This window comes from Apus apus, chromosome 5 (assembly GCF_020740795.1).
Source record: "Apus apus isolate bApuApu2 chromosome 5, bApuApu2.pri.cur, whole genome shotgun sequence".
In the NCBI taxonomy this organism is placed as follows: domain Eukaryota; kingdom Metazoa; phylum Chordata; class Aves; order Apodiformes; family Apodidae; genus Apus; species Apus apus.
This window is the reverse complement of record NC_067286.1, coordinates 10,149,082-10,682,570: the sequence shown is the minus strand read 5'-3', so window position 1 is coordinate 10,682,570 and position 533,489 is coordinate 10,149,082. Positions and strand designations below refer to the sequence as shown.

At 37.8% G+C, this 533,489-nt stretch overlaps 3 protein-coding genes, 1 long non-coding RNA gene and 1 other non-coding gene across 9 annotated transcripts; 2 read left to right on the top strand and 3 right to left on the bottom strand.

The window, feature by feature from the left end:
• Positions 1-23,363: 23,363 nt before the first annotated feature.
• Positions 23,364-44,887, top strand: CTR9 (CTR9 homolog, Paf1/RNA polymerase II complex component). Its single transcript, XM_051622167.1, has 25 exons — positions 23,364-23,487; positions 25,517-25,615; positions 26,042-26,281; positions 26,763-26,880; positions 27,514-27,603; positions 28,827-28,975; positions 31,518-31,625; positions 32,078-32,185; positions 32,303-32,539; positions 33,284-33,373; positions 33,472-33,600; positions 33,705-33,888; positions 34,852-34,940; positions 35,186-35,371; positions 35,555-35,642; positions 35,897-36,045; positions 38,091-38,207; positions 38,373-38,518; positions 40,097-40,168; positions 41,293-41,428; positions 42,180-42,326; positions 42,736-42,893; positions 43,183-43,279; positions 43,632-43,744; positions 44,004-44,887. Exons 1-25 carry the CDS (start codon positions 23,443-23,445, stop codon positions 44,410-44,412), a joined length of 3,504 nt encoding a protein of 1,167 aa, XP_051478127.1. The 5' UTR covers positions 23,364-23,442; the 3' UTR covers positions 44,413-44,887.
• A 14,953-nt stretch (positions 44,888-59,840) lies between these two features.
• EIF4G2 (eukaryotic translation initiation factor 4 gamma 2) lies at positions 59,841-72,888 on the bottom strand. Its single transcript, XM_051620984.1, has 24 exons — positions 72,877-72,888; positions 71,535-71,852; positions 71,382-71,420; positions 69,499-69,563; positions 69,278-69,343; positions 68,732-68,857; positions 68,265-68,367; positions 67,563-67,694; positions 67,407-67,473; positions 67,177-67,328; positions 66,621-66,731; positions 65,782-65,865; positions 65,599-65,697; positions 65,266-65,407; positions 65,016-65,176; positions 64,473-64,586; positions 63,542-63,667; positions 63,167-63,271; positions 62,866-63,081; positions 62,320-62,578; positions 61,904-62,108; positions 61,233-61,444; positions 60,961-61,082; positions 59,841-60,663 (listed from the first exon to the last, which is right to left on the bottom strand). The coding sequence occupies exons 1-24, from the start codon at positions 72,886-72,888 to the stop codon at positions 60,598-60,600; spliced, it is 3,102 nt and encodes a 1,033-aa protein (XP_051476944.1). The 3' UTR covers positions 59,841-60,597.
• LOC127386130 (small nucleolar RNA SNORD97) lies at positions 64,268-64,431 on the bottom strand. The gene has a single exon (XR_007889820.1). It is a non-coding gene; the product is annotated as a small nucleolar RNA SNORD97 (small nucleolar RNA).
• Positions 72,889-100,418: 27,530 nt separating the features above from the next.
• Positions 100,419-328,330, top strand: LOC127385739 (uncharacterized). The gene is made up of 4 exons (XR_007889733.1): positions 100,419-100,521; positions 169,949-170,096; positions 326,630-326,703; positions 328,051-328,330. It is a non-coding gene; the product is annotated as an uncharacterized LOC127385739 (long non-coding RNA).
• On the bottom strand, positions 299,966-525,581 carry GALNT18 (polypeptide N-acetylgalactosaminyltransferase 18). Of its 5 annotated transcripts, none has more exons than XM_051621794.1 (12): positions 524,871-525,581; positions 414,287-414,479; positions 402,644-402,810; positions 369,672-369,855; positions 368,611-368,808; positions 366,067-366,181; positions 350,095-350,280; positions 343,843-343,980; positions 339,490-339,585; positions 318,486-318,650; positions 301,362-301,402; positions 300,565-300,604 (listed from the first exon to the last, which is right to left on the bottom strand). In XM_051621794.1, the coding sequence occupies exons 1-12, from the start codon at positions 525,103-525,105 to the stop codon at positions 300,592-300,594; spliced, it is 1,731 nt and encodes a 576-aa protein (XP_051477754.1). In that variant the 5' UTR covers positions 525,106-525,581; the 3' UTR covers positions 300,565-300,591. The 5 variants fall into 5 exon arrangements, with proteins under 5 accessions (XP_051477753.1, XP_051477754.1, XP_051477752.1 ...); XM_051621792.1 differs by lacking the exons at positions 300,565-300,604; positions 301,362-301,402 and adding an exon at positions 301,969-302,449 and having other exon boundaries at positions 524,871-525,136; positions 525,280-525,581; XM_051621793.1 differs by lacking the exon at positions 301,362-301,402 and having other exon boundaries at positions 299,966-300,604.
• Positions 525,582-533,489: the final 7,908 nt, after the last annotated feature.

Here is a 533,489-nt window from a genome sequence, read left to right as displayed (position 1 = left end):
AAAGAACAATATGAATTGGGAACGATTGAGTCAATAGGACAATCAGGTATAGACAAGTAATTTCACAGAAGAGAATACACACAATTATTTAATACTAGGCAGTTATACACACAAATTTAAGATTTGAAATATCTTATGATCAGCCTGCCATCTTAGAAAAAACACAACAAAAAAAGCTGGGAAAAGGAAAGACAGTAAGAAATAGGCAAGGTAAATAGCAAAAACCTAGTGAGGATAAAATGTGCTAAGCTGGATGAACTTCATGGTTTAGAAGGCAATAATGATGACAGAGATCCTGGACAACGTTCATCCCTCAGACTGATTCAGGCAGATACGAGAAGACAAAGGCAAAGGAAGATTTATTTCTTTTCATTGAAATTGGGTATTTTTCATGCCATTAAATAAAGCATCATGTACTCCCTTGAAACTATTGTTTCTTGTATTGCTTCTTTCATTAGGCAACATATCTGTGGAGTAATGTGAGGAATCTGTTAGTCAATTACTTGCCCTCAGAGACAAACAAGCAGAAAAACCAAGCATTCAGAATGTTTCCAAAACAGCTGGGATTTAGATTCCTACTACTGTGAAGCAGCAGAGGAAAAAGGCCAGAGTGAAAGGAGGATAGTGTGTCAGTGCATACTGAGATCCTTGGAAGCTTACCACATCTAAGCCCTGTGGGCTCAGTACAGAAGTCTATCAAAACCCTGAACAAGAAGATTATGACCAAATTTGTGGCACAACTTGAGAGCAGATTGTATGTTTAAAGCCTTCTAAGGACTAGGAAATGTGGCAACTAATCCAATATCATTAAAACACGCAGTGAATTCCAGCTTATTTCTCAGGTTTTTGCGGAATGAAAAAAAAATGAAAAAGTGTAATTAACTATAATAAAATAAGTCCTGTTCTGAACCTGTACAGTCTACTGCTCTAGGCAAAATACAGCTAAGCCAACTTTGAGATACTGAAGACAGTCTGGGCACTGCAATAGCTGATCAGGCTGTGCTGTGCTGCCATTGACAGGCTATCACTTAAGCTAGCTCACTTGTGTTGCCTTAGTACCTGTGCGTCACACTCCAGTCTACAGTGCACAGGGGCCACAGTTTTATAAATTCTTGCAAGTCATCTGGAGAAGCTGCCTGAATTATCCTACTTAAATTTAGCCCTTGTACTAGTCCATAATTAGTCCATAAAACTCTGAGATTTTGTGGAGCAGTATGATCAGTTAATGATCTGAACATGTTGATTTATACAAGTATAAAACCAGAAATAAAACATCTGTCACAGATTTAATCTCTTACCTTGCTAGGGTCTCTCTTGTTTCTTTCATCAAAGATGGATTCTCCATATAGAGTCACTTCTCTGTTCACATTAAGAAGCAGAGATAATTTTAGCCATATGCACAGTTTGGTGGATTTCATTAATACTTTACAAATAATCCTGTCAAGCTTTCCATTTTATGTAGAAAGGCCAAAGGTATTACATTCACTGCACCAGTAAATCACTTGATGCATTAACATCCTGCATCATGTCTGCTCACTCAAACATTTTTCTTGATTCCTGTAACACAACTAGTCAAAACCTTTGCTTCCACACCTCTGCAACTGCACAGCTTAATCCCACTTTGGAAGTCAAACTTCTACTAAATCAAACTATGCAACATGACCTCAATAATAAGAAAATTTTTAGATTCATTTTATTTCAAAGGTCATGTGAGCAACTGCTATGGTCTGCATGGTGACTTCACACTGTTCCTCTGAAAAGGAAAATGAGATGAGAAGCAACCCTGCAGCAAAATACAAATTAATGACTGTTGCTCTAGTTCATACTACTCATGATCAAAACAGATCTCAAACTGACAGTGTTGTACAAAATTTTAAAAATTATCTTGCATTTTGGTGATTGGATGCATACATTAAATGTAGAAATGTATTTTATCTAGATTATCTACATTTCAACTCATTATCTAGAACATACAATTCTCAACATTAGATACGATGCTATGACCTCACTGTCCTGAATGAAACACTAGAATAGATGTTAAGAAACAGGCTTTGTGCTGACAGCACCCTCATAAGCAGGTACTACAGAGCTGGTAACCCACATAAATGCTTTATGTTTCCTTGCACCCTATCACCACCCAGCTATCCTCAATTCCCACAGTCTAACCTGTTACAACTACCTCATTCTCTTCCTAAAAAGTAGCAACCTCCTTAATGGGGGGGAAATTTTTGTTCAAAATTTTACATCTAGGATTGCTGGTACTTTTACAATGACCCATTTTACTAAAGTCAAATACCCTGGGTAATCTCATGGAGAAGTAAGGGGGTAAAAGAAAGACACTCTCTCTTTCAAGAAGGTTAACTCATAATTTCCTTTTTCAAGCTTACCTTCACAGCCCTATCATGTTAAAATAGGTTTCAATGAGCAATGTGAAGTAGAATGGATTCCATTAATTATATTTCATATGGTTAAGAGACAAGCCTAACATCATAAGTCTTAAGTATAAATAAAATTGGCTTTGAATTATGTACAAACCATAACACTGCAAATAGACACACATACACAGTGACAGTTTTTCTTATGGAATCACAGACAAAACACATCTTTGGAACAGTCTCTCCACATCTGTCCAAAGAGTTATTCTCTTTTTCTTCTCAAAATTTTCCTTGCAGTTTACATTGCCAATAAAGCAAAAATATTTTGCCCCATTTGATTACATGTTCAGTCATTACCTGCTCATATTTTACTGCCCAGTTACTATGCTGAAACTTAAGATATGAGACCAGGAAGACCTTGATAGCATTTTTCAAACTTACAGCTGAAGAGGAAAACGCACACACACAAACATCTCCTGCCACCCAAGTGGACAAACCAGAATGTGCCAATAGGACAAAATACATTGCTATCAGCTTCTGCACAGATGATACCCTTCTAGCATTTGAAAAGGGCAAAAATATTTCATTACAAACCATTAAGTAAAACAGCTTTTACTAGAGATTAAGAACAAACAAATCACATTTCCCCTATTTCATCTCTGTAAACACAAAGACTGCTTGAAATGGCTAGGGTATCACATCTAAAGATACTACAATGGCCTAGAAAAAAGGAATAGATGGGAATCAGAGGATTCCTTTTAGACTTTTACAAGGCTACTTTAAATTCAATTTTTAAAGTACCTTAAGATTTTATTCTTTTCAATAGAATTTAAAAATGTGATCTATTGGTCTCATTTCTTTACAGAAATTAATATATTTTGAAAGTTACTGTGAGTTGTTGTGCAGTGTACAAGCAATTCTTCACATGGAAAATGAACTCCACCAATCAGACAACAAAGGGGCTGCAGTTACCCATCACACATACAGATCAAAGAACAAAAGAAGAAAGTGGCAGCACATTTGCAAAGTTCAGTGGAGAAAATGGGTCTTAAATCTGTCTTATCTAGTAAAGCATGCATTCAAATTAATGTTACAAAATTAAAGTTAATAAACTCATACTAAATATGAGTTAATTAGACAAGGTTATGTTGATTATGCACTAAGTATTGCAGTTATTTAATGCCATTTACCTGAATCTACACAGAAGCCCCTGCAGCATTCAAAAATAAAGAGGATTACTTAATGAACTTTTTTCAGCTGTTAAATTTTCAACAAGAAGGGAGCACAAACTTCCAGTCTGGGAAATATTATTTTTCTGCAGCATTTCAAAGATCAGGAAAAGGCCAGTGAAAACTGTGTCAGCTGTTAAACTCAGTGATTCAAGTCACAATGATAACATGTAAAACTTTCTGAAAACTAAGTTTTATTAAGTTTCTCTTAAATAAATAAAGTAATAGAGAATAAGGATATTGGTGGTGTTTTTATTCAAAAAGAGAACAATTAATTAAAAGAAAGCACCACAAGAGTAGTGACAAGAGACTGCAGGCAGTGTCCTCACTGCTAAGAAGGCCAATTTCTATTATTACTAGAGCTGAGTGTGTATTCAGTAACTTTGACTTGAATAGTAAATTCAAGATGCAAATACTGCTTTCACTCTACTTCATGAAAAAAGAGGCTCTCAGAAGGAGAAAACCCAAACATTTATAAACTACCAGCAGTATTCCCAGGGGGTAAAATGGAGTCTTCTACTGCCACAACACTCTATTAAACTCTCACTTTGATGAGAGCTACACAGCTACAACCTCCAGCAAACAGGTATTGTCACTGTGTACCCCTGAAATAGAGACATATTTGGCTGCTGTTTTCACATGTTATTCTGTAAGGAGCACTTCCAAAAGCAAGCCTGAGAAAAGACTGAACATACAGCTGAGTCTTTAAGAGAGAAATCACTGCTTCATCACCTCCTTGTAGTACTTGTATTTCTCATACCAAGTCTGACATTCTTTTGAGACTATAATAGGCAGCAATAGAAAAATTAATGCATTTTTTTTAGAACAGAGCAATGAAAGGCTTTGAAGTAGCAAGCAACTAACTAACTAAATAAATAAGCCATTACATCACATGAATGACAAAATGATCTGAGAATTCATTCAAAATTTAGCCTACCATATTCTTATGTGAGAATTTTATTCAGATACATATTTAGTAAAAAGTTTAATTCTTATGGCATTTTTAACTTTTCCTAAAGCCTCAGTTTGCAGAAAAAATTATTATACACGAGTCTTACTATAGTTTAATGAATGATCCAATATCATCTATACCACATTGAGGTTTAAGCAAAGTTTTTTTTACCTCATATGGTAGAAATTTGTTTCAATATCTGTTAAGCTGCAGGTGAATGCAAACTTCATTATTTCTAGCAACTGACATGTGACAGCTCCTGTGTGTTTGAGCCTCGAGGGCTGCTGCCACATGCTTTTCAGTCTTTCTACCCAATCTTCAAACCTTTCTGATGATACAAGATGCCTTTATGTGTAGCCTAGTGGGTTGAGAGCCAGCAACAAAGTATGTAATTCTACAATACTGAATATTCCATCTCAATGACCTGGCTTTTTGGCTTACATTATCCACGCGACGTTGAACATTCCTTCAATAAAGGCATATCTCCAAATAAGCAGTACCTTGAAAAACCCCTAAGGAATGGGACAGCTACAACGTCACTGCACTAATGAACTCCACTTCAGATGTCTTCAAAGACATACGTCTCTGAACAAGAGCATATTAATCATATGCTTAGCTCAAAAAACATTATTAGAAACTCTGGCCTTCAACCATTTATCTAAAATTGCTTGTCATCCCAAACAGTATTCTGGTTTTTGTTTTACAATATTCTTCATTATTTCATCTTTTTTTCCCTTTCCTCAGCTTTCTGACTTTTATGCTCAGAATAAGTAATTTCTTTGCACTTTCCAGACAACATAGTCTTCAACGTTCAATTAAACTGTTTTTCCAAATAAAAATCTAGAGCTTACTGTTAAGCTCAGAATTGTGACTTCTTTCTGAAAATGTAAAAGATTGTTTTGACACTCAGCTATCTCTTCCCAGGGGAATTAAATTTCCTACATGCAAAAAGGAGTACTTACTGAAACAAATCTAAAACAATATAGGTTGTCTGTTTCGTGTATGGTACCCTTCCAACAGTCAAACCATTCTACATGCTAATATATTGGTTTTCCCACAGATATAAAGCCAGTGAGTGGGCTGGACATATTTACTATGAACAACACCATACATGGAAGCTTCATTTTAAGAGAGGAAGAAACTGAGTATTATAATCAGTTAATGCTAAATCTCTTCTTTCAAAATGAGCACAGTTTTACATTAGTGCTTTGAAAATTCTACCTGAAACATGCAAGTGCTAATAAACATACCTTTTCTTCACCCCATTAAACCAGGAGTCAGTCACACATAACTTTGTATCACTGCCTCTACCTCAAGTGAAATTGAAAGACCTGATGAAGGAAGTTTTATTTAAAAACTGCAATCCTGAGTTCAGAAAATACACCTACTGAGAATAGAACTATGAGTTGGTCCTATCAGTTGGTTTGTGGCTTGTGGTTCTTTTTAGTATCTGTTAGTATAGTGCTACTGTATTCTATCGATTTCACTTTCCAGGTTTATTCATGTTTCAAAGTGACCCAGAACTAATATAAACACTCATTTAAATATTTAGGTTTTGTGCCAGATCCTCAAGTAAAAATTTTCTTATAAAAGAAGTTATTAAGGTCAGCTGCATAAATACTCTTCAGCTGAAAGCTGAAGGAAGGAAAACATCAGGCTGAGTTGTTTTGGAAGACAAAGATGTGATTAATAGAGCTTCTATTTTGGCATGATGCAAGAAAAACTAAGCAAAACTAAAACTACAAAGTCACATGTGATTATTCCATTTATTTCCTACAAAACTTAAAAATTCAGTTGCCTAGGAAGATTCTCAAGGCCCGATGGGCTTTGAAAGATTGGGAGCAGCAAAGATAGAAGCCCAGCAAGTGCCATAAGAGACACTAACAGAGACTTTTGAACTTAGAGAAGTTAAGCACTGCTGCCTTTTAAATAGGAATAATACTAATGCAAAAACACTGAGAATAAATGTATGTTTGTCAAGGGATGACAGTATGACGCCAGAAGGATGTCTTTAATTGAAATAGTTTATAAAATTCAGGGCACTGATATAAACTATACAACACATACACAAACACAAGTTTGCAACTACACTAGTACCGTCTATTTAAGAGGCTTTAAGCACAAAAAGACTTTTAAATATCACTTCCTAACTGAGGGCCTAATTTTACAGTCTTTGAATTATTTAAAAATAAGCTTTGTTGAAGGATTACCACATTATGGTGTTAAACCTAGATTTAAATGAAATGAATGCAAATTCATACCGGGAACATAGAGACATATACAGATATACTGACTGAATGCAGGCCTTTTGCAGCTGAAGCAGAAGAGGAAGAAAAAAGTACTGGTACTTAGAAATTCCACCATTTACATTTTCATATGTAGGTAAGACTACTCAGCCTTTACAGCGAAAAAGAAAGCAAGCATTATTCCTCACTACTGAGAAAATGCACACATCTGAGGTCCCATCCACTTCAGTGAAGTCAGTAAGAATTTTTGCCATTGACTTTAGTGAGAGCTGGATAGAGCCTCAAGTGAGTGACTACATGAAAATTACCTGTTCACAGCTTTATTCACAGTTCACTGGAAAATGTTTCAGGTTAATTCAAGATACTTGTTACAAGAAGGAATGACTGCATTCCCAGTTAAATATTTTGACCCTCATTCTCATGGATTTACATAGGAATGTTGCTATTATATGTATTATTCTCAACAGCCAGATCCTAAGACCAGCACAGTATTTTTCTAATTATTAGCTATTGTAGCAGCTTTTATCTTATTCTTCCCTTGTCTAAGTTACGACTCTTTCTCTCCCCTCATAAAAAAAGGAGTAGTTAATCAGTGGATTAAATTTCTCCCTTTGCTGTTTGAGATGGCTACTATAAGCCACTTCCTTTAGAAAAATACAAGAACATATATGTAATGTTAATGAATGTGTGAAAGGACAACTAACATGTAAGTGTAAAAGTGTGTTTTATCAACTACAAAGTGGCTGTAAAACCAATTAGCATTGTAATGGGGTTTTGTTATGCTTATAACATGATTTGATTGCTATAAAAAATTAATTGCATGATAGTTATGAACAGGAGAAATATTAAGTCTGCTAAACAGCAAGAAAACAAGTATCATTCCCTCATTTGAAAACAACAAATATCTATGCAACAACAAAAACCAAACCAAACCAAGACGAAGAAACAAACCCTCTTTGCTATACAATAACAGTACTTGACTTCTAAAATCCTACTTAATTACAATTTCTGACCTTCTCTACTACTTTGATATGCAGGCAAATTCAAACTTAGGTTTGAATGTGCTACAACCTAAGACTAAAGAAAAATAAAAATAAATTTGCACCAAAAAAACCCAAGCACACAACCTTGCCCTCCCCCCCCAACAACTTCTAAGGAAAAGACTGTCTTGTGAAAAATTGCTTTACTGCAGTAGGATTCCTTATACATCTGATGCTTTGCAGGACTGTGCTATTAGCAGACTGTTGAACTCTTGTTTATCTCTGGGTTTTATCATTCAACTCAAATGAATTCAAAGGAAGTGTGCCAAGGCAAAGCTTTTTTGGCTTATTTACTAGTATCCTGCTCAGTGGTAATGTAAGGAAGACTATGCATGGGATGGGACAGGGGGAGGCAGCAGTGGCAGGGAAGATAGCTAAGCATTGAATTATTAAGCTGTGTTTACTTATCCCATCATGATAGGCTCCATTTACAAATGTTTAGTTTACTGAAACTTAGTTATAACTCTAAACCAGTGAGTTTCACATGAAAGCTTTAAAAATTGTCTTGAAAAAAAAACAAACAGGCACAAATTTGGAATTTTGTTGTGATATATTTTCAAATTTTTCTGGGTTTGGGTTTTGGTTTGGTTTGGTTTGGTTTTTTTGGGGGGGAGGGTTTATTTTTACAAAAGATTGAGAATTAAACTACTCCTTAATACCACTCATTAATATGCAGCAAAAGGAAGAGGGCAATCAACACAACAGTCAGAGGACGAAACTTGCATCTTAATTATGATTTTATGATGAATGCTTTTTATTTGTAAATTACAGTGGTTAGGTCATATAAGGTAAATAGAAGGTCATAGATTATTATAATTGGATAAACTGATGTCTTTCACATGCCATGTGGTACTTGGAAAGCAACATTCTTCATAACTTTTCAGTTGTAGTTCTACTACTCATTACTCTACATATTTCACTTAACTATGTTGTAGATTGCTATTGTCATAAATAGCTTACCATCTGAACTCCTCTGACGTCTGTTTAATGTTCCTTGATGTTTGCAAAGACAATTAAAATTATATTTTTAATTAAACAAAAAGGTACTGTAGTCCCTCCAGGTGTGACCTTAGAGCTCCATCACGTTATCTTTAGACAACCATGCTCACAAATGAGAAAACTGCTGTACAAAAATAATGAAAAATTTCCAATGCCCAGCTTTGTTAAGCAGAACTAACATAGACAACAAGAACATAGTTCTGAAAATCCATCTTTCTTTTTTTAATACAAACTCTGTTGTTCATTTTTTTCACAGGCATTTAGAAGCTGAAAGACTATGTCTTACCAGCTTTATAAGAACAGGAACTCATGACCATGGCTGCAGATTACAAAGGAACAGATATAAAGGAAAAACATAGATGAGACAAAGAGTAGTAAGAAAAAATTACTTGACTTATTACAGATGCTGGATGAGGAGGATCAGCTCCTTCACAGAAACACAGAATTACCGAGCCTGCAAAAGACCTCTGACATCATCAAGTCCAATCTATGACCTAACACCACCACATCAGCTAGATCATGGCACTAAGTGCCACATACAGCCTTTCCTTAAACACCTCCAGGGATAATGATTCCACCACTCTCCTGGGCAGTCCATTCCAATGGCCTCTTCTCCAGCTTAAACCATGCCAGCTCCCTCAGCCTATCCCTGTAAGACTTTCCCTCTAGTCCCTTCACCAGCCTTGTTCTCCTCTGGACCCGCTCCAGCACCTCAATATCCTTCTTGAAGTGAGGGGCCCAGAGCTGGACACAGTATTCAAGGTGAGGCCTCCCCAGTGCTAAGTACAAGGGGAGAATTACACCCCTACTCCTGCTGGCCACACTATTCCTGATACAAGCCAGGAGGCCAGTGGCCTTCAGAGCCACCTGGGCACACTGCTGGCTCATGTTCAACTGGTTGTCAACCAGTATTCCCAGGTCCCTCTCTGCTGGGCTGCTTTCCAGCTGCTCTTCCCCCATCCTGCAGCGCTGCATGGGGTTATTGTGGCCCAAGTGTAGAAGCCAGTACTTGATCCTGAAGTCCTAAAGATGCTTGTTTAAGTTTTAATTGGTAATCACAGGTCCCCAAATGTGTCTTCAGTGTCCTGTGCAGCCTCCAACAATTAAAAAATCATGATTCTGTAGTGCCATACAAGCACCTCTGCCAGAATTTAATCCATAATTATTCCACCTTTTTACTCTTCCAGAATGTTTAGATCTGCAATAGCTGATAATTCCCCGGAGGTTAACAGCTCAAAAGCAAACCTCTTCAACATAATAGCTCTTCCTGGATATTTAGGATAGTCTTAGAAGGAAACAGCAAATTTAGAAGAGTTGGGAGAACATTAGATAACAACACCCATTAAAGCCACCTGCGCACTTCCCCCCCTAACAGTGCATGCACATGGGTTTTACTATGAAGCAAGTATCTGGGTAGTTGTAAGTTTAATAAAATTTTATGCCTATGCTAAGCACTTGTCTGCATAACCACAAGATTCAAGGAGGCAAGCAGCCAGGCAACAACCAACCTGCTAAGGTAACAGGTTTTTTTAAAAAGGAGGTGGTGGATGTGGGAGCAATCTACTTACATAAGCCAGTAAAATGGCACACACCCTCCCAAACTGGAAGGCATCAATTTTCACTTAAATTGCGTTAGATGGCAGAGAATCAAATGCTCATAATATGCAGTCTTTAAAATTTACCAGGTATGCAGTACCCCTAGTATGTATACTTTTTCTAGAGCCTTAGCCAGAAATTTTATCAAGTAAAAAAGCAAACAAAAAAAGAGCAAAACCAAAACATGGACACAAAGGTTAGCAGGCACATCCTATGTTGTTTTGTAAACCATGAAGCAGCACAGACGTTAGCAGCCATTTATGCACTGTAACATTCACGTGGATAGAAATGGCAGAAGAGAGACTGAGGCTACACCAAGCCATTAATGCCTTCACAAGCACTTCATAATTGAAATGAAAATTCCATTTCCAAGGTTCATTCCAGAAAAAAAAAAAACAACCAACCACAAACAAACCCAAACAAAAACAACATGAAAAAAAAGAAACAAAGAACCCCAACAAAACCAAACAAAAACACAATAACAAACACCCCCCCCCAAACAAACAAAAAAAGCCCTCCACAAAAAAACATACTTGTGTTGATTTTTAAGATTTAGGATGTGGCAAGATCTGCAACAAGCATACATTTGCATCCAATTACTTTTATGCAAACACGAACACTTAGAAGAACAAATTGGGTATGAGAGATCCCATCTTGGAACAGACCTAAATTTATAGGCCTAAGATTCTAAAACTCAGGCATTCAGATTCCAAATACATATGATCACTATAAAACAACAAGGATGCCCATCTCCCAGAACAACAAAATCAGCTCTACCACTCTCCACCACGATGAGAATCTATTTCCAGGAGCTCTTCACCCCCTTCACCTGCTCAATAGTAGTTTTATATTTTTCAAACAAACACACTATTTGCTTGCAGCACTGCATATAATATTGCATGCAAGAACTCTACAAAGTTGACAAAATTTGTGAATATGCTAAAAACACCTAATTATTTTTGCAGTCACAATGAGACAACATTGATACTGCTGCTCATGGGGCACCCAGGTCTGTTCATGTATGCATTTGGATGTTTGGAGCTGCACTAAGCTGCCCTACAGTCCACAGTGCTTAACTCTCACTTAAGCCCTTCTCTCAGACCATAAAGCATATTGTATTCCTAATCTTGCCTCCAAAATATTGATCCTTTCCATTACACATAATGTTTTGGTTGTTCTGATGTCACACAGAACACATGCTATACAGAACATACTAAGTGCATAAGCAGAAATCATACACTAAATGAGTTAGCAAGCTTAAGTGCTATCTGAGCCTGGTCCTACTTTCTTCACAAATAAGCAGAGTTACCATTGACCTTTGAAGGTTTATGGTTCTGAACTGTTGAGATACAACATACCTGCTGGAGGGTCCTCAAACTGGTGTACTTACTGGGTCTTCAAACAGAGACATGAGAAAATGCTAGAAAAAACCCACAATCATAACAGATTTGGCTATCAATAGTCCATAAAAGTCAAGCTCTCTGCCACGCAGTAAGCAAGGTTAGGTAGCTGCTGCCCACTGCTCTAGTTATGCATAAACTATCCAGACATTAAGTCACTACAGAAATTCAGGCTTATTTTTTTTCTTTTTACAGAATCTTAGGAATAAGAAAAATGATACAATTTTAAAAATAGATTACTTAAATAATATCAGCTCTTCAATTATTCCTCACTGCTGTACCATCTGCTCAGTACTAAAACTCCACTGCTACTTGCAGTGTTACAAAAAATAACGTTATGAGAGCTGAGTTACTGATTAAGAAATTGACTCAAAGGATATAGTAGAATTTACAAACCTTAACCAAGCACAGAAGCCCATTAGGACAGGCATTGTGCATAACCAAGTACAGACTTTATCAGTTTTGGAAATATAGCTAATAAAGTACGTTATCATTTCCTAAAAAAAACAACTGAATGAATGAAAGGCAAAAGGGTTGCTTCCTTCTGTTATACACTTGCTCTGTCTATATTTCCCTAGTAAGAGAACCCGCAGATAATGCAATCTCACCAGTGTCAGTCTTTCAAAATAAATGGAAAATTCATACCTATTTTGTTTCCAGATCAGAGGTAGAACACTCAGGCAAAACTTTTCTGAGCTATACTGATCTAATCTGTTCTAGAAAGTTTGTTATAGATAATTAGCTACATGGATGCATTACATACAGTTGCTTCCAATTTCAGGAATCTAAAAAACATTTTTATAAGTCCCCGTATAAGTGGTCACAAGAAATTCCCTTCCCCAACAGTTTTGTTGTTTGTTTTTTGTTTTTTTTTTAAATATTCAGAACATGTTTGGGGAAAGGAAGGATTTTAAATTCACTCTAACTCATTCCACAATACAAGAAACATTTAAACATCCTTGACAGTAAATCCCACTGATTTTATTTTAAACAAAATTTTTGGAAAAAAAGAGGCAAGTTGCCAAAACAAGAGCAGTACCTTGGATGTCATCTTTTTCTGTATAATAATGAACTTAACGCTTCCTTGAAAACGACTAAGGAAACATATGGATAATTTCACAGAGAAGTGTCACAAACCACAGCCCTACAGAGGAAAGTAAAAATAAACAATATCCTCTTCTCTTCACTCATCCCATTAGAAGAGTAATAGAACATAAACTAAGAGAGCAATTGGTCATCCTCATGGAAAAATCAGCAGAAGAGTTGCAACTAAAATTTACAATTAAGATAACAGATAAGATCACAGAAGTCTCCCTATAATTTTCTACAAAGCTGAAGTAAAGCTTGTCATTTAAAGCTAGACCATTATGTACTATATTTTGTTTTATTTTTTAAAAAGCACACAGAGTAGAATCTCATTATGCAAGTACAAAACTGCTTGGCAGCCATTTGAGGATAATGTGCTAGGGTTTGGCATGGTGGGGGAGGAAGAGGAACAGCAAAACACAGGATGTTACATGAAGGAACTGTAGTGCTATGTGCTTGAGTCTAATAAATCAGAATAGCTTTGATCTCCCAAGGTCATACTAAAGCCATTACTTTAGTAATGGTGGGGTGTTTTTTTTGTTGTGGGTTTTTTTTTTTTTGGTAGATTTAGTGCCTACTTCTGAAAGCACTAGGGACACGCTCCTTTTGCATTCTACCAGGTATAATTCAGACACCTTCCCACATAATTTCACATATCTCAACTCTTCTCAGTTACTGGATGATACAAAGCATGGCCTTTTCACCAAGAATACTCCAAATGCTCACTGCAAGAAGGATGACCAGTAGGAGTAGCTAAATGTGCTATTGTTGGCAATGGTGTCCACCAATGTTAAGAACAGTAATTTAAACAAAGGTGATTCATAACTCTTGTTAAGTTTTGGTCAAGGATCCATCATTGACCACAATATGGCTTTTGAGCTACATTTCTGCACAAGAGATACAAGGTTACAACAGGGGCCCTCCCCACATTCACACTGCTGGGACTGCCAAGTTGTGAATTGTGTTCTGCTTAAAGCCTAGCTATTATATAAAGTCTCAGTCAGTACTCAGAAAACACAGTATTTGTCATTAGCAGCTCTTCTAAACTGATTTTTCCATGCCTTTCATGGCCCAAAGTCTTCCACACTGTACACCACCTAAAACTCACTTTCTTCTGAGTACTTTCTCACCTCCATGTTGTCACCTTCCATGACACTCAACTATCACATCACCTTCACAGATGTTTATGCCTACCTCTGTTCCACAGCAAGTATTATTCACCTGCATGTTTAATATAAAATCTGAAATCAAATAGAAAAATAATTCTTTGCTGATGTTATCGAAACAAAAGAAAATAAAAAGTTTCTTCTGTGTATTGAAACTAAGAATATGTCAGAATTTAAAAAACTATTAGATTGTTTTAAAAAGCATATGAATTGGAAGTACATTTTCGGACTTTATAGTATTCCTACATGACAAACATTGCCATTTGCTAAGGACAAAAGTTTCTTATCAGTGATTAAAATATATTGTTTACTCATTTGGATCTGTCTCCAACTTTTAATAGATATTTTAACAGGCACAAAGAGCAATCTCATGGTGCTTCAGGAACCAAGATACTGGGAAGCACAGGACAAACTGGGCCCACCCAAGCTGTGCAGGCCTTCAAGCAATGTGATTACACTTATAAAACATCACTTAATTCCTGCCAAACTTCTGATCACAACTGAAATACGTACCATACCCGAGCTCTGCTGAGTACTGATAACGGAACAGTTCTGGCCTATTCTTCACCCAGCTAAGGTTCCAACACTCCTTCCTAGCCTTCACTGAATTCTACATCAACTGGTATTTTCTCTTGATACATACACAGCAACACGTAAAAACACGTGGCTCATGGGGCCATTTGCCTGAGTTAGTTTAAACTAATTGGTTTGGAAAGTTGCCAGGAATGCAAACTGCCAATTTAACTAAACCACACTGCTTATGTTAAGAGGGTAGTTAGCAATCTAAGAAGAGCTAGAATTTTAGCCAAACAGTTTTCAAACATAGCTGATTTAATTAAGATGGAAAAATACTCTTAAGATGCCAGCAGTCTCTTTAGGAGTTGTTCAAGTTTGCCATCAATAGGAGTAGGCAAACATTTGTGTTATTCCTAAGCGTAATTTAACAATACTCTTAGTCTTCACTTTCCTAGGAGCAAAAAGACAATTTAAAAACCAGATGTTCTTGTTTTTAGCAGTCCTATTTAATACCTAGAATGACAAATACTTTGTCTTAATAAATATTGGAGCTAGCAGTTTGTCTAAAAAAGATTGTGAACTAGACACTGAAATGTAACGACACTGCTTCTAAGACATAAGACAGGAGTAAAATATTTGTCTTAAAGTCAATTATGCAAATTATTGGTATATCTAAATGGTTTAAGTAAATGTCAGAAGTGTGTTTATGTAACATGAATGTCAATAAGCTCCCCCCCACAGCATTGTGTTTAGTATTTTATAATAGACATTTGTGTCACAGCTCACAAGTCTGCAGTTTTGTCTCAAATACACTCTTGAAAAGCATTGCAGAACTGGATAAATCAAAGGAAAATGCTGAATCCTACAAAATTCAACAGTTTACCATTTTAGCCAATAAAATTTTAGCTAATATAAGCAAGTAGATTGAAAAAAAAGGAACTGGAATTAATTCAAGTAATGAGCACAGGTTAGGACTGCATTTATATTAAGAAAAAAAACAAACAAAACTTTTCCTTAATAAAACTTACTGATTTGGAGAAGTCTCTGATTTCTAGAAATCTGTCCACAAATCCCATACAACACATCTTGAAAAAAGTAATAAAAGTGTTTAAACATGAGAGCACTATTCACTTTTGTAAATTCTTCCTGTCACTATGTCAGCTCCCCAATAAAGGTGCAATAAACAAATAAATAATAATATTGAATAGCAAATACTGTAGAATCTATACTTAAAACCAAAACCAATCAACAATAAGACATTGTTTCAACAGAAGCTACATAGAGATAACCATGCTTGTCAATCTTGCCTCAGAAGTTACAGGCAAGATACTCATAGGATGTACTTTACTTTTTTTTCAGATGCGTGCCTATAATTATTAAAGTTGAAGAGAACACATAGGAGTAATAGTTAAAAATATTATTTCCTGACCTCATAAACAAAAAAGGCTAAATATTTTTCCTAGTATTATTCAGACAAAATAACTACACTTTGGCACTAGACATGCTCTGCATCTAGTCTCAGATTACCCAACATGACCATATTGACTGTATCTAACTTTGAGACAGGGATTGGCCCAGTGACCTTCAGAGACCTCGTTCATTGTAAATCACTCTGTGATTCTATGAAGGAAAATTCAAAATACACGGCACCATTTTTTTTAAAATTTATTGTTATTCTATTTATACCTCAATACTGCCCTCTGCTGATGCTTATACTGCTTATTTGCCTCGGATAAAATCGCAAGGCTATTTTTTGTGAATGTTTTGAGGCTTTTCCTGCAAATGAAGGAAGGAAACAATTGAATAGCATTCTTGTTTGCTAATATTCAAATTAGTGCAGCAGGCTGAATCTCTATGTTTATGGCAGAGAACGTAAGGGATTAATACCTTTACCAGGTCAGTCTGGAAAGTGTATATATATTTAAGGTCAAAATAGATCTCTTCTTCCTAATGCTATAAAAGTTTAGGATACTTTGCAACAGCTTTCAGACCTACAGAACAATCCTATCCAGCTCCAAAGAGAACTATCAGCATTCCTTGCTACAACTATAGCAAGTCCATGCTGGTAATTTGAAGGAGGTCATTTAAAAGGAGACGATGGAGAAACCTCCCAAGCCTGGAAGATCAGAGCTATGAGAAGAATTAGCAGCCATTCATCTGCAGATGCTTGAGCTATAGCTTTACGTACATAAAACCGTACAAGTTAGTAAACTTATTAGAATCTTTAGTAAAGAAAGGATTTTGGTATAATTTGTTACCATTAACTCTTGGCACGTTCTTCTGAGGAGGGCATTAAGAGTGACAGTTAAAATGGACATATGCAAAAACCAAAACAATGCAACACACAACAGAAAGCAAGCTTCTCCAAACACTTGTCAGGATCATGACTGGCTATTTTAGAGGTTTCTCAGTTGTATGAGAATTATTTTTTATTAAATCTATTATAAAGCTGTGCAAAAGGAAGTTTTCCCTTCAAAATTTTCAGTGTACTTACATTTAATTTCTAAGCAAATTTATTAATTTATCCAATGCTTAAACTAACTTCTAAGCTTTGAAGTGGTCTGCAGATGTATTTTGTTGTATTTTAGACATGATTGCTAAATTTGTGCACAGGTTTGTTTTTTCTTTCATATTTCTACACTTTTAATGGCCAAAAAGAGATCCTACTGCATTCCCTAGTTAATGAGTAATAATAGGCTATTAGAAATCACTAAGATTTAACTTTCTGAGGGGAAGCAATACAGGTGTTTTTATATTAAAGATTTTGGAAGAAATGCTTGCAGAAATGACCTTACCAATCACGTGTATATTAATTCAATGGATTCATGGCTTTCACATTTATTGGTGGTGTATGAAAGCCTTTCATAAAGCAGCATCTGAACCAGACTGCACCATTGCCACACCCATGGTAAAACACAATTTTCCGTATAGAAAGGTAAAAGGCATCTTTTTTTTCTAAGTACTGCTGAACAGGTCATAACAGCATTGAACACCAATAAAGCAAAAACCAGGCTAAACTTCCTGAAAAACTTTAACAGCATAGTTAAGCAATGAAACTGATCACCACAAAGGTTGAGGTATTTCCATTGCTACAGCTTCAGACAGATTAGTATCCTTATTGCATAACTGGTGTACAGCTTTTGCATGAAATGCCAAAACTAAATTAAGAAAGGAGTATATATTCTTAAGATTACGTTAAAAAATGCATTGATAAATGGCATTGATAAAAAAGGACTCAATATTCTGACTAAAAAGGTACATCCAACTGAAACAAGTGATAATAAGGCACAAATACATGTTCTTCCAGACTTGAGTCACATATCTGTCAAATGTACTATGTCTACTCATTTTGCCTACACAAGTTGCTTACTTTGTTGCTTGAGTTGTGTTACATTTGATTAACACAAAGGATTTATGCCTTAAGAATATTTATTTATTAAATACTGGAAGTGTTTCTGTTAGGAGTTTTGTGTTTCCAGAACATTATGAATTACCATGTACATACCTTGAAATCGCAAAATAATCTGCTGAGGTACAAATGGGAGCCCCTCTTTACCCAGTAAGATAATAATCAGAAGAAGTAACTTTTCAAAGTTGCATGTTTCTTCACTTAAATTATCTGATCTGTCTGCATGCATAGTCACTTGACTGATATAAATAAACTTTTACTCATACTTGCAGAGGCAACATAGCTCTGGGAGTTTCTTTACTGGCTTCTGAATCAACAGAATTCTTGACTAGGTTCCAGCAGCAGCTCTATTAGTACTGATGTGCAAGCCGGAAAAAATACAGCTTGACTTTACATCCCAGGCTGAGCTTGCAGATAAAAAAACAGTTTTATTTATAAACATACTGCATCATGGATTGCAATTCCAGCAGCAGAGGACTACAAGACACTAACAGTACCACTACTGCCCTTTGAAAAATGAAATTAGCACCAAACTCCAGCCAGACATCCATATACAGCTTACTGAGAGAGGCCAGCTTAATGACTCATGCTAGTCAGTCTTACTCATTTCGAGGATGATCAGTATCGCTCTATTAATATGCAAAGCCAAGAAATTCCAGGCAGTTTGCAATACAGTATTTCTAGCCTGGTAACTTGCTACTGTTATGAAACTGTAGCCTAGACTCCATTATCATTAAATCCAGTATCTCCCTATACAACCATCCTGACATATATGGGAATTTTAAAAGATGCCTTGAGAAATGGGAAAGAAATGCCTGAAAGTTTACAACTGTTTCTTATTTTACTTTCTAACTGCTGTTATCTGTTTCTGAGAAGTTACAGTTAACAGATACTTGTACAGTTAAATTACTTTTAAATGGATATTCATTGCTGCTCACACACCAGCATTACCGGCTTGACACATGGCTTTAGAAATTGAGCAAGAAAGAACACTCAGAGCAATACACTGAAATACATTCCATGTTACCTAGTGAACCAGTGTCTAGGATACCCTTTGCATCTTAAATTAACATTTGCTTCTGGCTGGTAACAGTCACTGGTTCACTTCCAATCTGAGGCCTTAATTCAATAAGATAGCTGGGCATATGTCTGGTCAAGTTGAGAATCAATACCTCTACTTGAATTGTAAAGTTAAGTTAAATGTTGATAGGAAGTACGAGTCTTCAAGTATGGCATCCATCCACATTACTTCTCAAATAGCTGAACAAAATGTCCCTGGCCTTGTAAGAAAAATGTGGAAATAAACACATCAAGTGCTAGACAGAAACACAGAACAGACATTTCTTAAATAAATCACTAGCTAGATATTGTGCTTTTACACTGCAGTTTTAAAGTAACCTGATTTATATTTTTCATCCACAAAAGTAAGATGCATGTTAAGACGTTATACAGAATCATTGGCATAAAGGTCAAATTTTACAAGTTCACTTTTTCCTCTTGGGATTAAATAAATTGCAGAAAATACACCTACTTCACTACTAGTAATTAGAGCCAGCGGAATAACAGTCTCCATCTTGAGAGGAAAAAAATAAAATTACTATTTTTTTGCCCATAGAAAGTTTTCCTCTCCTTTCCTTGCCCCCCAAATTATTCGTGTATCCAACAAAAAATAATTACTTCTATGTAAAAAGTAAGAAAGAGATGTTAATAGAACATTAGAGATTGGTTCAGGGAGAAGGAAGGAGCCATAAAGCTATATGAAAAAACACTGGTGAGAACATAAAATGAACCTTAAAAAAGTCTCACCATCTCTGACAATGAAGTTTGCGGTTAGAAGTAAATTCTATTCTACCTACAGCTATGTATTCTAGTAGTGTTTCTATTAATATTAAAGGAAATATCCATGAAATCTAAGTTCATAGATATATAAATATACAGAGGAGCTAGATTACTTACAGTTTATTATTTTTAATGTATACATAAAGTATTAAACAGTATATTATACAATGTATTTTACATTTAATATAATGTACATGTGTGTAAGGAAGGGGAAATATATATCCCTATGTGTGCATATAGTTTAATTAAAAATAAAAGTATTTCTTTTTGACATGCCTTATTAAAAAACCTGATCTTAAAAGGTATGGAATAAGTTTTTAATAGCTTTAAATTTTCAGTCAGAAAAATACTAAAAAGACAGGTTTCAAAAATCAACACAGAACCCAAACTTCCAAGCTTGGGTCTCCGGTTTACATCTTAAACTTTACACATTCAGAGTATCTACACAGGCAGGAACTCCAGAGCCTTTATGAATTAAAATATAAATTATACTCGGTTCCTGCAACGTTCCTGACATTCAATCTTCTGCTCATGCAGACTTAGGATTTTGTTCTCCATGGAATCATAAAATCATCAACCCAACATCCACTATGTCCACTAAACCGTGTCCTGATGTGACACATCTACATGTTTTTGGAAACCCCTCCAGGGATGGTGACTCCACCACTTCCCTGGGCAGCCTGTTCCAATGCTTGACCACTCCTTCAGTAAAGAAATTTTTCACAAGGACATGAGAGATAAGCTTTAAGTTTTCAAAAGAATTCCGTGTGCTGCAAAAGAGATTTAAACCACCTTTTAATTTTTTATTTATTTTTTAACAAGATCAGGGTATATTTGCAGTCACAGGCTGTTGAGCAGATCTTTCAGATCTCATTTGGCAGGACAGAGCTCTTCCCACAAAAAGTAAGGCTTTGATCTGTTTAAATATTATCACTTTGAGTGCTTAAAAAAAAGTGGAAAGGGTTCTATAGAGAAATATAAAATAAAATAAGGGAGACACAGAAGAAAAGTAAATTGTCAGAGAAGAGACTATGGATGTTAGAGGCATGAAAATTGATTGCTTTTTCTATTTAATGTCTATGTATAGAAGTCAGTGTACAGTTTATATTATAAATCACATTAATGAAAAGGACATTGAAAACAGCCAGCCACCCCCAGGAAACAGAGAAAGATTTGTTGACATATTCCCAAAAGATTTCTTCATCTTCAGGCTGATTCTCAGGCTTCATCCTGAGAATTTCAGCACAAGTGTTCATTGTTATTTCTGGAACTGGCTTCTACACTCAAGTACTTGCTTGTATAATGTGTTTTCCTTCCCTTAAACTTTCTGTTAAAAGCTTGGCTTTCAGAGAGCATGCACAGATTTCAGAATGAAAAGACAGCAAGATAAATCAAGTTGATCTTCCAAAAATGTTCCTAAACACTCATAAAGTAAGCCATCCCCCCCCGCAAAGAAATAAAAACCCCAATAAAACAAAAGTTGTTTTCAATAGAACAATATTTTCTACATTAATGAGATTCTACATACTCAATAGTAATTTATTTTTATCAGTGCATATGGAAAAAATGAGTCTTCCTGCTTCAAACAATATAAAACTCAACAGTTTGCATAGTATGGTAATACATTTTTAAAACTTAAAATGTTTCAGGTAGGTTTATACCAGGAAGCAAGAATTGTTTTCCCTCTTCAACTTCAGTTTAATATTCTTAAGGCCTAACCTTATACAACCTTTCATTTAAGTTGTTTGTTGTTTTTTCTTCTATGAGGAAAAGGTAGTTCACTACAGACAATACTGATGGACAAACACCTCAGGAACAGATTGCCTTTTCAGTCCAAATTGCCTCAACATTAATCAAAATACCTAAAAAGTAGTATATTTGTGAAAAATCAGCCTGTAAGCCATAAAAGCAGGCTTAGGAAGTCTATTAATTAGCATCTTGCTCTGCATGATATTGTTTTTAAAGGAGAAAATGCATAAGCTTTCACTTCTATTAATTTCATTATTATTCTGTTTTCCTGCCACATGCAAAAGTTTCTCTACCAGAGGTTTTTAAGGCACATACGTACTCAAACACCTGTACAAGTAGGAGAAATACTAGTTACACTTCAGACCAGGTAACTCAGTTCAGAATAATTAGTGAATAAATAATTATCAAAAGCTGAGATTCAAACTGTTAAGTAATTAAAAATACTACTTGCTTTGACTTCAGAGAACAGATGACACTGCAAGTAAGCTAGTTGCTCACTACTACTATAATATATACTATTATAGTAGTTCACAACCAATTTTAAAAATTAAATTTACTCACCTAATGCTTTATAGTTGTGACTATCAGTTCAGTCAAAATTCTGTATTCTGTAGATGGTTAGCTATAAGACAAAATAAAGTTTGTTTTAGGCTGTATAAGTAATATGTCACAGATTTATTGATTTTTTTAATCTTCTTGGTAGAAATGTGACAGAGGATCTTTTAGTCTTACTACACTTTTTTCCTTGGTACAGATGCAAAAATAACTAAGATTGGTCATACGTTACTATGCATCCTGTGTTTTATTTAAATACATCAGTGCATCTGCCATTGCAATTAGAATAAAACAATTTAGGAATGCTGTTCTGTAGCTTCATTAATCTTGCATCTCTGTGTGGCCTCAAAGTTCCAGAATCAGAGCCTGGGTTCAGGATTCAGAATTATTTAAGATTCTGCATTTGTAATTACAAACGCTTAGATAATTTTGAAATAGTTGGCCAAGCTGTGGCTAAAAATTGTAAATATGTACTAAAAATATTACACCACCTAAGCTAGTCAACATGTATTTGGATTTACACATTGTTTTGTTTTTCCACAAAGACAGGGAAAATCCATACATTTTGGTGTATTTGGTGGGAAATCTTTAGTCATTTTAAAATGAGACGAGGTGGCAGAGGCCGAGGGAGTCGCGGCGTCCAGGCAAGCAGGTGCAAACCCCTTCAGCGTGTCAGTGAACACAGAGCAGTACCTCTTGGCATTGTACATGGATTCCTACAGGCATGTGATACCTTTGTACAAAGAAGCGGGACTAATACCTGCCTGCAAGTCCCCGGTACAAGCCCTCACCCTGGCGTGAGGAGACCGCTCGCGTTTTAAGAGGCCACCACACGCAGACGGCTGCCAGCAGCCACAGCGCAGCACGGAGCCCTGCGGCCTGGGCCGGGGGCGGGGACCGGGACCGGGGCCCCAGATGACCCCCGGGGCCCCAGATGATCCCCAGATGATCCCCGGATCCCCAGACGACTCCGGGCCCCGGGTCAAGGCCGCTCCCGCCGCTCGCTGAGGGGCGCTCACGAGCCCGCCGTTGCCGCAGCAACAGGGCGGCGCGCGCCCCGCCCCGCCCCGCCCCGGCCGCTCTCCTTCCTCCCCACGCACGGGCGCGAGGCGGCCCGGCAGGCCCGTTCGCGGCTGGGATTGGCTGGCGGCGCCCGGGGAGGCGGGGCCAGGGCCGCTCGCCCCGCCCCCTGTCCGAGCACGTCCGGGTGCGGCGGCGTCGGGAGGGGAGGCGCGCGCGGGCCGGGCCCTGGCGAGGCGGCCGCTGGGGCGGCGGGGTCGCCATCATGTCGCGGGGGTCTATTGAGATCCCTCTCCGGGACACCGATGAGGCGAGTCGGGGGGGGGGGGCAGATGGGATGGGAGGCGGTGGCGGGGGAAGGAAAGGGCGCGCTGTGCGGTGCGTGCCGGGCGGGGGGGGGGGGGGGGGGGGGTTTGTCGCTTCCTCTCCGAGTTTTGTCCCGGGCGCGAGGCGGAGCGTCGCGCCCTCCCCGGGGCGGAGGGGGCGGCTGAGGGCGCAGGTGTATCGCTTGGAGGAAAGGAGCCCGTTCCGGCCGTCGGCGGTGCCCCTCTGGACGGTGCCTGCCCCCGTGGCCGTCACCTCCCGCCCTTGCCCGGTGCGGGAGAGCCCCGGGAACGGGGCAGGTCCGCCCGGGCCCTGCGGTACCGCACGTCTGTGGCAGTGGGACGTCCTCTTCTCCCACCTGTTCCCATCATGGGCAGCCCTCAGGAGTAAAAACTTTTGGGAACAGCGTCGGATTTTTAGTTTGTGACTGTCTACCATGGCCTTGTCCGGATAAATTCCTTAGTTTGCTAGACGCCAGTTTTTCTGACTGAACAGATTTGTACACAGCATGTGCCTTAAGTCCTTAAAAAGCATATGAAGACATAAGTCCCGATTAAAAAGATTTAAGAAAAGTATTTGGAAATTTACGGGGTGCCACAAAGTTTGAAGTTAAATCATTCCATAGCAGATACTAAATTAATACTGTAGCTAAATAAGGTATTGAAACCTACTGCTTATAGATGGAGAAATGTTTTTGTGACTGTCTGTATCCATAGTCTTAACAAATATGCATACAACTGCTGTTGAGTTTTTAATTCTCACAGTGGTGCTTTGCTTTCCATAGGTTACATTTTTGACAGCTTTTTTCTCTGTAACAGGAATTTCTGTCTGAGGTATCAATATGCATAGTCGATTTTGGTGCTGCTGGTCAAGTTATGGCTAGGACTAGTTGGGTTCTGAAGTTCTGAATTAATCACTAAGGATTGCTGTAAAATACATCAGTTTTGTTACTGCCCTATTTTACTTACATATTTATTTGCTGTCATGGTAATACCTGATTCTCACTACTAAGTATTTTAGTTTGTAGATGAGGCTTGCCCAAGTTAAAAAAAATTATCGGCCAAACAGGAGTTACTGTGCAAGACAAACTGAAGCTAAAAATAACAATAGTAGCAGAAATATTTTTGCTGGCATTCTCAAGTTTTGCAGAGTCAAAAGTTTAAGGTCTTATAAACTGGATTGCCCTAATCTGGTCTTCAGACACAGGGTTCCTGCAGTGGTAATCAGGGTACAAGCCTGAGTACAACAAAGAAACCTCTTCCTTGCTGTAAAATCAAGTTGTAACATAGATGACTAATATTGAGGGTAGCCTGACTGAGTAGCAAATGAACAGGCAGGTAAATTGTGTTCCCAAACATTTCACCTTGGGAATATATTTTCCTTTTTCTCATTTTCTATATCAGAAGAGTAGAGCAACATGGGGTACTACTACTTGCCAAATAATGTTTGTATGATGGAGAGCTATTGATGTCCTTTGCTCATGATGAAAGAAATGTAGTCAGATTTTTTATAAAGTTTGCCACTTCAGTAATCTCTTTAATTTTCTTGGGCATAAAGAGTATTTTATAAAATTTTAGGCCTCTGATAGAAGTCGTAGATAATTGATTCCCTGACATGTCGTTACATAGAAGATAATTACTGTATCCTAGATCTTTGTATTATCAGTAGGAAAAGTTCTAGAAACTCAGTAGTGTGCACTCAAGTTGGTTATTAGCTGAACTGTTAAAGTTCTGAGCCTGAAATCTATAATGCAAGAAGTTGAGTTACCATCTCTGCTTGTTCTCCCTGACTAGGATCCCAAACATCAGGCTGTCTTTTATTTGATATTTGTGAGGGACCATCACTTTTGTCTTGTACAGAAAACAATACATTACTACTGCTTTTGTTGTCCATAACCTTGTTTAAACATAATTATTTTTGTTTTGTGCTTTGAAATGTCCAGCTTCCTTTGAACTCAATGATAGATGACATTGTTAATGCTTTGTGAAAAGAAAATCTGTATTGTTTCGTTCTAGGTTATTGAGCTTGACTTTGATCAGTTACCTGAGGGTGATGAAGTTATAAGTATACTGAAACAGGAACACACTCAGCTGCACATATGGATTGCCTTAGCGGTTAGTATATATATAAATGTTTATATATAAATCTTTAAATGTTATACTTGTGTAATTAAATAATAGTTTTGACTTCCTTACATTTATGGCCAGGGGTAACAGACTTCTGAACAGGAACTTAATGGGCTTATTATAGTATTTATACTATGGAAAGTATGGGAAAATGTACAAAAAGTCGAAGAAGTTCAGAGGAAAACTGTTTGATTCTTTGCTTAAAAATAGCTGTAAGACTTGTGTTTTAATGTAAAAATACTAAGTTGGAATGATGACAGAAAAATATTTGGCCATACTGGAATGCCTTTGTATTATCCCTACACTTATGTCTGGTTTATCCCTGTACTCTGGAAATTGTGTGACACCTAAAGCATCAACTTGATATCTTACTCACTGGGGTAGTATTGACTATTAAATGTGTGGTTTTTATAGTTGGAGTACTACAAACAAGGAAAAACAGAAGACTTTGTGAAGCTGTTGGAAGCTGCACGCATAGATGGTAACTTGGACTATAGAGACCATGAAAAAGATCAGATGACATGTCTGGATACTCTGGCAGCATACTATGTACAGCAGGCTCGAAAGGAGAAGAACAAAGACAACAAGAAGGAGCTCATTACACAAGCTACGTTGTTATATACTATGGCTGACAAAATTATCATGTATGATCAGGTAAAACCAAAATTGTTTTCAAAATCCATAGTTGTAAATTTTTTAGTAATTGTAAAGAAAATGAGTTGATTCACTGAAGGGCTCAGGCTTTAAAGTCTGTTAGTGTAGTACATGTTGGACTTGATGATCTTTGGAGGTCTCTTCCAACCCCTAATATTCTGTGATTCTGTGAAAACTTGTAAGTATCATAAATGTGTGTGTGGTGTCACCAGGAGTAACTATCACTAGCTTGGAACACCTGATAGAACTGTGTCGGTCAACCTTTGGAGGTTGGGAAAGAAGAACTGGTTGTTACACTTTAGTTTCATAATACATGAATTTTAGAAGTGGATGATGAAGACCTTTTTTTTTTAATGTTCTTTGTGATATAAGGTAAGTAAATTAATCATCTAAAGCATTGTAGCATAGCCAGTCTTATTCACATAGTCTCATCTTTATATTTTACAAAGATAAATGTATCAAATTTTTTTTCCTTATCTAGAATCACTTGTTGGGAAGAGCCTGCTTTTGTCTGCTTGAAGGTGATAAGATGGACCAAGCTGATGCACAATTCCACTTTGTGCTCAACCAGTCTCCAAATAATATTCCTGCCCTTCTTGGTATGAGTTAATGGGTATTTGTGTAAAACCTGATCTCTACAGTTGAATTTGTAAATCAATTATGTGCTTAAGAAGAGGGTGTGTATGTGAGTAGCAAGAATGTGATGAAGTGTGCATTTTTGGCCAGCAACACATGACAGAGATTAATTTAAACTTGGGAATTGTAAGTAGGTGGAAGAGGTAGAGAAAGTATAATGCTAACTGGCATTTTCTGAGACCCATGGGCATATATCCAGTCCAAGTACTTGCATTTCCCTGGTGACACAAATTAAGCTGTATACTCTGTCAAAGATAAAGGTATCAGTAGTGAGGGGCTGGTTGGGTGTAATACTGTATTCTAATTTATTAGCTGCTTAATATAGTGCTAGTAAGTGTCTTTCCTTTGGATGAAGAAAGAACTAAGTTTCTGCAGAAAACCTTGAAAATGTACAATTAATGTGTTCCCATGTTTTGTTTTAGTCATGTAGTTGACATCATCGAAGATAATATAACTTGTCTGATTTTTCGGTTGGTTAACTTTAACTTTTGAATATTGCCACAGGACAGGTTTACCAAATAATAGTTACAAGCTTCTGATTTATACGGGCTTTGTTTATATTTCTGATTTATTCATAACTGGTATGTTATTAACAGGTAAAGCATGCATTTCTTTCAACAAGAAAGATTATAGAGGAGCCCTTGCCTACTACAAGAAAGCATTGCGTACCAATCCAGGTTGTCCAGGTAAGACAGAAAGTATTTGCTAGTGAAAGTATTTGCTCTGCTAGCAAACTAACTCAAGTTTTCCTAATTCAAATACCTAAAGGCTTTTTTCTGATCTGTATCTGTCAAAGAAAAGTTAACCCATCCCTTATTATAGTGGAATTCAGGTTTTTGTTGGCTTAAAGTGTTCCTTAATTGTTTGAGAAGGAAATTGTGTTTAGGAAAATATTTATTTTTTTTTTCTAATTATTACCTTTTAAAGAAGTATTAGAAAATGAGAAATTGCATATGACAGAAGTGACAGTTGTATAGGGAGGGAAGGGACTGTTCAAGACTATGAGCTCTTGGAATATGTTGGCATTAATAATGAAACAATGTGAAAAGTAAAATTCTGCCTATAGTATGTGAGTTTTCCTTGTGTTGATAATGGAAAAATCTGGGAAAGCTGTCAGTAATGACTGTATAAGCAATAAGTGTGATTTAGATATTTTAGTTCAGGGTATTTGTATCAGGATCATAAATACTTTAAAGTCTCTTGAGAGACGTATATTCTGTAGTCTAGTTTAGCATAAGACTCATTGCTGCAACAGTGGATTTAGAAACACAAGCCTAACTTGAACAAGTATGTTTCGTTCACTCTCCTTTTTCAGGTAGACATTGGAATTGCTGTCTGTAAATGTCTGTATTCTTGGTTCACAAGCAATCTGAAGGGGCAGTATGATGTGAATTCTGTCTATGAATTCATCTGTATGTGATCATGGAGGTTAGAGGATGACAAACAGTGTTTTGTTAGCAGTGAATCAGTTGGTCATTTAAGAAGAGATATATAGCTCGTATGTTTGTTAATCTGTGTTTTCTGAAGGCCCGCTACTCACAGGTGAACTTACCATGCCTAAGAAATTTCCAGGCCTTTCATCTGGCAATTTTAAATTTCCTTTCTCTATTATTTTTTAAATATATTTCATTACATTAATTTTTCATTTGTTTAGTATCAGAGTCTGTTGATGATGCAGACCAAGGTTCTGGGGTGTATGAAGAAAATGAAGTCTTAATAATCTCTTAAAGTTGGTTTTGCTGCCAAGTGTGGGAGGCTGCCTTTAAAAACAGCAAAATCAGCAAACCTTTCAGATGGCTGAAAGGTTTTGAATATATATTAAAATTTCTGCTTTCACTTTGATGTCCAGAATGTTAAAAAGTCAAAGTTGAAATGTTTGAATTCTGAATGTTGTCATCTTGCTCTCTAGCTGAGGTTCGACTGGGTATGGGCCACTGCTTCGTGAAACTGAACAAGCTGGAAAAAGCTCGCTTAGCTTTCAGCCGGGCTCTGGAGCTGAATTCAAAATGTGTAGGGGCTTTGGTTGGACTGGCTGTTCTGGAACTCAATAATAAAGAGGTAGGTCTGACTTAACAAGAATCCATACTCGGTTTCCTTTCTTCTTATCTGAAAAAGCAAAATTTTTATTCTTCAAAAGGTAGTTGAGTTCTTAAAAGGGGTAATAGCTTTTGTGGTTAAATAATTTTAAGTCTGTGTCACTACTGAATGATGTTACAGTTACATACTTGTGAGCAGCACATTCTGAATAACTTCTGTTGTTAAAAATCTTCAACTCTGTTTATAGAGGTGTTACTTTACAGAAAAACAGTGCTACGTTAACTATTTAAAACATAAAAATCCACAGTGGGATGTGTGAATACATGTTGAATCACTTAAAAAAACCCGAAAGTGCTAATTTCTCTAAGTTACTTCAGTGAGCAATTGTTATAACATGTATAATAGCCAGCCTTACTTAGTCGTTTGTGACTCTGTGAAGGTTGACTAAATCAGTTTGTATTCAGAATGCTCTGAAAGCCCTCAAATACTTGAGGAACCAACTTGCAATAGCAGCTCTATTCCAGAGGATTGGGAATTTTTTTTGAAAGAGCATCATGCTAACAGGAAGGTCAAGGTAAAAGACACAGTCCCAGGAAATTAGTCCTGGGCTTTAAGGCACATGAGCTTTCAAAACAGGTATTAAAGTTGTATTCAGGCTGCCTTGGTGTGCTTGTCAGGTGGTAAATCAAAGAGTAGGCAAAAAAAAAATGTAGCTCGGCTGATGAAGCTATGATAAAGTGGTGATCCTGCATCTCTAGATGTTGTATCACTAGAAAAATAAATGTACTCGTGTAGCTTGACTGGGATCATAAGATCTGAGATGGTTAGTCCATGCTAAGGAAGTTATCAGTGAAGGATGGGACCTTTAAGTGTTTAAAAAAATTCAAAATACATATGTAATTGTGTGTTGCTAACATTCAGTGTTATGCTCTCTGTAGCACATGCAACTCCTTAGAGACACCTTTTGTCAGCCCAGAATGGCAGAAAATTACTTTGTTTACTACATCATGGAAAAAAAATTAAGTGTTCAGACTTCAGTGAAGAATTCTGAAAAATGTGGACACTAGAGTTTTCTTTGCTAAAACTACAGAGACAACAAAAAGTATTCTCAAGTCAAGTTTTAATAAATATTACATGGGAGAGAAAGTAATGAAACCAGGTATCTTTTTTTTTTCCTGAATGTCTTTTGACTAAAGTCAAGGGACAAGCTCACTTACCTTAAACATTGAAAAGCTGTGATTAAAACTGACCCACTCAAAAATTTTTTTTGTTCTTTGTAAGAAATGTGTAATCTGTGCTTCAAAATGTTTTCACAACTGGCACTGCAAAGTTAGTGTAACATGGAAGAGTTGATATGGGGGAGTGAGAACACTTTGGAGAAAAGATTCTGAGTTGCAAACTACTAATTGACATATTTTCTGTGCTTACATATTTCTAATGATTCTCTCTCCTGGAAAGTATTATCATGTCAAATCAGGGTTAAGATGACACTGTTCCCATTGAGGTCTGCCCTTGGTTCTCTTAATGGAAGTGTTTAGGAGCTTTGAGACCTCTAAGCATCTATTGGATTTGGTTTAAATTCAACATGAGACTCAAAATATCAGAACTCAGACATATAGTGTGATTATAAAATCTCTTTGCCTTTGAAAATTAAACAAAGAATGATGCAATATCTTCTAATCAAGGGATATTGTTATGCTGAGTTTGGAAAAATAGTGCTTTTTAAAACTAAAATTATGGGTTTTGGCTGCTTATTGGACTTCATCTTACATCTTAACCTAATAAGAGCTAATCTGTTCAATAAGGCACGTTTTTGCTGATAATAATTGTGAAGTAAAGCACAGATGATTAGTAGATCACAGTCTTGGTATTTCTGTTCAGAAATGAATAGATATTAAAGTTGACATGCTTGTGATATAAATCTCATGGGTGTCCTAAATAAATATCAATTATTCTAACAGTTACTGATTTGAACTTTTAGGTAAGTCAAATTCGTATCCATGGAAAGCTTTCTTTACGCTGTAAAGTTTCCTTAGTAAACAGCAAGTTGATCTAATGATATCCCTGTTTAAACACTGTAAGGTCCTACCATTTTTTTTTAATTAGAACTTAAGTTCTAGTATCTCTTAATCCAATATCTGAAGTTCTTCTTTTTGAATTTGAACATGAGAATATTTTCATTTTGCTGTTGAACGAATTGTGTAAAAGGTTGAAACATAAGCCAGACAGGAACCGGAAACAGTAGAAGGAAAGTTATCAGGACAGGAGTGTGAAATGTCAGAGGACACCAAGACAAAGGGTTTTTTTGTTGTTATTGTTGTTTTTTTTCCCCTAGAAAGTCCTGCTCTGCGTTTTTCCATCCCTATATGGTGGCTTCATTTCCCATTATCTATCTGTATGCTTCAGGGAGAAAAGCTATTAGCTAAATTTACTTTCTCTTTCTGTGAGCCCAACAAGGTTTTGTCAGAGTTTCTGCAGCTGCCTAGACTGAACAGTAGTTCTGGAGATATTAGTAAGACATGGGTGCTGAAATGCTGCTAATACCTGTCAATGTTTCATTTAGGCCGATTCCATCAAGAATGGCGTTCAGCTTCTCTCTAGGGCTTACACGATTGATCCCAGTAATCCCATGGTGTTGAATCATTTGGCTAATCACTTCTTCTTCAAGAAGGTAAGAGGTCTATGGAATTTTACAGCGAAATACATTATAGTCTCTGAAGAGCAAGGATTCTGGTGTTACATTCAATCTCACTTTATCAGGCTAAGTGGTGCCTAGTATGGAACTGTTAATCTAGATGGACAAGGGACAAGTGCAAAGTTTTTGACTTAAATTTTGTATAAACTTTTCTCAAGCCAAGAAAAGGTATGCTTATTTCTTAGATCAAGGTCACCTTTGTGTCCTGAAGAATTTCTGGTGGGTGTGTGGGAGTTATTTTCCCCTCCTCCCCATCTTCTACTCTTTAAAATATAAAATGGAAAGAACAGTAACCAATAAAAGAAAATCTATTGTTATTTAGTCAGTGCTTTGACTAAAACTTCTTGTATCTTCCAGCTGTCCTTGTTTAAATAATAAATCACCATAAATAAAGGCATTCAAATTTTATTTAACTTCCTATTTTTCAGGACTATGGTAAAGTGCAACACTTGGCTCTTCATGCTTTCCATAATACAGAAGTTGAAGCAATGCAGGCAGAGAGTTGTTACCAGCTGGCTAGGTCCTTTCATGTACAGGTAGGGCAGTTTTCAAAAGCCTCCTCTGTGATTAGAGTTAAATCTGTTTTATGAAAGTTAATACAGAACTTACTTGTGCAGACACTACCAGTTCTTTATTTACTTGTTTTTAATTAGGAAGATTATGATCAAGCTTTCCAGTATTATTACCAGGCCACTCAGTTTGCCTCATCTTCTTTTGTACTTCCATTTTTTGGATTGGGTCAAATGTACATTTATCGAGGGGACAAAGAGAATGCATCACAATGCTTTGAAAAAGTTTTGAAAGCCTATCCTAACAATTATGAGACTATGAAAATCCTTGGCTCTCTTTATGCCGCCTCAGAAGACCAGGAGAAACGGGATATTGCAAAGGTGAGTTTTGCTTCTGCCAGCATCATATCTCTAGGCACAAAAGTAGAACTTGTCAATCAGAGTTGAAATCAGACTGTACCTCAAGTTTTGTAAAATTCAGGGTTACTTGTTTGTAAATATAGAATATTTAATATTGGCTGTCGTGAGAGATCTTCCTTAACTGGAGAGTTACAACTTGGGGACAGAACTGAGACTCCTACTGGGCTCTAGTTAAAGCAAGTCCAGCAATGCAGAGGAGCTCCAGTCTCACATTTGTAGTTGGTACTATTAACAGGGCAAAATTCTTCCCATATATGTTAAAATTCTCTGAAGATAAGTTACCTAGTGATATCCTGAAGACAGCAGATATGTTAGTGATTTCCAGAAAACATTTGTCTTACCTTATCTGGAAGGACAGTGTTACACGTCTTTTGGATGAAAGGGTTTTAAAATATAATGTTGAGGTAAATAAATGTGAAAAATGTTAGACATCACCTTTCTAGAGACATCACCTTTCTAGCTTCTCATGGTGTAATACTTTCTGCTTCTCTAAGATTTCAGTGGGTGTTATATTCTACAGAAAAATACAATAATGACAGAAGGAAACTAATGCAATCTTTTTGCAATTAAATTGTGCAGATGTTTAGGATGTTTTATTTGCAATATGGTGTATCTTTCTAGTGTTAAGGTGTATGCCTTCACTTTTTTTTTTTAAATAGTTTCTGTGTCCACAAATAGGTATGATTATTTTCTGCTATTTTACAGGGACATCTGAAGAAAGTCACAGAACAATATCCTGATGATGTAGAGGCATGGATTGAGCTAGCCCAAATTTTAGAACAGACTGATATACAGGTATTAATGATACATGCTTAATAAATTACGTGTGTGCTTTTTGTAGGAGCACATAGAGCCTCATTATTTCTTTCACACACTTTCTCTGCTTTGAAAAGGGTGCACTGTCAGCCTATGGAACAGCCACACGCATTCTGCAAGAGAAGGTACAGGCTGATGTCCCACCAGAGATTTTGAATAATGTGGGTGCTCTGCACTTCAGGCTGGGAAACCTAGGAGAAGCAAAGGTAGGTAATTACTCGAAGCTTGAATTGAGCTTCTTTATCACCTGGAAGTTTTTCTGTAAGAATGTTCTGGAATGCTTTATTCCTTTTTTCTTTTTATACTTTAGAAATATTTTTTGGCATCGCTGGATCGTGCAAAAGCAGAAGCTGAACATGATGAGCATTATTACAATGCTATTTCTGTAACAACATCCTATAACCTTGCCAGACTGTACGAGGCAATGTGTGAATTTCATGAAGCAGAAAAGCTGTATAAGAACATTTTAAGAGAACATCCTAATTACGTTGATTGTAAGAAACATTTGGTATTTAATTTCACCGTCCTTATAATATCAAAAATCTTCCCATTCAGTGTCTTCTGCTCTCCCTAGATCTGTCATTGCTTCTTTTTGTAGTAGTTTTGGGGCCTGCTTACCTATCTGCTATTTTCCGTGCTTGGTTGTTGGTTTTTTTTAAAAAAAAGGTGTATATTATCCTTATAGTCCAATCTCCAGCTTTTTTTGGTAAATCGTACTGTACTGCAAAAATCTAGCAAAATTAGCTTATCTAGACTTGCATGCCTTTGCTCATTTGCTCCCCACCAAAGCCTTAGCACCTCAGCCCTTGGGTGCAATCAGGGCCCTCCACTTGATAAGCCTAGACTCTGCTGCTCTTCCTGTGTGGGTGGAAATAGTTCCTTTGGGCGAATCACTTTATCTTGGATCTTGGCCTTCTTCCAGGGACAAGGGCTGTTGACAGAGTTAGGACAGCTTGCAAGGCACATCCTGTTTTTTCTCCTCACTCTGCTGTTTGTCTTGCCCCCAAGTAGCTGACTTGTGATATTTGCTGCAAAGGCAAATAACCACACTTGCTCAGCAAGCTGCAGCACAGAACATGCTCCAGCCTAATCAATAGCTTCTCTGCTTTGTTTCTATTGCCACCTGCTAACTGATATTCTTCCCAAAGCTTGCGAAGACCAGAGAGCTGTTTAAAGTGGAGGAAGGATAATCATGTACCTGATGTAGCCTTCTTTCTTTGAGGTTTCTCAATTGTATTGAACTTACGAAACCAATTATAACCTTTGTGGATGGATGTTCCTCTTCACATAGTGTATCTCATCTTGAATGGAATATGGCAGGTGTCTTAATGTTTGCTGTCCTTAGCAGATCAAGGAAAAGATTGCTTTTGAAATTAATGCATGGTAAATATTTTCTATGTGTGAGCTAACTTTAACCTGTTTTCTGATTTATATTTTTATTTTCCATTTATTTTTAGGCTACTTGCGCTTGGGAGCTATGGCAAGGGATAAAGGAAACTTTTATGAGGCTTCTGATTGGTTTAAAGAAGCACTTCAGATAAATCAGGTTTGTGAACCTTTAAGTGTTTAAAGTTAACTCAGTTGACATACTAACTTAAAATTTTATTTTCCTTTAGTTGCATTTTTATTTTGTAAACTAGAGGAAAAAGAGAGAACTACTGTAATATGCTCTCTGTGTGTATTGTTTGGGTTTTTAAAATATGGACTTAAAGAAAAACAGCATTTTTTACTTGAAAATGTAATCTTGCAAGGGAAAATTATACTTTGGCCACTTAGAGAATTTTTATTTAGGACCATCCGGATGCTTGGTCTCTGATTGGCAATCTTCACTTGGCTAAACAAGAGTGGGGTCCAGGACAGAAGAAATTTGAAAGAATATTGAAACAGCCCTCTACACAAAATGATACTTATTCCATGCTGGCTCTTGGCAACGTCTGGCTGCAGACTCTACATCAACCCACAAGAGACAGAGAAAAGGTAATGGGTGTCTGTCTGCCCAGTGTGTGATTTTTTTACAAATTTTCTCTTTGTGTGCTCTTAGCTACTCAGACTCTTTTGTTGTTGCCTGTTAAGCATCTTAGAGACCCAAAAACTTCTGGGTAGATCTTTTAATATCCTGTTATAGAAGTGAGTGATCCATTGGGATACTTCTTTCTGCAGGAGAAGCGTCATCAAGACCGTGCATTAGCGATCTACAAGCAAGTACTTAGAAATGATCCAAAGAACTTGTATGCTGCTAATGGCATAGGTGACTATTAGACTAATTTTTGTTCAGAGATGATGATATTCTTAAGTTTCAGGCTTTATTGTAGAATTGTTTTTGCAGGGCCTGAATGCTATGTAGTGAAGCACAGGAAAGAATAGCTTTCATATGGCAGCTATGTCACTTTATTTTTAATGGGGAGCTTTATTCAGGCAGTATATTGGTTTGTTTTTTTTTTTTGTAGGAATAGATAGTACATGAACCTGGAAGCTTATACTTTGCATATTACTTTCCCTTAGGAGCTGTGTTGGCACATAAAGGATATTTCCGTGAAGCTCGTGATGTTTTTGCCCAAGTGAGAGAGGCAACAGCTGACATCAGTGATGTGTGGCTGAATTTGGCACATATCTACGTAGAACAGAAACAGTACATCAGTGCTGTGCAGATGGTAACATCTCTAAATTAAACTACATAATATGTTGGGTTAGATGACTTCTGGTTGTTTCTCTGCTGTCATAGCAGCTGCTCAAGTATCTGAATAATATTTTTACAAGATCTGTTTCTAGTGTTGGCTGTCATGTCCAGATTTAAAAACAAATGGCCAAATATGGGTAAGGGGTAACAAAGCACCTACCAACTTGTAGACTTTTTTTTTGGTAGCAAAGTTAAAACATAATTGGATGAGAGTTTTGGTCTTGGAATTCATTTTTAGTCAAAGAGGTTTCAGTCAGTTTAGTTACTGTATGTGATTTACATTCAGATGTTATTGAAGGAAGTAAGTTCAATTTGCTGCTGGGATTTATTTAATAGCAACACTTCCTTTTTTCATTCTGGCAAATGATTGCATAAATAACAATCTGAGCTATCTGAAAAGCTGAGTGCCATGGTTTCTTTCACCACAGTTAACATCACAAGGTAATTAATGATGGAAGAAATCTGTTGAGGTCATCTAGTTCAACCTGCTCAAGCAAGCTAACTTCACATATCAACCGATTGTAACAAAATTGACTCAATTGATCAAAAGCATACAAGTAAGCTTTAAAGAAAAGAAAAAAGCATATGTTGCTCCAAACAAACTTGTTTCATTGAGTCCACATTGAGGCTCAAAAAGAATTAATTTAGAGCTATCCTGAAGCTCTTTGTGGTGGTTATAACTAAGAGATACAGGGCCTCTCTTACCTGATCAGTACCTCAGTAGTTGCTGTCTTCCAGTGAGCTACTGTTAAAATGCTTTGATAACACAATCAGATTCATCCTGTCGTGTTTGAATGGAGTCTTGTTTTTTCAACACTTTATCTGTTTTTATTAACAAAAGGTCTGATGATAGTCTGATTTTAGAAATTGTATAAACTGAATGACAGTGGGAAGCTGGCATAATTTTCACCTTTTGATTTGTCAGAAAAAATACTGTGCTCATTTCCTAATATTAAAGTAAAGCTGTTAGTAGAAATGTGCTTATTTACTGAGGTGTTTTATTGTTCCCTGGTTCTACTATGCAGTCAGTACTAGCCAGTCTGAAACGGGCAATACTGGAATCAGAGGGAGTTTAATTGAATTTAATAGTCTAGCTTACTGCAGCCACAACAATTATCCTAATGAGTTATCTACCATAAAGCATACAGATCCAAGGCAGATTTAAACCAAATACAAAATCTTTTACTCTAAAGGTGACTGAAAACTAGGAGCTCACAACATGTGTGATCCTGGAGTGGTGACTTCAGCCGTTACAGTTCAGAACAGTTTCTATATTAGAGCAGGAAATAAAAAATACTTTGTATTACTTAATTTGGAGGTTTAGAAAGGGTGAATGATTCCTTGAGAAAAGAGGATCATTCACTTTCAAACCAAACACACTTATGACTGAAAAGGATAAGTTTCATAACTGTTTGAAGCTTTAATTCTAGACCCACAAAGCCTACAGTGACAAGTCTTCTTTTATGTTTTAGAACAATTTGATATCCCTTGACATGCCAAGTTATTCAACTAGGTGGACAGAACAAATTTGACCTTGAGTTATCTGAAAGGTGTGGGGTTTTTTTTAAACTAGTTGCATCAGATACATGGAATTATTACATTAAATATATTTCAATTTGTAAAATGTCTTGAACTAATAAAGAAAGTTTGATAGTTTTTATATGATCATGTCATAATGTGATAGTTTCCCCCTTCTCTCATACTGCAGAGAATAACTGAGTGGTTTTAATATTATTAGGTTTTGTTGGACTTTGTTACAATAGATGGTATTTGCAAAGTATTCTCTATTGTATTTTAAGACTGACAGAGCCTCCTGGACTGCTGCCAGTTTCTAGAAAAATCAGGTACTTGCTATGGAATAGCAGAAATAATTTTCTGATCAGTGAAAAGAAGGATTGCGTGTCACATAATACACTTTAAAAAACAAGCAGTAATGCTTTTTAGGAATAGAAACATTTGCTGGAGTTAGCTATCGAAAAGAACTAACCATTGTCACCTGTTAATTTGTTTCCATTTCAGTATGAAAACTGCCTCAGAAAGTTTTATAAGCATCAAAATACTGAAGTATTGTTGTATTTGGCCCGGGCACTCTTCAAATGTGGCAAATTACAAGAATGCAAACAAACGTTGTTAAAGGTATGGGTGTAAACATCCTATATCACAGAATAAAATTACTTTAAGTTGATGCATCTGTGTGTCTTTCTAAAGTCAGTAGTCTGGGATTAAAACAAGCATACTTATTCTCTGTGTAGTTCTGTATCATGTTGTAGCATATCTTAAAAACATGCTTTTCATTTACAGGCCAGGCATGTAGCACCAAGTGATACAGTCCTTATGTTTAATGTAGCCTTAGTGCTACAAAGACTAGCTACCTCTGTCCTGAAAGATGAAAAAAGCAATCTAAAGGAGGTGCTTAATGCTGTGAAAGAACTGGAGCTAGCCCACAGGTACAGATTACTTACTTCTAATAGTTATAATCTATTGTGTTGTCCCCTTACAGTAAATTTGCAGTGTAGGTCACAGATCTGGTTAGAGGAGTGATCATCTCCTGTGAAACACTATGTAATTCTAGAGTTTCTAGCAGGAAAATCAATGTTTGGCCTGACAATACTGCTTAATCAGGCTTAGCTCAGGAGCCAGTTTTGTTTGGCCAGGTGGCCAATATGTATTTCTCAAAGGGTTTTGTGTTACTGCGGCCAAGGTGTACTTCTTCTTGGAAGAGCATAGTTGAAAAAAAATGTTGAAAATTATTTTACTAATTAAATAATTTTCTTGACAATTTATTTCAAATCCAACCTGTAAGGTTCAAAAGCAAATCTCTTTATATTATATAAGCCGAGTTAACGACTGGTAGTCCTTGAAAATAAATTTCACCCTTTTGTTGGCAAGTAAAGCCTAAAGCACTCTCATGGCATAAGAACAGAAGCAATTTCTTAAGTGCATTTGAGTTCTTTTAGTTCTCTTTCTTTTAAAACAAAATAATTCTGGGCAGAAAATGTTATGATTAATCTGATCCAGTTGTCACCATCTTTGAACAGAAAGCTTTCAACTATTTATTCTGCTCCTGGATATTGCTGGTGTAACTGGTGCTTGCTTTATGCATTCCTAGCTCTGCTGTTTTGTCATGGATAGATGTTACCATTCAGTAATTTTGTCAACTGAAGCAAGCCTTTATTACAAGCAAGCATTTTACAATTTTAGTGCTTTACATAATGCAAACTAGACATGTGAACACAAATTCTAACTTAAATTCAATTAGAAGCTTGTTACTTGTTGTCTTGAGAAAGTTGCATGAAAGCCTTTATTTTGTACACATTAACTGAAAATTCTGATGTTTCCCATTTTGGAAAGTTTTTTCCACAATCTAAAATTTGAGCAAGGGATTACTTTCTTCATATGCACAAGAATTTGAGTTCATTCTATCACAAAACCACTTCATTTAAGATGTTTCTGATTGAATATGGGAAGAGAAACTGTGGCAACCTTGAAAGTCAGAAAGTAATTTTCCTTTAAATGAATTGAAGAAACTGCTTTCAAAGCACTGATCATCGTGGCTTACCCATCAACTTGAAGGTATGTTCTGTTTGCAAGGGACTGTCACCTGAGTTCAAGGAGGCTGTTCTGGAAGGATTTGTTAAAAAAAAAAAAAAATCAAAACTTTTCCTTCCTTTTTCGTTTGCTGATTGCAAGCACATAAGTTGTGACAGATAAGGAATAAATCTGGGTTTGGCAGTGTCCTTCTTGCTAGGAGCCAGTAAGTTAAATCTTAGAACTCTTGTTAGAATTTTTCTGGGTTTTTGTTCCACTTTAGAGTGTTTTTAGAATGTTTTAAATTTGGAGGACTCTGTACTTTTATACTGTTCTACTATAAGGGGTTGCACACAGAGAAAATTGCTGAGGTTTCCTTATCTGTTAGGTTTTAAAGAATTATAATTCAGGAGTAAGTGCTTTGTTTTAAGGTGCAATTCCAATAAATATTTAAATAATGCCATATTTCCTTAGTTTTGTTTGTTTTTTTCCTCCAGGTACTTCAGTTACTTGAGTAAAGTGGGAGATAAGATGAGATTTGACTTGGCACTTGCTGCTACAGAGGCCAGGTAAATAAAAACCAACCCAAACCACGTACAAATCTTTTAAATCCTTCATTCAGACACCAAGTGGAATATTTTTGTCTTGCCTTTTTTCATACTAAAACATTCTGACAAAAACCAACAATATCATAGAACAGTAGAAATACAGGTGTGGGGTTACTCACTGTTTCATTCTTTTCCTATCTTTAGAAAGCCAAGTTTTTGTGTAGTCTAAAACTCTCCTAGTTTGGTGTCTGCCATTAGCTGGAGCTTGCAAAACTTTAGATGCTTTAATGGCAAATTTTCTGTCAGCAAGACTGCAGTGATGTTTGTTTAAATATCTTTAGGTCTCACTGTTTTGACAACATTTTTACTTTCATCGAGATATTTTTCAAGTAGCTTGTGGGTGAATAGCATGGTTCAGTTACTGAAACATGAAACATTTTTGCAGTCCAGTCTGCCTTACCTTTTGCTCAAGATAATGAGTTTGTACACAAGGCTATTCAAATCAATTTTCTTGTAAGCTTATTTCTTAGTTTTTTACTGGGTATGCTCTGTATTTCATTTATTTAACATTCTTCTATGGTTTTCATAGTCATATACAAATAACATCTCTTGGCCATCATGCACTGTACATCTTAAGTGAGTATCATTAAAGCACTTTATACAGAGAAGAAAAATAGACAATTCATTGTAACATTACCTAGAAGGTTATTGAAAGTGCCTTGCTTTAATGTTTCATGAGATTTGAATGCTGTGCCTTTTTACACAGTTGGGTTTTTTTAAGATTAGAATTTCTACCTGCCTTTCTGATGAGGTTTGCTAGTATGTGGTGATTAAGTGTAAGTTCTTACAATTCTGAAGCTGTCCAAAATGGTTGGGATGATTCCTTTTATATTCATATGGTGGGTTTTTGTGTATGAACTGGCTAAATTTTAAGTATGAAACAATACGTTCTGAAATGATAAATGGCCATTTAAAGTTTAGCTTACTCAAAACCTATACTCTCTTATTGTGTTATTTCAAGTAGGTTTTTTTTTTTTCTTTGTTGATGATACAAATGTGGTGTGATGTCTGCCCTTTATAAAACTGTTCCTTCATGTAGTATGTGCCTGCCACCTTCCTTTGCTTGAAAACATTGTATGTTACAGGCAGTGCTCAGACTTACTGAGTCAGGCCCAGTACCACGTGGCTCGGGCACGCAAGCAGGATGAAGAGGAGAGGGAGCTGCGTGCAAAGCAAGAGCAAGAAAAGGAGCTGCTTCGCCAAAAGCTACTGAAAGAACAGGTTTCATTCTGTTACATTTTGTATACTACATATTTTTAAAAGCTTTTTTTTTTTTTTTTAAAGTATACCTATCAAAAACATATATGCCCCTGTTGCTCTGTGGTGGTATCTCGTGTTAGTGAGAAAATGTGGAGTAGCTATTTTTCTTGGCTGTAGTGAGTGCTAGCAGAAGATGTTACAGCTAACAGGTTATACTCGTTCTTTCTTCCTCATAGTCTCAGAAATAGTTATTTTGGGGGGGGTTTATAATGAAATAAAATTGGTGCCCCTAGTAGTCTGCCATCCAGTGCCTGTACAGAAGAAGGGTAAATTGAGATGAGACATTAGGAAGAAATTTTGTTGTGAGGGTGGTGAGACACTGGCACAGGTCACCCAGGGAGGTTGTGGATGCCCCCTCCCTGGAAGTGTTGAACACCAGGTTGGATGGGGCTCTGAGCAACCTGGTCTAGTGCCGGGTGCCCCTGCCCAAGGCAGAGAGATTGGAAGTAGATGATCTGTAAGGTCCTTTACAACCCAAACTGCTCTATGACTGTAAGGAAGCACTTGGTACAAGAGTTATTTTGAACTTTGCCTACTTAAGCATGTGCATGTAGAAAACTTTTTTTCTTGCCATGTGGACCTTCTGCTCTGACATAGACTGTCAAAAGTTAAGTTTCCAGTTTCTTGTCAGCAAAGAGTTTGTACGCCTGCCATTATAATCACCAGGACGCTGCAAATGCAATAGTAATGGTTGGTTTTCTCTCTGTTTCAGGAAGAGAAGCGCCTAAGAGAAAAAGAAGAACAGAAGAAACTTCTGGAACAAAGAGCTCAATATGTGGAGAAAACCAAGAATATTCTGATGTTCACTGGTGAAGTAGAAGGGTCAAAGGAGAAAAAACGTGGTGGCGGTGGAGGCAGGGTAGAACAGAATTTTATTCTTTTAATCTTAATTTTCCCTTTCTGATATATGGTCTCTTGCAGTACCACAGGTTCTCAATTTCTAGCTCCTAGTCTCCGCAGTGTGAAATTGCACCCGTTTAATACCCAAATGTTAAAACTGGTTGCTCATACTCAGCAGTTCCAAGCACAGTGGTATCACCAAAATCTGTTCAATTGTTAAAATAACAGAGGATTTTTTTATTACGTGCAAATTTAGAATCAGTTTCTTAATGACAGTCTAGAGATTATGGGAATGTAGACACAAGATCTGTATATTCCTATTTTCAAAACGACGTTTAGCTAAAGTTTCTATTTTGAATTGTTTTCTTGTAAATTTTTACCTGGAAGGTGAATAATAGATTATATTGTGGGGCTTTTATTTATTACAGCGTTCCAAAAAAGGAGCAGGGGAATTTGATGAGTTTGTCAATGATGACAGCGATGAAGATCTGCCCATGTCTAGAAAGAAAAAGAAGAGGAAGGGCAGTGGTAGTGAACCAGATGGGGAAGAAGAGGAGGGTGAGAGAAAGAAGAAGAAGAGGAGGAGGTAACTGATACTTTCGCATTAGGCTTCTCTGAGAAGCAGTGTGTCTTTTAAGTATATTCTCTTGCAGTCTTTCATAATGACTTAAAAAAAATCAACTGTTCTTAAGAGATCACATTAGTTTTTATTTACACATGCACATGATAAGACTTGCAGAGCCATTCTGCAAAAGAAGTATGAATAACACTTGATCAACTAGAGATTTCCTGAGACGGATGTTCTTGCATGTGTGAAGTTCTTTTTTTTTTTTGTGATGTTATGCTTTGCATCATATACAATGTTTCTTTTTAAGACCCCAGAAGGCAGATGAGGGAAGTGATGATGAAGAGCATGAAAATGGTCCTAGACCTAAAAAACGACGTCCACCCAAAGTAGAGAAAAAGAAGGCTGTAAGTTAAACACTGAATAACTGCATCACTTTCTAAATATGCATTTAGGCTCCAGCATTACCCTAGTCAAGAGAGGTTTATTAATACTGAAAATTATGACAAAGCTTGTTGTAGCAGACTGCCTTTGAGCTTGTTTTTGTCCTCCTCCCCTGTTGCTATAGCTGCTTCAAGGATGAAAAAGATATTTCTGAAGACATCTAGAATTAAGTGATAGTTAATGGAAAATTTTGATCTAATGACTTTAGAACAACTGCTAAAAGCACATCTACTTTTCTGGGTATGTTTCTGCTTTTGGGCACTATGTTTTAACCAGCCATATGAAAAAGCAACCCGTTGTTTTTCCCTTGTACAGCCCAAACCAGAACGTCTGCCTCCTTCAATGAAAGGAAAGATCAAATCAAAAGCCATCATTTCATCAAGTGATGATTCTTCTGATGAGGATAAACTCAAAATTGCTGATGATGGGTAAGAACCTTAATTAACTTTATATGTACTGAAGTTTCAACACATGCTTTCAAGAGAAGTTGCAGTGTTAATAATAACAAGATAACACAAAGATAATGGGAAGCCTTTGTACTCACAACATCACTTTATTGTAAATTAATTCCATGAATTCTTCCCATTCTGATAACACCAGCATTACTCAAATCCTGGTGTTTCATTTTATTTTTAAGCTGAGGATAACATTTTTTATTACTGGCTTTATTTATTTTTTCCCCTACAGACATGCTAGGAATAGCAACAGTGATTCAGATGATGGAGAACGGCAGCACAGTAAACGCATTGTCTCTGATAGCGATTCTGATAACAGAAACAAGTCTGGTAGTGAGGCAGGTAGTCCAAGGAGGTCCAATGTCCACCCATCTGAGGAAGATTCTGACAGTGACGGGTCGGCTAGGAAAAGGAGACGGTCAGATTCGGAGCAGTCTGAGAACGAGTCCGTGCAGTCTGGCAGAAGTCGTTCCGGTGGGTCGGAAAACGAATCTCGCCCGGCTTCTCGCAGTGCTGAGTCAGACAGAGATTCAGAGAGAGCATCTGACAACGAGGGCTCTGGCAGAGGATCTGGTAATGAATCTGAACCAGAAGGATCCAACGATGAGGGGTCTGAAGGTGGTTCAGATGACAGTGATTAGATCTCAGCTACAGACCATCTTTTTAAAACATTCATGTAAATATAGTGCAGCTATAGGGAAAATCCCATTTTTATATTTGAAAACTGTGATTTAAAAAACCTTAATGTTTTAGTAAACTGCTGTGCGACCTTCTTGTGATTCTTTCTATTAGCAACTAATGGATGTTTCTTTAAGTTGACTTATGGTGTATTCTTAAATGAAAACTGCTGTAGATGAAGAACAGAATCCCTGTACTATAATCAACACACCAAGTATGGAATGCATGTAAAAATGATGGAACATAAAACCTCTGTTTAGAGGGTTCCAGTGTGGCTTAAAACTGTTTGTTCTGTGCTTATATACATGCATAGATCGATCTTAAAATCGTACCAAATGGAACAAAGAGCTGTGGATATTTATTTTTCCTCATTCTGAATAAAGGTCAGTAGGGAGATTTTTCTTTCTATTAAAGAAGGCATTTGCCATGGTAAAACTTTTTCGTTTCCAAGAGTTTGTTCTTTTGCTTCTCTTTCTGTGTTAAATCGGGTGAAAGATGCAGGTATTAAAGAAATTTTATAAAGTAACAATGCAGATGTGGATGAAGTATTTTAATTGGCAGTAAAAAAAAATAATTGGAGAACTCTGTATTTTTTATTTTTCCATTTTTTTTCAAACTTTTTTTATTGGCCATCAATTCCTAGTATAAGCATTTACTAGAGAGACTATGTAGATCTGGATAGGGCATTAATACTGCTTTTAACAGATTGAATTGCCTAAGTCATGTTGCTTTGTTTTTAAAAGGTTTGGCTTGTCACTACTGATAGTTCAGTTCAAGTACTAACTGAAAGTTAAGTTTCCCATGCTGCTATTTCTGGTTTGCTGTGAGCATTAGCTATTCTCATTGTGTATGTTTTTATTCATGTGTTTATGGGCTGTTAGTAACCATAGCAGACAAAGCAGAATGTAGAACAGTTGAGATGTCTCTTATCGCAGCTTAGTTTGGTATCAAGTTTCTATATGTGGCCTTACCTAAACCTTACATACTTATTAACATTCAGACTAGAACAGCTATCATGCTTGTTGGGTTAGAGCAAAACTTTATCTTAACATAGTCTTGTTCGTGTTAGTTGCTTTGGTGGGAGATTTGTGAGAGTCAAGACTGGAAGCTGGAAAGCTTTGAAAAGACACACTTGAGGAAAATTTGTGGCCTTTGTAAGAAAAGATTCTCTTAATATGAGAATCATGACTCAGGGGTTCTCACCTCTTTCAGAATCACAAGGAAGCAGTTGATAGATGAGGTACATATGCTTGATGTCATACTGCTTCACTTATGAAGCTATGAAGAGATGTGAGGAAATTCATGCCACTGGCAGCAGTGGTAAGCATGAGAGTGACCAGCTTTTAACAACAGGAATGAAAAAACAGATGTACAGCACTTACGGCATATTGGAGACTCTTCTGCCTCAAGAATATCTGCAGTATCATAGCCCTCTCTCATGTTGTTAATTGTATCTTTCTTATGAAAGGTCTAAAGTTCTTGGTTTGGAGCTGCATGTAGCAAAATAAATTTTCTTTAGGTAATAATTAGTTCTTTATATGAAATGGCTAATGGGTCTTCAGATCTAACATCCAGTTGGAGAGAAATATTTTCAGTAAGTGTAAAGTAAAAGAGGTTTCCATACATCTACTGTCCATAGTCAGTGCAAATTTTTGAGCTTTCCACAGTCAGAAAGGAAGCTTGTAAGAAGAGGTTGTTACTTCAAGGGCTTAAAAAGCATTATATAGAAGAGGCCAATCAGCAGGGAAAGAAGGGGGATAGGAGATGCTTTTGCTTCTCTCTTCCTCTCCTGACCAAAAGGGAAAAAACCAAACAAACCTCAGGAGTCAACTTTCGGTTTTTCTTCCCTTTGATTAGGAGGGTTAATGGGAGGATAAAGGTTATATTAAAAGTCATGTGTTGCTCTAATTGGAGGGAAAGCTGTGTTTTAATTAATATCTTCTAATTCTTGGTTTTTGAAAATGCAGCAGTGGAATAACATTGCTGTCATTCTCTCTTGGCAGCATTCCTTGCCTTCTGAAGTAGGTGGTTGGCTTGCAGCTATTCCTGCAAGCCAACCATGAAATAAATTCCTTTATTTATAGCAGTAATCTATTCCAGAATAAAACATAGGGAATTACATGTGTAATACTGTGTTGCTGTAGTTGCTCAGTGTTTTATTCCTAGTTTCTGTTATGCATCCACTAACAAGGTGCGTGACTGTACAAGAAGTGTTTCCTGTTGAGCTCTGTTGCAGCTTAGCATTTTGCTGTCCTCACATGTGATCACATCTTATTTAGAATACAGTAGAAAAGGACTGTGTAGAGATTGCTGTTAGCAAGTAGCTGGTTAAAAAAAAAATATTAAAATTTCCTGAAATTATATTATAAACTAAACCCTTTATAGAACAAACACATCAAATATAACCTTAAAAATAATTAAAGTTGCTGAGTTGTGTGGTTTGGGGTTTTTTTGTGGTTGTGGTTTGGTTGGTTTTTTTAATCCACCTGCTCAAGTTTTTCTCATTCAGAGCCTTCCAGGTCAGTACTTGGTGGGAAGGAGTAGCTGCCACTGCTGAGTAAGAAGGAATCTTGTAAATTGGTTTATTTTCTTTCTAAATGTCTGCTTCTGCTAATTTAACTCTGAAAGCAACAGTAGTCTATCCAATAGAAGCAAGGTGCAGGAGTATACTTGGGAATGTGCTGCCAAGGGAAGCTTTGGACAAGGCAAGACGTGGTAGTTCTTAGTATAAGAAAGGCCTTCTTCTGGGAAGAAGTTGCTTTACATGTTAAATATTTCAGTGTTTAGTGTCATGTTTGTTGTAGCAAGGCTCTTTTCTCCTGCACAGATTTGAACTGTTACATTAGGGGTTGATAAGCAATTGACAAAATTTGCAGGCATTCTGAAACAAATTTCCTCCCTATTTTCTTTTGTGCATTTTCTTTGCTCTGACTGTATAGTGCTCTGATGATCTACTCGGTGGATAGTAGTAGTTAACTTACAGTACATTAATCTTGAATTCAGAAGTTACCTGGTAGAATTCCTACAGCTGGATCTTCTGTCAGGAAGGACACATTCGGTATTAATATGGGTAACAAAACAAGTTGACAAAATGGATGTGTAAAAGGGTATGTAACCAAATACTTACTCTTCTTATAGCTAGTAGTACTTATCACTCTCCTAATAAATCTGTCTTATTATTTAATTAAACATTAGCTGCTCTAGAGAAGAGGATTTGAAATGGAGGCAGAATCTCTGAGAACACTGAATATGGAAATATTTGAGAGAAATTCAAAGTATACTAAAAAAGCGTGGCATTTTTTAGTCTCTATGAATTTCAGTCTACAGATCTGCTCAAATTTTCTGCAGTTTATAGTAGAAATACTTGAAACTGTAGGAATATCATGGTTCCACTCTGGTTTTTAGAGCTCAGAGCACTGGTGTCCTGTCAACAGTGCAGTTCACTGGTCACACAGTATCTTCAGTGACAGACACAGTCTGGAGTGTTCTGGCTCAGCTATTTTCTAATGTGGAAGCAACTTTCTAATTTAGGTCACAGAGCTGGTACTAGAGAACTTAATCTTTGATAGTTGCTCATTCTGTGACAATAGGACAAGAGGTGGTCATAGTTTAAGAGTCTCTTGCAATGCTATATTCCCTCTGGCTGTTTCCACAAATTTATTTGGAGAAAATTGTCTTTAGTGTCTTTTCACCTTTGCACCTAAAGGTTCTGTCTATACAGGTACTGCTAAATCAGCAGACTGCTCTAAGCAAGACACTGTCAAGCAGAAGCAAGATACTAATAAATACCAGTCTGGACTTTTCCTTATGTTGGTGACAGTTTACTACTGACTTTGAAGATGCATCAGAAAACATGAAACAGGTCTTCATCCATCTCCAATCTTTCAAGACGGGTAACTGTTTTGTTCCAACTTTCAGTAGAGTTTGAACTGCTCTAAACTGGGTCTGCTGTCTGTATCTGCCATGCTGTACTAAATTATGTCTGCTACATGGCCTGTGGTCATGGGAGTCTGTGTAAGCTAAAGGTAACATTCTTCTTCCTTGTGGGAAACTGCCCTGGACCAGCTGGGGAGGAAGATTTCTTGTCAGCAACTATTTCCTAACATTAAAAAGGAAAGAGGAGTTACATCTCTTTTGGGTTTGCAGGAACTCAGCTTATTCATGCACAAATTCAAGTTGGTAATTTTAGTAAAAATTGACTTGACTTTCTCTGGAGACATCTTTAACTTCCATCATACCCATTCCTAAATTTTTGCAAGGACATACTTGTTAAGAAAACTTGTGCTTTGTGTTGGGTGGAAACTGCTTTTGGAGCATATTTGTCTGCTTTTGATGGTGTCCTAACAGAGGTGCTCAGCCTCTTCACTCTCCTAATGAGGTGGGATGTCTCTTAATATCAGAGCTTACTTCTGGTCAGATCTCTCTTTCAGATGACTATTACTTAGCTGAAGACTATGCTGGTTAGACAGTAAAAAGTGTTTCCTTAAATATATACCTGGATGCACTGGGTTTTCCACCTAATACTCATACAGATTAGTCCTCATCTTTATTTTTCTGTTGTCTTTTATGGTCACTGCATCAGGGGAATTCATGTGTGCTTGCAGGAATCTTAGCCCATAACTTTTTCGGAGTGTTCCTCATTTCTTTCTTCAGTCTGTAGGCTGCTCATGGTTTGTGCAAGGGGAAAGACTCTGACAGGCATTGGCTGAGTCATAGATATAAGGAAGGAAAGAAACAAAAATAAACAATGTGTCAGATTAGTGCTTAAAATAGATATTATTTATGGTCTTGCTACTTAATTACTTGGGTCTCCACATTTCTAAAATGGATCTTCTATTTTGGCTTTCTTTTGCTGTGCACTTACTTGTAGTTAATGCCCAGAGAGACACTCACTTTGTCTGTGAGTATTTCAGTTCCCATGGTCTTTCAACAGAGCAGAGGAAAGCTTTGTTTTGTTTGGTTTTGTGCATATGCAAGAGCTATTGATCTAACAACTGTAAAACCACAAAGTGGAAATTGTAACAGTAAAATCAAGCAAACTACATCAAAGAAAGAGAAAAAAATACATCACAGGAGACATGACCTACAGACAGAAAGTAATTCACATGTAAGAACAGCACTCCATGGTTGCAGTTGCAGAGATGCTTTCTTGTTATAAGCATCAGCCTTACCAGTGGAGTTTTGTGCATTTCTAATGGAAAGTTAAGTTTTAATGGGCCATACAGAGAAAACCATGCCTTGACCACCTCTCTCAACTGCTATGGTAAATCTACATCATGGATCTAAGCTGATTTTTCCAGTTCAATCAAATAGCGCTGTGATCCAAGAAGAACCCAAGTTTACCTTGGCTGGCTGCAATGCAAACTCGTACATAATAGAAGTAGTAACTTCTGTTGATGGTAACATCTGTAGAATCTACAGATAAATTATTCTCAGTGAAAAAGAATTGCAAATTTTAAATAACTCACTGTCTTGGTCTAATTTGGCTACAAAAATTAACAGTTACCTTCAACCCTACATTTGCAGAATGTTCTGTTTCTTTGTTGCAGATGATGTCATGTTTCTGCTTTTATACATTTTTGTCTTTGATATAACTTTTCAGAAATGTGTAAGAAAGCATAGTGGAGAAAGGAGGTGGGCAAAGAAGTGGGCTACAAATTGTGTATTAGGAGATGTGGATTTCATGGAGCATGTTCTCACTAATACCTGTGTGCCAAAGAACAATAACTTAAGTCTTCTTATCCCTTTCACAATTTGTGTGACTTGAATAGAATTTAAGATGCTTTGGGCCAGGATGATTTCTTACTGAGTTGTGCAGTTCTTAAAATACTAGAATCCAAAAATATTCAGTTCTCCAGCTGCTCTTCTAAAATAATATTTTTTATTAATTTGTATTGTTGTTTCTAATAATAAGGCAGTAACATATCTTGCTGAACTGTTGTAATGCTTGAACCATTTTGTTTTCTTATATTTGATTAGTTTATTGAAAGCATGTGTAGTCATTACTGTGGCAAAAAAAAAAAAAGACAAAAATAGAATTATACATATTGGGTCAATGTTTTTCACTCAAATTCTAGATGACTTATCCTTTGGTAGCCATTAACTCACAATGGGAGAAATGCAGTCTCCTATAATTCATGTCAGACCCTTTTTGCCGGATCTTCCAGGTCCTTGGAACATGAACTAGATCTTACTTGATTATAAAATGGTAAATACCATTGCTTGATTAATAGGATAATACAGCCAACATGTACAACAGCTGCTTTCTTCTTCATAGTAGAAAGGCTAGTGAAAATGATTTGGTTTTGGTTTTGAATGGTTTCATTTAAAAAGAGAAGAATTTAAACACATAATTGTACAATGAGAAAGGTTGAAATCCTGGCGCAGAATATGACTTAAAAATAAATTAGGGCTAGAATTGTCTTACAGAATTAAGTCCTTGTTGCTAAAAGCTAATCTTGTTGATCTCCACATTGAAGAACTAGATTTTGAGCCAGGAATACCTTGATTCAATTCCTGTCTTAAGTAAACTGCTACAAAGCTGCTTTGCTTTTACAGAGTACTTTCTGTAGGCAATTAATCAGTATCTTCTGGAAAACATCAACATAGGCTGTGGTTATAGTTGCTCAATCACTGAGGTTGCCAGATAATCATGTGTTTATTTTGTTTGTGGAAACTTCCCATGATTGTTTGTTTTTTTTAAAAAAACACCCCAAAACAATAAAAAAAAACCCAAACAAGACATTGGCAGGGAAAAGGGGGGGGGAAGAGCCAAAAACCCACTGAAAAAAACCCTAAAACCCAGATGAGTATAAGTGAGTAGCCTTGTGAATCACTGGAAAACTGGCAGCTAACTTACTGTAATGGAATTATCACACTGTAGTTAGCTTTTTTCAGTGTCTAGGGAAAAGAGAAGAAACTTTCCTGATGCCTGAAGCATAAATATACTAATACTTAGCTGGTACCTAAGGTAACCCAGTCTTGTAAGGTTCCAGTTCCTCTGTGAGTCACTGCAAAGGGTCCCAGTCACAGCTGAGTGACCCTTATTCCCAGAAAGCAGGGGCATCTCAGACATGTTTCAGCTTACAGGTTTCTTGCAGAATTTCTTGAAGAAGCTACCCAACTAAACGACTGTCTAGGAAACTTCTTTTCAGTATTTGAGTTGTGCTTGAGGCTGGGTTCTAGAAATGTTCATCTCCTCTCTTGGACCTGTGACAGCAGGGACCAAAGCCATATGCTTCCCAGCAGAACACAGGTCTGTGCTTCATGCTTGCTGGAGGCATCTCTGGCTCTGCAGAGACAGAGAAGCCCTGGGCAGAAGCTCATGACCAGGAACAGCAACGTCAAGAGAAAAGGGAGGAAGCCATCCTTGAGACAGTTTAAAAGAAGAAAACGTATAGCTGAACAGAATGGTATCAATTTCACATCAAGAATCCTTTACTTTGAAACAACTGATAGATCCTGACAAATCCTGTTACGTGGATTTATCTAGAGAAGCTTCTTTACAGAAACCTGCAAGCTCACATATGATACCATAATCAGTGTTTTGGGACTGAATTTGATTTGGTTGTTTTTCTGTTGTGGGTTAGGTGGGTTTTTTTCTGTTTTGTTTAAATTGTTTAGCTTTTGTAGATACAGGGAGAAGTTTGAAGCAAAGTCTTCTAGAGATGCTACACTGGAAAAGCAAATAAAAACAAATCAGTCTTCTTATATGTGTCAAGTTTTCTAATTCTAACCTTCAAGATAAATATTTTGATTGACCGTCTCATGTTTTACATTGAAAACGTGGCGCATATACAGGATGATGCCTGGAGAAGTATGCATTGATTTATTTTCCTTTATCATAGTATATCATAGAATCATTAAGGTTGGAAAAAACCTTAAAGATATAGAGTTAAAATATTTTAAATTATAAAATTATTAATAAAATAAAAATAACATTATTATTAATACAACAAAATGTACATTTGGAAGGATATATTGAAAAATACTGATTTTAAAGACCTTGAGAGACATCATGGTCAAGATTTTCTGTATGTCTGTTGCTGCTATTGTTTCTCCCATGTAGATGTGATGTATTTCCTGCATATCATTTTTCCTACAGATCCTGCATCTAAATTTAAAATGCTAATTAAGCAGGTTACTCTAAGTGTTGTTTAGAGAGAACTTCCAGGTTGATTTCTAAGTTTCTTTCCAAAAGATCAGTCAATCTAGACTGTGATAAGAAAAGAGAAATTCAGGGCTGGATAATTCAAATTCCTAAATTTTCCTCCACCAACCAAATCAAGACAAGATTCAGTGACTAAAAGTTGAAGATTATTTAAACAAGAAATAAGGTGTATATTTTTAATAATTAAAGTAATTGAAAATTGGTGGAGATTGACAAAAGTATGAAAGTCTCAATGTTCCCAGCTAGTTCCCAGAGTGGGGCTTGGTTTTTGAGGGCACAAACTTTAAAGCAAATGAGATCTTCAGTATATTAGCAAAATGGACTAATTCAATTTTAACTTCTAGCAATTCTAGAAACCTAGAAATCTGAATTTCTAGAACACACAGAAAATAAGAGTTTTATTGAGTGCCACCACCATGGTTTGAAAGTGGGCTTCAATGTATGTTCTTCCCTGTTACATTATTGCATTTTATTTTGTCCTATCAAACCACAATAAATGTATTTTTTTAAAAAGCCTTAGTCATGATGAACCAACAGGCACCTCTTAATACAACTGCTTTTCAGGGACAGTTGTGCTGTGCCTTTAGCAGCTCTAGTACATGGATGTGCCTAACCATGGCAGAGCACTGGGATAGCACACAATTTGTCTCTGGTATAATTATGTGTTAATATGAAATTATGACAAATTTTATTTCAGTGTTACATGGCCAAGTGACTTAGGTAAATTTCATTTATCTTCAGACATCTAAAAATCAGCAGTCTAGACACCTTGTGCAGACCCATGGACTGGCATTCCCAGAGGGCAAATCATCCTACCCTAAGATAATTACCTAACGTAGGTGGAATGAGTCACTTTCTGAGGAACCTGTTTCTGTCTGTTGCCTAAGGAATGTATAGATGTCTAGACACTCAACATTAGGTGAGTTAAATTTAAGAGGAATTCTACCCAACAAAACAGTAGCTCAGCCATAATCTTTGTTATTAATTGAATTAGTTTCCAAATTTAGATGTAATTTACCCATCTTCTTCTCCCCAAGAACAATCAGGGTCAAGTTTACATGAGCTTCATTACACTTTCTAAAACTTAAAGGGAGATTTCCAAGAACAGGTTGCACATACCTGGTACGCATCTACCAGGTCCCTTCATCTTTTGGCTTTTATGAGATTTGTGTGTGTGTGTGTGTGTGTTTGTTTCACTAAGGCTTTTTTCCATATTGCATTTTAGGTTTGATACTTCAGCAAATGTCAACGTTGAGCTTTTTCTTAGTGTCAGCTAAACTTAAGGATTACTTCTTGCACATCTGTAGAATTATCTACCAAATTAGCATCTGAGAAATCAAGATGGAGCTGTCAGAAGTTTTGCAGCTAGTATGCAGAGACAGTGACACAGGTAAGCAGTGTGTAAGGCTCTTAGCCACTTCTATCCTGCTGCAGTGAGTTGGGGACTCTTCCTCTATGGGTGTATGTGCTGGTACCACAGAGATCTCAGGCTGACTTCTGTATAAGACTGAGCTTTCTAATGCATGCACTAGGTGCTGTAGAAAAGCCTTTCCTTCTAGTAACTGTTTCCAGAGTGTAGTGTCCAGTATCTCAGTTGTTATGTATTTTACTGCACAGGCAATAGGTGGATTACCAGGATTCTACTAAATCTTTTTAAGATTAGCTTGAATGTCTCCTATTTAAAGTTGAAATGCAAAGCTCATGTCAGAAGTAACATTACCTGAATTTCTGTTGTTTGACTGAGGAACACCCTGTTTATAAAAACAAGAGGGAAAGGAGGAGTTTGAATCAATTAAATTTCTTTTTATACACCAGATGATGTTTGCAGTCTTGTAGAAGAATATGTAAATTATTAAATTACTTGCATGATGGCCCTTTTCTTGAATTATTTTCCAGTCTTTCATGGTGATTTTCACTGGTGAGAATTGGGTAAGGATAGCAATGCAATAACATACACTTCAATATGGTTTATACTACTGATGCATTTTATCAGAGATATTCCAGCCACAGGACTGCTATGATCAGTGTACTCCTGATTGCAGTGGTTCACCACAGGTTTAACCTATTGAAGATACATGCCAAAACACAAGGGCAGGGGTGGGGTTTTCTTGGCTTGTATTGCAGTGTGATCCCTACACACATTGCAAATCTATTGAGCTATTTATCTAATTGGACTTATGAATGGCCTTTCATCATATCCAAATACTTCATGGTCCTGAAGGTTCTTCAGGTTGGTACTGTTGCAACATCAATTCTATGGTTGGATAACTACGGAAAATTGCAGGTCACCCTGGAAATGTTCACTGGAGGAAATGAAACTGATATATTGACCTAGTGAGCAATCATAGTTACCTACATCCTTCTGGAAGAAGTGCAGTACATCTACTCTAGCTCTCATTATTTTGTCATGCTTGGCTTTTCCTCCGGAAGACTGGCTAGAGCTCCACTTCAGAACAGTTTTCTTTGTATGCAATTGAGACCGTCCTATATGTCTCAGATTGGCTCTCTGTGCTACAACTTTTGAGAATATTTAAAATGTCAGCTGTACATTAATACAGTTCCTGTTGTTTTGTTGCACTGATACAGGGAAGGGGGACTAATTAGTATTAATGCTTCTACTACGAATCTGAAATATTAACTCAGCAAGCAATGTAAGCTTGAAGTAACTGAGTGAATGGCATGCTTAAGAGGAACAAAAGGAATACAAGTAAATGGGGATACATACAGTAGATACATAATGTACATATATACAAAATATACATTTGTGTGTGTATATATATATAATCTGTAAAAAACTAGGCCTTAAGTACTTCCCCTGCTTCATGGATCTGGCTCAGAAGGAACACAGGGATGGCCTAATGTGCATGCTTGGCACCTTATTACTTTGCTGTGGAGAGCAACTGTTTTCTAAAGGCACAGCTGTGAACTGATTCTTTAGAACTGATTTGTGTGATGCCACCTTATTGATGAATCATAATGGCAGTGTAGCATCACAGCAATCTGCTACATTCATTTCCTCAGAATGTAAATTACCAACACAAAAATGTGTTAGACTTCGGGGTTAGAATTTGTCTAATATATAGGAAAAATGTTAAGAAACCAATTCCAATTAAGTATATTTTCAAGTATCTGATCATATCATGGGTCTCTGAGCTGACCCAGGTGACAATACCAGCCCTGGCTAAGAGCAGAAATAAAGCAGGCCTCTACCACAGTGAACTCTTAACTATGGTGCAATTTAGTATTATTTTGAGTATTACTTCAAATCTGCAAGAGTCCTCTCTCAGAAAAGCCAGTTACCCAGAGTTCTACACTGTAACATGATTAGATCTTCAGCTGTCCATGGAGTCTGAAAGAACATGCAATCATTCCTTAAAGGGTTAAACAAAATCCCTATTGAAATGCAAATCAAATCTTAACTTTTAACTCTAATACTCTTGCTAACTTACCCATAATTCCTCAAATTTCACTTCATCCTACCAAAACCATCTAATTTATTACAGAAAAAAAAATCTATAGTCTTAATCCTCCAGGTACTTTTATAAAACACGTATAAGATGCCTTCTCCTTTTACAAACTTAAGTGTTATGCATAGCTTCTTAGATAATACAATTCTGGGAATACTTCACGTATCAGATCCTTCAGGCACTTGCACTGCTAGCATAAACAAAACTTAAATGTCAGATTTACCTTGTTATAAGCTTCAAAATATTTGAAGATAGAAGTCCCACTCAGTTGTTTTCCTCACTCCAGCCATGTATTTAGTCTAAGTGCAACTCTGTTGTCATGGCTACTTAGTCAACCCATTAAAAATAACATTAGTCTCCCAACTACCAGCTGCACAGAATTCATTAGAGGAAATGGAAGTGGCCTCTATAAAACGAATCCAGATGAGCCTTTACCTCTTCAACATCACCACATTAAAAAGCCACAGCTCTGAAGGGACTCCTTCTACTTGAAGAATCTTACTCAGTCCCTTATTCAGTTCAGAACCTCAGAGATAAAGGCCTGATTTTCTTACACTGAATTCTTGGTTATTTAGATGTGAAGCTTATTCTGCATTCCTGGAAGGGAGTGAGCCCAGGGAGATACTGTAACTGCTTTGTATTGTACTAGACAGCAGTTTTTCCATGCAGCTATTTTTGAAGCAATAGCTAGCTTTCTTTGGATGCCTTGTCTTGGTTGTTCTGGAAGCAGATGCAGAACTCTCAAAAGCTCCAAGCCGTATTAATAGATTCTCGTTTAAATTACTGCTACTAGCTCTATTAATCCCTAATATCTGCAACTAGAGATCTGCTTTTGCAGTGAGCAGCTTCAATCTCAGCTGTACATGGTTATTTCTATTTTGCTTTTGAATGTACATTATATGAGTGACTGCAGCAGTTTAGATACTCCTGTAAGGAGGCTTTGCCACCCTGAGTTGAGCCAGCACAGGCAAAACCACCATGCCTACTTTCGGTCTCTGCTCATTATCATTCAAGATAAAAAGCAGCCATGAGAAAGTTACTGGAAAACATAGCAATTTATGTGAGTTGAGGGAAAAAGTCTTTTTATACAAGTGCACTTGATAATGAAGTACTCTGTGTAAAGCAATACATTCTACTAGTCTTACATTCTAATTTCTGCATTAGTACAAAATTTTAATTTTATTAAATGGCTTCGAAACTAGATTGTATTAAATGCAACCAATTAATTAAGCAACTTTTCATAATTAACATATGGGTCTCACATGGTGAAAACTTTCAAAAAATGCTTGAGCCCAGGCTGTTTTAACCAGTGTACACTTAAGACCTCAGCAATTCTGTATTGTTTCAACAGAAGGGGGCATACATCACCCTTTTCTGCTATAGTATGCACCCTGCAAAGAATTTAACGCTGCTTTATTCTCTCCCAAACATTATCACTGCTTTCCCAAGTCTGGGATGGTACTGTGCCCACTCAGCACTTGAGCTGTTAACCTTGGCCAGACCTGTCTGTGCCCAACCTCCTCCCGCTCCCCACCCCCTTAAGGATTCTTCTTGCCTTTTTCCTCAAGAAAAATGCCTGTGCAGTTAAGTGTTTTGACTCTTCAAAACTGATCACACTTTACTAAAATAACCAAATTTATGTAACTTAAGCACCAGGGACACACACAGCTTGAAGAGATCCAGTCATCTACTGGTAAAAAGTGACACCAGTTCAACTACTATACTTAGTATTTCTTACAAAAATTGAGCATTCATGACTGGTCATTTTCTGTAACACCTGTAACTTCTTTTGCAGGTATGAATTGACTCATTTAACTGGACATGCTGCCACGAAGCACAAGACAACTCCAGCACATAGAAGTGAAGTCTCTGGAATGGCAACTACAACCTAGCTCAAGTATGTCACAAGGTAAATTTAAAGACTCTTAATATGAAATGGATTCAATATGCAATGTTTAAACTATCCTCCTATGAATAATGTTGTGCCTCGTATTTAACAAAATACTAACAAAATTAATACCAACAAAAATCCATTATAATTGATCAGTGTACTGGTTAAATTTTAACTGTGACTTTTGTATTTGAGTATGCTCTACTTAAATGAAGTACAAAGCAACTGTTAACAAGCTACATGAAATCAGACCAACTGAACATCCATCCCCTGCTCCAAATTGACTTAGGAGCACCACAGTCAAGCACTCAAAGCAAGATTAAAATGCTCCCTTATCTATTGAAGTACCCTTTTCATCCACACAAGGCCGTTTTAAGAGGCATTTTTAGAATTTTCAAGAAACCAGATCTGCTCAATACTAACTGCATGTGAATTTTGCAGTGTCTCACGATAGACACTTTCTATTTTTCATGTTCTATTTCATATTATTTGGTCATGGCTCTTCTAGTTTTACATTTCTCTAACTGCTTCTAACTCATTTGTCACAACCAAGTAGCAAAGCCTACAGAAACTGCAATTCTGAAAGAGCAGAGTTTGGAACAAAGGAGCTAATGAATTCTGAAACTAGACATAATCCTCTATTGCAACAATGGGTATTTAACTGCAGAAGCTTAACAGACACATACAACACCCACTGGAGAAGCATCTTTATTTACACAAGAACAGACATGAAGTGAGAGGCAAACCCTGCAGCCACTGTACGATCTACCATTGACTACATTACTTGAGACAGTAAATACTTTCATAAATTTAAGATTACTCAACATGACTGGGATGAATATTCAAGAACATTTTTGCTCAAAGCCTCTTAAGTGCAGTTAGTACTTTCCTTTTTCTTACTTCAACTAGAATCATACAAATAGCCTGCTGTCCTCTCTTATGAGATAGGCAACACTTCAGAAAGGCAGAGACTGTTTACTAGCAACTCAAGAAATTAAATTGCCCTTATGTCATTTTTTTAGAAGCACAGTACCTTGATTTACTAGGCTACACATTGTACAGCAAGTTACTGAAACAGCTGAAGAAACTCATTGAAGGCATCTAACTGACTGTGGTTAGGAAGCAAGGCTTTCACAGCAAATTGCCAGCAAAGTGAGAAAACCAGGCTCACTCGCCCAGTCATAACATTTTAGGGTGCATAAATGCAAACTGTTCCTCCCTTCAAAGCAAGTGCCTGTATGATCTCTAAGTTCTCATGCTCCACTTTCATCTTCCACGATGCAGATGACAACATGTAGTCTAAAGCACTTCCACCACTGGTAACAAGTTAAGTCAAGGAAACTGATGTTTTTTCATTACAAATACATCGCCTTTTAACAGCTGAAGTCTGAGTAAATGAGGAAAAAACTTCACTAGGGACAAACTTCTAGGAAGCAAGGTATTTTGAGTATTTAATAGATGACATTTCAAGCCTGTACAATGCAACACCATTCATCTGCTTTGTGGGGTTTGTGCAGATTTGAGGAAGAGGCAGCTAGTTGTGCCACTTGATTAAAAAAACATGCATGTAATATGGGGAAAGTTCGAAGCATCACGCAGTTAAAAAGCACACTCACTGATAAAGCATACATTAGACCACAAGGCAAACACCTACCATTTTTTCCAGCAGAATTTACCTCTTGTCACAGCAAATCTGTAGTGCCTAATCTTATCTGTGACATTATTTAGAATCTATTCACATGTTAACACAATTATTGCAAAAATAATCCTAAGATGGTCCCAGTTCAAGTCAACTCCCACTGATGTTTTCTTCCATAAGCAAACTAGCTGTCAGTTTTCTACTGGGAGACATTCAAAAACAAGTCAAGTATCACAATGTTTATTGATAGATACAAGTATATAAAATCAGGGCATGAACATGTCTTGATAAATTAAGCAGACTTAATTTCAGTACTATAATAGAGGGACCAATTCAAATTTCTCACCGTGTCATGTTTCACACCCACAAAAACCTCTTCCAAAGGGCATTAAACCATCCTGTCAGCTGATCAGTTTTTGTGCAAGTAAACTGTTTCTTTTTAAAAAGACTTGTGCACTTGCCCAGGCTCAAAGATATTAAAACCTAGCACATAAAGCCCATTACTAGAGGTAGAAATACAGGCAATATACTATTACGGCAACAACCATCGATTACAGTTAAGGATTCTCTGTAACAACCAAATGGATAATCAAATATTGCAACAACTCAAGTATTACACTGAGCAAAGTGCATTTCTACAGTATTCAGTGTTGCTATTCAGTTTTCTAACTTAAAAACAGCCTATGATAACTGGCAGCAAAGAAGACCTTGCAACAGACTGCTTCTGCTCGAGAACTTATGATGTAATTATTGCATGCTGCTAATACACTGTTATCTACACATTAAAGATACTCTAAAATTTTTATTGTAGACTATTAAGACATACTACAAAAACCTTTCGCAGAGAATATCCTACTGACATACTTCTGCTTTAAATATTGTGAAACATTACAGCGGAATGAATTTTCGCAGTGGTTAGGTCAAATGCAGTTACATCATAGCAACAGTATGTTTGCACAATTTAAGGCTTTGGCTGGTTCTTTAATCAGCTTCTTCTTCAGATTCTTCTTCTTCGGCAGTTTCCAGCCAGGTTAGCCATTGGTTTACCTGCAGTTACATAAAATTGGTTGAAGTGTGCAGGCAATTGTTTCCCCACTATTCACTTGTACAGAACACTCCCTTCCCCCCCCCCCCCCGATTTTGGAGGTGTTTCAGCCACATTTTGCACTAAATGTGTATTTCCAGTAATGAAAAAAAAAATTAATTCATCTTGCCTGACTCCTTCCTAGGATGACAGTACATGAAGTTTCTAGGCATTAGCAAGTATAAACATTTCTTGAAAGTTCCTGAACACTCAAGTGCAGCAGAGATCACAAAAGACATATCTCGTGTTAGCTGTTTTACCTGGAATAAAGCTTTGCCTTTCCCCGGAAACTCTTGAGTAATATCTTCTTTCCATGCCAAGAAGGCTTCTTCTTCAATGATCTCCATGTCATAGAAATGAACAAAGAAGCGCAGTAACATGCCTATGGAAGTAAATGTAAACTTAGTGAGCTTTTTTTAACATTCTGAACAGCTTACTTGACTCTAAGAAATGCAGTGAGAAGCCTGAAAGCCATACACAGACACAAGCAAGCAGACAAGTTAAACTCTGGCTAAAATCTTAATGAACATACCTTTTGGAAAGTTACTGTTGTAGCAGTGCACCTGGAGTGCATATAAAGCACTCACTTGCAGATCAACATGGTCATGAAGGAACTTCTGCATTACTGGCTTGAAGGAAAGAAGCAGCTGTTTTTCCTGCTCTAGCTGCTCTTTAGATGGAGCAGACGAAGAATCCGATTCGTCACTAGGTGGGTTTACTTCACTAGAAATATACTGCAAGAAACTGGACAAAAAAATAAAAATATTAAGTTCTGTAAGCTACAGAAGATAGCTCTCATGTTCTAAACCAGGAAGTATTCCCCCAAGATCAATTTGCAAGCTACTACCAAAAATACCCTTCTGTACAGTGTGTGTACAGTGGCTTAGTTTTGAGGCTGACTATGCTCCACAAAAATCCTAGCTCTGCTTTCTGTTAAGACTCTGAGACATTTTGTAAAAATACACAGGCCTAGACTACTTCTCAAACAAAAGTAGTACTTCATACTGATGCAAGCCTGGAGACCTGCTTTTCTTTTCAAATATCTGTGTTTAACACAGGGGAGGTTCACTTTGCACCATTTATCTCTCTGTGTACTGTACACCTTTTTTCTGCACAGAGCTTCATGTCAGCCTCTATTGAGTCAGTGACTTACTGGTAGCTTAACAAAACATGTCTAAACTACTCATCAAGATAGCATCTCACCTGGTCATCAATATATTCACAAATCCCTTATCTACATGCAGTTTGGGTGAAATGTTATCTTTAATCCACTTATAGATGGCTTGAGGGGATGGATCCGATTTTATTTGCTTTAGCAGTTCCTTCTCCAGTTTCAGAAGTGGGAACAAGAAGCTAAGCCCCTTCCCTTCTAAGATCTCCAGCATGCGGTCCTTGTTCTGGTCAATTTCTGACAAGTAAACAAGAAAGACACACTTGAGTGCTAGGGCTACTCAAAAAGCTATCATCAATTGTTCATGAGTTAAACACCATTCTTAAGAATGACAGTTGGTATGCACTAAAACCTTTGCACGTAACTTTACTTTCGTGTGAACACACTAGAGGAAGAAATATTTGGCCTACGCTAACAGATTTTGTGAGAGTTGTGTGTTAACTCTTACCTGGTAACATTTTCTGCATATTCACTTTGCTTTGTTGGAACAATTCTGTTAGCCATTCACGATCTTGTAACTTAGCTAACTGCTGAAGGCAAAGCAGGAAGAGAGGGAAATGGGTGCCACTTTCCAGTGGTTGAGCCAGTTCAGAAATGCTCACCAGTTCTGAAATAATGGCACGGGCTGCAAACTGTGCTAAGTAAGATTTCACCAATGGGATATCCGCCTCCAGTTTGGGGCACTGGTCCAATACATTCAGGAATGCCTAAGAAAAAAAACATACGTAAGTTGAAATTCTCACATTTTGTTCTTGTGCATAGCAACTCTTACTACAAAGGAGGCTCATTTCTTTTCACATTTAATCACTTGCCAAGAGGGTCCCCATTTCCAGCTCCTTAAGCCCTGTACCTGCATTTCTTCTTTACACCCCTCTCAAGTTTGTATCCAAGTTTTACCTCCTCAGATCAACAGGACTTGGGTACTGCCCTTATTCAAGCTAAACATCATGAACAACCAAGCAACAAGGTCTATGAGCCTTTCAGACTACAGTACCTGCATGAAGTTGTCACTTGTGGCTATTCCCTCCTGCTTGAGCAAGCTGATCAAAGTACTTGCTTTCTCTTTGTCTTCATCTGATCTATCTAGGGATTGAATGATTACTTTGCTCAACATCTCAGGAATGAAGTGTTTTGGAGCTCTCATTTCTCTCACAGTATTGACAGCATCATTAGCATTTCCATTGTTCAGATACTCAGTCACAACAGCTTCCTGGAGAAAAAAAAATTGTTAAAGATTCAGTTTTTTAAAGGACATAAGCAAGACTTCAAGAAACACTATTACATATGTAACTTACAGTTTGTTTAAGCAGTTCTTCTTTAGAAGGAGGTGGTTTCTTTGTGGTCTTTGCAGGCTTTTCTTGTATAAGCGGTGGATTTGTTTTAAGACCAAGTTGAGGAGGCTGAAAAAGATCACAGAACCATCAGAGCTGGAAGGGACCTCTAGAGATTATCCATCTAGTCCAACTCCCCCACTACAGCAGGATCGCCTAGATCACGTTGCACCAGGATTGCATCCAGGTGGATTTTGAGTATTTCCAGAGAAGACTCTGCAGCTTCTCTGAGCAGTCTGTTCCAGTGCTGTCATCCTCACAGTAAAGTTTTTCCTTTAAGTTGTACATGCATGCAGAAATTAAGTACAGCCAACAATACAGTGCAAATTTTATATTTACCTGTCCCAAAGGTGGTGTCTGAGTGCGTGGTGGTTGAGCACTGGGAGGAATCATAGTTATCTGGGGCTGAAGCTTTGGCACTTGGTTTTTATTCATTAGAAAAGACTGAGCAGGTCTCAGGCTAATCTGTAAACAGGTAAGTCAGAAAAAAAAACCTCAAACTGTTTCAAGTATTCTTACCAAGAATACAGAGCTATGGACTCTTGCCAACTGATCCCACTGAAACATGACTTCTCAACTTCTACAATGTTAACAGTCCAATACAGATTAAGCCACGTGCGTACTGCAATTCCCCCGGAAGTACGACTCCATAAATCACAACTTGGTGCAAGTTACTGGTATTTCTTCCATTGATATCAAGATCTGGATTTGCTTCTTTTAGATGCAGTATGTTAGAGACCCAAGACACTTAACATGTTTGCTGATGTATTTTACAGCAAAGATAAAACTCTACTAATTGCTCAGGAATCAGGATACAAGTCTTGTTACCACTCAGATTTACAATGCAGTTTATTATGCATGACATTTTGCCTAATAGCCAGTTCTAAAAAAAGAATTTAAAAAAAATTTAGCCTGGTCCAGCACTTCAGGGTTTCTAAAGTTTCTAGAGTTCAGGGGTTTCTGAAGTTTTAATTAAATGTATTGTTATCAATATGATGCATGGGAACTGAAGTCAGAGTAGTGTTCTTGGGGAGGTGTGGGGGAAGGAAGGGACACCCCAAGAAATTGCCCTCATATCTCAGTCTTGCTCATAGGACGCTGGATACCCTAAGGAAAGTGAGGGGTAAGGTGAAAGAGGAAGGGACAAAGAAGGAGGAGGAAGAGGAGGAGGAGAAAGAGTTCCAGCATTAGTCCTCATAATAACGCGTCTTGCTATAATCATTGGGCAATATTTAGGATAGGCTTTAAGTAATGTAGGCATGTAATGTACCTCATCTGCATTAAGCTGTCCTTTCTTAGAAAACCGAGGTGGCATATCCTTCGACTGTCCTTGTTGCTGGGATAAGAGTCCCTGATTCTGGTTATGGTAGAGCTGGCTTTGCCCCTATTTCAGAAAGGGAGATATAGAGAAAGAAGTGCAGATGATGGAGTGGCGTACATCATATGGTAAGTAGTACCAGAGGGACCAGAGGGAACAAGGATTCTATTTGCCAGGAAGGGAGAAAGAAGGAGCAGGGGTGGTGGGAGAGTAGCATCTATCCCTAAAAACAGGGCTCTCTTTTATATAAAACACACCATTCTGACCCACCAAAGCCACATGCACCTTTTCTTGCAGTAAAAAAAAGTGTATTCCTTGCATCCCTTGCACAATTTAAGAAGTGGTTTAGAATTTTTGTATCTGCTGAGCATGAGTGCTTATCGGAATCAAATCTGAGGAAGTCTTTCAACATAAGCAGACTATAATCCATAACATACGCATCTGCAGAAGAGCTTCTAAACATGCTAAAGTCACTCTGAACAACATCTTCCTTACCTGACTTTTCAGAAAAGATTTGCCTAGTTCTCCAAACTGGGGTTGAGCAGAAGGCATGAGGTGACCCCCGTGGCCATTGAAAAGTTGGTTTGAACGATGGCGTCCCATGGTGGGTGAAAATCTATCCTGAATAACCCCTGGACCAGTACCAATTCCGCTTCCTGTATTATTGAAACAAAACACAATTGTAGTTCCTGTTTGATAAGAGCACAGCTGCAGTCATCACATCAGCCTTGCAGTTTCAGTGTACCTGGCATTTGTCCAAACATATCAGCAAGCCCTCCGAGTGGGTCCCTGTCAAGTTTCATCCTGGGTGGCATAAAGGGTCCCTCCAGAAAGAAGTCGCTTCTCATTCCTTGAAACATAGGAGCAGGAATAAAAACTCCCAGATCCTATAAAACAGAAATTACAATTTTGATTGGTTTGGAATAGCAATCCAGTAAAGGCAAGTTTTTACACCTGAACTATGGAAGTCCACCTGATTTTAAACGTTAACCCTTTGCTGTCTTTTGTGACAGAACACATAAGGATTCTTTTTAACACTTAAGCAAAGCCAAGCATGAGACCTAACCATGCAACTTACTTTTACTGCATCTTGACGGATTTGATTGATAGTCTTTGGTCCATTGTCAAGAAAAGCTTTGCGAGGAACCCAGTTGTGTTCTCTCAACTCCACAGTATCCTTGAAACACAATGAATTATTAAGGGAAGGATTCAAGACAGCTTGGAGAGAGAAAGGAAGCAGTAAGCCACTTTATCATCATACCTGCAGCAGGAAACGAATCCTTGCTGGCAATTCCTTACTTGACATCAAGGAGCGCATACGGGCAAAGTACTGATCCATTAAGGACTGTGGGAACAAAAGCAGTGTTTCAAGTGAGGGCTAATTCTATCAATGCCATGAGCATTTTCAGGAAGGGGGAGTGCATTCAAAGCGCAGAAAGTAATAGAACATGTTTTCCTGCCATCTCAATCTTCTTGATGGCAGCAGAGCCTAAGGAAAGCTAATGAACCAAGACATCTCATCCAAGTCAAAGTTGAAAACCTGCCAAAATTCTCATTACTGTAACACTTCAAATTTGCATTCTGAACTCACAAGCTAAGGTCCAAAATACACCTTGTCAGACCACCTACTTGTGTTCAGAATGGATTTCCTTGCTGTATCTTTTCAAAAGTCACAGAATACAATCAAAGAATGGTTAAGGTTGGAAGGGACCTTATATATCATCAAGCTCCAACCTCCCTGCTGTGACACAGGTGGGACACATCCCACCAGATCATGTTGCACAAAGCCTCATCTATCCTGACCTTAAAACACCTCCAGGTAATTAAGGTGGTGTTTTTTCAAGCAACACATACAGAAAAAACATTACCACTTTTACTTCTTAACAACCTTAACTGCCTTCTGAAAGACATTTAAAACCATTTCAAAGATAGCCTCCTTTTGCTATAGAGATCTGATGTAGGAGCAACAGCTGGCACTGTAATTCAGTAGAAGTACAAAACTGAGGTCTAAGAACAGTGAATGCAGAAGGTTCAGGCAATTAAAAGTTCTAGCCACTGAATTTATCAACTTTCTAATGACTGCAGTGTATAGGCACATACCTTGGCTTTTGCATGGTCTAATCTAGGTCCCACTGTCCTCATTATCTGACAGAGGCACTCCAAATCCTCCCCCATATCTTTGAGTTGGACTCTCTTCTTCTTTTCCAAAAGCTGAAATATTAAAGGGGAATTAGGTATTTCAACTTACTAAAAATCACAACTTATAGCAAATGACAACTTTGTACAGAGGCACACGCACATTTAATCTTGAAGACAGACTTGAAAATTAGTTTAAAAACTGCTAACTGAAGTATTTTGAAACAGTACTGGAATAGGACTTTGAATAGTAGTACTTTGAACTAGCTGTGGAACTTGTGTCTAGGCCAAACTACATCTTCACTTTGAGACAATTCCAATGGCTTTTAACAAAGCCAACCTTGCTTGTTAATGACACCAAAAGACTGTTGATTTCAAACAATACAGGCGTCAATAATCGTCAGGAAACATTTTTCTGGTATTTTATGCTCCAAGATGCCCAGAAACAGCATGAACATTTACATTTTCTAGTTTGGAAGTCTTATTTTGCTCTTAGCCCCCATCCAATTGCAATACTCACTGTTTTGATGCACTTATGAAGGATAGATTCATGAATAAGGTCAAGCTTGCCAAGTTCTCCAATGAATTTGATGTTCCCCAGCATCTTGATCTTGGCAATGGCTCTCTGTTCCTCCTCCTCAGGGAGGAGGGGACCATCATGCTTATCATAGACTGGAAAACAAAGAAGCCTGTTTAAGATGGCTGTGAACAGAGAAGATAAATTCTATATTTAGTGGTTTTAAAACTTACTATCAACATTTCTGGTTCGGTTTTCAAATTCATCTTGAAGTTTAGATATTAGGAGGCGTCTGAATGTCTATAAGAAAAGAGAACAAATAAAACAATATAATCAGTGCAACTATACATGCTAGGAAGATTTATCATTCCAGATAGAGATAAACTCACTGTGCTTTGCTTCTGTCCTGGATGACTCTCTGCTGATAGGCCATCAAAGTTGGGTGCATCTTCTGCCAGTCGCAGACATAGTTGAGCATACAGTGAGCTATACTTGGGCTCTTCAAGGGCTTTGTCTACGATCTAAAATTTGAGTAAGATAGGACAAAGTAGGTTATAAACATTATTAGGAAACTGAGTTGCAAGATGTAACGGAGTATCTGATCTAGAACGTCTAATTATTTTTGCCGTTTCAAACATACAAAAATAAAACTAGTTTCAACCCTAGCCTTAATGCTGAAGCAAAGGAAAAATGTTACTCTACGCTACCAAATAGCTTCTACAATCCTCAGCCTCCTTTTAGAGTTCTCCTAATTATAATTAATCAATGTACCAAAAATCACCACGTGGTAGGTTTTCCAAGACCAATAGGCTTGTTTTTTAGGAAAATGGGAAGAGGGGGACCAGGGAAGTAAGACTGCTAATTATCATCTTAGAATATCCAAGAAAACCTCCCCAAATACCCAATCACATTTACTGATTCTAAGATCAAAGTTAGAGCAGTAAAGTCTACTTCCTCCACAGTGTATCATTTTACACACAAAAGTAAGAATGGTATTTCTCTATGTTTGGGTTAATCAACATGACGTTAGCAAACCTCTTCATATTTAACATAAAATAAAACTATATTTAAAATAAATACAGCCAGCTTACCAGCAGTATGACCCCTTTTAGGATGAGCTTAGATTCTACACCCACATTGAGGAGCTCAAGGCATAGCTTGTCAAACTTTTCAGGAGTAAGCTTATTTAGTATGCTAAGGAAGAACAAAAATTTTAAAAATCCACATTACAGATCTTGTAAGCGTGCTACAAGTAACTTTAGACTCAAGTTTACATTCACATCTAATTCTATTTAAAAAATTAAAAAGAGTACAGTTTCCCATTCAACTACTTTTGGGCACGATTTTAGAAATACAAAGTATTATTGAAAAGACTAATCCTCTCACAGGCATTACTTTTGAAAGGTTTGCTGCTGCTGACCAATCAATTTCTGCCTCATTCCTCCAAAGAAGACACACGCACACCCGGCCCCCGACCCCCCACCTCAAAATGTATTAGATACCTGTATTGCTAAAGAAATAGTATAGAAAGAAAGAAAAAAAAAAAAAAAGCACTTACCCTCTTACTTTCCTGAAGATTGCATCGTGTCGTTCTTTGTCGTTTGCGGAGTCGTCATCTCGTCTAGTGCTTCGTGAAGGAATCCATTTCTGAGCGTTTTGCCCTGGGGTTTTCCCCAGGAACTCGCTGTAAAATTTTTGTATTATTGTTAAACAAAACCAAGCAATTTCAGGAACTGGCCTTTTAACTTTTCAGTATTGCCTCACTTAGACTAATTCTGCTACTAGTTCTGTTACAAGAGTACACTTATACCTACCAACAAGGACAAGTCTGTTGCACAGTTAACTATTCACAGTAGTAAGACGACAACCAAGAAAACCCTGTAAACTTTGTGAGTGAAATGCAAAAAAAAACACTCTGCGCATCTCACTTCATGACACATACTTTCAACAGGTTATATACTATCCTGCCACAGACATTAACATGTCACCAACTTTGCAGATATCCTTTGTACGTCTTTAAAGATACTTTATTTTCAACTCAGTATTTGCCATCAAGCACTCTCTGCCTTGAAAATCATGCCAAATCAAGTAGTAAATTACACACCTGTTGCTGGCAGTCTTGGGATAGTGCTGAGGTGCACCCCTACCACCTCCTCCGCCTGAAGAAGCACTGTTAAAAACAACCATGTGATCTCATGTAAGTTCAAAATCCCAACACTTTCAATTACATATCAGTTTTGGTAAAACATAAGACAAATTTAAATTCTCCTCAAAGTACAGTCTCCCCTGCCAAGTGTTCATCAAACAACAAAAAAGCACTAGTACCTGAAACGAGAAGCACCCCCTTCTGCAATCGCACTCTCCACTTTGGCGGCTTGACAACAAAGAATCTTCAAAAGAATAAAATTAAATTGACGGGGTGGGGAAAAACAAAACCTAGAAAGACAAATCAAGCATTCATATTATAGTTGTTTTACTAGCAGCCATAGCATAGTATCTAACTTACAATAAAAGTACAAACGCTTGTTAAGACAAGGGGAAGCTTCAAACAAACGTCATAAAAAAGAAGGAAACTCTTTATACAATACTAGGGATACTCGCAGAAAAGCCAATTTCATCATTATAGCCATGTTTTCCAACGGAGGTGAGGGAGAGAAAAGGAAATAAGGGAATCATGGACTGAAAGGGTGAGAGCCTCAAATTTACATTGCCAACCCCCCAAAACCACTTGCAGTAAGTGTTCTTCCCCCCCTGCTAATACATCATAATTAGTTTAAACCTTTATTGAAAGGCTTTACAAACTGATTAATTATGGCAAGACAAAGCACTCAAGCTTCAGAGTGAAGCGTACCACATCACAAAATGCACACTTAATATAGTAAATGGGGTGTATTCTACACTCAAGACTAAACAGCCAACTTAGATGATAAATAATGAAAAAAATATCGCCCCTTCCGACCTGAAACTTTAGCTCGCAATACAGCAGGAAGTTAAATCTCACTGCACTGCTCGTGCAGCAGAGAGCGCGGGGGTAGAGCCGCCCTGGGGCGCGCGGAAGAAAAACCCACAGCCATTTCTGAGGCTTCATCACAGATCCGAGACATTTTATTTCCGAGCGCAGCCACCTCCCCGGAAAGCCGGGCTGGGAGACGCCCGCCAGAACGCGCCTCTCGCTCCCCCCGCGGCACCGGCCGCTGCGGCGGCGCCGGGGCGGGCACGAGGCAGGGCTCCCAACATGGCGGCCGCCGAACAAAAGGGCTGCGGGAGCGGGGCGGGCGCCCCCCGCAGGAGGCAGGCGCTACCCTGCCGCATGCAGCCGGGGCTGCGGGCGCTCCGAACCGCCTCCCCTTCCCCCACCGGGCGCCGCCCGTTTCCAGGCTCAGGCGCCGCCAGGAGAGCGGCCGGCTCTTTGTTCTCTGCGAAGGAGGGGAGCGGGCTCCGCTCCCTCGCCGCCGGCGGAAAACGGCGCCCTTCCCTCGCTACACCCGGCTCAGGCCGCTCGGAAAGAGGGGGAGGGCGGGAAGCAGTCGGTTTCACCCGCAGAACCCGACCCGCTCAAGCAGCGCCTTTAAGCCCCAACAGGAAACGCTGGGGAGGCGAGGCTGCTGCCGACACAGCTTTTCAGTAAGCTGCTCTCGCTTCTACGGGTAACAGAGATCCGAGTCAACGAAACAAAAAATTAAAAGATTGTCTCGGCCTCGAGTCTTGAGAACAACCGAATTCCCCAACTCCGACCATGGCTGCCCCAGCAACGCGGAACCAAGAATCTCTTAAGACCGCAGCACGCTACGTGTAGCGAGGCTACCTCCCTCCAAGGGCAAACCTCCCCGGTACCTGGAGCCCCCAGAGACCGCAGCTAGGGATCCTGCAGCCCATCTCATCCCCCGAAAGGATCAGCCCGACCCGACCCCATCTCGCCGGCTGCAGATAAGCGGCTCTAACCTGAAACACTTCTGCCTAGCTGCCCTTTGGCGCGCAGCGGGGGCTGCCGGTCTCCCCTACCCCTTCACTCAGCCTCCACAACAACCCAGAAGCGCACAGCAGCGCGGCCGCGGCTCCGGGCCGCCATTTTGTGCAGAAGAAAGCGAGAAGAAGCCGACGAGAAAATGGCGGCCACTTCGGGCAGCCGCCATTTTAAGCGGCAGCCGCAACAGTCCCCGTTCTTTCCCGGCCCAACATCGCTCTCCCGCCACTCCCGCATTTCTCACCTTCCCTAAGGCCTTGTCAGCTTCCCCGGGTCCCGGCGGCTACCAAGGGCAGGGGGAAAGGCAAGAGAAGGGGGGGGAGGGGAAGGGAGCCGGGGACCGGGGCTGGGGAGGGGAAGGGGGGAGCGCGCGGGACAGGGCGAGTCTCCGAGTCACCACAGCAGGAGCAGCAACGGCCCAACGCTTCCCTCCGCCACCTCCATAGAGAGCCGACTCGCTGCCGCGTCTAGAGCGCACCCCGGCAGCCCCACTAACTTTATTACCCTTCACGCAACCTACCCCACCTCTCGCCGGCAGCCGCCAATCGCCGCGAAGGACTCCGCCCGTCTTGCCAATCACAGCCGAGAAAGGGGGTGGCCTTAACGTCCAAGTGGGAGGAGGGGGGGGGGAGAAAGTTTGGTTGAACTGTGCCACCGCCGCAGTGCAGCATCCGTATTCGCGAAAGCCGTTACGCCACAGGGCTGGCGGTGGAGCCTAGGAGGAACGGAAGCTTGCGCATCTGGCGTACCTGCTTAATGGCGGCAGCTTGGCTGCCTCTTGCCTGCGCTGCTTGCTCGTGTGCTTCAGCCATCACAGAGCCCCAGTTGTAAAGGCCTGGAGTGTGAGTTGATTCTGTCACGTTCATAGCAGAATAGTTGGATATATATGCATTCTCATCAGGTTTTTTTGTTTGGTTTTCTGATTTAATACATTTATTTAAGCCTAAGTTTCCCTTCAGTCAGATCACATTTCAGATTCGGTTGAAGTAAAAAAAATTAGTCTATTATAGATGGTTATCCTGAGCTTGCAATCAGATCCGAAGGAGGAGACTTGCCATTTGAGCTCCAAGAGCCTGTCACGGATCCAATTTCAGGTTTGCTTTCTGGGTTTGGAAAGTATTTCTACTCTGCATGTGCTTGTAGCTATTAATCGGCCTGTCCGTGGCAGGGTGTCCTGCAGACAACCTATGGACAACCAGGAGTCTCGAGACATTTTTGTATATTTACCACACTGAGCGCACAGCTGCTGGGTTTTTCTTGCTCCTGCTCAATTAAACCAAACAAAGATGGCCAGGCTTTTAGCTGTAGGTGGAAGTCTGAGTCATAGGCAATTTCCAGATATTTACCAGTGTGAGGTTTTTATCCTTTAACAGTCACGTCTCAGTCCCAGTTTGTCGCTGAGGTAGCAGCTACTTAAACTTGCCAGAGATTCAAACTTACTTGCCCTATACGGGGCAGAACAGAAAATGTTCTAAGTAAACCTGACAACAAGCCCCACAAACATCCACATCTGCTTTGTTCACACATACGCCTTCCGCTTTCAGTTTGCATGACTCATAATTCAGATGACTGGGGAAAGTGATACATGTAATAACTCTTGAACTATGTAGACAGCAAGTCCAAACAAATGATATTGCAGAACTTCCAGTTTCCCAGAGCTAGCCTCATTCTTGATGCTTTATACACCATGTGCTACAATGTCCCATGGGTTATATAAGGACTAAAGGGTGCTGTCATACAGGAGTTCTCATGTCGCGTCCTATCAGAGCTGAAGTTTGTTCAAGCTAGGTTTGCTCAACTCATACCTGTAAGCGTTAGGGACAGGTTACCTATCAGATTGTGTTATGGAAAATCTTGCATGAACTACCTGAAAGTAAGTTTTGAGCACAAAGGTGTTGCATAAGGTTGAACATAACTGTGACAGGCACTTGTCATACCAGAACTTGGTTGGCCCTTGCATGCGAATCTGCAAGACTGTGCGGAACTTCATTGAAATAAATGGAATCCAGTTTGAAAGGAGGTGTCAGTGCTCACAGAGGCAATAGCAAAGCAAAGCAAAGCAAACAAGATTTAAACCAATATTGAAACCGGTTAATATTATTTAAATAAACATTCTCAGAGTAAAAAGGATAATAACATTACTTGCAAATCTTAAAAACTGAAGTGAAACCGAGGATTTTGGTTTGCACTGGATGGCATAATATTTTCATGCAGTGTCTCCAGCATAAGCATTCCAACACTAGGGCAGAAACCCCACAAGTGAAAACTAAGGAGAATTTATCTTTTGTTTTTTCCTTTGGGGGATGAGAGGGTAGAAGGGGAGAACAGAATGGAAAACCTTCAAAGCTACCATACATATTACAAGACTAAAGTATCGCCTTTTTTGTTTATTTTAAAGGGTACTATAAAATCCATATTACCATAACAACAGAAAAAAAACCCCACCCAACACTTGGTCAGTAATAGAATAGCTGAAAAAAACCCCAACACACTGTTTTCTTAAAACTGTGATTGTTTTCTTGTCACTCAGTCCTGCATTATATTAAGACCAGCAGGATATATGCTAGCTCACACTGGCTTTGGCAGGTAGGAACCTATGAAGTTTCTCTGCATGGCTGCTCAGTTTTCCTTCACATCTGTGTCATAGACTAGCTGCACTAGTATGACAATTGAAGGCAATGAACTGTAGTACAGAGGCCAAAAAAAAAAAGTGAAATGCCTTCTATTTTATACATCTTACCTGCTTCTTAAATTCAGTGGACTAACGCAGAAGACACATTCATGCTGGGAATGTAGCAGCCCAATTGTTTATAGGATTACTTAGTAACAAATTTATGTGTATTTTTTTTTCAATTTGTCCCATTGACTCCACAAAAAATAAATCACCAAATGTAATTTAATAGCTATTAGTTTCAGTATCACCTTGACCCATCAGTCACCTTACTACACTGTCCAAATTCCAGTCCTCCTTCCTGTTCTCCCCCTTCGTCTCTTCCACTTGCCTTGAACACCAGTGATGCTTTAATTCAAATAAGCTGTTTTATGACTGACATGGTGGTTCTTCTGGATTTGTTTCTGCAAGTCTGAACATGCAGATTTTGTGCATAATTCTGACTTGAGTAAACTGCCACTGGTTATTTGGAGGGGAAGGTTTGCCTGTAAAGTGTCAGGAGGAACCTACTGAGTTGCAGACTGCGTGGCACAGAACTGGAGTTGCTGCCACAGATGCAGCACCTGCCTGAGAGGAAGAGGAATGCCTCTTGTTGTGCATATGGCATAGCTCAGAACCTGGATGGGCTGCTGTTGTTTACCAAAAAAACCCACAAAATGTAGGAAAGGAACTTTGGAGGAGTATTTCTTTACGATTGCCAAGCTAGGATCGCCATGACTTATCCTGCGTAGCAGGTTGCATTGCAGTGATTACAAAGCTGAGCCCTGCTGGGTGGAGATTCTAGAGGGAGTGCTGATGACAGGGTAGTTGTAGAAGTGTGGCAGTGTACCATCTCCAGTAAATACTGCATCTCATCACTGTCCTGGTTGTGGATCTGGCTAGATTGGGCTTTATGCAGAATGTCCCATTAATGAAGTATAGAGATATTTATAATATGAACGAAAACATCCATGTAGATAATTACTGCAGAGAAAGTAAAGCACTGAAAATTCACACCCTAGTTTACTCCATGCTAATTTCTCCACCATAATCGCTTCCTGTACCTTCTTATTTTCCAAACAGTTTTTCTGCCTGGCTTTTCAAGTGAGTTACATTTTTATCCAAAGCCATGTATATGTAATTCGTGACCCACCCCGTCAATCAAGCAGTTGGCACGAGCATTTAACCAAATGTATTAATGTAATTTTTCTTGTGATAGAAGTCTATCTCAGGTGTGCTATACTATAGGAAAAAAAGGCCTGAGAAAAAAACCAAAACAACAAAACCCAAACCCAAACTGAAAAATATACCTATCTTTTTCATTTAAACATTTTTAGCACTTCTGCTGAAGCATAATGCTCTTAATGGCAAACCCATTTATGCTGTGTGGATGCACCATTATATGAATTGTTTGCATTGTCTTTTGGAAAAATGCACTAATATATTGCTTTAAGAGCTAATTTGTACAATATAGAATGCACCAAAGGTGTGAAAGTGTATGAGGTTTTGTGGTTGTTCTTTAAAGGATTTTAATTTGCAGACAATTTATTGGTATACAATTTGTGAATATCTGTAGAGATGACCTTTAGTGAGGCTGGTTTGATAATACTCACTGGGGCAAGAGCATTCCAACCCTTCTCAATAGTGGTGGACTTCTAACCACTGGGAGGGGTCACTTTTCCCTTTTTTTGGAAAATCCTTTGCAGTAGATTTCAGTCTTCTATCTATTAAAACCAATGATTTTGCTTTCATCCAGTTGTCTTGTGAAATGCTGTTCCCTGTACCTTAACTCAACACTTGGATTTCCTGCTGCTCAGAACCAGTCCTTTATACTTTATCAGGTTTATTGAAAAAAACCATAAATATTTCATTATATCATAGAATCACACAATGGTTTGGGCTGGAAGGGACCTTAAAGATCAACTAGTTCCAACCCCTTATGTGGGCAGGGAGACCTTCCACTAGACCAAGTTGCTCAAAGCCCCATCCAACCTTTCCTTGAAAACTTCCAGGGAGGCAGCATCCACAACTTCATCCCGTTCAGTGTCTCACCACCCTTGCAGTAAAGAATTTCTTCTCTATGTCTAATCTAAATCTCCCTTCTTCTGTTTTAAAGCCATTACCTCTTGTCTTCTCACTACAAGCCCTTGTAAAAAACCCCTCCCCAGCTTTCCTGGTGCCCCTTCAGGTACTGGAAAGCCCCTATAAGGTTTCCCAGAGCCTTCTCTTCTCCAGGCTGAACCGCCCCATCTCTGTCGGCCTGTCTTCACAGAAGAGGTGCTCCAGTTCTCTGATCATCTTTGTGGCCCTCCTCTGGACTCAGTCCAACAGCTTCATGTCCTTCTTATGTTGGCGACTCCAGGAATGGACACAGTACTGCAGGTGGGGTCTCACGAGAGCAGAGTAGAGGGGAGAATCACCTCCTGCGACCTGCTGGCCATGCTTCTTTTGGTGCAGCCTAGGACATGGTGTGCTTTCTATTTCAGACCTTGAAGACTTGCTGGATTTCATAAGTATAACAATTAGTGTGGCAGTTAAAATTGCACAGGACTTACGGTGATACTTTGTCAGAAATTTGGAAAGAAATTTGGGGTGTGACTTTATAGTTAGCCAATGAAAACTCAAGAATACTCAAGTTTCAGAGATATTGATAGTTCATTAGTGAATGTTTATACAGGCAACTAAGGAAAGTGAGGCAATGCCCATAACAGTACAGCTTGCTTTGCTTTCAGTGTCGTATTTAGAACAGTGAATATTTTTAGCTGACATAATGGTATTAAAGCATAATCATCATAACTTTCAAAGAGGAAGATTGCATATGTATTCCCAGAATGGTTTCGGAAAAAAAAAACACACCCAAACCCCAAACCCAACAGTGACTGTTTTATCAGCAGGTCTAGTTCAATGAAACTTGTAAGGTGCAAAGTTTTAAGTTCTCTAGTCTTGTAAAATGACAGATTTGTTCATATTGATTAGCATCATCAGTCTGAGTGTGCTATACTGCAGTGTTCTGTTTTTGACATAGGTTACCACCAGCTTTCCATTAAAGTAAGAAAACTTTAAAATTTATTATTTTCATTATTTGTCAAGATAAGAGCTTTCCTTTCTTCTAACCACTGCCAATTCATGTTTTAATTACCTTAAAGCATGTCTATACTTTGTAATTTTTATAATTATTAGTATTTACATTTTCTAGTTTAATGTCTAATTTTGGTACCTTTTAGGCCCCTCCAATATCATGTCTTAGCGAGTTCTGTGGATTAATTGTACAGTGTTGAAGAAGTAATAATCCCTGCATTAGTTTCAAAATGTATTGGCTTGATTCCATTGTAATCTGCCTGCTTAAGTGCTTTTGTGGCAGTCATCTTCTATATGAAATACTTATTTATTCCTCAAAACCTACTGGAGCTGAACTCAAATTACAGGTCATGGAGCTGGAAGAGCGTCAGTGTCCTGTAACTGCATTGCATTACTCTTATCTTTATAAAAATGTATTCTTGATGAACTTAGAAGCATGGTTAGGAAATAAATTACTTAATTACTTACTTAAAATAATGCACTTGGTATTATCAAAATAATTTTGTATTATCTTTTCATTGTAGAAAATGCTGTGTCATGGTTTGTGTCTGTAGGAAACAGTAGGAATACGTCACAGAACGTGTATATACTTTAAGCGGCTTGTAGAAAAGGGCTTTTGTTGGATGTAGTGAGCTACACCTTGTTGTTTGCCTTAGTTTTCCATGGGCAGAAATGTAGTATGTCTTCTTAGAATTAAAGGTAATATTTACACCTAATAGTAACCAATGGTTGCTGTTAATATAATTTTTATTAATTACAAAGGCTAGCATTAATACTGTTATGTTTCTGTAAGGGCCAGATGTTTTGTAATTCAGGGATCAAAGATCCACTTGAACTAGAAAAAGGGTGAGGATAAGCTAGTTACCATTTTCAGTCATCAAGAGGAAGCAAAGATACAGGGAAATCAGGCAAATAGTTATAAATCCAGGTTAAGCTTTTGGAAGCCAGTGAAGTCTTTCTGTTTTCCCTTGTTAACAGAAAAGTTCAAAACCTTTCCTTACTATAAAAAGATGATTACTTGTACATATGTGCATGCTATTACAAACCTGTATTTTAAAATAGGTTCAAGAACATTAAGCCACTAGATTACAATAAATGTCATTTCCATTGCTTGACCTATGTTTCTCTTCATTAAATCCAGTGTACTTACAGTGTGTTAAAATAGTTTTGCATTTCTGTAGAGTATTTTTATATTGGTATTCTTAATCCTTAATCCACTTAAAGCAAGTGCAGCTACTAATTGAAATTAGTAATTTTTTCCTATTTTGGTAAAATCAGTTTGGTTTCTAAATCAGTTGTGTAAAGGAGCCTTTATCCCATTCAGACCTGAATTCTTGCTTACACCTACTTGGGAAAGAGAGACAGGGGAAGATAACTGAAACCACTATAAGAACGTGACCTAAATTAAGCCAATCATCTGAAGACCCACAGTTGTTAAAAAAAAAAAAAAAAAAAAAAAAAAGATCTGACTCTGAAGCTAGCTTCTATTAACCAGTAGCTTCATGTGGCATGATTTTATGTCACAGAGTAAAACTTCAGTAGGAAAATGTGAAATGTGTTCTGTGGCTTGAAATTTCTTAGTTCTCTGGGGCAGTACAAACCATTTCAGGGCCATAAAATTATTTCCTGTTTGCCAGCTTCACAAGTTTAGTGAACTTAGGAAATTAATAATAATTAAAAAGAGGTAAAAAGGACTTCAGAGATGTATTTGAATAACACCATCCCACTTGTCTGGATACTTTCTTGTGTAATTTTGAGTAAAAATCATAGAAGCATAGAATGGCTTAGATTGGAAGGGACCTTCAAGGTCATCTAGATCCAAACTCCTTGCATTGTCAGGGACACGTCTCACTAGATCAGGTTACTCAGAGCCCCATCCAACCTGTCCTTGAACACTTGCAGGGATGCGGCATCCACAACTTCCGTAATGGAAGGTCTGAAAAGAAAAGATTATGAAAACTTAGTTATCTTTGCAAGTTCTGAGCTACTATGGCCTTGCTACCTGGCAGCAGCCTCACATGCAGCTGCGGGAATAGCAGGAATTGCTATATTATGGTTGGGGAGCAATCTCACAAAGGGTTGCAAGGTGAAGGGTGGGGGTGGGTGGCAGGTAAGCTGTATGCTTATTGTAAAATACTGATAATCAGAAGAATCTCCAACTGGAGCATTTCCCCGTGCATTTCCTTGGTAAAAAAGAAGTGTTGGGGGATTTTTTTGTTATTGTTTTGGTTTGGGTTTGTTGTTACTTAAGTGAAAAAAATACAAGTAAACAGAATTTCCTACTCAGTAGTTATTCTGTTTAATTTAAATTTTAATTTTATCAAGGCTTTTAGGTTTAATATTTATATGCCATGTGTCCAAAACAGAAGTCTCATGTACAGTGAATCCAGGTTAACGTATCTGCCTATGGACATGTGTTTGTTTCAGATGTAAATAGCTGGACCCCTAGATTGAGATGATATTGGCTTCAATTCCAATATTTTCTAGAGATGAAAGTTCTAGATATTTTCTAATTTTAGCATTGTTCAGATACTGGGAGAGCTGAGCCTGCTGGGATTGAAGTATTTAAGAGAGTGACATACAAACTACTGGAGCTAATGAAAAGCCTTTGTTCCTTCTATAGTCTCTTAGTGCTGTTTTTTAGCAAGTGGAACTCCGTTTAGATCCTAAAAAACCACATAACGACAGAGCCTTGTAGCTATTGACTTAATGTTCATTTTGTCAGAGATGAATTTGCCTCAGCATTTTAACCCTGTTGTATACTTTCATTTGTTCAATGCAGCAGCTCTCAGAGAATTAGCTGAGAGCATTGAACAAATGAAAGTATACAACAGGGATAAAATGCTATGTCGTTTTGTGTTAGCAAGTTCTGTGGTTTAATTGTACAGCTTCTTACTCCTCTAAGGGGCTAAAGTACCTAGAGAAGCCAAAACATATACGAACTATGTCAAAATTACTCCTGCCAATGGGTATTTCCATCCTTGGTGAGCTTGGTAAAAGCTTTCTGGAGTTCCTTGTATTTGTTCTTCTCTTCCTTTGTCCTGATTTTTTTAAGTAATGAATACATTCTCTGCCAGCTCCCCATGCTTCTTGCTTCCAGCAACTCACACTATGTCTTTTAGCCAAACAGACCTAGAACTGTGATAGCACTGTGGCAAATAGAAAAAGGACAAGGTTGAGGATGTGTCAGCAGGAGAACATTCTGGACAATGAGTCCAAATGCACAGAGTTTATGGATTAATTGAAATTAGAACTTGGATGCTTTCAGCCAGGTGTCTTAAATTATTAAAGCACTTTCTAAGTAAATTAAAAAAACAAACTTTTTTTTTTTTTAATTTTTTTTTTAGGAGTGTTTGATTAGAAATACAGCACAGTTAAACTGGTAATTTAAAATGATAACTAAGATTACTTTTCCTGGGCATACCTACACAGAAGCCACAGAGGAAAGTCCAAGGACTTAAGCAAAGCAGTCCACCTCTTATAGGTAAACAGGGGCTAAAGCTGTCTTCTTTTAAAGAGGAGTGAAACAACAGCTATATTCTGTGAGTTCTTACAAAACTCTTTCTTTTTAAGCGCTCTAAGCTGTGTTTCTGGGTTTCACTTTTTACATCAATCAAGAACCCATGAGGGACTGATTTCAAGTAGAATATATACAGAAAAAAATATGCTTCTTTTGGTTAACACTAGTGTTGGCAAAAGGGAAAAAGCTGGTAGATTGCTTCAGCACAAATATTAGTGACATAGGCCACAGCATTTGGGTGTACTAAAAATGAAAAAAATATAATTTGTGCTTTATTTAGCATAAACTTCATTTTTGTTCTGACTCTTTCATCTTTTCCTCACTGACATTTTCCTCATAAACATAAGATACAGCTTCCTTATTTTCATATTTGTGCCCTTCAACTAATAGTAATAAAATAATTAAAATATGAAAATATATATTTAAATAATTAAAATACAATGCACATTTGTTGCCATAACAACAGATTTGGGTGGCATCCTTAACCCTTGTATTTTCTTAGCAAGAACCATGAATACCATCCATTTCTTCAATGTAAGGTTTATTTTTTAGGAAACAGATAATGAAGTTTGGTAGGCAATAGGTGTAGTCACGTCAGTTGATAAGGATGAGGAAGAAAAAGTACAAAGCTGGATTGTATTATGGATAGGAGATTATCTATCCTCCTACTTGTAATCAACCAACATTAGACTTTTCCTGTTTAACAGACAACTGTATCTAGAGATAATGCATTGCCAAGAAGGTCACTCACAGGAGAGATACTTTCTTTGAGAATACTATGCTTAAAGGGACTGCCAATTGCCTTGCAGTGGTGAATTGTTAGCCACAATAAAACATCAAGAGGAAAGGCAAAGAAAGATGTCAAGAATAGTTATACTCCATTTGATGGAGTCGACAGGAGGTCGACTTTGGGTGCGGAGTGCTCCCCTCTAATAGTTTTTTCTTTATTGTGTTATCAAAAGTTGCAAAACAGTTGAAGCCAAGTTAGTGAAGACACAAGTTTCATCCTGCCTAAATTGTATCAAAACTGCTACAGAAACATCAGATCGAAAAAAGGCAAAAAAATCCAACCCAACCTTCTAGCAGCTAGGTTTTGGATACTTGTGAAGGCCTTTCTCTTCTCTTACCAAAGTTGCTGTAATCTTATCCAGTTCAGTGTTGCCTGCCTCCAGTGTACCTTGAGTACCTGTGTGAAAGAGGAACATGAAATTTACCTCTATACTTGCTGAAGATCATTGTCACTTCTCACTTCAAATAAGAACAAGAAGTCTTTTAAAAGAAATTGTAATTCATTGTAATTCATGTTCAGATCCAGATCTGCCCAGGTCTGCAGAAATTCAGAATAAGATAGGGCATTTGAAGGTCTGATATTTGTGCCATGGGTATATTCAACTCATTAGTGACTTTCTCCATTTTGACAGTGGTCTCTTTCCACAAATCTTTGCAGGACAGATGGGTTTCAAAAGTTACAAGTCTTTGTCAAGATCAAGGATGTTTCAACAGAAAACACATCCTAGTTGGTATGGCAAAATTTGATTAGTCAATTTTTGTTCCTTTCTTCAAACTCCTATTTCATTGATTTACATGTTTTAGGCAGAGAAAAAGACATTTCAGACTTCTTTAAAAAATACGGAACATCACCATGGTATTTATGTTTTTAGATGTAAAGTCATATCAAGAATATTATGTATTTATTTGTTATATCTGACACTTTTAATTTTTTTCCCTCCAAGCCCAGTAAATATTACAAAGAAACATTTTTTGTTTTCTTTGGGGTTTAGCCAGCTACGAAGAAAAAGAGAAAAACCCCCAACCCTCCAGTATTTATACTCTAGGCCAGCAAGGTCTCAGAATCAGGGAACCTCAGGATTCAAATGAAGCTTTTGCAGCTACAAATTTTATTGAGTCTCGCTGGAGCTGATCTTCGAAGCTTTGTCACTGACGCTTCAAACCATTTGTTCTTTTCCAAGATGCAAGGTTGTCACTTCTGCTGTGCCCTCTCAGAATTGCTGTCACTCAGCTCTTAAAGGGAAAATCACTACTAATGCAACTAGGGCTGCCTGGAAGAAAAAAAAAAAAAAAAAAAAAAAAAGAAGTGTGCTGTCCTTTTGATGTCAATGGATGATCTCGCCTCATATGATACCATATCCTCTGCATGGTGTTATAATCTGTTACAGGTAATAACTGTAATTAACCCCTTCTAAAAAAAATATAATCTGACTACTATAATAGTGATTCTTGCTTTCATGGACATGTTTTTCAGAGGGTGAATTCAAAAGGATTCACTTAAAGGACAACATCTTGCTTCACAGGCAGGATGTACCTGAGGTGTACCTGGCTAAGAGGACAACAAACAGAAACTGGGATGGATATTTCTTAGTTATAGTACAAGAGTACAATGCTTGCTTTACCTCAGTTGGTATGGTTACTGAGAGAGTGAGTGTGGATCTCCAATCTGTAGATAAAAGTATACAAAATATGATTGCACCAAAATGTCTTTGTTACTCAGTTGCAGGATTTGTGCAGGCTTTATAATCACCTATTTTTGAAAGGAATTTTAGAAATGGACAGTGAAAGTAACGTTTGTGGTTTGGGTGGTAAAAAATGAAGTGACTAAGACTACCTAAAGCAGCATACACCACAGTGATATCTAGTTGAAGAAAGAGTGGCACTACTACGTTGCTTATGATGGTGTGAGTAGAATTTATGGTGCATTTAGCTTGATAACCTTTTCTAATAGGCCCAACTGAAAAGTGTTTTAGGCTATGTACATGTGTAGCATATATTGCGTTATCAAATTTAATTGCTACCACAGTTTCTTGGCTATTTGCTGATGGATAATTTAGATTAAAAGATAGCAAGGAGTAGTCACACTTTATACAGGGGTGCATAAATATTCACTGGAGCATCTGCCTTTCACATTCTCCACACTGGAATAACCATAAGCATTTTTGGTTTCTAGTGCTGTGTGAAGTGCTGGAAAATGTTATTGTCACAATATGCCAAGTAAAATACATAGTCTTGTATGTTGGCAATATGATGGCAACATAGATTTGTTTGCAAGCACTAAGTATCATAAGTAAAAATGTTAATAAATACATGTTCCTTTCAATTATTCTTACAACTTAGACATGGTTTTGCATGTAATTGGCAGCAGATCTTTGAATATTGTTGAAGCCAATAGTGACAAGGAAATATGAAAGTGGATTAGACAGTGTACTACTTTCACAGTGAAGTTAGAGTTCAAACTTACTATGTTTCATTTCTTGTGACTTGTCAAAAGAGATCAAAATTTTAAAATGGAGTGAAAAGCAGAGCTTAAATTACAGGTGCACATGACAGTGAAATGAATAGCTAAAGCTATTATTTCTTATGACATAGGGAAAAAGGTAGAAGTTGGATTCTGTGCTTACGATAGCAGAACAGATGCAAATATTACCATGTCAACCCAAATGAGGTAACTAGTGACTTCTAACTTGGAGGTCTCTATTTAATTTGTTCTTTTTCAGAAACTCTCTGAAATCACTGTTTATATCATTGAATGTGTATGAAACCTGTTAGAATAACAAAGAGATCAGAGCCAACTCTGTGTACCTACTCCCTCTACAGTTTTTTTTCCCACCGAGATTATGATTTTTTGTGTTGACCGCATGGATTTCCTTAGTACCAGATTGTTTTGAGGATCTGTGAGAGAGGTGGGTAGAGAGGGTTGAATGCAAGATTTGGTACAGTGTCAAAAATGCAGACGTGTGTAGAAAGACCTGGGAATGATGCTATTCATCTCAGCCCATCTATTCTTTACTTTACTTTTCTATTCTTTCTTATTCTCTGTAAACAGCAAGTGTCTTCTGAGGGATGTGTGCAAATAACTACTATTGTCTCTTAGGAGCACAGGTGATTCAATTATTAGAAATCAGTAAATTACTATTATACAGAAAGTACTGTCATGGAACAGCCAATCAATTTGAATATCAATAAATTAACACTGGTTGCATTACTTGCCATGATTCATATATCAAAATTTTCACTTATGTGCCCCTCATTTTTATCTGCTTTTGCTTTTATAGATATTTGTGTAGTTTCTATCACTATGTGTCTGAACAACATAGAGAAATCAGTTATGTAAATTCCTCTTTTAGTAATACCTTTCATGTAGTGAATATAATTTATGTCCCATTTAAAAGTGTTTCACACTGCTGTAACAAGGACAAAGGAGCCACAGTTCAAGAAGAAATCAAGATGTAGTTAATTAATCTGTGTTGCAGCCTCTGCAACTGGGGAAGGAACATTAAGAAATAAAGGTATTCTCTGTGAAAAACATTAGTGCTGTTGAAGTACAACGTTATGGGCTGTTCTGTAGGAATGTACATTACAGGCAGTGAAAGGGTATAGAGAAAATGCAAAGCTGTGCACTAACACTACATCTAAATTAAGTTAGGGAGTGCTTGAGAAGCGGGATATATATGGCTGGATGGAAGACATGCTGTTTCTGGTGCTGAAACTTTATTTTCATAAAGCACTGCATTGTGGAATGTGATTGCACCTTAGGATTTTACTAGGACTGTCTTTTTTCAAAGTAGTTTAGTCCATATTCTGAGTGGGAAAAGCTGCCTTTGCTTTCTGTGTGGTAATAATGTCCATAATAGGAGAGTTCAGAGCTGGTAACATGTTCTGAATTGGTGCTCTGAATTTGGGCTAGTTTTCCTTTATGTTTACTTCCTTTTGTAGACAAACCCTGAGTAAGTGCGTCACGCAGGAAGTTTGTGGAATTACTCTGGATTTCTGCTGCTGTAACAGGACACGAGAGAAATTTTATGATTGTTTATATTACAAGCAGACAGAAAACTGTTAAGTGACAGCTCCAACGGGAGCAGACCTTGGGAAGTACTCTTTAAAAGGCTTTAATTAAGAAGAATGTTTGAAAGAAAGGTTGGAAACAGCAGGAAGAGGAGTCACGTGTCTTCTTTCCAGTTTAAATAGCAGATAAATAGTGCATTACAAGTCCACACTACTTATAATGCTGGAATACCATCCAGTGGCCTGTTTTCCCAGTTTAATGCAGTCTAATCTATTTAATTGTAGATTATAAGGGAAAAGGATCAATGTCAGTACTGCTCCAAGAAGTGAGTACTTTCAATCAGTGCTGGACTTGTGGTATGCTGCCTATCCTTGGCTTGTGACCTTCCTGTTCTGTCTCTGAAGTACTGAGAGAAAACATTTGTAATATTGAAAGAACTGGGAGAAGTGACATTATAAAGGTATTAAAATACATCAGTGCAATTTTAAAGCTCTTTATAACAACTAAACCACTAGTGTGGACTTTTGCCTCTCCTCTATTGTAGTAAATGTCATCAAACCTTCCATTCGAATCATACTGTGTTTTCCAAGAAAATAAATGCCATCCTGTTCATCCAGTTCAATTAAAAAAAAATTCTCCCTCTCTCCGGCTTCCAAATACTATTGAGGGGGCTGGACAAAGTTAAATGCAGCAATTCAAAAGCGAGATCCATTAGCCAAGATGGAATTAGACTTTGCTAAAAAAAGAACAATGAAAAATAATGACACAGGGAACAGACTGAGGCTTTCTTTAATTCAGTTACTATAGTTTCTTCATATCACATATTTCCTGAATTGATTTCACTGCATTTTTTACTGGCCTAGCATTTCCCTTTCTTCAATAGTCTTATGTTCCCTTTTTGTATGGTACATTAGATACATTAAATAATTCTATTCCGTTCTCTAATCAGTATTTAGTAGCTTCCAGGAGTCAGATCTTATTGCTAGGCAACTAAACAAGCAGTCTCCATCTTTGAATTAAGCAGTTTGCTGTATCCATGCCTGACCCTATGCTTATCTATGTGTACATCTAGAAAATTACCTAAGTGCAGCTGTAAACAATGAGGGTAAACATGCTGCATATAGTATGCATATTGAATTTATCTTGAAACTGAGTTGTTAGTAGTCAAAACAACTTGGAAAAATACATAGATTTTTCCCTCCCCTTTTTTAGATGTATTTCCCTCACTTGCAACTAGTTTTAAGGGCAGCCTTGGCACTGAAAATTACTTTTCTCTTTTGGTCTAATAAACAAAAATCTATTTATGTATTCACCACCACAATCGGTATCTTTTTACCTCCATATTTTTATTAATGTCTCTGTAAGATATTGATTACTGTAATTCTCTACAAGTTTTCTAAAGGAATTGTGAGACATATGAGTTTGAAAAACCAACAGCCTGGCTTCAGCAGATTGTACAGACATCAGTCTTTCTGCAGTTTTAACAAAGCTTATACATTTAATATTTTAATGAGTTAATATCTGCCATCTTGGTGCTTAATTTCATTTCCAGTACTATCCAACTTGTTTTGTTGATCTTCTAATAGTAAGACATCCTAAATAACATCACACTCGTATTACTAAGGATTTATTTTTCTTTTCTTCAGTGTCATTTTTGTAGCTAGAGTATTACTGTTCTGCCATGGAGAAAAAGGCTTCTGAGGTCAGAAACTGGTATGACCTTTTTTTTTTTTAAACTATTTTATATTGATTTTTAACCAGCTCATGTCATGCTTTTTAATATATATATATATATATATACACACATATACATATATATTCTTATGTGTGAGTCTCAGTTTTAGAATTGTAGAATTAAGGTCAAAAGGGATGTGTGGAAGTCATCTAGTTCACCGTGCTGCTCAAGGCATAGTTAATCTCAGAGGTTCAGGCCCTTGTCCTGTTGGGTTTTGAAAATCTCCACAGATGGAGTTGGTGCAGCCTCTCCAGGGCCTTGCTGCAGTGCTTAGCCACTCTTAGGATGAAGTTTTATTTCCCTGTGCGCAGTCAGAATTGCCTTTTGTTCTTTCCCTGCACACTTCTGGGAAGTGTCTGCTTTTATCTCTAGATGGTAGAAAACTGCATTTAGGTTCCTTGCAGCCAGTTTTTCACTGACTAAACAAGCCTGGTTCTCAGTTCCAGCTCATGTGATGTGCTGCAGTGCCCTAGCCATTGGGGGAGGCTGCCTCTGGACTCCTTCCAGTTTTTTTTACTTCTATACTGGGTGCCAAAACTGGACACAGTATTCCAGTAAAGGGTATTTGGCATGCCATTTTACAAGTGCTGAGCAAAGAGGAATAGCAGCTTCCCCCAGTGAGCTAGCTGTGCGTGTGCTGATGCAGTCGGGCGTCTGGTTTGCCTTCAGCACTGCAAAGCTGCCTTGCTGACTCATGTTCAGCTTGCTGCCCTGTTCTATACCAGTGCTTACAAGCTCCTATCTCTGTTAGGGCTTCAGTGTGCTTGGATCCGCACAAACACTTGAATGAAACCAAGGTGACAGAGAGGAGAATCTTAGAGGCATTGATTAGGCATGCTACTGTCACCACCCCTTAGATGATCTCTTAATTAAGCTGCCTGAATTACTTAGCCTGTTTTCTAAGTAAAAGCTTTGAAGAGGAGAAGCTGCCTTCCAGTACTTAGTTCTGTGATTTGAATTATGCTTTAAACCAGATTCTCATCCTCAGTATTTACAGAAGGAGCTTATGGATTCTCTTTTTTTTAAAATTCTAATTGGCTCATATAGGGACACATTAAGTTGTTTAGTATAAATAAAGGAACTGAACTGATCCATTTTCTGTTCTAATTTAGGTTCAGCTGTGATTAAATTTGTTCCACTGTCCTTCCTGTTCAGATCAGAAATAGATTGGTAACTGACTCATGTTAGAAAATATAGCATTTAAAAATAGAAATGATAGCATGGTGTGGGTGATCCCATGGAATGGGGCTTCAGGTGGAGGTAGGTTTAAACACTTACTTCTCCTTTGCTGTCATAGCACTGCTATTATTTGCATTACCCACACAGCACCACTGCTTTTCTCACCTCTTCAATCTCACTTGCTGTGTTTGGGAATTGAGGCAATCTGGCAAGTACAGATGAGGAGAGGGAGAAAAGCTGTAGGACTGCACTATACTTAGTGTTTTAGTGGTGCTGTCAAATGTGCCAAGGATGTGGGAGACTGGAAGTGAGGTGGTGAAGTGCTCTGAGTCTTGCCCTCCTGCAAGTGTGCATAGACACAGGTGTTTGTACTGAGAGAGACACTGTTGCCCTGAGTGGAGGGAACCACAGGGTGGTGGGGTCAAGTGAGGACTCATACTGGCAGCAGTAGCATCACACTTTTGCTTAGGCTAACCCACATGACAGTTTGTGGTCATCATGTATCAGTTGTCTGAGTGCATAAAGAAGACGGACTGTGTAGCAGAGGACACAGAACATTTGGAAATAGCATAATTCTCCCTCAATTTCTGCCAAATTAAAGTCAAGAGGGCACTTCTAAAGAGGAAGTTGCATTTCACTCTTACATACCTATGCAGCAAATAGCTTTCAGGATAAAGAGAGGCTTGCACACTCCCATTAGGAGTCAACTAAGCTGTCCAACAGCCACAAAATGATGTTATTTTATTTCATATTGTTTGTTCAGTGATAAATTTTAGTTTAAATCCCAATTTGATTCATTTGACTAAGCTGTATCTACTACAAATATTATTCTTAATATAATATAATACTTATACACTGGCTGTTTTCTCTTATTGGTTCTAGCCAGTCTTTTTTTCTCTTGTAATGTGAGATTTCTTTTGCAGAGTAGCTAATTCTTAGACCTTACAGATGAAAGCGTGAAAGCAAGAAATTATGAAATAATTAGAAATAACAACCCCAATGCTAATAATATTTTTATATTTCAAGTTGTAAAAAAATCATATTATTGTGAGTTTAGCTTGGTTCCACTAAAAAACCCTGTTGGTTTTGGTTTTTTATAGGATAATTTTCTTAACCTACATCACTATATCTCTAGATTACAAAAACATGTAGTTTGTATTTTTCTTATTTATTATTTGGGTAAGACGTGTTGTATCTGATAGCAGATTATAAACATGATAAAAAGAACTATGCAAACCACACATTCAGAATGTTCATCTTTGTAGAAGTAGGTAACATACACATACATGCAGGTAACATGCAAGGCTGTGATTTCTAGAACTTGGAGTTTCCATTTGTAACTTCCTGGCATATGTGAATTTAACTTGCATCCATTCCTCCTATGCAAACAAAAACATCTATTTGTAGAATAATTTAATCAGAGGAAATTTTATTAAGAGGGAAGCTGCAGTGGAAGAAGGAAATACATCCTGCTGTGCAAAATTTGGCTCCAGCCTCCCCACTGGCCTGAGCCAATATTGTCCCTGTTTACATTAGCAGTTGTGCAGTAAGAGCCAATCTGTAGTTGATGCTGAGAACCTGACGTTCACATTACCTGTGAGTATGGGAAAGGAGGAAATCTGCTTTGAAATAGCTCCAGTTTGCTCCTGCAAACTGCAAGTCCATTAATAGTTGGAGTACATTAGATATTCTGTAGAATGCATCTTTCACCCTCATTTCATTTGGGGGATGTCTAGCTGCACTTGCTCATCAGTGCTGTTTGAAACAAAGGTAAGAGGGAATGAACAGATTAACTTCAAAAATAGACTCCTGATCTGAATTTAAAGATTAATGTAGATGCATCTATTGATTGGATGGTTTGGAAAGCTAACATATTCAGCCAGACTGTAGGTAATTAGTACCTTCTCTATAGTCAGTGATGCTTAAAAAAATAATGCTAGTGTATATTCCTGAAACATGATAGAATATAAGGGTGTTCACAATGGAAACTACTTGTTAGGTTAATAACAAAGGACTAGCCTGGTAAGTAATGACACTCTGTTTCAAAACTGAAATGGACAGTATATGGATGGAAATGTATCTTTTATATATGTGATTTTACTATTTGAAAGCCTTCACTATTTACCTTTTTATAAAGCTAAAACTAAGAGAACTTTCCCTGATTTCAAATTTTTTATTCTCCATAATCTCAAAATGGATACGTTCGCAAGAAATCCAGTACACCACTTCATTCTGTAGCATTAGTTGCAGTCAACACAGTTGCTACCTTTATTCTTTTGAGTTGTTACTGTAAAATACTACAGCAGAGAAATATGATAGTTCTGTAATAATGATGGAGCTGAAGAAGGTTATGTAATTCAAACACTTGTGAAATTAGTAGAATTACAGATTTCTTGCCAAGGCTTGTCTTCTGAGACTGCGGTTGTTTACAAGAGCTCTAGCACAGAAGCCCATGAGGAAACATGATATGAGGAGGCTGTTTCTGCAGATTTACTCAGATGAAGCAGGACTGGTTCTGAGCAACGCATGCATTCATTTTCATGAGGTAGCCTAATAATGGCTAAAGCACAATGGATTTGAACCCTGTATCTTAGTGTTAAAACTCTGTTTAAATAACTGAGCATATTATGCTTTGTTGTACTTAAGTTTGGTGTGGTTCTTGATGGAAAATGGTAACACAGTGTATACCACATAGGTAAAACTGAAAAGACAGAGGCTATTTAATTTTGTATGCAGACTTTTCTAAAATTAGGTAATTGATCAAGTGAGTAGAGGTAATGAGCCATATAGAAATGTTTTTTACAAGCCTTAGGATGAAAGCTGCAGCATTTATGTAGCTTTAAACATAATATTTGCTTTATGTGAAAGAAAGAAATACATAACTAAAACATTGTATTTTTAATAATATCTGTAAAATGAGCATTCTTTAAACTCAAACTTTCTCTCCCCTTTTCTGAGCCGCTATATATTGATGTTCCACATGTGGCACTTCCTTCATCACTACGTCAGCATGTCTGCTGGCCAGTGGGAGTTTTGCCAGAGTACAGTCTAAAGCAGGTTTTGGCAACCCATGATTGCAGATTATGAAAGGCTGGCATGGAGTTAGGAGCCATAATGTATTGAGGGAGTTGGCTAAAAGAACCATTATCTTCAGAACTCAGCAGAAATCTTGGAGTTGGGAAGTCCCTTCATCAAACTGCTTATTTTAAGATCATCTGGTGAGCAGTGTTTAATTTGTTTGAGTTGGAGGGGGTTTTAAATACTGCTGGGTTTCTGTCAGCATCCTCAGCATCCCATTTGGGAAAAAAAAAAGGTATAGTCTAGTGCAACACATTTGAAAAGTCTCTGACCCCTGAACATTTGAGCTTTGATATCTTACTGTGAACTCTTTATTCTTTATGTGAATTCTTTATTCATATTTAGGGCCTGAATAATTCTAACCATTCCTTGATTATTAAGTGCCACTTGGTCCCTCAGGTTTTTTTTTTTAAAAAAAAGGCTGTGGCATATGTAAGAATTAATTAATTCCCTGCAGGTCTTTGTATTCTCTTCAACTCACAGTCTGATTTTCTGGATCTTTCTGCATGTTCATATGTATTCAGCTGCTAAGCAACTATGGTTTTTTTTGTTTGTTTGTTTGTTTTTGTTTTGTTTTGTTTTTTTAAAGTCACTGTAAAATACCAAAATAGCATTTTCCTCTTTCCTTCCTCCAACCTTTCATAGCTAACTGCAACAGAAAGGGTCAGTAATTTTATTGCCAGCTGATTTGAGACCTATGAGAACAAATAACTACAGAACTTTTTTTGCCTATATAATCTTTGTTCATTATTATGGATTGAAATGAAGCTTAAAGAAATGTTTCTTCTGGAGCCTTTTCAGAAATGTTTTCTCTCAGTACATGTGTAAGACTGAAATATATATCAGCAGCACTGTAAAGACTGTGAATTAGTTCTACTGAAGCATGTGTGACACCTGTCAGAGCTCCTCTGTGTGTCTGATGGTGAATTCAGAGATTACTTCAACATTTGGGATACAGGAGGAGGAGAAGAACAATTTCTGTGCAATGTGACAATTTATGAGCAATGATTAAGTGTAATATGCAGGTTAAAAGCACCATTTTTGAGACAGTAGCAAAGAAGTGTAACATTATGTACTAAGGTCTGACCCCACAAATACTCACCTTTACAAAAATTACTCACTGAACAGTCCTGTAGAACTCAGAGAGACTTTCCTGGGGAAAACCATTTATGCTTGTGTATAACTTATCTAGTTTAATAGGGTTTTGATCTGATTATTTAGTTCTGTGAAATTTATTTAACTTCAACTACGATTGAAATTAATTCAAATTGTAATTGGATAATTACAAGTAAAAGCAGAATAATCACAAAAGCCTGCAAACTAGAGCATTTAAAAAGTAGGGTATCCCTCAGAATTTAAATTACCTAGGCTGAATTGTTTGATCTGAAAATAAGCAATGTCGATAAATGAGATCCAGAAAAAAACCATTTTAAACCAAAAAAATTCTGTTTATTGTGTAAGTGTAATTGAATAGATGACTCTCAGATACTTTCAGGCACGTTTAGGTACATGTGATACAGTGTGCTAAGTTGATGTGCAGATATATATGCTACTCAAAAGCAATGGCTATATCCTGGACAAGTGAATCCCTGTGACAGATGTATACAAGTAAAAGCAAAGTAAAGTTGTTGCAGTCCAGAACACGTTTGCTAGTTATTCCACTGTGTGTATTTAGAATCATAGAATCATAGAATAATTAAGGTTGGAAGGGACCTTCAAGATCATCAAGTTCCAACTCCCCTGCCATGAGCCGGGAACCCTACCACTAGGCCACGTTGCACAAAACCTTGTCCAACCTGGCCTTAAAAACCTCCAGGGATGGGGCATCAGCAACCTCCCTGGGCAACCCATTCCAGTTCCTCACCACCCTTATAGTGAAGAATTTCTTCCTAATATCTAGCCTAAATTTCCTGTCTCAGTTTTAAACCCCTTGTCCTATCACTATCTTCTCCGATGAAAAGCCCCTCCCCCAGCTTTCCTGTGGGCCCCTTTCAAGTACTGGAAGGCCACTGGACAAGTGAAAAAAAACCACTTTTGGAAGGAATTACTAATTTTGAGGGAACTAAGACAAATGCTATTGCAGTCTTCTGAAGTAATGAGCAGTCAAGATAGCTTAAAGTTGATGGTTTTGAGTACTTCGGGAAACTGACTCGATATTTTAGCAAATCAACTTTTTTGTATTAGCCTAGTCCACTTATAAATCCTGACTTCACTCACCTCTAATTTTTTTGCCTTAACCATAAGAGAATGACTGTAGCCTGTAATCTCAAAAGAATATATTCTGATGATTGAAAAACTCATATAGAAAGTATATATATATTTATTTTTCTCAATAGTAAAAGACAACATATTATGCGGTGCTTTTTTTTTATTTTTTTCTTCTTCAGTGTGATATTTGACATCTATCAAGTTTAAAGTCCTACAAAAATAATTCATTTCCAAGTGCATGGTGATATTAATGAAGTCTTGAGAAGATAATTTTCATTAATTTCTATTCCAAAAGTCATCAATACATATTTAATTTTTAAAAAATAGTGTGAAGAATAAAGACAGGTATGTTCTGGCAACATATACAGATTACCCGTACTAATGTGGTTAATATATCATGTACAGATACTCTGTCAACTTCCTTGAAGTAGAACAAAAGCTTTAAAGATACTCTTAAGATCTAATTTATGATATTTGTAAATGTTAGCACTGAGGAAGTAGAAAGCAATTTTTCCTGAACTTTACCTCCATGAAGACTTGTTGACAAAAGGCTCTTCAGGATGAAATGTCACATCTTTTTTCTTTTTTTTCTCCTGTGGCTTGTGATAAGTCGTATAATCAAAGTACTAGGGTGACTAACCTTTTGTTAGGAAAGATTTTATTATGTCTACATGTCCAGTGTTTTTTTCCATTCTCTCTAACTCTGAGTATGCGATGGAAATTAAGGATATTGAGGTAATATTTGCATCTGCTAATACAAACACAGCTGTAGCACCTCTTACTAGTTATACAAAAATTCTGTCTGCAAAGTTCATATCTGGAACTAAATATCAAAGATGACCAATGTTAAATTTGTTTTTTACTTTAGGTCCAGTGTTTAGTTTATTTCCTACTGTAGTTTTCTGTGCTTACATTGGCAATCCCCACTTCCATAAAAATTACTTAAACTGATAATTCTTTTGCCTCTACAGCTTAATAAAACTCAACAATTATTTTTTTTCCTCAGATACAGTTACGCCTTTATGGAGTGCATTGCTACATAAATGTACTGAGTAGAATTGAGATTTTTTTGTCATCTCTTTAGCCAACCTGGCCAGGATGGGAAAAACTTTTAATTGTAGATCAGGCCTTATTGAGGATTTTTGCAAAGATTGGATTAATTTATTACATATGTAAAGCAAATGTAGTTTTGACTCATCCTGTGTCTAAATATCTCCTCTAAGGTATCAGATTTTTCCCAATTACTCAGATCACCCATATGTTTCTTAGGTTATAAACAAATTTATTTTTTTTTAATTTAAAGATGAAGGAGGATTGATTCTGACATTTTGTCAGTTATGTGCACTGACATTTTTTAATTGTAACAGTGTACTGCCAACTATGGCTGTTGACTCAAGCGTGAGATTTTCAAAAGACATGCTTACTTTAGAGACTAGTTTATCATGTTTCCATCTGTTGGATAAATATTTTTTTGACTAAGTGTAAAACCCCAAATACATGTCATGCCAGATGCTCAAGAAATTTTTCATCTGACTTCTGAAAGGCAACAAGATGAGATGGAAGATCCTTTTAAAACACCTGCCAAGCAAGACCGTACAATCCTGTCTCAGGCAACTCTAAACTCTTTCAGATTGCTTTTGGAACTGTATTGGAGGGTAGGCACCTGAGATTTTGGACTTCAACAACCTAGAGATTAAAAAAGCAATCTGTGTGACAGTGTGAACAAGTCTTATTTAGAGATAGCATATGATTACCCAGCAGGTGGGAGATGTGAATCAGTAGCATGGAGAGTATCAGGAGATTTAAGAATGGCAAAGGCTTGTACGCTCATGCATGCCCTCTGCAGCAGAGTTCCAGGAAATCTGGCCTTGAGTTATTTTGGATGCTGGCTGATAGAAGCCTTTTCCTTGCTGGCAGAGCACTGTGGCTGAAGAAATTTGCGTTCCTATTTTTTGCGTTTTGTCCTACTGGCCTTACCAGTCAGGACAGATGAGAGCAGGTGAGACCGGAATCTCATTGTGTAAACTCTCTGGCTCCCATACAGAGATTTTTCTGTTCCTCACATGGAGTGTTTGGTAGATAGACCTTGGGAAGTGTTAGTTCAGGGTTCTAAAAACAGCGTGTTCCATTGTAAATACACCTTCTTCCCTTCCCCCATCCACTGAGATAAAATAATGCTCTGCTGGTACTTTGTAAGCCTCCTGTGGCTTCACTTGTAAAGATCTGGAGGGATATGTTGCTCAAATAGAAGCCTCCTCTGCAACACCAACGTGCTTGCATTGATACGGACTTTTTCTTTTTTAATACTGTGTCTATTGATGTATTTGCCTAGGAAAAAGCAAAATTAGATTAAGTTAAAGAGATTGAGTGTGATGGAAGAACAACTTTATACTGTTGACTAATCAACAGCAGGTTTGATGGGTGCAGATAAGGACTTTTTTTTTATATACCTTTTTTTTTTTTTTTTTTTTGAGTAATTTAGGAGTTTCACTTAATGTAGCCCCTAGGAAACTTGCTGAACCTATTACCCTTTTTAGATGGTGTGATTTTAGCCATGCACTTTTCCTTTTTTCTCTGTCAAGGTGACCTGAAAAGCTGGTTTATTTTTTCACATACTTAAGTTTGATCCAGACCACAGCAGAGAACAACTATTATCTTGGTGTAAGTTGCTGCTGTTACTTTCCCAGTCTCTGCCTGCAGAATAGGAATGTGGTCTGGATCATAGAATTCACTTCTCTGCTTCAGCAGGCATCACATATCATAAACCCAGTTGAAAACAACCAAACTCAGTCTTGAAACTACTTCTTCACATACCTCACCTGTATGGAGATATCCTACATTATTTTAATTCTGCTGCTCTTAAACTTGAGAGGCCTCAGCTCTGCTAATGCTAGCAGAGGAGGCCTCTCTTCATAATAAACTTCCCTTTCCCTAACAGAACTACAGCTAAGTAGGCTTTTTTCCAACTGGTAAAACACAGGATATACCCATGAAAATACGGTATATAGGTGTTTCTTGCTTTTCAATTACTCCTGCCAGAATGCTGTTCTGGGACCCCATTGATCAGACACCAAATTTCTTTGTCCAGCCCCCATAACTAGTTGGCCTGTACTTGAAAGGTAGATTCCCAGCTTGGGGACTTGGTCATGCAGTTTCTTGGATTTTCAAAATTCCCAGAGAGGTTTGTTTAAAGCTTTGTTTATGGTATGTCTAAGATTGCTCACAGAGGTGAGTTACGGGAATGCACAAAATATTACTTTTTCAATATGTATTCTGTAAAGAATGCAGGAATAGGGTGGAAGATCCAGGATTACTAAATGATACTGTAGTAGAGGAAGAAATGCATGACTGTTCTGAATATTACAGGCTGAGACTGATTACAAAAGCCTTGTAAATAGAAATATTTCAGGAGATCTCAATTCTCTGTTTGAAGTCAACATTATAGAAGTCTTCTCATCCCTAGGGAGCATTTAATTTTAGAATTATTTTTTAATTAATTTTAGAATGCATTGAAAAGTAGTGTTAATGTCTCTATGATAGCTTTTCTAATTCAGTGAAAAAAATCATTTCAAGAATGATTCTATGATTTTGTAAAAAAAAATGCCATGAGCTGAGTCTATCCTCTGGCTAAAAACAGGAAAGAGAAAAATCTCATTATGATTTCCATTTCCCAGCTTTTTGTTTCTTATTCAGAACTTCCATTGTCTTCAGTGATTATCTGAAATGAAATTCTAAACATGTAGAGGTTGTCCATCGCTAGCCATGTTATTAAATTGTTTTCTGTTCTTCCAGTTCTATCTAATTTCCTGGACTGATACCATAACAATTGGAATTGATTCCAAAATTTATTACTATTGTTCTAACTAAAGCAGATTAATTTTTAATTTTTAAAAATCAGGTTTAAGTAGATGTCTCCATTTAGTGGCCAGCGTGAACCAAAACCCAGAGAACAGAATTGCTCTCTGTTACTGTCCTTCCTACCCTCACAAGTGGAGAGGAAAGGAAAATAAGGATTTGAGACTTCAAGGTGGGAAGTTAAAACTGGAACGGGTTTCCTAGAATAGGGACGGGACAGTAACATGTGGGATAATAATGTAAAATATACACATTTATACAAAACCTGATTTCAGTGGTCACCGCTGCAAGAACCAAAGTCCCTCCTATCACAGTCGACTTGGGAAAAGGGGCCAGGGCTCTTCCCACCACCCAGTGGAGTCAGATCGTGCAGAGCACGAGCCCTGCTCCAAGAGGGTGAAATTAATTCTGTACATGAGACTGTGTACTTCTAAAATTTTAAAATGGCTGCCTAAGGGTTAGTAACTGAGGAAACCTCTGAGTCCAGTTGTTCATCCACACCTTTGGAACAGAATTGCAGATCATCTTAATAATCCTCTGTTTTATGCTATTATAAAATAGCAGACGTTGCTTCTACGTTCAGAGAGTCTCTCAACAGTATTTAATATATTTGGCTACAAGGAGTAGCAGCGGGACACGGAGTGTTTCTGAGAAAGTTACAGGGTCTGTTAGCGTATGTTATTCTGCCACATGGTGTCCTCCTAACCTAGGTTAGAATCATGGAACGCATGCACTCCAATGTCAGCTGTAAAATTCTGTAACTTTCAGACATGTATTTATATGAAAGGTATCAATCTTGTTACAGACTACTACCCTAATCAGAAGGACCTATGTAATTGTTTTCAGTTGCTGTATATGAATTGTGAACATTTTTTTTCTGAGGCTGAGCATTATAAATACCTGTGTTAAAACCCAAAGCTTAAGAAATGTGGTTTCATTTTGCTCTACTCCAATGAACATAGTCGAGTTTAATGTTAATTGGTACTGCTCACTACTGTATTCAAGTGTTTCCTGCTAATTGTGTATTTTTTTTGCACTAAGGCACAATTTGAATGTTGCACACATGATGTGAGAGTTGTAGTTGATCTTGTTACGAATAAATGACTTTGAACAAAATTTCTAGTACTTGTATTTCAAGTATGGCACAAATACAGAATTCAGATTTAGCATACTACTAAATTACAGCATACTACTTGTCCTTCAATTTGTGCCAAGTTATTTCTTGCTTTACGAATATTTATTATATTTTTTTTTCCCCCTCAGAAATGTGGGTATTTTATAATTCTAATGTAGCATACTTTTGCCTACTTAGGAAATCATGATTGCTAGTTTTCTGTGTGTTCATAAAAAGTGGTAAAGGGATAATCTCAGATCCTCCCATTCCAAAATATTTAAACTAAGGAAGAATCTCAGTAGCCTTCAGAATTTCAGTGACAATGCTGAACACCTGCATCCACTGGAGGTCAGTGATGGGCTTGATGCAGTGTGCCGTTGAGTATTGACTTCCCAGCTGTGTCAGTGATTAAACCAAGTGCTTCAGAATATTAACCAAAAAAAGAATTAAAAAAACCCAACAACCCTGCTCAGTTTACAGCAGAGTCGACAGATCTGTTTTCTCTCCATACTTGTAGCTGTGTATATTAATATATGTGTGTAGACATGTATTTCTCACCATATGGAAACCAAGAAGTAAACTTCACCTATTCCTGCTCATCTGATCTTTTACTATGGTAGGGATTTATATTGGACATGAACTGTTTAAAATAACACGTTTTACAAGGTGGCTACATAACAGCAAAAGGAAATTTTCCCAAGGCAGATACCTAAATTTACGAAAGATTACTTGCAAATCTGATCTTACTGTGTACACTAAATAAGACACTGAGACTCGTGTCACACTGTAGGGCTTTCTTCTGATATGGAAATGAAGTTTGATCTGAACTTCAGTTTAGAATTTTTAAATGAACTCATTCTTTAGTTAAAAAAGCAGGAAAATGGTTACACAGAATATTATTAGGGAAATGAAATAAGATGTTTTCCATTGAATACTCAGTAATTGGTCTATCCCTCTCCCAGTACTTTTTGAAGTAATTATAATAATAATCACAGTAGTTAAGCACAGATTACATTAATGAAGAAAAATGAAAATGCTGTTTTAGCATGCTAGTGAAATCTGCTTTGACAAGTTGTTCCAGTATTTATTTAATTAAACAATGGTAATAAAATATTTAATTGCACTTTAAGTTTTCTATTTCTGTTATCCAACCAGTCAGACAAAAAAATTAGAACTCAATGTATGTCCAGCAATGAAAATGCCTCAAGCACATCCAATATCACCATGTTTTAGAGATTGATGAAAGAAACTGAGCTGCAATATGTACAGGAATAATTTGCTACTTACTTAATTCCCTTTCTGCTATTTTAGTCTGAAGCAAATGAGAAATATCCCTTTGCTCCCTCAACCCAGCCTGTTTGTTTCTGAGGAATGTTAATCAGCTTCCTAGTGCCAGCAGGCTACAATCACCAACTACTAATTAGTTTTAGGTAATTATATTGGTTATGAGCCCCTAGTTCCTCAGAGGCAGTAGATTGAGCTTGACTCAGATTTATTCATTTGTTTATTGAGAGTGTTTTTGTGACAAGTAACCTGAACAGGTTGAGCTTGTTTAATGCCAAATATTTTTCTTTAATATAGTAATATCAACATGGTTTTTTTAGAGATTTTGCTGAAATAACAGCTGGTTTTAAAGTAGCTTTCCATTAAACAATGGTAGTATTTGTCTTCTTGTTAGTTCAATTGTTTAATTACTCTGTTGGACATCTTTACTACTCAGACAGTTATCTGATCACCTGAGGTAGGAACACTTAATTATGGATGATTTTAAAATGAACTTCCTGTTGTGTTGCTTCTGTAGGGTATTTGTGTCTGGTCTAATTTCAAGCACTGCTGTTTTTACAAGGTATAAAATTCCTCACTTTGCAATCAGATTGGTATTCCATAAGTGAGGTGCTTGGAGTTGCTAACTGTGAGGGGTAGAGGGAACAACTTGGTCTCCACACCATGTAGAGCTGGTGCTACAAGTGCCAGATGTGGGGCTATTTTGTATGTTGCAAAAGGTTATCCTCAAAATACTTTTCATCGTTATGGTAAAGAAAGCATACTATTATCCAGCAGGTGAGAATAAAGATTGTGGAATGATTGCAAGCCTGGAGCTCCAGTGAGGAAGCAGAAATGAGCATTTTGGCACTTGAGGATGTGAATTTGGTGTCAGCTTTATCCCTGGTAAGTTTACATTGGAGGAGAATTGTGTTTAGTGGGTAGGCATGTAGAAAAATGCCATGGCTGTTTCCTTGTAGCACTGCATGTTGAAGATGAGAGTACAGAAGGCAGAAACGTGACATTTCCTGACTGATCTGTCTTGGCTCCTGCTAAGCATTATAGGACTTACTTGACCTTGAATCCCTTAAAACAGGAAACCCCTGTCAGAAAATTAACACTGGAAGTCTGTAGCATATTGAAATGTTCTGGATTTTGCACTCTTTCTGTCTTTCCATGGCTGTCTTCTGTTTATACATGTTCTGTGCCTTCGAGTAAAATCTAGTTCCTGCTCCCAAAATATTAGATGTTTAAAGGCCTCATTTTTGTCAAACTCGCATGTTTAAATTGCAGCTCTGAAAATGAGTGCAAGTGCTTTCTGGTGGCATGTGGAGTCCATTTTTGTTTTGCTTTTGTAATTCCAAGTTCCCTAGTGCTCCAAAACTTCCTCAATTTTGAAAAGTTGTGCAATGAAAAATAATGGAATTGTTATTCTTTTCTGTAAGAATGTGGTGAGGAGGCTTGAAGGCATATGTAGTTGTATTGATGCCATCAAGAAAATGTGTGCTGTTTTTGTGTTCCACTCAATAGAGCATGTCTGAGAAGTGGAATATCTGGAGATTTTGTTCTAGCTTCTAGTAAATTTTCTGTAGCTAATAAGAAATGTAAGAATTATTAATGAGATGCTGAGTTGCACTCTACCATGTGATCCTTCTACCTGACGCAAGTTGCCTTGAATTCTTTTGCCTACAGTAATGCAGCTTCAGCTGAATGCTGTAGATTATTTTCCAGCCTGCTTGTTATTACACGCTCTGGGAACACTGAAGACATGAGTTTGAGCTCCCTCATTCTGAGGAGAAAAGCCAAGCTGAGCTTTTTGTTTCATAGGTGACTGCTAGATTCTTCCATGAGCAACAAACTTCTTTTCCTCCAGTTGTGTTTTACAGGAGTTGACTAGGTCAGTCAGCTCTTTAAGGAATCTATACATTTCTTAGGGGAGGGAAGTCTAGGCTATGGATCTCAAGTGAATGAAAATACTTTCCATCAAACCTGAAAAAGATATTTAGACACATACTATAATGCCTATAAAAAGTTTTATCTACACAAACTTTTGGCAATGCTACTCTTCCTGCTGGCTTAAGTTTGTTATATCCCTTCTTAAGGCATCTGTGGGGCATGGAACAACTTGTCTTAAGATCGTGGGCTCTGATTTGAGACCAAACACAAAAATATACCTATTACAGCATCTGCATGTAAGCTTTTTGTTGTATTTATCACTTTATTCTACTTCAATTATTCTTACTTAGTGTGGGATCTTTTGCAGCTACTGTTGAGTTGCTTTTATCTTTGTTGTGTCTTCATTTTCAGATGCCCTTTCTCAGACTGATTTGTTGAAATTGTGAGAGGATAATGAGTGTTTTAAAAAAACAAATAGACCAACCCCCCCCAAACCCCACTGACTCATCTGATCAATTTACCAAATCAAAATAATAATAATAATAAAAGCAGAATTAATCTTGAATTTCTAACACTCTGATAACAAGGAGATTTAAGCAAAGATTTAATAAATTAAGGATGAAATTGGAAGTGATATTAGTAGCACTCTACTGCTATTTGCTGTATAGGAATTCTGTGGAAAATAGCAGTGTTATAGCTATGCAAATGTTGGTACAGAAGAATTACAACTCTTTTCTGAGTGTATGAAGTATCCAGCTTTTTTATTTCAGGTTATGCTATATCCTTTGTTTCGAAGAATTGCAATGGGAAAAGCTTGGATTTTTTTTCTAGCATAGAATGATAGAATGTCTTGGGTTGGAAGGGACCTCTAAAGGTCATCTAGTCCAACCTCCCTACAATAAGCAGGGACATCTCACACTAGAACAGATTACTCGGAGCTCTATCAAGCCTGACCTTGAATGTCTCCAGGGACGAGGCCCCCACCACCTCTCTAGGCAACCTGTTCCAGTGATCCACCACCCTCATATAAAATAACTTCTTCCTAATGTCCAACCTAAATCTACCCTTCTCTAGCTTGAAACCATTAGCCCTTGTCCTATTATTACATGCTCTTGTGAACAGGACTTCCCCAGCCTTCTTATAGGCCCCTTTCAGGTATTGGGAGGCCACTGTAAGGTCCCCTTGGAGTCCTCTCTTCAGGCTGAACAATCCCAACTCTCTCAGCCTGTCTTTATAAGAGAGATGCTCTAGCCTTCTGATCATTTTCATTGCTGTCCTCTGGACACAATCCAATAGGTCTACATCCTTGTGCTGGGGGCTCCAGATCTGGATGCAGGGCTCCAGGTGAGGTCTTGCCAGGGCAGAGTAGAGGGGCAGAAGTGCAATTTTAGAGAAGCTGAAATAGAGGTGGATGAAGTTTATTCTCTTTCTCCTCTCTATCATCTGCAGATTTTATTCTGAGTATTCTCTTCCCTCAATCTTAATACCCAAGGAGTTGCAGAGATTGGAATTAGGAGCTCTAAAAGAAGCATTGCTTGATTAACCCATTAAAAAAGCCTAAACCATATCAGAAGCACAGCAAAAACACATCTTCACCTTGTCAATTGAGTAGTCTGAGAGGCTAAATAAATTAGGATTTTGGCAAGTGTGGCTTTCTTACTTCTTTCCCTGAGAAGATAAAATGGAATTTTTCATAGTAAGGCGCTTGTGCAAATCTACATTTTTACACCTATTTTTCTATTTTTCAGGTACTCCTGATGTTTCAAGTTGTTTTTCTTTTTCATGCCAGACTACCATGAAGCATTTTGACCATTTTCTTGAAACTGGGTTGTCAAAGTCAGAATTTCAGCTTTTTGATTTTGAGAAGTATGCATGTCTCTATCACCAATATGCTTATCATGTATAGAGGGTTAGCATGAAATGTGGAAGATTAGATTTAAATCTCTAGTCTTCCTGGTTCAGAGCAGTTTATCTTTCATTACCCAGAGTCAGGCAGAGCATAGACTTGAATACAGATCCCCCTGTTTCAAACCATGCCATTAGACAGGCTTATCAAGCCAGAGCACAGGGGTATGTGAATACATACATATGTATGCCTTTCCTATAGTGTATCTCTGTGCAAATAATGCTGCTTAAACCAGCATGTTATGCTAAAGTTTTGTTGAATCAAAAATACTGTGTCCATGTCTATGTGTATAAATAGCAAATAATTAGTTACACTCAGAATAACTAATTAAAATTCCATTTAAAGCCATTAAGGTTAATCTGGGCATTTAAAAGGTAATTATCAAGCAATTAGTTTGCTTTCTGTTGAATATTGGATTTTTTTAAAATGCATCTGAAAAGGGAAATTGCAGAAACTTTCAGATCAAGCAACAAAAATAACTACCATTATTTGGTGCCTGGTGAAAGAACCCTTCAGAAAACCAGATACTAATTTCTAAAAGTAGGATTTCTTTCTGATAGCTTGTTCTTTCCTTCCCACCCACCTTAGCCATGCAGAAAACAGTATTTCTGTCACTTCTACCATTTCCATTGTGGTTCCATAACAGCAGACCAAATTATTTCCTGAGTGACGAAATGGGGGAAAAAATTATTACGTGAGAGATAAAGTCCTTATTCAAACACTAATTACCAAATTCCTGCATTTTGTGCTGGAATGAAAGATAATATCTGAAGCTCCCTATTTGTCACCATCACAGTTCTTCAGAGTAGTATGTTTTCTGCAATGTCTGCACAGTAAAAGCATCCCCAAAAGTGCCTGATTTCCTCAACTTGATTTTTTCTTTTAGCAAAATAATTAACAGGAAGGCAGTGATATTGATATTTTACTTGTATAAACCTTCAGAATTATCATGGCAGTCAAATGACTGGGAGAGTGCAATGTCAGAGAAACATCCACTTCAGGGGCTCTGGAGACTCTGTGTGCCACATTTCATTACTTTTCCATGCTTGAGGATAAGAAAAAAAAACAAAAACAAAAACAAAACCAAACAACATCAACAGTGCTTTAATTCAGAGGTAGTAATTTGAGTAACAATTAGAAGGTATTAAGCAAAAATTAAGTGGCTTAGGTACTAAATGTGGTAAGAAAGGAGATGGAAAAGAAACTGGTATATGCTGGTAGTGCTTTCATCTCACTTTCCTTTTTAAAATATGGGTTTAATCCTGTACTGAGATCTTTGTCTCATTCTTACCCAAGTTTTGCTAATTAAAACACTTGCATTCTTTAAATGTTATTGCTTTGTACTTTTGAGTTATGTATAAATGGGTCTGTAAAATAAAATATTTTTGCTGGTGTGTTCACAGAATAGCATAGTCTGATAAGATTTTGGAGAGTTTCAGTCTGAAAAAATTGCTCCAAGTCCTTTTTGTGAGTTAAAGAACATCCTACCTGACACTTGGATGAAATTCAATTAATAATTTGGATTTTCTGTCTTACCACTTGGAATGAAATCACTGAAGCATCAACTTCTTTCACAGATATTTTACTCTTAGCTAATTAGTTTCATCATGCTGCCATGGTGGGTGTGAGCAAAGGCCAGTGCTCCCTCTTGATGATGCCTCATAGTTGAGGCACAGAAGTTTTCATCTTCGAGAACTGGGTGTCTGGCTCAGGGTTGTCTCTGGCAGACCTTGCTCCCTGACAGCATTTTCTGCTTTTATTCCAATTATTTCCAACTTATCTTTAACATTTTTAAGTGGAGGGTGCGATGAGGAGCTGACAAGTTAATTGGAAGCAAAAGGCAGACTTTTAAATTTTTTATTCTAGGAAAGGAAATTGCTGTAGCTGTGAAAGAGGGAATCCTGTTAATAGCTTGTAGTTAATAGATGAGTAGTACTTCACCCTGTTCCCAGGGAGATAAGTTATGTTTCAGAGAACCTGTGTCTGGAAGCAGAAAAGTGTGCGCTGCCCCATGAAGGAGGTGAGCCAGGCACTGAGTGACCACCACACACAGGCAGGACACACAGTCCCATGGAAAGGTCCCTGAGCCCTTGGGCAATGGTTGTGTGGGTGCAGGTCTCAGGTCGGGCTGGTCAGGGCATTTAAGGGCTGTTGGTCTACTCAAGGACCTGATGGAAGGTTTGAAGAGAATGGATGTTGTCAGTGAGCTGGCAATTCCATACAAGTTTTTGTGCAGCTGGCCCCTGTCACAATTTGAAATAGGATAAAATGGTTTTAATTCTCTCCAAGGTATGAGAATTATTCCTGCATAAATACAGATTAATGGAATACATTTTTTGCTGTTTTCTGATACAACATAATGTATATTCTCTCTGGTGGACAATGGTTGAGTTAATAGACTGAATATAAAGAATTTAATCTCTGTATTCTTCAGTATTTCTGCACTACATTAATACAAACAGAGGATGAAATTGGGCATCCTGTTTAGTCTTTGGAGCTTTTGGCCTCAGATTTTGTGAGTCGGAAAATATTTAATTGCAGCTTGGGCCTTGTTTTAAAAAATGTATAACATTTTATGTGCTCATATCAATGATCAAGTACAATACAGAGTATTTAAATTCCTTTCCATGTAGGTTTCTCAAAAGCTTGCCAGATAAGAGTGATTAACATTCAGACTTCTAGTCTCTATTATCTTCAGGTCTGAATAAAGTTTTGGATCTAGATCTGATGTTTAACCTCTGTTTTGCCAATGTATTTTATCTTCTTGTACAAATCCACAAGTACATGTATGTGTGATTAGTTAGCTTGAGCAGAAGATTTAGGAGTTGGGTTTTAGGTTAGAAATAACAGTCCTTGAGACACCGTAAACTGGCAGCTTAAGAGAAGTCTAGGCTGCAGCAAGGCAAATATTAAAATGCAGATGCCTGAAATGATTATTAAGTACCAACTTAATTGGTATCTTCAATAGTTATGCTATCAATTTTTGTGTTCCTCCTTAGTGTTTGTTCCATTTGCTAATTATATACTGTGTTAAATGAGATTATGGATTTTCTGAGTAGTGATTAAGCATAGAATGAAAAAAAATATTTCAGCATAATTAAAATGTTTTGCAGAAGAAGTCTGTTCTGTCATGTATTTAGGCCAAAATGAAACCTATAACTTTTAGCTGAAGATCTAAAATCTTCTGAATACAAATTGGGACTATTTTTTGGAAATTGCTTTTATGACATTTTTCACAGGGATTACCTCCTCCCCCCTTAAATCAACTGTGCACGAAACTATTTCTTATATATTTTTGATGTTTTGCTCTGCTAGTCTAATAAGTCTAATTAGCTGTAAGCTCTAATGATTCTTCTAGATGCTGCTACAATACATGTATTAAAAAACCCTCAACAAAACCCAACCAACTGAAAAAAACCAAATAACAAAGCCCAACAAAAAAACCCCAACAACAAACCAAACCACCTCAATGTGCCAAAACGTAACACCCTTACGATCCTCACAGGATCCACAAACCTGAACTCTTAATTGTAAGGCAAATGAAGCAGATCAAGGCTGTTATTACTATTTGACTTAATTTGGTCTTGTTTTAGCACAAGCAATCTTCCTGTTCCTGTAGTGGTATTTTCCAGGGTGCCTCAGAGATGCTCACTTTGACTGGCAGTGCTGGGCACTTCTGGGGAATTCATGCCTGTTACAGCAGCCCCTCAATGTTGTTACTTAATGTGCAGTGTTCTATCAGAGCTATAATTTACAGCAAATTGAACATATTTCCCACTCCATTTAAATACTGTTCCATTGTTAGAAGGCTTGTGTCCTCTTTTATGTATTTTTGTTATTTTTGTGATGGTTTTTCAGCTTTTCCTAGTACCAGTGGCAGATCTATCTTGCTTCTTCTGTATTTAATTATAGTTCCAGTAGAATTATTGCTGTAAAAGAGTAAGTATGATTTACATTCCCTCTGAAGCTGTTTTGACTAGTAAAACACCGTGACTTTCTGCATAGTGCTGTTCACAGTGATTCAGGCCACGTGCCTGACACAGAGAAAGGATGGATACTTTAAAAGTTGTCCCTGCTGTTTTTGTGGTGAGTAGCTGTAGGGTCCCTGTTCAGATTTGTGTCATGCTGTATGAGGTACTGTGAAAACCTAGAGTGCTGAACTTAATCACTGCTTGTCCTTTAAAGCTTCAGAAGCTTGAGTAAGGATACGCAGATCATACTTTCCCAGAATTTGTTTTAGCAATACTAACATAAACTTCCTTGAGACTTGCATCCTATTTTGTGACTTCCTGTGTGGACAGTGAATTTTGTACCTGTTTTTCTTTCTCATATGGTCACTGTGAACTGGTAGCTTCACGGAATGGCCTTCAGGAAGCCTAATTTGTTCTTTTTACCAACTTTGCAGTACACTTGTCTTATTTAATAAGCAGTTCTCTCTTTTGGTTTGTACCTTAGATGAGGTACTTTACACTGTGAAATTCAATTCCCTTTGTCTTTTAATATAAAATTATTTAAATCTGGTTACACGATCTCGTGCACTTTTAACTTGCTGCCCTCTGTCCTATATAATTACTCTCAATTTTGTGTCTGCTTTTACTGAGAAACCACTGGATATGTAAGAGCTCAGCCTAGGCAGTTTGATGCAGGCACAGTGATCTTTGCTCCTGTTACTTATTGCAGAATTTGGACTAGGGGGAGCCTTTTTATTCCTCTGTTGTGAACAGACATTTGAGGACCAGAAACATCCTTTTGTACTCCTTAGCCTTTCTGATCTCTTTCTATTCTGTTTACTGAGGAGACTCTAGTCCCTTGCCCTATTCTGTCTATGCAAGTCATTCCTGATGTCTTGTTACACTGTTCCTCTTTTATTCACAATGTTGACTTGATAGGAATGGCTGTTGAATCCGTGTCCTGGGCTCAAGAACCACTTAAGATTATTTGTAGCTTAAAGCCTGTTAATGTGATGTAACTCTTTGGCTACACAGGTGGCATCAGCACCCTCTTTCTGTAATTTTTGCCACTGTGGTGAACACCGTGTAAACAGCAGTTTTGTAATCAACTGCCTTTCTGTCTAAATATGCCAGTTCTCATTTCAACTGATGCAGTGCTCACTGCTTTATTATTTTAAATGGAATTATGTTGCTTTAAACCAATGAAAGAGCTGTCCTCTGTTTTTAATATGTTCCTGCATTTCTTAAACTGTACTTGCTATGTTCATAGAATCATAGAAACATAGAACTATTCAGGTTGGAAAAGACCCTTGGGATCGAGTCCAACCATCATCCCTACTCCACAAAGTTCTCCCCTGCTTAAGTAGCCACACAAAAATTATTTGGGCTGTTAACAGTGCATGCAATTTAACATCTGCTCAATGGTTTCAGTACTAGATTAATAATATCTTTTTACTTTTCTGTAACTGCTTCTGTTTTTGAGAAGTAGCACTATTCACTTCCCAGGCAGCTTTTAATTATAGTGAGACAACAGTAGGCTTTTGGCAAATTCTATTTAAAAAGTAGACTTATGCTTTTATCCTTAAAATATTTCTTGAGCTGTTGCATAGATGTGCTAGATATTAAGGCTGATATATTTTCCACTGAAATAACTGTATAGTACAGAAAGAATAAATGCCTCTTTATGCACCTCCAGCTGCAGGACTGAGGTATAAATGGATGGGGAAAAAAAAGGTGACAATTTGCTTTCAAATAATTCAGTAATCAAGAACTGTGGTGTTTCTTGTGTGGTTTTTTTTGTTTGTTTTGGTGTTTTGTTTTTGTTTGTTTTTTTTAATCTACTGAGGAAAATTCCACTCATAATTATAGCATACCCAGTGCATCAAGGCATGCCTTTCTATTTTTGTCTAAGTTGTCTTCCATGTTTCCCATCCAAAATGTTTTCATAAAACATCCTTATAAAACTTAGAATCATGCTTGAATATGATAACCACTATTTCTGTTCCTGAAGAAAGATCTTCCTGATATTTCACATTTCCAGTCATGTTCCTGGTTTAACTGGCTCCATCTTCCCCAATGCAATAATTAGAAGATCTACATGCTTTCTGTTTGTTACTGAGGGCTACTTCAGTTTTCTACTTGATTTATTGTATATTTTAAAATATACTCTGTTATACAACATTGCTTAGTTATGACACTTATTCCCACAGTTTGTTACCCATTTGGTAAATAATTTTATACGAAGTACATATACTGATTAGACATGAGATTCTGGATATGCAGATGTGAACTTCATCTGTTGCTTCTTTGAGAGGTTTGTCCTTTATGTCTATAGGAAATGGTTTTGTGGAGCAAAATTCTTTTTTTTATAGTGCCATTGGTCATTTAGTTAGGCTTCCTTTACACCCTAGTGAGCTCCTACCACTCTGAGGAAATTGTAAAGGAAAATAGTTTTACTATTTACTTATGGAAAGAATATTAGATAAGGTGAAAATATTAGATAGGGTGATTTATTCTGAATAATAACCCCCACACACAGGCTACAGTACCTGATACTGTGCATAGTTATTGTTATTAAAAAATAATTTGATTGAATAAAGATAACTTCAGTACACTGAGCCCTTGTTAGATTTTATGCGTGGAAATCTAAGCACTGAAAACGTGCCTTTCTTAAAATAAGGCAGGTACTTGTGCTTGCTCTGATGTCTTATCTTTTCTGTCTAAGAATTTGGAGTAATAGTCTATTGTAATTACTTCAGTATCTTTTGGTACATGAAATCTATTGCAGAATGGTAGAATTTTCTTTATTAATGCTCATTTGTTTTGGAAACCAGGGTATATATTGGGAAAATTATGTGAAGATATAACCAGAAAAAAAGTAATATTGAATATTGTAAAGATGACTACACCAAAGGAAGAATCTTTTTGCCATACCTTATAAGTAGTTGTTGTAAACCTAGAAGTTAAATACTGTCATTTTTCTTGGAGAGGCAATATTGTATGTAGGACAGTGGTAGAATAGGAACAGGTGAGAGATCTTGGATTTGTGTTTGGCTAGCTATGAAACAGTGTCTAATTATACTGAGTATGGATTTACTTTGCAACTGGGATTGGAAGATACTTGGTAGTTCTTTCAGGAGGACAGAAATCTTTTAAGGAGCTTCTTACAATCACCACATGGTTAATTTGTCTGCTTTGTCTTCAGTCACTGCCTGTTAGTGACTGAGTATATCTGTTGACCAGGGTGAGGAGACTCCCATGATTGCCAGATTTTTGCAGCTTTTGCTGTCTGTGTAGCAAAGAGATTTTGACTGATTTAAGTATCATTTTGGACACTTAAACACAATATGGTGGAAAGCAAAGGCACTATTTTCCCTAACCTTTTTTTTCAGGCCATGTTGAATGTAAGATCAAGGAAGGCAGGAGGCAGTGATAGTGAAAATTGAGGCAGAGGAGTGGGAAGCTTTCTTCCCAATCTGGTCTGACAATAATGGAGTGAGAACAAGTGTGTTGGAACCATTGAGAACTCCAGAGAGGAAGGGGAAGAATAGCATCATGGTTGCCTGTTCTTCCTTCCGATGTGTATAGGAAAGAAAGTAGGAAAAAAGATGCTGGTAACATGGATCACAACTCTCTTTGCTTAAGTATTGTCATCTCTCACAGGTCACAAGTGCGTAGAAACTTACCTGAGATTAGAATAATAGAATGGTTAAGGTTGGAAGGGACCTTAAAGATCACCAGATACCAACCTCCCTGCTATGAGCTGCTATCTCCATGCTGAGATTCTGTGGGGCGGATCTGCTTGTTAGGTTTTTTTTTTATTTACTGAAGAAGAGTGTGCATCCAAAGAGAGGAATCATAGAAACAGTCTTGTTCATATACAAGGAATTTGCTTTGATCTTGTACATACAAATTTCAACTCATCAATGTTTGTCTAGCTTTTTTGCAAACCAGCTCCATTAGATCAAAACATAGCAGCTTCCATGTTTGTAGACTCTTTCTTTGTAAAATTAGTTGTCATTAGGAGGTTGGATTGAGTATTACCAAAGATAATTTAAGTAGCTGTCTATGACAAGAAATACCTGCGCAAATGTATTATCAGAAGTATTTTACTTGTTAATGCAGAATCTTCAGTCGCTGCATAATTTAATGCTAAGGCAGATATTTTGTTTTGGTGAAACGATAATAGGAATTTTGTCTCCTAGGCCAAATGAATCAAAATGTGGCACAACTTTAAAATCCAGTGTTGTTTGTCATTCTTGAACACCTTTGGCTTTCCAGTGACATGTATAATACAAGACAGATGTATCTTTCTGAATATTTGTAATATGATTATATTATGAAAAGTTTTATTTGAGCTAAAGCTGTCTCCACATTTACATGAAGAAAGAAGAGGTTATGGACTGTTTTTCCACTGGATGTCACTCTTAGCTTAGATCTATGGTCGTTTAAAGCATTGTTTACATCCCTGTTTTTTGTTTTCTTGGGGTTTTTTATTTTTTTTAAGATCAAATCTTAAAGCGGTTTATTCAACCCCATGGCTTTAAGAATACTTTTGAGGAAAAAAATAAGTGCTTAAAACGTTAATGATGATCTATGGAGTTAGTTTTTACTTGTGTGACTCAAGTGTATTTCTAAAGAGGGGATAAATCTGTGAAACAATATTGAAGAGAAACACACTAATGATTCTCAGGTAGTAAAAGAATGTTTTAATACGAGCCTGTTGCAAGCAATTCCCCTGTGCTTGGTAGACTTGCTACTCCCCAGTACATTTTTTTATTTGATATTTAACCTTTCCTTATTTATTCTCTGTGGCTTGTTTTATTTTAATGGAGCTAGTGAATGAAAAGATTCTGCTAAAAAGATGTCTGCTAAAACACTATTTAGGTATGCAGATGTGGATATCAATGGAAAACTTAATTTTGTCTTAAAGATGTAGAAAACTCACTTCTGATCTCATGCATTCTATGTGCTTTTAGCCTCAGAAGTTAGATTATGTGCTGTATTTAATAGGATTTGTTCATCTTTACTCTATTTTTAGCAGTGGATAGAATAATGTGTAATAAGAGAAGAATGTTTCTTATCTGACATGCCTTTCAGAAGAAAAATCTGAATCTGCTAAAGCTAATATCCTACTTTTCTTTTTTCTCTCCCCCACCCCCCCAAAAAAAAAGTCCAGGGGTTAACTGAAAACCAAAGGATAGGGATTTTGTGGATTTTTTTTTTTTTTATGTAGGGGGAAAATGTTGCAGCTTGTCATACAGTATTGCTATTCACTGATCCTTGACACTGTAGAATTTCCCAGTTCATAGCTTCCAGTGATTGCAGGGAGCATTATTCTGTGGACCCAGAAGGATCATGCTTCCCTAGACTGATGGATGTTGCAGCATGCCTATCCTATTCTTACTTCTTACTGCCCTTGGAACAGTTGGATCTCTGTGGATCATAGAGGGATACGGTGGGACTGAGAGGATGCTAATACAGTGTTTGCATCTCCTAGTCCTCAGCAGAACCTCTTCATACACAAATGTTTATCTGTTTCATGTGGAACATGTATGAAGCCTTTTCTTTCTCCAATGTGAAATGACGTGGGAGGAGCAGCTTTTCTATAGTCCCAAGACAAAAGTGGCTTGTATGGAGTGGACAAAATTGCATTCCTTTCCATCACTCACTGCCCATTTCATATATACAATATATGAAAGAGATCTGACCCTAGTAAATATACTTCTGAAAGTAATTATAGGTTATGCCAAGGAGCTGACCTTGTTAGTTGATGTTTTGTAATGCTCCATTAGAAGCAGCAATTTGAAATCTATCACACTTAGTTTCTGTTTGCCTGTGTTCCATTAAGTTGTCACAGGATGATTCTGGTTTTATGGCATTTTATTTTGCTCTACTCCTGAGGGTCACAAAGAACAGCACACAGCTGTCCCTCTCTAATTACATTTCAATGACACAACTCAGATGTTTGTCTCTTTGGCTCCACACTAACAATGTCAACATATATTGGCCACAAACGAGCTTTGAAATTAACATTCCTATGTGAAGTTCATGTCTTTGATACTTAATTGTCACATTCCTTTGATTCAAAGTCAGACAAATTTTATATGGAAGCAGGAATCTTCTCTCCCTTCCCTGTCACTGCATATTACAGTAAACCTTACGTGGGCTGAAAGTGAAGCACCAAGGCTGAATTTGGAAGTTCTGTGCTTTGGTGACTTTTGCTCCCACAGAGCTTGTTTGAACAACTGATGGAAGTGTGAGCAGCTAGAAACAATGCAGACATTAATTATGCCAATCTGTTTTAATTTTTAAAAGTTTTTCACTTGTCAGTAACATTTGTTCCATGTGTATTCTGTAAATGCCAAATCAATCTGCTTGTGTTTCAAACTCATTTGTGAGTTATTGTCCAAACATAAGCAGGTCTAAATTATTGCAGTTTATACATGGCCCTTGACTGTCTTCCTTGTCTTTGTCTTTTAGGCACTGGCATGGCTGATTTCTTGTCTGTGCCTGGTAAAGAGATGGATGACAGTTTGTGCATGGTCACCTGACCCCATGTACAGCCTCTGTAGTCTGGAACAAATGAATGGATAATTAAAGAGCAAATGGGATATAGAACCTGTGCTTGTAGAACATCTGTGTGAACACCAAGAAACATCCCACCCAGGGAGCAGCAACTTGCATTATTTGTTGCAGTATCTGGTCTACTAAATACAGTTAGGAATCTGGCATCTTTTTGTTCATGCCAAGTGAAGTGATTTGGTACTGTGGTACTCTGGTTTCATGCTACTCCTATACAGACCTTTTGCTCCTGTTTGGAAGAATATACTTTAATATTCTATTTTCTTTGATATTTCTGTTGAAAATGTTGGCAGTGGTAATGATTAATGTGTTTAATAGTATTTGAGTGTTCAGAATTTACAAATATGCCTCGTACCCCACAGTGTGGTTACTTTTTGGGTGGCTATTGGTAAATCTTGCAGCAGTGTTTTCATGCCTGGTCTCTTGCTGAAAAGGAGCTTTCCAGTTTATAAATGAAAGACAGTACAAGACAGCTTAAACAAATCACTTCAAATTTCCTCTCTTGAATAAAAAAACCTTATGTTTTGTAAAAAAACAGTCTTTTGCAAGAATTTGGTAAAGCTCACATTCCCTTGGAAGTTACAGAATGAGTGAGCTCTCAATTCCAGCCCTGCTTTTGCTTTCTTGGAAGAACTTTCAGCAAAATGTTGGCTTCCAGTAGTGGAGCCTTGTGCTGGGTGGCATAGCAGATGATCTAACTTGTGATTATTTCCAAGGTAAGTTTAGATATTTAACAGCTGCTTGTATTTTGAACTGAAAAGAATTAAAAAAAATGTTGAAATAGTAAATATTCTGAGAAGCTTAAGCCTTTAGAAATATGCTCATGAATGAGCGTTTGGGTAATTCACTAGAAATGAGATGCTTACTGTGGTCTAATCAAACTAGCATTTACTGATGAGAAAAGACACTTTGAATATTTGGGCCTTTGTTATGTGCAACTGGTAACATTGCTCTCTTCAGCTTTTGTCATCAGACACTTAATATGCATAACAGTAAACCTAAACCCCTTCTCTCTGTATCCATCCAGAATGGCTTATTTTTCAGGACGTTTGGTTATTCCATCTTATCCCAAACGTACATTTGCATTAAGCATTGAAATGCAAATTGTTAATGGGTTTTGATTGTATGATTATCTCATAATATCAGTTGTCATGATGTTTGTGTTTAAATGCAGAAGTTTGTAAGCATGATCTTGCCTCCTTTTATCACCTGCCCTCTGGCAAAATAGAGACATGAACCGAACGGCATATGATAGCTATACAGAACAGGTTTTGTATTAACTTTTATAAAGGGAAGCTCTTGAGGGGCTATTTCTGTTGAATTCATAATACTTGCTACATTCATTTATATGCTCATTCGGACTTCAAAAAAATTATTGTAAGTTAATTTCTTTGCATTTCTGATATTGAAGACAAAACTGCACACAACTGAGGGTGAAGAAAAATGATGTTATTTGAGAATAATATCACAAATTGTACTTGGTATTTGCTTCAGTGCTGAAATAGCATCCCTTAATGTGTGAATATTGTCTGAACCTTGCCTGAGGGAAGCCAGAGGAGCTCATGGAATCATGCAGGCCTGGAGCTTAGCTGGAGATACAGCAGTACTTTCCAGTGTGGTCATGTAGATCAGTTGTTCCATTAAATACTGCTCATTTGTTAAGCTTGATTATGCTTCAGTAACAGGATATTTAGTGCTTTGTTTAGACTGTAACTTATTTGTTACTGCTTTAAACTGGAAGAAGTTGCACTCTGTTTTCTTACATTTGGGAATATGTCTTCTGGTATTTTTGCAAGCATTAATTCAGATGTAGTAGTAGCAACAGTGTACTGTGTCTAGGTATTGGAAAAATATTAATATTTATCTGATAGATCATCTGGGTAGTAGCTGCTTCATCTAAAATAACCAGATAAACAAAGACCTGGTAGTGCAGGGAACTTAAATACAGGGTTAAAAAGGTTCATAGAAAGATGCTTTAAGGGAAAACAGTATATGTAAGTGACTATGTCTTATCTCATACTCCTCTGGAAATTAATGGCAAGAATCTCCCTGAACAACAATGGAAACTAGGTTGGTGTTTGTTTTTGTTTGGTTGGTTTTTTAACCACTACTTGTTTGAGAGTTCCATCTACAAATTTGGGTTGATTTCTGTCTTGGAAATGCTGTAGATATAGAGCATTTTTACATTTTTTTGCCTCATTATTTCACCTCTTAAGATAAGTTCAGCATATTATTTGGGGTGTTGAAGGTTTTCTTTTGTAATGTGTCACCATGAAAATAGTTGACAGCCTTTTGATAATTTAATGCCATGGGGAAGATAGCAGTGGAAAGAAGACAGGAGGAAACAGCTTCTCAGTTTTTCAGTGTACTACAGAACAAAATCCAATGACCACACTACCAAGATTATTATTTTTTCTAAGCTACTGATTTTCCCCCCCTTAGTCCTTCAGTGGGTGTGGAACTAAATAGTATAGTAAGAAGATGGCTGGAGGAGCGCTCCTGAATCAAGCTTTGTAAAAACAGTTAGCTTAATTATCCACCTATGTTGCACTTCTATTGTCTTCTTCATAAGGAACAGTTAGCACTTCTGTTCTTGATTTATTATGTCATCTATGTTGTTGCTTTCCATTATATATTCTGCAGCGAGTACCTCTGAACTCTTCTCTGTGGCTTTTCTCATTAAACAGTGATCATCAATGCAGTGCTGAGGAATTAGGATATAACTTCAGAGGTTTCTGTCTTTGGTCTTTTAGAAATGCAGAAATACTAACTGACAAATTCAGAAGTTTTAGAATCCCTTTTGGGAGAGCTATCAACTTCTGACATTTCTAGTAACTTCTTTCACAGCTCAAAGAGGGATTGAACTCTTTTTTTTTTTTTTTTTTTTTTTTTTGCAGATGTCCTGTCAGTGTCCTTACAAGGATATATTCATAGAGTTTTAGGGAATGATAATCTTGAATTGTTTTACTCCAATTTTTTGTTGTTGTTTTTATTGTTTACATAAAACGGTAGCAATCTTTTTCTATCTGACTCAGTGCATGATAAGAGATTGCCACTCTTCCTAGGCAAATTATTCAAGAAGTCTGAACCAAGCATCCTCTCTTCATGGTAGAAGGATCCATCAGTTATCAAAACAACTTATATATGATGTACAATTTATTTTTCTAGGTAGGCATAGGTGAAAACCTACATCAATTCCAACCCCTGTACAATAAGCAGGAACATCTCACACTAGAACAGATTGCTCAGAGTCCCATCAAGCCTGACCTTGAATGTCTCCAGGGATGGGGCCCTCACCACCTCTCTAGGCAACCTGTTGTAGTAATACATCACCCTCATTAAAGAACCTTTTTCTAATGTGCAACCTAAATCTACCCTTCTCTTGCTTGAAACGATTAGCCCGTGTCCTGTCATTACATGCCCTTGTGAACAGTTCTTCCCCAGCCTTCATATGGCCCCCTTTCAGGTATTGGAAGTTCACTGTAATGTCTCCCCGGAGTCTTCTCTTGCTCAGGCTGAACAAGCCCAACTCTCTCAGCCTGTCTTCATATGAGAGGTGGTCCAGCCCTCTCATACTTTTTGTTGCCCTCCTCTGGACACGCTTTCATGGGTCCACATCCTTGTGTTGAGGACTCCAGAACTGGATGCAGTACTCCTGGTGAGGTCTCGCCAGTGCAGAGTAGAGGGGCAGAATCACCTCTCTCGGTCTGCTGGCCACGCTTCTTTTGATTCAGCCCAGGATGGAGTTGGCCTTCTGGGCTGCAACTGCACACTGGTGGCTCAAGTCCCACTTTTGATCCACTAGAACCCCCAGGTCTTTTTCCACAGGGCAGCCCTCTAGCATGTCTTCCCCCAGCCTGTATTCATATCCCTGGGCATATTCCAGTGTCCAACCACTCTTTCTGTGAAGAAATTTTTCCTAATGTCCAATCTAAACCTACCCTGTTGCAGCTTGAAGCCATTCCCTCTTGTTCTGTCACTAATTACCTGTGAAAAGAGACCAGCACCAACCTCCCTACAATGACCTTTCAGGTAGTTGTAGAGAGTGATGAGGTCTCCCCTCAGCCTCCTCTTCCTCAAACTAAACATTCCCATCTCCTTCCAGCATTCTTCATAAGATTTATTCTCTGAGGAACACCACCTGTGACCGGTTGCCAGCTGGATTTGACTCCATTGACCACCACTCCTGACTGTCCAGCCAGTGTTTGATCCAACAGATCGTGTGCTTATCCAGGCCATGAGCAGCCAGCCTTTTAATGAGAGTTCTATGGGGAACTGTGTCAAATGCTTTTTGGAGGTTCTGATAGACAATATCCACAGCCTTTCCCTCATCCAATAGTTGGGTCATCAGGTCATAAAAGAAGATCAGGTTCGTAAGGCAGGACCTGCCTTTCATAAATCCGTGCTGACTGCTCCTGATCCACATACTTCCACCTGAAATACTATTTTGAAAAATAGTATTAGTTGGTATAATCTAAAGTGCTCAGTATATTTGAAAGAATGAAACAAAAATTCAGTTGTTTCCTGCTATCTTACTACATACTAATTTAATTGGCTTTTTTTTTCTGCTATCAATGTTCTTTGCAGTGTCTCTAGTCCTGTTTTCTTCACACTGGCTTTACTGAAAATTGAAGCCTGTATTGTGAGTGTGTAGTATAGCTAATTTTTCATTCAATCAGGTGGTCTTGGTGTGACCAAGAAAGAAAGGAAATAGTATGGAATGGAGAACAGGCCCTAACCCATTCAAGTTTGGTTCTTTTAATGTGGTAATTAAAACTAAATAACCTTTAGACCATGCTTGAATCCAGTGAGATTTGATTTCAAAGTTACTTTAAAGGAAGTTCTGTAACTCAAAAAATGTGTTCTGTTCATATAATGGTTTAATACATTTAAATTAACTAAGTAATTTGAAATAAATTACTTTGCAATCTCTTTGAAACTTGCTTCCATTTATTTCTAATGGACTTGTATTATTTTCCAGATATAATCTTTTTCAAGAGAGTGGCTTTATGTTACAATAATCCTTCTCATTACATTTCAAGGATTTAACTCCTTTTTTCCTTCATAATTTACTTTTGGGAACTAGTACATAGCAGTTTCCTGTTTCACTAGTGCACTGATTTTTAAAAATAATGCTGAAGCTGTGTGAAGTTTGCCTAAGGGTACTTCTTGATGACTAAAACAAGGATTATTGGTTTATTTATTTATTATCTGCAATCTTACCGACATAAATCAGGGATCTCAAGATCTCTGGTTCTGTTGCTGGACCTAAGAAAAATATCTAGGAAGCTGGAGATCAACAATGAGAAAACAGATGTTCTATTTTAATTTTTATTTTTATTTTTTAGCAGCAGTTTTTGCACAAAGAATTTAAGAAAAGGCTGAGTGGGTCTGCAGCACTGCTTGCTTATGTCAAGAGGTCTGTATGCAGTATTTTCAGATGGATAGTTGAAAACCCTGCAGTACACCCTGAGAGAAATTCTGATGGTTTCTTGCTATGTGAAAAGATTTTTTTTCAGTGTCTGATAGTGGTGCATAAATGTCTGTCTTTTTCTGTCTTTAGAATGACTCCTACTCCTCAAACACAGTGGAGATGGTATACCTTAGTGCCTTTCTGTTTTAATCCTATTTTAAAAACTGCATTTAAGTCGATGTAGCTGATTCTGCAGCACCTGAAAGACTAGGCTGGCAGGGTGTCTCATTAGACTGTTTGTGGTTTTGTTTGTCTTGGAAGAGAAGAACAGTGAAAAGGGATGTGACAAACTTGCCTTCTTTTGTGACTGGAAAAGCAGTTGGCAGGCTTCCAATAAAATCCTCATTCCACTTCAACTACGCACTGTCAGAAAACAGCCCATCAAACGTGAAATATTAATATTATTATGTTGGCTTTATTAATTTGGTCTGTGTTTTTATATATTGAGTGATTTAAAAATAAAGATTGATAGCCATGCATGACAGGAAAAATGTCTGCAGAAGCTTGATTCCATCTTTTTACATCTTCCTGTTCAGCTCAGGTCCAGCTATCAGTGAGTTGGGAGTAGAGGATCCTTGGTAGAGGCAATGATTGTCTTGATATCTGTGTGCATTGATTAGAGAAGAAATGCTTGCCATTTGTGTCCTTTTTCTGTTTTGGTGGTCCTTTAAAGATAGGCCCTGTGTCACAGCCTGTTTGTATGTGATAGCTTAGGTGGCCTGAATAATTGGGTGTGCACAAGCTCCTGCACAAACTACAGCACAAGCTGTATTCTCCTTTATTAAAACAAAAACAAAAACAAAACACAACAAAACCAACACAAAAAAACAAGCAAACAAACATTAAAAAAAAATCTTATTCAGTCAACCCTATGTACCTGCATTACAGATCTCTATTGCTTATCTTGCTGCATTGCATATGGTTTGAAAACAGTCTATATTAGCCAAGAGCAGTCTGCATTATGGAAAGTGATTCTTTCTGAGCAAAGGATAAGAAAAGTATCTTTCAAACAGAAATATGTTTTCCCTCTTAATATCTAACAGTTCTGCAGTTACACAGCCTGTGATGCAAATGCTCACCCATGTATTTATATAAGCTCCATAAACAGGATGCTTAGAAATATAGCAGAAAATGTGAAATAATTATGAATATGCAGACAGCCAATGGCAGTTCTTCCTGCTTCTGAAAGTGAGAACCGAAAGATGTTCTTACTAGAAATCCAAGTCAGAGTGTTGAAATTGGCATTTATATACAGCCAATGAACACGTCAGCTATAACTGGGTAGTAGAACTCTAAATTGAGCCAGTAGTTAAACTCAGTACTGTGATTAATATAATATGTTGAATTAAGTCATGTGCTTTGTCCATGGAGGCAAAATGTTAATCTTTAATCTAAATTAGATCTGAGTATCTTAAGTGTGGCTTTAGACTGCTTTGCAAATTGTGCTGTAGGGACCTGGATTAATCCTCATCCTGGTTACAGGGTTGTAGCTAACAGGCTTCTTACATCAATGGTGTGCTCTTGCCAGTAGCTGATAGTGTAACTTTCCTCTAGTTGCAGTGCAAGAAGTTCTGAACTCTAGACTACATTTATAATAAAATTTGTACTTTATGGCACAAAGACTTGTGGTTTTTGGTTTTGCTGCTTTTTTTTTTTTTTTTCATATAGGAATGTGCTTACAAGTCTTGGCTTGCATTTCAGGTGTGTACTGGTTAAAAAAAAATAATCCAAAACTCAACATCACTTGTTCTGAAGGGAGTTTTGAGTTCTCTGTAGTGAATATGTTTTGCTGTCCTCATTGTTTTTGTTTTTGTTAAATTTTGGGTAATAAGCTTTCTAAGATTTCTGATCCATCTGAGGCAAAAGCAGCATATTTTAGCTACTTTCTGTATTGTGGCTGAATTCAGCAACATTGGAATAGTGCTTAGTTCACTGAGAGTCAGGACTCATAACTCAGTAGTCTCTTAAAGAAGTGATATGTTATGAGCTGATGGGCTCACTGCTGGAATGGGCACTGTCACAGCAATACTAGCATGATTCATCTGTCCATTGAGGTGTTCCCTTTCATGCCAGGAAAGTATTCTGCTAAACATGGAACTTGGTTTGGGCTGTGTGGGAAGGCCAGAACACAGGTTTTGTTTTATTGTCTTGATTTAAGCCAAGATGATCAAGCACAAGGCACCCCAAGGCCGCATGATTTCCATACCTTATTATTCTTTCTCCCATTTTCTGGCCCTCTTTTTTGCTGCACATGTACCTCCCTTTCTTCATCCAGTCTTTCTTCTCCTGCTGCTCTAATTACTTTTTCCCACTGTTGATCCTACTTTTGCTGCCTCTATACCCATATTTGGCATTTCTGATACCATTGCCATGATAATCTCAGCATTATGTTCTGTTACTAATATGGTTTCCCTAGATGCTGCTGGCCTTGCACAACTCCACTCTCCAGAAAGTCCACGGCACTCTCGTTCAGTTACTGGTGGAATTAATCTGTTTTTCATGTAACTTCCAAATTACCACCTGTGAAGCCCAGACATTCTTCACCATGCTATCTGTAACTTTTGTCAGCTTCCCACCTTTGGCATTTTTGCTTGCCATGTTCAGTAACTTTCCACGTTCTCTGCAGCTGGCTTAAGCTTCTGCCATGGCCTAGTCACTGGCCTAGTCCTTTGTCTGCAGCTCTAGTAGGTATACAGGACAAATTCTATGTGTCTGTCATGCCTTTTTCCTGGTGGCAGGACTTCTCAGGGAAAGGGTGTATTTTTTGATCATGCAGGAATCTACAATTCACCCAGCAATCCAGAGAAGTGAAATAAAACTGTCATGGCATGCCACTGAGCCCTGAGACTCTGTGCAAACATCCAATTTGATCTGTTGAACTGGAACTCAGTTGGAGTAGATATATCAGTCTATTCTTTTGAACCTGCTGGGCCTTTTATGGGAAAATCAGCATGAGTACTAGTGTAATGCTGCTTCACATTTCTATTCTTGTTTCTCCTAAAAACATGTTTGTAGGATCTCTGAGCACCTTTTAAAATCAGTTCTTATAAGAACACATAGTTTACATTACTAAATCTAAGCAGCTCACATTTGAAAAAATTACAATTTCTATGCCTTTTCTTAAGGTTGATGTATCAGCAGTGACTTCTAATTGAGAATAAGAAGTGTCTGTGTCTGACTCTTTAATGGGAGTGAATGTTCCACAGATGGCTAAAACAGGGTGAAAGCTACTCTGGTGCTTCATCACTGCAGCTTATTTATTTTAAGGAAAAGATTAAAAAATTTGTGGTTCATGGGCTTCCTGTTTTTTTTAAAAGTCATGCTGTCATTTCTACAGAGAGTGTTAGTATGCACTGAAAGATGGGATCAGTGTTCCAAAGGTTTCACAGGCCAACATATAACAATTCTGTTGGGTATTCATGAAGATGAAAAGAGGTCTTTCAGAATAGTGGGCAAGAGAAGGATCAGTTATATTACTGGTATGATGATCTGGGTAGAATAAATATGCATTGATATTAATAGGAGTAGAAAATGAGTATTAAAAATAATGGTAATAGTTTTACTCAGGCAGAATGTTTTTCAGTAACTTCAAAGGGAACAAGATGAGTTCTCTAATAAGCTGACTTTTACAAGGAGATGTCATGTGTAGCCATGCTGGGCACTGATGAGTTGCAGTGAGAATTGGATTTCATTTGTAAGGGTATTCCTAGGAAGACACTCCTCTTTTTATTTTAGGCTACTAGGCTTATGCACACATTTCAACACAGTAACTCAGATTCAAAGTGAAATCTGAGAGAGATACAGGAGAGCACCCAAATCTGACTCTCATGATGCTGCAAGAATTCCAATCACATGCTAAATGCAAGGGAGATAGGGTCATAGTTCTGTAGTTGATGTATTAGATTACTGCATGCCAGAATGCACAGGGTACCTGACTGTATAATTAAATTGTTACAGAAAAATACAAAGTTCATTGTACTTGTGGATGAGCAGAATCTTCCTAAAAGAGGACCCTTACGTTTTATTTCTTAAATTACTGTAAGTTAGTTCAGCCTTCGGTTTGTTTAACACTAATGCAAAAGGCATACTTGAGATAATCATACCTATTTTTCAGGGCACTGAAAGCCTACATGTTTTGCAGTCAATTTCAAATCACTTCAAGTCTGTCATGAAACTGGGTTTATTATTGGAAGAGGTATTTTGACAGGAGATTGTGGACCAGTTCATATAACAGCCCAAAGAAAGCTGGTGTTCTGTAAGATTCTAGGGCTGGGAGAAGAGTTGAGAATAGGGTGATTTGATGGAAATTAGTTTGGCAAACAACCTCTGAGTGTGTTCCTATGCAATTCTTCTCGATATGGAGGGTAGCCTGTTGCCACACTTTAGTTTGATTTGTATAGCCTGCGTGTAAACATTGACTTGGCTGTAATTCTGCATGCAAACTCTCAGACTGTCAAAATGTGTCTTGCCTGTAAAAACTGCAGTTCTACCAGTTGGTTGCTTTTCAAGATTTCCCATTTTGAAAAGGAGAATTTTGGGGTTGAGGATTCCACTTGGAATCATCTTTAAGCCTATGACAGTTTTCTTATAGAAGAGGAAAAATAACAGCATGAAAAACCCTAACCCTTCTTACTGGCCTCCTTTAGAACTGACATGAAAGATAATGACTGAGTCTTGGTTATTCCTACACTCGTGGGTATTTTATACCATTGAAATAATGAGATCATTGAGAAAAGTTTGTACAACAGGTCTATATTTACATACCTTTCTTAAAGCTTCCTGTGGCTTTCTTGGGGACAAACTCCATAAACTGCCACAATGTCTTGGCCTAAGAAGGTTTGGTGCAGGTGGCTTACTTGGAATATTCCTGTGTATTCCTGGGGGCAGCATGGACACCCTGTATGTGTGTCTAATGGGCTGAGCTTTTATTGCAAAATGACAGCATTTACTATGAACACTGCAAGACACTACAGTGCAGGAGTACATACTTGCAAAAAGAAATATGAAGCAAAATGTTTTATATGGATTAGGCCTGGCTTTAAGCTAAGTACTGTCCATGTCTTATGACTACCTGGCACAGAGAAAACCTACTTGATTTGCTTTATACATCTCAATTTTCAGAAAGTTTGTATTGCTTTGTCGAAAATCACATAGTCTAGACAGGTATTTTCTTTGAAGCTAACTGTTCAGGAACTTGAATTTTCAGAGGCATATTGGGAAGAATGTGTTCATGCTGTGAGGAGGGAGACATAAGCCAGCCAGTTTGCTAGAAGTGATGCAAAGAGGCTTGGAGTCACCTTACTTTGTGCTGCTGAGATATTCACCTAATTGGATCTTGACTCTGTTCTGGCTTCCTGTGTTCTCCCTTGTGTTCACCTTACATTTTAATTTTGTAGTGATGATTAGATACTGTGCTTCTGACTTTGTTTGCTTTTTTAGTGTAAACTGAAGCCATCGTAAAACCAAAGTGCTGCAGGAGTTACAACACTAATTAGCTACATGGAATGGGAAAAATCTTATTGTGTTGAGATCTAGTGTAGTTTAACTGTGTATGACTTCTGGATTAATTTTTAAGTAAACTACCTGATAGATATTAGGATGTGTTACCATCTGTGCCACAGAGACACATAATTATTCAGTGTAGTCTTCATCTTCCATCCCTGGCTATTGAAAAGTTTATTTGCCTGCTCCTCCAAAATGCAGACTATGTTGTGTAGCATCCCTGTTGGGTTTTTTGGATGCCTTTATACTTTGGGATATATGAACTAATACTGGGACTTAAATTTTTCCATCTTTGTAATAACACATTGTTAGTCTTGGAAAGTCATTGATGTTGAAGATTTTAATTGCTGCCCTATGAAGCACTAGCAATAAAGCTGTAAGCCACATGAAAACCTTGATTTGGATGTTCTTATTAACAAGGAGTGTATTTTTTTGTAAGGTGGTGTTACTGGGAATTGCAAATATTTGACAGCAGAGCTTTGCACTGAAAGAGTGCAAAAAATCAACTCTGATTTTTTTAAGTCCAAAATACATGGTGAAACTAGTCTGTATGAGAGAACCTTCTAGTCCTACCAGATGCATATAGGAGAAATCCGGAATATAGCTGTAAATATACTGTAGGTGGTATGACCTAATAAAATACAGCTGAATAACATAGAGCTGTCTGATGTAGTATTGTTGCTAACAGATAATAGTGAGGGCAGAGGGTCATTGACTGAGTTACAGAAAAGGTGGCCTGGAGATTCAGATGACAGAGTCAAGGGAGCAGAGCAAAAAATAACTAAAAAGACCATTTAAGAGCTGTTCTTCCTTAGACCCATGCTGGCTGATTTTGAAACAGGAGATGAGATGATGAGTCTCCCCTTGTGTCTCTTTTGGAGATGGTTGTCACCTGCTACATCTCTGGATTTTTTTATCCTAAAGATTAGAAAGTACATCAATAGGAGTATTACTCGCTTTGTCTTTGTACAGATTTTATCTTATATTGTCTCTTTTTCTAGAAATCCCAGTGCATCACAATCTATGAAAAATTATATACTGTGCAGTGTAACAGTTTCTGATGTATACTCAGATATATGTAAGTAGTGAATAGCATTACTGCTAGCTGTAACATTAGATTTACTGCCTGGTTGTAGCCCGTATAATTCAACTACTTGAACAAAATATTTGATAGGAACTGCCCTGAAGAATGAATATGTTTGCATACAGCCTATTCCAAAATAATAAAGAGATATGATTTTTTTCTTTTAAGACATTACTTGATCTTTTTTCGGATTTTTAATCCGGCTTTACATTCTTCTTAGGTCTACAACATGTAAAGGAAATAATATGTGGATTTATGTCTTGGACAGTGTATTAGGAGCACTAAAGTGAATACAATGTTATTCATCAGAAAAGCTTTCTCAACCTGATATGTGGCTGGGCCTGATTAAAACTTTTTTATTCTGTTGATAAGCAAATAAGTTAATTTGCCTGTGTATCTTAACCTAATCTAGACAAAAGTTATCTTAACCCATAAATTAATGTAATTTTTTTTAAAAAAACATATACTGTGAATTGCTTTGCTTCTCCCCCCAGTATTTCCTATATTATTTTTAACAAAAATATCATGATAAGGAAATTGGCCTTTTCTTTCTGTCACAGGTGTGGCACGGCTGTTTGGGTGGCAGTTTACAGAGGAGTGGGTGCAGGGAGGCTGCTGCAACCTACCGGTAGGACCATAGCCCTGGGAAGTGCTCTAGGTCTCTGCCAAAATGGTGGGCATTTGCCTCAGATCTAAAACCAGTGTTCCTACAGAGAAAGCCCCTTCTCCTGGTGGATAAGTAAGTATCTGCAAAATGTGTGCATAGGTTGGTGACCTGGTATGTCAGGTGGCCAAGTGCAGGAAACAGTTAAAAGGCTGTGTGGCATTAGAGGAGCTGAGATAGTGATAGATAGGTGGTTTCATAACCATGTTCCTATAGTGGACACCACTGAGAATGAGGCACGTTGGACCTTGGTGACCCACAAAAGCAGGAATCTGCTTCCATCTCTATACTCCAGCATCACAATCAAAAACAGATGAAGCTTTAACAGCTATAGACACCCATGAGCAAGATCTGCAAGGAGAAACTGTACCAGCAACACAGTGGATAACATAAAAAGAAGCAAAGAGTGTTCAGAGTGGGTGACTCTCTGTTAAAGGGCACAGAGGCATCCATCTGCAACCTGGCAGGGAGTCATGAGAGGTATTTTGCTTTCTGGGAGCTAAGATCTGAGACAGTGCCATGAGGGTCCCATAACTTACCAAGAGCACAGACTGCTTTCCACTGTTACTCTCTAATGTGGACATGAATGACACCACAAGCCAGAACCAAGGAAGACCACAAAGACCTCAGAATACAAATTATCTTTCCTCCATTTTACCAGTTAGAGGAAAGGAGGCAGCCAGGAATAGACTTGCAGTGCATATCAGCTTCTGGCTATGTGGCTGGTACTGTTGAGAGGGTTTTGGCTTTTCTGACAGAATATGCAGAAAGACATTAGAATCTGTGGAAGACTGTAGGATGAGCTATAATATTAATCAAAAAAAACCCCACAAATTTACTTCTAGAGCATGTTTCTTGGGTCATTGCCATTAGTAGGGAATAAAATTTCCCTAATACACCTTGTGTTCTGTAGTGGTTGCCATCTTATTTCTCAAGATAAACTAGTATAGAAGAACAACCTGAAAACTGTGATTGATAAAACAGCAAATTGAAAGGGAATCTAGCTGCTCTCCTAATGTTTCAGTCTTCTGATTTGATTTCTATAAGAACATTCTACACTAGTGACAGGTAAATCCCCAAACTAATTTACTTTGTCTTCAGCTACTTCATTTAAAACTAATCTTGTTTGGGTTTCATTTTTGTTTTGTTTTTTACCTCTAGAGGAACTCATGCACAAGTGATTATTACACTGGTGGTTTCAATCTCAAACCTTTGTAATATGATGCAAGAGAATGGTTTATTTAAAAAAGAAAGAAATTACTTAAGGGAATTCTACAAGGAAAATACCTTAGTTTTATACATTGACAATTCAGATGTTAAAAGATAGTATGTTTAATTGTGCTGTGTCTTTCTAACTAAACCAATATGTATTTTCCACTTGTATCCTACTACTGAAAGGAGAAGAAAAATGCAAAATTATTTGTGAAAGGGTGTGATTTCTGAATTTATTCGGACTCCAGAGAAGGAGATAGGAATCAAGTCCTGTATATTTTAGAAAGTTTGCTTAGTTTGCTTAACTAATGGTTATGTTTTGACAGTGAAAATGGTTCTTCCCCTTCTGTTTCTGTGCAGCTTCTCTTCCTGGAAGGAAGCAGTTAGCTAATGTTCAGCATGCTTTTATAATATGTGCTTGTTTGGCTTTTTTAGACAGAGACATTGGCTAAAATTTGGCTAAGTATCTGAACTTCTAGCTGCTTTATTTGAACACAGCTTAAGACACTTTGAAAATTGCATGTTAGCTCACAAATGCTTGTCTCTGAAGTCCCAGCTGTTGAATTCCTAGCCATATTCTTATCTTTATTTATAAACTAGGCTTATTTGTGCACAAGGAGTTCATGGGCATGAGATGCCTACAGTCACATAATTACACTGAGATATAATGTGTGTACGTATTTCAAGTTAAATACATTAGTACTGAGGACTAGTGAAAGAATAGAAATTTTACTTCCAAAAGAATCTCCATGTATGGGCCTGCTTAGTATTCTAAAAGCTTTTTTGAATAAATTTAAAAATTTCTCCTTGAGTAGATTTTAAAATTAGCTTTTTATAGGATACAGATGCATAAATAAAAGGATGTGCTGGGTACAGAAGCAAAGAACTTCTAGAACTTTAGGACTGTTATAAATTTAGAACAACTATTAATTTTGCTCTCTCTTGTCTTCTACTGTTATTTCATGCATGTGTTATACAGAGCTTTCTATGTATTGATCCATTTATCTGTCTCTGGATATGATAACAGTTATTAAACCCTAGAACTTTAGTTGTGGAAAAAAAACCCCACATCTGTGTATTAATTATCTCAATTTCAGCCATGCAATCTTGTTGAGATGCATAATTTGCATCAGTGTCATCTGTGTCAGGGTTCAAAAAGGACAGAAGTGCATCACAACATTATACATAAAGAAAGAGGATAAGGGGGAAAAGGCACTATTTAAGTGTATGGGTTCATAAATACAGTTAGATAATTGCTTCTCTGTGAATCAATTTTTTAATGAAAAGTATCTCACTCTGCTCTGGTTTCTATTATTTTGAAAGTTAGTAAGTGATTTAACTTGCCTTTGGAGCACTTTGTGATGCTAGCTTGTCTCTTGGCATTAGCATCCAGCTGTTTCTTGGGAGAACAGGTGACCTAAGCAGCAACTAGACTGAAATCCTCTGGCAGCAGTTCAGATAATCTGCAAATGGAGCCACAATATCTGGGATCAGTATCAGATATTAAAGAGGAAATTATTCTGTACTTAAGGTGTATTTTTCAGTATACAGGTTTCTACACTGTGTGAAGTATTGTATCTTAAAATGCAAAGGTAAACTTTGGACTGAGATTAATTCTTTAAAACCATGTATTTAAAATGGAGGCTTGGAACACATAACTGAATGGGCATAAATAGAAACAAGCAATTCTGACTGCTCAAAAATGTTCACCTGGATGAGAGCTAAGCATTGGAGCAGGCCCCCCACAGAGGTTGTGCAGTCTCCACCATTGGAATTTCTTAATGTCTGACTGGATAAATCCCTGGACAACCTGGTCTGATCGTACAGCTGACCCTGCTGTGAGCTGGACGCTGGGCTATGAGGCCTTCTGAAGTCCCTTTCACTTTGAGTTACCCTGTGATGCTGTCAGTGTCCCAAATGACACATAGCTTGAGACTCAATGCATCAGCACAAAGTTCTTCATTTTGAAATTCTGTAATGTTTTTCATTTTAATGTGTGTCTAATTCTACTTGGGATATATTCTTATCTTGAATACTTAATTGCCATGACTATCTGTGAATACACTTAAGGGAAATCAACTCAATCTCTGGGGAACATAGAGAGTTTCAAGTTGAGCATGTGCATTTTAGAAGGTTGATAGCTGAGTCTTTCTGGGCCTTCAGCCTGGATGTGAATTTCTCATTAAAGGCTGCAAAAACACCAGAACAGTCTTGTTTCTAGGTTTCTCAGTCTACACCAATCAATCAGACAAAATCTGTGGACAGGTTGCTGGAAGTCCTTAAGTGTTTGTTAGCATCCTCCAGGAGGTATTTTCCCAGAGACAACCTGTAAATTAATTGCTTGGTTGATTTTTCAACCTACATTCTAGATTTTTAATTTAAACCTTTTGAGATTGTAGTGTCATATTAAGTCTATTTTGTTGTTGTTGTTTTCCATTTTGTCAGTAGAACTTTTTACCTTTTGAGAAGTTCCTTAGTCTTTTGCAGACAATTTAAGCTTATCTCTGATTATTTTACTGTTTCTCTCTCCAATACTGTTTTCATTACATGATATGACTTTTACTTTGTCTGTACTATTTTATCAGTACTAACTGTCTGTACTATATTTCAGATAAATATATCACAGCCCATAATCATGCATCAAAGAATTCACAGAATATGTCAAGGATAGATATGAACAAGCTTTCAAATACCATATTCACTCAGTGCTTGATCTTTCAAAGTACACCTGAATGTATTTGCTTTTCTGTATTCAGGCATACTTGAAACAAGGAGGCGTGAAAATGCAATGAAAGGCCAGTGGGAATGACAAGATGAAGTAAAAGTACTTAACAGGTGATAATTTTTTTCCTAAGATTGTCCCCAGTGGTAGATCTAGAGAACTAAACCATCTTAGAAATCTGGAAACACAGCTTCCATTTCTGTTCTCCCAGTCTTCTAAAACAGTCCAGGTTACGAATGTTATGTGAAGAAACTACGTGCTTCTGTATTGGAAACTAGTATCAATTTACCATGTAGGGAGGAACTTTAACATGGTAGAAGGTGCCTTATAACATATAATATATAATAACTTACTTAGCCGTTACAGACAGCCATATCCTTTGATCACTTGCATGTGTGTTTTTGAAGGTGCTGCGTATAAAGTCAGTATGTCTTTCAGGAGTAAAAGGCTGGGTAGTCATGTTTTGCTTGATTTTCATTATTTATTAATTTTTAACAGTTACCTTTTCATGTCCTTTCATATGAGAAAGGTCTTACTTCTGCTGAGTACTATCATACACTTAAAAACCAACACTGATGTAGTTAACTCCCTAACTGTTCAGTAATGTGGCAGTGGATTTATTTTGTTTGCCTCTGTTTATCTGGAAACCTCATATGTGCACTGCTCTAACCCCTGAAATAATCCCTGTTGGGATCATAATTTTATGTGTCAGAGGAAGTTGCTGCAATGGGTAGGCTCTGTGCTGTTCTTTTGAAGGAAAAAATAAATAAATTGAAGGATAGAAGCAATGGAAAAATCAGACAGTAACTTCAATTGAAATTTTAATGTTAATCTTGTAATTTTGCACTTCTTTTTTTTTAAAAAAAGTTAAATTCTGGCTTCCTAGGAAAATTAATTTAAAAGTTTAATGAGCCATCAGTTCACTCCAAATCTGGTACCAGTCCTTCTCTGACTCCATAATGGTTCTGAAACTGTCATTCCTTTTGAGTTTATTCTGATCTCCATGGTAGAGCTGACAAAATTTAAACATGCTTCAGACAGAGAAATCTTTTTACAGCTCTCATCACGCTGGTTTCATTGTGCTAAAGAGGTATTAATTAGAAATAAATTCCATTAGGGAAAGTGAGATCAAACCCTACATCCTTTATGCAAGTTATGTCTGATACTCTTCTGCTCAATGCACAGGATTCATAGTGTGTGCTTTGTTATTTTTCCCTTTTCTCTTATTTTATGGATTTTCTATCCTGTCATAGGAAAATGTCAATATGTCAGGTACTAGCTGGTGCTTTTTTGCTCATGTATCTACCCTGGGGACCTTTTCGTATTATTAACTCAAAGCTATGTTCTTTTTGGTGCTATTTGTATATGACAGATTTCCATTAATATATTTTTCTGTTGTAGCTTATTATATTTTCACTTCAGTATGCAGTGTGGTAAAACTAAACGGTAAAGGTCACTGAAGCCAAGTAGTTACACTCTGTTCCTGTAGGCATGTCTTACAGTTTCCAAGGAAACTTAAAGATGATGGATAATAAAAGAATTCTACTTCAAGGTTACATACCTTGTTTTCAAGACTTAGAGAAGAAACCAATGCTTATGGGTATTCAAAAGACTATATATACAAAAGCTGTTATTTACCTGCAAGGCCAAAGAAGTTACATAAGGGACAGAAAAGTGTTCTGTTCAAATAGTTGACTATCTAAGTCCATACTTGACATCTGACAAATAAAAAAAACTTACTTAGTTATCCAACTAATTTTTGGTGGAGTTTATAATCAGATTCAGTTTGTTTGTGTGTCTTATTCCCTGAATTCAGCTGGGTTGTTGTAGCTAGGTCAAATGAGGACACTGATTTTTCTAAAGTTACAGCATGCTATGGTAGAAGAATGGCTAGAGTTGCCTATGGTTTTTTAGTTAATACATTTAATTAAGTTATCTCTGTGTAGCTTTTCTGTGTGTCTATGGGGACAGCAACTTCAAATCATCTAGATTTAAAAAAAAAAAACAACAGGAAAATGTTTTATTTGGAATGAATTAAGTTGATGTAATGTGATGTGATTAAAAATTTTGAAATTCAGAGATGTGAAGAACTGGAGCGCTTCTAGTGCCAAGAAACCCTAACTATTTTAGAATGGAGTTTGATCTATTTTAGAAGAAAGTATTATATTATGACTCCTTGGATATGATAGCCAGAGATCTTTCATTTCAGTGTGTCTGTCTTTGGGGGTGTTCTGGAAGCAGGCAGCAGCAGATATTGGTAGTAGTGGAGGCACGTAGCCTCATTGAAATGTGTTGTTTATAATTCATCTGGTATGGCATTCACTATTAAGTGCAGAGGGTAGAAACCAGAACAGTTATACATATATATATATATGTATAAATGGCACTGACTGCAGGAAGAAGTAATGAAAAAGTAAGAAAGCGTTAGAGGAAACTAGAAGAGCAGAGTCCCAAAGTGCTAAGAGCATGTAGAGAAAAAGTATGTCTGACTTCCAAAACTAGACATCAAGTAGAGCATGGAGATGCAGAAGACACTTCCCAGGTTTAACCAAATACAAATCATTGGGTAAACTGGATATTTGGAGATTAGATTGCAAGGTATTAAAGAAAAAAAACTCAACTTGCTGTGCGGTGAGAGCAATCATCAGGAGTCAGTATTTCTGTGCAGGCTCATAGAGGCAGCAGGAAACACAGAAGAAAATATACTGACGGGAATGAAGAGGAGAATAAAAGAATGGCTATAGGGAGGAAAGTGAGAAGGCAGAGATACTGTGATAGCACGTACAACCCCTGCAATGTGCACAGAGTATCATACACAGTCCAAGTGAAACCAGTGCTGGAACACAGGATACTATTCTTCCAGCTATATCCAGTTTGAGGGCAGCTAAAGCATAATCAGATTAATACAAGAAGAACTAAAAGAAAATAAGATTGATCTTCATTCCGAAGTCAGTTGATTGTACCTATGCTAATCACTTCAGTGTAATTGTACGTAATGCTACCATATTACTAGAAACCTTTTAGTGCCATGAATATTCAGAGTGAAATTATCAAGACTTTAGCAACCTGCACACTTTTAGCTCTAGCATTTGCTTCTAGAAAATATTCACTTTGCTTTCTGTTAGACCAGTGTAGGTATAACAAAACCACAACTAAAAATGCATTCAGAAAATATTTCATTTGGAATTGATACTCTGCTGTTACAAGAGTATATCTGATATTCTTTCACAATGAATGAACTAGTGAAGTAAATTAAATTTATGCTTTGAAATTCTTGAAATCAAGAGACTAGATGAGACACAGGGTGCAGCTGTATTTGCAGAATCCTTTGGCAGACAACTTTTGTACACTCAGAAGTGAATGGTAGACTATTTTATTCTTGTAATATTCTCATTCACATTATACCTTAAAGAATTTGTTTCACATTGACTTTTAAAAGGACTGATATAACTGAAAGCTATTGGTAATGTCTTTTCTCACAGTGGGTAAACCCATGTGTTGTATTCTGATTAGAGACTGTAAGATGTGTTGTTCTTGATTTAGCCTGCCTCCCTGCTCCTCATTTGGAAGAGGACAGTCAGTTTGAAAGTTTAATTCAAAGTTGAGTGTTCATAGCTTCTGTTCTTTTTTGAAGACCCTAGAAAAAGTAAGAGCTCTTCCTTTCCTTCAGTAGGGGTGTTACATGCACAAAGAATGTCACCAGCATTCCCCATGAACATGTTGGATATTCTGGCTATAAGGTAAGGAATATCATCTTGTGTCACTGAGGAAGATAATGAGAAAGCAATGGGCAAAACCAGAGTTAGCTGAAGGGGACCAGAAGCAGAGAAGACATGATGGAAAAATAGCTGATACATAACAGACACATTAAGGTCTTTATTCAGGACTATTAATAGAATAATAGGACATTAAGCTCTCTCTGGCTAAAAGGCTTCATAGTTTGAGGGTTTTTTTGTTGTTGTTTGTTTTGTTGTGTTTTTTAAATGAAAGACATTTTGTGGAGAAAATGCACATATAGGGATGTAGTCAATTTAATGGTACAAGGAGCTGGTAACAATTTTTCCCAAAAAAGATTGTAGGTGAGTTACATTGTGTGTTTTAATATGAATTTGTTTACAATTAGTTTCAAGGTAGCAAGAAAAATATGCCTGTATGCACAGGTCTGGAATACTAAGATTGTTTATGGTACTAATACAGCTTTACAAGCTTGGAATCCTAGATAACACCTCACTGCCTGTCTGCTTCACACTGTAGTTACAGCAGCAGGTCAGACACTACATGTGGTGAAGAAGTGTGATAGACTGGTTTTTCCCTGAGGATGAAGATAATCTTGGATCACAGTCTTCTTCCTAGTTGCTTCATGGACCAGACTATATACAGGCTGTTTAGTCCTTACTATCAGTTGTTAATTTATCTGATGGGTTTGTAGTTTTTGTAAATAAAAGCTGCATTTTACTGTAGTTTTTTTTGTGCAACTCTTGATGCACTGAAGTGCCTTCAAATCCCCTTTAAGGTATGCAGTGAGCAGGCATAGAGCAGAAGCATGTATGTATCTTCTCCTTGTGGCACATCAGGAGCTTATATATCAAAGAGCTGTTCATTTCTGCTGTCCATAAGCATTTGCATAGTGGAGAAAATGTGTCACAGCACTGCATGCTGTTTTAAAGATGGCATTTTGGATAACCTATATGGTGGAATAAGGTACACATCAAAGGTCAGTGTAACTCTTCTTTTATCTCCTGATTTTGCTTCTCATTGCAACCTGGAGAGACCAATACCATTTTCTTTTCCATTGGCTGTAAAATGCAGGGAACTGCATACCTCAGCTATTGTTATTCAGCAGATCTCCCAATAACTATTTGCTTATTATGATTGGATACCATTATCAAATGAATCTGCATTCTGTATCAGATTTCCTGTGGAAAAGCAACTTTACTCATGCAGCAGGATACTTCATTTTCATGTGAGAAATAGACATTAACTTTGCTTTCTCTGTTATGGATCAGCAAAGGTCTCTAATAGGTGAATTTTCTTGGGATTGATTAAGTGCTATGAAAAAACGTCTTGACTGTGATTGTATTTCTATAGCCTTTCCCAGCCATGGCTATAGAAGAAAGCTGTTAATTTCCTTTTTCACTGACATCCTTGAGAGAGGAAAGCGGCTGTAAGTCTGTGTGGCTTTCGGGTTGGCATTTTATAAATAAACCAGGATAGGCTTGGGAGGGTGCAACATGCTTTTCTCAGAAGATGGATGACAATGTCCAAAACTTAAACAAGATTTGAGAACATTGTGTCTGCTTATTTTCAAACTCTGTAAGATCATGACAGAGTGAGTGTAATGGGAGGAAGCTGAGGAGAAGTGATTGTATTAAATGTCAGAAATAAAACTTTGTACTAGTTTGGAGTAGTTTCCCAAGGGAAGTGTGGGATGCTTTGTATCTTTGAAGTTGTGTTTAAAATGACACGACTAGAAAACATAGCACAGTACAGTAAATGAGTAATGCACCCCATCCTAGGTGAGAGAAGGAAAATGGACCTGCTTGGTGCCTTCCAAACCTGATTTCTCAGACTTTATAAAATTAATTAAATTTTGGAGGAATAAAAATGCTTTATCTGAAAACACACTCTGCATCCATTCACAGAATATATCTCAAAGTTCTTTTCTTTGCAGTTGTAATTAGTCTAATCATTAGTCATTCCATAGAAGCCAAATGTCATTAAACTTTTTAATGTCAGTTGCGAGATTATCTAGCAAAGGAGATTGTATCTGTTACAAACCTGGTCTTTAGTTTTCAGAAGACAAGGAAAAAGAATTAATCATACAGTTCCCTGTTTTATACTCCCAGCAGAGTCAAGAAGCATTGGCAGTTGCTGCCAACGTGTTGGCTCACGTGAATAAATGGTCTGGTCAGTTATGGCAAATCTTTTCTGGCTATTGGAAAGTCCTGGGCCCTGACTTTGCTCTTGTCTTTCTATGGTTGTTTTTTCATGCTTATATAAACCCTTGACTAGTGTCACTTTGTGACTACCTGCCTTCATCTTACAGCTTTGGGTAGGATTGGAGTTTTTAGAATTGCTGAATTGCTTAAAAATATATCAAGGCTCAGTTTAAGATATCAGTTGTAAATCTTCTTAAGTGGTATAAAATTAGCTTTCTGCATTAGATGGGGCAGATTAGGCCTGATTCATGGGAATCCTTTATATTCTGTTCAGACCTTGAAGACACATATGACCTCACAGCCCTTTATAAAGTCTTCCTTATTTATGCCTTGAGATGTCTTCTGGATTTCTGTTTATTTGCTGTCCTTTACCCTCAAGGGTAGGTGTATTTTGAAGTATATTCAATTTGTAAAGGTCATTTGCAGGTCTTCATGCAAATGTAACGTTATTTTAACTTCATACTCTAATTAGACTTTCTAATTTCATGAGGCAATCATAATGAATGGAGGCAGAGGCTTTAATCAATACTTATCTCAGCAATAAAAATGTATTGCATCAAACCTGTTAAAAACAAATAATAAAGGTTAGCTGGCTGAATTTGGCACCAATAAAATTAGCTTAACCTAAACCAAAAGTGCAATCAGTAGATTAATAACACTTTACAAAAATGCACATGCAAATGGACAGTAGAATTAAGAGCAAGCATAATTTGGAACCTGATTGAACTGGACTTGCTCTCATGCTCCTGACTTTTACTTTAGCCTTATTTTCATAGTAACCATCCCAATTTTTTGTTGTTTGCTTTGCTAGGTGAATGTGAATGCAGCTGTGGCTCAGTGAGTCTTCTCAAAGATTCCATGAAATAATTTTTTTTTCAGTTTTTATCTGCTTTCCAAACATCCAAAATAGAACACATTTGTGATTCTGCTATGGTTTTGAGACTATATATATTGGGAGCTTTAGAATTAATGGATTGCCTTGGATTACTTGTGGTTTTTTCCTCTTTTTTTTTTGGCACCTCCCATTGACATAGAACACCTGATGTTTTCAAGGTTGATAGAACTTCTGTAGCAAACACTCTAGAACAGTGTGTTTCTGATCTAACAGAAAGCCCAGTTCCTTTGGGAAAAAAACAGTTGTATATATTCCACCTTACATTTGACTAAAAAAAAAAATCCACCTTCTTTTTCTGATGTGTCTTCATCTTACACCTTCTCTCTTGGAGATTCAGCCTTGCTGCTCACACCCCAACAAGTTACACCCTGCTCTTCACACCACTGGGTGCTTGACACTGATGGTGCAGAACAGCTAGAATGAATGAACAGAGAATGGAGGGTCAGATTGGGAAATGTGCGTCTTGTTCATAGCTGTGAGGGACTAAGATATAAAAGGCAGTAAGGCTCCTGAGGAGGTTTGTTTTGTTTGCAAGGTAATATATTTTGTCATATCAAACAGAACATGTTAAAATGGTCATATTTCACTCAGAAAAGCAGTTGTTAATGCCAAGGACTGAGAGTATACAATCATAGGTATATGATGTATAAATATATTCTGTGTTATGTGCTAATGATATGGATTATATATGTGTGTATATATATATAATATGTGTGTATCATTGTAGATAAGAAAGAATGCCTTAATATAATTAATGTGCAAAATACCTGTTTCGTAAATCACTGCACACATTGTGGCTCTTCCCTGGAGGTTAAATTTGTATGTATGGTACAAAATTCAGACATCAATAAGCATATTTTAAGCTTCTAATCAGGACTGATTAAAGACTCAGAGACATCTGTAGCTTCTGCTGACACACATAGGAACTGAAGATGTCTTTTTTTTATTTTTTAATAACATAGCTATTTTCATAATTGCTAAAGTTAAAACTTGCAAGAGGGAGAACCTGGGTATTCTCTGTAGCCAATATAAAGCCTTTAAATGAGTTTTAAAAGCTCCAGTGTGCTAAATAATATAATGCTATATACCATTCTTAATGAAATCATAGTCAGTTTGTATCTCTGTCTTGGGTAGTAGAGGTTTGGAACATACTATTTCTAAATAAAAAAACCCCTATTTTCTTCTTTATTATATTATGACAGTTCCCATGCATATCTGAAAAGATGATTAAAAGTCTTCAAAAGAGGAATTTAATCTTCTGGGCCACTGACATTGCAAATTCTTTATGTTCTTCGAGTCAGCAGATCCAAATATTTTCCCTGGATTGTGGACTTCTTAAAAATTTTTTTTTGGTCTGTATTCTTTGTATGAAATACTATACTGCCAAACAATATTTAGGCAAAAGATGAGCTATGCAAAAACCTCTTAACTTAATAGTATTAGAATTATATATGTTTATGGAGTGTTATCTTCGACAGTATTTTTTGAAGGCTCAGACATTGTAGCTTATCTTTCTGAATTCTTTCCCATTTGTTTATGAACTCATGCTGTGATACTGAATACATTGAAGACTCATTAATTTTTTTCAGAAAATAAAGTAATTAAAGAAAGTAAATGAAAGAAGTTAAAGTTGAAGAAATTAATGAAGATTCTTTAGTACATTTCCTAATGAAGACACTGCATAAAATCCTTCTGCTTATATATAGAATGGAAGGGGTGTGGGTTAATTTTGCAAACTCATAGCTTAATGTAGAATTTTATATGACATTTTATTTTATTTTTTAAGACAGTTTTCTGTGACCTTCCAGGAAAAAATTTCTTCCTGACAAGAATATTTGGACCAAGTTTGATCTGGCCAAATAGTAACATGCTTATTCAACGCTGCTTTCTTGTTCAGCAACTAATTGAAGACCTATTTTGGAAAGGCTTTTGTCAGCTAAACAGCAAATAGAAACTGCAGTTTATTATGAGGGACAGAGGACTTGAATATTGATTTATAATTATTGAATACACTGAAATATGTATGTTGCTTTTTGATGAAAATAGATTCTATTGAGATTTATGGTAAATCTTCCCTTGGCCCATTATTCTTCCTGAATACTTTACCAAATGATGATATTTTTGAATACTGGCTATGTGTTACATTGTAAATCTTTATGAGAAAATGCAAAAAAACCCCAAACAAACAACCAAAAAAACCAAACAAAAAACCACACAAAAATAAAATACAATCTGGTGTTTTGCTTATTCATTATGTGTGGATAGTACAAGGGCTTGTTACGAGCTACAGATATCTTTATTTTGAGGCCAGGATTGGGATTTGGGACAGCTTGGTCATGAATTCTGAGTAACATCTGTGAAATTAATATATTTCCTCAGTTCTATTAAGCCAGTTATGATGCTATTTGCAGTATCACTGACTGCAATGAGAAATGAAAATTTGCATAGCTATTGGTTATGATGGAAATGCCTTAAAAAATGCAGTTGATAATATGATAGCAGCAACCTTTGGTGCATTTTTTAATATATTTTGAAAATTTCCCTAACCTCTTATTTGCTTATTTACCAAATATCAAGAAGGAGTTCTATATCCTGCTTTAATTCTGTCACTAAATTAGTGCTCTCAGAAACTGATGTAAGTAAAGTTGCTCTTTTTTTTACATCACTGTGGCTCAGTATTGTATATGGACCATTGAAGTTGATGGGAACGTTAGCGACACATAAGGGTTAAAGTGTTGCATAAATGCTGTGCTAAAAGTGTTTCTTAACAATCGTGGTTATCTGTCATGTTTTCAAATGAAAAGCTATTATGGAAAATGGGCTTGGACAGAATTTAAAAAAAAATACTGGACAGTAGGATGAGCATGGGTCTGTTCAATGTGCTGTTTTATCTTAAGGATAATAATTGTCAGGATAAAACATAAGATAGTCTCAGGGCTGTTACAGTATATTGTCATGGACTGTATGGAAAGAATCAAGTCTGGGTGAAGATCATAGGAGCTAAATAAAGACTAAAGCTGCTGTATTTTTTTTTTTTTTTATGGATTTGCTTTATGCTGAATCTTTTGTGAGGATGAAGTTACACAAAGTACCTCACTTCTGAAAGCAGGAAAAAAAAAAGCTTAGTCCAAGTTGCCTTTATACAAAAAGGAGCAATTTGTCGTAACATTTTATGAAAGGTGAACTGACACAGTGACCAGCCCTGAGATGAAGAATTTACCCCTGTATTTGAGATGATTTTGAGCTGTGGTAGCTCATCAAGTGTTTTGAGCCAGACTGTGCTGCATGTTTGAAATGCAGTGCAATATAATGCCTTAATGGACTTATCAGTAGCCTGTTTGTATAGTAGGTAAGTCAGAAGGGGGCAGAATTTTATTAGATTTATGTACTAGCAAGTAATTTCCTCTGAGAGTCACATAATTTGATTACAGAGCACAGAAACATTAGGAAAACTTCTTAAAATTATTTGAAGGCAAAGAGTTGATACTCTAGAGCAGTTATTCCTACAGATTTTACCTACTATTGTTCATATTTATTGCATACCATTTAACTTGATCATTGAGCAATTGATTGAAATGGTAGGGACACATTTGTGAAGCAATGAACTGCTCATTGTGAACAATTCTGACAACATTAGGGACTTGAAAAAGTTATCTGTATCTAATGTAACTGTCAGCTACTGATCATCTCTTTCTATGGCTATTTTTCAAATGCTTTGTGCTTTTGGTGGGCTGGGATGTGTGGGTTAGTCAAGCAATCTGCTGTAATTTTATCACTTTATAATTATTGTCCTGATTGTCCAGGCAGAGCTCAGGCTGCAGAATGCTCCATGTGGTTGCACAAATGTTTGTGTCTCATATCTTTTACAGAACCAAGGCTTATTATTTAAACCAATCCATACAGAAAGTGTTTGAGATCTGTGCTTCTGACCTACTGCAGTCAGTGGGTATCAGACACTGAGAGGAAAGTAGGGCAGTGCTTGCTGTGGGGTGGCTGCTGCTACTGTAAAACAAAGCACAGCCAGTACAGATAGTGAGTAAAGAAAATGCAAAAGGAGTGAGCCTTAGAAGTGATGGGATTATTTGGTTCCATAAAATAGGTAGCAATTCCATCAGTCTTTAAAGTTTAAGGAAATGATGATTTCATTTTCTCAATGCAGCTTGAATGAAAGTAATCTCTTGATTTTTAAAATAATGATGTAATTTGTTGCCTACATACCTGATCCAAAGTGAGAAGAAATAATTTTTCAGTGGAGCAGTGTTTTGCTGTCATCTTATATTGAATCTTGCAGAGTTAGTTATGTCAAATTATGGTTACTAATGCTGTGAAAATAGCCCAAAACACTGCTTGATTTCTCTTTGGGCTTATAATTATGATAAAAAATGTATAGTAAATTTCACATCTGCAGAGTTTGGCGAATTTCAGTAGGCTTCAAGTACAGAAAGCAAGCATTCTGACTTTCCTTGTGAAGTAAAACTCATGTAAATAACATTGACAAAGTAATGAGATTTTTTTCCCCCTCTACAATAGGGGATGATACTATGTAGTGAAGTTTAATAAATACATTGATTAAACAAGCCTGGACATTTCAGTCCTAGTCCCTCTAGGTAACTATTACTGCATTTTTCATACTCACAGCCTTAGTTACTGGAGTTTAAAATGCAGCACAAGTTTTTGGAAGGAAAAAGCACTGACGGCTTGCCCTTGGAAGAGATTAATTCATACATTTTTAATTCAGGGAGTTATTTCCAAGTGTAGCTCATGTAATGTCAGCCAAGCCGGAAAAATTGATATTTGTGGGTATGCATCTAGATAAAGTACAAAGGGATGACTGTTTTAAATCGGAGAATCTTAAGTGAAGGGAAAACTGATCAGTAAGAAGGGAATAATGTTTTTTTATTTAAGTCTTGGCTGTCTGTTAAGTGGTGAGATATGAACTTATCTCTATTACAAACTAATATTAGGTCTGGTACAGGGCTTATAGCATCTCATGGAACCATTTATCCTTTTATCGTCCCTACTGTGTAACTGGAAAGTGTCCCACAACTCAAATGCAGTTTTCTTTCTGACCTCTTCAGAGCTGCAGACAACATGGGAGACACCTGCCCTTTGGATGGGGGAACTTGCAGTTCTGTAGTTGGTGAGAGACTGAGGGATCATCAAGGGAAAAAAGCCAAAAAGGCTGAGCATGAGCTCCATTACACTGAGGGACTGCAACTGGCCTATAGAGCACAGGTTTGATGCCTTTTGTACAAAGCAAATATAATATTGGAGGCTATGGATTCTGCTGCATGAATGAGAGACTTCACTACCAGGAACTAGAGGATAAATAGAAGGAAGCCTACATAAGTGTAATGATAATATCCATAACAAGCATATGTAATATGTATATGTCTTGTAATATGTATATCAAGCAGAACATGTTGATAGATTCAGATACTGCCTGAGCTTAGAATAGCATTGATATTACTGTTAGCATTGCAAAATCCTGAGTTCTGCCAAGAAGCTTAATACATGATTTCCTGACACTAACAGTAACAGTGTGTGAATATCAGTTTAGGAAGTTTGAAAAGTTAAAGCTAGCTCACATCTTCTATGTGTGCATCATTCCACTGGCTTACTGAGGGTAACATTTTCAGCATGGTGATTTCAGATATAAATAGTCTGCATGACCAGCCAAGAGTGATCTGGATCAGTTTCCTAGAAAGGGTTAGTTCTTGCTCAATTGATTTCGTTTGAGTTATATACTATATCCTGATATCTTAGCTTGCGCAGCCAAAATGCAGTTGAAGCAGGAGGAATTAAGCCAGAAAGATTCTTACCTTTGACACTTAAACTATTTAGTCAGAATCAAAATATGTCCCCTGCACTCAGGAGCAGCAGGAGAGTCCCTTGAATAATGTCCAAATATCTGAGTGGTTTTACATTTTGGGGTAGTGACATGCTTCTGTGTTGCTTTTGACAGCTGCTTAAGTGAAGAACAAGTAAGCTTTGGTAAAATGAAGGACAAGCGAAGAATTCAGAGAAAATACTAAGCTGTTATATTTTAAAAGCTAGGGTCTGAGACTGGCCTTTCTTAATTGTTAGTCTGAATAACATTTCCTTCTTGGCCCCTGTGCTTTACTAAATTTCCTCCCACCTCCATATTGACAGTGTCATTAAAGTAATCTCTCCAGTGAAGCTTCTTGCATATGCACTGCTTTATGCCTGACCAGATGCCTTAATGATGTGTGATCTATGTTCTTAAATGAGAAAAGCTATTCATCATTTCTGTTAAGTCATTCTCTTCTTCTTCTTTCATTAATTCTCCTAATGAGGTTCAGGCTTTTGCTTACTTTCATGTGTCGTATATTCCAAAAATAGTTTAGAAATAGAAACAATTTTCAATAAAGTATTTGCAAGTCCCTAAGCAAAGGTGGAAAAAAGAAATCCACTGCACTAAGCCATAGTGAGTACCCCATGAAAGGCTGGAAAAAACCCAACATAAGGGCAGCAGCTGATCTTACAGGGCAGGTTAATTAGTATAAAACTAGCTGTATGAAGATGCAAGAATTGGTGGAAAAGGAGAGGCAAAGGTACTAATTTAAAGAAACATGTTAGAAGAAAGTAATTTTTTTAACCCCCTTTCATGCTAGGTATGGTGCAGTTGGTTTAGATGGTACTTTCTGATGAATAACATTTGCCCAATTGGAAAGGGAGTATAGGGGTAACAAAGGGGACTGATACTGGTCTGGAGATATAAAGATAATGAAATCATAGGGGGTGTTTTTAAGTGGTATGAAGACTGGTAGAAATTTTAAAGGGATCTTCAAATGATGTAATGAGAAATAAAAGTCAATTCAAGCCTAATTACAGACTTAGTAAATAAAAATCCTTTAATTCTGTTTGTGGTGGTTTGTTTTTTGTTTGTTTGTTTGGTTTTGTTTTTTTGGTTGTTTTGATGTTTTTTTTGGTTGTTGTTTTTGTCTGGAAACTAAAATCCAGTATCAGAAAGGTGAGAAGCTGACAAGAATATAGAAGGAAATACAAACCCACAAACATAATTTCCCTCCCACCCCTAGGATACCTAAAACCGTTACGGTTAGTTCTCTTGTGCTTTTCACATGATATATTGGGGATATATGTAGCCTTAAGACATGGTGAGACTACAGAGACTTCAGCAACCATATCTGTAATTATATTTCAAAGGTACTAGTATCCATGGTAAGACTGTAAGAAGGTGGAGTTTTAAATCTTTTTGGACAATGGTCCAAATGGGTTATTGAGGTAAGTGAATATTTTGATCTGCAGCAATATTTGTATGAGATTCACCCTATTCAGAACATTCCTAAAATGTGATTCCTGCATTTACTAATGCTGGTTTGAGAATGCAGTCACCATATTTAAGAAATACATATTGAGCATTGAAAAGAATATGTTATCAGAATGATAGTATTTCATTCATATTTTGCAGACAGGTAAATAAAGTAGTCCGAATTTAATTTTGATAGGAAGGTATTGCAAAGCCTAAACTACAACATACTAATGAAACAGAAGCACTAGCATTGGAAGACTAGTTTTGCCTTTAACTGGACATCTTATCCTATGAATAATTCTTTGTTATATATTAGAAATGGACACAAGTGGAATGAATTAAAGAATTAAAGATCATGTGATATAAATTATAATTTGCATGGATGAGCTGTTGCTAGGGCTACTAGGGCCAACAGCCAATACTGTATTTCTACATCTTATAAATTTTTTGTGTCCTGTTTAACATACGTATTTCTTGTCACTGAGCCACAGCCAATATAATTAACTTAAGCTGTTGAGAGACCTTAAGCTCAGAGCCTAAAAGTTTGATATTTGGTACTTGAAAATCTTGATGAGTAGGCCTGCTCGATGGGTTGTCTCTGATAGCTTGTTATAAAATATTTGTTGAAAAAGCAAACAATAACAAATCAGAGAGAAGGTTTCCTGACAGCAGCCAGGGAAGAATAGGTCATCTCTGGAGAAAAAAAAAAAAAACAAAAACCAAAAAACATTTGGAAAAAGGTTTCCGGTTTGAGAGAGACACACTTCGTTGTAGTGTTTTCAGGTTCACAAGCAAGAATCGTGATTTACAGCATCAGTGTACTTCTCTGCAGTTTCTTAAGACTGCTATGCTTGCTGCTTCATAAAAGATGAAAAATGTTATACTTTCTGCAATGGGAAAGAAACCAGAAGAACAAGCAGTGACTGACAAAGAAGGCAGGCAGACTCTGTTAGTTTATTTTACCCATCTTGGTGTGTGTGCTCAGTCTCACTTGTTTTTTTTATTGAGTTCTTTCCATGGAAAAAATCCTGACCCTTCTTATAAAAAGTATTTTAAAATGCTTTAGGAAGTCTCTGAAATGTTCCAGACAAGTATATGAAGGCTTTAAAATGTTCTATATGTGTTCTTCTTAGCAATAAACTAAGAAAAAAAAGAGATTTTTTTTTTGTTTGCCAAAATGAAAAAATTCTAAAAAACCAGTTCTGACATTCCCTCAGTATCCAGGAGATGGTTCCCTGAAGTTAATAATACTTCAAATTAACCAAAATGGTTAATTTTCTAACTTTGAGAAGAGAAAAAACATTAGTTCCTGTTATAAGTTGCAGAAACTGATAGGATTCTGCACTTTAAGAAAATTATTTCAGATTTTTTCCCAATGGTAACCGAATTAAATATTTTTGCATCACTTGGAAGAGTTATTTTGGCAGCAGTTATTGCCTTTGATCATAATATGTTGCTTTATACAAATAAGCAATCTACTAGGAACTTGTTGACCTATAGGAAAAGTCTAATAATTTTTGCAGATGATAGGAGTTATCTGGTGATAACCAGATGCCAATAGCCAATTCTATTAGGATTTAATGTAAAAATCCCATAAAGCTTTAATGTTGTTATGGAGCTCCTCATGTAATCTGATTCCTACCCAGCAGACTGCATTCCATTTCTGATATGGAATCCGTAACATTGTCACAGAAGCTGAGGTCTAGATCACCACCTGAGAAGGTCTGGGTAGTTTTATTTTACATTAGTGTCAAAAAGGAGAGAGTAAATTATCTGACTGATCCATTACTTTCTCAAAAATGGCCTTTGGATTTTGTTTTGATGAAGCCAGTTTCAGTTTACTCTCAGGCTGACTAGTGGCCATTATTCAATATTTTGCATTTTCCACTTAAGAAAGGAGAAACAAGGGAAAGATTTTGCATGAGAGAAGAATTTGAAAATAAATTAAGCCAGAACTATTGGGAACTGAATTGCCTTGAGTCTCTTTTATATTGTGCAAGAGAACTGGCAGTATCCTGGTGCACACCCTGTTATCCCTTAAGTCTGAACAGTTTAAGGCAATGTTCAGTTTAAAGTTCAGAGTGTTTTGTGTGTGTTCTGAGCCTCTAAAACCCAGCAGTGACAGCTCTGTGGACAGTGGCACAGAACCATGGCTGGACTTTGTATTGAGTATCTTGCAATAATGAAGTTAATCTGATCCTGTTCTGTCACTTCTGCTGTTTTGCAGTTAGTATTTTATACTCCTGATGTTTATCTTGCATAGAAAGCACTGAATGTCTATGAATCTTGATGCTTCACAATTTTGGGGCCATCTAGACAATCTATTTTGTCTCAGAGTTTGGGGTCTTAATTTGCCTAATATGCTTGTAAATGTTGATGTGGTTTCCACAAACTGTTGGTGAGTACTTGAGTGTTTATAATTTACAATAAAGTTCCAGCACAAAGCTTGGAAAGGATTAGGCTAACTCCCCAAATTAGTTAGGTGACTTAATTGCTAAATAGATTAAAATGGTATCTAATTAAAATACTTATTGAAAGAAACCTTTGCTGGGAGGACTGATAAGTAATGTAAAGTAACCGGACTTTAGTTATTCAGTTTTAAACATATGCTGTTTGCTCTAATGAGTCAGATCTTGAAATGTTTGTCAAAGACAAAATATTATGCACTAATGGCACGGTTTGAGACAATGACAAATTTCTGACATTGTAAATGTTTATTTGAACAATCTTAGCCCATGATATCTTTGTACTATGGAAGGACTTCTAAATATAGTGGTATGCATAAATCTTAATTTTGTGTACCTCAGAGTAGTCTCTGTGCAGGAGTTTTGGAGACCTGCATCCTTTCTGAAAGAGCAACTGTGCTATTTTGGCAGCCTTGAAGCTGATAAATACTGTCAGTGTTGTTCCTGAGTTCCTTTGGGACTGGTGGCCATATGCTTATTAAGATACCACCACTGTTGCTTGTACTACCTTTGTCAACCAGACAGGTACATTTTCTCATGACAGTCTGTTAGAAGCTAGTCTTTTAAACATATTAACCAGCAGAAGCCATATAACTACATAATATAATTAATTTTTCTGGGTAGATTTAGCTTAGTTCCCTAACCAGACCCTGCGTTGCTGCATCGAAAATGCATGGCAAATTTTATCAGAAAAGGTGTATTTCCTTCCATCTGTTACTTTGTTTGCAGGCATTCTTAATATAATTAGTTTAGATTCATAATTCCTGTCACAAATGACAAAAGTAATTAATTCTGAAGCCTAGGCTCTGGGTCTTTATGGGGAATACTTACCTTCAGGGGATTATGTCTCAAAAACATTTTGGGTCATAATTTATTGTGTCTGAATCTAACAGCAGTCCAAGTTTTGTAGGGCTTCAGTTATGATGTTTGATTAATGTAGGAAGAAAAGAAAAATAATGGTTCCATGTTTATTGTATTAATTTCAGTCAACTGAGAATGAACACTTTCCTCTGGGGGCTACAAACATGCTAACTGCAATATTTGGTGAAGTCTGCAAACAAAAGTAGGTTGTGTCTTCAAAAATGGGTGAAAGTTGCTTGTACAAATGGGCAATTAAATAAACCAATATAACTTGCGCACAGAAATACAATAAATGCACAGCTACAGGTTGGGTTTTTTCCCCTCTAATTCTTTTAGAATGTTTCTAGGACTGTTTGTGTATGCAGTATGTGTGGTTTTCTGGTATTAAGTTTACAGTAATGCTTGAAATATATGGCCAAAAAGATGAAGTCCTTCATAAGCAAAAATCTAAAGTTCTACTGTAAATTACTTGCTTCAGACACTGCTATCTGCTGTACACACATCCCAGAACAAAACAGAAAGCCTATGCTGGTGTTCAGTGATTTTTCCCTCTCACACTTGAATTTCCCAGTCTTGGAAGTGGAACTGATGTTTTCTCCCTGAGTTTGCTTTAATATTGTGGTTGAATTACCTTGTTTGGTGGTAATCCACTTTGGGGGTGATTACATCACATGAAGTGGTTTAGGAGACTTTGTGCTTTTAATTGGGATCACCAAGAGTTGTTCAGGTATGCTGCAAAATGACCACAGTCCTCTTCTGCCATGGGAAGGGTGGCAGATGTTCCCATCTCCTCCATCAAGTCTGACTGAAGAAGAAGCTTGATACTTCAATTTTTCTAAAACAATTTTCTTAGAGGCAACCGATATATTTTTCTCAAGCACCAAAGAGGTAAACTATATAGAAGTATGTGTGGTTTTCTTCCTATTCCTGAAGCCTTTGAATAAAGTCTGTCTATATTTGCTGTCTATGTTCAATGTATAATATTAAAGATCTGGATCTCCAAACATTAGTAATTTTGGAATATTCTTGTAACTCTATTTAAGAACTATGCTACTAGATGTCACAGACTAGCTCAGGATCCTCAATTAAGCAAACAACAACAACGCTCTCCATACCCTCCCCCTCCCACCCAGATAAGGAAAGGAGAGAGAGATTAAGAAGAGAGGCTTCTGGATCAAAAATTATACTAGACAGTTTTAATGAAATGTTAGTGATAAAAGAAAATATGTACAAATATATACAGGAGTGTACAAAACCCCTATCACCTCCTCCCACCCCCAGCAACTCCCAGTATACTCTCCTGAGCTGGGGCAGTCCCAAAAAGTCCTAGACCCCTTCCACAGATAGCAGCAGAGCAGACAGGAGATGAGGGTAACACCTTTTCTGTTTTTACTACTTCTTGTACCATTATTCATAAAGTTGTTGTCATTATACTGGATTAAATTGCTGACTGTAGGTGACTGTGAAACTGTAGTTTTCAGTTTGTGAATCAGTGATCGTTTTTTAAGTAAACGACAAGTGTGCAGCTTCTAAATCTTTCAGAATGGTCAGGTCTGAAAATGTCTGGCTTTGGATACTGCCTCTTAAGTCTTGCTTGTCAGCAACACAGAGAAACATTTTAATGAGGATGACAGGAAAAATCCAAACTAGTACTTTGAAAATTGTTACGTGGAATTAAATAAATATTTTTGTTCAGTAATATGCTTCAATAAGTAAGTCTGTGATTGCTCATGTGTGCAAAAGTACCATTTAATGTGTCAAACTTGTTCATGGTTCATGAACTCCTGATCACAAATACTCTCATGTGAGAAGTGTGCAACCTACTTGGTGCAGCTTCCACTGTAATATTGAAGTCAGAATATAATTTACAATCAGAAAAGAGTAACTTTGTTTAAATTATTTTAAAGATAACACAGTGAATGAAGAGAAAGTTTGCAGACGCTAAGACACTAAAATGGTTTCCATCTGTGCAGTAAATTAAGTGGACAAAGAGGAATTTATCATGGGTAGTTTGATATGCTTTTTCTCTGGAGCATTGGAAAAAAAAATTAAAATCCAGAAGGCCCTTTCTTTTCCTGAAATGTATGATTTTGCCTTTCAGTAACTAATTTTCTTTATGTTTCTCTAACTTTGCCTCGACGTTTTATTTTCTGACACAGAAGTTTCACAACTGTTCCCGTTAAAAGCAAGCACAGGTAGTGACAAAAAAATTATTTATTTCTTTTAAATGGGCAGATGAGACCTTTTTTAAATGTTTATTCCAAGTGCTCAGTCTTAAAAAAAAATGTGAACAGCTAGCCCTCATTGTGAAACTACTTAAGTGTGAAGCCCAGACAGCTTCATATGCGGGAACCCACAGAAGAATTTTATGCTGCTGATCACTGAGAATTTGTGTTGCTTAAGTGCTTTCCTTTGGTAAAAAACTGGCTCCAGGGAAAAACTACCTGAAGTTCCTTTTTTTCTGAAGAATAGTTAGGCCCAGGGTGCCTACTTTAAGATGAGTAACTTTGGGTAGGGCAATTTCAAGATGAGATAGTTAGGGGCTAAAAGAAGAGAGGGGTGACAATGCCAGTAAACTGCTGCAAGCGCTAACACTGCAACTGAGGCTCTGCAAGGAATTGTCCACCTGCTTCTAAGTCTTTCTGTACAGGTTAAATAAAAGAATGATGCTGGAAACTATCTTGACCCTGTATCACTGTGTTCCTTTCTATTAACTAATGGAAGATCCAGAACCATCCTGAAAGCTGCCACCATCCTCAGCACTTTGTGAAGCCGATATGCTTCTTACAAAAAGACTGAAGAGAATCATGAGCTTATGCCTTAAGGCAAGTAGTAAGTCTTTGGAGCATGCTTTGGAGTATGTAACAACATACCTTATATATAGTTTAAATATTTTACCTTTCTTGTGGGTATATATGGAGTGAGGGGAAAAGCAAAAGTTGCAATGCCATTCCCTTGGCTACTATATGAATATACTTACCCATGCTGAGCTAAGCACAGTCCATCCCATGGAGTCATGCGGTAAAGTGAAAAATGACAGGGAGAAATCATTACTATGACAACTCCACAGTGACTCACTGCAGCTTTTTGTGTTCAGTGAGTCAAATCCATAAGCAGCTAGTCTTTTTGACCAGCTCTAAGGGTGAAATGGAGTAACAGTCCATTTATGCTCTGGAGACTGCCTGATGTGTTTATAGGAAAAAATACCCAGCATGTCTTTTTCTTCTTTTAAGCATGTACAAGGAAAAAGTGACAGAAACAAGATAATGGAATTTGTGTATCTTTTTTCTCCCCACTTCCCCTGCCCCCAGTGGTCCTTTTTTGTATTTTGAGCCATCTAGAACTCTTTGCCTCTGTTAATGTGCCTATGATTTTCAGTTGTCCTATTTTATCCATGGCTGAAATGATGGAGGCAATTAACATTTGACACTGAGTAGCCGATGATACACAAGGGATTAGAGGCAGATAGTTTACAACAGGAAGCTTTCCTAGGCAGCCACCATTTCTTTGTTACTTGTATAGTAGAATTTCCAAGGGGTCTGTGATGCAGACAAAATACTGACTGTGAAATTAGTTGTGTACTGCCTGCCTTTCCTGCCTGAAGAAGCTGGCACTTGATATGCGTGTGCTGGATCCTCTGTCATTCCTTCCTACCTGCAACACTTTTGCTTAGGGGGAGAGTATGGGGATGAGAGCCCTTAATTTACTGAAATATTCTCTAACCTTCTTTCAGGTGTCCTTATTCTCAACCAAAATAATTTATCTGTTTAATTTTAAATAACAAATAGAGACTTTAAAAGTGCTTTTGACTGCTGTTAGGACTTGCAGTTCACCTGACTTAGCCATTTGTCATAATGGTCATTGTGGGTGATTTGCAACCAGCAAAATACTTACTTTGAGATACTACCTGTGGATTTACATTCCAGAGTAGAATAGCTTAGTTCTGAATAAGGAAGATGATGAATATCTTTGAGATTTTGTTCTTTCTCAGTTGGATCCCTGTGTTAAAACACATTGGTGGGATGCCTTTTTGGATATAAATTTTTTATCAAGATGCAGACAGTAACCTGTGTATCAAGGGATCTCTTAGCTGAGAAACAGGACAGATTTGAAAATATGGTTTTATATATCATGAGGGATGCTCTTCCATTTTACTTTTTGGTAACTATTTGAAAGCAATTAAATTATTTAATAGAATTAGATACAGGGACAAAAGCATCAGAGACCTTGTCACTCTATTCCTTTCCTCTCGCTGAAGTTAAAAAGGGTAGTATTCAAATGTGATTTAATTATCATCACTTACTGTTTAGTATGTTCTGCTGTCTAATTTTTTACAATCTTTTCTATGCAAGTTTGCTTAATAAAAAAACAAAATCAGAGATAAAGTGCTGACTCTTTAACAGTGCTGTTCACACCTTCAGGGTAAGGAGCTGAGATGTTTATGCCAGTTAATCCTTCACTGAGTGTTCAACGCGATGCAAAATAGGCATACAGTGCAGTAGACTAAAAGGAAATTATTTTCTTCATTTACTTTTCTGAAAGTAAATGATTTGATTTTTCAGTGAATGTGGGATTCATCTGTGATTTACATGCAGGACCCTTTTTTACATAAAGCAAGTAAAATCCTGAATTATTCATGGTTTTCTCATTTTTTTCAGTGATGGGTTATCATGTAAGGAAGGAAACTAGAGTTTATTCTACAGGCATTCTCTGCTACTGTAGTGGGAACACAGTACTGGTAATTACAGTTTTAATAATGATGCTTAGTCATTTGTTTAATCCTCATAAGAAGAATTTTATTTAAGTCTGGTTTGCTGTTTGACACTGTAGCTAAATTATGATTTGTCAACAAGAAAAAAGTCAAATCTGGTTATGTGATCTTGTCCCTGATTCTCTATTATGTTTCTGGGAGGCTCCTTCTGAAAGAAGGTTCAGTCAATTTTGAATAATTCAGAGTCTACAGACCCTATGCTTGTACAGTGTAGCTATATACTTTACAGGAAAAAAAATTTAGAATAATTTCTAGCCCTACTACTGGTTGTGTCTTGCTATCACAGTTATTTATTTTCATTGCTATGTTAATAAAATCCTTAATGTCTTTCTGTCAAGTTAATCCTCCCAGATAAATGTAGAGCACCTGCTCTATTTTGTTCTGCACAGAGGTAGTTTTCTATCTTAAAGTAAGAAACTTATTTGTTCTTTCTTCACAGAGAATACAGAGCCAGATTAAAAATGCTTCTGAAGGAAGAATATGTTCTCCTTGTTGGTTGTAGCAAAACTTGGAGAAGGGTTGTTACTAACAAACCTGAGAAAAGCAAAGTACTAATCCAAATTCTAGATTGTAATCTGATTTCTGTGGTTTTCCTAGGTAAATGAACTTGTTTTACTTATAAAATATTGAAGGCTGAACAAAATCCCTTTAATTGCTTTATGTATACACTTGTGATTTGTTTGAATGTGTGCAAAATCAGAATGAATAATAGTGGGTAATACAAAGGGCGAATGTATGACTAATTGTGTAAAGTTCAGTAAATTTTAATAATTCTTAAACCTGCAAAATTAAACAAGCCCAAGAAAGAGTTTATCTTCCTTAAAAATCACCATTTAGCATGAGTGTTCCTTTCATGCAACACTGTAGAAATCATCTGTTACTACATGTTGCCAATGTTATGAAGTCTTTCATTAGTTGTGACAGAAATTGATGCTGAGACTGCAAATAATTAACTCCGAATATCTACTGAGCATAAGAAGTTTCAGTGATGGTAACCACACATAAATTTCTGTGGTAACTTTTTAACCCCAAAAGATTAATTTTGTATTTGAAAGCAGCCAAAACTTCTGAAAGGCAATTTTATCTGGAGTTACCATGACTTTGTAACATCATGGGCTTGATCCTTTGTAGGAGCAAACTGACAAGACTGTTGAAATTGGTGCGAGAGGGCTAGAGCATCTGAGAGTGCAAGACCTGAGTTTCATAAGAATGAGATTCCTGTAATGCTGTTGTGATTCTGTCTACTCCTTGTGGAAAAAAAGGCTTTATTGAGAAATGAAATTCTGAAAATACAAATGACTCATGTCTCTTGATTGCTGTGGGTGGACAGTATTAGTAGATGAACATCAGTCTTCTAATTAGATGAAAGACGACAAGTGCATTGTTCATTGTTAAAGTCCAGTAGTCTTTGGCAAAAAGTTTTAGGCTGTTTCTCAAGAAGCTCCAGTTCATCCACTGAGTTGTAGCATATCAGATAGGAAGACTTCTATTTTCTCACTGAGAAATTTGGCCCTTAAGGAAACTGGCTGAATGACCACTGGATTGTTTGCTTTCTGCCAGTCATAATTCACACCTTCCCACTGCAGTGTATACTCGAGTATTGCAATTACCTAATTATCTGTTTTAAAATGGAGTGTATTTACTATGCTTCATATGTTAGTGGAAATGCTTTTTGCACTGGCATTTACTTTTTTCATAAATGATGCATCGACCCTGTTATTGCTTGCATGATCTTTATTATGCCATCCAAAAGATTTTTCCAGAACCCTCTTTTTTTTGCTTAAAGACCACAGGAAAAAGATGAATGAATCTTAATATATGACCAGAAATTTACTTTAAGTCTTTTAAACAACATTTTGTAGCCACTGGCACATCCTTAATAGTGCGAGACGGAAAACAAAGAAGGTAGCTGATCTAAGTTGGATATGCATTTAGTATCTTGTAACACACACTGAAAAGGAGAGACTCAGGAAGACAGTCAAATACTTTTCCTAGAAAATCTTTAGAATATATAACAGCAGGGCTTAGACTTGACATTACTTTGCTCAACTTTGAGACTCTCATGACCCTCAAGCTTCTGGTGTCTGTGTCTTTGGATCCTAATTTGTTACAACTTCCAATGTGACCCTAAAATGTATCTAATTTTAAGTTCTTCATGGTTGCTGTACATGTGTTTTTGATACTACAAGAAAATATTATGAGCAATGTTGCCTCATGATCTCCTGCAAACAGAGAGACTCCTGAGTGTGTGAAGCATTATAAAACTATTCAGAGTTGCTGTTTTCTCAAGATCAATTAGGTAACATAATTACTCTGGCATGTGCCTCCTACTGGCCCATATTCTTTCTTGTGGGAAAATTTCTTACTTTTTGCAAGGAGAAAGCTGAAGCGGTTATTTTTATACCTCATAGAAGGGTGAGAGCAGTATTAAAAGTTTGGATGACTTGTCACTCAGATTGACAGGTGCCACCTCTCCTCACAGAAATCAGACTGGAAGTTGTGCTGAGCAGGCTGTCAAAATGGCACAGCCTCTATCTTTGATGATGTTGTCTATGCTGATGAGAGCTGGGATAAGGGCTACAGATCACTAGGGGTGAGCGATGTGAGCCAGAGGGGTTATTTTGGGTGAGAATTTGCATTGTGCCTGTACAAGACTTGCTGGATGCACTGGAGCGCATCATGCTTTCCTTCCTGCTGGAGCCAAGTCTGAAGCCATGTACTGGGGTGCTGTTCAGGCTGCTCGGCCTGTAGGGTAAAGGCAGGTGCTCCAGCAGTGAGCGTGCTCTGTGCATGCACAGTGTGTGCCTGGGATTGTCAAGTGGCATGAACTTCAGTGTGGACATGTGGTCTTGGAACTATGATGGAATGCAGCACATCACAGAATCACATAATTATTCTGGTTGGAAAAGACCTTTAAGATCATATAATCCAACCATAACCTAACTCTACTAAGTTCAGGGAGTTCTAAGTTCTACTAAGGGCAGGGAGGTTGGCATAGCACGCACCACCTCGGTACCACGTCATGCTACCACAGGCTGCTGAAAGGAACATGCAGCTGTGGACAAGGAGACCCACATTATCCACAGCCCATCATCAGCTGCCCCATCCATAGAATTTTAGAAGACCTAACTAGAAACATGTATAGAGCTCTATAAAGTTCTGATTACGTCAACTAAAAAGTCATTAAAGATATCTAAGAAAAAAACCTCATGACAGACAGATTTTTTTTACACAACTAATTCACATTACAATATATATGTCCATCTTTTGGGTGGATGACTGTTCTGCTGCATCAGTAGTTATTTGGACAAGAGAGAATAAACACACAAACCCCCAAAGACACAGTCAAAACTGCTAGCAGAACTTTTGATTCTTGCACTGCAAAGCTCCTAAAAGGCAGATTATTTTGGTGTTAAGAACATGGGTTGGAAGAGCTGAGTGGCTTGAGATCTTTGTTGATTATTTAGTAATGTGTTAAGATTCTGTGACATTAGGGCCTCCAAACACAGCTTAAAAGTCTCCATGAATGTTGGGGTAAAGTAATTTAATCTTCCCAAATCAGGAGCCAAGAAAAAATACAGTACCTACAGTGCATTCCAGCCATGAAAATTTGCAGAGGTATGCAGTGAAACACAAACATTGACATGAACAGGCAAAGTCCTTCATATATATATACACACACCTATACACAAAGACACACATGTATACACTCTAAAAGCAACACAAATACACATTAAAAAGCTAGTTATATATGAGAGCATCTACATTAAAAAAAATAAAAAAATTCCTTTTACACTTTCCAAGTATTTTCAAATATTTCCCATCACACTGAATAGATGTTTGGTCTGTTGTTAGATTGCAGGCTGCAGTATCTCATACACAAACTGGCCTTATTCCATCTTCAGAAATCAAATTTGCAAGATAATGGGACATTAATACACCAAGTTTTGGTCCTTAGAGGCAAACTTCAGAAAACACCATTATCCTCATGAAATCAGTCAGACCCCTGCCCCTCTTTATTTGTACCTCTCTACTGTAAATGCATCCAATATCCTGAAATTTCTAGAAGGTGTTAATTTCAGATTATGCATATGTGGACCAAAGTGTATCCTTAAACTGAATTCTATTTGAAGACTTCCTTCATTCAAATTATGTAGATACTTGCTTCATTTTCAATGTTGCAACTGAATTACTTCAGGACTTTTGACCACTGTAAGTTTACATATTTTCTTCCAGGAGCCTGAAGTGGAAGAAACTGAGACTGAGTTTTCAAGTAGCTTTGATCAGATATGCACAGTAATGTTATTTGGGATAGATTAGGGAAAAAAAACCCTTTGCTTTTGAACACTGTGGTAACAGTATGAATCAATATGACATGGCATTGAGACACTCTCTAGGACATTTGCTCTTCTAGCTTAATGTATAGAGCTTTATTGCTTAGGTGTATCTATGTATATGCATCTAGTTCCAGATCACAAGACACAGATAAGCATTTTTCCTTCATTAATCTTGATTAAGATGCCCTACTTTATATTTTGGTTTGTTCCATGAGATATGTAATAGACAACAGCAAATTTTAAAAATACCTGCAGCAGGACAAATTTGCTTGCAGGCTTTGTTGCTTTTCTTGTAGGAGATCCATCCTGAGTGACCTGTTAGCACTTGTTCGGTTTGTGCCTTTGCATGCCCATCACAGAAGTGAAATGGTACTCCTTGGTACCAGCTCCTTTGTCTAAAGTATTGTGCTGTGTTTTGCCGCATCATTTTCTTATTTTGGGGCACTCAGTGTAGCTTTGGGAACTGTGGGAAAGAGAGAGAGGGAAGGGGATTCAGAGAACTGAGATCTGATAGGGTATGGGGAAGGTAAGATAATCTCATGGGATCATTTCCTTGTATAGTATACATGACTTCTGAAGGACAAGTGAGAAAGGCCCCTAGCTTAGTCCTGCTTACAGAGTATCAGTCAACCAAAAAAACTCTTCTTACAACCAATCAGCAATGTGAGGAAATTTTTTTAGCATTGTTTTGTGTTTTCACATTCCAAATTCTTCCTGCTTTGCATGTGTTTTGTTTGTTGGTTTGGTTTGGTTTTGTTTGGTTGGTTGGTTTTGTGTTTTTTTTGTTGTTGTTGTTTGTTTTTTAATTGTATTCAATATTTTCTACAATTCTGCTGCATTGTGTTCTGTGTTCTTATTCTCATAATCTGGTCTCAGCTCATCTCCATTCAGCTCATCATTTAATCTTGAAAGGTCCCTCCTCCATGGTACTCTTCCTCTGATTTCTTCTGTGATCATTGTTATTCAGTCTTCTACTTTGTTTTTTTGTATGCTTTAAGAGGAAAGAAACTCATACTTCCTGGATGTGGCTCAGTATGAATTTGAAGTTGATAGCATCCTAGAACACCATTCTAGATATGTCAACTTTTTCTCTTGTGGTAGGGATTGTGAGCTCCGCAGAAGCTTTAGAAGAAATTGCACACCCAAGCATTTGACAGCAGCAGCATTTTTAAAATAACTCACTTAGTGGATCACCTCTCAGGAGAGATGAGACTAAAAGTAATGCAGGCAAGTAATCAGTGTAAGAAAGATCCAAGAGATGAAATTAATAGCATTGTTAAAAAAAATAATAATTCTGCTTCAGTGCCTTCAATTTGTAAAGAAAGCAGGTTAATGATAATGCAGATAAAGAGTGAGATAGTATTGGTTTCTCTTTAATGAAAATCTTTGGAGTGAGTACAAAGCCATAGAAGTATACCAGGTCAGGAAACCTTAGCATCTTCATTCTTTGGTAATTCACAGAACAAGAGCATCATGGCAGAGCAGTTTTCTGTTTCTTATGCCCTTGGTATTCCTTGACACAAGGCTTAAGAAGCCTGTTTGTTTCCCGTGTTTGCCCATGAGCGAATGATATGAAAGAAGAGGGTGGAGAAGGGCAATTTTTCCAGTGTATCTGCTCAGACTGCAAACAAGGCTGCTGAGTCCTAGGAGGGTAGGAATGACAGCTATTTCCTTTGCCCTGGGCCTGTGGGGTCTGCTCTAGTGGGCCAGTATTATTGAGAGACTGGAGACTTTTGAGTGCCAAACATCTTAAGTATGATTTCAGAGATGGTCTTTACAGTTCTGATTCTTAGAAAATGCTGGATTTCTGTATTTTTATAGCTTTCTATTTCCATGTACTTCAGGACATTTCTAATGTCTTTGCTGCTGCTAAATTCACCTTCTTATGACCTGTCAGAGTTGGTTAACAAAGTTAAAGGTAGGAAAACCTAGTGATTGTTCATTGTTAAAACTTTTTATACAAATGTACATGATTTAGGAATTAATTATAATTAGGAATTAACCTGATGAAGTTTAACAAGGGCAAGTGTAGAGTTTTGCATTTGGGGAAGAAAAATGTCATGCACCAGTACAGGTTGGGGACTGACCTGCTGGAGAGCAGTGTAGCTGAAAGGCATCTGGGGGTCCTGGTAGACAGGAAGATGACCATGAGCCAGCAATGTGCCCTTGTGGCTAAGAAGGCCAATGGCATCCTGGGGTGTATTAGAAAGGGTGTGGTTAGTAGGTCAAGAGAGGTTCTCCTCCCCCTCTATTCTGCATTGGTGAGGCCGCATCTGGAGTATTATGTCCAGTTCTGGGCCCCTCAGTTCAAGAAGGACAGGGAACTGCTGGAAAGAGTCCAGCGCAGAGCCACAAAGATGATTAAGGGAGTGGAACATCTCCCTTATGAGGAAAGGCTGAGAGAGCTGGGTCTCTTTAGTTTGGAGAAAAGGAGACTGAGGGGTGACCTCATCAATGTTTACAAATACGTAAAGGGTGAGTGTCAAGAAGATGGAGTTAAGCTTTTTTCAGTGATGACCAGTGACAGGACAAGGAGTAATGGATACAAATTGGAGCATAGGAGGTTTAAGGTGAATATCAGAAAAAATTTTTTTACTGTGAGAGTGACAGAGCACTGGAACAGGCTGCCCAGAGAGGTTGTGGAGTCTCCTTCGCTGGAGACATTCAAAACCCGCCTGGACGCCTTCCTGTGTGATGCACTCTAGGTGACCCTGCTCTGGCAGGGGGGTTGGACTAGATGATCTTTCGAGGTCCCTTCCAACCCCTATGATTCTATGATTCTATGATTCTATGATTCTATGATAATGTGTTAAAGGATGATTTCTTTTTTTCGGATTTAAAGTCTGCTATGAAGTTTTATAACACTCTTTCAGTGTACTGACAATCAGCATGTACTTTGACATTTGGGATCTACTCAAAGCAACAATTTGATAAGCTCTGGATTTAAGCTCTTACAAGAAGAAAAAAGTATTTGTGCACCAGGAGACAGAACTTGTGTTTTAGTAGTTATCCTCTTCTAGCATTTTTGAGCTCTTGTAGCTTTACTTACCTGCTGAGCTACATCCAGGAAAGAGAAACAAACTGTACTTTCTAAGTAGCCTAGTATTATGTGAAAAAAATATCAAAAGGAGAAGGAAAGATTAAGTCTGCTTTTAATCTCTTAAATTGATCATGCTTTCTATCAAAGCTTTTGTAAGAGGAAGGTCCTGGTGATATTATGTGTAGTTCTCTAAGAGACACCTGCAGCTACAGCAAGGTTGGTTGACAACTGAGCTTTTATGAGAGAAGTGTTTGTGCCTGTGTGCATGCACATGGATGTACCTTTGGGAAAAAATACTCTAGCATAGACACATTTCAAGATCATTCTGGTAACACTGTCTTGCCAAATTATTTTTTTTATCCACAAGATTGAAAGCAGAACATTTTAATAATTCTCCTGTAAATCTCTCCTTTTAGGAGTGGACTTTTAGAGTACAGAGAAAAAGGCTGAATGCTTACAGTGATATGCTATTAAGATCACAGCCCCTGCTGTACTTCAAGAATATGCTATTCTAAAATTGAACAATGTTCTAAAAAAATATGTCAAAATGTTTTCGCTTGACTACATGTAAAAATTGCTGCAGAATGGTTCAGTTTTCAGTATTTCATAGGAAGTTTTAGGCACTTAGATGTGGATCTTCTCATTTTAGTTATATTTAGGATTGATGTAAAAAAAAAAAAAAAGTCTATTTGTTTGTATAGTTTGCTGTGGTACCAAGGAATTGGGATTTTATGTTTGAGTACTCTGCTGAATTGAATCTTTTAAAGTAGTTTATCTTTTCTAAAAGATTATCAAATACTAGCTTTGAGCTAATGAAAGGTGGATGTTAGACTAACAAGTGTTCATAGAATCATAGAATCCTAGGGGTTGGAAGGGACCTCGAAAGATCATCTAGTCCAACCCCCCTGCCAGAGCAGGGTCACCTAGAGTACATCACACAGGAAGGCATCCAGGCGGGTTCAAGAAAGTAAAATTTTAACACTTTTCTGTGGCTTTATTGAGGCATAAAGTCAGGTCTAATGTGTTATAACTGCAACATAAGACACATATTTTAGGTACTCTGAAGATGATCTGTCTCTATTAAATAAAACTGGTGAGTATTATGGAGGAAAAAGAACTATCTATAAGAATTTAGGCATTGTTATGGTTTGAGGGGTCACAGGCTAATTTTATGGTATCAGTATGAGGTCCTAGAGAGAAGGTGTTGTTTAGGACTCCAAGGGATCTGGGGGGTATAACAGAGAGGGGTCAGGATCCCATCCCATTCCTTGCTGTACCATATGAAAGCCAGAAGGGCAGGAAAGTCTGCCCTTTCCTTCTCCCTTCTTCTTTGCTGCCTCCCTTAGCGCAAAGGTCATGGAGAGAGGCTCCTGCTCTTTGTCTTTAACTCGCTATGTGCTCTGCAGGATGTTACTCCATCGGGGGCTGGGAAGACCCCTGGACCCTTTTCCCAAGTCAGCTCTGCTGCAAGAGACTTTTGGACACTTAGATCAGCAACCATTGATATTGGGGTTTGTATATACTTTTATGTTTTTCATTATTATCCCACGTGTTTCATCTCTCCTCTATTCTAGGAAACCTGTTCTAGTTTTACCTTCCAAACTTTAAGTCTCGCTTCCTTATTCCTGTTTTATCTTCCCCTGGGATGGTGGAGGGGAGTAACAGAGCAATTCTGTTCTCTGTGTTTTGGTTCCCCTGACCACTAAACTGAGGCAGAATAAGCTGATGCATAATGTGAGATCAGAGACTTTTTCTTTTTTTTTAATCCGCATTTGTTTTCTAGTACTCTGAAGATGATCTATCTCCGTTCAGTAAACCTGGCTAGTATTGTGCAGGAAAAAGAAATATCCATAAGTATTTAGGCATATATGAATGAGATTAATTACAGATTGTAAATTTAGAGCAGCTGGTCTGAGCATCCTCTTGCTCTTCACTTGTATTAAAAATGTCTTTTCCCATATGGACAGAGTGTCAGCATCTCCAGTATCCAGTTAGCATTCTCCATCTTTTCTGCTTCTTTTTCTAGACTTTTAAGTAAACTCAAATACGAGTAGCTTAACTGCATTTTTTAATGAGACTGCTAGGAGACAGACCTGAGAAGTGGAACTTTTGTACAAACATCTGTTTCATAAACTCCTGGGAGCTGAGTCTATTATAAAAGCTTTTGCTGTTGACATGGTTTAATGTTGCTTTTGAATATTTTAAAAAGTATCACTGCATTAGGGATACACTAGAGTAACTGAAAAGATTTTATATAGTCAATCAGCTGTAGAAAATGTTACTATTGTAATTAAATACTAATTTTATTGAAAAAAAAAAAAAGTCTTAATGATGTAGGTTGTCCATACCTGCTGTATGTGTGAAAAAAATCTAAGTCTTAAAAGATTGTTTAGATCAGCATGTTCTGGAATCTAAAGGAACTGCCTATACTGAAAGCTAAGCAGATTCCTATTGTTTGAAATATCTTTTTTTTATATACTCTGCAGAAGTTCAAAGGTATTTATACAGACAGAGCAGTCATTTTGGGATGAGCCTGTCTCCTGAAATTCTTGGTATCTTTCTCTGTCCTACAGAGATGAAAGTTTTCTTGCCTTTCACATTACATCTACCAGCCTGCAGGCATGTGATCTCTACATGACTTGTTTCTCAAGTAGAGTAGGCAATGCTGCCTGTCCCAAAGGATGTGTGAGGAAGGGGGCAGTGAGGGCAGTCTAAACTGCTGAACTGACAGGATGAAGAGGGTAACAATTCTTAGATCTGTTACCTTCCATTCTCCATTCTCCCTGCCCCCACAATACACATTAGGGACACTTCACCACTAAGAAATGCTGACTGCTTAAACTTGTGTTTCCCAGTACACTAGGGCTATTTTGTTTTTTTCCAAAAACACACCATGATTTTAGGAACTTGCCGTGTTTTTCAGGTAGGCAGAGAGGAACTGAAGACTCCATGGACAGTAGCGTTCAGGCTTTTGTAGTGCACTGTCCTGCAAAGGTACCAGAGTTAGCTCAAAGCTGTCTTCTGTGCCAGTAGCCGTTGTGGTGTCAGAGAAAATTCCTTTGTGTGTCATAGTTGTTGTTGCTTCTGCTTCCAACCTGGACTAGTATTTTGGAGACATACCAGGCAATTTGGGAACTTTGACAGATGGGTTTGGGTGATTTAGTGGGAGTAGTTAGGAGTTCTGCTGTTCTGCTGTAGCCCTTCTGCATTCCAGCCTTTGGCAGAAATTCCTGTCCCAGAGGTGTAACCTGTGTGCCAGTGCTTCTGCCACTCTGATTCACAGCTTAGCATTTCAGTTGATGGGCAGTTGGTATTAGTATGATGTGCATGAACTTGAGGAGAAGGATTACATGCATATACCCTACTAAGCTCTGCTGGGGGAGCAGTAATCTCCTGCAAAGGAGTGAAATGGACACCTGGGAACCTAATGTCTTTTGAATGTGGTGCTTATGCACTTCAGTTGCTTATTTGAAAGGTTCTTTGCAAAATATTTATCCAAGTGACAGCATATAATAGTGTTTCTTGTGTGTTCATTATTGTTGTCTTGTGGGCTAATAGGAAATAAGAGAGAGAAAGGGGAAAGAAAAAAAAGGATTGGAGCAGGACAGAAAATAGAATACCAATAAGGACAAATTCTGATGTTGGCAAGGAGATAATGTAATTGCACTTTGATAAGGGTCATTTATGGGTTATGAAATACATGCAGAAAATCTCAGAGAAATAATTTAACCAGACATGTATCTGTTCTGGAGATCTGTGAGCATAATATCCAATACTCCATGGTTTATTAAAAAAAAAGTTTATGCTTCATTTTAAGTACAGATCTAATAATGAGTTGACTTTCAAATTACACAACATGCACTTTTGATATAAAGCCATGCAGAGTTAAGAGATTTTTATTCTGAATTTCAAATTTCTCATAGCTTTGGATTTCTTTTTATACTTGTCCCTGCCTAATTCATGTTATTTGTTTTCCCCATGGAGACTTATTCCTTATTAAAGAAAGTACAAGACCCAGAAAGATTCACATGTGCCTAGCTCCTCAGAGAGGATGAAATAAAAAGAAGATAAATGGAAAGATTTCTTTATCAAACTGAGTAACTGCCAGACTCAAATTAAGAATTAGAAAATGATTTTCTAGAAATTTGCTGCTGTGAGCGGTTGACAGTTTGGACCCACCAGCTCCCTGCCTTGTGGCCAGTAATGGCAGCAGAAATTTTAGAATAATTGGCATGAATGAAATGCAGAAAGTTCACAACCAGCTACCAGAGGAAAATGGAAAACAACATGTGGTTTTTCCATCTGCATTATTTCCAACTAATTTATTTTCTTGATTTAACATTTTTGATTTATGTCAGGATAACATAAATTCTCCTTCATTCCTCCCCTTGCAGTTTATAGTTAAACCTAGAATTATAATTACACTTCTTTTAAATGCCCTTTTCTGGAACAGATTATGCTTTCTTGCTTTTACACCTACTAATATCTCCTCACTCTTCCCTTGGTGTAGTTTCACTGTGTTAGTCTGATCAGGAACATTTCATTTTGCTCCTGGCAGTGCTGAGAAATGCAAGTACTCAAGTTTGTTGTGGCACCATAGTTACATGCATGTTGCCAACATCTTAAGATCTAGGACATAGCCCTAGAATACTGAGGATAATACAGGGAAGAAAATGTAGGTGCGTGGAATGCACATCTGGAGAGTTCTAGAGGATTAAGTAGCATCTTTTGCCAGTCCTTGCTGTATATCAGTGTGTCATTCAAAGAAACATTATTTAAGTTTAAACCTTGCTAGAGCTGTTTTACTCAAGAAAATAGTTTAATGAAATACTGTTCTGACACTTCCCTACTTCAAAACCTGAAGCTGCTAATAATTCTAAAATGTTTTTTATGCTTGTCCCTAAACTCTTTGAAATTGATCAATCTCTACTCTATTATCACATCCTTAGAATTGTGTCAAACTGAGACTGTAGCTGGGTGTTCAGAACTTAACCAGTTTTTACATTTTCAAAAGCTGTATGTATTTACCATCTACTGGTAATCATTGGTCCTGACCCACTTCTGAGAAACTGAACACCAGCTTCTCATTTGATATATATATCACTGTAGATTAGTCTGTTATTTGTAGACAAAACCATGGGGGTTTTGTTTAGTTTTGGTTTTAAGTTTTTTTCAGGTATAATTTTAGAGGTATGTAGGACTGAGAAAATCAGCTCTGTTTGCAAATATGTTAGAAGTTTACTAATGTGGGGAAAAATGAAGGACAAAGGCAGTATGTAGTCTTTGTGAAATTAATTGTATCAATGAGAAATATAATTTATTTGAATATCACCAGATAGTAAGATAGAAAACAAAGTGAATCGAAGGACCTGAATTACCTAATTACAGCACCAAGGTCACAGTGGTAGAGGAACAGTAAAAATGCAGGTAAATAATACAATTAATTAATTATGTTCCTAGCTCATGTTGCAAAATATACCTCCTTTTCTGTCCTATTGATTTGATTGATCTGCAGTGGAAACCTGTCCTCCTGTCGAGTAGAATGGCACATCATGCAGATGTTGCAGGGCAGGGGTACAGCAGAATAGCTTAGATATTGTTCCTGCTGGTGATTTGCTTCCAAAAGGATTTATAAGAAAGCTGTCTAATAAAGCCAGTAGAAAACTATGAAGTTTCAAAGAACTGTAAATATAAATTTTAAAAATTAGTATCCTTTATATTCCAGTATTTTTTATTTCTTTGGCTCACATGCCCTAGTGCTGATTACTGATACTGTAAATGGGAAGAATAGGGAATGACCAGCAATTCAAGTTAAGGAACACATAAAAGTCACAGTAATAAAGTTTACTGCCATCTTTCAGAGGTAAATGTGGCACTAAAATTCTGGCTCCTCTTTCTTGCGGCAAAGAAAAAAGTAGGATATGCCCTTTCTTGTTCTCATTTGTTTGACATGAACAACAGAAACTTATTTCCTTTGCATCTTTTAAATGTGTACTTAGAGGTGGCTCTTCTTAAAAGAAAAAATTAGTTAAAAAAATTCAGCTGTCTGTCCTACAAACTACTAAACTGCTAAGTAAAGATAAGGAAGACAAGGGAAAGCTGCTTAGATTTTAATATATTAATGAAGAAATCTGGGACTCGGAAGCTGACTAAAATTTAGTTAAATACTTCTATGGTTCCCACAGATTATTAAAGAGCATATGGTTTTGTGAGCTAACAGTCTGGATCCTGTGGATTTGTTTTATTAAGCCAAAGTGTCCTGGGAAAAAGAAGGGAAACTGAAGGCTCTTCTCCCCAGACTGCAACAGCCTGCCACTCAGCCAAGCTTGATTTAATTCAGAGTATTGACTTGGATTTCTGAAAAGGAAATTTTGGAAGCCTGTCTTGTTCATCAAAAGTAATTTAAGGTGCCATCACAGAGGCAAGAGGGCTTCTCATTATTGTTTCCTATATTATATGATTTTGGCATTCTTCCTGATATTATCTGAGAATTGCAGTTATAATAATATTTTGGATTGTAGAAAAAATAGATCTCAACAATGAAATTAATATTTTATTTTACCTAGGTTTTGGTAATGTGCCTCTTTGTCAGTAATACAGCTTTTTTCTGGAAACTAGATTCTTACTCTGAATAATAACTTCATTATGTACAAAACTGAAGTATAGTAATTAGCAAGAAATAAATTTAAAAAAATGAGTGTTCTTATAAACTTCTATGGATTATTAGCAAAGGACTTTAAAAGCGCAACCTGCTGAGCAGCATATTATTTAAATAAACAACTTGAACATTTCTGTGTGACAACAATTTTTTGTTCTATGTCAATATTTTTCAACTGAGCTTGCCAGTAAGAACTGTAGGAAATATTTAGGAGATGGGCAGATATAGAATCATAGAATCAATTATAATGGAAAAGACCCTTAAGGTCCAACCATAAACCCAACTGTGCCACATCCACTTCTAAACCACATCTACATGGCTTTTAAATGCCTCCAGGTATGGTGACTCAACCACTTCCCTGGGTAGCTTGTTCCAGTGCCTGACAACCCTTCAATTGAATTATTTTTTCCTAATATTCAACGTAAACCTCTCCTGGCACAACTTGAGGCCATTTCCTCTTGTCCTGTCTCTTGTAACTCAGGAGAAGAGACTGACACCCACCTCACTACAACCTCCCTTCAAGTACTTGTAGAGAGAACAATAAGGTCTCCCCTGAACCTCCTTTTCTCCAGGCTAAATGACCCCAGCTCCCTCAGCCACTCTTCATTGGACTTGTTCTCCTTCACCAGCTTCATTGCTCTTCTGTGCACAAGCTCCAGCACCTCAATGTGTCCTTCTTGTAGTGAGAGGCCCAGAACTGAACACAGCACTCCAGGTGCGACCTCACCAATGCCAAGTACAGAGGGACAATCACTGCTCTACTCCTGCTGGCCACACTACTCCTGATACAAGCCAGGATGCTGTTGGCTTTCTTGGCCACCTGGACACACTGCTGGCTCATATTCAGCCAGCTGTAGACCAACACCCCCAAGTCCTTCTCCCACATGTAGCTTCATTCCTAGGTACACAGCTGCTTTGAACAGAGGGAGCCTGACAAATACAGTATTTTTACGTTTCCTTTTCTGATTCTACAAATGTGACTCATACTAAGAAACTTAATTAGAAATAAAAAAAAATCTTGCTGCATACTGTGCAACTGCCAGCAGTCTGAGAATAAAGCTATTTAATTTAATCACACTAGGCCTAAGTATTTTAATTAGAAGTGGTCACCAGATACTGAAGATAAAGCATGGAAAGCAGCAATAAGGCAAGCTTTAAATGCTTTAAGCTTAAGTGGTAAAATCATTTAGAATCTCTTTTCCCTTGACTGAGTGGGTCAACCCTTTAAAAAATTGAACTGAAGCTGGAATTTTGGGAGATCTGGGATCAAGACACTGAAGGTTACTGAGCCAGAGATTCAGTGATGACTCCTGGGGTGATAAAAGGGAGCAATGTTTTAATTCTTCCTCCATGTCATTTAAGAAAATAGCAGTGACGCTGTTGTGCCAGACTGAAAGCTTGTGTATGTGAGCATCTGCAACCAAAAGTGAAATCTGTAGGAATAAGCAAAAGCTGTAGTAAAACCACCTCTGAGTCTTCTTTGTCTTTAGCGATTTGCCATATTTATATAATTTCAATAATCTTCAGTGGTTTTCCATTTTGTGAATTTTTCCAATCTCATTTAAACCTTGTTTTGCAGCATGATTGCTAAAATTAAGAACTTGCTAAGTAGCAGACTATTTTCAGAGGCTGGTGTTGTAAATGAAGGATATTCCATTGACATTTGGTACTGTGCTCATTTACATAAGTAGAGAGCTTTCCCCAGTGTTCTTAAAAAGATTGGGTAGAAACAGAGATTGTTCAAAATACTGACTTGGAGATGAGGAGACCACTTCTGGCATGAGAATCATAAGATCTTTCTACAAATTTCATAATCTGAACCTGATATGATGACAAGTCTGAAGGAGCTCCTTTCATGATTAATAGTAGAGAATATAAAATTAAGTAAACTTCAGAAATTACTCTCAGTGAGAATAAAACAAATGGCCAAGGAATTGCTGCAAACATCTTGTTTACATCTCTGAACTTCTACTCAATTTTTAAGTACCACTTTTATTGAGAATGCTAATATGTTTTAAGTTACTCTCAGGAAGTCCTCAGTTAATATTTCACTAAGAGTGGTCCTGGTTTCCTTTTGGGTGAGGAAGTTATCCATTTATCCATTCTGATATCTATAATAGAGCCAGAGACAGTGTTTTTCTGTAAGTATTTATCTCTCTTGGACTGATAGTGCTAAACTTCTTAAGGAGACAGTTTGGAATTTCTTGACTACAGTATTACAAGAAAATGACTTTTAGTAAAAGCTAACTTTTAGTAAAGCAAACTTTACTATAATGAAGCAGTATATAAATTAACTAAACTTTCAATGGTAAATCTACCTGATCACCACTAATTATGTGTGGTCCATGTGAGGAAAATTCCTGGGGAATCGAGAAAGCACAAATTACTTAATTTATGTTGCATTTGTTGTAGATGGGCTGTAGGATTTTGGACAAAAATAAGACTTATACTCATTTTTAGTTAAGAAAGAGCAGTGCATTTTAAAGTATGCTTATTCATGGCAGAAGAAGACAAAATACATTTATTTTGGTCGTATCTTAATTCTTACGGCTAGAAGATGTTGATTCATTAAATGTTTTGTGATTTAGAATAAGAAATTCTTCAAAACCTTACAGATGCCTCAGTCATATCCTAATGAATAGTGTCTTTGGGTAGAATTGACTTTTTTTTTGGTTACTTAAGCAAGAGATTTAATGGTAATTAATTTTTATTAATAAATTTAGTGTGTAATGATACCAGAAAGGAAACCTGGGCAGGCGCTGGTGGATTCCTGCAGTTTAAGGATTTGTCATTCAGACTTCATCTCGTTCTCACCCTGTGTGTGTTATGATTACAACAGTCCACTGCTTTTTGCTTGTATTTATTAATTTTGTAAAATAGACTCCTGGAAAGAGATGCTAGAGCAAGTAGGTCTCATTAAAATTATCTCTTTGGGTGATTAGGCCTAAAAATATTAAAGACGAAAGGAGAGAAAAAGTGGAAAGGACACATCCAGGCTCAGTAATATAATCACAGTGTTAAATGGGAATGAAAGCTAGTGTTTTAAATGAAGTTCCATTTTGTGTTTTCCTGCCTGCAGTTTTCATCTTTTATCATCAGAACATCAAACATGCTCCACTTCAGCCACTCTGTGCCTGTGATAGCCAAGGGAGAGTGTCTTTTTAACCAGAAATAGCAAAGTGGAGCTGGAATAATTCATTAAAGAATTAATCTGTTGGCCTCAAACGGTAAGTAGTTTGTGTGATTTGGTGACCATTCTGTACTGTACCTCTTGAAGGTCAATAATACTGAATCATTTATCTCTGAAAACATATAAATGACATCGAGTTCAGTATAGACTGTAGTACAAGCAGCAAGCATAAAACCAAGCAGCTTAAAAAGGTTGTAAGAGATTGTAAGGTAGCTGCTGAAATATCAACAGTTACTAGTAAGAAACCTTCCTGTGCTTGTGTTTACTCACTATGTGAAACTTGGGAGATTACAGGAATTAAATTGTGACTTTCAGATTTTGTATTAGATTTTGTCCTAGATGGACTAGCAGTAATTGTTCTCCACTGCAGAACTCATCTGTAGCTGTGCAAAAGCTATGTGGTGGCATAATGATGAACTTACAAAGCCAAAGGTGGTAAAGTGTCTAGTTTTCATGAAGTCAGCACTGTCCTGTAGAGCTCTGTTAAATCCCCTTGTTGGTGTCTCTGTCAGAAAGTGGGTCAAGGGGTAGCTGATGGAAGGATCCTGTATATTTGCTGGATGTGAAGCTCTTGGGGTGCAATTGTTTCTGGTATTCACCTCACAGTGTAGTGCAGGAAAAATCATATACCTATGGTTCAGCAGTAGGAGTAAGGAGCACAGGATACTTGCCCACGATGCTGTGATTTAGTTCTGCCATGTGGCAACAAAGATTCACAGGAAACACCTGATGCTCTTGAAATGTATTTAGAGCAATGTTTGTTTCAACTAAAGTCATCTGCCATTTTGAGTCCACACTGAGCAAAATTATTTATCCTAATGTAAACCATTTGGCTCATTAATTTCATGACTCCTTTTACTGTTTCTTTCTTTGTATTTAATTTTGTTTATTTGGGCCTCCTGGACAGTTATAGCTTTCCCTTCCTATGAAATTCTAATATTAATTATTATTAAGATGGAGAGAATTTCAAGGTTTTTGAGAGTAAAGCATAACATCACCTTAAATAGATGCAGCTCAAAAGCAAATTAAATACTTTTTTTTTTTTTTAAATGTAATTAATGATGTGCTTTCTACATTAGTTTATTATTTAGATTTTTAAGTAAGATGACAAATTCTAATTGATAGTCAGTTTTACTCTTTTTGACTCCTGATGGAGGGACTTTGCTGTGTAAAAATGTCCATTAGCTGTTACCCAAACCAACCTCATGACATGCTTGTGATACACCACTATTGCCTGAGAAGTTAATGTATTTTGTATCTGTGAAGATTCCTACCTTCCTTTTCAGGTAGCAGCCTTGTTACCACTGCAGTGCTTAAAGAAAGCTCTTCCATTTCTACCCTAGAACCATAAATTAGGCCTTGAGCCAGCGATAAGGCTGCACTAGCAAAAGGTTTATATGTATCTTGGAAACATGGTGTTAACTGGGCTCATGTATTACAGGTGATAACAGGCAAACTCAGCAGTCTTATTCTTCCCCAGAGCAAGTGATTGCCTTTATCTGATTCAAAGAATTGCCAGATTCAAGAGCTATTTGATAGCAAAAGGGATGTTGATGACAAAACTAATTTGCAAGTCCAAGTTTGCAATCCAATGAAAGGGGGGGGTTAAAACTGGAGGATCTTTAAGGTCCACTCCAACCCAAGCTGTTCCATGATTCCGTGTATAACTAAAATAAACAGTTCCTGTGTTGTAAACATGTGTTTGCTGGATTGAGACTCAAAAGCTTAAAGTAAATGTTCTGAAAGGTGTAGATGGAAGTATAGATGGAAGACAAAGGACTGGATGTAGATCACAGCCTTCAGCTAGGAATGATGTGAAGTATCTGTTAGAATATTAGCTACCTTTTGTAGAGACAGAGCAGCCTAGTGATCTAACTTAAGCACTCACAGAAGTGCTTGTAAATTATGTGGGTTTTCCCTTTCTTTGTTTCTTAAGAAATGTTGGGGACTAATGATTGTTATGTTTTTAAAATTTAAAAATACATTTTTAAAATTTGCTTTTAGCTTACCCAGACCTATGTTAAGAGCGATTTCTGAACAACTAATTGAGCCTGAAGTGTTCCTCTCTGTTGAGCAGTGATTCCAAATGTAATAGGACTGTGTTTTCTTGACTGGCCTTCACATTTCTCTTCCTCAGGACAACCACAAGATAATGAACCTTACCAATGTAGCTACCCAACTGACTCATGAAATTGATAGTTTAGAGGTAGATAAAGATGGAAATATCTTTAACTTTGTGAGGAAACCTTGTTCTATGTCTTAAGAAACATATGGAAGTACACAGTCAGACTCAGGGGTGCAGAAATATGTTTAAGATAGTGTGTTCACTGAAATAAATGAAAACTAGAGAACATTTCTCCACTGTGCCAGGGAAGATTTTGTTTGTTTGTTTGTATTTTCTGCTGCCTCTGAAGGACTTTTCAAAGAAAAGTAATTTGACACAAAGGAAAACTGGGATGAGAGAATTACTAGAGGAAAAAGGATTCACTAATTTTTAAATTTAAACTAGAAACTAAATCCTAATTTATTTTCAAGTACTTAATTTTAAATCCAGTTAGGATTTTTCTTGCAGAACAGCAGTGCCTTGAAAAATGTTGATTTAATAGGTACATATTTTATGTAGATTCGTCCATATTTGAAGGGAAACTGAACAGATGAGCCAGCTGGCATGAAACAAGGATGTCAAGCTAGTTGGCTGGGAGGCTCTGCAGTTACCCACAACTCAAAGTTCCCTAACTAGCAGCTGTCCAGTGCTGCAAACTGTCTGCTGTGCTGGCTGCCTGGCTGGTGGGGGCTGTGTGGCTGCCCAGTTACACAGCAATGAGGCTGTGTATCCCTCTTGTACCTAAAACTTTCTTTGTCTGCGGAATTGTAGTGAACGCTTGGAAAAGGTAAAAGTAGAATTCTTTCAATACTGGGTAAAATTTCCTAAGATTACATTAAAAAAAAATAGCTAAAATTATGCTTTTCTCTGCTTTGTTAAATATTTGAAATTGAATGTATGTGTCTGTGTTTTTGCATTAAAATGAAGACATATGTATATACACACACACTCTCTTCCTCTGAAATAGCTTTCAAAGAAAATTGTGCATGTTCTTCTTTAAATATACAAATTGGATTCTATTTTCTCTCAATTTGAAAAAATTAGCGATCCATCAGTAGTCATAGAAACTGCAAATAAGAACAGACTGTTGAATATAATCATGGGCAGAAATTCTGAATATTGACTACAGTTTTCTTAAGTTCCTACCTACGCAGGAAGCTAAAATAACATTTTAGAAGAAAATTTTTTAGCACAATAAAAAATTCAGTAACAGCAATTTGATTGCTACTGAAAACTTAATGGTAGCAATTGTTAGGACTTCAGTAAAAGGCGAAAGAGACAAAAGTAAATGCTGCATTTTCTGTCCCCCATTTCTTAAATGAATATTGATACATGTTATGTGACATTAGCAAAAATCCCTGATTTGTAACACACTACCATTCATGCCTTAGAAACCAAAGAAAGAGAAGTTGCAGGTACTCTTCTACAGTTAGATGAAGACTTTTGTGATGTGCATATAGTCCTGTCTTAGTAACTGAAGTATATAAATTGGTATTATAACTCTGTAGTATCTACACAGACTCTAAAAATGTATTAGTCATCTGTAAAATACACAAACAAGTGTATCTAAAATTTGTACTTCTAAATACTGCAACTACAGATGCCAGTGAAGTAATTGCATATGTTATTACTAACAATATGATTGTGTAGAATTACCTGATCTAATTTGCATGCTCAACTGTGAAGAATTATTCACATGAATCAAGCTTAGTAAATGCTTTATCCTATAGCTTTTTTTTTTTTCCAATTTGTGTAAGAGTGCAGTATTCTCTTGAAATTAGTAGTTTTTCAATAATAATTACTAATATCTAGGAATGAGTTTTGGTTTGCAAGCTCTGCAGTGCATAACAATTACTTGTTTCGTATTTAAATGGTGTTGGTTAGTTCAAATTGGTCATACAAACCTTTTTCTGTTTTTCTCACCTAATTAAAATAATGCTTGCATGTAGAGTACTGGTGTGAATACATGCTTTATAAACAGATTTTCATAATATATTTAATATGTTACCCTTGCCTCTAAATCACAGCCTTTGTTATCCTTGAGAGTCAAAATAATTGATAGTGAGGAAGGGAACTAAAAATCAGCAGCTTGGTTATTTGCTATAGCAAATATCTAGAATGAAAAATTAGTACTGGAAAAATATTTTCCGTGGTTTTAACAGTAGAATTTGGCTTCAGGTAAATAATTAGATATCAGTGAGGTTCATAGCATTTTAGGGCACCTGCTGCTATAAATTGGGCAATTACCAGTATCTAATGATATTGCAGAAACTGCAGTGAATTTATTAATAGGGTATAGGGTTCACTACTGGGGCTTAACAATAGAAGAGAAATCTAAATGAGACAGTTCACTAGCAGAGTGAAGGGAAGTGTGTGAAAGGCCCTTCCATGTCAATATTTGCTACAACCTTCATAATCTTGGGGTGAAACTAAAAGAATACTAAATATTGTGAAGGATTACATTTCTGTTTCAGAAGGCTTGAAATGTAAAACTCGGCCTTTTGAGAAACCCCTTCAGTATGGCACAGGGTCCTTAAAATTTTGAAAGCACTTGCAGGAATTTGCTGGATTATTTGCAAGATTTTCGTAACCAGGAAATATGTCAAAATAGAATTTGGTGATAGGTAAATAAGTAGGAGGATGTTAATTTCTCCCTTACTTGGATATTCCATGAAATGAGGACTATATAATACTTTCATCTTGGAATTCTGTATTTATTTATTTCAGAGGTTATCTAGCTAGAAGAAATGTGTTCCTTACAATCCTTTTGAACTGATCCAGAACGTAGCCATCTTTTCATGAATTCAGACTCTCCTCATGGATTAAAACTCTTATTATCACAGATAAGGGCTAATTCTGTACCAACAAGATAATGTATCAAGCATACTTGAATTTCCCAATGTAAATGCAGCCAGGAGTCAGCTTTTTCTGATGGTCTACAATTTGTCAGCATTGCTAAATTGAGGTTTGACTCCTTTTTATGCTGGTCTGGGAGCAGTGTTCAATCTGTACAGCTGGAAGTATGAAAAATGCTGAGCATTTATTGACAAAAGTAGTACCTCTAGAAGTGATGTATCTGCTTTCCTGGCTTGCAAAAAAAGGATGCACAGAACTCAGTGTCCTTAAGAGGGCCTGGATGGTGTGACTTTGTGTACTTTGAGTGCAGAGTAAGTTGGCTTAAACCAGAAAGGATAGGTTATAGAGCTATAGAATTATTTTCTACTTTATCAAACAGATTATATAGTTGCAATAATTTCCCTAATGGATAATGAAAAAAACCATAAAGTATTAGTTATATAGAATTTCTCGGATAACAGAGGAATCATTCTCTGGGATGTGGTCATCTACTGAAAGAGATTATTTCAAGCAAAATCAACATTCAAGCAAGATCAACCTTTCCTTAATGAAATGTATGTTACAGAGGAATAACGATTTTTGAAAAACAAACAAAAAATAAGAAAATCAAACAAGTTTTGAAATAACTCTAATTTCAAAGAAAAGGAAGGAATAATCCTAGTAAAATCTTCAGTTTTGCTGTTACAGTTCAAATAGTGAAGAGACTAAAGATCGTTTTATTGTGTAGCAAAGGATTAGTAGCATGATCTTCAGACAGAGCTCTGAATTGTAATCTGGGATAATACACATGCAAATGCTCCGTCTTAAATAGAAAACTTGTAAGGATCCAATCATTAACTTAGGTAACTGTTTGTTTGAAATGACTAGTATATTCCAAATTAATGAGTTGTCATGTTGTAAAAGTTGTCAAACTAAGACAACTTAAAGGCTGTTGCAACCAAGGGATATTTCAGGAAAATACATACCCATGCTCTTTTGAGACCAGAAGAACCATTCTGAATGTCAGGTGAAATAAAGAAGTTCATAAGCATGCAAAGTGCCAGTTCCTTATGGCATACAATATTTTTGTAGCAGTGGGTGCCCACAGCTCTGGCTTCACATATTTCTCTTCTTAATTGCTGCAGTTCTGTACAAGAAAGGAATGGGACTTAGCATTCAGTAGTGCTCTAGAACTATAAATGGCTTTTCAAGTGCTACACCAAGTCACACCAGTTCTCTGTGATGTTAAATATTTGTTTTTTATAATCTCATTTGTGCAAGTAGGAAGGTTCAGTCACTTTTCAAGAGAGAAAAAGGGAAAATGACTTGGCCAAAATCACAGTGAGGGCTAGAATAGTGTACAGCAGCACAGAGTGCCAATTGTCAGTGCACTGTCTCTAGAATGATGCTCAGAGCTATATAAAATTGGGATGTCTTTTTCACTATGAATTTTACGCATAATCACAAATTTAATTTGAATTTTACGTTGTTTGTAAAATAAACTGTCTGATACAAATTCATCCAGGACTTGATGCTTTTTTGCTTTTAAGTATGAATAGATCTGTTTGTGAAGAAAGATGAAAATATCTCCAAGCATTTTCTTGTCATAGCTGTTTAGCTTGAAAGTAGGCACTTTTATGTGTTGTTTTTTTTTTAACTCTCCAGGCTGCAGTCAGAAAGTTCAGCAGAATGCAACTGACAGCTATAGGTACTTTTTCTTGAGGGAATGTATTGTATCTGTTGACTTAATTTCAAGGTGTCATTTAAGAAATTTCTTTAAATGTATTTCTTTAATTGTTTGAGTCCTGGTTTCCTCTGAGATTGCACTCTTTCCTATGGTATCGTGGCAGGATGACATATCTTAAATAGGGAGCTTATGTAGCACAAACAGATTTGTAAGAATACTACAATATCAAGAATATCATAGCAAAATATTTTGTTGTTTGGAATTCCTATAGAATAAGAGAACTAACTCCTTCCTTTAGTTTAAGAGGGAGGAAATACTTCCGATCTTCTCAGGTTTCTCAGTTTAGTGAAGTGTGTTCTTTTTTTAAATATATGGGGGGGTTAATTTGAAATTTTATTAATCCCAAGATGCTTCTGTGGGCACTTCATGTAGGTTTTATTAGTAATGCAAAATTATAAAGCCAAGAAGATGTATGTACATCAAGTGACAGTCTGGCTTGTTTATTTTGAATTTCTATCTTGAAAGGGAGGGTGAAGGGTGAAAAATCAATTTGTGGATGTTTTCACTAATAAAATACTGCAGATAAATTTTTCCATGGCAATCCACTGCTCATGAGGGAAGCAGCTTAGAGAAATCCTTACAACCAGGGGAATCTTAAACCCGATGAAGCAGGTGTCTATGAAATCATTCCTAGGTTAGAAAGAGAGGCTTGTAAGACAGATTTCAGTTAGACAAGTTTGCTGTAAGTTTGCAATTGAATAATTTTTCTGAGTTTATGCATTTTGGGTGAATGTAAAATTTTTCCCTGCCTAGTGACATAACTACTGATATTGTAGATTCAGGTTTTTTCTGTATATCCATTTTGTCTATTTGAAATTCCATTGGGACCTGCTGCTCTTGATGATCAACAAACTGAAGCATCTGAGCAATATCAGTTCTGCCCTAAGAGATCTGCAGAATTGGTTGTTGGCCTAAAATATAGAGACATGTTTCATGCTTAAAAATGTGTGACAAGACAGTAGCCTTTATAGCTCATAAGTATTAAAATGATATTGCTATCAGCAAGAATACTAAAGATGGGATTGAGTAATTTGACACTTGTGTAAGGACAACTGTTGTAGCTGTGTTAGTCCAGATCAGGGTGTTCAAAATAGAGAAGTGACGATCAGTTAAATAATAGTTATCTTGCCTCTGTTTTATAGAAAGGCTTAGGGCAGGAGGAGACCTGTAGTACAACTGTGAGATGCAGAAATATAGAAATATTCTGGAATATAGGAATCATACAGTTAAAATTTTGGTAGGTAGCATTTCCAGTCGAAGCTTGATCTCCTCTCCTACTTTTTCTTCCCGTTCCACTACCATTAAAGCTATGAAGACCTTTCAGACGTTTTCCAAACACAAACTGGGTTATATTTAATCTGGCTCATTTCAATCCTCTAATTTATAGCTTGGTTTCAGAAACAACTGTGTCACTGCAGCTAAGAGAAGGGAACTGAAATGCAGTGGGAGGAGTGAGTCCACAGGCACAAGAATACCAAGGGCTTCTTAACCCAAACTCAAGACTCTGGAGTTGATGTCTCAAGACACCACAGCTGTCACATTCTGTTAAGTCACTTGATGTGGCAGTATGTCTGTTTCCCTTGATATATGTATGTGAAGCGGGGTGAGGATCCTGACCCATATCCTGCCCTCTTCTACAGGCAGTAATCTTCTTAGAGAAGGACTTTCTTTCACTGTGTGCTCACAGTGAAATTGGGAACAATCTTCTTTGGATCTTCTGTGAATTTTAACAGACCAAGGAGAACACTTATCTAAGATGATAGTTATTTGGGAAGTCTTACACATAATTTTAATAAACCTGCTTATATAAATATGTTTTGTAAAAGCATGCACCGATGTTTTTGGAAATGTTAGGTTCCTTGTTACAAAAACTTCTGTCTACCCCACTCCAGAGTATTTATAAGGGAATCTACATAGCCACCTATGTGCCCCACAGAGACATTACTTGAATTTTGTTAGTTTGGGCATCATGTGTTAGAAACAAGGCTGTTTTTCTGTCTGTCTCCTTGATCTGTGAGGAGAAAATGATGTATGCAGAGAAGCTTTTCCAATAATAAATTACTCTAGATTTCCAACTGACTGGTTTGAGGCCTGATATTCTGTCATGATTCAAAGATTAGAGGGTTAGGTTAAACAAACCATTCTTTTAGCATTAGGTAAGCAGATGAGCAGTACGGTAAAGTAAGATGATCACTGCAACTTAAGTGGGATCTTCCATGTGTTGAAATGATTTGTTGAAGGTTACTCTGAATTTGAGAAGCAGACCAGAGAAACAGTGGAAAAAATATGAAGCTTAAAAAAATTTACTTTTTTGTCAATGCAGAAACTGTTCCTTATCATAGTTGGAAAAAAAATTTCCTCACAAATGTATGCATTTGAAGTCAAACATTAATTTTGAATTAATAAACATGCAAATGCTTAATCTTAAATGGAAGACTTGTGAGAATACAATCCTTAGCTTTTGTAATTGAATGTTTGAAATGACTAGTGTATTTCAATCTGCAAGACCAGTTTTGCTGTATTAAATTAAACAAGCAATGAACTGAGATGAAGTAATGCAGAACCACAGGCAAATGAAAGCAGACAAAAATTATTTTCCAGATGCTTTGAATATTTAGAAGATGTTAAAATATTTCTAATACTACATCAGGCTGAGATTGTTGACATAAGAGTGAGAGGGGATATCCAGAATGTAATGCAGTGGGGAGTATGAACTTCACCATTCAAGGGTGATTGCTGTAAGGTAGCCCAAGGCTTCTTAAATACTTTTTTTTTCCTGGTTGTCCTGAGGGAAACAGGGGGGCAAGAGGAAATGCAGGCCCTGATATATTCATGCACGTGCTGGGGGATGGGAGAACTTTTACTGGTGAAAGAAGTCTTTTACTTCAATCCCAACTCCTTGATGAGCTTCTGAATTACCCGTTGTAGCATTTTGCTCCCCATCAGCAGAGGCAGGAGCCAGGAGGGAGTCATCTAGGGCTGTGGTAGAGGGGGCTTAGGCCATGGGCCCTGGTGATGTGTTGCTCCCATCGCTCTGTACCACCAGGCAAGTACCTACTTTGTATCTTTCTACATGACCACACACAGGTCATTCACTCACTTTAGCCTTTAGTCAATTGAAAAAAAAATCATTAAAAATCTGCATAATACAGTATTTTCTAACAAATAAAAACAACCATCTCATCAAATGGTTCATGATTGGTGTAGATATGATGTTATGTGAAAAGTGGGACCACATGCAAGCCAGAGCTATGGGAGAAAAGGGACTGCTTGTAAGAGCTCAGATGAATGATATTTGGTCATGAGCTTATATAACCTTTTTTTTGTAACAAGGCACTTTTTTTGGTAACAAGTGCTAGATTTAAAGCATTAAATATATGTTTAGCTATCTTCGTTATATCAGTGTACCCTTTTTTCTGTTTCCTGGTGAATTTTGTGAGTAATCAACATAGTGTCTCTTTTTAATAACACGTTGAAGTTTTATTTCACAAATTTGCTGTTGGCAGTAGACAGTGTGTTAGCAGAAGACTTCAGTGTTTTAGCAACACCTTCTTAAAACTTATGTTTAAATTTACATACTTGTGGTGCTGAGTTGTGTATAAGTTCTGTGAAATCTGTATCCTGGTGTAACAGAGTATCAGTCAGGCCTTTTAACATCAACCAGGGATTTTATTTTTTCTTTTACAGAGATTTTTGTATGGAGAGGTCAAGGTTTTCACACTGATCTTTTCTCTAAGCATTGGGACAAATGACAGTAAGAAATGTATTCGTTTCAGTCAAAAAGATTCAGTATGAGATCCATATAATTTGTTTTCTGAATCCAATTATTTCATATTAACACCTAACCATCTAACAAAAATGTAACAATGCCGTAAAATTAAAGGTATTTTTATGTAAATGAGAAAGAGGAAAAGAACCGTATGGATTCTTGCCACATAGCCTTGTTTGAACTTTGGTGTCTTGGGGTACCACACCTAGTTTAGTGTACATTCCAGTTAACTAAATCTGCAGCCAGGAGCAACTTAACTTAGTAATCAGCAGTAATTTGCAGAATTTCCTGAAAATGAGCTTTCTTAGGAGCTGGCTTTAATTTTTTCATTTGCATCAAGGAATTTTAACAACAGTTGCATTAAGGAAGTTGCATTTATCTCCCATCCTCTTCTGGCCAGATTATTGTGCAGTTTGACTGATCTTGGAATTCATGCCTCTCAACCATCTTGCATGAAAACCAGCAAATATCCTTTAGGAAGATGATAAAAGCCAACAAAGCTGAAAAAGAGACTGTGAAATAGCAATATAAGTATGCTTAGTTTTTACCAATTGCTTAGAATTCTGTGGCTTTCTATCAAAACGAATAGACCTGATTTCAAGTTTGTTACTTACTGTTTCGGATTCTAATTAATGTCATCTAATATATTCAGTGTGCTAACCTAAATGATCATATGAACAAGAACTGAAATATTCTCTACAGTCAGGATGAAGAGACACTGCCCTCACATGGTGTTACAAGTGACTCTATGACCATGAATAAAATAAGGAAACAAAAAACACCAGACTGAAAACATGGCAACTCTCACCATCTGAAAAGTTATTTTTGTAGAACAAGGGCAGTAGTACACTTTCTGGAGAAGAGGTGCATTTATGGCTGAAAATTAACAATACGGACCTGAGTTGTAAAGAGAGTGATTCCTTGATTTGCTGTAGAGATGGTCAGAATGTTTAATGTGATTTTTTTTCCGTTCTTTGTTGGTGGCTTTTTTGTGAAAGTGTTAACATTTTAATAATTTTCTTTTTTTCACATAATATTAGCTGAAAATTCACAGTCATTACCCCAACAGGGACATTATATGATTCAATGAAAGTCAAATTACATTTTTAAAATGTAATTTCTGAGATTATAATTATATTCCCAATATAATTATAATATCAATTTCATATAAACAGTACATAATTGGATTAGTGGCAATGTTTCAAACATGTTTCTTGTTCATTCTGTATTGGGTTTGCGTGACAAGGTTTTGGTAGTGGGGGAGCTACAGGGATGGCTTCTGTGAGAAGCTGCTAGAAGCTTCTCCCATGTCCCATGAGGCCAATGCCAGATGCCTCCAAGTTGGATCCACCACTGGCCAAGGCTGAGCCCATCAACAATGGTGGTAATGCCTCCTTTAATTTGTCCATCTCTTTTTGTCTCAATTTTTTTCTCTGTGCCCATAATTTTGTTTTCTTTAGTTTTATATTTTTCTTTCTTTGTTTGTTTTTATTGAAATGTATCTTCTGTTTTTTTCTGACTACAGTGAGGCTTGTGACTCTCCTCTGCTAAAGAATTTTAAAGCTTCCTGCTATGAAGGAGCAGTCTCACCTTTGCAAATTTTATTCTTGAATGAAAACTTTCAGGGTTTGTTGCTTTGGCAATTAAGACTTTTCGATCCTAAGGTCATTGAAAATTAGTGACAAAATTTAAGGAATTTTAAATGCAGGATCAATGCATCACAAGGGGCAGAAAGAGTGATGCAGCGTAGCTGTCTCCCACCAAAAAGCAAAATTTAATTTAGTATAAATACCTCCTTTTTTCTTTTTTCCTTAATTTATTTTTCTCCCAAGACATTCATAAAATTAGAAAAAAAGAAACACAGTGATCAACTTTCCAGAAATCCTAAAGAAGCTTGCTATGGAAAATTAATGACAATTACTAGTGTCAAAGCTTTTCAAAATTACTATGTCTGTTCCAGGCTTGTTATACCTTTAAATAATTTAAAATAATATCAGACTTTGCAACTCTAGTTTAATTGTGCAAGCAATATTACCATAGCTTTACTACTTAATCAGTATAGGCTTGTCAGTCTTTGAAATAAAATTTATTTATTTATTCTTTCCTTTTGATTCTATTTGTTTCAATAAATTGCAAAGTGTGAGCCTAACCAACCATCAGGCATTCAGCTCAACAGCATCTAATTTCTTCAGTAGTGCAAGCACCCTACAATATCTGATGGGTCAAAAGAGACATTTGGTTACTTCACATTCTGAATGCACAGAGGATAAATAATTATGAACTCAGTACAGAGTGAAATGTCTAATAAAATTTATTCCAATAACTGGATATTTTTTGTGCACTGTAAGAAGATGGAGATTTGGAAGAGAAAGCTGTAACAATTGTTCCATATTTAATTTCCTTTTCCTTCTGCGTGGCTAATATGATGACAGAGTGTACTCAAATATGAAGAATATGCCTTGGAAATTCTATAAATGCAACAAAGATAGGGCAAAACATACCTTTGTGAAACAAGCTTCTGTTTGTTTTTCTCAGACTACTCTGCATACTGGCACAACATGCTGTTAGAGATTATTTGTTCTAGAACATTTCTGCAATAGTTTCTGCAATGAAATCTATATGAAACACTTATTATTTTAAGATAGATTTATCAGATAATTTAGTCTGCTGGTCTTTATAGCCTTTAATAATTTTTATAGGCACCTGCCTGTTCTAACTGCTATGAATTTACTGTAGATTCTTGTTATATCTAGGTACCTGATGATCATTATATGATCTGGTGCTGCTTTTAATGAAGAATTATTTTGGTATTACAATTTCTTTACTTTATGCAATTTTTGGATCTTTACTGACTCATTGTTCCCTGTAGAAAAGCACCAAATCACCTTTATACTGCCCAGAAGTAGACCCACTAAGGTCACTAGCCAGTAGACTTGTCAGCACAGACTAAGTGCTTACAAGAGCCAGACTTTTCAAATAAGGTTTCAGGCATGCTGTAACAATTTGTTCTTGTGCCTGGCAACTCTAAGAAATGTTAAACAAACACCCTTTAGCAATATGCAATCTATTTGTTGGGCAAAGAAAAACAGGAGGGGTTGAGGTTTATTTTACGTAGTGTTGCTGTGGCAGAATTGGATTCTTCAGAATATTTTATATTGTGTTACCTTTGGAGGTAGTCAGCATCCCTTTGTTTGCAAGTCACTTCTTTTCTATGAGACTGCCACCTCTACTGTTATGGTTTAGGCCAGCCAGCAACCAAGCACCATGTGGCCACTCACTCTTCCCACCTTGGTGGGATGGGCAGGAGAATCAGAAGGAAAAAGGTAAAATTCTTGTTATCAGATAAGGGTAGTTTAATAGGGCAACATAAGGAGAGAAGAAATTATAATAACAGAAGCACTAATAGAAGAATATGCAAAGCAAGTGATGCACAATGCAATTGCTCACCACCCAGAACCCAATGCACAGCCTGTTCCTGAGCCATGATCCCTCCTTCCTTTGGCCAGCTCCCCCAGTTGAGCATGATGTCATATGGTATCAAATATCCCCTTGGCTAGTTCAGGTCAGCTACCCTGGCTGTGTCCCTTCCCAGCTTCTTGTGAAAATTAACTCTATCCCAGCTGAACCCGGAGCATCTATATACCAAGTTGGATAAAGAGCAGATATGCTGAGACTTGTATGAAATGTTTTGATAAGAACTTGAAGTTTTTTCCTCAGGAATTGCCATGCACATGAATGCCCCTGAGCTTTCAATACAATAGATAATAGATATGTCAATTGGTCCATGATAACTGTGCACATACGTATACTGACCTCTGGGTAAATGCAATGTTGCTATCATTGTCATTGATCTGCTTCCCAGTTCCTAAGGTAGTACAATATGAACACAGACTGTTAGTGCAAGTTGTTGTGCCTTCAGTTGACTTCCTAGCTTTCCCCAAGGGGGCAAGGGCAATGTTTGGAACCTGTGCTTCTGCAGGTACTAGGGTAAAAGCAATTGAGAGCTGCTTTAACCTTGGCTGGGGCTGGCCTATACACCATCAGTGACCTGCTGTCAAAGATGTTCTGGTCTCGGTGCTCAGAAACACTTGGCTGCAGGAGAAAATCTTCTGAATTTCCAAACCTGAAGGATGTAGGGCTATTTTGGCATTAGTGCTTTAAAACTTTTTGTTTGTGTACTTAGGAGACTGAAACAATCCAGTTTAGTTTCTGCAGATGGCTGCCTGATGAAATGACAAATAAGCTGTAGGGGCATTTGAGAGCCTTACACTGGTATGGCAGTATTTGCCACTGACTCATCTTCTCCAAGAAATTTGTTAGCTGAGTCCTGTTTCTGGCTTTGAGGACACATTGCTTTTATTTGTTTGCAGTTGTAGTTTGTTAATGGACCAAATTTTGTCCCTGTGCAAATTAGTGAGAGTTTTGTCACTATCTTTGAAGTATCAGAATTTCATGTTGTGTGTATTATACAATAACTCTGGAGTTTTGTGTGTGGTGGGGGTGGGAAAATGGAGAATATGAGGTCTTTTGCATAACAAATTTCAGTAACTTTAAAAATATAAAAACAAAGAAGTACTTTTCTAATTCTTCAGAGAGAAACTCAATCCTTCAGCAGTCACCCGAGTGCAGACACATTCAATGCAACCTTCATTGTCATCCTCCAAAGACGAACCTTGAGCAACTGTTAGGAAATGTATACTTGGTTGAATTCCAGTCAATTTCAGCAAAGTGATTTCTTTCTTTTTAATTTAGTTAAATATAAGTCTCTCTGCATTGTTCTCTGTCATGGGTCTGAAAGGTTTGAATTGGATGAGGTAACAATGAGCAACATGTACTGTAGTTAATTTAACCTTATAGTTTTACTATGTGACAGAACTTGTCATTATAATTTGTAAAGTTTATGCAACCTGTTGAAAAAGTAAGTGTGCATCTGTGTGCGTGTATATATTTCCCTCTTACTCATGTGGGTATTTTACAGAATTTTTTATGTATGTTTAGACAGAAAGCAGTGAGTATATATCTTCTCTTCCCTTTAAAACTGCCTACAGCATGAAAGATATTGTAACAGATGATATTTGTGCTTTGCAAGAGTAAATTCTTAACTGTCTTTGTAGATCCACACATTTTAAAATATTTTTACAGATCTTCAGCATCATCTGTTGTGTGCACATCTGAGAATTAAGAAAAAAATAAGGTCTTAATTATACATTGAGTCTTTTACAGTGTATTTATCAACTGCAGGGGGGTAAGATATCTCTCTTCTCTGCATAAAGGCTGGTAGAAATGTCCTGCATTATTAGTCACTCTAGCATTGCGTTTACACTGTAATTTATTTTCAGCTGAGAGAAGGCAGATGACATGAGGCAGGATTTTATTTTCAAATTTTCAGTCTTACTGGTCAATTTGACAGTGGGAGAAAAACTTCTCTTATTCTCTAGCATCAGCTTCAAAGCATTATGATGAAATAATGCTGTTCATTCAATTAGAGTCCTGTGCGTTATATTTATGTTAAGTTTGTTTAACTCCCTGATGTGAAGTGTAATTAGGACCTGATTTTCCTGTGAAGTAAAAACTTGTGATATTGATAGACAGATGTAAAACGTCATTCATCTGGGATGAATGTCCTCTGCAGTCTCTGTGTAGACTTACATACTTAAGACACCTTTATAGTTGAACAAAGAGAAGTTATGATTAGCAGTTGGAGTCACATTCTCTTGCTGAGGAGGACAAAACACTGGAAAACTGCTATCTTGTTGTTAGTACCTTGCAGGTGTGTTGTGCTGGGAATGCACGACTGCATCTTATGTTTATTTTGTTGTGTTTCTGTGGTTCTTCACTGTCATTCTGGTTGAAGCGGATCAGGCAGAGAATGATAAATTGCATATTAAAGATATCTCTCAGGGTGCACATGAGAAAAGACACAGTACACTCTTCTGATAAAATATATAAGGCATTTGCCAAACTATTTAGGAATGGTGTGCATGGATATGAAAACTTTTTTTTTTTTTTTGTCCCTTTTTCTTTCAAATAAAATTGTGCAGTCTACTTTAGAAGAGTGAAGTCTTAGAAATTAAAAAGTGCTTTTTTTGAGAGAAAATGTTATTATAAGGAACAGTAAACTGTAACTTCTTGATGTAAATAATTTGAATTAAAACCTTGAAATAGTCTGTCTCGGTCCAAAGGAGAATGATGACACTAACACAGATGAAGTAGCACAGAAGCAATGATAATATTCCTAGGCTAAGATTAGGGCTTTATTTAACTCTGTTTTGCACATACTAGCTTTATGATAGTTTTTTATCTTGCAGTTTCACTTAGCTAAATGTGCTATTTGGTGTTCTTAGCTGAGTACAGTAAGAACTTAGTGGGAAAGCAAATTTCAGTCTGATAAAGTAAAAACATTTTTTTCATGAATGTTTGAAAGAACTTCTCTTCTGAAAATGTAGTTTTCAGGCTAGATTTCTGCTTTCTAGTTCTCTGTCATCTTCAGAGTAATCTGAACTCATAGCCATTACTGATTTGTTTTAAAAAAATATTCTTCATAGTAATAAATTCTCAATTTTTATAAATCAATCAGTTGTTGAAAACATGCATTACTTTATACAGTTCTTTTAGGAAATATGCTGAACAATATTTTAAGCAATATGTGACAAAGGCTTAAAATGAAGAATACTTGTAGATACTTAAATTTTCAATCTTGCCATAATAGCTGTAACATTCTGTGTGTGCTAGTGAAAATGCATGTAATCCTGCAAGTGATTATGCACATATACAACTTTACACATTTAAGTAATTGCATTTGCTACAGTGGGACTGTTACATGAGTCAGACTAAAAGTCTATGTTCTCTGAATTAGTTTCTCTGAAATTAGCTTCTCTAAAAGTCTTTGGAGGACTTTGATCAGTCCTCAATGCTGTCTTTGTTGTGTGGTTCTCATTGAAATTAGCAGACATTTTAATTTCAGTGTAAATTAAAACAAATATTGAAACTTCTTGGGATCCCAAGAGATTATAATGATCTGCATTTTAAAATTTTGTGCTGGAATCTACTCTGCAGAAGAAATGATACCACATCTACTCTGACACAGAGTGCTGCACAGAAGTATACATGCATAGAATTACAGTAAGAGGGCTGCAAAAACCTAAATTGCATCTAGAATATAGGAGGAGGTGAAGGTGAAGGGCATCTAAGGTCCTGGATTCAGTAGTATTGATTCTAGACATGAACATGCATTGAACAAACCTTAAGTCTCCTAAATATTCTCAGCTCTTTACCCGCCATATTAATAGCTTATGTTGACTTTTGCTGCAGTGACTCATATTTCCCCTGCGTTGTAGATACATTTGACTTAACCTGAATTAAATTATCCTGAATTTGACTGCATCAAAAATTTCAATATATGTGCCATAATCAAATCTGATTGTAATAAAACTTGCTCAAATTTTTATATTGTCAATGAAACAACAATATTGCTTTCCATGTGTGATTTTTGTTATGCACAAAGTCCATGCATTTGTAGGTGGATAAAATAAATCCCAAAGTAATTACAAAGATTAGGCTAACAACAGTGGGCTAATCCTACTATTATACATTGTGGTACTGAAGAAAGGTTTGCACAGGATGAGATAGAGGAAAGGTGGAATAAGTAGGGCTAGAAAATTTCTTCTAACTCTATTGATGAGAAAACTAATATTCTAATGACAGACTCAAGAAACAGAAATTCACCAGTGGGATGTTTCCCATGTGTGAGGAAGGCATTTGTCATAGTGTAGACATTTTTTTCCCTAATAAATAGTGATATTGGTGATATTATTGTAAAATTTAGCACTCCTATAATGTTAACATTTCTGTGTGGTTCTGACAACATGCAGACACAATGAAACTGAGAGTGAATGTCCAGACATCTGGTAACTTCAGAAGATTCTCATAAAAGTGAAACTACTTTCTGTAGTGTCATTGTTTGGGTTATACCTGTACACTCTGTCTAGATGGCAGTGCTATAACAAAGTAGAGATTTTTTTTTTTTTTTTATTTTTACTCAGGCAGAATTAATAATAGAACCTATAAAGCACATTCAGCCAGGACAGGAACGAACAGCACTGTGTCAGGAATGAACTCAGCCTCTTGCATCTGTGGGTCTGTTGGCATTGCACTCTGGAGATTGTTTGAACGAGGTTTTCCCAAGAGCTAACTACAGTCCAGCTGTTTACTCTTTCCTTATGTTTTGTTTTGGTGTTGTCTTTAACTGTTTCAAAATAAGCCAAGTATTTTGTGCTATTGCTTTCACCTCAAAATATTTTGCTACTTCTAAAGGAAACTTGTACAAGTTCATGAAAAGCAAACTTGAGGTGGAAGGGACAGTTGTTTTTGTAATGAACAGCACTTCAGAAATAGCAAGGTTTTGGAAGGCAGAAATGACATTTTCTTCCTTCCTTGATTTTTAATCTTTGTTTCATTCACTCTGGAATTTAAGGAAAGTGGGAAATGTTAACAGGCTCAAAAAGAATAGATGAGGACACTATACATTTCATGCCTTATTTTAATCTTCATATTCCTTTGATTCTTCAGCTTTTACTGATGAAAGTGTCAAATGTTTCTGGAATTTATGTGGGTGACAGAACTAACACAAGGGGAACCTAATGGATAATATGCAATAAATTCCTCCTCCTCTTCACAGTAAAACAGTCTTACTTGATTGGTAGTGCATTGTGTTATGAATGTTCTCTGTTCTGAAGAGATATTTGGTATTACTACATGTTAGATCATCAAAGTGACTTTGTGATTTAAAGCAAAAAAAAATAAATTCAGAGCAGTAATTAACCACTTTATCATCAGACACTATTAATAATGTTATGCCTGATGTTGGATCTATTTGTTTGTTTGTTTTTAATAGCTAGTCCCATAAAAATGAGGTACTTCTGGGCATATGTGTTTATACAGTTGTTTATCCCTCTTTTAAATTTCCAAAAGTCATTAATATATTGATCAACAGATAATAATAGACTTAAAATTATAGGATTTTTTTTCCACCAGATTTTAGTAAGGTCCAGCATTCTGCTGGACAAGTTGTCCAACTGTGAGAGGAGTGGGTTCATGGTGTGCTGGGTGAAGAGCTGGTTGAAGGGTGGAGCTCAAAGGGTTGTAGTGAATGGAGCTACATCTGGCTGGCAACTAGTCACCAGTGCTGTTCCTTGGGGCTCAGTTCTAGGGCCAGTCTGGATCAGTATATTTATTAATGACCTGGATGCAGGAGTTGAACGCGCCATTAGCAAGTTTGCTGATGCTAAACTGGGAGGTGCTGTTTACTCTCTTGAGGGACAAGTTTCCTTGCAGAGGGATCTAGATAGGTTAGAACATTGGGCAATGATTAATGGAATGAAATGTAACGAGTTGACGTGCCAGATTCAGCGCTCAGTAATGCCAGGCACAAGTATAAATTGGGACAGGAGTGGCAGGAGAGCAGCAGGCTCAATACGAGTCAGTTGTGTGCCCTGGCAGTCAAGGGAGCAAACAAACCACATCCTGGGGTGCATCAATCACAGTGTAACCAGACAGTCAAAAGAGGTGAGTATCTTGCAATATTCAGCACTGGTATGGCCTCACCTTGAGTACTATGTGCAGCTCTGGGCACCACAATTTAAGAAGGATGTGAAGGTCCTTGAATGTGTCCAGAGGATGGCAACAAAGCTGATGAAAGGGCTGGAAGGCCTGTCCTCTGAGGAGTGGCTGGGGACTTTGGGCTTGTCTAGTTTGGAGAAAAGGAGGCTGAGGGGCAACCTCATTGCTCTCTACAGCTTCCTGAGGAGGGGACATGGAGATGTTTAGGGCCTCTGCAAGTTCATATACTGTTAGTTAGGACTCATACAAAAATTTGTCAATCTGATTGGAAATATAGCCAGATAAGTAAAAGCAGAGATGGAGGAGTAAAGCCCCATTTCTGTGGTTGTTTCTTCACATGGAGATCATTATGCCTGCACCAAGATTCATAGAGGTCATTGAGATTCTGTTTGTATTGAACAGCAGCATTCTCAAGTTTCTAGAGACTTCTCTGATTCAAAGGTTTGGAAAAAAATTATGTGTGCACATTTCTTGTTCATTTGAGTTAGAAAACTAAACATAAAGCCAATTCTTTCTAATTCTGAATCAAGCCAAACAATGTAAACTCAGTTGAATGAATTTTCCATTTAATCTATAAACCTTTATCTATGAGACTATAGCGTAACACTACTTTTTGTTATATTTAACACTAAAATATATCTACTCGATACACAGGAGTTATGTAGTTTCAGAATTAACAGAGATAACATAATTTTACAGAAATCATGCTGTATTCGTTATTTTTGCAAGATGGCAAATGATAATGTTAATTAAAATGCATCAATGTAGAAGATATTTATGTTAAATGTTATGGAAAAAAATCACTAAAATATATTTATAACTGAGATGTATGCAAGCTAACAACTATGATTTCCAGTCTTTCCTCTTCTGAAAGTGTCATAAACCTTACTGAGAGTTAAGCTTTATTAAAGTCATTGGTACTAAGCAATGAGTAACATTCAACTCCAGCATCTTGGAGACATCCAGGCTTGTAATGTTATTTGTGTGTAGAAAACATTATGACTGACTGTAAGGACCATTTTCTAAGTGGTTATTGTACATAGATTTGTTGCTGAGTGATGATCACTGGCTTCAGTAGGATAATCTGAATGCTTAAGGTGGGACATGAATTTGGTGTACCAAGAAACTAAAGGCTAAGTGAGTATTTGAAGGTTAAAGACTAATCTAACAGCTAAACATGGTGAACCATAAAATCTTTAGGTTGTGAATAATTTGAATTTTCTGCATTGGTTAGACACAGTGATTATTTTAATCACTGAATTGTAAGAAGCATTTCACTGAATTGATCTAAAAATACATTTAAATGTCTTCTGCAAGGATATAGGGCCATGTCTCAAGATTCCTTTGAGAGATTTATTTATTTGGAAGATGCAAATACTAAGAGGTCATACTTTTAGTCTAGACTGAAAACTGAAATGTTGACATGAAAAAAAAAGTATGTAGGAAAATAAAATACTCAGAATGAAAAATAATGAGAAAATTGATAAAATTTGGACAATTACTCAAGTATACACACTTGATAAAGGCAATGGGCAGCTTGAAGTGAATGAACTGCTCTCACAAGGGCACTGAGTGCTCGCTTCTGTGTAGTGGTAAATGCAGTTACAGTATTATTTGTTTGGCAATGAAAGAATTTAACCTCAGGAGTCATAAGTGTATTCTAAGCAAAGAATATCACCTGTGTTACCAAGCCCCAAAAATTCTACAGCAAAAAGCAAGAGTCAAAATATGCCAGAAATAAATACCAGCCCTGAAGCACTTCAGTGCGGGATCTTGAACTTTGCCTGCTAATGTATAGCAGAAGCATTGTATGGTGACTAAAGCACAAGCTCAGGACTCAAGATATATGAGGCTAATGCTAATTTGGTGCTCTCAGGCACATGGTGTGATTCTAGGGGTGCCCTACACAGGGACAGGAGTTGGACTTGATGATCCTGATGGGTCCCTTCCAACTCAGCATATTCTATGATTCTATGATTCTAAGTTTCCAACCAGAGTAGAGATTTCATATATGACCTCAAGCAAGTCTTTTAATCTGTGTATGCCTCAATATCCTTCCACAAAAAGGATACGATGATTCTCTTAAAATTTGTCTGTTCTGCTCATATGCATGATAAGCTTTTCTGTGTAGCATTTGGCGCAACAATACTCTAGTTTGTGAAACAAAAATGCCCCTGCACGCACTTAAAGCACAAAGACAATTCTCTAATAATATTTTAGATGGAAAATCTTCATTGAACTTAGCCATAAGACTTCAGGGAATCTTACTAAGGACTGATCTTCTGTGCAGTTTTCCCTCATAAACATATGTATGGAGGAGTCAGAACATCTGTGTTCTTTACTTTCTTTGCATTGCTTACAGCCTGGCTTGGTCAACAGCCTCTGGGCAAATATGACACCATATACCAAGCTTGTTGTTTTTAAGGATAGCCAGGAGCCACTTTTCTAAGTGGCATGATACAATGACAGATAGTGAAGAAGCTAATCAGAGAAAGGGTGTGTATCTGAAGACACGATTGATTGCTTTTTTCCCAGCAGTTAATCAGTCTGTAATAAGAGAAGATACTGTCTCTTCTAATTACTCTTGCCTAACTATATGGATATTCTAATCTACCAAAAATTGAACACAACCTATTTTGGCAAAGTTGTCATAAAAACAAAATATTGCTTGCCCAGAGATAGTTTGCAATGCCAGCAACATGAATCATGTTAAGAAAAGAACGATAGGTCAGCAGGTTATCTCTTTCCACTGAGATGATTTAATGTTGGCTTATTGACAATATTGTGACCATAGATTCACCTGTTATTGGAGCACATTATGAGTTACAAGATGAATCAGAAATAAAAAACATCTATGACCTTGTTGATCTGCTAACATGGCAGAAAAGCTTCTTTCATTATATTGTTCTACTGTAGGTCGAAATCTCATCGAGCAGATGTACAACAACTTGAAAAATGACAAGAGAGGTATTCTCAGGTAAATTTCTTGCAGCAAATGTGAAGCATCACTTTATGAATGTAGGAGCCTTTTATGTGACACTATCACACTTTCTTTTTGTGATGTAGGTCCCATTCAGGTGATCGTATTTCACAGCATTAGAAGTTTGAAGCCAGATTTTTATTCCATATTTTGTTGATTTACCCAGGATATTTAATCTAAAAGGATATTGACTTTTAAAAAGCACCAGCTGTTCCTCAACAGTTAAACCTGCCCAAAGGTGTAAAACATTCAGAATGGCAGCAAAAAATATGCCATATGTTTTGAAAGGCAGCTGACTATGCTGTCATTGTGTGCTGTTATTGTCAGTTTTTAGGTGCTGGACTCCCTGAATCACTTCTGAATTACCATTGCCAGAGAGAAGGAAAATCCCAACAGGGAACTTACAGTTCCTCTGATACATACAGCAAGAATTTAAGCTAAATTTGTTCAAGTAATTTCCATTCCTTAATTTTGCTTATGTGTTAGTTATTCAATTCTCTGCGTATGCAATCTGCATCTACTTATCTTTATTATCATAACATGGAGAATATCTATTGAAAGACTTGATGTTTCTTCCTTTATGAGCTTTATTGTTCATTCCCTAATATGAGCACATAGCATACTCATATAACCTGTAACTAACTGTACAAGAAAGACAAGCACCATATTCTATTATTCTACTATTCTTGTTTTATCAATTAAGATATGTAAATTACCTTGTTCATAGCAACAAAAGACTCCTCTAATGAGGCAAGCATACTTATTAATCTTACAATACAAATCTTCTCACTGAAAATAAATATGCATACATGGAAGTAATAAAAATACAGCAGAATGGAATAATGTACGTTCAGTATGTTTGTATAAAATAAATAAATAAATAAATAAATAAAAATAAATAAATAAATAAATTAATAAAAATAAATAAATAATGAATAATAATAAATAATAAATAATAAGTAAATAATAAATAAATAAATAAAAAGTCACAGACAAAATTAAACTCAAGTTACTCAAAGAACCTAAACAATGTCATATGCCTTATAAATCAGTAATATGCTGTTGTATTTCTATGCTTTTCACCTTTTCTGATGCAGCTGTTACAGTTTACAGAATAGATCAGAGGTTGTACAAGTGCATTTTCCATGTTGTGCAGAATGAGAGCACGTTGGGAAACACATACTACACCTTACACAAACTAGTGCACATAACCCAGGCTGCAGGAATATGTTCTGCTCATCAGTAACCAGCATGTATCCAGAATAATTCTACTCGAGTTAATTTTGACTAGAGTCACAATTTTGCCTGTAAATCTGGCACAACATTTTTAGTGGCGATTTTTAATTTCACTTTCAGTAATTGTGTATTTTGAACCTGAGAGGTAGTTCAGTAAATATCAACTGTAAAATTAACCTATATCCTTAACAGCTGTCAATGGTTAAAATGATAAAGCAATCTGTTCTAAGCTGAAGTGTTTAAACCAGTAGCATTCAATACTGGTGTTCTGGTATGTCAGAAGTGGCTTCTGCATAGCTCACCTTGCCTTCAAGCAGAGAGACAGTCTCAATGACTTCTTGAAATTGATTCTAGAGCATTTTTTTCATGACCCATTGCCCTCTTGTCTTCCCTGCAGCAGCAGAAATGCTTATTTGCTGCTGCTTCTTCCTAGGAGAACAGATGATTTTCAAGAAGTTCTGATTCTGTGAGTTATCATAACAATGAAAAAAGTAGAGCTGGACATACATGTAACAGAAATAATAATGATATTAATTTTTGCATCTTTGCTTATAGATGTGGGATACCCTCAAGTAATATAAGCTTCCCATCACTGGATTACAAAACTGGTATTTTAAGTTTCAAGTAGTGTGATTGATCTCAGTATTATCCCTGTGATCTGAAAGCTAGGCCCTTTTCAGGTGCCACAGGCTGGGCAACCAGAAAACTTCTGAATTTTACATGGAAGGCAAACACATGCATTTTGAAAATCATGCTCTTGAAAACTCCTTTAGAGCTAAACTGAGGAAAAACAGACTTTGCATTTTGAGGAAGTTTAAAGCAGTTGTTGCCCTGATACATACTGTGGATGAGGCTAATGATAGTGGGTTGACTGTGATATGTCTGAAATTTTTGGTTTGCATTAGGTGGAAGACTAGTGTATTTAAGAGTTCTGTTGGGCATATCACAAAGTAAAATCAGTGTGTTTTCAGTTGTTTACTGGCAAACTTTCTAAGAGCATACTTCATCAGGGTTTTTCTGCATTTTGTGAGCTGTGACATAAGCTCTTCAGTGTTGTGAGTGGGAAGAATGATGAGCAGGAGCAAGAATAGGTATGTGAGCCTTTTGAGATCCATGGCTGATAAGAGAGGTGTTAATATAGCAGAGTCCAAGCTGAGGGGAGGATAAACAGCATAAACAAGTGGACATTTTCTAAACATTCTCCTGATAAGCATTTTTAATTTAGTTCAATAAGCCTATTAATGAAGACAGTAACTTACTTTAGAATTAAGTAATATGGAAAATCAAATTGAATCAATTAAAAGCCTGCAGGAAATACAATAAGCTACTGTAGACTAAATATATTTTTGAGGAAAGGAGCTACATTCAAGGTACCTAAAATGAATGGCAAAGAATGTTTCAGTTCTAATTTTCTTTTAAAATTTTCAAGTACGGTCAGAGCAGGTTATTATGATTATTTAGTAGGAGATAGTAGAGGTCTGTCCTCTGTTATTTTGAGTGAAATTTTTGTATAATTAATTTGTCAAAGTAAAGATGAAATGGTAATTACAGAGTGAGAGAAAGGAAAGAGAGAAGGAGCAGGACAACCAGGCACCAGTACCACAAAGAAACATATAAAAACTTGTTCACTGCACAATATGGCTGTTGTGACTGTATGCCCTGCTACTTCAGGGCTCAAAATATGTTGGAAATTAATAGTCTTGCTCTTAGAAAACTGTATAATGATTATTTTTGTACTATTCGCTTGTTTAAAAGAAGGAATTCTGACAACAGTAGGTGAAAATGCACAATAAAAACTCACATTTACAAATTCTTCTGAGGGAAGTTAAGATTGCTTAGCTGTAATAGTATGAGATAAATGACATGCAAAGTCTTGCACACCCTCAAAAGCTTTACTTCCCATCAGTGCAGATGGTGAGGATGGAGCTAGGTAAACATTAGGAGTTAACCACTCCAAACATACTGATAATGGCTGTGCATGGCTGCTGAAACTCTCCTTATAACATATTCCATTTGCATACCAAACCTCCTTTGGCCTCTGCCCCTTTCTCCAGTTACCTGTCATGACCCTCTTTTTTCTGTATTTGGCTTTTTATCTTCCTCTTGTCAATCCAACATTTACTTCAGCTGCTATTTTATCTACTTTTTTTCTTTAAAATATTCCTCTCACACATCTATTTTTCTTTTTCCCTTCTCATACATGGATTTGTGTATAGGGATTTTTCACTAGCTTTTTCACCTTAAAAACCTGCTGTGATTGTAGCTGGTACACAGTAGTATCTCTCTCCCCATGTTATCTTAGATACTGCTGTGTGATAACTGAGGGTAGATGTTAAGATTTCAGAGATCATTGTACCTCATGACAGGATACTAAACTGGTGTTTCAGGAAGGACTGACAGATGCTTCTGTTTCTGCACATGGCTATCAAAGCTGCAGGACACATTCAGATTAAAATGATTGGAGGAATCAAGCCCTTCCCGTTAAGTATGTCAGGATGGTTTCAGAGGGATCCTCCCAATTTTAAGGAAGGAAAAAAACCTATTTCAAAGTTGTTTCTTTAAAAATCTATACTCCTACGGTAATTGCAGCAGTTTTTCCTTTTCAGGGGAGTTTTAAAGAGAGGATCTGTGTAGTGTGTTCTTAGTATTCCAGTAGCATTCAAAGTAATTATATGGTACAACTTTTGGCATCTCTACATTGTGGTATCCTGGGACAGGTCTGCAAACTTCTTTGTGTATTTACTCATTAATTACATGTGCCATCAATTACTTTTATAAAAAGAAACAGGATTAGGACATGTCTGTTAACCAAACAAAAACACAGTATCAAACAAAACAGTTCTCAGAGAAGAAATGCATTTGGCAATCTAAAGGATAGGTTGGCATTCATGGCAAATAGCGTACACATTTCTCAGCAATAAATTAGCCTAAATGTACATAAGCAATTCACATTTCACTTTGTGTTATTGTAGCTGCACAAACTATTATGCAGGAAAAGACAACACAGCCTTGCTGCAGAGTGAGCTAAATAAGGTATTTACTTTGGCTCCTTGTAAATAAATGTTGCTAGATTTCCCCAGTGCATTTTTAGAATTTATTTCTGGAAGATGGTTGGGTTTTTTTGTTTGTCTGTTTTTACTGATTAATGGAGATGGTATTTTATTTTAACAGAAAAAAAACCATGAGCACCTTGTAGTCCAGGGACTGCACTGTTGAATTAGAGTTTAGGAGTTGTGGGATCTTTTTAATCATTCATTTGCTCTTTGGCTTCAATAAGTCTCTTCTGTTCTCTACATCATGCCTGTTTTTGCTAATTAGGGAGACTGAGGATTGTCTTCTGTGAGATGTAAATGTGCTACTATCTTCTACAGGACAATGCTCAACTTGGTTGTGACCGTAGTGCGATAAAATAAACAATAATAAATGAATCAGTCCACTTACCAGTTAACTAAGGTAGAGGTTCACTAACTAATGCTGGTTTGTTTTTTTTATTCGTTATCATGCTGTAAAACTTGGCAGACCATCATTGTTCTGACTAGTTAGACGCTCAAGGTATAGTAAGGCTGATAAACACTGAAGTCTAAGTTACAACTTCGACTTGCAGATTGTTGGACCATCCTGTCTTATGTAGTTTAAAAGTTTATAATTCTAATGGCCTATTACATTCATAATGTAGACACTTGAGATAAACCTTAAAATAAACATGCAGAGAAGGAAAATGTGGAGACCAGACAGGAGAGCGTTATTTTACAATTTGTGACTTGAGACAGAAAACCCACAGGACTTAGCTAGTGTAGTAATTGAGTGAAAATGTTGAGATAATAGTCTAATATTATGTCTTTTCATGCTGCATATCTGTAAAAATATAATCATTATGATAGTAATAATAAAAATAGATGCAGTATTGCTACTATTTAGTGGACTACTATCTGCAAGAACTAGGCAATACCACAAATTTAATCTGAGGTAGAAGTCATTGCACAGTGAATACAAACATTTCAATTAAGGCTGAAGATTAAGTACCATGAACTCCATTTAAAAATATAAATTACAGTTTATGCTAAATTCTTCTGGATTTATACTTTATTGTTTTCCATTTCATAGAATCTGAGATATGTGAATCAGGGCAGAATGCCCTATGAAACTTCCTGCTTTGAGAATTCTTGTTGGAATTGTTCCAGATCTGTCTGTGCAGTTTCAAATACATTTATTTTCTAGCTGATTTTAAGACCAGACCACAAAGAGCTAAGCCAAGTGCAGTGGAAAGCAAAGTTGAGACTATGTCCTGCCTGGCTGGTGACTGTGTATCTAGCTTTACAAAAGAAAGTGAGAAATACATTCTGAAAGACTTAAACTGTAGTTCTAATATCTTTATCAGTGTGTGATCTCTGTATTTGGCAGACTCTGCAAGAATATGTTAGGATGCAAGTATGTCCTTGAAACATGCACAGCAGCTGGCCAGGAGAGCTGGTTGGTATAAGTGGCCTTGGTTCGAATCCATGGAGGACCAACTCCATGAAGAGATATAAATGACTGACATGGAGTTCAAGGTGTACACATCCCAAAATGTAGAACTCAGAGAAGAAATCTGTGATAGGTGCCCCTCCAGAGCCCACCTTCTTCCATTCTCATTTTTGAAGAAAGATTGAATATTCATTCTGTCTTCTGTTATCAAGATAAAGGAAAGCACAGAGAGCACACTGGCAGTACAACTAATGGAAGGTACTATTTTTAAAATTTTTTTTCATTTAGCATGTTGATGGCAGAGACTGGAAAACAATACTGAAAATAATGGCATGCAGAAACAACTTTTAGGTCTCAGACATCTACTTCATACCAGCATTTTAACTAATCAATGCTGTGTATCCTGTGCAGTCAGTGCTGGTTGGTATGTGATGGAAAAGTCTTCAGGAAATGAAGGCACTGCCACCCACTGTTAGGTAAAATACCATTCTTCTCTACTTAGGAAACTTTCCAGATTCTTTCCAGCTCAGCTGTAAGTTCAAGTAAGTGTTAGAGCTTCCAGTTGTTCCTGATTCCATTATAGTGTCATGCACTGAATTTTTCAGTGATCTATGGAATTGTATATATTACTCAGATCTTCTCTGCATTCTGTATGCATTTGGATGTGAAAATACAGCACAGAAAATTGTGGTAACAAAGCAAGCAAGAAACCTAACTTGGTATCAAAATAGTAAGACCTGATACATCCTTAAATACAGTGATTTGTATATCTAATAGCATAATTTTATTTAAAACTACCCTAATTAATAGTTTTAGACTTTTTCAGTATATATACCTCTGAACATTTTTCAGTGATGGTCTAGGTCCCAACTAGTTAAATCTTAATGGCATAAGCTTGTTTCCTTTGGCCGTATGTCTTGCAGACATGACAAGTAGTCCATGGATCTTCAGATATTCAGACTACAGGCTTTCAACCTACTTGTTGGTATTAAAAAAGCATTTGAAAAATAATTTTGCAAGTAGATTAAGGATTACATTTTCTGGATCTTCGTTTCTGTTATCTCTGATCATGCTAGGTGGAAGCAAACCTAGACCTAACCTTCATGATCATGAAGGATCTCACTTTCATGAATGGGAAAATAGTTTTCTGTCTATAGTCTAGACAATTAGAACAATTATTTCTTGTTAAAGAGTATGTGAAAGCTATGAAAGAGTGATCACATTTTTGTCTGTTTGGGGCAATATGATAAACCAAAATTGGTTTGATAAGCTCTTTAGCACTCTTGGGTGCCTTTTCTTAACCTCTCACTGAAAGAGGGAGTGCCTGCAATGGAAGTTCTTACTGAGCATCTATATGCCAAAGGAAGGTGAGTCTCAGCTCTTACGCTTTTCTTCCTGCTATGAGGCAGAAGTAGTTTAGGTAGGCAAAACTGGCTTCCACTGGCAAATTTTTTCTATCTGTGCAAAGACTGTGATTCAGGATAGAACAATGAAGCATTATTCCATTCTCCCTGCTCCCCTCTTTCCCTTGAAACTGGCAGGCAAGATTTCACATGTGTAACATCTGCATTTTTCTGAGCAGCAGGTTAGTATGATGGACCAGAGGTTCTCAGAACTACAAATTGCGTGCAGCTGTCTTAATTGTTCATCTTTCAAAATGTTGCAACTGGGAAATACTGAAGGATTCTAATGTATTTCCTCAGTACTGATTCACTTTGAATTATTAAAATACATTTTTAATTATCTCTGTGGAAGATGAGAAGGAATAGGACAAAGTACTTTATTGCAGGAAGTGGTATGTTGGGGCATCCTTATGGATATGATTTTCAGAAGTGTTTTCAGAGCATGCTCTGTTTCTTAATTTTTGTTCTCGATCTGCAACAGTTTCACTGCATTCCTAGAGAAGGCACAGCTGAGTTTCTCTCTTGTGTTCAGCCAGGCAACCTTCGTCTGTGAGTTTTAAAAGACAGCAAAACAGAGCTGATGCTCAAAATGATCATAGAATCCTAAAATGGTTCAGGTTGGAAGGGATCTGAAAGATCATCAGGTTCCAATCTCCCTACTATAAGCAGGGACACCTCACACCAGACCAGGCTGCACAAAGCCTCATCCAACCTGGCTTTAAACACCTCCAGGGAAGGGACTTCCACAACCCCCCTAGGCAACCTATTTCAGTGCCTTATTATCCTCATAGTGAAGAATTTCTTCCTGATTATACTCAGTGCCTTTTTTTTTTTTTTTTTAATCTCCCTACCTACTTATTACCATCAGCTGTGTTGGAAAGAGAGAAAGAAAAAGAATCCTGTCTTTATACCAACTGCACTGGCTTTTAGCAAATCAAAGGAGAAAGCAACATTTGGAATGAAGCAAAACATTCTCTAGTTCAAGAATGTGTGGGCAGTATTACTCACTCAGAACATCTGAACTGTGCTCTTTACAGCTTCTCTGTGCCTCTGTTTCTGTAATGGCTTTAATTGGCAGATACTAATACTTTCCTGCCCACAGGAGGAATATGAAGATTATTCAATGTTTCTAAAAAGCTTTGAAGATGAACAAAGTTTCCCCTGCAGAGCAGTCTGTGATTTCATTAGGAAGGTAGAGCAGGGCTGAAAAACTTACTGGTTTATTTTGCTGGCAGTTAGATTAGTTTTTGCTTCTTACTGGAGAAGTTGTTTTTCCTCATTGTTTGATGGGCTGGATTGCCCTGTGAGGCTTGAAGCAAGGCAGGAGGTGTGTGGTGCATGACCTGTATAGCAGATCTGCCAGACAAGCTGCATGTTCTCTGAGGAAACATTCCAGGCCCCCTACATGACCCGTTCATTCCTGACCTGTAACATCAGCAAATTAGGACATTTCTGTACTTAGCTGTGCAATGGGAAGATGAAGTTAAGGCTCCTTTTCCTGACCACTGGTCTTTTTTCTGGAAAAGAGTTAAGTAGTAGTTCATAACTAACCACTCCTGTAGTCATGCAGAAACTCCAAATGAAAAAAGTCTGTTTTTTTCCATCAGGAGATAGACCAGATTGTAATTAGAGCTAAAGTGATTTGCAAATATCTATCACTTCTTAGTAATGAAGAAAATTCCCACTGAAGTGAAAGATTTTGTCCCTAGAGTTCTTGCTGTTGGCTGTGCTACACAAGCTTGTTCTTATTAATTCTTTCTTTCATTTATAAAACGCTTGTGTGATCTTTGTGAGGTGTTTCAAATCAGATCCTATATTACCTCAGGCAAAGCAGCCACACTGGCTGGATTGGTGGCTACTTGGAAGTACTTAATGTAATTGCTCTGAGACACAAATGTTGCTTGTTTTATATTTTAGGGAGTTTAAGTTTACTACTTACACTGATGGAAGTGAAGAATATGAAGTATTAGTGCAGAAGAATATAGTAGCGAAAAATAGTACATAAAGGTGCAAGCAGCTGTTGGTTTATGGATATGAAAAGAGGCAGCATAGTTATCAAAAAGAGTACTTCAAGGATTAGAATTAAGGCAGTCCTGATTCATAAAATCATTTTGGTTGGAAAGACCCTTAAGATCATCAAGTCCAACCATAAACCTAACACTGCCAAGTCCACCTCTAAACCATGTCCTGAACTGCCTTACCTCCATGGATGGTGCCTAGTCCTGCTGGCCACACTATTGCTATAGCAATACAGCCAGGATGCTGTTGGCCTTCTTGGCCACCTGGGCACACTGCTGGCACCAAAATGCAGGACCTGGCACTTGGCCTTATTGAAACTCATACAATTGGCCTTGGCTAGTCAATCAAGCCTGTCCATGTCCCTCTGTAGAGCCTTCCTACCCTCAGGCACAAACACTCCCACCCAATTTGGTTCTTTTCTTTAAGAGCTCCCTCTGCTCAGGTCTCACCTCGGTTCTTTTGTATGTTAATCGCAGGGGCGTGTCCATTGTCTCTCTAATGGCTCCTTGGCTGGTTTTGGAGCAGGGGGAGCTTCTTACTGGGGCCACCAGTGGGGCCTCTCCCCTACTAACAAAAACCCCACCAAACCAAACGAGCACAACTGTGGATCTGGCAAATGTTTTATATCACTTGTATGAACAATCTTGTATTTCTTGGTTAGGCTCATCTGTCTCCACTATGGGCTGCTGTACTTGATGTTAAGTGACTTACAGTGACAATGGTGATTATTCCATCTCTTTTGAGCCTTTTTGTGTGGAAAACAGAACAAATAAATTATCGTTGTACGTTTTTTTCCCAGGTTTCTGCTTTCCTTTACAGTATACATCTTCATTTAGAAACTCAGTATTCAAGAGACAGTAGCTTTTAACACAGCTATCTGCAGAACTGTGATGTTGCAATAAAACAAGGGGTAACATTTATTCTACACTGCACTGTTTTGGCTCAGCAAAGTATCAGAACCTCCTTGCTAAGAGTAATGTCATGTTTTGGAGTTTGAGTAATGTTGCCACATAAAATCATGCATTAGCAATTAGTTAACTTACAAGTGAGGAATAAAGTAGATATCCATTAGTATACTAACTCGTTGACAGTAATAATAAACAATTATTCATTATGGCAATATCTTCCTAACATTTCTGCTGCTGAAATTTTTAGTGAAAGTAGAAAATATTCCCAGACATATTAGAAATCTATTGATGGATGTTTGGTTGGTATCAAGCTCTTGGAGCAAGCTGCTCTTCTGGATTGCTGCCTAGTTAATTGGTGATTAATGAAAGCTACCATTTTGTGCATGAATCTGGAAACCTGTGTGCTTGGCATTGTTGAAGTATTTAAACGTCTTCAGATAAAACATGACAGACAACATCTAAAATACAAATACTTTGTTCTGCCCCCTGTCAGATCAAGGGAAAGGTCTGGATTCTTAAAGCAATGAATTTATCTGGGAAAGGAGACAAACCAACAAATGTTCTGCACTTAGTTATTTTTGTGACATCCTTTTGAGTAATTCTGCATAATGAAAAGCAAAACCAGCAGATGAGATACATTGATGTCATTGTAAAAAAATATAGTGCATTTGTAAATAAAGAACTGTGGGCTATTTAGAGTAAACATTCTTAAAAAACAAATACACCTTTTTTTTACCTTACCAGGTGTGCAACCACAGGTCTGAAACTTCAGAAGAAAGTATTGGTTTAAAAAATCTAATTACTTGTTACTAGGTGAAATCCTGGGTGATGAGAGATGCTGGAAAGGTCTTCTGAAATTAATAGGAATTGTGGGTACTCAGCACTTCCTAGAATTTGACCCAGAGTCTGTAGAAATGGCCTCTTTTAACTGTATGTAATTAAACAGTTATTCTTGCAGTGGAAGCGCAAGCTGCACTAACCATAGTGCTGCAGCCATTACCTTACAATGAAGTCTTTAGGGCTTTCAAAAGTAGCTCTTGAGGCTGGCAGCTGAATCCTGCAACATATCAAGTGCTTTACATAGTTACTCTAATGAAAACTCAGATGAGTGTAAGGTCAGTCTCTCCACAGTATGTTCTAATTAGATTTCCACTTTCCTTTAAAATGCAGATCACATCTGGCCGAGCGACAGAAGCCCGTTGTGCCAGACGTGTAATAGAATAGGAGGTGGTTTGTACTTCTCATCTCTGAAAGATAATGACACGTAAAATTCATTCTCTTCTACTCTTTAGTAACCTTCCATCTGTTATTGTATTTGTGTGTGCAGCTGGGTACAAAAGCTAATCACAAACCTCTGCTTTAAAAGAGTTTTTGTTAGCTCCCATGTCAACATAAGCTTATGCAGATAAGATTGTTGAAGCAGAAATGTTACAAAGTGGTATGGCTCAACTGTATATGCAAGACTGGATTATTAATATCACAGCATCCATGTAAAGTAGTTGCTACCAATTTCCAGGACATTTTCATATCTTTATTATGTTCTAGGTGAGTTCCCTAGTTCCTTGGAAAGCTATCTTTACACTCGGAGCAGAATTTCATCTGAACTCCAGCAAGAATTTGGCTCAGTGGATTTCTAATATTCCTTTCTGAGATGAGCAATTTGGAGACAGTATTTTTCTTACTTGCATAATAGCATGTGTTACAACCCACAAAAGAACAAAAACTAATTTTGGAGGAGGAGGAGGAAGAATGGAGTTGATATCCAGAGGTGATACTGCAGTTCTGCTGGTGGATCCTGGCATACCAGAGCAAAAAACAGGTGTATTGCAGACTTTCCACTTAGTAACATATGGCTAGATACCAATATATGGGGGTGGAGGGAAGAAATCTGTGGAAAGTCTTGACTCCTTTAAAGTTCTCATAATTTCAGGACAGCATTTCACTATAATCTTTTGAAAGAATTTGAAATTACTTGAAGGGGAAATGACAGCTGTAGAAAAAATAGTCAATGCCTGCATTTTTTTTTCCTTAATGTGAAAAGTACCTTAGGTTGTTACTCATTAACTTTTGCATTGTGTCTTAATAGGACTGAAGGTAGTAATTTCTGCCTTGAGCTGTTGGTCAAAAAAGGCAAATACAAGTGAACTTTCAAATTGTCTCCTACTGCACCTGAATTGTGAAAAGGTTAACTCTCAGTGGAGCTCCATCCCCTAAATGAAAGAAGCCAAAGTGAGGAGTAGGGTATATGCAAGGAATCCAGTCACAATGGGCCAAAAAGTATTGCAGAAAATAAAAGGATTCATAATAGGTTGCTTTAAACTCAGGGGGGTGAGATTGCTGTATTTCTTTTTGAGGCCAGTCAATTGCAGAAGCTGTAGCAGCAAAATAATAGTTTAATGAATTTAGTGAACAATTGATGCTGTGGAATACAGTTATTGTTTTTTTTCTTTTTCCTATTACTTTGTGTAAACATAACTCTCATTCAGAAAGCCTAATTGAAGCATGTGAATAGTCCCACTGAAAGTAATAAGATTAATCATGTTGGAAGCCAACCACATGGTTAAGTATCTTCCCAAACAAAGACTCTAGAATCTGGAACATCATTGGCTCAGGTTTCCTTGGGGCCCATTTGTTTTGCTGTAGTACCTCCAGTGGAAAAAAATATGCACAGTAAATCATTAATCTGGTACATTTTGTTGCTTCCCATGAATGCTGTTCATAAGTCCCCTAAACATTAAAATTCTGTTAGACTTTTTGATTATCATCTTTGGTATAGTTGGGAAGGTAACTAAACATTTTGCTCATCTCATACTAAGTTTTATTTTCCTTATCTTTGGTCCTAGAATGTATGTGAATATAATGTGTCAGTGTGGATAGTTTGTATCCTTTGGTAGAAGGTACTTCCTGCCCTTTTTCATCCATTAAGTATGTGTATGATTGAGGAGATTGTTCATTCTGCAAAGAACAGCTGCTTTGGAGATGGAGAAACACCACAGAACCACTTGTGAAACATGTATGTGTTCCAGATGCAGGCAGCAGAGAAGGTCATCAAGCTTAGTGAGAGCTGGATACTTTGACTGTAGCCATCCCCCTTCAAATCTTTATTTTGTGGGGTTTTTTTGCATATATTCAGTGTATCTTTATTCTAATTTTGTACTGTGCGCCTTGATCTCAGATTTTGGGTCAAAATCAGAGGGGTCATCTCCAAGGGAGACTTTACAGTAGGCATCTGTTACTGACCCCCAAATCAAGACAATTTGACCAATGAAACGATACTTGGGTCACTCAGGCAAGCTTCAGGGTAAACAAAACCTTGTCTTTATGGGAGACTGTCACAAGTCAGTTGAAGCACTTGATTGGGAAAAGCCAACACAGATTTACCAGGGGCAAATTGTGCTTGACAAACCTGATCACCTTCTATGACAAAATAACCCGCTATGTTGATGCAGGGCAAGCAGTGGACAGTGTGTACCTGGACTTCTGCTAGGCTTTTGCTCCAGTGCCTCACAACCTCCTCCTAGAGAAACTGACTCATCAGGGCCTTGAGAATTGGTCTGTGGTGGGTGAGGTCTGGCTGACGGACTGTATGCAGATGGTGATAGTAAATAGTTCCTCCTCAAACTGGCAGCCAGTCACAAGTGGAGTCCCCCAGGGATCAATATGGGGCCAAATGCTGTCTAACATCTTCATAAGTGACCTGGATTTTGGGATCAAGAGCACCCTGATGAAGTTTGCTGACAAGACCAAGATAAGCAAAGAGGCTGACACTCTGGAAGGGAGAGCCACCCTCCAGGATGACCTGGACAGACTGGAGGAGTGGGCTAGCAGAAACCTTATGACGTTCAATGAGGAGAAGTGTAAGGTCTTGCACCTGCGAACATATAACCCAGACATGCAGTTCAGACTGGGATCCATCTGGCTGGAGAGCAGCTCTGTGATAAAAGATCTGGGGGTCTTGATGGATAACAGGCTCAACATGAGTAAGCAGTGTGCTGCAGAAGCAGCAAAAAAAAAAAGCCAACAGGATGCTGGGCTGCATCAACGAAGGCACCACCAGCAGAGATAAAGATGTCATCATCCCTGCTCTACTCAGCCCTTGTCAGACCACACCTGGAGTACTGCATTCAGTTTTGGCCTCCGCTCTACAAGAAGGAGGCAGACAGACTGGAGAAGGTCTAGAGAAGGGACACAAGGATGATCAGAAGTTTAGAGAACGTGCCATATGTGGAGAGGCTGAGAAAACTGGGTTTGTTCAGCCTTGAGAAGAGAAGGCTTTGGGGAGACTTCATTACCATGTTCCAGTACTTAAAGGGTGGCTACAGAGAAGATGGAGATTCCCTATTTACAAGGAGTCACATGGAAAAGACAAGGGATAATGGGCACAAGCTGATCCTGGGGAGATTCCGATTGGACACACGAGGTAAATTTTACACCATGAGGACAGTCAAACATTGGAATAGTCTCCCAAGGGAAGTGGTAGATTCCCCCACATTAGACAGTTTTAAGTCTCAGCTTGACAGGGTGCTCAGCCATCTCATATAGACTGTAGTAGTACCTAGGAAGGTTAGACCAGATGATCCTTGAGGGCCCTTCCAACCTAGCACTGTATGATTCTATGAATCTATGATTTACATTAATTTCATTTGTACAGTACTAACCATTTGATTAAGAGAACATTGTATTTGCACATAAACAATTCAGAATGTAGACCAGTGGTGGAAACTTCTAATCACTGAACTTCTGGCAGTATGTAGTGTCTTTCGTATGAACACCTTCCCATTGGCCGCAATGGCAACGTTGTTCATGAATACTGGACATCCGCTGTGCTTCAAGCAGACAGAGCACAGCTTTCAGGCTTTGCACATGTGATAGATTTTCAAAAGCAGATGCATATCTGCTAAAATGAAAGTGCCAGGTTTTAAAGGACCAGCAAGGTGCATCAACTTCATTCTGTCATGAAGTATGAGTATTTCTAGGCAGCATTTCTGACTTGGTGGCTTGTGAGTCCCAAATTGGGGGTAAGGAAAGGGCATAAGGTGTTGAAAAGTGATACCTATGAGAAGATATGCCCCTATGTTTCTGGCAACTTTTATACATAGATATCCTCAGTCACTAAAGTAACATTATTACAAAGTTTAACTTTTAACCAGGTAGTTGACTTGAAAACTGTGCAGACCATAACAAAGCTGTACAATGGATATGCTTTTCAGATTAGATATGATTTAAGTGCAAGGAAAGCTGGTAGCCAGGTGGGAATTTGCATTTTGGCAGCTTTCACACAAGAGTTACAGTTTATGGTCAGTGCTGAGGTCTCTGGAGGAGACAGACTGAAGATAGGGTCACAGTTTGTGATTAATTTAATTTCATTATGTTCTTTTAGCCACAAGAAAAGTTTACTGATGGTTTTGCTTCAGTCTTTATGAATCTCACAGTGAGAAACATACCTAGGAAACCTACTGCCCATATTAAGTAAAGGATCTAAGTGGCTCAGAAGCAATGGATGTGCAATTAATTTTAAGTCAGAAGTAGTTATGGTGTAGGAGAGAAATTATGTAATTTGCAGTAAAGGTTTTAATGCAATCCTGAGAATATTAAGTAGAAGTTTTGTTTTACTTGGCACTTTCAGGGGTCTCCCAGTGGAAGACTAATGTTCACAATTTAGCAAGGTTGTTGAACACCAGTGAGAAGAACCAGTGAAATAATTAAAGCATAGGAAAAATGTATTAAAGAGTTCCAGGAGTTCAATCTACTTATCTATCAAATTTAAGGTGAAAGGGTGGTTGTAGTAGTCATTATCTGAGAAATATAATTTATATATTCTCATAACATATGAGAAATATAATTTTCCTACAGACGTCTTACTGAAATCTATCAGATTAAAATAAAGCAAGTTCTGATGTTTGAAACTGACAAATTGAGAATCAGGAGATTAAATATTTTTTTAATGGTTGAACCCCCACTTGCCAGGGAAGCCATGGATTTTAATTCCTTTGACACATCTTAAATCAAGGATATTGCTTCTTAAAACATAACTTGCTGGATGAGTTTTGCCTTTGACTCTCAACTTTTTACCCCTGCTTTTTTTCAGTTTTGTGTTATTCCAAGTAAGTGGAAGTGACAAGAAAGTGTTACAGGTTGGTTACAATGGTTTTGGCTGTGGGCTAATGACCTTTAATGCATGCTTGTTTTTCCCTTAGGAACTACTACAATTTTAAAAGTCTATTTATAGAAAAAAAACAGTTAAATAATTCCCTTTTCCTACTTAGGAGACAAAACACAATTGCACAGAGTTATCTGTATTCACTGAAGGTTATACTAGTTGTCTGACAATTTTAATTTAAAGTGGGTTAAACTTTTGCATATTGTTTACAAATTTGGTTGTATAAAACATCCTGACTACATGGAAATGACAGTGATTGATGTGAAGTAACATGCACACAATTAATACTGACTGAATTGCTAATTACAGGATTGACATCTCATTTGCAATGAGATGCCACAGGTCTCTTGCAAAAAAGAACTGGCAGGGCTGTCATGTTATTTCTCCATTTTCCTCAGCTTGTAGTTTGATGCCCTGTAGTTAAAGTTCAGCTAAAGATTCATTCTCATCTTGTAAAAATCGCTTGCAATTTAAGAAATGCCTTAGGATGAAAAGCAAAATGGTCACCATGACCAAGAATTTAATCTCTCCTGACACTTTCTCCTATCAAAGGAGATAAATTGTGCTACATTATTGTAACTTGTTTTTATGAGTTACACCAGCTTTCTTACCCTTTCTGCTTTATTCCCCTAGCATACAGAAAAAGTAAATAGTGCTGTTGCAGAGGTAAGTTGTGCAGGAATCTAGCTTGAAAGGAAAGTGCATTTGAAATGGTACATTTTATTAAGGAAACTCTTGTATCTGAAAAAAAAAAAAACAACCAAACTAAATTTCAGTGGCATGCCCCTTAAAACAGTTGTTACATATAACAAATGCTGGGGTTGGCAGAAATGGACTGACCAGAGGCAATCTCACAGGTACAGCACAGCTGAGCATCTGCTGATTGCAGTAATCCAGACGCCTTGCCTGGCCACATGCATACAAAGAACAGTGTAGCTATTCAATGACCAGAGCAGCGTTATTTGTTGCACCGTAAGTGAAGTTTCAAAACATTTTAAAATAAACGCTGTTGCCTGGCATGTGCTGATTAGTCATGTTAACAGAGAAGAGGGAAGAGTGAGGAAGCAGGAACACAGAATGATGGTGCTAGCACTGACAATGGAACAATGAGCTGCAGGGTAAAAAAAAGTGACTGTATGGGGTGTTCCCAATGCTACAGAGCTGCCACTATTTCTTGACTGATTTAATGAATAAGGAAGCCAACGGGATATATCCCCAGCAGTCTTGCAGGTTTTGCCTCAGGCTATTTCAGAAACAGAGACCTTGTTTGTGTAAGGAAAGTCTTTTGGCTTAGGTGAGTTCAGAGAGGTTCGTGTATGCTTTTTGATACTATTCAACCCTTCATCTGTTAACAATTAATTTACAAGACTGCTATATGAACTATTCTTCCTGTGGCCTACAGAGAAGATTAAAAAGGAGCTCCATTAAACAAGTAGAGTCCAGAAATGTGTAGTATTCTGAAATATGAAGAGACTCAAGTAAAAGCACAGAGGAGGCTGAGCTATGCATGGATATCCTAAGGCAGAAATGTTTCTTTGACCTTTAGGAGTAGCACAGTGTGCATGTGCAGAGAAGACCTCTGCATCCCCCCAAGCATTCTGCACTTCTGCCTGCAAGGAAAAAGCTTTTAATCAGAAGTCCTGCAACAATGAAAACACTAACTTTTTTTTCAGGGGTTGGAAAGGGGCAGCTGCATTGTAATTTTCATGGTTTATCTGAGACATTGAGTTTCAATGAGAGCTGTAAGTGTACACCACCCAGTGGAGCAGACTCAACAATATGCTTTCCTTTGGCATTTTTGTTGCCTGTAGCACTGCAAACACATCTTGCAGAAGGACAGTATATCTCAGACTGCATCCTCAACATGGGTGCTTCAGTTAAATGGTCAGAGTTAGTTAGGTGGAGCAAAGGGGTGGCCTCATAAATAGGTGAAAAATCCCGACTCTTTAAAAATCTCTTGAGTGAGGTTTTTAAAATTGAGGGAATATAGTCAGTAGGTGTTCAAGTTACTCCATGCTTTACTGAGGATTGGTGAGATTTTTTTTTTTTTTTTTTTTTTTTTTCCCAATTGGTAAATGTCCAGCTGAACATGAGCCAGCAGAGTGCCCAGGTGGCCAAAAAGGCCAATAGCATCCTGGCTTGTATCAGCAATAGTGTGGCCAGCAGGTCTAGGGAAGTGATTGTGCCCCTCTACTCTGCACTGGTTAAGCCACACTTTGAGTACTGTGTTCAGTTCTGGGCCCCTCACTATAAGAAGGACATTGAGGTGCTGGAGCATGTCCAAAGAAAAGCAATGGAAGTGAAAGGTCTAGAGCAGACATCTTACAAGGAGTTGCTGAGGGAACTGTGGATGTTTAATCTGGAGAAAAGGAGTCTCAGGGAAGACCTTATTGCTCTCTAAAACTACCTAAAAGGAGGGTGTAGTCAAGTTGGTCTCTTCTCCCAAGTAACAATTGATGCTGTGAAAGGAAATGGCCTCACATTGTGCCAGGGGAGGTTTAGACTGGTAATAGGAAAAATTTCTTTACCTAAAGGATTGTCAAACCTTGAAACAGGTTACCCAGGGAAGTGGTTGAGTCTCTATCCCTGGAAGTGTTTAAAAGCTGTGTAGACAAGGTGCTTCAGGACATGGTTTAGAGGTGGACTGGGCAGTGTTAGGTTTATGGTTGGAGTTGATAATCTTAAAGGTCTTTTCCAACCAAAATGATTCTGATTCTATGGTTCTGTTTTTAAAAACATACTGTCTGAAATAAGAACAATGTCTAACAATGGTTATCCTTTGCTGGTCTTTCTAATTTGATATGATATGACAGGAATGCTGAGTGCCTTCAGCTTAGCAAATGGACTCCTAATTCCATCTTCAAAAGTATCTGGTTTACACATTCTGACACCTAATACGTGAAAATAGCTAGTAGGACATATATCTTTTAAAAGTGTCTTATTTTCCCTAAGAGGCAGGATCTACCAGAAGAAGAATGTGCCCTGTAGACATCAGTGCTTTCAATGTCCTTGTTAATAGAATAAGGAATGGAAATACCATAGGGTTCAGGTAATCTTCTAGATTAAAATATGCTTCTATATGTGATGCAGACAAGCAGAATTTAATAATGGTAGTGGACGAAGTACAACACAGAGACTTTGAAGTGTATTTCAGTAGTTTTATGCTTACTCAACTTTCTGTCCAGTCTTTCTCCAGCTATAGTCCAGTGGAATAGGCTTTAAGGTCAGATACAGGAGGATAAGTTACTTACATTTGCTGACAAAAGTCATGGATATTTTTAACATGATAGACTGACATGTTCTAGCCAAAGTTGACTATAGAAGCTCTGTTTTCCCAACATTAATAATGCTGAACTCATGAAAGCCATCCAGGCCTGTCAGGGAATCACCACTTTTCTTGTTCATACTTGCACAACAGCAGCATGTCATTCTTTTAATCCCTTTAGGGGGATAAATGTTTTATGGCAGATTAGCTAACATGACATACCTCATAAGTTACTAGAAAACTAGGTCTATGTTTGGCAATATTTATGCTAAGCATAGTGCGGGCTTATGATAATGAAAGTGCCCTGTGGGGTTGGTCCACTGCAAGGAAAGTTACTGTAAGGCTAGCAGTGATGGATAAAGGTGGAAGAGATGATGCTTAAGAAGTGTAACTGATTGCTTGACCTGAAAACAAACATATCTCCATCCCACAGAAGTGAAACATTTTTCTGCTAGGGCCAGCAAACATAGACTGATAAAGTTTTTCTGGTAGAGAAGGTTTATTGGGGTGATAAAAGGAAAATAATAAAATAATAAAATAAAATAATAATAATAATAATAATAATAATAATAATAATAATAATAATAACAACAACAGAGGTGACTTGCAAATAGCAGATGTGTGATCGTTCTTCATGTTATTTTCACAAAGTACTTGTATACATTACATGTATGTATTCGATTATTAATGTATGCATTGCACATTTTCTTTATAGGCTTGATTTTCCTAAGACTCATGTGAAAATACCTACTGAAATTAATAAGTAAACTGGATGGAGCTGGATGTGAGTGTGGGTTTGGAAGATGGGATAAGCCAGTGAACAAGAGAACTAAGTTTTCCTTATTCTGTTTCAAGAGGGCAAGAAACTGTTTTCTGCTATTAGCTCATGTTTGAGGAGAATGGAGGACACAAGTAATTTTTCCCTGAAGCTGTGCTTGTATGTGTGTTTGCACAGGAGTATGTCTGTGTACTGGTACAGATAGAAACCCCATGTTTTCATTCACTCTAGCTTAATAAACCACTGCCACTGATATCAATTGGAGTAGTGGTAGTAATGAGATTGACTTGAAATGTGGTTGATAACTCCAGAAAACAAATATGCAGTGTTTTGAATGTATATACACAATTTTTTATACTGATGAGAAAAGACAGTATTCCAACAATATCTAAGCTGGAGTCTTAATTAATAAATAATTAAGATTTCTTCTTTAATAATTAATAATTCAACTCATTATTCGATTTTCTTTTTTGAGGAAGCAGACATTCCAAGTCATGCTGTTTAAATGGGGATATACTGGAATTAGAGGGTTCAGATCATTCAGTGCTATCCTCTTTCTAAAATGCCTTCTAATAATTTATCTTGTGAATTTAGAATGTCTAATTTGTAACTGTCAGAGTACTTAATCATTGGCACAATGCAGTTCTGGATGCAAAATAATAAAAGGAAATAAGGCCACTTTGTGCACACATTTTGTAGAATAGATCATACACTCACAGAAAACCAGCATATGTACAGCAGGTGTAAGGCATGGGGGAACCAGGACGTGATAGAACTTAGCTGTTTGGCATTGTGTTGAATCATAAAACTGCTTCAAATACACTGTTCTTCATGTATTTATTAAAAATAAATGCCTTTGAGGATCACAGTCCCTTCTTTGCTTTTTGATTGTGCCCTAGGTCATCAAATGATAAATCAAACCTGTTCACATCCAATAAGGAACCAACATATGTTATGTAAATTAATAAAAATTAATATTATTTACATTATTAAAATATTAAAATCAGCGTGATAGGTAATTCATAGTGAATTATTAATATAGAAATAAAATTATAAAATTATTACAATTATTTTATAACATTTATATAAGAATGCTTCTAAACAGCTTCTAAAAGGGTATTTCTGATTAGACATCAGAAAAAGGACATTTCTAATAGCAAATTTTCCTGGGCAGCATATTTTCTCTCAAAGAACTTATAGAAGTTTCCAAAGCTTGAAAAGTGACTGAACAACAAAAATGGTAGGATGACAGAAGGCTGCTGTCCCAGTAGGATTAGGGGCCAGTATAAAAGAATAATGGGGAAACTGCATCTATGATATCAGGGATAAATAAAACATTAGGTTCCAGCTCTGAACTTTCTTCATACCAGAAAGATAAAGTGTTGAGATAAATATGCCAATGAAAAATGAACACATGGGTGAACAGATTTATTCCTGAAAATTATTTCTTTACACATACGATGTAGTAGAAGAAAAATGAGACAGCACACTTCGTCAGGCAGTATTAAAATATGTATTATTCTAGCTGAGAGTCTTAGGAAGGCATTTTTTTAATAGTTATGTCAGTATTTTAACATTTTACTACTGGCTAGTTTGATTTGCCTTACAGGTTTATTCTTTATCTGGGTCTCTTTTAACAGGTTTAGCTGTTATGGCTGTATAGCTTTAATCTGGAATAACTGGGACAGAGGAAAGTTTTTAGCAGTTCTTTTCTTACATTATAAGTGGCATTTCTATACAGATATTACAGTCATGGATATATTAAGACATCATTTTTATTAGGCCTCGTCACATAACAGAACTGGAAGGACAAGTACTTAAACTCTGTAAGTTATGAAGATACAAGGACCAACTTTTCTTTCAGTTTCTTGAGAATGACTGTTTTGGATATGAATGGCAAATGAGCCAGTGCAGCTTACAGGAAAATATACTTAGCTCTGTGTTATGAGTGGTTAAGTATAGACATACCTATAGTACTTCAGGTCTATGTTTGATTCCCATTGTCCCCAGTAACCTAAAATTCAGAGTCTTGCTGAAGTGGGCCCAGCTTCATTGAAGTGCTTTGGCTCCAAGTTTCTGTGTAGGTTATAATGTAGTCTTGATATCCAAAGGAGTAGGAGGCTAAATACTTTGTTGCATATGAAATATAAAGCATTTCATTATGAAAGCATTTCAGGAACCTTTTCTTAGTAAAACTGAAGTTGAAAAGAACACAAGATACTCTCAGTAAAATGAAAGTAGGTCTTAAAGAATCAAGTACCATTCCATATTTATAAACATATGACTGAGAACATTTCAAAGTTTAAAAACTAATTCTAAGGGCAGAAAATAAGAATTTCTATTTTCTCTTTCCTAAAGTGCTAGTTCAGATATAGAGCAAAAATTGCTGTGGGAGCAGAAAGAAACACTAGCTGCATATAAAAGCAACTACCTTTGCAAGCCTGTAAATGGATTTTTGAGAAATGCAGACACAGTCAGAGCATACTTTATCTACCAGTTCCTACTTTGATGCTTACATAGGCCACCATTTAATATTTTTTAAAGAGTCATGATTAAAATAATAACCAGAAAGGACTGAAAAGTAGAGCATTTCTTAAGGAAAATGTATTTCAATATTGTTTTCAGCCTGAACTAAAGAAAAAGTCTAAGTATCTAAACTTTGTGCTGAAAGGCTGAGAAAAATCTTAAATTGACAGTATGACGATAAAAGCCACTAAAATGAAATCTTTTAATTCCTAGGTTAGTGTCTGCATAGGACTGAATGGGAACTTTTAAGCATTTAGCCTGACTGCTTCAAGTGCTGACTCTCTCCTGGCAGGTCATTCTGTCAAGCCCATGGGGTGAGCAGGTAATCCTTGCTAGGCTGTGGTGAAATCAAATAGTTATGGGGGTCAGAAAATGTTTTGGCCAGTTCCTGACCAAGGGATGGCTGAAAGCCCTCCAGCAGGCAGGAGATACAGCTCTGAATCCAAGTATCTCCCAATGTGTGCACAGAAAACTGTTTTCTCAACAAAGCTGAAACTGTAGAATCAACATACAGAAATTTTGCTCCATAGCGACTTTTCACAAAGGGGTTACTAAAGATGTGAATGTTTTTGCAAGTAAGACTTCCCAGTCATTACTCTGAATAAAAACCATGTAATTCATGAGGGGATTACTAACACCAAACAAAAGCAGGGATAACTGCTTAAACCCTTACCACAGACCACTGGTAGTATCCCTGGCTTTATGAAGCATATTTTATGAACTGGCACTGTTTCGATATGGAAGTTACATAACACGTTTCTTTTTCTCTCGGTCAGCTGGAATTTGGACAAAGGGGTGGGGAGTTTAAGCTGCAGCTGGATGTGAGATGCACAGTGCGTCCAGGCCTCCCGCAGAGGGCCTGCTGCCAGCGTCACTCTGCAGCTTTTGGGGGACACGCAGCGGGAGAAAGGCAGCTCCAGCTCCCGGCGCTCGCTGTGCAGCGCTGCCAGGAGCCCCTCGGGCGGCAGCGGCAGGGCAGCCTGCCTCGCTGGGGTGGGCCGGCAGAACCCAGGGCCGCCAGCTGGCTCACTGCCTAGGCCCACATGCCTTCGTGTAAGAGATTGGTCATGGCCAGGGACAGGCAGCAGATCTGTGTGACTGCACCTGCAGCGCTGATCAGAGCCCAGCAGAGCGGCAGCTATGTGGGGAGCAGGCAGATGGGCAGACCGGGGAGCTGAGGCAGGCGCGGCTCCCGGCACAGAGCTGCCCACCTCAGGTGCCAGGGCCGCCATCAGCGCAGGGCCCAGGGCGCCTTCCCTGCAGGAGGCTGCTCGGCCCGGCGGTAAGAGGTGAGCCTGATGCTTTGTGTCTCTTCAGCATGTCCAAAGGCTGAGAACAACCCAGGGAGGTGGGTTCAAGCCTGTTTTTTTTATTATTCTGAGAGGCAAGCAGGTGTGCCAGTATGTGAGGGAAGGGTTTGCATTGAGAGCACGTGGGAAATTACTGTAGGAACAGTCAGTTCCAGCATTGGTGTGTTGAAGTGGGTCACAGGTGGCTAAGGAAGGCAGCCTTAAGCATGCCATGAAGTGCAGCGAATCTGTGTACAGTGTGCACCCTGGGTGTAGGTACTAAGAATTTCCTGTAAATTTCCCTAAAAAAATCCCCACGGTGTGCCTCCTCCTATCTTACGCTGCCTCCTACCTGCCCTCAGTTACTGGAAGCTGAAGTTGGGCTGTGGTTCAAAAGACATTTGTTGCAAATAGCCACATTCCTAAAAACTTATTTGGTATGACTGGAAAAGATGACCGTAGGAGTCCTCAGAGGTGATGGCAGTGTTCTCTCACTGAGCCCTGGGACCAGCAGTCCACACTGCTGCCTGCTGTGGGCTGCCTTCTGCAGTCAGGCTTAGCCAGGGAAGTTATGCTGCATACCCTCCTGGTCCCACCACGTATTTTGCTTTGAAAATGCCAATTCCTTTGGTAAGCACAACCCTTTTTTTGAGACTTCTTTATATAGCAAAGACTGTTCCATTGCCTGCATTCCTGTTTTGCAGCACACAGTGTGGCTATAATTGCATGTATGTAGTAGATAGGTTACATCTCATTTTATTGTAATTAATGCCAGTGGAATAACGTATATGAAATACAGAAATACTGCTTGGATATATCTGTGGAACTATGTTAATGTCTTTGTGGAGTGACACAGTGATGTTCTGGAGGTAACCTACTGACATGCTGGGAGAATAGTCTGCAGCTAAATAATGTCCAAAGAGAAGGGTCAATATGAAGCTGAGCTGTCTCTAGAGATGTCTGTGGTAGTGAGAGATGGTATATATATATATATTTTTTTTTAAAGAATTAGAGCAGTAACTGATTTTCCAGTCACTGTTGTAGAATTCTCCTCTATAGAGTTGCTGAAAATATTATTTCTATTTTGAAATAAATATTTTATTTTAATCTCAACTTTGAGATGTGGTTTGAATGTATTTTTAGTCATGGGAGCTATTTCAATTTCCTCTGCAGGATTAAAGCAGAGTAAAGAGAATAGCATCATATTTTGCTATAGCTTTGCACAGAGACAGTCTCCATGTAGACAGAGGTCTTCCTCTCTAAGAATGGTATTTTCTTCTGACCTGCTTACTCAAAGATGCTGAAAAGCTGCAGAAACAATTGTATTTACTGCTTCTTGGATGTATGATGATTTGTTGCTAAGTAGGGATTTTATGGACATTGAGAAAAAGATTGGTGATGAAAAGGGATGTTGATGGCTTGTGCTTTTCTCTCCCTGTTTATAAAGAAATATGTATATTTTGTAGCATTTCACGTTGTATTGCTTGTTTCTCTGGTCCATTTATTTTCTTAAGAGTGCCAAGTGTTCAATTGTTACCTGCATAGTTGTAGAATGAGTTATTTCATATTGTTCTGATGGATAAAGGAACCTGTAAGGTTTATAGGTACAGCCTCTAACAATTCACTTTCTGCTGTAATGGAAATAAACCTTTACTTTAGTGAATTTATGTATTACCTCCCTTTTCCCAGCTTTTAAACAGAAGGTGGGTTAGTGTCAACATTCTGCAGCACTTCTGCTTTGTCAGTACATGAGAAGTAGAGAAGTGACTTCTCACAGAGTTGCAAGCTGGAAGCTTTTGCACAGGCTCTGTGGCTTCAGGAGCTAAGGAGTATGTCATAGTAAGGCATTCTGATCACGAATCAGGTTGCTGATTTTGCTGTGGCTTTTAACTTGCAAATATTTGGAAGTGATGCACAGTGATGCAGACTTGAGGCAAAGGCACAAGTGAAGATGCAGACGTGTTGACCTCAGCAGGAATTTTGTCATGGTTTTTGTGGAAGGACCTCAGAGTTTGTTGTCTCAGGAAAATTTCCTCTTTAGCAATGACACCTCTTTTGGAGAAATATAACTAGATTTTTATGGAGACATATATTAAAGGACAATAGTCAGTTGCTTTATGTATATTTATGCTTCAGGGCCTTGGGTTGATCTTTTTTTGTGAGCATCAAACAACATTTTGACACATTCATACACAGCCATTCCTGTAGAGAGTCACTCTGTTTTTTCTGATTCTCAAGTTACCTTAATGTTTGTTGCTGACAAATGACTTTTTACCTGAATAGTTTGATTGAAATGTGTGCTCATATGTCTTTAAAGATACTGGGTCCCTGATGATGTCAGCTTAAATCTACACGTGCAGATCAGGTATTTGTTTCCCTTTAAGTGAACTTGTATATGTCTGTACTGAAACAGTGTAGTCAATAGGATTCAGATGGCATTTCTCCTCTTTATGGTTCTGTAAAATTTGTTCTAAAATGTTTGTCCTGTTCCCTTAAGCATTTAGTTGCATAAACACGTGAAGAGATTGCTGTGGCATTTAGACATTTTCCTAGTATAGCACATGCAAAGAACATGCATTGTTTTTTTGTCACTGACTGTCTAATCTGTTGTTCGTACACCTCTTTTCTCAGAGGAGGCAGAGGTTTATTGTGGTAATGTGCTCCATGCACCCAGAACTCCAGCAACTTCTGAGAAGTAATGTGCTTTAATTAGGAGCTTTTGTTTCCAAAACAGGCAGTAAGTTATTAGCACATAGAACAGACCTCATGAGAAAAGTGAGGTATAGATTTTCTAGTGTGCTATTAGCAAGGAATACTATTCTAGTATTCCTTGGTAATTACTGACATGCTTGGATTCACCTCATGATTAATGTAAAACATCTAACCACAGAATAGGAGCATGTCTATGAATAAGTAGCTGAGATGCTGTGCATTCATACTTTTGCTTAGCTCGTGTTAACTTTTTCAGGTGACCATACTGAATCATGCAATTGTTACCATACTGAATCTTAACCATTCAATTATTTAAATTGATAAGTTGATTCATTTTCATTCTAGTTCTTCTTGGTTTGTGCTTTATTGTACTGAATGCATTTAAGAAAGCAGGCTTTCATTTTGGATGATTGTGAGCTGAAATTTTCTGTCCTAATAGACATTTCTGTAATTCCCCAAGGCAATGAGCCATTCTGGTTCTGGGTAATCTGCTTAGTTCTGTGTAAGTTTTTTTTCTATATTGCAGCACTTTCTGCAGATTCTGCTCAAGCATTGTTTTATTCATATGATTGGTTTCAACAAAAATGTTTGTGATCGACTATTTCTCAGCTCAAATTATAAGGACAAACCTATGGAAAAAAAGCTATTAATAAAAAGCAAAACTGAAAGAAACAAAAAACCACACCTAGCAGAATTTAACCTTGAGTACTTAGTAGACTCAGAATGTGTAGGAGTCACACTCACTCTTACATATTTGAGACTGACACCTTATTTGAATTTGTATTAGCTTTAGTTAGATGGATATATATATTTTTTCTTAGTTAGTTAGTTTGTTTAAGAGCCTAAACATCTCCTGAATGCAGGGTAATGAATTAATGCAGGGTAATGAATTAATTCAGAGCAGGTTGCTCTGGGCTTTATCAAGTCTGGATCTGAAAAGCTCGAAAGATAGGTATTCTACAAGCTCTTTAAAAACTATGTTTCACTTGACCATCTTCTAGCTGAATTTTTTTCCATATGTCAAGTTATGAACATTGTGTCTCATCTCCCTTCCGTGCACCTTAGTAAACCTGCTTCCATCTTCTTTATCACCTCCTCTTAGGAGGTCAAAAGCACTTGAATAGGAAATGCAGTCATCAGCAGCAAGTTCAGTAGTGATGAAATCCCATTTCCTTCTTCACGTTTTCTTCTCCCCTGTGCAGCTGCAGCAGGAATATCTTGAAAACAAATGCCTTAAAAAAAAAAAGGATACAGATTTTTGAACACTAAAATACTAATAAAATACTAAAATAAACAATACTAACATTTATCTGGCTTTATGTCAAAAGTGAACTACACTAGGGACATGACAAGAGTTGCAGGCAATGCTTATGTATACTGGCTGTGCAGAAGTAGACTAGAGACATGTAGAGGTTTTAATCTAGCTGGTTCAGTAACTGTTAATGCTTATTCTATAGCAGTGTGGTAGTGCTGGCTGTTATGCTGCTCAGAGGTCTACTATGGTACAGGTAATTGTGGAGTTTTTGAGATGCTGTCCATCTAGGTAGGTATTTTTGTACAGATTTGAATAGTAAAAAAGCCTCAGACATTCTATCTCTATGATTCTTCAGTATCACAAGAACCCAGTGAATCTCTAACACAGAATGTAAACTAATTTGCTGTAGTGCAACAGGTATAGAAAAAAAAATCAATATGAAAAATACAGAAGAGCTGAACTGAAGGGTAAAAGTGTTAAGTGACATTTTCCCAAGACCACTTCTGCCACAAAGTCAGAAGTCCAAAAAGGGATAGAAAGCAAGGCTGCTCTGTTTTAATTTTGTGATCAATATGTAAGAAATTAATTTATTACAGTATGATACTAATAGTTTTTAGCACATTCTTACATGGCTATTTTATGCAATTGTTTGAAGGTCTCATAAAAAATTCTGCGTATATAAAGATATACTGTAGCTGATGTATTTCTGGGAGAAGTTCCAGACAATCTGAATGGAACACTTTCTGGATAAATGTGTATCATTAAGGTATCACTTCTATTTTTAAATAGTATGTCATAATTGTAAGAAATTAAGCATTGTAAATCTAAACAAATCTTTATCATACAGTGATAAATACATTATAATGTCTTTATACAATGTCTAAAACAAGAGCCAATAAAAAAACCAACATAGATTACCATGTGGGCTTTCTTAATAAGAGCTGTTTATGGTAATGTCAAAATGCAACTTTTTTAATCCAAGAAGGATTGCAGTATTTTTGAATGGAAAAAAAAGAGTTCTGAAAGCACTTCTGCAAGTGACAAATGCTTTTTTTTTTTTTTTTTAATAGAAAAACAAAAAAATTCTCACTCCCAAAATATCTTTGTCAAGGTCCTTTCAAGAGTTCATATAGGAGTACTTCAGTACTGCTCTACAGAAGTGGCAACTCCATTATGGACAACACTCAACCTTTTATCTGAAAGGCACACAGCAAAATTCTGGCTCTTAAGCAGATGAATATAAAAGCCCACATAGAGTTTATGGACATGGACAGCTGCTCTGTCAGCACAGGAAAAAAGATCCTCAAACCACTCAATTTGCACTTGGCAGATCTCCAGTTTGTGCTGTGTGGCACAAGACTGTACTAGGGACATTTATTTTAAAAAATCCAGGTTGCTGCCATGTAGAATAATTAATGGATCCATAGTAAAATAAGCACAACATGCCTTTCATCTGATGATGTATGATGGGAAGACTGCTGTATCTGTAATGCTGGAACATTTCTGTGCTACTTTGTCTGGTTTTATCTCACCTGTGCAGAAGGAAAAAATAATTAAATGAAAGATGTGGCCTCATATTTAGTGACCCATTAATCTTAAATTCAACTTGTGAATTTCACACATTCTGGATTTTTTTTTTCTATGCCTTTTATGGAATGTTTTTGTTTCCACAAAAAACATTACTCTTTTGCAAAGCAGGCATATTAGTGCTTCATTTTAATATAGTAGTACTTCCTGACCATGATTCTGTGCCTTCTTTTGGAAGTCAGAATCAATGGGGCACTCCAGATCATACTTAAGCAGTGAAAATGGAACTGTTTTCCTCTGAATCCTTCATTTTTAGTTTAGTTGCCTGCCATTTCTGCTGTGAAGGAGGCAGAAGCCAAAGGGAGGTAGTGCTGTTGCAGACATCTGTTTCTTCCTTTCAGAAGGAGCTTGATAGCTAATGCTGTGCAGTCCTGTCTCTGCTTTGTGTCTCAAAACCTGAGATGAGGGGTAGGGCAGAGCAGGTACTGATACTGTTTGGTACAAACATGTGACATATGCACCTTGCAGTTTTTCTTTTGTCAAAACCCAGAAACTTGATTAATGTGTGTTTCAAATGCTGTCACAATTGTTGGTGTGAATGGAAGTGGGCCTAGAATGGGGACATCGTGTTATTTGAAAAAGTAATCATGCAGGATGTCAGCTTTAGTATGTACCAGTGCTGCTAACATGTTTAGCAATAAGTTAAAAAACTTAAGTTTGTGAAATGACATCACAAAATACACCTGGAAATCTAGTTAGCTTAAAACCTTTACACACTGAAATACTGTGCTGTACTATAGTTTCAGTGATACTAACCTTTCCATTTTTGTCCTCTCCAACCAACCAGATATATTTGTGCAAGCATACTCACCCAATGCTGCATGTTACTGTGGTGGTTGTAAAAATGCTATAGCAGCCAGATTTTCTCAGTAGGATATAAAGTGTATTTTATACTTGCATAATTGTGGCCTTTTTTGTGGAGTAGCATTCCAGTAAAGCATCCATTTTGTGACTAGAGAAGTCATACCACTCCCAATTTGTACCTGTAGACTGATGTGTTTACAAAAGAACTGCCCCTAGCACTTCGGTTGCAATTTTCATTTAATGTTTCTCAGATAGAAAGCACTTAATATAAGGACCTCAATTATGTTGTCCCTGGTGCAGGTCTTACTTATGTGCTGAAAATATGAGATTGGAGTTTGTCTTCTGAGAGTTACAGATCATTCCTTCAGCTGAGGAAATGAGTTACACTGCTCTGCTCCCTTGCATTATGTATTTATTTGTTGCTTCAGGAAGGTTAGGCTGTATCACTATATTGTTATAACAGCTTTTAACACTTTCAAAAAAATATTTTGGTTCAATACTTCATTATTCAGAAAAAGTTTGAAATATCTTCCTCTTTAGAGGAAGAGCCTAGACAGATACAAAACATGACACCTGCATTTTGTAGTGTTGTGATATTAAGGCTCCGAATGCCTCAATGTGTGTGTTGTTGGTAGGGTGCTAGGTTTACTGCTTCTGTCATCCATTCCCTTAAAATTGAGAATCATTGTTTTATTTTTATGGCAAACTGATTATGAGCTTATAGAAGATTACATTTCGTTCAGCAATGCTTCATATGATATTCCAGCTCAGTGGTAAGAGCTTGCTTTGGCTCAACGGCTATTTTCCCAAAGCATGTATTAATGCATCTACTTATTCAAAGTTGCTGTCACACTAAGGAGTATAATTACAGACTGCATGTAGAGTCTTGATAAGAAAATGGGGAAAAAAATATATCAGCAAGATCAAAGAAGCACCTGAAATTAATTATAAATTAGCATTGATGCGTAGCCATCAAAATGCTTTAATTATTGCTGAAGGTTAAAAAAACCCCAGTATGATCTTGCATGCTGGTTAACTTTACACCAGAATTCTTTTGTTGTATTCATTTACACCTAAGATAACAAAAAGATGGATGACTTCCAACCTGAAAGAAAGACACTGGAGATATAATTTGTCAAAGATTTCTTCTGAAGGGAAGGTATTTTGAGGCATATTTTTAGATATTCTTCTAATCCTTGGTGCCTCCTACAATTAGGATGATTAGAGAAACGTCATTAAAATAGGGGGCGTCATTGATGAGTGAAACTGATTTACACTGTTAAACTATTTTTTTCCATGCTGAGGCTAGGAAGGTACATAAAACCTTATAATCAAGTTTGTTTCAAAGCTGAAGCCTATCAGAGAACAAGTGTCCCTGCCAATTGTTCTTCACTGTCTCCCATTTTTTTGGCAACCAAAGGGACACAGTGATGGCCTGACTTCAGGGAAGCTCACAGTCTGAGGTCATGAGACAGACCTTAGGCCAGGGGTTAACATTTGCTGTCTGATGCCACGATACCTTCTCTAATACAATCTGGACAGCTCATAGATTAGTAAGAATTCATGATGATGGGGACAAAACTATTACTTAGAGTTTTGTTTCATTTTTTACAGAGATTAACTCTTTCTACATAAGTGATGATGTTATCCACAAAGTTCCAGTAGAAAACTGAATAAATCCAAGCCTTCTGCTTTAGAATCTAGCTTGTCAGGGAATATATGTATCTATTTGATAACCTCTCATCAACTACATATTCTAACCATGTTTTCTTTCAATTTAAAAAGTACGGTTTTCTCCTCATGTTAAATAAATTATTCCCAGGGAATAATTTAGCTGATGAATACGGGATTTTTTTTTCTTACTTACACATCTGTAAACAGGTTACAATTACAGCCAGTTGAACATTTTTGAAGAAATCAAAAGGTCAATTACTCTGTTCTCTACCATGGGTTGTCTGTAAGACTTCAGTGTAACTATTGCATTTATTTAAAAAGTACAACCTTACACATTCATTACACATGGAAAATAAAAATAATAATAGGGAAGGATGAATAATAAATGAATGTGTAATAAACATCTGGACTCTGAACTTCATTTTGATGGAAGATATTGTCCATTTTGTCCAAAATAGTTTGTGATTTGTGAATTACTTTACAGACATGCTGATTTACAGAAGCTCAAAAACATTGACTTAATACAACTGTATTGGTGTAATTCCATACAGAATTTTATAATCTTTTGTAAGAGATACTAGACATCCCAGAGTTTCTGCAGGAAATCAGAAATATAGAGCAGTGCTTCTTTAGTCTTACTGTTAGAAATTTTTTCCCAATGTCCAGGATCAATCTTTCATGTAGAAAATTTAGGTCATTGGGTTTTGTTATATCCACTGTATAGTTGGAAAACGATTTGCTTTTGCAGCCATTTTTAATATATTTGAAAATAGTTATATATTATCTAAACTTGTTTTCTTTAGGCTAAATGTTGCTAGTTCTTTCAGGTTTTTCTCATAGAACCTGGTCTGTAGATGGCCATTCACCATGTTGCCATCTGTTTTATCCCTGATAGATCAACCTGAAAAATATTATCAATAAAGAAAAAATTATGGACTAAAACACATGGAAAATGAAAGAAATATGACAGCTTGATAATTTTCACAACTTTATGCCTCACAATAATTATTTCCTGGGTGTTTTTTTTAAAAAACTTAAAATTATATGTCTCTTAAAAAGAATTATTTCTGTGAAAGGGGAAATAAACTCTCAAATTGTATGTTTGTGGCAAAATTGGGGGCCAGCTTCATTTATCAGGCTGTATAATACACAATGGGCTCTTAAAATAGTAACATAGGATCACTGTAAATAGATGTAGAATATTCAATGGATTATAAACAAGAATATATATAAATAGTTGTATCAGAATGTGATTAGTATAATCTTTGCTCCCTCTTTGGCTATCTTTTTATCAGCCCTATGCTATCTGAATGTTGTAGAACTTTTTTACTACAATGGAAAAATCAGCTATGGAAGCACTAGAATTGCCCCTCAGTGTATCCTGAGAACAGGGAGTGTGACAGCTCATTGATCTTAAGGTGCAAGATACAAGTTACTGCTGGAGTGTTTGTAGGTGGCTTGTAAGTGCCTACATAAACAATGCATTTAAACTGTATAATGTTCCCATGTGTCATTGGCAGCAAGCTACTTCGAAATGCAAGTGTGCAATGTACAACTGGCAGCACAGCATGCTTTAGGAGATGGCTAGGTACTCTAAAATAAGTTCTTTTTTAGGCTAAATACTTCTGTGCTTCTGACTCATCACTGTAAATTTTCTGTTTCTTAGAAGTGTTTATTGGAGGGATTATTTTAGTCAGATCCTTGAGTGATTCTCAGTCTGCCCAATGCAAGCTTTGTATGCCAGATGCATTGGCTGAATTCTCAACATGTTCCAAGTCTTTTTGTCTGCTTTTCAGGATGACTTGGTAGATGAAGGTTGTGTGCATCTCAAAGTAATACTGGAATTTGTTAGTGGTTTTTTTTTGTTGTTGTTTTTGGGTTTTGTTTTTTCTTTAAATTATATTTAATTATTTCTATGGCCAGCACCAGGGGCCCAGCATATGTCAGTGGTAGCAAATTTTGATGCAACTAGATTAAGAGACTTGGACATGGCTGCAAGTACATCACATTTAAAATATCAATTACAATTTTTCATTTCCTTCCAAATATCAATGACTGATGCACAGATACAGTAATTGGTTTTAATTTTAATCACTGTCCTAATAATTATTCAATTTGAACACATTTTTTTTCCATTCAGAAAGAATTTATCTTTTTATATTAAAAAAATTATGAATCTTAGCATTCGAGGTTTTGAAATAAATATGATTCAGTTTTAACTAACATGGCATATTTAGTTATGCTTATATTAGAGAGATATATGTCCTAGTTTTTTTAGCTTTTAGCAGTACCATGTATTATAATTTGTATGACATGTAAAATGCATGTTGCAACTGTCTGAAAAACTTAGAGACCCTTATTGATGGACATACAGTTTGAACTTAAGCTGCCACATGCCATATATCTGCAATATCTACTCTCAAAATGAGCTGTTGCATTGTTTTCTAGTAATTCAGCGTCTCCCTCGTAATTAGACAGCTAAATTTAGTTCTCCTTTTGTTGTACGGTTCACATACTGAAAGCTGATGAGTAACAATCAATAGCACTTTCTTTAGCATAAAAGCTTTTAACATAATTGCTCTGGAATCTTAAGGGGTTTGGGGTGGCTTTTTTCTTTTTTAAAGCATTGTCTTTAATAGGAAGATGATTTAAAGGATAATGTGCTGTGTGCAAGTGGTGTTCAAATAGGCAGGTTTGCTGACATTTGAAGCATGGTCAGGATGCAGTGAGCTCTTCTCAGAAACAATTGACTTGTGTGAGTCATAAAGACAAATGTCTTCATTCAAAGTAGGGAACTTTTCTTTCACTGTCGTCCCCCCCCCCCCCCCACCCCCCCCCCCCGTTACTTGCAGGGACCAGAGCATCCACGTTTTGTTACAACAGTGCATCTTTGCCAGCTGGAAGAGGGGCAAAAGAGCAACGGCAGAGGGAAACTTTCCTGTCCTTTCTATGATACAGCAGGTGGAAAAGTTCTGCTTCCTTTTGCTCCCTCTTCGATCCAGCAGGTGTCCTCCCTCCTACTGCAGTGCTACTGTCATAAACAGCACCAAGGAATTTTCAGACGCCATTTTATTTTATTATTTTTTTTTTAAGCAGAGAGGAGTTTGCCTTAAAAATTAAATTAAGACACAACCCATTCTCAAATTATTTTTTTTTGTTTCTTTGTTTTCCAGCATGTTTTTGACTTAGGTTTTCAGCTGCACTAAGGACAGTTCAAAGTGACAGCCAGTTATTCCTGGAAACCAATTTGCTTCTTGTATAGGCCTCTTACACCCCTCTGCTCCTGGGGTGAGAATTATTTGTTTATAAACCCTTTGCCCTTTGAGGCTCTTTTCAGAGTGTTTCTGCAGCACTCCATGTTCTCTCTGATCATACAGTAAGGATGCTGAGTTTTGGAGGGTGATGTAGAATGACTGACTGTAATGTGATGGACAGAAGAGATCACAGCTCTGATGATGAACTCTAATCCAGAGGCTTTACAATATCCTAGAGTAGGCAACCAAGAATGTTATTAGAAGTGAAAATTTAGGAAATGGGAAAATCCTGCAATAGTGTTTGGTCTCCGTCCTTGCCTTGCAAAGTTGCATGTCAGATGTAGGATGTGTTAGCCGAGTGAGCACTTTACATGAATTTTGCATCCCTTAGAGCAGATTTCAAACCATAACTGGAGGCAGCCTGAATAACGGAATCAGACCAGGATCCATTTAGACTAATCCACATCCCAGATGAAAATGAGTGAGAAGCTCTTTGCTGGAACACAAGTGGGGGAACTTGCTGCACCCTTTCTGACTGCTGATGCTTTTTGTCCCTATTGCAAAATCCGTGGTTAGCGGAGCAGGTAATGAGGGTACTGTTGGAGCTCCAACTCTGCCATCATGCTGAGAAGCAAATTATTTTGTTCATGGCCCTAAAGTTTTATTTGTCTCACCCTGGATAAAATATGACGCAGTGTAACAAAGGTTTATGGTTTCCCTAGTGCTCTCTCACTATCTTGGAATCCAAATTCTAGTATAAACAATATTTTAAGTAATTGAATGGAGCTCATTTTTTAATAGAGGCATGTCTGTAAGATTTTAGTTGTTCTGCAGATGCAGTGAACTCCAGTGAACTGTATGAGTAACAATTCTTTAACTATATCTTTAACCATAGTCAGTGATTTGAAGAACACCAGACATGCATGCACACAGACTTCCCATTAAAGCAATTCCTTTTAACCCACTAAAACCCTTTTTTACCCTGAAATTCTTCCTGGGGTTGGGGGAAAATTTTTATTCTGAGGTTGCTTTCTTAAATTCTTGAAAAATCACTTGCACTTTCCACTTGCACACCTGGCTCAAGGAAAGGTCACTGAGATATTTTTAAGTCTTTGTACTGTAGGTTTTGTTATGTTACTTTACAATTTCCTATAGAAATCATAGGTCGTGATGCCTGGATCAGTAGATTCACAGAGATTTTCAAGACCTTTGAGACCTTTGCTCTGACTTCACTCAAATTTGTGAGCTCTTCAGCAGCACAAGTTCATAATACATATTGGGCTGGTACCTATGAAATATTTGTCAACTTCATTCCAAACTGTATAAACAAATGTCATGGTTGAAATAATTTTAAAATTTATATTATTTATCTGTGCCTCCTTGGATGGGGAAAACTGCTAGCTTTTCACAGTCTGAATAGTTCTTAAAAAATAAATAATATAACAAATTAACCTTGCCTGGTATTACAATGGTTCAGTCAGCCCTTAATGCTAGGTATGGTTACATAAAAATTAGCCATTGAAGAATAATGTTAACAGCTACTGGTGAGATACATTAAGGATTTCCAAAATTTAGCTGAAATTATTTGAATCTGTCTATAACTGCTCTAAATGACATTCAGTTAGCTTTTTTTTTTTTTTTTTTTTTAATTTTTGTCAGGTTGAGGTTGGTTCATAAACTGTGGCTCATCACAGCCTATCTGATCCAATTATAACATCAAAAAGAGAGCCAGGCTCTACTTCTAGGCTGAATACAAAGATGTTACTGCCACTGATGAGAATAAAACCCTGAATTTTTTCAAATACTCCAGAAAGCAAAAGCTACTTACTACTGTTGTCTACTTTAAACAATTAGTGCATCCTCATCCTAACCTAATAACACTTATCTGCCAGTACAAAGTCAATTAACTAGCTCTCAAGATGTCACAAGATAGCAGTAATTTCTGTCACCACAGGAATATTAGTATGCTTCAGAACTGGAAGAGATATGAATGAATGTCGTTATTACTAATTGCCTACATTTTTATGCATTCAGAATCAGTTTTATATGGGTTTATGCCACTGCAATGTTGTAGCTATACATTAATAGCAAGTAGTATGTCCAGTTTTATGATGTCAGTGCAAATCCAGGAAGAATACATTATGGTGATTAAAAATTCCACTGTTGACTGAAGTTATGGGGACTTGGTTTTGAAGCATTTAAATTAAGAGATGGTACTAGGTTCACAAATAACTGGAAGATACATTAATGTTAACAAACATAACAAACAAAGACAGTGAGGCAGCAGGATAATGGTGGTGCAGGGTGCTGGAAAAAGGACTAAGTTTCTGTGTTTCTTCAGTACATGAAGGAATTAGTAACTTGTTACAAGAAGGCCAAGAAAAATTATTTAGAAGATAGAATCTTGGAGGATGGTGTTAAGGTCAGGTAGAGACATTGCTGATAATCGTGATGTCTAGTTGGAGAGAGGGAAGTGACACCTGGCTGCAGTAAGTGCTAAATACTATTTAACCTGGATAAAGACTGAGGAAATTCATAGTCCTGTGAATAGCCCTGCTTGCAGCTGACTAAGTGACAGAATTTACATAGCACCTGTCTGCCTTTTCTGAGGAAGTAATTTGCTTGAGGCAGAAAGAGTTGCTTCAAAATAGATGTGCAGAAGTGAGGAACAAGAGAGCAAATTTCTTTGGGAACTACTACGAGATCTTATTCCTGTTGCATGTGAATTTTAACTCTCTCATGAGATAGCTGAAAGCAGCGGGACACAGAACAGAAAAGAGAGAATAGTTTCCAATGTCATGGGGATCAATTGTGAGGAAACTTAATGGCCTAGTAATCTCTTTTCTCCTTTTCCCTCTGCGTGTAGGAAATGTCCTTTCAGGCACTATGAGAAAGAAGCATTAAGTTCTCCTGCTGCTTTCTGTTCTGACAGTAAGAATCACATTAAGAGGTTTCTGACTAAGTTGCAGCTGGTTGCACATATGTACCCTGAGTCTGGTACAGCCCATTTTCAGATGATACAGCTTATTATATATATGTATGTGTGAACAGAAAGAAGTGTAAGATATGAGAAGTTCTTGCTTGCTTCAAAGGGCATGCACGGTCACGTTAATTTAAAAAAACCAAGGTGCCATCTTTGCTTTCATTGCAAAGGACACAACAAATCAATCCTAATTAGAAGTGTAATTGAACGGTCCAAGGAGTAATCAATACTAAACCAAATGTTCTTAATGGTGATCTGTCATTTTTCTTTTTAGGAAGCTGCCAAACTTGTATCTTAAATGTTTCTTTTAAATTTATTTTTGCACAGTTATTTTAGTTGCATTTTAAATCAGCACCTACTGAAGTATCTGTGTCCTTCATCAGAAATTAGTAGCCTTATTAGTGATCTGAAACCCAAAATTACGAGGGTGACATCTAGTAAATAAAGGAAAACTGAAAAGTTGAAAAATATTTAAATATTAAAAAAAACCCCCAACCCTCTAATCTCAGATAAATCCCAAACTTTCTGTGGACCAAGATTCCAGCAGATATATATCAGCTGATTTATGCCAGCTAAGGAGCTTACAGGAGGAGGAAAATTATGAGTTTCCCTTTTCTACTCTAAATAGTTTTACAAAAGCATGTGAAAGAAACATAATATGAAAAATGCTATAGGAACTTAACTGATTATATTGTTAAACTTTGCAAAAATATGGTGAGCTTTATAAAATGAATTATTACATCTGAAATGTAGGAACAAATTAAAAACCAAACAGGATTAAAAAAAAATAAATGCTCAAGGGACAGTGAGAATGACAGTCTGCAAAAGCTTTCAGTACATTTAGAGAAAAGATTATTTCATTCACATATGGTGAAGGTAATCGAGATGTGGTAGACATCTGGAAAGAAAGAATGGCAAATGCTCAGAATTCTCCTGCTACATCAAGCAGAACCTCTGTGCAGGGAAATTAGAAGTTGAATTGGTCTCCAAATGAAAAATGTAAGTTGTGTAGTAAAAGTAATTTTGGAAAATGCCTTTTCATTCATTTAATAGCCCTGTAGCGGATGTGTGTAACTTTGTACAGCAATCATGTTCAAGGAAACTAGAATTATTCATATAGTTTTGTTTGGTTTTGTTACTAATAGCTGTACAGCGTCCTGAGACCATAGGTAAGTGCTCTGCTATAAAGTTTAGTAAAGCAATGTGTGTTGGATTTATGGCCTGCAGAAACCTGAGAAGTGTAAAAAGACCTCCATGCCAGTTTAACTTGGGTGAAGCAGCTGGGACAGAAGATAAAGGACCTGGAGCCTCATATCTTGCTGGAATGAGAAATAAGCAGCAGAGGTCATGCAGTTTGACCAAAGATTAGGAGCATGATGGGAACCAAACGTAAGGGACAAAGACCAATGTAAGAAAAATGGAAAATAAGTTACGCAATATTAGCAAAGGCCAAGAGGAACAGCGAAAGGGAAATGGTGGTATAGCAGGAGAAAGGAGGTCATCCACATTTACTGGGGCTGAAAGCCAGCAGTGTCAGTTGCAGAGGAAAGTGGTGTACAGCATGTTTCTGAGCTTTGCCTCTGTGGTGAGATTCTAATGCACAATGAAAGGAGCAATTCGTTGAGTCAAGGATTTTAGTTTTCATCAGAATGTGATCTGACAAACTTTTCATCTGATCAGACTGTAACATCTGGCAGAAGGTTGTGTGTGGTGTCAAACCTAGCTTCTGTTTTCTTAATCACAATGAATATAAAGATAGGATGGGGTGGGGCAGTGGTGACCAAAACCTCTTGCTTTTTCTACTGCAGAGAAGAACAAACTGTGGGTATTTATGAATTCAGTTGGGTAATTTTCTCAAATACAGATAAAACTCAGAAGATTTAGATTTTCAAGGAGGCTACATGCTTCCTTCTACCTCACACCTAATTTCCTATAGATGACCTTGTCAAGTGGCATAGATGATTTCAATGTCTATCCAGCTTACTGTTAAAAATGTAATTGAATTTGGAAGTTCCTGACATCTAGGCCCAATAGCAAAAATCTTTGAGAAGACTGACATTATAAGCCACTATACATTAAAAGCCACCCATGTTATAAGGGGTTATGGATGATGGAAACTTGCACAAAAATGAAAAATCTTGTTATAAAAAAGTGTAGAAATAAATATTTTAAAAAAAAGGTCTTGAACCTGTTGTTCAGGGTTTGAGATTTGGGGTGCGTTTATACATCATTTGGGCATTTTATCAACCTGACTGAAGTAGAAAAAATGCATTATGAAGCAGTGTTTTGGCCAGGTATGTCTGTAATCTGCCAGAATGTGACCACAAACATGAGTAGCAGAAGCTAGATGTTCCAGTCTTTTTCTCATCTTTTTCTCCTCTTCACTGTGTATTTTTTATTAAGAGTTTCATGTTACATACTATCAGAATCTGACCTTGTTTTCCATCTTTGAAACTTTATGCCAGGCAGAATTTTTTTGTCAAGTGAGGAAGGCAAGAGGACACTGGGCTGAGAAATAGGTGCTGTTCTTTCCTAGGTTTGACTGTTTTTTTCCCAACTCTTAATTATGTATTTCTGAACATGGAAAAGAATTTTAAAGCACAAAAGTGCTGACTCAGCTGCTCAGTGTCAATACAGCAAAAGGTGGTGTTAAGTGTTTGGCCTCTCATCAAGACATGCAAGAGCATTCTTTCAATTCCAAAGTGCGCGTAGCAGGAGGCAGGAGGAAAGGACTGAAAGGCACACAGGCCTCTAAAAATGTGTAGCATTAGGATGTCAAATGTCTCTGGGAATCAAAGGAAGAACAGGAAGTGTAGCACTGGTTCAGGGACATTGCTCTTGTGGCAGATGCCAACTGCTCTAATACTCTGCTGCAGACAACTCTCTGGTTTATTCACATTCTCACTACTTACCCACAAATCCTGGCTGAGACAGCTCTGCATCTGCTTCTGCATGTGTGCTGCTCTGTAGAGTGAAACCTATGCTACAGATAAAGGACTATGCTCAACTTTATTGTGATTGCCTCTTTGAAGGACAGGTGGCATTAGAGGCTCATGGGGATACTAACAGGCGGAATCTCAGTTAACACTGGTTTTCAACACTTTGGGCAGCTGATTTTTCACCAAAGGGAGCAGAGAGGGCAGTGGTACTGAGCGCTGTGCCCAAAGATAGCAAGCTAGGTACACTGCTGAAATCTTGCCTGCAGGAGTAATTTATTTTCTGAGAGGCACACACATTCAATAAACTTATGCCTTCTGTTATGCCTTAGAGCTGAAAACCTTTACATCATTTGATATCAGCTAACCATTCGCTTTCAGTCATACTCTACACATGCCTCATACTCATATGATTTCTTCATTGCTTATTCTTATGTGCTACCATAGCTGTGAATGTATCTCTTGATCTGTCATGTGTCTTGGCAGTTAATATGCTGCTATACTTATGAGAAACATTTTCATGAACAAAATATTTATAGCAAATCTTATGTTCTGCTATATCATGTACAAATATTTTCTTTATTTGTTTGAATTCTGCTCAGAATACATTCACTGGGAAAGCAGTTGGAGATTAAAGAAGTGCATCTAGGGAAATAAAGAGCTAAAATCTACAAAGATGACAATGGTACACACCTAATAGTTGTTGCAGTTTTGAAAATGAACAGTAAAGTCACTAAGCAAGAGAAACTGTCTGTCCTTCTCTATCCATTTGTTCACTTGCCCCACTACTGTGTGCGTAGCTATGAAACTAAGGGATCTTTGTTTTCACTTGAGCTTTTAAGAGCCCTTTTGATATGTGAAAGCAAACTGTATTCATTATACCAGTTATTGTAGCCTGTTTTAATTCAGCCTTCATTATTTTCTTTATTAAACCAATTCTTTTAGCATGTATTTATTCTTCATATATGGATAAAGAGAAGTGTCTTGTATTGAAGTAGAATCAAGTAACAGCATCAGTTAATGCCTGATCACCAACCCAAGACTTGTTGGATTTTCCATTTTTTCAAGACACAGATCCAAGGTATCCATAGAATTTCAAAACTTTTACAAACCACAGACCCAGCCATTGATGGTTGTTAAGTTTGTCCTCACCTTTTTTTTCTCTCTTCTGAGTCAAGGGAGATCCCAGTCACGTGCTTGGTGTATCTGTTTTGCTGCAGTCATATTGCGTTACTGAAGATGCAAAATCCTGGGAAAGCATTATCAGGAAACATAATAAACTGAGCAGTAATTTAAGTACCTCACTTATTCCAACTTCCCCTCCTCCATCTTCTACTTTCCTAGCTTTTCCAGCAGTAGGTCAGTATCAAGGTTTTTGCATTTTGTATTGTGGCATTCAAGCTCACCCAACACTAAAGTCCTATCAGGTGTCTAAGAGGCCATTAATGCTATAATAAGGGGGAAAACAGTGTGAAGTGGGTCCTTGCCACAGTTAGCAGCACAGTTTTCTTGGTGTAAATTGATTTCCCTTCAAACTATTGCAGTTAATTTTCTGACTAAATAGCTATCTCAGGCAATATTCCTGTCATCTCTATAGTAACTCTGAGACATAGACAGCACATACCTACTCTTTCCACATGACCTTTAAAGGGATGAGTTTTATGCTAATGAACCAATTTGAGAACAGGTTCCTAGATGAGGTCTTTTTACTGTAGAAACTGGGGCTGCAGAATGGTGTGACGTGTTAACTGTGCAGAGCAGCTGGCTGAATTCAGGCCAGAGAGCACTCTCCTCCACATGTTCCTGCCTAAAGCCATGAAGTCCCAGGTGGCAGATAGAACTGGCCTTTCCTCTCTCCCCAGCAGGAGAGGAGCCAGAGGAACTGCCGTGCTGATTTATTTTTTTTTCCCTTGTGCGTGCTGTAGAGACCTTTTATTTTAAGGTAATTTTTGTGTATATACATTCTCTGCATTAACAGCAAAGTGAATCAGGTGCCTGTGTGTCATTGCTTTGTTTTTTAAATATATTTCTTACATCTACACCAGCTTCAAGGAGCTAATTTTGGAAAAGCTTTGTCTTACAAAACAAGTCTTTTCAAGCATAAATTGATGCTGGATACACACAGGTGAAACAGTGAGAGATATTCATGAGATGACACTTTCTGGAAGGGTTCAAGGCAGCTTTTAAACACCAGTGAAGTGGGCGGAGTTCTTTAAAGAATCTGGAGAAGTGAAGGGTAATGTACCTTTTGAAAACTTAGTCAAATAGATTGTTCTATGGGTGATTTATGATTTTTCAGAACTTTTATATTGAAAACAACAACCACCTCCAAACAACAAAAATCTCAAACTAAAAAAAAACTAGACCCCAGCCCTTTTCTCTAATACTTGTTAATCAATGAAACTCAATTAAAGAATTAAATTGAATTTAAATTAAAGAAACATTGCATGAATGACACTTAAATGAGAGCTGACCAAATACATATATCACATATATTAATTATTTTTCTTCATCCTCTGTTGTTCTATGGTGCTTTGATTTGCCTATGATGAAATTGATTTTTACTTAGTATGAAGGATTTGTGTGCCTGAAATTGTTTTTTCCAGCTGTATTAGTTGGTTTAATGAAAGATCCTCACTTTTTCCACAGTGGTCACTTCTCTCTCTGAAATTGTGTTGATCAGTTACCTGAGAGGTGCCTAGAGAGAATAATCTGTCCTCTGCCAATGAATCTGTGGGGGTGGATTTCCCTCTCAATTTACCTCTCAGTCCTCACTGACTTGTAGAGAAAGAACTTATGGGTGACTGTGTTTCATGAAGTTAGAGAATAAGAATCCCTGTAGAAATGAACCCTCTCTGCAGAGTGGGCATTAAGTAGGAAGAACAGCAACAGATCTTGGACAATGTTTTTGAGACCTTCATCTTTAGTTTTTTCAATATTTGATTTTTAGAAATTATTGGTTTTTCTGGTGTGTGATTGTTCATATTAAAAACATGACAAGACTGTGATTCTTATTAGAGATCATTAAGTACCTACCTTTGGAAATCAAGTTCTCATAAGGATATTTAAAATTAGTAATCCAAAATAATGAATTATTACTAATAAAGACACACAGCATTACTGTGTTTCATTTCAATTATTCAGCACATTTAGATCCAACATATCCCAGCATGTACCCAGGAGCTGCTCCTAGGAACTTTTATTTTTACATAGTAAAGAGAGAGAACAGAAGTTCTTTTTTAACTAGAAACACCCAAAAGTCATATAAATAATGTGAATACTAGATTGGAGTTAAAAGAATTTCATGAACTCCATACTTCCAGAGCAGGCATCCAGTCACTCACCACATAGTTCTAAGAGCTTCTGAATTGCCAACAATTTAAATTTTGGTACATTTATTTTGGTCTCATGTCACTTTCTTCATGTGCTACATACAGCTTTTTCAAACTTTAACTTACTGTTCCTAAGTACAGAATTGCATTAAACTGCAATGTGATTGAAGTATAGTTGACATCAAATGGTAACATGCATCAGGAGTTCTCTCTGTCACTTGTTATAATATTTCGATGGTCCCATTTAACTTTAAGCAGTATTTAACTAGGTTAAATGTTACAGGACCTGAAGAAAATTGAAAGTATTTATTAATTCTTAATATTTTCCCAGTCTCTAGGTTTTTTTGTAAATCAGTATCACTCTTGAAGAAACCACATTTAATATCTGAGAAGTATCTTAACAATCACTCATAGGTTTGTATCACTGCAGAAATAAGGCTACTTTTCATAATTTAGAGGAACCTCAATGGAATATGATGTCAGATAGAATCTCATTCCGTATTTAAAGTGTCTGAACTTTAAAATACCTCCATGTGCAGAGCAAAAGGCAATGTATACAACATGACAGATTTCAGACAGTTCTGTGTTAGCATTATACAAAGCTTTCACGAGGTCTGAACACCACAGTATTCTTACTTCATGTTACTGGCTTAATAACAATATTCACTTTAAAAATTAATTTGACTTTTTTTTTTTCTTTTTTTTGTAAATAGAGTTTGTTTCAAATCAGCCTGCAGGAATAATAGTGTACATGTATTTCTTGCATATCTTATTTGCAGAATAATAAAAGATGAAGCAGAATTAACTCCTAGTTGTATATCTTCAGTATGGTGGCTGGTGCTACAGCTAAAGAGAAGTTGCCATTCTATTGTATTGCTACATGCTTTATTTCATCGAAGAGTTTTGTTTTTCCTTCTTGAAATCTATCCAAATAGGTAGGAAAAGGGACTACATGGGTGAAATCCTGAATGTAGCTACACAGATAATCAGTAAAGGATAGGCAGCTTATTAGAGAGAACACTTTTCACATGCACTGAAACTCAGACTTCCCATTTCTCAAATCTAAACTTCAGTCTTCAAGGGAGATCTACAAAGTGCTTTTAAAGTCTAGGAAGTAAAATCTGTCACTGCTGCTTACTCAAAATCCAGGGCAGCAATAGAAGCATTTGAGTTATGGCCCATCATAATCTACCAATCCATCTCTGTTGCAAAGATGCTGATTTCTCACCTGAGTATCTGTTTCTGAGCAAAGTTCATATTGATTCAGCAAATGATCAGGTAGATACTGTTTTGCCAAGTCTTCTTCTTTCTGAACATGGTTTAGCTATTTCTAGGTTTTGGCACTCAGAGGTCCACTTCATTTTCAAAAGGGCAGTTAGACCTTGATTAATAATACACATTTATGAGGCTGAAATAATACTATAGTATTTCTGCCAGTCTGAACAGTATGAGTGGAAACAGACATTAAAACAGGCATTAAAAATCCCTTTTATATTTTTTTGTTATGTGTGCACAAGCAAAAAGCCATTTCATGCTGGGTCATCCATATCACAGTCCTTTATGGAATCCAGCCAGTATCCAGCTCAGAAATTCAGTCAACATTTACAGAAGAATTTACTGCAGATTGTCTTACATGTCTTCCATTGCTGGTGCTGGTCTGTTGTGTGTTGCATTGCATTTCATTAACTTATCAATTTATTTATTTTCTTTCTTTTTATACAAGAAATCTAGCAGGGTTGTCTATATAAATAAGGAACAGTGCACAACAAGACTCTAGTTCCGTCAGTTGTCTTAGGGCTACCAAAATGAGAATGATTCTTTCCCTTTATTAATTAATTTAGTATGTGCAAAACATTGAAAGTTCCTGAACAGATAGTAATTTTTAAAAGGGGAAAAGTTGCATGGGCAGTGAAGAGTTAGGTAGCAGTTTGAGCTTTTACAAGGTTTTTCTGCTGAAATGCTGTTTTAGCAATTTCTTTTTAACCTTCTCATTTAAAAAATAATTCAAACAAAGGTTGAGCTAGTGATCTTTTACTTCAGATGTGTCACACAAACATTGCTTCATTTCATTTTTATGTTCCTTGTCACAGATCAAGGTAGTTCATCACAGTTTGTAATTTACATGTATATAATAAAACTGGTAATAATATATATTGTATCATATTGTTTGGTGCTGCTCAACAGTATACTCTGGGTAGGATGTTACCCAGGTCAACAACACTGCTGAGAAGATCCATGGAAAGCTTCTGTATCCACTTTACCCTCCAGGTTTACTTCAGGCATTTTCTTAATTCACAGGAAACACTTAGAATAGAAGATTCTGACTCTGTCCCATTTTTTAAGAGGGGTTTCACTATTCTAAGTCAAAACAGAAGGGACTTTGAACGAAGGTGCAGGACTTAGAACATGCTTATCATCTGCCAAGACTGGGCACCCTTCTCGAAATATATGCAAATACCAGAAGTTGCTAGAGGAATGTACATTTAGGGTGAGATCACTTTGAAATGTGAGAAAAACTTCTCAAAAGACTTTCTAATTTTGTCCCTTCACTTTTTTTTTGCTGCAAAATTGGGATCCTTCCTTTACAGGAGATATACCTGAAGTAGTCAGGAATGGCTGGAGTCAGAAAGCAAGAACTTGTGTCTTCCCAGAAAAACAGACCTCTTATCAAAATAGAACACTTTGTTTTGCTGCTAGCAGGTATTCCTGTGGAGGTAACATCACACTTCTCTCACCCATGTTCTCAGTTTCTTTTGGAAGGTTTCCTGTATTTCAGTGTCTGTTTCTCAATTGTTTTTGATTGCCTTTTGAAAGGCAAACAAACTCTATTCTTTTCCCTAATCCATGTGCTCTTTATCATGCCATATTATTTCTTCAGAGCTGAATTAAAAATAACATCTGGTATTTTTGACTGCTCAACAGACTGTGCTGGAAAACAGGGGGTTTTAACATTTAGAAACATGATTCGGCCTAAGATACTATGCAATTATCTGTAATGTTAGTTTCAGGGTAATTGAAATTCCATATGATCAATGATAGTCTCTTTAAAAACCTTTGTTAGCTGTATAAACGTTGGCAGATTTCTTTTTTCATCATGCCCCAGAGTTCTATAACTACTTCCTTCATATATATTTTTTTTTCCTTACCTTTTCGCCTGTAACCTTAATCCAAATTCTGCAATTGAGTTGCTAATTGTCATGTGTCCGTTTTTTTAAATTAACGTATCAATGTCTTCTTTCACTTATACCATTGCTTTCTATTCCTCAAGAAGTCTGACTTCTAGCTAATATATGTTGAAATTGAAATATCCTAGTCAGCTTTCCAATAGTATATTTGACTACATAATCCATTTTCAAAGAAAAAAAAATATTTCCACTACAACTATTATCATAATGAGCCAGTCACCACCACTGAATCACTATATATATCTAAGATACAATTATGTCTCTGTAATTGTATACATAAGCAGCAGTTTCAACCAAAAGAAGCAGATGTTTAGAGCAAAACAGAGCTGAGCACCTGGCATACTACCACACAAATTGTAGTGTTCTTTTACATGCAGTAACTTTAGTCTGGTTCTGGTGGCTGAAATCCAGAGATGTAACTGCTACTTGTAAAGATGTGTTTAATTCTGCAGTTTCACTACAGCACTAATAGTGCAAGTTTGGATAACTTTCAAATACTTTTAAAAACTTGCAATGCCTACTAAGAGGTTTTATTTATTCCATGTGGTAGACTGTTCTGCCACAGTGGTTCTTTTAAAATCACTTAATCTAGAAAATTAAAGAGATAATGGATATATTTTGCAAGAACTCCAGTCTCACCTCTAAATTTCAGTGTAGTCAAATCTGAAGTTACACAGTCCTAAAGCTGGCTCATGCATCAGCCTTTATTCAGTAGCTCAGAGCCCAGGTGCCTTTGAAGAACCATCAGGGAATGACTACAGTGCTGCTGCTCTTGCTGTGTCTGTTCAGTGGAGAATGGATTCAGGCTTCAGTGCTGCCCATCAGGAATCTCTGAGCTCCACAGGACACTTTTTAGCTCCCTGGGCATACAGTAAAGAACTCTTCCTGCTACTGTTATATGGCAGCTCCTTGTTTGCTCTCTTAATTTGTGGGTGTTGGACTAATTTATGGGATCAAGCCCTTGTGAATGTTTGACAAAAGCCCAACATGGTGTGCCCAGAAACATATTTTTTCAACCCAGCATTCATCAGTATCCTGCTTCTCTTCTGTCCTTTACCATCACATTAGCAACTTTAGGTAATGTAACTTGCTGCCTCCAGCTAAGACTGGCTACATACACAAAAGTACCATTGCTGCAATTTCTAAATAAAATATCTGAACATTTCGCAGAATCAGAGAATGGTAGGGATTGGAAGGGACCTCTGGAGGTCATCTAGTCCAATCCCCCATGCTAGAGCAGGATCCCCTAGAGCAGATTACACAGGAACATGTCAAAATGCTGTCTCTGCTTTCTCTGTTGCCACTTATATGCAGAAGGCAAATATGTGGTTAATATGCAGAGTATATATACAGTACCAAGCAGATTAGGAGCTGGTTCTAGTTAGGAAAGATGGAAGAGGTTTGACACAAGATCATCAGCAGAAGTAGAACTTTCTTGAAGGTCTTCAGTTGTAGGACAAACCCCTTCTGCCAGGCATACTGTGAGGATATGTTTTTAAACAGTTTATTTTCCTGGAAATATATGTTTTAAGGTTCTTATTATGGCATAGAAAAATAGAAAAGTATTATAAAACTGTCACCTGAGTTGGATTTCCAATTAAAATATAAATAACATCATATAGTCATGACAGTATCATGAACTGGATTACTTTTTTTTTTTCATGGGAAAGTAGACTTTAAGCTCACTGCCCTCATAAGGATTCCCTGAAGACATTACACGTGGTGTATTTCCTCAGACTATCAACCTTGAAGGGTATATTTCCCATATGCAGGTTTTTTTATTCACTGAAGCTGTGTTCTATAGATAAGTATGGTGGACAAATTACCTTAATAATATGTTATTTCTAGGTACTAGGTGAGTGGTATCCCATTCAGTTAGGATGAGCATCCCGTGCATTAATATTGTTGGCAAAGCTAGAACTCAGTTTATGTGGCATCTCCCTTACAGTGTTTGTTGGGATGAGTGGCTTTATTAGACAGATTGTGATTTCAGAGATAGACAGAAACTCTCAGGTCTCTACGGTTCCTTCACAATCAGTCTCCATTTTAGCTGCATGTAGAGGATTTTCCCCAGAGTAAACTAATTTCTGCAAAAGAGCTGCTAGCTTCAAGGAGGTTTTTCGAATTCTAGAGCCTGCTCTTGCTTGTATAAGGAGAGAGGTTTAGCAGAGCTGTGATGTAGCAGCAAGTTGATAAAAAAATTATAGGGGACAGACACGATGTGCTAATGAACTACAGCATTGAAGAGAGTGGGCTTTCTTACATATAAACTGTGGAGGTGAATTGTGATTTGAATACAGAGTAAGTTTTGGAATAAAATCACCTTACTTCCTAATGCTGATTGCTAAGCATTCATTAATGTCTCGGATATTAACCAAAATAATAATCTGTTTTGTAGTTGTCTTTCACTTTGAAACCTCAGCTATGTCTGAACAGACTGCAGAGAATGCAAGAAAGAACTGGAACCTTCCAGAGAAATATGAAATTAATTTTATTCTAAATATAGGAAAATGGGGAAAAATAAAACTAAAACATTTCCTGTTCCACTCTATGACTTTAGGAGCATTTATATCTCTTTTCTATTCACTTTTCTATTTATAAAGTGTATTAATGCTTAGGGAAAAAGGTAATATACTTCACCAAAACTGGTAATATATTCAGACACTTTTGATTACTACTCCTTTTATCCCCACATAAAAGAAACAAAAAAAGCCCCATAGCATAGAAATGATTTCAAGTGCTAGCAAAAATGCCAGAACTACAGGGGAAGCAATGAAAGTTAGTGGCCAGTGAAGCTGCAGTCACTTTCAGTTTCTGATTCCTACCCTCCTCCCAAAAAAAGACAACCCCAACAAACCCAAATAATGCCTATTATCAAAAAGTCCTCTACTTTTCCTCAGTTGTATACATTAAAAATAGCATTATGAATCCATTAGACAGTCTTGCACAGGCTCTGCCTGTCCAGGTATAGACCTGCTATATCACTGCACTATATGCCAAGTAGAAGATTGGCACTTGTATTTATTTTACTTCTATAGAAATTACATGAGAAGTTATTACAGTTCCACTAATGTAGAAAAATAAATAAATAAATGAATGAATGAATAAATAAATAAAATTGAAACCTAGTATTTTTTATCAAGTTAGTTGTAAGCTCAGAAGCAGATTGAAACAAAATTGTAAGTAAATGAGGTGTAGGGAAGGTTGCTAAAATTAAAAGTAGATTCAAGTTTGACACCTAATTACTAAAATTACTAATTCCTTTAAAATTATTCTTATTTGAGATTAACATAATAATTCCTTTGCAGAGTCGCAATGTGGTGCCATGTGGATTGCTGAAATTAATGACATTTGCAGTCTCAGGGACCTATCAGAAGTCATTACATGTTAAATTTTTCAAAAACTTGAAACACTGTTTTGTCAGATTATTTCACCTGAAGGAAGGTGAGAATACAAAAAGCTTATAAATGTCTCTAAGCTAAAAAGTGCCTTTTTAATTAAAATTTTCAGTAGGAATGATAGCCAGCTGGAAATATCCTTGGAACAGGGAGAGGCCATGATTCTGAATGACACCCATTACTTCTGTTTAAGTAGTTGGCAGTTGCCATATTGACCATTCTACCTCAAGTGGAGTAAACAAGTAATCAGATAAGCAGGGTGACCATGAGGTTTAGTTAATACCATGAAGAACACTCAAAAAACTTTAAGTCTGTAAAGTCACAGTATTTAACCAATTAACAGCATTGTACATTAAAAAAGTACTACTAAGTCTACTATCTATTGAAATAATGGAATAGCAAACATTTATTATAACTGAAACTGTCTTTCTGCAAGATCTGTGAACCAATGTCTGGAATGTTTAAATGTTTTTATTTTTTTGTGACAAAACTGATAATAAAATATAGAAAACAAACTGATATTGAGAGAAAGGGAGAATTAGTATTTCTATTAGTGTTTGCTATTTAGAAAAGAGACACAAATGGGAAAACAATCAGCAGTTTACTTCAATTATTAAATCTCAGTAATGTCCCAGGAACTATCCAGGCAAGCTGCTTGCAGTGAGTGTTAAGAGTTAACTGTCTTGTCCAGTAGATTTTTCAGAATCACCCTGGACACCTGTGACAGCTGGAGAGCAACTGAGATCTGTTACCTAGTTGAGTGCTTCTCTGAACTGTGAAATCATCCAGCTGTGAAACATACCTGCTATCTCTAAAGCAGTGCACAGCATGGCAGTGTTCAGGGCTCCACTAGCATGAAAACCCAGTAAAGAGTTACTGTGAGGAATGGAATGACTGATCAGCTCCAGGAGGGAAATGCCCAGTTTCTGTGACTTTACTTGTTCACTGAAAGGTGAAGGGAAAGTCTAAGTCTGTTGTTTCAGAAGGAGAAATGAAACCTCTGAGCGTGTTATATTTTTTTTTCCCTAGGGGTATGTTCAAATTTAGGTTTTAAATTGGAGGAAATAAAAAGAATATTGTAACAAAGGATGCAGTTTTACACTTAAGAGCTTTTTTGAGAGCTTTTTTGCATTTGATGTTTTTAATCAATTTTCCAAAGAACAATAAACTGAACTAAATTAAAAGATACATGGAAAAAAAAATTAATTTGATTAACCAAGCTAACTGTGTGATTAACTATTGTTCCTTTTTCTCATACTCACCATCAATCTCCCTTAGGTACTTCCTGTCTTGCGTAGTATGTTCTTTTTGTATTGCAAAATATGCTGTCTGCTTCAAAGGCACCTTAATATATGAGGCCCATTATTTTGAACTTGCTGCTAATGCAATAGGAATACTAATATTTCCTGTGTTCTATCATTTGATCCTCTCATTTATTGCTTTGTATTTAAGTTACAAGCTCACGTGGGAATGTAAAAAAGCATTCCGAGATTTTTTTTGGCACTAAATAAGTAAAATATCAACAATAAATCACAAATATTTTTAAACTTTTAAAGGAATAGCAAAAACCTCAAGTGCAGCTTACAAGACCCAGTGCTAATAAATTGCTGTTTTTTCAAGGCTCAAACATTTGCAATCTGCATTGCAGGCTTTTTAGATTATTGTAACCTGATAGTGACAGTTACATACTGCAATTTGCATTTCAATATATGAAGAATTTATTTTAAATATCTGTAAAAAATGTAATCTTCTAAAAATTTGAACAGTGCCTTTTCCAGTGGTGGACATTTAAACTAGCTTAGTCTTACTACCTCTGAGACCTGTTGATTTCAGTGGCATTTCACTCATTGTGGGTTTGTCTTACTGTCATCTGTAACATTTTTATCTTGCTATATATAGATGTCCTTCTTGACAAACCTGATCTTCTATGACAAGGTGACCCACTTAGTGTATGAGGGAGAGGCTGTGGATCTTGTTTACCTGGACTTTAGTAAAGCCTTCAACACTGTTTCCCACAGCATTCTTCTGAAGAAACTAGCTACACATGGTTGGATGGGTCTACACTTTGCTGGCTAAAACACTGTCTGGATGCTCAAGACCCAAAGAGTTGTGGTGAATGGAGTCAGCACCAACTGGTGGCTTATCACAAGTGGTGTTACCCAGGGCTCAGAACTGGGACCCGTTCTGTTTAATAACTTTACCAATTATCTAGACAAGGCGATCGAGTGCATCCTTAGTAAGTTTGCAGATGACACCAAGTTGGTGGGAGTGTTGATCTGCCTGAGGTTGGGAAAGCTCTGTAAAGGGGCCTGGACAGGCTGGATTGCTGGGCCGAGGCCAATTGTATGAGGTTCAACAAGTCTTAATGCTGGGTCCTGCACTTGAATCACAGCAATCCCAGCAACACTACAGACCTGGGGAAGAGTGGCTGGAAAGCTGCATGGTGGAAAAGGACCTGGGGGTGTTGGTCAGTAGCTGGCTGAATATGAGCCAGTAGTGTGCCCAGGTGGCCAAGAAGGCCAACAGCATCCTGGCTTGTATCAGCAACAGAGTGGTCAGCAGGTCTAGGAAGTGACTGTCCCCCTGTACTTGGCCCTGGTGGGGCCATACCTCAAGTACTGTGTTCAGTTTTGGGCCCCTCACTGCAAGAAGGACATTGAGGTGCTGGAGTGAGTGCAGAGAAGAGCAACAAAGCTGGTGAAAGGTCTAGAGCACAAGTCTTGTGAGTCGCAGCTGAGGAAACTGGGGTTGTTTAATCTGGAGAAAAGGAGGCTCAGCTGAGACCTTATTGTTCTCTTTAGGTGCCTGAAAGGAGGTTTTAGTGAAGTGGGTCTTGGTCTCTTTTCCCAGGCAAGTTACAAGCACCAGAATGAGAGGAAATGGCCTTAAGTTGTGCTAAGAGTGGTTCAGATCAGATATTAGAATAAACTTCTTCACCAAAAGGACTGTCAGACACTGGAACAGGATGCCCAGTGTGGTGGTTGAATCACCATCCCTGGAGGAATTGAAAGCTGTGCAAATGTGGTGCTTAGGGTCATGGTGGAGTAAAATTAGGTTAATGGTTGGACTTCATCATCTTAAAGTTATTTTCCAACCAAAATGATTCCATGATTCTATGATATCCAAGTGACAAGCTGCACAATTAAATTCTTCTAGTAATTTAAAAACTCAGACAAGCTATTTTTTAAATTGTTTGTATGTTCACCAAATGAAACGGTATGTTTAGCTTGAGCTGCTGGCATCTACAGGGTAAAATGATACAGTTTTCTTAGTAGAAAGAGAAAATCTTGGACACTTTTGAAAATTGCAGAGATTTTCTGAAAAGGTTTAAACTAAAAATTGTGCTATTTCTTAGCAAAGCTTGGACATCTTCCTGAAAGTCTTTTGTGACCAGTTCTATTGAGCAGAGTGGTAATATGAGGAATGACAGGGTGAAAAACAACTGCAGGCCTGCTAACTGTAGTCTTATTCATTTTCCATTAAACCATCTGGTGCTCTCCAAGGAATCTCTTGTTAACATACAGAATTTCCACTTGAGAAGCAGCAGTGAGTGGTACTAAGATCAGTTTATATCAGTCATTCAAAACAGTCTCATTTTTACTACCAATTCACTTGCACATACTTGTCATTTTAAACATATATTTAAATCTCCATAAAAGCTTTAAAGAGAACTTGGAGTCCTGTTTATTTTGCAAACCCACCTAAGGCAATACTATTCCTCATATGGCTCTGAGACTCATTTAATTCCTAGTCATCATAGTGTCTCACTATTCCAAACTGCTGAAAGGAGGAAAGGAGATTTTTAACATTTAACATATAACATCTACGGGGCAACCCTGGTGGTAAGTACAGACTGGGGAAGAGTGGCTGGAGAGCAGCACAGCGGAAAGGGACGTGGGGGTCCTGTTGATGACAAACCAAAGATGAGCCAGCAGTGTGCCCTGGAAGCCAGGAGGGCCACCTGTGTCCTGAGGTGCATGAAGCAGAGCGTTGCTGGCCGGTCAAGGGAGGTGATTTTTCCTGCTCTGCTCTGCACTGGTGCGGCCTCACCTTGGGTACTGTGTGCAGTTTTAGACAACACAACATAAAAAGGACATCAAGCTATTGGAGAGTGTCCAAAGGAGAGCCAGGAGGATGGTGAAGGGTCTGGAAGGGATGACTTACGAAGAGCGTCTGAGGTCACTTGGATTATTCAGCTTGGAGAAGAGGAGACTGAGGGGTGACCTCATTGCAGTCTATGGGTTCCTCAGGAGGGGAAGAGATGGGGCAGGTACTCATCCCTTCACTTCTGTTATCAAAGACAGGACTTGGGGAAGTGGCAAGAAGCTGAATCAGGGGAGGTTTAGGTTGGACGTCAGGAAAAGATTTTTCACCCAGAGGGTAGCTGAGCACTGGAACAACCTCACAGGGAAGTGGTCACTGCACCAAGCCTGCTTGAGCTCAAGAAGTGTTTGGATGATGCTCTCAGGCATATGGTGTGATTCTTGGGGTGCCCTACACAGGGACAGGAGTTGATAATGATGAGTCCCTTCCAACTCAGCATATTCTATTATTACATTGGCAGAAAGGGGTCCTGCAACTCAGTAGCTACAGGAGACTGGTGTAGTCTGGCAGCTTCCATTTTCTAGATGAGAATTTTATTTTTTTAATCTCAGTGCAGTGGCTTTATCCCAGCCAGCTTCTAAGCACCACACAGCTGCTCACTTACTTCCTCCCAGAGGAGGACACTTAAGTGTTTAGAAAGACCATTTAATTAATGAATAGGAAGAAAAAAACCCCAAACTAATGATGTGACAGCCATCACTAACCATCTTCCACCAGCAGACTAGTAGGCCTAGCCTGTCTCTGAGCAATGTCTACTTCCCCAAAGTCCCCTCCCTTTGTTTTTATTGCTGAGGATGATGTTGTATGGCATGGAATATCCCTTTGGTCAATTTGGGCCAGCTGTCCAGGTTGTGTCCCCTCTCAGCCTCTTGCCCACCTCCAGCTTACTCACTGATGAGGGAAGGTAGGAAAAAGAGAAAGCCCTGACACTGTGTCAGTACTTTTCAGTGATGCAGCCATCCCAACCAGACCCAGTAGACTCAGTTTCATGATTTAACATACATTAAAATGACATTCATAGTAAAAAATGGAGTAATAGGTGATAAATGCAGGGTCAGTGTTAACTGAGTCCAAAACAGAATGAAGCCAGTGTTCCGAAAGTCAAGACACAGCTGGGAGTTGCACCATATCTGTTCTTCCTGGAGTTCTTGTCAAGCCCATAATGTAGTATTGATACATGCTTTATTAAGAATGTTTTCTAGTTGTTTTCTAGTATCTTCTAGTTTTTTCTAGTATTGAACAAGAGTATTTAAGGGAAAAAAAGTAATGAGCTGTGGCTCATAGTCTAAAACATTGATGCCAGCAGTTTTCAAATCATTACTGTGGTTGTTTTTTAGCTAAATATTTAGATTATGACATTGCATGTGGAAGGAAGTATTTCAGGATAAGGTAGTTAGCTAAGAAATAATTCTCATTATCTCCAATTCCCTTTTTGTATTTTGTTGTGATAATTAAATCACTAGAGCATATCATTGGGAATATATTGCTAATAGGCCAGCAGTACATGTCCTTTATTATTTAAAGGCTATACATAGCTTTTGGAAATCATAGAGGACATGTTCATGGGAGAGTACAAACACGCTCAACTCCCTCATACTTTAACAGGACTGTTACACGCTCAGGATGCTGTAAGAGGGAAATCTGTAGAGACCAGAGGCTGTGTGCAGGTGGGAGGTGAATAAGTGAAATATGTTAAAAATAACAATGTTTCACTTGGTTACATTTGTTGTAACTGAGTAACTCTACTCCATAAAGCTCACAATTTGTGTTTCTCAGGTTCCTGAGTTGTGGAGTTCAAAGATGATAAAACCTTTTAGGTAGGTAATCCAGTCATCAAATGCATGTTAGGATTCTCTGTCAGAATAGGGAACTTTATTTCTGGTGTTAGCTCTTTTCTTGTTTTTAAGTTGGTTCAAGGAGTGGTTCCTCTTGAGCATGTGCTTAGTTGGTTTCTTGAATCAGGATCTGTGGTAAGATTTGCTGCAAAGGGCCTTTGGTTCTCTGTGTGATTTTGCAGTATATTGTAGTGAACTCTGGGTTAGACCCTTTTAGCATCTGGGACAAATACTGTAAATACAGATAAAGAGGATGCAGGGGTAGAATCACCTCCCTGGCCCCTGCTGGCCACACTTCTTTTGCTGCAGCCGAGGGTGTGTTTGGCTCTCTGGGCTCCAGCACACACTGGCAGCTCATGTTGAGCTTCTCATCTACTACCACCGCCAGGTCCTTCTCCTCAGGACTTTTACTTGTTCCAAATAATAAGAAGCTTTTGGTATTCTAGGCTGGCAATAAAACAATAGGTCTTGAAATACATATATTTTAATTGGTTTTAGTTTATATTATTGTACTATTTAGGCTCAGGTTATGCTCAGAAAAGGGTTTAAGCTGAATTAACCATCTCTACCAACAGTAACTCAAGCAATTTGAATAATTGCATGCATAGTTTCCACAATAATCTACACCAAGATGAGAAGGTTCAGCCCTCTATGTATGATTTCTGTATCATGTATATGATACAGAAATTAGCCTTTCTGAAGCTCACAGTGTCAATATGAGTTTGCTGCCCTTTAAGCAAATGGGATTTTTTCAGTCAGAGCAGACATACTCTACAAAACTGTGAAAAAACCCAAATACCATGTGTGCTGAACCAGCAGGGTATAAAAAGTGTAGAACCATAGAATACCAAGTTGGAAGGGACCTAAAGGATCATCTTGTCCAACCTTTCCTGGCAAAAGCACAGTCTAGTCAAGATGGCATGGAACACTGTTCCACTAAATCTTCAGTGTCCAATGTTGGGGAATCTACCACCTCCCTGGGGAGACTATTCCAATGGTGGATTATTCTTGTGAAAAATTTTCCTCCTGTGTCCAATCATGATTTCCCCAGGAGTAAATTGTATCCATTACCCCTTGTCATTTCCATGTGACTTCTTGTAAATAGGGAGTCTCCATCTTCTTTGTAGCCACCCTTTAAGTACTGGAACATGGTGATAAGTAGGTACATTCTGCAGAGACAAAGCTGCTTTTCATTGCTACTTCTGACTTCTTGTATAGGACCTTCTTCCTATAAGCTAATGGCATTAGCCAGTTTAACTAACAGTCTGAACTGCAGCCTATGAACTCATTTGGTCTCTGTTTAGATACCCCTGCCAAACAGAAGAGCAGAAATCTATCACTTTGTACTTTAGTTTCAACATGCGTTTTGTATGGTATTATTAGGACAGCACAGGCAATCCCGCAAACTGTAGTGTGCAGAGAGAAAATATGTTATTATTTTCAAATTAAAATCCTTTCTCTCTTCCTTTAAAAAAGCCAGCATAGTTGAAAGAAGGAGCTTTCATGACTGGCTATGATGGATTCAAATTGTGATGAGCATTGAGTGAGCTGCCAAGCTCTGTACTTTACTGAAGACTTGCCTTTGGTAGCCAGTGGGCTGGCAAACTAACCCTATCACATTATTATCCTAAAAGGTATATGCCTTCTTGCTTCAGTAACATGTGATGTTGCAAAAGGTTTTGCATTTGCTTTTGAAATTTTCTTTTTTATTTTTGCCTGCTTATCTTGACAGTGGTTTTCTGTCCTGTTCAGATGTTTACAGAAGCAGCACATCCCTGTTTTGCAAGCTGTTCTTGCTGAAGACTTCTTTGATTCATATTCTTGGTATCATCTGAGTCATTAGGCTTTTATTTATGTGTCAGATGATACACATAGTGATGATAAGGAGCAGTAATTCAACTCTTACACTTGACATTTGTCATGTCTGGCATTTCTCACCATTTTATGTGCAGTACAGTTCGATTTTGCAAAAGCAGTCTGCATTTGCCTGAGTGTACTCTCTAAAACAAATTACACTTTCAATTCTTCCCACACTATAAAGGGCTTTATGTTGTACATAGTTCTTTATAAATATTTCATATTTTAAAATAATGCACAAGAAACCTTTCACGTTTTTTTTATACAGAAGGTTGTACATGTGAAATATTATTAAGGGATAAAATCTGTTTCTTTGCCATACCCTAGAGCAATTATTTTTTTTGTAAATCTATTTGGAGAAAAATTCCTACTTCCTGAGTATTTTTTTCTCTTCTCTTTTTGCCATGGCTATCTCAAAGAAATCTTACTCCGTGAAAGATAGCTTTTAATTATCTCGCTGTGTGGAAATTGCTTCCTGGAACTGGATGGTACTATAAGTACTAATATTTAATTCCTTGGGATCTGAGTTGAAATCTAGACTTAGGTAATAAGTAAAGGGAAGTTTGTTCACTTTACAGTGAAAGAAAGGAACTAATTTGAGGGAAGAAGAGTCTGTTTGAAGAGGCTATTAAAATGAGAATGGGTAGGCGATAATTTGGCAAAGTAGTTGTATGTATTTGTTCTCTTTGGGTGTAATATGGAGACAATAATTCACTTCTAGTTTTCCACTTGTCTATTGTTTCTTTACTGTGAATCTGAACTTTACTTCTAGCGTAAATCTTATTTGACAGCAAAGACAGACAGTGATGCTGTTCAGGCTGGGGTGCACTCAGTACCTCTGACTCACAAGCCAGAACTATTCATTTGTGTTAATACATCTCAAATTCATGTTATTTACTTATCAAAAATAATCTTTTTATACTCTCACAGGAGGGGTTTTGAGCTTCTGACTTGCTATTCTATACAGTTGCCTACAGTATAGCAGTGCTGTCTTCTCTTGTTCATCATAGCCTGATGTCTCAGTGTCTGTGTTCCAGTATTTGAAATAAGAGAAACAGTGTATGAGGAAGGAAACTTTAATCATGGTTAAGGTAAACCAGCATGGATGAGTCTACAAAAATGTCTTCATCTATTAACAGAAAATTGTGTTTATAAGGGTAGATAAGTAATTGTATACGGGCCTTGGCAATTTCTTGACTTTCCTGTGGCATTGTTGAGACATTGCAGGTGTTGCAGTTTTGTGAGATGTGCTGTGGCACAATGCCAGGCTGTGAACTGTGCAAGTATCTAACAAGTAGACCCGAGGGATGCAGTTTTAGAGCAGACTTAGATTGAATCGTACCTCATACCCTTGAGCCACCAGTACAATAGTTAAATAAAATACTTTATTTGAGACCCTTCCTTCCTCAGAACCACTTTGTGAGATGTGCCCAGAATCTATCATTTGGTAGGTCTTCCTCTACCATGTTTTTGATGTTGAAAAGTTTGTGATAAAAAGCTATTTTTTGTTTGCAAATGTGATTAAAATCCAAGTATGTAGCATCTCTTAACAGGTCAGCTTACATTAATAGATTCCAAAAGATTCCCATTTGTTAGCAAGTTTTCTTCTGGATGGTGTTCATACTACGAAGACTTTAATTGCTGATAAAGTTTTTTGAGTCATACATTTGGTCTGTGTTCTTGTGACTGCATTTTATTAAGACAATGTAATTTCTAAGTATTTCCTCTTGTTAATTCTTAACATTCTTCTAGTGATTCGTCCCTTGTTTCACCAGTTGTCTGGTTAAAAGATCTGGGACAAATATGGGTTTTACTTCATGCTGGTAAAATAACAAAGCAGGAATGTTGTTCATTATTTCCTGTGCACAGCTATTGAAATAGATGAAGAAAGAGAGAAAAGGAGCACTTTCCTTAGTGAAGAGATTCTAGAAACAGTTTAATCTAAAAAAAGGCAACAATTAGAAGGGGATGGCAGGGTTTAAAACATTCATAATAGCAGACTAATGAACAGAGGGACAACACAAAGTGAGAAAAAGTATTAACTTTCCTTATCTGGACTTCCTGAGTGCCATTTGAAAAGATTAATTCTTACTTTTTGTCTTTGCTCAGGAGTACAAGCATATAGTAAAAAATATCCTTAAAAGTCTGTGTGGAGGAAATCTAAAGATTTGAGTGCCTAATCCATACTCTCAAGTGATCCTGATCCTCGCCCTGGCCTCTGGTCTGGTGGAGGTCTTGGCACCTCAGCTGCTTCTCAATCACCTCAAGAAACATGACTGCAAGAAAGGTCCCTTAAAACCTGCAGTCACCAAAAACTACTCCATCTCTTCTGTACATCCTTATGACTAAGAGGTAAAGCCCCAAACCTCTTTTGTATGCAATACAAGAGAAAGAGTAAATTAAGTAATAATTAAACTCTCATCACAACAGGGAACAAATAGTACTGGAATAGCCCATTCTGATGTGTTACCTGGGAACTTTATTTTTTTATCAGGGTCGTGTCCTCTATTCAACTGAAAAACAAACAGGAATAAATTATTGAGAAAGTAGTCTGTGTCTAATGAATTCTAGGAGGAACTAAGTCATAAATGGATGGTCATAAATGATTACTAGATGGAAAAATTTTCCTAAAATAGCCTTTCAGTGAAGTACTTTAGACATCTTATTCCTTACATGATCAAATATTTAATATAAAAGCTCAAATAAAATGTAATAAAATGTAAAACTCTATCCTCAAAAGCTTCTGTGAAGCTTTCATTCCAGTTGAATGGACTGGTACCTGTTTTCTCTGTATGCAGGATTAGTTTGATGGAGAAAGATTTGTCAAAAGGTTGAGTAAGCTGCTACCACCTTCTAATGTCACGAAGAATTTGAATTGTTGTTCTACAAATCATTGATCCACTGAACAAATCTGTTCAGCCCTTAATAACCATTATTACATAGATGCAGTTGTTTGTAAGATTGCAAATACATGTAAGGCTTATCATCAGTCAAGTCATGACTGAGAAGAAATTATGTATTCCAGTACACATTTAGTATAAAATCAGAAATAATTCTTTGTGATACATTAGCAATTCAAGATTTCAGATAGAATATCAGTAAAAAGAAAATGTTTGTCTTAAGACTTAACTTTTGCAAACTGAAATGATGTATTATGGACTGTGTAATACTGCCTTCTGTCACATGCATTTGTCCTTTTTTCTACCATATGGAGGTACTGATTACCCTTTTTTAATGGCTCTTTACTAACAGTGTAATGCTCATCATGATACTTTTCATTTGGGTTGTGATAATAATGAAGGTTTAGGCCCCAAAGCAGGAGGATCTAGGTCCTAATTATGAGTACGCAGTCTTTTTAATTATTACAGTTAATTGAATAATTTTATTTAGTAAACACACGTGCAAAGGTATCAGCAGTTAGTCTCTGTGATGAGTAGGCTTGAGGCATTTTTACATTTAATCTTTGGTTTGAACCTCAGTGTCTGCAGACTTAAAAATTAAATTTCTGTCTTGTTCTGATTTAGTGGTTATCATCATTTGAAGTAACTTCTTATGGTAGTGAGGAGATAGGAAGTAGCTTAGAAAGCTACTGGACTCTAAAGATTCATTTCCTGAGAGGGCCAGATCTGATGCACATATTTCTGTTCCACATAATTTCAGGAGTGAATCAAAATATAGATTAAGGTTTAGATCAGTGTAGATTGTGCAGCCTCTGGCATTTAAGGTTTTTGAGGCAGAATTGCCAGTAACCATAAAATTATAATCTTTCTTGAAAAACTTTAGAACACATGACCTAGTGAAGTTACATTCCAGTGCTCCTCTATGTTTCACACTGCTAAGTTGTTCAGTAACATTTTGGTCTTTTTGCTGCCTAAGGAGCTAACATCCATTTACACATTTTTAACTTGCATTTAAAATCTTTTTATTATACACATAGGAGCAGATTATAGCTGGTGTTTTCAAAGCATTACTTATAGGTTTAGAAAGCCAGCTACCAGTGAAGTGCTGCAGCCCCAAACACGGCTTCCTAAACATGCAATTTGCTGTGCCTGTTCTTGTTTACCTTGGTGAGAAACGTAAACATTAATCCCATTCAACTGCTCTGTCTAGTGCTGTTGCTATGCAGAAGGCAAACTGGACAGCTTTATGACCCAGATACCAAGCTCTTCCAGTTGTAGAATCTGCATCTTGGTTGCTCATTGAAAAAAAAATGACATTTTCCGTTTCCTAAATTCTAATGGAACTGTTCTGTCCAGGCTTGTAATTCTCATGGTCATCTGATGCTTTTCTTTAGTAGAAAGTGCAGCCATAAATTATTACACTAAGTGTAGAATTTCATAAAGACCCAGAAATCTTCTCAGTGAATAGGTTACATTACAGAGTAACACTATGCAAGAAGTTCTGCAGAATGCTCTTGTGGCTTCCATCCAAACATGGTAAGGGATATGACATTGAGACACTAGCTATTTTAAATGACACCTTGAGGAGCCTTTGGCATCATTAATGAAGGTTCTAGTACTGTGCAATGCTCCAGACCTGAGTAGAGTCACCAGATGATCTACAGTACTCATAAACCTGATCTGATAGCACTCTTTTATCCCTAAATTTGAAATTATGCATAGATACTGAACTGAATCTTGTTTGTTGTTTGAATCAACACCTTATGTCAAGCACCTATCAGTGACTAAACTGGCTGCACTGCTGAAAGGGTAATTTTACTTTGCTAACTCAGTTGTTTTTTGTGCTTCTTCAAGTATTAACTTCTATAGCACTCAGAAATGTGCTGGATACCTCACAGATATGCAAAGAATTAAATGGTGATGTAGACAACCCAAAGCACTTGAGTGTAAACAATTATGATATAAGCACAAAGTTCACAAGAACAGTTTCCACCGCTAACAGAAAATGAGAAAAACAAAGAGGTTTTTATCTTTTATCTTTTGTTTTGGGCAATTTGTAAAGTTCAGATTATTCTTTCTGGGGAAAGTAGCTGAAATTGATGACTTTTGCTACAAAACTGTGGCATTTCATATTTTCCATTCTTTACTCATTAGAGTAACAAATTTACTTGAATTTAACAAAAAACTAATGAGTTGGTTCTATTAAATACAGAAATGTAAAAAACCAGGAACTGCATAAAATGGAGTGAAATAAAAGCTGCTGTGTTTTGGAGGCAAAGTAGTAGACTAGATAGGTTGTTGGAGCATAAGACTTTTATAGCTGTTAAAATGTAAGGTTTGGATGAAGTCTCTGAGAATCAGATGGGCTAACAAGCAAAAGTACAGTACAACTTTTGCAGGAGGATACATAAATGTGTAGTCTATATATCATGTATTATTCATGGTGATGCTGTGCTTACAGATAGGTATTGCTAAGCCTTAAAGTCAAGATGGGGCATCAGAAAAATCCACTTGCAGTGATTATGCTCAGGCCTTTACTTGGAAGACAGCAAAATAAGGCTCAGACTTCTTTTGCTTTTGTTTATGCAGTATTTAAAAGTTATGGTTGAAAAAAATAGAATTTATAATAAAAAATTGTTGCTTTAACCAGAAATTATTTAATCAAGAGTTATAAAAACATCTCTATACTTCCCTTGTTCACTCCTTAATAGGCCAATACCCATTTACCCTTTGCTGAATAAAAAATGGGATTTTAAATACCTCTCAGTCAGTTAGATGCCAAGACCAGATTTCTTCTTTGACTGTAAAGGTTTTAGCCACTGAACTAATTAATAAAAAGGGACAAATAATCCAAACTTTTAAAAATAAAGTTAGTCCTAGAATCTTGAAGAAAAACATCATTAATTACACCCAAATCTCTTCTGAGCTTTTCTTCATAGCTACCTCAAGTCACCTTCCTTGGCGTGATAGCTTTAGTAACATAGTAGATGACACCCTATTCTCTTCACTGGTATGCGTGAAAATCAAGAGTATCCCTTGAACGTTACAAATCCTACCACCACCAAGGCCCTGCTACCAACCCGCACCAAAGAACGGGGCCCTGTGATACCTTTGTGTCCCATGAAGCCACCTGCATAAGCTTAAGTTCTACCTTACAAGGACAGGAAGTTTAAATGTTCCTATGAAATTGTATCAAGATAGCTTGAAAAGCAGATTGTTCCATCAGTTCTAAGAAAGAGATGTCTGCTTAACAGAATTAAGGAACTTTGTATGCCTAGTTTTCCCTATTTTTCTTTGTTCTACACAGGAGCAAAGCTATTTTCAGTTGAGTTGACAAGTGACACCACCCCTTTTTTCAGTCAGTATATATTTTGTTTATTCTGTGAGAGGTATTAGGCAAGATTTTTCTCTTTTGTACTGTGTAAGCTCAGAGATATTTAAACATGATAGCATAATTTTGCCCTCAACTCAGTGCACTCTTGCTTTGTTTCTATCTTGAAGACACCTACTTTTCTAGGAATACTAGTGTGTATTTTGGTATTAACAAGGTTCTAGTGTTTGGCATCACTAGATGAGCTGCATCACTGCTAGTAACTGGGTACCACTCACACATATCTGAGAATATATTTTCAGTAGGACTCATTAATTAAGTATGCCCTATAAACAAAATAATTTGTTTGTAATTAACTGAAGAAATTTATGGCATTAGAAAAACTATTACAGTAGCTGATATAAACACATTTGGTAATGATAGCAATGCCAAGTTTAAATGCTTCTGTGAAGAATTACTGATATTGATGCCACAATGATCACTATTCATGTTTGACAGCACTGTGTAGATGTGGCAATTATTAGTGCTATGGTCTTCTAAGTCTACTTTAAAGATCAATTTGCACATTATTAGTATATTTTAAAAAATGTTTCAGATAATCATTCCGAGGCTAGAAAGCTTTGTAGCACAAAATATGCATGCTGCATAATAAAGAAAATCTCTGAAATCTCACTACGCTCAAATCAAAGAGAAACATTTGGATTTATCTTGCCTGTGCACATTCTGACATTGTTATGCACTTAAAGATAAGATGGGGAATTGTGCTTGTGAAATAACTCATCCTATTAAATGTTGAAGACAAGAAGAAAAAGAAGAGATCTTTCTTTAAAAAATGTGAAAAATGGCTTTTGCGTTTGAACATATAGGTTAGATTTTTTTTATCATGTGCTCATTAGTCAGGTGTTTCTGTTTTATGTCAAAGCTAGCAAGAAAGTGATCTTTCATTGTGCAGCTGCAAAAAAGCAGACATTTCAGAAAGGAGAATTACTGCTCTGCCTGTTTTATCTATACTAGAAATAGGTTTTCCTCACCTTAATCTCAATTTAGCAATAACCTTAGGTTTGTTACATCAACTCAAAATTTTCAAGCTACTCTTTGTCATTATTAGTTTAATTAAAATTTTCTTCTGCAAGGACCACTATGTAACTGATGATTTGAACTTTACAGTTCACAGTGATGATAACTGTTAAATGTCAACCTTGATAAATTAAATAAATGATTGATGACAAAATTCTCACGAATGCTAGAAATATTGGATCTGAGGGGAAAGAAATCAATATATAAATTAGTAAGATTTCTGTTCTGTTCATCTTCAAAGATGGGAAAAGTCATGATGTAAAAATACAAAGATGAATGTAGATTTACTGCTGTCTTGAAATACATTTGGTTGCTGGTAGGTAGATTGCAGACTTTACACACTTATACATTTAATTTTGGCCTGAATTTCTCAAAGGTTTAAGTGCTGCTAATCCTACTGATTCTGAAGGGATCTGCTCATGAGAAGTTTTGGAAGTTGTGTCATTTGAATTTCAAAGAAACTCACTGCCCGCAGGAAAGGCTGAGGTGGTCTTTTTTTGTGACTAGGCAACTGGGTTTTTTTAGTGTTATGAATTAAACCAGAGTATTGGACATAGTTTTTTAACAAAATATTTTGGGGAAAAAAACCCCAAGTATAAATATGTATTAATAAGATGGGAGAGATTTTATTTCCAGTGAATCAATATTAAATAGAAAGCATATGCCTAAGCCTTGAGAATGTATTTTTGTTTCTACAGTTGCATGGATAAGACTAATTATGCCCTTACAAAGAGAAAAATGTGCTATATATCTGTATGCAGCTTCAGTGTTTCAGCTTCTAGCTTGGAGTTTTCTTCCCACAAAATGAGAAAAGTAAATTCAATGGCTTGCTTAAAAATATGTCAGCAATTAAATCTGCTGTTCTCAAGGTTAGGTAGTATCTTTTTCTCTCTCTGCTGTGTGTGGAGACAGTGATGAAAAAGGGAATCTTCTCAGTGTGTCTAATACAGCCTAATTTGGCTGTGACTTTTTTTTTTTTTTAATTATAAAGTGAAGCCTGTTCACTGCCTGGAATAGGAAAAGTGGTTATTGGATACAGTAATGACTGTGCCTAAAAGCAAAAAAAGCCTTTGCCTGTTTTTTCCATTACCTAGCATCAATAACAGGCATTTCTTAGGTGGACTTATTGAAAAACACAGTATGGCAGAAAAATGGTAAAAGGAAAACAAAATTGTATGTGTGATAGAAGCTCTTGTGAAAATGCATTGAGTTGTTGTGAACTGAAGTAACAAATTATGTAAATGACAAATTTGGATTGAGATTATTTTTATTTTCTCAGTTATTCCATAGTTATAGGAGATTATTACCAGTTGTCCAATTTGAAAAAGTCAAAATCAGTATTCTAGGTGATCTCAGAAGGAAGCATTTGTTATGCTTTTAGCCCTTGGTCATGCTACCTTCTCTTCCCTCATGAAAGGAAAGCTGTTGAAGACCAAAAAATTGAAAATTCTTATGTTGCAGGGTATTTCTTATCTGCCTTGCTAAAGTATCTATGAAGTTGGAACCTAGGATTTAGGAACTCAACTGAGGAATTGGATTTCACTCACCAGAATTTATGGGAAGTCTGATTAATCTACAGTGAATCACAGAGGTGAAGACATTTCTGTTCCTAGACCTGGGAACACCTGGGCTATAAAAGTTCACAGAGGTGTGGCAAGAAGTTAAATGTGAAAGAACTGTGCTGTACCTCATTTAGACCAAGGAAACCCTCAATTCAGAGGGTTCATATGCTTAATATCCCTGTAAGTACTCAGTTTTCTCACTCAGAACTCTGTTAGTGACTGTGACTGCTGTTGGATGTCTCCAGCTGAAGTTTTAGACTTTCAGGGTATTCGGGAACCAACTACACTCAGTTGCTCTTGGAGAACAGTCTAACACTTAGTAGCCTTGCACTCACAGTGGAGCAGAGGACAGGTTTTAATCTTTCTTTTTAATCTTTTAGCCTAAGCAGCACACAGCAACCTAAAGAAAATGTAAGGATGTAACACATCATCTTCCAGGATTGTCCCTTAATCAACAGCTTTAGGGCACACTACCTGTATGATCTGGACATTCTGTTGTGCACTTATGCTGATTGAGAGGCTGCTTTATATCTTTACCTCTTTTTAGATTTTTGCTGTGTGGAAAAGGCAACATGCAGATAAAGAAAGTACTTCTATTCTCTGGAGTTCAGTTAGTGAATGAACTGTGATCAAAGACCATGCACAGCTGCACAGAAGGCTTAAGAAAAAAATAATTTATCCATCCTCAACCCAATAACCTGTACAGAGGGCATTTTCATTTTTATACTGTGAACAAGTGTCACACCATATTGCTGTGTCTCTCAGTAGCTTCAAGACTAAACGTGGTAGAAGCAAAATCCTGTGCCCTTTCTTCTGAAAGTTAGTTAAAAGGGATTTATTTCTGTTAAGATAGCAAAAAGAGGAAGGAGCACTCTGGAATCACTGTGCAGCTGTACACAAACTGATGTGAGGTCTCACATTGCTCTTCTCCAAATTTTTTATAGTAAGATATTGTTTGCTTTGGTTTCTGAAGTAAGAAATTTGACCAGATGTTGAGAATTTCTGTTCTCTTTCTCTGCTGTCCTGTTTTCCAAGGACTGAGTATTGATGTAGGAAACTGTCCTCTGGTTCTTCAACACAAAGATCAATCTACAATTAAAAACACACACAGCATAATGATAGATAATGGCTGTGATTTAATTTAGTTCAGTATATAAATTCTGGGATACAAATTTTAATATTCATTTACAAGTAATACATAGCGTCATGCATAGAGATAACTTGCTAAGCAGGTTATTTCAAGGTCTGAAAGCTCAAATCACTGCTCATCTTTGGAGCTGATTGTCATTGCCGCTATCTTTAACCAAAGCCTAATATCTGTGACATCACTCATCTTATCTAAATAAGTAATGAAGCAAGTTCAAGGGGAAACATTAGAGTCATAGAAAAGCTGAATATATACTGGAGCAGTAATACATGATTCTTTTTTATACCACACTGCCAGGGGAGATAAGCAAGTAGTGAATATAGCTGTATATATGTGTAATAGTTACAGATATTTTATTGCTGCAATCACAGGACAATGATATGTAACCACTGATAAAGATTCTGGCATTGGAAATCAGATTAATAAGCTAATTTGCATCAACTTCAGTTTGCCAAACTGGCAATGAAATATTTTTATAGCGACGTTATATAACTTGGGTTATAGAATCACAGATCCACAGAATCATTTAGGTTGGAAATTACCTTTAAAATAATTGAGTCCCACCATAAACCTAGCACTGCCAAGTTCACTGTCAAGCCACGTCCCTAAGTGCCACATCTACACAACTTTTAAGTACTTCCAGGGATGAAGACTCAACCACTTCTCTGAGCAGCTTTTTCCAGTGCTTGATAACCCTTTCAGTGAAGAAATTTTTTGTAATATCCAACCTAAACCTCCGTTGGTGCAACTTGAGGCTGTTTCCTCTCATCCTATCACTTCTTATTTGGGAAGAAAGATTGACACCTGCCTAGACACAATCTCCTTTCAGGTAGTTGTAGAGAGTCATTAAACACATTGATTCCACTTTCTTTCCTCAGCCAAATACGTGGAATTCTAAACCTACAGTCTTGGAAACACATGCATAACACAAATTGCTTTAGAAAACATGGTATAGTATTACTAGGTAGCAAACTTAGCACTTGGGTAATTTCACTAATATCAACAGAATTTTATTTGCTTATAACTGGGCTGATTTTGGCCCTTTAGTATGTACTGTACACAGATTAATGGCCAATGGAGAACTTACTACTGCATTAGACACAAAACCAAAGTGATTAAGGAGCTTACATTCAGCAAAAGAATTCACAGTGGACAATGAAGCTCTTCAGCTTTTACAATGAATGAAGTTATGCTAAATCAACACATTCTACACCCTCTTAATTTCTTCTTAAGAGATTAGTCCCAAAAAAGTACTGGATGTAATTTTTAATTTATTTATTTTTTATTTACAAAAATATGTTAGCTCAGTAACACTGGACTGTACCTGCAAAACAGAGAACATACCTTTCAAATGGATTTAACACTTCTGTTACTACAAACAACAAATGTAATCTTTTTCCCACAATATTGGAAGACCACACATATAGAACAGTAACAAAAAAACCCCAAACAAAACTGATCTATAGCTTTTGCTCTTCAGTACTATTCAGCCCTCCTTCTCCAGGAATCTTACAGTTTAATAATGATATTTGACCCACTGCCTACCCTCTCAGTGAGCATTTGTACTCTATTAGTTTTGGTAACGTTTTATGCAACTTAAAATATGCATTCATTACCTCCTTGACTGGCTTTTCATGTACCTGTTGAGCTAGGAAATATATGCAATTTAATGTAGTGCCAACACAACTGAGGAGGTCATAGCGAAGCTTTAGTCCCCAATATTAATTTATTATTGTGTCATCAAAATGAACAATGAGAAAATATTAAATCAGAAAGTTATTTCACTAGTGCTGTATGTATCTCCTCAGTTTTGTTGTATGAATAGATTTAACTGTTCATCTTTGTATGCCCTTATTTTTATTTCTTTTTCAAAGCTCCAGTTCAACTAAGATTAAAATACATATGTTCATCTTATGGACTTCCTGACACTCTGATAAAAACATGACAAATACAGAATGTTTTAATTTTGAAAATCATTGCTCACTCTTACAGTGACAAACAGTGGATGTCTGTTTAAATATTGTTACACATTAATCTTGTCTTAACCTTACATTCCTCTAAATCTTTGTTGGCCTGCACACTGAATTCACACCAATAGATCATAATTTGGTCATTTTGCCAGCCAAACACTTCTATGTCTTGTACTCCCTTGTCAGCCTGGGATTTAATTACACTACTTTAGTGTGCTGTTACATTTTTGGTATTTGTGCTTCATACAAATTTAGAAGCAAAAGCAAAGTAGCAGTTTCTGTTAAAAAAAAAAAAAAAAAAAAAAAAGTAGAAAAAAAGAGTGACTTCACACATTCAACTGAAGTCAAGTCAATTTATTTCTGTGGGAGTCCTGACATGAGTAACACTGGTAACCAGTGCAGGTGCTTGAACAAATACAGCTGTGTCAGGTCCCCACCAAAGCTGCACTATCATTCTCCCTGTTCAACTGGACAGGGGGGAGAAAATACAGTGAAAGGCTCGCGGGTTGAGCTAAGAGCAGTGAGATCACTCAGCAGTTACCATCATGGGCAAACCAGAATCGAATCAGAGAAATTAATCTATATTTCTAATCAAATCAGGGCTGGGTAATGAGAAATAAAACCTAATTTTAAAACACCTTCCCCCCACTCCACCTTTCTTCCAGGGCTTAACTACTCTCCCAATTTCCCCACCTCCTCCCCAGCGGTGGCCCATGGGGAGTGTAAGAGGGATCATGGTCAGTTCATCACACTTTGTCTCTGCCACTCCTTCCTTCACACACTCTTGCCCTGTTCCAGCATGGGTCCTTCCCATGGGCTGCAGTTCTTCACAAACTGTTCCATCGTGGGTCCCTTCCACAGGGTGCAGTCCTTCAGGAACACACTGCTCCAGCATGGGGCCGCCTTGGGGTCATAAGTCCTGCCAGCAAAGCTGCTCCAGCATGAGCTCCTCTCTCTCCACAGGCTTCATGGGTCCTGCCAGGAGCCTGCTCCAGTACAGATTTCCCATGGGGTTGCAGCCTCCTTTAGCCACATCCACCTGTTCTTGTGTGGGGCCCTCCATGGGCTGCAGGTGGGTATCTGCTCCACTTTGAACCTCCATGGGCTGCAGGGGAGCAGCCTGCCTCACCATGGTCTTCACCATGGGCTGCAAGAGAATCTCCGATCTGGTGCCTGGAGCACCTCCTCCCCCTCTTTCTTCCCTGACCTTGATATCTGCAGAGTTGTTTCACACATATTCTCTTCCCTATCTCACTGCTGTTGCACAGCAGCTTTTTCCTCCTTCTTAAACACATGATCACAGAGGCACTACCATTGTTGCTGTTTGGCTCAGCCTTGGCCAGAGGCTCTGTCAAACATAAGGAAAGCTTCTGGCATCTTCTCACAGAAACCATCCCTGTAGCTCCTCTTACTACTAAAATCTTACATATAAACCCAATACAAGCCAAAAGATCACATATAAACCAGTGCCTTCTCTTGATATTTTTTTAACCATGGATATCAGGAAACATTAAATAATCTAAAAAAAATCCCAAGAAAATAATAATATATAAACAAAAAGAGGCTGTGTTCAGTACTATTTTATAGTTAGTTTTGCCATTAGCTTTCAACTGCAGACCTACATTAAAATTATTTTTAAAAATCTAGAGATTTCAGCATTATATGATTTTTAATTGTGTCAGGGAGAGCAATAGTAGTTAGCTTTAACAACCCAAACAATTCTATAGACATACAAGTTCTTGCTTTATACCCCCTTGTAGCTTTAGACTAATGAGTCTGTCCTTCCTACTCACATTTTTTCTTTTCAATACAGTGTAATGAAAGTCCATGTAAATCACTAATGAGTTTCTTGTACTGACCTACACACTTAAATTCTGAAGTTGTGAGATTCTTAAAAACAGTAAGCTCTTTGTTAAAGCAGACACACACACGCACAAATCTCAATCCTTAGTCTTCTCAGGGAGTTTTGTAATTTATCTCACTCCTGAACACAAGAAAACTTCTCCTATGCAACTCTCTTGTTGCAGTAAAAAATACAGATGAACACAGACTGCAAATTACTCCAAAAGTAAGTTATAAAGCAGAGGGGAGGGAGGAGTGTTCCAGGTGCCCCAGGTGTAAGGAGTTAGATCTGATGGCACACAGCTGGAGTGAGGCCACCTGCAGGCACAGCTGCAGGAGCCAGGGCACTCTCATGAGGGCGGGAGAACAGTGCTGGTGTGGTAGAACTCTAAAGGAAAAGGGAGAGAGAAAAATGACGTATTGACAGGTGTATGTCAGAAAAGTAATTTGTCTTTGTCACTGTTAGTGTGACATAGTACCAGATAGCTTCCAGTTTTGTGTTATTCTAAATTGTAGCTGTCCTGAAAAGAAAATGGGATTGGGTGACTCTGCACTGGTGGCAGTGACCGCTACTGAGCCCTCCTGCTTGGGGAACCAGGCAGCAGAATCAGCTTCATCATAAGTCCCCTTCAGTTCAGCCTGCTCCTAGACTGAGACATATCTAAAAGGTAAGAATGATTAGGATGATGGGCTAGTCATTACTTAGGAGTCTTTTCCTTATGTTTCTTATGATTGTGTTTCTTCTGCTTCTGTTTGTAGTAATTTTGTTTCTCAGTCTCCTTGCCTTAGCCTTTAAAAGTGGTATTTCCACTGAGTAATGAATGTTTTGGGTTTAGGAGCTGTTTATTGCATTCAGGGTTTTTTCCATTCTTGCAAGTTGAGAGCCTGCTAACTTCCTCAGAAGCCACGGCTTTGTGAGGAGATTGGAGAGATAATAAAGTTAGTGACTGATCAATATCGGGTTTTCACCTATGTTTGACTGTGTTTTTCAGGCATTGCCTTTATAATTCAGAGAGTTTCAGAGTGCACAACTGAAGTTTGTTTTTTAAGTAATGTCTCAAGTTGTATTGTCTAAAAATATACTGAGGTAATTTAGAAAACCTGTGAGTACTGGATAAAGTAGCCATTATGTCAAATTTTAAAAAGTGTGTCTGTTATGTGTACAAAAAGACAAAAAGAAATTATCTCAAGTTTCTGCTTTGTTTTGGTGTTGTTTTCGTGTGGGGGTTTTTTTGGGTTTTGTTTTGTTTTAATTTCTTTACACCTGGTAATCTCTAATTTACTGAATTACTGCCCTGACAGCAAGCTGTGCAGAAGTGTGCTGACTCCTTATTTGTGGTTCTAGTTGTCTCTTCCTAAGTAAAAGAAAATGAAGATGCTGGTTCACAGCCATTCAGACTTTTCCCTGAGTTTTTTATTAGTTCAGAAGTACAAGGTGAATTTAAGTACTTGAAGATAAATAAGTATATCAAATTTACTATCTATTTTGAGAACTTCATCTTTTCCTGCCTTTTTTTCTTTTTCCCCAGAAGGTTTTTTTTCTCTGTCTTTCTTCTTTAAGCTCTCTGAAGTAATTGTATTTGTCTTCAAACTCTCTGATTATGAATACTTCCAAGGAGAAGGCTCAATGAGGTCAAAGATTCTTTAATCTTTTCAGATGCACAGCTGTTTCTCAGTAGCGAGCTTATAGTTTTGCTACTGTTATTTTGAACTTGCCATGAAAGTTTAGTTTAGGATCTATAACTTTCTGGTTGGACAATTAATTTAGAAATAATGAAATACTGCTGCAGTACAACATAGTTTTAAGCTGTATAAAATTTAATATGTGTATAAAATTCTGTCACAATTTTATACTGCTGCTTCTGCATTGGTGCTTTTATGATATAATAAATTGTGAAATAAAAGCTATTATTCAGTTGAAATAAATAAGATAGGAACCTTTTTTTTGGATATAGGGACTTAATACTCCTGCTACGTGTTAAGTTAACCATTTACTAACTTGCCCCAGGGTGTCTGCTGCAGGTTTTCAAGTAAAAAAAAGAAAGTGGAGATTATCTCAACCTGTGTCTTTACAGTCATGTACATGGCCATGAAAATGTGTGAGAAGGAACAGTATTTTTTTGGCTGCTCTGAAGATGGGTTAAAGAATCACAGTAATACATTTGCCTGAAAGAGATTTTTAAAAACTCCAAACTTACTAGTCTGACTTAAACCAAAGAGAAGTCTAAAAAATTAATCTTGTTTCAGTTTATGATAACTGCTCTGTAATTCCCATATACCAATTACTTGTTTGAAATTTACATTTTTGTGGTAGAGGTATTAGAAGCATAGTGTCTCTTTGAAATAAGCCAGCACCAATATTTGGACAACTCAAGCATAGCAAATTTTCAAAACTTCTTGCCTGGCTAAAGTAATGATATTCTAGTGTGGTAAAATGGACCTGATGCCACAGGCACAGAGACACCAATGAAAACAGGCCTGATTTGGCCAATACCTTGTGCTATGGTCTCGTAATGGAATAGCTCCATAAGCTATGACTTGGCTTCTTATTGACCCTGGTCATATATGAAGATGCAGATTTCAGTAGTTTTCCAATCAGGCAGTTGTTGCTTTTTGGAGATAGGCTGTGAACTTGTCAGCCTCTGAAGGCATGGCATTCTCTGCATATTGGTGGTTTCAGGATGTCCCTTCTATCTACTTCTTTCTCTTCTTTCACAGGCTTCCCTTGTCTTTTCTGCACTAAAGTATTTATGCTTTTCTGCATTTTCTGGGTAATATAAAGTGTGTCAGTGTGTGCTGAAATGAAAGAATATTTACTTGTGTGAGAATTTTTATTTAATTCTAGAGTACCTCTTTCACATGAACCTAAAAGCTTACTTACTGTAAGGATTAAAAGAGGAAGTAAAGCATCCTGGATGCTGAGTTAGTGTCTCTAATTTTCTGTACATGAAACTTAACTAATGTACAGACTTTTTTTTCCAGAAATCTAGATTTTCACAAGATTTAAAGTATTAATTAATATGTAACTTAGCCTCACAGTAATAGATTTAGTGACCAGCCTCAACTATGCAGGGCTTATTTGAGGAATACTGCGAGGTTCATTAAGGCAGAGTCCTCTATGTAGTTCTTTGTAGCAGACTGCAGTTCTCATATGGAGGACTGTTTATATTTTCCAGATGTCAGATAAGGCAGAAGGTGATAATGAACCCAGAGAACTGACCTTCACAGCCTCGTGTTTGGTCTGACCTGTGAAACTAATGAGTTTGGGGTCCTATGAGGGCAAATCTAATACATGCACACAGAGTTACAGAGTCATGTAAGTTTGGCATAGGAAAATGTCTTTTTTTCACATATATGAATCCTATAATGTGAAATGATTGATGAGATGACAACAGCATTCCATGCTAAATAGTATGTGAATTCTGTGAGAGAGATGCCCATTTAAGACACAGATATATTTCTTAACTCTCATGCCGAATACACTTGTTTGTCTGCCAGTTTGTGGGGAGAAGTTTTGCCTGACCAAGTAATGCAGGACTCAGCCTAGAAGTCATTCTAAGTAATGGTCAAATAGTTCTTAGGTAATTTAGTTGTCAGATTGACTTGACTATTGACAAGTTTATTGACTCTTCAAACAGTAACACTTGTGTTTAGTTGCAAACATAGTGAAGTTAAAATAATCTTGGAAGCAATTACATTCTTTACTGCTTGGATGCTTTAGTCTCATTGTTTTAAGTTTTAGGAAGTTTGCTTGTCACTACTCTTATAAACAATAGTATCCCAGATCTGAGTTTTCTTCAGCATAGGAGTGGACAAATATTTTGTCATTAATTACACAGTCAGCAGGAAAGTGTGTTGGTTCAGGGTTTGGCTTTTTTCCTATGTGAATGATCCAATTGAGGTAAATCATAAAAGTTGGCATGAGTGACTGCAGTGTTTGCAGCAGCTTGGTTTTTTAAGTTACCTGGTTATCAAGTTGGGGCCTGGTTTATTTGACTCAACCAAACAGTACAATTTTATTTGAAGGTACTAGTGTTCCGGGCTACTTCAGAAGGATATTTCTGGTTTCCTCCTGTGATCTCAATGGTATAAGGCACATCCAGTGGCAGAAAATGGGCTCCTGAAGTCCTCAGCTTTGTGATGTGGAGTTGTATTTGTGATGGCAAAGATTAAACAAGTTGTGTGTGTTGTCATGTTTGGGTAGAACACAGTCTCCTGCCAACCTTGCTCTTGATTACAGCTTAGGAAAACAGCTTGGTGCCTGATCCATTTTTACACCTTTGAAGTTCTGCCTTGATTTATATGGCAGTGTATGCTTAGGGTTTTTGTTGTAGTGTTTGGGGTTTTTTGGTTGTTAGTTTGGGTTTTTTTAAATGTAAAAAACATGATGAGACATTAGAAAGTATTCTGGAGATGCTTTTAGTTTGATTCCCTATACTAATGTAACCTCTTGTTTTAATATGAAAAAGCTCTGTTTAGATAGCCTGTGATGATATCTTAGAACTGTAGTACTGTCTAAATACTTTAAAAATTAAAAAGACAGAAACAGCTATGGTGGTAAGTACTAGAGAAATAGGACGTAAATGTATGGCAAAGAGTTGTTTTTCTCTGAAACACAGGATCAATTTCAATAAATACACTGAATAGGATTTACATCCTGATATGGCAGAAGTGATATCATGCCACTTAATGACTTAATAAGATATGAGAAATTTGTTTTATACCACATGAACCATGTATGTTGGATTTATATTAGCAGATATTTCTCTGCCTTCCCATATCCATGCTGATAGTGACTACTTACACGTTTTAGAAAAGGCTGTATTTTAATAATATTGTTGAGTTTTCTGAACAGGCTGCTTCTAAGCTACCTTAGAGATTTGCTCTCAAGTGAAAAGTTTGGTTTATATTCAAGGTTTTTATTTATTCATTTTAATGGAATAATAGATTTCACATTCAGCAAGGCTAAAAGTGAGGTCAAACAAGAAAGTGTTGAGCTAGGTGTAAACTCAGCACAGGTGTATTCAGAATATGGAATGTGAATTCTGCAGTCTGACTTCATTTGTGTACATGAAGAATACATCAGACAGTACATAAACTTTGGCATTTCCAATATTCTTTATTTTTCTTTTTACACCCCACTTTGTAATCCAAAATTAATTTTTTGGTCTGTGTGCTAGATTGAAAGTGTTCTTTCCACTTTCTAATGTTAATGCATTTCTTTTTGGGAAAGTGTCACACTTCATTGCAGCAGGAAATGGTTTTCATTTCTTTTCCCTGGATCAACTGCTCAGTTTTGTATCGATTGCTCTGCTTTTCAGCCATTTAGGCTCATAAGTTTCTTTCTCTTTTCTCAGAAAGCAGAGTTGTGGCTTGCTTTTTCAAGAAGTGTAGGTAGTTGGAAGCTAAAACTCCTCATTTTAGTCAACAATTTGAAGAACATACTTAGCTAAATTGGGAGAACACTGTACCAACATTTATTTTTACTGATTTAAGACAATCAGAATTAACCACTGGCCTGAGACTTGAGTAAATCAAGCTAGTAACATCTGGGAGAAGTTTGGGTAGAAATGTGCTATTTGAAGAGAATGTTAACCACTGAGCATTAGTGTATCTAGTCAGCCTAAGGAACACATTCCAGTGCAATGTGTATACTTCAAATCCAATGTAGTGTATATTGCTTTAGGTATGACAAAGAGAAAGCTGACTTTCTGTGGAGTGTCTGTAATGAGGAAGTAAGATACTGAAGTGGATGGTCTGGTTGACTTGCTCTCCTGTAGCACATCAGTAATGAATTTCACTTTTTATAGCTGAAACAACTCCAGTCAGCTAAGGCTGTTGTTTGGATTTTTTGATAGGTATATATGTTTGTGTGTGTGTATGTGTGTATATATATATATAATGTCAAACATGTATATGTGCTTTATATATTTATATATAAGCACAAAAGACACTTATTCTTAAGAGCTTAGTTTTATTTATTGGAAAATGGAGGCAGATACACCAATATATCTACATCTATCTATCTAGTTAATACTTTATGGACTCTTTTGAGAGTCTTCATCTGTTTAGATTTGTACCATATCCCTATTCTAATGTTTATATATTGAGCAAATAAGCAGTTCCAGCTAGTCTAGATAGATGTAACACTCCCTGGATTAGCAAACACCTTATCTGAACAAATACATTTTTAAGCCAACAAGATCCCACAGAACCCCTATCTGCTGGATCTCTCCAACATTTCTGATTGTGATGTAAAAAAAAAGATAAATAAATTAATTATAGTTATTGTGTGTGAAAGAATCACAGATGTAGGCATCTGGTAGAATTAGGTTTACTCTTTCTAAAACACGACAGCGGCCACTAATTTGTCTGATTTCCCCAATCAAGTGTGGTACTGATGTCCCAGTACTTGATGTCTGTGGCATAGAAATTAGAGCAAGATGACTTTATGATGCTTCAGGGTAAAATAAAGCAGCTTAGGAATGGTGTAATTATTCTCCTCTCTCATGCTGCTGAAGCTGTAGTAGGACTATAACAACTGAACCTTGATTTAAAATTTTGACAGGCCCATCATCTGGAAGAGGAAAATGGAGACACTTTAAATTCTGACAGTATAATAAAACTGTCAACTTAAGTAATGAAGAGGGTCATGCCTTGTCAATATTGCAGTAGCATTCATATTCTGTGGCAGTCAAATCGGTGTCTTTAGTAGTTTAGATATAGTTTTCTTATGGAGCTATAGGTTTTTGTTATTTAATTTTATGACACTCAAAGGGAAATGAGGCAGGTAAGAAGGTCTTTCTGTATATAAGAGGTGGAGATGGTTTTACCCTGATTTTTCTTAGGCCAATACCTGCTCCCTCAAAAGCTGTACTGAGATAAAGAACACAAAACATCTATAACCTACTTATCCCCTTGTAGATGTAGCTGGGAAGGAAAAGGCCTTCCTATTTCAGGAGAGAAAAACTAGACCCACATCCCGTCTCATCCTACATCCCATCTTAAACGGTGACAAAATGCTGAAAGCTTGAAAATTCACAGCTGAGATCCACAGTATTTGTTCTCAAAAGTATAGGCTTTTTTGTTAATAATTTCTGTTGGACAGTAAAAGCTTTACTGAGCTCAGCAACTGTAGACAGAAGCAACTATAGTTTACATTTGTTTTGTACCTCGTTATTACTGAATACCAGTGAAACAAACAAGCAGGTTCTTGATTAAGTTAAAACTGGACAATTTTTACTACTATTATTGAGAAAAAAGCAACTACCAAAACCTGTCAGTTTTGGGCCTTTGAGACAAGGGTATCCACAGCTGATGTGTCTGACTGTGAAAGTTTTATAAAATGAGATACTTCTCTTAGTCCCTTGCCTCTGAAATGCACTTAATTCCATAGTTTCTCTTTTTCTCTGTCTAAGGGACTTGCAGTATTATAATAAAAACAAAAAGTCCCTGGAGCCTTACAGAGCACCCTGATTATATCATGTGTAATGCAGGGGGTTGTGCTGTGAAGTTGCAATGATTGTGCTGGGCTGTACACTTCATACACTTTCTCTATTCTGTATATTTTGGTGGTGATTGCATTATTGATTGCCATCTGATCAAAGCCTCGGTCACACTGGGAGTTAACCCCATCACCACTGAAACAGGATATTAAACAGAAAATCTGCCAACAGCTTAAAAAAGCTTTTTACCACCTCAATGTTAAGCAGTGTACCTCAATGTGCAGCTAATTTATAGAGTGTATTGAATTTACTTAGTCATTTGCTACATAGTTGGTCTGTTCAAAGATGAGGAATATTTTCCCGAGCTGGGTATGAGAGCATGTTTTTTAATTTAATCTTTATAGAATGTGGTTAGGTTTTTTGTAAGAAGGAAGGGACTGTCAGGAGAATTTCTTGACAGGGTCTGTTTGATTTTTATCTATTTCTGAAGTTAAAATAGAAAATAATCTTCAATGAATTGACTTGAATGTAACACTGCTCTAGACATTTGTCTGAAATGGAATTTTTTCAAGGAACTGTTGGAAGATGAAAACAGGGAGGAGGAAAGAATAACTGGCATGGCTGATCAAAGTGTATCAATTCATAAATAAGGAATGTAGCAGGTTCTGAAGATCTGAGCTTGTAGCTCGAACCCCTGGGAAGGGTGAGTTGCACTGATTGGCACAAGATCTCAGCTAATAAGCTGATGGTAAAGTCTCTGTTTTATAACAAATGAAATACTCCATACTCCTTGCAGCAGAATTAACTTCTGCATTTTGGGGACTTAATGTCAAAAGATGCATTATGTGGCGTTTGCTTTTACCTATCAGCTCTCTGCCATACATTCAAGTTCTTTTTGTTTTCTTCTCCTCTAATACAGAAAGGCAGATTTGGAAGAAAATTCTGTACTGAATCACTGTGGTGAGCTGTAGGATTTAGGCTCTCTCTGTGTGTATGTATTTTCTGTTGTTGTTAATACAAGAATAGATATTTTATGTCAAGCTGTTAAGAATATTGGGAAGCTGCTAATGTTACTCCTAAAGATTACTGAGTGATGAAAAGCTTGTTGTCTTATCTTTCAATGTTTGGACATCCGATTTAAACCTCCTGCCTCATTGTGGGAGCAGTTCATTCAGAGCTGGAAGAGATTGGCTGCAGTCCCGTGCATCTATCTCCACCATTTAAACCAAAATGGAATTGATTAGGGGCTCACAGGAAGGCAATGAATATTTTAATTTGCTGTGCAGGCAATCTGCAGCACTGAACAGGGACCAGTTATTTATTGGATTCTGAAATAGATAGGGAAAGCAATAAGTTTTCCTTTTGTATTCAAAGGTGTTTCTAAATCTGAACTTTCAAGTTTGCACCTTGAGTATTTTGCATCCATTATGTTGAGCCACCTGGAACTGTTCAAAATGGTGGTTCCCAGCTGTGCCATGTCACAAACAGCAGCAGTAGCTTCACAGATGGATTATGTATCGTTTGAAGTAACCAGGATTCAGAAGGAAAGGAAGTTCTGTGGCTGTCTGGAGTTCAGACTGAGCCTGATTTTTGTTAACTTTGACTTAGTGAGTGACCTTGAGCAAGTTTTTTCCCCAACCTGTGCTTTGTTGTTGTTTTTTGGTTGAGTATTTGTCAAGCATCGATAACTGTCAGTCTTACGGGCATGTTGGACATTAGACACTTTGTAGAGGAAGGGGAAGTTTTCCAGTGGCAGGCACCACAGGAGCACAGAGCTAGATCCTCGAAATAACTGCTACAGGACAGGGACCCTGTGTCTTTTATCATTACTTGAGGGTATTTTTCTGAGGGCCTGGTACTCGGAGAAGTACACAGAGTATACCAAGTAATTTTTCTGAACCTGGGAGTCATGCACTGTTATCTTCTCAACTTCCTAGAAGGTGCTTCTCTCTCCTGTCTTAAATTAGCAAAAAGAAAATGAAACTACTAGCCAGAAGCAGCAGAAATGCTAGAGAAAAGTGCTGTCTTTACTCTGCACATCAAACTTCCTTATCACACGTAGGTTTAGTGCTGTCTGTATGACTCTCTGTATCCATCAAAAGTCAAGTTATTTTGCAGCAAACACTGGCAGATACAAGTTGCTGCTGTAAAGAATACTCTTGTTGAATTAAAAAAAATACTCATGCTGAATTAAAAAGGCTTAATAGTCAGATAAGGAAGAATAAACTGGTGTTTTTCAGATGTTCAAGGGCACATGAGATTCTCAAGACCTGTAGTTTAGAAGTCATGGTCCTCATACAGTTTGCATTATTGCTATTTAATCATCTCCCAAGAGTATAATATAATGCATTTTCCTTGATGCCATTCCAGTATATTTATTTGTTTAACTTTAGTGCTCTTTGGATGAAAAAAGCTTTTCCCACAGGGTTTTTTTCTTCCTTTCCCTTTTTTGTTCCTTCTTTAAATGTACAGACTCCCCACATGTGGCCCAGAATTTCTTTTTCAAATTCATTTGTAAAAAAGAATTATAAAATGCTTTTGTTGCAACTGTACCTTTCTTAAATTCTTTAATGACACTTCTTGGAATAAGTTGTGAAAGTACACATGAGGTATGAAGGGGAATAAAGCTGATGTGTTCATAACTTAGAGCATTCAGTGGAGGGTGACTGTCTTCAAGTACATTTTTTTTTTTTTTTCTCTTTGGTCTTCTGTCAGTCTCCCTTCTGAGTCTTAATCACTAAGAATACTAAAATTTTTTTACATCTTGTTTTAATGCCAAAGGCAAATAAAAGTCTACATTTCTAGCCTGCCCTGTTCAGATCCTATTAAATTAGGTAATGAATTCATAGGAAATCCATTCTAAACATCCAGGTAGAACAGTGTGGTTTTAAAAAAAACCAAACAACCCAAAACAAAAAGGAGGTATGGAAACTATTTATTGAAAGAATAAATTGGAAGGGAATGACTATTTGTTTTGTTCCATGTCTCATATGAAAATAATTGGCTCATTAATCATAATATCAGCTTGGTCATTTTAGGAAGGTCAGGCTGAAAAATGAAGAGAAATAAGGCACATAATTTTAAATTTTAAAAGGCAGGCATTAAGGATGTCAGTGAAAGAAGCTTCAGTCAAAAGGCCTTGACATCTTGTTACTTCACATAAGCAAAGTTTTAGGTTTAAATGTATGAAGTATACAGTGAGAACATATATATATATATGTATGTATATATATTTTGAGATAATATAATGAAAATTAATATTGATTTCTTATGTTCAGTTATTTCCAGATGAGTAAATGTTCTTTTGGCTTTGCTACCTTTCTATGCATCCACTCTTTCTTTCCCAAGCTATCATCCATCCCTTTTGAATGCAAGTAGCTGTTGCTAAAGCATGGAAAAGGCAGAACAGAAACCCTGAAAGCTCTCCACTCTGTAGGTTTCCCTTCATGTTTCAGATGTCAGAATTTCTAGTGGTAGGAAAGGTTTTGTTTTAGTCTTGTATCTGAAATACTGACCTTTCATAAGAATATTGTCTTATTTGTTATTTTTATCTTTATTATTAAAGGAAAAAAAAAGTACTTTGGAAAATCTCATCTTAATATATATAGGATCCAGATAATTTTTATGATTGAATAGCTTTTCATGTCATGTTTAAAACTGATGATGTGATCTAGAAAGCATTCAGGTGGCCATGGATCACTCGTCTGTCTCTCCTTTACTAGGTCTAATCTATCTGTGTTTTCTTCCCTGAATCTACACTACAATATTATTCTTTGATATCTTAATCTCCAGAGCAAGACAAACCCTGCATCTACAACACTGCAGATATCTGACTTGAAAGCATGTCTCATGGTTGCTCATTTCTGCTTATTGCTTTCTGGGTAAGCTCAATCCCTTTCTATTCAGTGGCATTTAATTTCAAAGGATTACTACAGACATACACAATATGCTAGCATGCAGCAAGCTAGTGTAATGGGTGCCAGGTTGATATCCTAGTTCTGCTCTAGTCAGTAGGATTTTTGGCAGGCAGAATTTTCTAGTTGATCAGTAAACAGTGGAAGAGGTTTTTTTCCTTCTGTAATCACATAACAGACACTCTGGAAACACTTTTGCCACAACCAAATGTTGTCTTGCATTATAGACAGAAAAGGGGTTTTCTCATAAATTACTGCACATGTGCAATCATCTGGCATGAGAACAGATACATATGATTAAAAACCTACAGTTTTTACATTCATTGGACTATGAGTGGTTCTGAAAGATTCTGGAACTAGCTTAATTAAATACTTATTTGTTTCGTCTTAAGCTATGTGTAGCTTCATGGATGAAGTCCCAACCCTGATTTTTATCTGCATAAAAGATTATTAACTAACATTTTACGGCTAAACAATTCTTAGTCCCCATTGGATACATGCTTAAATGCAGCATGTAACTTTCAGGGAGATACACTTTAGTGTGTGCTTAAGTCCTATGAATACTGATGTATTCACAACTTTTTACTTGATTGAGAATGAATGCTAAGCTGGCTATTTTTTAGTTTCCTTGAAAGAAAGGCCTGAGATTTCAAAGATGGAGAGAGGAGTTGTATTCCATTTATGGAGCAGCAGTACCTATACACTGCTGTAAAAATTTTATGTTCCTTAACATTTGTCTAGGAATAAAATCTAAATTAAGTCCAAGACTGTCATATTTGATATATTCCTTGTAAATTGCTCATTTATAGGGGAAAAAATACAAAAAGGCTATACATGCTCTATATGAAATAGTGTTGTTATTGATGCATCCTGTCAGATTACTTTATGGCTCTATACCTACTATTCTTTATCTTGCAAAGGATAAAATGTAAATGTTAGTATCTAATTCATAGTCAAATCAAGAGAGAATCTTCAAGTTAGATGAAAATAATAGATATGGGAATTTTACAATGTTGGAATTTCTGGGTGAAATGGAAGATAACTGGTTTTGTTTCTCTTCTCCTTTTAAAATCAACTTATAAGTCTGGAAATTTAAGATATTCAGAGCACATAAATGAAGGCTGGGGAGTTTTGACAATGCCCTTTGCAGGGCCTGTACCAGCACATCTCATTTGACAAATTACTCCAAAATGAGACAGGATGCTTTTTTATTTTATCCTCTGGTTCATCACTGTCCTGTGAATGTGACCCAAAGAATTATTTCTCGAGAATTAGCTTTAAAACATGTAAATAATAAATTGCTGCAATTTACTTTAAAACCTTCCCTCTCACATTCCTCATGTCTGGAGGGAATATAAAGCCATTGAAAATATTGAAAAATAAGTATGCTTTGAATAAACTCACTGCATTAAAGACTCTAAGTCTCTAGGGGCACCTTTCAATTCTTTATTAGTAATGGCTGTCGCTTTTGATGAAGGAAATCCTGTCTAATGGCAGGAAGTTTCATAATAATCAACTGGTTCCTCCTTTCTGATTTTCATTCAAGATGACTGCAGAGGACAGGATGGACTGTATTTAGCAGGATATATTTATGCACATAAATAATTAAAACAAATATCTGGAAATTTTAAGAGTAAAGTGTTCCAGCAGTTGTTTAGTCAGTTTCCATGAAACATTGTGTTAGTGCATTTTGCCATTGATCATTATAATGCGATGAAGATCACTAGAGAAATACTTACCTTTTTTAATATTTATTCTAAACTGTGTTTTTTGCTTCAAATTATTGACTAAGCATTCAGAGTTGAGTCCTTGAGACCAATTTCAAAGTAGCTTTACTGAATTTCTGCTTTGACAAACTCTCTGATCATTACTTTAATGAAGATCATGAGAACATATAGTTGATTCTGTTTGTGCACCTAATTTCTCAGGCACAAAAGTTTGAATATTTAGAAAACTTAATGCCATGAGGATTTACCTCAAGTTCTTTAGCAATCCGGGAATTTTTCAGTAAAAATATGGCTAACATTATTTGGATTCTCCTTAGAATTTAGGTTGGGCTTTTCAAAGGACTTTGGATGTCAGGTGTTCAGACAGCAGCCCCAACTTTCACATTACCTGACCCTGCTCAGACTGGCTATAAGTTTGAACTTAAAATTTTGATGCCAACTAGTAGCTTATTTGCATAAGTGTGTGTCATGCTGCTGACACAATTTCCCTAACGTAAGGAAGTGAAGGTAATCTGTAATATTTTCTCCCCCAATTAGCTGTTGTTTTATAATGAGGTTTGTTTTTCATTTAGGCATTTGAGTTTAGTAGGTTGGTATTGTATTTGTATTTATGATTTTTCTTGTTAGCAAAATGACCCAAATAGTAGACATTAAGATTGAAAGCTATTTCTGAAGTGGAATTAGGAAGTTCAGTATTTCATGCTACAGAGCTGTACTCTACATAGTTGTACCATCAGTGCATCTCAAAGGGAGAAGAAATCTGATTAATTTCCTCCATAAGTGGAATAGCTTTCAAAGAATTCTTAATGCTGATGAGATCATCAAGCATTTATCATGCCTGAATCTTTCTTATCTGAAACTTCACTTAAAAGAAAAAAAAAATGAAAAAAAAAAAAAAAAAGCAATCACTATCATTTGTGTTTAGAAAGCAGATAAAAGTGCTGGAGATGACACTCTGAGTGCACAGCTATAAATGGAGAAACTAGCTTTGAAGAATGGTTGTCTGTAGTTGCTTCAAATAGAAGTGCTTTATGAGCTGATTACAACAGGAAACCCAGAACTGACACTCACCTCTCATCCTTTACCTGAGTTTTCTCAGCTCTAGAATATTCAAATGACTGTGTGTGAACTCTGAAATATGCATCTGGAATTCTACTGCATTTCTAGTCCACAGTATAAAAATATCTTGTGAAGAATGAGGCTTTTTCAAGCAGGGGAAGATGGATTCTAGGGCAAAAAAAGTGATGAAGCAAACCTGTGTCTCTGGCTGGTAACAAGCCAGGCTGGCAGAGAGCCAATTCAGATACAGTGAAAAGATCCCATGCTTTTGTACTTAGGTGAATAATCTTGTAGGCATCTGTCAGATGCATCCTGTTTTTCTTCTGTCTTGATTACTTCTGAAATTCCAGACATGTCCCTTGGCTGTAGTGTGCCAGATTTCCCTGTGTATAATAAATAAATAATTTCTCAGAGGGACTGTCTTGCTTGAACCCGTAGCAGATACAGACATGACAGGACAGACAGCAGGTGACTTCCAACTGCCTTGTATTGCAAGTAGACTTGCAGAGAAGGGAAATAAACCAAAAAGTTCACAAGCCTGTAATTTGTTGTAACTGGTTGTCTGGAACAGAATATTTCATAGAATCATAGAATCATAGAATCACAGGAGTTGGAAGGGACCTCGAAAGATCATCTAGTCCAACCCCCCCACCAGAGCAGGGTCACCTAGAGTGCATCACACAGGAAGGCGTCCAGGCGGGTTTTGAATGTCTCCAGAGAAGGAGACTCCACAACCTCTCTGGGCAGCCTGTTCCAGTGCTCTGTCACTCTCACAGTAAAAAAATTTTTTCTGATATTCACCTTAAACCTCCTATGCTCCAATTTGTATCCATTACTCCTTGTCCTATCACTGGTCATCACTGAAACAAGCTTAACTCCATCTTCTTGACACTCACCCTTTACGTATTTGTAAACATTGATGAGGTCACCCCTCAGTCTCCTTTTCTCCAAGCTAAAGAGACCCAGCTCCCTCAGCCTTTCCTCATAAGGGAGATGTTCCACTCCCTTAATCATCTTTGTGGCTCTGCGCTGGACTCTTTCAAGCAGTTCCCTGTCCTTCTTGAACTGAGGGGCCCAGAACTGGACACAATACTCCAGATGCGGCCTCACCAATGCAGAATAGAGGGGGAGGAGAACCTCTCTTGACCTACTAACCACACCCTTTCTAATGCACCCCAGGATGCCATTGGCCTTCTTAGCCACAAGGGCACATTGCTGGCTCATGGTCATCCTCCTGTCTACCAGGACCCCCAGATGCCTTTCACCTACACTGCTCTCCAGCAGGTCAGCCCCCAACCTGTACTGGTGCATGACATTTTTCTTCCCCATTTCTGTGGTTTTCAGTGGGGTTTCATTGGTACAAAAAAGAATTCAATTTTAAGATGCTTTTTCCTTTAGATGAGCCTGACACTGTTTAACAGCAGTTTGTGTAAGTTCTCTAACCTACTAGCATTTGTTCCAGGTTTCAGAAAAAATGTAGCAACTCCTTGGAGATTAAAGTTACATGGTAAAAGGTATATGTAAAAATCTTGTATGTGCTGAGAAGTAAATAGAATATTAATGGAATAACATAGCTCAGGACACTTTGAATTCTGGGATACTTTATTCTTGCCTCATCAAAATACAGTAGCTGGCACCAGGCTTTCCTAAATATCTCTGGACATTCAGTTTCTATTCCATATTTGAACTTCAAGTTTTTATGTGAGGCAACTGTAAAATCTTTGTTTAGATGAACATTCTCTGTCTGGGATTAAGTAAAGAAGATAATGTCATCTTTGCCAAATTTTTTTGAATCAACCTTCTTTCCTCAAAATGTATAAACCTTCTTTGTACTGTTGATAGAGCTGTTGTGTCCAATGAGCATTTTAATACTAGTAATTTTCTGAGGTTCAAGTGCACCATTTCTCAGCCTTCATTCTGCCCTTTTTTGGTTTTGCATGGAACATTAAATCATGTGTCCTTTGTTTATATTATCAAAGGGTCTGACTATAAATAGGAAAATGTTGCTGACTTAACAATAGAGCGTTCACTTTTAAGATGTTTGTTTGCATGTGTGTTCTGGTGTTGGTTTTGTGTTTTTTTTAATGCAGTTTGTCAGGTACAGGCAGGCTTTATCTTTATCCAGAATCATGTGAATTGTCTACATACTGCAATGTAGTTCAGAGATGTTCATTTTTGATCCCTCTTAATCAGGGAGTTTGATGGCTAGTATAGCTTCTTTCGCTGTATTAATTTTTGTATAGCTCAGCAAGTCAAGACTTTATGGCTACTGCAAGTACTTCAAAAGGAGAGGCTCTTTAAGTAAAGCTTGCATTCCACTTTCAACGGGTGTTTGCTTAAATAGACTGTTTTTTCGGTTAATTTGTTTTTTTTTCTTCAGAGTTATAGTTCAACTATGTATCTTCAGATTCTGTTCTGTCTCCCTTCATTCCTGCAATTACCATTCCTAAGAAAAATGAGACATCTAATGCCAAATTATTCACTATACTAAAGTTGAGAGGGGAAGTTTGCTCTCCCACCTTTAATTTGGAATTTCTTTTGGCTGAACTGTGTTAGAGTGACAATTCTGTTAAGTGGGCACGGTCTGAGCTTGGTCAGTGTGCTTCTGTTCTGGCATCACCCATGGGTCCATGCTAAGGAAACTCCAGGGAGACAATCTCCATTTGTGCCCTACTGACAAGCTAATAGTTCTTCTTCAGCTGCTGTAAGCTGGAGAAAGAAACCAGATGTAGTTCCCAGGTTGGTGTTTACTGTTACCTCTTCTAGTTGGTCGGTCTTTGAATTTAATTATTCCCTGTTCTTTATTTTTATTGTTTGTTTACTTAGCATCATGAACCACTAGAAATACTTAGGATTATTTACTCTGTTGTGTTTTGTTATGCCTAGAGGTGAAATTGCAACACTAGTTCTAGATGCTTAACACTATAGAACATTAGTTCTATAGCTTAACAAGACATCACAGGTGGAGGAGGTGTTTTGGCAGCACATGGAGGTGGGTGGGGGGCAGTATGTTAAAGTGCTGGACGGAATTGTATGTCAACAGACTTAGATTAAAACAAGACAATTCCATCGTGTCACATCTGTTAGTAATATATACTGGGAGGTTTTTGAGGTTTCTAATGCTTTACAGGTTTGTGTTAAGTCTGTGCTGTTGACGCTTGTCCTGGTTAGGCTTGCCCTGATGCTTGCACTTAGTGAAAAAACTTGAGTTCTTCAGGGGAAGAAAAAGACCTTTGGCTTATCTTTTGAGTGTAGGGAGCTGTGAAAAGGTGCAGTTCAAAGATCAGTAGCTCTAATTATGAATGAGATTCCCATTTCCCTCAACACTGGAGGGCAGCAAGAGTAAAAAACAACTTTGCAAAAGGTACCTTGTAAATTCAGACAGATCAACTGGGGTTTAAATAGACCGAGTCAGACTGACAAGTGCTGATAATGATGATTCTTTGAAGACTTCAGATTTTATTGATAGAGGGAATGTGTCTTTCTACACATAAAAAGAACAATCTGAAGAAGCTGGGAGTTCTGATAACTGGAAGATCACGCTACTTGGGAGACGGCACACACAGCAGAAGACAAAATTAATTCCACAGGGAGATTGTCATCATCCCATAACAGTGAATACAAAAAAAAAAAAAAAATAGCAAACATACACTGTCTGATTTTTTTTTTAATCTGTTTTTCTGTATCTGCCTTATTTATGTTCCTCTGCAGTTACTAGCCAGAATAAAGCATGACAACTGCAGTTTGTGCAGTTACATAGTGTTTGGTCATGGGTTATGGATCTATTGAAGTTCCTAGCAACAGGACGTGTCCCTTAGTTCAGTCAGTAAACTCACATTCTGTTCTGAAGGTCCCTTGTTTAATCCCTGGAGGCTTTCAAAATTGCTGCCATCAGTCATCCACTAGCTCAATATAAATTTGAATTACTTTGTTTTAAAGTGCCATGAGGGAAATATTTTTAATTTATCTTTTTAAGATGTGGGAGCTGAGGGTAAGATAAGCCATGTACTTTGCTTGAGGTCACATATAGTCTTTGGCAGAAATTTTGGTGAGATATTTTCTGCTCTTAGCATAAGATGGCAATGGTACTACTACTGTAGCAATAAGGCACATTGGGCACACTCTAGGTTTTTGTTATGGTGGGATATAAGAAATAAAATGTTTGGCAAAAGTCTATTCACATGCTTGCCAATGTTAGACCAGCTGAGAAATAACTGAATTTTCTATTTACTTCTCCATACTACCCCATTCATCTTCTGATGGTACCCACTTCTGATCCCAGAGGGGTTGGCTGACTTTTCTGAAAGGAAATGCAAAGAAAATTGACCGGCAGTACAATTTTAATGTGAAAAACCTATCTTGTAGCTATTTTGTTGCTGTGCAGAACAGCATAACAAACGAGAATGCATGGTACTTGTAAACTCTGCTTCTCTGACTTCCTGGGGTAAGCAACAACAGCAAACATGAAAAAGAATGTTTAAACTCATTTTAGCTTTGTATATTCTAATTATTAGTGCTGGGATTCAATGTTTAGCTTATGGAAATTAAACTGAATGAAAACTGATTTTTGTTAAAGACTATTTACCCCACTTGGTGTTATTTGAAACAACTAGGGGAACAAAATCCATCAGGAAAAAAAATCACTGTATTGTACTAGTTCTCATTGGATTCCTCATGATAGTGTCGGATTTAAGGAAAACTGTAGTTTTATGCTTTTATCTCAGCAGACACTTGATGCTGCCTAGGACATTGTATTATACCATGCTGCATGTATGTATCAGAATGCACCGTTGCTTAGCTGTACCTGATGTGTTCTGCATGTTTTGTTATTCAGGGTAACAAGTGACTGCCTTGTGAGACAGCAAAGCAGAACACTTAAGATTATAGACCAGTAGGTCTTCAGATTCTGTATGCTTGGGTTTTTTAATAGTAATTATTAAGGAACCACCCATATGCGAAAATAAGCACAAGTGGACCATGGCACTCTGGTTAGGCTTTTGCTTTGTTTTATTTTTCCCTTCAGTCCTATAATATCTGTGTGTGTTAGTGACTGTGTACAGCCAAAAAAATCAGTCAGGTATTTTGGCTTTTTTTGAGAAGCAGTAAGTTATTTATTCCATATCTCAGATTTGTACAAAATATTATAAACTAGACTTTGAACTATATTTTTTTAGTTAATTATTTTCTTATGAACATTTTAAAGTCATGTTTATCGTGTTTCCTGTACCTAGGACAACCATTCTCTCTCTCATAACCTTTTTCTTTACCCACAGGTCAACACCCTCAGCTCTCTTCTTTCACAGCTTTCTGTATCTGATACCTCATTGTTATTTGAAAAAAACAATGCATGTGTTCCTGTGGTTGCTCCACCACTTCACCTTCTCTTCATTTGCCTCCAGCTCCCCTCCCTTTTCTTTGTCTTTTCTGTATTTATTTTCAGCTTTCTTGGTCAACATTTTTCAAATCAAGTGTTCTATTCTTCAGCTGCTTTATGAGCCCAATCTAACTCCAGGTAGATTAACTGGGGCCAGAAACACAGAATTGGGGAAAATTGGGGAAGTCTTGTGGCTAGTCTGGGATTTTCATACATAAAGGAACTTTAAGGTGTCTATTTAACCAGAGAGAATTAGGAGTGATTTCTGTTTAGAACTAGTGGCATCTCATAAGTACATTTCTTTTAAATAAAACCCCAAAAAACAACAACCAACAATAAAAACAGGCTGAAACTAATGAATTTTCTTCCTCTGTCTTTCATTTTTTTTATTCTTCTGTCATTCTTCTGTACCCCTAGACACCAGAGAACTTTAGTCTAAATTCTCTTATACTTCATTCTCTGTCCTGTGATCCTATTTCAGCAGATACAAATAACCTTTTCTTCAAAGGGCTTGCTCTGAGCAATAGCATTTCCTCTTGATCATGCAGGTGCCTGAATTGCTCATCCTGCTTTAATGCTGGGTAGTGTCTTCGTATTTGTACCTAGGTTTCTCAGAATAAAGGCTCATGCATAACAAATACTTCTAGACTCCATCCAATTGGTCCTGTCAGCGTTTTCTCTTCTAGTCCTGCTTGCAATCAGTAGAACCACTACTGTTTTCTTTTTGATACACATCTTGACAGGCTACTACAGTCATAATTTCCTTTCTTTTGAAACATCTTCCCAAAGGTTCCTATGCCATTTCTGTCTTTATTACCATCTCGGCTGGATATACTCTTCTGTATTTATTTCATTGCTGAAGTGATAACACTTAAAATTTAAGTGCAGGTATGGTTTGTGTATATGTGTGCCTGCCTGCATTCAAAGAACATCTGAGACTGCATGTACCAGCTAGCACCCTCTGTTTTTTTGTGTTTGTGTATTTTTTCACTCTGCTTTTATTAGTCTTTCAAATTATAAATCCTTCAGAGCAAGGACAATAGCTCTTCGTATATTTGTAGAGCAGTGGGCATTCTGTGAGGGCTATTGCAGTAATATATGTTAGAAACATTTCTCCTCAAACTGAATGTCCTGAGAGAAGGCAATTCAATGAAAAATGTACCATTGTCATCCTGGGAAGGTACCAGAACTTTCCAGATCCAGATTTCTTGCTGAAGTACCACTAGTAGCCCCTTCCCAACAGGCCTCTGCAGTCAGCTATAGGCAGTAGCTCTGTGACAAAGCAGCACTGGTTTATAGAACCATGATGAGTTTATGATCTTCACAGAATCTGAGCTATCTACAATAAAATGCAGTACAAGTTTCTATGCACTTAGGTCATCATAAGAGTTTTAATCCATGGTGTTAGCTATAGGAGAGAAAAAAGTGTCATACAGGAAAGAGATAGCCATGTAACTTCGTATCTTCCTTCTAATCCCTAGGTCTGCCTCCCCTCAATTAAAACAAAACAAAACTGCAGATGTGTCACATGGGTGAGAAACTTGCTTTTTTCCCCCTAGATTTATTTTCAAAGTCATGTAGAAGTTTAAGGCATATATTTCTATGATGTCAAGGAGGAGCCTGACAAATCTTAGTGCTGTAACCCTGATTCTAATGCCCATTAACAGTGAAGTATAAAATTATTCTGTACTGCTTCAGTTTTTCTCCAGTGAAATATATGTACATGAGCTTGTCTTTCTCTTACCTTAGCAAAGTGTAATTTTACTCATATTTGTATCTGTATAATATATAATATATGTATTTCAGTAGTCAGATGCATTATCTGATGATTTTTTTCTTAAACTTCTGTTTTACTGCTTGTAGATGAAACTTGACATCTATGTGTTTGGAGGGAATATTAAAATATTGGAGGATGGTGTTTATGGTGATGTAAGCTGAACATATACTTCAAAAATCATGATCTACTCATTTCTTACTCTGGATTAGTTCATAGATTGCTGAATGGTCTGGACAAAGTACTTCTCTATGCCTCACTTCACTTATTGTACAGCAGAGATAAATTAGCTGCCTATTTCATGGGGATGTTATAAAGACTAATAAATTATTTAGGAAGCACTTTAAAGCATTGGTATAAGTAGGTGATGAGTATTAATGATGAAGATATTCAGATGCACAAATGGCATTTGGACACTTCACACCCATTTCTTCTCTGAAAATTTTTCCCTGGCTATTGGTGGTAGTAATTTGCTACAGCATGTGACCTGAGGGGAGCTACTTAACTTCTCTGGCAAATGGGAAGACTAATGATGAACCTCAAAGGCATTTAATCTGCAAAGAGCTTTGAAATCCTCAGATGAGAAGGGCACTATCAGTGAGCTTATTAGAGTTGTCATAAGTCATGTGACATTTCTTGTAAATGTTTCAGCTCTGTGCTTCATCTTGCATGATAAGGATGCTTTCTGTTCCAAATATCTAATTAATTAATTAACATAGCCTAAACTACACTCTGAAGTTATTTGGCAGGGAGCTGGACACATGCTGAGGATATGATCCAAACTTGCCTTAGAAGTGACATTAATTTATTCTTCACATTCTTCTTATATAACAGCTACCAACTGTATAGTAACTAAACTGTAAAGTCACACAGTCAGGTGCCATTGTTTCAAGATGCTCAGATCAGAAAACCAAGCCAAACATGTTATCAGAATGGGAAGGAAAAACCATTTATTAAATGTTCATGTAACGTGCATTTTACTCGCAACATACTAGGCACTCAAATGTTGATTGGCTGTCAACTATGACTAAAGTTAAATACAATGGTTGACAAACATTGTAAGGTCAGTTGTTCAAATGCCTTACAAGATGTCCAGATGTTCAGACTTGAAAACACCTGGAATCAATAAAAAGGAGCCAAATTAGCAGCAGTGTAGCTAGGAGGAGAACTCCCTCAGCATGGATTTTTGCTTTTTTGGACAAAATTATACTTTGAAAAAAGATGATCAGAGAAGGTTCCACATGTCTAGCACAGCAGTCCATCTGCTGGCTCCACAGTACTGGTTAGCTAGCAGTGTTATTCACAAAATATCAGTAATGTTGATGAACAAATGTTTTGGCATGGTAAAAATAGGAGCATGCTGCCAGTATTCTTAAAAAGTAGGTCCCCTGAAACCTTTGGCTTGTAATAAAGTGCTGCACCAAACGTGGGTTTGCAGAGATGGTGGCAGCAGTAGCTTTAAATTTTCTTTATGAAGCATGGTTCTACTGCAATAACTTAGACACAGTGTGATAAAATACACCAAAGAGGAGAAAACCCTTGCAAGACTGCTTTAAAATGGTGTTAAGAAAGTCACTCCCCTGGAAGTTGAGCTTTTATTCCTCCAGAAAGAAGGGTATTTAATATAGCTGCCACTTCAGTGTGAATGTTTTTAACTGCTGATAAAAAGGGAAAACAGTTGCACCGTCTTCTCCTCCAGCTATTTTTGAACACTGACTATACCTTTATGAGGGTTCAGAGAACATATACCCAGTCACATCTTCAGGAACTAAATCTTGTATTCTTGTATCTAATAAATTTTTGGAGGAGCTGAAGCTTGAAAAAGGAAGCAGTTGAAGCAGACATTTTTCTTCATAGAAAGTGAGCATGTGCTAAGCAAAACCTGGGGTAGGGCAGAATTCATTGTTTAATCAAGTATTTACTGAAGTTAGACACTTTATTTCCTTTGAACTTGTCCAAGATTTTATTTTCCTAGTGTTTTAATGTCCATTTTCACTGAGTTTTTCTTTACAGATTTCCCTTAAAGTCTCTGTAGGCTGCCAGTTTCCACATACCAAAAACTGAAAGTATTCTAAGTTTGGTTCCACAGAAAGCTCACAAGGAAAAGTTGGCCAGTAGATAGCAGTGACTAAAATCTCAATGAAAAATATTTTGCTCAGGCTTGAGCAGCTTGTATGTGCCAGTCTTAGAACAAATTCAGAACAATGACGCTTGATATTCAGATGAACTTTGTTGTTTTTTGGGGGGTTTTAAAATAATTTATTTTTAATCTGTGAGGCCTGTTTAGTACTTCTCTAGAAATATTTGAAACCATGTAATGTCATGTAGTACTGCTATCAACAGTCGGAATTTTTTTTTAAATAGCTTTTTTTTTTCCCCTGATTAATTGTATCCAGTCTCTCCACTCCAAGGCTGAAACATTGCTAGGTGTCCTTTCTATTGTTTAATATATGGTATGTGTAAGTATTTCATGATAATAATATACAATTACATATTTCTATGGAATTGCTGCTGTACCAAAATGGTCAGCAATTACAAGATATCATTTCTGCACAGGTAAATGATTGCTAAGTTCAAATATCTTTAGTGCTTGGTCTTGTAAGTGTAGAGTCTTGCATCTAAGAAACAACAACCCTACCTACCCGTAGAGGTTGAGGACTGACCTGTTGGAGAGCAGTACAAGGGAAAGGGACTTGGGGGTCCTGGAGGACAGAAGGATGTCCCTGAGCCAGCAATGTGCCCTTGTGGCCAAAACGGCCTGTGGCATCCTGGGGTGTAGTTACTAGCTTGGGAGAAGTGCTCCTCCCCTCTGTTCTGGTGAGGCCACATCTGGAATGTTGTGTCCAGGTCTGGGCCCCACAGTTCAAGGAGAGGGAACTGCTTGAAAGAGTCCAGCGCAGAGCCACAGAGATGATGAAGGGAGTGGAACATCTCCCTTATGAGGAAAGGCTGAGGGAGCTGGGTCTCTTTAGCTTGGAGAAGAGGAGACTGAGGGGTAACCTCATCAATGTTTACAAATATGTTAAGGGTGAGTGTCAGGAGGATGCAGCCAGGCTCTTCTCAGTGACGTCCAATGATGGGACAAGGAGCAACAGGTGCAAGCTGGAGCACAGGAGGTTCCACGTAAATGTGAGGAAAACCTATTGCATTGTGGTGGTGACAGTGAGTGACAGAGCACTGGAACAGGCTGCCCAGAGAGGCTGTGGAGTCTCATTCTCTGGACACATTCAAAACCCACCTGGACATGTTCTTGTGGAACCTACTCTAGGGGATCCTGCTCTGGCAGGGGAGTTGGGCTAGGTTATCTTTCAAGATCCCTTCCAATCCCTAACATTCTGTGATTCTGTGATAAAGCCATTGTGGAACTGTGACTTTAGCTACTTCTAGGGCTAGTAGCTGTGGTGCTTCCAGTATCTAGGGGACATGGAATTACTCATTTACTGAGGTGCTATGAGTAGACAGAGTGCAGCACTAAAAAGAATCTGCAAGCTAATTACAGATAATTGACTATAAGTGAAATAATAAATAACCTGAAGGCTGTGCTAGCTAGTTTTCTCAGTCACCAGCTATTAAACATCTTATATTCTTCCAAGACTCTGCAAAAATCTGTGTGCAGCCCCTCTCTCCACTATATGCATACCCAAATACTGGAGGCTTTTAATCACCTTAAAGTGGATTTTTGTATCCTGTGCAGTTTGTATCCACTGCTTAGACGTAGCACTTCATAGAATGGTTTGGGTTGGAAGGGACTTTAAAGATGACCTAGTTCCAACCTCCCTGCATGGTGGGGAAGACTTCACTCTCAGCACCCTGTCTTATGTGTGACATAGCCTCTGGTAGAGAAGAGGTAAGCCTGAACAATTTGAGAATCCCTCCCACCATTAAGAACTGTGAATTGTTTTGTGATCTGTGATCTATGAAGCTGTCACTCCCTGTTTCTCCTGCAAGACATTGCACTTCAGAGAGCAGACTTGTTACCCTTGTTTGTCTCATCCTTTGCCAACAAATCTGCTTCTCCTCTCAGCTCTCTCGGACCCTTTCTAAGAAGGAGGAGGGAGTGACTGCAGCCATAATTGTACATGACTCTCCCTTCCTGGATCCTAGCAACCGTTTCAGGCCAAAGTAGCTGCTGTGGTAGCATTTTCTGTTTGTGTAGAGTGGATTGGGAACAACTGAATCTCTGAAAGTGCAGTCTTCAACAATGACAACATAAAGCAAAATTCAGCCCCTTCTCCCTTTTAATAGTTTGGTGGATAAATAGATAAAGGAAAATATTTTGATCTCTGTGATGGTCATTGTCACCTTGTGCTGTTACTGGTCACTGGAACCTCTGTAGAGGACAAAAATGGACTCAAACTACCTGTGAAGTACAAGCAGTGTTTTCCTACCAACAAGCTGATGGATCTTATCTCTGTTTCAGTAGAGCCAAATTTCATTTGCTGAAAAAATACTGGATTTTTTGGATATATGTGGGCTGGAAGTGGGAGAATAGTATACCAAGATCAAAGGTATTAATTAGAATTGTTATTTTTCTGAACACCACAAAGCCACCCCTCTTTTACTCTTGCTGATCCAAAATACATGCTCAAGAGTAACAGCTTTAAAATAATTCAGCTCTTTGCAAAGATCTACTTACCAACAATAAAGGTATTGTTAGTCTGTGGACAAAAAAGACGTTGTTTTCCTTATGACCATTGAAGTTAAAAGCAGTTGTTATGGCAACTATTGCAGTATCTTTATCTGTTTTTCTACTGTACTGTTTGGGAGAGGCAAAACCCTCTCCTGCTCAGCTGCATGTGACTGACAGAATGGGAGACCCATATGCTCCCCAATGCAAAATAGTAAGATGAGGATGCTGGTAGCGTGTTTTAAATTAACCTCCCCCCTCCCCTAGGGGCAGGGGAGCAAGGGCTGCCTGTGGCTGCAGACAGATGGCACGCAGATAGATACGGGGGCAGGGCTCTGCTTCCAAATCTCTCGGTACCCAGAGGGCCTGGCTGAAAGTACAGCCAGATGATTTCACATGTCAGTCTTGGAAGCCAAATCTCTATGTGCTGCTCCCAGGGAAGTGTGATGTGTGTCGTTTGCTGAGTGTCTGGAGTTCTATCCAAATATCTGATAACAATCAGACAGAAGCTGTTGCCTGGGTGCTTAATGGGTAATTTAAGAATACTCTGCAGCAGTGTTTGTATTACCTCTGTGGATATTTCTTCCAGATTTCAAAATTAGGTTTGCATTTGGATGTTTGTCTGCAGTTTGCCTGCAAGGTTGTGTGTTCTTCTATAGCTTTGAGTTTTGACTTAAACTAATTTTTTTGCCTCAATTTGTTGCTTCAATTGGTTGTTTCCTTTTACCGTTTTCAGCTTTGTTTTACACTATATTTTGTGTTAGTACTCTAACAGCAGAGAACCTGGAGAGGTAAGAAAGGTATTGTATAAACCATCATCATTTCACAGACTACTGTTGACACATAGTATATCAGTGGAATTTCTGCTCAGTTTTTAAAAGCAAAGGTAATACAGGTGGTATTTCTGAGTTAAACACTAGACATCTGTAAGGTGCAATGTAGAAAAGCACTGCTTTTTGATGGATTTTGGTGGGCCACTATCTGCACTGCAATGGGTTTCTCATTTTAGCATCAGGAGTTCAGCATTTGATGACTGGAGGAGGGATGGAAAATACAAAAGTTGCAGAGGCTCGACAGCTGTATGAATACCAGCAAATGCTTGTCTCACCATTCATGGCTTTATTCTGTCCTTTTTATCAGGAAAAAAGCTAGCTTTAGGCAAGCATAAGCAGGCTGATCAGCCTTCTCTTCCTCTTCCCTTCCATATTGTTTTTCTGCACTTTCATTTTAACTGGGTAACTGCCTTTCTACTAGGATAAATATTAAGTCACCAACAGCTAAATTGTGTTTTGCTGCTTCATCTGTTAGCTCCAAGGGGCATTTCTGATGGCAGAAGAAGGTATTTTTGTTTGCTCTCTAACTTCCAAGTCTTACATTTTGTCTTTATGGAGCAGAGAAGTTCCAGACCACTTCAAAGACACATCCATCGTGTTAGTACCAATTTCATAAAGATAAAAAAACTGACCGTGTTTCTTTTGCCATATGCTGTGTACTTTTCAAACTTTTGTGTTGGATCAAAGAACTAGAGAGGGGTTTCTGGTAATATAAGCTAGTTTGGCAAGCAATGCAAAGTTTTTCACAAATTATCACTCATGAAACCCAGCTTCTTGAATGTTTTAGAGCTCTGCACTTCAAACAAACCTCCTTGAAGCTCCCATGGTAAAATCTCTTTAAAGAAAAGGAGAAAAGCTATGACTAGACATACAGAGCCCATAAGTATTCTACTGAAAAAGCTAGAGAACTTAAAACAGTCATGTACCTGATGGCTTCTTGGGCATAGTGTGGAAAAAAGCAACATGCATCCTAAGCTCTAAATGTTGGCTTTGTGAGTAGACTCATTTTGAGCAGACTTTAATTTTCTTGTTCTTCAGTGTTTTTATAAAAAGAACTGTTAATCACAAATTGATGTTCCTTTAGCACAAGAGGCGGGACACAATTAATTAAGGCTCCTCCTTTGGTTTAGAGAGATGAATTGCTAAAGGAAATTGGAGAGCAAAATATGCAGCATTATGTAATCACACAAGGAAGAAACTGTAGTTGCATCCTGAGATTCCTTAAGAGTTGCGCCATGGAGCAACCTGAGTACTGTCCCCATACCTTCTGCATGCAGTGCCAGCCAAGCCTGGGTACAGAGAGAATTACTGAGAGATTACACTCCTGCAGCTTCTTTTCAGCAGTCTCACTATCAAAAAGGCAAATTAGTAGCCAGAATTATAAAGGGCTATTAAACCCTGACACAGCTGATCATTTAACAAATCTTCGTGATATTTATGTCTCAGAGAGTGCTCTGTGGGGAAGTGTGAGGTATGATTTGTCAGCAAATCTGCTGTAAAGTTCAATTTTCCTGCTCCTCTGATAATCTCTAATAGTCTGTTGATTCTACAGTGCTCTTAACAGTGCCAGACATTACTTTGAGCTAAAAGAAGGTTAGGGATCAATAGGCCATAATTCAATTCATAATCAAGAGTCAGGTTTTAATAGCCACATTGCCCCGGAAAGCATGTGACTTTTCAAATGGTCCCACAGAAATTGACATACAAGAAAAGATGATAGCTTTCTGGCTAATTTGATTATCTGATCATATTCATCTTTCATGAAAGGGCATGACAGTGTTTTCCATACAGTATATTATACCTTCAGCAGACAACGTAAAGCCTAGGAGAATAGACAGGTCTCTGAAATTACATCAGTAAACCCTGACTTGCGAGAGCTTAGATGTGATACACATTGTTCTTTTCAGATGATAAAAACTCCATGTGATTTAGTCTCTCTGAGTAAAGTTGTCAAGGATTTAATACCTGAAAGCATCACTTTAAAGAAGCAGAATTATTTAAATTTGCTATCCTTGACAACAGTTACTGATTGTGAGACTAAGCAGACAAAGTCATGCTATGGAACAATACAGTGGTTTAAATATGAACTGTTTTAAATCTGAAGTGTCATCTTGAATATTTCTGTCTCTGTGCTATCACATTTGAGAGTAGAGAGGCTTTCTCTTTGACTTTGTTGACTACTGAACACTCAGAAATCTTGACAGCAAGATGACCCCATTCACCTAGGCACGATATTCAGATTGGAAAAATGGAGGTGGCACACATTGTTCTCAGCTGCAGGCAGAAGGATTAGATATCTAACATACAGTCATCTGTGTCTTCAAAGCCATTCAGTGTAAGTTTGGACTCTCCTTCTTTAGGATAGGAAAGCAAGACTGATTAGAAAAGTGATACCTGCCAGAAATTCCAAGTTACTACTGATACTGGGTTTGTGGTTTGGGTTTTTTTCTTGTGTGATGTATACCTAGGTAAAATGTGCTAAATAGCAAAGCATGTGATTGTTCTGGTTTGTTTTGGTGGATTTTTTGATAGCGGGGGAAGGGCCATGGAAGTGGCTCTGGTAAGAAGCTGAGAAGTTCCCCCTGCCCCAAAACCCAGCCAAGGAGCCATTAGAGGAACAATGGATGTGCCTCAGGGATTAACATATGAAAGAACTGATATAAGAGCTGGGCAGAGCTAGGAGAGGGGGAGAAGAGCTGTGCTGGAGGAGGAGAGCTGTGCTGGGGGTTGGTGAGGAAGAAGGGAAAGAAGGTGCCTTAGTTGTTTTAACCCATGAGCTTTGTCCTCCTCATTCCAGATTGTGTGTGGGGTAGTTGAGTGAGGGGCCATGGGGCTGTTCCTTTGTTGTCGTGTTGGGCCCCGAACCACGACATTAATGGTGAGCCAGGCAGGAGAGAGACAAGGAACCACAACAGTGAGGAAAAGTAAAAATCCAGGTGATTCCTTCTCTGGCATGATGTTGATGATCTGTCTTCATCTCTTAATAAAATAAGCTCTCTCCAAAGGGTTGCCAAATCTTTTGATGTATGCTCAGCATAAATACTTAGAGCAAAAGATGTGTTTTGGAAAGTTGATGTCCATAGGTTACCTTTTAATTCTTCTCTTGCAGTGCTTGTGTTGTACTTTTTCAACTGTTTAGAAAGGTATTCTCAGCACCCAGTTTGTCTGGCAAGATCACTTTTTGTATAGGTTTACAGTGCACCTGTGAGTTCTCAACACTGCTTGTATAAAGGTGTAAATGGGAGTTATCTGTGCAGCTCATCATGAGTCTTGTTTGAGGTGAACTTTGGGGATCCAGGGCAGTTCCTCATAGCATGGAGTTGATGTGGTTCCTCAGAGTCAGTGTATGTGTGCTAACTTACACTAGGTGAGGGTTTATGTCTGTTACTAGCAGGTACGGGCACAGCATTTTAGTGTTCTTATGCTAATGTTTGGCTCTAGATGTGAGTAAGAACTGCACAGTGATCTCCAGACTGTGGGAAATGGCAGGAGCTTTCAATTTGTGATTTCTCACTAGTTTTTCATGATTATCTGTAGATATATTTGGAACAGGAGTTTGGGACATATTTTTATATCTCCTCCTTAATTATGAGCATTTCCAGAGCATTTGGAACTCAAGTGATAAAAGATTGGCTTCTTACTATATAGCTGAACAGTTTCTAGCAGAATATAGAATATTATCAAATAATGGTAAATAACAAAAATACAATGCACAGAAAAAAATTATTAACAGAGGCTGAAGATAAGAATGCAGACTGGTGGTTGGTTTGAATTGAGTGCTCTTTTGTCAATGTCATCTGTAGTAAAATATTCTCAACTGGTATGAGAACTGCTGTCAGGTTTCTCTTCATTGGCTAGCCTAGCTGAGAGGTGGGAAGTCTCTGCAGCCTGTGTGCTCTGTGCTGTGCTTGAGTTTCGGGGACTAGAGTGCTCTATTGCAGATTTATCAAGTTGCTGCCTTTGGCCAAAGAGGTGCTTTTTTTGGCCAAACCCTGAGGTGTGAACAGCTCTCTGGATTTAGCTGGATGATCTGATTTCCCTTTTGTGGGATAAATGGGTAAGAGATTGTTGCACACCTGTTGACTTAGGCTGTGGGATACCTAAGTTTAGCTGCCAGAAGAGACAGGATTTTTTAGAGCTTTCTAGTAGTAAGAAACTATTGGTATTTTTAAAAACTTGTGTGCTATTATTTATTAAATATCCATGCCATCCCCACAGAGGACCACTGGCCAAGGACATCAGCAGAGTTTAAAGGGTGGACTTTTTAATACTTTCTTCTAGATTGGAATAGTCATCACCATCTAAACGGTGATTCAGATTTTTTTTAGAATCATTCTTCGTTTGAAAAGCTGAAGGAAAATTGCATTTATCTCTGGCTTTTTGCAAGTAATACATATTTGTTTGATTCATGTTGTAAAATGGAAATAAATATATTCTGTTAATTTGAGCTGCATACATGATCAGACAGAATTTTTCAATTTCAGATGCATTACCACAAAGATCCCCTTCTGAGACTATACACAAGACTGAATTCAGGTAAAACAGTCATTTCCACCCGACAATGTAAAACTAATGTTAGTCAATAAACAAAAATAAATCACTTTACTCTTTCAGAATATACCTGTGAATTACATTCCTGAGCATCATGTTCTGCACTTTAATTAAATCTTTTCATGAGAAAAACAAGGGAGGGGAAATCTAAGAAAATTGCAGCAAATCAGTAGAGAACACACTGTTCCAAAGCCTTAATGATTGCCTCCTGAGCCTCTGTGTTAGGACAATTGTTCTGTATTCTGGTTTCGAGAAGTTATTCTGACTTAACCCTGTGGAAGACCTTTAACAGTTATTTGAACACAAGTTTAAATAAATTGAAGTGATGTTCTGGGTTTTTTGGCCAGTATTTAGAACAGAAGTAGTGTTGAAGATCTGGATAGCACAGCGATAAAATTGTGATCTGAACCTTTAATTTTGGTGTCTGAGCTCCATGACTGCAATTAGATAAAATGCACCTTAATGTGATGGTTTGTAATTTATTTTACTTTTTTTGCCAGTAGTTGGTATGTGTGTTCATGCGTGCATTATATATGGATTTTTATATATACATACATGTATTTGGTAGTTTATATATGCACACACATACACACATAATTCAGTGTGCAAACTAAATTGTGATGCATGCTGTGTGTGACCTTGAAATCTCAGTGTTTCCAGTTTCTGAATCTCCATCTGAATATTCAGTGCTACCCAGTATAGAATGACACGTGACAGCTACTTGCTTAATTATCTCTTTCACAATTGCCTCTTGATGAACATACATTAAAGGGCTCAGTGATGGGTGTTGACTAATTAGTGTTTTAGCAAAGACACAGAAGATAGTACAATGCCGGCGGCGAGGGAAGCAAGCAGTCCAGAATCAATGTGATGGATAAAGCAAGCTTCGATTTATTGAATACACAGTGTTACTTTTATACCCTTTTCCAAACCTACATGTAGTGAATTCATTGGATAGTAACCACGCATAGTGAGTTCATTGGATAGTAACCACACATAGTGAGTTCATTGGATAGTAACTACTTGTAGTGATTTCACTGGACGGCAACTACTTGCAGTGATTTTACTGGATAATAACACACATCTGAGTTCCAGGGTTCTTCCTTGTTTTCTATCATTCTACTTCTCTACCTTGTCCTTGAGTTAGTTTAAGCTAACAGAGATTGTTTATACTTGTGTTAGGCTAAAAAAAGAGATTGCTTGTACAGCTGCTGTTTGTGCCACACTCTCAAGGCCTCTCGAGGAGATAGCAGGGGCCCACGGCCCTGCTGCTCAAGCCATTCTGCAACAGTACAACTAAGACCTGGTGGATTAAATTTTGATCTTTCAAAGAGATTAAATAAACAAATATTGCCTCTTCCATGGCAAAAGAGGACAGTGCCAAAGCCTATTCTGCACAGTCCCACCCAATAGATGTTAGCAAGCCTGGAAAGATGAGGCAGGTGAAGGCAGTCTTGAATTCTATTGTCTAAGTTCTAGCTGCAAATGAACAGATATGGTCTTGGAACTCCATGCTCCTGAATACCTCTAGCTTTGTAAAAATAAATAAGTAAATAAATAAAAAATTCCTAGAACCTTGGACCTCTTCTGAAGACTGTACAGCTCAGCTCCAGCAGTATTACCTAGGGATCTCTGATACAAGCCAAAGCCCAGTATCTTCTGCCCAAGGACCCAAAAATGTTCCTCTCTGCACACTCTGCTTATGGTGTCAGCACAGCTCCTGTCCTCCTTGTTGCTGGTGCCTTGCCCTGCATGTAGATACTGTGAGAAGACACAGAGTGGAAATCTCACAGCCTTGAGAAGCCACCAGGTGTTATCCTGGTATGAGCAATTTGGCTAAATGACAACTGCAGAGATAGAGGAAAATAAGTATATGTTGTTCATAAATGTTTGAATAAGTACAGTAGGAGGAAAGCTTAGGCTTGCTTGCCATTTTCTTTTTTATTTAATTGCCAGGATAACCTTATGAGCTGATAGATGTTGTTGTTACTTGAGTAGAAAAACTCATCAAAATATAGTGGGAGCAGCTCTATAGCAGCAGGAGGAAGAGGGAGCTGATTGGACCTTTCTGGTCATCGTTATCAAAAGTATTCCTTTTTGCCCTTAAGTGCTTTCACTCTTTACAAAAAACCCAACAAAACCAAACTATTGCAAAGGTAGTTTTGGAAATTTTTTTATCATTTGAGACAATAAAATAGTATTCTCTTATTTTCCAGAAAGTGAAGATAAGTTTTATTTTTCACTTAGTATGGTGATTATTTGTCTTTTACAGTGTGAGGCACTGCTGCTATATCTGTGTAATTATTGTGTATCTGAAAAGGAAAGTGATGACGTGGCAGTTCATGACTAAAAGTGAGCATACATGCAGCAAAAGATGACTGTGTCCTTCAGTTATGCTTGTTCTGCTGTTTTCCTCTCTTCCAAGTGAAAAGCCATGTAAAAGAAAATCTGTTCTGAGACCTTAGGTTTCTGAAAGTGCACAATAATGGTGTTGCTTACATGAATCCATAATTGCCATTTTAGTTGGCTTAGCCACAGATTTAAACTAATTTCTATTTTTCTGTAAGTCATCAGATAAAAATGTCTACTCCGTGATACAAAACAAAGGCAAAAAGTGTATTATAAGGCATGTATTTTGCCTATACCTGAATTGCTGTAGTATAAAGTAATGTTTCAAGTCTGGATTTTTGGGGGTCTTTTCCCCCCTCAATATTTACTTTGGTAATTATGCTGTAGTTACTAGAAGTGCAGTGCGATCAAATTTAAACCCACAGTCACCACTGAGGGGTTCCCAGTAACGCTGTTCTGGTTTAGAGAAGCCGAAGGAAAGTGCTCCTCAGTGAAGGTCCCATGGGGGTTGAGGGGAGCAGCAGCCTGAGAACTGCTCTGTAGCAGGGAGGTACAGCTGGAGAGCACCAGGCGTGGCTTGGTGAGACGTGGCTCAATGAAGTGGTGGTGTTGGTGTTTTTTTTCACTTAGCAGTGAGCATCAGCACACTGCTGCCATGGAATTGGGAACAGCTGCAATATTCTCTGGGCAAAGCTAGACATACAATATTCATTTTGGTATGAGATAAAACAGTTTAGAGTTCAGCTCCTTCCTTTCACTTTTGTCAAGTCTTTGCCGGATTATCTTTCTGTAATGGTCCTAAAATAAAAAAAACAAAATGACAAAAACAACAAACCAACCAGAAGGTGGCTGCTCAGAGAGCCTTAGGCCTGTAAGAATCAAGAGGAGACTGGTTTGATCCATAGTACTTGTTTTTCCTTATTGCATCATCTCCATGCACTGAAGTCTTAGCTGAAAGGAAGCTTAGTTTATCTTCTACTACTCCGGATGAGTTCCGTGCTTTTGCTCTGTCTGAAGGTGGGTTCCTCCTCATTCACCTGGAACACCTATGAAATAGAAGTTCAGTTGGCCAGTGGCAGAACTTGGGAATGTTTTAAATGGCTCTGCCTGCCCTATACTGAGCCCCTCTCCCACTGGGACATGTGCCCCTGGGTGCAGGAGGCTAGGCATGTGTGTAGCAACCTCCCATGTTCTATACAGGGTGAAATTAAAGCTACTTTATTTTGCCTAGTTGTGGTACCCTGACACTCAGGGTACTGATGCTCCTTCAGGGTTCTAATTTTAATGGCAGTGTTCACTCAGGCCTGAGGGACCTCTCAAGTCAGTCAAAGTGCAGGTGTTCAGTCTGACTTTATTGGCTGTTACTGTTCTCCTGTTGTTTGCTCAGCATTTTCTTCTCTGAGAAGCAGATGTATGGTAGGTAACTACATCTAGCAGAAGGCTGAACACACATAATTCATGCAATGATTCATGCAATAGTCATAAGAAACTGTACTGCTAGCTGGTCCTGAATGTGAAGCCAGCCTGTAAAGGACAATTTGGTACATAACCAGCTCCAAAAGAGGTCATGACCAGTATTTAAGGTGATCAACAACAGAATAAAAAGGACAAATAGAGTAATAAAAGACAAGGAGTTTACATACAAATAAAAGCAACAGGAAATAGAGGCCAGTAATTCTAGTGTTCTGGTTTGTATCATCAGACTGTTTCTTCCTCTCATCCCAGTCTTAGCTGAGATGACTTGATAGGGCATTGCACTCACACCTCCTTCAAGGCAGAGAGAAGGGCAGAGTGTATTCTTACTTCTTCCAGCTGCTTGTGGATGCAGCCATTTTAATCCAAGTCTGTGGTAGCCAGGGAACAGTGCATTAAAAAAAAAAAACACAAAAAAGAAGTTGTAAGAACTATGAATAATTGGAAGGAACGTGCAGTCACTGAAACAGAGCCCAACCTATTAAGGAATGTCAGGGTGGTGGGGTTGTGTGGTTGGTTGGTTGTTTGTTTTTGTTGTTTTATGTGTGGTTTGCTTGTTTTGTTTAATTTTTCTTCCAGTAGCTGCTGCCTTACTTTTGTAACTTTTCTTTTTAATTAATTCCCTTCCCTGCCTCGAGCCCTGGGGATTCATTTAGGAGCACAGCTGAGGAAAAGTATGTGTATGTCTATTATACACCTCCACAAACCACACATTCCCCTTCCCATACTTGCCACTAGTAGCTACAGTGACCTAGAGAAATCTCCCTAGAGGGAGAAAGGAGAAAATCCTCCCTGTGTGCAGGTGGGACTTTTTACCACAAGTCTGGAGAATACTGATACTTGGCTCCTACTTGAAAGATCAGGCTTGGGTTAATGAAAACAATGAAACCACCACTTAACTTCCAACTGGATTTCCGTAGAGACAGCTAGACAGTAATAGTGTTTAGACCTTTTTTATTCAATAAAAGTTTGAGTTATAAATATTCTCCATTTGTTTCCTATTTACAGTTGTAAAATATTTTAGGATAGCCTACCCATCACCTGTCATTCAACATCTCTATAAATGCCATTAAAACATCATTGTGAAATAAAAACATCTTATTTTCAGCCCACAAACCCGATTTCCACACACTCACAAAATAAAATCAAAGGGACAAAAAAGAGGGGAGAAAGAACCAGGAGGGTGGGGAGTGAGAGGAATACAGTACAGCAGGCAACAATGCAATATTTGCTACATAGTAGCAAAAGAAATGGGTAAAAAAATTAGTCTGCTATGACGACAAGCTTTTCAGGACATTTGTTATAGACCAGCGTTGTCCAGTGCACTTCTGAAGGACGAGTTGAAATCCAAATTCATTTTCACTGTTTTCCTGTAATTCCAGGCAACGCTTGGATTTTCGGTTCTGGATTGGACCTCCCTTTAAAGATGGGGTAAAAAAAACCAGAAGTGTAAAGATTAAACATTGTGAAATTCTTGCATTGCTACTGTCATATAGAATGGAGAAAATTCCAATGTCTGTTTGCTAAAGTCCACTGCTACTGTGAAAAATGTTTCAGTTACAAGATAAGCACCAGGCTGGATGTGGAGTGAAAGTTCCCTTTGTCACAGGCTGGTTTAATCTCGGGTGCAGTTTAGAACAGCCTTTATTGTCTGGTTACCATTTCAGCAAAGGGGGTTCCTAGAATTCATCTGTGTTTCTAGCCATGCTTTTTAATCATGAGCCAAAAACTTCCATGTTTGCTTCAGTTGTGTAGTTGAGTGGCTCTGCACCTCTGAGACATCAAAAAAAGGCAAGAGGCAGGACCAGTGCCTGGGCCAGAGGTGTCCCCTATGTAGGATAAAACACAAAAAATTGTGTAATCTTTTAAATTCTGAAATGAACTGTCTTTTCAAATCTTATGTTGCTAATCCTCAGTAGTGAATCTCTTGTTCAGTTCTCAGCATAACGCAGCCACATGAAAGCCCTACCTTCACTGTGGAGTTGCACCAAATCTTAAATCACTGGTACTACCAGAGTTAACTACAGACTTAAATTACAATTAAATCGTCATGTAGGTGACGTAAATTATATTTCTTTCCCTTTAATTTTGGTTCCAGTTTCTTCTTTCACCCTCTCTCCTGTCTTATAAAGATAATAGTTAACTAGTATGCATTAGTATCTGTGAAATTTCTTCTAACATATACAGAGTTAAATAATTTGCACAGAAGTCTGAAGTCTGGCTTAATCTGCAGCTCAACAAATGGAGAGTAAGTAGTACAGATTAGTACAGTTTAAGTATGCAAAGAGCAGCCACATTTGAATTACCTGTTTTACAATGGGGAAAAAACTAGCTGCTATAAAAAAACCCAACAAACCACAATCCAACCTTATACAAAAAACCCCACCTCATCAGTTTTGCTCAACTCTGTTATGCCTTGCATTAGAAAGTAAGTCATAACTCTGGTAATTCCTATTATAATCACAAGGATACTGGCATAAATCCCATAAAAATGCTGCTTTGTTTTTCAGAGAAGGCTGTTCCTCAGGCCAGGGTAGCTTGTGCCATTCAGTACAGGATGTGCTTTGTTCAGACAGGTGACTGTGGGGTCTCCTCTCCTCCTATCCTACCACCTAATTAGTAAGTACTTTCTCTGATAAGTGACTTGTAAAAACATTTTTGGGACTGGCTAATGAAATGCAGAATTAGGTTTGAAAGCTTTTAAATTGTAAATATGGCTTTGGGTAAAAGAGAGATCATTTCTAGAAGAATCCACAAAATTCGAAGCATGAGGGTCCCATAAATCCTCCTTGGTAGGCCTATTTTCAGTCTAGATAGATTGATTTTTTTTTTCACTGATTAATTTCACTTGGCAGACAGGCACACAGTGGGCCTTTTAATATTCCTCCATAACTATATGCTGAGTGAACTGTATTTTCCCACAGCTGTATAACTATTATTGACATTCATATTAAGAATGGGAGTTAAATTTGGGTGTCTGGTGGGACCATAAACTCTAAGCCATCTATAAGCAGTAGAACAGCTTGACGTACAAGAAACTGGAAGAAACTAGAATAGGAAATTGGTCAAGGCTTTATTAAAAATTATTTGTTCCCTTATCCTGAACACTCCACTATCCTACCAAGTTACTTTAACCTTCAGAAGCTCATTGTGATGGGATTTTTTTTTTTCTTCCAAATGAATTCAATAAGCTTTGAATTAGGTCCTTCAGATATAAAGCTCTAAAGTAATGGATATTTTCTCATTGCCAAAAGAAACGGTTGTGTTGTTTATTTGTTTGGTTTTTTTAGCAAAAAACATTGTTGGTAATGGGGGATTTTTTTCTGCATAGATTCAGTGTTGCAAGGCAGCCAAGGCCAGGTCCCTGGGTTTGAGTTCAGAATTACAGTTTACCACAAGTGTTTCTGCCTAAACCTAACATTGAGATCAACTTCCTCATGCTTCCAACTGATGCTGAAGGTGCCTGTGTTGCTGTCATTTAAGTTAACTACTTCTGTATCAGTTATTATTCAATGTATCAGTTAGTTCTTGTCTCAGTTTTGGTGTCAAAGACACATATTCTCAGCTCAGATCTTCCACTAAGGAAGCACGAGAAAGAAGCTGTCCCACTTTTTTGTCTTGCCAGAAAACCAAATAGTTATGGGAGATTCGAGTTCAGCTCTTTACTTCCCTGATTTTTGTATCTGGGATATGGATCATGGTATAGTACTTCTAGACCTCTCCTGACATTTCTACCGTATCAGAGTAAGTAAAGGAACAGAATTAATTCTCTTCAACTGTGTGAAATAAACTCTGTGGTCTCCATCTTTTTGTGTGTGAAGAGGGATGAGCTCGGATGCTGAAGTCTAGTTGGCTTCAGCAGCTGGGCTGGGGTAAACACCTTGTTCATTGGCTGCACTTTGTGAATCCCATTCTTTGGTGCCTATTTTTTTCTCCCCAGGGACTGTGTCTGGGACCTGGTCAGCTAACTTAGAGCTCTGGTAGGTTACCTACAGCACTAAATACCGCCATGAGTTGGAATTTCTTTCTGCCTAACTCCCATGTGTTTCAATAGTCAAGGGTTTCTTTCACTTGAATGGGCCAATACCTTCTGAGGATTTCAGGGTAGAGAAAGGAGGATGTTCACAGTGGAGACAAGGATTTTCCTCTACTATCTAGAGCACACAGAGGTATTACAGTCAGTGTATTCATGCAGAATATTTTAATGCAGGCAGCTACAGAAACGAAGTGTAAACCACTCCTAAGGAAAAACAAAATAAGCAAGCAAGCAAAAATCGCAAACAAAAAGGCTGTCGTCCCTCTTTCTCTCTTCCTGATGTGCCAGCATGTGAAATGTCTTCTGTTTAGCAGAAACAAGTGACTTGGGAGAGAAAAAGCCAAGAAAGCTCTTTCTGATGTGCAAAGCGCTCTGCAGTGGCTACTGAAAATCACCCCGCCGAGGGCTTTGGAGCCTGCTGTACAGAACATAAAAGTGACACTCACAGTTAAGTAGTGGCTAATACGTGTGAATTGAATGTTGTAGAGCACAGGGATGCTTTTAGCAGGAGGAAATTTTTTTTTCTGCCGAAAGAGAAACATATGGGTTCAAGTCCTGTTAGAAACAGAACAGCTTGGCTCCTAGGAGATGCAAGGTCTGTGCAGGACCATGGTGTAATCCCTCAGAGGGGATGCTGTCTACAAAGCTTTAGCTCCTTTCAGCAAGCATAGAAATGAAAGAATTGTTCTAAAGTAAGGGGGAAGGGCTTGTATAGTGCTTATTGGAATTTTCCAGTTGTTAGTCTCCTTAATTGTGTTAAGTTTTTTTCCCCTTCATATGCATAATGCAAGCCTGTGATAGTGGTATTGGTTATCTCCAGGGTGGTGACAGTGCACACACTAGATGCTGTGAGGCCTGAACTAGCAAGCTGTTTCATCATTAAAGCACATGAAGTGAAGAATTCCACAGAAAGAAGCAAGCAAGTAGGACTGATGTGCTGAAAGTTAACACTACATGTTGCTACTCTGCCTTGGCCTCCAAATTCCAGTATTCCTAAATGGTTTCTGCAATATCATCATTAGCATTTGGAAACCAAAAGTCAAGTGCAGACAAAGGTGTCCTTTCAGTTAATTCTTTTTCTAAAACTATTTAGTAAAACTTGTATAAAGCTCTCACAGTCACGTTTACTGCTTGCTCCACAAAATTGTTTATAGTAATATTACACTTCAGGCTAAGCAAAAGGCAAGTGGCCTGTTTCCCTTTCCCCACCCTAGATAAGACCTCTCCTTCCCCATTTAAAGGCAAAGAAAATGAATAGCCTGGGGTAACATCTTTAGTCATGGTACATAAAATATAATTCTATAGGCTGAACCAAGTTAAAGAGGAATTCTGCCTACTGAACAGAATTAGGATTAAGATCATTGATGAGAGCAGCTCAATGGCAGTAGAAGTCTCAAGAGGATAAATAAAATATCCAGGTCAACTAATAAAAATAGACTGAATGTGACAGCACTAACAAGTTTGACTGGGAACTTGATGGGTTCTGCAATGGAAATTGAAGCAATTCCTGTGAGAAGCATAAATGCTCTCAGCTCCTGCTGGCAGTCTCAGACACATATAAAACTGACAGTGCTTCAGGAGCATACTTGTAATGTAAACACTATCTCAAGTCATGCATGTTATGAGCAATAACTATTGGAACGTGACACAACACACACAGTGGAAGGCAATAGTTTTGACTTCTTTTGGAATTACTGTACTTTCTGCCCATCTGCCATACATTAGAGGTTTTAAGTCTCTCATTAAAGTAGAAATTATCTAATAATATGGCATCTAAGGATAACATCTGATGTGCCTGCAGACCATTGCAGTAGAAGGCTGGTCCAACATGCTTGCCAGACAGTCCCGTGCCATCCTGTCATGCGTGAAAACCAACTTGCTTTGCGAAAGAGCAGCAGGTTGCAAGGATATGCTTAGCTATGCTGGGTTAGAGCTGGAGTGCTAATGTGCTGTGCAAATTAATTAAGCCATCTTTGCTGAATTGTGCTATGCTTTTTGTTTTGGTTTATTATGTGCTGGTGGATGCACAGTTCCCAAACTACCAGCTTCCTGTATTTGTTCTACAGGGCAGTAAAGTGGGATTGGTCCTCTCTGGAATATTGGTATTTGCAGGACCAGGCTTAATTGAAATCCATTATAAATATTCTCTAACATCTAGAAGGTCTCCTGCCCAGAGGGCTAAAAATGGGTCAGGGCATTGGTACAGATCTCTTGGCAAATACCAGGATTGTTATTTACATTTTTTGGTAAAGAAGTATGTACAGTTTACACACACTGTGTAACCTGGAATTATGTTATTCTGTTTAAAAGAAAAAAAGAAAAAAAAAAGACATGATCTCACCTGCTTGTCTAATTATGGCTGATTCAGAAAAAGGTCTTAAAAGGTTAGTAAGTGTATCCAAACCTTGTATCACACACATTATGCAGATTGTTGAATTCACTAGTCTATAATTTTCTGTGTGTACCTCAATCAGTGACCTCAAATATTTACAGGTTCGCTCTTTGAGCTAGAAACTCTTAATTTTTCACTAGTGCTTTGATACATTTGAATGAAAGAATTATGGTGAGGTGTCTGTCACACAGATACTCTCCACTCCAAAAAGAATGCATGATGGTATTTCCCAGAATACCAGGGGAAATTTTCAGTGACTGTTAGCACACCATATATAGTCCTAAAATATGACTCAAATTTTACAACTAATTTTATCTTCTGTTAGGTCACTTCTGTATGGATGTTGCTGCAGTGAGAAAGTATTCATAGGAAAAAGTTAATAATTTATCTCATCGAGTAATTAATGGGTTTCCAGGATTGTCCATTGCTTGGAAATATTTGATGCTGTTACTGGGTTTACAACAACTGCTTTACATTTGAATAAAGGATATAGGTATATATAATGGTATATATAGGTAATTGATTAATGCCTTCTCTAATCCAAAGCAGTGTGACAGATTTTCCAACTCTTTGGTGAAAAAGTGCTCTCTGTACAACAGATTATATAACCTACTATTTGTTGTTCAATCTTTTAGAAATTAATTTTAAATAGTTAAATTGAAATATTTATTAGTTGAATATTTTTGTAGCTGTTGCTTTTCTTCAAAGGCATTTGGTTCCTAATATATTTGGTATGAATAATGTGAAAATAAGGTGTATGTGACTCCTATTATGTGTATGTACAGCAGGGTTATATATTAAAAAGATCTTGTCAGCTATTTAGATCACTATTTACAGTGAGACAAGCAAGTAAGAATCTTTACCAGGTACTTTTAAAATGTGAATTTATTTTTCCAATGCTAAACAAAATTAATTGCAGTGCATAATAAGCTTAGGTGATAATAGGGAATAGCCAAACCATTTCTTAAGGAAAAAAATAGTTTTATAAATTTTTATTCCTCATCCTCACTTCTCCTGCATTCAGGTTCTGTTTTCAGGTAGCTTTCCTAGCACTGGTCTTACATTCACCTGCTGGTACTCAATGAGTAAATACTACTCTTCAGGATATGATAGCTGAAAATGCATTTTACTACAGAAAATGGTGATAAAACTAAGAAAATTGAAGTAGACTTTGGAGTAGAACACATTAGCCAGACTAGAAAGATCACTAAAGATTTTTCAGAACATAAACACGTATCATTACTGTATCAGCAGTGGCCAGGAAATCTTTCTGACATATTATTAGAAAAACATCTGCAGAAACAAATATCCTAGGTTCACAATGTGATTTTTTAAACAAATCAATTATTGAACACTATTTTGGGGGCTGGGAGTGGTAAGTAGTTTTAGAAGAGAATCTTTTATCCATACATAGCCCTGATAATCATGGCTAAGTGCAGAATTCACAGCTGAACATATTGATGGCTTTTCTTTTGGCAACAAATCCAGGTGATGATGTATGATGTTGATCTTCTGATAGCTGGGATTACCTACTAAATCCTTTGTAGAAAAGGAAAAACCTAGTTTTATGCTGTGCTGTCACTAATGATGCACATGGCTTTAGTGACTGCTGTCCTGAGAAACAAGCTAACAGGACAATTCATTTAGAAATAAATTGAATGCCTCTTTCAGAACTGACAGTCATAAAAGAGTAAGTTGCAGAAATGCACCTTGGTGAGAAATGATTCCCAGACTGACATTTTGTGACATTTTTTCCTCACTATTAAAGGGGATGCTGTTTCTAAGTGTCTCTCCTGCATTCTGCTTTTGCCAGCTCCTGCCTTCTGCCCTACTTGGTAGCAGTCAGAAAACGGTGAATTCACAGCCTGCTATACTGGGTAGCTGCTGCCTAGTTAGGGCTCTAATTTTAAACTCTAAAGTTCTGAATTAGAACTTAAGATGTGTTTCTATACTATATAACAAAAACAACTGTATTTTATATCTCCTCCTACTAGCAGGAGTGTTAGATTTAGGTGCATCTCTGGAGTCTTGAGTGAGACTTGGCCTGTAGAAAAGAATACAAAGTGAATGCTCTGCACCAGTGTTTTCTGCAGTGTAATTTTGCTCTAATTAAAAATAGAAATGTTTTTTCTCATACAGTCTTTCTTTTCATGGATTGGCCCATAGAGTAGCTGCCTGTGTAGAGAAAGAAAATTATGATATAACTAGGAAAAAGGTGCGAGTGCTGATTAGACTGGCTTTACTTGCATGTTTTACAAATACATTTTGTGAAAAGCTTAAAAATTTTCCTACTTCTCTTTGGTTCTGAGATTACATATAAAATGACTCCAAACAAGTCAGGCTTGATTTATCTGCCTTGATATACGTTTGCTTCAAGATGTCTGAAGGAGAAGACAGAGAAGGGCAACAAAGATGCTTGATGGTGGGGAGTTACAAAATATGCTAAAAGTAAAGTAAAAAAAAAAACAAAACACATTTCTTGGGATGTAAATGAAAATGAGTGGGATCTGACTTCAGTGACCAAAACTATAAATAACCATGAATAAACAAGAGTTAGACATTTTTAACAGCTACTGTGATTTATGTGGGTATAGGAAAACTGTTGAATTCATTTTTGCAGGTATCAATGGTCAGTGAGTGACTAGATGTTTTTATTGGGCTAGCTTAATTTTAAAAACATGGATAAAAAACTTTGTATAGACATACTGAGATGATCATTCAGGCAATTCCAATTTCAGTCTTCATGAGGCCAGCACAGTAGGGGTCTAGAAGGGAATTCTCCTCAAGGGGTTACAGTGAACTGCTGGCTCAGAATAGAGCCATTATTTCTGTGAAATAGTAAGCATTGACTATTGCCTGCAGTGGTCTTCTAGAAGAGGTAATGAATCTAGTTAATTAATTTTCTGATCTGGGATGTGGCAGATTGTGTATTCCTAGGTTTTACCTTTCTGTTTGGTGTTGAATCATTAGTGTTGCTTTCTAAGGCTCATTCTGCATTGCTTGACTGTGCTCTTGTTACCATGTCTCCCCTCCCTACTTATGAGTGTGCACAAGATGCAATATTCGTTTGCTATTTTGCCGTTCACAGCAGAGCACCTAAAGATGATGCCCAAGAGCACCTTACTGCTTCATTCTTGCTCTTTTTCTCCTTATGGGTGAAAATATGGTTCTAATATAGCCTACCTAGAAAATTAATGTAAAGAAGAAGAGTTCACATTATTCTTTACTAAATTTATCATAAGGGATACTTAGTTATTAATCTTCAGACTAATAAGAAACTCATTTCAGCACAATTAGAAAACACAAGGTTTTTATATTTTCTCTAGGAAAGATGAGACCTTTGCCCCAGACATCTTAACAGTTTCCCAAAAATCTATGGGTTTTAGATGAGAGAAAATACACATTCCTATTTCTTTGTGACATGTAACTCTTAGTAAAATGTAACTCCTTTGGAAAACAAAAATACTGGATGACCATTTCTTGTGTGTTGTATTCAATAAGTGTAGGTTCTTCTAATCAGAGTGCTCAGTATGAAGGCTTCCTAACTCATTTTTACCCAGAAACTGAACTGTGTGCATTGTCATTATATGCTTATGATTAAACTGATCTCCAGAGACCAAGAAATAAATTGAATGCCAACTGAAGAAAATTAAGAAATGAATTTGCACTACTATTTCAATCGATCTGCTTATTCTAACATGGGAATTTAGGTTGGGCTTTTGGGGACTTTGTTGACAGTATCTAATTATTGAAAATGGCTTTTTCCCTCATAACCACATAAATTTGTTAGCTGATTATAACTGGTACTGGGAAAGGAATGTCCTTGCAGCTGCAGCACAAACCTTGCACAGTTTACTTAGACGATAATGGAAAGAATCTGTTTTTTTGTCTCCTATACTGGGTATCATCACTTTCAGGTTCAGGATACCAGGTTTGATAGCCTGATCATCTCACTAAATAACAAACCCTTTTATCATTACTGCATTCTGATTTCACTGCCTTCCAAGTTAACATTTTTCTCAAGTATTTGCATCATGGATAGTAGGGTGTTACTTGGCAACCAAACCTTCCGTACATATTGTTCTTGTCTCCTCTGGAATTAAAGATGCAAGTTCTACTGACTTGATCAGGACAGAGTTTTGTTTTCATCTGGCAAGTCAAAAGTGATGAAAAGATAAAAATATTCCCATCCATCTCGTAGCTGAGGAATGCAGAACCCAAGAAGTGATTGGTCCAGTAATGCCAGGGAGGGACCAAGAACAGAGCTCAGATCTCCTGACACCTAACCCCCTTGGTTTGCTAACTGCTGGTGATCAGCTCAGCTGTAGAAGACATTCTGGATTAGGCTGTTCTTTTGTGTGTCTGTCACTGTAATGCCATGCAGCACCTTGTCAGCAGCAGCTGTCACCTGTGGGTTTTGGATGGAGCCTATCTGGACATCTGAAATTGGTTAAAATCAGGTGGAACTAGAACAAATAATTTCTTTGTAAATAAATGTGATGTTTAAAATTATATGCTAATATATGCAAATAGAGTATCTGTTTTGAAGGAAAAACATGGGTATGTGTTAACTTCCTTCTAAATTAATTCAGCACAAGTGTCTTTGGAGCTTAAATGTAGTTCTCAGGAGAGTAAATGCTGCATAATGTGATATGCTGGAAAAGACTTGAAATGCACCCACTAAAAGCTCATTTTACTGCTGTATTCACACACAAACTTTATAGCTGGCACGTTCTACACCCAATTTGCAAAGATTAAAACTTGCTACTAGAAAATTACTCCAAATAGAAGACTAAACTTATACAAGGAAATTTTGGTTGCCACTAACAGCAGCAGTGATTGCAAGCAAATTTAACACCAGTTAAATACAAATACAACTATTTGGATTTAATATTTTTTCTGCATGTATTTTGCATATAAGTTTTCATATTTAAATTAAAGTCAGGTATTCAAAATGGAGAAAGACTGAATGCTTCCAGATTTTTGTACTTCTAAACCATTCCATTCTGCATAAATGGGACTAAAGAGTTTGTAGGCTTGTAGTAAGACATAGCTCAAGGAGGATAAAAAACAAATACTCTAATACACCTATTTTTAAGAAGTGTTTAATATGCAAGAATACTGGTTAAGTTGCACAAGAATTGGGGACAAATTTACTAGAGAAAAAAGAAAATTAAAACATTGACTGTCACTTTCTCAGGTGTAATCAGAACAATGGTTCAGTTTGCTTGTCCTCCAGCTATAAAACTTTGTGCAGTTATCCACTTAGTTCAAATATTAAGTACAGGCAAGCTGGGGATATATTTGATCAAAGAGTAGCTATGTGTAGAAAAAAAGTGCTGCTGCTGTGCTGGACCCATACACCAACACTGCAGTGGAGCCCCTGGGGCTTGTGGAGTGCTCTTTTTTTGGTTGAAGTTTAAAACTGAACACATGGCAACACTGGTTATTTAAAAATGAGATTGCCTCACTAAAAATGCAGGGCTTAACCTAGTATGTTGGCTCAATTAATTGAATAAGTAGGTTCTGTTTTTCTTTATATTCCTCCTGCAGGATCAAAATCTGTATTTCTTTTAAGAGGATCATAATCACTTTCTGTCCTGAGCTGGCAGGCAGGTAACACTGCATAATTATACAGCTGTACAGCAATACCACTGCAAACACATAGTGAGTGTCTTTGCATCCTGTGGGGCTAGAAATGCAGCACAAGTTCATACTTTTGATAAATTAATGATGCTGTTTTTCTATGGCTCTCATAATGGAAGAATCTGAAGAAGTTCATGGGGACAATTTCTCCCTCAGACACACAACTCTACTGAAATTAATCCCTCTTTAAAACAATGTCCTTGTCTACTGTATGGGTTAAAAGCTGGGAGCGGACATTAGAAGGCAGCTGGGTGATGGTGTTACCTCCACTTTGCACTGCGTAAGCTCAGCAAGGGGCATGTGAAAGGGGTACAGAGATTCTCTGCTTGCTCCATAGGCCTCCAGTTTAATCCTGCCATGCAGTCTGCACTGCTTTAGTTGATTGAAGTGATTGAAGTGTGGTTGTGGGTGGTGGTTCTAGCTAGCAATAGTATGGCATGTCCTTCATTTCGTAAGAGAAAGGCAGTTAAGAATAATTCAGAATGACTGTCTGGCAAAGGCCAAAATCTGTAGGAGAAACAAAATGTAGATGCTTTCAGTAATTTTAACAATATCTATTTCATCTATCTATTATATAATACCTATTTAAATGAGGTCTGAATCATCATGTTTATTTGTGAACTACTGCAACAACTGAGTAATTCATTTGCTCTCATCTGTCCTCCCTTTTCCTTCCAAAGCAATTCCTACTATGATATTTGGGAAATTATACATATGGTAACAATAACTGCCAGCAACAATTTTATTTACAGCTACTGAGGATAGCATAAACCACCCCCTCTGAACACTCTGAAAGATTTCCTGTGGAAACCTCCAGCACTGACTAGAATCACAATTCTCCCCAGCAGGCAAAAGCAGCCTCAGCACCACAGGCGGGTGCGAGTCCCTGGGGACACGGGAACATGACCGAGCACGGGCTCTGCACAGGGCTGTGCTGAGGGTCCATCCCTGTAGCTGCATACTCTTCTCACCTTCCTATGTGCAACTTGTATTACTTAAATGAACAGAGCTTGCTGGACTGAAAAGAATGAAACATGGAACAGCCTTAAAAGGATTAGTCTTAGGTTTTTAGCTCTGCGTTGTGTCCTCTCTTACAGGCCCTCACCTGTCATGTTTCTCACAACAGCAAATAGTGACAGTGCAGCTAGGCTGGTTAGAAGCATAAGAAATAGTCACATCCCTATCCAACTACATATAAACCAGAAGATACTTGAAGATACAGAGTAATAACAGAAAAACTTCTATCTTTGGCCTTTGTTATGCTGCTGGAGGAGTCCTAACATGCTGCATGTGTAGTTTCTAGATGATGTGCTGTCCCCCAGGTGATGTATGCAGAGATTAATTTCACTTGTAGGGCAGACATTATCTCGTAACTACCTTTATGTCATAACCTGAGAAAGGAGACTGGAGACTGAGAAACTTGTTGAAAAAAAACCATGCCAATACACCCCCTACAAAAAACCTGACTGCAGCATTTAGAAAGTACTATTTCATAGTACACACAACAAACTCCACAGTATCAGTCAGTTCAGAAGAATGTTTTTTAACAGCCATAAGAAGCTTCTACTGAGTGAGGTCCCAAGGAGTTATCTGCCCAGGAGCACGGACCTCCATCTCATGCATCTCAGAGCCCCTTCTCTGCTACACACCAGCTCATGTACCACAAGCATTATGGCCCAAGGACAGAAGCTGAAACCTGTCATACAGATGTGCTGCTGACTTGATGGTTCCCCAAGCATTTGGTTACACTAGAGAGCAACCTGGTGCTGTCACATGCTGCACGTGCACCTGCTCCTTGCCATAAAGAGTTCACGGGGTGTGAGCAGGATTAATCATTTACTACTTAACAAGGGGCACTCAGTGGCAGCTGAGGTTAGTTTTTGCTTTCCTAATAGTTTGTGATGGCAGAGCAGCTTCTTTGATACCATCTTTGATTGAACACTTTAGAAAAATTCTGAACACTTTACTACCATGTAATTCCTGTATCTCCTCTGCCTTGTGTAATTTCTAGGGGTCACTCACTATTTTGCTATAAGGTTTAATTTTGTTCTGATTAAATTAAAAAGTGGTGAGACAGCCTGAACTAGGTATTTCAATAAGAGAAGAATTTACAAACAACCTGAACAATAAAAGAAGTCTTGAACACTACCCAGCTGATGGGAGTATTTTCAGGGCTAATTTCCATAATTTGGCATAACTACAGTTATAAACACATGAAGAAACCTTGGAAGGAAGAATGTCACTGAAGTCTACATTTCATTGGATCTCATTGCATTTGGCAGCTGCACAAAACTGTGGAGTATGAAAAGTTCTCAGATGGATCCTGATTACACAAACACATAATACCAGCTTTGAATGTTCAATGCAACTTTGCCCTGTGCAGAAAGGTAACACAAAGTCTCCCAAGGCCTCTGTCCAATCAGCCAATGTGATGTATAATGAAAACAGTTGGAGTTACTGCTGGTGGTTCCCTCTATGAATTCCCATTAAACCACTATTCTGTCCTCAGTTTAACAGTGGACATCTGAGTGTCTGACTCAGATGCCTACTACAACTGAAGGTAGCTACATAACTTGAAGGTAGCTACATAACTTATAATTTTCAAACCAAAGCAAAAGATATTTTTTTTAAAAAAGAAATTGATACACACACATACATGTATGTACACACACATGCTTCTAATCAAAGATGAAAATTAAGAATTAAATACTTCTGTAATACATCTACAGAAGCAAGACCACCAGCTGAGAGTGACCTATTTTTTACTTCTGTCTTAAGGATTTATCTCATCATTACATTTCAACAGTGTAAGACAGGAGGAAAATGTTATCTGAGAACTTTCTCCAAAGTCTTTGTTCTGTCTTACCATAGAATGGCTTGGGCAAATACTGATTTTTGTGCTAGTCAGGGAAATCTGGTTTAATTGGTATATCCTGCTTTGGCTGGCAAGTCTTGTTCCCATTCCCTTTCAGAGACAATTCTCTACTTGAACTGCTGCATTTTTAATTATCTGTATCATCAGGAATTCTTGTTGAATGGCTTGAGAAAGCAGAAAAGTCAAAGCATACTTGCAGCCAAAGGAGGGTGCTATAAAAAGCTATGATTAGCATCTACATCTCAATATTTCACAAACCTAAAGGCTACATAAGCATCAATACTTCCAGTCCTGCTTATTTTCAGTAGTTCTGCTCACTGCATAACATGGAAAATAAGTACCAGAGCTTTAAAAATAGAATAAAAAAGACTCTTCTCAGATAGCTTCCAGTATATTCACAGAAACACATCCTTTGACCAGACTAAATGGGAACATTTCAAATGGAGTTAATCAGTTGATCTTGGCAAGCCTTGATTACTCTCATTAGCCTTCTTCTAGCTTACAGAATGTACACAGGGCTGTGTACCATACTGTATGTAGTAAGTGGCATTTTAATTGTATTGGGTATTAACAAAATCCTTTTTGAGCAGCAAGCTTTTAATTATTTCATTTGTCGCTTAATTTATCATAAGGAACCAACTAATTAGCTTTTACTTCTCCTGGGCAGAAGTTTCTTTGTAGAAGACTTTAAGTACAGTCCATAGAGTCTAGTTTAACAGCACTGCACCATCACTGAGAGATGGTATTTAGAATATGGAATGGAAATACAGACAGGAAACAAACCAAAAAGTAGTTAAATACAATTTTTGAAGCTTTTAATAGTAAAATTATCAATGCATTTTACTGCTGCTCCCCAAATAACATCTAACATAATTAGCGTTACAAAATAGCAGCAGTATTCTGGAGTAGAAACTATTACCTGCCACCAAAGGGTCAGGCAATACAGAGCAATAGGTGGGACAGTGCTAAAATGTTACTGAAATACTATTTAAATAAATATGATTATGATGATAATAATGATAATAATGATAATAATGATGATGATGATGATGATAATAATAATAATAATAATAATAATAATAATAAATAATAATAATAATAATAATAATAATAATGGTACAAAAATCAAGTGCAGAGATGGGTACAGTGAGGACCCCCTCATGAAGAGACACCTGTTGCAGTTTGAGAGAAGACATAATTAAAACTCTGCCATTGAGGAGACTGAAAGTGAAAGTTGGGATGTCTTTCCAGTTTAGGGATTTAAGCTCTGCTGCTTGAAAGCGACCCTTGAAAGACAAAGGTCTGGGCTACTTTCAAGTATAAATACAAATGATGTTCCTAGTCTGCTTTACTGATTACTGTCCAAATGCTCTCTGCACCAAGGTAGATGCTAGACTGTACTACCAATGTCCTTAAATACATGAAATCAAAGAAAACACCTAATGAGTTGGTAGAAGAGGTATTTGCAAACCCACATGGATAGTTCACAAAAAGTTAATGCAGGAATAAAATTACCATAATGGTGATCCTCAGTCCAAGGGCTACAGTGCACAACTAGATCTGTAGCCTCAAAACTGCAGAGGAGCAACTACGACCAGTCAAACTCACACTGGCTATTAAACTTTTCACAGAAGCTACATCAGGTACTTGTTTTAGAAAGTACAGTGATCTCGTTTCTGTCATCCTAAGCAACTGACACTTCCAGTCTTTTAATTCTTACCTTAGGGGAACTCTCACCTTCCTTTGAAAGACCAAATTTAACTATCTTTAGCTTCCAACCATTGGAACCTGTTTTGTCTTCAGAATAACCTCTGCCCCTCTGTGGAACTACTGATACACTTTGAGTCCCCTTGCCAGTTCCTCTTAGCTAAACTGAGCAGGGTTATCTTCATAAGCATTATATTGCAGGGCACGTTTTCCATACCCAGGGCTTTTGTGGCTTCTTTATAGTTTTTCCTTGTATTTCTAAATCAGTTATGAAGTGTGGACACCAGGCCTGGGCTCAGTGTCCTATCAACATTCTCATCACTGTGAAATTACTTCTCAGCCTTTACTTGAACTTCTTTTTATCCCTTTCTCTCTCTCTCTTATACACACATAAAAGCATTGGCCTTAAGAACTGCAAAAGTACCTTGTAATGAGGCTGTTACCATTAGTGACCCACTACCCCCTTTTCTGAGTTGCTACTCCCCCCCAAAAAAAACCCAACACGTTCTTGTTCCTAAATAGGTTACTTTGCATTTGATTCTATCAAAATATTTTTTTAATTCAGATAATCCTGTAGCAGTTGCTCTACCTTAGAAACAAACAATTTATTGTGAACTCAGAAAACATAATACAAGTTTTATAACCTCCTGAGGTAGCTGATCAAATGTAAACAGCTTCCTGGCTCCTTGCAAAGAAAGCAAGGATAAATCTGGTTGTGTTAATAAACAGATTACTTACACTTCTGATATAGACACAGAGCTTTTGAACTTTCTGAAATGTCTGCTGAGTAAGAATTACCTGAGTAAACTGCCAGTAAAGCTTCATTCTCTTGGCTTTGGCATAATTGCATTCAATAAGCCTGGGCCTGCTGTTCACATCCACCAGGCATCTGTTGTCATCATCGTCGATAGTGGGACTCAGAACACCCACATGGAGCTGCTGATTGCTTGTGTAATAAACATTCTGCAACAGGAAGCACAAACAAGATTTGTGGCCTCTAGACAGAAGCAGCACTTCTACCAAAAAGCTAATGGCAAAGATAAATATGCTGAACAGCAGTAGGCTTACCCCAGAGTGGCTTTTAAATTATTTCCTTTTGTGCAAGAGGAAACACAGCATTCGAAAAGTTGCTCTAAATTAACAATTTATTGTTAATGATTACCAACAAGTAAATGTTGGTTAACTACTTAACAGAAAACATGCAAATCAAACTGAGTGTTGTCTCATTGTTTGCCTTTTTACTTATTTCCTCCAGTCATGCACCATCAAAGAGCAAGATGAACGTCCTCTAGCAGCAAGTGGGGCTGGTGTCAGTATTGCCATCAATTCTGATTAGACTTTTCATCTGAGGATAATCCCTAATTGGAGTGGTAGGAAATTGAACAGCAGCTCAGCATGAAAGATCTCAATCTTTCATACAACAGATAGGAAGATAAATGAACGTTTTCTACAAATGTGAAAAAACAAATTTGAGGTAGCTAACTAGAATGCAGTATATACAATCAAAAGTTACTAGCAGTTGGTGACAGATGCATGGCAGGAGAGAGAACAGAATGGCCATGTTTCAGGCTATTTGTTCTCATTTTATTTTGTATATGTCAATACACACAGACACAAGAGACTGGAAAAAGGGACCAGATGTTGGCTGCTCTGGATTTGTAGCAAAGAAGTGCTCTCATAGGCCTCAGTGATTACAGTTATCACCAAAGGCATGAGACTACTGCATTACATAAATTCTTTCCACTCTGTTTGACTACAAGCAGATATGTGGGAGGTTTCTCTAGAAGAAAGAAAAAGAGGAGGAAGGAAGGTGAGCTTTCCAGTCAATAATGTGTCCTCTTGAAGATAACATGTTACATATGAGCTCAGAGAGGTTAACACAGGACTGTGCTAGGATCATTTGCTAATCACAAATAGAATTTATTTTGCTAAAATTGGAGCTTTTTATTGAGAGGGCAATAAGAAAGATTAAATGGCAACATCATGCTTTAGCTGCTTTATCCAGTAAGGATAGGAATAAGGCTGTGACCACTCTAGTGGCATCAGAGTCATAACTGACGAGCTGGACAGGAGCACCAAATTAATGTCCCCACCATCATACTGGAGATTATGCTGTATTTGGGAATCTTTTCTGTCCCCAGAGGTTGATGGTACTATCTCCTGCTATCTGTTAATTGTTGATGCTGTAGCTTGGTTTAAATGTGCATATTCTTATTTGGGAAAACTCTGATAAAATGTGAATTGCAAATAGGAGAGCAAGCAGAGAAACAGCACAAACCAGGACTGAGAAGAAATTTGGGAGCTTCATGTGAAAAAAACCCCACCTTTGAATGCTGAAACCAGTCAATGCAGGGATTAAATATAGATCAAAACAATGGTGATATTTCTGTGCATAACGACACCCTCTGTTTACCCTCCTGGAATGCTTGTGGAGGCAGATCCACAGCACATGTAAACTGATACAGCTGCATAAAACTTAATGAAGTTGTAGTTAAAGGTTTACACTAATCAAAGGTTTGACCCTCTTCTAAGTTTCATTCTTTTCACCCCACAGCAATGACAACAGATACCTTGAGCTGGCTGAGCCAAGGCGAGTTTAGGTTTTAACAGTCTGAATAGAGAGAAGTTAAATAGTTCAGTCACACCTTCCAGGAGAAGAGAAGGGTAAATGAAAGAACCTAGCAGAGCACATTTCCAAAATGGTTATTACTGAGTGAACTAAACTAAGAACTGTGGAAGGACTAAGAAAACCACACCCCAACAGTCTCCATCTGTAAGTTGGATAATTAACATTTCTGCAAGCAAAAGCAATGCTTTTGAAGAGCTACAAACATTCAGAATGCCCTTTCTAGACAGACTAACAGCACCTATTATAGAGATACATTTAAGAATGTAGCCAGATGCTTTTTATGGGAGAGAGACTGTGACAGACACAGAGCAAGGCACTCAGATCAAGTTCATCTTTAAAGGGGATTGTTAGGACACACTGGCTCTAAAGATTGTTGCAGATTATTTGCCTGTTACATACAATTACTACTGGAAAAATGAGAGGAAAAATTTCAGTTGTGTTTTTTACTAATAGGAAGTGATTTGTTAATTCATTTTTTTGCAGCATATTGCCACCACAGAAACCATGGTTATTTTCTTAAAGATACACAATCAGTCACTGAAAACAAAAGAGCAGGCTTGGCTGTAGTGCTGAGAAGTCCACACTGTAGCTCAGGGTTGCCTGTGCAAAAAAATGTGGTATAGCTGCAACCCCTCAGGGCTGAGCTGTTTTTATTAGCTCAGTCTCCTTGGCCTCTCACAGGGAATAATTTCATCTTTCCAGACAAAGGAGGCCCAATTTATAGTGCAAGTCCACCAGCTTCTCTTGATACCAAATCAGCAATGGTTCAGTCTGAGCATCTTTCTGGGCACAAGCAGAATGATGGCTCTGGCTGGGGGAATTACTCTATAATTCTGTTTGTTGGCAAAACTGTACAGAAATAGAACAATCAAATGCAATTATGCTCAATAGAGATAATTAGCAGGTTGTTGCTTATCTTTAGAGAGCTCACCCTACCTCCTAATATCACTTCATTTTTCATCATGAACCAGTTTAGAAAGAAGAGGTGTGAAATCTTGAATTCTCACCTATTATTGGGAATGGCACTTGTCCTGGTTTGTGAAAGCACTTTTCAGAGGAATGTAAAAGTAAGGCCAAACCAAACCAGACTGTGGTGCAGCAACAGTCAGTCCTTCTAGCTGGGCCCTGTTGCTTTGTTTATCCAGTGATATGGATGCAATGTAATGATGCTACATATTAATTATTGTAACTATTTTAGTATCCTATTCAGTAAAATATAATAATAAATATAATATTAAGTAATAATAACATTTCAGAATTGAAAACATTGCACAACCTGGTAATTTGACTACTGTGTTTCTCTAATGGAGGGATCATATCAAAAGCACACAGCCTCTACAAGTTCTACTTGAGCAGCATGCCAGTGAGCAGCAAGTGGATGGTGTTACACTTGGCCACAAAAGTTTTCTTAAAACCTGTGGGCACTCCTGCAACCCAAGAATGAGACAATGCCTGCACTGGGAGAGCATAACAGTACCTGTGTCAGGATGAAGGGAGGACATCCATTTGGTAAAACAGAATTAACTATTGACACTGCTGATTAAACTTGAAGTGCTCTTCTAGTCTGAACCATAAAGCTACTGAACATGAAATCATGGAAAAAACCCTCCCTTTAAATATTGCTTTCACATTCTATCTCCCTGTTTCTATTTGCTTATTTTTGCCTTTCTTTTCCTTTCCTTTTTCTTTAAACATGGTACACCTTTCTGGACTTGGCAGTAGTAGATTAACCAGCTGAGTTATATGAACTGAGTATCATCTCATAATGTACTTCTTAGGTATGCACATATATGAATATTAATTGATCATATTTTAAATTGACCTGCAAGTAAAATACAATCTTACAGATGAAAAAGATGCTCAGGCTTTACAATCTTATGTGTAGGTCTATAAAAACCAATTTGTACTTGTAATTTAAATCAGTTGTTAAATAGATAGAGATGCCCACAGCAGTATTTCTTCAAGTGGATGCTTTTAACAAGCATCAACAAGAGCACTGGCTGTTTTGCAGTCCATTCAGCAAAAAATGGGCAACAGAGGCACTTTTGTTTAAACCCCTTCAGAACATACAGGCAAAACAGATTTTACCAGCACACCTGTTCCTACAATATTGCAGCATCACCATCAAATAACGCAACAAAGCAGAAATTTTGCATTAATTTAGGGAAGTAATTTTTGAACCATCACTCCAGTTATTTTTTTTGGAATTCCAAAGGACTGCATACAGACTATTAGGTCTGGGGTATTAAGTTGAGGGTAACTTCACTGAGAACATGGAACTGTCATTTCTGCTAGGATGGCAAATGTCACAGCAGTCCTTGCTCAAGACACTGGAGACTCAGTAGCCAAACATTTGCTTATTTCCACTGATGACAAGACACATGCTGTATGTTCACTTTCAGCTGTCATTTAAAGTTCCTTTGCACTTTTACTGAAGATGCAGCCTCAGCAAAACACAACCACCCATTATAACATCACCATCACATACACACTCCCGAAAGAGCTACTAAAATTCCACAAAAAAAAATCTTGCTTGTTTGTTGGTACCAAAACACAAGTTAAAAAAACCCAACTCGTATTCTGTAACAAAATAAGCCTCCCTACATCTCATGAGTCTGTTCTAGCCCACAGCACTTTACCATCTACTTCATTCACCACAACAGTATGGGCTTGCAGCTATGTCTCCTGGGCAACTGGAAGGGAGCACCTTTGTTCAGGAAATCAGTTAGGTTCAACCAAAGGCCCTTAACTTCTCAAAAAGGACAAGGATTCAGCATTACTGTCAGTTAGAAACTGTGAAAACATAGGCATGATTTGTGATCTGCAAGGGGTCAGAGTCAACATGGGGCCTTAGCCTTAGGCACTTCCTCTCCTCCTTCAACCACACTCCCACCAGGTGCTTTTCAAGGGTGAATAAGCACTGTTCACACACTGGCAGGCTGGCTCTGGAGGCTGCTACTCGCCCTCACTACGGGTCCAACTACACACAGCGTCCTCAAGAAACTTCCTCTGGAAGCCTGGGGCTTGCAGCACATTGAAGTGATGCAAAAGAAGTTGTTCAAAACAAAACTTGGTGGTATTAATCTGAAGTTTTGCAGCAAGCAAATTATTAAAGTAATAAAAGCTTCCTACCTGGGTTTGAAGAAAAGCCTATCAGTAGCCTTCAAAGCTTGACACAGGTCCCTGCCACAAGGTTTATTACAGTCTCAGTTGTTTTCTCAAAGAACAACTTAACTAAGCACCTTCAAAACTATCTTCCTCTGGACTGTTAAAGCTCGGAGAAACTGCTGAGAAACTGCCTGCAAATATCCTTGTGCCTGTAAAATGGCATCTTCCAACTAAAGGGCGAATAATTCTGTAGTTTTCTTGACTTTCTTTTCCTGTAAGTGTTCTAAGGCCACTGCTTCGTTTGCTGCACCTAATAATCTGATTATTCGCATTAAGGCAAAATCTAACACAAGCAAACTGAGATAGGTATCACAGTAATAAAACTAAAAATGGTTCCCAAAATTTTCATAAGGTGCAAGAGTGAGATTTAGAATCATAGAATGGTTTGGGTTGGAAAGGACCTTAAAGATCATCTAGTTCAAACCCCCCTGCATGGGCAGGGGCACCTCCCACTAGAGTAGGTTGCTCAGAGCCCCATCCAACCTGGCCTTGAACACTTCCAGGGAGAGAACATCCACAGCTTCCCTGGGCAGCCTGTGCCAGTGTGTCATCATCCTCATTGTGAAGAATTTCTTATAGAAGAACTTCTTCCTAATGTGTAATCTAAACCTACCCTCTTCCATTTTAAAGACATTGCCCCCTTGTCCCATCTCTCCACCATGCCCATGTAAAAAGTCCCTCTCCAGCTTTCCTGTACTGGAAGGCCACTATGAGGTCTCCTTAAAGAGACAACTAAAACTGGAACCACAAATGAATGGTAGTTGAGAGCTGCATAGCTTAGGATTTTTAATGTCTTCATAATGACTAGGAATTAGCAGAGAAAATTTGGTATCCTAAATATTTTTCCCCATCTGCGTTTCAGGTGAACTAATTTGCTGTACATTACTTTTTCAGTTTAATATTGTAAGTGTAACTTTTTTTCCTGAAGATTTGCTTGAATATCAGGAAAATTTACAGTACAATACTTCAATGAAAACAAAAGCTGTATACATTACTGTTGCTCAGACAAACTCCAGAATAAAGGAGAAGCAGCTTCACCCTTTATTTGCTGTTTGACCAAGCCATGGCCTTGCTCATTTTTGGGAATGCAGGCACCCTCTCCCCCACCCCCAACACCACTCTTGATGCAATCTCACAAGGCAAAGCAGCATGGAATAGAAAAAACAGAGCTCACACTTGGAGTCAGTCTCCCCTAAATCTCAATTGATACATTCAGAACAAAGGGTCCTTTTGCCCTTATATTCGACCTGTCTCCTCTTAAGAGAAATTCTGCTTTCAGCTTTAATCTTGAAATACCACTTGCATAGCCAGCCATCTAACTGGCAAAGGGTTCATCCTCAGCTAAGATAGTGCTCACTGGGGAAAATGTGCAGAGCACATGCAAGTGCTGGAGGCATAAAGGGGCCATAGCAAAATAAAGCAGATCTGAGTAAGAATGCTCAAAATAGGAAAAAAAAGGTTGTGACTTATGAAGGTTTAGAGCCAAGATAATGAATGCTGAATCTAGCATATACATCTAGCAGGTATTTCTTCCCTGATGTTAGAGCTCATCTGACAAGATGTGGCTACCTCTCCTTCCACAGAGGGAATCATGCTCAGCACAATGTGCTGAAGTTGTTTCACACTGGCAGGAAGGCTCAGCCTAGCCAGAGAGAGCAGACCAAAAGCTTGGGACACACTACAGATCAGCCAGCTAGTGAGGGCCTGGCAAGCTGAAAAGTGTTGCAGTTCTTTCTAGAAAATCACCAACTAGATTGCTGTGGCAGGTTTCCTGCAGGGCTAGAATGGTAATTTTGGTGGGGTACTCACATCCTATGTGCTGTGCTGCAGCATTGCAGTAGAGGGCACAACCTAAATCTGCCATGAGAGCAATGAAGGCCCAGGTGATTCAGCCAACTTTTTTTCCCTGGTGAAAATATTTCACACTCCTACATGAAACAAAATCTGCCCAGAAGCCCATGATGCTATAGAGCACATGGGAAAGAACAAGAGCTCTGCTTACTTAAGACACAAATACACGGCTTCATCCTCACAATGATGTGATCAAGCATTTCTGTTAATCAGAAGTTTGCCCTAGAAGCTCAAATTGGGATTCCTGTTGCAATTACCACTGAAATCCCACTGAGTTTTCCTCATCTGCACATTCCACAGAATTTCCCTTTTGCTCACATCTCAAAAAAAAAAAAAAAAAAAAAAAATCAAACAATTTTGCTGAGGTACTGAAAGCACAACCCAAGAATTCTGTGACAGTATCTCACAGCATTCCCTTCTCCTCTCTACAGCAATCTCCTGCTCCTCATGTTCTACTTGTAGACTCTAGCTCTTGAAAGTCAAGGCTTATAAGGCTGCACAGTACTTAACAGAATGACTTCTCTGTCATTATTGGGATGCCTATAACTCCAACAACATAACAAAGAATGCAGTGCCAGGGATGAATCAGGTAGTTTACCACTTCTCAGAAGAAAAAAAATTATAGTTTTTCCTAGTGGTATAACATTCTGAATGTTTGTTAAAATAAACTGTGTTATTTCTACTATTCTTACCTTTTTCTAAACTGCATTTGACAAAAATTTGTCTCTGCAATTAATAAGTCAAGTTATGCAAATGAAAAGCAAGTGCCACACCTTCTTAATTAAGGTAACTGTGTTAATGTGTTGATCTCAAGGGTCTGGGGGTTCTTTTTGTTTTACACAGTGAGCAATAACTATGGATACAGAGGTCCTTAATTCCTCTTTGCTTCCACAACTGCTGTGAACTTTTGGCATTTTGTGAAGTTCCCAGAACAAAAGTACATGTACCACATGTACAACTTTTGAGAAGAATACGCCAACTAGCTTTCCTGGCTCCACTGAAAGCAATCACAGATCTGTTCCTAATTTAAGATGGGACATCTCATCCATTCTTCTTAGGATTGTGCATGCATTTGATATAAGGTTTCCAGAGGTACTACATTGACACCAGTATGTGCAAGCAAGTATAAAAGAAATCATCTAAAAATTAGTTATGGGTGCTGAAGACATTAAAATACAAACATTAAAATGGGAAAGTGAGACATTATGTACAGAAAAGATAAGTAAAAAGGCAGCTAATTTCAACCTAAGCTGGTTAGTGAAAGTCTGATTATCTTTTTTGTTTGTTTGTTTAGGCTACCAGCAGGGACATACTTATTTTTAGGAAAACAGAACACCTGCAAGAGTTCGTCAAAGTGAAGCTTATAAGGTAACCTTCTTGCAGGCACAACTGAGAGAAGAACAAACTGAAATGCAAAACCAACTGCTCCTAATGTCTTAAAAAGTCTCAAAAAACATAATAGCTTTGTAGTGTGTGCTTCAACATACAAGGGAGTAAATCCCACAATGAGAAGAACAGGGCTTGATTTACTCACAGCAAACCTAAAGTCTGACATGATTCCACTAAAATCAAATGAACTGTCAGGATCCAAGAGTCCTTCCCTCTCTCTTCCTTTGCATGTGATAAAGTTTATAGATTATATATAACAAGCAGCATCAATGCACTGACCTAAAATAAAACATATGCTGATTTTACTCTACAAAGGCTGCAGTGAACATCATGTTGTTGTTCACAACAGTACATTAATGGCAGATGAGTTAGTTTGAATACTGATGATGCAGACATAACTGATAGCCACCAAAGAGAACGAAGAGCAGAGAGCCCCCGAACCATTTTTTGTTGGCAATTTCTGTCACTGACAGTTAAGCTATTTTAATAAAAGGTCAGAGTGCCACTTACATTTCACTACAAGTTTGTGCTAACTGCTTTAAGAGATGAAGGCCTTTGGCATGGTTACTCAGTGGGTAGAGGTGAGAGGTGCAGACTAGTGCAGCTCTCAGTCCCACGGAGAGAGAACAAAGGAAAGTTGTTAAAGAAATTTACCAACTATTTTTAAAACTATAAGGTTCTCTACCTTACAAAAACTTTCTTTAAAGACATACATTGTTCTTCTACTGTAAGCAATCAGTGTTATTTCTGTACATTCTGAATGGAATAGAAAATTCAAAGTACTACCTGTGACTGCCACTTAGTTGACATATTAGTAGATTTAAGAGTAAAGAGGATGGTTAATTTTTTTACTTTGGTCTTCCACATATGGCAGGCTAAATGCTTCCACCTGCTTACCTCTAAGTGCAATAACTTTTATCACCTTGAACCATAGTTCCTAGAATTGTATCAGCTTTGATGACTTCAGCAGTTACTGTCTTCTTGTGATGGATAGTCATGTGACACAAATATGCACCTTATTCCCAATTCATATCCAAATTGGCTTTAATTTGTAGACATTAGTTCTTGAAACACTGCTAATTTAAAGTATCTAGTATCCCATTCTTCCTTTTGGGGAAAATAGTTTTACTCTGCAAATACAACTAGGTTTAGATTGAACTCAACCTTTGCTAAGCTCTAGCTTGATTGCTGATTTCAAATAAGTTATCTGACTGTCACAGCTCTTTTCTTGACTTGAAAAGCAATGCAGATTTTTTTTTTCAGCTACTGATAAATAATCAAGATTTTATATGAACTAATCACTTCTGATATTCTCTCTGCTTCCAGATTGGACAAATGATGGTTAATGAACATGAGAAAAACCTCTCGTTCACAGAAAGCATGGATACAACAATTCCATAAACATTTCCACAAAAAACCCTACACTCTGCAAATGGTGAACAATACTGGAGAGAAACGAAGCTGAAACTGACCTGCTGATCAGAATTTGAATGAATGCTGTGAAAGTTAATATGGCTTGTGTAATTATGGAGGGAGTTAAATATGCTTTCATGGGGACCGAATTTGCTCCATGAATTCTAAATGAGCCACTGGATAATTTCAGTTAATGGAATGACATAATAAAATTATCAGTAAAACTGAAGAAATGATAACATGAATCTTCTATATATGGTCTTAACTGCCTCTCTAACAGTTATTCACATACTGTCAAGAATTTGAGAACCAAAAATCTGACCTTCATAACTTAAACTTGAAGTAACAAATGATACAGTGTAACATCAATCAAAAGAATGTTTGACAACCATCCAACAATTACTACAACATCAATTCCCATGTGCTATATATATGTCCCAAGAACTATGTTGGTTTTATGCTGAATTTATATTGTAAGCAACATTTACTTTTAAGATGTGCTGGCTGAAATGCCGATTTGCAATGAGAAGAGACATCTTTCAAACATGGATAACTCTAGTAATTGCTACATAATAGGCAACTCTGATCTATTTCAAATTAATGCACTTACAAAATGTGAAATACTCAAATAGTGTTAGATTATGAGACACTGCAGGTATCCAACACAGCTGTTTTATGTCTCCAAAAACATTATTTATAACCATTTTCACAACTTAGCAAAGGGAAGCTCTGTAATTTTTTTTTATTGTACTACATATTTTAGACATAAAAATTAACTGAGCTATGGAAACTTTGACACCTCTTCCACCTTGCAGAGAATGACTGTTAACAGAAAATGAGATGTTGATTTCACCTTAAAAAAATATTTCAGCTGAACATTGAAGTAGCATATGGAATATCAGAATACTGTATTTGGCCTTGGGATAGCCACTTCATATGTTTTTGTGAGGAGAAAAAAAATACATGGACACTAGTGAAGTACCACTGAAATAACTGAGATACACCTAAGTAAGACCAGTCACATCACGTTCAAGGCCAGAAACAGCTACTGCTTCCATGAGTGGACAGAAAGCATGGCTTCCAGCAGCATAGCAGTTGACAACAATGCTGTAGTACAAGCCAAGACCTAAGAGTTGTTCCATCCAGACACCAAGAGCACCACGCAGCACAGCACCACTGTGCTGTCCCAAGACCTGCACTTCTCTGCTGAAGAGATCATGAGGTGTTTAGCCTTGGTAGCAACATGGCTGATGACCTCAAGCCAGTGGATTATCACTTGACTGATGCTGAGCTACAAGCCATATTCCTTTCTGAAGATACTTGGTCCCTCTGCACAGTCCTTTATGACTTTCAGCAGGTCTGGTACCCACAGTGAGGAACACCACTTATCACTCCATACTAGTAGTGCTCATTTTTACAGTACTGGAGTGAGAACTGAGTGGACCAACTTCAGGCTCCTAGATCAGTGTATTAGCCAACCATTGCAAAAGTCAGCAGCAGCTTCAAAAACACAACAGCAGCATTAATTTTGGGTGTTACCTCCAACACCCTTTGGCACCAGCTCTCTGGGTGTACATAATAGACTACTGTAAGTCTTTACCCCTGAGCTGAGCCAAATCATAGAATCATTTTGGTTGGAAAAAACCTTCAAGATCATAAAGTCCAACCATGAACCATAACAGAAAAGGCAGTGTTACCTCAGGCTTAGTGTCCAAGATGAAAAGCACAGAATCTGAATAAAAAATCTAGTGCCATGTTTATCATCTAGAAGCTCATCAATATCCCACCTTCGTATTATCTGATATTTTGATACTTTAACTTGCTGAAATCCTTTTCGGTAAAACTATCCATACAAAAAAATTACATACTCTAACACAAGAAAAAAATATGCCTGAAAAATGTATGTGCATTTTTATTTCGTAGAGAACAGTTTTGAACTATTGTATAATATTCAGGCTAACAACTCTAGTATCTTGTAAATTAAAACACTACATGAGAGCTTGAAATGCTCTGGTAATTTTAAATTCTTAGGCACTGCACTTGCTTACAACAGTTTGTCTCAAATACATTTTCAAGGCACTTTTTTTACTACAGATACTCTGGGCAGAGTGCCATAAAAATGTGAACTAGGGAGCAAAGTTGTTACCATCACCATAACAAGCTCAGTAACCATGATTTGAATCTTGTAAGATGCAAAGTAATCAAAAGAAGACATTAACTCTCAATAGCCTGAAAAGCAACTCCTTTGCTATTTCACCCTCTTTTCCTGCATCAGCCTCACCTACTTAATAAAAAACTGAATAATTAGTTTCCAGTCTAAATATCAAGCTAGCAGGTATGTCCCTTTCCTACAGACAGATCAACAGTGGACAAGTAAACCAAGGAAGATTATAATGATGCTCAAGTGGGACTTAGTCATAGAGAAAGGCAAAAATATTCAAGATGAAGAGGATAACCCAAGGGCTGAGAACAAATAGAAGAATTAAAGAAATGCAGAAAACATGCAAGATAATCCTAACATGATACACAAACCATAAAATGGAAATACTTCATCAATTGTTTAAAATATTTAAGAAATTTCTGTAGTGTACAGTGATAGCAACTAACCAGTTTTTCTAAAAAACACCCCCAAAACCCCAAACTGAAACAAACTGAAAGCACCCCAGGTCTGTGAGCTGTAGGGTACAACAGAGGAGAACAGAGGTGTTAATTTATTAATCCTATTATTTCTGTGCATGAGCATTCTTTGTGGTCCCCAGTGTACTTCTCTGTGCACTCCACAAGTTTGCTTACTACTACTTTTTGCTGATCTGATGGGTTATTATCTTCTGCAGTGATGTGAAGAAAGCAACATTTATCAAGTGTAGGTAAATTACATCAGAATTTTTGCCAGTTGACATTTCTATTATCATTGTGGAAATCCTTACAAGCAAAATCTTTCTAACTGAACATCTTTGATATCACTTTCTGAGTACCCTTCTGATCAGCATTTGCAATCTTTCCTCCTATTAAAGGTCATCTTATGCTTCCTCTATCTTTTCAGCACATCTTGTAATGTATGTAAAATAGCACCAGTATCTCTACTGTTAAACATTAAATAGTACAGCTATCTGAAAAGAACTCTTAGCTACTCTCTGAATTAAGCATTTCCCTTTTATATTAAAAAAATGGATGATGGAGCAGATACAGTACATTATAGACAACTGCTTTAATTCCTGTTATATTTTGTGGTTAGAGGTTTCATTTGCCTTTTCAAACACATCATTTGTGGCACTGGCCAAGTTACCTTTGATTCTTTTGCTGCATCTGCTGGCATAAAACAGTCATTCTGCACTCACAAAATTCTTATCTATTAGCCAGTCTTAATTTAAAAAGACCTTTGTTTTCTTAGAGCCTTCTTGGCTCCAAGTTTTAAAGTCATTCAAGTTCTTAATTTTCTTTCCTCTGGTCCTAAATATTCCCAGTACTCAAAAGAATTTAATTACTTTTTGAGTTCTTGCTTTTTAACTTCAGCTCAGGTCCTGGAACCAGAATGTCAAGATTACTGCTTTAGTCAGATCACTGGTTTCAGCATACAGTAGTATTTTCCTGTTTCATTACTCATGCTCACCTTCAGCAGTGATCTTGTACACCAAGCAAGAATATAAATTTCAAATGATATTTCTAAATCTTTTAATCCTAGGCCATCCTATAAAAAAATGTATCTGAAACAAAGCCATTTCTCCAAGAGTACATAAATGCTGTATGCTACCAAGTGAGAAAAATCAATGTTACTCTTAGGAAAAAAATTACTCCGTTTCAGCTATTTCATTTCACTATGGTTGGAGTTTCAATTCCAAGCAATCAGTTGTCTCAGTTCCCACAGGCATACACAATGTTTTTACACTACACAGATTCAAACACAAAAATAAATAAGCAGCAATATCCATTCCATTATTTCCAACCTGAGGGATGCAGAAGATGCTTCCTCTGATCCAGAATAATGCAGTTCTACAGCTTTTTTTCTTTACTTTTGTTTTTAATCAGTGAAGTGAAGCACACAAAAGACCTATCCTAGGTCTGAAACCTGAGGAAGGACCTCTTGTGCTCATTCTTTTGAATTCAAGTGTCTTTTAACTTGTGAACAGAGAATGACATTAATTCTGTTTGATATTTCCATAAAATGAAGAGGCAGGTTAGTCTCTGGTCCTACTATCATAAAGAGCTATGGTCAGTTGCAAAATACAGTCTACAAATCACTCACCAGTCTATGCTCAGATGATGGACCTAGTGATCAGATCCATACTGGTACTTTACAAGTTAATAATTTAGCATCACTGATCTTCACATGCAAATTAACAACTCTCCAGTTTAAGAGATCTCTCCTACCAGGAAACATACTGAATTTGAATGAGGTAAGCAAATCAGAACCCTGGGTAATGGTCATATTATCTATATCAACAGAACACCTCTTGAATCAAACCACACCAAGCACAGAAATAATTCACTCATGGCACATGGTTCAGTACAAAATTTGCTCCAAAACTAGAAATCACATTAACAGATTCTCTCTTTGAAACTTTGCACTAAAGTAAATAATGAGAACTTGGCCAGAATAAAAATTAAGGAACAAGATTTTAAAAATGAAAACAATACACAATCTTACATTATATATTAGTCTTCATTCACAATATGTCCCCAAGAATAAAGTGTTGTACTGCCTGTGCTAGGCCAAGGAAGGACTGGTTGGTTTTGGAAACCTCTGAAACATCTCTGTAGCTCCCTGATGCACATGTCATATATTGTAAAGAAGTTGCAGCTTTGAAAAAGTGTTTGCTGGATTTAGCTGCTCAGGCCTCCCTACTTTGAAAGGGATTGCAAAAAACTAAAACCAGATTTTGCTGTGTTTGCAAACAAAGTCACAGTTTCTATTAACTCTCCTATGATGAAAATCAGGATTTATGCACTGAAATTAATTTAAATATAAATAGCCACAATAAACTACTCAGCAGGAGTGTATTATATAAGACATTAATTGCCACAGCAAGCAGGCCCTTTACAGAATGTTTACAATAAAAATTAAAACTTGTTATTGCCCAGGGAAGTTGTGGCTGCCTCTTCCCTGGAAGTGTTCAAGACCAGGTTGGATGGCATTTTGAGCAACCTGGACTAGTGGGAGGTGTCCCTGACCATGCAGGGGGGTTGGAACTAGATGATCTTTAAGGTCCCTTCCAACCTGAAGCATTCCACGACTCTACCATAATTCTATAACTCTACAATGATTCTGTAACTATCTTTGCTAGATTGTTTCACTAACTCTGTAACTTTATCTTCTATTATTTGGACCATTACTGAACAGAGCAACCTAGATTTAAAAGACTGAATAGCTACCCTAGTTCCAGAAACATTTCCTGTGGAAATACTCTTGTTCCCAGAAAGCAGGTTATATGTACATAAAGTCAGTGTTAGGCCCAGTTCTTAGATCATTCCACAAGAGTTGGTGAAAAAGGTGAAGGAAAACAACAAACTCGACTGTGCTGTCAGATGCAGCCTGTGGAAGAATGCAACGACAAGCACAGCCCCCTGAGCAGGGACACTAGGAATCAGGCTGACTAGCTAAGCTGCTGCTTTCCTGATGCAGCTTCTTCAAATTGTATGAATAACAACGTACTCACTTCAGCTGTTTAAAGAGAGGAATGACTGCTCTCCCTACTCTCTGGCATGACTTGTCACTGAAGTGCATCTGAACCAAGATGTAATTGGGTGTTTTATACAGTTCCGTTTCTGCACAGCACTGTTCCTGCCTACATAAAATAATAATTATAAACCAGGTAATTACTAATTTCAGACCAATGCATTATAAATAAGTGGTAGTACACAAAGCAGATGTTACATCAGGCTGTCATATACATAGACATTGAATGTACCTAATATTTACCTTGAAGACAAACACAAAAATCAACCCTGAGTCTGCACCTGACCGGCAGCTGTTAAAACAGCTGCTGTGCTTCTTTGTATTGCTTGAAAAAAGACTCCCTGGAAATGTTTATTGTAGACATCTCATCTTTAGGGTAGTGATTTTTCAGGCTTGAAGGGCCAATGGTTGATCCACATGAGGAGGTTTTGTTCTGTCCTTCTTCCCTGAAAACCAGTGAAACGTGCTAGATGTGGGGCCTTCTGTTGAACTATTTTCTTGTACAGTCTCAGTTTGCAATGCTTATGTGTTTTACACATTCATTTCTCCTTATAAAATGGTATATAATGCTTCTTGGTCAGCATACTCCACATACATGGAAAGCCAATCATAAGAGGAACTGCTTCTGCTTCCAAATTCCCTTAACACTCATTCTGACAAAGCATGTGGCTCTTCCCCAACTTTCCTGGCACTGACAATTGTCAAGGTAAATTCATTTAGGCACACAAATCTAAATAAAATGTTTAACATTGTAATAGACTTATTAAGGCTCTATTAAAACTCAATTTTGAGATGTTTGTAATGTCTCAAGAACCTGAATATCACACTAACTTTGCTCTAGAAATGTCTAAATTATTCATTTAAAACAAATGGACAAATTTCTCCTCCTCTGCTCCCCCAATTATTTGCATAGCTTTTAATAATTATTTGCTGAACAGCTATGAATTGTTCCCTCTCCTGAGTTTTACAAATTGGTGTTTGTGATCAACTCTGGAATATAAATGCCTTCAGTGTTAGCTATTTTTAGACATATATATTCTTCTTTACAGACTAACAAATATCTGTGTGTGAACAACCACCATGCTGAGAAGTTTCATTGAAGAAAAAAAGTTTTTACAAAAATAAATATGAATAACATTTTAAGAGGAGCACTCTAATAATACAGAGTTTTTTAGAAGTTCATGAGAGTTCCTGTAACTGCTGTTTCCAGTACTTCACACACTGTGCTTAACACACAACTTTAAGCTCTCAGGTCTGTCTCATACGGTGTAAACTGACACAGCTCTACTTGTTGGCATGACTTCCTATCACTGCCTTCAGCAGAGACACAATAATTGTGTAAGGCTGTAGTCATCAGTTTCTGAGTGTCAGTTCTGCAAACTGTTGCAAGAATATGAAAGGATATGGATGGGTGTTGCTTCTCAACTGCGTTTCTTTTCTAGTAATTCTCCCAATCCAGTCTTCTGACCCTGCATTTCAACTTGGTTCCTCAAAATCTAACTGGTTTGTATTGACTTTCATATCCCTGGATTAGCTTAATGGTTTAACTGCTTATCAATTGAGAAATATGAGCCAGAAGCTATTGAACAAGGGAACACAGAACTGCCCATTATCCCCTCAATCAAAAGCACTTTTCAAGGTAAATCCATACTTAAAATATCACTTTATTGACTGATGGCACTTGCTTATCATGCAATAGTTATAAAGTCTCTAATCATGTGGTGTTTCAGTCTCAGAAATTATCATCCAAGAGTAGTTTTAATGCAAGTGACACGCTGCCATCAGTCTGCCTTCAAGATTCCAGGCCTGGTTAAGCAGCAGTCTTACACCTAACATCCAGGCTCGGGTGCTGCCCAGAACGAGGAAGAGAATGCAGTCAGGCCTGGGACGTGTACTTACTGCAACTACAAGCAAGCATCTCTTCCATGCAAAATGGGGGCACTGCTGGAAATGGACTTTTAAACACCTAAATATATGACTGAATTGCAGTTTTGCTTCAACAAGTTCAAGAATTAAAGTGGTACCTTTATCCTTTTTTGCATGAACTACTTCAAAAAAACCAAACATCCAACAGCAAAACTCTCACAACCTCACGTGAACTTTATGTTTTGAACTGTTTTGCCACTACTGTTCTTCTACCTTCTCTCCTTTCCATTTATCTCCTCTCACTTTCTCCTTTACTGCCAAGTCCACCTCATGTCCTCATTCTCCTATTTCCCCTCCACCCGTATTGAAGGGAGCTAGTTCCTCACACCCTCACCTGTGTGAGGTAGTCCTTTTGGCCAAGCTTTGCCTCTGAGCTGTTCTCATGCAATTAAGGCAAGGTGATTTCTACCAGCACTGAACAGTGTAGCAGGAACTTATTTTAACTACTGTTGTTAACTGTTTTACTATGTTCCATTTACTATGTTAGCTATTTTAATAGGTGCAGAAGTCAGTTTTGTTCAGCTGTACTAAAAAGCAGTGGGACTGCACAGCACAAGAGGAGAAGACATATGCTAAAAGCCCCTTCCAAATGGTTGACCATCCACACACCAAAGGTGTCAAAACCACCTTGTGGCCTTGTTTCATGCATTTCTATAGCTGTCTGGTACCCATGGTGGCTCCAAGATGCAGATGGTGGCTACAATAGCAGATGCTCAGGTGTGATAGAGATGTTCCTCCTAACAAGTGTGGGGAATTATGCCAACACACTGTACATGCTGTACAGAAGCGAATAGTAACGACAGGGTTGATTTTGGACAGATAGTGACTAAAGGCAGAAATGGAAGCAATACAGTCTGGCAGCAGAATCGGGGGAGGATGACCAATTTGAAAAGTTAAGCTGTTCAGATGCACTTAGAAAGACAAAGCAGCTCTCAACAGGACCTATAATTATCTGGGCAACATTATGTAATGAAATAATGCTTAATTCTTACTAAAGATAAAGTTACTGAAATTCTTCCCTTAAATGCATGAGAACGCATTCCAGGATCACCACCCATTTTGTATTTTTCACTGATGGACATGTAGGTTGCTCAACTCAGTGGATGGTATCATAACTCCTGAAGTGTCCAGGCTCCTAGGGACCAGGACAAAATACAGCTACTCTGGGAGGCACTGTCTGAAGACAGACAGAGGGTGCAAAACATACCTAATCACAGATTCTAGTTTTTCAACTGCCCTCTGTCTTTTCAGGCCCAGTCAAGCACACTGCTGTGAGACACATTCCCATTAATAATATTCAAGGACTAAGGAAACAGGCAGATAATGTTCTTTCATTCCATCCAACTGTTCAGCAACATGTAAGATTTGCGTCAGCTCCTCTATTTGTAGAACAGCACTACAAAATAAACACAAAGCCCTCTAACATACTTGCAGGAATGAACTAAGAGTATGTTAATGTTAGTTACTGTAGACATATGGAGCAGATTGCTGAAAAGTTGAGGAATATGAATCACAGAAGACCTACCATCACAAAATCTGATATCTATTTAAAATTAACCTGAAGTGCTGCAGGGACAATTTTTTCTGTTAATTTCATTGCACTATTTGAGGATATTTCCTTGCTATTTTCTACTGCTTTTGATTATGAAGGTATAAATGGAAGATTGATTTTTAATGTCAGGTACACAGTTCCCTTTCTATTCACTTCAATAATTTATTACTTGTATAAAACATGCTACAAGGAAACAGCAGCTGCACGTACAATTCTGGAGCTACTATCTGATGCCCAATACCTTATCTAAGCCATTTCTCATGCAAAAAGATTAAATACAAAAAACATTTGAAAGCGGCTAGTGGAAAAATGAAAAAAAAAAAAACACAACAGATTACCTGATTTAGAAGAGAAGTATGCAAAATACAGTTTGTTAGTGCTTTCCCTGTGAATACTGTAATCCCTAACACAGAGAAAGTCTACAATTTGAAAGAAATGTCTTACTTATTACCAGGAGCTTGTGCATCTATGGGCCTTTTTGGGGGTTGTTTTGAACATCGTCAGTTACAATTAAACACATACTAATGGGAAGGAGACACAATATTCTAATTATGAAAGGAGCAGAATCTTGTCAAGAAAAGTTTCTCTTGCCTCTTTTCCCTCTGTCATTTATTTGCTGCTATCTTATTTATGCAGAACTTCAGCTGACATTCAAAGGCAGTTCTTCATCTGGTGAATACTGCACTGTGCTAATTGAAGTGACTTTTGTTGTGGCAGTTCTTGTTGTTTGTCTCTTGATTATAATTAAAATTTCTAATTGGAATATACAGCTGTGTATGTAGTGTGTTGTTATCACAGATGATAGGCCAGAAGAGAGTTATGGCACCTTCCCAGAAGATGAAGAATAACAGCTCTGGCTCATGGGTGAATTACACAGTTCCTTAGCAAACACTGAGGACTAGCTTAAAAATTTCCTGGAGGCAAACAGTGGTTACCACATAATTATGTGACAAATAAGCCACAGCCCATGCAGTAAGCAAGTCTGATGGATGGGAATTTCAGATATTTTTGTCTTCATAATATATAATTTAATCCAGCATGATGCCAGTAGTGATCAATATTAAAGGCCCTCAGCGAAGGAAGCCAGCACAGATCCCAGTTGCAGCGTGTGCAACTTGGCAAGAAGTACAGAATCCTATCTGCATTTCACCAAACTCGTGCTTCCAGCTCACTAGTAGGTCCAGGTACAGAGGACAAGACTACCTTGTTGCTTGGTGTTTATTTCTGAGATATGAAGAGGATTCGTTTACTGTCTAGTCAAATCACATAACTGACAATTCTATGAGTACAACAACATTCCATAACTTAAGTTATGGAGCATAATAGGGTCCTTTTGAGGAAGCAAATATAAAAGGTAGTCAGAGAAAAAAATTATTCAAACTTAGGGGACTTTTCAGTTTCTTCAACCACTCCCACAAACACATTTATTTCTTTTATGTTATTTTTGCTTATGTTACTTTTCAGAGTTAGATAATCTGTGTATCTTTGACAAGTATGTTCTAGATCATGTAATATTATTTTTACTGTTAAGATTTGCCTAGAAACACTTTTACCTATTCCCATACACTTAGCCACTGAGGGAGATACAATGTCTTAACCCTCTTACTTGCTAAGTTAATAAATCCAGCTGTTGTGTAAGAAAATGGAAAGGTTTTGGTAACTCAGTCTTTGGCACATACTAGAGTAAAAGAACAACAGCAGAGAAAGAAAAAAAAAGGAGCTTTGTAAGAAGGGCTTTCACAAGAACAGGGTTTGGAATTTGACACAGTTGTACGTATGAAGAAGGCGTCTGTATTTCAGATTTGTAAAAATGAGACAAATCAAGTAAAAGATGTTACTTCAGATAATATAGCAATAAACTGTGAGTATATATGTATGTATGCATGTAAAATGTTTTAAAATGCATTGTTTCATTCATACAACATACACAGGTAAAGGTCAGAAATGAAACAACAAATCTCAGTCAGTGCTGACTCTTATTCCTTAAGTTCTTTCAACATATAAACAAACGTCATTATCAAAGTGCTAATACACCAGTGATTCTTGATTTCCAGCAGAAATAATATTCTAGTTTTCTATAACAGGGCTACTGAACAGATTACAGAGGTATTGTCACAGAAAAACAATGACAGGTACAAGATGCTTCGTCCTACACGGTCTACTAAGAGCAGCAGTATGAGAGATGATTAGACAAACTAACCTGTGGTGTCATTCCATGGCAGATATACATGATTGGGATATTCTCCGTGTCTGGCCCTTGATCAAGGCACAAATCACTTTTCAGGGAATTCTGCAGCTAAAATAAGCAGAAAGAAAAATAAACCAAACTTACATGAGAAAAAGATTGTGAGATTACTTGCTTTTCTTTGCAAAAAAAATATGCAGTTGAGCAAGGAAATATGCAAAATTAAAAAAACTTGTTGCAGTGAAGATATTGAAGAATCTGGACAAAATTCTTCCTTGTAGATGGCAGCATGCTTTGATATATGTTTTTTAAAGTCCAACGAATGTCTGATACACATTATATACAACGGACAACTTTTTTTACCAGTGCAGCTAGCTGAGCAATATGGATGGCCTTTCAAAAATTTAATTTAAGTCCTGTAATTAATCAGCTTTTCAGAATCACTCAGAGGAGTCCTTTTTTCCCTGGAAATTATTAAAAAAATTCTTTCTGCTGACTCTTGGAGACTGCTGGCCAGCTGGTATACACTACCTCTTCTTTGCATTATTCTGGCCTAACCCATGCACAGCAATCCAGCTGTGAGCAGACTGAGAAACATTTGGTCCTGTTCATCACAAAGCCCCATATATTACCTGTGTAATGCTGAGACAGAATTTTCTGAAAGCGAAGTGCTAAATTAATGAGCGCAGATAGCTGTAAAGTCTTTTTAGAGTGTGAGGCCAAAATGTGGATTGCATACCCATGGGCATGTACAAAGCTGTCCAGTAGTAAAAGATGAGTTCAAAGAACATGAGAGAATGATCTGAGAGAGGGAGTGACGAGGTGATGTGGTTTGCAACCATCTGTGACTAACTGAGCAGTCCTGCCAGCTGTGTACAGGGGGTTCCTTTGAGGAAAACAAATTCATTTGCTTAGAAAGGAAGTCTGGAAGTGCACTAGTAGGTAAACCATGCAGTCAACAAAACCAAAACCACTAACTCATCTCTACAAGATTTCCACCTCCAAAACTACCTCTAAATTCAGTAATAGACAGAAGAAATCTCAACATTAAAGAGAAAATATACATTAGGTATAAATATTGGTCTTATTCCTAGCTGCAAGCCTCAAGAATTAAATAAAGTTTCCTCTCTCAAAGCTTTGCATTTCTTAGCCATAATCACCCTGACTCTAATAGTAATCAGATGTTAGAAAACACTCTCTATCCAAACCAACAATAAATACCTATCATCCTTATCAACTAATGCCTGGATCCATCACTACTTCTGGCTTTTCAAAACCTCTTTCACAAACTCCAATTCTAATGCTTGTCCTAGCCATAATGTTATAACCTTTTTCCAATAATAAAAGGAAGTAAAAATATCTGCCTGACCATTGTCAATATACAACTTAGCTGAAAGGGCTGACCCAGCAGTAAAACAGATGCAGAGACTTGAGAATCCCAAGCTCTAAAAAGAAACATGACATTAACACCACCAGCAGCTATCTGGTGATCAGGCACTACAGAAAGAGACAAAATGCTCTATGCCTTTTAACACCAGTCCTCTTCTTATGAACCTTGAAAACACCAAACTAAAATGAGCTCTTCAGATCTAATTTCTCAAACTCATATGCCAATCACAACTCTACAAATAACTTAGAATATCTGTAAAGAAATGATCCCTACAGAAAACAGAAAGACAAAAAGCCACTGGCGTGTTAACTAATAATGCTGTTTCAAAATCTGAGGCCCATACTCAGGAAGCATCACCTTCCAAAATCTAGTGGCTTTGTGGCAACCAACAATTAACTTGGGTAATGCAGTTTTAGACTAACAAAACTTAATCTTAATTAGAATCCAAAATATAACTCAGTTGCAAATCCCCCATGCTGAAAAACATAGTCAATATTGTAATTTGCTCCCATTCAAACTTAGAACCTTACAGAATACAGAGGTAAACTACCTTACTCAGATTTTGAATTTGCAAAATTACCTCAACTATCAAGCTGAAATTAGAGAGCCAGTCCCTACACTAAACACAATCAGCTTTTGGCCCACTGACAGTGTTTTCTCCTGATTCTAAGGGCACTACAGAATTCAGAAAGAAATTTGGTCCTCAAACCTTTACTTTGCCACCAACCCTAAACTTAGCTATTCCACAGCATAAACTAGACATACATGATACAACTATTCTACTGTATGTCACAGAACAGGAGAAAATTTAGGATTCAGGAAGTAAGTGTGGGTGTTGACTCTGTAGATGCCTACATCCTAAACCTCACCTCTACTAAGATAACTTTTGTAATTACTCAGTATCATTTTTAAAAAATGAATTATAAAGCTATAGTAGTAGTATCTCTGTTTTGTACAAAAGATGAAGACAGTTGATGAATGGAAGCACTTGGGAGAATCAGCAAGCAGCTGACTTGCTCTGAAAAACACATTGTTTCCCATAATAAGACATGCGAGCGAAAACGAAAGCAGACATGAAGGAAGATTAAGACACCCAAGCAATCCTTTACTGAGATACAGGCACTTTATCTTTTTCTTTCATACAACATTTCATAAAAGAGTAAGCTGTGTAGTTCCTAAAACACTCCCCCTTTATCTCTACAGCTACATTGCCATAGCTGTCCACTGCTTCTTTTGGGACAGGACAAATAACAAAATAAGGCCCCTCCTTGACTCCTTCTTAGCTGATGAGGCTGCTCTCATGCTGCAGACAAAAAACTGCATCATATGCACTACTATGCAGTTCCTCAATACTCACGTTCTGCTGACCAGTGAGTTCAGTATTTCTGTAACAAACTCTTCTGAATCTTTTTGAATTGTGTATTGCCAGCGAGCAACCTTCAGAGGCTGACGAAGAAGTCTCAGAAGAATATAAAATCATAGCATGCCTGTTCTCTGATTTTCATTGTGACTTACAAGAGGAGGAGTTAATCCTAAGACTATGCAACAAGTACCCGAGCCATTCCACTGGCCTTCCTTATTTAATCTAGCATCACTTCTACTTGCAATTGAAGATTTGAGCCAGAGGTACCTACAAGCAGAACCATGCACCTATTAGCTGCTATGCCTCCTTCTCCTCAGGAAACTGCACCTGATCACACAGTCTAGGGAAAAGGCTCCTTGCACACAGGTGTGATTTTGGCATTATTCTGAACTACTCTGGAAGGTAACTGATATCTCACAAAATTAACAATGGTCTAAACCGTTTTTTGAAGTGTTTTTCTTATCTTGTTAGTTTGAAAAGCCAGCACAATAATTTAATTGACCATCAAAGGGGTCATGTAACTTTGTAGAATAATCACTTCATTTGCAGCTGCTCTATGGCAGCCTCAAGGGTCTTCTCAAGGCCACAGTGACAAACTGCACAACTCAGACTTCTTTTTGAGGAGGAATGTTTCAAACCAATTCTTTCACTTGTATTATCTGCTCTTACCAGTTAAGTTTCCTGATTGGGACCTGTGTGCAAAAAGGCAAATGTAATTAACATTAATGATTTTTTTGTGAATATGACACTGGATAAAGAATGTGACAGGACAAGGGGCAATGGGCACAAGCTGGAACACAGGAAATTCCATCTGAACGTGAGGGAAAGCCTCTTTACTGTGAGGCTGCCTAGAGAGGTTGTGGAGTCTCTTTCTCTGGAGATACTCAAAACTGACCTGGATGCAGTGCTGTGTCATGTACTCTAGGGGATCCTGCTTTATCAGAGGGTTGGACTAGATGATCTCTAAAGGTCCCTTCCAACTCCAACAATTCTGTGATTCTGTGAAAAGGATGTCCTAGCTCTTCTAGGTTATTATGGGCCTATATTAACTTTCTAAGCTCATCTTCCACATCGTGCACTTCTGTCCTCTATGTTGTTTTCTAGGGGCAAGAACAGTTTCTGCTTTAATTAGCACAGCACAAGTCAGATGTGATTTCAATGTAGACAAGGATACTACTGTCACACAAGTAATGATTATATCCAAATGCAGGCATTTGACATTCTAAATTAAAATCTGGCTACAGTATTAAAAAGCTTGAAGTTGAAATTCTGAGACTATTTTGTTAATTCACCTGCTGCCACAAACCATCCTGCTGACAGTTCCAACGTGTCTAAAAAATCATGCCTTGAGTATCTCTGAGTGGAATGCAAGCCATGAAACAAGCACACAAACAACAAATCAGAGAGTAAGATACTGTGCAGAACACCTCAACATGAACTACAGCAGAGCAGCTGTCTCTGTCAACTAACCAGTCTAAGAAATAATTTAACTAGTGACTTCAGGTTTATCTGTTTCTTCTACTTGGAGCCAGATGTAGTCTTCATTAATTTCTTCCACTATTACACCTTTTCCCACCCAGCTTTTTAAAACAGGAAAAGTAAACAAGACCCTTACCACCCCATAGGCGACAGTATCCGAATACATCCTCATTTCTGGATACACGCTGACAAGATACCACCTAAAGGTCTTGCACTGGAGCTTCTTCCTCAAGGCCTTCCTCTCAGAAATATCACCAATATCAATCCCGGAGTCCTGCACATAAAAGGACAGAAAAAATTAGAAAAGACACCAGTGATACATTTCTGTGTAAACTAATCACTCAGAGTCTCCCACATTATGACCTATAACAATAATCAGCTCTGGGTTGTGGAGGGTGGCTGTTACCCACACAGGCTCCATAAGTGCCCCAATTAAATATGATACTGGTCACCATAGGGGGGGTGTCTTTCAAACTCTGCTTTGGTCAATGGAATCACTCATATTGACTTCAGTGGGCTTTAGATCTAGCTTCCAAAGAATATCACTGCTGTTCTCTAATTTCCTGGCACCTTCCAAATCCAAAAGTAATTAGCAGGAAGTAGCAAGTTGCCCTAGAAACAACCTTATTGCTGGTGTCCCACTGTGGCCTAATCATTAGTACATTACACCTTCTGGCCATTTCTGAAGTCTGGGTTTGCTGCCTCACGACAAAGAACAGAAGCTCTGCTCACTTTTCTGAAATATCACTTACTAAATTTCTCTTGTAATTGTAAATTTCTCTTGACAATTTCTCTTGTCTCTCTCTCTCTCCCTAATTTTTATTCTCCTTTACATTTCTGGCTAACCTAATTTCTACTTATGATAAGAGCACGTAATAAACCATGTGTTTCATCAAGTCCCTGTATATAAAAATCAATAATTTATCACATTTGCCCTGGTTTGAGCAGTGGAAATTTTCAGAGAGGGGGGTCTAAGTGCAAATCCGTGGCTGCTATTTGACAGGAAGTACAATGAGACATTTTGCTCCACACTGTGCTCCCACCTTCTGCCTTGTAACAAAACACAGGATAAATAAATTTTCATAGAGAAATCCTATAATCTATCGACTTAAACAACAGCCTCTACTGGGCTATAAATGCCCAAAAGATTCTGTCAGCCACCAGATATGATTTAAAAATAACACTGGAAGCACTGATTATTCTTAGTTACACATAAAAAAGGTATCTTTATAAGTATATCTTTATAAGTACCTAAGCAACAACAGTTTCTTACATCCCAAAGCACTGAATTAATGTTAATCTGGAACAAGCATATTTTATTATGGAAGCATTTACTAACTACAGTAAAACTGACTTCCATATTCGCAAAGTATACGAAAAAGTAGGCAACTGAGGTCTGGCATAAACAGGCATTACTTAAACTAATCCTCAAAAACGATAACTCCCCTCCCCTCAAGCCCTTCATAAAACTTTATGTGGAACTACTCCTTAAACGATGATTTTTTTCCTGACTTTTCTAGCAAGTGACTAGATAGAGGAACATCTCCAGGGTGCTGTAAGACAACCAACTGATCCCATGGACAAATCCAGCTCTGCACTGCACTTGTACTTGCCAGTGTATCTGTCACTTGTGTGAAGGAGGATGCCAGCACACAGACACTCAACTTCCAGTACTAACAAGGCTTCCTGGGATCAGGTACTAAACTGATCCAGTGCATCTTGACTCTTCTCCTCCAACCCTGCAGGCCCCAACGCTTGTTTTCTCAGTTTATCGTATAAGGTAAAAAAGAGCATCTGGGGCCTCAGCAATCACATCCTCCCATGTAGCTTGAGAAGAAAAATAGTTCACATGTAGCACCTGGCTTTATCACCAGCAACAACTCAGTGTGCTCCCCAAAGCTGAGAATATGATGAGAGGAAAAATAACCCAAAAAAACATAGAGGAGGACATGTAGAAAAAAAACACTCTTGCTTCTGGGACTTGAAAAATTCTTCCTTTGGGTTTTAAGTGGTTTTCTGAATCTATTTATCTAAGTAGTTACGATGCAGAAATCACCATGGTATCCTCATCTGATGATCTCAGTACTTCAGAGCCACCCACAGAGATCCCAAGGGGGCAGTCACAGCACACTGCCGATGAGTCTAATTCACTTTTATTATTAGCTCTCTAAATCTAAAACCTTTGGGAAACATCAGACTATGGGGCTTCTAAGGTAGCTAGGAATTCTTCCATGGAATAAACAGGCCCTGTGATTAACATTAAGGTATTTCATGGGAAGTCCTAACTGTTGTAACTGAACACATATTACCTATACGGTCCATTACCAATGCACTATTTCACCAGCTTCCAGATACTACTCCTGTAGTTACTCACTTGTGCAACAGTATTTGACCATGCTATCTATCTTCTCTGCATGTCTCTCACAGTGATGTGGCAACATTTTTTTTGCCCAAGCTGAAGATAGGTTTGATTTGAAAACTGCCTCTTTTTGGTATTTCACCTTTAATTCATTTTGAGGTAAGCAAAGATGAAACAGAAATATAGCCATCCAGTCTTATAAGTAAATTTTACCTAATCCATTACCAGTCTTTCTCATCCATCATCTCTTCGCCTCTGTCTACTGGAAGTCTGTATTACAAGTGTTATTTTTTAAGCTACTTCTTTATACTGAGTACTTATTTTACTCATGTTTCTATACCAAGCATATACTGCATTGTTGTCGTGGTTTGGGCCCAACACGACAACAAAGGAACAGCCCCATGGCCCCTCACTCAGCTCTCCCCCGGACACACACACTCTGGGATGAGGAGGACAAAGCTCATGGGTTGAGACAAAGGACAGGGAGTGTTCTTCACCAAATAAGGTCCCGGACAAAAAAAACTCAACTTGGGGAAAAGATAATTTCATTTCACACTCATCAAAGACACACAGGACACAGACAACACAAAGAGCAGGGCCTGCATATGTTACCCCCACCCCTCCCTTCTTCCCAGCCCCAAATCACTTTGTTCCCGGTTCCTCTCCCTCCTTCCCCCCAGCAGCACAGGGGGACAGGGGATGGGGTTTAGAGTCAGTTCACAGGCTGGTGGTTCCTGCTGCTCCTTTCTCCTCAGGAAGAAGGATTCCTCCCAGTCCTCCCCTGCTTCCCCACGGGGTCACTCCCATGGGAGAGAGTCCTCCACGAACCTCTCCTTCATGAGTCCTTCCCACGAGGTCTGGAGCTGCTCCAGCCTGGGCTTCCCACAGAGTCACAGGTGCTTCGGGAACAGCCACCTCCCCTGGTGCCGGGGTCTTCCACAGCTGTGCAATCAGAGTCCACAGGCAGCAAATCCTCTGGCCACAACATCCAAGTCCTCTGGCCAAGTTCACCCCTCCTGGTGCTTTCAGGGAATGTTCCACCAAGTTCCTCCGTGGGTGCAGGGGGACAGCTGCCATCTCATCATGGGTTGCAGGGAAACTTCTGCTGGGCACCTTCTTCCCCTTCTTCCTCACCAGCCACCAGCACTGCTCTTGTCCCCCAGCACAGCTCTTCGTCTTTTTCTTTAAGTGCTCGCTCTGCCCAGCTCTTATCTCAGTTCTTTCGTATGTTAATCGCTGAGGCGAATCTATTGTCCCTCTAATGGCTCCTTGGCTGGGTTTGGAGCAGGGGAGCTTCTCAGCTTCTTACCGGAGCCATCCTGGGGCACCTCCCCCGCTACCAAAAAACCCGCCAAATCAAACCAGCACAATTGTTCCTAACCTTTTGATGTATAAAAGAGGACTCCCACTACTGATTTACATTTTCTTTATACTGATGGGTTCAATTACAGTGCTTGGGAATATAACTTTGCACTGTATTTTCCTCTTTCCCTTAAAAGGCAAGAAGTTTTCCTTAAACATGTGCTTGTTTCTTACTTCTCTAGAATCAAATCAGTACTTGAAAAGTTTTAGCATGGAAGAGGAAAAGGAAGACCCAGGTCTTCAGAGCTCTTCCCCTGATTCTTGGCACCAGGCCTCACACGACGAACACAAAGATGCTCACAACAGCTTCAAATTACACAACAGATTTTATGTACCTGAGCACATGTCAGGCTGTCAGAATAAAACAGAGCCCCAACACGCTTCTGAGTCCTCTGTTTTCCACATGGGAAAAGATGGAAGCTGGGTGAACAACACTTAAACGTACTCAGCTGTAAGTCACCGACCCCACCTGACAGGAAAACCTCCTGATGGCCACAAAGGTGCCATCCTGTCTCCAAACATCCTCTAGCAAATCACGAGGTGGCGAGTAGATTCAGCTTTATAGGCCTTACAGCTGTGAAAACTATGCTGTTTCCCAGTGTACTTTTAAGTAGGTATGTGGGCTCGTGTGTGTTTGTTTTCCTACAGTGGTGAGAATACAAATGAAGGTTCATTGTGCTTGGTTCCATACAGACATGTAATAATAGATTTCTCCCTACAACAGAGGCATCTCATTACCTTGCAGAAGAGGCTACCATTATTAAAAGCTGATTTAGCACCTGCCATTTCCAGCTTTTAAGTTTGCACTACATTTTGACAGCAGTAGCCTTTGTGAAGATGAAGAGTGACTATAATCTGCATTGCAATTTATTCAAGCAGTTCAGTGCAATGATTACAACATTTGTGGTGGGAAAATGACTAGAGATTTAAGTAGTAAGAAAACGTATCATTCCTCTTGAACAAAATCAGTTCTGGCAGTACAAGATCCACCGTGCAAAAAACCTCGATGCACTTTGTGACCTGAAGAAATAATTTCAATCCACACACTGCATTTATTTTTCCTTTGTTAAATAAAACATATTTGTTTCTTTTCTTAATAAATGATTTCTAAAATTTATTATAACAGGCTTATTTTTTTTCTGATCTACTAGCACAGTCAAGACTTATATTTGTATTCTTTATGAATTTGATTTCCAAACTGTATTCAAACCTCAACTTTGCACAAGATTAAGCACCACCACCATCACATCTGGATGTATATTATGCAAATATGTGTATAATACTGCATATCCTGGTTAGCAAAAGGAATTCTTATATTCTGTGTTAATGCTATGTTTGCAAGTAAAAAAAAAATAAATCAAACTTGATCAATTGATGATCAAACAATCTTCAGGAAAATAACTAACATTAAAAAATAGAAACTTAAATTTAAACCAATCAGGTTAACAACAAATACAATTAATTTGAAATTTTTTTAATGTAAAAGAGTAATCCTATCTTTGAGAAATGTCTTTATGTTTCTATACACTGCTGTGGGACTTCTCAATAAAGGGTAACTTAAAGGGTAGCCTGGATTCTGTGAACATGACACTAACTTCCAGAAAGGTCCCTTCCCTGTACCAGATCACAGAGGAATGTTTTCTCAGTGTTTTCATGGTATATTACATGGTTAATTCTGCAACCTGAAAATAGGACAACTTCCCCACTTTGCCAAAATTACCTAGTTTTAGCCATGAGAGATGAAGGAATTTATTGAAAGCAGCTGAATCAACATCAGCATTAATCTAGCTGGTTTCTGGTTTCTAATATTTTCTCCTTATTTTCAGCATTTCATTTCTTGAACCAAAAATCGCAGCAAAACCATTTTCTCTGAACAGTTGCAAAATCACTTAGATTTTACAGAGATCTTATAAAAAAAAATAAATTGACCAATTTAATTTATTAAGTCTAGAATATCTGCTTTTACTGTAATAATGAGAATTGCACACTGTAACTCAAACCTCAAATCTTACTACAGCCATGGTTTCCAAACTTTAGGTGGAAGCAACCTATTCTACATGGATTCTGAATATTTTCCTAATTTGGTAGAGGACAATAGCAACCTTACTCAGATCCTTATAAGGTCTAACAGTTCATAGATTAAATACCATCGACTACAGCAATTAAGAACATCTAAAATCAGATGTCTAACAGATCTCTCAGATTAGTCACTCAATACTATGTTTTCAGTATAATGGGCTAACCATTGCTCATCATGGACCAGAAATCTGGACAAGCAGGGCACAAGGCAGCTGCAGCTAGATTCTGCAATATTTCATGGCATCCACCAGCCACCCTTACTCTGACGTGGAACTATTCAAAAGAGAAACATCCACACGAATTGACAGGTGTTAACACCCTCACCCCTTGGCAGAACTCACCTCACAAATCTGCCAGAATTATAGCTCTTTGTATTGCAAATAAGAGACTCAAATTCAAATCATCATGTATATTTTCATATATGTGTGTACGTACTGGCATAACTCATGCCTATATGTAAGACATAAATACATAAACACATGTATACAAATAAAAAGAATCCTAGCATAAAAATAAAAATTCAGAAGAGGAACTAACCCTCAAAAGATCTAGAGCCAAATCTTGCAAACACTGGTCTTTGTGACTCACCTCCTGGGGTATGTTCCATGCCATATAGACATGGCTCTTAAATTCATCCATCCAGACCTCAGCGACCCTTAGTGCATTTCTCCGGACATGAGCCGTTAGATCTTCTGTGTATGGTTTATGTGCTCTTTCAATGTGGGCAATCCTGGAGCAAGGCAGAACCTCAACACTTCCTCCACACTGCCATACCTAGGAGGAAAAAAAGACAGGCTGCTAGTGAAGCTCCCTCCACCACTGCTGTCCTTTAGTAAATAAACTGAAATTATTTTATTTCTACGCTTGTCATTGTTACGAAGGAGAATAACTGCTCAAGACTTAAATTTGACTACACAAATGTTTCTACAGTTGTGACAGGAGAATTATTGACTTGCCTTACCATTAATTATTACTATTATTGAACCTTACAACAGAATTATTATTAACAACAGCCTCCCATCACAATCTTCCTGGATCAAATTAGTTATTCTCAAGATTATTTAAAAAATTACTTATAGGGGTTCCAAAACAACAGCATCTCGGATCAGGTTTTAATGCTTTGTAGGTATTTCTCTACGATTGTGCACAGTCCCAGTCAATGCATACCTGCACTTTTCAGAAACTATGCATCCTTACATCAAAGGGAAACTCAGCCCATCAACTTTTTAAGATCTTCAAAGTTTCATATTGTAGGAAGACTAGGAATATAAATGCATCTTACGCTTCGCTTTAAATATAGCTCAGAAAGGACCAGATTTATTTCTTTTGAGAAGTGGTGACAAAGGCTAAGATTGCCTAGAGGAAACGTTCTGTGAACAATTTCAACACACACTACTTTTATAATACAATTATAATGTAGGTTATTGCACATGCTCAAATGCATTTCACTTTTGCCCACTATCGCAGCTGAGCTAATGTCCATAATGCTAATCATTAATATTGCATTAAATTCTGATTTTCTCTCTTTCTGCTTTCAGAAAAAGAGAAAACCACTTTGACAGCCTTAACAGTCAGAGAAGTAATTGAATTATTTTATATAAAAGCTCTTTTTTTCTGTGTATCTTGTATTATGTAAACTACCTAACAAGATCAAGGCAGCCCATTCATAATGATTCAATAGATGCTGCTCAGGTGAAAACTCAGATGTACTCAAACTGTTTGATCCTGCTGAACAAGTACCTCAGTGTTCCAGAGTCAGGTTTACTCACTGAGAAGTGTTTGCCTTATGATACTGCTGGCAGAGACTTCTGGGGCTTAGTACCCATACCAAGAGAGGAAAAATGAGAGCAAGGGTGCTCCTTCCTTGAACAGCTCATCCAGGAGAGTATATTCTGGTCTCCCTCTGAGCGACCAGGGATGTGGGTTGGCAGAACATCATATTCTGGAGCTGATCTCAGACCCCTCAGGTCTGTCCAGCCTACAGGCATATGCTCTACTAAGGAGGCACTTTGTTCAGTAATCCATTTTATATATTTAGACATCTGGCTTGAATACAGCATTTAGGCATTTGGCAGCTCCTGAGACCAGAGAATGTGGCATGGATTCAGAATGTTTACAAAGCCTTTTTTGAACTGGTGCCTAATTGCATTCAGCATATGCTGAGAGAAGAGATAGAGCCTTGGTTTTCAGAGCTCTCTGGAAGATAAGCTATCCCATGAACCTACTACACCGTTGAGAAGGGTGGTGAAAAGACTCCAGTATGTCTCTGTGTCCAGAACTTGGAAAACCCTAAGAGTAAATAAACGTAACCATTACCAGTATCAGGGCAAAACTGAGATTATAATGAATACTTTAAAACAAATGGACAATTGATCTGGCACAATAATAATCTGGAAACAGCATTTGTGTCCTGTCTTTCCAAAAATTATATGAAATAGGCAATCTAACAAAAATAGTAGTTTGTCACACATTTAATTCTGAATGGTTCAGCTATATTTCCTATAAAGATTAAATGTGAAGTATCATCAGGCTTTGCTCACACAATGCTTACTTTCAATCCAAGTAATTTCTCAGCACAGCATTGACATCTAGCTATAAATTGTTTCAGAATTACTCACTGTACACTGTTTAAATTAGTATCATAAAAGACAAGGAAGAGATACAGATGGTCATAACTTAGCCTAGGGCAAGACAATTAATATACTACTGCCTCCTCTGCCTTGCCTTTGCTCATTCTAACTATGGATGGCTTTTATCCAAGTCCAACATGCGATCACCAAAGCTTTTGTGGGATTTTCTGAGTTGGGTCTGAATGCCAACTCAACAACAAGCCAAGCCAAAAATTCACAGTCTATAATAAGCTGAATTTCCAAGTAAATTTCTAGGATCTGAAAATCTGAGGAGCAGCCTCATCTACAATTTTAGTCCTGATTCACTAATCAGCAAAATCTAATACAACTTTATACTGAAGTCATACGTGTTTTCTAAAAAACATCCTGAGATGTCAAAGTCTTTAATACAGTTTGTAAATAACAATTACTCACTACCTGAATAAACACCAATTAATCAGATCTGGTGGCCATTCCTTTCTCTCAGAGACTGTCAGTGTTTGTTCCGTTTCCAAAGACTAATTAACTACTCTGCAAGAAACATGGATTCACTTAAATACTAAATGCTAAGAAGGAGCTGTCAATACAGATGCTGATGGAACAGGAGGGTTGTATTAAACAGCTTCAAACAAAAATCCTATAATTTCTAAGCAAAAATCTCCTGCAATCCATGAAAATGTGATTAGCGTGCGCCAAAAAACGGACTGGAGATAAATGCTAACAGTTGAGATTAATAAAAGTTCTTTAATTAATGATTTTTTTAAAGAGGAAGGCATGAGAAACGTGATCTGAAGATGCAGGAATCATAAGTTACAGTGTGTGCAGAGCTTGCAGTTACAGCACTAAACAAGTAACACTACCCTAGATGTAGGCTACAAAGCCTTGCAGAGCACTTGCAAGTGACAGTAGATGCAATACTTTATAGGGACAGAAAGCACAATCCTGACTTGCTCAGATGGTCACATTTAGGACAAGCCATCTCTACCACAAACATTCTTTGCCCATGGGATTAATAGTATGGTGAGAAAGCTCTTTTCTCCAAACATTTCACTGCACTTAGGGAGCAGCCATTTGCAAAGAAATAAAATGTGGGAGGCATTACAGGGGGATTTTCAAATGGTATGAAACTCTCCTAGAATCTCCAGTAATTTTGGATTCCCAACTCCCCAAATCACATGCAAAATCTCCATCCAAGGAATGAAGGTCTTTGTTAGTCAAACAGTAAGTATTACGGACTATATTGAACAGGATGTGAATACTAAACAATACAACATGATTAACTACAGAAAGCGTTAAGCTTTTTAAACTCTTCCCTGCTTATATTTTAAATAAAGGAATTTCTTGCAACTATGTCAAGAATACCCATCCATTCTTTCTTTCCGTAGACCAACTGTCCACTTCAATCTGATGGCTCCTTGCTTCCCCCATCTCCTTTACTGATGTAAACAAATCCATGGTAATCCAACCATTGCATTGGAGCCATTCTGGATGGTTGGATAGTTTTTCAAGAGATCTTGAAGAAGTATAAATTTCACATCAAAACTGCATAGGAGACACTCATTAGTTACTCTGCATCAAACCCTTTTGGTCAAAGATATTTGTTAGGGTTTTTTAATTACTATTTTGATACTAAAAATATGTCTTCATAAAGACTCAGCTCAGAGGGAAGTTGCAGAGCCTTTTAGAATGCTCTGCTCTTAGTCTAATAAAACTCTTGGAGACAAGCGATTGTCTTTATAGCTAAGAAATAGGAATAGCAACTGAGGGGTCAATTCCTCACACCTTCACACAGATGCCCTGTGAATTTCACAGCTATATTTTTTCTGTCATTAGTAATCTCTATTCAGGCTTCATCCATACTGAATAGCACCTTTCTAGTTCTCCAGTTATGTTACGTGATGGCTATAAATAAATACAAAGGTTTAAAAACAGCAAAGCTTTTCCAAATAATCACCTATGACTTTATCAAGAAGTCTAAAGATAAAAGAGCTTCAAAGACTTATTTTAACCACATGAAATAGTGTGAAGTAAAATGTTATCTCTCTGAGCATACTGTCCCTGCACTCAGTCATACTTAATGACAAATCCACTCGTACAAATTGCAAGGAAGAAACAAATAATTTCCTAAACTATGGTGAAAGGGAAATAAAACACCTTTTCCTGTTGTCCATGAAGATGTGTTATAAATGATAACCAGAGGTGAAAATTGCTAGTTAGAGTCTCAGTTTCCTGCCATATCCCTAAACATACAGATACACCTGTCAAAAAGAACAGAAGCTTCAATCATTATGATTCAAAAATAACAATTCACATTTCATTCTGTAAAAGCATCAATTGCAAAACTGCACCAGTGGGTCTCAGGCTTTGCCTTAAGGCAGAGACATTAGTAAAGTTTTCAAGTGTGTTAGCATGATTGTTGGAGCCCCAGCAATGCAGAAAGTTTGCTTTTCTTTGGAGGAATTTCTTGAGGTCTGGTCCTGCTGGTTTACTTTGCAAAAACAGCCTTTTAGAAAAAGGACACACCAACCATAGTTTCCCAAGAACTCTCAGAACCCACTTCAGTGTGTTTTCAGTGCTCCCTTCCAAAAGCACCTCAGAAAGGGCTCTTTATTCTTGAATTTCCTGAAGAGGTTCTTATATTGGCTATAGCCCCAAGAAGGGCTTAGACAGCTTCCTCTTCTTGAAAAAGTTCCTTCATGACTAGCAAAAGGTAGTAAAATCCCATTTAAAAAAAAATTATAAATAAATCAGGCTGTCATGGGACAGTAGCAGTGCGGAGGTGACTTCTAACACTTTTATGAAGCTGAAAGACTAAAATCAGCAAAGCAAATGGGAGATGATAGGAACATTCAGTGAATACAGAGAATCCCTTTTAAATCTTTAGTTGCTAAGACATAGGGAGAATTTGTCGAAGCGCTAGACACTTCTCTTACTGCTAACTCTGAAGGCACATTTACATGTAAGCTATAATTAGGGCCCTAGATCTGTGCGAATTCATGCTCATCAAGGCTAAAATTGTCCCTCAGAGCAAAGAGAAAACATGGAAGAGCCAGCAAAGCAGAGAACATGTAAAACTGCAGAGAACACAGGTAGCAGCGCAACAGATGAGCTGCAATCACAGAATCACAGAAGAGTTTGGGTTGGAAGGGACCTTTAAAGGTCATCTAGTCCAACCCCTCTGCAGTAAGCAGGGACTCCTACTGACTAATTTCTTGAACAGTTAGAATTTTACTTCCCTAAAATTCAGGGTCCTATCTTTACTCTTTGCCTGATCCATATCCCTCAGGACTGCAAACTCCATCAGTGTGTGATAATTGCAGCTCTGGTTGCCTCCAGTTTTGATGTCAGTGATTAGCTCACTTGTGTTGGTGTATCTCTCAGACTCCCTGATACTCCTTAACCTTTCTACTTCCTCTTGTAGCTCTGCCACCAGGCTGAGCAGATCATCCACCTGGTCACACCTCAGACAGCTGCTCTCACCACTGCCACTTGTTACCAGTGAAAGGCTCTGGCACTCCCTGCAGCCTGACACCTGGATGGCTGCATGTTTCCATGGGAGCTCTGTCTGGGTTGCCACATCCATTCTAAACTGCTTCTAAGAAGGTGATGACCACCAATTGAACTCATCTGAGCTGGTAGGGTGACTGCTGCACAAACTGCTGCACCACACTGGCTCATGGACATGCCCAGCTGGCAGCGCTCCTGGTCACTTGCGCTCCCTCATCCACTTTTTGTAGGCATGGGGGTGGCCATGGTTGCTCCAGCAATGCCCAGGCCTCATCAGCATCTCATCTCCTGGTGGTTCTCTTGGCTGTTCTGGCCTTTCCCTGCCTCAGGAGAACCTCCCGTGTGCCAAGATCTGCCATTCTGCTGAGGGCAGAGCTGGCTCTGGAGCAGCTCCCCTCGGTGACTGACTGCTGGTTTCCATTACACCAGAGGGAAATCTGCAACTTCTACTCTGTTAAAGGAGCAAAGAACCAAAGCACTGGGCAGTCCAATGGGATGGCACAAGTGGAGCAGCTACAGAAACAACAGACCAAATGGCTCCCTTTTGCAAAGGTGCAAGCCCTAATGCCACTATTCAACCCTCCTTCACTTGTTCCCACCAAAGTGAGGACAGCAGTGACAGCACTGCCACAGCCTTTAGTGTCCAGCAGAGATGGGTGACTCAGGCATCCTTAGAAATATCTGTATCAGGTCATGGCTTTTTTAGCACAAATTCCATTCACAAATGGAAAATCTGTTTCACTAGACAAAAAGTCTTCATTGCTATTTAGTTTTACTTTTAAATCCACATCCTTTAGTAAATCCTTTTCAATTGCATTTAAATGTATTTGAATTTGCATATTTAATCAAAACAACTACAGCTCTGAAGCTGATCCCTCTTTCAGATATTTAATTTATACTTCATTATAAAATGATATAACACTTCTTAGATAAGTGTGTTTCTTTTTATCTCTTTAATCACTGAATGTTCTTTTCATGTTGAGGAAGCTTCAACTAATAAAAAATAAGCCCTGCATGATGCTGAGCAGCTTATTAGCATGTACTGCATTCATTAGGTTGGCAAAGATCATGCAGTTTCACCAAGAACTGATGTGACCTTGTTTGAAACCATAATTTCATTTGGACTGCAAGCAAAACTTTTTATGAGTTGAGTGATTTCTCAACAAGTTGAAACAATTTCTAGCTTCTGTGAAGTCTGCAAATGACAAAATTAGGATAATTCATTAAAGATGCCCAGTAGAATAAAATATTTGTGTGAATTAATTACTACTGTGGAGACAAACAAATATTCACCAATCTCTTTAAAATATATTTTGGGGAGCAATTTCATGCAAAAATATTTGTCAATCTTGTTAACCTTTCTCACTACCAACAATCTGATAAACTAACTGATAACCAATAATAAGCTTGTTGCTTTACAGACACGTATGAATAAAATAGTCTTATTTGATACCATCTGCACAGTCTGTGATCATTTTGGGTCTGCATTTTTATTTCCCCAAATTCAGCCAGAAACAATGCACAGTTTTGATTATTCTACTGGTCTCAAACAGTTTCCACTTTTTGACCCAGTCTGCTCAAACAGTAGAATTAAGCACGAAGTCCTGGCCTAAGTCACATAAAGTCAGAATTAGAAGACTCAGAATACAGGTGAACAGGAAGAGAAAGAAAATACTCTGCTTACTGAAGCTCTGATTCTGGCTTAACCCCTGCTTCTAGATGCTGAGTGGGTTAAAGAAGAGTGGGAATTTGACCATAACTTAATTTCAAGAGGCAACTGCCAATAGTCATGGCTGAGAACAGCACACACAGAGAAATCAGAGACTGAAGAGAGATATTTTAAAAATCACTTCATCTGTTTTACTGAAGCCCTGGGAGGTTTATTGAAATTATTCTAGTTATCATCATCATCATATAACCCTGTCACACTTTGAGGTAAACTTACGTATTTGTGTGTGAGAATTGCTTTTTTTCAATAAGCAGCCTAATAATCTTAATGTGAAACTGTAAACAACCTACAAAAACACAAACCCACAATCTAGATGACTTTATAAAAGGAAATAAAAGGATTTAACAAACAGAGCTTCTCCCAGTTGTTAAAATGTAAATTATCCCTTAAATCTTACTTTTGAAGTCATCGCTAATTGCCTCATAGGCCTCATTTTACATTAATTGTGCCTTTATAAAACACCCTCATTAAAAAAAGTAATACATGCAAAGATTCTTCCCATACTGAACTGTCAGTTGTTTTCTTCCTCTTTTAGCTAATTGCTTCATTATGTACTTTTAAAATTGTTTTGTTCTGCAGGGATTAATTTTGCACGTATCTTCAGGAGCTGTGAAACTTTTTACAAAGATGTGTTCAACTACGTATTTGTGTTGCTGGTTTGCAACTGCAGGAACTACTCAAGGCCTTGTGTTACCAGGAGATAACAGGCTTCAAGGGTCACTGAAGGCATAAGGCTTCATTCAGTTCTTTTTCAAACGTGTCTATCTCATTGCTAGGCACACCAAGTAACTGACACTTAAATCACTACATTGCCAAGTTTAAGTCATGAATAGGAAGTAAAATTAAATCACTTTTCACCTTAAAAGGCAAAAAAACCAGCAAACTGAATAAGCAGATGGTCACTGGTTTACCATTCATAAAGCAACTACTGCACTTCCCATTTTTTAATTATTTTTTCCTTTCTCTCCCTTACCAATGCCATACTTTGCTTGATCAGTCTTACTCATCTTGCACTAATTCTATTATTAAAGATTGAGGCAAAAAAACCCAACAACATTGTATGCCTCTGCTTTTTCTTCATCTCTAGTAGTTAGATGACCATCTTCAACAAATATTGGCCCAATGTTTTCTCTAGACCTCCTCCTACTATTAACATACTTCATAAAAGCCCTTCTTGTTATCTGACACAACACTGGCCAGTTTCAACTGTAACTTAGCTTTGGCCTTTCCTGTCTTCTCCCTGCATATACAAACCATAGCTGTGAATCTTTCTTGAGGCCTGACCTTGTTTCCAGAGATCATACCATTTCTTTTTCCTCATGAGCTCCATAAGGACTTCCCTCTTCAGCCAAGCTGGTCTTCTGCCTGGCTTACTTATGATAGAAGGTTCTGTGACACATGTAAAGGTATCTGGCCTCTGCAGCTTTAACCCAAACATGCTGGATCCATGCTGGTAAACTCAATCTGGTCATCTATTCAGTTCTGTTGCTGCACAACAATCCCTTGCCCTCCTGAACTGGTCATCCTCTAATCTTCATTAGAGTAATAAATCAGTCTTGCAGAACTAAAGATACCCCATAAAATTAAATTCTAGAGAGATCTCACCTGAGTATCACATAAAAAAATTAGAGTATGGAATCTGCACAGACTAGGCCATGAAGAATTTTAATACCAGAAGCTAGAATGCCATTGCCACCATGCTGTGACTTGAAGTGAACAAAGATATTAAACATGAGGCTATCTTATAATAAAGCACTAATTAATTTACAGCTCACCTGAGTCGACTCCTCTGTAATCACATATTGACTTCAACTGTTTTATTTTTTTCCAAACCACTATAAACTACAATTTCCTCTCATAAAACATCAGTATGTCTTTGTAACTGCCCAGTTGGTAATGTGCAACCACACAGGCATAATTGGTGAAAAATCACCTGTGAGAAATCTCCAAGTGCCTTTTCCTCCTTCCTTGTAGGGTATAGTGATTCCACATGTTAGCTGGTGCTGTATCAATCATTTACTTTACTGTGAGAGCAGCTAATAAAATGTACTCTTCTCAGAAAGAGCAAAAACACCAAACAGATTCACTAGCAATGTTGTCTGTATGTATAATTACACATGCTGTAGCTGCAGGTCACTTGCTGATGCCTTCATGGGCAAAATGTGAGGAAAAACAATTATTCCACTGTAGGTTTGACACAAAATCAGAACAAGCCACAAAAAGCCAGTTTCTGTTAATGTCATGAATGACACCCATTTGGAGGCATGACAATTCCTTATTTTATTCTCAATAGAGGCTGGTGAGGTTTTTTCCTGTTGAAATTATCACCCTGTAAACAGAGAATTTTAGTCTGTGTCATCTTGGGATTGGGGTTGTTAACACAGTGAGGTACTTTCAAACACAAAATTAACCTTAGCAATACTTCTGGCCATACTGAGAAGCCACTACTGGTTACACAGGGTGTTAGGCAAGCACTTACACCATACTTGCACTGCCAAGAAATTATTTTTATCTTGGTGAGAGTGTGGGCTATGAAAAGCATTGGCTGCTTCTTGTCAGAAGTAACATTTGATTGATCTTTAAAAATTTATCTTGCAGAATTCAGTCTAGAAATGATCTCTTAATTCACAAAATGGATACAAAAACATAGACATCTCTATTTAAAGTTGTAACGTAAAGTTAAAAGATAAATCACTACCTTATAAAGCAGTACTTAAATGTTATCTAGAAGTACCATCTAGGAATAGTCTTATTCCTGTACTACTTAGCCCTTCCTCTTTGCACATCACCAAACTAATACTTGTTGAACAAGCACCTGTGTCCATACACTAAGGATTTTTTCTATACAGGAAATCATACCTTAGTGGGAAGAGCTATGGTCTACTTATAAAAATCTGTAAAAACATGGCTTTAAGAACAGGGCAAGTGACGGCAGCGGAACGGGCAAGAACGGGGGATGTCAAGATTCATTTTCCTGAAGGAGATTTAAGGAAGATCTACACACCAGACTCTCAGTTTTCCTAACACAACATGTATGTTGTGTTATGTATGTGAGGCAGCGTGGTAAATCACAAACTGATTAACATTAAAATTAATCCTGCAGTTTAAAAAAAGTTATTTCTGAGCTAGAGGTGTTCAGACTGTGGGCAGAGACTGGGCAGCTGTTCAGACAATTACGCTGGCAGAGCCAATGTACTGGTGTGCTGCAAGAGGAAGAACAAGAGGCTGGCAAGAAGAAGGAAAAAATGTGTATCAGTGTCGCTGTTTTAGGCCTACATATTGTGAAACTAAACCCTTGCTTGTGCACTGTGCAAAGGCTTTCCTTAATAATCTACTTAAATGTAATCTATTAATGATTTCATATAATTCATGGCCTGTTTTGAAACACTGACAAGTAAAATTGTTGGAAATTTCTAGGGAAAGAGAAAAACCTCCAAAATGTTTTCAGATAAATAGGGTGATTTGGGGGCAAATGTAAGTATCTGCACTCAATTATGATTATCAGAAAGTACCATCTTGCAAGGGCATATTGTAAGAAAGAGGAATCAGGTGAAAAACAATTTGGATTCATAAACACTTAGGACTGGAAATGACTGGACATGTAAGCCAGAAATAGTCTCACAGTATGAGAGAGACTGGTTTAACTACTCAGCAATTATGAGGAATTGTGATCCCAAAAGTGGGGTTGGGGAGAAGTTAAAAAAAAAAAAAAAAGACAGATTGTTAGAGCCAAAAGTACCTTTAAAAATCCTGAGCCATCCCCAAAACTGACCCCAAAACAAACAAAAATGGAAGTCACCTCTAGAACTAGAGAAAAAAATATATCAGAGAGAGGCCTGATAGACTTTACACCTGCTTTCTCTGCAAGAGAAGGACCCTATCATATGGACAATACCTTGAAGAACACTGGGATGATTTTCTCATCAAATAACTCATTTCTGCATCTCTGTTCATAAACTGCATTCCTCCAGTTCTCCACCAACAGAAAAGGCATCAGCTTCCCCTAAGTTCTATAGAGAAATGAGACTAACAAGAAATGAAGCAGATATGTTTATTATAATGTTATTTTACTGGAAACACAACTGATTTCACTATGGCAATACACTGTACAAAAACAGCGTGCCATACTCAGTCTGAACTATAAATGCAATTTTCCTCCTGGGTCAGTTTCTATATTGTTTAGTGAGAGCGAGATCCACTCCTTTTTCCTTAAAGAGCTATTACGTTCTAACAAAATATCCTCTTACCCATTTAACAGGGCTATTATATCCCTGTGAGCAAAAATTCATCTGCAAGCACAAAGTCTTTGTGACATACATAATTCCTCTGAGTGAAAACCTGGGTGTACATTCCCTTGACTCTGATGATGACTTTGTGAGCTGGGGTAAACCACGGAGTATTTGTTCAGGCATACCTAAAAGTGATACAAACAACTTTGGTATTACAGGTATTTGGAAGCTTTCGCAAACATGCAGGCTGCTTTAAAAGACAAAATTATTGCTACAGGTTTGCTCTCGATAGAAAATCATCTGCTGACTTCAGTAGGAATAGGATTAGGCATTTAAGAAGCCTACTGAAAACTAGACTTGGACTATCTAATGCAGGATCCAACTGATTGCATCTAATTGATTGCAATGGATCTGTAGAGGTTTTCCTAACTACAAGTACTGCTTGTGCCAGCACAAACCCTGCAGCAGAGCCCAAGCAACTGTGAGAAATGCCAGCCTTACACTCACATTTTGTTTCCACTATAAAGCAGTTACCAACACAGTTCCTATTTGGTTTCCTGGATAAGCAATGTCATTCTATTTGCCCTCCAAATGCAATCTGGTCCCTTAAAAGTGCACTTAAGTCCATTCAGATGTGAATGATTGAACATAAACCATAAAGAAGCATTACTCATCCTAACATGAATTTAAAAATATGATTCTGGGGCACAGTAAATGAATCATAAAAAAATTCCCAGATAAAATTAACGAGCTGCTTAAAAAGGATGCTATCAAGTCTTGCATCAGCTAGCCTGCCTTTATTTTTTTATGGGATAAATAAATAACTTCACAAGAAAATATTTGCTTGAGGAGGAAATACAGCATTGCTTCTCAGATTCAAAATGCATTCATATTTTGAACTCATCTGTCAGCTTCTAGCTCAAGGCAACAGAACCAGATTAATATTTATTTAATAATATATGTTTAATATTTAACAAATGTTATTACAATGCCACAGACAAGGGTAAAAGCCTTAAAAGTTGAAGTAATACACCAAATTAGAGACAAATATAGTTGTGTAGAGACACTAATTCATTTGAGTCAAAAGAATAATCTTTCAATCATAGACCTGTTTTCTGTTGCTTGTTTACCAGCAACTGAAGCTTCAGATACAGTTTCCAATAGTTGGGACTAGGTATTTGTGCAGATGATGTGGTGACAAAAATATCTCCTGGAAGATGATGCCAGGATAAGTTTCCATTTTGCAAGGGTTTAATTCCTGCCCCTCCACAGTGAGAACCCTATCAAGGAAGCTAAAAAGAAACCATTTCAAGATTTTAGAAGACGCAGTAATGGTTTCTTCTGGATAATGAAAATAAATCCTAAACTTCACTTCTCAGAAGCATCCCAGCTGGTAGATTAAATCTTCTCTCAATCCCTGAGAGATGCAACCACTAACAGTGAATAAGGTTTTGACTCTGTGCATAGGCACAGATACAGTGATTTACCCAGTCCTGTCATCACATGATGCTGCAGCTGGTTTGCATATGAGTTTGGCTCACATTAGTATTACACCCTCTAGAACAAAATTAGTAATGGAGATTGTTCCTGAAGAGTCACAGAAGGCTCAGGGGAGACCTTATAGCAGCCTTCCAGCACCTGAAGGCTGCCAACAGAAAAGATGGGGAGGGACATTTTACAAGAGCATGTTGTGATAGGATGTGGTGGATTGGTCTCAAACTGGAAGAGGGTAAATTTAGGTCACACATTAGGTCACACATTTTCTACTCTGAGTGAGATACTGGAACAGGTTGCCCAGGGAAATTATGGAGGCCCCCTCCCTGGAAGTGTTCAAGGTGAGGTTGGATGGGGCCCTGAGCAACCCGATCCAGCTGGAGGTGTCCCTGCCTGTGCAGGGGTCTTGGAACTACATGATCTTTAATGTCCCTTCCAACCCAAACCATTCTATGAGTCTATGATAAGGACACAGGATCATGCTCTAATTATTGTGGTTAAGATAAACAGGTAGCTCAAATGATCCTAAATCTTGCACCTATTTCTGCAGCTGAAAGTAACCTCTCTTTTTCCTATAGATGCCTACTCTTCCATGCTTATGCATAAAATTTCCCAATGCAAGAACTGACTTCCAGTGCCTAAATACTGCTAAGGATGGGAATAGGTTGTGTGAAATTTGCTTAGAAACTCAAGCCATGAAAAAAATCAGAGAAATTTCAATAGATATCATTTCCATCATATCAGAGAATGTGACAGACCACATGCTGCTTCTTGGCTAGCTTGTATACCAGGCCAGTTTGGGCGCAGTGTCTGCTCCTCCACCCATACATGGATAATGCACAGCACACAGCAGAATACTAGCTGAAGGTAGATACTTTTTAAAAAAGGAAAATGGCAATGAAAGATGAAGCCCAGTGAGGAATCTGTAGTTGTAGACTGCAGAGCATGATTTTAAAATTGAAAAGCTACTCATTGAACTGATACTATAATTATAATTAGTTTTTGTAGAACAATTACTGTATTCATTAAGTGATTCATCATAGGTCTCACACTTGAAAGCAAGACAAGTAATCTAGAAATGACTGTTTGGTGCTGCAGAGACGAAAATGTAGTTCAGCAGCAGAAACATACCTTCTGGCCTGAAATCACATGCTGACTATAGTTTTCCATGTAGCCCCATCTAAAGGAAATGAAAGACAGCCCCTGGGAGCTGCATCTCTAGAGACAAATGCTTAGGATGCATCTGAGTAACACGGTATGATGAGAGCACATTTGAGACAGCCACCTGTATTTTGCCAAGATGCAGGGTATGGCCCCAGGTGTGCACCAGAAGCAGGTGGCTGAGGGAAGGAGCTTACTTTTCAAGCTTAACATCTGTAGAAATAATACTGTGCTTCCCAGAAGCTCTAATATTGCACTTCACATTTATATTCATCCTGGTATTATCTGAGATACGTTGAGAGTTATGAGAAGAGCTGGTAACAAACTGCTGAAAAATCTGTTCATTACAGCTCAGTAATTTTTTTTGATATAGCCAGGAACACAGATCCAAGTCAGGATAAGGTTAGATGAGGCAGTATGCATTATGCTACTTTGCACACTACAATCTGTTACAGATGAAAGTATTTTATGTAGGTCAGGCACTGCTTCCCCGGAGACAGACAAAAAGCCGTAAGGAAATCAGAGCAGTGTTGGGCCTTATTCCAGTGATCCAGTCTACTTCGAAGTTTCAATTAGGCAGAGATTTGTGTCTCTCTGGTCTTGTCCATCAAAGTACTCTTCCCAAACAACTTCTGCAAGGCTAAGTATAGTGGACTGGAGAGTGTATATCTCGTGATGCAAAATAGATAAAAATCCTTGCACTCACAATGGGACAACATTTTTGTCAATTGAAAAAAAGAAAAGAAAAATCAGAGTCATGCTAATTTTCAACTCCTCGCAAGCCTGAGCTGAAAAATCAAGTTTCAGGAACAGAAGTCATTTCTTTGGCCCTCACAGTGAGAAGAATGGAGTTATTAAAAGCAGCAATCTTGCATTTCTCACTCTTTCCTTAAAACTGTGCTCTAGTATAACTGAGAGGGGATCTATGCTTCAATCTTGGTGCAATAAAACTTCTCTGACAGGTGGGAGAAAAATAATTTCAGGAACCCAGAAGTAAAAATGACTTTTTTGTTCTCGCACAGTTTCAGCAAAGCATTCTATATTTTTTAATTTTTTTTTTTTTTGCTATTGTAGAACAGTATCCTTTATTCTGACAACTAGAAAGTACAAAATACAAACTTTCAGTTACGTTTCATAGCAGAGTTCAGTATTTAAGTTTCTAACACGCATCATGCCATCTTTCATTACCATCTATCAAAGAATTTCTCTTGTATCAAAAACCTGAAAGATCCTCAAACAGAACGGCACCGTATTTTCAGAACAGTATTTAGCTGTGAAGGGATACAGAAAGAAGTACACAAATCAGATACAATACTGCATGCAATAAACAGATGAAGAGTGCATGATGGAAGAAGAAAATACGAGCACTTACGGACTCTTTGAATAGCTTAATTCCATTCCAGCGGAGAGGCAGCATAAATGCCTGTATATTCCAGTTTAGTTCTAATTTGTATAACCAAGTAATCTAGAGAGAATTTTCCCATTACACCTGTGATAAACTATCCTTCTTACTGAGTCTGGGATCACAGGTAAGCAGGGAGTTCTAGGTATCATCTCTGCAGAATTCTAGCATTGTTACTTGAATGAAAGAATAATACCAAACTCTGTACTTCTATCCTTGTTCTACATAAGTTCTTTAAAAAGATATAGGACCTTTTGCTCTTTCCCCACCCCTCCCATCTTCAAATAAAATAATTGACACTATTATGGAACTGTGGATCTCCTTTACACGGAAACATTCACACATTTTTAATTGGTTTTTAGCCCTGCAATAAGAAGCAAGCTGTATTGTAAATTTAAGACACCAATGCTGGTTGATCATGTTGCTTACCCTGATTCCAAGCTCCACGTTCTCTCCTCCATACACTTCCATGCCTTCATCCAGTAAGCCAATCTCTTGGAAATATTCTCTATCTACTATGAAGCATCCGATCAATGCAGGACTTCTGGAAAAATAAAACAGCAGCAATCAAACTTAGCAGGCAGCGTATGAACAAGCTTATTATTCAGAAATAGATTATATTTATAATTGCTGGGTCAAATGGCACATCAAGACAGATGCTTAGGAAGGAGTTTCTCAAACAGATTTATCCGGCTTTGTCTTCTAATGCTCTTGATTCTCTACGGAAATGAGCATTATTGAAGGAAAAAAGATTCAAAATGACTGGACATACACATTCACCAGAACAGGCAGGATGTCAGTGCTAACAACACCAGATCCAGGAGCTGCAAATTCATTTCTGAGAAAGCAGCCATTCTAGTTTCTGTCCCTGCTAAGTCCTCAGGTTTCTTGTCTGTGATAATTAGCAAGGATATCCAGTGATGCACAGTTTTTCATGTTCAGCCAGAAACTATGTTCATCTACAGCTAAGAAAACTTGTGTCTGGAAGCTTATATAAAGAAGAGATTATTTTTTGAACAGGAACTTTGAGGTCAGGTTTTGCAATACAGAAACAAGGTATGTCTGCCCTTACCAGCATACTGTAACACTAGTCTATTGTCGTGAGCCAAATTTGAACAAGTCACATATCTTTACTCAATCATTGAGCTCTATCTATGTCATGACCTGAATTAGACAACTTTTACTATGCAGAGCCAATATTAAGAAGGTAAGAGTTCAGGCACAGAGAGTACAATTTAACCTTTATGAGACGCAGTGGAGGAGAATACAGAGCAATTTAGCCTTTTTATTTTTCTCCTACCTTATAATCCACAGTGGCAAGAAATAAAAATGTCTTTTCGGTTGGTATTAGCAACTAGTAATTAGCAGTACAGGGGAAACCATCCTGCATTTACATCAAGCTGCAATAACTGTAGACATCTGCTTTCAAACAGATTACAGAATGTCTTAATAACAAATTGTACAATTCTATTGAAATGAAACAATTCTATTATTTATGTCTTTACCTTGAAATGCTATACTAGCCACTTTATAAAAAGAAAAGACTGTTTCTGATTTCTTTATTAATGAAGAAAATGACAGTTAACGTCAGTTCAAAAAATATGCTTCTTTTATGACAAAGTACTCTTGGTTTTGGTGTTCTTTTTAAAGTATTTTTCAGACTACTTGCTCTCCTTTGTTATAATTCTAGAAGCATATTGGAAGCATAATAGAAGCCACCAATCAATACATGTGCCTTCTTTTTTGGTTTGTTTTAATTATACAGCGCAAGCATATAGTGTACTGCACTGAATAAAAGGGCTAGGGAATTAACCTCAACCTCCAATATTCCTGAAGGACATTCACTCCACAATCCTCACATGGAACAGAGTTTTGGGGTAGAATAGAAAAATAGATTTAATCTGAGTTTAAATATTTTTAATTTTAAAAGTTACCATAATTAAGATGGAAGGTTTGCCTCTCTAGTACTTAGCAGAATAATTCAAAGCATTTTCATAATGTTAATAGGGTTCATTAACACTGGGAACCACTTCTAATGATGTGGAAATTACCACACTTTTTTACATGTCTGTGGCAAAGCTGTGAATTTTTATCTCCTACTTTTCAATTCTGAGTCCTGTTTTAATGACCAGCATGTGGGTCAGTGCAGCTGAGAGTATCTAAGCTGACAAGTCTTGAAAAGAGCTGTCTGCTTGAAGAGACAGAATTCCTGGATGAAAGATACTCCTTATACTGAATGCATGGAACCTGACTGGTAGTGATGACCCCCTCACTCTGCCACTGCTGTTTAAGATTCCACTTCACAGCTAATGAAAACAGTGTTCACACTTTCTTTCTGCAGGAAGCTAGAGTACAGGTACCAGTGACCTCCTTAGAGGTCAGAAGAAAGCCAGCAGAAAGGCCTGGAATCTCAGCAGTGCTGCTGAGCAGATTCAGACATCTTCTCCTCTCCTGGAGACAAGGATACGACTCTGTAGCAGCCTAACAATACCCTAGATATGATTACGAAGCACAGGACCAGGACCTAACACAGTCTTTGCTCACATACCATCAGTGGACTAGCACTAACTCCTAGGACATAACACAGCTGTGAAGCTATGGGACAGTATTATAAAGAACACATTTGTCAAAGCAGTTCTGTTTATGTAAAGAAAATTCTATTTCTGGCCCATTACCACTAAATAAGCAGGCAAGACATTTGGAGAAAGCTGTGTGGCTGAGCATTCAAACCTACCGTTTCACTCTGGCTGTGTGTTTTGCCCCATGCTAATAACAGGGAAACACATATTTTAAAAGATCTACTGAAAACCAAAGTTTTCTTCACAACTGTGTAGGGGTAAAGGATGAAAGCTGAAGATGACAGCTCAGGGACATTTAACTAATCTAACATTACAGTCATCAGAACCTATTACATAGCTAAAACCACTCACCACCTGTGATACTTAGATTAGACTAATCTAGGTCGCATGTTACCTTATAGGAGCAGTTGTGTTCTCCAGTTTCCACCATGACTTAGGAGGGTTCAGATATCGGCACCACAGCTCCCAGTCAAACCCCTGTGCTGAGAGGGGATACTCCTCTATTTCAAAATTATCATACTTGATGTTATCAAATGAAGGAGAAATTACTCTTTTCCTGTCTTCTTTTATCCTAGTGAGCACTGGTTCAGCCCTACAAAAAGAAAATAAAAGATGTTAACACTAAATAGCAGAGCACTGATGGAAACTGAGGCTTATTTCAGGAAGGGCAAAGTCTATCTCTGTTACCCATTCAGAGCTTCCTTTGCTGAGATAGTTTTGACAGAGCAGGATCTGCCTCAGAATAACACACTGCAATATTTTATGTAGGATGCCCTATTATTAACTTTGGTATTAGCTGGTGAATGGAAGAAATCAGTATCTGCATTATCACAGACCATTTACACCCTTTGCTACAAAATAACAGTAACTTCAGGCTCTCAATATTATCAAGGACATCAAGATCAGAGTTGAAAATACATCTGTCTTAGGGACAGAAGCTCCTGCCTTTTTACCATCTTTTTTACTCAAGAAGCAACAGAAATATTAAATCCAAACTGAACAAGTTAAAATACATGGGTTTTTTTTATATGCTACTTTTGCACAAAGCAGCAACCTCAATGCCAAAAGGACACTTCTTTGTTTACACTGTAGAACATAAAAGAAACATAACATTTTTAATTAAAATAAGATAAAATTACCCCATGGGCAAAGGGCTACATTATCAGATGAAGTTTTATTGTGCAGTTTTCCAATATAGTTTAAATACACTGTAATTAGACCAGCAGATAACTCACACTATAAAAGTGGATCTAGACTATGTTACACTGCACAAATATGTTTTTCATGCTTGAGCCCATGATTCTTGTTTGAATTAATGAATTCTGATGTCTGAAGCTTCATTTAAAAGATCAGAGGGCTAATTTACCCTCCATATGCAAGAGAAAACCATTCAATCATTTATGAACAGCGCTTGGAAAAGATCCCTTGTTGAGAGAAAGTCAAGGAGATACATACCATCCCACACTGAATTCTACATGGGCATCAAAGAGGGCGACTACGGGTGCTGTGGCTACTCTCCAGCCACTAACTCGAGATCGAATCAGCCCCTCTTGCTTGCTGTGTCGGACAACCTTGATGAAACCAGGCTTGTGGGCATTCACTTCATCAACATACTTCTGGAGTTTCTCCTTGAGTTCTTCTGTGGAAAGGAAAGAACTGGATGTTAACAAGACATACCAGCTCGACAACATGTAAAAACCTGTTCTTTCAGCAAAACAAGACTTAACATATGGAAATATTCTCTTTTGATTTAACCAGTAAGAATTCTCAAATAGTAAAGTCTAAAAGGAAGAAAACAAAAAGCATAAGGACCATAAATTACATAGTAATAAAAAATTTCAGGCGTAACTACTTAGCCTATATGACTGTCACTTTTTAACATAAACATACCACAGAATAAAGCACTCAAAGTACCACAGCTACTTAAGCGCGTATTATGTTACTGTAGCAACAAACATGATAACTATCTTATCTTTCCAGAAAAATATGCATAAGTATTGTCCATGAACTTTCTTTAACAATATTTCAAGAAAAAAAGTAAGAATAAAATTATTTATTTATCCTTTTTCCATTTTTCTTTCTAAACTTTGACAAATCTTTTCTATCTCTACTAAAAAGTTCCATGGCTTCCGCTCTTTTCTCAGCAGAACAAACACCAGTAGAAGTACTGGAAGAGAATTATCCCTAATTAAACAATGATAGCTTTTAATCAACAGCTATTGTATCTGTCATTTAAAGACCACTGCACAAGGAAATACCATACACAGAGCTGAAACAGGCTGATCACTACTATTATTAACTGAAAACACTGTTCACTACTGTTTATTTTTAGAATTGCTATGTTCTATTTATGTTTGGTACTATTCAGAATTCTGTTGGTAGTAAGTTCCCTTTCTTCCAAATCTCTCCACAAATCCAGAAATATCTTTGTTGTGATGCAAAATAATGCTCCTGTGGTTATGATGTTACACTGGGTATCAACAAATCTGCGTGTAAAGCTCAGTGCTGCCTAGCAAGTCACTTAACTTCTTCATAATCAACTCCCCATCTGCAAAATGGGATCACCACATTTACTTCTTCCTTTCAATCTCTTTGACTTTAAGCACTAGAGAACAGCAGATTTCTTTATCTGGTCAGTACCTAGTGCTCTGGGACACTGAGCTGAGGGGGGGTCGCAGAGGAAGGAGTATAGTCAGCAGTGAGGGAGGGAGTACAGCTTCTGTCATGTTGGTTGGCTCAAATTGCTTCCCAATAAAATACAACAGGCTTTTCTTTTAAACCTAACCCACCTAACCTTTTTTTTCTCTGTTTGCTGGCATTAGAGATGCAATTTGCTCACAGCAAAATTACAAGGGCACATTTCTGCCCTGTGCCCAGGTAGCTTCTCAACATGATAAGCCAACCACTCTAGGAACTGGTCACCTGAAACAGATCTGGACAACATGCACATTAGAATGGTTAATGCAATGGAAAATTCAAAGCAAGCTGACTTTATTAGCCATGTTGAATGTCTATCCTTGGAAACAAGGTGAGTATCCTCTCTTAGACTGACAAAGAGGAACAGATCACAGAATCACTACCACCAAGGCTGGAAAAGACCTTTAAGATCATCAAGTGCAGCCTATGACCTAACACCACCACATCAGCTAGACCATGGCACTAAGTGCCACATCCAGCCTTTTCCTGAACACATCCAGGGACGGTGCCTCCACCACTTCCCTTGGCAGTCCTGTTCCATAAGGGATCCTCTAACCCAGAGACCGTTACAACCCATATGATGCTAGTGGATCACTTCTCTGAGCATATAGAGGAAAGTGCAAGACAGACAAGCACAAAGACTCCTTAAATTCACTCCTTTTTGTAAAAACTCTGAGGTGGGTCTAAGACAACTGTCCACCACCAACCACCCACTGCCACCTCTCCACCGGACGTTTCTGCACCACCAGCTGTCCACTGGGACAACTGTACACAGATCATTGGATGGCACAGTGCTGTGCCACCCCTTCCTGTGGCCCGGTGACACAGCGCTTCTCCCCGCCATGCGGCACAGCCCTGCTGGCCCTCCCTGCTGTTCAGCACAGTTCTCCCATGCACATGGAGCTCCACAAAGCCCTTGGACATCTGGGAGGCTCTGCACAGTGCAGCAGGGAGCCCCGAGTGCCTGGCACTGAGCGGTCTCTTGCAGGAGGCAGACTGGGGACAGCCAGCAAGCTCGCTCCTGCCCTGCCTGCAGAACACATTGCACTGGGGGGAGAAGAAGGGGGCAGGCAGGCAAGCAGGGGGGTGAGTGGTACAGGAGGTGTGGAGGAGAAGCCAGACATCTGGGCAATGTCTGGTGGGATAACCTGCCATTTTGTCATACAATCCTTGCCATTTTGGCCAGTTTAAGCATGGCCAGCTACCGCTCAGGTGGGATGGAAGGTGGGTGGGGAGAACTACAGGGAGATTTTGCTTGGGAAGCTGGAGAGCAGGCAGCTGTCCTGCTGCAGGGAGGACCAGCACTGTGGCACTGTGCAGCAGGGAGGAGGGGTGCAGGATGGTGTCCCATCTGCCAATTCATGTACAGCTGTCCCAGTGGAGAGTTGCTTTACCTTTGCGCAAATGAACTCTCTGCATGGAAGCAGGAGTATTTAAACTGCAGCTTTATTTTAGGAATGGACACATATTCCTAGAATTTTCCATATTATGTTGTCAGTTTATTTATTACTGTATCACCTTGAATAAACAATATAAAGCATCAAAACCCATAGCACAGAGCACTATTCTACCTTGTATTAGATTTGCTGCATATTTATCAACATGGGTTTTTTTCCTTTATAAAGTAAAAAAAGCTTTCTTATCATGCTTGCACAAAGCCACACGTTCTTATTGTGCATCCCCAATACACAGACTTGTAGCAAGCACAAAAACTACCCAACCAACAACTAGCTAATCGCACTTTAAATTCAAAAGACATTCACTTTACTGAAATAGTGCCCACCTAAAAATAGTGCAAAACAGTTCTCTCTTCCCAAAATGTTCCCAACATTGTGGACAGTCAATATCAGAACATGAAGAGCAAAGCTTTGTTATCAGTGTGTCTGTTCATAGCTTAGTGATACCAGGAAGCTTTATTTCCCACAACAGTGCAGCATCACCACTGAGTATAAAAAAATATAAAAGGAAAGCAGGTTCTAATCAAGGACTTGAAAATCGGTACCCTCAATGGAAGCCTTGTTCTCTCAATAACCTTCATTTTTAGCAAGTGGGCTATTCTCACTACTGTCATACACTTTTTGTACTGTTGACTGACTTTATAGGCTTCAGTAAACACAAAACCTTTTTCATAGCTAGGTGTAAGACAGAAATAGGTGAAAATGGAACAGAACTCAAATCTTGGCTTGCGACCTGCATGACTTCAGCTGCACATTACAGCTGTGACATTTCCTAGGCAGTACCTACTTCTAATTTTCTGGTTACACTGCAGCTTTGTGCAAATGAAGTGGGCTGAAAGAGACTCAGGGGAACCTTGCAAACTTACCCGTGGTCAGGCAGCACAGAGGAATCTTTCCCTGGATTTCAGTATCAGACCCCAGGGGCAGAAGAAAGTGCTGCATTTTACCTAATCTTCAATACCGGCCCACAAGCAGAGACTTACTCTGTAGCAGGTCCACAGGAGACAAAGAAATATTTTGCAGTTAGGCATTTTCTGGCCTTTGTTATTTAAAACAGATTAGCCTTGCTTTGCAAAGGCAGAGAGCTGAGCAGAGCATTATGTGCACCCTGTCTTACAAAACCTATTAGGCAGACTCTCCCAGAAGTAAAAGATAAGACTACTAAAAAAAAACCCAAACTATCCTTTTCACTCAGCCACAGGACACAACAGACGTATAAATGAAGCTTAAAAAGTCACTATTTGGGGAAGAACATTGAAGATGTCCTAGCAGGACACTTAAGTTGGGTTTCTTCATACATTTCACATTTTCCTGAGTTTTACATGAGAAATGCAAGTTCAATTGTCTTTGACGCTTTTAGAGTACTCTGCCCAACGGGACTGAAGGACGGGACCCTCGCCCTAAAACTGATCACGTGCTTTGGGATGACACTGAAGGTCTTCAGCAATGTTTTTAGCCCATGCTGGTTTTTTCCACTTGAGATACACTGCCTGAATAATAAACAGTCTTTTTCGTTAATTACTGTGCTTCACAGCTTTATGCCATCACAGAGAGAAGAAAGGGAAGGAGCAAATGTGTCATCTTCAATACACTGTTGATTTGGTTTCTAATTATGGAAACAAACAGGCTTGTAAAGATAGATGTATTTGCCTTTCAGCACAGACTCTCAAATAAGTACTCAGTTTGACTAAGCTGAATGAGAATTTGCAATTGGAGAGAAAGAGCAGCCATACAAGGAATGGGAAAATGGTGCCAAGCTGACGCTTGGAAATGTTGCACTCTACCACCTGTCTCTGTATAGTACAGATGTCTGGAGAGCACAGCACAACTCTCCTCATGAATGTAGAAAACATAAATGATTAATGTGGCATAATTATGTTTAATATTAACATAATTAAGTTCTAATAGTTCTAAGAGGTTATTTGTTTGCTTTTAATAAATCCACAAAGATTTTGTTTGTGAAGTTTCCTTGTTCAGCACAACAAAGCAGAAATAAAAAATTCATGCACCTTTGCCTTCTTATGAAGGGGCAGAAGCTCGGCAGGATGGAGGCAGGGAGCACACAGAGTCAGAAGACATCAGCCATCCCACAGCTACAGAGATTGCATGTGAAGAGATTATTTAGTCCATGAAAATCTCTTGACAAGCCATTTTCCTTTCAGGATTTGGCCTTGAGAGAGGCCCTGGCAATGCAACTGCTCTCCTTGCAATACTGCAGCTTGCTTGGTTTGTAAGAGTGGCCAATCCAAGCCCAGAGGGGCAACCTGGACCTCAGTCCTGCCTCCTCTTCCAATGCAGGGGGGTTGTGGAGGGCCATAAAATATGGAAAATATTTCTTACATATGCCCCAGGTAGTTTATCAGAAAGAAAACCATCAACAGATCACACTCTTCATCCAGATGCATGCAAGTAGCCTATGTTTTATATGCCTCTACCATCCCTAAACTCGGAAGCTATCAGGCTAGATGCTCGTTGATGTACAATGCCTTAGGCCCTAACTCCAGTGTCCTACAGCAGCTGTGGATCTGGCCCCAAACTTAAAATGTTAAAGTTATTGATACAGTGTTGTAATAAATAATAAATCACTGCCTCACATTCACAGAGTAGTAGCCTGAAGAACAGTCAATTAAGCCCCACTTTTGGTAACTTCCACACTTTAATGTACTCCCATTCTGCGTGCTTAAATTGGATCTTGCATTTCTTGAAACAATTACATTTGTAAAGTCTGACACTCATGCTTTGCTGAGACGGATGCATTTTACTAACTTTTTAAAACTCTTCTTAGCTGTAAGTTTGCCAACAGAGCTCAACCAATAAATAAATAAATAAATAAATAAATAAATAAAAGCTCTCTCATAACTTTATGCTTTTTCTAAAGCCTAAAAGTCCCTGTTGCCTTTGGTGCTGCAGAATTCACGTTGGATGTTACTCCCATCTCTGAAAGCCTTCTTCTTTTACCTTTAGCGAAAAATTTATTTCCATGTCAAAGGCCTAGGAATTAGCTAGTCCCTTTTTTACCTTAGCACTTTGCACAAACGTGGCTTCTTTTACTGTGAAGGGAAAGAAATTATTCCTCAATACAGAATGGGGTTTAAAGTAACAAATGTCTTCCTGTGCCAGAAACTGTGGATTGACACATTATATGAAATAGGCAAAATCCTGCCAATTCATTATTTTATCTTCTAGCTTTGCGTGTTCATTGAACTGTCTATAAGACACACTCCTGTCCCCACAACAGAACCACATTGGATATCTTCTTGGGTCATAAAGAACACTTAAAGGCAAATCATTACAGCAGCTGTAGGCAAATAGCAGGGCTACTGCGTGTCTGGGAGCCAAGAGACCACTGGTCAGTTTGCTGCTGGGAAGGATCCCAGGGCTTTCCTGAACATTCTGTGCAGTGGGTCAGAATGGGATCTGTTGCCTTGCACCAAGGCAAAGGATCCAGCTGGCAAAGCACAAGTCAGTGCACCATGAGATCTACTGCCATACCAGGAGCACCTCATCAGGTGCATCTTGCTTCTGCATGAAATGCAAGTAAATTGGCAAAAAAGAGAGTCTTTGCACAAACCAATTAATTTTAACCCACAGCTTTTTCCATTTTCTTTATTATTTGTCACCCAAAGTCTTAGGAACAGGAAGAACTGCTTCTCCACTCTTCCAATAACAATTTCATAGCCTTTAAAACACCAGAATGTGTTAACAGCTAACTTTCTTTTTGGCAAATAAAAAAAGCCTGTTATACCAGGTTTGCTGCAAAAAAACTGCAAACCAACAAAGCTTTCTTCCCTCTCAGTCACTCTGTAGGCACACAACCTGAATTAATGTAGTAACTTGAATTCATGGTAGCAGCTAGGCATGTAAGAAAAACTTTGCTGCTATTTATCTAATAGCCTTGTACATTGGATTAAGTCCCTCATTCTGTATACAGCTCAGTGCTTCGTAATATTTATTTGTCTTTCCTCTGGCCCCTTATCTTTCATGCTTAAGTGACCACCTCTCATCTCTGTAGCAGAAGCAGATACTTCCAAATGGAGAATACTTGTAACCAGATATACGTCATTTGTAATACACGTGTATATAGAATGTTTGCAACAGAGGGCAAAACCACACAGATAACTAGGACCTGCTGTGCACAATATTTAATAACCTCACGTTATCTGGTGATAAACCACCTGAGCAAAATTACCAATGTGATGCAAGGAACTGATTTGGACAGACCTCAAAACCAAAAACCAGTACAGTCCTCTCCCTCCATATACTACACCTAACTTGTATTGTTGGCAGAGATGAATAATCTAATCTCAGAAGTTCAAACTATCTACATGTGATGCCAGACAGTGTAATGAACTTTCACAGTTACAACCTTTGCATTCAGCAATCCAAAGTCTCAGATGCTGTCAAACCTCCCCAGGTCTATTAAGATAAGGCCTACGACAATTCATTCCAGCTCACACCTTGGACTGCAAGCCAAAGATTTCTTCACTTGAACAGCACCCCTCTCCCACAATAAAAGCAGAAATAAAAATACATTACCCCTCAGCCCCTACACATAAACACTCTCTCAGTTGCTCAGGAGAATCTAGTACAGAAGAGTGGGAAGCACACATTTGATGGGGGCTGCTTTGATCCCTTCTCAGGTCTTCTCACAAACATGTCTATGCATGGAAAGAGCTCAGGCAGACACTTCACTGAATCCTCTTGCTGATTGTAATGTCCTGGAAATCTCACTGCATGAGAACCATGCACTAGTTAGTAAATAATTCCACTTCAAAACAGTAATCAATAAACTAGCACACCTCCCAACACAAAGCAGGCTTTGCAGAAGAGATCTGTACAAGCTGCTATTCCTTGAGCAATCTAATAGACATGTAAACTACTAGGGTTCATTTTGTTTTTTTTCAAAATGATGCATAGTTCCAATCCCAGCCATGAAAGTGCAATACCACCCTCCAGATCATTAAGTCCTACCTAGAAATATGGCTGCATCTTAATAAATCCTAATAGTATGGGAAGGACAATTAAAATAATCTTTCAGAAGTGTGGCAGCTGAACACCATGTTACAGAGGAGGGGGATACAGGAGGAAGAAACAATACATCTGTTATTTTTTGTTAATACTATTGTCTTGTAGTAATGTCTTTATAAAAAGGCCTGTAAATCCCTTCTATATCCCTTTTATTACATTACTTACTGAGTACTATTCAAAGACAGTACTCAATTTCTGTCGTACGGTCTCTCGCAACACTTTGCAAGATAGAGATAAACTGAGATGCAAGATGAATCTACAAGATCACACCAGAAGTTGCAGCAGGGGAGGAATAGACCCTGGGTCTCCCAAATCCCAGGGCAGCACATTAAGACTGCATGATTTCCCTGAGGCTGTGATTCTGCATTTTGAGACATGGCCTATACAGTGCCCATAGAAACCTGTGCAGATGCAAGAGCTCATCCACATCACTGGGTCAGGATTGAGGCAGCAACATCCAGAGCTCTTGTCAATGTCAACAGAAATGCAGTGCACAAAGGAATTAAACAGAGCTCTTCCATTCCCCTAACAATGGGAGAGACATATGCTTACCTCTGAACACACAGAAAAGCTTACTAAAGGTGTTAACATGAAGAGCAGAAAATAAAATACATCTGCTCTCAGGTGAATATTCCTTTGAATTTAATTCCTTTAATTTAAGTGTATGCAGCAGAGCAGGACTCATAAAAAAATCAAAACAAACAAAAAACCCCAACAAACACTGTGTTTTCTTAGATTACAAAATTCCCAAATTAGAAAGTTCCCAACTGGCAATAAAAGCCAGCTGGGCATGTGTGTGCTTGCACCAGCGAACAAGTAAACACAAGCTAAAAGAACAGGGACTTTCCAGGCACTGCCAGTAGTTACCAACTGCCTTACAAATAACAAAGCAGAGGTACAGAGGCTGCTATGTATCTCTTCATGGCAACACCTAGGTGTTTAAAGCTGAAAAATACCTTTAAACAGAGACCTGAAATTATATAATCTTAATTATTCTCCTCAACTTTCTGATTGCTGGATGCATGAATTAATCTCAGCAGGAACACTGTTCCACTCTGGTTTACTGTTTATGAATGGTTCCCATTTAGGGACTGTTACTGGGTATGTTATGGCCACAACAATGTGATCACAACAATGGTTAAATCTGATCAGGAACAAGCACTGTCACTGGAATCTGATATTCATATTGCATTGGATGCAAGAAGGATTTCTGATGTTTATTTGGATACAGTAATTTTAGAAAGAGGCCATAAAGTGAGAAGTACACAAGCACCAAGACCATGCATTAGAGTTGACACTGCTGAAATAACCACTGCCAAAATTCTGAGCTCATAATTTCAGCTCTTGGTGTTCCTGGATTCATTTGTAAAATGACCTTTAAATGTTAAAGAGAAGTGCCTGAGAAATGGATTCGAGTCCCAGCTGGGTAGTAGCTGTTTTGTAATCTCAGTGGTTCCCCCCCCCCCCCCCCCCCCAGTATACACTATTTAATTTTTATTTATTTCTTGGATGTGTATGGAACAGAAAAATCACTATTCAGAAAAAGAAACTAAATGTCTGAACAATGCCAGAGCAGACTGTATAAATCTAGAAAAATACAATCTGAAGAGCACATTAGAAATACTCTGTGTTTCTATAACCATAACACACAGCAAGTCACTTGCTCTACTATAAACTTGAAAAATAATCCTAACTCCAAGAAACAGCATGGCACTTCATGTTATGATGACAGATTCATAAGGAAAAGGAAACTGCCAATTAAAAGACAACAGTCCAAGTGTAACTACATTATTTCTGGAGTGGATTCAGAAGAAATCAGTCACATAAGTTACAATAAAAACGGAATATGCAAATACGCAGTTAGAAACATATGGAAAAGATTTTATTATATTCCTCTCTGGATCAAACCTCACTCTAAGAGCAAAGAAGTTGAGGACAGGGCTTCAAAAGGAAGGGGAAACAGAAAGTAAACAGAATACTTCTGGTTGGAAGGGACCTCTGAAATTCAAGCCCAAATGCACAGTAGGTCATTAATAACATTCACTACTAAAGATTTATTTAAATGAGTGCCAGGGAGCATTAAAATACAGCTTTTGGTTATAATAAATAGGAGTTTGCCTTGCATTCCAAACTGTTTTTTATTAAAACTATATCAGAAATTAGAATCTGATTTTACACTCATTGCATAGAATTACTTCCTTGGGAGCAAGACAGTAGGTACACATGCCAAACCTGATACTGTGAGAAGCATCCTTGAGGGTCAGGACAGCAATAACACTGTTTCTCCTTTTGAGATCTCACTCTACAAATTCAACTGCAGTTAAGTAAAAAACAAACAAAAAACCCACCACCTTCCATGGTACATTTTTTTTAGCTGGTGGAGAGGTTTGGTTTTTAATTTTTACATTACATTTAAATTGAATTTTAATTGTTACATTACAATTGCTGTTCATGCCTTGCCTTTTTGCATCAGAAACATGTGAGGGGCTCTAGCAACAACATTTATGGTTCTGCTTTTTTTTTTAAAAAAAAAGGCAAGACATTAAAATAACCCAGTCAGTACCTTGAAACTAAAACTCATAATGCCTTTTTAATTCACAGTATAGGAACAGCATTGTAACTAGAAGTCAGGGAAAGATTTGGTTAAATTCTGCTTAATTTGGAGTATGTTATTTTAAAAATAAAGTATGTTAATATGGATATTAATATGCCTCCCAGCAGGATGGAAGCCTTGCTGAATAAAACATGCACACAGAGGAACACACACTAGTCTTTTCTGCCCCCCAGTAACAATCCGCACTGGTGTAAATATTTTTTGACATTCTAAGCAGCAAAAGCCTCTTTTCACTGTGTTGAGATCTGACAAAAATCCACTGACACCAGCAAAATGACACTCGAGGGAGCAGCTGGAGGCTCAGGTGAGTGGACTGCTCCAGCTTTCTGCTTTATACTGCAGATGGCTGGAGTTTCCAGGGAAGGACAGTATCTGCTCCAGACCACAGGTAGCAGGGTGGGCTACCAGTTCAAGTTCTCATGTTGTCAGCAAAAGCAGAGCTGGGTTGGCACTAGCTGAGAAAGCCTCAAGGAAATGTAGAGCACTTCTGGACCTGCTGCCTGGGATTCAGTAGGTAGAAATCCTCTCTCTGGACACAACACCCAACACTGCTGAGCACAGATGCTAGCTGTCACAGAAGATGGGCTGAAATCGAAAGCATAAACTGGGCACTGAAATTATTTAGATCTTAGGAGATCCCACTAAAGAATATTTCCATAGGGTAAGACAGTGACTTAACTTGAAAAAAAAGTTTAAAGAGCATCTAACTTACATTTTTGCCACCGAGTATTAGGCAAATGAGTTCTGAAGAACATTCTTTGATTACAATTTCTGTTACAAGTATTTGGATATTTTACAACAGCTTTGTTCGTAATTTGTGTTCTGATCAAGATTACATTAATTTTAGTATGATTTATTATATCTGTTGTGACTTAATTTTAGCTCTTTTCTTCAAAATTCACCTTCTAAAGCAATGCTTTAATACCTGAGGTCAAAGCAGAGACACCCTCAGAACCCATCAGCCACTGCTCAGAAAGTACAACTGAGGATGTTTCAAACTTAATGTTCATGTGGAAAACCATGCATACAGGCGTTTGCATGCAGGCCCTCCTCTATCACATTTTTCAGATACCTTCATTTTTCTCAATAAATGCAATACATTTCAAATGTCTTCTTCATTAAGAGCTTACAACAACAACAAAAAAATCATTTCTTATATACATTATACTTCTGAATCCTGACATGTATATAAAATGCTGCTTATGAATTTTAGTCTTTTCCATGAGACCTTTTTATGAAGGTCTGCTGGCACAAAGTACTCTCTGTATCTCACTTAGCCCTGATGTGGTCTACAGCACCCTCAACCTACTAGGCTGTGTTTATTACATAACTTCACCTCCTTATCCAATTCTGCCAGGATACTGTTTGATCTTTCATTGTGAATACCAATTTTGCACAGGTACACGCTAATTTCCTTGGACTGAATTCTGACTTGCAAAGACCTGCAATTTGATTTGCAGTATATGCACATTTTTCAGAGTAGTTACTCTCTCAATTCTCAGATTTAAGCCTTTTAGCATTTCAAAATAATGCCTCTTGTGGAGCTAAATTTCATAATGGAATTCCACTATTAAATTATCTCTGACTATGAGCATTAAATGTCTACGTTGTCTGCATATTGCAATATGTTTTATTGAAAACCACTTGACAACTTCAGACTGGGTAATGATCTCTTTTTCCTGTATGGCATTCATCTTAGTTAACCTTAGAGGGTTATTATATAGCTATTTTCTTATTATTATGTTGCAGGAGGAGATTGCTCCAGAAGGTAGTAAACTCAGTGTTACAATATCCAAATCTTTAAGATAATTATCATTATTACATAGAAATTTTGGCAATCTTTCCAGATTTCCAGATCTCAGACATGGGCCTCAGAAAGCTGCATAGCAAAAAGCTCCTCCAAGCATGTGACTCTTCCATCTTCAAGGGCCGCACATCACCCCCCTTTCTAAGTCTGCCCTGTTACAATTACAAAGATGTAAATTATACTCTACAAAGGAAACACGAACATGCTACCCATGTTGGAAAGAGTTAAGTAGCATCAACAAACTGCCATGTAACATAAAACTTCTGGGATGCTTTATAAATCAGACTAATAAATACATAGGCACGTCAAACAGCCAGACTGATGCATTTCCCAGGTCCTCACTCCTGTCACCAACACAGGAGACTACAATTATAGCCACTGTGCCACATTGAGAAAAGGCAAGGTAGATCAAGATAACATGGATGTTTTGGACTCTGCCTTGATCCCAAGACTTCTTCCACAACATGAACCAACAGGTTACATTAAATCTGGCCAAACCAAAGGATGCCCCTGATGTTCACCACCCTACTAGCACTAGCTAGCTGCTACTTCAATCTATAAAGCACAAAATAAGTCTACATGACAACACATCTGCTTTCTAAAGTTGGAGTATAGTTACAGCTAATTTCATGTAATTCAAATCTTTGCCCACCTTTGTGAAGTCATTGACCACTTGCACTCTGTACAATACTTCCACTTAAAGAGGTTTGTATGTTTATCAGAAGAGCTACTGGCAAAGCTGCTGTCAAAGGAACTTGCAAGGTTTCCTACCAGAGTTCCATGTGCCATTTACATGAAGAATGAAAACCTGAACCACATGCTGCAATTCCAATTAGGGAACTCAAACCAGAAAAATAAAAATGTCATAATGTCATAAACAGAGACAAACTGCTCAAAGAGGTAAACAACAAGTGGTCACAGTTCACATACTGCAAACTGGAGATTAATCAGTGTTCTGGTCTTTCATCACAGACAAACCACAGTGATTAAAACAATCAAAACACAAACAGCTAGTAAGTTTCATAACATCTCTTTCAAAAACTCAGTTGTTTTTCTTCCTCTGTTAGACCATTCAGAAGAACAAAAAAATCCCAAACCTACTACACAGCAAAAGCAAATAACCTTCTGAGACCTAAAATGACCAACTGACAAGAAGTTATTCTCAGTGTTTTTTGTTAAGCTGATCATGAAAACTTACTTCACATTTTCTTTTTTTTATTTATTTGCTATGTGAGTGAAAATTCTCCACAGCTCAAAAGTAAACAGTGTGGGTGTTAATTCAAAGCATTTGTGAAAACTAATTAAAATTGCTGTGCTGCATTCATGCTTCAGAAAAAGTTTCTTTGTATTGAACCCTAACAAAGATTTGTCTTTGTTTAATCCCTTCAGGTAGAAAGCAAAGAACATATATATTCTTATCTTAACAAAGAGAGGGACTAGCAATTATCTTCTAATCTAAGATCCTTCTTTACAGTTACATCAAAAGCCATTAATTAGAGGCCTTGGTACAAGTTATCCCCAAATACATACCACTCTTAAACAAAGGGATGTCTAGATAAGCATTGGGGAAGCATACTCTCAGGGAAGACAGTCATGCAACACCACTTTTGAAAGGTATTGGTGTGTGCCAGAGCTGCATGAATTGGTTAGTTACAGTTTGGAAATAAGATGTTGCTACCTTGTCATCAGCCACCTTGAACACAGGTTCTGAAATACTCCACTAATGTAAATTTTTACTCCTCATCTCCCACCAAATCTGTCCTGTGCATCCTTCCAATACCAGCCCATGTGACCACTGCTTCCACTGTGATCATTCCCTAATGAAAATATTCCCCATCCTTTTGCTCTCATCAAGACTATCCTTCCCTAATGATGTGAAACAGACTTCGTATTTAACATACACCAGCACTCGCAAACCCTTCTGAAATTAGCTGACATCAAGCAATTGTAAAATTGGATGAGGTCTGTCTCTGTTTCCTCTTGGATGTATCTACACATGACATGTATATCCTTATTTTTCTCCACCCTTCTGCTATTTTAGTTTTGGAACTCATTGATCCCTTTGGTTTACAGTGTACTGAACAAAATCAGCAGCAGTACCAGGGCATACCTCTGATAGGTTCTTCACTATTCACTTCACTAGAATCCAGTAATTTCTTTCTCTTTGTAGCCACTTTGCATTTCACTAGTACATGACCAATCACCGTTAAAACCCCTCTGTTTGAAAGCCTAAAATATCCACTAGCATAGTATTATCAAGTACACAACTGGGTCTTACCATTCAGCAAGTAAAGTCTCTGTCTTACAAGGAAAGGGCACCAAGGCATCCAAGGACACAGAGATACTGTGCAGCTCAGAGCACACACAGCCACCAGGGCTAGCCCTAACGATCTGCTGTGTCTGCACACAGAGCGTTGTGCAGATGTACCACTGCCTCCAGCTCTGGGAGCAGCATGACTGATTTACTCGCAAGACAGCCTACAGTACAGGACTGGGAGAAGAGTCTGTAGCTGGTTAATGTTTAAGGTGGAAATGACAAAGAAGTGGTCTTTCCAGCTTAAGAAGGGAACAGTAACATTTGTAATAGCAATAATTCACAGGCAAGTTCATCCTACCAGTTTTGACTGCATTTCACTTGGAAGATCAGAGAGCTCAGTAACGCCAGAGGAAGGGACCTGTCAGCTATTGTCTTCTGCCTGGAACACCGAATAAATATTTAGCGATCCTGGACCCCGGGCGTTTAGCACACCTTACAGATAAAGGCTGAGACCTTAAGTCCACTTAAAGTCGTTAAATGAAGTTCATGCAGAGAGTAGGACAAGCTGCTATGTACAGTATAACGGGTCTGTGGTGGAGGAAACATGCTGCAGTACTTTGAATTAGTTGCAACTCCCTTATATGCCACCCCTACCTACCTCACACTGCAGCTGTCCAGCCCAGAAGCAACCAAGCATGTTCACGCTTGTGGCTGGTCACACCCTGCAGGTGCCCCTACTTAAACAGACCCTGAGGTGGTATAAATCCACCTGAGCTGGCTCATGCACAGCTGTCTCAGGTCCATTTCCTTGACAAGGACAGTATCATTTTAGTTTTTCGTGCCAATGTGTCATTCTTAAAATACTACTAACCTTTCCCTTTCAATCTGTGTTTTTAATAGTAACAACACTTCAGTCATGAAACATTCCTGTGAAGCACTATCCTTTTAATTGTTGAAGTGAAGGTACTTTTACAACTTCTTGTTGTGTACCACAAGTCTTCCAACAGCAAGTTTACTAAAGAAATTCAACTTTCAATTACTTGTTTGCAGATGATAAATGAGAAAGCATTAATGTGAAGAATATCGTGATCTTATGCAACATAGGCTGCTATGCAAAAAACAAGCTGTGAACCTTTTAAAGTATATTCTCCATATAGATTTCAAAAGGATGGCAGAGCCAGATTGCTTTTCCTTCACAGATCTCTGTTTAAGAGCACATCCCAGAAGAATATGTGGACACAGTATTTATCAACTCTTTTGAATATTACAACATGAGAGATACTAAAGATCTCTCTAGTTCTGCCTACTGGCACAGGAACATTCACAGAACTGTTAGGGCTTTCAGAGGATCTAATTTTTCCCACTTGTCTAAACATGACAAATTCTTGAGGTCAGAAATTATTTGTAGCAGAATAAAAATAAATCCACCAAATAAAGAGAGAACTTTCTACTACTGGTTGCAACTCTTCCACCTTCCCTTCAACAGAATGAACTGTTCTTGAGATATTTTTATGACTGTCAGAAACTGTAATAGGTTTCTTAGAATATTAAATCCTTGCCCTCAAAATCCATGTGCTGACTAACCATTGAGTATTTATAAACTGCACCTTCGAGCTCTTCTGTTGGAAAACCAAATGTAGTTTGACAAACAAAAAATTAAAGACTGCAGCACTGAATGGACATTGAGAGATCATCTGGTCCTTTTTCTTGCATAGAAAGAAATTCTGACAGAAGTTCATCTCATCTCTTTTTAGTTTTACTCAGCAAATATTGTCCCATGCTCTATAAATGGATGAAATGAAGCATACAGCACACGTGTATTAACAGTACACATTAGTTTGTTCTCTGGCACAGCTAAAAATCACAATACCCCAAACCAACAGTGATCAAATCTAGATATTTGTGTGTGAAATCATAAAAATAACATGCTTCAGACTAACTACCTACAAGAACCATGAGCCATAAAACTAAAGGATGGCAACAAAAGACCTAAAAGTATTTCCAAAACTCTCCACAGATGATAATATTTTTTCCTCATAAATGTGAAGACTAAGAGGAACAACCAAGGCCCTTCAAACATTCATAAATATTAACATATTTCACATGGAAAATTCACTGTAGCAAGTTTGTTTTTAAAGGTGGTGTTTCAGGATCATCCTTTGATGGAGGAAATGGAATGACAGATGGAATGGCAGTCTCTCCCATCAGCAAGCTGGAAAATCTTTTTTTGAACAGAAGTTCACTGGAAAATGTAGTATCCTCCCACGAGGAATACTGAACCAGCAGCCTGCGGGGGGATGATAACTTTAACAATTTGGCAAGACAGACAGCTGGCTCTAAACACTTCACAGTCATCAGTAACATTTAAAAAAACAGCTTTTACATAGAACATGGAAAAACTGTCCAAATTTGCTCACTGCCAAATCACTTGGACACAACCAGAAAAAGCAATGAACTACTTTGAGAAAAAGCACTTCAAATACTGAACTGCAGAAGAAATACAGGGAAGATGTTAAGATATAAAACAATTGATTTCAATAAAATGAGAAAAAACTAATTTAAGACTTGAAAGTTAAGCCAGGAAAAAAAAAAATCAAATCACACCACAGACATAATTGATTCAGGGAAAGTATTTTACAGTCCATAAAACTCAAAATCTACTAAAATCAGCTGACTAAGAATGAAAATTATCTACCACCTCAGATGAAATGTCTACAGCTGTTTTGTGATTTTCTTTAGTTTTCCTTTCACATTAAAAAAATGTTATTTCAATTCCTATAAATTATGTTAAAAGGAATAGGGTGACAAGAATCTGCAGGTTGTCTAATAAATATTCCAGGCAGTTACCACAGTACTTACAGTTCCTTGGATTTTTTTATTTCATGTGTATACCTGTGGTAAATAGCACTATGTTTATGGAAGCCAAGACATAGATGCTCCTATTCCTGACTTATGGCACCATATAATGTAAGTATCCTCATTGAATGTAATGGCATTAAGGAGGATGGGATCCATTATAAATCCAACTGCTAAATAGCACCTTAACCAAGGGGTACCTCACTGTTTTGTATTCCACAAAATAATATAAATCACGCAATTAAATCAAGCCTGCAATCTATTGTAACTATACACAACTGGCTGTGAGCAATTAGTTAGGCTTTATGATTAGGGTGACAGAGTTTTCAGTCCCTAATGAATCAAACAGGACAGTTAAAAGGGTTAGATGCTTGTCAAAAGAGGATTAATTTTAAGTGAGATTGTCTTGAGCAGATGGGTTCCCATTTTTGCATCTGTGCAAGGAACAACACAATAACAAACGAGTTTACTAACAGAAATGCCAAATAAACATATTGAGAAGCCTGGAACCTGACTCCAGGGACAGACCTGAGCAAGCAGTATAGTTCTTCAAGCCACCTTCAGGAGAACTGTGATTTGGCACATGTTGAAGAGGCATTTATTTTCTAGGGAGAAAGGAAGGAATACCCTGCATGGCCGCAGCACTCCTCCCTGCCCTGGAAAGGCTCACCTGTTCCAAGCAGTGTGCACAGTGTAGATCCACCCCCTAGCACTCCTGGTCCTTTTGCTCTGGAGGCATGTCCTGCATAATAATCCTGTGCACCTACTTACTAGTGAGTTCACCCACAGAAACAATGTAAATTTTTATCTCCTGGGGGAGATGAACAGTTGGAATCACAACTGTATTAAAATACATGTTGCAGAATATTTACAGAGAAATCTTAGTCATTTTTTTCCAAAAGAATACTAGGCAGAGCTTAGGTGGGACCTCATCCTACCAAAGAAACACAGACCTATTAGGTAGCTATGCAGGTATTCTCAGGACTAATGTACAATACAATACGTAAAGTGTAATTTTCGGAAATGATGAAGTGCCAGGCCAAGAATCTGTTCAACACTCCCTTCAAAACTGGCTATTTATTCTCTGTAATTTGTGTATTTCTCAGCTGTCACTAGTCAAGCCCCTTTGGGATGCTACTGAGCCCTTGGGCTGAAGCTTATGTCAACAAGAGTTCTGCTGTTAACAGGATAATTCAGAGTTTACCCCTCAATTTCAACAATATCTTCAAACAAATTATCCAGAACTCACGAATAATGCTCTGTCATTTCTAAAATAATCCCTTTAAAAATAGGAACATATTTTATACTTAGTTACATTTTTATGGTTCCTTTTTTAGTCAGGAAACTACTGAAAAGATAACTCATCACTGAGGTAACTACATGATACTGAAAATACTATTAAACTCTAAAAATATAATACAAAAGCAGGGAAAATACTTTTCCCCTATCACAGCCAGTAACTTAAATAATAGGAATTTCTACTGTAATGGGTACATACGGCACAGACAGAAAAGCAATTTTCACACTGATAGGAACATTAAAAAATTGCCAGAATCAATACCTAGTTCAACTGGAGACAGGTAGGTAGGGAAAGTTAAGCTAGTAGAAAACTTCTCTCTGATAACCAAAGTAACCTGCTGCGATTATAAGTTTCTGAGCGTAAACTGAAACCTATTTGAAATAAAATCCATCTTCAGCATACAGATTTGCTAACTCAGGTTATACCTGGTAAAACTTCAGTGATAATTGTTCTACATTAAATTAATCGCCCCCATTACTGCTTTAATAAAAAGAGGAGAGTCAGCCAGAGCAGTAGTGTAGCAGAGGACAGTTCACTGAGAGAGCATGGCATTTTTCTAGAAAATACCATATATGATCTCTGAACCAAGGGGTGTCTACAGCACTGTGCAGCACCATAAACAATAATGCATTTTGTGCAGCATGTTTTATCATATATCAGGGCTAAGTCTCAGAACATAAGATCCTGTGTGAGAGATAAATCACACACTGCTGTTTTTAATGCTCCTTTGGTAATCTAATGCCAGGAAGTCAAAAGAACTATTGCACATACATCTTCTTTTGCAGTTTTAGAAAATAATCTCTCTACTTGCTTTCTTCCTGACCTAAAGTTGATTGAACTATTGTACAGTAATCCACAGTTGATTAAACTCAGCTAGATATATTCACATACAATAGGCATATTTTTCTATGGTACATTCCATTATAAGGAAAGCTGATGAGACCCTTTTTTTCCATTTTACTGTAACAAAGTCATCTTTCTCAGTGTTCATAGTTTAGGGCCACAAAATGAAGGTTAGTTTAACAGACCATTTTATTAACTTACCTCCCCTGAGGTTCTTCTTCTTAGATATTTTAAAACACCCCTGACCTCCCAATTTTGGTGCCTTATTAAAAAAGTGTTAAAAAGAACAAATACTGGACATGGTTAATCTATGCTGAGAATGCAGTCAGAATTACAAATCTCTGAAAGTGCCTGAGGATTAGTTTTGCATTTATCTTCCTGTTTGTCTCCATAGACAATTAAATCAGATAAGAGCTCCAATGAGCTGAAACTTCTGATAAGAACTGACAGGATCAAGGAGGTTCCAGTAACATCCGTTTGGGAAGACAACTCTTCTTTAATGATAAACTGCTTATAATTTGAGGAGGTGGGATACGTGAGCTTCTATAATGACTTAACATATCTGAAGGACTGTATTTCCTCCATTTTATGGTAACAGCCTCTAGACTGAAACTTGTTTGAAAAAGGAAATCCTAGGAGACAGTCAATGCCTTTCAAGATCAGCCCTTAAACTAAAAACAAAACATAAAAGCTGTAGACACTTGGCAAAGGTGTAGTGCTGACATAAACAAAGGGTAAAATAGCTCTTCCTATAGACAAAGAAAAAAAAAGGTAAAAAACCCCCCAAAATATTTTAAGTAAGGGAATATACTCTTTTTCCCTTTCCATTTTTCAGAATAATTTTCAGCTAAGATGTTTCATGTATATAATCTGGTTCTTTAGATTTGATACCATGCCTAGATTAATCCTAGCATCATTTTGAGAAATGCAGGACACCACAACTTAAAAAGGCCTTTTTGTGACTGAAGTTTGAACACTGCAATTACTGTACCATTCTCACCTCAGGGACTATGAATGTACATCTGCAAAATCAACAGAAAATCCAATTCTACAGTATGCAGTAAAATGGTAATTTTGACTGCCTTAAACTGGATTTACTGATCTGTTTTCTGCTGAAGTGTTCATGCCTGCATGATGCCTGAGGCTTTGTAGAGTATTCCTGGCTGTTGTAGGACCATCTAAGAGAGAAACACAGAGTACTTCACATGCTCAATGTATTTTTAAGGATATGAACTAACAATATCTCCTGCCATCAAACACTTTCCAAAGCACCTACTGGGCTGTACAATAATAGTGCCAGTTACTCAGATTTTGTATGTGAAGTCAAGAGAAGATTGGATTAGTAAAAGTTGAGACAGAGTTGCATAAAATACCACTTAATTTCAGGGTCAACTGAATACCAGGCAACCTGTAAAGTTACTGCTTTATCACGGCATAACAACTGCTCTTTTCAAGCTTGTAGGAAGAAACTACAGCACAAATTATCTTATTTAATTTGACACACTTCTGTTCCTATGGTCTATTTGGTCATTCTCCTGGAAAGCCATCTATGTCCACATGTAACAATGCTCTTCTTAGCAGACCATTGAGATTTCCTGTAACTTCATTGTTTTCTGCCGCTCTTCAATTCTGGGAGATATAATTGCTGAAGCAAAGGGACAGTCTAGATGAAAATTTCAGAAGTCATCCACTACTTACTTCAGATAGCTCTACCAACGTGCAGATGTAGACCAAACAAACCCCCAAACAACCTTGACAGTATTTTTCTTGGCCTTACGACATCTTTGGGATTGCCAGGACAAGGAAATTCTGGACAAGAATTTTTTTTCCTCAGTAACAAAATCTTTCTTTTACCCAGCCTACCCTTTCTCTTGGCTATCCCACAGCAAAATCATTCCACTCTGATGTCAAAGCATGTTGCATCGCTTCTCCCTACTGCCGTCTTCCTTGTCTCTCTCGATCTCTCAGTCTCCCCAGTTTGCTAGAGATGCTGGTAAACAACGGTGAGTACCTAACCTCTCTGCTCAATTTCTGGTGAAAAGGATTTCCTCAGATCTCTTTTCTAACAATGGACTAATGCTCTAATTTGAGCTGCCATAAGATTTATTCATAGCTGAATGGGATCCTTCAGTGTCTAGCAGTTCCCCAGCTTTCCACATCTTGGAGGCAGCATTCCCAGAGACAATAATTTGATGGTCTCAGCGAGAATCCATCTTGGACACAAAGCTTTCAAGAGGTTCTCATTCAGTTCTTGCCCTTCTTTATAATGCTGTGCAGCACAAGTAGCATTAGTATTAATAACGACATTTAATAATATTAAAAATTAATAATAAAATGTAATGCTATTTGTGGAATATGATTTGTCTTGCATCAGGGCTAGTCTCAGTACATAAGTTCCTATGTGTGAGATATAAACCATACACACAGTCACACAACCTTTGACACATTTTTCCTTAAGCTTTACCTATTTGTATATATGGAAAAGGGGTCAAGAGAAGAAACATTCCTTTGGAAACTGAAAGATACCTGATGAGAGAACACAAAACCAGGCCCAATGCTATAAAGTTTCACTTGCACATTCAGAACTGTCAAAGACACGAAGTTTCAAGGGCACAAATATCACTAAAAGTAATCCTAGACATTTCATATAAAAAATAGGCTACAGGGAAATGTTTTAAACTTGATGCTCACACAGTAACAATAATTCTACAAGGCAGGGAGACAGTCACTTACATGGCATGTGGATGTAAGTACATTTTTCAGGTGCTGACATTGCACTTGTTTGTGGTAATAAAAAATATAAATCATTGTTTATTTGCTGGCACAAGAGTTGTCAACTTGTTTATTTGCTGGCAAATGAGTTGTCAACTTGTCTTCCATTTTAGAAGACTTTGTTCTCTTTCCACTTTGTGCACATGTGCAAGGATTCAGATCAGGGCAATAGGTCAGGAGAAATAATCATTTTATAGCATATAAAACTGTTAGACCATGTATTTAGCCACAGAAATATTTTTATACTTCCTAAAACTTCACTTTAATTCAATTAGGTACATGATTTTTTTTTCAGCTTCAAAAAAGCATTAATGCTCTTTCCATCTCGTTTTCTTGGTGTTTTTTTTTTAGTTTTGGGGTTTTTTTACATTATTTTTGCAATTATTTCTACTCTATGCAAATCTGCTGGTATTTGTACTGCTTGAAAAGACTGCCTCCAATTGAAGATGGCAGCTTTTGAAACATTAAACAATTATTAGACAGGCACCAGTCCAATGGAGTGTGTCATTGTGGAGCAAAGGAACAACGTAGCAGATGACAGTATATCTTGGAGAACGGAGAGCACTCAGCAACTCCATCAAGATTTTCTCTACTGGCAAATGAAAACAACAATGATTCATACTGCCATATTATTTAGCATTCATCATGATTCTAAATAATTTATTGGAGAGTTTACACTGCAGTGCAGACAAATCCTGTTAAATTTAATGCAAGGTGAATTGTTGAGTTGGCATAAAAAATATCTGTGAGAAAGTTTTGGAGCATCTACCATTCCTCTTAGATTACAGTTGAAGGAAACTAATATTAAAAAAAAAATAAAATAATTGGTTTATTTGCAAATTCCACTGCAAAATGCCAAGAGATGTGGCAGGAAGCTGATGGGGAATACAGCTCCCTCTCAGGCAGAAGTCTTTGCCCATCAGGCCACCAGGAGAGCAAGATTTGCCCTGTCCTGTATGAAGCAGTTTGCAAAAATCACTCAAAAAGGTGACAGAATTCTAGACATTTGTGAAGATCATAAAGAACATGAAGGGCAAGTTTTTAGTATATAACCTGTATGTCCTTCCATGCGGACTCATGTCTGTATTTCTCTCTACTCAGGCTCTCAAAACAGACTTTCAGTAAGCAATGTTAGCAAGGACCCTGGCTATGGAGACCCAAGAAAAAAAAATCATCATTTCCAAATAAACTGGGAAAGCAAAAATAAGCAAAACTTTTCAATCTCTCATAGCCTAACCTCTGAATCTACATTTTTTCCATGTTAATTCCATCGCTGTAAATAGAAATTTCAGCTTTTATGTCTAGTTTCATCACAGTTTCCATAAAGTTTTAAACAGAGCTACCCTAAAGCTTCCCAGGCTGCTACTTGAGCCATACTACTTAAAATATGCTACTTTTCCAGTGCAAAAGGAAAGAATGTAATTCGAGTAACAGCCCCACAAATAACTAACAGTAAATGAGGGAAGTCAACTAATTTAAAATTCGATCATCTAATATAGTTGGAGAACACTTTCAAGATTTAAAATTAAAGTATATCTACAGAACATATGCCAAAACAAAAGTCAACATCAATTGATTTTTTAATTCACAACAAGAATTCAAATATCCTTTGATAAAAGGTTCTGTACTTGAACTTTAGACTTACAGTAGGTTTCAAAATGTATTTAAAACATCTAGCCTATATATGTGCCTTCTGTATGCCTATTGGGTGAACATAGAATAGTCTGGATCTTATTTTTATATATTTTTTTTTGCTAACTCATTTTTATAATTTGGTGATACACTCAAAAAGCCTTAAAATAATTCCTTTTATCATGTCTTGGACCCTTCAGTGTATTGAGAATTTTCATGTTCTATCACAAAGAAGTGCAACTGTTTGAAATTATCAGCTTGGACAGAAAGTTTTACCCCAGTTTAAGTTAAGAAATCAACATTAATTTTATGAAAACTACCTTTTAATTAATTTTTATCTTTAAGAAAGGTATGTTTGGGTAAGGAAGAAAAGGTAAATTTTAATAATGTTCACCAAAAAGGCAATTAGTATTTTTTACTTTATATAGGACACAATCTTCTAACTCCTTTGCCTAACACTACAGAGTATTTTCCCCACCCCCTGTAAAACTCTTGCACTTTTAAGCACTGTTCCCTTGATAAGGGAAGAGAAAGAAATCCTTTAAGTAGTCATTCAGGCTCTTAGAGGCTGACATTACTAGAATATCTCAAATACAAATTCTACTGGACGCCAGGAGATCTCTAGATACCTTATCAGTAAGGCTGTCAAAAGGAAATAAATAATCTGATCAAACCAGAGTTCCCTTACTGACATCAACAGGCCCTGGCACTTCTCTCACAAGTTCTACATCCTTTTTTCACTGCATTGATCTATACACATGGCTGCTACTTAAATTTAGCAGATATGTTTGAGAATGTTATCAACGGAAACGATTCAAGCATTCTTTAAAGCAAAATAACCCCAAACACATGAAAGAGGAAAAAAATTGGGACAAAAAAGGTTTTTTTCAATCAAGCAATTACTGAGAGACCTCTAGTAATTAATTTTAAGGCTCCAGTCATAGTGACAATACTGAGAAGCAGACCAAGGAAGCATTTATATTCTGGCATTCCCACAGTCAGGATGCCACCAGCCTGTAACACTCACGCACATGGGGCACATTTCTCATTGCTACTAGAAAAGCTTAAAATTAGCCTTTTCTTACTAAATTTGACTGCAGTCTTTAACACTGTAGGTCATACATGGTTTCTGAATCATACCTGACGCAGAGGGTGATGTTTCCTGAAAGTTGGCTCAAATAAATCTTCCAAAAGATTCCAAAATGCCAACGTGCAGATATTTATTAAACCTAGAAAATTCAGCTGTACTGTCTGTATTGGCTTTGATTCGATGAGTATAACCTGAGAGTGTGTATGACTGCACTCACACTAAGGATTGTGTCACTGAAGGGTGGCAGAACAGACACAAGGATAAAGAACAAGGAAATACCCACAGTGCATTGTGTTATTTGACATAGGGCACTCAGTATATGTGAAACAGATTGTGCTGGTTTGGTGGGGTTTTGATAGCGGGGGAAGGGCCCCAGGGTGGCTCCGGTAAGAAGTTGAGAAGCTCCCCCTGCTCCAAACGTGCTCCAAGGAGCCATCAGAGGGACAATGGATGAGCCTCAGAGATTAACATACAAAAGTACCAAGATAACACCGGAGCAGAGAAGGACTTGGGGGAGAAGAGCAGTGCTGGTGGCTGGTGAGGAAGAAGGGGAAGAAGGTGCCCAGCAGAAGTTTCCCTGCAACCCATGATGAGATGGCAGCTGTCCCACTGCATCCATGGGAGGAACTTGGTGGAACATTCCCTGAAGGCACCAGGAGGGGTGAACTTGGCCAGAGGACTTGGATGTTGTGGCCAGTGGATTTGCTGCCAGTGGACTCTGATTGCACAGCTGTGGAAGACCCCGGCACCAGGGGAGGTGGCTGTTCCCGAAGCACCTGTGACTCTGTGGGAAGCCCAGGCTGGAGCAGCTCCAGAGCTGGTGGGAAGGACTCATGAAAGAGAAGTTCATGGAGGACTCTCTCCCATGGGAGGGACCCTGTGGGGAAGCAGGGAAGGACTGAGAGGAATCCTTTTTCCTGAGGAGAAAGGAGCAGCAGGAACCACCAGCCTGTGAACTGACTCTAAACCCCATCCCCTGTCCCCCTGTGCCGCTGGGGGGAAGGAGGGAGAGAAACCGGGAACAAAGGGATTTGGGGCTGGGAAGAAGGGAGGGGTGGGGGTAACATATGCAGGCCCTGCTCTGTGTGTTGTCTGTGTCCTGTGTGTGTTTGATTAGTGTGAAATGAAATTATTATTTTTTCCCCAAGTTGAGTCTGTTTTGCCCAGGACCATAATCAGTGAAGAACCCTCCTTGTCCTTTGTCTTAACCTGTGAGTTTTGTCCTCATCCCAGAGTGTGTGTGGGGGGGGAGTTGAGTGAGGGGCCATGGGGCTGTTCCTTTGTTGTTGTCTCAGGCCCAAACCATGACATAGATGCATAGTATGAACTGGTACACTGCAAGTCAAGCTAAAACAAAATCACAATGAAAACCCACCAGTATACTTTCCAATTCACTTGGTATATGAAAAAAGGAAAAGATATAAGAAAGCTGTAAAACTGCGGCTGAAATCACCCCTGGATTTTGTTTCCTAGCTGCAGTTTTTCAGCATTTTCTATATTCTATAGTTCAGATTCTTTACTTTACTACCTTCCATTAGGATTAAATATGGTATGTAGATAGCACTGAAATTATTTCCTCCCATGCTTATATGAGATACATTGTTATTCCAAACTTAAAGCTTAATTTAATGGCAATGGGCTTGTCTTACTAGAGAGAAAAAAAAAAATATATATATGTTGATAAGGTTTGGAGTTGTGCAAAATAACACTTTCTCAATTATGCTGCCTACATTAAACTGCAAGTATGGAAAATGCTGGTTTTAGAAGTGGCTGCTCTGTCCTCTTGGACTTGCTGTACTGAATCTGACATAGGAAAAGGTATTTATTAGAGTGCAACACTGCAAGCCTATTACCTCATGGATGGAATAAAAGATAAGATAACCACATATTAACTTTCAACAATTGCTGGCTAGGAAGGATTCAGCGCATAATATTATATAAACATTTGAATAAAAAATGTTGATGTCAGGAGACTTCAATAAAAGCTCTGCTGCCCACTGATGACCCCTGATGGACAGAGGTTATCCTATCAGCTTGCACACACTGAATTTTTTCCAACCATACAGAGTGAATTATACTATATTGCAGTTAATTAAAATAACTGTTCCTTTGAAAGATCGCTTTGTCACTGCAGACACCTGCTAAGCAGACACTTCCATAGAGGCAAATGATCATATGGATTTGTGATCTCTCTGGGACACACTGGAGAGCCACACTAGCTGCAGTGGTCTTGCAGCCCCACCTCACTCTCACAGAACTGGAGCTTTCCTGACCTTCCAGAATGCAAAGGCTAAGGATCTTCTGCATTAGTTATAAAGAATGGAGAATGTGACAGTTCTCATTCTAAATCAAAGGAAAATGCACACTGGTTGTCAAACAGCCTGCATACAACTTTAATTACAATGCTACAAAAGTCAGAGTCTTGCCTTCAGCAAGGAATGGCCTCCCCACATGTGACTGAATGCAAGTCAACATTTGAGTCTGGCACAGTACGCAGTTCAGACATGGGAAAGTTAGAAACCCTGACCTAAAAGAATACCACATAATTATTTTTAAATGAAAGCAAAAGGAAATGGAAAAACTTGTCTGAAAAGGAGGCATTAGAGAGGAGGAGGAGAAAAATGAGGGAATGATAAAAATATGCTACAAGAAAAGGAACAGAATACTTGCTGGGGGGAGAAGGGAGGGAGGGATGAGCCAGGCAAGAGTTAAATTAATTTGGCTCAAGGCAAGGGGGAGTTGAATGATGAGATGGGAACAATGAGTGCAGCTTGTGAGAAAGAGAAGTGAATACTGGGGTGGAGGAGATAGAACATAAGGGGAGTGGGTACACCGGAATTTGAGAACATGGAAAACGGAGACATGCTCACATTAAGAAGGATAAGGTGTATAGAATGGGTGTGAGGAAGTGAACATCCAAAAAGAGCAGGCTGCCAGTGTGGAATGAGGAAAAGGAAAGTGGACTGAGGGATAGGAAGGTGGACTGAGGAATAAAACCCAATTACATAAAACACTCCTGGATGAAAGAAGGAATGAACACAGGAGAAGAAAAAGGTGTGAAGAGTGATAAATCCAAGCAAAAGAAGGGAAAGAATACCTGGGAAAGACAGCAGTTTTCATCAGCAGTGGCCCCTCTCTTCTTTCTGTTGTTCACTTCCTTTTGATATCCTGTTTCATAACCTTTTCCCTTTAAAGCAGGAGTCAAATACAATGGCCAAGGGACTGACAAGTAAGAGAGAGCAGTCTCCAGCCACTCTAGGACATCATCTACAGGACCTACTGTCCTTATAAAAATCTCACAGTCCATTTCCATTAGTGGTTTTTACTTGTTTCCACAGAGTTTTGAGCTGCATGGCCAGTCATTGCTGGGACATGAACCACAGTGCCCACATGCTCTACTCTCTCGCATCTCAGAATAAGAACAACATTCCTTATTCTGCTAACTTCTGCTGACTGCTGAAACAGAGCCAGCAGACTACACTTCGCTTCTGGTTATTTTCTTCTTACCTATTTCAGATGCATTCACTGTTGCTGACACACAAGCCATGACACACCTCATTGAAGCCCTAGGGTCAGCACAGAACATGCAGCAGTAAACACATGCTCAAAGAATTGTCTTCATTTATTCAAGTTTCAGCGCTAAATGTTACTATGCAAGAAAAATGCACAGTTTTTAGTTCTCCAATCTACAACAGAAACATGTTTGCTTGTGTCAAGACTGCAATAATAAGGATTTCAACATCAAGACCTTTAACTAATGGAGTGAATGAATCTAAGATAAAACAAACCTTCACAATCCATAAATCAGGGCCCAAAACTGAGTACAGATCAGAATAAAGTTTGACTTTGATTTGCCTTTGACTTTTGGTAGTATTGAGGTAAGAGAAGAAAGAGAAGCCACACAGAAGGACAGCAAATCCTGAAATCTTCCCTAGGAGACTGTTATTAATAGCTTTTTGAAATCAACACACATAGCTGTCTGGTCTACAAGTAAGCCATCTTCAAACTATCTTGTAATATGAAATCTAGCATGCACTGGAGTGGTACTTTTGAAGTTTATTCATCACTACTTTTGTAAAGAAAAAAAAAAAAATCAGACAATCTTCTATTCCCAAACATATCTTAAAAATAACCAAAGTATACCTTTCTAATGAAAAAGCTCTGGATGCTTTTTGAAAAGCTTTTTATTCAGTGCTTTGAGGACAATGTTGCAATGCTCTCGAAGGTAATACAGTTGCATCTGACACACGTTCTATCAGCCTCTGCTAATTCTCTTAAACACTGAGAGTCGTAAAATTAGTATCCTGTAATATCCAGCATTATTACTGCAATTCAATAGCTGTATCCAGTGAACTCTCACAACTAAATGAGAATCATTAAACTGAACATATTACAATATTTCATTCATAACTAATGATTCAAAGAAAAAGGAAGAAACCTTATGAAATTTGAGCCTCTGTTGCAGTATTTTTATTAACTTGAACATGAAAAAATGTCACAGAGAACAATAATTCATGTTATAATATAAAATTTTGTAAGGCACACTCTGGACACTAAAATGCATACTGGCTCCCCATGAAGCTGAACAAATCATGGCTCACAATGAGTTTTTTAGAGATATTTCAAATAATCTTAAAATATCTTCAGGAAGTGCTTCATAATACAGTGGGGCTCAATGCCCAAAAAAAGACTCAAAAGCCAAGGCAGGACTCCAGAGGCCTAGAAGGTCACCATTCTCTCCTCAGAGAATACGATGCAAAAAGCCATAGAGTGAATAAAACACTATTCCAGTAGTCTCCAGCTCAGACAATGCTTTTTCTAATTACATTTTTGAGGTCTAACTAACTATCAGCAGTCATAGGCATGGTCACTTGAAGTTATTTTAAACCCTCTTCTCTGCAAATCCCTCTCCTCAATTGCATTGAGTCAACTGGAAAACTCTGCTACTTCTGAAGGCAAAAGTGAATAAATTATTTTATTGCCAAGCTGTAAACTAATTATATTATCTCTGAAAAGCAAACTGTATTCCTGAAGAGGATGGGAAAGATTTTGATCTCACAGACAACACTTAAATCTATAGTAAAACAGCTGAAACCAGTGCTGTTTCTCTATTACACACCAATGCAAATGAGACCCAAATGAGTTTCCTAACCTTAAACATTTGGGTTTTTAAAAAAAGGGAAACTTTACAAAGAGAGCAATTGAGGGCTCATGAAAGATAATCGGGAACTTGAATAACTGCACCAAGGTTTAGAGAAAGAAATAGATAATATGTTTGACATACCCTTAAGTGCATGAAATAAAATACTGTAACTTGTATTGTTCAAGACAAATGTACCTACTTTGGCTCTAGACTTGAATATAAGGTTTCTGAAATCAGCTTTCTGAAATTTTAGAAAGCACCTAGCTCTTCCACTGCTCTTTTCTGAAACAGAGATCTAATGAAACTAGGGATGAATTTTGGTGTTCATTGCTAGATTCAGAATTTGGCCCACAGCAAGGATTTGTAACAGTTTACCAATATACTGCTTCCCACCAGAAGCAGGAAGTGCTGGTGCCTTCCTCTAGTGCCAGTCATCGTATCTGCTTCTTTTTTAAACCACTATGCTACGTGAATCCAATTAAATCGCACAACAGACTCAAAATACATGTTAATTTGCACTCTGATCTCAGTTCTTACTTTTTCTTTCCAGTCACTTCCCATAGTGTGCTGTTTCTTACCTGTGAAATCCATGGCTGTGGCATCACAGAAAAAAAATCTTACATTAAGTTATAAAAGTTGCCATCCCCGGTGAAAGCCTGAGAGTAAACATACTGCTTACAATTAGGGACCTGACATGTTTCTGAAAAAAGCCAAGTCTGTAGCCAGATGCCAGCACAAAGCAACCTTTTGCCCCTCAAGAAACATTACAGGGAAATTCAAAGTAACCCACTTATCTTACAAGCAGCAATGCTTGCAAGCTAAAGAGCTGCTAACAAAAACATGGAATGACACTAAATATAAAGGATTAGTTTCAGCAATGCTGAAGGGGAGAAAAAATTGAAAGTAGAATACTGTAAGAGCAAAAGCAAATTGTAAAATAAATATTGCAAGATTGAAACTAATAATAAAAAAGCCCATAAATCAACTTGACAATCGCTGCCTTTTCTACCAAACATCCATCCTCTCCAAGTGGATGCCTATTACCAGGTCTTCAGCATACATTATGGGATAGAGAGGACCACAGGAATATCCAATTTACTTCTGCAAGCAAAAGGAGAGAGTTGAATTTTTCTAGGAGACTAAGTATCACTGCACTGTGATTTTATATAGAATGACATGTAACACCAAGCCAGGACAGCCAAACTGAAGGTTACCTTCCTCTCACTTTCTCTCCTCCTGTTTAGAGCCAGGAACTTAAGGATTAAAGGCACTGATGGGTAATAAAGGGAAACCTGATTAAGAGGTATAGCCTATATAGCCTATTCTATAAGAATATGATACTATACAGTCCGAAGACTGGTACTAACAAAGAAGTGACTAAACAAGTCTTCCTGAAAGATTGTTTCCTGTGATTTCTTAATTATTTCAGATACGAAATAATTCGAGAGTCCAAGTGGAGCTATCAAAGCTGTATTTCATATTTATTTTTTTTCCCCATACCAAATTGCCATGTATTGGATGAGGGAGTGGGAAAAAATTAAGGCCAGCTAGAGTACATCAGTAAAACCACATTAAATGACTGAACTACATGTTGAAGAAAATCAAAAGTCTATTTCAGTTTACATGATGTTTCTGAATCACATACATGTGTCTGTGTCTGTGCACAAATGTTGATTTTGGGTTTTGGGTTTTGTTTTACTCATAGTTTACAGTTTAATGTGATTTTGTTGTTGTTGTTGTTTACTTCATTGCATTGCTACATCAGAAATTGTGCCAGAATCCAAGAATAACAATTCATCAATCCTGCATGACAGTTTACTCACAGTGTTCTATGAGTAGGTGTTTCAAGAAAAGTTTGATGACCCTCAGGTAACTCTAAATATAGTATTATTCACTGGGACTGGAATTAGATCTGACATAAGCCTACACCTTAAAGTAGAATTAGGATTTTACTTCTTTCTTCATTGATAGACAATAGAAAAGGAAATGATGAAATGCATAGCCTGGGATGGGAAACTTATTTACTTGTTTCCCAGTAAGTTTCTTTTCTGCACAAAGCTGAGATAGATTTACGATCAGCAGCAAGCCACAGGATCTAGCTTCACGTAACTGCTGTAATGATAGCAAAGATAAGAGAAGCCCTTTGTTCAGCATTTTCCTTCAAGAGGATAAATTCAGATTCACCTTGTATTTTAAGGAGCTCTGAATTAATCCTCCAGCAGATAAATATTTTTCATTAAGTTCAGCATCCCATGCTTATTAAAATTTAATCACTAAAGTTGACAGAAAAAAATACTTGTAAAAAATGCCCAGCGCTGCCTCATTTACAAACACCCAGGCAAGCACTGAGCAACCAGACATGGGCAGCCCAGTCCTTCAGATCGTGGACAAAAAAATCTGAGTACATGAAGAAGAAAAGCAGCAAGATAAGTGGCGCCAATGGGGAGAGGGAGAGAGGACTGGAAATCTAAAGGAGATGTCTAAGAAAAACAGAATTATGTTTTATACAAAACAGAAAGTGAGTACACACATGCAATCAATCATACAACTAAAACAGGAAAGAGCACAGGAAGTGTAAAATCTTGAAAGCACTCTTCAGTAAAATTTCTTAATCTATTGTTACATTCAAAATTCTGCTTACCAGACACCTTAAATATATAGAAACAGCATCTTATTTTTGCACATACTGTTTTGGACATGCCCCACTCATGCATATTTAAAGACAGTCAGCAAGACCATGCAATGAAGAAGGGAGAAAATACACTGACAATATCTGAAATGCCAATAGGATAAGCAGGAGTAAGAATCAAGGATTCTCATGCATGATCCAGCATTTAGGTGAAAGAAGAATGAAAAAATAACAACAAGCAAAACCAACCAACCAATCAACCAAAAACATAGGGGAGGGGAAAAAGAACCAAAGCCTCTTACCATTATTACTGTTATCATCAACTAAAATGATCTCTTTGAGCAGGTGAGCAGGAGTCCTGTCGATGGCTGAATGAATAGAGCGCAGAATCACTGAGAGAGCTTCATTAACAAATATGAATACAATGCTGACTTCAGGAAGACTGTCAGGAAATGTAAGGTTTCTGCACCTGAAGAAAAAGATTTAAAAAAACCCCAGTGTAAACTGTTGGAAGCAACAACGTCAACACAAGCTGTTTCAGAAAAATCTATCCCCAGCCATAAGAATGACAAGAGAGCATTTGCAGGCAAGGATCAGAAGGCCCCCATACCTGTTCAGAGCACATATAGGCAAGAATCAGTTTAATTACTACCTAAAAAAAATAATCTCTGAAAACAATCTCCTGATTCTGACTGTGCAACCAAGGCCTAGAGTGAGCTCCCTTTTTCATCCAAGGCCCAAAACAATGACATTTTGTTTGCAAACCAACTGCAAACTCCTGTTTTAATGCAGTCTCCAACAGCAGTTTACCACACTAATTATTTTTCCTACAGAACCGACCACCTAGCTCAGTCAAAATCAGGGGCTTCTTTCTCAGCTCAATAAAAACAGTAAAAGATCCAGGTCCAAAGAACATCCTGCTACAAAAGCTAAGACAGTGTAGCCAGAAAAATGGGTAAAAAGGATGGGAAACATGTCAGCTCAGCCAAGGGTTTCAATTAAAATGAGAAACACTGTCTGATGGATTTTCCTGTGCTTAAAAAAAATATATATATTTTAGCCACATTCCAATCTGCTTAAGCAAACAGCAGTGTAGAAGTGCTGCCCACAACTTCAAGGTTCCTTAATGTTTTATTGCTTGTCCTCTCCATTTAAAAAAGGATTCAATTTTTGTAATTTTATGAAGAATATATAGGCCCTTTTACCAATTTATGTCTTTTAATCTGTCAACAAAATGCTTGCTTTTTTAATAAAGTCAGAAGTTAATGAAGTAATTGTTTTTCTCTGAAACTTTTCTTATTTTCATGCAGTGTATCTGAACAACAGTTAATTCTACCTTTTTCTCAGATCTGAAACTATTTACTAGGCCGACCTAGGCACCATTTCTAGATAGGCACTATAGATGGAACTGGTTGATGCCAATGCTTTTCTCTGTCTCCTGACAACACTGATGTGGCCATCTTCTCTCAAGATGTCTAGATTCACGACATCCAGGAACTCCTGAAAGCGGTGGAAAGTTTTACTAACAGCTGATGCTTAGCACACAGAAAGCACAAAGGATTCAGAATTGTTAAATCATGCTTGAATATGACTCCTTAAATAAACGTGTTCTTCAGTCAGAAGAGAAAATATAACTTTTTTTTTATTATTTCCTAGTTTGATCTGTGTAGTCAATAAATACAAAGAAATATCACAAAAGCATTCCTTCTCACATGCTTGTTGTTGCACAAAAATGAAGCTCAATCAAGATGATGCATTTACATTTACATTTTTAAAGCTTCTGAAAAGAGTCACTGCACAGAAAACATGATATCCAAAGACAGAGATACACATAACATCCAGAATTCAGCTGGTCAACCAATTTTCTCAATTCAGTCACTAGTTTGAAATTGATGGAAATCACATTAAAGAATTTTTTTAATATTTTAGGTACTTTTCTCTGTTACCACGTGGAAGAACGACATAGATACATGAAACAGAAAACAGTCTTGAAAAAGTAACAACAGTTTTAGTCTTAAAATGGGTACACTATATTTTTAGTAAGCTGGTTCATTCATCATTCAGAAACAAACATGAAATCTATTCACAGAGATCTACAGCTTTTTGTTCCATGTCATCAACACAAGAGAGAAACAATTAAAATGGTGTTTGGATTTCCTATTGAAAGCATCATCTTTTGGCAGCATAACAAATCAAAACTTACTTTCCAAAATCAGTTTGTATTTCTATTGGTGTGTTACTCCCGCTTTCACTGGTAAGAAAGCTTCCAGCTTTAAGCATCAGACTGAAAAGTTTTCTTTTAATCTTTCAGGAGATTAAAAGCATGTCAGTTGGTTGTTCGGGCTTTTTTGAGTGTCACTGGACAGCAAGTCAAATGTAACAACAGCTTGTGGAAGTGTCATTTATAATCAACTGCCCTCCCTTCTTTTTCTTCTCTTCAAAGTGAATGTCAAATCATTACTGATGACTTGTAATAAATTTTTACTACTCTTTGAAAATTGGATTATCATAAAGACATGTTCTATACCTGGCTTTTAAAAGCTGGTGCAGTCATGATTCTTATCTGGTTTGAGGGAGTCCTACTGGCAATCAGGATTTTCTAAGAAGGACTTAGCAATAGTTTCACATTAGAGGGAATCTAAATAAAAATTGAAATATTTCAGCAGAGTGAGATGTAACCTCTGAAGTGCACAGCTGCTCAGAAGCTCACATACAAGACAGGAAGGAGAAGCTTTTTCCATGAAGCACCATGGGTCCTCTGAATTAATCAGAGTCATAGTTACCTTTCTAGAGATAAGAACTTGAGTGTTTTTTATTCAAAATAAAACACTACAACAAGAGACAGAAGGAACTGCCTTTTCTTTCAGATGGCAACTAGCGCAAGGCAGCACTGGTTTTCCCTGTTCAGACAGTAGTTCATGAGTTAAAACCTTCAACCAGGACAGAAGGAGTATGAGTTCAACCTTCTCTGATCTCTCCAGAGAGCTATATAACAACATTCCAGTTTGGTGCGGTTATTTTCAGTCATTCCACTTTCTGTGGAGCAATTAAATGGACCCTAACTTGGAGTGATACTAAGTAAGACTCCAGCTTCATGTTTAGGGCAAACTCCTTGGAGGAAGGACCTGTACTGCAGTACCAATCCCAATGGATGTTCATGCATTTTAAACTCTGGCCTTCACTCTGCATGGCCATGTCCAATATGCCACAGTAACTCTTGTGATCACTTTTTTCTTTCTTTTGCAAGCTAACGTTTATTGTTTTTAGTTAAGAATTGCTGCTTTGACTGAAGGAATAAAGGCACTTTCACAAAGCCTGCAAATCAAGTGTTAGGGTACTTTATTGGGAAGCAATATATAAAATCAGAATGGTTGAGGTTGGAATGGCCCTCTGGAGGTCATCCTGTTCAAGCCCCTGCTCAAGCAGGCTCAGCTAGAGCCAGCTGTCCAGGACCCCATCCAGACAGCTTTTTGGGTATCTCCAAGGATGCAGACTCAACAACCTCCCTGGGCAACCTGTGCCAGTGCTCGGTCTACCTCGAAGAAAAAGTGTTCCAGTTTGTGCTCATTGTCTCTGGTTCTGTCACTGAGCAACACTGAAAAGAGCCTGGCTCTTTCCTCTTTGCAGACTCCCTTATATATATATACACTTATATACATTGACGACATCCCCCCAAACTTCCTCTTCTCCAGGCTAAACAGTTCAAACTCTATATAAACACACAAGGTTTTAAATCTTCTCAAGGAGAAAGGATAGTTCTCCACACCAGCCTCCTGTACCCTAGAGTGAGTATTTTAACCTCTGGAATGACTCATTTAAGAAAGGTCACTTTCTGTGATGAACAATCTCTTAAAGCACTGTTTAAAACACTGTCTAGATGACTGAGTAGGTGAAGCAGGCACAAATTTACAAGAGTTCTACACTGTCAAATCTGAGTTGAATCTTTGGCAAATGTGAATTTTAGGCACCACCAAGGTTAAGTAGCATCTGAAAACAGGACTTTTCAAGGTGTATATTTCAGGCTCAAAGTGTTTGTACTTATGATCACACTCAATTTTTAAATACTTAACCTCACAGTTTTACAAAAGGTGCTAAGATCATTACAGATCCAACTCCTTGAAGAGACCTGTTCATGGCACATGGTGTGTGTGCACGTGCATACCATTCAGCATTGACAAAAGAAATTCCATATGCAATCTGGTTACTATTACTTTGTGGGTACCATTTCTTATATGACAGTTAGATGTACAAATTTGCATGGGCATAATGAGAAATTACTAAAAAGCTTCTCATCTCCTGTACACATTTATAAAGCTAGCACATTTCTGTTTGATGTACTAAATGAAATTTAATCCAAGTTTTGAAAATTTTGCTTCAAACAGACTATGAACTAGCTGACAGGCTCATACATAACGAAATAATTTTCCCTATTAACCTGAAAAGAACCTGCAAAGCCTGTTATTTTAGTGATTCACTTGCAGTCAAAATGCATAGAGACAGAAAATGGTCCAGCAAACAAAGCTACAGCCAATCTACCTTTTAGCATCCTAGATTAGGCATAGTAGTATTTGTTATCCTAAGCAAAACCAATGTACATAGAAGATAAAAAAGAAATGCTAGCAAAAATGGTGTCACCTATTAGATATAGAGCAGCACAGTGATTTGGGAAAGTACTTGGAAAAAGCAGTGGAAATATAGTTTAAATAATTAAAAGATGTTGCTTCCTTAAAACCTGGCGTTCTTTTCCTCCTCTATCAATTAAACTAAAATGTTCAAACAAATTTCTGCTTCTGACATGTCTCTCATCCATTTAAAGAAAATTATTTGGTTTTGGTTTTACTACCTATATTCCTTTGCGTATATCCAGATTAGATCACATTACAGAATCAAAGAATGTTTTGAGTTGGAAGGGACCTTAAAGATCATCTAGTTCCAGCTCCCCTGCATGGGCAGGGACATCTTCCCCTAGAACAGGCTGCTCAGAGCCTCATCCAACCTGCCCTTGAACGCCTCCAGGGATGGAGCCCGCACAACATCTCTGGGCAGCCTGTTCCAGTGTTTCACCACCCTTACACTGAAGAATTTATGCCTGGTCTCTAACCTAAATCTCTCTTCTTTCAGCTTAAAACCATTACCCCTTGTTCTTTCACTGCAAGCCACTGTAAAGAGTCCCTCCCCAGCTTTCCTGTAGGCCCCCTTCAGCCACGGGAAGGCCACTATGAGGTCCCCCCGGAGCCTTCTCTTTTTCAGGCTGAACAACCCCAACTCCTTCAGCCTGTCCTCATAAGAGAGGTGCTCCAGCCCTCGGATCATTTTCATGGCCCTTCTCTGGACACTTTCCAACAGATTAATTGTCTGGCATCCTGTGCAAGAAAACAGCAGTGTTTCATGCTACAAACGTCATTTGACTCCCTTTTAGCCCCACTATACAGTAAAAGATAACAATACATGATACAAAAGAACATAATTAGGCTCCCATTGTGTCTAATTTCTTTAGTCTTTTCAAATGGATTAATTTTAATTGAGGATACATTCCTAAATTGAGTTAATGTTTTCTTTTCTCCATTCAGAATAATTTACATCTTTCAGCTTGAATTCAGTTCTTTTTCAGTGTGTGTAGTTTAAAAATTACATGCATTAAAAAAAATGTATTTTCCTGTCTATGTTCTTTTTCCAAACAGTGACCAAAAAAATTATCTATTTTTTTTAATTATTATTTAAAGAAATCAGAATTAAACCCACACACCTCAGATCATGAACAGAATGCAGAGCACTTGGGCAGGTTCACAAGTGTATCTGTCTTCCTCTTTATGCCCAGTTTTATGAGGAATAGAATTCCATAATTCTAGGAATAAAGAAGAAACAGCTACAGAGAAAGGGTGTGTGTATACGTGTATAAAATATACTGAAAGGGGAAAAGGGGAGGAAATTGTATGGATCAAAATCTTAGATCCATTAAGCCCCATGAATTGCAAGGTTGCGCGGCAACCAGCAAAGCACAACTTGCAATGACAGCTCTGCCTCAGACTCATCCAGGGCCCTTGGACAAGACCCCTTATCTGCCCCTCTGTAAAGTGAGTGAGGCTCTCACTAAAAAAACCCACAAATCCACAAAGTATAGTGCATATTTCAGTATTATGACTTACTGATTTTTAAATGTAAATTCTAAATATTATTTAGAATTGCAATAACGAGTATGATCTCAATGTAGCTAAAAAATTACCTCTAGCAACCTACTCTGTTAAATCACATTGGGCTAATAATGCTAAAAGAACAGTTGTCATGGTTACCAGAAATTCAGAGAAACTCCTGGTGTTCTATTTCAAGCACAACTCTGGTGGATGGAGGACAGCATACATTATGAACCTTCTTTCAAATATTTGTCCACATGAAAATCTCATTTGTCTAGAATAAATGCATTGAATGAGACAATTTGGCCAGTCACATTAAAATTAGTTTAGCACAACTATGCAGTAAGACCAACAGAGCAAGAAAGATTTCCTGTATTAATAACTTATCTGTGAGACCTTCTACAAATTTGTATGTAAATTATGGAAAAGAATTATCCTCTGCAATTTTTGAGAACCTTTCACCAAGCATTACATGGGTATTGCAGCCAACAATAGCAACAGAAGACATTTTGTATTTTAATAACAAAATTATGTCATTTATTCTGCTTTGTTTTTTTTATAGAGAATGCTGTAAAGCCTATTGCTAAAACATCTGGAGTTGGGGTATTGTTTTAAGAAGATATGAGGGAGGGAACTTTAGATCCAACAAATTAAGAGTTTCTCAGAAGCACAAGCAGTAACGGAATTGTACTTACTTCAAAATCTGATCACATTTTGTCATCAGCCAAAATGGCAAATGGAAGATCAAGATGTATGGGAGGAAAACAATCCCCTTCTGGCACAGATGAAATAAATAGCACTAAAACACTTTCAAAGAACTGAATCTTGTAAGAATTCCAGCTCAACTACACTGCTTGTATTTATAATTTAATTTTGTGATCATTCTTCATTTTTCCTTTCACTATTATCAATATTTTAAGAGTTAAATGAACTATGCTAACAAAGCTGGCACTGAACAGCATATTAAAAAAAGTGTTTCTTCCTCATGTCTGAGGATTGCAATCTATAACAGAAGCCAGAAAGACAGTATTCCTGCTGCAAATCTAGAAATCTGCTTGTGGTCATCATCTTCTATTACAAGGGAGCAAAGCCAGGCCTACAATCTTGTGAGGAATATGAATAGAGTTACCATGTCACTACAAGAAAACATGACTAACTGGTTTTCCCCCTCCTGACACCAACCCCTAAAAACAAACAAACAAACAATTGTAATAAGATTAATAACAGAGAGGGAAGTGGATAAATACGCAGAAAAATTCCAAGATTGAAACATAAAAGTGATTATTTCTTGGTCTCCTAAGCATCTTATAGCATAGATTTAATGGTAACAGATTGAATCTCCACTCCTTTTAAGGAAAGTTATTAATATTGATAAAATTACACAATAAAGGTCCATTTTCTTCTTTGTACTTAAAACCAAGACCTTTATATGAATAAAGCAGTAAGAACAGTAAGCAGGGAGTTTGATAATCTCCATAAAACTCATTTTTGGATGAACATGAGAAGAATTCTGTATAGCTATTTGGCCAAAAATTGTTAGCCTCTCACAGCAGTATGCCAGGCATTATTCTGACTATGATCGTGTGTTATGACATTAAAAAAAGACTGAGAGAGAGAAAACAAGAGAGAGAGAGAGTGTGCAGATTACTGCTTTGCATATTCTTTCAGTTAACAGAGACAATGGGGGACATCAAACCAAGAAGTGTACATCATTATTAACTTCAGCTATTATAGCAGCTTAGAGACTGCAGCTTATTTTATAACGCTGATAAGAGATACTAAATATTTCTAGAGCAGCCATTTGAGGAGTTGCTTTCAGACAGGACAAAGTGAAGCACAGATCAGAATCACAGAGGGTGGCCACTCAGGCAGCACACACCACAGCTATCACTCAGTTTGAAGGCAGGCAAAAGTGAGACAAGGAAAAGAATCCAGAGAAGAGAGATGAGTAAAAGAGAGTGTAAATATGACAAAAATAAATAATGTATTTAACAAGAATGCTGAATAATTTGGTAATTTTAGGACTTTTGTCCAAAACAATACGATAGGTAAAGTGCCAAACTCTTACGCTTTTGAAGGGATTTCTTTGAAACATCAAATGCAACATGCAATATTTATGCTATCTTTCATGAGTAGAAAGAACTCAGTCAGAAATGAATATGGAGCCATATCCTTCACTAACATAAGCTCAGCAAAACAGAACTGCTTCACAGACACATGTGGAAGCAAATGCCTATGGAATGCAAGTCTGTAGGCACTGGCTTTTAAGGAGAACCAGAGCTAACATGCAAATGCCCAGCCTGAACCTCATAATATGAGATCACAAGTTTTTCTTATATCAGTTTTAATAAAGGAAAACCTACAGATTTATAAAGTCAGATGTCTTACATCCAGGGCAGCATATACCACCACAACACAGATGAACATTTTGGACCAATGTACACACATAAACAGGTTTGTCCTAAAACACATCACTCTCCTCATCCAATTTCTTCTCACTCATAGTCACGTTTGCAGTCAGTGGATTTCACACTTGTTCTGTTTGTGTCCACTTTACCACAAACCTAATTCTGCTGCTCTGCAAGACTTCCACCATTATCCGTTGCTGAATTGAGCCTCAAAGTAATACAGTCCGGGACTGGTGAACTGTTTGAAACAAGAAGTACTTACAAAAAGGCCAAAGTCTTTCTCTGCACAGGAAACAGGACTTTCCCTGCATTTTTCTAATTGCTATACCATACTATTTAGCAATCTCCAAAGAAGAAAAATCATCTGTTTGTAAATGCTTCTTTTCCCCTCCAACTCCTCTTGTCTTTGCTTCTTCATACCAACAGTACTTTTACCAATGCAAAAGAAGTTTGGCTGACTGCAGTTACACTGATTGAAAAAAGTTGCTTTATGCCTAGTGGCCAGCTCCTTTATATCATAAAGTCTGTGCAGGAGCAAAACTGCAAAACAGTCCCTCTGCTAGGGTCCTGCTCCACCCTTCTTTTCCATTACCACTGACACTCTCCCATCATATAAAGAAACAAGAATGTTTTCTCTCTTTCGCATACGTGCTTCAGCACACTGGGTCAGGCAAGAAAAAATCTGCAAGCCAATGAAATAGAGTCCTAAGTGCATCCACTCGAAAGGAGATTTAGTACACAGCTTTGGGATCCCTAAACAACGTCAGTTTTAATAATGTCTGTTTGTGCGAGCTTGTTCAACATTTCACTCAAGACAAGCTTTGTGGGTACAGCATGCCCTACTTAACGTAATGAGCACGACAGAATTATAACTAAAACAGAACTATTATCCTGTTCCTACACACAGTAAGGGTAACATTGCCTTCCTCAATGCTTCCAAGCTTATTATAGCCAGTAGTTATTTGTTGGTCTGCAATGTGCATGTTACGGGCTAACAGATGCACATAATGGTGGAAAACAGCAGAGCACCCAATTTCAGCAGAAGAAAATAAATTGAGGCCTTGGGAGAGACAATAGAAGCACTACTCAACAACACAGTCTACTAAGCACTGCAAAGATGGAGCCCACTTTTCTGTTGTCTTTCCAACTTCCTCTTCTTCATATGATAGAAGACAACTAACCCCAGAAAGATCTATATGAACACTGTTCCTTTAACTACCTGCCCACAAGCCTTTGCTGGGACTCCAATGTCATGCTGACTCTTGCAGAACCACTGCTAAATCCAAGCTAATGAGCTTGGTTAGGCCTAGGCTAACTCTTGTCTAAGGCTATTGTGGTACCTCTGTCATATCCATGCTTTTGTGCATTTCTAGTCAGAACAGAAATACCAGCACAGGCCCAGCAAAGTTGATTAACTCGGCCTCCATGCCCCTTGCTGTGTGCTCTCTTCAGATGAAGCTGTCCTTGGCTTTCATGCTATGCTGCTTGAGCCTAGTATCTGCCCATGGATAATTTAGAGTACATTTATAAAGACTCTGGAAGTGATTAATGCAATGGGCCTTAAAAATAGGTGCTACAAAACTTGAAAATTCATCATTATAGCAGAAAACATACTCTTGCAGGGTAGATTTCCACACACACACACTATCACCATGCATGTGCTCTCAAATGAGAATTTGCATATCACGAGTGGGAAATCTTTTTTCAGCAACATGATTGTCAGATTACCCTGTAGGTTTGTACTCTGTGAGGTGCTGTATATACAGCAAACAGTGTACAGACTACCCAGCAACACTCTTCATTTACCTCAGTATTAGAATTTACCACGTTTCAGTGTCAGATTACTTGCTCCTGAACCATGACAAAGGGTGAGTGGAAAAGTAAAAATCTTCCTGACCTAACACTACTAAGACATTATTTTGTATGCATGCATACATAAACATACTGTAATGTCTAATATATTTCTGGTAGATAGTTAAATAAGCATTAAAAAATTCAGAGGAATTAGGATCATGATTCGTTTCTGACTGGAGTTTCTTTTTAAATCCCAACTCTAATTTATTTCTTTCAGCTAGAGTCACATCCATTTTCCTTGTCTTTTTAATTTTTAAAATCCATAGTTATAAAAAATTTATATTTAAGTCATTCAGGAAAGTAATTTTAAAAGAGATATAAGAATAGAGACATTTCTGTCATGGATCTCATTAGTTACAGAAGATTTATTTTTCCTTTAAATTAGTTTACAGTTAAAAGTAACAGACCATTGTCTCTACACACTGTGGTAAACTAATTTAGCCAAAACACAAATAAAATTGTATGGACCTCGATTTCCTTAAAGTCATTATTTTGGCAAATCCACAACATAAGTATTTCTAAAATGTGACATATATTAATATTTAAAATTGCTAAACTCTTGCCTGGAATGGTGTCCCCATCTTTTCATTAATACCAGGCAACTTAATATAGGGTAAAAAGTACTGCTTATTACTTTAGTAATTAAAACATTCGATTAAAGTGAATAAGAACACATCTGGATTGCTTTTGGAATTGGCAAGGAACTGAGAAGCCTTTCATATCTTGATTACTGGTTCAATTCCCTGAGTACCCATGATGTTTATTTTAACAATTTCATTTTTTTTAATGAGCTGCAAAAAAACAGTTTTCCCTCCACCCATTTCCAGATCCCCAGAGCTGCTATCTCATCAAAGGATCAGATGTATTACTAAGTTTGAAAAAAAGTCGAGTATTTACTGTCTCAGTGAATGGTGTGGCCAGAACATGCCTCAAATGCAAAACAAGGAAGGCTGTTCACTGCCTTGGCCCCATCCATCTCACCGAGCCCTTGTGGAACAACAGTGGATGTATTTACCCTCTCTGATGTGCACACTTCCCAGCAGAGAACAGCCCAGCGACAGAGGCCCTGTGGACTTTCAGCTGGTAGGCACTACTTGAGTAAGGTGCATTTTTCACCACTAAAGCTCAATAGTTTCACCTTATTGATCTTTATCAGACAGTTCCGTTTTTTTTTTTAAAAAAAGCAGTTCTTATTTTCTTCCTATCTTCCTTGTAATTAAATGGGAATTTAACATTAAAAGGTTATTCTTTTAGCAGTAAATACTTGCTATCTAATGTAAATTGTAGGTGAGATTAAGGTTTCAAAGGATCTTGGGAAACTGTAAATGGGTACTTAGTGGGATTTTAATAGGACTTAATTTGGGCGCTCTGGTGCTTCAGGAGATATTTGAAACTTTCAACCTTCATATATTTGATAGAAACTACACATCCTGGCCATTGTATGTTAACTACATTCTATATGACCACACAACCCAAGACTTCCAAGTGGAGAAGAGCTAACAGACTCTACAGCTCAGCACCCACAACACGGAGGTGGAGTTGCAGCACTCACCCGTGAGGCCTAAGGTCAGGCAGTGGCCTGTCCAGCGGCAAGCGATCGCTCAGGTAAGCGTTGTAGCCGTAGTACTGGAATTGTTTAAGTGCAATACGTCTGTTTTCAGGACTGAGATCCTGGCCCCAGTGAGCAAAGAGAGACGAGTCAGTGAACGCTTCAGCAGGATTTTCTTCCAATTTTGGTGGAGCTTCTACAAAAGACAAACAGAAAAAAATAAACCATTTTAGACTCTCATTCCAACTGCCTCTAGGGAACGTTACATTAAAAAGCATAATTTGAAGAACATCACAAAGAACAGCACACACTGCCAGCTTACAGCAGCCTCTAAGTCTTCACGTAACATGCCCTCACAAACCTCTTGTGGCAGTGTAACTATTAATACCTAAGGCTCAAAATTTAATACTGAAAATACAGTTAGTTAAAAACAATTCTTTTGCATCACAATCAGACTAAAGGCTGTGACTGATAAGTCTAAATTAATTAAATGTCAAAAGGATTCTTATCAGACAAGAAGAATATTATTTTAGTTTTATATACAAAAATGAGCTACTTAATTTCCGCCTGAATTATCTTGCTAGAAAAATATTTGTTTTGAAGGGGAAAACAAAAGACAAAGGAAGAGAACAGAGAATTTGTACAGAACACAAAACATGACTGCTGAAGTCTGTGTGTAAAACAAGTTATTTGAAACTACACATTCAACAGAAGAGAAAAGAATAACTGCACTAGGCATTCATATTGAAATAGCAAACCAGTTTCAGTAATACAATAATTTTATGGTCCAATCTATCAATCCAACCTATTTGAATTTGTAGTCCATGCTTAGATGTATGCAATGTTGCTACTGCTATTATCACTGTGTAATATTTGTGTCATTATCAAATCCTTTTGTTCCACAAGGTCTTATCTCCAGGTGCTGAACAAGTAGAGGAGAGGGGAAAAGATATACCTGTAATTTAAGAAGAGTTACAGTACAATGAAATCACAGCATTCATTCTCCATATTTAGTTGCTCAAGAAGTCTGTCCAAGGGGACTTGCAAGGCCCTCTGTATCAGCATTGTCTCACCCCTTCAACCAGCTCTTCAGTCTTAGAAGACCACACAATCTATCCTAGAGAACCCTCTCTCTCTGTAAACACTTTACAATATATAGTGCACTACTAAACAAAGATCGAATACCTTATCTGACCCCAATTTGTCATAATAAACTAGTGACTCACAAAGAAAAAAGTCTTCATTTCCTGGAAGTCCTAATTATTTATGAATAGCCTCCATAGCCATTAACAACTAATCAGCTAAATAAAACCTTCTCACTTCTGAAGAGCTGTACTCAAAAACCACAACTGCCTGGTTATACAAAAACTTACAAAAATAAAAGCAAAGTTTTCAAATGTGTCCAATAGTAGAAATTTCCAACAGTTCAAAGTCCTCCTCAGTACTCACAGAGTCACCTACAGAGCTATGGCTGGCCTAAGCTAGCTGCATGGAAATACCTAAAGAGAACAGTTTATATAGTACTACTATATACCATCAGAATTGCAACTCCCAGAAAATGCCAGGAAGCACATACTTTGATCTCTTACTAAAAAGAACCCAAGATGCAAAAACACAAATTGAGAAGATTAAGTTCTTTGATTTGCTCAAGACGTTTTCCTTTTTCCTCTGACAATACTGACAGGAAACTAACGACACTTGCTTCCCTGCATTACATTCCAGCCTCTGTAAATTGTAATGTTTTTTCACTTCTTCAAGTACTGCCTTCCAGTCTGAATCCTGCAATTGGCTCCAGTTCTTGGATACAAGATCTTTAAGAAGGACAGGCAGGGGAGAAGAGGGGGTGTCACCCTTTATATCAGTGACCAGCTTGAGTCCATGGAGTTCCACTTGGGGATGGATGAGAGCTGACCAAGAGCTTAAGGATGAGGATTAAAAGGAAGACAGGAGAAGGTAAAATTATAGGGGGTACTATGGCCCACCTGATGAGGAAGACTGAGCGGATGAGGCCCTCAACAGGCAGATAAGAGCAGATCATTTTAGAAGGTCTTGAGAAAGGCAGAATAGATTTTAAATACCACTTCAAAAGTCACAGCAACGGGGAAAGTCACAAGTACCTCTATCTGATGTTTGACAACTATGTGATCTCCAAAAAAACTACTTAAATTTACACAAAGAATCTCACGGATCACCTTCACAGCATAAGAGATATTTATATCAAGTATGTTCCTGATCCTGGTCAGTAGAAATTAATGTTGCTTGGCACTTTTTGAGAACATGTAGATTCATGATAATCAACAAAACTGTGCAAATATTCGCTCAACCTGTTGTGTATTACATAAATCTGGACTTCTCCAAATCAAGCACACTCCCCCTGAATGTTTTAAGTGTAATAATAAATATAAAACTTATGTCAGAAGACTGACATAGGATCCACCCACATGCAAACAGAACTCCATGAAGACATCTGAATAAAAAGAAAACTCATGGTAAGAATCGTGCATGCATATGTATTTATAACTATGGGCAGTTTCAGGGATAATTTTCCATGGTTGAAGAGTCCTCCCAGAAACCACCACTTTCACAGAATCACAATCACACAGGCATCTATTGAATTTTATCTAATTATTTTGTGGGCAGGAGAATTTCTGAAAGTGACTTTAATCTCTCACTGTTTACTGGATGAAAAAGCACTCAGTAATCCAGGTTCTATCTGCAAAAACTAAGATTTTACACAATCTGTGAATTTATTTTACAAGCTCTAATAAACCACTTGCCAAATGCAGCCATTTTTTTGCATACTAAGCAAACATGGTATTTCAATACACTGTTCTACAGGAAAAAAACATTAGCAAGAAGTTTCAATTAAATTTCCAATAAATGCAATTAAGCACACATCTCTGATGACTAAGTCTTTTTTCTCTTTATTTGACTGAAAATCCTTGGGGGAAGTGACTATTCAGGCAGTCTCACAAGAAACAAAAACAATCATTATAAGACCATCAGCTGCCTTTCAACTAGTCAATCAGAGTATTTGATGCCTGGTCTCACAGTCAGCTTTTCTTCCCACTTGCTTCTACAACTGCAGAATGATCATGGTAAGCTAAGGCTCAAAGGTGAGCCAGAAAGTAGTATTGCCTGAAGCTATACTAAGGTAGGCACAGTCATCTGCTAGTTATTACTAAAAAGGGAAGATCAGTTCCATTTTTTCCTGTGGGAAGAAACCTTAATGCAGTGGTAACCTGCTGCAAATGGTAACACAGGGTCTTCTCCACATTAACTTCTCACAACATGTGAAGTGCAGCACTGTACACAGATGTGAAGTCAGTATTAACTCTTAGCAGACCAACACTTTGCCATTAAATCAATTAATATGAGAGATAAAGCACACAAAGATCAGCTGGTTGTACCTGTGGACTGAGGAAGTCTCCTTCCGAAAGGCTGGCTAGTCACAGCATCAGAATGGGTCACACATTGCTTACTCTGAGTCAGAAAACCTCACACCTTGTTTTCCATAAGCACCACCATGTCTTTAGCTCATACTTTCTGCACCATGCTTACTAGTTATGCAATTAATATTATTATAAAATCTATTGCTTCATCTGCTCTAACTGACTGCAGCTTCCAAGATGGAAACTCACTCTCCTCTTTCTATTGCTCATTTTATAGAATAACTCAAGAGACATCAAATCAGAAGACACCACTGAAATTCAGACTGTACATGACATGAAACTAATTCTCTCCTAGTAATAGAAGATTATTTTATTAGTAATTAAAGCTTGAATGAATTAGGTACAAATAGCAAGGTTTGGGTAGCAGAGGGAATGCAGGAGTGACCTCTGTGGGAGAAGGTCAGGTGCTGCCCTATGCCAGACAAAGCCACTTCCCCAACAGACTCCCTGCTGACCAAAGCTGAGCCCATCAACAAAACTGGTGGCACTTCTGTGAAAAAATATTTTAGAGCAGAAAATGACAATGAAGAGGGAACAAGGGAGCTGCAAAGAGAACAACAGAGGAAATAAGGAAATGAGAGAAGGCCAAGGTCAGGAGAGTAGGAGGTGTCCCATGTTTCCTAATACCCAAGTTGGTAATTAAATGTTTGCATTAATTGGCAATAAATTGCTTGCTTTCTTCAGAGGGTGTACAGCCAAGCAGGAAACAAACAAAACTTCTATCCCTTATTAGTAGTAAGGAGCTGCAGAGAAGCAGTTGTGTTCTTGCATTATCTGCCATGCAAGTGCTGATCCTGAACATTCACATTTCCTTCTCCAGATTTAAGGAAGACCATGAGAATATCATTGGTTGCATCAGGTTTCCAATGGCCTAAACTATGAACTCATGTAATAGCATTAACAGATGGCATTTAGAAGATTAAATGGGTAAGGAATATCACCATATTTAATCTAATTTCAGTGGTACCTAAGGCACAATGATACTAAAGCATCCATAAGGAACATTTTTTTAAAGCAATGAAGCATCTAAATCTGTAATTGGCACTGTGGCCCTTTGTACTGTGACAAGATCCATTTATGGAAGCCTTTAAGCTTCAAAATGAACCAGTTGTCCCCTCTTCCAGCATGCATCTGCAGTTAACAACTACTTGGTTTACAGAAGAGGTCACAAAGACAGCCATGAACAGTAGGAGTTCAGCACTTCACAGGTCAGTACATTGCACGTGATTTATTCTCCTCTGTGCTGCTTAATTTGGACCATCAGCTGCTACCAGTAATACATTTTTTTCCTCTCTTTTATTTTTTCTTATTTATTTTTCTAATTTGTACATTGCATAAATTCTCTCCAGTTCATTCACCAGTGATTCTAAATAGACTCTCTTGTGGTAGTTTTTATTATTTCTCATGCCAGTCTCTCCTTGAAATTTCATGACATAAGAAGAGCCTCCTTAGCTATTAACCATTTCTACAAATAGTAGTACAAGGCCTTGAAGTAAGGAAACCAGATCAAAATATACAGCATAAAATGGCAGCAGACATGACTACTGGGAAATTCTGGTAATCTAGTTACACTGTGGTAACTAAATAAATATGTTTCTGCACACTAAATTTTGTAAAAAACTCACATGTATATTGCATACTTCCAAAAGGAAACTCTCTTCCAACCAACACTGCTGAGAATGACACGACTAACAAAATAGCCAGCTTCACCAGAAAAGCACACTGGCATCATTAGTTTTATCTCCATAAAAACCTTTCTAGCTCATTAATACTCATTTTTTTTCAGCTTCATTCAGATTTCAACTTTTCTTCCTAAGAAAGGTCACCATGAATGGGTTTACAGATAAGATAAAGCCTCAAGCCATTAAAAAGGCTGCAAAAATAGTTGCATAGACAGATTCAGATATGTTGGTTGTTACTAGTCCATAAGATTTGCTTTAGGTTCTACCCTTCATTTGACTGCAGCTCTGCTCACAAAAGCAGCAGCATTTCATATCCAAATTTTACCATTGTGAATATACCTTTCATGGTAACAGAAACTATTATAAAATCTGCAGTGCAAACTTATATGCTGATTTCAGAAAGTGCCAGTAACAAGGAGGTATAGACAGTAAATGAGAAAAAAATATCCTATCTGCAAAATCATCCCCTATGTCATCTAAAAACATGCAGAAGGCATCAACAATTGAGCAGAACTACACATGCTAGCAAGTAACAGGTTGCTCACGATTGAAAAGTGAGTTAGAAATTATACCAGGACGTAGGCAGAAAGGTTTTGATCATATGCTCTTCTGAGTTCTGCCGTGCTTGACACCTGAATTTACCAGCCTGGAAAGGAAGGAGCATGCAACAAGTAGAGGTAATGCAGTAACCCTGCCTTGCCTTACAAGGTGGACTCATGATGCAAATCTAAGTAGACTATCATTAAAGACAAGACAAGCCTCAAGACAAACCTCTCTCTTTGATGTTCAGCAGCCAGATTTTGGGGAAGTTAGCATAAACTTATAAATGCTTTTATGAAAGAGTACTATAGTTTGAAGAAAGTGAAGAAACAGACTTTCTCACACAACCTCAGCCTTCAGTTTCTTTAGACAAGCATGAAGGAGCTCACAACTTTATGTGTGTTCCATTGTCTCTGCTGGCAATTTGGGAATGGTTTCAGGATTTTAAGTACTGACTTTTTTATAGGCCTAACAGCCTCAGACTCTGGCTCCCAGCACTCAAAACATCTATATTGGACTTCTGCAGGCAGTAGCATTTCAGCTTTCTATGGAAAGAAGGATCCTTTCCTCCTTTTCCTCTACATGTGCCCTTCATCTGTTAGCTAACCTATACCCTCTACAGACTCTCCAAAAGCTATTTTAAGTGACAGGTAAAAATCCTAGACTTGCATTGGTCACAGAGCCTTGATATAGTTTTTATAATTATGAAAATTCACTTAAATTTTGTCACACAAGAAGATACACAGAGGAAGATCCCACTTTCAAAGTCTGTCGTAATTAATGCAAACATGTTATCAGCATCCTTAATAATTACAGTCTGACAATTCCTGCTTGGAAGGCTGATCTCGCTATAAACGATGACGCTGCTATAAATCCTCTGTCAGACAAATGAACTTCTGAAATGAAAACATTACCTCCTTGTTTGCACAGCATGATAAAACACACTGACAAGCAAATGCAGAAGCAGCTCACCAGGATGCAACACTCCATCAGCCATGGAGAAAAGTATATTCAGAAGACAAAAATCTAAAGTTACAGTAGCAGTGACAAACCATCCTTCAGAAAGGTTATTTTATGTACTCTCTCATCCCCCCAAAAAATCACAATACTGCTGATGAGGTGTCAAAATTAATATTGCTCTTGTGCTGAAAAGTGAATTTTACTGTTTTGAATATCCAAGTTATGTTAATTCCCCTTGTCAGAATCTAGTTTTGTTCCCAAAGAACTGACTTTAATGGAATTGGACCTAAGAAAAAACAGAAAAGTGGGTTTACCTTCTGCTACCACTACTTACAGCTCAACAATTCATACTGAAGTTGCCAGGGTTCCCCACAGAGACTGACAGAGTCTGTCAGAGTCTGCCTTAACAGAGTAAGAAGAGCAGCAAAGCCCTAATCTTAAGAAAAAAATCTGATCCAAACTATATACCAAACACACAATCACCCTGTGAGGATTCAACTCAATATCCAGTCTTTACATATTCCTACTTACTCCATAGTTAGAATCAATACTGGACAGAGCAGAGAAACAGGGAATTTCAGATTCACACTCACACTGAAGTGCTCTGTGGTTTTTTTTTCTCTTTCATTTTTGACTAAACAGGCCAACCTGGAACCCTGTGTCCTCAGGAAGCCTGGGACACAACTGGCTGGACCTGGAACCCTGCATCCTTGGGAAGCCTGGGACAGACCTGGCTGGGTCTCCCCAGAAGCCACACTGCACAGGGACACTCCACATTGAGCCTGCATGGCTCCCCAGGGCAGGGCTACCACGGATTTCCCCAGCATTGTCTCCTGTATTTATATTACCTACACTTTCCCATTAACTGTATACTAGACAGAACTGTGAGGAGCTAACTATTTCTCAAATACATGCTCATAAAGGGCTTAAGTTAATTGTGCCACACATTCTTAATAATTTACTGAATAGTCAATTCACATCAGGGACTTCTTATCAGAAGTATTAGGGTATATTAGATCTTTGATGATTAGAAGATCCATTAAATCTTCAAATTAAGAAGCTCATATTATCAAGTCTTCTCAGATCTGAAATAATGGAACAAGTTAATATATTGCAAGAGACTGAAGAAGGGAGGCTAACATACTTACTGAAAGCCAATGACAGCAGTTCAAGTTCTTACACAGCAAATGGACAGCCTGGGTATGACAAGTTTGATTTTCAAGCAGCAACTGAATGTGAGTCATTGCAGTGATGATCCAACTCATGAAAATGCCAGAAGGCAGCTTACTTCTGCTAGAGAGTCACCTAAGATTCAACTTCACTTTGCTCAGGATCCAGGCACTTGCAAATATAACAGATCCAAATGCTCCTCCCAAGGAGGAAACATACAAAAAGCCATTGGTCCCACAAGGCTGCACATCAATGGTACAGAATACTGCAAGACCTTCTACTTACCTGGGCTGTGTGTCCTGAACTTATTTCTATTTGATTGTTGATCAGTGGAGATGTCAGCCTGGAAACATAGGCAGATTTTGGGGTTTGACAACAGGATGTTTGTCTCATTTGTACAAAACTCTGCCTCTTCTACAGAATATATTTGAGAGTATGTTCCGCCAAAAAAAGGGCAGACATTCATGTAGAGAAGTTGGATCTTTCCTGCCTAGGCAGACCTGGATAACCTAATAGCTCCTAAAGAGTCATTACACACACGTTACTTTGGACTGGAGAAAGGTGTGAAGATGACTCTCAAAACATGCCTAGCGCTAGAGGGCAGTGCAAGAAACAGGGAAATTTGTCTTTGAAGAGAAATCTGAAGTTTTTATTCAGAACTTGCTAAACAGCTCTCAAAACTGCAAGCAGTAAACTTACAAATTGCTAATTAATCAGCAAATTCTATTAAAGTGGCTATTTCCTAAGGGTAAGAAAACATATAGGAGATAAAATATAATTATTGTCATCAAGCAAATGCTAAACTGTATTGTGTGACTGCATGCAAACTAGATTTTATAGGAACAAAATCTTGGTAAGGGATCAATCTTTTTTTCCTGTATACATTAGATCTGATCTGAAAACACTAAAATCCTGGTCATTGTTGTTTCTACTAGATATCTTCTCACTACTAACTTCTTAAATTCCACTCTAGCCACAACTGTGCCATGGATCAGGCTAGACAGGTCCATGCATCATTCTCGCAAAGTTAACAAAGTTACTAGAAGCCTGGACAACATGAAACTAGGGTAAAAGTTTTTAACTTTTACTGGAAGAGACTGTAAAAGGAAATATGTATTCCCAACTACAATCAATTTCCTCTGATAATATTAATCAAATGAAGACATAGAGGTCTCTGACAGGTAACAATAATGCACTTTGAAGAATTTCTGTATCCCTTGACACTAATATTTTGACAGAGACCTATTTTTGTCTTCTCAAATGGGTAAAAGGCTGATCTTAAAAAAATACACTATAAGGATATTGAAGACTAAGCACCGCGTTTCAAATCTTCAGAATTTCTAAAACACATTTTTAAGATTGTTCAAATCAATACCTCTCTGCAATCCTCATACTTGGAAGCTAGATTTTTAAAAGCATAGATTCATTTAAAGTAACACATAATTGCTTAATTGCAGGCCTTCAAGATAGAAGGTGGTCAGAAGAATTATTTATTGACTGCCCCTTAAAGGACTACTTACAAGAAATAAATTTTGAACTGCAAAACTACTTTTCTCATTTAAAAAAAATTGGTTCTTAAAGCACTAACTTACACAAACTGTAGGAAACATGCAAGAATTTTTTTAATAACAGTCCAATGATAAAATAAAAATCCATTAAAAACTGACTGAAAATTAATTTGGTGACCTTCTATTCTGTTTGTGTTACATAGATCTTAATATTATAAACTGCAGTGCAACTGCCATGAACTGGTAGCAGTACCTGCAACTGAAGATGAACGAGATGGGCACAATTACCAATCTAATTTTTCAGATAAGCAGCTTGATAGTCTCCTTCCAAGTCATGGTTCTAGTTAGCAGGAATAAACCACCCTGCAACGCTGATTAAATTAGATTGTCAACTGAAGAGCTAAACCATTTTAAGCTCATAATTTCTGTTATCTGCTGTTTTGTGAGTTAAGGCACTGGCTTAACATGCTTCCTGTCTCGGACCAAATAACATGCTATCTCATGTAATGGCCACTAGTTAGTTAGTGGAGATAATATTTTGCAAAACTCCCATCTAACTTCATTCCAATGATCACTGTAAAAACAACAACAACAAAAGAATGTACAAATTAAATCCTAATTTTACAGAACAGCCAAATGTCCAGTAACTTCACACACAGGAAGTTCCACTGACTTTGGCACCTTCAGGTGGACTTCAACAAAAAAATTCCATGTGTACAACCTCATGCTTGCCTCACAGCTTGTCATTAGGTAAGCTGGTTACATATTTTTTCCAGGCAAGAGTGGAAGACAATACAAATTCCCAGATAAGAGACTATTTTGCATATAAGAAGAAGGGAGATGCCAGAACTAGAGGCTGCTTCTACTTGATGCTCAGTAACAAAGCTGAATGTCTAAACAGGATTTTCCTCACGTGCTTATTACTATAGAGGAAATAAATGGAAACACAGGAGATAACTTAAGGAAGACCTAGCATTATGCAATTACTCTACTGCATTTACAAGCATTTTTTAATTTGTAAATGGATGTAAAACAACTGAACTATTGTGGAACTTTGGCTTGTTGGGATTTTTTTGTGGGTTTTTTTGTTGTTGTTTGTTTTATTTTTAATTCAGAGATTTATCTTGGTTTCAAACTGGAGTCAAATAGGATTAATCAAACATTCCGGGTTAAGACCAGTAACTAAGCACTAGTCTTTGGATTAAAGCTTTAAAGATTTTTGCTCAAAGCGCAGACCATTTTTGACACTGAATGAAAGAGCATCTCTCATACAGTCCTGAGGCAGGGTTTTTACATCATTACTCCTCTGCAATTGCCACCGTCACAGAAGACAATGGAAATGTCATCACTGACCACTGTAGGATGAGCAAGCATCAGATGCAGAGCTTTCTAAAAATCTTTCAAAGGTGACATGCAGATCCTGTAGATTCTTCACATTTAAGATATATGACTATTTTTTCTGGGTTGAATGGTCAATGTTGAGGCCTGCTATATTATTTAGAACTTCCATTCCCATGCCCATTAAAATCTGTACCTTCTTTTATTCTTTGTTGAGGAGCTGACATGTTTGGTCAGGTAATGCCCTGAGCAAATTCCAGCATTAACAAAAACTCTCCATGCCAAAAGTTCTCCTGCAACTGGCACTGAAAACCACTTCATGTTTTCACAGCTTGCTTTGTTCTGTTCTTACACATGGTAAAACTTCTGTTTAACCAAACACAAGTATTCCATTTTACCAATAGGGAATTTAATTGTTACTGGTAGAATGCTTGTAAGTGTAAAGGTTGTTTTAAAATGCAGCTTATTTTGTATTTAGAACTAACATAACCTTCAGATGACAAACTAATAACTTTTGGGTTTTATGGGTTTTTTTGTTAATTAGCATGGTTTAGAGACAGCTTAAATCATAAACAGAGTGGACAGCTGTCTGGGGTGACAGACCATCTACTTCACCTATTCAAAAGGAAAGAAATTACTTTCTCCACCTATGGCCCGTTGCATGGTGACAGGCAAATAAGTTATTGCTGCTGCTCAAAACTCTCCTCTAGCTTCCTGACCAGACCCCATCCTGGCCTCTTCTTCCCTCCTCCTCTTCCCAGCAAGCCAAAAGTGTGAACAGAGAGAGATTATCTGAGAGAAAGGAGAAGAACAACAATGGCTTTTCAAGAGGAGGAGGAGAAGCAGTAGCAAGCCCATGGACACTCCAGTGGGACTCCAAGGACTGAGTGGGCAGGGAGAGAAGCAGCTGTTCCAGCCTGACTTCCAGTCTCCTCATCCCCACTAGCACCCAACCAATTTCTCCCAGCAGTTACTAAATAACAAAAATACTTCTTCATTACATCCTCCTATTACTAGGCACTAGCATTCCTCAGATCTTAGCAAGTTTACAAAGCAAGTTTGAAGGGTACAAATGTGCAATCCATAAAATCTACATATAGAGAGTAGACTGCAAAGAGAACAGAATAAACCAGGTTCAACAGTTAGGCTTAGGGTCAGAGACACCTCAAAGACATGGCACAGTGAGTTCCCATACAGGAAAGGAGATAAGATTCAGAATATACCACTGATTGTAACTGCATGTGTTCCTAAATTTAGGCATCTGCTGATGTACTTACCAAAAAGGAAATCTCATCTGCATTTAATCAATAGCAGACCACATTTTATTTTGGGATTAGTGGAGTTTGCATCCGTGCAGCTGAGAAGATTTAAAAGCTCAGTGTATTTTATAGCATACACCCGAATCTATGTCACCTGAAGTAAAAAGTAAAAGACTTAACTATTTTGAAAACTTTGTTTTGCCAAGAGCTGTGAGGCTGTGACACTAATTAGTCATACATACAGCTTTTACTTTTATACAAAACTGACTTGTCACACAAAAAGTAAAGTCCACATGACAAAACAAATTTACCCTCTTCTGCCCTCACCCAACTCAGAGCACCAAAAATAGGCTCTTTCAGTGATCATATAAAATGAGATTTCTCTGCCTACCAGGCTGCACTGAGTTTCCTCAGATACGTTCTCCCTAACCAATATCCATTCAGTCCTCTGAAGAATTTTGCTTTGGCCCTTTCTTCACAAACACAGAAATGTCAGAGAGCAGCAGCTCCCCAACTCAAGATAACCCTTTCACTTTCCATAAGTGCTTTCAACATTACCATAAACGTTATAAGCTGTTCCACCACTTCCATCAAAGAGTATCACTGGCATCTCAGTAAACAGCCAGCTTGGGAAGCATGTGTGCACTTGACAGGGCTCCTCTTTGAAAAGTACTTTTCAAACACTTGCTGATGTAATTGTACATGCTTTTAGCTAGTTCACACTTCCAAGATTATTCCTTAGCTACCCCAAGAGACAGAGATGAGCTTCAGTTTTAAATGAAACCTGAAGAAAACTGAACAACAGGACAGTTTTGAAGAAGAGACGACATGCACTTCTGTAAAAGCAGCCTGTAACCCTATTTGCCATTACTCTTTGCATGCTGAATGCCCTAGACATACACAGATGCAGCAGTAGGGACCAAGTGCATGTTAAAGATTTGCAAACTACACTGCAATAGGAAAAGAAACCCAAGCGTAACATAGCTTCTCCTCTTTGCAGAAAAACATGAACTATAGGAAGTAAAATCACTATCCCAACATCTCCTTGATATCAAGTAGATTATTTGTACTAATGTTAATAGTAACAATAAAATGAGACTGTCAAAATGTCATTTTTTCCTTTTGAAATAGTATAAAAAAGTAAATTAAATGCAATCAAAGCCAGCAGGTTTAATAAGTACTTGGTAAAGGCTGTAAAATTATACTTACATTCAACTTAGCTTTGAAAAACGATAGTAAGTAAAAAACATGCTAAGGGGTAAGACAGACAACCAGCAGTCTGAGTCAAGAGAAAGCAAAGAGGATCTTCTAGATTATACACAGAAAATACTTTTTCTTTACTGTTTTCAGCTGTCTGCATTGTCTATCCTACAACTAGGAACTCTGATAAATATCTACTACTTGAGGTTTTTTTTCTTTTCTGTGTTATTTTAAGAACTGCAGATAAAATGGCTTTAAAACATACACCATTATGCATTTCCTTTTCAACTTTAAAAAACATTTTTATTTGAAGCTGCATTAACTCCACTCTTCCTCTGCTTCACTCATGTGAAAAATGGAAGCTGGCTTTATAGGTTCTGCTCCATTAACAAGATTGTAATTTTTGTTGAGTTTACACAAATATTTCCAAACTTTGATAAACATATACAAAAAAATAAACTATAGAAGAGGGTATCTCCCCACTGTTCTCCATTGTCAAGATCTTGAGACTCCTCTAAATATTGGACTGTAAAGAAGAAAGAACTAGAGTGGAAAACCCCAAAAGCACAGTTACTCCTCAAGACAAGAGGAAAAAGATGAACTCAGTACTCCCCCAAGTATACGATGCCCATAGACTTATTATGTTAATTACACAAAGCAAAAATTGGACACTGAGTGTCACTCGACATCCAAGATTTTCAGATGAAAGGAATACACAGATTTTAAAAGCCCTATCTTTGTCTCCACAATTGGGTCCCTCTTTGAAAAATAAAGCATAAAGCTAGTAAAACCTGCAAAACAGCAAGGCTCAATTTAGTATTTGTTGAGCAGTATGAAAAAACAAAATTGCATCTATTTTACTCTGCTCTTTACAACACATCAGGTTGATTCCTCAGAAGAGCTATTGTGCAGTTTTATGGATCAGGGAGTTATGAAGCCAAGGATGATCATTATGGGGGGGAAAAAAGGTGCAGTGACATGATCATTACTGTTGAAAGAAATCTAGAAGCTTAGAATATACAGAGAGCTTCTTAAACAGGTGCTGATTGCTGCAAAATTACAAATTCCACTGTCATCTACACTAGAAATTAAAGACGTGGCGGTGGTTGGTTATTTTTGATTTGCTGTTTTATTTTTAACATAATGACAGCCACATCAGAATTTTAACAACAACAAAAAAATTCCCAGCAGCTAGATTAGAGAACAAATCAAACTTACAGTCAGAAATTCAGTTTTAAAACTGAAATAAAAAGCAAGAGAAAAACATGAGGAAGCCAAGAAAAACTGAAATGGCTGCCAAAAAAAAGAAATTAATCAATAATAAAGGAAAATTCAATTCATTATGCAAGATACAATGGGCAGCTTAGTTACTAATTTCTCATCACAGGACTATAGATTTCCCAGTAGATCCACTCTGAATTCAAGTGTAAGAAATGTGGTTGAAAGGGGCTGAAATTCACAAGCTAACCTCTCATAGATGTGCTAAATCCACACACAAGTACATAAGTAGTAACATCTTCTGAAATTTAAGGGTTTTACCTTTCCTCCGACATGAAACAACACTGTAATTTGTCAAAACTTAGGCATGTCTGTTTTCTTCCTTTTCTCATCCCACATTTTCTTCCTATTCTCATCCCACAGAACCTACACTAGGTTCTGGTAATCCCACAATTTCCTTCCTGGGCATATACCTTGAAATTATGCAAAAATTTTCTACTTCCTCCTAATAACCCTGTGTATCATATATCCTGAAGGGAAATACAACAGAATTCTCTCTTTTGTCTAAGATGAAAATCAAGACTCTTTTGTAAGAATTGCTCCCGTCCTTCAACAGTGCTCACCAGTGTTGAACCCCAATTTGAGCCCAGGCAAAGGAGTACTGTGGCCATTGCACAGCACCTCCAAAAACAATCTTCCTGAGTTACCATGAAATACTATGCTACCATGATAGCCACAGAAAGCCTGTTCTTCAAGGTAGGCTTATCACTAATATGGTCCAAACCTACCTACTGTAGAAACACTGACAAAAATCCCAGCTGGACATGTTTTTGAAGGAATGCGACTTCTTTCTGGTTACAGTAATTGAAATTAATCATGTTTCCACTACGCTTTAAAGAGAAGATTGCACACAGCAGTAAATGCATTTTTACTTTCATGTTGATGCTTCTCTCGGAAGTCTTTTGAGTGCTTTGATAAACCTCATCATATTTCTTATTTTCTTGTGTTTTCCAGAACTAAAAAGACAACAGAAAATAGTCTGGAAAGATGTTACTAATAGTGACTGTGAATTGGCGTAAATTCTAGGCACTTAATGACCTTACCACACTCACACCCTTCAGTGGGACCCAAATGACACTCAGATGTCAACACATGAATTTGTGAAGCCACTCAAGCAGACAAGAGAAAATGTGAAGGGCAGAGAGCCTTGCCTTGAATCCTGTCTCCCACAATGACTCACATGCTTCCTGCTGCAAGCATGTTTTTTCACAGCTCCCAACATTCCTGCCTACTTGTTCTCTTTAAAACAGTAACCTCTAGAATAAATTGGGAAAAAGGTCTTCCTCTTTACCCAATATACACTAAGAGCATCTCTGCAGGATACAAAACATTCAGGTTTGCTTCTTTCTCCTGTGTAAAGTGATTTCAATGTACATCAGAGCCACCCTGGGACCCATGACAAAGCTGCTTAAATAAATGACAGCATGAGTGCTGCTACTGATTTGGACCAGATGAAGACCTAGAAGAGCATTTAAAATAGTTTGTTATAGGGTAATTCTCAGCTATATTAAAATGGACAGAAGCTTAAATTTAAAAAGCTGCCAAAGGACACCACAGTTAGATTTCAGGTAATTGAACAGAACTCTTTTCTACTGATGCTTGTAATCCACTGTAAAACAGCAGATTCGGACTGGAATCCTACAGCCTTGTGCATTAAACACAGGGAGTTTTTGAAATGGGTACATTTAGCAGATATCTCGTCTATATATAATCCCAGACAGATGGTTACTAATCCTAGTTGTTCTGAAATTATCCAGGAGTGTTAGCAAACATCAGCAAAATGCCTAAAAAAAAAAAAAGGTAATGAAAACAGACTTCCACCACTTTTGTGTAATACCTTTAATAGACAACCAGAGACTTTATTATTATTCAATTTATTATCATTACTTTTAGCAGAAACTGTTAGGACAGACAGCAGAAGAATATTCTCTGATAAAATGCCAGAGAATTGCAAGACATTTAGTTTTTCATTTATATAATACTTTTAGGAATTGTTACACATAGTAATAGATTTCATTAATCCTGAGGTTATGTCCACAGTGAAACACTGTTTTTTCTGTTTGCTCCACCTGCCCAGCAGGTGTTTGAAATCTGCAGTTCTTGCAAGTTAATTACTGATGAGACACTAGGTCAGGATGGGCTAATTAAGCTCTATTTGAAAAATAAAAGAACGAACAAATCATTGTACCAAGAGTTAGGGTGTTAGCTGCAAAGTAGCAGTAAAGGAAGAAATTCCAGAAGCAGCCAGCTCTGAAGACCTGAGAGGAGCTGATGTTACTTTGGAAAAAGCTATTCATCAATAAACCAAAGACCTTCTGCACAAAGAGTGGAAGTAATTTTCTCTATCAGCAAATGAAGATGCTTAACAGTCTGATTCCTATTAATCTTCACTCCTGGAGAAAAGCTGTCCTTTAATACTTTGAGGCTTAAACACATTTGACATAGATTGACAAAAATCAGTGAAGATGCCAGGAATTCTGTAAACAAATCCTTGCTCAAGGTGATCACAGAGAATTAAATCTCTTGCCTGGAAAATGGAATCTGGGCTATTTTAATCCAATGTTTTATTTTCTCTGAGTTGTTTTCAAAGTTCAATCTCGGAAAAAGAAATAATTATGAGAGAAATTGAAACCCATCAGAAAGCAGAAGGTAATTTCCCTGGCAGGAGAACTAAAGCTCATTGAGTTAGTCTTCATCATCATCTCCAAAACTTAGCTGGAAGTTTACTAAAGAAGCCCCCCACACTGTTTCCCTGTGTCACTGGTGAAGAGCAATTCAGTAAGCCTGAGGAGGAACGGCCTTCTCCATGAGAAGAGTCAGGCTGGCTGGCAATGAATCTGCTTCTCTTTCCATCTGACTAAAACATGCACACAGAATCCACCTCCCTATTTTGCTGACTCGGACATTCTCAGTGTGATCTTGAGATCAAAATTCATACCAAGGTTGTTTTTCTGCCTTGTACTGATGTTTAGTCAAGGGTCATTGTCTGAAAGAGGTCAGCAGGTGCACAAGGGAGTTGAAGATTTAACTTAAGGATCCCTTGCTGATGACACTAAACTGGGAGGAGTGGATGACATACCAGAAGGCTGTGGTGCTATTCAGTGAGACCTGGACAGGCTGGAGAGTTGGGCAGGAAGAAATCTGAAATGCAACAAGGGCAAGTGTAGAGTCTTGCATCTGGGGAAGAACAACCCCATGTACCAGTACAGGTTGGGGGCTGACCTGCTGGAGAGCAGCGTAGGAGAAACGGACCTGGGGGTCCTGGTGGACAGGACAATGGCCATGATCCAGCAATGTGCCCTTGTAGCCAAGAAGACCAATGGCATCCTGGGGTGTATCAGAAAGGGTGTGGTTAGTAGGTCAAGAGAGGTTCTCCTCCCCCTCTATTCTGCCTTGGTGAGGCCGCATCAGGAATATTGTGTCCAGTTCTGGGCCCCTCAGTTCAAGAAGGACAGGGAACTGCTTGAAAGAGTCCAGTGCAGAGCCACAAAGGTGATGAAGGGAGTGGAACATCTCCCTTATGAGGAAAGGCTGAGGGAGCTGGGTCTCTTTAGCTTGGAAAAGAGGAGACTGAGGGGCGACCTCATCAAAGTTTACAAATATGTTAAGGGGGAGAGTCAGGACGATGGAGCCAGGCTTTTGCAGTGATGTCTAGTGATAGGACAAGGGGCAATGGGTGCAAACTGGAACATAGGAGGTTCCATGTAAATATCAGAAAAAACTTCTTTACTGTGAGAGTGACAGAGCACTGGAACAGGCTGCCCAGAGAGGTCGTGGAGTCTCCTTCGCTGTAGACATTCAAAACCCATCTGGACACATTCCTGTGTGATGTGCTCTAGGTGACCCTGCTCTGGCAGGGGGGTTGGACTAGATGATCTGTCGAGGTCCCTTCCAACCCCTAAGATTCTGTGATTCTGTGATCCCTTTTGTCTTTTAAGGTAATATACCAGAAAAGTATGTACCTCTTCTAAGAACTTATACCCTCCAAGATAGCAAGTTTTTGGTATGCTACCCAGGGCCAGTAAGCTTGCCAGTGTTTACCCAACCACCACTGAAAAGTAGAACTGATACCAAGATAACTCCTACACTAACTTCACGAATTCCAGAATAGCGGCCTGCTAAGAGGTTCAGCAAAGTAGTGCTTCTTACTGTTACTAGCCTCTCTCTGCAGCTGTTCCTGTGCCAGTGCAGGTGTTTGAAAATACATGCAAGGAAATACTGATGAGACCTTTCTCATCTCATATAATTTACATGATAGTAGTTTAATCAGAATCAGAGAACTGAGCACAATCTTGTATGGTTTCTTCTCCACTGAATGTTGTTACAGAAGGTTCTGTCCCTTCAGACATTTTTGCTCTGATAACACTTGCTTGTTTATGTACTTTCCTGCCAAAGAACTCACAAGTTGTGGAGGAACAGATGTCTCTTTTTCCATAACCACTTTTTTGGCTCATCTACCACCTAATTCTCCAGTTCCCTAATGCTCTCAGAAACAGAACTCCAAACACCAGATTTCCACTTTTCAAGTCCTCAGTTTCACCTACAGGCAACAGAAGATTTGCCACTGTTATTTTCCCATACGCTCTCAAGTCTAATTTTACACGGTTTTCATAAGGAGGACTATTTGTGTTCATGATGCATTCTTGGGTATTTTTCATTTGTCCTCCTGACATCTCTACCTTCTGACTTTGGCCTGCTTCTAAACTGCTGTGAAAAATAACAACCAATGGGCACACAGAGTGTGCAAAGTGGCATAATACTGGGTAAGTTACTTAGATACCAAAACAGCTCCACTTAAAAAAAAAAAGTGCCTGGCCTTCAACACAAAGAGCTATACCCAAGATAGCCTGTTGCTTCAAACCAGAAGGAAAAGGAGAAAATGTTGAAACTTAAGAGCCATGCTGTCCACAACTACAAGCACATCCCGCAGTCTCCTGTAGAGGCTGACCTGGGAACTTACACTAAAGGTAATTTTCTTCTGTTGCTGCTCATAGTATTCTTCAACAGTGGAAAAGGAAAAAGAAGATTTAATTTTCTGCCTAAAAGAATTCCTTAATCATCTTTGTATACTTGAGCAATTAGAGAAAAGCCAGAAAGTTCTCCCCGTGGATCTCATCTTGCCACTGTAAAACAGAGGTAGCACTGCTTCCCCTGCCTTGCAGGAGTATTAAAATAAAGCTACACTTCTGAGCCACCCAGTACCAGCCACCACTAAAATGCCCCTAAAAACAGTAAAAATCCCCTTTCCCCTCATCAGAAAAGATGCAAAGAGCAGCCATTTTTCACTAATTCCTCTGCATCAGCAGACAGTTTGCACCACCAACAATCTTCAATTACTTCTTGTCCCTGTCCCACAAGAAGTTAATACAGAAGACGTTGATTTCACTTTTCCAAGCCACCTGCCTTTCACACTCTCTGGATGACAAGGAGCAGATGTTTACTATAATTTCACTTCCTTAACTCATAACAGTGGATTTGTTTTGTGTGTAAGGAGATTAACTGCATTTTCTAAGCTCTGAAGTTTGGATTGTGAGGAATGTTTATTATTTCAAGAGAGCTGTCTTCCCTATAAAGAGTCACATGGACTCAGATATTCGTTGCTTTACAGCCTGACTGGTTCTATGAACAACAAATGTTAAATTGTTACCAAGAAGGTATCGATTCGCAACTGAACTCATCATACAGCATGTCAAGAATCAAAAATGCTCATTTTCAAGTTTAAATATACTGCACTCAATTTTGTTCAGGCAAAACCCTTTATTTAAATTATATCTTCTACACCTAAAAAATGTGCACTTCTTTGCTTTATTAGACAGCCTGCTTTACCTCTCTCTTTTCCTATTCCCCTTTTATATTTTTCTTGCTATGGGGGATGTAAAGCATCTGTGCACCTAACATGGTCTAATAATGATCTGCAAATCCCTTTCCCTGAAAGTGACATCATCAAAGCTGGCAGACCAAATAGCACCAGCTGCTTGCAGGAGCACCATCTTGCATAGAAAGTCATGGAATGGTTTGGGTTGGAAGGGACCTCAAAGCTCATCTAGTTCCAGTGCCCCTGCATGGGCAGGGGCACCTCCCACTCAAAGCCCCATCCAACCTGGCCTTGAAAACTTCCAGGGGAGGGGGCATCCACAACTTCCCTGGGCAAACTGTGCCAGTGTCTCACCACTCTCGCAGTAAAGAATTTCTTCCTAATGTCTAACCTAAACCTCCCCTCTTCCTGTTTAAAGTCATTACCCTACACGCCCTTGCAAAAAGTCCCTCTCCAGTCTCTTTGAGTTGCTCGCTCTCTGACCTTCTGCATGGACAACATATGAAAATATCTCAGGACTCCACAGGTCCCATACTCCTGCTTGGGTCAAACATACCTGCACATCTTTTGATTTTACAGTATTTGAGTTTAAATGCTAGTATTTCAAATAGTTAACTGAGTTACACCTCTTTCATTTCTTTGACAAACAACTGGACACTGGAAAAAGTAGACTTTGAACCTGAAAGAACTCCTGAAGAACAGTTCTTTTCACTTACTTTAACAAAATCTATTTAAATAGAAATACTAGCATTTATTCTCAAGACACTGCCCAGTACATATATTTTCCATATATGCTGCACTTTCCTAATATCTGATATTTTTTTTCCTTTACTGACAAAAGGAAAAATCTTCATCTCAAAAAGACTACTAAAAGTGTAATGATTTCTTCTTATAATGCTAGACCATTTTAAAAAATTGGAACTGAAAAGACACAAAATTTATTCGCACAAATTGTGTAATATAGAAACATTCACTTTTTAAACTGCTTTTTAAACAAAATTCAAGGGTTCAGGGTAATGAAAAAACTCCAGGGGATTTACATTCTCCCTCTCCAAAAAGGAAGATTCCAGGGTCAAAGCATATTTATGCAGTCTCCAAAACTGTCTTAATTTAAATTTTTACACTGTTTTCTCTTAGACTATGTTTTGGGAATCTGGTTTAGACATTTACTTTGAACACTTAATGTTGTTTTTCAAACTAAAATAGTGAATGTACAAATGACTTACCTAAAGTGAGATGTTACTTATATAGTCATAGAACAACGCTTTAGTAAACAAACCATTTTACTAACATAATCTTTCTTTGAATACTACTGATGAGAAGAAGACTTGCAGCTTTACAATAAAGCACAAGTGTTGCAACTGGAGCAAAGACAGACTTTTGACCAAAGGTAAAACTTGTCTCATAAAAAGAACTCTTTTTTCCATGTTTTTAGGGGAAAAAAACCACCCACCTAATTTAAATACATTCAATAGGCTTAGAGGAAGTTCTTATTAAAGGTATTTTCTTCTGGTAGCACTCACACATCCACACAATTTCCAACCCTTCAGAAAAGCCATGTTCTGGAAAACTTCTTCTGAACTTGCATTTTCTATTAATAAAAGTAATCGCAGCTTAACCTTAAATATTTGGGTATCTCTTAAGATACCTTAGAATACACTGGTGCCAATGTCGGGAGTGGTAAAGGCATAGGACAGGTGAAAGCAAGACAACATCGTGCTTTCATTACATTCCCACCAACATGCTAACCAGCAAAGCAGAGCTACCACATGGAAAGGAGCATATTATGCAGGGAAAAAAGTCAATCTAAATCTGGGGGGTTTTTGGAGTAAAAGTACATGATACATGCCACAGTGTTGGTCCTTCTAGAGCTTTCAGCAATGACTACTCAGATCCTCCTACTACAAACCACATCAGCCCTTGCTAATTTTTAATTACTAATTTCTAAACTATACCTTTGAGACAAACGGTCATTAATGGAGAAGATAAAACATTATGGGATATTGGAACAGTAATTCCTACATTGTTTTAACATTTAAGGAAAAGAAGATATTCTTTCACAAATACCAGTTAAATGAACAGCTTTCCATAAAGTATATTCAGAGTACAAGGCTTACAGTAATACACAATGTATCTTCTTAAGTGGTAATAAGACTAACTAACTGAAGAAAATAGTGCTGTAAACTATGGTATAGCCCCAAACTTTTGTTTCACTTTTGACTGACTGATGTATCATTTTCTTCCTGATGCTTAACTGGATTTCCTAGGCCTATCTTTCAACTTGATCAGCTGTTTGTCTTCCAGTCTTACATGATGAATAAAATTACATAGTTTGGATTTATGCTAGCTTCCTCACAGAATTTCCATTTAAAAGCACAGAATTAAAATTTCCTATTTAATATTTCCCATTAGAGGGAATGAGGAATGAGATTTTGTCCTATTTGTCTTATAATTCTGGTTGATACCATTCGTCTTTCAGTGGTTTCTATCTGTGTCATTTACTACCATCTGAGCCAATTCCACATGGTCACTGGGGTGTGTGTGTAAGTTTTAATAGTAGAACAATAACTGGCATCATATCATGCAACAAATCCAAACATTCAGGTAGATGTTTCCAACCATTTCGAACTGGTTCCTGTGCAGCTTTTAGTAATACTTTATATTAGACTCCATGTGCATTATTTAAAAACAACTGTATAGGTTAAGTTGTTGTTCCTCTCATCTTCTTAAGTATTTAAAAGAATGTCTTTCCCTGTAAGGCAATTAGCTTTATATTTGGATCTAAGATCATTAGTCTCTATTGTATCTCAGATGCTGCCCAAATCATGCTCTACCTATTAAATAAAAACAGCCCCTATCCAGAGAAAGCCAAGTACGAGTAATTGAGCGTGAAAACGCATATTGATTCCTCAGCCAGGCAACCAAGCTAGATTTTCTGCCTCCCATCTTGTTTTTTCCCCTCTTCTTTCTCAGTGTATCTTCCATACAGGTAATTGTAATAAGCTGAAACTTTTCTCCTGAGTTGCTTGGGGCAAAACTAGCTCCAGAGGACTGAAGGTCCCACAAAGATGGTTGCATTTTCACGGTAATTGCTGTTGATTCTCCATGATAAATCCAAACTCAAGATTCCTTCCAAGGTCAGGGAGGCCAGTCTGCATTATCATTAAAGATTAATTCATATTTACACAAAGTCATATCTATGAATTTATTCCCTCAGATCAAGAAAGCTAATGACTTTGTAGCTGGTGGGTCTCCAGTTTCCATTCAGACAAATATTCTTTGATATCCAAACTTACCCTTTTCACAGCTTATTTTATACTCAGTGTTTAATACAAAATTGACTTTGGTATGTTTTCCTATTGCAGTACTAGAGTAAGTTTTGTCATCAACACACTATTTCATAGAATCATAAAATATCTTGAGTTGGAAGGGACCCATAAGGATCATCAAGTCCAACTCCCTGCTCCTCACTGGACTACCTAACACTAAAATATCTGACTAAGAGTGTTGTTGAGATGCTCCTCGAATTCCGACAGGCTCGGTGCTGTGACCACTTCCCTGGGTAGCCTGTTCCAGTGACCAAACACACCTATATTTACCTTACAGAGAGTGACTTTGTAAAAATGCAACTTGTTATTCTACGTGTGTCTGAATCTGTAACATGAAGTAAAATGTCAGGTTGTCTTTACTACATCCTACAGATTGCCATAACCTATAGCCTTGCTGAATATGTTAGTTTCTTGGTGATGTATGTTCCCACCAACATTGACATGTGCTTACTTCTGAATGTGTGAAAGAAGGGGACATAGGGTAGAAAGGCACCAAGAGAGCTTGTCGTACGCAAAAAAACTATGGCAATCAAAGAAATTGGGGGAAAAAAATTGGATGAAAGCCACAAGAAAATATTGGGGGTTATTAAAAAAAAATTTTGCATATATTATTAAATTATATGTATAAACCAATTTACATAATAATTTATGTTTGAATGATTAGGCATATCATAACCACTCTAATATTCTAATATTTAAGAAAGTTTTGTTACCTACATTTAAAAAATATAAATTGGAATAGTAAAGGGTAGGTATAACTGGAACATTCCTACAACAAAAACATTTTTCTAATCAGTTAAAATTCAGTGAAGCAAATATATTCATGCAAGTGATTTAGTTTACGCATGGATGGAATTATTTGGATGAAAATTCAAAAACTTTCAGAAAGATCATTACTCTTTCTGTGAAACTGAATTATCAGATTGTTCTCTTAATAAATGGAAGCCTTCATGAAAAGCCAGTGAGAAACTATTGAATGAGAATTTAGATTAGGTTTGAGAATTCTGTCTTGAAGTTAGGAAAGCTGTTTGCATTCCTAACAGCTACCAGCACTATCAAGCTCATTTCTTAACGAGGGCAATCTAGACAGTAAAACCAACTGGCAACTCAGAAGAAATAGCTTTTAAGTCAAGAATGCTCTCTGGTGACACTTACTGATGATGATTTTTAGGTCCATGGCTATGAGAGATACAAAACATGCAAAACCCAGAGGTTTTAGCTGCAAGGTCAGACAGTCAGATGTGCAGAGTACTCCCCAGAATACGAAGAAAAGATTACTTATTTTACTCATTATTGAGTGCAATTATCTATTCTATACCTTGCAAAAACTGAAGTTTGATGATATTATTTATGCCTCTTTTTAAGAGCTCATCAAGCAACTTGTGAAACTATGGTCTCCCATATTGAGAAACCTGGATGATGCTGCTGATGCGCTGGCTTACTAAGTAGCACAAAACTTCCAATTGAAATTCTGCTTTGCTTTTTTGAAATGTCCGAAGGAAATACCTCTACAGCTCTGTGATGTTCTTGATATGCAGTTAAAACTTTATCACACTTATAATATTTATTAACTATCCCAAGCACAATTTGTGATAACAGTCTTCCCAAAGAGTATTTATATTAATCAAGCCTAATTCTGACTTGAAAGTTTTACCTGACAGAAATTACATTTACAACATTGATACCTATTGGGTAAAGTTTCACACCATTTTAAAAGTTTCACATGGTAATAAGTAAGCAAAGTTCCACTAACAAGGCATGTTGGTACTTTCCTGTATCATATGAAACAATAATGTTTCCCTCCCAAAAGCAGAACAACTGGTTTTATTGTGCTTCAGAAGTTTTAGTGAAAAGTTCTTCCTTTTTCTCCCCAGCTCTGAATACATTACTAGGATGCCTACTCTTCTACATGCACTACAGAACCATCATCCCACCATTCTCGCATCTACATTTCAGATTGCAGATATATTTCAGTCACAACATTTGTTTATAAACTTCATTATCCTTTCACCTGAATTTCTGTCCTCCACCAGAAGCTTCACAAATACTGCTTTCTGCATAGTCTCCTCTGGTGCACATACCACAGGTTAGGCTGGCTTTCTCACAAGTCTTTTCTTTGATTCTCTTGTCAAGTTTCCAGTCTCCTTTGGAATTATGCCTGCTCTCCCTTGGAGAGATCAGAACCTTATTTTGGTATCTGTACTGTCTTTGTAAACCCTTCAAAAACACAGCAGCTATAATACACCTGGGAAAGGGTTGGAGGAGAGTTCCAGTGGCACAAAAGCAAGACAGGAAGACAAATCCTTTGCTTCCAGTACAAAGGGACTCTCACACTAGTCTGGCTTAAATAATTTTAGATCAGAGAGCTCAGGCTCAGTGTGTAAATTAAGGGAGCCCTTCGGGCTCTGTCTTCTGCAATGGCTGTATCCCCTAAAGGAGCCACCTGAGACAACACCTTTAGGTTTTGTCCAGTTATTGCGCACATTCCTGCCATCTGCAGTTCCTCCTTCTGTCAAAAGAAGTGCCTTAATTTCCACTGTGCAATGTGGACAAGGACACATGCAATGTGATAGCAGGATACCAGTTCTGTCCAACTTGCCAGAACATCTTGTCATCACACATGGACAGATCTTTAAGGGCACCATTCTGAAAACTCAGTGTAGCTTGTTAAAATACTCTGCCTAATCTCACAGGACATGCTGAACAAGACCAAATACTGAATAAAAAGTAGTGTCAGAGCAATTGCATGCCTTTTATAGGACCAGCTATCAACTGTGCTTACTTGCAAAAAGTTTTTAAATTTATTGCTTCTACTGATTAATAAGATGGGAAATTATTCATATTTTATATCTGCTTGAATTTTTGCATAGCCATCACTCCTGCCAGCAAACAAAACCTGTAACAAACAGCTTTCAAGAAGATCCTGGCATACTAAAAAAATACTGACAACACGAGAAAAAGTGACAGTAGAATTAAATTATCTTCCACGAGATACACCTGGTTTGTGAAGCTGTTCCACAAATACACATCAATTTGGCAGATGGGTGGAAGAAGCAGCTGATGCAGAAAAATAACCTATTAACACTTCCAAAGCATCTTGAAGGTCAACCAAATACCAATGGTGACTTTGAGGTATTTTGATAGCAAGGTAATCCTCCTGCAGGGAGCACTACAACAGCAACAGTTCTTGACACAAGCATTTAACAAGCAACCTTGTTTTCAGAAGAGAACACTAACTGACATGAGTGCAACTTGTACAAGTCAAATCTGCTGGGTTAGATTCAGTTTTGATCCTTTCAACCTGTAATCCATCTGTAATAAAAAATACAAGTTTTGTGCTATACCAAAACATTTCCACTTTCACACACAAAGCTGAACACATTAACTGTAGCATTATTAAATCCTCACTGTTCACTGACTTGATTATGAATGCAAATGATTTGGCAAATACTCTAAGGAACAACAGATTCCAATGCTCTCTTATAGTCACAAGTACCAGGACAGAAGTTCTTAGTTTCTCTTCATCAAACATAGATGCTAGCTCCATCTATATAGCTCAGCTGCACCTGTCCTCCTAATGACACCCACGGGGAGCTGACAACACAGCCTCAGCCAGTATTCTGTACAGCAAAACAAAGACATTGATTTTCCAGTTCAAGCAATAGCAGCAACTTGTCTGTTTCTTGCCCAGTTTTATCTTCAGGAAAACGTTTGCATCTTTACAGCTATTAACCTCATCACTCCATGCCATTAAATATTGCTTTATTTTATTATCCTTTTTAATAGGAAGCTCTGTATTTCCCTAATACTCAGCTTGTTGTTCTTTGTGGAGAGTCCTTAAGGAGTTAAGCTAGTAGAAGAGGCCAGCTGCACTGTAAATCTGTCACTTAAACTTGTTGTTAATTAGTTGTGAAATTCTTCCGTGTGAACCTATCTGTAGCTTTTAGGAATAGGCTACCAGAGGCTTTGAAGAAGCTTCTCACCAAGATAAGGAGTGTCCTCTGTCTCTTCAACTAATTCCATTGCTGATAAAAGAAGATGAAAAGGCTTCCTGATGAAGTAATGAATTTCTCACAATAATTGTTGGACACTTGTTTAGATTTAATTGACCAATGAATAGGTGAAGTGCTTATGTAATCATCACATGGACACCCCATGAACAAGAAACTGACTGGTAAGCTAAGCACGTGCAAGATAGTAGAAAAACAAGCCCTAGGGTATAAATTAGGTGATGTACTAACAATAGTTATTGTTGTTGCTCGGCTTGCTGGATTCACTTATTCATTTATGTTGGAGGATTTTCGCCTAGTATTCAAGAGGGAATTTTCATCTGTATTAACTTTTGCCTGGAATAAACTCCTGATTGTACCAGAACAGAGGTCTCTGCCTAATTCACTACAGTACTTTAGTGGTAAAATATGATCTGTTAGGTGCTCAGGTAAAGAGGTCTTCTGTTCAGGACCTATTTTCTGAAACTACAGGTATGTTTGGCATCTGATTCACATATTGTAATTGACCACAACACAGATTTGTCTTTGGCCTCAAGCAGTAGACTACGCTTTCAAAAAATCAAGTCTGCAGCTGCTGTTGAACTGACTAATAATTAGTACATGGTACTAGCATTTGTAAGGCAGTCAATTTAAGACCTTTAAATAAATAATATCTTTAATATGATCTAGAAGAAGGATTTTTCTAATTTTGCTTTTCTTTCTCCTGATATTTATGTTTAAAAACTAATGTGGGACCAGAAATGGAGAAGAAATGCTGTAAGATGCGGCAACTTACACTAAAGTGCCTTAAGCACAATGCAGCTGTACCTACCTAACAGCTCTCTTCTCAATCTGTTGGATTCTCCAAGGGTGTCAACTCAAAACTCATTTTCATCTAAGAAAAATCCAGGAGCTCCCTCTGTACCTGGAAATTAAATTTTTAGCTGGACCAGTATGTGTATTTATAATTTTTCTCTCAATGCTAAGTTTGTTTATGGTATTGTCATCTGTAGTTTTCAGATGATCAAATGGAGTAACAAAAAACTCAAAAAAGATTACCAACAGCCCAGAGAGTTTACAAAACAGAAAGAGAGTTGTGAGTAGAGGAGGTTATAAATTATACAACTTTTTATTTCACACACTGAAGAACAACCTCAATCAGATTCATTGCCTGCCAGGAACAGAAACTCCGGCTCCACATCTTGATAGCCACAGACAGTAATGGAGAGTCTCATCTCAGCAAGCCTTTCTACAAATGGATTCCTCTAATATTGACCATCATCCAGGCATGACACCTGCCAGCTCCATCCTGTCCCAAATTCCCCTACCTGGATGAGCAAATAATGAGCTAGGTCCTAGACCACTGAAAAATCTATACTTGGTCAGCCTCCCAGAGACAGCACTGTGATGTCTGACAGACTGAAGTGAATTTCCAATGCTAACACAGCACAATTGTGTATTTCCTACCCTCCCTTCTTACATACCCTTTGTAAATAATATATACACATTCTTCTAAGCTTTTCAGTATCCAAAGCATAACCCTTGAGAACAAAATAACTCCTCAGAGTACAGACAGAGTTTTTTTCTGTGTTCTTTTTAGACTATATCATGGCAATAGTGCTTTGAACACACTTCAAAGGAGTTTTACTTAATGAAGACCACACCCTAAGAAAGCCTTGTATTCTACTCCAGCTGTGCTTTATCCATGCCTATCTCATCAAGAAACAAAACTGTGTAAGATGACAAAGACACCCCATCCCAAACCAGTAGATGGTCAAAACAGATCAGTGCTCCATAGTACCAGACATAGGACTAAGCTTGCAGAAATGCCTCTGACAGCTGAGCAGCACAGAGTGGGCTTCCATTCTCTCCCCAGTCTGTCTTTTGGGTTTTTGATTCTTGTTTTTTTAATAACAATTCACAACTCCAGACAGGTTGACAACTTACTGAAAATGGTACTTCTTCAGAAAAGTGTTCATCCCTTGCTGTGTACTTTATTACATTGCTACTGACATTTAACACTCAATAAATCTTCAGCCCTTCTGTGGACCTCTGCCTTGCAGTTAAACTCAGACCTCCCCTTCTCTTTTGATACCTGTTGATGTTTTCCAGGGACTGGAAGTTGGTACCATGTCCAGTCCTTAACGCAAAGCATTTGCATACACTTCTTCCTGATGGCAAGATGAACCAAGAAGAAAAGGTGAAAAGATAATTGTCCTAAGCATCTTTCACAACTGTTTTTCTCTCAACACACAAAATCAAATTGCGTGCCATTCCAGTCAGCTGCAGTTTGTAACTTCCCCAACTGTGATTGTGAACTGAGTGAAGAAGATTGACAGCTCTCTCAGCTAGATCTTCTGGGGCAAGTTCATCATGAAACCTGATGGGGTAGAGTCAGGGAATGCTGCTGATTGGCAGTTGTCTCTGTCAAAACAGGGTGATGTAATAACTTCTCAGGTAAGAATTCCTGCACAGAAGCAACCATCTAAGGCAGGGAAGGCAGAGCACCAAAGCATAACAGCCAGGAGGGTTCTGAGAGAGAAGACTTTCACAATTCAACTCAGAATCCCTTTACCCCAGGAGAAATGTTCAGGTAATTTTCAACTGGACGTGAACTCCCTGTAGCAGAGCACTACACAGGGGTTTGTAGCAGGACTCAGAGCTAAGCACTTTGAATTCACTGAGATAATACAAAAAGGAGAATTCAGTTGACTCAAACTGGGAGCACACAAATGAATCCTGAAGACTTTTTATTCAACACATAATTGAGTTATTGTTAACTGTTGACAGAACTAAGCCACAGAAGCAGTTCCCTTCAATCTTTTTTTTCATTTTCTTCTAGATGTCAAAAAGTATTTACATCCAGGTAATTTCATCTATAGTGGATTTTCAGAGAAGCCAAAGAGCATGCATGCCTGAAAGAGATGACCTGGCCTCTTCAGAGAGCTGTCAAACCACCCCATCTCAATGGATACCCTTTGTTAAAGACAGGTATACAAAAGGTCAGCAGACACAGTGATGGTGGAAGCTGTCTGCTGCCCCTCACAGAGCACAAAGCAGGAAGATTCTCATTTGATTACAGAAGACCATGCTGGAACAGAACACCAGTAGACCGAGGGCTGAGCAACGGGAACAGCTCAGGTCTTACTTCCTACATAGGTTTAGAATTTGGAATAGGAGTGGCAAACCACAAAGAGCAGAGGTTAACAATGTCCAAGCTGGGATTTCCAGGCCTAGAACAATGACCAAAAGAAAGTTCCAACAAGAAAGACAACTAGACTTCAAACAAAAAAGGCCAAGTGTGTAATCAGAGGAGGACATGGAGTCAGCTTCCTGAAAGACGTGTGTGATGGTGAATGATTAGGAGTCACAAAAGTGTATTGATAGCCTGCAGAGTCAACGGGCTGGATCACACTATATCACAGTGTGATGATCATTATTGAATGATACAGGAGCAGGGATCCTTACTCTTCAGTTATGTTGATGAAACAATTCTTTTTAATAAAGACTTTAATAGATGTTCCACTGCTGATTCTGAACCAATAGCTTGTTTTACAGAAGCTTCAACCTTTCATCTTCTCTGTCAGTTAGGAACTGGAAAACCACACTTGTACATCCTCAGCTGTTGGAAACTGGCACAGGTCCAGTACCAGAAATAGCACCAGAAACAGCCTAATTCCCACTAAGACTACAGATAGCATAACCTCTTCACATAGAGAATGACAGTGAATGAAGAATGAAACGTTACAGCCAATAAATTCCTTGGACTTAACTTCCATTCCAAGTCAGAAATTAAGAACATGCCATACTTCATATGCATGCAGTGTATGATACATAGGAAAATCAATGCTTCTTGTTTTGTTGTGAGCTTTCTATTCTTTAATAATCTTTCTTTTAGCCACAAATACTTAATTCATGACAACTGCAGCCTTTCTTAAGAAAAAGAACAAAAAAACCAACAAAAACTCTAGCACACCGAGAGAGTAACTCGGCAAGTCCTGAAATGTGTAACCAAGACAGCTCACAAGTCAAAATGTATCATGGAAACTCAATGGTCAATCTTGTGATTCAGATATTTGACTTTAAAATGCTTTGATTTGATAATTCTACACTTATTATTCACAGTATTTCATTTCAGCACACAAACCTCTTACACTTTTATACAAAATATGACTCCAGGTTGTAAAGAAATTAAGTTTAACTATATTCCTTCCAGAAGCCATTTTCAGCTTTTAGTACAGTACACAGCATTAATATGTCATTACTGAAACATGAAGCAGTCACTTTTTTTAAAGAGCCACTCCACCACCCTGCTTTGATGACCTGTCTTTCCTAAACAATACGTAGCCATCCATGACAGCATCCTAACCATCTGAGCTATCCCACGATGTCTCAGTGATTGCAATGAGATCGTGGCCCTGTGACCACACACAGATCTCTAGTTCATTATGTTTGTTCCCCATACTGCATGCATTGGTATAATGCACTTCAGGATAGTAGCTTGAGGGTTGAACTAGGCTAGGGAGTTTTTTTCTATACATCCTTGACCCTAGCCCCAGGGAGGCAGCAAACCTCCTTATGTAGTGGGTCTGGCTTACATATCAGGCCTTCCGCTCCCTCTAGAATCGAGTCCCTGTGACAAGGACCTGTCTTTCTTTCTTTACTGCAGATGTTTTGATCAGTGGGGTGGTCCAACTAGACCTCATTGACACCTCTAAGCTAAAAGAATTCTTGTTTTCACCATTATCCTGCTCCACTCACAAAGCACTGTACCTGTTACTCAGAGGCACCTGGGAAGGTGGTGTGGTTGTTGGATTTTGGCATCCTGTGCCAAGACCAAGAACATTGCAAGCCTCTTTGTTCTCTCTGCCAGCCTTCATCTTGGTTTTATCAGTATCTCTCTGTGCAGTTCGCAAAACATTTGGCAAGAACACTGATTTTCTTCCTGGTTCTTGGGTATTTATTATGCAGTAGGACAAGCAGTTCTTCACATAGCTAAAGCCATTTCAAACCATCCCACAGGAGAAGGCCCATAACCTACCACTAGCCCATGTATCAATCATTGTGGGAAGGTGTTCAAGAGACCTGACTGGTTGCTCATACCCTCTTCAAGGCAAGCACTCAGTACTTTTTGTATATAAAATTATGTGTCCTAACAGGTCCAGAGGCAGATTCTCTGGCTGTTTCACCATCTTTTCCTTGCTGCATCAAAAGTGTTATTTCGTTCTATTCCATTTCCTAATTGCAAAGGCAATTTTATTATCACTTCATTTTGCAACACTTAAAACACATAGGTCATGTATGTACTATATAAGGAATATGTGTATGATATGATTTACCCAGCTGACTAAAAGACAAAAAGTGCTGTTGTGAGCAGGCAAGTTGTTATGTCACAATCACCACCAAATTCGTTAGTCTTTTCAAATTTTCAGTCAGATAATGTAATTTAAAATTATCTGAAAGCTGTGGGGCCAGCTCTATTTGTAGCACTTCTGCCCTGTAATAATAATAATTACATTGTCCTGCACTATTTGTAACATTAATCTGCATCATGCAACCCAGAATAAACAAGGCACCTACCCAGCTCTGTATCTCTGCTTCCCAGTGGTACAGATAGCAAAATTATTGGTGAAGAAAATAACAGTGCCAATAACTATTTTATGATTAACATGTAACTGCTCTTAATTAAAACAGAAAGATAGACTGTCTTTAAGGAGACAATATTCTACCAGTGGCTCATCCAGTACTGTGGCCAGTAAAACAAAGATATCATACCTGGCTTTAACTATGTGCCTGATTCTCCACAGCTTTCTAGCTGAAAAAATTATTTGCACTTGTGTAATAAGACACCGAGGCTGTAGACAACACATTTCACCTCACACCCTTTGTTACTCATATTCATGTGCATAGCCTATGCCTTAAGATTTTTCTCAAGGTCTCTACACAATAATGCTTTTATTCTGGAATAGATACATTGGAAAAACAAAGTGGTCACTGCATGATTCATTAGAATCATCTACCATTACACAACTTAAAACAGGTAGCAGAAGACAGAAAATGCCGGCACTTTGTTCATTTGCAAAGACAGAGCTGACACCCTAAAATACCAGAAAAGTTACTAAACTAGTATGAGAGCATACTATTATGAAAGTGAAGTATTAATTTTAATTACATTTAATTTAACCTTATAAAAAGTAATCTGCAGATACATCTTTCAGCAAGAGAAAATTACTTTTCATTTTAAAAAATCTTACACACTACAATTTTTTTTTTTTCAATACACATAACAAAGGCCTTGTCTTAGATTATTACTTTGAGGGATGCTAATAATGGAGACAAAGCACACAAATGGATGCTTTTTGAGGCATGCTCTTCATGGATAATAACTACTTATTTTACTGATTCATCATGCTATCACTCAAGTGGGTTTCTTAATGCTAAAATCTTACGTTTTATCAAAAGAGTAAGATACTGGGTATATTCAAGTAATCAAAAAGCTTCCCTGCAAAAGTCTAGCACTGGAGTTCCAGTTGCATATCTAGGCAGCTTGGATTTAATTTTAACTCAATTTTGATACCCTCTACAGGATCATAGTCAAGTGTTGAATTTCATATTGCACACCCACTTTCCAAGGCAGACTTTGTACAGAAACACATAATTCTTCTATTTTTTTAAATGTTATTAATTGTTACAGACTACACAGTTTTAATTTATTTTTCTGATTTGACTGTCTTCCCCAAAGATGACAAAAATTAAACAAACCTTCAGGCTACATGTATGTTGCTACTGTTTTCTTTTCCTAAATGCCAAGTCTCTGATTAATTTGATTCTGATACTCACACACAAACTGAAGCTCATCCAAAATGTGAACATGAAACCAACCTCTCCTCATTGGCTCCTCTATCACCTGGCAAAGGAAGTTATCAAGACATTCCAGCAACCTTCTGGATTGCTTATGTGCTGCTGTGTTGTCCCTCCAACAGATACCAGGGTGTCTGAAGTTCACCATAAGGACCAGGGCTTGCATCCGTATCCATCCATAGGAGGCCTTACCCTCTCGGTTTTCTTGGTCAGGTGATCTGCAGCAGATGCCCACTACAATGTTTCCTGTCCCTGCCCTCCCTTTAATCCTGACCCTTATACTCTCCTTCAGGTCCTCATTAATCCTCAGGTGGAGCTCCATGAACTCCAGCTGGTCATTACTCTAGAGGGCAACACCCCCTCCTCTTCTCCCCTGCCTGTTCTTCCTAAAGAGCTTGTATCCTTCCATTCCAACACTCCAGTCGTAGGAGCCATTCCACCATGTCTCAGTGATGCCCATAAGATCATAGCTCTGCAAGCATGTGCACATCTCTAAGTCCTCTTGTTCCTTTCCCATGCTAGGTGCATTTGTACACAGGCATTTAAGTTGGGACCCCATTGAAGCTGACTTACTGGCTGGAATTCCTTTGTGCCACTCCAGTGGTCTTTTGCTCACTTGTAAGCCTTCTCAAGGCTCTGGGTATCTATTGCTTGCACTTGCATCAAATTGGTAGAAGTGGGATGGATTAAGGTTCCACTCCCCTGGCAACTTTAGTTTAAAGCCCTCTTCACCAGCTTGGCAAACATACGGACCCCATCAGCCCCAACAGACCTGATTTCTCAAAGCAAGTCCCATGGTCCAGATACCTGAGCCCCCTGACTGTGGCACATGTCCTGTAACCATTTATTGACTTGCCAGATTCAATTGGCTCTTTTGAGCCCCTTTCCTTTTGACCAGCAGGACTGATGGAAAAAAGACCTGTCCTCCAGAGTCCTTTACTGCCACTCCCAGGGCTCTGAAATTCTTCCTGATACTCCTCAGCCTGTTCCTGGCTGCATCACTGGTGTCCACATGGAACAAAGCAGCAGATAATAGTCAGTGGACTGTACAAGGCTTGGTAGTCTCTTGGTGACATTCCTGGTACAAGGCCTCAGTAAGCAGCACACCTCTTGTTCCCAAAGGGAAACCCACATTTATGGAGTTTCTTTTTTTCATGAAATATTTAAAAGAGTCTGACAAATATATAAGCTGCTGTCTTACCTGTGACTAGAGTCTATAAGAAAATTTTCAACAAAGTATTTGTTGTAAGACAATAATGAGTCACTAGAAAGCACTAAAACTTTTCCTGAAATATATTGTCATCCTCCTCCATCAAGAATGATTTCTGAGCTCTAGAAGCTAAATTTTCATCAACACCAGAAAGATGCTTAAATAAATCCTAACCTGAGAGAAGAATGAAAGAAAGATCAGAGATTTAAAATTGCATCACACGATCACCGTATCTACTGGTTGGCTGCTACCTAAGGAACCAACCTCTTCTCACACCCCTTTTTAATGATAAACAGCAAAAAACTCTTGAGTAAAAAAATGAAAATTTCTGCACTCCCAGAAAGCTTCTGGTAATGACAGAATTACCTTCTGCATAGCTCTAGTCACACTGTGCAAAATATTGAGAGGCATGTTAGCAGATGCCTCTGTATCCATTTTAAAATAATGTTGAACAGTGAAATAAATCTCTCCTTAATCAGCAATGCTTTAAAAGCTAAATTACAGCTAGAGAATGTAATGAAGAGATAAAACACTCTGAGTAAGAATCAAAATTAATATAAAGAAATGAAGTTTATAATTGCTTGAGGAGAGGGAACTATCTAACTTTATGAGATAGTTACAAAAAGCAAATTGCAGTAGTTTCACAAAACTCTTGTTCAGTGCCTGCTTTTCTTCTAATCTCATCATTTCCAAGGACCTAAAGCAGAATTTGTGTACATTTCAGGACAACACACCAAAATCTGGTCTCACCAGATCAGATTTGATAGAATGTCTTAATTTTGAAAATATTATGTACTTCCCAAAACATTGAAAACACTGCTACAGGGCATGCATGAGTAGCATGAATCAATTTAAGAAGTCTGTTAAACAGCAGCATTTCTCCTGTTCCCCAGGAAAAACAGCAATGCTCTGTACTTCTATGTATTTATGTACTTAACTATTTTACAGATTTCTCAAGGTAATGAAGCTCAAAGAAAACTATCCTTTTTATTAACCATACCTGTCTGCTTTTCATTAATGCACCCAACTGCTAAAGAAATAGAGCAAGATATGCAAAGTGGGTATGATTCTTGAGGCTTGGATGTCATATTTCTCAGTTATTGGGAGAACACAAATGCCACATTCTCTGGCTCAAATTGAATCATGAACTCTCACACACAGAAGCAGTAATGGAAAAGCAGTTTGGAAATTTTCAGCCAATTGGTGTTAGCATCAGACTCCACATACACAATAAAGAATATATGAATTATGTATTTTGAAATACATGCCCCTCCTTGAAAGGTATGCCAACATTCATCTAGGCATACTATTACAGGTTTATTCTTTCCCTGCACTTGAACTCTAAACATGATCTATTTCCATGGATAACTCTGTTCAAAATTTGTATTGGATATGGACTGTTTTAGTCCTTTGTCTTACTACAAGGTTGCAGATGTCATAAAGTTCCTGATCTGAACATCATCATACTGAAGCAAAGAGAATGACTGGTTGCAAATCCCACTGAAAGCAACAGAAGAATTCTTAAGAGGTGTTGAGTATTGAGAGCAATGAAAAATGTGAATGCTTAAGCTCTTGAAAAATAAAAAGCCACCATATTTGGGAACCACTGAAGTTCTGTAAGATCTTTGGGTGCTCTGAATTACCAGTTAACCTGCTGCCACTTCAAAGCAGAATGAACTGAACTTACTGTCACAGTCTTGCCCTACAAAGCTAGGCTCCTCAAATTTTGAGTTGCAGCTTGCAGTTCAACAGAGAACCAGCACCCTGAAATATAAGATTCCATTCAATATAATCTTTATTTTAGTCTTGAGAAATGCATCACCATTCAGGTAGCTCTACTGCTGCCTTTACTGACTGCCTTAATACAACAGCTTATCTTCTTCCACTTTCTGAAGGTACAGCCTCTCTTTCTTCCAGCAGCTTGACAGCTGAACGATCAAAGAAGTTCATCTAGACCACGTTGCCATTATTCAGAGCCAAAATGAGTACTGTCTTCTCAACGGTAAGAGAATACTACAAATGTGCAGCCACAACCATGATCACTAGAAAAATCTCTCTTACCTGAAACACTTTTAACACAGGAAAATTCAGTTGCATAGGGTTATATACCAAAACCACAGCCTGCAGTCTGATACAGTATCTCTGGACAGAGCAGAATTCATCTTCTAGAGAACAGGAGCTGGGAAAGAACTAGTGGAATTTCACTCTCATTGCAGAAACCTATACAGACTGTGCTGTATCACAAGAACTAGGTAGACCTTAAATCCTAGCTAGCAAGATGGGAGAAAAGGAAGAAATTTGTAAAGAATGTTCAAAGTAAATCAAGTGTCTGCATTCAGTTCTGATTTGACTGTTTTGTTTCAAAGGGATCTGTAACCTCAGGAAATCAGATGAGAACATAGTTTTTCAAATCTTTCAGACAAAAAAAAAATCTCATTCTTTCAGTCAGTATAAACAATACAGATACATTTGTATGATTAAAGCTGAAAGTATCTATAGAGCAAGAAGAGGAAAATGGATTTTCAAAGCATTGCTTCTGTGATAAATTAGCTATTTCTGGAGAGGCAGGTACTTTCAGAAGTTACTTCTTTTTCTATAGCTTTTGTTTTTCCGCAAAAGCAAATTTTTCCTTCACTAGCGTTTTTCTTCTCTCATATTGCATCTTCTTTCTCTCTTCTACTTCTTCCATGTCTAGGCCCAAGCTTTCAAAACAAAAATGGAGACCATTCTCTCACATTTGAAAAAGAGACAATATTGGAATAAACCCCATAGAACATCAATTCAGATTTAAGATTTTGACAATTCTTCAGATAAAATGTTAAAAAGAAAAAGTAGTTGTGAGCTGAAACAGAGGGAAAATACTAGAACTAAAATAAAATGAAAATATTTCATTTTCTTAATTTTCTTTTTCTATAACCTCAGTAGCTAATTTATGTTACTAATTGAAAAGCTTGACAATATAATTTTTCCTTTGCTTATTGCTGCAGTAATCCAATGTAAGGAGTCTGACTAATTTTAAATAAAACATATGAAAACTTGCCTTGCTTTTGTTTTCTGCAAGGAATTGGGATTATCTATTTAAGCTGCCTGAGGTCTCTGTAAAGCTGTCTTTTCGTGACTGTCCATTCACCTGGAATGACAGGGTAATGAGACATCAGTAGTATTCAGATTACAGACCACAAGCTGTCCTTTTATTTCATGACTACTAAGGCAAGACAACAGAAAGGATGGAATTTAGGGTTCAATTTTAGGACCAGTGCTCTTTTTTTTTTTTTACAAATTATCTGGATGCAGGAATCAAATGTACATTAAGCTAGTTTGATAATGATGGTAAACTAAGAGGAGCTAAGAACTTCCCTGAGGGTAGAGAGAGATCTGGACAGAACAGAAAGCTGGGCAATCACCAACCATATGAAATGTAAGAGCAAGTGCTAGATTCCGCACGAGGGACACGGTTAATCCCACCGATACATACAAAATGGGGGAGGAGATGCTAGAGAGCAGCCCTGCAGAAAGAGACCTGGGGACCTGGATTGATGGCAAGTTGAAAATGAGTCAGTGGGCCCTGGCAGCCAAGAGAGCTAACAGTGTCCTGGGGGTACATCAAGCACAGTAAAGCAAGCAGGCCAAGGGAGGTGATTGTTCCGCTCTACACTGCACTGGTGCAGCCCCACCTTGAGCACTGTACGCAGTTTTGAGCACCTCAATAAAAGGACAAACTATTAGAGTGTGTCCAGAGGAGGGTGACAAAAATGGTGTACTGTCAGATGGCAAGACTTATGGAGAACAGCTGAGAGAATTTGGTTTCTTCACTCCGGGGAAGAGAATGCTAAGGGATGACCTCATCACAGTCTACAACTTCCTCAAGTGGGGCAGTGTCAGGGGAGGTGTTGATCTCCCCTCTCCCTGTTGACCATCAATAGGATGCAAGGAAGTTGAATGAAGCTGCATCAGGGGAAGTTTGTATTGGACATCAGGAAAAAGTTCTTCACTGAGAGGCTGGTTGGTCACTGGAACAGGCTCCTCAGAGAAGTGATGAAAGTACCAAGACTATCAGATTTCAAGGAGCATTCAAGAGAATGATGCTCTTAGTCATGTGATTTAGTTTTAGGGAGTCCAGTGAGGAGCAGGAAGTTGGATCTGATGATCCTTATAGGTCACTTACAACTTGAGATATTCTATGATTCTTATAAACTGAATTAAATCTTAACTCACAATACTTATTCAAACTTACTGGTGAAACCCATACTTTTTTCTCTTCTAGGTGATAATTCTGATTCCTCTTCACATAACTATATTTCTGTGCACCCTCTAACTCCATTTGAGAAAGATCATAAGGTACCAGAATGGCTAGCATGCATGTCACGTGCAAGCACACTTCCTAGTACCTGGTGCAGTTCCACAGTTAGTCTACAGTAAAGCTTATTATTTTTTGGATTTCAAAACTAAAACTCAAAATTGGGCAAGGATGAGAAATTTTCCAAGCTTTCCTTCCTTTTCTCTCTGTAATTTTGAAGAAAGTAACAGGTGTGAGTTTAAGATTCTTCAGGATGTTGATTAAAATCTTCCACATGATTTAAAGTATACAATGAAATTATGATATATGAGGTCGTTCTATAAAGAAACAGGTGTCTCTGCTTTACCCATTTATTGCTACTTTAGTGTCCTTTTGACTGAGTCAGTACTGGAAGAGTGTAACCTATGTCCTAGAGCTTTTTATCACAGTTTTAGACAAATAGTACACATGAATTCACAGGAAGAACAGATACTCTCAGGCTCATTGAGTGGTTATTTTCACTCACTGAGTGTGATACCCACCCTCTGCAATTCCCTGTAGTACAGATTGCTAAAAGCCAGAAGAATGCAATCTGCACTGGCAGCCCAGAAACAAACCCTACCCTGGCCTTCATCAAAAGAAGTGTGGCCCGCAGGATCAGGGAGGTGATTCTGCCCCCCTATTCCACACTTGTGATACTCCACCTGGAGTACTGTGTCCAGCAAGCTAGTCTAGAGGAAGGTGTCCCTGCCCATGCAGGAGAGTTGGAACTAGATGATCTTCAAGGCACCTTCCAACCCAAACCATTCTATGATTCTGTGAGTATTTCAAGGAAACGACCACTTAACAGAGTTTTTAATTCCTCTATATGCATTGGCTGCTGCCAGAGACAGAGCAATAGACTAGAAAAACCTTTGTATGATTAGCTTTACATTCATTATATAATGCATACATTATGCCACGTATTACGCACTACACAATGCAGTGCTCATTATACAACCCATACATAATATAATACAGACTATTTCAGAAGCAGGAAACTATCCAATGTAACTTATCAACCAAAATCCATGCAGAAAATTCTGATCCTGTGAAATGCATGTGATTAGGCATTTTTTTAAAGTAACAAAGTAAAGAGAAAATTTGGAAGAGAAGCTTGGTAATCAATATTTTTTTGACACCAAGACACAGATATACAAAAGCTGTAGCTGAAGTCCCAGAACTGTACTTTCACCAGGAGAAAACCTGGACAGAGAAATTCAAGCCCCTTTATTTCTCATGCAGTGCTGGTCATGCACAAACTAAAGGCATATAACACATCAGTTTTAGGTATTTACAGAGGCTTAATTTAGAAAAATAACCTTCTGGTCTTCCATGCTGGCCTGAAAGATGCTAAATAAAAAAGCATATGCTTTCACTTTACCTTAAAACAAGGATGTATGTTGCTACTACAGTGAATTTTAATGTAGTTGTATTTCTGTTACTCTGCACTTCAGTGAGGGAAGGTACTAACTATTCATAATAGTGAGGTATTCATTGATGAGAATCTTAGTAACCAAGCAAAATCAAGTACCACATGATTTTTTTCCAGTCTTGCACAAGACACCCTTTAGAACCTCTGTGCTGTACTCTGTAGTGAGGCTGTGCCAAAGGTCAAAATAAGACAGATAGTAAAGAAGGTAATTAACACAATGCTTGGTTGTGCTTTACACTCTTCATAAGGTAAAACCTTAAGGGCACATCAGAAAAAGAGGTCAGTGGTAATCAGTGAGAGAGGCACTAATCTGCAGTATGTGCTGTAGTGTTTCAGATCAACACAGATTACATTAAGCTGCATGACCTGCCTGCAGTGACTCTACCATGTGACACAGAAAATAGTCAGCACTGGGAGTCACAAGAAGGTATCTTCAAGTTCCTGCAGATTAATGCTTTCACAGGAGGTGGGGAGGAGAGGCTTTCAGCACAACTCATCACCGCATAAAAAGTGGAACTGACAGCATAAATAAGATAGATTTCCAAGCAAAGTACATCTTACTGAATCTGTATGTCACTTGGGTATGCTTGCATTCAAACGCAAGCCAACAGTGACTTGCTTTTATGCCTTTCTGCATACAACTTTCCTTGGTTCTAAAGACAAGTTTAGTAACAACCTCCTAAGGATGCAAATGTAAAACAACTCTTGTTTTCAAAGGGAGCTTTCACCTCCCTCTTGAATAGAGGCCCACTGAAGGACTTTCATTAATCAGTTTTGCTGTGGAAATCCCAAGGCCATTGCTGAATGAACAGCAAGCACCTTTCAGAGATGGTATGTCAGTAAACCTTTCCCTGTCTCCATAAACAAAGAAATAACACACAGTCAAAAAGCTGCAAAGGGAGCAGTCACACACACAAATGTGCTATTTGATTTGTATAAATAGCTTTCCATCAAGTGCCATTAAAAACAGTAATAAAACCAGTTTATATTCCTGCAATGTGCTTCAATTCCCAGTTTAAGTTTAGTTTATACACAAAAGGTTTTTTGCTCTTAGGCAAACAGAAAGATGACTATCAGTTTCCTCATGGAACTCCACATGCCAAACTCCTTATAACCCAGAGACTTCACTGCATGCATCTTTGTGCCAGAATGTGAAATTACTGATTCGAGCTTTTATTATTTTCTGCACTCACCAACCTCCATTTGAAACAGATCCAACTATACAATGACCTTCTATATTCATTTTTTTTCTGGGATCCAAGTTCTTTGGATCCCATGTTCCAGCTGGGTTTTACTTTTAGTCCATACGACATTTGTTCTAAGAATCTCAATATGCAAGGAGACCTGGATCTAGCATTTACCATAGTTAGAGTTCATTTCCCAGTGAAGCTTAAAGTATTACTCTTGGTACAGGGCCCATTTTTGTGGACAATGTATGATTGCTTCAGAAACAAAGGCATGGCATTTATCAGCCATTGACAAAAATTGAATTTCTTCACTGTGTTAAGGCTTAACAGTATTTTCGTTAAACTACACATTGAGAATACAATTATCACATTGATTTGTGAGAACAGACACCTAATGAACCCCCAAGCTTAAAAACACTGAAATTCATACCTATTCCATTCAGGTTCAAACCTTCAATTTCCACACTTTGCAGCTAATTAGTGTAGGGGAAACTTTCCTACTATCCTAGTTTCCCATTATTACAATTTTCAAAATTAATTCTTTATCTCTCCCTGCATAGACAACCAAAAACATGTTTCTCTATGAAAAACAGTAATTGAACTTTTTTCTTCGAAATATAGAACAACTGTAAAATAGAAGATGTAAATTCATAGAACTGTCAACTTCAAAAGACAGATGTATCCTATAATGCCCTGAGGAAGACTATTTGGGGCCAAAACTGAGGCAAGAGTCTCTGAAAACATTATGATAAGTAGACTAGGGTGAAGATACAACAGATAAATTTTCTCTCCTGAGTCATGAGGAGTTGTCACGACTGCTGACATCCCAAAGAAAACTCTTCAGCCCAAACTAACAATTACACAGCAAAGCAGCTCTGGTGAGCACAGGGAAAACTTGCCTGACAACTTCCAAAGTGCACAAAAACTTTTATTCTATTAGAAATTGCTTTAAAAAAAAGTTTGTCATAGTGTTGCCCCACAGGCTGCAAGACATTTATAAGATATACCCAGAGTTGAGAGGATGGCATCGAGGTCTGTGAAGTCTCAATAATTTTTTCAATAAGCTGGATTATTGACCAGCTTCTTATTTTTCAATGTGCCATTTCTCCACAAGCATAACAGGGTACAAGGTCAGTTTCCACCAGTGCTCTCAGAGACTGGGCTTGCTCAGGAAAAACACCCATCTCTTTGAAGCTGTGACTGCTGCACTGTTGTGTGTCTAGATTCTTAGCTGGCATAAAGCAAAATCACTCCGTTCTGTTAAAATACACAGAGAGTCTGACAAGAATCTACTCTAAGTAGTGAATAACCTATGGTGTACTACAGTATACGAGTTTTATAACTTTTCAAAGTGAGCTTTAGAATTGACTCTTGCTTCATAAATTCACAATGTGAGCATCAAACTCATAAAAAATATGTATCCATAACTTAGTTTTCTTGAGAAATGTTTAAGCTGTACACAAACATCTGTGGGAGAGTAGCAAGATACACCAGCTGCAATTAATTAGAAACAATATTGGTTGGTTAGATTACTAGCTTTATCTATGCCAGTTAAGGATTTTTATATAATCCATTTTACAACAGTCTTCTGGATTTAACAAAGCCATTGTTAGAGGAGTTAAAATGCCTTTCTCTCCTCTTTCACAGAAAATGTTTTACTAGTAAATCAGACTCATGAATAAACAGAGTACACATGGAATAAAGTCTATTGCATCCATAAAACTGTCCTCTGGCCATCTGTTCAGAACACTTTTTGGTTTAGGAAAAAAAAAAAGCCAGTAAACCCCAATCTTTTTCAATCCAAGAATACCTTGATTCTTCTCCTTAAAGAGCACAAAGAGACCAGGTTGAATATTTTGTATCCAAACCTAGTAGGTCAGAAAAGTAGTGGTAAAATAATAAAAGAAACCATGCATGAACAGGAATATTGTAATGCAGCCATGGATCACTTCTGACACTTTCAATTAAGGTTTTACTGTATTGAGCACTTAGAAATGTTAATGGTGTTGTGGTTGTTGGGTTTTTTAAAAGATATTTCCAGTTTCCTTCAATTGTATGACTTTTCCATTAAAATGTGATACATTTGTATTGTTTTTACATTTCACTCCCAGATAACTGCACTGAAGAGCAATACTGAATCCTTATGCTGAATTCTTTGCAAACTAAATGCTCTCCACAGTTTGCTCTTCTTTCAGAGACATTGACATGTCAAGATTCTTAAATTAAAAACTACAATAAATTTGCCTTATTATGACAGTAATTTTTTAATAATTCTATTTCAAGAAGACAGGATTATTCAATCTACATAAGCACATCTAATAAGACTTGAAAAGCAACTTTACAACTGAAACTCTCTCAACAATTAAAGAAGAACCTAGCAATGCCTAGTGTGAACTTCAGCATAATAGTTTCAATCTGGCAGTGCTCTCCTTCCTGGTATTTTCTGAGAATGTGTGCCACTATGATATAGGAAAAATCTTCATGGGATTTGCTATAGTCATTTTACAGTAGTACTTGTAAAAACACTACATCTCTGAATAGGCTATTTTGAAAACTTCTCTTTCCTTCCAAGATAATTTTCATTCCAGCTACTCTTGAGTTGATCAATTACCTTTACGATGAAACTCACCTGGTGTTTGTGGGGAGAGAGGGAAGAGGCAAAATGCAATTTTATTTTTCTTTATTCTTGGATGCATCAAACATGTCGAATGCTTTCCCAGTCACAAGCTTTTTTAATAGCTGAGAATGAAATCCACCAGGACTGAGAACTAGCACCCATCACACATCTTGAGATAACTGTTTCAAAAAAGAAAAACAAACCAAACCAAGCAAACCCTAAAAAACAGCAGGCTTGGCAATTCAGTTCATCCTGCAGCATCTGACTCTTTCCTTGCTCTGGAACAAACACAGCAGAGCCAAAAGGAACACTTCACAGACTGCACTAAACTATGACTATTCTGACATCAGACATATAAAAACACATGCCTTCTTATTACAGTAGCAGTTTATGATCTCCTGAAGATGCACACCCATGATAACTCTCGGAAGCACTGAACGCACTAGTGTTATTCTAGCAGAGTAGGAGGTAGTGCAGAAATGTACTCTACAACACTGAAAAGCCACTCACTCCAGTAACATAAAATCCCTTCAAGCTTTTCCTAGACCTCAATTTAAAGACTCAAAATTACTGCAAGCTACAAGCCTCAAAGTAATTAGTATGTTCTGAAAACTCACATCAAGATAAAGCTCTTGTGGTAAGAAAGTCACTACACTGACAGATTAAGGCCTCAGTCTTACAATGTCATTAACATTATCTGAATACAATAACAAATGTATAACTTATGATCAGCTGTAAGTGCCTCAGATGCACAAACACCAAAACCTCATCCCAGAGATTTTTACACCTTGTTGTAAGTCTTTAGCACCATGTGCTGTCCTTACTCTAAGGAGACAGAATAATATGCATTGTGTCCATTGGAAAGTATTTGCAGTATTATCTACAATAAAGGACTAACTCTATAATTTAACATGTGCAGTTACTGTATTTCAATGGCAAATTTTTACTTGAGAGAAAACACCACAAATTGCTGACATCCACTCCCTACAGCATTTCACAATTTCAACATTTACAAACATAATTTCGTTCAACAAGGCTTAATGTGCCTCTTGAAATTGTTAAAGAAATTTGCCCAGGTTTCATTCACTGAAAAGGCAGGGGAGTGGAGTCATAGCATAAATATTCCAACAGTTCTGCATTTCCTATTAAACAGCAATACATTTCTCCACCATCCAAAACCAGAATAACAGAGTACTCCTTGCCATGCAAATGGAGTATGTTCTTTGAAACTCTAACTTTTCTTTTATTCATATCAATATAAACTGGACAGTAGTTTCATTAGTGACCTACACTATCATATTTTCAAATTCACATTTTTCTCAATATTTCTCAAACTCAGCCTGAAAACTATGCTTGTTAATAAAGCAGGAATGTGTAATTTGCGGGTTAAGTCCCAGTAACTAATCACAATATAAGAGGAGTGCTAAATTACTTTGCAAAATCAGAGATTATGTTATCTATAGGGCAATTACTTTGATTTCCCAGAAGCATGCTCCCTGACTAAATTTAATGTGCATTTATGGGATGTCAGACGCTATCCTGATGTATCCCCTAAATCACAACTAAATACAATAGCCAATATCCTACGGAAAAAAAGTTCTCTCCCTGTCTAATAGCTTGATAATATTAGTGGCATTGCAGCTATGATAGAATCAATAGCATGTTTCACAGTTCAGAAGCTCTGTGTACATTTAGTGCAAGAGAGACAGATCAGTATCAGGAGGTACACAGCTCTAGGGGGGTCATGAACAATGAGCAGCTTTAGGCCCTCTCCATACCTTGTCCCAACTCAGTTGAACTGTAGTTGGTTTGCAAGGTGAGCAGGTATCATTTCCTCCATGAAGTATTACGTGGCCAAGTGACAGAACACATCATTAGTTACTTTCACTTAAAATACTTCATGTCTTAACAGAATAAGGGTGGCTGAAAGGACAACTGTATAATTTGCTGGTGCTGTACTTCAACCAAAAGCAGTGGACGACATGGTCTCTCACTTTACATAAAGGATTTTTAAAATATAAACAAAAAACCCAACCCAAAACATAAACCCAAATGAAGAAGGAGGAAAAGAAAAAAAAAAAAAGCTACCTGCAGCTCTCATTTAGGAAAATAAGTTTTCACAGGAGATAGATTTGGGCCATTTTCTTTCATTATTATTTTATTTCTCAGAAGCACTAATGTAGTGTACAAATATTACAGAATTAATCCCACCAGTAACTTTCTGCCTCCTGATTCCAGCAAGGTTATGAAAATATATTTATTCTGGCTTGGAAATTCAGACACAGCACAAATGGGCTTTAAAGTCTACAGAGATTTCACAACCATATCCAAGAACTTGCACAGTTTGGTGCTCTCTTCACAAAGCAGCCTTCTGAATCCATCACCACTATAAACCCCTTTAAACTGAAAACTCCTCTTTGATGGAACCTCTGTAACAATGCCTTCACTCAGGTCTGAAAGATTATTAATGAAGGCAGTCAGTTCAACACCACCCTCACAAATACTTCTAAAGCATATCTACATGTTTATTCATGCATAAAGTTGACATCGCTACTCTAATTACTACAGTGTACTTTTTTGATAGTCAAAATTTTTAGAAGTGTTTAAAAACTTACTTCTTCAAGAGTTGCCTACAGAAAGAGTCCATAATCTTTTTTTATTCACTTCTCATTAGATTTCAAAATTCTAAATACATTATATCATTTTCTGCCCTTTTTTAACCATCTAAGGCAGATTCCCAGTCTGAAATTCCCTATCTTATCTTATTTTCTATTTCTGGGATGTATATTTTAAATAACTTATTCACTGCCAGTGCCAACGTGCTGACATACCACAATATTTTTGCATGAAAAACAGTACTTTCTCCCTTGTGTTTATGCCCATTTCTTTGTTAAGCAGAGTATTTGTTCATTCCTACTTCTCACACAGATCTATTATAAGTTACCCAGCACAGCAATTCTATTTTAGTTGATGCTACTAAATAGAGACCACCAGACTAAGCAATGCCAGGCTTGCTGAAATCTTTATGCTTTTATGTCTGTAAGCTGGACTGCTGGTCATATTTGAAGACTGTTACTGGGTGGTCATCAGAGATCAGTTTTCTTCGAAATGATCAGTGAGGGTGAGGCATCTGAGCCACAACTTCAAAGTCAGCTGAGCTCATCTCCCAATTATCCCAGGCTGTTTAGTGTCACAGCTGACTTTGGGATAGGAATTCAGCTATGCTTCTTCACTTAATCCTCAGCCACAGTAATTTTATTACTGAGATGGAATGTCTGATTAGATAAGTTCTGGAAATGGTACAGAACTCCAGGAAGAGTAGGTTGGCTTGCAATGCCCAAGACAGACTTCATCAGAAAAGTTGGCTCACTGAACTAAGGAAATAAAAACCAACAGTCTATGGAAATCAATGGTCTGACACCATTAAGCTGTTTTCAGATTTGGAACAGCTGTTCCATAACAGCTGAATTGCCATCCCAGAATCACTTGGTTGCAAGCAACCTCACTAGTCCCCAACCCACACAAATTTTGCAGGAATATGAATCATACTGGCAAATGGGGCAGGAAGCCCCATCAGTAGCTGTCTGGCTACTGAAAGAGAAGTCAGATCTGGCCCCTCCTTCATTCTCTTAGGGAAACAAAGGTATTTGGCTTTGGAAGATGAATGGTTGCATGGAAGTCATCAACACTGCTCACATGCTCAGTGTCTACCCTGTGTTCTTGTTTTTCCCCTTTTTTCTTTCAAAAGTGACAAGAACTGCATCTGGAGAAAAAAGGCCTAAAGCTGAAATAGGACAACAGTTGCCTGTTACTGCAAAAATATTAAGAGGAAGTTAGTCCACTCAATCAGCTGTCAGTTGCACATGGGTTCTTGGCTAATATATATTAGAGATGAGAAATAGCTGCTACTTGTTAATTTGTGACAAATCATCACTGTAAACTGACACTGCTCTCCCACAAGTGTCAAGACTATTATTCAATATTATAAACAAAACCCAAAAGAGCTGCCATATTAGACAAGATTTTTGGTCAATCAGCTCCAGCATGCTACCTCCACCAAGAGCAAAAAAACTCAAAAAACTTTGGAAGAAAAACAGCTTTTGTCTGCCATGTATGTAATCAGTTGAATCACCACTCTCCATGCTGACTTCTTTCCACAAACAGACCCTAATTCCACTGGGAAAACTCTACAATCGCAATATATTGGAAAAGGACTATAGCACAGGAACAGTCATTCTTTAGTACAAGGGACTGTGGTCCTCCTGCACATTGATTCCAAAATAAGAGGACAGCACCCAATGTAAGTTTCATTGCTAAGACACTAAAAGTACATTCAGATAAACAGTAGCTTAGAGCAAAGCTCATCAATCAGCTCTTTTCAGACAAAACTTTCATACCTATTTCAATTCAGCTCAGCAAGCACTAGCTGACATGGGAAGCCAAGTAAGCATGGCCAAACTATGACGAAAATCATCAGTACTCCCACTAACTGTGGGAAAGGAGATACAACTTGCTAAATATAATTTATTTGCTTTTTAAATAAGAATCCATCAAAGGAAGAACTTCTCTAAAACACAAACTTGGGCAACACTTGTTTTTCCATTTATTAGACCGACCAATTTTTAAGTACTTGTTACAAACATTAGATTATGTCTAGTCTCCTCCCCTGATTTGTACAGCTCAAAAGGTCTTTAAGGTCTATCCTCTCAAACACAATCTTGTGTAGTACAGTAAAATAAGCATGTAACAATCAACAGCTTTAATCTGTGACTGACGTAGTGTACGACTCTGACCAGCACTACTTTGGTCCTAATAAGATTTTCACTACCCAGCACACAGGGTAGCATAAACTGAATGACTGAACTAATTAGCAGCTGCTTTCACTTCATCAGCTTCACCCAGCAGAGGAAATGGCAAATAACACTACAGCTTTGCCTGGACTGCACACATCTGGCTCCTCAGATCCTGGGCCCTAGCAGCAATGCATCCAGTTCACAGTGTTGAGAACCCTTATTTGATGCAGGCAATATAGCACAAACCAGGAAAGATCTGGGACACATATTCACAAAAATATTTAATTCCAGTAGCTTTTTGATTAAGCAATAATGCAAAAACACACCCATCAAATATTAATTAAGGCCTGCTGCAATTAAGAGGAAGAAATATTCAGACAGAAATCTGTAATTTTGCTCTTCTAGCTATGCCCAGACAGACATGGCTGGCTGTACCTTACAAAGCTGAATTAGGTAGCTAACCTAAAAGAAGGGAAATTAAAATTGGCCACCAGGGTTGCTTCTGAAGATTCAATCTCAATTAGACGTAATTATTCCAGAACCAATTACCACAGTTTTAAGATACAGATCTCAACTGACTCCCAACAGCTCACCACTTTGCTCCTATGTTTTATGAGGCATGCATACTCTGTGCAAAAAACATTTGGGTGTCTTAAGGAAAGTTTCTCTTGCAATGTGCTGGCTGTGGGAAGCTGGCTGTTACCCATGGATAGCAGATGGCATCATCAAAGCAGCACAGCTGCACTGTAAGCAACTCCTACACTAAATGAATTACTGCCTCTGCTAATGGGAGTCACTCTGTCTCAGGAATGAAAACAACAGAATCCAAAGGAAGCAGAAAGGCAACTGGGCAGCCATAGGGAGGACCAGACTTTCTCATCCCCTCCGTTGCACATTCCTGGTAAATCTGCCAAATGTTAAGTGTCCCCAGACAGAGAAGACTCTTGCATTGCCAGCTGGAGGACACAGGGTGTTCGTTCTATTTTTGAGCCCATTGACTGCAAGTCCTAAGATGTCCAATGCTATTGTGTTTCTCTACCTACAGAGACAACACTAGCAACAGAAAAACAGCATGTCACTGCTACTACAGGATGGGATCCTTGTTCTCCAATTTCATTACTGCAATACCTATCAAGAAGTTTCTTAACCACTGCTCAAAACAGTGTCCTACTGCTGGTCTGCTCTCTGTTACAAAGGATTAGACTAGCCACCACTGTGTCCACCTGAGTGCTGCTTAGTGTGCTCTGCCAGCTAAATCCCCAACAACCTGTCCTGCCTCCTGACCTAACTTCCAGGCAGAACAGGCACAAGAATCTTTCCTAGCAGGTTTAAAGCAGCTCTGATATCTCCAATACATGACAAAGAACCTTCTGTCTACCAGCACCAAAATCCAGTTCATGCATTCCATGGAAGACAGGTACAGAACCAATATAGTCCACAAGATAAAACCTTAGTGTTGTACTACCCATGTACAGTATTTTGCAGGATCAAAACATGCATCCTAATTGACATAGAAGAAGACTTCCTCAAGTCACCTGTTTCAAGGACCAAATGGAAACACATTAAGAAATTCCATTTTTTTCAATACTATCACAGTAGCAAGAAAAAATGGTTGCTTAAAAAGAGATCTTAGCCTACCGAAACAACTCCTCCAACTCTCAGACCTGTAGGAGTGGTGGTTTAGTTTTGCTGTTAATGCATCTGAGTTACATCTGAAGTTGCAAGTTACACCTATTAATTAGCTATTTCAGAATATACTTGGATTATTTTAACACTGCTCTTACATTACTGTTTCACTCAAGGCACCATATTTTCAAGCATTAACTTGGCCAGAATCTTGAACATGCATTCGATTCTTGGCATGCCTCAAGGATGCCAAAACACCTCCATTATGAATTTAAAAGATTTAAATTTGACATACTGTCTCAATTAGAAGATGAATTTCGCGTTCGACTCTAGCAATAACATACCTTCTCCAAACTATGGTTCATATAATGGTGCATATATTCTTATTAATTGTAATATTATGTCCCTCATGGAAATTACATGCTGAAGACTTTAAAGCAGACTTGTCAAGAAAACTCCATAATCAAATTGCCGGAAGTCTTAACATATAAAAACCTTCACATAGTCAAGAACACCTTTGAATTAATGTATTTATATAACTTATAAGATACAAGAAATCATAAATTCTGTAAAACAGGAACTAAAGGAATTGTATCTATTATATTTTTTTATATATATATATATATATATATATATATATATATAGTATTATGAGATGTTTCCTACCAAGATCAACTGAACAGGCACAGAAATATACCTGAAAGAGAAAGGGGACAGGCAGAAAACTTTTAGAAGTCAGAATGGAAATTTTCCAAATGCCTCCCTCCCACTGTTCATCTCATGGAAAAGCACCAGGATTCAGTAAAGATATGAAACTACCTATAATAATACAGTTTCATAAACTAACAAACCTAGCGTTACTTTGTCAGTGTCATAAATTAACATAAATTATCATTATTGCAGCTGGGGTCAGAATCTATTCCCTAGATTATGAAGAAGGTAAGCAAGTATTCAGCACTTACTAGTGCTAAAAAAAGGGAAAGCAGTGCTTGTTGGCTTTGCTCTCCCCACCTGCCTGACAGAGCATGGTAATCCATCAGTCTGGACTGGTGGAGGTCACAATTCAGAAACATTCTCAGACAAAGTCAAGGACACCCCTGAAAAACACAGAAGATACAAAGCATCTGGCTTCTTATCAACCCTTTCGTAAGACAACAAACATGGATGGTTCTCTCTTTGCAGATACAAGAAACTGCTTCACAGCCTCTTGATGAGGCACAGTAAATCCCCCAAGGCCAACTGCCACATATTCCTTGCAGTCTTTTTTTTTTCTTTCCTTCTTAATTTACACCACCTTTTTATGTGGCTTTCCCCTTCTTTATGTCAGCAGCCACTAAACTCATTAAGTACTTAATAATGTTCAAACAAGAACACGAACAAAGAAGTAGCTGCAATAGTTTGCAAGTCTTCCATTCATCTCAAACACCAGCAGACCAGCAAATGCCCTTAGCCCAGTGCTGCAAAGCAGGAGCACTGAACACACACTGTGCTATTCAGAAGGCATGAACTGCAGCCTCACAAGAGGTGGTACATAAACTTCTTGCACCCAGTCCCACACTTCTCCCTAGGACACAAACCTGGGGCAAACCTACAGTAAAGTCAGCACAGCAAAGTTTAAGTTTGTCCATAATATAAGGGGAATCGTGACATACTCTAATAAACATGTAAATGAACCAAAAGAATTATATCAAGGTGCTAAAGACATTTGTTTGCCAATTTTAACAACAAACAGGAAAACAAATATCTTCAGCAACAATGCCAAAGGCAACAGAATAGACATAGACAATGAAGAGCTATACTGTACATATTGCAGCTTGGTGATCATCTATATAGCTCCTTGCACATCTCACAGGAAGCTCGTGTCTCATAAGGCACTCCCATGGCTGCCCTCTATAAATGTTTTTTCAGCAACGGATTTTCATACATCTTTCTACAATTCTCTAATTTTCCAGCTTCACAGAGAATGGAAATTTCTCAAATCAAATTAATATTTTGAAGTGATCAGATACATCATTAAGAATCCTTACACTTCAGTTTATATGTGTGCATAAAGCTAATTAATACACTAACTCTTTCCTTGGATTTCATCTGCAAATTTCAATGCCTCTTGCTCATGTACACTGAAGAATGGACTAGGGGGATGCACATACATATTCACATAAATAATCATATACATTAATATAGCACATTCATATAAATTTTACAGCAGTCAACACGTGTGGTTGGTGTGGGGTGAATTCTCCACACTAACTTCTACAATCTATTATCCATTCCTGCTTGTTATTTCAATATCCTTGATCCCCTATAGCAAACTTTGAATTTGCTGCTATAAGGAATACAAAGAATATGCTAACCAGACACAGAGCAAGGTAATATGCATGTCACAAGAAAGCAAAAACTGGACAAAAGTCACACTGTACAAGCTATTTTTGGTGTTATGTTCAACAATCAGTCATTCTATGATTCTTGAGGGTGCAGTGTACGATATACTTCTCTTCATCATCCAGTTCCCCTGGAATATCTTACACTGCAACAGGAAACAATCAAACTCTAAAAATAATTTCCTGAAAGTCTTCTAAGAGCAACATGTTTCTTTCCTTAGAGATAGTTAAGCACAACTACTTTATTTGCCCCCTTTATCACCTCCATCTTCTTAAATAGTAACTGAAAAATAAAGCATAGCTGTGACTATGGACATCATGGGAGTTTTTTAAGATTCACAGCTTAGTTCAGAAGCAGTACCCAGACAGAACCTGCTCACTTATGCTGTCATCCAAGAGAAGTTAGGACCTATGATCAAGCGAGATTTTTTTTTCTTTGTCAGCTGAGATGACAGGATAACTTTTGAATAGTGTAGCTGATGAACGTTCTATACACTCCACCTTCCAAAGTCACTGAAACTGTCAGTTGTCTGGGCCATCTCCCAAAAAGAGAGGAAACAGATAATTCTGCTTCTGGGAGTCAGTTACAAAGAGTGATAACAACACTGGAAGAACCCCAAGAATGTGGGGAAAAGGAAAAGTGGAACCAAAACATAAGAAGGTAGTTTAATTTATTACTTTTTTAAAACACTTAACTAATTCAGGACAATGTAACTGATGTCCTTTTACTGACCCAAGAACCCCTAATACCTGCAAAACATTATAGTTCAATTTCATGCACAGAGGAATTTTATACTATAAGAGTTCTTCCCATTTACAGGCTAAGGACAGAAAACCCCACTGCTCATTGAGTTCTACCTCCCACGTAGCAGCTCTCTAATTTCAGCCAGGTTTGCAGCAACACCAGTAGCTTGCGGCATACCCTCATGAGTTTTTCCAAAGCTTAATCCAGATCAGCTTTTGCCTTGGAAATTCTGCAAACGCCATTTTTCAACTATGGCAGTCTTAAGTACAAAAAGCATTAAGGACTAAAGCTAAATTTGAAAAATACTCCTGTCATTTACTTTGATAATAAAAATTAGTCTCTAACCTGAATTTGCTTAAGCTAAGGTTCAAACCTTTGCATTTTGCTATGATTTTTATCTAAATAACATACAATTACCCCCCACTCATTTAAACACTCTAGTAAAGGATGACGAGGTCATCCTTTAACCTGTGTTTTTCAATTAAAAACAGACTTAATTTCAAGTCTCTGACTTTGAGACATTGCTAGTCAGTCTCTAGTCCTTTGGTAATCTGTAACTCCAACATAACAGACAAAGACATTTGACAAAAATCAACCTTCCTATCATAGCTTTACCCTGAAGAAAAAAGCTAAATAAAAAATACTTTGCATAGCAAATACACTGCTGATCTTATCCCACAGGTCTGACAGATTAAGAGAAAACAAGACTAGATGAAAGTCTGACTTTGATTTATTTTTCTCTGGTAGCACTCCAAGGCCAATGCCAGTGCTGGAAAATAAAGCAAACTGAATTCTCTATTGACCAAAATATTCATCAAAATTGTTAAACAGATTTTGATCACTGCCATTTACATTGGGAGACACACAAGCCAGAATAAAGAACCATCTAAAGTGGCAAATCAGGTTGTTGGACCTTTCCAATAGTCACATGGTAATTTTAAAGACATCAGCACTAACAACTGATGCTTTCTCTTCCTATAAGAAACAATTTGCAACACATGCAAAGGTATAACCCAGTGCTTGTCTTTCAAGTCACATATGTAATAATGCAGAAATACCTAGAACAAAAATTTTAAAAGCAACACAATATCACTAGTTGGCTCTTCAGTTTGCAAGAATATGGGTATTTTCACTGTAAAGCTAACACTGGCAATGAGACCTATCATGTTGCTTCCTAACAATTAAAAAAAATATTCTTCTTTGCTTGTAGCATTTCCCATTCTAAGTATGAGAAAATTAAATTAAAACTAAGGGAAGGAGAGTAAAAATGTTGATTTACTGTTAATTGTTTTTAATGCAATCTTGGAAACAATCTGTTTCTGCTCCTTAGGTTTGACATTGTGCAACTCTTATTTTACATAACTTCCTTACTAGAAATTTTTCTTCCTGTTTAGTAAGCAACCAAACAATGACAACAAACTTCTACAGCTTCTGATGTTTCTTAAACGTCATGTTTATAAATGTAAATGCAAATACAAATTAATATTCGCCAACTGTCCCTTAAAATGCAAATCTGCTCTTGAAATGTTTAACTTTACCTGAAGTTCATTCCATGCTCTGGAAGTTAATGAGCCCCCTGAAACTCCTTCATAAATACTTCCCTTTCTGCAGCATTTCTTCTCTATACATAAGTGTCTGGGGAACATCTATAAAAATCAGTCCTATGTAGTAAAAGCCATTTTATATAAAAGCCTTTTATCAATTTTTAGGTATTAAAACTTGAGTGAGATTATTTGTAGCAGTTGCATACTAGGTGAAATCACACACAGACTAATCGACAAGTGTATTTTCTTTCCCATATTCATCATACAAACAATAAGAATGTAGAAGGAAGTTACCTTTAACTCCAGAGCAGGTATCTTTTAGCAGCAAACCAGACTTCTTACTCTCTTGGCCTACTGAAGGCTTGCGTTTGAAAGCAATTCAGCAGTGCCCCTGCTCCCATTTAAATCTCATAACCAACAAAAAAAAGTTTAACCTTACTACTGTTCTCAGTGGGAACAGAAATGGCAGTTTCCTCTTTGTTGTTAAACATTCTTTTAAAATAAAAATACCTAGATTTTTAACGGCTACCTTCTATACAGGCAGCATTCATTACTACATAAGACAATAGTGATTGTAAAAGAGGCACAAATCCACAGTGGTCTCATGTGCGTAAAATAGTTGAAAATTACCCAGGTTGCAGCTCAAGTCTATGCTGCATCTGTGCTTCTCTGGGAAGGAGGTAGATTATGTTTGTGAACATAATAATCACACTTCATTAAGTCCTGTAAAATCTTTTTTTTTTTTTTTTAAACTATCAGAGATGCCTTTAAAGCAGAAAAATAACTGTTTTCTATAGCCTCTCCTCATACCCAAGATCAGTTGGCAATAGAACCATGTGGCAGGATGCCACTCCATTAAAAGGAATCAGTTACTAGCACTTAGAATCTGATGCATCTTGAAAGGCTGCTCATCTCACTGTCATCATCTTAGGATTTTCCTTATTGTGCATGGGGTGGAGGAGCAAAGAACAGCCCTAGGGGCTCTCATGAACAAACCTTAAGGCTTCAAGTCTGCTCACTAGTTGCTGCTGTAAATGAATTTGGTTTCAGTACTGTTTAGCCATAGGGAAGACGATGAGCATCACAAACTAGATTCAGGCTATCTGTAAACCCTCTCTAGGTCAACTAAACTGCCATCACACAACATGGAGACAAATTTCGCTCTTAAGTTTTGTCTCTGCAGTCATATTCCTTTCAATGGCATCACCTGGGAATAATTACACTAAAAGCTGGTTCAGTGCACAGGAATCTCAAGATTTTTTTTTCATGGGAAGAGCAATTGGGAAACTAATTTTAAAGAACTATTTTGAGAACATGCTTTTAATGGGTATAGTATGATTATGTTAGAGCTGTTTTTTTCCCATTCCAACCCTGACAGACATCTTTAAAGACTATAGGCTGCTTGAGAATATGTACATAATGCTTATCATGCGAACAACCCCACTGACATCAGAAACCTCAAAGACATGCACGTGACTGAGCCACTGAAAGGAGTGCCCATTAGCAACACATCATTTGGAAAATTAAGTGAGGAGTGTGAGCTAAAAACAAAGCTCTAGCATTTTTTCATAAGTTCTGAAACAAATATGAGTGTAACTACCAGGGTCAGCACAACTCTTATGGTTAGACTGCATATCACAAAAATAATTATAATGCTGCACCTTTCCTTACACATACCCAGCTGTCTCATAACAAAGTAGGTTCTGTTAAGAGTTTTCATTCGTACACCACCGGTGAGACTATACCTGTAACCTTGCAGACCAAAGTGAACATCTCAGCCACAGAGCTGACAGTTGTTTACTGAGAACACAAAATAATGTAATAAAATCAGAAAGCCAATTTTCTCCCCACTGTGAAGTATAAAAGGAAGTAAATAGATCTGCTAAAGACAAGGTACAAATAACCCAGAGGACCAGCAGAGCTATATATCTGCCATGATAAGAGCCTCTACAGACTTAAAACAGGCCATGTGATACCTGATTAAATCTAAAGGTGACAGTCTGTCCAAGAGCAGGAGAGACTCTGTTGCAGCATCTATATTAATTAAATCTGTGCTACAGAGAAAATGAAAGGGAGTGTTTGTGCATGCATGTGGGAGTGTGTGAAAACATGAGTGAAAAAAAAGGCAAATGGCTTGACCTGCCAGATGTGATTACTGTTTATTTTTAAGAGTATTTATAGATGGGCAATTGAGTGTTCACTATTAAATGAGTAAACCTAGCTATGCATGTTAAATTAATCAGCCCTGCATGTACAATGGTAACTCCTGTATGTAACTCAGCATAACCTAAATCCAAGACTGCTATAATTTATTAGGAGAAGAGAGTAAATTGAAAATCACGAGAAGTGAGATTTGCAGAATTACTGTTTATTAAAATTTTCAGCAATACAACCTGAGGCACTTTGCCATCTATAAACTTCAACTTGCTTATTACTCTCCATGAGTTCTATTCTCTCTCTCAGCTGCTGTGGTGCTGCTAGTGAGGACATGCTTTTGAAGAATGGTTCTCAGAAAGGCCTGCTTGTTTCATGCTAAGAGCCAAAATAAAAACACAAATGTGAGACACTAAATAACATGTGCAATCCAACTTGGTCTCAGTAATTCAGAAGATGAGTCAAATAAAGGGCAAAAAGGAGAGAAAAAGTATTATAAATAAATGGGTCCATAATGACCAGAACTAATGACAACTGATTTCCCACCACCTTCTGTTTGGTATTTTGCTTCTTTAATTAGAGACAAGCTCTAGCTAAGCAAGCTTGTCAGCTAAGGCACTGATAGTGCAGGTGTGTACAAACTCTTAATCTCAGCGTGAGCTCACACTGCAACATTTTCTGCAACAGGACAACATCAGAGGGCAACTTCACACCTGGCCAACTATTTTCCAAAAAGCAGTTAAAACTTAGCATCTTTGAGATCTCTCTGTTGTAAAGTTTAGCCCAAAATCAACCAGCCAGGTTCAAATGTTCCTGTATAAGAACATAGGTTCTTATACCAATAGACAACCTTCCTGCTTCAGGACATCGAACTGCACTTTATCTACTTTTCCATAATGGCAAAAAATTGAAAACTCTATTTATTAGGGTTTTTTTTAATCCTCGCTCAAATCATAACGTGTTTTGCAATTACAGCAATATCATCTTTACAGATTAACCATAAAACAGCTAAGATTGTCCACATCTCTTGAACTTTGAAGTACAAATCAAGTCAAAGAGCAGAAAAATATCTCTTTCCTCTACTTACATGTTAAGCAGCCACTCTTGAAAGTGGAAACCTTAATGTACTTGGTAATTGAATTTGAAGAAGTGCTGAAGGTTATGTAAATGTCTTCTCTCCCACACCCCTTAAAAGCTACACCAACAACATTTGCCATTTCCTTAGTATATACATTTGGTTAAGAAAGGGATAAAAAGGTGTTGAGACAAAGGCAAGAACAAGTCAAACCTGAAGGAGAAAAAAACTGCCCACAAGCTTTCACTTTACAGGTAAACCTGCAGAAAATAAGCCATTCTGAAGAGAGACTGAATTCATGTTCAGACATTTTAAGCATCGTAACAAGTTGTCCATGTGTTGCTGGCTCTCATTTCCACGCTTCTCACTACTAGCAACACATGCATTGAACATTCCAAAAACAACTGCTGGATACTTGAGGCTGTCAACTGCTAACACGGCAGACACTGCAAAAACATTGTAAGCTTCTCAACATTTAGCCTTGCAGTTTGAAAGTATGTAGCCCACCTATTTCATCATAGCTCAGACTATATTCTTTCAAGTAAACAGAAAAGAGACTCAAGAAAAGATGTTCTGTATTCAGAAATGCAGAAGAAATCAGTTTTCTCCAAAAACACAACTAATAAAAGCAAATACTAAAAACAAAGAAATTAAGTTTCTGTAACAGGAGCCAGGCGACATGTCCATCTGCAACAGATAATGGATTTTCAGAAACAGCTCACTAAGTTTACAATCTCATTGTATGCTTTTTGGTACTTCTAGTGCTCTGGTACTCCATTATCAGCAACCCATTCTGTGCACAGGAGTGGCAAGAAATGCCTTTCAATCTTTCTAAATTAACAATGAAAGTATTGCAATAGCACTAATGCTACATAATTATTAAATTATTCTAAAAAGGGTAAAAGCTAATTAAAGGCTGTCAAGAACACAGATTGCTGTGTGCTGGGGAACTTACTGGCTCTCCAGCAGCCTGACTCTCTGCCCAGCAGCCAAGGTGGTCTCCCCATCCCTGCACCACCAAGCTTTGTGGAAAATGCCAAAGGGAGAGGTAAGAGAGGGGCAAGAGACAGAGCCAGGCTGGTGGCCCAGGCTGAGGGCACAGCATCATAAATCTATCAGTACTGCAGCAGCAGCCCTGTGCATCAGTGATACCACATCACTGCTCACATCAGAAGGCACAGTATTATCATAACAGCAGTATCACTAAGACATGCCTGCTACCTCTTCAAGAACCTACAAATCACACAGAATAGAGCAGGACTTTACCCCACATGCCTGTAAAAGTTGGCCCTCGAACCACTGTAGCTGCCCCAGAGACACATTTCCTCTGCTAAATGTGACTCCCTAGCAGCTTTGAAACAGAAGTACAGTATAGCAAGAAAATGAGGTTTTAGCCCAGAAACAATTTCTAATGCAAACTGCCCCTACAGTCTGGCCCACGGCAACATTCTGAAGCCAAAGGAAGATCAGACCTCAAACAGATCTAATATAAGTAAGGGACCAACCCTTTTCAGAGACTGCTAAACAAAGAGCCGAAAAGCAAGATTTAATCCACCATTAGTCTTTGCTTTTGCTAACATACACTTTACTCAAGTATATCTTTCATTACAAATGATTTAATGACCCCCTAATCTACCAGTTCCATACTAAATTCAGTACAATTCACAAGGTAACCTTTAGGAAGTCCCTTTACCAGACAGCATTCAGATATGATTGTGTTTTTTTAATTATTCTAAAGTACTACATACGTAGGGTTTTTAAATCTCCTTACGAATAAAAGTAATAAACAGCAAGAAACCTCAACCAGTTGGAGGACTGGTTACAATACTAATTTTAGCCTCAAACTCTAAGAGATTGACTAACTGCCTCCGAAAATGTTCTCTCAATCAAAGCAAGACTGGCATTACTGCTGGATTAAAGTCACAAGGTCATTGTTCCTACCTTCTCCGAAAAACCCTAAAAGAAACATAGAACACTCAAATTGCCTTTTTTTGTATTATTAATGCACTAATACGAATATTTCCACAATACTGCTACAGTTGCATTAGTAGTCTGACTTGTCACGCCACTGCTAAATCATAATTTGACTCTGAATTTGTCCTGTTTAGCTTTGGTCCCTGTGCCACAGTCCACCATGAAACATCATCACAATCTTTTAGGCTTTATTTGCCAGTTTTGGTAAGAAAGGTGTATTTCATGCAGGGCTGCATCAGTAACTGCTGATCACAGCAGTGCACCTCCTGGACATGTACATATCCAAGGAATTGCAAGTGAATTCCTACCAACAAGATGTGTAATTACTAGGCACTTACATTAAAAGTTTTCCCATTTAAGACCATACTATGCTGCTGTCATGGGTGGAAAAACAGATTCTTCACTGCTCACTTCACTGTGATCAGTGATGCTGAGAAGAATATAGATGGCTATAACATGCTATGCACTTAGAGGTTTTTAAATTATTAGTAGCTTGTCACCTGAGGTAACCAAGGCACCATCCTTAGTAATGACTGAATTTTTCATATTTGTAAGAGATACTGAACACGAGTAGAAAACTCAGCTAACAGATGCTTTTAAACTTTGATGCTTTTACTCCCTGAACCCCTACATATCCATTTTCTTAGGACTTCCATAAATATTGCCTTTTGCCTTTTCTCATTATGTCCTCTATATTCAGAGCAGGTACTTACCACTTGCCCAGAAATTGTCCTTCTTTCCTGCATCTTCCTAACACCATTTTTTCACAAATCTTCCTTAGGATTCTGACATCTACTACTGGTCTGGTCTCAGCCTGCTCCTATCTTTGTGCACCTTAACAAACCTTACAGCAACACTAAGTAATCCTGTAAGGATCTGGGTTCTTCCTATGCTAATACATCTTTCTTCATTTCTTCCAATAGGTCTCCCATAAAATTCCACAGGAATGTACCTACTAGCACTCCCAGCAAATAGCAATCAATGTCACAACCCAGTTGTCACCTAGCAGAAGAAACAGAAGCCCAAAACCAGATTGTGATCAAGAGAGTATTCTGTTACTTGTCACCATTTGACATTTCTGAAAAAGAACATGAAGAAAAAGTGTATGTTCAAGCTGCAAAAAGTTCACTCTTCCTCATAACATTCCAACTGATTTTTTCTTGGTCCTTAAGACTAGTTTAATCCCTGTTTTACTCTAGATCCTGCATATAAACAGTTAACACTAACAGAGAAATTATGCACTCCACTCTTTCATAAGCTAGAAATAAGTTATATTGTAAAAGGCTTCATAAATAAATCCTGAAGACCCTCTAAGGCCCCCACTCAGATACATTTTCTAGGACATGATGCAGAAGCAACCTAGTCCATCAGCTTCTACACCTGAGTACTCCACCTTCTACAACTTTTTAGCATGTTGCAGGGGCTCATCCTCCCCAGTATGTGCCCTTCACATACCTCAAATAACTCACTAGTAATCTGTCTACTGTTTATTTTTTTTGCAATTCATGCAATATATTAAACTACAAAAGTAAAAAAAAAATGGAATATTAAAATAAAATAAAAATAAAAATGGGTATTTTGAGTAGGCATTTCATGTAACAAGCTGCTTTTGCTTAGTGACGATTATTTTTCTTAGCTGATTTTTCCACTTACTACTATAACACTGCTGCCAAATAACTGACAAGGAAGAGCAGGAAAGGATAACTAACCAGACAGAAAAAGAAGAAAGGCATATCTTGAAATCATATCAGATCTAACTTCACTCCTTTTGGTTTCACAGATTCAAGACAGATTTCAACAAAGCAATAATTGTGCTAATAATTCTGCATTACTAAAACAAGCCAGTTTTAAAATAACACGTGGCACTGTGCACACTGCTGCAATTAACACTGTTCAGAAAGTGTGTTCATAATGATGTACCTCTCTCAAATAAGTAGACAAGGCATGAAGCCAACGACATACTGCATAAAGGCACATTAGCAAGACCTAACAGTAGTAGTTACCCAGCTCTATGCTATTTGTTTGCTGTCTTCCAGGCCTCAGTCGAAAAAACCCTTTCAATAGCAGCCTGACTTCATAGCTACTCATACACTTAAAGTCAGCAAAAGCACTCAGCTATCTCCAAATGGAAATCATTAAATATTTTACTAGATCAAGGCAAGCATAAATAAAATAGTATTTAGCACCTCTACTTCAGTTGTCTAGAATGAGTTACTTTCTGCACTGTTGCTACCATAGTTTCCATGGACCATCCTGGGAAAAAGAGTTGCAGATTTCCTTGAGAAGCATGTCTGAAGGTGTTAAAAATATGGCTTTGTACATCTTCTAACATTATGTGTTTTACAATGTTTCATTTATCTCATCTGGGATATCAAATGAAAGACATCAGAATGCCAAAATAACATTTGCTTTCCTTGCAAGATCACAAATCTATGGATCAACAGTTAGTGTCTTTCACAGGTCCCCATACTTAATAAAAATGGATTCCCAATACACAGATGAGAAAAAAAACGACACTGCAACAAGAGGAGTGAGACACTATCTCTGAATGCTAAGTCTGAACTGCAACCTATCGGCCCCAGAATTACACATTCAGTGCACTGAGGCTTCTACATTTCTTCCAGGAATGCAGGGCAGCACATTATTAATAACAGTTTAAGGCAAACAGAGTGACACCACCAGCATTCTTCTGTAGGCATCATTGGCTTTTCAATCACACTACTACTTATGCTTTTTTTGCCATCTTTTGTAAAATTTAATGTACATTTAGATGAAATATGTATGAGAGCATTACACTGCAAAATCTCAAGCAGGCTGTGTTTCTGTGCAAGCATTCATCATCTCTACAGGAAAGTTTGTATTTGTAGGTATATACAGCCTTATCTTCTCACCTGTAATGAAAACTCAGTAAATAAATAAATAAAGCAGCAAAGTATTTGTTAGTTTCCTGGCTGATCTTTTTAGCAAATATATTTTCATCCTTTGTGGCAGATAGCAGGTTATATGAAAATAATGTGTGAAGAAATGTAATTTTGAGAAACAAAGAATAATAAAAATCAAAGCCATAAGAAATAAAGTCTAACAACATTAGGAGAGACTGCAGCTTAACTTCATTTACTCTTCACTCCTAAGCTTTAGAGATATTTGAGACACACAGTTCTGAATGATAAAAATTCATAGCACCTAGTGATGTATATTCAAGAGTCGCTGAGACAGTAATACCATTTTTATATAATATAAAGCATCACCAAGAAAGCCACACTGAGGAGTGAGATGACAGCTTTTGCATGCCATCCTGAGCTGTCAGTGTTACCATTAGCTATATAAAGATGTGATATGAAAAAATTCATTTATATTAAGAGTTTCTTTGAGGAAAATGTGAACAGGCACAGGTCAGACTTACATGACACAGGGATGGAACAATGACCAAAAACCTCACAAATTTATTACTACATTAGATATTTTCACAAGTTAATGTGAACAAGATCAGTGAAGTACATTTTTATTGTCTGCTAGCCGGACTATCAAATATGGACTAAATATCACTGATTCTGAAAAAAAGACCTGGCAGAAGAAATATGCTATAGCTTAGGCTTCGCAGGGGATTATTCAGTGTTGTAAGAAACAAAAGTTTACATAGATCGAAGGGGACATTCGACAAGTTCAGAGCATGGAAAACAACACAGAAACTACACTCATCTCAGTAATGTCATGAGGAAAATGGTTGAAGTCTCAGGAGCAAATGGAAGGCAACACCATGCATGCTTGCTGTGTTCTTGCTCTTCCTTCTTGTTTCTAGCAGCTGCTCAAGAAAGGACATCTTTTGTTTGATCCAGCACAGACTTTCTTATCTTCTTAGATAAAGAAAAGTGGTGTAACAAGAAAACAGACTGGACAGAAATGCTACAATGAGCACCATTCCACTTCCTACAAAAGATACAATCCAGATGGAAGTCTCCAAAATTTCCCAGCCATCTGTCACTATACAATATTTGATTCAAAATCACTTTCAAATCTAATCAAAGTTGGTAGCAATCTGACAAAGCTAAAAAGGCCTCAGCCTATGGCCATCTAAAGAGACAAGTAAGGTGGCCTTGTGTAGGCTAACACGACTGTTGAAAAGAATTGCACACAAAGCAAGGTCAGTAATAAAGTACCCTCTCATCTTGTCTGTATTCTATTCTGTCCTTTCACCCATTCGCTTGCTTGTTTCATTCCCATACTATGATTTGTTTGTTGCAGTGTGCATTGTTCAGGACAGGAACTGTCACTGATGTTTGTAGAAGGCTTCACACAGTAGGTAACATTTAGTGGAAGCCTCTAGCCTCTACCAAAACAGGAATGATAGAAAATAAGACAGGATAGCAGCTGAGGTTTTAATGGCACATTGATATTCTTAATTCTTTGCATTAGACCTAAAGTGAGCAGCAAAAAGCTAGTAATGCAGAATGCATTTTACCTCTGAAACATGGTTACATGCCTCACATTTTAGCCCTTTTTGAAAACTCACTTTTTCTGAAAGGTAATTTCTTCATGCTCTGCAGCTTCACTCACTTCATATTAAGATCAGCTGCATAATAAAGTCCAAGTTTAGTTTTTATTGATAACTGAATGTTTATAACGTCGAGCAACTTCCCAATTTCTCTTCTGACTTCATCTTTCTTCCACATCTCTGGTTGCTCCATTTTGTCTTCAGCCTAACTGAATACAGTAAATCCATCAAAGAGGAACTTCTATTTCTGCCTGTAAGGTAAACTTAAGAGCTGAGCCACTGTTGATTCACTTTAATTCATTTAAATGCACAGAGAGGAGTAAAACTGGTATAGAAATAGGGTATCACAGTAACACAAGGGGAGCTTTGCTGCCACTGACTCCAAATGAAGATTCCTTTTTTCTCTTTTTGTAACCTTGTGTTTATAGCATTTCTAACTTCAATATTCCACATTTTTCTTCACTGCTCAAGGAAAAACCCAGGTTTAGTGTTTCCTTAGATCTCAGCTTAGTTTAGCATTCTTACATCTCAAGTAACAAGTACAAAAATTAGCCAGGGGACCTTGTTTTGTCTCTGATCAGAATGTTCAAAGACCATTTACAGAAGAAACACGTTTACAGAGAAAGCACATCACAGGAAAACTGTGTTTTCAGTGTGAAGAAAAAAATCATCTTGATGCTTATCTTTTCCACCAGAATATACTGAAGTCAAAATAACACACTCCTACACTTAGCTATTTTGACAACACTGTTGATGCAACATTTCTACTTGTTCTGATGATATTCTTAGAAATTCAGAGATGTTAATTTGCTTAATTTCTCATATACCACAGCAGAAATTAAGGATTCATGTAATTTCATCCATCTTTGTGAAGTAACACCAATTCACATTAGCTCTAAATTTGGCTTACAACAGAACATTGCTCTCATACAGCTCTCAGATTTCTAAACAGCTTTCCTTAGAAATATTTCTAAATTTCATTAAGTTTCTGGGCCTTATTATTCTTCAAATCCCATCTCTGATGTATCACATATTATCAAACAGAAGAACTCCCAACAGCTTTATCTTAATGTAATATCACAACAAGTTCTTGAAATTGGTGTTAGTGACCCTGTTCTCTAGCTGCATAGGAGAGGGGAATTAAGCTCTCAATGTCATCTTTCCCCCCCTTTCTAAACTCTGAGATTTGTGTACATGTAATTTTTGGGGGAAGATCCCTCAGAAAAGCATTTCAAAATAATTTGGCATACAAAGTCTGAAAATAACATGGTTAAAGAGAACTTGTCTGGTTTGTCTCCCAAACACAAGGTGAAATTGCTTTTCTTCACTCCTACTCCAGTTTCATATAAAGCTTTTTCTTTCCAATGTTTTCTTCTTCTGTCATACAATGTATATTGTTAAATAATAAAGTAAGCAGAAAGGGGATTATTACAGGGCATTAGCAGTTTTTAATTCTTTCTCTGTTCCCAAGATCCATATACCTCTTTGGACCTTAAGTGTAAGCAACCAGTAAAAAAAAGTAAAAATTTGCCCTTCTTCAGATCCCAAATCTTCACCATTAGCTAAACAGTCTTTTTGTAACAGTTTAAAGAAAAAAAAACATATAAAACAACAACAAAACTTATCTTTAAAAAATAAAAGGAGATTGTTTTGCTTTTGGAAAAGCAAATAGACAGCAAGAAGCAGCAGCCACACGGTCAAACTAAGCAACATCAGTTTAGGAACAACTAACTGGCTAATAGAACAAGAAAACTTGGTTGCTATCTGCACAGAATGACAAAAGAGAAAGCTTTCAAACCAGTCTCATTAAAGCTCTAGAATACTTCATGCTATCAGAAGGAAAATGACAGCAAGGAGAAGCTTAAAAATTAAAAAGATGAGTGGATTATAATAAACACTGACAACTGGAAGGCTATAAAATGTTGTCTCACTTGATTTAGTGACACCAATGACCAAAGCTGTAAATAAACAGACCAAAGTCTGCACCTAAGCTTTCATTCTTCCTCTCTCACCCTCCCTTTTTACAAATGCAGAGCTCTGGCTCCCTCCCCAAACTTGCGAATGAGAAAACTGAATTTGATTTCTGAAGCCTCAAGCAAAACACTCCCATGGATTTGTTTCCTTATTGTGGTAGAAACTTGGAATGGATGCCCTAAGTGAGCCCAGACTGCTAGACAGGTGAACAACTATTAAATTTCCACCTTTATTTCACTGAGTAGTCTGGGGAAGCTTAACTGACAATACAGCCTGTCTTGTCTGCCGGCTGGGGTGGGAACAATAGGCACCATCTGTCCTCTGCCTCATTCAGAAGTGCAAGCATCTGAGGTGAAGGATCCAGTCAGAGCACCAGAAAACCATTGCAGCAGGGAGCTGAATCCATACTGATTAGCATAGTTTTACAGTTCCCCTCATTTAGTTACTTACTAAGGGCCAGAGCTGAGGGTTTCTATTTCAGAGCTGTGATTTCTGCTTCCTCAGGCCATGCAGTAGGCTTTGCACTAATGATGTATAATGAACACTCTAATAACTATCATGCACCGCTTGTCAAATGCTATCTAGCTGGTCTGTCACCAGTCACAAGAATCCAGTGATTTTGACAAAAATACATACAGAGCAACACAAAAAAATAACTCTTGGCATTCATACTTCACTTAAGTAACTAAGAGAACTTTCTTATGCAGGTATTGTACTTACTTTATGGAACTACAAATTTGCAAACAGAATCCATTTGTCTTATGAGTGGATACATTGAGAAAAGACTGCATTTTACATAACCCTTATGGTAACACAGAAATCCAAGAATGTTGGCCAGAGAAGCTGTGGATGTACCCTCCCTAGAAGTGTTCAAGGCCAGGCTGGATGGGGGTATGAGCAACCTGGTCTAGTGGAAGGTTTCCCTGCCCATGACAGGGGGGTTAGAACTAGATTATCTTTAAGGTCCTTTCCAAACCAAACCATTCTATGATTCTATGACTCTAATGAAAAGCCCCTCCCCAGCTTTCCTGTAGGCCCCCTTCAACTACTGGAAGGCCACTATAAGGTCTCCCAGGAGCTTTCCCTTCTCTAGGCTTAACAGCCCCAACTCTCTCAGCCTGCCTTCATAGCAGAGCTGCTCCAGGCCTTTAATCGTCTTGGTGGCCCTTCCCTGGACCCTTTCCAACAGGTCTATGCCTTTCTTGTGCTGAGGGCACCAGAACTGTACACAGTATTCCAGGTGCGGTCTCACCAGAGCAGAGGGGAAAAATCCCCTCCCTGGCCCTGCTGGCCACACTTCTTTTGATGCAGCCCAGGATGTGTTTGGCCCTCTGGGCTCCAGTGCTCACTGGCAGGTCATGTTGAGCTTCTCATCTACTACCACTCCCAAGTCCTTCTCCTCAGGGCTGCTCTCCAGCCATTCTCCCCCCAGCCTGTATTTGTGCCTGGGGTTGTGCCAACCCAGGTGCAGGACCTGCACGTGGCCTTGTTGAACCTCATGAGTTTGGCACTGGCCCACCTCTCCAGCCTGTCAAGGACCCTCTGGATAACATCCCTTCCCTGTTGGGTGTTAACCACACCACACAGCTTGGTATCGCCAGCAAACTTGCTGAGAATACACTCAATCCCACTGTCCATGTCTCCAACAAAGTTGTTAAACAGCACTGGTCCAAATACTGAACCCTGAGGGACACCACTCGTCACCTGTCTTCATTTGGACATTGAGCCATTGTCCACAACTCTCTGGGTGTGGCCATCCAGTCAATTTCTTATCCACTGAGTGGCCCATCTGTCAAATCCATGCCTTGCCAACCAAAGGAAGGTAATTTGCTCTCACTTTTTGTAATGGAAGGAGAGCAGTAATAGGTGAGGAAAGAAGTAAATACTGACCCTGCCATAAGTGTTTTTTCCGTAACACTGGAAAAAAACAATCTTTCAGAAAAATATGGGGTTGAGCCAGCAAATTTAGCATTTGCGTAAGAAAATCCCAGCAGGTTACACACTACAGAGTAAATTACTGCAAGGAAATACATCATATAGTGGATAATTTTGCTGCAGTACCCTCTAAAGAACAACTCAAGAGTGAGGATACATAAAAGATGTCACAGAAATTATGTGTATATATTCATAGATGAAATGAAATGTGAGGAAATACATGACCAAAATTTAAATTATATAAACCTGTATTATACGCCTACATGAATATTGTAATGTATTGATATTGTAATATATTTATTTCATATGCATATTACAGTATACATGTATATCTTTATATATGTTACACTAGTTAAAATACATATATATAAAATGTGTAACATGAAAAGTGATGCAAAATCACAGTGCAGCAAGCAGTCATTTTTCAGGTGAAAGCCCAGGAGGTAAAAAACTTTAGGCCCCAAGTATCCTCCAAGAAAAGCTCCAGTAGAGTTTTCCACACCATCACATTAAACCAGCAATGGAAGCAGCTGCAAATAGAGAAAAGGTTGAATGTGGAAATCAATATTCTCAGACAAAAAAACAAGGAGAGACTATCAGGCTTATGGAATACAGCTGCAGCTCTGTGTATTACTTCAGACATGCTGCTCTCGGTGTCAGTGACACTGAAAACAATGACTACCACCACTGTTAACCTTTGGGAAATATGCTTACAGCACCTCTGTTAGTAACTCAAAATCCAAGAAAGCCAGCATTTCTGCAAGGCAAAAGGATGACAGAATAATTCATGAAAATATTTAACAAATATCATGTCCAAAAAAAAAAATTCACACATCCATCCTGTAAGTCTGTTATATGAATTTCCAAATATTTTGCTAATATTGATCACAAAAAGATATCATATAATAGAACGGTTTGGATTGGAAGGGACCTTAAAGACCATTTAGATCCAACATCATCAGCATCATCCTCAAACTACAGATTCAGTTACCACATAGTTAACTTATTCAAGATACCAGATGGAGTTGTCTGTTGCATTTTCTTCCTGAGCTGTATCCTGACACTAGATACTGCCTGGCACTGCCATTTCAAGTTTCATCAGAATTTCATTTAACTCTACAGGTCTCTTCAAGATTTCTGAGAAATGCTTTTATACATGTAAAACTCAAGAATCAGTTTAAACAAATTTACACCATCGTACCTGGAAAGATTTTCATCTCTGAAACTGTGGAAGGAAAAATAACCCCTTTTCCCCTCCCAACCTCCCCAAATCCAGCAAACTCAACTTGACATTTCCAAATAATTCCTTTCCTCAGACACCGAAAAACCACCAATCACAACCTAACAGGGAGTTATTACTAGTATTCAAAGAAAGACTATGGAAGGCTTTTGAGTTTTCCAATTTGCAGACATTTATACTTGGTAATAGTAATAATAAAGAGTCAAACAGTTAATGAGTGAATAAGTAGGTAGATTTTCTTCTTATTAATTGTTTGCCAGCAGCTTTGCCCAAAACTAAATGCCACTGGATATGTGCTCAAATTTTTAGAGAAGCTGAATAGGGAAATTACAGTTTTTATTTTGTACTGAAATTTTCATGTTTGTGACCTGAAAAAAGTTAAACAGTAATATTTGGCAGGAAAACATTTCCTTTTTTCCACAAAGTTCATTTTTGCTGTAACTTCAACTTTCCTATTTGCATATAAACCCAGTGAAAAAGAATATAACATTCTAACTATATTTCCTTTGCAAATGTTGAAAATAAAAAAAATGGCATGAACATTCAAAAATATTAATGTTAAAAAATTACACATGCCATTCGAAGTCTGTAGAACAGAAGACCATTGGAATTTTCTTCACAGAACTATTTGGTTTTTTGGTTGCTAGTTTTTTTTTAATATCTTTACTAAGCATTACACTTGAATTGTCTGTATAACAATTGCTACTGGTTTTCACTCCCACTGAGACATTGGTATCATCAAAACAATTCCTCTTTTCTAATAATCAGCATCAGGTGGTTATTTACTTTGGGTAATTCACACCATTACAATGGTATTGTGGACACAGAAGCAAGGTTGAACCAAGAAACAACTCTAGAGCTTCAGTAAAGTCAGTATGGAGGTCTGGGGGAACTTCTTTGTGGTTTTGTTTTGAAACACTGGTGTGATAATGGTTTCCATCCAACTTGCCTGTGTATTCACTCCTTACTACACCTTTGATAAAGTCACAGAAGAACACACACATCTTCATCTCTTTGCTCATGACACTGCTCTATTATTTTTCATCACTATTTTCCAAGTAATACAACAGACAAGGAACACAACAGTAGGAAGCTAAAGAGAGCAAAGCACAGAAGGCTTTTTGTCACTCCTAGGTCTGTAAATGACCTGTCTACTCACTAATAGGTAACAGTCCTCCATTCTCTCACACAGCACCACAGGTGCTCTTTTAGCCATCAGCCTGATTTCAGTGAGAATGCTTGCAGACAAAAGCTTGTCAGAGTGGACTGTACTTTTCTATGCCAGCTTAGATCCATCTACCAACAGCTTCTAAAAGCAGAGCAACAACTAAGTTGTTCTAGCAGTGAGCCATCTTCCAATAGCCTCTTCTCCCCATCCCAATCTCTTATACTTCAAAATGACTACACACACAGATACAAACGAGCCTTCTCTCCTTTTCTGCCAGGTGATAATGTCACAGGAAAATTACTGTAAAGCAGGGCAGAACCAAGCTGGTAAAAGCAGATGGAAAATCCCAGACACAGGTCTGTTAGGCCACACATTTCAAATTCCAGCAAAAAACACAAGCAGTCAGTGCTCACTGATCTGGATCAGCCTGCAAGGCTTAGCCAGGAACTGGGCTAGAGTTACATAAACCCTAATTCAAAAAGGATTTCAGCTTCATTGTCTGGTTCAGCTAATGTAATTACAGAAGAAGCTTTGTCAATACACTGAAAAGATTTATTCTTTTTAAATGTTCCTGTTGCATTTGGAGTCAGAAGGGAATTAGGACAGGGACAAATTATGCCTACTGCATAGACAAAGTTTCTAAAGAAGATGCAGAGATGTAGAGGAGTTTGGGCTCATGCTGGCCCACCACAAATGATAAGAAAGTGAACTAACACAGAGAAATTGCTTCACAGCAGTTTGCCTTTAAATTTTACATCTACCATAGTCAAGTAATTGTCATACATGCAAAACTGCCTGGTATGCCTCACATATAGGGCCTACAACATGCTGCAGTATCACACTTACCCTTACAACGTGCAACATTACAACATGTGTTGAGTCTCTTGAGTATTCTTTCTCAGAACATAAAAGACACTTTTCAATTCTCACATATGTTACTTTCCTAATTATAAAAAATTATTAGTATTTTTGCTCCCCCATACTGGTCATAGCACAGCTCTTTGTGAGATTCACCTGAAGCATGCAGTGAAATTTCTCCTGTTCAGTCATTAAATTACTACATTGTTACTGTTCTTTTCCAAGAGGAACCATATTCAACAGACTTCTGATCAGTCATAAGGCTTGGGAGGTCTGAGTGCCAAAGTGAAACACAGAACTGAGAGAAGAGTCCGCAGCTAACCACACTAAAGGCACAACAAGGAGACTCGTTAGGATATCATATAAAAATTCAGCATTCTCTCATGAAAATAAGCAAAAATTTTACATGCAGGGAGTTCACACAGAGAGACAAAGTACCTTGAAAGTCTATGGCAGAACACAGAACTGAGGCAAACCTGAACACAGAATTGTTGCCATCACTTGAACCAACCTTTGGGTGTCTGGTTTTGGATCTTTAAAAATTCTTTTGGGGAAAAAAAACCAAACAGCTAAATTGCCTGAATACCTCTGAGAAAAGTAGAATGACATGCAAGGCAGCTAGAGGAGTACTGGGAGATCCTGAAAGTAAAGACGAAACAAGAAAAAGTACACATTACTTTGAGCCTTAGAGAAATCTGGATTTAACTCAAAGGAAAGAAGGCTGAGAGTTCCTGATCACTATAATACTGAAATACAAAGCTACAAAACTTGGTCTCTATTCACACCAAATCACACTGAACATGCATTGCACCACTGGATAAAGTCTACAAAGCAATGCTATATTTTGGCATTACATACGTATTGCCAAAAACATTGTCTACTACATTTTTAAACACATTTTCACCACTTTGAAGGCTAGCAGGAAAGAAGAGTATCAACTTGATAAATTGATTAAACACCACCAGTAAAGTTATCTCCTGAGAAGAACAAAGCTCTGACTGCCTTGTTAGTTTAAATATGTTTGTATTTGTTATCACAAATCCAGTTACTTCTCTATAGTGTGACTTTTCATACTCTGTGATTTCAGCTATAGAGACATATTCCAGGTTTAAGATGCAGCTAAAAATGAGTGTTAATAGTAAACAACCATGAGAGAAGAGATTGCAAGAAAAAAAATAAAAATCTTCAGGTTAAAAAGAGAGTAGACCCTTCTTTCAAAAATGAGAAGAGACATTTTTCAGAACCCCACAGTGTGAATGGAAATAGAATGGAAATGGATTGCTGCGGAAGAAGTCTTACAAGTGTGAGATGAGGACTGAACTATGGACGGAGTCTCAATTCAATCAGACACCAAACTGGGACATGTTAGCCATTTACTAAGCTAACAGTTGGTTTCCAGAATCCAAGTTTTCCCTTGATAAACAGCAGCCTTTAAGATGGAGCTACTTGAATTTAGTTTCAGAATTTTTAGCCTGAGGGCTTACTGGTGTCACAGCTATTTCAAAATAGGGATCAGCACTGCACAGAGATAACACCATTGCAGCATAAACTCCTGCCAGCTAAACTGACAGCTCTTCAAAGATGCCTCTGGACACCAATCCCAAAAGGCCTAGTAGCAGCCAAGTTAAGACGGAGGTTCACAAATGGGCCACATGAAGACCCCAATGTATAAAGACAACTGCCTCTCTCAGCCTTAAGTTTCACTGTCAATAAGGTTCAAAAAAGCGAATTATATTCAATCCGATTCCTGTACTTTGCAAATAATTTTTCATATAAATTAAATACTCAGTAATAGCCTACAAATTTTCTAAATTTAATTCAGGCATCTTGATTTGTCAATCCAATCAGTATACAAACACCAGTCAAGTAGCATGATATTATTGCCACATAAGCAGGCCCAACAACTACTATTACATTAATAGTATCTTCTAACTATACTGAGTAACCTGGGCAAAACAGTCACACTGCCACTCAATGCACCCAGCTGTTCTAAATTTGCCCTTTGCATTTTTAACTGAAGAGTTACATTAAAAAAAAAAAAAAAATCAATTTAAAATACATCTGCAAGTCCACTGTATAACCATAACAGGAAAGTGGTAGGATTACTGTAGCGTGCCCTGCCTTCTCATGTTCTTTGTTAATCACTTACTTCACCACATACAAAATGAGGCCATACTTCTTCAGTCAACACTTTTCTGAGAGACACTATCTACTTAACTATTTATGCCAGGCTATTAAGCTCTGCAATGGTAAAAGGGTTAGAGTGCAGTAGAAAAGTCAACTTCAAGACTGTCTGAGACACAATTCACATATTTCAGTTACTAATACCGAAGCTGAATGCACAAAGAAGCAAGTTCTTTAAGCCAAATAAATACCATTTTATGTAACTTTTAAAACAAATGGAGCTGTTAAATTGCATGATACCTTCTCTGATTCTTTATTATTCCCCAATACTGATAACAAAGATATGGAAACCCAGTCAGAGCACTGATACTGTGGTTGGGATATTGCAAAGAGGTGTAACTCAGGAAACAAAGGGTTGGGTAGTATGGTAAGAGGAAGAGACAATGCAGAAAAGATAAAGAATTTCTCAGGAAAGATGTTTGAAAAACAAAGTATTTTTCTTGGGTTCCTCTATGAAACAAATATTTAAATAGAGAAAACCAGATATTAATAACAATATAATTTGATAGCAAAAACTAATAAAAAGAGGTTGAGTGGCATGAAACTGAAGACCCACCAAGGCAAGCTACAGAAATTTCTCATTCTGCAGGAGAAAACCTAACCAGTGTCACAAATACGGAGCTACTCACAAGCAGCACTGTTTTGTTATGGTTGCTTATGTAGGCAAATGAAATCTTGTTGCTCACTTGTATTTAATCTGGCAACATTTCAAATCATTCCACACAACTGGCAAGTCCAGAATCTTACTTGCTATTACTGCCCACACTTAATGATTGCTGTAACTAATGACCTGGAACAGACTAAGCCAGACTGCTACTACCACCTTATGTAACCACAGCAGAACCTGAACATCTAGGCTCATTCCAGAGGTACTCTACCACAGGTACAAGAGCTGCACATCAACCCTTAATGAAAATAAACGCTGAAGCACACACCAGACAGTAGCTCACCCACCTGTTTGAACATAGCTACATGATGGTTAACATCTTTTTCTTCTATTATCTCCTGCTCCACAAGTTTGATGATACTGGTATACCAGGGCTCAAAAAAAATGCTGGATAATGTGAATGAAAAAATGTAGCTATTTTAGAAATCTGAGTTAATTAATAACTGCTTACATTTATTTATAGAAATATATATGCAGTACAAACTCCTAATTAAGCAAACAAATGTTGCTGTACTACCACTAGATATTTTATATGGCTCAGTTACAGCAGTCAAAAATCTTTACTGTAAGGATGTAACAACAACAAAAACCCTACATGGCGAAGACATTCTGTGCTTTCAATAGGTTGCTATGGAAATATTTTTCCTTCTGTATTATCAAAGTATTTTCACAAACCCAAGCAGAAGATTGGTTGCTCAGTCATTAATTTGATTCACTTTCAGAAGCTTTTACATTCATTTACAGGATGGTAACAAGCCAGGATCCTCATTAAACAACAACCAAAAAAATTGTTAGTAACAAGTGTAAATAAATAGAAAAATCTAAGCTGACAACTAGGAACATAAAGCAGGTGGAGACATAAGTTACATCGCAGAAAAATGGAATTTCAACAGTCAGAGAAGATCTGAGGTTTGGTAAAAGTGTACCAAGTTCACAAAAGAGAATTTCTCAGCTTGGTGCAAAATGTCATTTCAAGGTTAGGTTCTCAAAAACATTTAAGGGGAAAAATTTAATATCAGAAAACATACCCTGGCATGAATAATTTCTTCAACTCTAAATACTTCAAGAATACTCAGGTGCATGCAAAAGGTTTATAAAGCAAAAGAAAAACAAGTTCATTTCAGCAAATCTATGGTTTCACAACACAGCATAGTTCAAAGGTGAAGCGATGTGACAGTAATTAAATGTATCAACCTCAGAGTCCAGAGACTTGTATTGAAGTTGCAGCAAGTTTACAGAAACCCTCAGCATCTATACCCACACATCTCTGCTCCCTACCAGAAAAATGGCAATAAATAGCATCTTCCTATTTCAGGAGGTATGGTGTGAGGATAAATATATTTCAAACATGTGAGGCATTCAGACTTCATAACAGTAAGAGTAAACATGTCTAAAACAGACAGAAGAATTAAAGTTGTGCTAGTATGCACATAGCTCCTTTCCCTTCCTATACTTCTAAACAGCTAAGCATGTTTCAGAGACACACTGTCCCACTAGAAAAAGGACAAAATTCACATTGTCCAAGTGTCCACCATCACTTGAATTTATGTGGGCAGTTTCAGTACAGAATATAACCCAAACTGAGACAACTACTTCTGAGATGGCTGAAGTGGTTAGAGAACCAGCTGTTCTCCACGTCCCTTTCCCAGGACTCGCTATGCCCAAAGAGCCTCTGGTCTCTCAGGACCGGGTACATCATATCTTCCAGCATCACTGTTAAAAGCCTAGTGACTTCCAGAACAGCCAGGGCTCATTACTGCTTCAGTTACCTCATCCAAATCAGCTCGAAAACTATAGGCCCTGTCTTCCTTGAGCTAATCTGAACATGATACAGCCAGCACATCCGCACTCTACTGCTGACAGATGCCGAGAAAACTCTGCCACCCAGAACTGGTACCAATCTTTATGTATTGTCCCTTCAGTCAATCTGCAGACTTATCAGTGTATTTTTAATACCTATTAAAGTCTTCTAAGAGTTACCCAAACTCCTTTGCAAGGATCCTGTATTACCTCCTAGTGAAGGATCTTTCATTTTGATAACAAGCTCTGCCCCCAAACTTACTTATATTGGTTGTGTAGAGGACTAGCAATATTTCAGTGGAAAAAACCCCAACCAACCAAACCAGAAAATCCCTGCACTGTTTACTTATGGAACTTACTGATATTTTCAGAAGCCAGACTCACAGATATCTACTGATATAGCTATTATGAAGCATAATACATTAAACACCATTTTCAGCCACCTTTTTTAATTGGAAGTTGAAAACCTACACTAAGAAAACCACTCTATTAATTTTTGACAGAAATTAGAAAGAGGAAGTAATACTTTTTCAAAAGACAAATATCTGCTTTATTTTTCAAGTTACTGAGGGCAAGTACAAGGTTTAAATATGCATTTCAATATATATCAGAGGCAATATATTGATGATTGCCTAATATTTAACACAGTTTAAATCAAAACACTAGAAAAAAGACATACCTGGTGTTCTAAATATATAGAGCAGTCACCCCATTGATCACTGAAACTTAAGCATCTTGGCAAATGAAAATTTAAATAGGTGCAGAAGGGCAGAAGGGAGATGGAACAGCAGCTTGGGTTTAACATGGTCAAGTAGTGCCCCACAAACCCCTTAATAACAGAGCTGCTCTTTCTCCCAGAACTCAGCTCTGTCCCAGGACTTACATTCCTGTGAGTACTTAATTCAGGAAAGTACTTGAAGTTTGAATGTGACTATTAGAAGCACTGCCATCAATATGAACAGCAGTACTGCAACCAAGCATCTCCAAAAGTCAGAACCTCAATTTGCCTCAAAGTACTCCATAACAAATCCATATCAATCTCATAAGATCTGCTTTACTCCAGGAAAAAATGCAGACAGCTCTACAGATACGATTCATAAAATGTAATGCTCTACACCTTTAAAAAAAATAAAATCTACCAAAGTATTTCAATATTTTCTTGGTAATAATCAGAAAAATGAGAGGTCAGTGTTTGAAGTGATACTTCTAAGATCTGGTTCAGCACTCACTGGAATACACACAGGCATTTTTTTCATTCTTTCAGTACGTTTCGTAGTAAACCAATTCATGCAAGATAACAAGACAACTTGTAGAACTGAACTCACAACTAGTAATATGAGGAACAGATTTTATTTTAGATAGCTCTTCCATGGAAGAAAAACTGAAGATCTGTAATCATGTTGCCAGTCTTACTCCTCAGTCCAGCTCTTTCAAAAGTGTGCCAAATCAAGCCTACTTAATCATCCAGCAATCCCATGATGACTAAACCAAAGTTAGAAAAACCTCTCTCCGCTTTTTCAGGAACAACTAAGTAATTAATAGAGTTTAAGTGATTTTTCCTACTAGAGATAGACACAGATTGCAACAGAAGTCTATGTGATTGTAGCTAACAATCTTACCTCTATCCGCACTGACTGACCACACAAAGCACAGAGCGCACTGTACATCCCATAATCCTCCAGTAAGCCTCTTCTAACCATCAAACTGTGTTTACATACATTTTGTTGAGCCTCTGATTTTGTTGCACCTCTACACAAACTACTGATCAGCTACTTAAAAGCAAGTGTGGTTTACTATACTGTTCCATTAATATTGCTTTCACCATCTCAAGTGGAGTTTTGCTGTGCTATTAGAGTTCTCCACAAATGGCTTGTGCTGTTTCTTACAATGTTCTTCCTCCAGCCTTCATCAAGCTTCCATGTCCAGTATTATTTTACGTAGCATTTAATGTTAAGTTTCAAGCCTATGTTTGTACTTCCAGTACTTTTCTTCCAGTTTCTCAAAGCCACCCCTAGGAAAAAAGCAGCTTTGACTGTCTCAAAAAAACAGTTCTTAATCACTGAAATTCAATGTAAGTGAAAAGGAAATTTGAGCAGAGTATAAAGACCACGCAGCGGAAAAACCTGCACATAAAGACTATTCAGCAGTCCAAACTGCAGCTCCGTTTGTAAAGTGCAAATGCGTTCATTTGTAAGGAGCAGGAATCTTGATGATTAACAAGAACTATTCTAAGTTGCCATGCCCTGCAGAGATGGTACATCTCTACAGAGCTGGCTGAACAAAGAGCCATAAATTAACTCCAATTACAATCTTCTCAACCTAATTTTTCATTTGCCCTCAAAATGCCTGTCTAATATCTCAGTAAATTCAAAGACAGGCCTGGAAAAATGGTACAGCACACATTTTTTACAAATAACTTTGAAAGAACACTTTTCTTCAACCACTTGGCTCCAAAAAATGACTGCTGGTTGAATACAAACTAAGTATGACTTCCTAGCACTACCATACTCTTATCTAATTCACTCTCTTGTAACTAATACCAGAAAAAAACGTATCTTCCATTTGAGCCATCACTGCGTTAAATTTTTGTTTCAGGCCTCTGTGCTACTGCATACAGAAGATTTTTTTCATAAAACCTTTCCATACCTCTCATGAGCAAAACCTGCAGTTTGTTATTATGACGTAGCTGAAGAAACCAAACTCCAAATTCCAGAAACTTGCAAGTTAAATTTCTTCTGAACATTCAGTGGCTTTCTCACTTAAGCTGCATCCTTCTTCCTGTCCATTTCAATGGGGTTGGTACCAATAGCTACGCATAGTGGAACTGTTTGTGCTGTAAACACTGTTCATACTTAGAAAATTAACTTAAGACCTTCCCACTATATAATGCATTTGGTTAAACTACAGCTACTAGTATCTCTGTCACACAAAGAAATGCTTAATTTGAGATTTATTTTCACCCCAGATTGACAGTTGGAATTGTAAGGCTGAAATTGTATTTTTCACTGTATCAAAAATTCAAATCAATTTAAATGAAGAACCACTAAAATGTTTGGCACTGCAGCTGTCAGCAGCTACTCCAATGATGTAGTGCAGTATTTGGTTCAAGGAAAAACTGAATCAGACTTACAGAATCATAGAATACCAGGTTGGAAGGGACCTCAAGGATCATCTGGTCCAACCTTACCTGGGACTGCAGTGCAAAAGTTTCTCTACTCTTGATTTTTCAATGGCTCTTATTTAAAAAAATATTATTACGGACAAATTACGGGACTTTTTAAAACAAAGTGTTATTCCATATAAAAACATGGAGCGCTCATGCAGCAAGAGTGATTGCTAACCTTTCTGTTCACTGCAGATTTTGTACAAATTACCACCCCAGTTCTGTCCCCCAAGACCAGGAGGATGCCTGCTCTACTTGAGAGCGTCTTTTGCTCAGATTCAGAGTTTACTTTTGGATAGTAAGATCTGAGAAAAATCTCCCACTGAGAGCTGGATTAGTCTTGAAGGTTTGAATCATGACTATAGGCCTAAGCAGGAAGGCACAGTCTTCCTGCTCTCTACCCAAGAGTCACATCTGGGAAAGACTGTCACCCATTTTCCCATCAGGCTGAGCTGCTTCCAGAAGGGTCCCACCTACTGCCATCAAAGAGCTGCATGGAAGGAGCCACTCCCCAGTCCTCCATCCTAACCTCCTAACATCAACCTGAAGTGCAGCCATCACTCATATACCTGTCACTCTGGGCATATTTTTAACAAAATAATATTAAAATGTGTACGCCTACATGCCTAATATATTTTTATAACAAGCTTCAGCACTACACAATAAAAATGAAAACCACTCTCTGTGCTAGTGTTATACAACAAAAACAACTTAATTTTACTCTGCCATTCACATTTGAAACAAAATTATTTCCTTATGATTTAAAAAAATTTCACTCTATTTGCTTTTAGAGTAGGGTTATATGAAAATAGTAATTTTAAGTAGTGATGAACAGGAGTAAGAGGATTTGTAAGAACACAGAGATGAAACTGAATATACAGTGATAAATTCAGAAGTAGAAATCTAAATTTAGGAAACTCCAAACAAAAGCTCCATTGTATAATTCCCTTTTTCCCTCCTATTAATAATTCAGAGATGCCAGATAGGACAGTACAATGTCAGCATTAAGTTACATGAGTGAATATGAGTTTACACTCCTGAATTCAATGTACATACGTGAGAGGAAGGGATCTTCAATTCAAAATGGTACAAATGAACAGATATTGTTCAAAAACACCACCAGTACAGTACACTGAAATAACTATGATGACCACTTCCAGAATACCCATCACCTTTTTGCAGCTGCTAAGCACAATGCAAACATTTTTATTCAAAGCCTGCACACAAGGCAAAGCACAGAATTACCAAGTCCCTGCATTTCAAAGTAGGAACACTGGAAAAGTGCAGATGACAGTCCAATAGCATAACCAGCTTAGGCAACAGAATACCAAAAAGGTTGAGTACTGGCTAAAAACACAGAGTCAGTCAGAGGCTATGAAGGGAAAGCAGCTCTTTTGCAGAAGAAAACATTCCAGAACTGAATTCCAGGCAACCAGAGATAGCTCGGGTGACTTTGCTGAAGCCCAAGATCTTACAGGATAATTTGGTCCCATGGAACGTGCAACAACTGCAGACTCTCACCTTCAGGTTCAAGAATGAACCTCTAACACATCTGAAAATGACATGCCAAGTTCAGCCAATGGCTTTTTAATATTCAAATAGCTTCCACCTATGTTAGAAGTAATTCTTCCAGATTATCCATGCTTTGATATTCACCACCTTTTGCACGTTTATCAGTAGAACACTTTTTTACAAAGTTAAATCCACAGAAACTCTTTTTCTTTTTTTTTGTGCTGCCCTTGATACAAGTCAATTTGCACTTCTTTACAAAACTAAACTCTAAAAGTGTTCAAGTAAAAAGCTTTCCCCTCTGAGCTAAAAAAAAAGCACATTTAAATCAAACTCTGGTTCACTTTCAAGTCTTCTATTTATTGTTTAACATTCCATTCTTAGACAAACTAGGTCCTTTACAAGCATCCATGAATTAAGCTGCAAAACTTCATCTCTAATGCATTGTGATGTAACCATGAGATCATTTTGTATCAGCCTAATACCATAGTAGCAAACCGATTTTGTCACACAGGAATATTAATAGAAAACACTAACTACTGGTAAATATTTACACATTGAATATATACAATCATAATGTACATTAAGCATGTGTAGAATAAAGGATATTACTGGAAGCTACTCTTTCTGACAAAGTAGTTTCATTATGCATTCAACAAAAGATGTTATTGTCAATTTTGCTTCTATCCATAATAGTACAGTAGGACCACACAAAGAGTGTAGGAAATTGACTATCACAGTAACATTAGGATTTCTAAGGAGAAATTCTGACTGATGGGCCAGATGTTACAAAAAAACCTCTCCCTTATTTTAACTGAGCTTGTAATTAATTTTCCAGCTAATTCTTATTGGCACTGCCTTCCAAGATAATTGTTCTGTCTTAAATGGCTAGTGCAAAGAATAGTTTCCATGATAGTCTCATGAAGCTTGTTAAAAGATTTTTTTCACATTAAAATAACAAGATATCAACACCCTCAAACTTAATACCATCTTGAACTTGTTTCTTCTATTTTACAACACAAATCACTACAATTCATCTGGAAATCCACTTTATTAATTTTTTTTAACTGTTGACTGCTTAGTGAAATCAAGATAATTTTGTCTGGTTTGAATGTTCATAAATAAGACATTAATATATTCTACATATCAGTAAGCATTTGTTAGATTTCTTGTTGGGTAATACACAAAAAGCTTATGATATAAAAGGGATTCAGACTGCTTTAAAATCACAAACGAAAAGATCAGTCTCACTCTGTGTGCACAACTTCAAGCACAGGTGACAGTGGTACTTTAGTTACAAAATTGCAAGACCAGACTCTACCATGTACAAAGACCAGGGAAATGCGGGTTCAAAGAGAACTGTCTTCGCTAAGTTCTCAATGTTACTAAACTAAGAGTCTGGAGTTTTATGTCCTAACCTAGATACTGCAGCATGTAGAGATTTAATTGATTTTCATTCTATAAATACCAAAAATTGGCAGACGTTAACTGGGGACACTTGTTTTATTACAAGCATGATCAAAGCCCAGGTTTTATTTTTGGGCTGACAGGCTTAGCTGCCAGAAGGACAGTGCCAATGCTGTTAATAAGAATAACGGTGACATTTTGCAAACAAACTGATCTTCCTTTAAAAATCAAGTATGTCATCATACCTTTTTTCCCTTTGACTTTATTAATAATCAATACTATAAAAATACTAACACCTCCCAGGCTTTGAATTATTTCCTTAGAGAAGCCACTTCCTTCCCAAGCTCATTCTGCAAACAGGAAGGATTTTTCAGTTTGCCAAACTTGTAGCAACAAATTAAAAGTCATTTTCTTAGAAAATTCATGCCTTCTTGTGGGTGAACGCACATTTGTTTAATTAAGGCAGAGGTTTGGAAATGTCAGGTGCTGCAAGCTAGCACTGCCCAATTATCTACCCAAAGACTGCAGCAGTGAGATGAATATCAACATAGAACACTTGGGAAAAAAGCAAACAAAAGGAAACTCTACATCAACCACAGCAATTTTTTCCACTCTGTCTACAGAGGCATTCATTGTGTGTTACATCAGTCTGAAACTCAGAATTTATACTTGTTTTTTGGGTGTTGATGGGATAAACATCTCAAGGGCTTATAATCCATGAATATCCCTCTGCACTGACAGCTGGCAGGACTGGAAGGACACAGGATGAAAGAAGGAGAAAAAGTGCAAAGACATTAATCTACAGAAAATCCCATGAGACAAGGTCAGCACATCAGTCATTGTCTGTCTGAGGTGAGAAATTCAATAAAGTCAGAGGATAGCAAATGTAATGAATCTTCGTAACATTGTTCATTTCAATAACAACTTTTATGGCTGGTGCAAGGTGAAACACTTTGTGATAAGCAGCTCTTGGGAAGGCCCAGACAACTGCAGTTGCCAGCCTCAAAATCATAGAATCATGGAACGGTTTGGGCTGGGAGGGACCTTAAAGATCAACCAGTTCCAACCCCCTGCATGGGCAGGGTCACCTCCTACTAGACTAGGTTACTCAAAGCCCCATCCAACCTGGCCTTGAAATAACCAGAGATAGTTTGTTGCCTTGAAAAGTCTATCAGAATTTGTTGACTCAAGATTTTAATAGGAAAGCCCCAAGTGTATATAGAATTTTTTACTACTGTTTTCATCCACACAGAGCTCAGAAGGAGCCTGTTTTTCTCAGCCCCATCAAACAAAGGAATCCAATAAATGATCCTTATCAGAAGTAGAATTTAAACAACATAGTTAATTCCTAAAATATAGTGATTTCTAAAACTGTATCTTGCTGTATCTTCTAGGAAAAGGCAGTCAACACACACACAAAAAACAAAAGATCTAGTGGCCTGAAGTACAGATGCCCAGCTAGTGCTCAGACATACATTTCTCCCCATGTTATTTCAAACTAGTGAGGCTGGAAGCCTCAATTAGTAAACAGATAAAAGGGACACAAATTAAAAATCTGACCCAATCAACAAAACTTCTGGAACTAAATGAAGCCATGATGTCACATCTGTCCCTGAAAAACAGGCTTTTGTTTTCTGTGGGACTGGTTACCCATTTCTTGGATGGTCTCAATATCACACAAACATGACCACATACTTTTCTCCCATTGATGAATCTAGTGCTGTTCAGAGTTTAGAATACTATGAACTGAACAAATTCTGTACTGAAGTCCTGAAGAAAAAAGATGTCAGAGTGCATGCTCACAAAACTTTCAGATTTAAATTTGGTGGCAACCTTTGGACAATCACCTGTGCTGTGGCCACATCTAAAAAGCTCATAGAAGAGTCTTACAATTAATTTGAATTAATTTATTCTGTGATGGCCATAAATATTCTTATTAAATATTAATCTCATGACCATAAAACCCCTTTGGGTTAACAAAACGTATTTTGTTTCCTCCCTAGTTTAGTCAGCTCTAATTAGCATCTTATGCATAACAAGAAGCAAGTGTTAAACTATTAGTATACAAGCACAGTTAAGTGGATGTAATCAACCAGCTTTAATTTGTCCAATGCCTCAAATCACAGGTCCGTTTAACTTGCAGGTGTACAATGTGCAAGAATCTTGTTTCCCCCTTTGTCAGTTTGCTCTCTTCTTTTCTTCCACCTTGAATCTTCCCATTTTATGTACAGCCATTCTAGAATTCTGAATATATTGAATTAAATCAATCTGACACAGTAAAGCTTTTAAAAGGATCTTCAGAGAAATTTTAAAAACATATAGATATTTAATGAAAAGGTACTGAGGTGAGACTTGCATGACCTTTGGGCTCTCTCCTGTCATCAATACATCAAAATCTGCTCTACGACATTGTCAGGGCAGATAAAAAGCACAGGCCTCTTTATTTTCATCTTTTAATTACCCAGTTCAGCTTATTAGATTGTTTTATTTGCAGATTTAATATATATATACACACACACACACACCTATGGGATTTCATTAAATCCAAGCTTTCTAACTTCCAGGCTAGCACTGAAACTACTGGAGCTAACCTTCTTGGATTGTGTTAATTCTAAAGGAGCGTTTAAAATGCAACACAGAGAAGCCCCCACTAGCTATAAATAAGCTGGTCTGCTGGATCTCCAGAGGCAGGGACAGCCCCCATGAGAAAAAAAGCCTGACAAGGAGCAGGTCTGGTTAGTCCAAGCACACAGCAGTACAAAACAGCCACCCTCCTTTGGTATCAGAGCTGCACAACCAGCTCAGGTATCCATCACCACTGCATCGCATGCTGTGGGCAAAGTCAAAATTCTCTGGGAGCAGGTACTTAGGTATGATTTCTGAATGCCTAGAACAATGAGGGCAGACCCAGTAAAGGCTTCAATTTCCCACCGAGATAACTGTAATATAAAATCCTGATAATTAAAAAGGCTGATTTACAACCTGCATAAGGTATTATTAACTATGTATACTAAAATTTATTTTTTACTTGATCTCAAGAGAGCTAGAGACTATTTAAATAGTTTCAAAATATGCTCATTGCAGCTGCTTCTAGTTCATCTTTGTTTTGTGGGGGTTTATCCTCCTCAAAAACAAGACGGACATTCAAATGCTAGCACATGGTATTGGCTTGAAGAACAGCTGCCCTTTTGGCTCTGCAATGGGTAAGAGGTGACACACAAAATACTTAAACAACCTTAATAGCCATTCAGGTTATCAGTGAAACTTTTCATACTTCAGGCACTTTGTCCCATTTTGGACTTAAGATAAAGTCTTTAATAAGGATAATAAAAACCCTCACATAATCTTTACATTACAAATTCCTTCTAAGTGTCAGCATCTAAATGCTATTTTTTTCCTTCCATTTTTATTATTTTTCCCACTTTCATTTCTTAATGGAATGAATAAATCATTTAGTGTTTGTGAAAGGCATCACATCAGTGGCCCTAGAGACTCAAGTCTAATCAAGTTGTTTTCAGTGCGTGTGACTGCCTTTTTCCACTATATAAACAGAGGATGGCAACCACCCAAACTGCACCGAAGGTACCCATAACAGCCAAAATACGCTTTTCCCACTGAAGTCAAGGGTCCTGATCCTTTGTACTTTGCATTTTCACTTTTCCTACACTATCAGAGAAGGGACAACTTCATTCAATCACTCTTCACCAGCAGAAACAATCACTTTTTGGTAAGAGAAGTGCACTTCAGCTCTAAGCTACAAACCAGAAGCCCACACTGTGGCAGTGCAGCAGGACACACTGCCTACAACCCTGTTGTGCCACAGATGAAAGACTTTCTATTCTGAGAACTACCAAAATAAATTAAAAAAAAAAACAACACACAAAAAAACCCTACAACAAATCCCTACTGCTCATTATTAGTTTGTTAAAATATTGGGATTTTTTTAAGCTAAGCTATAACCTAACTGCAAGCTTGTAAAAGAATATGCTGAGCTGACCCTGACACTACTGTAATACTTTTTTGCTAACTCACCACTGGTCTCCTTTTCATCTCAGCCATTGCATCAGGTTGGAAGCTACTAAGTTGATGGCACTTTCCCTGAAAGCTATTTGGGTTTCAAGGGATAATACACACCATGAAGTTTCATGCACCTATTTCTATATAAATCACATGCCAAATATCACCAAAGGAAAAAAGATAATTTGTGCCACATGCACAATTACTTCATCTCTGTGATGCTGCAGTGAAACCTGCACAAAATAAATGAACCCAGTTTAATATTCACAGTACTCAGCGGAACCAGCAGCTTGAAGGAAAAGCTAGAACGGAAGCATTACTGTAAATTGGGTTTTAGCACTCATAACAGCTTGTCACTCAAAATTCCCAAATGGCAAAAGAAATAACTTCTTGTGGTTCTTATATAATACGAATCAATACTTCCAATCTGCACAGAAATATTTTGTTTGCTCACTAGCCTCCTATCTTCTGGACCTGATTCTGCAGCATTACTGCAGCTGTTCTAACACATTCTAAGTCTAAGAGTGGTTTATTTAATGACCTTTAGTATCCCAAGTAAAAGGTGCAATACCATGAAGGCAGTTAACTACAGTGAAACAGGGCATTATTATAGATGGAGCTAGAATACTAGAGCCATTATGTCAATGCATTTATGCCTACTTTCACATTTATAACAGATAACTATACTCATGCTAGAATACTGAGATATCTTGGAAGTGTATTTATTTCGACAATACAGCTTATACATGCCTGGTTGAGCCAACCTAAAAAGGCTACGTCACCTCACATGAAGAGCTAACATCTAACAAAAAACACAACAAAATATTATTTAGCTCATACAGAGAACTAAAACCAAGCTTCATTTACTTGCTTAGAAGACGTAGCTTAAAACTGACCAATCTCACTTGGGTAATCAGCTCTATTGAGTTGGAAGATTTAGAATGACAAATCTTTAAAGTGAGGTTCACCTCACCTAAATGCGAACACTTACAAAGAAGATTGCAACAAACAGGTTAGTCAGCTTTAGTGCCTTCTACAGTAGACATCTACATGGGGGTTATTAAACTTCAGTCCTCTTTACAGTTTGTGGAGAGAAGTAGGTGTTGTCATGGAGAAATCTAGGTGCATATATGTTAAACTGAGCTGAGTCTCTTCCTTCACAGGGAGTCTTGACAAACTTTCAGTCAGCTCAATGCTTCTCCCACTTTCCATTATGCTTATTTAAGGGGAATGGAATGGGAAAAAACAGAGTGCTGTCAAGGATTGAAGGCAAAGTCATTAACACAATGCATAGCCTTTTGTCTTTCTTTTCTATTGTGAACAAAGACATCTCTGAGTAGGACAAATCAGCAGAGCTCACACTAGATCCCTGGAGGTTCTTTTTAGAAGCATCCACTTTGGACATGGTTCCGCTCCTTTTCATTCTGCAGACTAAAGAGTGTTGCTGCTTCAGAAGAGTTCCTCTCCAGCACTGATTTAAAATCTGTAATTTTAAAGTGGTCATGCAAGATAATCAGATACTCAAGCTAAACAAAACAGTCAATTGTTATGGAGACCCAATGGCACCCAATGAGCTAATCAAAATCATATTAGAGTGAATTTGAAGCAATTAAGTATATACTTCCTTTAAAAAAATCAGCTTTTAGATTTTCTTTTTCTTAAAAAAAACCCAACCAACCACTCAAGAAATGAGGCTTTGTCATTTTCATGATCTTTCCCACCTTCTTTCTTTTCAAGTAAAAGTAAACCACTTAAAATATTCAGCAGACTTTTGCAAGGAAGCAGCAAAACACCCAAGAGCATTTAATTCTCACTGAAGTCTTACTAAAATTTTGCACTAAGGTAAGTTTCAATCTCAGAAACTTTCAGGAAAGAAAGCAAGAGACTATAGAGCAGGAGACCCTCTGAAGAACTGAGACTTCCTTGTCTATCTCTTTCCTCTTACTGGACAACACCATGCAATACAATGGAGAGAAATACTCTGTTTTCCTACTGATAATCTTAATTCAACACTTGCACAGGACAGCAAAACCTGATTAACCTCATATATGCAAGCCATGAAAGTCAGAAATGTTAAATGAATGCCACACCTAGAACTCTATAGACTGTTTCCAAGCTACGAACAACGAATCTATCATGCACTTAAGGAAGAAAAAATTCAATTTAAAAGTCAGCTCTAAGTTAAGTATACCTTCTAAAATACATTATAGCTTTCAACAAGTCAAAGAAAGGAGGGGACAGACTTTTGAACAAGTTTGTAGATTTGGTGTGGGGTGCTTTTTTTTCCCCTTATGGTGACTTAAAAACCTTAGGCAAAATTCTAAATACCACAGTAAAACTATTGACTTGATTTAGTACATGGACTAGAAAGAAAGCTCCTAGTATGTGTTTTTCTCTGTTTTGTTGCACAAATACATTTGTGTGTGGATATTTTTCTTTCCTTCCTCCTCTCAGCTGCACAAGTAAATAAAGATGTAGAAATGCAGCACTGACATTCTCTCAGAAGATGCTTATTTCACTAAAATGTTTTCCAAAGTTTACCTTGGACTTTTTTGCACGGGAATAAATGCATTTTCCCTAAGGTGAATGACTAATATTTACCCTCTCCATCCTAACTACCATAGAGGGATAACATTAACTCATTAATTCCACTGCCAAAACAAATTTTAACTATGTTCTGCACAGACATTTTTCTTATTCTTACATGACTGAGAAAGGAAAACTTGTAAGAAGGAAAATACTACACATTCATAATAATCTAGAATATACAGAACAAACCACCCAGGCTTTTCTGTATTCATAAAAACTCCACCATGACGGCTCAGTCTTAGCCTTCCAAAAATATTTCAGGAATAGGCTACAGATTGGTCTGGAAAAGCAACAGGTTCAGAGTGGAATTAATTCCTATTAAAATGCATAGTGGAGCAGATTATACTGGTCTCAGTCATGCTGACTCCTACCTTACAGACTGAGTCAGTAGGATTGCAAGAGTCAGTAGGATTAAAAAAGAGTAAAGTATTATGCAATTCAGAAAGCAACATATTTTGTCTGGAAAACTTCCAGGTCAAATAAAACAAAAATAAATTGAAGTAAGTCACTTTTAGTAGAGAATTGTGCAGGGTGGGAGGTTAACCTAATGCAGCATACATTTTCCAGATGAGAAAAATGAAACATGCAAATCTTGGATGTTTATATTCTGGAGAGTCATTAAGGGAAACTCTAGGCATGGACAAAGAACTGGATATACAGAATGAGTACTTCTATTGACTAAATTCCCTCTTCAGTAAAGCCCATTTGGGAGGGTCCTTTGACTTGGAATACTTATTCTGAACTGTATAGAAACACTTTTGGAGTAAACCTGCAGAACAAAGAGCTGACACCCTTGACTTTGCCTGTACCTTAAGGTATACATTAAAGCCAGCTGAAGAATCAATAGCTTGAACTATTCCATTAGAAGGAAAGTGTCCCAGGAACAGAGGCCATTAGCACAAGTTTAATGGAATTACAATATTAACAGAGTGAATGGTAACCCAGATTTTCTATACATTATACTGTAGTTCTGAATAAACACCTTAGGTCAGGTGAAGGTGTAAGGGTCAGTGCTTTGGAGATCTCGGCAGGACTGAGAGGAAGGAAAGAATTTCTGCATCTAAGCACACATTAGAAATTGGTCATTCCTGGAGAGAGGCACATAATTAAACAGTTTCTGGGTCGAAAACTCAATCAATAATACACATTAAAGTCAAACTCGCCTTGAAAAATTGGCAAATGTGGGTTTCAGAGGTTATGCATTCACACAAGAATTTCTATTTACACCCCTCATATCTGTCATAACTATTTCAAATTGATGCTAACCTGGAGCCTTTTTAAACTGTAGTTCCTTACCATATTATGTTTAAAGCTTTTGGTCATTTACCAAATATTCCTAGTTACCTATCAGAATCTTCTTTATTGTTCCCTAGTCAAAGATCTAAAGGTTTGATTTGCTGGGAATTTTTTTACACTCCTACATGTAAAGAATGTAACAAAAGTGAAATTTTGAAGGAAAATCAACAGCCCACTGCCAGTGAGTTGCCAGATAATTCTTACTAAGGAATGAATTAAATAGGATTTTACTGTTAGACGTATCAGATTACCCTAAATAACAGGAATTCTTGTTCATGTACAGTACTATTACAATTCTTAATAGCTTTGTTGCCTTTACAGCAATTTTTTATACTTGATTTGAGGAAGTTCTCCTAACAAGATATAAAACCTTTGCTGTAGCACTAAATTAAGTTACAGAAAATCACAGAAGGTATATGCTTTAGAAAGGAACCACAGTGTAATCAGCCAATCAAATAAGATTTTTTTGACGTTTCGGGCATTTTCAAGGCAATTCATAACTATACAAAAGCTTGCTAGCTGAAGTTTTGCCAATCAAATACAAAGTAGCAGAGTTGACAGCATCAGAAACTGATGGACTCCCAGAGTTTCCCTTGCTGTGCCAGACCACAATTATATTTGTATTTTTTTAACAAGACATGGTAACATTACTCTGCAAATGTGCATGCTTAACCACCTTGAAATAACACACAAATTCAAAAAAGGTAGAGTAAAACTACCTTTGTACCATAAAAAGCTGCTTTGAATAACTTTATTTAAATCAGTATTGCAAAACCTTATTTCGTATTATTTTAAAAGCATGAGGCAGTATTCCTTGTCCAATTCAAAGAAAAGTAACTTCTTCATCCAACCTAGTGACAGAAAAGAACAGGAGGGCCTCAGTTCCAATGGCCAGTCTCAGTGCCTATATACAAAACTGTCACCAGGTCAACTGGCATTTTACCAAAGCAGTTGGCACATAATTTTACAGGCGATAAGTAACAGGAGATAAATACATCCTCTGGCAAAAAAGATTCTAACAAAAATAAGGAAATAATTTCCATTACCAAAACAAAAAATGCACTTATTAAAAATGTAACAATGCTTATCTTCCTGCTGCAAACATTCTTTTAGCAATTCTGTTTATTGCAGAGGGCCCCAAAAGTGTCAAGTTTCTGTGCTTTAATAAGAATATTCGTACATAGGCTGATTATAATGTATCCCAAACACAATTTGCCACATAAAAATAATGACTGATTGGATTTTACAAGCCTCCTTCTAGAGCAGTAAACACTGAAGCTTTTCTTCAGGGATATTAATCAGCTTAACAAGTCAAATGTGTCACCTGTGAATGAAAGAATGAAAGAAAAATCGTCCCCACGTGCTGGTAGAACCACCAGTAATATCAAAAGGAGGCAGGACTGTTAATTGAAAGAATTGATCCAGAGCCCAGCTATTCAAAGTGGCAGGTTTTCACCAGACACTCATCTTTCCTGTAACTGATCACTCTATTAGCAATAATGATCCTGCACTAATGGCTGTGGAGATCCAAATTGAAATCTGGAATAGCTTTCTGTAAACTAAGAACTGCAAGTCCAGATAGATGCTATAATTCCCCTCCAGTCCGGTCCAGGGGCCTGTGTTTGCACCTTAACATACAGAGTGAAGACAGTGTTGACTACACTGAAAATAATGTTCATGTCCTATAAAGCTGACCTTAATTTAAGAATAATAAGAAAACATAGGTGTCAGGGCAAAGTACATCAAACTTTTTAACTGCAGCTTGGCCATCAGCAAGTCTTACTGACATTCTTACTTCCTCTGCCCACTGGCAGTTAAGAAAATTACTGAAGATCTCTTCTGAAGTTCAGGTTCCAGTATCATACATCCTAAACAAACAAGAAAAATCTTCAGATGGTAAATTACTCTCCATTAATTCAAATATCAAAACTCTTCTCTATCATACCCACCTAGGACCATAAAGAAAAGTCATTAACTGTGACAGTAGCTCTTCTACATTTTAAAGTGAAACATCTACACATTCCTCAAAAAACGCAAAACCTTTATATTCTGCAGACAACTAAACAATGTATCTGAAAGTTTTTTTCCAAACTAGGTTTTCCCAAGCTTCACATCTGTTAAAATGTATTTTTTTACATAGCTATTACACGTATACATATACTCACATATACAAATATTCATGAGAGCCTCACAATACTTTCTACACAGAATGATTCATTTTCCCCATCTTACTTACTACTCAGGAAACCTAACTCCCCCCAGAATATATGTGTACACAGCAACATGTACACTAAAGATTTCTAGCATGATTACCTAATTCCAGTGCCATGCTGCAGCAACTGGTGTCTCTCAGTCTAAAGCTCACATGGCCACACAGAGGATCAAGTAGTTTGAAGGTAATCACTCCAGAGGGACAATACACAATTTAGTATTTCTAAGCTTACAATAATTAAGGCCAATATCTCTCAAAAGCCCACACCTTTTCAGTGACTGATGGACCCAAGCTCTGAAAATACGCATATACAGCCTGGCAATTTCCCATCTAGATTTCACTTTTTCAATTCCCACCCTTGCAAATGGGCCAGTGAGCTCCTGCAACTAAAACTAGAGTGCTGAAGAACCTGCTTAATATTTCACTGTCCCACTACAAGTGATGATGTACTTCCTTCAAAAGACTATATGAGCTCTTCATTGTCAAAGGAAATTCCGAACTTGAGCAAAAAGGAAGAACCAGCTCAGAAGATATTCTGCACCATGTACAAAGATAACAAAGTACACTTTCTGTCTCATGTATTAATACTGCTGCTAATTTTGCCGTGTCCCAGTTTTTTGGCCATCTGCAATCAGAATTCACTTTAGCTGATAAAAAAGCAAACATGCTGCAGTACAAACCAGGAAGTTGCAGTCATATTAGGAGAATGAATAGTCTCTTTTCCACACAGGAATTATTTTCAAGAAGCTTAGAAAGAACCTAGAACAAAATTTAATATATCAGACCACTAAGAACAAGAACTGGTAACACCCATTTACCTTTGGACTTCTGGGTTATCTGAACATTTTTGAACATTTTCCAACTTTTAGGAAATTACTGGGTGCAGGGAGTGGTTCTTTTATGCACATTCACTGACAGCAAAAGTTACTAAATGTGTCTTCTCAACTAGCAGAAGGAGAGTACCCACAGAGTCTCCCTCTATTACCTGTGGAAGACTCATACAGATATAATTATTTCCAAGACTGCTAATCTCTGATTATCATCAAATTGACTCTACTACATTCCAAAGTTACTCAAAAGAGAGACTGATTAACATAATTTTCTTATTAAATCATATTCAGAATTAAAAAAGGAAAAGTTATGAGATAACTCAGTAGGTATTTGATTCCTCCTTTAATGCCATCATTACTAGTAGTGATTTTAAGCAATTACATAATATCCCAATTTTACTGTGTGAATTCCTCAGAATTCTTCTGAGTTGGCCTTTTACCTCTAGTTCTCCTCATAGGAAGAGCTACATAGCATGGTAATATAGTACATTCAAAACTTTCAAATCTGAGATTAAAAAACATTGTAACTGAAATCAACACAAGGAAGGAGTGCATGTGGACTGGCCATGGGCAATCAAATCTCCACTAACATAATGGAATTATAACATCCTGCTGACACAAGCTCCAAATTTGTCCTAGAAAGCAACAATATTTAGTACAACTATCAGCCCATGTGATCTAGAGAAACACAACCATGTGACTGTAGGTTCCAGACACAGCAGGGCAGGAGGGATTGTGCCAACAGCATTAAATCTATGTCAGAGTTGTTGAATACATCAGTAGTTTACGTAGTAGGGCTAACTGTCATCTTGCTGCTTTCAATTTTCTCTCGTTTAAACCAGGAATGACTCAAGCAATGTATTTATACAAGTGTGCAGTCCACTGAGAAGAAACACCCAGAGAGGAAACTTCTGTCTACCTTCCTTCCTAAGAAGCAACAAAAACTTATGGTTTATCATGTTTAAATCTGTGTCTTCAGAAAATTATTAAGCTTTATACACTTCATATACTTCATATACTGAAGAAGGGCATGAGTATGACTTCATAAACTTGCCTCTTTAATTTAAAAACCACTGCTGCTCATTTTGATGAATTGAGTAGGATTTTTCTTGATTTTACATTAAATTCAGAGAAAAGGGTGGAGTTTTCTTCCACTTCATGCTAAATTGGCCCTTGTAGGCAAATTGCTTGAATAAGCCCTGCTTGTCAGATGATAATTGAATGAGCCTGGGGAATTTTGCCAGTCTCAGGTGTTGAGGAGTTGGAAGAAAATAACATCTGTTTTCATCAAATAGCAGAAAGGCAAATTCAAAGTCACTCTTAATAAATTCAGAACATGAACATTAAATAGTGAGTAAAAGAGTTAATTTTTTTTAAGTAAAAATATGCTTTTTTATTAGCTTAAGGTAGCAAAGCTATTCTGCTACATCCTACATTGTTATTTTATAATTTTTTTTCTGCCATACCTTGCATTGTCAGTTTGTCATCATGGCTAAAACTCTCAGATTCTCTGGACTGTGTTCATTGTAAAAACAGCAGGACAATTATACAGCTACACACTGACATACAAAAACTGCCTGGCTAGCTAAATGCCTAAGCACAAGTTTTAAAAATGGTAGAGAGCACACAGCAAAGTACTTGCATTGCCTGTCATTTGACACAATATTTTATGTAACCTCTTAACTAATTGCATTGTCTTTTATACTTGAGGATACTTTGACCCTTCTTTCCCTTCTTTATGCTTCAGACCCAGTTGCTTACACAGTGATATGATAAAAGTAACTCCACAGATGTGAGGCAAGAGCCACCCTCCTTGATCCCAACCTGCTCGCCTGGGTACTCAAGGCAGAATTCTGGGGCAGCAGAGAGAGGGGGCAGAGGAAATGAGTTTTTTATACTGTTTTTATACTGTTCTGCACAGAGTGTGCTGCTCACTTCAATGCCCCACGACACCTCAGATACATGAATTACTGCAATATGGCAGTGACAGCAATTTATGTGAGTCCAGCAGTGGAAAGCATTCAAAGCAAGAACTGCGTTTATGTTCCCACTGACTGAGAGCTCAGTCCAGGGACCACCTGTTATGTGGAAATAACGTAATAAAAAAAAATTAATATCCATCAGTACCTTAAGGTTTTTAATGTAAGGCAAAATCTCAAGACAGAACAGCTCCTATCACAACTTGCTTGTTCTCATTTTCAAATAAAGACCTCATATCTTTATAGCAGCAGAAAGGGTGCAAATGCACAGTACCTGCATAGATGGCTTTACTATGCAAGGTTTACCTTAGCTGGAGAGGTAAAATGGCAATTCAATTGCTGGAGAAGCATATATCCACAATTATCTTCCAATAAATCTGTGCTGACACACAGTATTGAGTATTCCTTCCTTCCAGTACCTTCTTCCCCTAGGGCAGCTAATTGACTTTTTATGGAAGTTACGCGGCACTCCTTCCCAGCAAAACCAGCCACAAAAGCTTGGTTAAATGCACAAGCTCTGTCTTAACCTGCCAAGAAACTTCCTTCCTACAGCTGTCCCAACACTGCAAACATACCAAGAATTCTCATTCATACAAGCACATTCTCAGCTTCAGCATAGCCACTCACAGTCTAAAAGCTGTTCACACAAAGATAATAACAAAGCATAATCAGAAAATCATTAGTGATTACAGCAGTGTAATTAAAAAAAAAAAAAAAAATCACTCTCCATGATCATGCTGGTTTTATATTTGCCACCTCATTACATTAACAAAACTTGGGAGGATGAGGATTACTCTATACTCTACACTTATGTCCACAGAGCTAGTGACTGTGCAGCATGTTTCGTTGCTGGCAGCCACACACACAGTACTTCGGGCTGAATGGCTGATTATCCATCAGCTGCTGTACAGCAGATATAGGTGGTAAACACACAGCCATGTGGCACAGAATTTGTAATCAAACTTACACACTACATCATCTGCTACCTGTGTGCTTTTTTTGTCATGTTCAAAGTCTCTTTCTCCACAGCAGGAAGACAATACCAGCGCTGCAACCTTTTGCCATACTGTAACAGAAGCTTCTGTTCTCCTCATTGTCTCAGAACACAAATAGGAACATTCTTTGAAATATATTTTTAAAAAAAGTTTAAAGTTTAGTCTAATGTTAATTTTCAGGAACATTGCCAATCTATTTTAAGCAGATGGCTTGCTATTTAATGTCTTTAGGCAAGGCAGAAAAGCTTTAATCAATAGAATTAAGTGTTGAGAAATTACATGCAATTTTACAAAATCAAAGGCATTTCCTACATATTGTCAAGCAGACAAAAATACATTGACATGTTGTTACTGCCAGAAATGTTTCACACACTATGACATTAAGTTTCCTCTAAATGGCTTCCTTGTGATAAGAAATTTTAGTCTTTTATAAATGTAAAAATTATCCAACAGTGGCTTACTTTTTAATTATGAAAAAAGAATCCAGGGCTAAACAATTAAAAATGGACACTCAAAACCTGTAAGTTGCAACATAAAAAGCTTTACTTTTGCTTACTTCTTGACAAATGAGAAACCAAGAGAGTGGCTCCCTGCTCCCCATTCACTCTATGACCCAGCATTACACCTACTTCTAGGATAGTAAATCATCCTGAAAACCATCCTGAAAACCATCTCCACTAATAAGTGACAAAATGTGCAGGGTTCATTGTACCATCAGCTAGTAATCAATTACTGCAGAGAACACTAACAATTGTCTGAAAACCTGATTTTAATGCACTTCAGGCAATACTTCTGTCATTTGCATTTCCAGACTGCAAGAGTCTGTTCCTGTTGCCACCATATTAAGATACCATGCAAACATGTTCCTACTTGCTCTAATCAAATTCTTCCTTCATCTTTTGTATTACCGTTTACAAACTCTTCCATTTCAGCCCATGTCAGGTAATGACAAAGACACTTCGTGCTTTCAAGACATACGGATCCTTAATGTAGCCATTACAAACACATCTGTACATTTATAGAGATGGTTATATTATATAGAGAATATGTTTAATATTTAAAATACTTGCATCTATATTTCCATAGTCATTTGCATGCAAATTTTTTCTCAGTACTTAAAATAGAGAAGAATTAGCACTATGAAGGTGCTTTTAAACTACTTCCATGTAAAAAAGACATAAGCTGTGCTGAAAAACTCATGTATATTGATAGAATTGCATTTATATGAAGTATAACAACAAATCAATGAGATAAAAAAGGTTTCTAAACCAAAAGCACTTCTGCTACAATGCCTGAGTTTAGAGAAATGCAAGCTGCAAGTGGGAATGATCTATTCAGACATAAGGCTTCTGTCATTTTGCTGCTGCTTTTTTCTGGTCTTGCCCCAACCAACCTGACCTTGAATGATGCCCCAAGGGATGGGCCATCAACCACCTCTCTGGGCAACTCGTTCAAGTGTTTCACGATCTCATTGTAAAAAATGTCTACCTTATACCTAGCCTAAATCTAGCCTATTTTAGTTTAGAACCATTACCCCTTGTCCTATCACAACAGGCCCTGCTAAAAATTTGTCCCCATCTTTCTTGTAGGCCTCCATCAAGTAGTGAAAGGCTGCACTAAGATTATGTATGGCTTTATACGTCCTTTTGGAACTCGGAGTGGGGCTAGGGGGGTGGATATTGTTGGTTTGCTTATGCCTAGGAGTTTGCAATTAATTTTAAACTTAGCTTTGCAAAGATGTGAAAATATCAGCTAAACACAAGCTTAAAATATCTCACTCAATTATGACTAAGTTTAATGATGTCACAATCCTTTATGGCTGACATGTTGTAAAGTCACAAAGTACTAACTCAATTGTCTCTTTAAAGACCAGCCTCAAAACAATAACACATTATTGTAACATTTGAGACCAAAAGCAATATTGGTGGCAAGGCCAGCACCTTGCTTTTGATGTTCTGACTGTATGCAAGCCAAATATTTCATGCTTCACTAAGATACTACATATTTTAAAAGTTCTATATGAACGATATGAAATAGATTTAAGTCTTGCATTTTTAAATGATAATTTGTTTTTAATTAACACAAGCAACTATTTGTAATAATCTAGAAGTGAAACTGGTTTTGAGTGATAAGAAAGTAAGAGGCTTTCAGAATAGAATCACAAACTGTACATTGCTTCTTTCGACTCAATGGAAACTTGATAGCACCAGTTTCACCAGTTGCAATAACACTAGTGGAAACACAACAGTTTCCACTCAATAACTGTAGTTTCATATTAACTGAGATAAAACATTTAGGTGCTCTTACACTGCCTTTAGCTTTTTCTATACTTCTCCCTGATCCTCCTCATCATCCAAACTGTTACACATGAAATAGAAACATCTTCTGCTCAGAAATACCACAGAAGTTACTGCACACCACTCCCCCACCTTTCAGTCGAGCAACTTAAAATATTCCTGTTAGCACAAGTAGAAGAGGGAAATGCTGGCATAGTGTGAGCATGTAATACACAGCTGGTAAAAACATAAACACCTCAGAGAAAAAAAAAACAACAAAACAAATAGAACATGATTATTTTTAAAACTATGTTGTGCTGTCTTCTGCAAGCCATATTTATTCTGAGAAATCCCAAAAGGTCCTTTCTCTAACCAAAACTGTATTGCAATGATAATCCTGTAATGGATAAGTACAGACTCACTGAGTGTGCTGTGCTGAAAAAGTTTAACTGACAATTTTTCCTTTAGCTACAGCATGCCAAACCTTCTTGCAAAGGCCTTTGGCAAGTCATGACTCGATGCAGAAAGAAAAGCTTCAAAGGAATTTGAATCCACCATGAAAAGAGGGGCAGGTAATTTAATCCATTAGTTGGATGCTTCATGAAACAGATCTCTAGCTAGATTCAGAGCACATACGGGCAAGTAACAAAGATGTAATATCTGTAAGATCTCCCTAAAATGAAGACTAGAATTAGTATTTATCAATGAAGAAAAACACAACAGAAATACTCTCTCTTTTTCTTACATTCTTCAGAAAGCTGCTTATAGAAATCCTCTTTTCTCAGAGATCACCTGTGACAGCTCTAATAAAAGGAAAATTCAAACATTCACATTTAAAATAAGGAGTCTGATTTAGGAACTAGGAAATGGCGTAACAAAAACTACAATAGGATTTCCACACCCCCGCCAACATTACTGACACAAAGTCACTGAGATCACATTTTCAAGGCACTAGCAGAGAATGAGGCAATTATGTAGTATTTAAGATGTGCTAATTATAACATGCATGTCAGGAAAGATGTCTAATGTCATACTTCAGAGCTCATGTCAGCCTCAAACTCTTATCAGTGAGGCCAAGATCTACAATGGGAGAACAGACATGGCTACTAGATGACAGTTTGCCTACTGCAGGATTCACACCCTCTCTCTGGGCTGTTACTCATGGGAGAAGACAAGACCTGTCTGACTCATCTAAGCAGCTCCGGCAGTGAGTCACAGCTGCCACCAACAGTCTTTATAACTGTGGCCATATAATTCTCTGTAATCCTCTCCTCTGTCCAGCTGCTGCAGATATTAACCATGGACACAAAGATCTGAGTCAAGGGTTTCACTACACATTTGTACAACATTGACAACAAGACAGCTGGGATTTCAGCTAGTTGCCACAGTGTCACTGTTATAGAAACAATAAATTAAAAAAGCAGAAAATTTAAGTAGAGAATATAGTAAGAATCCATTATGGACATTAAATTGCCAGAATGTCTTCTTAAGGCAGAGAATTTCAAGGTAACAACTTGGACCTTTTATCTCCATATTAAAATAAATCAAAATACTTTCACGTGTTCATTTTTAAAGCTAAATAGGGGAAGTACTGGAGAGCTGCAACAATTATAGTCACAGCTTTGGCTCCTAAAGATCTCTGCCTTTGCCTCGGGAAATTCGGAATATCATGTTAAAAATAGCACCTTGGTTACAAAACACCAGTAGAGCAGAGAAAATTTATGAAGAAAACAGAAACAATGTTGTTACACAGAGAACACATCTGCACTGCACAGCTGTAGTCAGAATAGATGCAATGGTAACAGCAATATGAAGACAGAGCATTAAGTTGCAGGTACATGGGAATTTCAGCGTCTCCTCAGCACGCCTGTCTACGCTGTCCCACCAACAGTCTGTTACTGAGCTATTTCTCAGGCCCCTACGATAAGGGAGCCCAGAAGTTCCTAAAAAGGCTTCAGATGTTGCACTGGAAAGCCAAAGGCAGCAGAGAAAGATTCCTCCAAACATGACGGAAGTGGCACTGGTCTGACCATGCTATGGCTTAGTGAACAACACAAGGAAGACTAGAAGACATTAAAGAAAAACAAGTAAGAGAAATTAAAAAGAAAATAACATAGCAAACAAATGAAAAACAATCTTGGAGAAGGAATGGCAAGACATTAAATCAGTTTTCATTTTTGCATTAATTAGAAATGTACTTGCATTAAAGAAGTAGTTTTACTAGTTGTGGACCATAGCACATAGAATGGCTTGGGTTGGAAGGGACCTTCAAGATCGGCCAGTTCCAACTCTCCTACCACAGGCAGGGACACCTTCCACTACACCAGGTTGCTCAAAGCCCCATCCAACCTGGCCTTGAACACTTCCAAGGAGAAAGCATCTACAACCTCCGTAGGCAACCTGTTTCAGTGTCTCACCATGTTCACAGTGAATAATTTCTTCCTAATGCCCAACCTAAATCTTCCCCTCTTCCAGTTTAAAGCCACTACCCCCCATCCTGTCACTCCATACCCTTGTAAAAAGCCCCTCCCCAGCTTTCCTGTAAGACCCCTTCAGGTACTGGAAGGCTGCTATAAGGTCTCTTCAGAGCCCTTCTTCTCCAAGTCTGAGCAACCCCAAGTTTCTCAGCCTATCTTCATAGAAGAGGCACTCCAACCCTTCGATCATCTTTGTGGCCCTCCTCTGGACACACTCCAACAGCTCCCTGTCCTTTCTCTGTTGGGGAGTCCAGACCTGGACACAGTACTGCAGGTGGGGTCTTACCAGAACTGAGTAGAGGGGAAGAATCACCTGCCCTGACCAGCTGGCCACATTTCTTCTGATGACAGCCCAGGACACGACTGGCTTTCTGGGCCGCAAGTGCCCATTGCCAGCTCACGTTGAACTTCACATCAACTAACACCCCCAAGTCCTTTTCCCCAGGGCTGTCCTCAACCCATTAACCACCCAGCCTGTATGTGTGCTTAGGATTGCCCCAACCCATGTGAAGGACCCTGCATTTGGCTGTTTGCATGGGCCCACCTCTCAAGACTGTCAAGGTCCCTCTGGACAGCTTCCCTTCCCTCCAGCATGTCAACCACATCACACAGTTTGGTGTCATCAGCAAACTTGCAAAGGGTGCCCTCAATTCCACTGTCTATGTCACTAACAAAGATGTTAAACAGCACCAGTCCCAAGGCCAACACCTAAGGAACACCACACAATGATCTCCACCTGGACATTGAGCCACTGACCACAGCTCTTTGAGTGCCAACTCCTTATCCACCAAGTGATCCATCTGTCAAGTCCGTATCTTTCCAATTTAGTGACAGTAATGTCATGCAGAACCACAACATTCAGATGGATAACATTAGCTTCTCTCATCATACTGCTGCAGCTTATACACGCTTTCACCGTATAATGTTGATGACATGACCTTTCTGTTGAACACAGAATCAAATTAAAATGCTTCTGAGGCTTGTCACAGGTAAGGAAGTAACGTTAGATAGACCAGTAGTTTACTTCAGTTTTTATTAGCAATCACAAAGTATCTCCTCTGGACTCAGGAGCAATCCCAGGACAACAAAGCATGCTGTCCTAAGTCCAGTATCCAATCTCTGGGCCAAGTGTAGCTAACAACATATCATGTGGATGATAATCAAGTTCCTGGGCTGTTTCAGTTGCAAACAAGGAGTCCCCATCATCCTCTGGAAGGCAGCTAAGCCATTTTTGCAACAACCACTATTGTCTCAAGGTCTGAGCCTGAGACTAATTTTTTTTAATGACCACAGATTTTCTTTATGTGTGATATAAAGGACAACAAGGCAATCAGGCCCAGTCAGCATGAGCTTATGAAAGGGAGGTCCTGCTTGACAAACCTGATCTTTCTACGACAAGGGGATCCACTTAGTGGATGAGGGAAAGGCTGTGGATGTTGCTTACTTGGACGTGCTTACGTAAGGCCTTCAACACTGTTGCCCACAGCACTGCCCTAAAAAAATGGCTACTAACAGCTTAGACTAGTGTACTCTTCACCAGGTAAAAAAAATTGGCTGTGTGGTCCAGCCCAAAGAGTTGTGGTGAATGGAGTTATATCCAGCTGGCAGCAATTAACAACAGTTAATTGGCAGGTCACAATCAACCCCAGACCACAGTGGAAGAATGGTTTTTACACTGGACCGCTAAGGCAGATCTTGCCATGGGAGAGCAGGACACTGGGACCAAGCTGATCTCGCACACAATACACAACCCCCAGCAGCTGTGTGTAGGCCTTGCTTCATGTTTCTTTTCATGTGTATTTATCTATATTTTGGTCAAGTAGATAAAATCACTTGTTAGTACCCAAATGGGCATAACAGCCTAGCAGAAAGTCAAAAGACCTAAGTCTGAGTCTCTGCACAGCTGCAGGCTACTTGTGTCAACCTGAGCAACATTTTCCAAAGTGACACCTAGCCAGCATTAACGAAGCACTGAGCTGAGCCCAGAACCTTAAGCAGAATGGCTATCTCCATCTCTGCACAGCCCATAAATCATCTGCTCAGACATTGCAGTATGCAATCTACTCTTTCCTCTGAAGCTGTGCCATCATACAGAGATAACAAACGCCAACAAAAGTTAGCTTTTTCAGTGAGAAAAAGCAAAATTCTCTATCTTAGCAATAAAGGAACTTGTGGAGGGCAGAGAAGTCATCATTTCCAGCCTCTGCTCCCGATTAATTTTTTAACCTTTTGTTGAAGACTTTCATGTGAACTATAAAAGTTGTCTAGATTGAAGGAATCAGAATCCAGGTCAATTTCCTTCCCATCTACGAAGCTACCACTCCCTCTCATTTTGTAGCCAAATAAAACTTTGTGTGTTTCTGGCTCAAAAGACACAATCTCAAAGTAAATAAATAAACAAATAAATAAAATTGCAACTGGTGTGCTATTCCCATTGTATAAATGTGAAGAATTAATAGAGCAATCTAGCTGACAATCAGGAAAGAAACAAAAAAACCCCTCATTCTCAAAAATCAACTTCAATAATTAAAGGAATCATTCAACCTCCAGCAATAACATAGTTACCTTAATAAGGCCAGACTATCGCTTCTCAGTTTTGGTCACTTTGTCCTAGCCATGGCAAAATAAAATGTCAGTAGAAGAACCATCCAGAAATAATATAATTATTACATAACCAAAGATATTGTTTAATAATAGTAAGTAATAATAAATTACTGAGTCATACTCAACATAACCAACATACTTGTCTTCATTAGTTGGCCCTTGAAATACCTAAACCTCCAGCAGTGCTTGCTAATTTACAGCAATTTAAGAGTCAGAGTCTGCTCACTGAAATCACTGCATTTAGATTTTCTTTAATGCACTCATTCCTAAGCACAGAAGAACAGGAAAGTTAAATTCAAATTAATCTGCACTGACATGCAGCAATCTAGAATGACTCAAGAAGTCAAAGCCTAAAAAGAAAAAATAATGGGATTAATCCTGCATGTCTTACATATCCAAGTAGTTCCTTCTCCTGCAATTAGTCATATTGGGAGAGCAGGTCTCTCTGCTTGAACAGATACTGTGAATATAGAGGCCTCTGTAATGCAGCAAGAGCTGCATTCCTAGGGCTACTGACTACTGCCGATTTGTTTCTCAGTAGAATAAATACACTGCAGTGAGTGATAAACATGCCTACTTGCTTTTGAGCTTGACGGTAATACGCCAATTTTACAATTAATTATTTCCCAAAGCAAAGTATCACAAGAGTAAGAGACACGGTGGAGTGGCCATGAGAATCCTAGTGAGCCTGACTTTATGGAATCCAGGTAGCTAGCCAGGCTGCAAATGATAGCTATCACAAACCAGAGGTTTATATACTATATTATTCCTCATGTTTGAGATCAAGAAATAAATAAAGGGTAGATATCAAACATGGGATGTACTTGTTCATAACCATTTAGATGGCTAAAATTAAGGATCTCGGTTGCTCTGATTCCCAACCTCAAAACACACAATTTCTGAAAGCAAATCATTCCCCCCTAATACCTGTCCAAGACACAGGGAATAAATCACACACTGGAGATCTCTCCCTCTCCTAACTGATCACAGTGGGTGATGAGATATCCAGCTATGGGATAGGTAACACTAGATGAAGTAAATCCACAGAGTAAATCATTCTAAGCACCAGGTTTAGAGATAACACATACATCTTCTCTCTTACAAACTTTCCCAATTAAGTGTTTGGCATTCTATTCACGACAACAGAGGCAGCAGCTTGCAAACATGAAGGACCAAAGTCCTGGAATAACACACACATCTTAGTAATCATTCATTAACCTTAACTAAGAATGTAAGTGGTTCAGAAATGACCTGTGTTTACAAGTTGAATCTACTCTATGTATTAACTGAATGTAATTTACTAATTCCGTTTAGGTCCCATGGTGGATGGGGGGCAGTGGGGAGACAAGGGGGCAAGTTCATTTCAAAGACTTCATAGTCCATCATTTTAAAAATAATGCTGGAATGCAAACATAATCTGATTAAAATGAGGAAGGCTGAAAAACTACATTCCATAAGAAAACAGTGATATCAGTTTTACCAGAGCTTCTTAAGAAAAAGGTTCAACCCATCGCCTATGACAGTCTAAAGCTAGGCTGCAGAAAACAATAAATTACTCCCTTTTTGCTAGTAATTTTCTTCTTGTCATTATAAACTAATCATCTGATTCAGAGCAGCCTGTCTTCTCACACAACCCTCCCACTGCACATGCAACATAGGGCAGTTTTTTAGTGACAGAGCCAATGCATGACGCATTATTAAGATGAAAGGTGTGTTGTGATCTGTCTGAAGCACTCCTGTATTGATTTTAATAAAATGAGTTTTTGTGCTTTTTTGAACCAGTAAGTTCCTTGTCAACCCAACAGAACATACTGTTTTCCAATAAAATTTAGAAAAACCTATTTCAAATCCTAAATTGAATCACAGGTATGTAATTTAACATGATATTCATTAACCTTAGCTCTTTAAAGTATCTTTTCTGGCAACAAAGCACAATCATACTTGATTATACATGTGCCATACACCTTTGACATAAAAAAGGACTGTATTTTGCATGAAATTATCCATCTGGTCTTTTCCTCATTTCTTTCACATACATAAAAACACACACAAGCAATCTCAAAAAAATACACCATCATGTTTGCAAACTCAAGAGGAAGTGGAAATGAAAAGTTTCTCTCAGTGGGTTGCCTGGTAGCTAGTATGCCCCTGACAAAAGATTTGGAATGGGGTGGGATGAGGAATCTCTTTAGTATCAGCCAGGTAGCACTCATGTCATTCCCACCCTAAACACCAGAACATGCTGCATAGAAAAGCATGCAGGAGGTCATCATCATTGTAAAAAGCGAGTTGATCAGAATCATCTTGTGAACTGTGGCAGGCCACAAGCCAAGAATTCATGATAATCAGGCTTAAGCTCAAGTTCCAGCATCATTCTTCCATTCCACAAAATCCTTCTTTCTGTGGTGCATACTACGCAACTGGACTGCTATGCTGCCAATCTTGCCCCAAACAGCCCACCACAGAAGTCAGTGTACAGATGCATGAACCTTGCACAGCATGCCCATTGGCTACATGACATAAATTAAGACATGAAGAGGAAAGGAAGCAGATAAGTACCATACAGGCACTGCAGACAACCATGCTCTTATTCCACTTCCAGCACCCAGAAAATGTGTGCAGAGAAATTATTATCCTTCAACATTGCAGAACACAACATTGTGGCAATACTTGCAGGTACTTGGTGCCTTCAAGCTTTTCCATTCTTGGCCAATATCAGTACCAGTATTTCCCTTTCCATACTGTTTTTTCTGAACATGAGGCATGTATGTATACTTTCATTCCCTCTGAACTTCTCTTATCTGGAAGTCTTTTCCAGTGTTATACTTTTCTTGCCATGAAAATGTCTTTTTAAAAATACATACTTTAAAAAGCACTTTATATGAAGGCATATTTATTCCTTCTCATTTCCCAGACACTTGATAAAATATCACCAGACTGCAATTTATATGCTAAAGGAATTTCTGGACAGCATCTAATTAAACAATTCAATCAGAAAGCAAATTAAAATTAAATACTAGTGTAATCCCATGTGTAAAATGCTGCACTTAAAACTCTCTGGTATTTGCAGGACATCCTGTGGAATGGAATTCTATTACCCGTGCTAATTTCAAGCCTGTTCAGTACTGCAGAACACATGAGTTATGGACACCTCTCTCCAGTGTAAAAAAGAAGTGCTCCAAGGAAAAGTTTAATAGCAAACTACAGATAACCTTCATAACCTTGTCCAGAACCATTAGGGCAGCTGATTTGTACTATTTATGGAGATTAATTTCAAATTCATTATTTTTTTAAGCTGACCTTCAAGCTCATCCCAAACCCAGTCCAGCTTGGGATACTCCTTCCAATGATTTCAGCTGGAGTTTTGCACTGTAACTCAGAATTTACAGCATCACACAGTGTTAAGCAAAATCTGATTAAAATAACACCTTTTTGTGCAGGCTCTACCAAAGGAATTCTATGTGAACCCCAGTTATTACAATTTGGCAAGTAAAAGCATTTGGGGATACTGATATCTGATATTTACCATATTTATTTACCTTAAAGGCTAAGTTTTAATAGTGTCTGAGAACTCAGTAAACTTTATTTTTCCTCTTAAATGTATTTTAGCACTTATTAACAAGCCTTTACTTAATTATTTTTGGACGACTCTCTTCAACTTGCATACAAATGTTATTTAAGGAAAGTATCTTCTGGTTTGGCTTATGTGTAGTCCCAAAAAGTCCCTCAAAATACTTTATGTTCTAATCCATGCTATACTCTCCCCTACTTTAAGTATACCTTTCTCTGCTACTCTGAGAACCACTGATCAAAGCAACATGCCAATAGGACACTGCTCATTTTCCTTGAAAAAAATAAGAGTACTGAAGCATCACACCAACAAATCTGAAGGAGTTATGCTCCAACGTCACACAGAAAGTCAGTTAATGTAATGTATCTAACTCTTGACAGAGCCTTTTGAAAAATCCCTGCCTTCATATATGTTTCCACAGTGCACTCCACTGGCACAGAGACAAGAATATATTTCCTTTTAGAAATCCATTTCAGGAATCAAGAAAAACCTAAGGATTGTATGAGAGAATTTAAAACCCACAGGAGCTGCTATAACTCATCCTCCAGAAAAAAGTAGTATTTTACCAATTTACTCAAGACGAGAAAACTGTCTGAGAAACAAAGGCATATACAAACTGAATAGCAATGTGACTTTTTTTTTAAAATATTTAGACTTTAATAATGCTGCAAACTTATGCAAACCGACAAGTAGGGGAAGCTCAATTCACATGGGATTAGCCCCCCTGTCTGCTCCACCTTTTCTCATATTCCCAGAAGACCAGCTTGTCAAAGCTGCCTGGAAGCCAATGAGGTTTTTTGCACTGGTGATAGGTATTTCTTTTCCAGATGGGTTTGCTCTCCTTTTTAAGATTAAGGAGAGACTAGAATTGAGATTTGAACATTCAGTAGAGGTAATGCAGAAGCAGAGGAGACGGTCCCCTTAGATTTTTTAAGCGCTCTCACCTATTCCCACTATCCCAGCGACTCAGCAGACTGAGGGAATGACACTATGATGCCACGCAGATGATGAAAATACAGATACTAAAGATCACCAAGCAAAACAAATCATGTAAAATCCCAAACTCCCAGTAAATAATTTTATTCTCCCCCACTGCTTACCCACTTCAACCCTTCTCCCAGAGCTCCCGTTAAAAGGAGAGTAAATTAAAAAGGATTACACAAGTGAGAGATTGCCCCAGTTATAATCCCAAACGGCTCCCAGCACTACAGCAGCACGAAGGGAAATCCTGAGCAAAGCCGGACGGACACAGACTTTCAGCACAGATTAGCAGTCAACTACGGGGGAAGAGAACAAAAATTCCCTCATTTTGGACACGAAAAAAAAAACAACCCCCACAAAACCCCACCAAAACCAAAATAATTACAGGAGCAGCAAAAAAGGGCAGAGGCTCCCTTGCCCTTCGTGCCGAGCCTTCCTCGCGGACTCCCTACTTTTTCACGACACAGACAGGCAGGGAGCTGAGGTCAGGTTTATTACAGCACCAGGCCGAGCCAAGCCCGGCGGGGCTGCCTCCGCTGCCCAGTGCCCGGGCCGAGCCGCCCCGGAGCCCTTCGCCATCCCCGGCCACTCTCCGCGGGGCGGGGGCGACTCCCCGCAGCCGGCGGCCCCGACCGGCCCCCCCCGTGCGGAGGCCGCCCCCGGCAGGAGGGAGGGGAGCGGGGCAGGTCCCCCCCCACGCCGCCCGCCTCCGCCGCTCCTCTCGCCAGCTCCGGGAGGGAAACCACCGGGGACTCCCAGACGCACCGCAGCCCCCGCGCAGCCCGGGGCTGAGGACCGGCTTTCCCCGAGCGCGACACGGCTGTCACACGCACACACAACTAAAGCGGCGGGAGGGGATGGGGACGCCACACAGCGAGCGGCGGGGTGGGGAAGGGAGGGAAAGCAAGCGGGGGGTAAGGTGGTACCTTGGATGTGCTGCTTGATGACATTTTCCAAATGGTCCAGCCTTTCTATAATCCTTAAAGTGTCCCCTTTGTCTTCCTCTAACTTTTTTTCTGAGATCGGCTCCTGCACTTTCACATAAACACTGGCAATGTAGTTGGTGACCCAGCCCACGTACAGCAGGCAGACGATGTTAGTCATTCCACTCAAAATCACGCAAGTGGACACTAAAGTTTTGGTTTTCCTGGTGCACACCATCCTGAGATCCCTCCATATAGCTCCAAAAATCCTGTGATCCAGAAAACAAACAAAAAAACTGCGATGAAAATAAATCCTTTCCCCCCTTTCCCCGAAACGGAGACCTCTCAGAACTCAGTAAATTTCCATGCAAAAAGTTATCCAATCCACAGAATAAAAATATTTGTCGCCTACCTAGAAGGAGAGGTGGGGGTGGGGAGGGCTGATAATTAGAATCCTGGATTTTAGTACATTAAAATAGCTGAAACTTTGCGATAGCGGTGCCGGGAGCAGACCGGCAAGGCGTGCCAGCCCGGCTGCCCGCTGCCTCTTTAGGCACCGGCTCTCGCCACGGGCATCAAGGACGCGAGCAGCCAAGTGCCCAAGTGTTGTAAACTTTGTTCCCTCCGACGCCGCTTCCCATTGCAACCGGCCACAGCTCCAGAATCAGACCTTGGGAGCAGCTTGCCGGAGAGTGGGGCTTGCTCGGCAGCGGATTGACAGCCCCCTCCTCCAATAAAGAGCCCGCTCTGGCACGGAGGTTGCTGCCATCACCGTATGGCCGCCAGGGACCCGCGCGGGGCGGGGTTACGGCGGGGCCCACCTGCTCCTGCTCCTGCACACACACACACACACACACACTCTCTCTCAAAGGGGCGTGGGGCCCCTCCGCCGTGCTGCAAGCCGGGGCCGGAGGGCGGGGACGGCGGCCTCCCGGCTATTTCTGTAGCTGGCTGCAAAGAATTTCCAGCCTAGATGGGAAGCAGCAGCAGCCAGCTCCCGTTTGCTGCTAGGTGAACGCTCTGCTGCTTGGCTGGAGAGAGCACCCGGTGTCATTAAGATCTGTGCTCACACACAGTCATCCATTTGCCTGGAGGGGGTGAAACCGGAGACATGCATTTGGCTCAGCGGAGCTATGGGTTCCGCAGCTCCAGATACCGAGCGACCACCCACTATTACAATATGTTTGTCTTTTAGCCTGTCTGCGTGCCCTCTCCCCGGGGAGGTTACATTATTAATTGTAGCTTGCATCCTCACCAGCAAGCCCCAGTACCCACCCGTCGCCTCCCCCACTTCCACTGGAATCCGCTGTCTCAGAGTCTGTCCAGAATCAGTATCAGGGACCGTATCAGTAATTCACAGTTCAGCATAACCATGCTGTTTTCCTTTCTTCACATCTTACATACACTTTTGGAAGGCAAACATAAAATCACACTGATTTGAGAAAAGATACACAACAGCTTAATCTCTTTCATTCCTACGAGTTAAGGACTTTCATACTAAATGAGGTAATTTTCTTTTCATAGTCTGAAGACAGAAATGTAACATAAGCATGACCAGTATTAGAAACAGTGAGGCAGCTATTAACATACTAAAAACGATGGTGCTTATTATCCAGTGAAAACAAGTAGTAACAAATGTTATTATTTGTAGATTTACTTACAAATACATATAAATCTTATTCATTTTAATTTATATAAATTTAAATACAGAATCATTCTGCTTCAGTAGTCACCCTCCACAACTGATCATTACACTAGGGTTAGCCTGTTTGTGTGCAGAAAGCACAGCAGACACCAAGACTTACTACTCCGAAGCATACACATGTGACTCTGCAAAGTCTGCAACAGCCTGAATGTACATTTCAATATCTTAATAGAAGTAGATGAACTGTCTTAGGATTTGGGGTTTTTATTTTTAAATTAATTATAAGCAAGACCCAGTATTCAAGAGAGAAGGCAGGCAACTATCCTGCCAAAAAGGCAGAATGACTTCCTTTCCATCAGTTGGTACTCCATAGAAACAGTAAAAACTATGGATACTCAAACACACACAAAAACAGCGCCAACAGAAGCTGCCGTAGACTCTGCCAATGAAGCTCAGAAAACAAACTGCCTCCTCAGTCTTCTCACCCTCTCTGAAAACTAACTGAAATTTCAGCCAATTTAGAAGTACTTTCCCAGTGATACACTAAAGGAGGCTAGCCCAACAGAACTCATTCGGAAGTTAGAAAATATAACTCCAGGCATTTGAAGGTGGAAAAGTATTTTTAGTAATACAGGAAAGTTTGCTAGACAAATCACTCAGTGAACAATTTCAAGCCTTAGAAAATATTCACAGAATACACTAATATGGCTCTACCACATAAGTCAATTATCCTGCTTGGTCTGTGATGACCATTTCTTTACAGTATCATTTATTTCCCTATTTCCTATCTTTGTACTTCAGTATTACAGCTCCACATCTGGTAGCAACCAACAGTCATAACTGTGTATCATTGAAGTCTTTGATAATACTGTTTTCTAGACTTGCTTGAATCTTTGTAAACTCTGCCTGAAGTCACAAAATACAAATTCTTCAGCCCTGGCAATGCAGGAAGAGTTTAGGACTTAGCCTTGGACTCAATTTAAAGCAAAACTTACCAGAAATCAATTCATATAAGGGATGAATAACAAGCATTAAAAAGTCATATTTTTCCATGGAAGCTTATAAAATATATATAAACATCTAATTGCTTTTATAAACAAATATGAAAACTACTTATTACTAATGACTGTCAGCACATCCATTAGAGACAAAGATTTGACAAAAGATGGCTAATATGTCTCACAGGCCTAATGCGTTGCTTAGAGCATAATTGATTAACCTTTTATTACAGTAACTATTAATAGTTCATTAGCCCTTTGCTCCCAACAGTTTTCTGATCATGTTTAAAATATAGCTTCATTTATAACTACATTCTCCTACTACCAAAGCCACACTCCTCAACATCAGAGCAGTAATTCCTCATCTCCTCATTTAAGCACTGATTTCACTGAGGCTAGTGTTAAAACTGACTTCATAATAAGACCTACAGATGCTTGAATATATGAAGAATATGCTTGCTTTCATGTCTCTGACAATAATATTCTGGATCAGTCTCTTCAGAAGTCTTCTTTTACAAGTTTATACAAAGTTGGAGGTATCCAAGTGTTTAGAAATTGGTCGGGTTTGTAATTTTGATTTATTGTCTAGTATTACAATTTAGATGAAACCCCTTTTTGTGAGCAGCCCACTTTTATAATTTAACTGGACCGAAAACAAGAAAAGGAACAAGAAGAGGATAGAAATGCTATCAGCCTCACATTATAGCCAAGGACAAAATTAGGCAATAAAAACCCTAAATCATTTTATTTTTTTTCTTGAACACTTAAATTACGAGGGGAGCACAAGGTCTATGTGATTTGTTGTCTTAAATCAGTGGTGTTTTTCAAAGTTCTACTTCAGGTGTTTAAGCTTGAGGCAATATAATCTGCTGCACATGTCACTAAACTAGGTGTCTGATTTTATCCCTATCCTGACACTCATCTGCCACGTCATACTATGCAAATTATTTCATTTCTATTTTACTCTACATAACGGAAAAAACAATTTCTTGAAATGTGTCTGTATCACAGGCTTCAATATGGATTGTCCTCAACTACACTACTGTAATAAGACACCATTTCAACCAGGAAATATTAACCTCATAACCTAGTAAATACAGCCTCCACTTATCTTGCATTGAAGTGTTCTGTAAGGGCAGTAATTCAATTAGTATTTCTTACTTCTCATTACAGTTCAAGGGAATGATGGGAAGAAAGATATTGTCAAGAACTACAATTTTTTTGGTGCATTTTGATGTGGGCTAAAACATTCCTTTGGAGGAAGCAGTGACCAAACATTAGAACCAACAGTATTTTCATGCCATTTTACAACAACAGGTTTCTTACACCTTGTTAGAAATCAATGGAAAAGCTTAACTATTCAACACTGTTTTGATTGTATTCTATTTGGATTCTTAACTGAAATCCTATCAGTTTGTGGAGATAGAATCTTTGTTCTGAGATTTTCTTCTATTATTCCTTCCCTCTCCCCCACAATGATCACATCTTTTGTTTGGAAAAATAATAAATTCCAAAGGCACTCAAGATGCTACACTGCATTTTTACACCATGGAGAGAGAGATGACCAAATACACATGGAAAAGTCTGACCTGCCCTGAGGAGTTTTTTGGGGAAACTCTGATTTTTGGGTCTGCACACACATTAATAAAAACACCTGTCTGTTGAGCAGAGGTTACCCCTTTCTGCAGATGAGCTCTTCCCAACAGTTCAAGTTGGTTTTTTTTTAGCTCCTCAAAGGAAGTAGTTTTCTGTATGTTGAAGGTAAAGGTTATGTATAAGTGCAGTCCCCAGGGAAGTCACATGATGATCCTTAGTACCTATTGTTCCCAGTAATCTCAGCCATTAAATTTAAACCAGCCTTAAAACTCTTATTAAATCATAAAAAGACATATGTAGATATTACAGATACCTTTGCATATTCTAGAGCTGGAATGTGAAGCAAGGAATTTGCTATATGGAAATTGTACATAATGAACATAATGAAAAAAAGCTGAATGGATGAAAAATGAGTGGGAAAAGATGAAAGAAAGAAAAATTGCTTTTTCCTTGTTAAGCTAGGATCCGTTACAATGATATTTATTTCTCTGTTGTTTTTTTCTCTTCCCCACTTCACTTACTCTCCTCTCTTACCTTCTTCAGGTCTGTATTTGCTCTCTTCCCTTACAGCTAGCCCCTATCAGCCTTCCTCTATCTCATTTTAAAAAGCCCACTTAAGTTTATACTAGTCCTGTTACACATCAACCTTTGTGATATTTTTATGAATCATCAGTTCATTTAGCTTATGCAGGCCTCCTTATTTTTCACTGTTTGGCAAAGACTACTTTGCAGAGCATCAACTACAGGGAAATTCAGCCCCATATGGCCATACTGCAGTCTCCCAGGGAGGAAAAGGAATGTGATGCCCATTCTGAGAACATTCAACGGAACTTGGACAACTAACAGTCATGAAGCATGATGTAAAAATCATTCACTTAGCACCAAAGGAAGAAACGAAACAATACAGAACATACCAAAACAAGAGAGAGTGCAGTATTTCAAGTTGAAAACTGAACTATATCTTGTCTTCTGGTTTGAGCTCTCACTGCACATAAAGCAATGAGCAAACACCTCATGCAAAAGGAACAACAGAGCTAGCAAGAATATTAAAACAGATAATGGAAACTTATGTACAAAAGCAACCTGTAAGAGAGGGCCACATGGATCCATGTTTTCTTCTCCTTCATCACCAGATTCATGCCTTAGAAGACTTTTGCCATCACCATCATACGGTTGCTATAAAATTTATGGCTGTATTTTTTTGTTCCAGATGGCATTTTCCATTCACAGTGTTTGCCAGGTTTATCTCGTTAATTTGTGCCTCCAAAATGCTTTTTCTATCCAAAACATCTAAAATTACTTTACATTTTAACTGATCTCTGCTGTGCTGTTTTATTAGTTACTTTTATGCACTGGTGTGGTTTATTTTTTCTGGCAGCATTACACTGCACTATTTATTTGCTGCAAAACTCTTAATTAATCCACCCCCAAAAAATTGTGTGACCAGTAATTCACCAGTATGAGTAAAATATGCAACACATGGTCCTTTCCAAGTGGTACATCTACAGTTACTCAGAGAAGCATTATGTTCTCTTCTTCCCAAAGCTGTCATGTGTCTACCTCCAACCCCCACCAGTGACCACCCTGTCCCTAAGCAACTTCAAGTATCTTCAGTTTTGGGTGTTAAGTCTCAGATCCATTTGAAAAGGACTCCCAGAGACTGCAACCCACTCAATGTCCAAATCTTTTTTAATGTCCAGAAGCAAAAAATTACTAAATTTGTGTTATCTACTAACTTTGGCTTTATCAACCCAGTTCTCAGTGTTCCTTTTCTAATTTTAATACAAATCATTGTATTCTGTCAACTACAAACTAGTGTAGCTGAATATCCTATTTCAAAATACTGTCTAGCTTTGAACATTTAGGGACAAGAACAGTCCTTTTGCCAGGCTTTGCCTGGCAAAGCTTCAACAGATTTAATGACTTAAAGACTGTCTATGTCAGAGACTGCAACCAAGCAATTGTTTACACAAGCTATGAAGGCAATTACAAATTCATAATTAATCTCTTTTTGATCCTTTAGTTTATCATATTCCAAGGAAACATGAACAATCACTTTTGCAGTCATCTTTCCATCTGTGATCATATAGGCCTATCCTACTCCTTAGATGGCTCTTGGCCAGCCTGAATCTCATATATGCAGCTCCTTCTCGCATGACAGGAACTCCACACTTTGATTACTTTTAGTCCTTTTCTACTTTTTTTTTTTTCATTATCCTTCTTGAGATGGATGACATAGCAGCCCAGACTGATGCATCATTTCATATGCTAACTTGTTCTCAGCTCCTTTCTTCACAATTATTAATACTGTTAGCTTTCTCAACTGTCACCAAGCCTCAACCTCAGCAAACTAGTCAAAGATCTCCTCCACAGTTGCATAGAGCCCAGTAATAGACATAGGGTTCTTCTTGTCTTTCGAGGTGTAGGTTCCTCAAATTTTGCTATTTCATAAATGTGTTATTCAGGGTCATGGGTCCTCCAATAGTCAGCTTTAGAAATTGCTAAAGTGAATATGGTAACCTCAGTATTTACATGCTTTCTGATCATGTGTACATATGCTGAACAATGCAGATCCCAGCCTCCCCTACTCATAACTGTCTTCTGCTTGGAAACTAATTGTTTCTTCCTATACTTTGTTCTTTCTGTCTTAATCAGTTTTTCATGCATGAATAGAGCTCCTTATTCATAATTCATAATAGGTACCAAGAGCCTTTGGAGAGCAAACTCCTAGGAAGGTTTTGCAGACCAAGTAATAATTAAATCCAGCATTGCTGTACCACTATTATCCATATGTCTTCAGATTATTAACAAAACAAAACAGTAAATGGATAGAAAGTTACTTCCTTCAATTGCTTGTAAGAGAAATATTCATACAGAATTTAGAAAAAGTTAGATACTTAGTAGAATTACAAAAATCAGTTAGTGGAATAAGAGAAAAAGGAGTATTGCAGATTTTTACACATAAGAATTTTTTTCTTTCTGGAGTCCTGGAGATTCCTTTTGTTTCAGAGGAACAGGCACTGCACTATGTCAGAGTAAAGACTGGTAGTAAGAACCATAACTGAGTTAAGAGGTAGAACCTCAGAAGTGACTGAAAACTCAAAGCAGATAGAGGGAATGCAACATTAAAGTAATTGTCCTTTTTAATCTGAATTGATGGCTAGAAAAAATTCATTATGTAGGCTCATTTTATTTTTCAACCAGAAATTACAGGGAATCTGGATGATTCTGCTTTACTGGTTTCATGCTCAGTAGGACAGCCACCCTCAAAGGACAACACTGGTGAAATCAGCTGGTTTAATTCTTCAGTTTCCCAATCAACATTATCCCAGTCTTTTTAGGGATTAGTTTTGGCCAACTGTCCTTCAGCCTGTGGTTAGAATAAATATACCAGACTCTCTCTCAATGTTCTTTTGCCAAAGCCACACTGAAGCATGTAATTCATCTGAAACGTGGATTTCACAATTGGAGACTGCTGAGATAACACCTTCTTTCATCAGGTACTGCAGCCACAGTTTACAAACAATTTACAGTAAAATACCTAAAGTATTCTAGTAATTCATTCTCTTTTTTTAGGTAGATTAAAAAGTCTTCAGTTTTGGGTGTATTTCTGTTTGGTTCTGGTTTTGTTTTTTAAAGGATTTGATGATGCCCAGTAGTAAACTCTCCTCTGATCCATTCACTACATAAAAAACACAGTAATAACCACCAAAAAAAGCCCTTGTACCAATTTTAAGCAAAAGTGACTCCACAACAAGGAAGCTTTTGGTCCAGCTTGGTGTTACAACAACTCTCATTATATAAGAAGAGATGGAATTTTTTATTTCAGTGAGCCTAGAATATCACACTGGCCTGTGCTGCAAGAACATCTAATAAAAGTAAGCAACATATTAATACTTCCAAAAGACTTTTTGTTTAAAGAGAGACACTTAAAAAAGTTGTCTAAGTAATTCAAAAGGAAACCAACAGAGGAAGCAATGGATTAGTGCCAAGAGCTACTTCAACAGCCAGTTCAGTACCAGCCAGTACAGCTCACCCATAATATGATTCAGAAATGTACATCTTTAATCCTTCATGTATCACTCCTGATTTTAGAACTGCTGAAAAGAATATTTAAAATAATGAACTTCAGACAACTTACAGCCTTTTTTTTTTTAAATGAAGGAAAGGTTGGTACTCTTAAAAAAAACATTTTAAGAATCTCACATCCAGTTCCAACCATATCATTTCCTTACTAATAACAATATTCCAGATGGAATACATTTGAGTCATATGTACGTACTCTTTTGATGTACAACAATCACATTCCTTGCATTTACTTCAGTGGAATACATATGCTCTATGGTCTTCAGCATCACAAATCAAGCTCACCCCCTTCCATCC

Excerpts from the sequence above, each read along its gene's own strand:
- GALNT18 (XM_051621792.1), bottom strand. The coding sequence starts at position 525,105 with ATGGTGTGCACCAGGAAAACCAAAACTTTAGTGTCCACTTGCGTGATT. Across the intron at positions 366,182-368,610 it reads AACACAACTGCTCCTATAAG|AAGTCCTGCATTGATCGGAT; the intron begins GTAACATGCGAC and ends TTATTTTTCCAG. Across the intron at positions 302,450-318,485 it reads TTTACTGGCAGTTTACTCAG|GGAGGTCCAATCCAGAACCG; the intron begins GTAATTCTTACT and ends CCATCTTTAAAG.
- CTR9 (XM_051622167.1), top strand. The coding sequence starts at position 23,443 with ATGTCGCGGGGGTCTATTGAGATCCCTCTCCGGGACACCGATGAG. Across the intron at positions 32,540-33,283 it reads AGAAACGGGATATTGCAAAG|GGACATCTGAAGAAAGTCAC; the intron begins GTGAGTTTTGCT and ends GCTATTTTACAG. Across the intron at positions 43,745-44,003 it reads CTCAAAATTGCTGATGATGG|ACATGCTAGGAATAGCAACA; the intron begins GTAAGAACCTTA and ends TTTCCCCTACAG.
- EIF4G2 (XM_051620984.1), bottom strand. Across the intron at positions 71,421-71,534 it reads CCGTTGCTGCTCCTGCTGTG|CCGCCGGGACCCGGGGAAGC; the intron begins GTGACTCGGAGA and ends TGCCCTTGGTAG. Across the intron at positions 65,698-65,781 it reads GGATTCGTTTCCTGCTGCAG|GATACTGTGGAGTTGAGAGA; the intron begins GTATGATGATAA and ends TTGTGTTTCAAG.